This window comes from Phyllostomus discolor, chromosome 4, assembly GCF_004126475.2.
Source record: "Phyllostomus discolor isolate MPI-MPIP mPhyDis1 chromosome 4, mPhyDis1.pri.v3, whole genome shotgun sequence".
Taxonomy (NCBI): Eukaryota; Metazoa; Chordata; class Mammalia; order Chiroptera; family Phyllostomidae; genus Phyllostomus; species Phyllostomus discolor.
In genome coordinates, this window is record NC_040906.2 from 185113445 (window position 1) to 185690160 (window position 576716).

Here is a 576716-nt window from a genome sequence, read left to right on the forward strand (position 1 = left end):
GATTATATCCTAAGAACCCTGAAACACCAATCCAAAAGAACCTATGCACCCCAATGTTCCTAGCAGCACAATTTACATTAGCCAAGTGTTGGAAGCAACCTAGGTGCCCATCAGTAAATGAATGGATCAAAAAACTATAGTACATTTACACAATAGAATTCTATGCAGCAGAAAGAAAGAAGGAGCTCCTACCCTTTGCTACAACATGGATGCAACTGGAAAGCATTATGCTAAGCAAAACAAGCCAGGCAGTGAAAGGCAAATACCGTATGATCTCACCTTTAACAGGAACCTAAACAACAAAACAAACAAACAAACAAAATATAACCAAAGACACTGAAATAGAGAACATGCTAACAGTGACCAGAGGGTAGAGCGGAGGGAATTTCAGGGGAAAAGGGGAAGGGCTTACAGGAACAAGTATAAAAGACACATGAACAAAAACTAGGGGGGAGTGGAAATGGGAGGGAAGTGGGGAGGGTTGGGGTGTGGGCTAGGATGGGAGTAAAAGACAGAAAATTGTACTTGAACAACAATTAAAATAAAAAAATAAAAAAATTCAGGTCTTGAATTCATTGATTTATTGTATTGTTTTTTATGCTCCATTTTGTTTATTTCTGCTCTGATCTTTATTATTTCCTCCCTTCTATTCATTTGGGGCTTTATTTGTTGTTCTTTTTCAGGTTCCTTTAAGTGTAACATTAGGTTGTTTATTTGAGCTTTTTCTTGATTTCAGAGATAGGTCTGTAATGCTGTGAGTTTCCCTGTTAGGATTGCTTTCCCCTTGTCCCACGGATTTTGGATTGTTGTGTCCTCATTTTTTGTTTCAAGGTATCTTTTGATTTCTTCATTGATCGTGCCTTTTACCCTTTCATTGTTTAATAATGTGTTATTTAGCTTGCATGTTTTTCAGTGTTATGATTGATTTCTAGTTTCATAGTATTGTGGTCAGAGAAGATGCTTGATATAATTTTATTCTTCTTAAATTTATTAATTTTCTCGTTTTGTGTCCTAGTATGTGGTCTATCCTAGAAAACATTCTGTGTGCACTTGAAAAGTATGTATATTCTGCTGCTTTGGGATGAAATGCTCTGAAGATATCAGTTAAATCCACTTGATCTGGTCTGTCATTTAAGACTGCTGTCTTCTTGATGATTTTCTGCCTGGAAGATCTATCCAACTAAGTCAATGGGTTGTTAAAATCCCCAACAATGACTGCATTTCTGTTTAGCTCTTTCTTTACATCCATCAAAATTTGCTTTATATATTTAGGTACTCCTATGTTGGGTGCATACATGTTTACTAGGGTTATATTCTCTTATTGGATGGTTTCCTTTATCATCATTTAGTGTTCTTTATCTCTTACTATAACTTTGGTTTTAAAGTCTATTTTGTCAGATATAAGTATGGCTACCCCAGCTTTTTTTTCTTTTCCATTTGCATGGAATATCTCTTTCCATCCCTTTACTTTTAGTTTATGCATATCTTTTGATCTGAGGTGAGTATCTTGGAGGCAGTATATATATCGGTCTTGTTTTCTTATCCATTCAACTAACCTATATCTTTTGGTTGGAGCATTTAAGCCAGTTACATTTAAGGTGATTATTGATAGATATGTATGTATGTAGTGCCATTTTATTGTTAGACTGTTTTCCTCTGTTTTATTTTTTCTTTCCCTTTTTCTTCTTAAAGCAAACCGTTTAACATTTGTTGCAGTACTGGCTTGGTATAATAGCCTTTTCTTTCTGGGAAGCTCCTTATTTCTACTTTGATTTAAAACAATATCTTTGCTAGGTAAAGTAGCCTTGGTTGTATGTCCTTGCTTCTCATCACCATGAATATTTCATACCATTCAGTTCTGGCCTGAAAATTTTCTGTTTAATAGTCAGATGACAGTCTAATTAATGCTCCCTTGTAGGTAACTACCTGCGTTTCTCTGGCAGCTTTTAGGATTCTCTCCTTGTCTCCAAGCCTTGTTATTTTAATTACAATGTCTCAAGATAGGCCTTTTTTGGTCCAACTTGTTTGGGATTCTCTGAGCTTCCTGGACTTGTGTATCTTTTTCCTTTATCAGATTAGTGAAGTTTTGGGACATTATTTCTTAAAATAGGTTCTCGAATGCTCTCTTGCTTTCTTCCCCTTCTAGTATTCCCATTATGCAGACGTTGTTTGCTTCATGTTGTCCAAAATGTTTCTTAAACTCTCCTCATTCTTTCTTCTTTTTGCGGCTGTACCTGGGTATCTTATTCTACCTTGTGTTCCAAATCACTGATGCAATCCTCTGCTTCATCTAACCTACTCTTTATTCCTCTTACTGTACTATTTACTCCAGATATGGCATTCTTTATTCCTAACTGGTCCTTTTTTCTGATTTCTTTCTTTTCTCATGCTTTTGGGTGTTCTTATAATCATTACTCTAAACTCTCTATCTGATCAATGTTTTGCCTCCACTTCATCTAGTTCTTCTTTTGGAGAATTTTCTTGTCTTTTCCTCTGGGGTCTGTTTCTTTGTCTTCCTATTTTACTGCTTCTTTGTATTTCCCACCTTAATTGTTAATCAGCCATTAAACTCATCAGCCATTAAACTAATGAGGCTATAAACAGCAGCCTGGCTTAATCTCTATATGGTGGGGCAGATTAATTCCTTTGGACTAGGGCCCTCGCTTCCCCTCAGGCTGATGCCACTTGGAGAGGAGTGCTCTGCCTAAGAAAGATGGCTCCTGTAGTATGAGGAATGACTCAGCAAAAAAATCTTGGGAGATGTTTCTTCAGTTCTCTCCCCAGAGCCATTAGCCCTAGGGTCTCCTCAGGGTGTCTTTAACCCACTCTGCCTTCCTTTTGCCAACACCCAGGATAAGTGGCTGCAAACAAAATTTTGTGCTTTGGCCCTTTAAAAGGCTCTTTCCTTCTCCAGCTGTCTCTCCTTGGCAGACAGAAACCGTGCTGCTTTTCACAGCTTGGTGTTATCTGGGTTCCTTTCTGGCCTAGTTGCTGTAGACTGGGGAGCCAAGCTTAAAGTTTAGACCCCACACTTCTCAGCAGAAGCCCCCAGCTGTTAAAATATCCCTCTGGTGCTTCCGCTGCCACCTGTGGGAGTACGCCTGCCCTCTTGCATCTCCTCTGGACTCCCTACCAGTTGTGCTGTGGTAAAGTGATTTCTTCTGTCTGTGTTTATAAGGCTCTTCTTATAAGGCTCATAAGAAGTGATTTCTTCTTCTGTCCATGATTATAAGGCTTCTGTCCAACTAGTGTTCAGTTGGTTATTCAGGATGATTTCTCTACAATTTAGTTGTAATTCCAGATTGTTTCTGACAGGAGGTTAATGTAGCTTCCACTTACTCCTCTGCCATCTTGGATCTCAACAAATATTCTTTTAACAAATAACTTTTAGGTAGTATTGGTAACCTGTAAAAGTCTACTTTGCAGGACTACCAAGTATCTTACATATAGGACACTGAGTATCAGTGTCCTCATCATGAGCTAGTCTTTCTTCCTCTTTTAAATTCAGAAATAAACAATGCTAAAATACAAACAAAAATCCTTCCCAATCTCAGAAGAAGGTCACACTTGACTTAAGGGTCTTATGTATGGTTCTGTTCGTCTATCTGGAAAATAAGGATGGAAAGAAACTGGTGGCAAAGGCATGCCATTTTCTTAAAGGTTGATGGGACATTTGTGTAGTAAGAATGATAAGTCTGAGATAGTAAAGCAATATGGGAACTAATCAAGGATTTTTTCAAATCAGAATAAATTTTGACACTGTAAAGATGAGGGAAAAGCCCAAAGTTTTTTTTTATTATGAATTCTCTTCAGAAGGAAAATAGTCAAAGTAAAGTCAATGTTGGAGGAAGGAATATTGAAAAATCAAGATGGTTTGTTGCCAAAGATGTGAAAGGCTAAGATACTTTTGAATATTTTATATTCAGTACTAACAAATACAAGATTATGTACTTGACACTGTTTACAGAACTCTTCAAATGTGAATTCATGGAACCCTTGCAACACTGGGACACTGTGATCATCACCTCCAGATGAAATGGATGGACCAAGAAATAAAAACACTGACAGTTTAAATACCTTTTTCAAGATAACCAGCCAGTAAGTGGCAGAGTAGGTTTAAACTCAGCATCCATGCTTTTCATCTATATTTTATACTAACTAATTTTTGCCCTCAGCCATAACATCAGCACAGTCTTGAAGGCTAATACAATATTTCTCATCAAAGGCATGTGCTATAATTATCTCATCTGTGTCTTAGTGCTAACCTCTTCCAATGATCACCTAATTATTAAATTAGCCTCATTTAAATGTATTTATTCTCATTTTTCTTTTCCTTTGTTCATAAAGCAAGGATTGTTGACTGTTTATTCTCTCCAGAGATACACGTTTGACTCTATGGGAAAAACAGAAATTGTGGAATATAGTTCCTGCTTTTGAAGATCATGTGCTAATTGGAGAAGGATAACTGGTCTAAGAATCCCAACATTTCAGTGGATTCTCACAGCAAATTGTTACACTTCCCATTCCAGGAAGGCTTGCATGGGTGAGGGAGGCAAAATAGAGGAAGAACTCTACTATAGAGTTGGCCAGGGACATACATTTTCTCGATCAAGAGCTCTGCCTTCCTCCAGGAGCTGGCTTCATTCAGCAGATCAGTGGGAAAAGGAAGCAGAATCATCTCTGAGATATTCCTAAGGGTTATGCTGGAGGGGTGTATGTGGTTGATCCTCCCATTCCATTGGCCACCTCTCAGGTGCAAGGCCACACCTTACAGGAAGGTGGTGCTCAAGAAGAGCCTAGAAATGTCTGCCACAGTCCAAAGTCAGTAGGAAACTACCCTGGCTTTTAATTTTGGCACCAGCCATTGGATCAGTGAGGCTTTAGAGGGGAAAATAGAAACTGCTGTAGGATGTTCAAGCAGGAAGAGATTTACTACAGGGGAACAGAGACTTACAAAACCATCAGACGAGCAGACCACCCCAAGGTCAAGGATGCTGTTGCTAACATTCAGGAAATCAAGAAGAATAGGATTCTCAAGAAGTCACTGCTGACGACTTCAGCCCATAGTTCTCAAGTAGTTGATTTTCAGCAATGCTGGCAAAATCATCACAGTGTCTTCTGGCCTTTGCTGAAGTCCACATGCCTTCCTGCCACTACAGGAGTGGTGGTCCTTCCTCTCTTCTGCCAAGCTAATCTCACACAGGGGCCTCTGATTCTCAAACCTTAAACTGGAACCTGGTGGCAAGGACATCCAGGAAATGTGGTTTCCAGTTTCAGTTCCTGCAATAGGGAAGAACAAAGATGATAGTGAAGATGGTTCCAGACAGCAATAGACAACCTGACTTGCGGGGAGGGGGGTGGGATTGGCATTTTTCTCTTCTTCACACATATTTTACTTTGGAAATTGTAAAGAAGGGAAAACTCTGTGTTAGAATCCTATGTATTAGAGCTTTGTTCAGTTGTTTATTCATTGCTGTTAAACTCACTTGTATGTTTGGAGCCAGTTTTTAAAGTATATATTAAAAAGTTAACATCATATTTGTGTTTGATAAATTGTGCTAGTTTGGGGGTTTAGAATGATTTTTTTCTAAGAGTTTCTGATGAGAACAAATAAATATAAATGTCATTAGGTTAGGCACAGGTGCCATTTATCTAGCATTAAATTGATGGGTAGCAACCAGTTAAGTAAATAAATCAATAGTAACATATAATCCTTACTATTACCAGCAACAGTGGCCTCCATCTTATTTCTAACTTTAGCTTTAGCCTCCTAGGGAAATGTTAGTCATATCATAGACTCAATGTTACTTGGGATTTTGGGGGTGGTAGTGTTGGGGCTACAATAGACCTTGCTCAGTGCAAATTACTTTTTGGGTTTTTTTTTTACTTTGCCTGAATTCTCTGGTTGTTATTATTTTAAACCATAGCTTCAATTCAATTTGTATAGTTCTTGATGACTTTGTTGCTTTATTACTTACTGTGCTGAAGTAACACCATAGCTTAGGTGTTTACTATAGAGAGAGTGAAACAAACACATTTTCAGGTTACTATGTGTAAACATAACAATCAAGAGTCTAGGGCAATTCAGAGATGCAAGCCTCAGCCTGTGCCTGCCTAGATAAGGGTGCAAAACCACTGGTGCAAATGTCACTTTCTGATTGGTAATGAGGGCCAAGTGGTTCTGTAGGGCCTAATCAAGTCAGATAGCTCTAGGCAGCAGTGTGAACAAACCGAGCATGGTCCCCTCAACTGTGTCTTCTCTGGGGCAGAAGGCGGAATATAAGTATTTTGATTTATTATGTGTGATAAGCATGTATTTGCTAATATTTACTAAAAAAAGAGTAATAATAACTAACACACATAATGTTACTCATCAGACACTGGGTAGGAACTGTTCTTAGCAACATTTTACGGATACACTTATTTGTGATACAAATAAATTAATCAGTTGCCCAAAGTCACAGGCAGTACTCTGGATTCAAAGTCCAAGTTCTTCCCCAATGTAGTGTGATACATGGCATGCAACTGTACTTATTTTGATTGCCTCACTGCACACAAAACATCTGCCTGTGTATCCAGGAATATCATACTCACCGAAGAAGTTTTTGTAGTAAGAAATGAAATCAGTCACCCTATCTATTTTCACAACCCTGAATTAAGGGAGTAAGTCTAGTCCTTCCCTTGAGTAATTTTCATCTTTGTTGGAAATGATTGGTTTCCTATTACAATTACAGTGCAAACAGGGGCAGGAGGCATGGGAAATGGCCTTTAATGAGAATTTTATCAGGAATACATCACGGACTTAGAACATAAGTATGAAAAGTTACCTTGAAGGACTGAGGTAGTTCTAGCTATCAATCTATATTTTCCTTGCAAATGAATCCATCTATTGATCTATCTACCTGTTGTCTATGCATCTTTATATCTTTATATCTACGTATAATTTTAATGTAGATCTATGTCTATATAATGTATGAATTGGAAAGCACTATTTGTAGTACCAAATGACTAGAATCATTATGAACATCTATTCATAGCATACTGGTTAAATAAATAAATAAGTATATTCTCATAATACAAACTGTAATTCAAAAATTAAGAAGATCTCTCTATATATTACTGGAAAGATATTTAAAATATACTGTGAAGGTATAAAACAAGGTTTAGAAAAGTGGATACATTACCATTTACAAAAAAAAGATACAAAAAAGAAGTTATAACTGTATTGACTAGCACAGAAGTAGAATTTTTCTGGAAATGTAAACAAGAAAATGACAGTAGGTATTACCTGTGAGGTGACAGGACCTGAGAAGATAGGGGATAGGAAGGGATCCCCTATCTTTTGCAGCTGTATATGCATCTTCATTATATCTTTTTTAATACCTGAATCATGAAAATAAGTTCTCTGTATTAAAATCTATTAAAACTTAAAAGAGGCATTTATTGAATGCTGGGGTATAAACTATTTCAGCTAGATATGATGGGTGAGGAGTATAGAAAAGATAAGGTTCTCAAAATCCTTATCGGGGCAAACAAAACATACTCCACTCAACACTTATTTAAAATATAACACACAAGGGAACACGAATTAGAACAAGACACCTGCTGCCCCGAGAGCATGCAGAGCTGTGGAAGGCACGAACGTGCAGAGTATAATCGGATATGTCCTTCTGAGAACGCTGAATTGCAGGTTTTGGTTGGAGAGAACAGGAAGATGGTGTCAAACAGTGTGGCCTTTTACAATGCAGCAGTATGATAACTACTCACAAGGGTGGGATTCAAACTAAAGTTTTTAAAATCATTGAGTAAGATTGAGGGGCTGGTGCCTTGAGAGGGCGGGACATTGGTAGCTTGAGTCTCTCATCATGAAAGGGTTATATGCATTTTGTTTATATAGTTGAGCTTGATCTTGGTTTGTATTTATCTTCAATCCTTCTCACTAACTGGAGTCCATTATCACTTTTAGATCCTCTTCATTGTTCCATGTGCATGTTTATGCCACTTATAAAAGGTAAAAATTTTATTCCTTTCTTCCTCATTTTTATGTTTCTGTAGTTTTTTTTTCTGTATTTTAATTGCATTGGCTGATACTCCAATACAATTTTTTAATAATGCTAGTTATGCTGGTTATTTTTCTTGTTCCTAATTTAGAAGGAATCATGTAGCTAGCTATTGAAGTAAGATATATTTTATTATGTTAAGGAGCCATTTTATTAAGTATTAATTAAGTACTTAAGTATTTTTTAAAGTAAGAATGGATATTGACTTGTGTTACATGCCTGTTTAGCATCTATAAGTGATGATCATTTTTCTCTTTTAGACCTATGAATACCATGGATTATAATAATAGATTTACAGTGTTGAACTATCCTTCATTTATAGTTATCTGCACTAGATTATAATGTTCTGGGTTTTTTTAAGTGTTGCTATATTCTTCTTGCCAGTATTTTATTCAAAGTTTTGTATCGATACAAATGAGAGATCTACATAGTTTTCTGTCAGGGGCTTCGGCAGACAGACTTTAAGGTGACTTTGTGGTGTTTATCCCCTTGAATCATCCACTTCCCTCGAGTGTGGGTGGAATCCATGCCTTGCTTCTAACCAATGGAATGTGGAAAGGCCTGGGCTATGACGCCCATATTTACCTTACATTGTATAAATCTCCATCTGGCTAGCTAACTTTCCCTAGAGTCCCTCAGTTCATTGGTGGCCATGAATTCTACAGCCATAAAGAAATATATTCTGCTGACAACCTAACTGAGCTCAGAAACAGATTTTTCTCTAATAGGGCATCTAACGAGAAGGCAGCCCAGCTGATAAGTTTATGGCAGAAGATCCAGTTAAGCCGTACTTGGACTCCTAACCCATGGAAAATATGAGATCACAAATGTGTGTTGTTTTAGGCTGCTACACTTGTGGTGATTTATTATACAGCACAGAAACTAATACAGAGAAAATCCTATTAGGCTTTGGAGTCAAGGTGTCTTATGGTGTCTGGAAAAGTGTTGGAAGCTTGTTGTTTACTTGTACTCTGAAACTGAATAAATAACATCACCTTGCAAAAACTTGGTAGAAACCCTCTGTTAATGATTTTCATCTGGTGGTTTTTAGAGGGGAAATTCTTTGACAGTTTTTTCTATTTCATCTAGGTCATTAGGTTTTTCTATTTCTTCCATAGTCAGTTTTGGTAAACTATATTTCCCAATACAAATGTTCTCTTATTCAGATTTTTTCTTAAATGGTATGAGAAATACTTATAATTCTTTTAATTTCCTTTATTTCTGAACTTTAAAAATATTAAGTCACTAACTGTCTTTATTTTTCCAACAAAAACAGTTTGGGATTTACTTATTGCTTTATTTATGTATTCATTGGTTTATTGATTTTCCAATGAATTCCATCCTTATTAATTCTTTTTAATACTTATTTTAATTACCTTTTGTACACTTTAAAATATGAATATTTCCTTTGTTTTCTATATTTGCTGTTTATTGATAAAATAAGATTATAGTGTTTTCTCTGAAAACTGTGTTAGCTATATATCACACTTTCTAACATGAAGTGTTTGGATTATCCCTTTTTAGACATTTTATAATTAGAGATTAAATTTTCTCTTTGAGCAAGAAGTTAGAACTTTCTGACTTCTAGGAAGCAGGACACTTTATTGCTTTTTTCATTTTTAGTTTCATTGCATTGTGATGAAAGGATATTTTCTGTATTGATTTTACCCTTTGGACTATGCTGAGATTTTCTTCCTTGCCCAGTATGATTGATATCTATGAAAGGTTAATGGACAGTTGAAAATAAGATATATTCTCTAATTTCATGGCTCAGTACTTAAAATCAAGTGAGTATATCACTTGACTTTCAGGTGTACAATTCTATAATATAACATTTGTATATTGTATTGTCTGTTCATCACGCTAAATCAAGTCTCCTTCTAGAACTGTTTATCCCCTTTACAATCTCCTACCTCCCCCATCATTCAACTTCTGATATTAAATATTGTTGTAAAAATGTGTGCGGGAAGACTGATTGTTTTCTCCCATATAAGTGATATCTTTCCTAGCTACTCAATGAATTCTTTTAGTTTTTAAGTCTACTAACTTTGCTAAAATTTTTCAAGGATTAACATCTGTAGCATATGACCTGACCTTTCCACTTAGACCCAAGTACTTTTTATTTTTAAATTTTTTCTTGAACTGCATCTTTAAATATCTTACTTATTCTATTTCCCTGTATAATGATTCCAATTATGCATATTGTGTATCTCCACTTCCCATTTTCTATTACCAATACTTATTAATTTTTAAAAATTATTTATCTAAATGGTATTTTGTATATTTTTGTCATTTCCCTCAGCTGTGTCCATTACCATTTTCCCCCAGTATTTATTCCCTTTTGAGTTCCTTCTAATTCCTTCCCCATTTTTTGATGCATTTATTTTTCCTACCTTCTTATAGAGTTATGCTAGTTTATATGCTACAAGAGTCTCTCCATCTCTTCTCTAAGTTCTTGATCTTTTGTTTTGTGGTCTTTCAGAGACCACTGCACATTTACTTTAGAAAAATTTACATAACAAAATGTTTGTTTAAAATTAGTTTGTTTCATGGCAACATTTTTTTAAACCAGTAAGTGGTAATAAATTTTGTTAATAAATTTTACTGCATGTTTCTTCATTTATTCTTATGACTTCTCTGCATACATATGTGCTAATTTCTTCTTATGTTTTCTGATTGCATGAATTGAGTATCTGTGGACCTATTAGAATAAATTTCCTGTAAGTAGGGGTAGGACAAGGTAGTGTTCTAGAGTAGCTGACTTTTGTTTTTGTTTTTGTTTTCTTGGTGTAGACCCTGACTATTCTCAGCTACCACAAACCTAAGCAACTTCAGGCAATTATAGATTTCTGTATAATTCTCTTTTTTTCTTTTCTTTTGGTAAATCTCTCCTCTTTTTCTGATTCATTCATTCTGTTTGATTAGGGGTGAGAGACGGTGTCTTCTGCTCCTCCTGTTTCTACATCCCCTTTTGAAGATATAGACAATAATTTTTACCCTCAGGTGTAACTGTCCATTTTACAAGGGGTATTTTGATTATGCCTTTGGAAATTGCCATCATCATGTTCTTTTTCTCCAATGTTCTCCATTTCTTCCATACATCCCCTGTGTGACCTCTACTACTTTTGTCAACCTTCAGAAATTTTTTGACTCCAAGTATTAAAAATGGAATTTGAACTTTTGTATTTAAATTTTCTTATCTTCCTTTTGATAGTACCCAAGAATAAAAGAGAATTCTGAGTATACATTGGTATGTCTATATCAGAAGTCAATAAATTCTCCTTGAGCAACTCTGATCAGCAACTCCTAGTAAAGTCTTCAGTTCTACAGAGTAACTATGTATTTACTGCATTGTGCCAAACATCTGGTTTTATTTTTTTTTAATTTTTTTCTGTTCTGCTTCCTCTGCCTCATACTGTGATTATGATGGGGCCATCAATTTCATTACCATACTTCCTGAATACAAGGGTAGGCACATGATTTTATCCTTTAAGGCAAAGTACTTAGCCCAGTTCAGGCACTTGACCCAAGCTGCATCAATCAGAGCTCTATAGGGAGGTTATTATAGAGTGAGGGGATATGATTTTTACTTCTTTCCAGATTTCAAGCTGTACAAATCCTGTAAGCCTGGTGCTCCTTGTGGTTATCTTTTCCTTCACATAGGAAAAAGTTTGCATGAGGGTGAAGAAATGAATGGAGAGTGGACGATTCCTGATGACATCACATGAGTGTCTGTACCCCACCATGCCTGAAACCAGTCTGGGACAGTTATGTGACCCAAAAAATTCTCTCTTTTTCTTGAATTAATTTGAATTAGAGTTTTTGTTTCTTGAAACCCATGTGGTCATGACTGATTCTAGAATTTTTAAATTTTCTGGATTAATTACTGACTTAAAGACTTTTTCAAAAAATTCAAAATACTTCTCCATTATCTTGATTCATGAATGTGATATCTAAGAGATTTTAATGTTTAATTAAATTATATTTTAATAAGTGTAAGATAAATTTATCTTCTCTTATTGCATTATTAAAAACCATTCTTAGATTTCTACATATTAATTATAACTGTTTAAGGGAAACTTTACTATGTTAAGACTACCAACATTTATGAGATTTTCTTAAGAATGTCAGATAATCTGCCATTATCTTGACATAATCAGATATTCTGAATTCCTTTGATGTGTTCCCTCAGATGTAGTTCTGATTTTCAAAATGTGCACCCAGTGGTTTGCTATTAACTAAAATATGACTGGGTGACATCATTACTTTCAGAAAGAAGGACATTGTACAGCCTTGAACTCTTAAGAGGTAAACTTGCCTTTGGTATATATGTAATGCCAGACCAGTGGTTACTCTTCTGTGATGCTAGAGCCAGATGGAAATATTTGCAACTCTCTGGGCCACAAAGGCATGAGCATTTATAGATGGTGGAGGTCACTCCACCTCCAATGTCTACTGGGTGGGGAATGTGGTTTTTCAGAGTCTGAGAATGGAAAGAAACTTGTATAGAAGCAGTCAGTGCTCCTTACTGAAAAGCAAGATTTACAGTTTATACAACTGGCTTTTGGTCATTAAGTAAAGGTTTTTTTATGGCCAATGCCAACGAAGTTGTACTTTAAAATCACATAGGATTAATTTTACTTTCTTTGGCATCATAAAGTATCCCCCCAGTAAAGAGCTGTCCTTCGGTTAAAAAGGGACTCCCTGAAAAGCACGCTGCCTTTTGCATAATTTCCACATACTTCAATAAAAATGATGTGCAAAATAAAATAGAATTTGCCCAATATCATTAATATAAAAGTTGTTTGGTATTGACTAGATGTCTAAACTCTCCTACTATATTAGATAAAAATCCTTAGATAAAATACCATTAAAAAGCATTTAATAATATAGTGTGCATATATATAAATGTAAATTTTTAATCTTTAGAAATTTACATGCTAAAATAAATGATCATGGAAATAAATAACATATTTTTTCATGAAGAAATCCTATTTTTTTCACAAATACAAGTAAAAATTAATAATTAAAAATTTACACTACACTTTACCTAAAACAAAAAACTGGGACCTGGTGGTGATGCTAAATTCTGGGAAGTTTAGCTCTCCCAGGGGTTTATCAAATGACAATGATTATCCTGAGCCCTCATTATACCTGGGAGCCCTAGTGTGACCCAAAACTTGTCTTGTGTAACACTTTTAAAAAAGACTTCATTTATTTATTTTTAGAGAGAGGGGAAGGGAAGGAGAAAGAGAGGGAGAGAAAGATCAATGTGCAAGAGATACATCAATCAGTTGCCTCTTGCATGCCCCCAAATGGGTACCTGGCCAGCAACCCAGGCCTGGGAATCGAACTGGTGACTTTTCAGTTCACAGGCTTGCAGTCAATCCACTGAGCCACACCAGCCAAGGCTTGTGTAACACTTTTTAATAATGGTATGCATAACTCTAGGTCTGGAAGGAAAATTACAGGAACAAATGTTTATTGTGCACTTACTAAATAACAGGGCCTTTTATTAGCACTTTATATCTACTAATGCATTAAATTAAAGTGCTATCATTAAATAACAGTGCTTATAATATGAGCACTGATATTGCTCAAAAGAAGGAACTGAGAACCAGAACAAATTGCCCAACTTTAAACAACTAGTAAGTAGTTGACTAGGAATTCAAACCCAGGTAGTCTGGCTTTGGAGTTCAGGCTTTTAATCACTACATTCTACTTTCTCCAATGTGGTGTTTGATTCTTATATGTATTAGGGCTTTTGAGGAGAAGACAAAATGAAACAATATTTGAAGGAGACAAAGGGAGGTTGGCCCCTAAAAATAAAATAAGCTATCAGGGAGCAAGAAGGAGCTACTAAGAAGGAGCTGGAAAGAAAACAACTAAAATCAATTTCTCCCTCTCTCTGTCTCTCTCTCTCATCTCTCTCTCCTCTCTCTCTCCTCCTCTCTCCCTCCTCTTTCTTTCTCATAATCCTGAAAGCATTAACACAGAGGCAGACTCAGAGGAAGCAGAAGGAAACAGAGAAGATGCAAAAGATTAAAACATTATCTTTTGCATCCTTAATTGAGTGTGAATTTCAAATATAAATGATTCAAAGTTCATCAAATCAAACTGATAAATAGATTTGCAGGAACTATACCATGCAATATACTACCAGACTGATCAAATTCATGGCCACTCAATGCTTTGGTTCGAACCCAATACAAAAATAGCTTCCATGGTGAATTGAAAAACATTTTAAAGCATCATGCAAAGTGTTTCTTATTAAATTTAGCAAACAAATATCTAACCAGATTAATATAATTTGGGGAAAGAGAGTTTTAACATAGAAATTAAGAGTGTGCTAAAAGTATTCTACTTTATTTAATAAAACTTCTAATTTTTAACAAAAAACTTTAAAAAAACTTTTTGTACTGTTCTGTGGTTTATTTGTGCTTTAATCATCAGTATGCCACTGGGTCATTTCAACACTTAAAGGATTAAGTGAAAGCAAAATAAAAATGATATTATTGCCTTAAATGAATTTTTAGATAGAGTTTTTCCTTTACTCTGGAAAAAAATTTTTTTGATGTCATTAATAGTATTCCAGGCACTTCTGGCAAGCCTAAACTTTGAGAATGACAAATGGAGTATTGTGAAGAGATGATATTAATGTTGTGGTGGGCATGAAATCTAGGAATGTCTGAATCATCCACCAGACCAATAACCCCGCTGTGGGAGGTCACTGGGAGAGATAACAGACATAACAATGACTAGCAAAAGAAAGGATTAGTGTTTCTTATTATTAGCTAGCTTAATAGTCTAATGCAAAACATCAGTGCATTAGGAAGGGAAATACACAAGAGTCCTTTTCTTCTTCTTACAGGTAGGCCCGAGTTACTTCAAACCAAAGCAGACCATATGTGAGCTTTGTCTATGTCAACCATAAAGTCCAAATCCAAGACTCGGATCTTACCACGGCTATGTAAAAAGATATAAATCCAAGGTGTATCCATCAACATCAGAGAAAAGGGGAGAATGGGTAACCAAGAAAGAAATTCTTGGACAAGGATAGCAACCCTGGGCTTATCCATCTGGTAGAAAAATACACATTTCCAAGAGAAAGGAATGAAGGTGGCCAGAGCTGCTCAGAGCAGCCTGGATTTCTCACCATTCTGGTTGAATACATGAAACAGATGGCTGCTCAGAGTTATGAAGAAAATAAAGTAGGCCAAGGTGATTGGAAGTGACAGGGCAGCAGTGGCTCTTTTAGATATTGAAGACATTTAAGTACCTGTAAGTGACAGTTAAGTGGATTCCTATCTTATCTGAAAGAATAACTCCAGCAAAGATGTGGGGCAGAGTGTTCCAGGAAGTGGGACCACCGAGCCCTTAATGTGGAAGCAAAGTGGAGTGTTAGAGGCAGAGCAAGAAGCCCTGTGTGACTGGGGTGCTCTGAGGGAAGAGGAGAGGCTCTGAGATGAACCTGGGCAGGAAGGCAGTGGCCAGCTGCTGTAGGGTCTTGTGGGCCATGCCAAAGAGTTTGGATTTTGTTCTTACAATGATGGGAAGCTGTCAGCAGACTTTTGAGAAGAGTGTGATAGGAACTCATTTGTTTTTAAAAGATAGCTCTGATTGTTCTGCTGAGAACAGATTCCAGGAGGGCAAGAATAGAACTTGGGTAACCAATAAGAAGGAAAGTTCCTGAATTTGTTTAAAAGATGATGGAGGTGTGGACTAACAATCCAGCATTCAGCTAGAGATGGGACCGTTGCTTTTGAGAGACAAATGTAGCGAAGTGTGAGAAATGCCCCTCAAAATGATTTGGGGGCTGTTTCCCTAGTCATTGGCTACTGTGTAGTTGAAGAGAACCAATGAAACAGTCAGTTTAGTCCCCAAAAGCCTTTTATAGATGCCTGTTCAAATGTTACCTCCAGAAGCTTCTGATGGGGTCAATACAGGATGTGAATATTCCCCCAGATGTAATATTGTATGGTATCTCCAATTGTTACCTTCCATTCTACTTTCCATCTTGATTTTTGTTCTGTTCTAATTCTATCTGAATTCACTAGAAAGGGTTAAATAGTAAGCACCAGAATGCAACATAGTCCAAGTAACTCAATGCCAATATCAAATGTCTGACATTCCCTGCTACCCTATAAAATTTAACAATACACCCCCCCTCATTATCGAATTCTCACAAAGTCCTGACAATGAGTCAAAGCGCCCTTTTCTCCCAAGTAAACTTTATTCTCTCCAAATGACTTTTCCTTCCCTTGATCCCACTGAGCAATGAAGGTCTGGAACATTAAAATCTTCGTACCAAGGCTATCTTCCTGCCTGCTCTTATTCTGTCACTGGAGCCTGTGTGGTGACTCCAGCCAATTACAAAACCTGGTCATTCCAACTCTGTCATATTTTTCACTTTTCTAAAATTCCATTGTTAATCTCCTATCCATTCAATACTAAATACTAAATAATTCAGAAGTCAGTTCCATTATGCAATAGGAAAGCTTTTCTAGAATAAGAGCCTGAGGGCTATAGATATCCCACAAAAGCTTCTCATCAAACTCAGACTAAAAGAACTGCAAACCAGGGACCTAAGAGCCAATGCAATTTTGTTCCTGTCTAACTTTCCAATCTCATCTTCAATCACAACCTCTCCTTTGGAGTATGCAGGAGTGGACGTAGGGTGGACCAATTTTCCCAGTTTGCTGACGAGTTCCTTACATTAGCACTAAAAGTCCTGTGTCCTAGGAACCCCTAAGTTCTGGGCAAACCAGGGTGGGCAATCACACTACTACAGGCTTACTTTCTTTTTCTCACACATGTAGGCTGGTTTCTCTACAGGGAACCTTTTTCTCCCAGATGCTTCTTTGGCTCTTCCTTTCTCGTCATTCAGTTTTCTATACACATATATCTATTCAGAAAACTGCCTCAAGCCACCTGCATTATTATTAACATTTATTTTGTGGTGTTATCTTTTATTTTTCCATTTAATTGTTTATTGCATATCTCTTCCTCTAGCATGTTAACTCCAAGAAGTGCTTTATCTTCTCCTCTGCTGTATCCCTACCTCCAACAGGGTCTAACACAGAGAAGGCGCTCCAAAACTATTTGTTGAGTGACTGATTTTTCTATTTTGTTCTGATCTTCATGTCCTAAACCAGAGGGATCATAATCATCAGTACCAACAAAAACAGAAATTTTATTCATTCAACAATTTAGAATTTCAGAAATAGTAAAGTTTTATGAACTTTGGCAAGCTAGTAAGTGGGGGAAGTCACTGAATTCTACTAGTCCATGGTGAAAGGCTTAACCAGATGCACAAACCATTTAGGTGGTTTAAAACAAGACCTAGTGAAGAAGTTGCTTCCTTCATGTCCTTTTGGAACTGTTGTCACACATCTGTCCCTTTCTAACATAAATCAGTTCTTCAATTGGGGGTATTTCCTTCCATAAATTTTGTCTGTGGTTCTGCGGTGGGCAAGTGTCTTGTCACATCCTTGAACCTTTGCTCTAAGCATAGCTAGTCCCAAATGCCTAGAACATGTTTTGGAAGCTTCCTCAAATTCCTGGTTCTTTGTGTTATTTCTAATTCTCACTTCTTCCAAAACAGAACTGGTCCTTGACCCACAGCTTGGGCCAGCTCAGATTACCACATCAGACCTCTGAGAAACCTTTCCTTCTCCTTCTCCAAGGTTCCGACATAGGCTCTTAGACTCTTGGGCCATTACTAGAAAGCCTTATGCAGTGTCAACGGCAGATGAGTTTTCAACCCCTAAAGAATGTTATGCATGAGAAAGTGGGATACACAGAGGTCTTCTTTTACCTTCAATGTCTTTCTTCTGTTGCCGTACAAGGCCCAATGACTTGCAAGTTCCTCCCAGCAATGAACAGAGTTCACTTTAAAAACTAACTGAAAGAAACCTTACCCAAGCCAGCCTCTCTTTACCCTTACAGGTGCACAAAAGGCTGGAGGCATGAAGAGGCCAGAGAATAGGGTGGCTTTATCACTGCTCCTCCATAGGGTTCTCTAATGACTCGGCCAGGAAGGTAGGTGGACCCCTGATAGTAGATTGAGACAGCCTGCTTTAAAATAAACACTGGGAACCTAGATACAGAATGTTTACTGTGATGTCTCTTGGAGGTGACTAAGTGGACAGGCATCTCCAGGAGCCCCGCCAGGAGAGCCCTGCCTAGGAGTGACACTTCCCCACCTCCCACACTTGGCCCGCCTTCCTGCCGCTGAGGGTGCACCAAAGCAGGAGACACATCAAGTCTACCAGAAGTGCTATCAAAACCATCAGTGGGGATCACGAAAGGCTAAAGGCAGAGAGGAACACAACTTATTTTCAAATTCTTTCGAAGACATATTTTCCCCTAAAATGCATGTTCCTTGTTAAAGGAGAATTGTGATATTGGGCTGCTGCTTGCAGAAAAACGCTGAGGCCCAGCCTGGTGCTGGGAGCAGCCTTGCAGAGACCGCAGAGTCCGTTGTCTGGGAGGAGGGGGTTTGTCCACCTGGCAAACCTCTGGAATTTCAAAGGTAGAGCGCAGCCCCCCTCCCTGGTTTCCCTCTCAACAGACCTCAATCCTCCTCAACCTCAGGGACTTTGGTCTGTGCTGTAAGAAATGAAACATATTTCCCAATGTGTTTTCTTTCTTTTTTAATAAAAATATCAAAGGCATACTTATCAGTGGCTGAGGAGGGAAAGCTGCGGCAAAGGCTATTTTTTAACTGGAACATGCCCCGTGCTGTGACACACTCATCCAGGGGCGGCAGAAGATTGATGGCTGGACATGTGGACGGAACTGCCACTGATTGAAATCAGACAACTGCAAACTGTGAGGGAAGCCGGGGGAAACCATTTTAACCACAGCCATCCAGTCTTAGCACATTTGGACGGGGCTTTTCCTCCGCCTGCCGTCTGCAACACAGAGCTCACAGGGGCTTGGCACCGTGAGGTCAAGGCCGAAGGAGGGTCTGTGACAGCTTCAAGACTACACACCCCTCTGTATCTCTATCTCACCTGCACCTTTTTAACAAGCCCAGGGCTGAACAATTACCCATCCTAGGGCTCGGGACTCCACGTGGAGAGCAAGCAGTCCCCTTTCACAAGCAGAGGAGAGATAAAAACGATAAACCCCACTGCTCCCCTGGCCTAAATCCCTGATGTTAGCATCCTTTAATTTTGTGCAGGATTCTTTTATTTGTTTTTCAATGGGCAGAGGCTAAGAGGAAGGAAGTCATGGGAAATTGTCAGTGAATTACTTAGTACCCATCACCAGGATCGCAGCCAGAGTTCAGGGTTGTTAACAATTGTGCAGCTATGCACTTGAACTGAGACATTTTTATTTCATTAGGGGTGTCAGTTTACAGCCATTAGCTAAGCAGATTGGCCAGGACCGAAAGGCCTTTTTTTGTTCCTTATCACCAAATCTCTCTTCCATTATTCAGGTCTTTAAAAAAAGAGAAAGAGGAAGGTAGGGAGGCTTTAAACACATTCTGTTTTGTGACTCGTTTCCATCCTGAAGCGGGAACAGTCGAAAACAGGTTTTATTAGAAATCATTATTTAAATTCCTGCCCAGGAGCATATCGATCTCCCATGTTTAATGGTTCCCAGATCACGGAAAGTAGCCGAGAAGGTCTCCAATGGGCCGACATAATGTCAGTGACAATTCATTTTTTTGCCAGTTAGGATGCTGGTTTAATATCCTGAAAAAGGCACTTAACACCACCCTTTCATAACATCTGTCAGGGCCCATCCAGTGGCTTGTTTCTCACACTGTGGGCTCCCAGGCAGTTGGGGGCCTTTCTCAGAAATATACTTCTTTCTCTCAGAGGTCGCAGAATTCCTCAGGCATTCAGCTACCCCCAGCCCCGGGGCTGAACACTCGCAGACCAGCTGTTCCAACTTTCCAGGGCACTCCTAAATTTTCTAAATGTGTGCCATACAAAAATAAAATTTAGGACAGTGAGTGTTTGGGAGCTTTGTATGTAAGGATATAACTCATTCCATGTCTACGGCCTGTTATTCCCACATTCTTCCCCAGCACTCACAGTTTCATCTTGGTGCTCAGAACCATTCAGCAGGAGTCTCGAGACTTAAAATTTGGGCCGGGAAGCCTTTGTTTTCTCTTACCTTTTTAAAAAGTTGCATTTTTATTTGAAAAATCTTAAACACAAAACTGTCTAAAGAAAATTATACTGTGCACTGGGAATCCGTTATTGTTAAAATTTCCTCTGTCATTTGTGTACTTACACTGTTACATGTACATTTATGCATTATCACACATACTCTCTCACACTCTCATGGATATACACACAGACATGCTCATATAGGTTTTTTTTAACAACTTGAAAGTAAGTTGCAGACAACCTGACATTCTGTGTCTAATTACCTCAGTGAGCAGTTCCTAGAAACAATATAACAACTATACCCTTATCATACCTAAGAAAATTAACAATAAGTTTATGATATAACCTATTATCTATTCGATAGCACATACCTCCAATTGTCCTTTGATAGCTATAGCCCCCTAATCCAAGATCCGGTCAAGATTCACAGGTTGCATCTGGTTGTATTGTTTTGTTTTGTTTTGTTTTTTTACAATGCCTTTTTAAAGAATTCAGGTCACCTGTCTTTTAGACTCTAGAGTACCCTGTCATAACTTTGGTAAACTTTGTTACTGAAATATATCACACAGCAGGGTACACAAGTCTTAAAGGAATTGTCCCAATATTTCTTAGGAAGTGAACACACCTATGTCACTTTTACCCAGAGCAAGTTATACCACGTTGCTTGGACCCATAGGCCTCACTCAAGCTTCATTCCGGTCCCTGCGCTCAGCAAAAGCTAAACACTATTCTGACTCTATCACCGTAGATTCGTGTTCCCCCTCTTCTTCCTTCAAACTACCTCCGGTCAGTGCTGCAGGTGACGCAGGGAGCCTACGATAGCCAGAGTCCTGATGAGATCTCTTTTAAGTGCCCATTATTCCAACATTGACTCCGCATCTATTTCCAGAGCCTTGATATAAGCCAATCTTTAACAATAATTATGCAGATAGTTCTTAATCAGCATTAGCCAATGAAATAAAAAAAATTAAGTGATTTTTTTCTTCTTTCAAGCTGTAATTCTGTCATGCTATTCTTTATAAAACTTTTTAAGAAGTATTAATATTGTTCAAGTTTTAATACTATTTGTCATTGGGATAATAGCTTATAAATGTAGTATGTTGAATGCATTGAATTTCTTGAAAGTTTAGCCTTTTTTTAAAATAGGAATAAAGCCTTAAGAAACCTAGACCTTAGGATGCCTTCGAGATGCTCCTCACCTTTAGGGAATTAGACTGCAGGACCAAAGAAGATCACTGAATGGAATATATCATTATGTCCTAACCAAAATATTGTTACTCGGAGCAATTAAAAACAGGTTCTTTTTATGAATAAGCAATGAAAAAAACACATCGTCTGGCCATGGCCTTGCTTTAAAACCATGGCTTCTCTCTGATGACTTACTTTTACCAAGAAGTAAAGAATTACATGTGTTTCTTAAAGGCTGTATTCTACATTCATTATAGTTGTTGAATCTCTCCACTCATAATGTTTTGATACATATGAAGGGATTTGTATACTAAAATTTTTAAGTATCAGGATGTTAGTGATGATTTTTAATTATCTATTTTATTATACTACATGTATAATCAACTTCCATCTGACTGAATTTGACCACAGAAGGATAGTAGAATTGCTTGTTTATTGTGGTTCTTCATGAGGGTTTTTCTCTAAATACAATATTATTTTGGAAGCTTTCTTGTAACACAAAGTGTAAAAGCTCAGGATTGGCTCAGATTGACTTGCAGTCTTTGTTTAAATGCCACAAATTACAGTATTTAAAAACTGGACCAGACTCATCATTGTGAAGCAAATAATGACAGAGTTCACATAAAATTGAAGCAGATATTAGAATTCAATGTCATGTTCTTACAGAGACAGCCCTGAAATCTTGAAGGCAATAGGAGGTTAAGAAACAAGGTTTACCACCTCATTTAAGTAATGGCATCTTCCACCACAGTAGGGACTTTATCCAGTTTCCAACTACTACCAACTGTCGAATCATCACACATACTCAACATTATCCAACATGAATTCATTTGACATATGTAGAAACCCCACTATGGCTGCACTTCTATGAACTGTTTCTCAGTTCTTCTCTTTTAAGTCATCATTCTCTTTTCTCTACATAAACTGTTAGTTTGTTTCTCTAAATGAATAAGACATAGTTATTAACTTTCCATACAAAAACTTTGAAGTAGAATTTTCAGTTTTAACTTTGGTTAGGTAATAACACAACAATTACATCTATTTTTAGCATTTTAGTGCAATTTATTTTCCAATATATGAGCAAAAAACAGAAATAAAGTACAAAAAAGAAAAATATTCAAACCATTCCAACCTAGAAGTCAAGTGCTACTGAGAAGCAGTAGCTGTTTCTACCACTCACATAGGAGTCACATGTTACCATGTTTACAACACTGCCAGAAAATGATAGCCTGCAGTTTTCAGTTCACAGTAAAGCAGTGAGATTTCTACTGTGATTTAATAGTTAAAGGTCTTTTTTAAGCCAGTTTATAAGAAATACCTTGTGTTTTTAAGAATATAGAAATGGTGTTAAAACATTATAGCAAAGCTATTTCCTAAAAATATTGTATTACTTTTATCATAGATAATCTGCTGTAAAATCATGATGCTCAATGAAACAATGAGAAAAAGAAAATTAAAAAATAGAAACATGCAACAAAAGTAGTCTTTCTAATATGAACTGATGTTAATAGCTTGTTGTTACCTTCATAGAAAATATATTGTTATTTTTAGTGGAAAGTGATCTTAGAAAACATTCATTAACATTTTATTTAACAGTCAGAGGCATTAAAATGATATAATTTTCCCAAGTTTACATAGGTAAAAAATAGAAAATTTAAACATTTGTTCACTCAGTGAATATTTCCTAAGTGTGCACTATGTGATGTGCACTGAACTTCGTCTCTGGTTGCAAATATATAAATTTCAAGTCAGACTGGCCTAAGAAATGAAGGATATTTGTTTGCTCATTGACTAAAGCAATTCTAGATGAAATATGGCTATTTTATCTATTTGTTTTATCTCACATATGCTCACTTCCTACTTTGGCTGGCTCCCACACTTCCAAGGATAAGTGATTTTTCACCTACACTGGGGAGAAGTGAGGGAGTAATAGAGAGACAAACAAATTGGGTTTTATGACTAATTCTCCTCTCCTGGGTAGACATAAAGACTAAAAAGATTGTCTGGAAAGATATATTTGTATTTCTATAACAAATTTTAATGAGTTTAAAATAGAACTATATATTGAAAATATAGTTTTGAATGAGATTATTTTGATATTTTTCTTACTTTTTTCTGTTGATGCTATTTTTCTTGCTGTTGCTGTTATTTTGGTAAGAATAGTTAAAATGAGTCTTCCCTTTTAACAAATTTTAAGTGCACCACACAGTATTATTCATTAAAGGCACAATGCTTCATAGTACATCTTTAGAACTTATTTATCTTGTATAACTGAAACTGTATTCCTGCTGAACAACTCCCTGTCCCCATCTCCCTCCAGCCCCTGGAAATCATGTTACTCTGTCTCTATGAGTTTGACTATTTTAGATACCTCATACAATGGAATCATACAGCATTTGTCTTTCTTTCACTGGCTTACTTCACTTGGCTTAATATTGTCCTCCAGTTTCATCCATGTTGTCACATATGGCAGGATTTACTTCTTTTGTAAGGTTGAGTAATATTCATAGTAAATATGTTCCACATTTTCTTCACTCATTCATCCATCAATGGGCACTTGTGTTATTTCCATATCTTGGCTACTGTGAATGCTGCTGCAATGATTGTAAGACTGAACATATCTCTTCAAGATCCTCATGTCAATTCCCTTGGACATATACCCAGACATGTAATTTTTGGATCATATGGTAGTTCTATTTTCAATTGTTTGACAAATAACTTGAATAAAAATGGGCACAATAATTGAATAGGCATTTGTCCAAAGAAGACATACACATGGCTTTTGAAATAGATATATGAAAAGATGCTGAACATCACTAATCATTAGTGATGTACAAATCAAAAACACAATGAGATATGACCTCAGACCTGTTAGGATGGCTATTAGGAATAATTAGAATAAGTGCTGGAGAGCCTGTGGAGAAGTTGGAACCCTGTACACAGTTAGTAGAAATGTAAAGTGGTACGGCCATTATGGAAAATGGTATGGAGGTTTCTCAAATAATAATAATAATAATAATAATAATAAAGAAGAAGAAGAAGACAAAGAAGAAGAAGACAGTGTATTTTATGCATCTCTTTAATTCCTCTACTTCCAATACTCATCACTGAATGCCAAAACAGAAGCAATAGTTGAGATTGAAATGTATGTGTGGGGTTTGAATGGAAGAAGGCAGAGTGTTAAGAAGAAAAAGGAGGAGGAGCAGAAAAGGAGTGGGGGAGAAAGAAAAGAAAAGAAACCAGGAGAACGAAGCAATTTAAAGTAAATTTAGAACTTATGGTCATTAAATACTAGAAGCATCAATAGCCATGAAGCTTCCATAGATACCATCAAGGACACTTTCACTTAGATTAAAGAATCATTATTTTTCTGACTTATTTGGGTCTTAAATCTATGTATAAAATGACAAAACAAAAGAAGGAAAAAATGTAGATGTGACCACAGTACACCAATATATACTTGGACACCAAACCTCAAATACACATCTTACACAGATACTTACCAGAAAAAGGTAAATTTTAATGTCATTCTCTTTTTCCCATCAAAATGAAAATTTCCTTGGAAAAACAAAGATCTGACCCAATCAAGGACAAACTAACTGGTAGGAAGTATTTCAAATCAAATTCCTTCCCAGTCTTACATTCTCCAGTTTACTGGAAAGTTTTGCACTCTGTGTGAGAGAGCAACAAGACAAGAAACCAAGAAAACAAAAAGGAGAAAAGACTTTAGAGAGAAGGAAGAAAGTGGAGAATTGCCATGGAACATTTTAAAACCATTTTTGTCCAAAAGCATTCCCAAAAGTTGACATATTATCCCAAGTTCCTTGCTGTATGTGTTCCCTGAGACCTGTAGCAATTAGGGTCACAAGAATTAAGTGGATCATAGACTTGTCTAATATTTTTCCAATGCTATCTTTTGAATATATCTCTTTCCTCTCAAAGTAATCCGAGGAAGTATAAAAAATTGGCTTAGTTTCAAAAAATTTTTAAACAATGTAGTCTAACCAGAGTTCTTTTTTTGTAACTTCCCTGCTATTTGACTTCTAACCCCAAGTGTTAAATTGAACTGCTCTCTCCAAAACCATCAGTAACCTTCTAATTGCCAAATTTCAAGGGCTTTCCTTTATTTCCATCATTTTCAACTTTTCTGTGGTTGGTGGTCTTCAAACATGACCACACACCAGGTGATTCAAATATGAAGCTAATGTTGAAAATTAATATTAGAGCTAGTCATAATGCCGATCGCCTGAATTTCCCCGAAGCTCGTTCTTCCCTAGGTTAGGGTTTGGTTCTTCTGCTATAAATCTAAACACTCCCATGTCTGTTGCTCTTCCTGCTTTCTTAAATGCTAATTGCATCTTTCTCCTCATCCATGCTCAAAATTTTAAAAATACCTTTCCAAGTCAGCATCTCCTGCTACAGCTCCTTTCCAGAACTCCAACTTGCATTTCCAATAACCAGCCATAACGAGCCACCTGAATATTCTAATAACCTCTCAGATTAAAGTTCATCTTCACTCACCAAACCCATCTCTCTCCCCTTGCCAAGCAGCACATCTTCTTGATTTTTATTTAAAAAATACATTAAATAACATCAATAATAGTAATAATACAATTTAATACTTTTTAAAAGAAAACTGATGTCCAAGCCCTGCAAAAGACAAACGGAATTATAACATGACTTCTCCAAACACCAACTCTGAAAGGACTGCAAAAGTCTATCTCAAACACATCTGTGTTATATATTTTCAGATTCGTATTGCTAGAAATAATTTTCCCCCATTAAAAATCTACATAACATTTTCTCACTCTTCCATTATAGAAGTTAAATTATGCTGTGTATCATTATGGCTTAGTTTGTTTGGTTGCTTCATTGAATGAAAGGAAGTGTAAGAGCAGTGGTTCTAATATATCAGAGTACCATGAAAATTGCTGGGAAGAAAGTCAGACTACATATGTCTAAGCCAAACCATCCAAATTCTTATTCAATAGCCTGGATGGTGCCCAGGTTATTGCATACACATCAGGCAGCTCTGCTATAGATGATTCTAGAATCACACTTGAGAAATATTCTCTCAGACCAAAAATCTGTGATTTTCTCACTTCCCTCTGTATCTCTAGCAGCACCCTCCATATTAACAGATGATCAATGTATAGTGAATAACTAAGTCAACATTGATGTTTAATTAATGGGCCACCTCTCCTTGCTATAATGAACTTCAGTGGTTTATCCCCCAAAGGTTGGTTGCAATTCCTCAAGACCTCTTCAATGCTCTCGGTGAAACTCTGAGAAACTACTATGAGAAAGATAATGTCCTTCTAGTCCCTTCCTTCCATGTGTCACTCCCTAAAGTTATTCCCATAGAAGCAGGTACTTCCAGATCTGTTCAATCTTACCTATGAAATAAGTTAAGGATTTCTCACAATGAGAAACACTTGACTTACCATGCCAAGCTCTCTGAATTAATCACACTGTCCACAATTTGGAATAGTTCCACTGGTCTAGATTTCATAGTTATTTAAAGCTGAGCAGACAAGAATTGCTCAGTTATGGAAAAGGAACTACAGACTCTCTGAGGCACAATCAATTGAATCAGGAGTCTCTTCTGAAGCTGGTTTTGTAATATTGTCCCTTCTAAATTTTTCCAGCCACCAGTCATTTAGCCTTTCAAGCTAAATTGAAGAGGAGGTGCATTGCTCACCATGACTCAATAAGTAAAAATAATTAGAATACAATTAACAGCAAACTTAAGTGTAAGAACCATGTTTACGTGCCAAGTCCACATGTTAAAAATTATAGACTTATCTTGCTTTCAGATTCCTTAGAGGGCACCAAGATTGTTTTCTTTGTTTTACATTATAATGCTAAATACAAAGCTATGTCATTCTTTATATCACCATGGCTTAGTATGAGAATGTTTTCATTAAGGTAGAAAGCAATAAAAAAGGAAATTTGAAAAAGTTTAGCCTGATTGTATTACTATCCCTTTATCCTCCAACAGCCTTTTTAATTAAGAAAGAGAGACCATTATACAAAATCAAAGCAGAAAATCCAGGAAGCAGGAAATATTTTTAAAGCATTGTGTTGTCTTAAGATTACCTAAAGAAAATATGACAACATGAATTAAAATTTAATTATACTATTCTTGTTAGAGTAAAAAGGGTTTAAGTCAGTTTTATTTCATTATTAACAGTTTTATAATTTTTTTCTACTTAACACTGGCAGTGTTTATAATTAAATAGCTTTGTTTGAACTTTAATAGTGTGAGACCTAGATACTTGGGATGTATGAACACCAAGATCTTACTGAGCTCAGAGAGTGATATAAATCTAGATGATAGAGTCTGTGGAATAATTTATTGATGGAAACTATGATATAAACTTGTTCCTTCTTTCTCTGAGAGATGCTTGGATGGTTTCTGGGGTAGTTATTACTTTCAGGACATATTTAGAATAGTAACAATAGTTGGCTATTGTATACCATGATTTTATGTAATCAATACATGTTTTTTTCTTATTGGTTTGAGATCATATATTTATTTAACAAAAATTTTTGAACTCTGCTACCTGCTTGTTAGAAAGTCAAATAAATCAGACTATCTGGGCTCAAAAGTTCACAATCTAATGGGAAAAAGTGATTTAAAAATAAATAATTTCAGTCCATCAAGCATGCAATCTTAGCAGTTTGATAGCATGCTATGGGATTACAAAGAGACAGGGCTTAATTCCTTGATGAATTGGAGTCAAAACCTGGCAAAAAGGATTCGAACTATTTCCAAGCAGGTAACTGCCTGACCTATAAGAGAGGTAGGGCTTTAAACCAAGGAAAAAATTGCATTTGCCCAGTGAAGGAGTTCAAGAAATTATGGTTTCTTGGGAGAACTCCAAGTTGTTCTACTTGGTCAGAACACAAGATATGTGTGGAGGAGTCACAGAAGACCACATCATCAAAAACAGTGTAGGCCAGGGAGGCGGCTTCTTCCTGAGGTGCCAGAGGCTCTGAAGAATTTCAACCAGGAAAGTGACATAATCCCATTTGTTCTATTATTTTTTAAACAACTTTATTGAGGTTTGATTGGCATACACTAAACTATTTTTACATGTAATTACATATATATGTAATTACATATATCTGTAAGTATACACACACGCACACACACACACACATATATATATCTGTAATTCCAATCAAGGTAATGAGCCTATCCATCACTCTGAAAACTTTCCTTGGGCTCTTTGGTCATGTTCCTTCTCTCCTCTCTCCCATAGCCAAACCCAGAAAACCACAGAACTACTGACTTTTCTGTCACTATATAGTAACATTTTCCAAAATTTACATGAGTGTAATCAGATAGTATGGGGTCATTTCGTCTAGCTTCTGTCATTCAATAGAATTATTTTGGATTTGCCAATGTTGTATGTATCAGTGAATTCCCTTTTATTGCTGAGTAGTATTCCTTCATATGGACATACCACAATTTGTTAATCCATTTATCTTTGATAAACATATTGGGTGTTTCCAGTTTCTGATTATGGCAAATAAAGCTGGTATGAATGCATACCAGCTTTATGCATAAGGCTTTGCAAGGACATATGCTTTTATTGCCTTAGATAAATGCCTAAAAGTGGAATGGCTGGATCAACAATAGATCTAGTTAACTTTTTAAAAGGTTGCCAAATAGTTCATAGTGATTGTACCATTTTACATTTGCAACCATAGGATATGAAAGTTCTAGTATGTTCATATCCTTTCCAACAATCAGTGTGGTCAGACTTCTAAATTTTAATATGTGTGTAGTATTATTCATTGTGATTAAATATGCCTTTCCCTCATGACTACTGATATTGAGCATATTTTCATGTGCTTATTTGCTAACTGTATGTCTCCTTTAATGAAGTGTCTATTCAAGTCTTTTGCCTATTTTTATTTTTGGTTTTTAAGTTTCCTTATATTATTACTTTTTTTGAGTTTGTTAGATATTCTGGACACAAGTTCTTAACAGATATGTGATTTGCAAATATTTTCTCTAGTGATGTGGTTGGTTTTGTGAAGAGTAGGTGTTTTTGGTGTTCTTAAAAAATCTTTGCTTGGCTCAAGGTCACAACATTTCCTACTTTTTATTCCTAGAAGTTTATAATTTTAGGTTTTACATTTTGTGTGGTCCATTTTTAGTTATTTTTTGCATGTGGCGGCAGGTGAGAACAGAAGTCCCTTTCCTTCCTTCCTGCTTTCCTTCCTTCCTTCCTTCCTTCCTTCCTTCCTTCCTTCCTTCCTTCCTTCCTTCCTTCCTTTCCTTGGCATATAGATGGCCAATTGATTCAGTACTATTTGGGGACATTGTTTTCATTTCTCCAGTGAATTGCCTTTGTACCTTTGTCAAAAATCAATATCCAACATAACAGATACCTATAGAACACTCAACAACAGCATGATAGACATTTTTCTCAAGTGCACATGGAACATTTTTTATGATAGACCATATGTTAGTCCAGAAAACCCTTCCCAATAAATTCATAAAGATCTAAAACACACAAAGTATCTTCTCTGGACACCATAGAATAAAACTAAACATGAATAAGAGAAGTTTAAAATAATTCACAAACAAGTGAAACTTAAACAACCAGTGGATCAAAGAAGAAATCATGAAGAAAATTAAAAAATGCTTTGAGAGAAATGAAAACAAAAACACAGCATACCAAAACTTAGGTAATGCAACAAAAGCAGTGATCAGAGGGAAGTTGATGGCTGCAAATGCCTACATCAAAGAATAAAAAAGATTTTGAACTAAGAATTTAAATTTATACCTTAAAAAACAAGAAAAGGGAGAGCAGACTATACCTAAAACCAACAAAATGAATAAAATAATTATCCACAAAATGTTGAAAAAGAGAAAATAAAAGAAACAGCCTGACCTTTGTCCTAGCATACTGTATATATTATACACTTAAAATAATGCCATTGCCATAAGGAAATTTTATTTTAGTGTCAAAATGGTAATAGATGTGTAGTTGTTAGGTACATAAGAAAGTTGACATTTGTATGTCATTTATTATGAAAGAGACTATGACTTTGGAGAACACAGATTTAACATAACTTGACCCCAGAATTCTACACATGGTGTTTCCATAGTACAGATGTTCACTCTGAGGCTGCAGCTTATTACATAATGTACCAATGGGAAAAATATTCATTTCAACAGTACGTGGTCAGTGTTATTTGCCATAAAATTCTGTCAGAGGAACACAGCCCTGAAATATACCTTACTTATGCATCAGATGATAGACTGGAAGTTTTCAGTGGAAATCGTAAGGTTGGATTGAAGTAAATTTTTTAAAAGATATGCATAGAAATCAGTTGACTTTCAACCTCATGATTTTAAGAAAACAATCTTATGTGAAGTACCTTGAATTAACATAAAAATAAAACATTCTCCATGTATGGGAAATATGGGGAATATTGAGTTTTATATGTATAGTGAATACATATTTGTTACCATTCCATTTCTGGAATGAAAGACACAACTTTTTGTCCTGGCTGACATACTGAAGAAGCTAAGTGAATATTTTAAGTGAGACTGCCAAGAAAACTGCTGTGAGTTATTGTTATGTGCTATATAGGCTTTGGATAAATTTAAAATGTACAGAGACATGAAAAAAGGGATTGAGTTACATAGCAAGTAAACAAAAATCACTTATTTTAATTTCTCTGTGTATAGTCTCATTCACACAGCAGACAATGCCTGCTTATAAGCACAGCAGACTGTTACCTCTGCCCTCCATACCACATTCAAAACATACACCAATCTGAGTCCCAATGTGGTACATCACGTCATAATGCCAGCCTGAGGTCAGGTACCCACAGAGCATCTAATATGAATACCACAGAGGAACCTAGGGTCAGATATAGCCAGAGGGTTAAGGCATTTCATTTCAAAGTCTGAAGGAAAATGGTCTTAATCGTAAAGAATTGGGCTTTAAAACCATCGGGCCTTCTAAACTTTAAGTACAGTTTTCATACCATCAATAACTTCTTCCCCCTTATATGGATAATCATCTTTTCCCTTGAGGTGAGAAGTCACTTTATAGTGTGTGACTCCATAAACAAACAAACAAACAAAACAAAGCAAAATACAAAATTACCCATCATAGAAGTTCAAGAAAATCATGAAGACATGAAGTTAGTTAAATCTGGAGTAGGTATTATTACATTCATTCTTTTATTCAATATCTAATTATTAAACACGGTTAGTGTGTGAGATAAAAACAAGTTGTTCAAGTATTTCCCATGTGAGCAGGGAGGATGAGATTTCTGGTCTTGTCTGTGTGAAGTATCTGAGCCTAGGTGTAAAAGTGGACTGAACAGGTGGTTGGCTTTGGAGCATTCAAAACCATAGGGCTATCCAAAGCATCAGCATTTTCTAAAATTTTATCATTCTATTACAGTTGTCCTAATTTTCCCCCCATTGTTCTCCACTGCCCCTCTCACCCCTCACTCCCACAGTCAATCCCCATCCTGTCATCCTGTCCATGGGTCATTTATACCTGTTCCTTGACTAGACCCTTCCTCTTTTTTCTCCCCTTCTCCCCTTTCCCCCTCCTCTTTGGTCACTGCCAGTCTGTTCCTTGTTTCCATGCCTCTCGACTATTTTGCTCATTAGTTTTGTTCCTTAAGTTCCTCTTATGGGTGAGATTATATGGTATTGGGAAATAAGCCAGGCGGCAAAAGACAAATATCAAAGCATTACTTCTTAAGGGGAGATGGGTGTGACAGGCAAAGAATCAAGACTTAATAGAGATAGGGTTACAGCAAGATTGTGCAGGCAGGACCACAAACAGGAGACAGACAGAATCAAAAGAGATGACTTTCAGGCATAGTCATGGAGATAGAAGCCTTTGTTTAAAAAGAATCATTCCATGCAGTAATGCTATTAAGACACTAGAAGTCCTTGTTTTACCCCATTCTTTTATTTTTCCCTTCAATTCTTATTTTATGGAAACCATAGACTTTTTGAAAACATTTCCATTGACACTTTAATCAAAATATGTTATTTTTCAGCCCTGGCCAGTGTGGCTCAGTTGGTTGGAGCACCATACTGTAACCAAAAGGTTGTGGTGCAATTCCCAGTCAGGGCATATACCTAGATTGTGGGTGGGGTATACAGTCTGGGCACAGGCACATGCAAACCTTGGTCTGGATGCATACAGTCCCCAATCCCAATGCTGATCCCCTATTTGGTTGGTAGGGAGGCAACTGATTGATGCCTTTGTCTTGCAGTAATGTTTCTTTCTCTTCCTTTCTCTTTCCCGTCCTCTTTCTCCTGTTTTAAAAAAAAAATTCTCTTCTGGAAATGGGCTCATATATTTAATTTTGTATCCCAGCTACCCATCCAAGTGTTTTATAAGGAGTAAGGGCCTGGTAATTCTTTGGTGGCTTCCAACTTAAATTTGTTATGCAGGTATTGTAGCAGTCCAATATAAAATCATACCTGCCTGTTACTATGTACCAGGAGTTGCTGAAGGTTCCTGGATTTTAGCTAGCTCTTTCTCATGAACACTACACTATTGAGACTTGATTAGGCAATTAATGCACTGATTGGCTTTTCTGACACCAGAGCCAGAGTTTAGTGGTGTTTAAGCACTTTCTGGAGCACATTTTTCAATTCGCTGTTGAACCTACTGGACACATATTTCTGCTTACATGATATGGAAATATGCATTTGAAAAACTACCTTCTTAATATTTTGTGATATGAAAAGTATACTTTAAATAAGCCTACAACAGTCATCATAATCTTTTCTGCCAAGGGAGACAGAGCTAATAATAAATCATCTTATTGCATATCGTTGGCCACAGAAGTTTCCCTAAGAGCACCATATTTCTGGTCAGCATTCCAAGTCTTATTTCTCTTTGATATTTATTCTATCTTATTACATATGAAGCTGAAATGTTCATATCCTCTAGAAAACATAACCAAATAACTGCAACAGATTTCTATTACATTAAAAATACTTTAGACCCCTTATTTATATTCTTAACACAACTCTTCTCCCTTTTCCAAACACAGTTCCCCTCAAGTACCTGCAATCACTTTTATGAGAATTAGACAGTCTCACACACAGAAAAATATGTTCAAAAGATGCATATTTTTTGCATGTTTTGCAAAAAATGATAGGATAGGATAAGATTGTGTCCTAACTTGTGGTGGGTGCATGTGCATTCAAGTTAGAATGCTATTAGATACATGTTACAGAGGAGTTCAAAATTGTGATAATTAAGCAATTAATTTGCTTAACTGTGTTTGAGTTTAATTCTCCCTTAATGAAAACCATTCTACTTTTTCTCTTCCATTCTTTATTTCTCATCTTTCCCTCACAAAACAAAAGATTCAACCTTGGCAGAAAACCCAACTGGATTAGTTATGATTTCATTTTGTTTTGATTTTCTGGCTGTTGACCACAGCTGACTACAGATATAAAATGTAAATGCACAATCCACTCAAGAAAACTCTTTGTAATTAGAGTTAATTTATAAATAAATCTAATACTTAGCCTATGTACCTATGAATTTTCCAACTTTCTCAAGCTCAAAGACAGAAGACCACTAAATCAGCATGAATCTAAAACTTAAGCCTATGTATTCTCCAGAGATATAAGAACACTAATTAACATAGAAAAGTCCATTAGTGGCAAGCCATACTTGACTTTAGAGTATTATTCTTTTGCTGGTATGTTCAGTAAAGGAAGTGTTTCCTTAAGTAATAACAATATTTGACAACTATGTGGTATTTTACACATTTGACAGCCCATATAAAAATAACATCTGCATCTATAAATGGTCTTTCTATACTAGAATATGTACAGCAGACAAAACACATGAAGGTGCATCATGCCCATCTAATGCCACCAAGTTGAACAAAAGGTACAATAAACCATGCCATGATTTTATTGCCCTTCAGAATGTTAAAACACAAAGTGTTTTATCAAGAATTAGATATTTTCAGAAACACGAGCCTATGACAAAGCTTTAATGGAAAAGCTCACCATTTCCTATGTAGGAAACTTTTGTTCATTGCTTCATATATTTTGGTATTATAAAATTATTATTATAGATTTCAGAAGACCACTCTTGTAAATGGTACTTGAATTAATTACTAGGAAGAATCAGGTAAAGTTGATGAACCCAACAACTTTAAGGGCAAGTATTTATTGGATTTAGGATGTGTCCTGTGATGTGATATAGATGCATCATCTAGATGTCTCTCAGACTAGAAATAAAAGTGTGTTGGGATGTCTTTCAAGAGTGACCAAAGTAGGTGGCAGTTAGATATGGTCAGAGAGAGAAAACAGTCATAAAGGGAAGCAGTGCCCAGGCTGGATCCAGACAAGACCTAGAGTGAAAAAGGCAGATGTCGCCTCCCCTGCTTGATGTTGATTAGCGTGGAAATGTATCTGGTTCATGCCTATTAACTGATAGCGTCTACAGCTAATAGACTAGAAATAAAACCTTTGAAGAACGATTTTCAAACTTTGCCTTTCAGAGCCTTAAACTCTTTGGAATTGCCTCAGCAACCACTGAACAGCAAAAGAATCAAATTACTTTCTGAAAATAGTCTACGCCAGATTCAAATTGTTAGTTGATCACAAATGTTTTGTTCTATTCAACAAGAGATCTCTTTATTACTTAGGAAGTGGCACATTTTTGAAAAACTAAAACTAAGTGCTCTACTGGACCCCAAGAACAACACATGGGCATGTGTACTGTCTGCAGTCACAGTACTGGCTGTAAAGTGGTCAAGGAATGGAGTGGCATCATAGCCAATGGCAGGGGACCAGGATACCCATGTGGATGCTATGTGTATCAGTGCTGCTTAAATAATACATGTTAACTGCAGTGTTTTTTTCCATAGTAGATGAATCACAGGGGTAGAACAACTAAGCTCCCTTTCTTTGTGTGATCTGACATTGTCTTTTTAATAGAAATTTCCAAAGCATCTTGGAAGGAAGTTTACTACTCTTTCATCTATTGAATCTAAAACATTGGTTCAAAATATTACATTCTGGAGAGCTGACCTCCAGCAACCAGCCATGTGAGTACTTCAGTCATTTTTCCAGTTTTTCTGAGGTTTGGTGAGATATACTGCATAGGAAAAAAAATGGCTGGTGTATTTTGAGGCAAACTTTTGCTTTACCAAAAGCTAAAGCTATTAACTTTTGAACAAAGACCAAGTTGGACAAGAGCCTGTTTAATTTTGGAAATTTTTGTGGGAAGGTTTGGAAATAAAAAATGACAAGTGAATGAGTTGGAAATTACTACAATAATTACACAACTTTGAACTTAGCATCATAAATTGTAGATACTTGTTAGAATGCATACTAGAGTTTCAACAAAGCAATACTAATGGGCATAATAAATCTTAAACTGGAGAACTCAAGTATTTTAAACAAGCACTAGACCAACCAAAGAAAACATTTTAAATGAGTAGTGCTAAATGAATCAAGCCCTTTTCAGGTAGCACAGGTCTGCTCGATCTCATGGTCTGGAGCATACCAGATGTTTTTTGCATATGTTAACATCTTATTTGTGAGCATTAGTAATGGGGCAAAAAAGTAATAATGAGATAGAGCATTAAGGAAGTAATAGAAGTTCTAAAACTCTCTGGCCAATGATAGAAGGTAGAAAATTAGTAGGATGTTCTTAATGGAACAGTATATAGAGAAAAGAAAGGAATTATAGGGCAATAAAATCTTTATTACAAGCCATCCATACAAAAGTTGTCATTTCTTTTTTCTAAAACTTGTAGAAATAAATCTGTAAGTTTAAATATATAAGATGGCATGATCACTAAGTATTTAAAAGTAATAAATCTGTAGTGTCTATGCTATATATAAATTCTTGGGCCAACAAATAAGAGTCCAATGCACGATATATAAGGTAGTCACTCATCTTTTGGAAGATGCTTTCTTTGGGAGTCCCTTTGTATCCATCACTAGAAAGAAGGGATATAGAGCAAGTGTTTTGAAAATATTAAAGTGGAAAAATAAAAAGTAAAGTCTGCACAAGTTGTCACCACAATTTTTAATAAATGTAAATAAAGAATAATTACTTGGAAAAGGAGAACAAAGAGTCTTTTTGTACTTTACATTTTCCCCCTTCTGTGGTGGGAGTGTTGGGGTCCAGCCCTAAAATTCTAATTCTTTACATTTCTACATACCAGTAAATTGTGAAGTGCATTTTAATAACATGTGATTGGGATTCATCAATGTTCTTCATCTGTCTTCTGAGTTTTTTTATTTTTAAGAGACTGTTTTTAGAGCAGCTTTAGCTGCATAACAAAATTAAGAAAAAGGTACAGAGACTTCACTTATACCTCCTGATCTTGCATATGCAGAGCCTCCCCCAGGGTCAACATCTCCCCCATTACCAACATTTATTACAATCAATGAACTTACATTGACACACCACAGTCACCCAAAGTCCATAGTTTTCTCTTGGTGCTGTACATCTTATGGGTTTGTACAAATGCATAATGGTATGCATCCATTATACTGTCATAGAGAGTATTCTCACTGTCCTAAAAATCCTGTGCTCCACCTACTCATTCCCCCTCTTGAGTCCTTTTTATCTTCAGCTCAGCCTATATATGTCATGAATTCTTGAATGTTAGACACCTTTATATATATATATATATATATATATATATATATATATATATACATGTTGAATTAATAAACAAGACTCTAAAAGATCATAACAACATGCAGGTTAACTCAGGAAAAATCAGTTAGGTTAAAACCATTTGGTTCAGGCCCCCTTTGGACAAATGGATCTGAACCTTTTCTCTCTGAAACACATAACCTAAAAAGGGTCTTTTTTTCTTCAGTATGAACAGCTGGGGGAAAATGATTATGAAGTACATCCATGTGATAGAGCCTTTGGCTATTTTCAATTCATCAGAAATAATGTTAGGTAAGAAGTATTTCTTGTGATTAATGACGTTTTTTTTAAAGATTTTATTTTAGTTATTTTTAGAAAGAAGGGAAAGGAAGGAGAAAGAGAAGGAAAGAAACATCAGTGTGTGGTTGTCTTTCACATGGCCCAAACTGGGGGCCTGGCTCACAACCCAGGCATGTGCCCTGACCAGAAATTGAACTGGTGACCTTTCAGTTTGCAGGCCAGTACTCAGTACACTGAGCCACACCAGCCATGGCATGAGTAATGACTAGTTTTTTACAAAAAATGAGCAAGGGATTCTAATAAAAGTTTGTTTCATATACTATTGATCATAGTTCTAACCATTCACTACTGGAAAGATTAGTTCTCAGGAGAATATCAAAGAAGTCACTGCTGCTCTGTGGGCAGTAGATAACTACTGTAAGTTAAGAGTTCTCTTAAACAGTCTTTTATGTTCCTTACTGGACTGCAAGGGAGAGGCCTGTGAGGATGCTAGTGGAATAGGCAAATCAGTTGTATGCTGAGGTTGCACTATCATTTGTAAGGCTCTTACCATGTGTCATGCATAAAAATCCAAATCATTTTGTCAGAAAGTACCATCCACGCAAGTGACCCTGTTATCCCATATTCCGTCAAATTAACAGCTGACTTTTATGAAGCTGTGATTCCTTCTAAAGTGAAAGCCATTATTTGATGATATTCATCTTCTTTTCCCAAGGGAATATGCATAAACAGCAACAGATATTCTTTTTTAAAGATATCTTATTAAAGAACTTCCCAATGAAAAAATGGACTCATAGGTAAAACTTACAGTTTTCACATCAATGTCACATGCTTCACATATGTACTTTATAATGTGCTGGCTACTTAAGTTAAAAGAGAGAAAAAAACTGACTTAAGGCCTATAACAAAAACTTTTGTTATAGGAAGATTTTATTTTAAATGTCCAAAATTCTGTAAATGTCCACATAATATAATCCATGAAACTCTTAGTATACCCTGATTGGGAATGTATATAAGTAGAAAGACATAAATGTATTCAGTAGTGTTTTCAATTGTTAGTATGCTGTTAATCACAACAGAAATTTATCATATATGAAACTGACATTGAATAACTATGAAAAATATATTGTTCATTCATTCAATAGCCAGTGTTTGACTTTATTGGAAAATGCATTTGTGGACTCTCCTTGTAATAACTTGCTGGATGACCAGATTTTGTGGCCACAGCTAGGGACTCACTAATCTGGCAAATAAACCCACTTGTGTAAGAAAGATTTTATTGGTGTTTCAGGAGGCCATTAGGCAACCTTCTGAGGGAGAAACCGGAAATACTCTTTCTGGATAAGCCTCTGTGCAGAATGCCATACATCTGCACAGCGGGGGCAGTGAGTGGACCACACTCTGTGTGGACATCTGAAAGCATCAGTCATGGACTTTTCACTTCATCCATCACTGACAGTTGACTGCCATTACCACAAAAAGCCACATAAACCTCTGTCCATTTACATCAATCCAAATAATTTTGGGGTTCAATTCATAGTTTGGATAACTTGATTGGAAACATTCTTCAGAATAATAATTTTAAAAACACAGACACACAAGAATTTTGGGGTGGTTCTAGCCTGTTAGTGAAAGTAATTAAATTTTATCACATAAACTATATATAATAGCAAAACAAATGTTGAGTGGAAAAATGTAAAATTTGTGACACTTTTTTCATAGATTTAGAACATATATTACCCAAGATTATGAAACACAAAGGTAACTTTATTGCTGTTGAAAAAAACCATTAAAGGAAATTATTAAAATATAGAATCTCACTGGGGCCTTTTGGAAATGTCTGATACCCAAAAGCAGAAAACATGCCCTTTGGTACATTAGTGACCAAAAATCTTTGGCTTGAAAAAATCTTAAGAATAAGCTGTATATACTTATATGAGTTTCTATGAATAGGAAAAGGTATAGATAAAGTTTTAAGTATTCAGAATGCCATTTATGAAAATAAGTAAAATGTAAGCTTGCAAAAATAATACAACAGACTCAAATACAGTTGCATTGGCTCAATTATCATTAAGGTAGAAACTTTTACTAAACTATTAGCCTGAGAAAATGAAAACTAAACAGAGCTACAAAATAAGATCTTAACAATTAATCTCTTCCAGTGGCCATCATCTTCAATCATAGCACACACCCCTTATTTGGGAAATTGTTCTGGCAAAGACATCTAGCATCCATATAAAAGTCTCTAAGATTTTAGTGAGCATATTAAACACAATTTTATGGCTAGCTATATTAAAAAGTTAACCAAGTTAATGTAATTTTTCATGTGTTTGTAACAGGTATGTATCATTTACTATATGTTACACACTAGAATCATATGATACTTTACATTCGATTTAAAGTAAAACTCCAAGTTTATATTATAGTGGCATTTACTTAGTTTTAGTTTTAGTTATAAGTAATTCAGATAATGAATTCAACTAAGAATTATTCTACAAAAATATTTTTAATTTTCACATTTTTTCCATTTTTAAGTAACTTGTATTTATTTTGTGTACATTCTAGAAAACATTATTCTTGACAATGATAAAAAATTCTTATCTTTCAGGTGTGATTTTAAAACCTAAGAAGAAATTAAATTATAAGGGATTTTATAACTAAGTAAACAGTGTTTCATATTAATTTTTTGAGATTTTCACTAACTAACTCAACAAATACTTATTAAATTTCTACTATAGCCTAGTAGAAGCAATAGGTAACTCAATATATAGCAATGTACAATAAGATAAGTTCTAACACACATATGCGGCCAGGACCAGAATGCCTAAAACGGGCTGTTTTCATACTGATAAATTCTCCAAAGGTGCTCAGAGCTCCAGCAGTAGTGTTAGAAAATGTTCACATCCATAAACTTGATACAAAATGCTTTTAAAACAAAAAGTGAATTGCTGCTGGGCCAGAGTCAGGGTGGTCAAGGGAAGTCTTTCTATCAGTATGAAGTCTTTCTAATACAAGCTTGAATTTTGGGCCTCAAGTACCAGTACTCAGTGCTTCTAAAAAGGGATCAAAAACTCCAAGTCAGTCTCAGTAAAATCTAATACAACATGGGTAAATCAAGAGAAAATCGAGCAGAGGAATGGGCACAAAAGCATGTTCTTCTTCGTCCTTAAAACACTGAGGAGTCACTATGGAGCTGCTCAAGGCTTTGGAATGTAGTAAGCACAGAACCTTTAATAACTCTACTTTATGGAACTTGTCCCTCTCCATCAGTGGGCAGGGGGCAGGGGGAAGGAGGGAGAATTCACTCTACTGGAGGATTAGAGTATAAAGTATATTTCCAGGAGGACTGAATTGAAAAGTAATTCCCTATGACCTCCACAAAATGGGACTTCTTTTGTTCTCATTTACCAAGGGTGACAGAACACTGTTGCTGCACCCTTCTGTCCATCACTGTGGTCTCAGGCACATGGGCCCTGCTCAGTGCCCACATTCTGCCCCTAATCCTGCCCTGAAATGCTAGAGCACCAATTTCTACACTGTTTTTTCTTTTTCTTTTTAGTCTTGGGAGAATGGTAGGTGCCAAGATGCTAATAAGGTTAAAAAACAAACAAAAAAATTGAGCATGGATAAAAGGAAAGATAATAAGCCAGTCAGAGGAAAACAAATACCATAGCATTTCACCCATATGTGGAAATTAATGAACAAACTTAACAAACAAGCAAAATAGAGACAGACTCATAGAGAGCAGGCTGACAGCTCAGTTGGAGTGGGGAGAGATTGAGCAAAAAAGAAAAAGGACTCATTGACATGGACAACAATGTGGTGGTTGCGGGGTGGGGTATGGCTGAAGGTTGGAGAGGGGATACGGGGCATAAATGATAATGGAAAAAATATACAATAAAATTAAAAATGTAAATAAAACAACATAAATAGTGACAGAAAGGAGAAATTTTATTCTAATTAAGGCCATGACTAAACTTTGATTCTAAGTACAAATCTTCAATTAATCCAATTTATTTTCTTCAAACTGATTTTAGGAGAAATAAACAAATCATGAGTTTTAGGATGTTTCCAAGTATGATTTGCATTGTAGGTACTTGGACAATATAAATTTACCCTAAATTCTTATATTTCTTCTATCTTTTTTATCATCATAGCAAGATCAACATTGGCTATTCCAAAAGCGGAGTTATTATGAAATATGTATTCCTCAAGTAAAAAGTCACTAATATTCAGTACCATGCGATGAATATGTGGTACCATATTTTACAAATATTTCAAGAACAAAGATTAAAATCTACAACTAGAATGTTTTATTTCCCAATGATTCCAAAGAGTTACAGTCTTACTCTATGTGGATCTCGTCGGAGACACATTCAGAAGACTCTGTTCTGACCTATTTTTTAAGAAATAATTGATCATTATGCTATGTATATATTTAATTCTTAGCATTATACTCCTATTCTTGCCTTGGAGCTTTTTTTAGTCAATTTTAATATGCCAAGTCAAAATGATGATGTTTATAGCTTGAGGTTACAGGAAGTTTTGAATCCAAAAATCTAATTTATAAAAGGTCACTCCCACTTAAATGGATCCATTCATTCAGCAAATATTTGTAGAGCATCAAGTGCCAGGTCCTCTGCTGTGTGCTCATGACATATCACTGAGCACAGTCACTTAGTCACTTAGTCACTGAGACTAAGGCCCATGGCCCCTGGGATTTCATTCTAGAAGGGAGAGGCAGACAACAAAAAATAGGAAATAAGAAAATTATATGTGTGTTAGAAGATGATAAGGGATACTTTAAAAGCTAAAATTTTCAACAGCATAAAAGGTGTTGGTTATGTCGTGGTAGAAGAAGGGGTCTTCAGAAGGAGGGTGGATTAGAGTCTCCAGTAGGGTGGGCAGGGTGAGCCTTGTTGAGAAGGTGAAAAAACGAGCGAAGACTTTAAAAAAGTGACTGAGTGAGCCAAGCAGTTATCTAGAAAAACAGTGTTCCAGGCAGAGAAAAAAGTGGGAAAAATATTGTGTTCCAGCAGTTTCCTAGGGCAATGTCCCCAGATTATAGACTTTAGGGTTGACTAAGATATTGGCAATCATATTTCTGAATCTCTTTCTCACAGGTAAAGAAACTAAGGCTTAAGGCTTCAGTAAGATCAGAGCTTTCTCCAGGACTTCATATCTAGTTTATGGCAGAGGTAGAACTTAAATTCAGGTTTTGTAGCCTCTAGCCCTGTTTTCCTAAATTCCACCATGCAGATTTTCTTTTGTCTTCAATAATTTCTTCAAGATAGTATTGGACACTTCATTTGTGATGTAATTCCATGGAATATTAGATACACATATTTTCCTTAAAAGAGGTAACTAAGATTTACATAGAATAAGAAGGAACACCTTGGTGATAAATAATTAAATGTTAAATTATTTAATATAGTCTAAGCTTGAAAGAGTTTATAGATGAGAAAAATTAGTTATTATGGGAGTGATCTGAACATGAGAGGGAGGGAAATTCCAAATAAGGAGAGCATGGAAAAGTCATCCATTCAAGTGCCCCTTGAACACATATAATGTGTCAGGGACTGTACAAGGTCCTGGACTAAGAGATGCATGAAACTCTGTCCCTACTCTCAAGAAAACTGCAAGCTCTTAGAGCAAAGGATGCATAATAACGAGTGAGGGAAAATACTTACTACCTTATACATAGTAGGGGGCTTGTCTTAGTAAGACTTGGATATCTTGTCACAGAGGTGCTGAGTTTCAATAAGTAACAGCCCTAGAAAAGGGAGACATGGACAGTTTTAGAGGGAAAGAGTATCTTTAGAGAAGCTTTGGAATCACGAAGGAAGGGTTTCAAAAGCACATGTAGCTTTGTAAAGCAAGAGCAATGCTTAAGACAGTAAGTAATGGGCCACTTAGAGGCTGAAATCCATCATTTTAGAATTTCTTGTTGAAGAAGTTTTCAGGGCTTCTGCTGAGCATGGTGGTAAAGGCCAGAGATTCTGGGGCATGGGGAGAGTTAAGGTCCGGAAGGGCTGCCATTAGTCCAACAGGAAAATCAATCCATAGTGTATAAAATAATTGTTGGGGTGTAGCAAAGCCTAGTTTGAAGCTGAACTTTCAACATCTGCAGAAAACCACATCTCCTCACTGCTCATACCTCTCCTATATCCTGAAGCCTGAAACTGGATTTGAAAAAGAAGGTTAGGTATTGGACCTATAGAAGTCAAGACAAGAATTTAGGTAGTATTGACATAACTGATGATAAAGGTGAGAAATAATTGTTAAAGGGGGTGAGCCAAGGCTAATCTTACCAAGTTCACAAATACTGGTCAATGGATAGCTGTCTCAGAACCACTGCAGTTGGGAAGGGGCTTTTCAATAATTCACATTCCTGGGCCCTATCATCAGAGATTTTACACAGTCAGATATGGAAACACTGCGATAGCCTATCATGGTCACAGTGGGTTGAAGATGGCACTGACCAGGTTTAGAACTTCACTCTTCACAGATTTGAGTGGGATAGAAAAAATACGGAGCTTCTCTGGAAGATGGCAAGTGCTACAATACAATGTCACAAGTGAGTAACTCTTCAATTAGGTCAAAAACTTCATGGGAAGATTTGGTCTTAGGGAAGTTTTATAGAAGCATTGTAAGTGTGATATAAAATGAATCAACAGCACTGGTAGTGCTGTTAATATAATTGGTTGTGCTTTATAGTGTTTCTTCACCCTAAAAAGAATCTGGCTTTTACTTCTTTATAAAGTGGTCTCTATTGCAGAAGTGCAGAAATGATGAATGTATAAGATGCATGCTGTTTGTATTATTGGCAAATAAATGCTAAGGAAAAATGACTGAGTAGAGTTTGGTATTTGAAAATTTAACAGCTATCTTATTTTGGAGGGTAGGGGCTTTATTTAATATTGCCACCTAAAGAAGAATTAAAAAGAAAAAGGAGCTGTAGCCAGGCCAGGGTAAGGTTAATGGGACATGAATATTTACTTTGAACCCAGAAAATTGACTTAAAAAGGTAACGAGTTTTTCTTCATTCATCGGATTGAATTGTATTATGAACATCCTCAACTGGAAGCATAATCAGACTTCAGAGAGTGTCATTTTGCAAAGGACCTGTCTTAGGCAAAATTGTTAAGTCATTGAAAAATGGCTACTAGCTGGAATTAAATCTAGAAAATTGGTCAAAGCATTTTTAGGTGGGCTGATTCCCACTTCTTCTCCCTGGTTCTGGTGTGACTCTTTATTTTATAGCTCTAATCTCTAGTCACTGGTCTTTGCATGAAATGGAATAAAAGGTGTATGCTCACTGGGTTTCCAGTTAACATTGTCTTTCCTGTAGCAGAAGTGCTTCCTGTCCCCCTGGAAAGCTTTACTTCCTAAGCTAGCTGCCATGAGTTCCATTAGCCAAAGGGTCTCTGGGAGAACGAGTCACAGAAGAAGATGTTTGAGGAGTTTATGTGTCCTGGAAATGGTCAAGAAACTTTCCGGGAGTCCCCCACATGGGCAGGGAGCTTATATCATGGAAGAAGCACCACATGCTTGGATTTCATCCCACACGTGGGGTGATGAAAGTGGAGAGAAATATTTAGAGGCTTCTTGTTGCAAGGCTGAGGAGGTTAGGACAAAAGTATGTACAGCTGTATAAAAGAGCAAAGCCATCTCCCAAAGGAATTCAGTCAGTGTGGTGTAATGGTGTAAGTACAGAGTTTGCAGTCCTTCCACTGAGTTCCTGCTGCTGACGATCCCACCATGCCTCTTCTATCAAATTATTATAACTCTTTTATAACATTGATATAATGTATGGAAGGGGGCCAACACAATGTGTTACACATTTACTTCTTTTCCTTTAAGATTTTTAACACGTGTCAATAATTATAGGTAGGATGGTTGTGGCAAGTATTGTTTATTGCATTTTTGAGATAGAAGGACAATTTAAATGACATTTATTTAAATTGTACTATTTGTCAGGGGTTATTCAAAATGGCACAAAAATTCTAAGGGGGCATGGTTTTTCAATCTAGAGTTTAAATACTTAGTGGTTACCTCTTGATATTGCCTTTCTCTAAAAAAGAGTGTCTTTTTCAGGAAGACCAACTGCTTTTAGTCACACTGTGTAAAACAGAATCTAAGTATTGTGCAAAGGCTATTGCCTTTCACCATTATCACTGAATCCTTTATTCCTATGCAAATGAAGCCAAGAAGAATCAATGAAGCACCACCAGGCAAGGATCCAAAGATTCACCACCCATGTTGGCTAACCTACGGGCTTTATTTTCTCTTGGCATGAATGGCCCAGATATATCACTAATTAATGTGCATGATCTAACTCTTTCAGGTGTTCAGAATTACTGTCTTGGGTCTAAGCTAAATACAGAGTCATCACTCTATATTAGTTATAAAAATTCACCCTATACACACTGTTGCAAAACATTTGGAACTCTGGGGACAATATAAGGTAAGGGCTGCCCAACAAAATACGGGATACTAAAATAAAATTAAACAATAATGTTTTTAATATTAGTGTATCCTAAATACTTCATGCTAAAAATATATTCATTGTTTAATGGGAATTCAAATTTAACTGAGTTTGCTGTATTTTTATTTGGTAGATCTGGCAATTGTAAATAGGAAGAAAGAAAGTCTATATGTATTTTTCTTTCAGCTGGAACAAAATTAAGATCTGGCTTAACTTCTGGTTTTGGATATTAGCAAAATATTCTGAGCTGAGGCTGCTTATGATGTATCATTATACTTCATACCAAGTTGAACTGTGTGGACAGCTCTCCATCAGATTCTAAGCTGATACTGATACCATCTGATGGCCTGTATAATGCCCTTGTTAGTCATCAGGTATGAATGGGTTCCAGTTCCAACTTGTCTAGAATAAAATCAGCTACTGTCTTCTGTGTTGAAAGAATGCCTTTTTCTTTATTATTACCCAATCTCTTGAAGCATCCAGTCCCTACTTCCTGCTCTTTATAACAGTCAGCATACAGTACTTTTTGTTCTAACAGGTGTATAATGATGTATCTGATTACTTATCACAAGGCATTTTGTTTTTCAAGACACTAACAGAAATGCCAATGTAAGGAGACATGGTCCTACTTCAACATACACTAAGAATTTTTAAATCCTTAAACTGAGAGGTTTTTTGCTACATGTGTTTGTGTATTGGACATTCTAGGCACCAGGCGTACTGTCCTTTTATGCTTTGCTTTATTAACAGCAAAACTAGCTCAGTGTATCACCTGAGAGTCCCTGTTTAAACTTGACTAGCTATCAGCTTTCCACCTATTTGATTAAACAAAATAGTTGTACTTACACTTCATTGTGTTTAAGTGAAAACCAACTACTTCATGGTATTATTCCTGTAGCTTTAAAAAAGGCCTTTACAGAATTTCCAAGTAATAGTAAAAGAAACATTTCATTACAACAATGCAGTTTTCACATGTCGTGTGTAGAATTTCTGTAAAAGAAATACTTGCAGAAATACAAAATCAACATATGAATAAAATAGCATATGAGTGGGATCATCCAAACACCTGTTTCTGGAGGCAGCAGGAAATGCCTGATTAGAGACTTTATATTAATAATCAGACAAATCCACAGTGTGGGTCATCATCATTAGAATGATATAGTGACTTCATCTAAACCTATATAGTACATGTACAAAGAAATTTGTGTTTTTATCTGATCATTTGTAAAGAGTAGGGAAATGTATTCATCCATTGATACTTTTATAAAAAATGGCAAGTGTCAATCCTATAGAATTATAAATATACATCAAGTAGAATTGGCTCCACTTTACAAAATGTTAGATATGCTGTTGTTGAGTGTACAGGTTTCCTCTGCTATGGAGAAGCAGAAGGTTCCTATGAAATCTTTTGTAAGCCAAGATGGCGGAATGCAATGAGGAGTACCAGCTATCTGAAAGTTTGCATTTTGCTGCTTAGCTTTTTAAAAGACCTACAGTACTATTTGTTCCTGCTAACCAAAAGAACTCCAAAGGGGACTTTCACTTTTACTAAAAGAGTAATTTCCTTTCTAGTGTAGAGACACGCAAACTTTTTGAAAGTGGGGGATACTTGTAGTTACTTAGCCATCCTCCGACACCTTACTAAGTTAATTCTAATTCTCATTTGCTTTTGGAAAGATATATTGCTACTCATTGTGAAACTCAGCAAATGCTCAGGAACTTTTGACAAAAATATATTAATTATAAAATTTCTACATAGGTAAATTACTTATCAACCATATGTGCATGTTGACACCTGCCACCCTTTTAATGTGGAATATTACCAGCACTTTAAAGATCCATGTGCAGCCCTGAAAAATTTTGTTGTTAATCGCCCGAATTTTAAATGTATCACTCTGTGTCCCTTTAGGGCTTTACCACATGTACACACACTTCCCCCAAAATATTGCCCATAAATATTTATATATTGTGTCATCTTTCTTTTAATAGAATTGGGTAGTTTTCAGCTTTTTGTAACTATAAACATTGTTGCCAAAAATTTTGTGTGCACAATTTATGTGTACATGTGTAAGAGTATAAGTGCTCCCGGAGTATGCACCTTTTAAATCTACTAAGAAATGCCCAACTGTTTCCAAAGTTGATACATTTATTTTCCCACCTGAGGTTCATGGGAGTTATCATTGCTTCATTAGTCCTTGATATTGTCAGATATTTCAAAACTTTTGCCATTATGGTGGGTGTAAACTTATCTCAGCTGGATTTCTTGAGTACTAATGAGGTGAGTAGCTCTTCCCATTTATCAATATCCTGAGTTTCTTTTCCTATGAAGTGTTTCCTTTTTCAAATATTTTCCCTATTCTTTACTTGGTTATTTACCTTCTAAAACATCAATTTGTAGTAATTCTTTATATAGTTTGGATACTAATCCTTTGGCAAATAAAGATATTGTAAACATTTTCTACCTGTTTGTGGTTGTCTGTTCACTTCTAAATAATGTCTTTTAATAAGAGAATTCTTAGTTTTAATATTGTTGAATTTATAAATCTTTTCCTTTTTAGTTTGGGTCTTATGTGTCTGATTCAAGAAATTCTTCCCTGTGTCAAGGTTACAAAGATATTTACTAATATTGTCTCCTGAGAATCTTAAAAGCTTTGCTTTCACATATGTCCATAATTCATCTGAAATTTGTTTTTATTTACAGCATAAGTTAGGGACTTTATTTAGTTTATATGAATATATGAATAACCAAACGGACTCATTCCACTTGCTAGACCTTTTCCCCAGGCACCTATGGGTCATTTCAGTCATGTATAAATCTCCCATATATGCATGAATCCACTGAGTTCTTTGTTCTGTGCTATCTGGCATTTGTCTATTCTTGCACCATAACAAACTTATTAAATTATAGTTACTTTATTATAAATCATAATACCTATTCTTCTTGAGAACAGAAGACTGTACTTGCTGCCTTTTGCTCTTTCATATAAATTTTAAAGAAAGCTTGGGATTTTAATTGGAATTAAATATCTTCATTATTTGAAGAGAGTTAATATCTTCCAAATATTAAGTCTTCCTACTCATAAATATAGTATGTTTCTCTTTCAACCCTTTTTTAGTGTCTTACATTAAAGCTTGTAATCTTCTCCATAATGGTCTGATATATTATTTGTTAGATTTATTCCTAAATACATTATATGTTATTGTAAAATAATACTTCTTTAAAAATGCATTCTGGCCCTGACCAGTGTGGCTCAGTTGGTTGGGTATCATTACACAAAGCAAAATGTTGCAGGTTTGATTTCTGGTAAGGGCACATACCTGGTTGTGGGTTCGGTCCTTGGTGGGAGTGGGTGCAAGAGGCAACAAATTGATGTTTCTCTCACATCAGTGTTTTTCTCCCTCTGTTTCTCCCTATCCTTTCTCTAAAAATAAATAAATCAAGTATTTAAAAATGCATTCTGTATTTTGTTCCTGGTATATAGAAATGAAATTGAATTCAATTATTGATCTTCTATCAGCAAAAGAACTAAGAGTTATTACTTCTGCTCAACTATGTAAATCATGTAGGATTTTCTAGGATTTTATAGGATTATGTAGGTAGAGGATCATATTATATGAAAATAATGACAGTTTATTACTTTCTAATCTTCAGTATCTTACTTATATTTCTCATGTTATTATATGGTGAGATCTTTCAATTCAATGTTGTATAAAAGTGATCATAGCAGGCATTCTTGTTTTGTTCCTTTAGAGAATCTTTAGCACTTCACTATTAAAAATGTCTGCTGTAGGTTATTTTTAGATATTATATTTACTAATTTGAGAAAGGCTGCCAAGGGATTTTAATTTTTTGTCTTTCTCTTTATAGTGCAAATAAATATTAAATTTTGTTGAATGTTGCTTCTAATATGAGAAAATCTTGTTTTTCTTTTAATCTATTAAAGTGGTGAATTACATTAAATCATTTCCTAATATATTAATACTGCTTTCCTGAGGTGAGTCCAATTGGTCATAATATAGAATCTTTTTATACAATGCTAACTTTATATGTTAATGTTTTGTTTTTATTTTTCTATGTTAATGAGTGAAAATATCCTATAGTTTTCTTGTACTTCCTTTTATAATTTTTTTTTTGTAATGTGGCAATACCTTACAAAACAAGTTAGGGAGTGACCTTTCATTTATTTAGGTTTTAGAGCATCACTGGAAATAAGAATTCTCTTTTTCTTGAATATTTTATAGAAGTCATGATTAAAAGCACCTAGTTCTATTGTTTTTGTGGAAAAATAGTAAACAACTGATTAATTTTCTAGTATAATAAGATTCTTCAGAGTTTTTTGTAGTCAGTTTTAGCTAGTTATATTTTCCTAGAAATTTCAATTCATTTAATTCTTCAAACTTATTTGCATAATAGTGTCTTTTTAATCAGCACTACAGTTAAATCCTTTTTTATTTACTAACTTTGCTCGTTTGTTCTTCTTCAGTTTATTTATTAATGTATTTATGCATGTATGTATGCATATATGTATCTTCAGTCTAGTCATTTAAATCTACATGCTATTTATAGCCTAATAATATTTACTTAAGAAATTTTAAAATTAATAATAATTTTAATAAAGTCTATATTTAATCCATTCATTTACTTCTCTGAAGCAATTCTAAAAATTGAGAATGCACTGTAAACACACTTTTCCCCAGTTTATGTCATTCTCACACATTGTCTTACTTCTGCTATGTTAATTTCATAGATTAGGCAATTATCATTTTATATGATCAAAATCTATATAAATTATCTTTATATACCTTACTATTTTCTGTGCTCATCATTCCTATTTGCACATCAGACTTTTGAGAACATTTTGTTCTTCATGAAGCTCGTTTGTTTTATAGGCCTTGAGAGAGGGTCACCTGGGAGTAAACTTTCCTAGTTTCAGCATAAAATATTTTTATAGACCCTGTCATATAATTCTAGATGTGCAGGTCATGGTCTTCTCAGGTCTTTAAAGATCACGCTCTCCTCTAGATGTTTTTCTTCTTGTTGAGAATCACCCTACTTTTCATTCCTTCATAAGTAATCTTTTTCCTCAGTTCTTTTTGTCTTGAAGTTTTATTTTACTGCAGTTTGTCAAGTGTGGATGCCTTTTTCTATATCTTGTCTGAAACTAAGACAAGAGACATTGAATCTATTGTCTGAGATTCAATGAATCATCTCACTCTGAATTTTTTCATCTAATTATTAAAAGTTCTTGAACATTGCCTCTTCACATATTGTGTTCTCCACAGTTTCTCTATTTTCTTATTCTAGAATTCTAAATAGTTGTATGTTTCACCTCCTTACTCCACCTTATATGTTTCTTAACCTAATTTTAATATTTCTGATCTCTGTGTCTCTCTGTTCTACAAACTGGATGATTTCTTATACGTTGTCCAGTCTACTATATCTCTCTTCAGCTGTGTCAAATCTCTTATTTAATTGATCCATTGAGTTCTCTTAATAATTATTTATATATTTTTATTTACAGAGGTTCTATTAGTGGTTTGTCCCCAAAATATTCCTGAAAATTTGAGTCTGCTAATCCATTGTCATATACTTTCTGCCATATTTTTCCAAATTCATTAAGCAGACATATTTTATAATAAGTAAATCTGTAGTCTTTGTGTATTTTCTAATTTTTGAATTGAGACCTCATATTTGAAACATTTTATAAGGGTTTTTTACAGCCCTGATTTAACATGTATTCCCCCACAGAAGATAAATGTTGCTTCTGCCAGGTGGCCAGATGCACTAGCAACCCAGGATCAATTTAAACTAAATCTTCATCTTGGGGTTTTAGACCACACAAATAGAATGAATTCTGGTCCAGAACCTGAGTAATGCCTTGCTTGTGGTTACAAATTCTCAGGGAAGGCATTTTTTCTCCTTCCATCCACAGCCAAATTTTTTAGTTTTTCCTTTTAGTGTGGTAATTTTTCTAGTTTATTCTTTACTAAAGATGTTGCTTTCTGAAGGTTATGTCATCCAAAAGATATTTATAATTAAACATCTTCTCATGGTCAGTCTATGCGCTTTATTACCTACAGTCCGCACACTTGGTCCATTTGGACCACCAGGGACTGGCAGATGTCTCTCCGGGCATCTGTCCAATTAAGGGCTGTAATAGATTTCTGGGTTTATGCTCGCTTGTTCTTTTGGCCTCTATGAATCTACCTCCTTCATTTCTTGCCAGAATAGTTAAACATTTAAAAAGAAGTTTTTTAAAAGAATTTTAAACAGCATTTTTAGGATTTTTGTATGAGGTTTTTTCTAAAAAATATCTAATCTGCATATTGTCATAAATGAAAGTTCAGAAATTATCCATGTAAATAATTTAATGAGACTTTACTTCTTAAAAACATCTAAAGAAATTTTTATAACTTCAATAAATAACAAAATGTTGCTAAATCAGGTTTCACTTGTGCTGTTACTTAAATCATAAATTTGAAGATTTACTCTTCCCATGTTTAAAGTTTATTTCACTGTAAATATTTTTGCTTATGTTCCACTATGAATTTGATTTTTCAGATGTGTACCCAGAACTCAAAATGAAATATATCTTCTGATTCCCATGTGTCTTATAACTGTGTTATAAGAATATATCATCTTATCATAAAAACAAACTTATTTTATCATCCGCTCATGAGGGTTTGTATCTTGCAGTCTCCACTTCCGTGCATGTGGGTAGTGGGCAGTTTGGTGGACAGGGGGTAGTGCTGGGGGTGATGGCAGCAATTAACAAGCAATATCATTCAAATTACTCTAAGGACAGTATTCCCCAATTTTTAAGTAGGAATAAAACATTTACTCTTCTTTTTTTTTTTGTATAATGTATTACTTCCTTTGAAACTTTACCTGATAACTCTCGTTCAGAGGACTTTCCAAACTTGACCTACACATGTATTACAATTGTATACCTCAACTCTATACAGTGAATCAGAATTGATTGTGTTGCCTAAGCAATAAATCAATACATCCTTTAGCCAAAAGTGTATATGCATATATATACACATGCACATATACACAGATATTTCTTATTAATATTTCTTCATCATGTCCAACTGGATTGATAACTCTTCAAGACTCTTAAATAATAGGATAAAAATACTGTAATTATATGAGGTGATGAATGTGTTAACTAACCTTACTCTGGTAATTGTTTCACAATGTACACATGTACTAAATTATCACACTGTATACTTTACACTAACAAAAAATTATATTGTATCTCAACGAAGCTGGAAAAATGCAATTAGAGGCAGCAATCCCTCTTGCCTTATCCCTGAATTAATGGCAAAACTTCATTTCATCAATAAATAGGTACATTTTAATTGCATTAAAGTATATTTTTAATTTAAAATGAATATAAAATGTTTTAAGTGATTTTTTCATAATTTATCAAAACTATCATGTAGTTTCTCCCTTTTCACTTACTATTCTGAAGTGTTTTAGATGAACATCTACATTTAAATGACATTTTATTTGGGGCATGAACCTCTTTTGGACCCACACTTAGCTGTTTTCAACTTCTTGTGCTCTCATTCATTCTTACATGGTCACAGTGCTAACACCCGTTAGTTTTTTTCTAGTTCTAAAAGTTCGATCATTGAATTTTCCTTCATGTGACATATTTTCATCTTGCAATTCTAAATTCCAAGAAGAGTTCTGGAATGCAATAATCTGTTTCTCAAACTTGATAGAAAACATTGTATAAATTCTCTTTGCCTGCATTGAGTTTCTAGAAGACTTTCTGTCTTGTGGGGTAAGGAGTATAGCTGATTAGGAGAATCCAGAAAGGTCACAGCTGAACAACTTTAGATATGTGAGTGACTCTAGAGTGAAGAAAGAGCCATGTACATGCTGAATTTTGATAACAAATAGCTCCATTTCTATTGTGTTTATACAACTATGAAGAATATGTGGACTGGGTCAACTTTTCAAGTAGACAGGAATATTCTCTTCTGTTTCAAAACATGAACATTATTCTTCTCATTACCAAGCTCAAGATCTTGTTCAACAAATATTTCATTTGATTACTGTTCACAGGCACTTCTACAACTGAGTACAATACAGGCTCAGCCTATAGGGTAAAGGAAGGACATTCCGTAACATGGACAAGGCCTCAGCAGTTTGAAAGAGCGTCCCGTGTAGAAAAAGGCATTGGGATAGGGGGGCTCTGAAAAGCCCTCCAACAGCAGTGAGCCACAGGCAGCGGCACCTTAGAGCAGACTTCTGTAGAAGCCACGTAACAAACGATGGAAAATCAAAAGCTTTCATTCAAAGCCTTTTGTTCTGGCAAGTGTGTATGTGTTGAAAAAAATAAGTGTATAAACTGCAACATTTGCTCTCTAAGAGTTAACAGATTAGTTCAATTTATAAATCCACGTCTACATCGTTTTCAGATCTGGGGATGGGGGAGCATGGTGCTCATCCCTAAGTGAAACCAACAGTATCTCATGATGAATTGTAGGTATGACAGTGAACATATCAATATTGGCTGATATCATTACTAATATTTTCATGAAAAAGTAAACTAGAGAAACACATTTTATAATATTTTGTCATTTATTTTAAAAGAAATTTACCACTTTGCACAATTGCACACATTATCTTATAGATAATTTAAGAAGGGAGACATGTAAGAAAATATAAAGACCCCATTAATATGCATGTACTAGTTAACTTACAGAAAATATATTTCACCAAAAAGTGAGAGAGAGTTAATTTAAGGACCATGAGTATCTTCATGTCTTCCAGAATTCAATGTCTTATATTTTTGAAAAACCTGTTTTTAGATTGCAAAGGAACAAAAGATTTGGGGCCAAAAACAGAGCAGAACACAATGTCAGAGTAGAAATAGCAGCGAGATGGAGCATATGACTGGGATTTCACTTCTAACCCAGTAATTTCCTGTGTCATCTGTACAGGGGCTCCTTGATCAGAGCAAGTTGGAGTTAGATCATAGAGTCTTGTTAGTCCCGTCCCACCTTGAATTATATAACCTGCGGGACATCCTGCTACAGTGCAGAGAAAATTGGGCTCAAATACAAAGACTCTGTGTTCCAGCCCCGACTCTGCTGTGAATTTATTTCACAAGAGCAAATGTCATTAGGCCTCAGATTATTTGTAATAGCCCTTAAACTTTTGAAATTTTATATTAATTATGAATATTTGGAAGTATATTTCAGGGTACACTCTGCATTACTGTGAGTCAATAGGGGGAGCTCTCACATTGCTTTTTTTATGTATCCCACAAATAACAGACTGTACATGACCTTAATTGCAAAGATTGGGGTGGATTATTTCATAACAATCAGGTATTTATAAAACAGAAGAACCTCATTATTCACTCCAACAATGTCAATCAAGGTAGCCCATCTACTGTGTGCCTTTAACTCCAGAGCTTTTTCATTATCCATCCAAGCACCCATTTGTCAGTCTGTTTAAGCCATTTCAGAAGTTGTTTTCTGTTTGTCTTCTGGACTTCAGCTCCAAATGAGGTTAAATAATCTACCTTTGATTTGTATTCAAACCAACAAGAGCTAAAAGCAGCAGGAAAGGTTTATAGAGATTAAAAAGCAGGAAACCATTTCATTAGGTCTGCGCTTCTGTGGGTTGAACTTGCTACACACACAACCTGACATGTGCACTTAAATTATTATTATTCAATTATATATTTCAGGGTTTGGATTCTCTGTTCTTTATTGTTTTTCCCCCCTCAGTGTGTTATATGTAATTTACTGCCCTAACTCATGAAATATAAAAGCAGTTCATCACTGAATCTTTAGAAGGTTTGCTTTCTTTAATTGAAACAGATCTCTTTTACGTTAATTAGAATATGAAACATGGGTTGTGAACTGTTAGCTTTCAAATGAAACCCATACATTAATGTTCAGGTAAAATGGAAATGATACAACACAATTTTAATAGATATTTCTTCAATAAAGTTGTGGTTTATTTTTAGGATGGAATTTTATTGCTCTCAGTGATTTATACCTACTTTATCTAAAGGTTCGTGGTGGCCAACAAATAACGGCTCGTATTTTTTGGACATTTTTCCCTGAAAACATAACTACATTTTAAAATATGGAAAAGTAATTTATAAGCGAAATGAAAAAAGCTTACATGGAAGATTACATAAAATACATATGTCTTTTCAAGGCATTGAGATATATAAACAACTCGTTAAAATCTTAAAATGCCAGAGGAAGGACAAAGATTCTTTTATTGCAATGAACTTTTGAAAATGTCTTTTTTTAACTTTAAAGTAGTAAAAATTTTACTTTACATCTGAATAAATATCTTGATTAAAGTATGTGTGCACATATATCTTTACACAATATCACTTCAAGAGCTTTCTTCAAAGGACTCAGTGATAGAGTAAAAACATAGAAAAAATAAATAAGTTTGGCAGCCAAGAAACTTTTTCAATGAAAGTACAGCCTTTTGTTTTTGACTGCAAAGTTTTTTCTTTTTATGTCAAATGAAATTTTAAGATCACCTATGAGTTTGGAACTGAATCCTTGACTGCCAAATCTGATTCCAATCTTTAAAATCTGTTTTTGTAATACTGCCAGCAATGCACTAACTTTAAATAAGTAGCCAGACATATTGGCAAAAATATACGTGGTTAATCAAATAAAACTATGTAGCAGTTTGGGAACAATCAATCAACTTTCAGAATCTTTTAAGTATGAAGCTGCTGCGAAGACATCTTGACTTGCAGTGAAATAATGCAATCGAACTGCATGAGCAGCTGCTGTTGAATTCATCTTCCCCTTTGTTTTTCAGTTTTCATAGACCTGCCTCTTAACTATGAATTTTATAAGCCTTTGAAAGAAAAAAGCTGGCAAGCCTACAACTTCAACTAACAGAGAGAGAAGTATACAATTGGAAGCTGAACACACTTCCAGAACTGCCAACTTGAACTTACCTGATTAACTATTATTGTATGGATTGCACTTGAAATGCCTCATGATGACTGACATTATTTCACTGAAAAGGAGCACATGTGTGTGAAGAGTCTTAAGCACTTTTTACTGTGTTTCATAACTTGGTTATGATTCTTTTCAAATAAAAGGTAGCATTACTTAAAAACAAATCTTGATACTCAAACATGAACATGTTGTATTCTTTACAAACTCCATTTCTGTTATGTGAAAAATTATTACTATTTGTTAATACATGTCCATTCCAATTCTGTAAATACTCTTATTTAAAAAAAATAAATTTTGTTTTAAATCAGAAGCCAAAATTTTATTTTACAAATAATTTATTTATGAAACAATTCTAGACCTTGTAGTTAAATTACAGTGTTATACTTTTATTTTGTTATTCATTCTTCTTTTTTTGTATTTATAGATGTAATCATATGGAATTTTAAGACTTGAAATGCTAATGAAAAATTTGGCTCTGTTAAACCAAAATATCAGATCTAACCAAATTTAAAATTCAACTTTTAAACACTTGAAAATATTGCTTCTCCCTTTTCAGTGTCTGAGGTTGATTATGCTTAATCTTAATAGTGGCCAATAACATTAGTTCTTGACACGTGAAATTTCTTTATAAGGTTTCTTTGGCAGGGAAGGGTGGATGTTTCTCATTTATACTTATAGTATATTTTTGTATGTTTTAGTATAGTTATAGTATAGTTTATCAAATATCCCCAGATTTTATCATAGAGATAAATCTGAGGATTATTTGTGTTTTTTTAAAATTTTAAAAAGATTTCATTTATTTATTTTCAGACAGAGGGGAAGGGTGGGAGAAAAAGAGGGAGAGAAAGATCAAAGTAAAACATCATGCGCCCCCTACTGGGGACCTGGCCTGAAACCCAAGCATGTGCTCTGGACTGGGAATTGAACCAGAAACCCTTTGGTCCTCAAGCCGGTGCTCAATCTACACCAACCAGGGGTGAATTTTATTTCTGAAGTGCAGATGAATACATATTTGGAAAACACCTGAGCTACAGTGGTAAAGTTAGTTTCAGAGCAATGTTCATCAAAGCATTGCAATGGATGTAGTGCTGAATTCAGAGCTGGAGAAAGAAAACTTTTGATGAAATAACTGATGTCTATTTAAAAAAATATATATATATGTATATCTGTATGTTTTAAATAAGGCATCATGTTTATCTACATTTGTTTTAAATATATATGTGTATCTGTTTATTGAGTACTCTTATGTTTATTAGAAGTATCACCTTTATGGAAGTCAAAGAGTAGGTTACCGTAAATAAACCCCCGACTAAACAGCAACAAGAAACAGAGACCAAACTCCTGCCTCACCCCACCCTGTCCCCCATGCTTACCCCCACCCTTGGCTGCCTTAACTCTTTCTCAATCTCCTGGGCCCAGGAGAGAAGACTTCTCTGCCACCTGAAGTTGCCCGTCTCTCCCCTGAACCCAGACAACTTCGTTATTCTAGGACTGCACACTCTAGTGTCAGGCAGGAAGTGGTAACTGAGGCATGCGCCGGTGGGTTCTGCAACAATCCAGCAAAACCGACAGCCCCTGTCAGTTTTGTTTTGGGGGGTTTTTCTTTTTTTGCCTCTTTTGGATTTTTTTTTTTTGCTATGAGGGAATAAAGGTACAGTGTTGTCAGAGCTTAATCCTTTTGAACTATTTAGAAATTCAGACATTTTAAATGTAAAATATCCTAGCTTTTAAATTATAACTAAATATTTTTAAAACACCCTGTGAGCCAAGACAATATATGAACAAGTTGTAGATGGCACATGGGCCACCGATGTGGTCTCTAAGTAGGAAGAAGGTGCCATGAACGTCATCCTTGAATTAAAAATGCAATGAAAAAAGTAAAACACGTCCCTACCAAGTTGGAAAATATATTTATATGTATGTTTTTATCTATATTTGTTTATATTATATTTAAATTTATACTAAAGCTTATATATGAATTTATGTAATATAATGCATGTTATGTACTATATATAATACTTTATACTTTTATTTAAATGAATACATATGTTTATATTTGTGTTTATATTTATATTGCCCTATTTGACAGGTTGGGGCTCAGAATGAGGAAACTTAAGGTCAAGGTAAACCTGGTTGGCTGGCTACAAGAAGGGTACAGTTGTAAAAATGCCGACCTTATTACTTGGGTTTGAATCCAAGTTTGCAGGCAGCTTGTTTTTCTGACCTTTAATACCACCTCTGAATCTCTGATAAACACAGAGCTAAGCTGAGAAGAAAAGGTATTTACAGCACCACCTTTGGATAACTTTAAAGCTGCTCAAGTGTTTTCGCAGTGACTGGAGGGGCTGGAATGCTGGGAAAATAACAGCACTGGAAACAAAGCTGACTGGTTTTATCTCAACTTTTTATATTCAACTGAAGCACACTTCACCTGTGAATAGTGATTATTAAGTTCCTTTCAAGGGAATGGGGCCTGTAATTCATGAATGCTGCAGGTGTGAACCCCTACAAGCCTTTTCTCTGAGCGAAAGAACGTTAATCATTACTCATGGGTGAGATAGTCCATTTATTCCACACCAGAGAAGGAATTCCGTTTTTTATCTTCTCAAAACATGAGACCTTCAATTTTATAAGCTTCACAACAATGAAAGATTCTTTCTTAGAATTATGTTTGTTAGGGTTGTTCTTATCTCATGCTTGTTTTTTTAAAATACTTGAATTCCTAGTTCCTAAAATGTCTATACAAATCTGACATAAAAATAGCAATTAATTAACTATTCAATAAAATGTCCAAAGACATTGGTTATTCTAAGACCAATATTTGTATCTATGAATAGAGAATAAATCCCATCACAATGAAGTCCAAGGGAGTGGTTGTACTGGATTTCCTTTGTACCAAATGTTGCTTGAAATAAGTGAGTCATTGGCTGGAGTTTAGACATCTTTTGATTGTGTGAGATTGTAATTTGTTGTGAAGATCAATTGACAGTGTACATTCCTGAATATAGTATTTCTTGACAAGCTTTTAATGTTCTTATTTAATTTCTCACTTCACACATTTTACCATTTTCTAGCCATTTTTAAAGTGTTAAAAATAACTTGAAACACATGTGTATATATATACTCCTTCACATAGGTGTGGCTCTTCTTCTCTAGTTTTTGTCTTCAAGCAACAGCGCGCACGTAGTATAAATCTGACAGTCCGTGTGGGCATCAAGCTGATGCCGAAGACAAATCAGATACTTTAATGGTTTAAAATCACTTTTCATTTGCTTGTAGCATTTTTATCATTTCTGACTAAAAATAAAAACTTGACTGCCCAACAAGATTATGTTCAGAATATATGCTGACTAACCAAAGAGGTTAGTTCATTAATTCTTCCCTACTGAGATACAAGTTATATATCATATATATATGACATAACAGAGAAATTCAGTCATGTTGAACAGCCAATAGTTACATAAAAGTATGAAAGATGTTGGAAGAGAAACTGTAAATATTAAACTAAAAATATAATAACTAAATGGCTGCCTTATTCAATTTAATCAGATTATCTAATTGTATTACAAAACTAAAACTTAAACTTAAATTCTGACCAAAACCGTGTCCACTTCTCGCTAATGTTTTACTCTTAAAACAAAAAGAGGCTGCAATCCTAAATTTGGTCAGAAAGAAGAGATAGTAAGGTTACAGTTTATGTTTCTCCTGAAAGAGACAAGATTTGTTCTGTAGTTTGAATCCACAGAGATTTTTCTCTTGGGAACTAGCCTGAATAAGTAGAAAGCTCATTTATATTTATTTTTCCTTTTTTTACTTTATTTGGGAGATTTCCCCAAATATTACCCAATACATAATAGCAAAAGAATTGGGGTGAGGATAAGAAATTTAGCCACCACAAGCTCAGAAAAATGTTCACTTTTCTATTATTGGAAAGACCTGAACTGCGGCCTATGCTACCATGGGCTGGGGTGAAACATTCATTTACTATCTTAAGGAGAAATTGCATCCCACATTTTATCAGTCATCTGGGTAAAGAATTACAAGGTAGTCCTTATGGCTATGCCTATTTAGCACAGGGACCTAAAGCCAGGGACAACTCATAAATCATAACCCATCAGCCAGTCATTCCACAGTGTATTTCTGTTTACTAAGAAAATGTACCTGTTAAAATTCACAGAAGATTGAACCATCTTCTCCAAAGGCGAAGATAAATTGAACTCTGCAGACCTGCACATTCATCAGCTGTATCATAAATACAACAGCTTCGAGAGGCATCTTAGCTGACCCTCTGACTTTTCATATCCAGGTGACTTCTTGTTGCCCATACTGGATTGTGATGGTTTCTTCCCTAGCTACGTGGTGTGGCTTCTTCAATTCATCCTTAGTGACATGCAACTTACTACTGTTTCTCTCTTGCTTGCTCTCCTTGGTGTGTGAACTGAGTCTATTTTTAGATCCTGCCTATTCTTCAGACTGTCTCAGGGTTGGCCTGTGAAAACACCAGTGTTCAGTTCTGAGAGCTGTCAGAGCAACCCATAAGTGTATCCGAGGTCCACTTTTCCACTCTGTGCGAAATCTACTTCCCATTAAAAAACAAATTCTAGAAGGGAAGACGTATTTCATTGTTAAATGTTTCCATGCTTTATTGAATCCCAACACCAATGAACTGTGTTGTTGAATTTAAACACTTGGGTCTGTATTTCTCCAGAATCATACCAGGAACAGTGCCGAACGGCTTCCCCAACAACTTTCTCAAAGTGAAGTAGAAATTGCTCTCAAATGCTAGTTATAAACGTGTAATCTGAACTCCAGCCACTCCACAGGGCTGCAGAAGAATTTACGATGTGCTAAATATTTCCTTTGTTCTTCCCAGTGGTAGCCTGCTGTAGCAATTAGGAAGCAACTGGCTCCACATGTAAACTGCTAGAATTTTCTAAAGAATTGTTGATAACTGTTCAACAGGCTCAACTGAACAGGGTTTTCTTATTGTGCTGAATTCTGAGTTTTTAATTTCCTTTCAAGGTTGCAGTTTTTGAAATTTTTGTTAAAATTTTCTCCCTTCTTTCTTGGTGCCTTTCCATTGCCCCTTTGCAAGGAAGGAGGAGAGGTCAAGATGACTGCTGTAAGCCAGTGAAGCCCAGGTTCTCGGACTCCTAACACTGCAATCCTTTCTAAAGCCATATAAAGGTCCTTTGTGTTGCTATCACAAACACCTCTGACCTCCTCTTTCTCATTTTCATAGAAAGTGACAGCCCAGTCCCATCCTTCATAAAAGGGCAAAAAAATCTGCCAATACCGTACTTCTTCAGAAACCAGACACTATTAATCATCAGCAGGAGGCAGTATGGCTTCAATTAACTACACAGTATACAATAAATTCTCAGTTATTCAGTGTGTGTGTGTGCGTGTGTGTGTGTGTGTGTGTGTGTGTGTGAGAGATGAGCTTACTCAATGCTGGACACTCTTTTAAGGGCTTTACATGTATTAATTCTGTGAGGATGGTACCATCATTCCCATTTCAGAGCTGAAAAAAATAGAGAAGTTCAATATCTTGCTTAAAATCGCGTAACTACTTAGTGACCGTGCTAGAAATAGTTCCAAAATAAAGGACTCTGCCTGAGAGAGCAAATGTTTTTTGAGAAGCATTTTGACAAAGAGATTAAGAGCTAGATGGTAGCATCTGGCACTCAGTGGCTATGTAATCTCAGGCAAGTTGCTGGGCCTCTCTGTGTCTCAGATTCATCATCTTTAAAGTGGGATAATAGTGCCCAACTCACCAGGCTTTGTGTTAGCTATATATTACACACTCAGAACAGTGTCGTGCACACAGCAAGCACCATGTAGATGTTACTTTTTGTAATGCATATTAATTTTTCACCAATAAGCCTTAAGGAATAGGGGGGAATTAGCTACATCCTCACCTCTAAGCTAGTTGCAAGAAATCCAACCTGATGTGTGTCACAGTTTCATGGAGAAAAAGTTCTGTACACAAGTTATAATGCATGTGATAACATACGGGTGCTATTTTTTTAAAGGCAGGGTCATGACAGCAGGACTGTGCAGTCCACCATTCTGAAAGGGAGTAGCATGTTTAGGGAAGACTTCATAAAATGTGCTAGACATTATCCTATGCATTATGAATGTGACTGAAACACTTGAAGAGATAAGCACTGAAGAGTAGGAGTTATTCATCAGTGAGGTAGAGAAATCCCAGGCGTGGCAACAGCATAGGAAAGCAGGGACAAAAAGTGGAAAAGGTGTGGTGGATCTAGGGAACAGCTTGGTTATGGTGCATGCATGTGTTTGGATATAGAGCAAAGTGAGGAGGGCGTGGCTAGAGACCTTCAGAGGTTGATTCATACACAGCTGATAGATTATCCTCCCAAAAGGACAATTCTGACCAAGATCCTTCCCTATTACAAAGCTGCCAACATTTTTCTACCATTAAGTGTTGAATTGTGTTCCTCCAAAATTCTTATGCCAAACTCCTATGCCCCAGCACCTCAGAATGTGACCGTCTTTGGAAACAGGATCATTGTAGATACAATTAGTGAGTTAACATTAACACTGGGTCATACTGTAGTAGGAAGGGTCCCTAATTCAATGTGACTATGTCCTTACAAAGGGGAAAATTTGGACACATAGACAGACACACCCAGAGAGTGCACCATGTGAATATGAAGCCAGAGACTGGTGCTGTGTCTACAAGCCAAGGAAAGCCAAGGATTGTCAGCAAACCACAGAAGCTAGGAGAGGTGAATGGACCAGGTTCTCCTTGATAGTCTTTAAAATAAATGAATCTTGTCAACACCTGAATCTTGGACTTCTAGCCTCTAGACCCATGAGGCAATGTGTTATGTAAACCACCCAGATTATGGTACTTTGGAATGGAAGCCCTAACAAACTAGTAAACCTATAAGTACAACATAAGGGCTACATTTCTAAACTTTTTTTCTGAATTTCTTAAAATAATTAGTAAAAGACAGTGGGACTTAATAGGAAGGTAATGGGATTGCATTTATACCAGCTCCCTTTCTGATACTGTGAATTGATATGCCTCAGCCCAAAGTGATGAAAACACTACATTTACTACTCTTAAAAGATGTTCCTTATGTTCTTGCAGTCTTGCCTTTATCCTTCATAATTTCTTACATCTAGAATGTATTTTCTATGACCCATAATTGTGACTCAGATTTCTACTCATTCTCAAATACCCAGTGGAAGTGTCCCTTCCTCCACATAGCATTTCTCTGAGCCTCATTCTTAAATTTAATTTTTCTTTATGGTGCTTTATATATTCATATATTCTGCTTTGTACCAGACAAATAGCAAACCTTCTAATTGCCTTTTGCCACTGAGAAGAATATAAAATCTCCAGAGCAGCAGTAGTGGTTTGTTTGGTCCTCATTTATTATAAAAATTATTATATTTGACATAAGGTGAATCATCATCATTTGCATATTCATTGCTCTTTAAACTATATTCAACAATTTTTAATTAATAAAATAGACTTAGTTTTCCATTATTGTAGTTGGACTCCAATTACACATATGTTATTCCACTTGTCACTGTTCTTTATTCATAGATATTTTGTTCCTTTAATTTTATAACAACTGTTTTAATATTCTGATGTACTAATTCTATCATCTCTCATTGCTAGTTCTGTTTCTTTTGACTGTTTCTTCTAGCATGCAAATAAATTTCTTGGAATCAATTTTAGGGTTTTCTTTGAAGCTTTGTTGGAGTGGGCCTAGAACAGCCTGCATCTAGGGCTGATTTATCATTACTGATAAAATGTCTTCTAAGGATTCTATGTCCCATACATGAGGTGTTTGAATGCTTGCAGAATGAATGCTTCCAGTCCTGTATGAATCTGGGGGAGGTTTTTCCAGACACTTCTCACTAGCGGTTCTTTCTCTGGATTCAAGTGTTTTCTTCTTACATATCCATGTCATTCAGCCAGAGATTTAAGGGAGTTCCTTTGCAGATCTCTGGAGTTCTTTTTCCATGCAGATCATTTTCCCTGATTCTGTCACTCAAATTCCAGCCACCTGGGCCTCACTACACTCCCAGCTCTGTCTCTTCAACTCACCACCACTGAGCTTTGTTTGGGCTCATTCTTCCTACACTGTGGCATGGCCCCTTTCTCCTAGCAGATACCTGGAGCTCACTTTATTTGTTCCCCTTCTCTCGGGAGTCACTGACCTATGCTACCTGCTGTCTAGTGCCTGAGAAACCATAGTTTCAGAGATTCAGTCCTAGTTTCTAGCTGTTTAAGGTAGAAGAGTACTTTTAACCTTGGTTACTCTACAAAAGCCTGTGAAGTACTTATGCCATTGTACTTGTGAACATTAATTAGAAAGTGCTGTAAAGAGTATAGGGATTGAGTTAAATAAATTTGCTCTTGTGACTAAGTATCTCATATGATGAATTGCCCTTGAATCTTTCACTTTATGTGTAGTTTCTTTTCCTCATGGAAGAACCATCTAAAATGCAGTTTGGGGAAAAGATCTACAAGAACTGGGTAAATTCAGAGCTTTGGAGTCATTCAAATCTATGTTCTATTCCTGACTTCACCACCTCAAGTGACATAATAACCTAAGGCTACCAACTTAAACCTTATGAACCTGCCTTCTTTGATTGTAAAACAGAAGCTAACACAATTATCCCATTCCCTCATGGCTTTTGTGGGGATTAAATGCCCATGATTCTCTGAAGCTTTTATAATGAAACTTTATTCTGAGATCCATGCAACAAGATGGATCAAGAATTACATGTGAAGTTCTTAGTGGAGTCTACCCCAGTACAAACACACAGTAAGTTCCCTTTCACATTCTCTCCCCCTCCAAACAACAGGGAACTTATTGTAATGGGAAAACAGGAGGAATGAGAGTCTAATCTATGCTGTTCTAAAATTTGGGTCATTTTCCCAGGCACTGCTTTGCTCAAATGAATAGGCAGATAATCCTTGTTCAACTATTTTACCACTCCATGTTTTCAATATGAGTCCAAAGTGTAATGATGAATTTGTTCATTTTTCATTTTGATAGACTTTCCTCATGTTTTTCTTCTTCCAGGAACCTAGCATATGATTTTGCTTGTAGCTGAACCAGTATTTCTTATACCTTTATTCCCTGTTTCATTGTTTCCTCTTGTTCTCATATCCTCCACTGGGTTCTCCCAAAGATTAATTTATTATCCTTATATACTGTGCTCATAACTCCCACGTATTCACTTTAATTCTGCCTTTGAAATTTCCACTAACATCATTTAGTTACACTTTATCATGGTTTTGTTCTCGATGTGCCGTTGCTCCCACCATTACCACACCATCATTCCGGTCACAAAGACCCATGCTTCTTCCTCTAATGTTCTCCAATTTCTATTCTCACATTATGAAATCCTCATGATTATTCCTCTATGAGACCTCAATCATGGAAAACGCTTTCTCAGAAGGAGTAGTTTGTGGTGAAGTGGAAAGAGGGTAGAGTATGCTAACCAAAAATCCAAGTCTGAATCCATGTCTGCAGGACATTACTTATCCTTAAAATAAGGATTATAATAAACCCAGATACTGGTTATAAAAATTAAAATGAGGTAACTCGTGGAGTGCTTAACAGAATAATCAGCATGCAGAAGGTGCTCAGTGCCTGTTAGTGCTTCCATACTGTCTATTTCTGAATCCTAAAGCTTTATGCTTGGGCTTTGGTAAAAACTTTCTGGTATTTTACTCACATTTGAATGTTTTCATTTCCATTTTTATGAGCAGGAAATATTCATCTTGAACAAGGCTGTCGAGGATCATATAAGATATGTAAAAATTGTTATGCATTTATATCAGTTAACATGTGCTTTGCTGTAAGTAAAACTATTCAAGCTTAAACAACAAAAACAGAGTTAGTTTGTATAAGAAAAATACAGAGGAAGTGCAGACTTCTAGACGGTAGATTCAGCAGGTTCCTTCATAGTTTTTTTTTTTCTCTAACAGTACTGGTTTCATTCAAAGACAGATCCCCTCATGTCCAGAAATTGAGGTTTTATTTTTTTCTCCTGCTCATCCAGTAGGAAAGAGAAATTGGTTCCCAGTACCTTTATTACCTTCAGCAAAAGTTCCCTTTCATCTTATTATCCAGAGTTTCGTAATAAGCTTTTCTCAAGCAATCATTGACAAGAGATAATAGGGTTATCTCTAACCAAATCGGCCTACCCCTTGACTGAAAGAAAATTCTTCTCACTGTATTGCTGCTACTCAGTGAAGGAAAGGTAGCATGATGCTGGAAGGCACCTCAATGTTTAATGTCTGTCTTATAGGGTAAGACCTTGTTTCACCTGTTTTCTTCCTGGTGCCTAAAAGAGTGACTGGCATGTACAAGCCAATCAGAAATATAACACTTTTCAAATGAACATTAGTTATCTTCACTGGATGAATTCATATTTCTTGGAACTGTATTGCTGTTCCTTTCAGATCTTATAAATACTTGTTGAGTGGATTACCTATCAAAATAACCTAATTGTGTGCTTCTAACCTTTGTTAGAAGGCTCACTTTCTTCTCCACGCATACCTTCTCTTTTCCCATCACAAGCAAAGGCAACTCTTTCCTTGATCAGGGTGTGTAAATCTTCCACATGCGTGACTTTTGCGGATTTTCAAAGGTTGGAATGATTTTCTTCTCCTTAAAACAGACTTTCTCTCTGAAGGCTTCCAAGATCAAACATTTCCAGCTCTAGTCACTGAATCCCAGCAAAACCTCAATGTTCTGGCACATTTCCTTTATCTTTTGGAATATTTATTGGTATGTTTCAGCCTTTTGTGCTTGCTCAATAATAAGCCTTGGGGAACTATGTCTATTCTGGGCAATCCATTCTCTATGCAGGATACAGAGTACAGTAGGTGTTGGCAAGATATTCTTGAGTGGCATAGAGATGACTGAGATAAAAGATAAAGCATTAATATTATTAGTAAGTCAAATGCTGTTGCTTTTAATGTCAGATATATGGAATATTTAACTGTAAGGTATACTAAACAGATATGAGTGACTTAACAGTCAGATTCTCTTATTTCCAAAGATTTTGATATAAGTATAGTGCTGGAAAAAATCTGCATTTTAATCAAATATTTCAAATGAGATAAACAATATTTCACTGAATGGATATTATTCAACCAACCTCTTTTCTCACATTAATACAAAAATAATAAAATAAGCCTTAATGTCCAATACTAGGTAAAATAGTGAATGAATATTGCTGATCCCATTAGTAAGAGCTAACTACAACTACTGGAAATTTAAAAATATATTCAAAGAAGGGCCAGGGATGGAGGAGGTTCAGAAAGAGCGTACCATGTAGGGAGGCTGAGTTCTGACTGTGAAATGCTTTGACTTCTATACTATGGGATTGGGATTCTTCTGAAACCAGTGGGGAGTCTTGGAGGGTTTCTGAGCAGGGAATAACACAATATAATATGTGTTGTAGAAAGCTGACTTTGTCTGTGTGTGATGGATTGGCCAGCAAGAGGAAGCTGGAGGCAAAGGAAAATCACATGTGATCAAAACCACAAATGTTTTCTTCAGGCCACAGGGACAGGTAAGGCCCGGCTGTACCATGAATCAACACAAAGCAGGTATTGTGAGGGTCTATGTTCACTCTTTGGAATCAAAGTGATTCATCTCCTTGAGGCAGGTGACTGACCACGATTGGCTGCTCAGTCCAGAAAAGAAGGTTTTCAAACCTAACCCACTCTTTGCTGAGGTGTAAAACATAGAGGTAGCCTAAGAAAACCTTTTATTTTTCACTTGCTAATAATAATGCAAAGTACAGCTTAAAGCTAGCAATTTATAAGAAACAGCAATTTTTTTACATCAGCCGTACATCATTAACATAATTATATGAAGAGAAAAATGTCAACATATTGAACGAATGGCTGAGACATATTGTTTACATGTTGAGCTTCAGTTGGAGCAGAGACTTAATCCCCCAGAGCTGGCAGCATCGGGGCCAGGTGTGAGGAAAGCCCTGATGTTCTATACTTAGAGTGGAGGAAATAGGCCGCTGAGGGTGGCCAGGGAGACAGGCTTTCCTCTCGTTATGGAAATGTTCTCTGGCTTTGCCACATATCTCCATCGACATTGCTCTTTTATCATCTTTCCAAGGAGTCCACTTGCTGGACAAAATGATAGATGGTAAAATTGGAGACACTTGAGTTTGTTTCCTTTGGAGAGGGACCAAGGAATGAGGGATATTGAGACTGTGCCCAGAAAGAAGTCAATGTGAAGAGCCAAAAGTTATCAGGAAGACAGGGAATATTAAATGAGATATTAGCTAATTTTCCTCTTTTCTTACATGCTAAAGACAATCTTTTAAAAAAAAAATCTGTATAAATCCAACTGATTATTCCCTAATCCTTTTCTTGGAGCTTCCTTCTAACACTCCCAGCCCCATTTCAGTGTTACCCCAACCTTAGCGTTCGTCACACACGCAAATCCTCTTCCATGGAAACATCAGCAAGATCCAAGTGTAGATTTCATTTTAAGATGAAGTAAGGAGAGCATTTTATGATAAAACCATTAGAAATACTCTCTTTAGGCATTTCTACAATGTCTACCTACTGACCTGCCCAAGAAGCCTCCCCTGCCCCCTTCCCTGCCGCAGCAGCCCAGTCATCTCCCTTTCCTCCCCTGCTCCCCTCCCTTCCTTTCCTCTTCTCTTCGCTTCCCTCTCCTCCCTGCTCCCCTCTCTTCAATCAGGCACAACAGCGCTGCTTAAGTCCCCAGTTTGCCATCACTCCTGGTCCTTAGCAAGTCAAAAAGTCCCCCATTATTATATTGGCAGAACTTCCTCTCTTTTTTTACCTACTTTTCATTTATTTTTACTATCAGTGAAAAAATTAGAAGATAGCTAAGTCAAGAGGGCAGTGTTTTCATAGTTATATCTGCCACAAATTGTGCGACCAAGGAGAGTCTCAGGATTTCTCTCTCAAGCCTTCCTCCCTGAGTTTGCTCCATGGTGGCCATTGTGCATTGGGTACTGCATCTCTGAACTCAAGAAAATGCCCAGATGGAAAAGAGGCGCCGCCCCATGTCCATATAGCTCATGTTCTGAACATTAATATTTCAAATGAGCATTTCACAGGGGGTCCTCAGGCAACTATTCCCCAGATGCCTAACAACTGCCATGCAAATGTATTACCTTTAAAATTGTTGAAAAGATGATAAATTAGGAGAATTAACTCGGGGGTTGAACCACTCTTTAGGCTCCGCCAGCTAAGATTCTGACTGCACCCCAGTCGTGGCAGGGAGGGGACATTTAATCTACACCTCATCTGGCTCTGTGAAGAATTTCTCAAGTCACAGGTAGAAAAAAAAATCTACCAAGTAGTCCTTCAATTGAGGTTTGAGTAATAAACTCAAATTTGGAGGTAATGAAGTGGCAGGGCCAGGCATATAATTTGTACCCAGTGGAAAGTGAAAATGCAGGGCCCCTTGGTCAAAAGGCAAGCAAGAATGTTGTTAAAGTTCCTAAAATATAAAGCTTTTTTCCTTATTTCTGTGGTCTCTTGCTCTCAGCTTACCATGATTTTTTAAATTTGCTTTTCATGTTCTAAGTAAATCAAAATTAAAATTTTTAATTAACACACATTTTGCCATTCATCTTTATATGGTACAGCCCATTTTAAATGAAAATATACGAGCATTTATCTCATCTGTGAAATCACCAAAATCACACAATTTATGTTTTCTTAGCTCATACATGCATTTATACTTCATTCTTACTAGAACAACAAAAGGATTACACAAAACACAAATGTTTTTTATTTCACCTGTCAGTACGCACACATTTTTACCAACAGTTTCTACCTTTGGCTTAATAATGCATACAGGAAGACTAAAAGAAAAAGAACCTATGGGATGCTTTATTTTTCCCTTTGCTTCTATGTCATCATTTGCAGCCGAAGTGTTGGCTAATCCAGGAAAGTGACATAAAAAAGAAAGGATATGAGAGGGTTCTTTGGGCATAGTGTTTCTTAGAACATCATTGCGTTGTTTTCCGTGTTCAAAGCATGTTCTGGTTCTCAGGGAAAGCACGGCCTCTTGGAGCTGTCAGCACCCCTGCGCACTCAGTGGTAGACATAGCATGCTCAGCTCGTACACAGAGTCACCCTGAGCTCCCACACGTTGAGTCCACCGGAATTCTTTGCTCACAGCGGGCCAGGAACAGTGGACACATATACTGAGCTTATCTCCGCTCTCGAATATGCTTAGCTGTCTCATTAGATTTCACTTGTAAAATTCAAGTTCAAAATAAAATTATTAAGACTTTCAAGAGGGTGATAGCAGAATATTAAACTGAGTATGAGGCCTTTCTGAGTGGGGGGCCCTGCTCAACTACACAGATTATGTTCCCAGAAAGCAGGGCCTGTGACGTGGCCAAGTAGTTGTGCCACCCCCCTCTCCCCTCCCATTATTCTCACTGGTATTAGGCACTGGAGTAAGCTATCTCCTCAGGATTGGCAGAGAAGTCTTGCCTTCTGTTTTTTCCCCCATTTCCACAGTTCTTCCCTTTTTATCTTTTTCACTCTTCACCCCACAATCAGGCTCTTTTCATACTGGTTGGCAATGTTTTAGCTCTATAACTACCTGCAAGACCTGCAAGAATGAGGTGTTGGGGTGGTTGAAAGAAAGATCCCCATTCTAGTAAACTTCCTTCAGGAGGTGTTTTAGATATAGCAAGTTTAGCATGTTGAAGGTGAAGGGTATTTTATGACATTTTGGAGTGGATGCTGTGTTTAGAATCACTTGTAAATATAGGTAATGAAGAGCCATAGAGTTAAAATAATAAACTAAATTGAGAACATGAAAAATGTTTTCTTTTGGGAAAGTCTTTTTCTCATACAGCATGGACTTAAATTGGAGAAATCGGGAACAAATCATGGAGATGAGGGAAAAGAAAACCATTCTCACAGCCTTTTGAAAAATGAGAGTTGCCCAAGACACTAGTCCCGAATGACCCTATGATCCCTTGATTTCACTTATGTGATAGGGGTCAGGGAGTCAGGAATTTTTTAGTGGACAGCTTCAGAGGGAAAAATATCTCCCAGCCAGAGTGGCTGTCAGCAGAAAGGAGACAGAAGGCAGGTGAAGGGATGCAGGTAACTCTTCCAGGAGCTTCAGAGAAGAGATGCCTTGGCCAGTAGGCTTGGTCTTCGCAGTCAGCTGGCAGCTGTGGGCCTTCACGGGGTTACACATGCTTAGAGGTGGCACTGGAGTCTGTCGTATTGAAAAACACTAGGAAGCCCCTGGGATATGAGTTTGGCAAGTCCAGTCCCTCTCTGCCCCGCTTCACGATCCAGCTCTTCTACAGGGCTTTCCCAGCTCTCTGGAGTGGTTCCATCGGAAATGAGGGCAAAGTAGGAAGAGGAGCTCAATATCCTTCCCTGCCAAAGCTGCGCATAGGAGTACTCACTAGTCCTTGAGAGCTGACATTTTGGCCCTGACAACTGAATTAAGTGAATTTTTTGTTCCATTCTACTAGAACAGAAGGAACACTATACTTACTCCATGTGAGTTTTGATTTTACCTAGCTGGTTTGGAGTTTGGGCGTTCTGGGTTTTGTTTTTGTCTTAACTTCTTTCAATGATACAGGCAGTTCAGGGTTTCTTGGGATAGTTTTCTTTATTTATCTTGTGAACCTGCTTCTTATTTGAATTAAAGTCACGTGTGGAAGACTGAGAACACTATTGGGCTCTTAGGCAAACTTTTGGATTTTAAGGAAGTTTAGGTAGTTTCTCTTAAATAACAATGTCAGGGTAAATGGAAACAAACTGAATGCTTAATGCTTTTTACATCAATCTTTTCCCCTTACTGTGTAAAATCTGCTAGAGAAACATCATATGCTTGCTACCTCATCTGAAACTTCCCATGCACAAATTTCAAGTTAACATTTTTAAGTGAATAAATAAGTCAAGCCCTGAAAGGTAATATAGCTTTTAATTCTACTTTTAAATGTATAAAATTCCAGGTCTGTCCTCATAGTTTCATGATCTAAAAACACATTTATATTTGTCACTGTATAGTGACAAATATGTGGAATCTAATGAACAAAATAGAAACATGGATACTTGAAACTGACAGCTGTCGGACAGGGGGAACTAGATGAAAGAAGGTAAAGGGATTAGCCGAAATCATACATACATAACATATATGTGCACACAACAGTGCGGTGATAGTCACAGGGAAAGGGAGGCAGAGACTAGAAGGAGGTGGGCAAAAGGGTTGGAGGTGAAATGGGGACATCCGCAATAGTGTCAATAATAATGATGAAGTTAAAAAATAAAATAAAATAAAATCATTTTTAAAAATTGTATTAAAGAGGCAATATAGTTAGAAAGACGCAGAACATTCTTTCCTTTAGAGGTTGATATTCTTAGATCTAGCAATAAGATTAAAACTTCAGAAAAATGCAATTTTATTATATTATTATTGTCAATTGCATGGAAGAAAACTAAAATTCTTGTACTTTTGTGAAAGTTTTCCCAAACCATGCCCCAAATCCAGATTTGTATTAAAGACTGGATAGCACTTACACTTATTCCAGAGCCAATTCTATTCAAATACTTAAAAATCCTTCAAAATTGTTTGATAAAAGTAACAAAGATATTATAAAGATACATTCTAACATATTTAACTCAATGTGTTTTTAAAGTCCTAAGTACAGTTATTTGACAACAAACAAAAGGTTCAAAGGCAGAGTAGAGGATCTCACTTGTATGTACCACCTAGGAATTAGTGGCTTAGGACACCAGACTCTGATAATTTTTATATTGTTTGCCAGACACTTCTGAAAAGTCTCTTATTATTTTACATCATCAGCACAGCCCCTGGCAAAAGTTCCTCAAGAATCTTTAAAGACCACTACACTGATAGGCATTTACTCACCCCAGCTCTTTCAGAATCATGAGGCTTAATAAACCAAAAAAAAACCTCTCTCTCCCTCTCCCTCTCTCTCTCTCTCTTTCTCATTTTCTCTTTTTTCTTAATGAAGTGGCTACACTCTAAACTGGATCCCTGGTTCTGTTGGAGGAAGGAAGGGGGAAAAATTAAAATCAGTTCTCACTAATTAGGAGAAAATTGCATATAAATAGTTGAAAGGTCTTTTCATACTTAGGGCTGACATTTCTACCAAAGCCTTAACTGACTGCTGGGTCAAAAGGGTTGTGTGTGTTTTTAAAGGAGACATGTGCTCCCGTCCAAGCACTCGCTGGGACACGCTGCGAGCAGTTTTAGGTCACCAGCAGCTCTTTCTATTTTAGTCTGTGTCACTACTTGAGGTTGTAATTAATTTGGATGATTCTAAAAATCATAATTATGACAGTTCTGATATTTGATAAGAGTAACTTACATTCAATCTCACCAAGAAAGTCATGGTGCATTTAGCAGAAAGACAAAAAAAATCTATACAGTGGCAAGGAATATCTCCCATAGAAGCAGATCGCAAGAGCCTTGATGGGGCTTAACTTGTCCTAGTAAGTAATTTGTGGAATATTCCATGCTTGCTAATGAACTGTTCTGCATTTGAACTGTATTTTCTATCGGTAATAATGTGTATTGGATTTGGTTTTGTTTTTAATCTGAAAGATCACTCATGGACAGTATTTGTACCTAATGTTATTTTTAAGTCATTCTTGTATATACAAATGCTTTTTGCACCCACAGAGCACAGTATTTTATTTACTCTCAACTTAAATGATCATGATTTAAGAAAAAAAAAACCCTAGTATCATTTTTAGATTCATCTCTCTTTCTCTGTCTCTCATGCTCTTGATTTCTCTTCTTTTAATTAAATTTTAACAGCTGATTTCCTAATAGGTTTTCAAATTCTTCAAAGTATACAAAGAAAAAGGAAAGGTTTAAGGAATTAATAGTGAATGTATAGATGTTGAAGCATGATATTCTTTTCTGATTTATTGGATCATTCAAGATATGAACATTGAAAAAAGTGTATTTTTCATGTGTAACCAATGAACTTCAGAGCACTGATACATTTTCATAAAATTTTTCTCAAAATTACTCAAGAATCACATTTTTATAATGTGTCCCTAATGGGTTGATAATAAGTTTTGGAATTAACTGTTGTTTTTTTTTTGAAAAACATGTATTTAAATGTTTAGTGTTATAGGTACATAATTAAAGAAAATCAAATGTAACTTAGAGCCAATAGCTCTGTATTTAAATAGACTGTAGTTTGCATCAGCAGTTTGATTTTTTAAATGAATTATTTCTTGAATTACGGGTTCTTCTCTAAAATGAGGATAATAAGAATAATAATCCACTCTACAGAGTTGTAATGAGGATCCAATAAGTGCAAGAATATTTAAAGTGTACATTTGCAGTTTGTATAGACAATTAGTCAAGATTAGTACTCTTCTAGTCTTTATAAATGGTTTCTTGCTTAATACTGTTAAGTTGGAAATGACTAAATAAGTAAATAGGGGAAAGTATAAGCTAATTTGTTTTTGTCTCCTTACTAAAGGGAACTAAAGGTTTTTAATTAATTTTTTTATATTTATTTTAGGAAAGTTGATAAGCAGAAATACTAGACTTCATTAGGTCTTTCATAATTAAGCAGTGGTTGTGAGGAGGTAATGAGTACTGATTTAAAGCACTGTGTTCTGCTTTCACCTATTGCCAATTCAGAATGCTAATTGCTTATTTAGAAGCCCCTGCACTGCTTCACGGTAACTATGGTTGTCCATCTGTATAGTGGGAGCGGTCAGCGTGGAAATTCAGATCGCCCACATACGCTGTTCCTAGCCCTCCTGAACCACAGATGTACATTCCTTAAAGTGGTGAAAACTCCTCAGCGGTGAACCTACTCACCTCCCTGATGAGTCCAAAGGGAGATGGGGGCTCTGCGGGGTCGGGGCCAAGTGTCAAATTGGGTCCTGGGCATCCAGAGAGCTGATCTTCGGTAAAGCCACGCTTCACTTCCTCAAGGCTGCAGGATTTGGAGAGGAAAGTTACTCACTGGCAGCACTACTCTCTGGCGTGGGAGATCCACTATTCTATAAACATTTCAAGGCGCAAGGATATCAGTATCTGTCCTTTAGATTTCACTGGATGTCTTGAGGCTGTTTGACCTGATGATCCCAAGAAAGTGTTTGTACCTGGACTTTGGAGTGGTCACTACTACAATATAATAGAGGTGTTTTGTTAGGTTTCCTTTTTTGTTTTCTCTCTCTCTCTTTTTTTTGGGGGGGGGCCTCTGGGAGAAAATGTTTACTTGTTGTTCCATCTTTTGTTTTGATTTTTGTTTTTACTGGTAATGTGAGTAGCTTTGTGCTCCAAGGAAGAAGGAAGGAAGGAAGGAAGGAAGGAAGGAAGGAAGGAAGGAAGGAAGGAAGGAAGGAAGGAAGGAAGGAAGGAAGGGAGGGGGGGGAGGGTTGCACCAATATGATGTGTACATGATAGACTCCAAATGATAAGGAAATTTTGTCTTTGTTTTATGGATTCATGTAAAGCCTGTTTTAGAATCTGATGTTTCTTTCTACAAGGTAAATGTCTATGTAGTTTAACTTCAGTTTAAGAAAAAAAAAACACAGCTATCTGAAAGTATATATTTTTAGGTGGATGGATTCATTACCTTTTGTTTCTCCTTTAAAAACCAAAAAACCCTCTTAATTAAAATTTAATATATATTTAGTTGTAAAATATTATTATAAAATATACCTTTAAATTAGTACTTCTCTAGACTGCTCTGGAGAATTTAAGCAGCCCATAACAACAGCAAAAAGAGAAGCTAAAATGTTGTGAACTTAGGTTTTTAGTTGACATTTTGGTTCTTAGCCCCCAAACCTTGTTACTTGTATATTTTTTTTCTAAGAACTTAATTTAGATTTGTAATATGAGTTAGTATAGGTTGGATAGATAGTAACCAGATATTAGTTATGGTCTATTTTGTTTTTGTGGCATACTCCACATAAATGAATGTCTTGAATATTCTTATGTAAAAGTTTAAAAAAAAACACTCTATCATTAAAAATATATCAGCTAAATTTTTCAATAATTTCCTTTTCTTAAGAGTACAATCCATCTCCTAAGTTCAATTTTACTTTCTGTACATGCCCCATTTTTATTTCCTTTAAATCACTTTACTCTGTTATGCTTTCTCTCAGGCATACCTACAATAAAGCCATCTGTTGTCCAAGGGGTCGTTCATAAATGAATCATGCTCTGTCAAAATTTTGAGGTTATAAATGTTCAGCTAATTGAGCAGTCTGACTAGCTGAATACTTGTAAGTGCTTTATAATATCTTTCAACACTTCAAAATTCTGGCCCACTTAAAACTCCAGAATCCCAGAGCAAATGGGACAAGTCATTCACATAGAGTCTTGCTGATAAAACTAAAAACATGTTTATGAATTTCTCAGAATTTGGAATAAAGTTAATGTAGTTATAGTCTTACTTATTTTTTAGCTATGTCTATATTATGCCAAAGCAAGTGGTTAAGAAGTGAAAAACTTAGCCAATCAGCCAATCATTTTGACTACTCTGTATGAACCAACTAACTTGACTTTTTTGCACCAACTGGATGTTTTGGCATCATGGATGCTCATAGCCTCTAAGGAAGAGTTAGCCTGCTCTCTCTCTCTCTCTCTCTCTCTCTCTCTCTCTCTCTCTCTCTCTTTCTCTCTCTCTTCCCCTCTTTCCCTCTCCCCTTCTTCCAATTACTTCTTTTTTAAGAAGCTTCATAGTCATGAGATATTGAAATCGAATACACAGATACACTTATATGCCATCTCAAGTCGCTCATCATATGTTCTTCCTAAGGTTTTTATGCATTCCTGCAACTCGCATATTTTCATGGTCACTTCCAGGCCTCAGTTTCCTGGTGCCACAGGATTCTTAGCCTCACCTCTGTATTCGTTCTATCCTTTCTGCTTTGCATCCATTCAAACATGGAACTCTAGTCTTTTCCTTGATGCCCGCAAAAAAAGCAAATCTCACCAGAAAAAAAGTATCTTTCAGTGTAGATGACTTGACTGAAAGTTTGGTGAGACCAAAGCAGTTTACATAGCAATTACACAACATTTTGAATATTGGTCATTTCTCTACAAACAAGTATGTTGGCCCTTAGCTATATATCACCTGAACTAAATGCCCTCTTCTTCTTTATAGGGTAATTTCATTTTCTCTAACCAACCCTAAATTCCTCTCTGAGTCTCCAGTGCACATCCAAGGACTCAGTAAGTGTACTTCTAAACATCTGCTTTAGGTATAACCTGGTCTCTGTCCTTCGCCAGTGTCTGCCAGGGGAAGTGAGGAGTACAGAAAAGTTTTACTCTACTCTAAAAAACATTCACACCCACACGACATACCTACACCCACACCAACACACAACACACATACTAGTGCATATCACTCTCCTCACACTCTCGCCATGTAGAAGGCAGAAGTATCTACAGTCTGTTTGGGTTTTAAATCAAAATTCCCCTTGAATAAATATATTAATGTTAAAGGCTCTTAGTTGTTGTTGATGTATAATATTTCAGTGAAAACTCTTGTTCTTCAGACTGGTCCTTGCCTGTCCCTCATACCTCATCCCATATCATGCCACACTGGCCTTTCTAGTCCTTGAAGGACAAGCTCTTTCCAACTATTTGACTTCTGTACTTTTCTATCTCTGTGCCTTTCAGGGTAAGTGGTTTATTCTCATGATGTGGGCCTGGGCCGAGGTTTTCCCTTTCAGAAGTGACTCTCCCGTCTGTAGCAACATCTCCCCACCCACAGTCACTGTCCAATGTTTGTGGTAAAAATCAGTTCTACTTTAAAAAGTATCTCATTCTAGATTATCTTTATTTTTTATTTAAATCTTATCAGATCTTTATACTTGAGGACAGAGTCCTTTTCTATACTGCTTACTGCTGCATTTCCAGAACTTAGAAATGTAGGCAAAGTAAGTGCTCAATATATTTTTTAAAATATAAAATTTATATTTTTATAAATGTCTGTTGTTAAAAAATGAAAATTAAAATTTTCTTAATAACTTTAAAAAGTATAATTTAAATCTAATATTTTACAAAGACAGATCATATTATCAGTCCTATTAGAGTTAACATTAATTGAGTAATAATTATTATTGTAACTAGGACTTCCTGCTATTAACTGGGTGGTAAAGACCACCATTTACTCTACTCATATTTCAGAATGCAAATTGTCAGAAGAAATAGTATTAACCTGGAAATTAAAACAATCTAGTTAAAGATTAGCATCATGGAATTCTAACCCACCCTTTCATTTAATATTTGTGGCAACTGAGACACAGAAAAACTATCTTGCCCACTATTAATGGCAAGTTTAAGTCTGGAATTCAGGTTATTTGAATCTCAAATGACTAATTTCCCCCCCTAAATCATGTCCCCATCTTAATCTAAGAGTAATCAGTTACTGCATGTTTTCATTTATAGAATAAGCAATTGAAATTAGATGATGTTTCAGCATTTGCAGTTCAGTCACTCTTTTCTTCCTTCCCCTCAGTCCATCAATTATTCCACAACTTGACTGGAAGCAATGTCCTTAAATTCTCATTCATATTGTCAAGCTCCCACTCAATGATACCTTGAGTCTCTAACAATTCTAAATGTCTATTTCTCAGGGGTGGTGGTGTCATCTGACTGGTTACTGATGATACACAGAACAACAGAACTTAAGTACTGAACCTACATGATAAATAGGGAAGACTCATCATTTGCATGCCCTTCTTTGGAGGACCTCCTGAATATTAGAAAATAAAGCATAGCCAATCTCATATAATGTAACAGTGTCGATTATGATCAAACCAACATTCAGGTTGCTTTTTTTTTAATAGACCCAAGTTCAAATTAAGCACTTTAGGATGACATGGTTAAGACTTTTTGGTCATCACTGTATTTGATTTAGTATTAAATTGCCTGTTCATCATGGAGGGAAAGTTTGTCTTGTATGTTTCCTCTGTTCTCAATGGTATTAGTTTTGCTTTCAAGGGAAGTGGATTCCCTGTAAACATATGTATGAGGGGGAAAGCCTCCCCAAAATTCAGAATTTATTTATAGAAAATTGTGTATTTATTCTTATATATTTAAACTTCAGTCACTTTCAAAGTACTGTCCATTTGATGCAATACACCTGAGACGTTTTTTTCACTGCTCAAAAAAGTTTTTGAACTTGTCGATTTTGATGCCTTGTGGTGCTTCTGTGGTTTTTGTTTGTTTGTTTCACCTCTTCCACATCAGCAAAATCATTTCCCTTTAAGGACTTTTTTCATCTGGGGAGACAAAAAAAAGTCACTCAGGGCAAAATCAGATGAATAGGGAGGGTGGGGCATAGGGGTCACTGCTATTCTTGGTCAAAAACTACTGAACACTCAGAGTGGTGTAGGTGGGTGAACCTGTAAATCACCCATCATGAAATAAGCAAACACATTGAAAGAATCTTCAAGAAAAATTCACTGAAGGGAAACACAGCCTCTCACACCAACACCAGCTGGTACAAGGATACAGATGGGTTCCTAGAACACTCACATAGCAGAGGAAGCCTGAGCTACAAGAGGCCTGCCCTTTAGAAGATAATTCTGTGGATTTTTGGAGGGGGTCTCACCCCTCATTTAAGAATATTACAGACTAGAAAAAATCTCATTTACTGATGTAAAAGCCCTTGAATGAATCAAATTTAGTCTGCTTGACTATCCAATTTATCTTAATACTTCACAAAAATTTAAAATTTACTGGGTTATTTAAAAGCTTTCTGTGGTTTTGTGAAAATTCTGTTAGAAGGAAACTGGATTGAAGCACATTTTCTAAGCTATTACATGAATTTGGAACCTTTAATTTTTCCATGTTTAAAATTTTTAAATATGCTAAGGAATTAAACATTTTCCTAAGTGTGTTATCTTTGTGTCTGAAGAGGAGTGTCCTAACACTTGCTATACAAGTGTGAGGTAAGAGAAATAATGATTTATTTTTTATACAGACGTAATCCACTGCCACGTTCCCTCAGTTGCTTCCTGCAGCCTCCATAGCATTTAGCTACATGAGTCTTGGTCTAACCACTGGAAAACAATAAAGAAGTTATAGACAGGAAGGTACTATGATAGGATAAAATATTGGCTTAAAAAACCTGAGGTGTATTTCAGAAGAAAATAGAACAATTGAGATCTACTATATTTATATTATATAATACTCTGTTAATCTAGGATCTATGAATTCTTCTGAAACATTCAGGGGAAGTCCATATTTTCCCAGATTTTTTTAAAACTTGATAACAATTTATTAAAGATTTTATTTATTTATTTTTAGAGAGGGGGAAGGGAAGGAGAGAAGGAGAGAAACATCAATGTGTGGTTGCCTCTTGCACACCCCCTACTGGGGAACTGGCCTGCAACCCAGACATGTGCCTGGACTGGGAATCGAACCAGCAACCCTTTGGTTCACAGGGCAGCACTCAATTCACTGAGCAATACTAGCCAGGGTGACCCAGAATTTTAATGTAAAATAGTAAGTGTACATTTTTTGGGATGAAAGAGACAATCTCTACTTTTTATTATATTTGCAAAGAAGTCCATTACCCAAAAAAGGCTAAGAAGGACATAGTACTATGTCACCAGGTTATCAGAGAACAAGCATCATAAAGATGGAAACAGTTCATTAATATTAAATTATCAACTTCTTCCCATATCTAATCATAAATGATATTTTTCATTCTCAGACTTGGAAATCTATCTAGCTTTGGGCACGTACAGTTGGGTGTACTACATAGCAACAGTGGCCATAGTCATAAGAAGCTTTAATTTTTCAAGAGGTCAAACAAAACCAAAATGTCTTAAATAATTATTAAAGGTTATTGACAATATCAATCCATAATAAAATTAGATAGATAGATAGATAGATAGATAAAGTAAAAATAGAAGCTGTTGAATACTTACTGAATTCCATACCCATAAGACTCAATTACCTGTGAGGAAAACTGCTGTAGAAAGAGGGTAATAAGGAAGAGGTAACATCTAAGCATATTATTTTATTATGGAGTGAAGGGCTGAAAGAAGAGAAGCAATGGGGGGAAGAAAGAGAAGTTCTATGACAATTTATACTCAATGAATCATTCTCTAGAACAGAATTCTTCTGGAAATATATTTTTCCAAGAAGATCTTATTAGTCCGTTCGCCTAGGTGAAATTTGGTTTAGAGTGAAACTAGGTATAGTTACACTAAAAGCACTACTCAATCTTAGAGTAAGGGATTCATATCCATGAAGGTGTGAATCAGGCAGTTAATATCTCACCCTCGTGTCCTTTCCATTTGAGTAAAGACTACACCTGTCAATTTCAAGCATTTATTCACCTATTGGCTGAACAAAAAGGTCAATTGAAAATGAGGTCAGGAAAAACATGAGCCTGGTCTTATCACATTAGCAAGTGATTTTAAAAATGGTTTTAACCTTGTAGTCCGTGGTTAGTCATCACCATGTGCACCACTAACTCAAACTAGATACTTGTTCTTTTGCCAAATAATGTCACTTTAAATGTGTGCAAATATCAATACTACAGTGAAATTCAGGACCTAAATTCTGACAAGGTGTGACCACATGCATGGTAATGAAATTTCATCTGTTCCCTTAAAATTTCTCCTCTAAAGATGCTTTATTTTAGGAGAAATGGAATCCATTTAAGTTTAAAATATCCATTCAAGACAGCTATGAAAAAATAAACTGTACAGAAAAAATTCTAGGACTAAGTATATATAGATTTGTTATTCACTGTAACTCATTTGTAATGTTTTCTAAAGAACTAAATTTTTTAATACATTATGTATGAGAAAGCAAAGTTTCACTGTGTTGTATATTAGGTTAAACCCTTTAAAATAAATACAAGACAGTGAAATTAATCACAATATGCCTCCATTTAACATTTTCCTGCAGCTAATGTTCATTTTTTAAAGGGCTGGCTAAGGGCCCAAAGAGGATCATGTAACACTGAAAAAAATCCCAGATCCCTGGAAAACATTATAGAGACATTCCAGTGTATTTAATTTTTTTAAAATGATATTTGTCAAATTGTTAGCCATCTATTAGACTGTGCACGCTGTGAATATACCACCATTTTAAAGTGTTGATAATATATCTTATTGGCCTTCCCACTAGCCAAAATTTCCCAGTAAAATATTTTCCTACCACATAAGCCACTAGTCATCAACCATGTCAAACAACATTTTCAATTTGGATAATGAAATTCCATTTTGACTATACTTAATAAATAACCAAGAGATACATAATGTTAACCATACAAGATTTTAAGCATATTTAAATCAAGCTATGTAACATATAGGACTTTAAGGCAAAACATTTATATTGATCTCACGTGCATAAATCTATTGACTATGTTTTGCAAATGCAGAATTTTTAAATCCGTCTTATGCAGAAAGGAATTCAATTGCACATATGTTTAAAGACCAGAAACAGAAATCTGCTTTAAAAATATCAAATGAATTAAGTTTAGCTTGTTCTGTTTGATAGATAAAATATGCAAACTACAAAATTTACCATTTTAATCATTTTAAGTGTACAGTTCAATGGCATTAAGTACATTCACATAGTTGTGAATTATCATCATCCATCTCCAAAACCTTTTTTATCTTCCTAAACGGAAACTTTGCATCCATTAAATAATAATTCCTCATTACTTACTCTTGGCAATACCAGAAATATATTCTACTTTTTTTTTCTGTCTATGAATTTGACTTATCTAGCTATCACATACAAGAGGGATTATACAATATCTGTCCTTTTGTGACTGGCTTATTTCACTTAGAATAACACACGGCCCAGCAGAGCATAGCTCCTGTGAGGCAGAGCAGTGAATGAAGATTTCAGAGTTTGCTCTGCTGGGCCTTGTGGATTCTCACCCTGCGTGTGTTGAGTTCAGACCTTGGCCAGGGAAGCCATGCAGTCTCTGCCCTTCTGAGTAGCTCCCTCAGTGATGGGAATCTGCCTCTCAAGTGTCACCTTCTTCTACAGTTTTGAAACCCAATAATTGCCTCCTTAGCTAAATAAAATCAGTGTATTCTATTTGGGCTCTCTGCATATTCTCAAGTGCAGAAAAGCTGAGGCTCATCTCATACTTCTCCATTCTTTCAAAAACGACAGTTCTTTACCACCTGCTGCCTGAGGCTTCAAAAGTCTCTATTACAAATTTTAGCCATGTTTATAGAGATTAACAGTGGGAGGACAATGCTCTTAGCTGCTACTGTATCATGATTCAAATTAGAAATCCCAAAGATTTTTTAAGAAAATTTAAAGATTTTATTCACACATCATAAAATTCACCCTTTAAAGAGTACAACTCAGTGGTTTATGGTATATTCACAAAGGTATGAAACTATCACCACTATCTAATTCCAAGGTATTTTCAGCACCTGAAAAAGAAACCCCACACACATTAGCAGTCACTACCCCAAATCCCATCCCCTTAGCCCTTAAAAACCACTAATGCACTTTCTGTCTCTCTAGATTTTCCTATTCTAGACGTTTTATGGATGTGGAACCACACGATATGCAGTCCTTTGTGACTGGCTTCTTTGATTCAGCATTATGTTGTCAAGGCTCATCTATGTCACCGCATTTATCAGTTCTTCGTGACTTTTTTATTGTTATAACAGCTCACTGTGTGGACATGTCACATTATTTATCTATTCATCAGTTGATAGTCATTTGGGTTGTTTCCACTTTTTGACTATTGTGAATAATGCTGCTATCAACATTCATGTAGAAGTTTGGTGTGGACATACATTTTCATTTCTCCTGGGTATCTGCCTGAAAGTGAACTTGTTTGGTCACATAGTAATGCTTTGTTTAACTTTTTGAGAAAATATATTGTTTTGCAGAGAAACAATAGCATCTTATACTCTCACCACAGTGTGAGGGTTCTGATTTCTCCACAACCTTGCCAACTCTTGTTATTATCTGCCTCTTTGATTCTCTCAGTGTGTATGAAGTGGAATTTCATTATAGTTTTGATTTACATTTTTCTGATGGCATCTTTTTGTGTGCTATTTGTATATCTTCTTTGGAGGACTGTTCACTCAGATCCTGTGTCTATTTTTAATTGGGTTAATTGTCTTTTTATCATTGAGCTGTAATAGTTATTTATACATTCTAGATACAAGTCCTTTGTCACAGAGGTCCCCAGCCTCTGGTCCACTAACTAGCACCGGTCTGGGGGCCTGTTAGGAATGAGGCCACACAGAAGGAGATGAACTTAAATGTAATAGGCTTGAATCATCCCCAAACCTTCCCCCAACCCCCATCTGTGGAAAATTGTCTTCCACGAAACTGGTCCCTGGTTCCAAAAAGCTTGGGATGCACTGCTTTATCAGATACATGATTTGCAAATTTTCTCCCATTCTGTTTGTAGTCTTTTCACTTTCTTTACAGTGTTCTTTGAAACTCAAAAGTTTTTCATTTTGGTAAAGTTCAGTTTATCTTTTGTTGTTGTTGTTGCTCAGGTTCTTGGTATTATATGTGAGAAACCACTGCAAAATTCATGGTTACAAAGACTTACACCTCTGTTTTCTTCTAAACGCTAAATAGTTTTATATCTTACATTTAGATTTTTCATCAATTTTTAGTAACTTTTTGGAGATGGTATGAGTTAGGGGTACAACTTCTTTTTGCAATGTGGTATCTAGTCATTCCAATACCACTTGTTGAAAAGGCTATTGCTCCCCCATGAAAATAGCACCCTTTCTGAAAGTCAGCTGACCATAAATGTGAGGGTCTATTTCTGGACTCTCGATTCGATTCCATTGGCCTTTATGTCTATATTAATGTCAATACCGCACTGTCTTAGCTTCATAGTAAGTTTTAAAACCAGAATAAGTTTTCAAAACTATAGTTTTATAGCACCATTGTTTTCATTCAAGAATATTTTAGCTATGTTGGGTCAGATGCTTTCCATATGAATTTTAGCGTCAGCTTGTCAATTTCTGCAACAACAACTACAACAAAAACAGTTGCAGTTTTCATAGTGACTATGTCAAATTTGTAGACCAACGTAGGGACTGTTGTGTCTAAAATTATTATGTCTTTTTTAAGATTTTATTTACTTATTTTTAGAGAGAAGAGAAGGGAGAGAGAAAGAGTGGGATAGAAACATCATCAGTATGTGGTTGCATCTCCCATGCTCCCCACCAGGGATCTGGGCTGCAACCCGGGCCTGAGCTCTGACTGGGAATGGAACAGGTGATCCTTTGGTTCTCAGGCCTGTGCTCAATCCACTGAGCTACACCAGCCAGGGCTATTATGTCTTTCAATCTATGAATAAGAATGTTTTTCCATTTATTTAAGTCTCTACTTTATTTCAACAATGTTTTTTTAGTTTTCAGACTATAACACTTGTGATTTTTTTGTTAAATTTATATATATATAATTATTTTTCTATTCTATTATAAATGGAATTGTTTTCTTAATTTTATTTTTGGTGTGTTTATTGCTATAGTATAGAAATACAATTGGTTTTTGTATCCTGAAACCTTGCTGAAATTTATTAGTGTTCCTAATAATTCTGAGTAGAATTTTTAAGAGTTTCTATATATATTTGTAAGATTATATCATTTTCAAATAGAGATGATTTTACCTCTTTTTTTCTAATTTGAATGCTTTTCTTCCTTTCTTTCTCTCTCTTTCTCTCACCTAATTGCCTGGGCAAGAACCTCCAGTACAATGTTAAATAGAAGTAGCATCTTAAAGTTTCCCTATCTCCATCCTGCTTCTGGCCCCAACAAAACTATCTCTATATTGCACTCAATAATTCAGTAAATACAGAATTTATTCAGTGAATATTGAGTGTACCATGTGTACAAGGCACCAGTTTAGAGGGTGCTTTTATTCTAGATGTTAGTTCTTTTTCTAAAACACTTTTATAAATATGATATTTTTCCATTTAAAACTCTTTAGTGAGAGTGTTTCATAATTAGAAAAAGGATTAATTTCTTAATAGGACTTACCAGGTCCTTTCTTGGCATGAACATAAATTTTCAATTTCTTTTCCTGTTGCTTCCTTCTTAAACACTTTTATCTTGGTAAACTAACTTTATTTTAGTTTTTCAAAAGCTCAATACAGTAGATTCCCATTACTTATGGATTCTGTATTTGTAAATTCACCTCCCTACACTTATTTGTAAACTCAAACTCAGTGCTCACTAGACTTTTGTCATCATTCTTAGACTCACCAGAAGTTCACGTGTTCAGGTGAGGTTGAAAAAGTGTCCTTCACATGGTCTATTTAGTGCGATGTCTTTTGCATTTCTGTGGTCTTGCATGTGATTTTCTTGTTCAAACTGGCCCCCAACTGTCATGCTGGTCTAGTGTTCCAATGTGCAAGGAGGCTCTATGTATTAAGTAAACTTTACTTAGACGTAAATTATAGTGCTTTTAGTTGAGTTCAATGTTAATGAATCAACAATATATATTAAGTTAGGTGTGTTTTAAAAAGCACATAAAACAAGGTTATGTGCTGTTCAGTAGATGAAGACATTGCGACCATAGGCTTGAAGGAGCCCAGCCCCACACTTCCCCTAAGGTCCATGACTCAGTCTTTGTTACCCAATGTTTGAAGAGACTTTTTAGAACATAACTATAGTGAATAACCAGAATCCTCTGTATATAAAATGATAGTAATGACAACAGAAAATAGTTAAACTTTACTGAGTGTATCAACTATGTACCAGACATTGAGCTAAATAATTTATAGGCATTACTTCGTTTCATTCCCATTATCTATTTAAATCATGAGGTAGGTATCATTACTAACACACTTTTTAGATGCTATAACTGAGACTTTAAGGATATTAGAAGGTCTCCCCATGAGGCTGGGATATTTTTTCCCCAGTGGACTGAATTTAGAGTCTGGGTTTTTAACAATATTTTTTAAATGATGGATTAATTTCATTATGTTGCATTCCATTCTATTTAATTATGTGTTCAATCTTTAATATATTTCTTGGTTATTTTCATTTTGTTCTTTAATAATAAAATAGTGACAATAATAATAAGTTGTAATGTTGTACCCATATGTGGTCTATTTTAACCAATGGCATGTTTTACAATTTCTGTGTTTAATTTGTGCCATTTTAGAAATCTTGGATTGTTTTTCATTCTATAGTGTGTAAAGAAAAATTCTTTTCAGGGAACACTGATTATTAAGTATCTGATTGAGTTCCTGGTAACATTGAAAGGACAGTTTGCCTCAAAGGTTATTTTCTACCTCTATAAATTAGAAAAATTTTAAGATCCTTAATGACATAATGAAGAGTTATTTTAATTTAATTGACAAGAACATGAAGGTTGAGTAACCTTAAGGCATTGACTATAGGCATCAATAAAACTAAGTTCTCTTCATGGGTCTAGATTTGAGCAGCAATATCTTCCTATAGTATCAATGTAACATCATTCCAGGTATCACTGGAGAGAATTATCATATTTGATTAATACTGGAATTAGTGATTGTTGATAAGCCCTTCCTGATTTCTCTCGAGGAAGAGGAGAGTTAGATAAGGAGCAGAATTATGACAGGCCTCAAAAAAAAATACCTTGATAGCCAATGAAAAATAGAACAAAAATAATGCACAAATTTCAAAGCGTAATTTTATATCTCACTTAAAATTCTGTCCCAGAACTCTGTTCACTGCAATTGCAGATACTTGTATGAAGTTTCCTATGGGGAGAGTAGAGTGTCTCAGAAGAATGCTTTTAAGACTCAGGGCCGGGTTACCCCGGGACAGGCTGGCCAGTCTTTTTCTAAGAAATATAAAGTCCTCAGACAAACATCAATTGATCAAGCTTCACTTCCTAAGTTCAAAACAGCTTGTTTATTTTAAGAATATATGTTTCCATTTCAAACTATGAAAAACCAGGTATATTATTTTTTAAAAATGGGTAAGCTGGCTGTAGGAGCGAGAAAGGAATCACAAGACTGAAATCCTATAGAGATTAAGCAACATTTGTTGAAAGACAAAACACAAAAGGAAAGTCTTGCCAAGAAGAACTGATTACTCAGGGGGGAAAGCAGTTGAATGTCTCTAGTTGACTCAACTTTGCAGATTTTGGTTTGAGGCCATCTTTGCTATCCTTGACCAAAAGAAGGAAAGGAATCCACTGAGAGTAAAACCTACTGGGGAACTGTGGTCTTTGCTGCAACCCAAAAGAGTGGACCAGAGAAAAATGAGATGAATATAAGTGACTACTTCGCTGCACATTCTGCCTGTACAAATAGTGCCATTTCAACACATAGACAAAAATAAACACCATAAGAATTTTATTACAAGGGCTGAATATTCATGTGGTAGTAACAGTTAAACACACAGCAAAAAGTAAACATTTTTAACTGGTTATTAGAAACATATTCAATGAAATTTAGATTGCAGGATATTTTATACTATTTTATTTATTTCTCAATTCTCTGCCATATTTTTGAACTTATTGGAAGGACTCTAAAGAATACACTCTATTTGGGGTGCATGTCACTCTTTTATTTAAAAAGTTTTATAATTTACATTGTAGTCATAATTTCAAAATTTTTGAGGCATGTATGTTTTGGGCAGTTTCTATAGTTCATGGTTCTTACTGGTTTGAAAAGCAGTGTCTAATAGTACCATGCGATAAGAATTCATCAAGTATTTATAAAATAAGTAATGCATAAGTATATAAAATTGTTTTTCTTAAAAATTATCTTCTGAATAACAATATGAAAAAGAGCTTTTGCATTTCGTGTTGCAACTATTTTGAACTACATTAAATTCGTGTATAGAAATCACATAGTCCTGTTTGTCAAGAAGTCCAGAGACTCTGGACTTTCACTGTCCAGAGTCTCTACAGAATGGATATTCTGTGTGGATTTAATCCCACTTGCTTCCCTCCCACTCTCATCCTCTCTCCTAGTAAATTATTAATAAAGAACTAGGAAAAAACACTGTATAAGATCACCAAGGCTTGCAGGCAGGAAGGTATACAGTTGTGTATTACTACTGAAAGTTTAATTAAACTCTATGTCACCTGGAATTATACTTACATTATTTTTTGAGCACATCTAGTCCTGGGTAAATTTGAAATAAAAGAAGTTTGTTTTAAGGTTCTGCTCTCTAGCTTCCCATTTTATATCCCAGCATCCTTTTCTCCCTTCCATTGCCTGCTTGCACCTTTCCTGATCCAGGCCCTTTAAGGTATCACAAACTGCCTTCTAGATGCAGCAGTACACACAGTAGGTACCATCTGGGCCTAATGGGCATTGTCCTGTGCCCAGAACCTGTCAGATTTTCTGCCTTCCACTCATTCATATCAAAAACTTCTTGTTCTGCATTCCATCCTACCAAGACCATTTTAAAGAGATTGTTAACTAATCTGATCAATGTGACCTCACTGATGTGACTGATATACAGATTAACATACTTCCTCACCTTTTTAAATAATGATTTTATTGAAATAATAACAGAGTCAGAAAATGTGCATTATTCATATGTGTTTAACTCAATGGGACTGGGCACAACATGTAACTAGCACCCAGATAGAAAAACAGAACAGTATTGAGAGTCCAAAACCCCTTTTCCAAGAACTGTGTCTCCAAGAGTCTGCACTATTGTAACTTCCAATAGCACAAATACTGTCTATTTTGTACTTTCCTTGAACTGAACCCTACCACATGTGGTTTTCTGTGTCAGGAATCTTTCACTCAACATCATGCCTATGAAATTTCTCTACAAGGCTTTATGTGTTTGTGAATCATTCTCATTGTATGTATAATATTCCTTTGTATGAATATACCACAATTTATTAATTTTGTTTTTAATTAGTATTTGAGTTGTTTCTAGTGCAGGGTACTGTTAATAGTGTTGTGAATATTCTTCACATGATTCTTACTAATTTTTTCTTTTTGACAGATGTAACTGTGCATTTCTGGTGGATATATACCTAAGAGTGGAATTGCTGGGTCATTGAATACTTATGTGTTCTCAGCTTTAGTAGAGGCACACAAAAATTTTCCAAAGTGGTTAACCAACACATATTCCCCATACCAGAGTGTGACAGTTTGGTTTTCTCCAAATGCTCTCCAATACTTGGTATTGTTGCCTTTTTGTTTTAGTTATTTTGTATGTATATAATAATGTCTCACCATATTTTAAATTTGCATTATGTTGATGACAATGAAATTGAGCATCTTTTCATGTGTTTATATGTTTTCTACATATCTTCTTTGACAAACTATATATTAATGGCTTTTGTCTGTTTTTCTATATCTTTTTCTTGCTAATTTATAGGCATAATTATATTTGAAAAAGAAACTTTAATCCTTGAGCATGCCAGTAAGCAAGGTATAGAAAGCCTGAGAAAAATGTCAAGATATATTGTTTTTTATTTGTCTCAGCCCTCAAGTGTCCTAGGTAACACAGGGCACAATTCCTGTCCTTAGCCACATAGATCACTCAAACCCTACCTTAGAAAATGAATGACGTTTACTATCCAAGTTACACATTTATGCTGTTTTTTCTTAAACTGGAGCTGAGAAAAATCTGGTATGAAGTCCAGATTCCGCTGAGTTGACATCAAATAGCAAAACCCCAATGGAAAAAAATGCAGAGAGCTAGAACAAGCGAGGGTGAAATGGAATAAACATCCTTGCCTTAGCTGTTGTGTCTCAGCCATGGGTGCCGCTATGGAAATGTTATCCTACATGTGTGGTCATAGCAACCCAAAGCACAGCCTCACTGAAAGGCACCCGGAATGAATTAGCCCACAGCATTTGAACCAGCCAGAGGAATTTTCCCGTCAGTGCTCGTCCTAAAAGAATGCAAGTGGTGATGCAGAGAATAACAACAATGCTGAATTAGTAATGCTGTCAGCTGTAATTTCCACTTTTTTCCCGAAATTTCTTACTCAGTCACAGGCCTACTATAAGTTCCTGCATTTGGCAATGACTTTTTATTTCAATTTGTCTAATGGTGAGCCCATCTGTCTGCTCGAAAAGGTGCTGCAGGAATGCTTGTTAGTGACAAATTTAGTTCAGCCTGGCAGTTTAACCTCAACTCTGAGTCTATAAATCGATGTATTTTTACACAATTTCATAAGTGCTGCAACAAATAATCATTATTATTATTATTATTTGGTTTTTGTCTGTTTGTTTTCTTTTCTCCAATGGTATGAGCCAACCAATACCCAACAACCATACAGAGTCACCTCCCAGAGCTGTTCAACACTTCATCTCCAGGGTCTCAGGACCTGGATTTGAATCTCTGTTGTGTTTCCTACAGAGCAGAGTGAACTTGACTAAGTGACTAGACACATCTAAGTCCTCATTTTCTTATCTGTAAAATAGGCTAAAATAGTACCTACTTTTCAAAGTTGTCAGTATTAAAGGAGATTACCCATGTAATATTTTAGGTTAGCACACAATAAAGTTGGCTAATATTACTATATATATATTACAAAGATTACTGCATAGATTTTTAACATATAACATTTATCTGTACTATTTTAAACTTTGCTAGTATTCTGGTAATGATTTGTTTTTACCTACTTGCCCTTTAGCCATTGAACATTCTAGAAACAGAAATTAGGAAAAGTGACATTTTATCTCTATATTAGATTTAGAGAAATCAATCAACTGACATGTGGTTATCCTTAATTTATAAGTGAACAGAATTAACAAGAATGCTTTGCATTATTCAAGTTCTCAAGTGTCATAAATAAAATGTTTTACATACTCAGATAAAAGAATCAGAACCAAGGTTTTGTTTAAAAACATGCGAGATTTAGCCCTGGGTGGCATAGCTCAGTGGATTGAGCGTGGGCTGCGAACCAAAGTGTTGCAGGTTCGATTCCCAGTCAGGGTACATGCCTGTGTTGCAGGCCATGACCCCCAGCAACCGCACATTGATGTTTCTCTCTCTCCCTCCCTTCCCTCTCTGAAAATAAATAAATAAAATCTTAAAAAAATAAAAAAAATAAAAAATAAAAACATGCGAGATTTAAACAGAAGTCAGCAACAGGCTCTATATAGAGCAGGATGTTGACTCTGTATACATTTTCTTATTTTCCTATCTTCTCTTTTAGTTAACTTTTTACTCCTGAGGTCTGAGGCTCCCCTTCTGAACCTTTCTGGTTCCTATTTATCTCCGCAGTGACATCTCTCCCAGATCTGTGCTTCCCCAGCCACTCAAACTCTGTATCTCACTAGCCCATATCAGAACATCTTCATTGTGTGATGCATTCTTCAAGTGTGGCTCACTTTGCCATCACACTGAAAAAAGTCCTACTGAGACAGCTTGAAAGCATTACAGGACTATCTCTGCAAAGATATGTCCAAATGGGGTAGCCCTAGAGGATGTTATACTAAATGAAATAAATCAAACCGAGAAAGACAACTGCCATGTGGTTTGCTTATAGATGTGGAATCTGAAAAAAACCCCACAAAATTAATGAATAAATAACAATAGAAACAAACTCAGATACAGAGAACAAATTAATGGTTGCCAGAGAACAGGGGGTTTGGAGACTGAGTGAAAAAGGTGAAGGGATTAAGAAGTACAAACTGGCAGTTGCAATATACTTACAGGGGTGTAAGGTAAAGCATAGGGAATACAGTCAATAATATTGTAATAATTATATATGGTGTTGAGGGGGTCCTAGACTAATAAGGGAGATCACTTAGTATGTTATGCAAATGTCTCATCATTATACTGTACACCTAAAATTAATATAATATTGGATGTCAACTATACTTGAAAAATTTAAAAATTTTTAAAAGAATGCACATATAATACATATTAACATACATATAGTTTTAAAAATAGGATCTATGGTATATTATAACCTGCTTCAGTTAACACAAAATATATTTCACATAGGAAAAATACACATCTGTAAAAAAAACAACAAAGATATGTCCATGAGAACAATTGGATCTTGATTTAACTAAAAGGAATCAATTCTTAATGCTGGATTGTTGGGAATCCTTTACTGGGCTGTGGGTGAGACATTGGGGAGAAAATACACTTTCTTATTAGGTCAAATCAGTCAACCTATTAATGACCCTATATACAGACTTGTGGGCAATCCCTGTCCTGATTAAATACATCCACTGTGTGTATATTTGCATGGCTTTAATTGACCTTCCCCAATACTTTTTTTACTGCATATAATTATGCCTACTCATATGACTCAATCTTGCCCTCCTCTGATCACTTGAAAGCTGTTACAGGACACCGTCTGAATAACGGCCATATTCACACACCCGTGGCAACCTGGCTCTGAAAAACAATTATCCTGGATTATCACAGGTCCTCTGATGCTCACTTAGCAGCCAGCCCCATGCACACAGTTGCTCCCTGACCCTCAGTTCCTCTTCACAGAAAACCTGAAGAAATCTGAGTAGAGCAGTCCTTATGCTATTGGTTTAATTCACTTACCATTTATAGACCTGGCCTCAGCTAGGAAAGATATTTATTTAGTCACTAAGAAATTCATCCAACCTAGCTACATACTGGCAACAATTAAATGCTTATTCATTGGCTGGCAAATAAGCACCTTAAGGGGGACGGGGCAGAATCAATGTTAATGCTGGTACAGGCTTTAGAGATCATCACTGAGTCGGATCCTCTTTTTCTGCAGATTAGGAGACTGAACACAGAGAGGCTAAATGACAACAAATGGTGGCAGAAATGGACCTGATACCCAAGGTTTTGGACCCTTACGTAGTGCTTCTTCCACTATGATCTCTGGTCTGTGTACCAAAGGGAAGAAACCAGGAGTACGCAGCAGTATGATGCTGAAGCTGTCAAATTTTATCACCGGTTGCTAGGAAGAGCTGCATATTCCACAGTCAACATATACCTTAAAACACATCCCCTGTGACTACATAGTGTTTATGGTAGTTTTCACTCTTACAGAGTTCCCATTTATACATTTAATTGTATCTCTAATTCTAAAAATAATTGCAAATTCATTTGTTTGCTGCTGGCTCAACAATAAGTGGTGCGAGCAACCCAAATATTCCTGGAGACAGATATTCCTGTCACATAGTGCTCACCGCCACAGGCTCTCTGCTCTCTATGTCTACCAGTAACAACACATCCCACGAAGTGTCCGGCACAAGTGTCTCCAGTGACTCCAGTCAAGAATGGAAAAAGCTCTCTAACTGTATTACAGGGAATGCCAAGAGTGAGAAACTTGAAGGAATAAAGTGTGAGGTGATTAGTCTGGTGTTAATACTAAGTTATTCATACTGAAGATGGGATTAAACAAGAGCTAGAAAACATGGTGGGAATAACTTTGGATAAAACATTGAAGTCAACCCATTTATGTACTACACACCACTTCTTATACTTCACTTGTATGTAAAGTAGTAATTTATTGCCTACTGCAGGTACAAAACACTTAGTTTAGCAATTACCAATTTCTGCCTGCTCCCTAATTTGGAACCCACGGACTTTAAAATTATGCTACTTTTCAGTCTCATTCAAGGGTGTTAAAAATTCTGCTATAAATCATGAATCAATTAAAAACTGATTTATATAAACCTTCTAGTAAGAAAGAGAACTGAAGCATTCTAATCCTTAGGAGAAAATAGTCTTGTCTGTTCTCACCAGTTAGAAAGTAGCAGTCACGCCTAAGCCCTTCTCTGTATAAACCAACTTCCGAGGACCAGGAGGCATTGGCCTTGCATCCTCCAGGGAGGTTCATGTTTTCCAGTGAAACAGGAGGGATCAGTCTCAGCCAGGCACAGATGGAATTCCTACAGTGCTCCCCCTCCCCCGTACCTAACCATCACACCATGTCCCCTTGTCCTGCGCATGCTACCACTTCTGGGACATTTTTTGAGGAACTGTTTCAAGGAATGAAATGGGAAGAGTTGAAGTGGGCTGCATGCAAATAAGAACAACCCAAAGCATGGAAATTATGAGTTTGGGAAAAATGTTTTCTTGGTTGGTTTATTTGATTAACATGTTGCCACGGAGGCGAATTTTCCTTTGAGGTTTCTAATTCTGGATAGTTTTTAATGTAATTGGCTTAAGTGATACTTTACTTAAGTATATCTTAAAAAGAAATCTGCCACTAACTATAAAATTTTCATGTTCAGTCCAATTGACTTCAAAGTAATCCAAAATGCTTTTTCCCAAGCGACACCTATCAGTCCCCAGCTGTGTTCCTGATGGAGACTGACATCTGAAACCAACAATTAAAGTTACCTAATGCCAGGACTCTTTAAAGACTACAGGGCTTTACAGTACCCTATCAAAGCAGCTCATAACCAACCCATACTATTATTGTTTCTATAAGTGTGCTGGGAGGATTAATTTCTTGACACTCATTTAATATTACAAGAAAAATAATTTTCAGAGCCAAAAGGTCATTCTTTGCCAAATCAGCACATTCAAAATAGTGTGTTTTAATGAAAAAACAAAAATGTCATTAAGGTTTTGACTATTTTGTGTGTGTTCTATAATCATTCTGGCCTTTCTCTCATTGTCTATGTGACATCAATTAAGGGCTATTTTTTAAATTTAAAACTTGCCTTCAAGTAACAAAAGCGCAGAGCGAGAGAGAGGAAGAGGGGCAGAGAAAGAGAGAGAGAGAGAGAGAGAGAGAGAGAGAGAGAGAACTCCAGAATACATCACCATTCAGACTGAGGTATAACAGAGCAAATTTCTTTTTTTCTTTATATTAAAATTGCATAAAGAATAACAATTTCACAAACCTTTTCATTGACCTTCAGAGGGGGTTATCCACACAAAGACTGAGCCGAACTTAAAGGGTAAAGAAACAGCAATATTCTTGTTCTGTGATGTAGAAGTCTCAAGACTCATGCAGCTATCATGACTGCTCAAATCTCAGGAAAAATGGTCTTAGGGAAACATAGGGAGATGTCATTACTAACAAACGTACCGTGTGCCAGGTCATGAGAGGGTGCTAAAAGACCCCAGGCTTAGAATGATATCAAAGGAATTCTTGCAGGGGGTGGGAGTGGACATCCTCAGTTGTGACTGCAACGAGGGTCAATACGTAACCTCCAGCTAACCCTGCCTCCTTCCCCTTTTACTTCCTGCCAGTTGGGCAGCTTCTTTTCTATCCAACTACTTCTTCCCTTGATGTCAACCCATGGCCACAAATTACCAGCCCCGCACAGAATTGATTAGAGATATATAAAGGAAGTTAATAATGAAACTGTTCAATTACATGAGCACAATGCGTGATCTATTAATACAAACGATTAAGGCAATGGCTATCGCTGGTGGACTTTCAGCAGGATTCTCAGTTTTTCAATTTTCCAGAGGAGACAGTGTAATCTGTAGTACACTAATGAATCTCAGTTTCACATTATACAAACAAAATGACATAAATAGCATACAAAATTACTGGTAAGATTAATAAATATTGACATACAAACTAGTTTTTATTTGTTTTAGGAGTTAAATTCTTTTCAGATCAAAGATTATATTTTAAATGATAGGTTTGTTTTGGCATAGAAAATAGCTGACTTTCAGCTGTAAAACAGAATAGGATAAATGGCACTTTTAAGGTTTAGTATCAAACTGGGGGCTAAATAGAGAATAGACGTATAATATTTATGAAGGTGATCTAGAGGGAAAAATGTTCAGTTCAATATCTAATCTTTTGGGTGACATTAAGCCATTCCAGTGTGTGAAATGCCAAGTACACATTCAGAAGAATGTGTTAAGGCTATGTGTATGAAGAGCTTTCTGGGGGTGAATTTCAGGATTTGAATTGCAAGGCAATCAATTTGCCAGAAGTACCACAAACAATTCTTTGAAATAATGTCTTCTAAATTATAAATTACAACCCTGAAGAGATAATTGTTATAATTAGATTATTTTCTGAAGAAAGTGGCCCATGTATTCATGAGATTATCACAAAGTATATTGTTTCATTCCTGACATTGTTTAGAAATATATTAGAAACATAATAAAAATAGTTGTTTTATCTTTGCCCAGAATTATGGTTAATCTACACCTGGGATTACCGTTTTGGTCACTACATTCCATGCAAAATCTGATGCAATTTGGGAAAGTCCAGACAAAAGACAATTGCAGTTGAGTTTGGTTTGTGGCGATTGGAGCTCTTCAATTTCCTTGTAGGAAAATTCTAGAGGCTTTTTACAAAAGTCCATCAAGTCATGAAGTTATGAAGAAGCACTTAAAAATAATAAAACAAGGGAGAAATCTTGACAAGAAAATATTTTCAAATGTAGATTATTAACTCATATTAATAATGGGTATTTAACAAAAACTGGAATTTGGGTGTTAATTTAATGGCAAAAATGACTTTTGTTTGTTAGGCAATCTCAAATCTCAGGCTATATATACATTTTTTAAAAAGCCACATAGACTCATTTTCAAACTGATGTACAGTCCTTGGCACTACAAAATTCCGTAAGTACTGAGTTAAGTAATCTGTGAGTTTTAATATGAATAATTATTCATCATCATTACTTTAACAGAAATGTTAATGACATTAACACCAGAAATTTTCTGTTCAATGATTTCAGGGATCTAAGTGAAATTCAGATGGAAAAAAATGAAGAAAGGCAAAACATTGTCTTTTATATTTGGTCAAGAATGGCACCAAGGTACTAAGTGTAGGCTCCATCACAAGCAGTCAAGTTAAGCTAGGAGTCGTCTAGCTAGTTACTCACACTATACACACCAGTGAGGCCCAAGAGAAGCTGTTTCATATAAGCACACACTTCAAAGTTACAGCAAAATGAAAAGGAACTGAAGCAAGTTTTTTGTTGCTGTTGTTTTGAAATATAACCCTCTAGGAGGCATTGTTTGCATATTGAAGTAAATGCATAAACAATGTGTTGTGGGTTTAATTTGTAAAATGAGCATAAGCCTTGATGAGCTGTGATGTCTGCTATTTGGAAACAGAAAACTACTTTTAATTTTACATATTCATCTGAGCACTGACACAAACATAAAATATGGAGACTCCCTAGATGAGATTAAAGCTTGAAATTTTTCTCAGCAAGACTTTAAATGGTAGCTGGACAGTGACTGTTTTAAAAGTTATGTCATAGGTTATGCAGTTTTATAACAAGATACTCAATAATGATGTTTTAGAATGCTGTAGAATTATTAAAAGTGCCAATGAAATACTTCCAGCTGTTGGCAGTGGGGCACTTAAGTCCTTGTACAATTGTGTCCTCAGCTTATGTGGCCAGTCCTTGTGTGCTGTGTGTGCATCACACCTTGTTTTTAGTTTCATAGTCTTCTTAAGTATTACAGGGACCTGCTCAAAATGTATTAACATCATTTTTGAAAAGTGTAATCTAATATTAATATTGATAAAGCACTTATGAAACACAGATATCTTCAAGTGCAGCTTTACTTTAAAAATAGTTAATGCAAATTTTAAATTAAAAACAATGATAAACATACACACTTCTGGCGTATTCTTATTTGTAAGTTATAACTTGCCACTGACCTGATATCCAACTTCTGTATGTAGTATAGCAAAGGGGGTAGGTTATGTTCTCCTTATTCCTGAAATTTGATAACCACGGTAAATGGATTTAATTCATTCCATCTTTGTAATAATATTCTGAATTATAAACAACAGGAAACCTACCCTAAAGAATTGTTTCATGGGTTTCTGATTTTAACCAGAAAATACAAGGTGCTACAAAGAATCAACCTGAAAACCAGAAAATAAGGGTGGGTTTTGCCAATTATTTTACTGCTTGAGTGAGTTGCATATTTTTATAAAAATGACATTATATTTAAGAGAGTAACTGTTAAAAATTTGTCATCCACTGGAACAATAACACACATGTTATATACTCAGTAGCTTCAACCGGCATGGGAAGAGTTGAGAAAATTTTGTCCCACTTCTACTTCCCCAACAACTAATGAGCAAGTCCCTGAAGTTCTCCACAGTTAGAATTTTGTAGCTAGAGAATGAGAATTTTGTGCCAAATCATAATCTATTTATAGATTTATAAAGTCAGTTATTTTGTGACAATTACTATCTTGTTGCTATTAAAAAAGGGAAAAAATAAATTGTCTGAAACTTTTTGGTAGGTTTCTGACAAGGGTGGAGTAAACAAGTTAAAGAAACAGTGGAAGGAATTACTTCATAAAAAAGAATGATATATTTTTAAAATGCAAGATTCCTAAAACTCTAGCCCGGATATACTTTGATGACCTTCGCCCTATTTTTTGTTACATAATCATTCAAAACAGTGCGGACACTTTTAAAAGCGATTTATTTATAGGCAGCTTATGTGGATAAAATATGATTAGAAAACAAATTAAAAGCACATGAGAAAGGAGAAAGGTAGGATGGGGCTTTAAATGGTACAGGGTCACGGCTAACACAGAAAGACAAACCACAGCAGTCTGTCTGTGGATGAGTCCCACACGTGGTTCTAAACTTTTGAGCAGTTGGTCAAAAAAAGAAACTTGATTAGTTATACAGTTCTCAATGCCATCAAGATATAAGCAGCCTATAATTCTGATAATATTAAACTTCTTTGTCTTCACAAAAAAGAGAATGTATAATACCATGAGCTAATTCTCAACAACAGCTTACGAAGTAGATGCAATAGCTCTTTCCACTGGCTTATTATCCCTATTAGGATATACTGTGTCTTTAAAAAAATTATAGCTGTATCAATTAATACAAAGGTATATTTCAATGAGGCCCACGCAATACAAGGATGCTCAGACAGTATGCACGTAGAGTTAGTGATTTATTCAACATGTTGATAAACAGTGCCTACTACATGCAAGATTTTACATTGAGCACGATACAGGATTCAGAGATGAATAAAATGTAGCCTGTCCACAATGTGCTATCTGTAATCATTATACTAAGTAGATTCTTATCCACACGTAAGACACATACAACTATGGAGGACATTCATAAGAAAAACCAAGATTATTCATGTCTCGGTGGCTGAGAGTGAAGGGGATAGTGTTGGAGAGGATGGGACCAGAGATTGGAGACTCTGGAGGGTTCCCTGCACCCTGTTCCCAAAATAAAGAAGTGACGTGAACAGACCTGTGTTGTATAGTGAATGATCTAATAGGAGAAGTGGGGAAAGGCATTAGAAATCAATTGTACAGCCACTTACATATTCCGAATGAGAGCACCTGAGGCCCAGATTAAGTCAGCATTAAAAAAAAAAATACAAAGGAGGGGAAAAGCAAAGCTTATAGCAAAATGGAAACTACGACTCAGCAACTGATTGAATGGACTGGGCTAAGGAATGAAAGGACTCACTTGCACCTCCATGTGGCTGGGAGGGCACTGGTGCCATTCACGCATAACATAAGGGAACATGGGGAGAGGAGAGTCTTGTTTGCAGGGGAGGCTAACAGGAAGAGAGACAAGAGTTCGGGTTGTATTGAATAACACACGTTCCTAGGCATCCTCTTTGTGCTGTAAGGCCAGGTCCAGGTGCTACCTCCTTCATTCTCTTAGCTGGGAGCAACCACTCCCTGCTCTGAACTAAAATAGCCTGTTTGTCAATGTTTCTTTTAAGGAGCTTGACACTTTGTCTCTCATGTAATAACTATTTTTAAGTGCCCTATTTTCTGCTGTAGACTGAAATTTTCTGGAGGAAAGGACTGTGCCTGGTTCATCTCTGTACCTCCTTATGCTGAGCAAGCATGCTTGAGTGCTAAGAGCATATGCTAAGAAACACCCACAGTTAAGTGGCCAGAGGGGACTCAAGGAGAGGATAATGAGGAAGAGTTCAGAGAGATGGAGGTCACAGAGGCCAGCACAGACCGCAGGAGCCGAGGGAGAAGAAAGTTCCAGCAAGGAGTTTGTCAGTGAGGCATTCACCAAAGATCAGGTCTGCAAATAGAAGGACTAAGAAAAGGATTTGACATCTAAAGAAGAGGGTTTTAGGAATGTGATATCCTGAAACCCGGGATGAAGACGAGGTGATGCCACCAGCACCTTGAGTTCCTTTGGACGGATGGCCTCGATGGCTTCCGTCCTGGTAGTTAATGATTTTTTGTCAACAGAGCCAATTTGGGGAAATATTAAGTGTTTATGGGTTTCTTTCTTCTTTTTCTTTCATTCAAAATTCAATGAAATTAAATTAAAGCTTCTTTATTGGCTCCCTGGGGACAGAGAGTCAGTTCTTATAATTCAGACTGCGTTTGATTTGAAGGGTAGTGAAAAGAACAGTACAGTGTTTCAACCACTCCAATATTCAAATGAGGCAGAATTGGGGAGCAAGAGTACAAAGGTCTTCCTAAGGTGTCTCACAGGTACACTAGCTCATTTCATCTTGAAATAAAGGTTTGTGGACCCATCCCTCTGCTTCAGATGGGGTATCCCTCTGGCTCAGATGGCTCACGTTAAAATGGAGTGAGCAGAGGAACTGCAGCCAGATTAGTTCAGTGCAATAATGTGCTTATTACATTCCCAGCACTATGCGAGGCACTGCAAATAGAGAGAGGATGAGGGGCAGTTACCCTGAATACTTCTCCTTTGGACTCTTTCTAACCCAGCCTTCCCTCACCTCTGGACATAGCTTCCTGTCTCAGTAAGGTGCTCAGCTTCCCATCCTGAGCCTCCTCTCCTGAGTCATGTGCCCCAATCTCTCTGCTTTTTTGAGCTCATAGACTGTTTTGGAAAGTGTCATGAAGCTGGACGGTTCATCACAGATCCCAAACTAGAGGACACATTCAGAACACTGAATCTTTGCTAATGTGGAAGTGTAAAAGATACAGAACTTCAAAGAGGGAAGCTGTTTTGGACTTTGAGGGTAAATCAAATGATCTGATGGGGATCCTCTGTGAGCTGGTGTTCCCCAACTCTCCACAAATTAAACACATGGGAGGAGGGGCCTCATCAGGCTATCAACTGCAGTATTGCTAATCCTTCATATAAGCCTTTTTTTTTAAGTAAATATTTATCAAGGGTTGAATACAAAGTGCTGCACACGGGAGGAAAAGGAAGATGCAAAGGTTTGCTTTGCCGCATCTGCTCTGGGTCATTGTCACTGCTGGGATAAAGGTGTTTGCACTTTATTAAATAGACATTTGGAACCTACTGGAGACATTTAACTAAGAGAAGATCTGTACGTTAGATAAATAGAAAAACCCCCACATCTCTGTCTAATGAACTGACAGAAAAGAGCCCAGAGGAGAGGGGTGCCAGTTAAGATGTGGAACTGGGTCTGGGGAGGCAGCAGTGACACAAAAAATGGAAAGATAGACGAGGAAACACTGCCAACGCAAAGCAAACTTGTCCTGTTGACTTGCAGCACATGAAAGGCGGGGGAAAGAAGTGAAGATTAACTCAAAGTGCTGTGCCTGGATGATGGTGGTGCCGTTATCAAAACTAAGTCAAGAAGAGTTGCTGGTTGGAGGGGTGGAGAAAATGGGGTGATGCATTCAGCCTTGAGTGTGTTGAAACGCCAACAAGACCTGCAGTTGAGGATGCCTAGCCCTCTGGGAAGGAGATTTATGTCCTTAAATTACCCGTTTAGAGGTAACAAAAGAGGATACAGAAAAATTTTATTTTACAGATAAAATTGTAAAAGGAGAATATATAGTGAAGAAAGAGAAGAGGACCTATGTCTAATTCTGTTTTTGAGTAAAATGAAGAGAAAAGAGGAAGCTCTGTAGGAACTAGAAAAGTAGCAATCAGAGGATAAAGACAGAATCATGGAAGTTCAAAGTATTAGTTATTAGAAGGCTGCTGTCATTAACACCAAATGCTTCTTACAAGTCAAGAATGAGAAAGACTGAGAAATGGTCATTAGGACACTGTTGATGATCATAAAGAGAGCAGCTCAGCAAATGAATGAGAGCTGAAGTCAGGTCTCTAGAATTTAGTAGAATCTAGAAGTAGATGCACTGAATGCTGACCACAGTTTGAGAGGTTGGTAGCAAAATAAATAAATCAGGTGAACAGGAAAATCATTGTAACACCTTTTGAAGAGGGTGCTGAGAATACATACTTATGATTGAAAAACATTGTATAAAGACATTGTTTCTAAATGTGCTCTAAAATGTAATGGAAGCAATGGGCAAAACAAAACTTTCATTACAGTTTTCTGCGATATTATAATATTTTCTTTCAAAAATTTTCGATCTAAATGAATTGTTGCAATGTAGCAATCTTCCTAACTTTGAGAGCTTATAAAATAATGGATAATGGAGTAAATCATGTCAAATGCACTGCTTTAAAGTTGTCAAATAAATTTATTTGCCATCCCTAAAGTGAAATTCCTCCTTCTGCCAATCATGAAATTATGTATTTGAGGACTTCTGAATTATAATCAGCAAACATTTTCATAAGCAGATAAACATCACAATGATATACAATAAAGAGTTGTATAAAGAGGAGATTAATTGGATCTTTTCTATGCTGAAATGATTTCTTTGATAAACCAAAGAAATCAAAAGAACAACAAAGCGATATTGTTCATATTTTAACTACAGTTATCATTTAAAACTGTGCATTTGAAGTACTTGAGAAATCAGGATTGTTAAAGTATGCCAAAAAAATCCACTATGTGAACTGAAAATAGACAAAAGAATTACATGTATATTTGTTAGAATATGAAAGTAATATGAGTTAGTGGGAATTTGCAGTGAAGCCAAAACCTAATCCCACAGAAGAAAAAAGGGACTCATTCTAGTTATGCTAATGAGACCACACCTGGAACAATGCATTCAGTGGGGGATACCTCTAAACAAAAATGAACATCTAGGAAACTGGAAATAATTCAGAGACAAGCAAGGAGAATGATTAAGGCCTTGGAGAAACTGAACTAAAACAAGATTAAACGGCCTTACTTTTGTTTAACGTGGCTAACAGATGACTAAAAGTGGGCATGATATCTGTTTATAAACATCTGAATGTTGGGTGTAAACATGAAAGCTCGAGTCGAATTGCGTAACATGGTACCAAAAGGATTTAAGTTGGAGGGGGGTGTGGTGCATGGTTGAAGAGAGAATTTGAAAGTAAATACAATGATGTCTTCCCGAGAGTGTGCGTTGCTTTTTCTTCAGACTCTGTAAAGAATGAGGAAGTGCAGCTGAGAGCCCCGCAGAAGAGAGTGACCCAAACAAAGGTCCGCTGCAGAGCTGAGTCCTTCACTTTCCCAAACCAGTAGAAGCCTCTGTAAGCTTGATCTGTTTTCACAAAATTACTCAGAAAGTGAGTTTGTTTATAGATGTTAGAAAACCAGCAGCACAGCATCTTAGATTCCTGGGCAAGCATGTGTCCTCATTTGTTCTGTCATTGGTAGAGTAGGCCAGCAAAACAGTCTTAAATCACGGGTGCCTTGATGCTGGCCTCTACGTATCCATTCTCCCAAAGCTCAAAGGGTTTGGCTTAGAATTTACTAAGAATGATTTTATTTTTTAAGAATTGTGTATACTCCCAGCTGGAGTTCAACAGGGAGTAACTGAAGAGATCTGCTCGGGAATTGTTTCTACAAGCATTCAGTCCTCTGTTTTCTTTTTTTGGTGAGTGTAGTGTCTGGTTCCATTTTTTTTTAGCCTAAAGTTTGTTCTTACTAAGGTGATAAAGTTATTTTCCATTAAACTTACTTTAAAATTAAATTAAAATTAAAATTATGTTTTAGATTATGAGCTCTTAGAGGGTTTTGTTTGTTTAATTTGACTTTTATAAAACCCAATGCCAAAACAGTGCCATGCACACCAAAAAAAAAATAGTACATGATAACCTCAGAAGCATCCACCCTGGAGGGGCTGGTTAAGGGAAATGATAATGACTGAATCTTATATTTCCATTGATTTTCACTACAAATTTATATTTTCTCTCTTCCCAGAACAAATGTGTTTTCTCAGATGAGGACGAATATTTATGGGTATTCTGATGGCCTGATTCATGTCATGTAGGACCTGCTAATGTTTCTAAATCACTTCCAGAATTTTCCAGCAGATTCTGTACTTTGGAATTTCCCTACTTGTCCTTTTAAGGTCTTTGAGCTTTTCCCATTGATCTACATTTGCCTCTCTTCTTCATTGCCTTGTAGAACTTCACTGTAGTACCAGACTGGGCCAATAGATGCTGCCACTTCACGAGTTAACAAAATTGGAAGGCTTCTTTTTCAGTGGTTAAGGCCTAGGATACAGTGTGTATTGAGGGGATAAATAGAGAGAGTAGGAAAGTAATGGGTAACTAGTATAGTTTTTCAGGAGAGTGATTTGGTTTTTAATTACATACTTATGAGTCATTTGAATTTTATACAAGACAAAGCAAAACAAAATATAATTACTTTATATATTTAAAAAGGCACTTAATTTTAAAAAGACATTTCTATGTCAGATGCTTCAAGTATATTTTAGGAAGGAAAACTAATAATTGAATAACAAAATTTAAAAAGTAATACATGAAAGAATCATGCTCTCAACAGTTCTCTAGAGAAATGGAAAGGCTTGAAAATATGTTTTGGCCAGCCCGAGGGAATAAGAAGAAATTTAATTAATTAAACTGGTGTTTCTCAAATTGGTGTGTGAGGTAATTTTAGGTTGTACGGGATAAATGATTTTTATTTCCATAATAAAGATTCATTTGCAAGGTCACCTTGTATTCATGGCTAGTTATATTGTTTTCCCACTTCTGGCGATGATAAAAAGTTTCCTTTATCAGACAAACATATGTAATAGCTTATTTAAAGAAAAATATTAAGTCAGTAATATTATAGGTGATATGGCAATAATTATAAAAGTAGTATTCAATAGAAATCCTGGAAATAATGCCTTGTTTAAACAAGCAATACCCTTTCACCTATATAACCTTACAATTGTTTGTTTATTACACTCAACCTACTTTAATGTGGACTGAAAATATGATTTTTATATCACTCCCAGTGGTATCCATGTAATATATGTATGTCTAAGACTAAATGAATTAGAAAGTTGTAATAAGTTCAATAAATTCCCTGACCAGTGTGGCTCAGTTGGTTGGAGAGTCACCCTGAAACCAAAAAGTTTCAGGTTCCATTCCTGGTCAGGGCATCTACCTGGGTGTCAGGTTCAATCCCCAAGTCTGGGGGCCAATGGAAGGCGGCCAATCCGTGGTTCTCTCTCACTTCGGTGTTTGATGTTTCTCTCTGCCTTCCTCTGTCTCTAAAAGCAATGGGCAAAAAATGTTCTTAAGTAAAGATTTTAAAAAAAGGAAGTTGAATAACTAATATTATGCTGTAATTCTGGGGTCTTGGATAACTTTTTTAAACATATTCTTAACTAGATGTAGAAAAGTTATGTGGGAACAAAGTAACTTGAAAGCAGGTCAATATTGCTGAAAATCTGATTGTAGAAAGGGGTAAAGAAATATGCTAAACAACCATATTTGTGTGAACAATATGCTATACCAAGGTATGAATTTTTATTTTATCCAACCTTTATTTAGAGGTTAAACTAATACTAAACATTCTATACCAAAATGAAATTCAAAAATTTGTGGCCTTATGAGGAGAGAAGTAAATTCAGCATTGTACTTAATTTTTATATGATGTTTACTAGAGCCTTTGAGAGTTTCTAGACACTGAATGAGTCACAAAACTTTTAAATTGCATATTTTGCCTGTAACATATACACTGTGCTGAACATGGCTAATTTTCTGACTACTACTAGTACATCCAAGTGGTCTTTGGGAGTACTCATAGGTTGGCCTGCATCTTTGGTCTGCCATTTATTTGGAAGTTGCTAAAAATTATGAGCTCTTAGTTTTCTTTCCTGTAAAATGGGGTAAATAACTTGCAAAGTTATTGAAATACATCCGTCAATATTTTTTTTCTTAAGTGTGTATTAACCAGCATCCTCTTCGGGCCAGAATGTTCTCTAGATGATGCTCCAAACCCTCTGTGCACCAAACCCACCACTGAACCCTTCCTTGAGAATCATGAAAGGGAACACTGTCCCTGGCAGGTGCCTGACCTTCATCCCACCCCCAATTAGTCTGTAGGGAAGGACACTCAGTGAGTAGCAAGAGCTGCAATAAATGCCTTCACCAGTTTAAATTTGAGTTACCTTTTCCATTGCCTGTTAGTACTTGTAGATAATGTCTCCCAATTGAAAATAAATTGTAACTACAAGTATACAATACTGTTTTTACTTTTGAACTTGACAGTATTCGTATCAGTTGAATATGAAGTAGAGGGGAGAATCTTTTGCTGAAGATTTTAAAGCATGTAATTTAGTTGACATTATATAACAACTAAATATTCTTTACATGGGAATAATTTATACCAGTTAACTTGTAATCTCTCAGGCCACATCTAAGGCAGTGTTGGAGGTGGACGGACGTGTGCCTGTTGAATCACAAACTTTGCTGTTAGAGATCACTGTTGGTCTTTGGGAAAGTTACTTAGGTTGCTTTGGGCCTCAGTTTACTTAGCTCTTATAGGTGCTTAAAAAATCACTGTAGACTTGTTGTGAAATTAAATTAACTCACAGGTTAAAGATTGATGCTCAGTAAATTCTCAATACATTAAAACACTTGTAATTGATGTAACAAAGAAGACACTCCTGAAATAGACAATAGGTTTTAGGAAGAGGTGGTTAAATGGACGCGAAATTTATGTATTGTGTATTGTCCACTTTGCTTCTGCTCCTGGTTGTGATACATACATGTGAGCAATCCCTTGTGGGCGCATATACTTGTGCAGGAGGCTTAGGCACGAAATGTCACTTCAGCAATGTGCCTGGAGAAGCTCTGACGCTGCCTTGGAAATCAGTCTTGGCTACATGACCTTTGGGCATCTGGGAGGGATGCCTATACCTGCGCCCAGCTGGAAGGGGCCCAGGCCCTTCCCAGCACAGCTTATCGCCACACTGCTTACTCGTTCCTAGCATACATCTTCACGGAAAAGGGTATTTCCTCCCTTCAGCAAAAGCTTCCCCAGTCTGGCGTGGGTTGGTTTTTATTTTACGTTGTTGCAAGGAGGCGAAGTCCCTTCTGTCTCCTCCCTTGGGGTAAGTGGAAAAGAGTCCATCAGGAGGTCCACAGTGGCCTACAACAGGGGACAGGGTAGCGGCAAAACTAGAGACAACTCGGAGACTGCCCCGGAGCAGCAGGTGGGGACAGACAACGGTTCCCCAGTCCCGGCAGTGGATTGCGGCCGCGGGTCCCTCCCCTCTACCGGGAGGTCGCTGCGGCCGGCGCCGGGATGGTGGGGGGCGGGGTGGGTACGCCCTGAGAGCTCGGAGATTACCTCGGCGCCACCGGGGACGCCTAGGGTCGCGAGCGGTTCCTCACGCAGGACCGCAAACGATGACAACAGACAGTCGTCACTCGAGGTCGAATAAAAAAGGGACAGTTCTCCGCGATCAGCCACCCCTTGCTGCCTGCCTCCAGGCCTCGGGCAGCCTCCAGTGGCCGCGGACGCCGCCGCTGGCGTCCCCCGCCCCCATCCCCGCGCGCAAGTGCGAGGCTGCCCGCGGCGCGGCGCACGCTTTGCTACTTTCGGCTTCCGCGCAAAACTTCCAGCCTGTCCATGTGAGGTTGTCGCTCCCCTTTCAGAGGGGGATAGAACTTTGGGAAACGCTGGCGAGTGACGACTGTGGTGGCCGGGCGCGCTCTCTCTTTTTCTTTTCTACTTTTGCTCCCCTGTCGTCAGTCCAGAGTTTGGGCTCCTCTTCTTTCCTCCTCCCCCTCGGAGCCGGCTTGTCCCCCCGCCCCGTTTCTCCCCCACTTGTGTACGCTACTTGTTGGTGGGGGTGGGGGGTGACCGAAGGGGATGTCCTGTTTTCACCAGAGGCACAGCGCGAAGGGGAAACTTCGACACTGGAAAGAACGAGAATAAATACCTAAACACGGACGCACGGATCCGCTGCTGGGACACTTGAACTTCAGGATCCTGAGGCTGTTGGACCGACAAGAGGTGAGAGCCCCTTCTTCCGACCCCTGTCCTGGGGCTGGCCCTCGGGGATTTAGGTTGAAGGGGCCAGTAAACTCCACCCGGGAAAGTGCGCCAAGAGCTGGGGACGGAAGGTGAGCCGAGGGACAGTGTAAGCGCCCGGGTCCCCGAGGAAGCTCGGAGGCGGAGTGCCGCACCCCAGGGGGCCCGGGCCGCTAGGACTGCAGTGCTGTTCGTGCAGGAGTTTGCCCCCGCGCCCAAAGGTCCCCGCTGATTGTTCGTACGGCTTTCGGGGCTGCGTTGGAGCCGGCTATGCGCCGCTCCCTGATTGCACTGTGCCCCTGCGTCCCAGAGACGCGCGTCCCAGGGTCTCCCTTCCATCCTTCCATTGACATTTACTACTTTGTGATAAACCCCGAAATGAGCCTGGCTCAAAGATGCCCATCCGGGTCCCGGGGAAGGCCCGGGGCGCCTGGGGTTTTCACGGTGCAGGGTGCGTGTGTACGGTCAGTGCCTGTGCTCTAATCTCCAGGCACGAACCGGCCTTTTAAACTGCGGCCATCCCACGCTAATCGTTTTTTTGTGGCGTGGTCCGAACGTCTGCAGTTTGCCAGGGTCCGTGAAATTAGAGGCGCCTTGTCAGAGGAGTCGCGTTCATTGGCTCGGGACTCGAATGCCATGGAGGGATTATAACTTCTCCGAACGAAGGGACCTGGCTCGGGGAGCAGGTTTTCTCCGGTTTCCAAGCCTTCTGGTTCGGGGCGGCTGTGGGACTGGACACGGCTCGCTGTTTCTGTACGGTTAAGCGGGATTTGGAAGTAGACCGTGTGCGTGCTTGTTTTATTTTGAGCCACACAGCAGCCAGAACTTTCGTTTAGTAGCACTTTAAAGACATTTCTTTCTTTGTATACGTTATTCAGAACAGCTTGGAGCTATTAGGGAATTTTCCGACCGAGTCTCTTGGCAGAGTGGTGGCGAAACTGGAGGGCGCAGTTTAATTTTTGTCATCTTTTCCCTGGTCGGGGTGGCGGTGTCTCCCTTCACCGCCACCTCTCTGCCCCCTTCCTGGAAGGTTGGGGGGTTTGTTCCTCGGGTGAGTGTGTGTGTGTAGGGGGGAGGGGAGGCTGATGGGTGTTGTTTGGAGACGGGCTTGTCTCCCCTGTCTCCTGCGCTCCCGAGCGGGCAGTCATTCATGCATCTTAACCTGAAGGTGGTGGAGGAAGGTGCGAGTCCCTCGGCCTTTCTGCCAAAGTGCAGGAGAGCAACGCGGAGTGTGTTTTGGTTTCAGAGCAGCTCCACGTGCAGCACCTCCGTGAGTGTGTGTGTGTGTGTGTGTTGTGTACTTGATCTGTGAGGAGGTAACAGGAGTCTCGTGTTCAAACCCAGTGGGCTGTTGGCCATTAATTTGCTTTCCTGGCTGTCATTACAGACACTTCCAAAATCTGATACCTAGGAGAACCAACAGGTTAGGTTTCACATTAAGAGCTCATACTTAACAGTTTTCTTTCTCCCTTACCCCTTTTGGCTTGGCACCCTGGGATCAGCGTAACTCACGGAGCGAAACATATCTTCTCGAATATGGTGGCATTTTGCTCTTCTTTTCATCAGCAGCCACTTTTTGCACCCTCAGGCGCTTGTCGGTTTCGGTGCGTGCTCCTGCGGGACTTAGGTGGGGAGTCTCAGGAGCGTTTAACAACCGCCGGCTCGCCGTCAACGGTTTCTGAAGTTTCATTTACACATTCGTGACTGACAGTATTGCAAGTTGACGACGTTGAGTTTTTTTTTTCTTTGTTGGGCTTTTTATTTTTAAAAACCTCCTCGGGACAAGGATTATATTTGATAGCCTTTTCAGCATAGAACTTCTTAAGCAGAAACATTGTTTGTCGTTGTTTTTTTTTTTTTTTCTTTTACAATATTTCTGGCTAGCCTGTATAGCCCAAGAGCCAAAAGCTAGGAAGGGTGACCGGAAGAGAATCCTAAAACAAAGTGCTTGATGCATGGGATGATGCGTTTTAGGAGACTGCTTTCAAAGGCATTTGTGTATTTTTAAAAAATAACAGTATCACAAGAAATAAGTAGCAGTAGTAACAAGAGACAAACTGTTTTGTGTGGGGCTAGACTGCCAGAGTCTAGTTTTTATGGCCACAGTACCAAATGCAGATACAAGTATATCCATTTTTATTGTTATTATAAACCATAAAAATAGTTTGTTCCACCTGATTAAAAGTTGTGAGTCATTCAGAGTTAAACCAATTTTCAGAAATGACTGTACAAGAAAGTTAAAAACTTTAACAGTTACAGCTTTAAAAGTTACATAATTAGATTATCTGGAAACTGTTCCTTTTTTTCCTGATTATTATGGCTGTAGCCTTGTCTTTCATAGCAATTGAAGGTCTAAAATCAATATCGTTTTCAAAAGCCTGTTTTCCTTTGTCAATTTCCTGCAAATAGTATGCTTCAACATTTTAAGGCCATCATAATTAGTGGTTTGACAAGCAACTGAAATTAAAAAATTACTTGATCATTTTTATTAATTAGTAAGTATTTTATTGGATGTTAGAAACTTAATATCTATTTTATACAAAATGAAAAGTTTTATGTATATGTACATATTCATAGTTAATATTTATTTAGGTAATATGTTCTTTAAAAAACTAAAGAACCCAAGGTTTATATAAAAATAAATTGGTTCAAGAACAATTATTACTCATTTAAAAATACAGATCATGCATTCTGGAGATTTGTAGAACTAGCTGAAACAAAATTGGCTGCATAAAAGTTTCTTTTTTGAGGGGAGACTGGCAGATGAGTAGTTTGTCATTTTGCTATACATTTTTTCTTTTAAAATACCTCTTTGAGTTAAAAAAGAAAAAGAAAGGAACAGTCCTTCATTTCTAAGAGTTTCCTTTTTATTTGCATTGTGATTTGGGGTGTAAATAAATTGTACATAGCCACGGAAATAGAGTGTCCAGTTTCATGTTTTCAATCTCTGTTGCAGGCTCTAAATGACTGATGCCATGTCTAAAAATATATTTGTGTGGCTTGGTATTTCATTTTTTTTAAATTTATGCACTGGAATTGAACTATCTAGAATTTTTAGAAAAGCAGAATGGTAGAAAAATGTAACTATTGTTGTGAAAATTAGGAGGTTAGAAAGTTCACATTCTACCTCTCAAATAATAAAATTAAACATATTTCACCCAATGGAACTTTATATGCAGAATTCAAGAAGAGGGGAGATAATCCTTTTCAAGACTTAGTGAAGTATTAAGTAATTTAGGAGTGCAAGTATTATGTTTTTCATTATCTTTTTTTTCTATTAGGTTAAATTCAGGAACACTGAACATTCAGTAAAAACAGGCCCCCTTTTATAAGGAGTTTATTCACCATAGTTCTGTATTGCAGCTGCTGATCATATTTCATGGAGCTGTTAAAGCACTTAAAAACTAAAATTAGGTACTGTCTGGTTGTAAATATTTCAGATCACTCATTTAAAAAACAAACAGAAAAGCATGCTATCAAAACTAGAAGAGCCCTCTCACTGAAGAGCTGAACAATCCTCTATCAAACCCCTTGTTATTTTTTCACTGAGAACATAATCATGATAGTTTCTTCTACAAACGGATATTATTCTTGCATATTCCAAACTCTTATAATGTGTCTCCCTGTGGAGTATCTTAAACTAACTGTATTCAGAAATACAGTTGGGGGATTTTATTACAATGGTTACTAGGTGAATGAAATCAACACCCAGGAGGAATGGGATGAGGTTGCTGTGTACCTGCTTCTCTTGTGAATTTTTTCCCTTGAACTAAGAAATAACATGCTCTTTAAGGCATTTGTTCTAGAAGTGTGTGAGATGCAATGTGTCTTTAATTGCAGTGTGTGTAATACTGCATTTTGCAGTTAGATGTGTTTTAATGTAGACAACACTGAATATTCGTTAAATTGTCCATGGAGCCAAACTTAGTGTCATTTAGCTTGAACTTGAGTGGAAGAAAATAAACAACAGTCACATATTCAAATGCAGGACAAGCCACTTCAGTTGCTTTTGAGTTCGAAGACTTGGTAAACATTACTGTCACCTAATATTACTTGTGGAACTTCACATTAATAAATGCCTCTGTGATACACCGTATTGCTCTTGAAAGTTTGTGGTTCTTATCGTGTCCCCATCCATGTTTTTACTGGTAGAGAGGTAATGAAAATGAACACCACTATTCCTAGTTCCTTAACTCCCTTTTCCTTTTTCAAAAGCAGAGATGAAACAGATTAATTTAAAACTAGAACCATTTTAAGTTATCAAAAACACATTTGTATGGTGGTTTAAAACAGTTTCAGAGACGCTCCTCTGAGTCTCACTGTAACCTTTTCTGTCATTGAAAGGTGCTAATTGATCTTAGGGCACTGACATAATAGTATAGTTTGATATTTGAAACCTTTCAACATTGGTCTGGCCCTTTCCTCATCCAGAGATTTTAGTACATGGCTGATGAAGAAAAAGGCCATACTAAAGTACCAGGAATTCTAAATTTTTCCCCATATGAAACATTTTAATACAACACAGTCACATTTCAGAGCTTTTTTAATGTAGAGTGGTATATTTATTTTAATGTGTTTGTGGGCCCTGAGAAAAAGACGTATTATCATGCTAGGGTTTTTTAATACTATTTTTCACAGGTATAATTTTTTTTAGATTGAAATTTTTAGGTAAACTCTAAATTGCTGGGATCATATTGGAATATTTTCAAAGTGAAGTTTTATTGGACAAATACAGAATAGCCATCTTGAAATTTCATATCTGAAGTATATTTTCTTGCATACATTTATATCTTAAAGTGTATTTTATAATAAAAATCACCAGTTAGGTTTTGTATAGTTGAATTTTTCTAAGTAACCATCCTCGTCATCATCGGTCTTTATCATCAGCATAATATCACAGCTGACACTTACTGAAGAAGTACTTTATGCAAAACACTTTATTTTTGTGGGTTAGCTATTTTTAATCTTCTTAACTGTGCCACAAAGTAGATACTGTCATTATTCCCATTTAACAGATGAGGAAACTGAGACCCAGACAGGCAGTGGAATGGAGCCAGGACCCGAGCTCCGCAGTGTGCCCCCAGACCTCCTGTCCGTAGGCAGTGTGCTGGGCAGCTGCTCCCAGCAGTCAGATATGAGATCGTTGTAGGTGGTACTCAAGCACACATTTTGTTTTTGTATTATTAGTTATGTATTTATTTCTAAGAATATTAGAATAATATGTTAGATTGCATTTTAAGCCTATATGTTTATGGGTAATATTTAAGACAAGGCCAAAAATGTATTGAAGTAAAAATAATTTTGAAAAGCACCTATTTAAAGAAGCATATTAAATAACAGTGAACAAGTGCTTGGCTGAAATAGCCCAAATCATGAAGGTTGGTGGCAAATGACTAGTTTGAAGAAACTGCTACTCTGCAATGTCCCCAAATGTCAAGAACTTATGACTGGGTCTTTTTAATAGTTAACTTACATGGAGAATTTTTCTTTTGCTTTTCAAGCCTCGTGCATTGGTTAGAGGTATCGATTTTACAGGGTACGTTTTGTTTCCCTGTTTCTTATTTTAAGCCTGAATGCTGGTTATGATTTTCACATCTACACATTTATGTCAAACCGAGAAATAAGGACTGCATTAGGAATTACTAGAGGCAAGTTTAAATTATAATATGCCATCCATATTTTGGAAGTGTTTTCAACTTACACAGATATCAGACTTTGCATTTTTAAGGTGTTCTCTAGGTGAACACTACTTTATCGCTCTTATTAATCTGTTTTATAACTTTATTTTTTTTCCCTGAAGTAGTGGTCTTTATTTTTTACTGATTTATTTAGCCACAGACCCTTTTATTCAAGTGTGAACCAACTCTGTGCTCACTAGAGAAATGTCCACTGCTTTGGACATGTCCATTGGCAATAGCCACTGCTCAGGATGTGGGTGGCCTGTGAATCGCTCACCAACGGTGCCTTCCGATCATTGTGGCCTCCCAAAGTCTCTGTGAGGGTCTTCCAGTGTGTGAGGATCCCGGGAAACACGAACACGTCTTCTGACGAAAGGGAACGGATCAAGGTACCTGCTCCAGCATGTCAGAGTGGCCACCACCAAAACAAAACAAAACAAAATTAAACTAAACTAAAATTAAACAGAAACAAAACAGAACAACAAAAAATAACTCTCAAATGCCACAGAATACCTCTGGGGTGATTACATATCACAAGGTATGTCTGTCCATCTTACTGTAACTTAAATATTCTTACTAACCAATCTGTGACTTTACTTCAGTTTAGTACTGAGAAAATAAAAGTAGTTAAAATGTTTCCCACATAGAGGAACAGGTCTGAGGGAGGCATAGAGAAAGTGTGCATGCAAAGATTTGTTATTGGAGCCTCTTTATTCTTTTAAATACATTGTGAAGAAACACCAGCAGTGGCACGAATTGGACTGAACTTAAATTTTCCTGTAAATTATTGCTACTTTTACTGTTATTTTCCTCCTTTCTTTTTAAAATGAAAGTGATGTTTTTTGTGAAAGAGCACAATCAAATCATCAAAACTTACATTTGTATGCCACTAAGTTTAATTCTACTCACAAAAGCAATAGCATTAAATTTGAAATTCTGTCCTTAATTAAGTAGGTGTACTACACACTGGGAGAGCAAGGCCATACCTGCAGTTCACAGGCCTCTGCATGCACCCAGTGGAGTGACCCATTCATTCCATTTCACCTCCGGCTCCCTAATGCTAAAGGATTGGAAAGCACCTGAATCTTCTAAGAGGTTGAATATTTTTACCTTATTGTGTCCATTATGTTGTAAGTAATGATGTCTAAGGGAGTCAACAGGTTTTTGAATTTGCTAATTCTTTTGATAAAAGTTACATATTTTTATGTAAATGTATATGCATGTATGATTATGACTAGCAATTCTAGCTAAATTTAATTATGAGAGGGTGAGCCATGTTCAAATTTCCTTTTGCAGGTTTTCAGTAACCTCAAACTGTGCTTCTGGTAGGTCATTTAAGAATGCAAACCTCAATGAGTATGTGAAGAACATCATTTCCAAAATGTCTTATATGAACTTTCAGGTGTTCAGATGGTACTACTGTTTTATTTTTCTTAGTTGATCCAAGAAGATTTTAAATTTAGGTCTTTTTTTTTTTTCTTAATTGTTGACTCTGGTTTTCACAGGCTTCACTCTAGAAAATACCTAGCCAAGTTATGGGTACATGTAAATGCTGTAAAAATGCCTTTTCATTATCAGCATTGTTGAAGGCAGGCAGAAATTAGAGTGAGACGAATAGGGTTTCTACCCTGTAAAATTTTCAAAGACTTTAGGTTTTTTAGTCTCCTATTATAATAAATTTTAATTTTTCTTGGCATATACCATTTCTAAGGCAGGGTTAGTATAGTGAGTTAACTAGGGTAACCAGGATCACAGATTTAATCCTCAAATTATCACGTTAGCTTTAGGTAGACAATTGTCCTACATACAGTTGGTCATTTTGTCTTTGTCATAAAAAGTATAGTTATGATACCTTGACTGCCTCTTTTGGGGGACCATTCTGGACTCTGCTGGATCTGTCTCTAGGCTCTCCTCCCCACCCCTGGGATGTTCACCCACATTTGTTCACGATTTTAATCAGGTCCTTCCTTGCTTTAAAATTCTTTAAAAACTTCTCTATGTCTATAGGATAAATTCCAAAATTCTCAGCAGGGAGCAAAGGGAACTTCATGCTGAGAACTTTGTTCCGGTGGCCATTCTCATCTCTTCCCATCTACTCCCAAGAAATCTATTCTCTAGCTGTATGGAGTACCGCACTTCTCAAATATGTCCTGGCCACTTCCATTTCATTTCTCTGTGCCTGTCATTCTTTCTTTCTGGAAGACATCTCTCCCGTGCCCCGAAACATCCGTTCCTACTTTTTTTAAATCAAGACTCAAGATGCAAAGTGTTACCTTGTCTGGTAAGTTCCTCTGAACTCCAGAGGCTGAATCAGGTATTTCTGTTCTCTTTACTGCCAAAGCTCACGGTTTCTACCTTTCGCATAGCATTTGTCACATTTACATGTAACAGGTTACACAAGTTTAAATCTCATTCTAGACTGAGAATTTACTAAAGTGATTACTAACATTTGTCATCTCAATATCGCCAGTAAGTAGGGGTCAGTACATTCCTGTTGAGTGAATGCCGTTGACCCTGAGAAAGAAGATACTAGGAAGGGCTCCTGTGGCTAACTGGGATCAGATTTAAATGTGGAGTCTAGAAGCTGTTTTTCCTAAACAGGGGCCTCTCACACAAGCTGCTCTTCACAGAGAAGCCTGCACCAAGTTGCCTGCCTCCTGCATTGAACTGCCTGCCTGCATTGTGTTTTTGCCCTCTGCCAGCCCTTATAAAGGAGTTAGTTCCTGGAATTGTATTCCAGCTAATAGGACTGAGACCTTCCCTGCCCAATCAGAGCCATATACGTACTCTCATATATTCTCTTTACCATATTTATTGACCAATCAAAGTGCTTCATCCTCACCAATCAGGACAGTGCTTTTTGGACAAATCAAACTATGAGGATTTGGAGTCCTCATTTGTAGGAGGAAGGACCAACCAGGGACCAGTGGTAGTTACTTCTGAAAGTCAGCCCCACTCTGGTTCTGAGAGAACACTTTCCCTTTCCAATAAGTACTGAAGACTGATTCCCTATCCCCACCCCTCCATCCGGAAAACTGTAACATACAGAAGATGTCTCACTGGAGAAGAGCAGTGCTGTCTAATTTCCAGAGGGGCCTAGCCTCACGGCCACCTCAGAGCAGGGCTGTCCCACAGTCATGCTCTTTCATGATCGAGATGCTCCACAGTTGTGCTGTATCACAACTGAGCTCTATGCACTGAATTAACTTCCCCCCTTCACTGCACCCCACATTGGAGATTCCTGTTGGCATTGAATTGGCACCAATGACCTTGGTTGACAATGCATAAAGGAAATGAGCATGAGAGCAATGGTGGTGACACTGGACATTGGTCTGCGATGAGATTGGGAACAGTGCGAACAGCTGTTGAATTGAGGCAGGACAGCCTTAAGAGCAACCTCAGGTGGTTTTGGTATTAACACTGTAGAATTGTAGCTCTGAATTCATTCAGGCCCAACTTATATGTATGTGTGAATCGATGTTGAAATGTATTTATTTACCACATCACTGTTAGGAAGCCACTCACCTAGAAGATAAGCCACAGGTCCTGACAGTTTCTGGAGATAGGAGTATTTTGTAGCACTTGAAATCTGAAGATCCCATTTCTTTTTATAGCACAGTGGTCAAGTACAACGAACATGGAGCCAGGCTGCTTGGGTTGGAGCCCCAGCTCGGACACTAACAACTCTGCAATGATAAGCATATTACTTGAACTGATTTTGCTTCAGTTTTCTCATGTGTAATAGAAGATCCTTCATGGGGTTCTTATTTGAATTCAAAATGTGAATGAATATATGTAAGCATTTAGAATAATGTCTGATATGAGTTTTAGCTATTATGATTGTATGCCTTCTACTACATATGTGGTGAACAGCTCCACATTGTTTTATCTGGCCTGGCACCTTGTTTCTACCTGGTAGCAACACCGAGCTCTCACTTATCTGTTAAGGAGTAGTTACATTTATACAGTCCTAAAATTATGTTCTGCCCTTGGAAGGCAACCAAGAGGCTGATGTGGCCCCTGGTGAAAATGAGTTTGACACTGGTGCTCTATTAGATTACCCAACATTTTCCAGAGATTCTTAGAACTGAAAGTCCTTCTGGGGACATAGACTGAGGACCATAAGTTGAGTCCCCAGTGTTCCAAGGACAAATTTGGCATTCTAGGGTGATCTCGGCAAATCTGAAGCTGTGTTTGGAGCCCTACGAGAAGACATTAGAGATGTGCAAAACTCAGCTTTGGCCCTTTGTGTTGCATGATTTTTCTTGTAACAAACACTTCCATATACAGTAATCTACAATTTTTAAGATTTTGATCTATGTAGTTCATTAACTACCCTACACAATTATAAGAACATTCTATAATGGTGCTCTGATTTTATAGCCAATATTGATGTTTCCTCAGTTGTTTTTTTCAGCCTGAAGGTACCAGTGATGAGAATTTGTATAATTTTTCAGTGGGCAATGGGGTGGATGAACTAAGTATAAGCTTTTAAAAGATAACTTTCAATATTGCTGTGATTTTTGTGTTTGCAGAGAGAATGAGAGGTTACTAGCAGCTCTGTTTCTAGAACTTGTCACTGGTCCTTGGACTCAGATGCAATGTCTCTTTGATAGAGTGTGGCTGAGGGAGGAAGGGAAATTAAGATGTTAATTATCAAGGCCCCATTTTTACTGCCTATCTGGAATTGCTGCCAGGTGCATCTGTGAAGAATATAGGCTACTAATACTGATGTTTGCCCGCATCCTCGATGTATGTAGGCCGGGGTGTCAAACAACTCGGGTGTCTGACACTTTGAGCTGGATATGTCTTAGCTGGGTGTGCATGGCTGTCCTGTGGTTGCAGGGTATGTAGTGGCATCCCTAGTCTCTGCCCACTAGATGCCAGTAACACCTTCCCCCGAGCAATGACAGTCTCTCCAGACACTGCCAGCTGTCCCGTGGAAACAAAATTGCCCCCAGTTGAGAGCCCATAACCAAGCTAGACCTTAACATCACTTGATACTGTCGAAAGATTCCTGGGGATCTGCGTGAGAGGATTGTTCCATTTCCAGTCAAGTGTAGAGAATCATATCTTTGTCCAAAGTTTAAACACAGGGTCAAACAACTCTCATTGGCCTGTGTTGGTAGGTTAACTTTACACAGAGGGAATTTACAGATAAATTTTACACAGATGATTATCTTCAGTATATTTTCCTTTTCAGGAAATAGTATGCAAGTGGACGGAGAAGAATATCTGGGAAAGTATGCAGGAAGTAGATTTGAATCAATTATATGTGTATTCTTTCTATTATTTTTACTGTTACTTGTTAGTAAATGCTTTTGGATCATTTTTAGTAATGACAATTATTTGTCCTTTTCAATAGGTAAGTATTCAGTAATAAGAAGTTATATTTTATTCAGTTTGTAGTGTCAGGAAGAGTCAAGTTACCTATAATCACAACTGCTTAGGACTAAAATACTTAATGAATTAATCGTTTGTTCATTGAGAAATTTTTAAATGAAGCATGGCTTAGCTTTTGGTTCATACAACCATTTCAGGGTCTTGTATTTAATAACAGTGGTGCAATCTGGAAAGTTGACCAATCAGTAAAGATGACAAATTCTTTGGTGAATTATCAAATCCAAACTTACATGATAATTCTATACATTTAATCTCGACACACACATTTTATCTGTGAGTTGGTGTGCAGTTGACTGTGCGTAAAGGATGGCTGCGGTCTGAGTGCCACCCCGGCCCTCTGCCTTGTGTAGCTATGTATGAATTATGTTTCAGAAGTTACTGAAAGGAACAGAGTTTGAACATACAATGCTAACATAAAATAAGAGAGGGCAACTTTGCTTACAAGAATTTCAGGTTGAATGTGACAATTATTTTGAAATATGAAACAATATTATAAATATATGATTAGATTAATATCCATATGAAGCCTAAATGGTAGAGCATTTCTTTTTAAATCCCACTAGTAATTGCAAAGATACTGAAATTCCACACATATGCATTGTCTGCTTTAGTGGCTTTACTTTAATTGTAGTAAGTGGGTAATCATGTTACCTGGAAGCAGTCAGATTGACCCAAGACTTCACATCATTTTCCAATTGCTGCTGAAGCAAGCAGGGCAGATGTGCTTGAAAACAGACCATCTGTCTCTGTCTCTTACCTCTCTTTTGATTCATGTTTTAATTTTTGAAATGTACTCTTAAGGGGGCAGAGTGGTTGCACATATAGCATATTGTATGTGACCAAAATGTCTTTCTGTTTTCTAAGAAGAGAAGGATCTAGCACAGCTAGTTGTTAGCAGAAAGATGAAGTGGGTGCTGGGCAACCCAATGACAGATAGGGGTCATTCCAGGAGACTTAGGGAGGGGCTTGTAAGTCAGGGGTTTAAATTGTAAGTTTGCAGACAGTGGAGGAGAGTTCTGTTCCATGCATTGACAGGCAGTATAGAGAATGCCTAGCAAACCTCAAGTCCACCCAGGCACTTTATGCTTGACGTTGAACAGGAAATCTGGTAGCCCTTCAGTCATTGGAGAATAGCCAGCAAACCAGAGGTCCTGTTTTTCCAAATGAACACTTCTTGGGATCGTAAATCAGAGACCCCCTTCTTCCCCAAGAGAATTCAAGTCACATGTCTACTTTCTCAAGTTGATTCTTTGTACTGTGGATCCTCATGTAAGACTTACCTATTTTTTAAATGAACACTCTATGGCATTAAATACAATTAGACACTTCCTTTCTTCTCCCTGGGATGGTCTCACCAAGCCCTGCACGGCCCCAACTTTCTTAACTTACTTGCCTCTTATTCTTTTGCTCCCTACCTGGACAAAAAAAAATCTGCTCATCTTTCAAGGCTTAGTTCAAATGTCACCTCCTCTGGGAAGCCTTCCCTAAGGCTCAAGAAGAAATCATTCTTTCCTCTCTGTAATACCATAGCACCCTGTTTTGGCTATTACTATAACAGCACATTGTTCCGGGGCTATTTATATGTGAGTCTGACTTCTGGAGAGAGTCTGAAGTCACTGAGGGGAGAGCTCATTTCTTCCCTACTCTGTAGCCCCAGTGCCTGCACATACTGGTAGAATTTGGTAACTGTGCTATTCATCCGTTTCTTCAAAGGACACACATCCAAAGACAGATAAGTACAAAAAAGGAGCCCTGTTTCTATTCTGAAAATTGATTCTCTTTGCTTATGGTCATGGAAGCAAATTTATTAGTTTCCGTTCTAACTTATTTATGGCTTCATTTGTACCAGTGTTACTGATTTTCTGGCAGAAGAAAAGATACATCCAGCATGAATGAGTATTTTGAATAAACTGAAATTGAGACAGATTCTAGTTGAGGTCTATGTTTTTCCTGCTTCCAGTTTTCTTCAGAAACAAATTTTGACCTGTTTGGTTGATTTCTACTGAGATAAGTTTCATGTTATTTTGAAGAATTTTTAACCCACAGAATTAAGGATTCCATCTGGGAGGAAGCATGTTCTGTATTTTTCAATCAGTGTTTCAAACTATGGAGACCAAAAATCCTAGATGTGTGTGTTAAAAGTATATGTGGCTTTTTGGTGAGAGAAATTAGGTCTTTTTCCAGGCACAATTGAGGATGGAAAAAGTTTTGTTTAGTTTCTAGTGGTTTGTTTTTAGGCATTTTCCACAAAAAGATGAGCAAGACCCTTCAAAACCACTAACTTGCATATTTAGGGGGAAAGAAATCCCTCCCATGTCCAAAAATAACATTAAATTAAAATTATTGTTTCCAATAGTTTTAAAAACGGTGGTTTTATTTCCTTGTGTGAGTCATTTCTGAACGCAGTACAAGATTTCATACATCATGATGAAGCGTATTCGCTCTGTATTTTAGTAGGTCATATTGTTTATCGAAGAATCAGATCCGAAGAGGATGTGAGCCTCACTCTGCACTCTGCAGGTAGATACTGACGCGGAGACATTAGGCGATTTATTCAGAAGGGAGCTGAAAAGAGAACTGCCGCCAGAGGCGCCCTAGGTGCTCTGGGCTCTGCATCTTGCTCTTGTTTTTCTTTGTTCACGTCTGACCAGGAGGTGCAGGTCCTGGAACCAGACTGCCTTTGCGGTGTCCCAGCCCTGCCCACTCCTCACATCAGTGTGTGACCTTGGGGAAGTTATTTACTGACCTGCTGAAAGCTGTAGTTCCAGAGTGTTTAAAGTGGGGGATAATAATGCTGATATTACTTGCCTTGTGGAGTCATGCCAATGAGTCACCGCATGCACACGGGAGACACTGAAGGACTGAAAATGCTCAGTATATATTTTGAATTGACTGTTTTGAATAAACTGCTGAGTGTACTTAATATTCAAAAAGGGATGTGTATGCTGCTGAGGCAGTTTTTTAAAATCATTTTCTTTAAACAAAAGCAATCCATACATTGTACAGCATCCTAAAACTGGAATGGTAGGGATTACTGTGCATGGGGGCGAGACTGGACAAGAGAAAGACAGAGGATTCTGGAATGCCAACAATGCCCTTGATCTGATTGCCAATGACACAAGGGTGTTTATTCAATGAAAATTCATCAGCTGCCTACTTGTGATTTGCATATTATACTGTGTGTATGTTATACTTTACTCAAAAGTAAAAAGAAAAAAAACACAGATACATGCATAAGTCACAAGTGGATGTCCCCGCTTTGTTCATCTCTTCCAGAGCCCGTGAATCGGGGTGAACTGCTGTGTTTGGGCGCATTTCCTCCCAGACCTTTTTTTGCTATACATGTGTAAATGTAAGAGCATGAAGGTGTAATTTTTGTTTTTCCATTTGTAACCTTAAATGATTCATCAGTTTTCTTAAAACTTGCTGTTGGTTTGCTGTATTTTCAATCCTTTTCCAGATTAGTACATACAGTTTTGGGTACTTCTATTTAAGATGATTAAGTGTTATAATTTAACTATTCTTGAAGTATTTATTGAAGTTGCTTCCAGGTATTTCTATTACAAAGAGTGTTACAGTGACGATTTTTATATATCTCTCTGTATATCTGCCCGAAACTCCTGTAGATAAAACTTTAGATGTAGGTCAATAGGTGAAAGAGTGTATGCATATTTCATAGACGGCACCAAAATACTTTCAAAAAGGTTATAACACCTTACATTTCTGTAATGAGTCTTACATCTGTGTCATAAAAGCCAAAGGCAAAATTTTCTGCTTAACTGAACGTTATGAGTATTTGTGTTCTGCTTCTTAAGGTGTTATAGTGGTCAATTTCTTGAGTCTCATATACTAATTGGACTAGTTCACTGATAAACACAAATAAGTCTGTTAATCACATTTATAACATGTGTTACATATAGTTAATATCTCACTTAAGAATTGCTACTCAGTTATGTAAATGATTATTATATATATTCATAGTTTTTAACGTAACTTGTAGGAATAAAAAATCAGTGTATATCATATTTATGACATTTTTACTCAGCACCATGAAATATTTGTAAGAATTATTAGTAGAAATGCTTCCAACTCTGATGTTGTTGGTGAGAATTTGTAAAGAATTATTTATTATTTTTCTATTAAAGGCCAACTGTGTGCCCAACATAGTTCTAGCTAAGCATCTTACATACATTACTATGATTTTTTTAACATGTAGGTGAAAGGCATAGACATTATATGATTATAAATGCAATTATTGCATTCTGAATATGCTGATAAATACTACTATATATCAAAATATCCACTGTGTCCTATGAATGTAATAATTTATAAATATGTTAAGTGTTATAGTCTAATGTGAAAATTAAAATTAAAGCATTATGCTAAGTGAAATAAGCCAGGCAGTGAAAGACAAATACCATATGATCTCACCTTTAACAGGAACCTAAACAACAAAACAAACAAACAAGCAAAATATAACCAAAGACACTGAAATAGAGAACAGGCTGACAGTGACCAGAGGGGAGAGGGGAGGGAATTTCAGGGGGAAAGGGGAAGGGTTTACAGGAACAAGTATAAAAGACACATGGACAAAAACTAGGGGGGAATGGAAATGGGAGGGAGGTGGGGAGGGCTGGGGGTGGGCTGCGATGGGAGTAAAAGACAGAAAACTGTACTTGAACAACAATTAAAATGAAAAAATTTTAAAAAGTAATCATAAAAAATTAATGTATCAAAATCCAGAAATTTATTACTCAAGTCCTGACTAAAGTAACATGATATATAATGTATAAAATTAAGTATATTAATCAGTTGGCTTTAGTGTTAGAGTCTTATGTGGAGAATACTGTCTTCAGAATATTTAGTTCTGTAGTTTTTGCTTAATTGAGGATCTTTTTAAGTTTTAATGATATTCTGGTGCCTTAAAAGAGTAGTCCAACTCAAAATAGCTAACTTATTTCTTCAATATTGGATAAATATGGCTATCAATTTTTGTGGGCTTTTTTTCCCCTGCAGAATTTCCTGTTATTCTAAGGGATTCAATAGGACTTATGCACATAAAACTGAAAATTATATTACTGTGGGGAAACGGCTTTGTGCCTTTGAGAAGGAACTCTCTTGCTAACTTAAGTACTGTATGTGTGTAGACTAGCTAACATATTCCTCCCAAGAAATTTCATGTATGCAGTTAAAACACTCTTAAATTGATTAAGGATTTGTTATATATTTCCAGAAGCACTCAAGAGTACTTTTATGGTTATAAGAGTAGAGTGTATTAGAATGCCAGAAACCAGGGAATACGCTAGAGGCCTTCAAAACCGTGCCCGACAGTCCTGACTTCACCGTATAAACATGTGGGGCAGCCTGGAGAAACAAAACAACTCCCCTCCCCCAAACATAGGTAAGCCTCTGATGATAACACTTCAACTGGCTTGAATATTAATTTACTACTTTTTCTATTACAAGTAATTTTTATTACTTAGCAAATGGAATGGAGAAGTAATACACATGATTGGTATTTATTTCTCAAATAAAGTATTATTTTACATCAGATTTGACCAGTCACCTTTTTTGGAAAGTGTCTTATTCTACAGCTACCACAGTATTTTGCCTATTAATCGGGGAAGCTAAGAAGTGTTTTATAAATGTTGAATCAAAACTCTAACTGCTGTGAGGGAATTACATTTCAAGCCATATACTCCTTTTATAGAGTGAGAAGCTGAAGTATGGAGAAATTACAAGGTTTTCCCAAAGCCGTACATTAAGCCGTGGCAGACGTGGAAATCTACGATTCTGTTTGCCTGATTCAGTCTGAAAGTTCATGAAACTAAAGTTATCTATTTCCCGACATGTGTCTTAGTAGTGTTCTTTCATTACTTATTCATTCCTTCGTTCATTCTTTTATTCATACAACTAAAGGAATCAATGTTTTCATAAGACAGTCTCTTTATAGGGGCTGGGAATAATATTTTGAATTTACATACCTTAGATATTTTCTTTAAAGAAGCTCATTGTATTTTTTATGACCACGAAAAAATAAATTAAAGCATTAAGAAACAAGCTGGATTAGCTGGGTGTGGGGCACAGCACTGCCTCTGAGCAGGATGTGAAGCTTCTTTGGGAGCCAATAAAGTTTGTTCAAGTGCTTGAAGGAGACCCTGGCTGAAGCCACAGACAGGCCTGGAGCACAGAGTGGAGACCAGAAAGAACCCTAGCAGTCATTAAGAGTGTGGGAGGACTGGTGTCTGTATCTCTACAGCCAGGTGTCTTTATATTTGGTTTAATCAAGAGGGAAGAAATTATTCTGCTCTGTGTCGTCTTTGTGAGTTTCAATTCTCACATTTTTAATTCTTTTTCATTGTGATCTTTTTGTTGCCAGTGTAACCTTTTACCTTCTTCATATCTGCCCCCACCCCCCAAGCTTTTAGAGTCATATTTAAAGCAAATAGTCGTTTTCTGGGTCAGACTGCACTTCTTGATTGAACAGCTGGTGCTCCAAGGCATTTCAAATGAGGAAAGTGTCGAGCACGCGGCCCCAGCACAGCGCCCTAGAACAGAGAATCCAAAGACTGCGGGGGCGCCATCTGCCCTCCGCCTCTTCTCCAGAGAGTTCCGTGAACAACTGTTGTTGGTCAGTTGGTTCTTGTCTTTTAGCTCGGAGACCGAGGACTCAGACTTAGCTCTGGCTCTGTGGCTGACCAGCTCTCCACGTGCAAAATTCTTCCCCAGGAGGCTCCTCAGGCTCGAAAGCACTTGGAGCCCTGGGAGCCCAACCCTTGGTTCTGCAAACAAGCCCAGACATGTCCAAGTCCTGAGCAAACCAAGCCTTCCTGTAGCTTAAACATTAGTGTTGTATTCTTCTTTAATTTTCCTGAAGAATAACTCAGTCTTCAGCAAACCAGGAAACAAATAAAACCCTAAGGGTTTTCTCAAAGGAACATTCTTACTGCTTTGAAAATTTATTGTCATTAATTTCCATTTCAGCTAATTGGGTTTCCTTTCTATTTTTGGTCTGAGAATAAATGTGATATTTGGTGTATGTTAATGCCAATCTATTATACTTTAATGCTAATTTACTATTGAGTGGTTTAAAACTAATGATGCAGTATGACCTAGTCCATATCTGCCTTCCATTTAATGCATTTCCTAGGCAATTATGCTTTTGTGGTTGACTGAACTTCCCCATAATCCCTGTTGGGAAACAAAACCTTTTTTTTACTAAAGATGTGGTGTTATTAACTAGGGGTATTTAACCTGAGGAAAAAAAGATTTAGGGGTGACATGAATGATAGCACTCTCCTAATATCTAATAGCCTGCCATATATATGAAAACAGGGTTCAGTTTATGTTTTGTGGCTCTGGTGAGCAGATTGGAGTGGAAGTTCTGAAAGGTCAAGGTTAAAACTAATAGATAAGGAAGAATTGAAAGAAGGAAAGGGGATACGGAGGTGATTCTATTCAATGGAGCTGAGACACTTCAAATAGTGTAGCTATAGACTCATTTGATAGGTCTGGAAATAAACCCCATTTATTTCTTTACTCCTCAAGCTCCCAAGACAAAGAAATAAGACTCCGTAGATTCCACTCATACTCTGCCTGTCTCTTTGTCATTCTCTCCAAGTTCATCCTTAAAGTCAAAACATGCAGCATGAAAGCATACTATGAAACTGAGCCACAACACCCTATTTATTTGAGATCTTATTTTTTGAGTTCTTAGAACTTCAGCTCTTAGAAAGTTCTCTGGATTTTAAAAATTATAATGGCAGGGTACTTTTTTCTTTGTAAATATCTTATTTTGAATACAGTTACAAAGTCAGTGGAATTTTTTAATGCTCTGATGCTACAGAAAAATTTATAGAGAGGAAATAATGTATTCAAATGTTCCTATATCCCTCAATTAAAAATCTGGATAAATAAAATTTTCAAGTGTCCCCAAATTTTAGGAAAGGCAAATAGCATCATATTTAATTGTATCCTCAGTTAATATTCACTATGGACACAATTTGAGCAAAGTAACTGGACTTTAGGTAAGTCAGATTTACTGCCGTGTTTTATATCTCTCATGTTTACTTTGTTACCCATTGCCCCCATCCCCAAAATGAAAAATATGACCTTCAGACATCCCACCTTGATTCCTGAGAAATTGGTGATATGGGAAATTTGAGAGGAAAGGTGTGTGTGTGTTTTGTTGTCAATAATTTCATTTATAGGATGGATACTTCCCGAGTCTTAATCTTGTACTTCACAAATTGTTTCTTTAGCTGAGTCAAATCTGCTGTTTAATTCATTTTTTTGTAATTTCAGCGTATATATTTAAAAACATTTTTATGGTTCTTTTCCAAATGTGTGTTTATTTTCCACAGTGTGTGTGTCCTTCAATCTTGTTTCTGTTTCTTTTGTCTCTTTAATTATTTTAAGCATACTTATTATTTGGTGTTTTTCAGACTGTCTTATAAACTCAAACTTTTGGATTCCAGTTCCCCAGTTATTGAATCTGCTGTCTCTACAGTGTTTTATTTCCCTATGTAGCTCATCGTTGTTGGTGAATTTCTCTCTCAGAACCCTTGGTGTTCTACAGAACAGTTTCGCATGTGCTTCCCCTTGAGTCTACAGACATCAAGCCTGTATCAGTCCTGATCCTAATTTTTTGGCTTGAAGGTTTTGATGCCACAGAGACAGTAACAGTTTTTTATAATTTATATTTGTGCAAGGCTGAGGCTTTGATTTATATCGTAATTATTTTCTTTTATTCTCTTTCCAAAAGCTCCAGCAAATGACCAGTTTCTTGCCAAGTCGTATGGTGGGCTGAATTTTTCTGGCCCTCCTTTGATGAAAGGGACAAACTTTTCTGACTCCCTGCTTTATGCTTTGCCTCTTGCTTTTGTTTTCTGCCATCCCTACTGGGAGGTGGGGATGGCTGCGGTGGGGGTGGGGGGATTGGTAGGGGAGAAATGGAGACAACTGTATTTGAACAGCAATAAAGGGAAAAAAAGACAACAAAAACAATAACAAAACATATCTTTTCCTCTCAATCTCTCTATATAACTGGTTTCTTAAGAATCAAGGTGTAACACTTGAAAGTCCTACTTACCTGGTCAGCTATATTCATATGTTTTCTATGTCCTATTGATTTTTCTTTTGTATCTTCACTCATATCCACCTCTTCCCCATGCTCTTGTCAGCCACCACATCAGTCCAGGTTCTCTTGACTTCTTACCTGGTCCTCATAACAACCTTCAGGATGTCGCTGGGCTCTAGTTACTGTTCATCTTGTCTTTGAAAATCTGAAATATGTGTGTTATTGCAGTGATATCACATGTACCACTTGTAATTTGCATTTTAAGGCTATCCAAGTATAGTAATAACCAATTAACGACTTCTTAGCATCAAATGAAACTGAATACTCATCCTCTCTCATGCTTTCTTCTCCAAAGCATGTTCCCTTCTCTTTCACATTCCCATCTATCTTTCTGTTGTTGGCCGCATTACTCTCTCAACATTAATGAAACCAATCACAACTTTGATGTGATGCAGAATGGCACATTAAGAAGGGGCAAATGCTAATGACTTAATCAAGATACTGTTCATTGTTACAAACTTATGGGAGCTTGGAGAATTGGTAAATGACTCGTGAATTTTGTCTACCATCTAAAAATAGATAATGCAGCTCCTAGAAATCACAGATGGGTATAATATTTTTTGTTGAGCAGAGTTAAAATGGTTACAGTTTCACAAGAAACTGCATAGATACTGCTCTTCTGTGTAGTTAAAATGTTTTAATTCTGTATATGGAGAGCCAAATATAAAAGCAGAACTTTTCTACTACTCTCTCACTAGTAATCAAACAGCATGCAGTTTTGGAGTACATGATTTTATTTAATTCTAATAAAACATAACATGGGCTTTGTTACTGTCCCTTTATTATGCGCGAAGAGAATGATATTTGGAGGCATTAATTAGCTATGCCAAGACCATGCTGTCATCCTTGTGGTAAAGCAAGGGCTCCCCTCTAGACCTGTTTTATTCTTAAAGACTTTACTTAGAATTACGATGTGTATATTCTCCCTAGCAAAACTCTTTTAGACTTCTAGGGTTTCAAGAGTTGAATATTAAACTTAGGAGATGTATTCTTCAGTTCTTTCAAAGTGCAACAAATTTTCCTCAAAGGGCATAAAGTTATCAGATGTATGTTGAGTAACACATACGGTTGCTATATCCATCCCAAAAGTTGCTAGGTATGGGAGAGAGGTTCGTGGCTGAGAAAAAAGCAGACTTCTTATAAAAAAGACCTGAAATACAGCAGTTCTCTTTTGCCAGGCTACAGGAGAATCAACTAGGTGAAGCATTACAGTGTATAAAACAGCAAACACGAAAAGCAAACAATCCAATTAAAAAGTAGGCAAAGAACCTGAATAGACATATCTCCAAAATGGAACTACCTTAGGACCCAGTGATTCCACTGCTGGGACTATATCCTATGATAGATGAAACACTAATCTGAAAGAATATAGGCACCCCTATGTTCATTGCAGCATTATTTACAGTAGCCAAGATTTAGAAGCAGCCCAAGTGCTCATCAGTACATGAGTGAATAAAGAAATTGTGGTACATTTACACAATAGGATACTAAAAAAGAAGGACATCTTACCTTTTGTGAAAGTATGGATAGACTTGGAGAGTATTATGCTAAGTGATATAAGCCATTTAGAGAAAGACAAATGCCATATGATTTCACCTATGTGTGGAATCTAATGAACAAGATAAACTAACAAAATAGAAACAGACTCATAGATACAGAGAACAAACTGACAGCTGTCAGAGGGGCAGGGGGCTGGGTGAAAAAGATCAAGGGATTAAGCAAAGAAAAACTCATAGACAATAGTATGGAGTTTACCAGAGGGAAAGGAGGGGAGGGGAGGTAGAAGAGGGTAAAGGAGGGAATAAATGGTGATGGAAGGAGACTTGATAAACACACAATGCAAGATACAGATGATGTATTACAGAATTGTATGCCTGAAACCTATACAGTGTTATTAACCAGTGTCACCCCAATAAAAATTAAGAAAAAGTATAGCATAACGCCGATATAAAACTTGGTAGAGAGTATTGAATACTTGAACAGAGATTTGGATGCAAAGTGATCACCACGATGCAATATCATTAAAAAACTGTATTCAGAATACATTTATTGCCATGAGAAAATGCATAATGTTTATTTAAAAAGGGAGGACACATGACATCTTATTTGGCAGGATCCATTTTGTTGTGAAATAAATAAAAAGGTGGCCCTGGCTTGTGTGATTTAGTGGATTGAGCACCAGCCTGCAAATAGAAAGGCTGTTTGATTCCTGGTCAGGGCACATGCCTGGGTTGCTGGCCGAGTCCCTGGTTGGGGGTATACAAGAGGTGGTTGATTGATGTTTCTCTCACATATCAATATTTCTCTCCCTCTCTTGTTCCCTTCCCCATCTCTCTAAAAATAAATAGATAAAAATCTTTTTTTAAAAAAAGGCAATTTTAACTATAAAAAAATCTCAGCCGAGTAATTGTGAAATACAGGTTGGGAGGAGCGATGGGGCAGCAGGTGAGAAGGGAGGCTGATGTGCAGGGTCTGCCTGAGTAGGAAAAGTTGCTCACGCTCAGGATTCTTTCAGATGCTTCTCTGGGATTGCCCAGCTAGAACTGTGTCTGTGTTTTCTAGGATAACTAGCCAACCATCCACAATTAGCAAATGCAAACAAAATAGGAATCCTTGGCTGGCTTGGATTGTCAAAGATCAAGTGGCCACATAATGTATAACGCCAGGAAGATTGTTGCCATCAAATGAAGCTATCACTAATGACCAAAATGATTATCATGAAATCGAGCTTGTTATAATTTTGTAGCATGAGAAATTAACCCCATTATCATTAAACATTTTGTATTTAATGGATCATTTTGCAAAAGTCCATGTCCTATCTTTATAAACAGTTCAAAAATAGTTCAGCATCTAGTTGGTAGCTTGGCTCCATTTAAGGGAATTGAAGTCAGGCAAAATGCTCATCACTGTTCACTCAGATCTGTTTCTTGGATGCCTTTGCTATTTTCCCTTTTTATAAGCAAGGAAGAGAGTCATGTGCACGGTCAAAGAATGCCCGTGTCCACCTCTCTGAACAGTTGGCCATGGAATTGGAGCTAGGTGTTCTTTGTGCTTTTGGCTTCCCTCTCTGGCATGCTGTCTGGGCAGCTGGAACCAGCCAGTGCCTGACCCAGCTTCACAGACCCATTAATGAAACTGGGAGGGCCGTGTAGGTAACCTGGTGCACAGGGCACCAAAGCAGTGCCCTTCTTGACAGCTGATCCCAGATATAAATTCTCAATAATGTAATGAAGATATAAGCTGTTAGACATCCCATTCAGTTACACTCTTATGTTAGGCCATATGCTTTAAAAAGGAGACAATTAATTGAAGACCATGAGGATAGCGCATGGAATCCAAGGAAGAAATGAACAACCAAGTGGCAGGAAGAGCATATGAACAGTGAGACCTCAGGAGTAACAGGATCCAAGTCCTTAGGTTCTGCCAGGACTTTCTTGCCCTCCTTGCTTTTGCTCTTCTTTCTGGGTCAGCTCCTTTCTGTCTCTCCCTAGCACATCAGCTATTTCCATGTGGCTGTAAAGAGCTCCTGAGTTTTATATCCTAGGCATTTTGCCACTTGAGGAGGACTAGCCTGATACATTCCCAGGCCCATATTTTAAGCAATAGGAAGGGATCGTGATGAGTCATTAGACAGAAGTAATTTGGTGTAACTGGAAGAGATCTGGGGGATCTCACAAGTTATGCAATGAATGTGGATCAGTGTAATAGATGTATATGTACATATATGTGTGTATAAGGCACCCCCCTACAAGCACCTTAATTTTGTATACAATGTGTTTCTAAATATTTACTTGCAGTTTGTGAACCTTAAAGTCAAACATTAAGGTTAGCTCTTCTGAATTGTAGAATGTAATGGAGGGACACTCTCTCCTGGTCCAGAAAATGCATGTGTATGTAGATCCCACCTAGGTTAAAAGAGAGCTGTGCTAGAGTTACTGGTAGGATGATTCATTCACCTGCTCCTCCACTGCAAGGTCTGCACAGCAGCTGGAACTGAAGTTTGGGCAGCTCACAATCTTTACATCATTCCTTAAGGGGACACTAGACATTTGAAACATGGATGGGGAATGTATTCTCCTGCCTTTTTTTCTTTGCACTGCAGCAAGAAGCAAGCACAGCCTGCACTGAGCACTCACCCTCACAGGAGACTCCTGTCTAGGTCCCACGCTTTCACTACAAGGCTCTCTGATGGAGGTGAAGGGCAGGGGACGGCAGGGACAGTGGGAAAGGACTGGGAGAGAAGGAAGATGGAGCTGTCCCTCAGACCACCCACTTCAGAAAGCGCCTCACTACTGGTGGCCAGAAGGGTGCCTTGCATGGCGCTGCCTCAGCTGAGGGAGACTGAGAGAGAATTTCCAGGTTTTCCCAAGGAAGCGCTAAAGCTTTGGATTGTCTTGACAGAATATAATCAACCTGCATTTTTAAAGAATCACTCTGGCCTCACTTTGAAAACAGGTCCAGGGAACAGGACTGGAGGAAACATGATCCTTCAGAGGCTGATGCTCCAGTCCAGGCGGGGGACAGTGGTGGCTCGAGAGACTGTACGGGCGGTGAGGAGAGAAGCAGGGAGAGGCCTTAGGGATCTCCATGAAGTATTGATAGGTAATTTGTTGAATGTGGAGAGGAGTGGGCAAGGAGTCAGTGACAAAGCCCAGATGCCTGGTTTCAATGACCAGTGGGAGGCTCTGCCGTTTGTCTGCACAGTCCAGCGAGAGGCGCAGCACTCCACGTGCAGCTTCTGTCTGCGTCCCCTGGCAGGCCCGGCACAGAGAGCCCCCCAGTCACGTTCACGTCTGTTCAGCCAGAGCTACTCGCGTGTCTGGGTCATCTTTTACTGGAGGTCCGATTAGAAAAACCAAAGATTAGGCTACGTCATACAAACTACAAATTTCTCCTTTTTTGCTTTCTCTACCAGCTGGTAGATAAGCCTAAGTACTTCATTCCATTTCTGGGGATTGTTTTTAAATGTTGATGTATATATCTTATTATATCTTTAAATTGGAAGAATTGTTGATTTTTTATTCTAATTTCCTAAGAGACCAGAGTTTACAGTTCACTTCTAGAGCAGAGTTAAAGAAAAGGATCCAATCAGTTTTCTGTGTATCAAAAACCTAACCGTGGAAGAAATGATTAACATGGAATGAATGGGTGAGGTTGCTAATATTCCTGTTTTAAATTCACCTTTTCTGAAGGAATGGCCTTCAAATAAAGCTGGGAACTAGATTATTGCTCCATAAAACAGCATGAGGTTACTATTATTCCTTAATTTTATATCTTTATTATGAGGTAATACTTCTCTTACTTGATTCTTAGACTGTTCTCATCTTTTTCTCATATATTTGTGAAAACGAATGTTAAAGGATTTAACATAACAACCATTGCTAAATTATGATGTAAAATAATACTGTGTCTGCAATTAGCCTAGCTAGTTTTACTTGGTTCAATAATATAAAATCACTAGGCTCGTAATATTTTAGTACCTGAGTGTGTTTGGCAAAGAAAGAAATTCATGTTACCATAAAAATGTTAAACTAAGTAACAATTAATCTCAATTTTAAGGAAATATAAAGCAAAGTATTATGTTGTAACATGGAACATTGATGCAAATAGCTTCCCAACTGGAACATTAAATGGATTCTGAACTGGTGGTTAACCAAAAGAGGCTAGTTTTTTATTAATTTTCTAATGCTCCAATACCTTTCCCAAAGTCTTAATTTTAATTTCACACGAGTTATCACCAGTGCCCTGGTGGCCCTTCTAGAAAATGATGACTTCTTCCGTAATGACCAGTATCCTGTTTTCATTCTTGTCTATCCTTTCTGGTAATATTACACTGAAATGCCGATTGCATCTTAAAAAATGAATTTAATGTGATAACTGTATGTGTTGTGGTTAAATCATTTTCATTAAACAGCATGCTCCTCACCTTATTTTGAAACAGGGTCTTTGAAGATACTGGTCAAGTTAAGGTGAGGTCTTAGTGGATTAGGATGGGCCTAAACCAATGGCTGGGGCACATATATGAAGAGGGAACTTCGGGCATTGAGACACCTACACGCAGAAGGAGGCCATGTGAAGCAGTGGTCAGGGAAAATACCAGGCAACTATAGAGGCAGAAGCTGGAGTAATGTACCCACAAGCCAAGGGGTGCAAGGATCGTTAGCCAACACCAGGCACTAGGAAGAAACAAAGAAGCATTTCTTTCTAGAGCCTCCGCAGGACCTGCCAACATTTTAATCTAGTACTTGCCTTCAGAAGTGTGAGAGAATAACTTTCTGTTGCTCTAAGCCATCCAGTTTACTATTTCTTTTACAGCAGTCCTAGGAAACTAAATCGGCTTGCTGTGTTGTACGTAAACAATTGGTTAGAATGTTATCAGTAGTAATTTTATTATATTTCATTATTAAGTCAGGTGAGTAGGAAAGTATCTGGTGGACTAATTCTCAATATTGAATTTTCTGAAAAGTTCAAGTATTCTCATTTGGCCAGTGAAATTTCCTCCCAATTTTTTATTCATACTGCCCTTATACAAAGTGCAAATAAAATGAAGTCAGTTATGTACCTGAAAAACGTAGAACAAAGCAGAATTTTCTTTAAAAAGGCACATATTTGAGACAGGATTTTCAAAAGCTAAATTACCTGGTTGTTAACTTTTTTCCTTCACATTGTCTGATACATTATATATGATTTCATCCACCAATAATTGTGTAATTCATTCAAATTGATATTTATTTATTAAACTCTTAATGCTTCCAAGCCTTGAGCTAGGTGCTATAGATAACACTAATAAATAAGATCAAGACTGCCCACCCTGAAAGAGATTGCTCTGGCTTTGAGATTTAATCCACGTAGAAGAAGCCACAGGGTCCACTTGGATGCATCTACCTAGAAAGTTCATCTTCACTATAATATTTATAGCTTTAAGTGATCTTTTAAAACCATTTTAGCATCATTTGGTTTAACTTATCATATGCCTCCTGTATTATAGTGGAAAAACTTAAAATTATTTATTGCACAGACAACATAAAACCAACAATAATCAAAGTATGTGAAAACAAAGGTATCATGCTTAATAATAACATTTTTATTTTTATTTTGCCTTTTAAGCCATATCAAAATTCAGGTACATTAGTGTTGACATAGCTAAAATTTTGTGTTCCTATTTTTTCACTTAACACAATAATTTTCACTTTTTATTTTTAATAATTTTTTGGACATAAAATGACCTTATATTAAATTGGTTGGCCATTATTTAATCCACTGCAAAGATAAGGATGTTTCTAGTTTTTATTATTGTGAATAAAACTGTAGTGAATACCTTGTGACTTTTTGTGGGGGTAGCTTACTCCTTAGGACAGGTAATATTGGATAAAAAAGTTTAAACATAATTACAACATTTAAAAATGCAGTGACAGCCCTGGATGTGTGGCTCGGTTGGAGTGTCCTACCATAAGGTCATGGGTTCGATTCCTGGTCAGGACACATGCCTCAGTTGTGTGTTTGATTCCTGGTCTGAACATGTACGGGAGGCAAATGATCGGTTGGCATTTCTATTTATCTCTCTCTCTCTTCCTCTCTCTCTGAAATCAATAAACATATCCTCAGGTGAAGATTAAAAAAATAAAGTGCAGTGACAGATTGCTTTCTAAAAGTTTTAGAGAACTTGACATGATCATTACTAATTGAATGATGATACCATTTCTTTTTACTGTATCTGTTATCATAATAGGTGTTACATTTATTGAATATATATACAGTAGTCCAACATGTATACTTGTTGCTTAAGTTTACATACTTTGGCAACTGCAAGAGTAACCACTTTTCCATATGTTTGTTTGTTTCCATATGTTACATTTTCCATGTAAGAAAATGTAAACAATTTCTTACAGGGATTTATGTTTTCATATCCTTGTTTAAGTATTTAATATGCCATTAACCTTTTTCTGATCTATTTCTTCTCAGTGTCACATTTATAATATTTACTGAAGATATTTTCTGTAACCTATTGTGTCCTTTACTTTTCTGGACCATTAATATTTTTCTCTATTCAGAAATGCAAAGTTTTTGTGTTGTTTTTATGTAGCTGAGTCTATTGTCCGTTCCCTTTGTAATCCGGCACAGTGTTTTAACCATCCACCTTAACCATTTATCTGTTAGAAGGAGAAGGAGCATCCGATTCTCTGTTTCAAGGGAACACTTAGCTAGTTTGTCATCCAGATAGTGAGAAGAAAATGTTTTTAAAGATTATCAGCCACAGTTCCTCTGGGAGCATGCAGGAAGGGATTGAGAGTCAGGCAGGTGAGGAACCTTGGCAGGTCAGCATCGGCTGCACTGGTGGCACGCACTGGTGCCACCGCATCCAAAGCGAGCCTGAGCTGGAGTGGTCCTGGTCACCAGGGGATATTTTCATGCATATCATTATTCATTATTATTATTAATTATTGTGTGTGTGTATTCAAGGGAGTGGTTGGGCTCTTTTGTGTTATATTCCATGCTTCTATTATAAAATCCTTATCTATTTGGGAATTTAAAAATGTATGCCTTTTTTAAAAGTCTTTTAAAATTTTAAGTTTGCTGGCACAATTTTTAATATATGGTATGGAGTAAAGATTAAGTTTTTTGAATAGTAAACTGAATGTCTTACCATAGCTGATGGATCAGTTCTCCTTTCCCTACACAGGGTAGGGAAAGAATAGGTTTACAGTTGTGAGTATGTGAAATATAGAGTTTATTCTCATATTATTATTTACTAAGTACCGTGTTATTTTCCATATAAGCAACTGTAAACCTACTTTTGCCCAACCAAATAAAAGTATTTTGTAATACTTTTTATCATAATGTCTTACATTTATTCTTTTTAAAATTGGAAATGCATTTATAACACTGTATTCTTCAGACATGAATAGTGATCATCTGTTAATTCAGACAAATTTTCCTGTAACAGCAAGCTGTCATATTAAAATACACATTGCACTTTCCTGATTGAATGTACTTTATAAAGTGAATGGTTAATGCAGACTCTTAATTTTTAATCCATTGACTATTCAGTGACAGACTCTCTCTCAGGAAAATAGTGTCCCGTTTGTTCAGACTGTGTCTCCAAAATTGTCCTTAGATGTTTCCGTTTATCTGTAGGGCTCCTGAGCTGCTGTTTACATATCTCAATTTAACCATGATGCCACTTTCAAGATCATTATTTCTCTCATATAAAGGGACAATAGTAATGAATTTTGTTCTTTAAAAATAATTCTGTAGATTACCGTCACATGAATCATAGTGTGTTTTGATCATTTTACAAATAAAGGGAAAAGATAATGTTTTCCTTTTCTTTTGTTTGCATCCTTTGTTTTAGATAGTCCATTCTGAATTGAAGAAAGCTGCTTCTACTTGGGAGTGGCAGGAGAAGTGAGAAAACCACATGGAAGACTCCCAGGATTTAAATGAACAATCAGTAAGTCTTCATTCAGTCTCAGTTTGCTGAAAAAAGTTATGGTACAGCCACTCAGAATTATACTAAAATGAATATACTTTAAAAAGCAAGTTTTTAAAACCATTTTTAGTTGATTTGGAAATTTTCTTTTAAGGTGATAAAACAAACCTTTGGAAATTGATGGTGTTTGTCTTGTGATTGTGGTCTTCCTTGATTGTGTATCTGTAAAACCACTGGTAGAAAGAGCAGGGGATTGAAATCATGCTAAGTGTTTTATACAGTACAAACTATTCACACACCTCCTTTGTTAGTTTTATTCCAAATGTACTTGGATAGTGCATCTATTGTGGAATGTCAGAAGCATAAAAAGAGAAAATATTTTACTAGCATGCCTATTGTTCATTTCAAAGGTGGCAAACACAGTCCTCAAGGGCTCTCCTTATTTTGCTAAGCTCTTTGCAGAGTGCAGAATGCACAGGATTGGTCACAGTCACTCTAAGAATGTGGTTTCTCAAAGGGAAAGGATTTGCATGGCCTTTCCTTCTAACTCATCAGTAGTGTCTCCAGGAGACTAGTTCTTCACTGTGCAGAACTGGAGTCAGTGGGAGGTCTTCCTTCAGACTCCCACAGCACTGCCCACTTTGGCCCAAGCTACTCTGTTCACAGACAACTAGCGGTGTCACAAGTAAGGAGACATGTGTACCTACCAAGTGTGTGTTATGCTGATGATATTTTTTATTGGCTTGTGTGATCATGATCTGATCTTACAGTCTAATGTTTCTAGCAGGCAATAGAGGGCAGTGTGACTGTGTATAGTAGTGTGGTTCTAGAAAAGATTCCTTGGATGAGTTCAGTTTTAAAAAACAGGTACATGTGTCCTGATGTATACACATCATTCCGAGTTAATTTAATTTTTCTATAATCTCATTTAAAAGAAATAAGGGTCTTTAAATATACACTTGACCATTGTTTAACTTCATTATATATTATATAATTTTTTGTTCTCTCATAGAATCAAAATGTAAGAAAAGATAAAACTGTAAAAAATCTGTCAAATGGTAGAGATGTTATTCTTCAAAAATTGCCTGGGCCTTTTGGAAAAGAAGACAAGTGGCATTTGGGAGGCTAGGGTTCCAAAGTAGTTTATTTTTTTAATGTTGGTTATTGAACTTAAATATTCATAGTATAGACTCTGGAAAAATGGATGATAGCATGATGATACGCCACCAGTGCTCTTGCATGGTTATGAATCCCAGTGGTGTCAGAGGTCTGTAGGTGTGGCCATGAATGTACCTGAGTGAATGATGCTCTCTTGTTAATGCCGATGCTTCATGAGAGGGCTACTGTTGATTTGTGCTTTGTTCTAACACAAAATGTTTGTGTGCATGCATGTGTGCCCATGAGTGTGTGTTGTTAGACTGCCCCAGGGGTTTCCCAGGACATGGAACTTTCAGAGCTAAAGCAGGCAGAGTCTAGGATGGTTGGTCCAGTGGATCTCTCTAGGACGTGTATGTGCTCAAGAATGAATCATTTTTAATACAGTGGAGGTTAAAATTAATATGTTTTCATGTTCAATATTAGAGTGAGGTTATTACTCAAGGTACTTTATACCACCTTTTGCAAAATGAAACTCAACACTTATAGATCGAATATAATTCCCTCTCAGTGATATTTTAGAGTTGTAGAGCTCAGTATTTAAATTTTTAAAAAGTATTTGGTATTTCTAATGGACAGCCTGGTTTAGAACCAGAAATCTAGGGTGACCCTCTGGCCTTTCAGCTTGAACTAGGCTGCTGAATTTGTGGTGAGAATGGAAGAGATTAGAGAAGAAAAGGATGCTCTTCCCTGTCTCCTTCTCTTTCCCTTTTCTCACATTGAACTCTTCACCTGAGGGGGGCTATTGTCTGGTCAGACAGACTGGAAGCTGCTGGTCTGTGGAGTGGTTGGTCAGGACACCAAGAATGGGTGCTCCTGGTTTAGGCCACAGGAAGCTTGAAGTTTGTGTCAAGTGTTACTGGATTAAGGGCTCTAATTTTGTCAATACAAACATTGAAGATCCTTCCTCCTTCTTCAACATCCATAGACATAGAAGACCATATAGGCCAAACTCTTGATCTTGCTCATGTGCAAAGGGATGCTTAGGACTGTCAAATGAGCTGCCCACATTGGCATGGCTGGTAAGCATCAGAGTTGGGACTTCACACAGGTCTTCTGACTCCAAGTCCAAAGCTCTCTTCATGACATCAACCATGACCCATCACTTTTGAGTTTTCTTATTTTGACATTCATCACCACAGATATGTCAAAAAAAAAAGTCAGAATTACTATCCCCCCTTACATTAAAATGATTTCCATTTGAAGGAAATCTTTAAATAACTTTAAATTTTGCAGAGCATATTTCCTGTCTCCAAACTTTAAAAAAAAAGATACGTAGCATTTATTAAGATGAAGAACAATTAGGGTGGGATTAAAAGAAAGTGCATAACGAGATGAAAAGGAATTCACTTACATTATAGCTGTGTTACTTAGAGAATTCTTTCTCTAGGCACAGGCCCAACAACTGGTGCCATTCATTGCACATGCACAATCCATCCAGCATTCACGGTGCCTTCTCTCCCATCCTTATTATGTCCTCGCAATGTCATAGTTATATTCACCATTTTGCAGAAGAAGAGACTGTGGCTTAGAGATGGACCAGGTCAAACAGCAGTTAAGTAGTGGAGATTAGAACGGATCCCACTTTTATCTGGTCCAAAAATCTGTAATGGATCTTGCATTACACAACATAATGTAGTGGTAAGGAACTGAACTCCTAAAATCAGACATCCCAGACACTTAAACACTTGGTAGTCTTTGGGAACTCACTTAAACTCTTGTCATCTGTATTGTGGGGAGGATAATAAAAAGAACTTACATGAAAAACTTAGCACCTGCTTTGCTTAGATCGATAACTTTGTAAATGTTAGCTGCTCTTACAATCACCTGACAAATTCAGCTGGTCTTTAATAAGTATGCATTTATTCTTACAACAACGACCTTCAGGTGACATCCCTGCCTGGAGGTACGTAGGTCTGCAAGCTCAGTAGATGAAAAATGAACTCGCCAGCTCTCCTCTCTTCCGGTTTTCTCCCTTTCTCCCCTGCTGCCTTACTTCCCATCTCAGGGCACAGCATCATCAGCTACTGAGTGGGTTAAGTCAGAGAAGATGCAGTCATCCTTTTCTCCTTCATGCCGCTCTCAAAGTCCTAACCATTCTTGACTTTTAATATCTCTCAGAGCTGTTGTCTTCACTTCAGCTCCTTATTTTTGATCTTTATATTATCTCTTGAATATCCTTTTCTGCTTTAAGTTACTTGTAGAGTCATCTTTTTAAAATACATACCTGATCACTTCAGTGTTCTATTTAATATCCTTCCCAGACCCTTTCTTGCCCTGAAGAGGAGGTCCCAAGTGTGCTGTGAAGCACACAGACTTAATTGCTTACCTGTGACTCACCAGTCTAATTTCTGGCTTCTTTTGGTTCCCTTAATCTTACAGGTTCTCTGAGGCCTTTATGCCTTTGCTAATTCTATAGCCTCTCCCCAGATGGCCTCTTTCCCACCAGGATAAGTTGTAAATCTTGAAGATTTAATATAGGCTTCATTCCCTTTGAACAGGCCTGTCAGACTGCCTCCTTCCCCACACTGTTAGCCATGCTGGGCTGGGGCCTCTGCAGTGTGCTTCATACCTTTGGGCGTTTACCTCTACCCCAGGACTTACCCCATGGAACTGTAATCTTAACTGTGTATTTGCCTCTATGCTGAATTATAAGCTACTTGAGAGTAATAGTGGGTCTTGTTTGTTTTGTATCCTCCTTAGCACAATTCTTGTAGACATTCAATAAACGTTTCCTTCAAAAGCTTTCACATGCTGTCAGTGAGGTATGTTAATAAATAGTCTGACAAATTTTAGAAAGCCAAAATGTTATTGTCAGAATGGATTACTGAGTTATGAATTCATGTTTTACTTACATTTTTTAAAAATTACATAAAATGTGTAATATCAGTTTAACAGCATGTGATCAAAACAAAGTTTGGCCCTTAAACATTGTTTTTTGCAGTATATTTGTATCTGTTTTACAGTTTGGATTAGAGGATCTGGGGAATTTTAAGAGGTAAGCAATTAAAGTAAGATTTAACTTTTACGTTTGCCTGAAATTCTGTATTAGGACTTAATTATGTGTTAAGAAGCAGTTTAAAGTATATCCAATAATAGCTTATACAGTTTTTAACTAAATGTTGCTCTCATTAACAGAAATAAATATGAATCTAGATTATACGTAGCAGTATAAAAATTTTTTTATTTTTTATTTCTATAAAATAATCCAAAGTTCCTTTGATACTATAAAATGTTATATTCCCTGTGTTCAAATAAAGACTGAGTAAGATTTGTTATTTTTAAGGATTCATACACATCAAGGTATTTTAAAGTCCTAATTTGGTGATGTTGAATATTTCCACAGAGTTTTTTTTTCAGGTCTGATTCATTCCTATATACATGAGAGAGGGAGTTTGGCCTAAATTTATCATCAAGCTAGAAGGCTTGAAAAAAAATCTTTTGTTAATTTTAAGTAGTATAAGTTATCCAATAAAATTGGTGGTGACTAAGTAAAATGAGCTAAAATGAATAAATTGCAGTTTACAGTAGGATTTCTTTGTTAGGTCTAAATTAATTCACATCTATTGGATTCATGTTATATGATATGTTTCAACAACACATTTAGAAATTCATATCCATTTGTTGATATTAATTATATTTATTTTGTTATATAAGCCCTAGTAACATTAACATTTATTAAAATTCTAGTTAGTTTAGTAAATTAATCTTTTTGCCCCTGTTTTTCTCCCTTAGAATGCCAAATGACTTTAGATGAATACTCTACACTATATATAATACTCTGTGTAGTATATGCAGAGAGTTTCTACAGTATCATCTCTGACTATACCCACTGGCCCATCTTTAAAACTGGTTAAACAGGTTCCTAGCTGTTCTATGGAATTGAATATACCATCCAACTTATGACCTAGATGTAGGGCTTCAAAATCATCATTTCTGTGAGTGTTTAAACACTATGCTAAGGAATAATTATTTTGATTAGTTTCAGTTTAAATTATTTTTTTCACTTTTGATAATGTGGCATTATTGAAATCCTGAAATATTATACTTCTATTGTTTTTTCGTTATGCACTCTAAATCAGTTTGAGCAGCATGCGTACTTTAATTCTTAAATGTATTTCATTCAAATCTAAACAAAATCAGATTTTTTTTTTTGAGGCTACAAATCTGCTTGGAAAAACTTGTCCTTTACACTGGTCAAAAGAGTTATGTTTACAACGTGTATTTTTTATACCATCGAAATGGACAACATACTTCAGAATTCAATGGAATTCTGCTTAGAGCTAAATTATTTTTAGAACTGTAATTCCCAATGACCTATTATAGTTTTCATTTGCAGCTATATAATGGAGTATCTACACTGTGAAATTACAAAGTAGATATATTAAATTTATGTTAATTTTATTAGTTATTGAGATATATTCTTTTAAATAAGTTTTAACTGAATTTTTATATCTTTCATGAGTTTTTAATGATTCATAAGAAGATTCCATGCATTATTATCTACGATTTTCTCAAATTACAGTTTAATTATTAAACCTTTTTTATAAATTTTGGAACATGTCTCTAGAGAGGGAGAAACCCATGTTGTGCAGATATGGATTGTGATTACATTCCATTTTCTTTTTTTTTTAAATATTTTATTTATTTATTTTTAGAGAGGGAAGGGAGGGAGAGAGAGAGAGAGAGAGATCAATGTGTGGTTGCTGGAGGTTATGGCCTGCAACCCAGGAATGTACCCTGGCTGGGAATCGAACCTGGGACACTTTGGTTCCCAGCCCGCGCTCCATCCACTGAGCTACGCCAGCCAGGGCTCATTTTCTAATATTGAGAATATAAATATTAGGCTTTTCTTCTGTCGATTGTAATCACTTGGTAGCAGCTGCCTGTGTTGAGAAGGAACCTAAGCCACCTTCTGGCTCATTGGAAAAGCAACGTTATCTATTTAGTGCAGTCTGCCTTGGACATGGGCAGGAGGGAGGATGGCACCAGAGCCTCGTGGGCTTTGTCAGCAGCTTCGAGCACTTCGTTAGAGTAGTGTAGTCACAAATAAAGCTGTGATATATGCAGTGGAAACAGCTGCTTATTATAGAAACATAACTTGTTTACTTCATGCTTTTATATATGTTTGTATTATAGTCTGTTTTTTATTTTATTTTTTTCAGTTACGGTTTACATTCGGTATCACTTTGTGTTAGTGTCAGGTGTGCAGCATAGTAGGTAGGTGATCAGATACTTTACAAAGTATTGCCCTTGATATTCTCAGTACCCACTTGTCACCATGCATAGTTATCACAATATTACTGACTATATTTCCTATGCTGTACTTTACATCCCTGTGACTGTTTTGTGACTGCCAATCTGTACTTCTCAAACCTTTCATAATTTTCACCCAGTCCCCAACACACCTTATAATCTTAAAAAATGAGGAAAACGAAAGTAATATAACTTTTCCTATGAGGTACACAGCAAATGAAAAATTTCACTGGTAAAAAACAGTAACATTCATTTTACTTCAGTACTTGTAGCTGCCAGTGCATTATTACATTACATGTAACACTTACAATAGCGTTCACTGATAGGCCACATACTAAGGGCTTACTGGATTCACCCGAGGTAATCGTAGAGCAGCCCTGTGTGGCAGGCTCTGTCACAACCCCAGCCCAAAGAAGAGCACGCTGAAGCTGCTCTCATTCAAGGTCATGGTAGCTGGAGAGCTACGCTGATGGAAGGTGAGCTCATGGAGACAAAATCTGGAGTCCACACTGCTATGCACAACATCTTACCTGCTTAGATCAACGTAAATGGTTTTCAGATCCTTCAATACATTTGGTGCTTTGAAAGTATCCATTAACACTCAACTTGATTTCAGCTTATTTAAACAAAGAGCAAAGGTTTTAAATATCATGATGAGTCTTGGTGAGAAATGTAAGATATTCTCCCACGGATACAAACCAACTGCACAGCCTTCATTGGTAAATATTTTGAACAGGCAGTCATAACACAGCAGAATGTATGAAAGTTGAGTGATAATTCAACGAATTCAATTAAATATTTAAAGATTCCTCACTCTCTATCAGGATCTCTGCTAAACTAAGGATTGAAAGATAAATGTAATACAATTCCTGCCCTCCCCGAAATTTTAGTTTAATGTAAGATTGCAAGATGTTATGTCAAGGTCTACAGTTATTTTAAAATGAGATTTGGACAGTGGCTACTAATTCAGTGAATATTTGTAGAGGACAGCTTTATTTGAAGCATGGTTTTAGGTGTTAGAAATATTTGATGGACAACATGAACACATCGTTATTTTCACTGAGCTTGTATTATAGTGGGGGAAGACAAACAAATAAATACAGTATGCTAGAGAGTAATAAATGCAAGGGGAAAATCAAATAAAACAGGCAGGAGCATAAGAAAATCTGGGAACAAGTTTCCCCAGAAAGCTTCCCCAGAGTGGGGAATGCCATGGCTTTTGGAGAGTAGTCGGGAGAAGCTTACTGAGAAGGTGACATTTGTGTAAAGATTTGAAGGAGATGGCAGAGTGAGTCATGTGAATATCGGGGTGGGGAGTGGATTTTGGTTTAGAAGGAACAGCAACTGCAAACACTGAGGTGGGAGCTTGTCTGGTATGTTTGAGGAGTGAAAAGGAGGCCAGTGTTGGCCGTGGTGATGGAGAAAACAGCACGGAGATAAGGAAGGAATCAGAATGTGGAGGTGGAGGAGTATGGATTGTGTAGGGTCTTTCAGGCACTGTAAGATCTTGAACTTTTCTCCAAGCGGTGTGTGAAGCAATTGGAGGAGCTTAGGGATGCCATGATGTGACTTGAGTTTTTGAAAGATCGCTCTGTCTGCAATGTGAAAAAAAGCCGGTATGATGACTCAGGTAGAAACCAGGCTGTTATACAAATCCAGATGTGCAAAGGACAAGACAGCGGGGCGGGGGGTGGGGGGGAGGATACGTTTTGAATGTGGATTATAAGAGAAACAGTGGAGTCAGAGATGACTTTAAGGTCTTCATCTGAGCAATGGGATGGCTTTCACCGATATGGGATGACTTAGAAGGAATAGATTGAGGGTGGAGATGAACAGTTTTAAACATGATGGCAGAGACATTCCTGTCTTTTCGCCAATTCTGTTTCAAACACCCTTTTTTGCTGCACCAAGGGCTGCACTTCCTAGCCCCCTTCACTTATGCAGGACCATAGAACCAGTGTAGGCACATGAAATGCAAGGGGGAGTGACGTGCATATCATTTCCAGACTGAGGTAGTGAGGGGCCTCCCCACTATTCGTTGGTCTCCCCGCTCCCCAGCATGAAGAGTGAAGAGGAAGCCCCAGGGTAAACTTGCAGTGTACCAAGGCTGAAGAGGCTGGGTTCCTGAAGCACTGTACGGAGGACAGATTCCCAGGAGAGTATTAAGCAGCTGAGTTAATAGAGTCACACTAAGTTTTACCTGATTGAGACATAGGTGTGGAAATGCTGGGCAATTAGATGCAACCATTTGGAACCAGGAGAGAAGACTGGGCTTTGAACATTAATTTGAGAGGCTGAATCTGGGTATTACCAGTATTTAAATAAATGTTATTGGTTGAGATCACTAAGAGAGAAAGTCTAGATAAAAATCAATTAAAGGCCTGGCCATAGTCGGTGAATTCCCCTTTGATGTGCTTTCTTCCAGATTTTCCCACAATCACATTATGTGTGGGTTACTGGTTACTGAGTTCACCTGTCTCAGGGGAGCAGGAGCCAGCATGCAGCTGATTAGGTATCAGGGCATCGTTAGCTTTGCCTTTTTGGTCAAAGTAACAAGAAGCCATACATATTTAGAAGAAAATAGTCACTGTGTGTTTATTATTGTCTCATGTGGTGTTTGTAGATATGATGTTTCTAGCATTCTAACTTAACAGAGAATTGACCTAGATCAGGGTTGCTCAGTTTCAGCATTATTGACATTTGGGGCTATAATTCTTTATAGTAGAGGGCTGAACTGGTCATTATATGGTGTTCAGAAGCATTTCTGGTATCTTCCCACTAGATGTCAGTAGCTCCTCCTTACCTCCTCTACTCTCATTACTGACCATCAAAAAATGTCTTCTGAGGGAGGTGAGAATCACTGAAGTATATTATGTCTGCTTTCAATGAGTGATTTGTTTATACATTTATTCTCTGCAAATTCCCTGAGGAGGTTTACCTGAACATTTACTATATTATGCTATGTTAAACTATTGAGGAAACTGGAGTGAGAAGACAAACTAATAGTAATACAGAATTTAAGCAAGAAAACAACATAATATTGTCAAGTTAATAGTATAGAATAGTACGCGCTATGCTATCAGTGAGGAAAGTCTGTTCAAGAAAGACCAATGAAAAAATTATAGATAAACTAGGTCATTTCTTAACTAGGTCTAGAAAGAGGGAATGAGATTGTATAAACATGACAGGACCTAACCTGGGCTGGTGAAGAGCAAGAATAAGACTAGGAACTGCCAGATATAAGGCAGCAAGGCCTGCCCAGGAACTTCGGATGGGTTAGAATTACTGAATCAGAAGGATTCAGTAATGCAGAGGATGAAAATGTAGAGTGGTGGACAATCTCACGGAGAAGTTCTGAGACCAGACTGCAAAGAGCTTTGAAGTGGACGGAGTTAGATGGATCAGGAGAGACTGAAAAGAGAGGGGAAGGGAAACAAAGGGAAGATCAGGGTAATAATGTTTCCAGAGTCAGTGGCCAAGACAACTTTCAGGAGGAATTGTCCATCACTGTCCGACATTTCCAGAAGACAAGAAGAATGGGGACTGAGAAAAAGGCCGCTTCATTTGTTGATTGGAAGGCCACTGGTGGCCCTTTGCTATACAGCTCCATTAGAGTTGTGGCAAGAAGAGACATCTCAGAGCTCAGCACAGAAAAAATGATGAGGAAGTAAGAGGTAGCTGTTGAGCTTTAAAGAAGAAAAACAACAGTAATTTAAGGGAGCAGCTTTTCCAAACAAGAGGAGGCTTGAGTGTGATTGATGACGAGAGAAGGTCCAGTGGAGAATAGAACCAAATTATCGCAGAAGGGGTATTGGGGCTCAGTGGAGGCTAGAATAAATAAAACAATGATGATGTCCCTTGATGGTGATGTCCCTTGATGGCATTCTTTTGTTGTTGTTGTTTTGTTTTGCCTTCGGTAAGGTAGGAGGGAAGCACATTTGTACCTGCAAGGTCAGGAAGTGGATTGAAGCATGGTAGGATTATGGATTTAAGTAGTTTAAAGAAGATTAACAATGGCCATTATTTTTAAAAATGGTAGGTGAACTCCTAGAACTCAATACATAAATTATGACGTGACAATTTGAGTCAAAATGAGTCATTTTAGCAAAGCAGGTCCCGCTTACTAGGACTTAAGACTGTGTTAGCATTGAAAGTTTATTTTTTTGCATTGGAACCATTAAGAAGAGACAAGAGAAAAATAAACACTTGTGGTTAATGAAAATGCCTCTCATCTTTGGAAGAAACTGCTTGCTCTGTTTTCTTTGGATAGCCATATATCCAACGAAAAGAAGAACCTATTTATTTAGATGTGATTTGGTCTAATTTAACAACAGAGGCAGACTGAAAAAGTACTTCTCTCAAAGTATGTGAAATTCCATCATTTCATATCTTCTTGGATTCAGGATTGATTTCTGTGTTCAGACCTTGTTTAGGATGCAAATGCTCTTGTAAGGGTTACTATGTTAAGAAATTCATGTTAAGTAACTCTCTTTGCAGGAGTCCTGATGGAAGGGTGGAAGGTTTGCAAAAAATAAAAAATTAAAAAAAGGCAAAGGAGAGGTGAAAAAGAAAGGCAAATACTGCCTGCTTCTTTGCTTAGCTTCCATAATTTTGCCCAAAGTGCTGTGGACAACACACGCGAACAGTGGATTAGAGCTGGACTGTGAGCGCCAGCTGCTCCCTGCTGACATGCAGTCCTCACTTGGTGCTTTACGTGTATGGACTCAGTGAATGCTCACAACACTTTGATGAGGTGGACACTATTATTATCCCTCAGTGTGTAGTGAGGGGTCACTCAGCTAGTGGGCAGGTGAGCAGGATTTTAATCCAGACCCTCTGGCCCCTGGGCTGACAATACTATGTACTAGGGGCCTCTGCTGGGAAAAAACCCTAATTTTTTATTCCTGACTCACTCCTTCAACCAAAAATTCAAGGTGTTTTGAATTTTTATACACATGAACAAAACAAATTTGATGTGTGTTCATGTTTTATATTATTTTCTTTAATCTGCAGATCTATCACATCAGAAATGGCGTGAAAAAAGGGGTAGACTGAGGACTATAAAATAGGTGGTATTTGTTTTTCAAACTATGGATAAAAAATGGGGGCTTAGATAAAAATTGGAGTCTATACTGGCTTTTCCACACCAGGATTTTTAGAAGAAGACAAAGGTACACTTACATTTCTTTATGTTAAATGTCGTGTCCAATTTATCTCCTTCTCACATTGCCATGCTTGATCCGAAGGCCTGGAGGACTTGTTTCATCGAGATTACATTATCAAGTTCTTTATTTTGCAGATGAAAAATAGAGGCGGAGAGGATTTAGGCACTTTATCAGGCTAAGACCAGTGTAACAGCAGGGTATTTTAAAATAAGACTTTTGATTCATTTTTAACTTCAACACTAAAATTTGAATACTTTTATATACATGTTTTTAACATATGGAAATTAAAAGCAGCCCCTGGGACACTGTATTAAATTATTGCTTTATTTGGAGATTGATGAAATAATTTTATTTTACCTTGTATGAAAGTTGTTGGTAGATCAGGGTCATTTAAGAAAGTTCAAGCAAAGGTGTGAAACACTTTATTTTACATGTTTGTTTTTCTCCCAGTTATTATTAATGCTCAATCTGCATTAACAGAAGAAAAATAATTTGGCTGCTAAGTTACTCGACTATAGGATTTCAAAGTACCTTATTAGGGAGGGATGTAATTTCATCCTCTGGGCCTTTTATATAACAGAGTGCATATTTGGGTTACTTTACTTTGACCCGGAATTAAACAATAGATTAAAGTTGTGTGCAGGAAGTTCAAGTTTTTATTCAACAAAAATTGAAAAGGATATTATGGTTGTTTCTCAAACTGCTCAGGCTGTCTTTATACTTTATGACTTTATAGTCTTCTTATTTTAGCGTTTAAAGTATTTTATACTCTTATCTGAATAGCTTCTGCCTCAAAGTTTTCTGTTTATTTCATAAGTTTTATAAAATGTAGGTATATGATAACTACTGTGTATAATCAGTACTTTTTAAATGAATAGCTTTGACAAACTGATACACATCAATGCTTTGGTATATCGCTCAACTACATATGACCATAGTTTAGTGTGGGGATTCTTTAATGAGAAAGAGTAGATGTTACAGGATGTAACAGTGCTTCACATATTAAGTATTAAGGGAAGTAAGCTTGAAAGCCTGTAAATTCAAAGTAAAAAGTCTTTACAACTTGGTTTTGAGAGCATTTTCATAAGATGAAGCAAAAAAACGTCAGGGCGCTGCCAACTCCAGCCGTCTAACAGTGCGCCTGTCCTTCTCCAGCCTCCGTGAAGGTAGCAGTCTCTGCTCCCTCCCTCAGGCCTGCAGCGCCCCTTTCCTTCAGTCCTCTGTGATTTGCATGGTAATATCCACACTGATTCATGTTTGGGGTGATTGTTTCCATCCTCACTGTGAGATTCTGGAATTCTTACTTTGTTTCCAGGAAGTGAAGTTTGCATTGGCTAGGGTCCCAGCTAGACTGATGCTTTTTTCTCATTTTGTTTGTTTGTTTAATATCTTAGATTTTGAAAGTCATTCAGAATTAAAGGACCTGCATATTATCCTAAGAAGATAATTTGTGATTGAAGCTCTTTGTGAAAAATCACAAGAGGTGTTTAAATGTTTAAGTGACTTGTTATGAATGGATGGATAAGAGGCTGTTCTGCCTGCTCTTCTGCTGAACATTTACAGGGCACTTACTGTAGTGGCATCTGCTTACTTTCTGGGTGATTCAGACAGATTCCACTGTGCATGAGTTACTCCACAGAAGTAGGTCAGGAATCACCAGTGATAATTTTAGGTTATTTATATTTCAGAATGTTGAATGAATGTGCTAATCTACCAGTGAGTAAATTTTACATTGAATGTTTTTGATTTAATAGTTTCAATATTTTAATGCTAGATTAATTTTCCCTCTTAGTTTGTTATTGTTTCTTGCATTGTAATTAGAATTGTATATACAGTATTTTAATTCTTGAGCCCTTAATGTCAAGCTTGAGACTTAAGGGAATTAATTGAAGGCCTTCAGGATATTGGTGCTTGTTACATGGATTGAATGTTGATGTTGAGGTCTTAAGCTCCAAGTTGCTTTGCTGTTCGATTCTATTAGACCGAATATACACAGGATTTGGTGGCGGGGGGGTGTACGCCCATTGCCTGCCTTTCTCTATGTTTGGGACATGCAACAAATTTAGCAATTGGTAGAAAAGGGAAATTTTTGTTTTACTATAATTTTTCAGACTTTATTAAATAATATCCTTTGACATCTGGATGTATATTCAAAAGCCCCCAGAAATTTATGTATGTCTATTTAACTAGCTTTGTTCTTTTCCTAAATATTCCTTTGTCAGAGTCTTTGCATGTTTAAGCTTGGAAATAGCAGAGACCAAGCAGTCCACCTTTTATCATTCCGCAGATGCAATTAAGAGTAAACCAAAGACCAGGGTGATTAAAGAGGCTGATCAGGGTCACAGGGCCAGTGGGCGGTGGAGTTGGGTGTCAAGCTTGTGTTTTCCAATCCCAGGCTGTGTTCTTTACAGTCTCAGCATGCTTGGTTTTGTTCATGTCCCAGAGCTCTTGGCTAGGACTTCAGTGGAAGTTTAGAGTCTGGGGAAACTGTCATTCTACGATTTTTTGCAGTCACACAGGGTATAAGCCTTTACCGAAAATTTCAGACTGATTGGAATTCACATGACGGTACCATATCCAGTTCCCAGCATTCCACGGCACACTGAAAACCCTGAGCCAGGATGTCTCATCCGTGACAGGATAATCTGAGGCATCTCACACTGAACCCAACCGCAGTGGCCTGTGGCACAGAGAATGCCAACTAACTTTAATTGTTTGTGATGAAAATGTCATTAGTAAAAATGAAATGATCTTCAGAAAGGACATAAGCATTGTAGAGAAAGTTACTGTTTCGTATCCTGTGTTGTCCACATCAAGAGCTGTTTTATTAGTCGTGTTTACCTTTCTGTTTCTGTTTCTTTGAGATTCAGAAGTCATTATGTGCTCAGTGGCAGCAGTGGGTTTCAAACGTAGTGTTCTATGCACTTCACAATTCCTCTCTTTCTCTCTTTCTTTTAGCTTGACTTTGACTATTTAACTGTTATTTTGGAGCAGATTTACTATATAAGTCCCCACCAGAAATGCTTTTTTTTTTAGAAACTATAGAGACTCTATGGAAATTACACATTCATAAACATGCATCTTTTTTAGGGTATGGAGGATAGGGAGTTGAGCACATATAAAATACTGTTCAGGGTTTCTAATTCCATTTTTAGCCAACAATTTTCAACACTTCCACTTGCCTAGTAGTCATTTACCTTTTTTCTCCTTTTTTAACAGAATCCTGACTTTGTTGAGGGCCACCAAACTGTCCTAGATGTTGAATTTGTCAAAGCCAGATTTATGGTATTCTCAGTCCTTTTTGAAAGTGATTGGTCTAGTGTTAGGCAAGTGACCCAAGGGACTTCTGGGAAAGATCTTATTTCATCTAAATACAGTGCCGCAGGACAGAGGCTTCCTTTCTTTCATCCCTTCATTTCTTACTGCTTAGGAGGCTGTTACAGGAGAATGTGATGTGGTAGCATTCTCTGACAATGAGGTGATAAGCCTAAGAATGAAAAACCAACATGCTAAGGATGGCCAAACAGAAGGACAGAGAGAAGGACTTGCGTTGCTGATGACATTATTGAGCTGCCAAGCCTGGCACATCCTCCTTCAGGACTTCTTGCTTGTGAGATAATTATGTTTTTAATTGAGATATCCTGTTATATTTGTTAAGATTTGTGTGGGTGTTTTCACTCCTTGGTGGAAAGGGGAAAAAAGTAGAAGTTATGTTCCTTGTCCTTAGAATCACAAAACTGACTTCTTCTTTTTTTTAAAAAAAGAAAGATTTTATTTATTTAATTTTAGAGAATGGGGAAGTGTGGGAGAAAGAGAAGGAGAGAAACACTGATCAGTTGCCTCTCATATGCACCCCCACCAGGGACCAAACCCGCAACCCAGGCATGTTCCATGACTGGGAATCAAACCAGTGACCTTTTGTTTTGTCGGATGACGCCCAACCAGCTGAGCCACACGGGTCAGGGCACAAAACTGACTTTTAAAATGAGATAAGAATCCTTCTGAAACCAGAGATCATCACATTTAACTTGTAAGTTTTCATTTTTATTGAGGTATGATTTATATGCAACAAACTGCATGCATGCCTATGTGCATGTTTGCGTGTGTGCATATTCCAATACAACTCCTTTATCAAATATATATACTTCACAGATGTTTTCTCACATTCTGTCTTGCTTTTTCATGGTCTTAGTAGCTTGTTCATTACAAAAAGCAAAGGAAATTAAAGGAAAACAAACCCACTGTAATTTTGATTGGCATTGCATTGATTCTGTAGATAAAGGGGAGAATTGACTTCTTAACGATGAACACTGAGTCTTCTGACCCACTTAGCCATACCTTCTTTAATGGCACTCAGAAATGTTTTATAGTTTTCAGTATATAAATCTTGCACAGCTTGTCAGACTCATATCTTAGTATTTCATATTTCTGATGCTATTGCACAAGTTTTTTATTTCAGTTGTTCATTCCTGGTATTGAACATGTGGAAATAAGTTGATATTAGTATATTGACCTTTTATTATACAACCTTGCCAAATAAGTATTAGTTCTATTATATTTGACTTTCTATATAGACAATCATATTGTCTGTATATAAAAACAGTTGTAGTGTTTCATTCCTTACTCTAAATGCCTTTTATTTCTCTTTATTGCTGTATCTCAGTGGCTAGAAATTCCAGGTCAGTGTTGAACAGCAGTTGAGAGACCATCCTTTAGACTTCTTCACCATGAGTTTGAGGGTGGAATCTATAAATGAAACTCCTTAGAAGGCTTCTGATTGATTTTGGGGAAAAATACATTTTGCATTCTTCTTTATATCTTTACAATTTAAAATATAAAAAATAAAATTTAAAAACTTAATAATTAAATTATCTGACAGAGGAACAGTCTGTTCTCCAATTTCAAACATTGAAGAAACTTATAGTTCAGGAAGAGGTGCTGTATTTAATCCTGTGTTTTTGATAGCATGTTTCTTAAAACCTAATTTGAGAAACACGGTAGATAATAAAATATGGGTCATGTAAAATACATAAAAAATACAAATTAATGTAAAAAAAGTTGTAGAACACTATACTCAGTTATATTGTAGGCTGTATTATTAATTTATCTCAGGCCTCTACAACCAGATTGTAAGTTTCTTCAAGGTGTGCTGTATCTTATTCTTTATTTTATCTACAATAGCCTGTAGGAAAGCCTTACGTAAATTTTGTGGAATGACTTTCATAGAAATTTACTCAACTTACACATGTAGAGATCAAGAGAAATAAGTAAGAGCATTGTTATATTTATTGTACTTGGGTGATTAGAAAGCTGGTGTGTGAGTTTGGGGCCAGATTGGTAAAAAAATAGGATGCCTATGAACTAGAAGTAGATTACATGTCTATTATGATTGAGAAATGATACAGAACAATGTTTTTCATATTGGGATACGTATATCCAGAGGTCCATAGATATATTTCTTTTCACTCTTTTTTTTAAAAGATTTTATGTATTTATTTATTTTTAGAGAGGGAAGGGAGGGAGATAGAGAGAGAGAGAAACATCAATGTGCGGTTGTTGGGGGTCATGGCCTGCAACCCAGGCATGTACCCTGACTGGGAATCAAACCTGCGACACTTTGGTTCACAGCCTGCGCTCAATCCGCTGAGCTATGCCAGCCAGGACTAAGGTCCATAGATATATTTCTTGAGGGAGCTGATTCTAAGCTGTTTATAAATGCTTCTGAAATGTGTGTTTCAGAATGAAATGTATGAAATGTATGGCAACGAAACTACTACACATATTTTTGTGTTATGTGAATAACCATGAACTTATATAACAAGTACTTCTATGAAATTTTAGTATTGTAGTTTACATTTTTAACTATATTTTATTATCTCAAACTGATCACATAGTGTCAACGTTTATTTGGTTAACCTAATTTCTGAATATTTCCCAAATTAGACTCTGCAGATCATATTCTTAAAGGCCTTAAAATCCGAGAGACACAGATCTAGGACAGTGAGCTAGGACAGGCTGGACGAGGCAGTACTGTGGTGCCCCAGATGTTCTCCTAGTCTCCATGTCTTCTGTGCCCAGCCTTCTGAGATCAGCGGGTAGGACCTCTTGTTTTCTTGAGTGGCCAGTCCATCCTGCCTCTGCTTCTTTGCTCTCCCCTGGACCTTTCCCATGGCTCCTAGACCAGGAGAGTGCTGTCTTCTCTTGACACTGCTTTGCCTCACACTGCCCACATCCCTCTTGAGTTACTGCTGCCGTGTTTTGTGACCACAGGGCAGTTACTGTCGCAGACCCGAACTTCTGGGCCAGGTTGCAGAGTGTGTACAGTGAAATGTAAGAAATAACTTGAAACTCACTGTCATAAACCACAGTTTATGGAAACTCATTAGTCATTCATTGCCCACTGATCATCCAAACCAGAGGTCTCCTCACTCTTGCACTAGACTCCCATGGTCTCTCTGTCTTTTATTCCTTTTGCATCTCCCCATCTTCTCCGGGCATTCTGATTTTCTCTTTTGTCCTCAACATCCTCAGCTTCTCTCACTTTATTGAGCAGAAATTTAGTTCTGTCTTTTTCATGGAGTAACTATCTAGTCTATTAAACATCCACTGAAAAATACCAAAGTTTTATTTTTTTTAAGATTTTATTTATTTTTTAGAGAGAGAGAGTGGGAGGGAGGGGGAAAGAGAGGGAGAGAAACATCAAATGGTTGCCTCTCACCTGCTCACAAATAGGGACCTGGCATGTAACCCAAGCATGTGCCCTGACTGGGAATCGAATTCGCAACCTTTTGGTTCTCAGGCCAGTACTCCATACACTGAGCCATACCAGCCACGGCCAAGGTTTTAATTTTTAAAAAAATATGTATGCCCTGGAAGGGGGTCATGACATTTCCTATGAGGCCATGTCACCTATAGCACTAATCTTTCTTTCTATTACAACTGACACATAAATATGTATATTGACTTAACAGAGTATACATTTAATATATGTATGTTCATGCATTTCATGAACTTTATTTTTCATTTTTATATGTAAAAATACATGGGAAATAAATGAATTTTTGTTATCAAGAATGTCTCAGAAATCCTTGATGATGGAATACTATAGTTATAATTTATGAAAGAAGAAGAAAAGGCAACACAGCATTTTGCAAGGGGCCCTATAGTTAGGACCGGAAAAAATGGTTTCCAGCCCCATCTCAGTCACTCGGTTATTCTGACACTTTGGCTGTAGCGACTTGCCTCCTCTGAGCCTTGTCCACATCTGTAACTTTCATCTCTGCCTGCCCTCGTGGGGTCAGACTGAGACTGTGCTTTCTAATCCACAGGCTTCTTCAAAAATGTAACTGTTAGAACATTGTGATGATGATCATCTTCTTCCTCTGAACTAAAAGGTTCTTTTTTGTGGTATATATTCATAGGTACGCTATTCACAGGCTTGTCCTTGTAAATTATTTATATGTACTTGAATGGATGATGTAGGGTCTACACTATACTTTAGTCCACTGAATGAAGAACAATAAATAGCATATTCTTGGTCTTTTGCCTTTATGTTGTCATTCAATGTTTTAAAAACTGCCTATTATTGAAAAGTATAGATCAGTCCTGCCATTTCTAAAGGACTAATCCACATTGCATTGTTTAGACATTTTAAAACTTTCTCCCTTATTTGAATATCCAGAGTAAATTTCTTGTGCTGTAGTATAATAAGGCAGGCTATGAACCAATATCGGTAAACATTTATCCCCCACCCCACAAGATAGTATGTATAATTCTAAATATATTTCATGGTTTTAAAAGCTAATATTTTTCTTATTTATTTTAAGACTTTATTTTTTAGAGCAGTGATTTAGGCTCACAACAAAATTGAGGGGAAGGTATAGAGGTTTTCTCTACCCGCTACCTCAGCACACGCATAACCTCCTACATTATCGACTTCCCTCACGAAAGTGGTACATTTCCTACACTTGTCAAATCCATGATGACACATCAGAATTACCCAAAGTCCATAGTTTTGAGTCATTATATTTCACCCTTGCTGTTGGACACAATATACATTTGGACAAATGTATAAATGGTAGGCATCCATTATTATAATATCATACACAGTATTTTCACTGCCCTGGAAATTCTCTGTGCTCCACATATTTGTCCATTTCCTCCTCCCATCCACACTGCCTGACAACCACTAATCTTTTTACTGTTGCTATAGTTTTGCATTTTCCAGAATATTGTGTATTTGGAATCATAAAGTATGTAGCCTTTCCAATTGGCTTCTTTCACTAAGTAATAGCAATGAAGATTCCTCTGTATCTTCTCATGGCTTGGTAACTCATTTCTTTTTGGCACTGAGTAGTATTCCATTGTCTGGAGGTATCACAATGTATTAATCCATTCACCTACTGATGGACATTGTAGTTGCTTCCGTGATTTGGCAATTATGAATAAAGCTGCTGTAAACATCCATGTGCAGGTTTTTGTATGGACATATGAGATCTGTCTGGAAAAAGTCCAGCCATTTTTAATATAATGAAAATGGTTTGCATGACACTGAAGTAACCTGGCAGCCAAGGAGAGTGGACCGGGATGCGCATGTGTGAACAATGATAACTTCACTGTACTAGTCAATGGGGTAGACGCTGTTGAGTGAGCATGTGTACTGTGTGGCCATTACATTCAAGATGACTAAGTGGATGGAGCAATGAATCTGCATCAAATTTTGCATTTAGCTTAAACATTCCTCCATGGAAACTGTGAATCAGAAGGCTGCAGCTATGGGAAACTGGTGATTGGCAACTTCATCATGACAACGTGCCCACCCATGCATCACATCTTGTGACACATCAAATCACCCAGGTGACCCAACCCCTTACAGACCATATTTGGCTCCCTATGACCTCTGACTTTTCCCAAAAGTAAAATCATCTTGGAAAGGAAAGAGATATGGAACCATAAATGAGATTCAGGAAAATGCAGTGGGGCAGCTGATAGTGATTAGAATTATGTGAGGTCCAAGGCCTGAGGTGTCATTGTCCTATGTACAATGTTTCCTATACCTTGTATATTCAATAAATATCTCTATTTTTCATATTACATGGCTGGATACCTTCTGGACAGGCCTTGTATTTTTCAACTTCTTTGGGTAAATATGAAGGGGCATTATTGCAGGAATGTATGGTAAGAGTATGTTTAGTTTTGTTAGAAACTGCCAAACTATTTCTATCGAGGCTGTACCATCTTGCATTCTCACCAACAATGAATGAAAAAGTTCCTGTTGCTCCACATCCTTGTCACCATTTGGTGTTGTCAGTGTCTCTGATTTTGGCCATTCATATGGGTGTGTAAGGATACCTCATTGTTGTTTGAGCTTCAGTTTTCCTGATGATGTATGCTTACTTGACATCTGTTTATCTTCTTTGGTGAGGTGTCTGTTAAAGTCTTTGTTTGGCTCATTTTTTAACCTGATTGTTTGTTTTTCTTATTGTTAAGTCAGAGTTCATATTTTGAGTTGTGAAAAACTGTTCAGGGAAATCTTGTTTGTGACAGTTTTTTTCCTAAGTAATGCAAAATTAATATTTCAAATGACATAACATCTGAGTGTCAAAAGGACTCTTTAAATGATCGACTGTGTAAATATGTTCTTCATCTAATAATGTATGAAGGTGCTCCCTTACAGTGGTGATAAGCAGAATCATTGATTCAAGCTAGGACGCTGAACTCACCTAGAGAAAGCACTATAAGCTGTACTCAAAGAATTTCATCCAGCTTCACCAGGGTAGCTCCCTTTCTTATGCAATATTGTAGGGCCTTGCATCCATATTGGGGTCAATCATGCTAGAGAGAAACAGAGTAGGAAGGTGTCTCAAAAAATAAAGTAAATAATGACAGCTGTTACTTATCAAGCACATAGTTATAAGTCACAGTAATTTATGTATGGTATATAGTTTTTCCTACATATTAAATGTATTTATACACATGCAATTTTTATCATTGCTAAAATTACCGTCACAATTTGGGTATTTATATTTTCTTTTTTGTTGTTGAAACTGTTGCAAATACCCTTCATTTCCCACTCTGTGCCCCCTCCACCCAGTCCCCGCTACATTTCCTTTTTAAAGGTGACACAGTGCAGTCTTAGTGAGATTAAGATTTTGCCCAAAACCACATATCCAGTGACAAATATGGGATCCAAATCCAGGCCTGTATAACACAGGCATCCTTGTTTACTCTGCTATATTGTATTTATTATTTGTTGATGAATTTATTAAATAAAGATCAATTGAGTACTTATTATATCCCAGACACTGGTGCTGAAAATGCTGCAGTGGAAGAAAGACATCAAGTTCTTGCTTTCAAATATTTTATATTCTAGTAAAAGAAATAAAGAAGCAAAACACACACATTTGTCCTGTGTGGTCAGTGCTATAGAAAAGAGCAAAGGTGTGTAATAGGATAGAAAGTGATGGGAGAAGTGTGTAGGGGGAAGGATGGACCATGGGACTGTATGCAGGAACGGACCCGAGGATGAGGGAACAGAACACGCAGTGCTCTAAAGGTAGGAAGTTGGTCGGCATGATTATGGAACATAAATGAGGCCATGTACCTGAAGCACACTGAGTGTAGGGGAGAAGGTAGGATACGAGATCAGACAGGTGGTATGGGGTCAAAACCTGTAAGCCTTGGTCAAGACTGGCCTTTGCTCTGAGGGGGATGGAAAGTCATTGTAAAGACTTGATGTGTGTTTCTGACATGCCATGACTTATATTTTAAATGGACATCAGACCATAGTATAATAGGAAAGGATATGGGGAACCAGGTAAAAAGCTATTGAAAGTAGTTCAGGCTTGGGTTTGGATAGTAACCATAGAAATGATGAGATTTGAAATCTATTTCCAAGGTAGAGCCAACAAGATAAGCTAGTGGATTAAAAGTGGGGTGGGATGAAAAAACAAGATTGATAATGACCCTAAGTACTGCAATGAGAAAATCTTCATTTACATCCCTTTCCCTTTTTTCCCATGTTATTTCCCTCTCCCCTCCCCTGTGGTTACTATCAGTTTGTTGTCAATTTCAATGTCTCTGGCTATATTTTGCTTGCCAGTTTGCTTTGTTAATTAGGTTCCACTTACAAGTGAGATCATATGGTATCTGTCTTTCACTGCCTGACTCACTTCACTTACCCTAATACTCTGCAGATCCATCCATGTTGTCTCAAAGGGTAGGAGCTCCTTCTTTCTTTCTGCTGTGTAGTATTCCATTGTGTAAATGTACCATAGTTCGTTGATCCACTCATTTACCTATGGATGTAGCCAAGGCGGGTGGAATTGAGGGTGGGAGGTGGGCGTGGGTAGGGTAAGGGAAAGTGGTGGTGGGAAAATGAAGACAACTGTATTAGAACATCAATTTTAAAAAGTTAAAAAATTGAGGATAAACAGACAAAAAAAAGATCTTCAGGACAGAGGATTGGGAAGGAAATCAAGAATTCAGTGTTTGTGCAATGTCAGCTAGATTTTTTCCTCCCCTAAATGGCTTATTATTCCCAGCATGTTTATTGTCCTTTTTTCTTTTTCATTTGTCTTCTATTTTTCACCTATCATTTATCATACATGTATTTATGCTCATTAAGGAATATGTAATTGTGTTGTTAAAAGCTTTAATTTTACCATTTTTTATTACTTGACCTATCAAATTTTTGGAGGGGTGGAGTCACTGAATCTATTAATTACCAAGACAGGTGTTAAAATCTCTCATTGCAATGGTACATTTATCATTTTATCTTACAAGGCTATTTTGGCTTTATGCACATTAAAGTTATGTTACTGGCTTCATGCACATTTAGAAATATTCATTCTTCTGGTGAATTAACTTTTATTCTAATGTGTTAATATCTTTATCAAATGCCCTCTTCTCTGAGGTCTCTGTGGTGACAGCCATTGTTCTTCTGATTAGTTTTTGTGTTCTTGTTTTTGAGCTCATGTCGTTTTGAACTTTTGCTGTGGGAATCTTTTGGGGTCTGAATTTAAAATATGTTCTTCCACAGAGAACTTGTATTTGCTCCTGACGGATGCCTGGAAGCCCTGTCATCTGTGGTTCCTTTAAAAGAGAACTAAAGTTTGGTTTAGGTTTTTTGGCAACCCATGTAACATTAATGTTGAATACCAAATTGAGTGATTGTGGGCTTGTGGTTAGGAATTTTCAGGAAAGTGTTCTCTTATTTTCCCATTCAAGCCAAGGTCAGGACCGGTGTGTGGGCCCATCATTGTCCTCTGCAAGGTGGGGTTTTTCTTTTTCATCACCGATCCCACCCTGACACGAACGTCCCAGATCTATTACCCATTCACCTACAGGAGTTTGGACTCCTGGCTTTGCCTCATTAGAACCCAACTTTGAGTCCCTGGGGATTGACACCAGGCAAAACACAGCCTGTACTCAGTCACCCTGGAGAATTTCCCAGTCTTTTCCTTTTTTTCCTCCAAGGAATTTCTTCACTTTCCTGCCATCTCAGATGTGCTTTAAAAGATATTTAATTTTTACGCAGCTTGTTACTTCTGCCTGACCAGGTAGGATTTCTCTGAACATCTAGTCCATGGCAGTTCCTGGTGACAGGCACAGTTGTAAACACACAAAGGTTTGAGTTCCAGCCTAGCACTGTGGTTTTGTTCACCGGCTTTGTGGGTAAAGAACTTTAAGCTGTGTGAAGATCCTCAACAGCCTCTCGCTGAGTGGATTTAAGCATCCACTAACAATTTTTTACTGAATTAACTAGAACACCAAGAGCTACAAAATTGTGATTTTCAAGATCTATCATTCCTTCCACTCATACAAATAATAGAAATGGTATATTATTTGCCATTTTTTCACAAAGAAGAGTTTTCTCTTCTGACCTATTTACGTTTTTTCTCTTATTGTCTGATGGATTATTTTAATTAAATATGTTCTAATCCTTTTACCATCAGTACTTTTGATATGGAAACTGTCCTGAATTTAAGTGGGAGGCTTGTCAAAACAACTCCTATATTCTTTTGACTTACCCACTGAAAGCTTTGAGTCCATCTTTGCTTTGTGGAGTGAGAAGACATTGTAGGCTTGCTCCGTACTGCCCTTCACTGGATTTGGAGTTAGCCAGTTTTCCCAAGGAGCCCTGCTTCCTTCGGTGGGAAACAGCCCTGACACACAAGACCGGAGCTCTAGGTGTGCACACTGCTGTTGGGGTGTCCCTGCATTGAGGCCCTTTCAGTGGAGACAGCTGGAAAAATCTAATTTTAAAGTTGTAAGTTTACACTGATATTCTCAATTTGTAAAGTTTAATTGCTCTACAAAATGAAAACAATAATATAACGGCTGCCCTTGGGCAACCTACTGTACTGCGTCTTTCTTAGTTTCCACTTTCCAGATCCACAAAATCAGAATAATAAAAGCACCTACCTTAGGAGGAGGTTGTAAAAAGTAAAGGTGCTGGTATCTATAAGTTGGTTAGAAGTGTCCCTGGCTTAGAGTATGCAACTTTATAATCATTTGATAAAAAAAAATTGGGTTATAACTTAGATAACTACCGCTGTTTGACCATTTTGACCTACAAAAATGATAATTTCATGTGACTCAACGCAATAAACGTATGAACCCCGTCCTTCATTGAGTGCCTGTCAGGGGCTGCGTACCATGCTGTGCAGTAGACTCTTTGAGACAAGATACAGAATTCCATGGCTAGAAGGAGCTGAGAGAGAAATGATATATCTATCAGTAAGGTTTCCCAATGGTGCTTTTTATGTAGTGGGAGAGCATGGCGGGACTCTTCTTAGTCTATCCTGAGTTGGGGATGAGGGGATGGAAACAGATCCTGGAAGTCTAGAGAATAAGAAGGGTGGGGTTACAGGTTGGAGAGCCCAGACTTAAGGGGGGAACTCCTTAAGTGGGTCCTCCCCAGGGTGTGAATTAGAGAAACAGACCCCATGTGTGTGGTGCTGTGCATGACTTTGCATACAAAGATCTAATGATCATAAGCCTCTTTCTGTAATATGACAAAATTAACATGTATTAGAACCTTAATTATTCCTTTATTGACTCTTTTAAAATTATTTTCTTTCCATCTTTCATGCATCACAAACTAAATCCTGTAGTTATATTTTTGCCATTGAAACAGTGCTGTTAAGTACTTAATATCAAGCTTACACATGCTTATTTTTCTTAATTGAGCTGCAAATAGCTCACTTATGTGATGTATGTTAATAGTTTATTCTCTGATTCTCTCATGATCTTTTGTGAAATGTTAGTGAATGAGAATAACATGGCATTAACACAAGTGTGTGGCTGAAGACAGTTTATCTTTCTTTAAAAACTAGTACCTGTTATTGACCAATGTTTAATCTCAATATTAATCACAAATATTTGCGCAAAGTGTATTGTAACTTGGTTCCTTTTAAAAGTGATGTCTTCTTATACTGGCTTTTATCCTTCTGAGACGAGCTTGAGTTGCTGGAAGTGTCAGAACGGAGACGCATGGAGAGTGAGCACCTTCCCACAGAGCAGCCTTTCAAACTGCTCATAATCACAGTCACCACAGATCGTTACCACATTGCTGTGCTTGCCTTCTGTTTTGTATGTCCACTTAATTTTGTAGTGCTTACAAAATTAAAAGCAAAGTTTTTTATAAAATTCTAAGAAACTTCATTTTGCTGAAGGCCAACTCCAGCTGGGACTTGAATTTTCATACCATGTGTTTTATATTTCATACACTTCTGACTATAATGCGACTGGCATACCCCTGTGAGTCATGCATGTGAACAGGGTGTGTGTGTTTGTGTTTGTGCTCTGTAGGAGAGTTCTGGAACATGTGTAATTATTACAGTCATACAAATCTATTAAGACATCTCGATAAGAAACTTTGAGTATGTAAACTATTCATTAAAAAACCCCTTAGAGAGAAATTCCTTAAAGAAAACACGATGAATGGATGTTTATCTTTTAAACATTACAGGATTGGATTAATAACACATGACAAAAATGCTAACTCACCGCCGTTGTTTTTGGCTGCTGAGTTTTTCCTTTGTGTGCATTCTGAGTTTCCAGGTTTTCCCTTGGTAAACCAATATGACTTTTATGATTATCAAGAGTTTAATGTACTCCTGGATGTTTTTTTTTTTTATTTTATGAAAAAGCAATATCCTAGTACAAAGTGAGTGAAAATTGCTGTACATATTAGGAACTGCTCAACTGTATGTGCATTATTTTATTTAATCTTTATACAACCATATAAAATGGATGCTATGTTTATCTCTCTTTTATATATAAGAAAAACTGGAACGTGGAGATGTTTACTCACTTGTATAATGTAAAAGCCAGAAAGTGATGAATGTGGGATTTGGACCTGCCTTTGAGAATTGAAATTCTTGTCTACTGCGTTATACTTGATTTATCGGGTTGGTTATCACTGATGCATTCATTCCTGCATGGTCATCCTGCACTTCGGATGAGGGAGCGTTCTGGACTGCAGAGGCAGAGAGATGATTAAGTTAGGACACGCCCATTGCACTGAAGGAGCTCACATCTACCCTGTCACATAGTCATTGAGCCATGAGTACAAGGAGCTGTGGAAAGACAAAAGAGCATGACTACGTACGCCTGAGATGAAGAGGGGAAGTGCCCTGTTAACTGCCTGGAGGAGTTGGGGTGAGGCTTAGCCAGAATAGAAGGGGAGCAGTGGCTTCCAGGAAATGAGGACAATGAAATGGTGGTTTTGCAGATGACTCAGGGACCAGGTTTTGAAAGACTTTGGATGCCTCTTGAAGGAATTTTTGAACCGTGGGGAACCATTACGAGAGTTTAATTAACAGTAGAGTTAGATTTGCTTTCTTTTTTTTTTCCACAAAGACTTCTCTAGCAGCCATGTGGCAGTTTTGTTCCAGTGAGGGAGACCAGACTGAAGGCTGTCAGGACCCCACGGCCCAAGTCCTTTTGGGCACAGGGTGGGGTGAGAATGTCTGGGAGCCCGAGGTTTCAGTTTAATAGTGTAGTAGCACGCTGAGTTGGGTTTTGGAGTTTAGACTGTATATTCTCTTGTACCAAAATTAGTAACAGTTTCTATAGCTTATTCATTAAACAATTATTTCAAAACTGAATGACTTTGGAATTTACTCAACCAGAAACTTTAACATTCTAGAAACAAATTAGTTCTGGAATGAACAAATTTGTTGAAACTAAAGAAAATATATACACATTACATGCAAATACATACACATTAACACAGCAAGTTACCATATACTCCTTTATAGTAAATCCTAAGTAACTATAGATTTTACAAATTAAGGTTTTTAAATCTTTACGAACAGATGACAGCATTTTCCCCATAGGAAGATAATACATTTATACTTATTAAATAAAACGCCTTTTGAAAAGTTGGTAAAATTAAAAGTTTTCTATATTTAAAACGATTGTATCAGCTACACCAGACAAAGAAAAGATTTATATTATTAGGTCAATCAGGGATTTGTAGAGTTGTTCTGCAAAGGTCCCGTTAGTAAGCGTTTCTGACACTGCGGGCCATACAGTCCGTGTTGCAGTGACTTCACTCTGCTGTTACTTGGTGGAAGCAGCTGTAGCCAGTACGTGAATTAATGAATGTAGCTGCATTCCAATAAAACTTAATTTTACGGAAACAAGTGATGGGACAGATCTGGCCCACAAGCCGTGGTTTTGTGACTCTTGTTTTGTTGTTTTATTTGTTTGCTTGCTTGCTTTTGACTCTTAATTTTATTGTAAGATGCAGGCTTACACTGAACAATATTGGAGTTTGTTTTAGTACATGCTTAGCATAAGCATATTGATATCCTATATATATATATTACTTTTTGTTTGGTTTTTATATGCTCTTCTGTTTGAAGCCAGTGAAGCAGTGCTCATGATGTTTTCACTATGATTTGCTCATTTTAATTATTTCAAATACTTCCTTAAACAGAGAGACAGTCCCCTGAAAAGTCCAGTTGGAAGCAGGTGCTAGAGCCGGACCACTGCTTTCTAGCCAGTGATGTAAAAGTGGAGAGGCCAGTGCTCACAGGCTGCTTTTCTGCTGCCTGCCGGGTGGCAACTGTGACTGGGATCGCCTCTTCCAGTCCTTTCTGCCTTTCCCCGTTCCGGGGTTCAGTGGTAGAGATATTCAATATTTTACCAGCACATGATAACATTTTTTTGCTTTGAAACATTAATTTGAGTCCCTATAATTGGATGGAAAATAAGATATTTTCTTTTATTCCATCTTTTAAGATTTGTTGTAAGAGGATTATTCCTTTCCTTTTATACAAAATATGAATGTTACAGTGCAATCAGTTCTTTTAGCTTAAACCAAATTTCACTTCCTTTATATTATCTTTTCCTATCACTCTATCCTGGGAGTGACATGTCATATGTCACAGTTCTGCCAGTACTTTGTTCGTGTCACTCATGTAAACTTTATACGGCACTAAGTCTAATATGAGATTGTTTGCTCTCAGTCATAGGGGAGGGTAGAGTAGGTACGGGGCCCAGATAGGGGAGACTTATCTCCTTCACCTTCATAGTTTCCCTGGTATCTAACACAGCAGGGTCATTCCTTGGTATTCATGGGGGTTTGGCTCCAGGATCTACCTGGATGCTAAAATTCATAGGTACTCTAGTCCCTTGTATAAACTAGCATAGTATTTGCATGTAACTTATACATATCCTCCCATATGCCTTAAATCATCCAATATAAGTGATCACATAGGATTACTAATGATACCCAATACAGTGTAAATGCTATGCAGATAGTTGTTATATTACTTAAGGAAAAACGCCTGTGCATGTTCAGCATGGATGCCACCCTGTAGCCATCACAGGCCTAACCACATAGTGCATGTCAGCAACACTATGGCATGTTTTACAGAAGGTTCAAATAAGCATGTTGACCTCATGAGTGAATAAATGGGTACGGTCTTTGGAGGAACAGGAATTGTACACATGATGCAGTCTGTAGCAGTCATATCCACCCACACCCTAAATACTAAACTTCTGTGGGTTTCTGTGGTCATCATTCAGTTCAAACTTCATTTGAGCAGCACTTCTGTGCTACATTTTATTTTAGATCCTTGGGACAGACATAATGCATTGGTTTATCATTTGTAAATTATCTAGTGGGGAAAACAAACATTGATATATTGTTTTAATAAACTGTGGGATGAGCATCTCAGGGAGCATGTGCTGGGTTCTCTGGTGGTCCAGAGGAGGGCATCCCACTCAGATTTCCTTCAGGAAGCTGGACATTATTTTCTTCTCTTACATTCTAAGCCGGATCCTGAAATGTGAGTGCAGGCAAAGTAGGGGAATAGCAGGAGGAAGAAAGGAGGAACACTGACCAGGAAGGCAGAGGCGGGTAAGACACTGTGGTGTGCACTGGGTACTACTGGCAGCTCTGTGTTGTGGGAGTGCTGGGAGATGGGTCTGGAGAAATAAGCCGGGCCAGATTATGGAGGGTTATGTGCATCATGGCTAGGGACCATGAACTGTATCTTGGGAGGTAGATTAGCACAGTGGTAAAATGTGCATTTTAGAGCATGAGTTTTAATCCTGCCTCTGCATCTTACTACAAGCTCAGAGACCTCTTCCTTTTTCTCACCTATAAAGTGGGGTTACAGATAATACATCTTCGAGGGTTTGTTCATTAATTCATGAGTTGATTGATGGATACCATGTTCCAGTACTTTCTGGGTACTGGGAATACAGTACTAAACAAACAAACAAACCAACCAACACACCCTATCCCAGGGAGCTCATATTCTGGATAGAATGAAATGGGGAAATGTGCAGTGAACATAAATAAAATGTATAATGTGTGAAATGGTAAAAGCAGGATAGGGAATCCTGGCTGGGAATGGGGACATTGGAAAGTTACAGTTTTACATAAAGTTGTGTCTTTGAGAAGATGACAATTGAGTAACGCCCTGAAGAAGGTAGGGGTCCAATCCACAAGGGTATCTGAGGAAGAACATCCCTGGCAGAGGGAACAGCAACTGTCAGGCCCCTAGATGACATGTTCTAGGAACAGAAGGAGTCACTGTGGCTGGAGCAGGGCGAGTGAGCAGGAGGCAATGAAATCAAAGTGGTAAAGGGGCCGGGTTTGTAGGTCCTTGTTGGTCATTGTTATGACGTGGAGCGGGATGAAGCATTGGAGGGTTTGGGACAAGCACTAATATGATCGGACTCTTTTAACGTGAACACTTTGACTGTTATTTTGAGAATAGACTAGGTAGGGTGAAGTCAGAAAGAAGATCTGTAAAGAGGCCAGGGTGATATGAAAGTGGTGAGAAATAGCCCTGGCTGGCGTAGCTCAGTGGATTGAGCACGGGCTGGGAACCAAAGTGTCCCAGGTTCGATTCCCAGCTAGGGTACATTCCTGGGTTGCAGGCCATAACCCCCAGCAACCGCACATTGATGTCTCTCTCTCTCTCTCTCTCTCTCTCTCTCTCTCCCCGTTCCCTCTCTAAAAATAAATAAATAAAATGTTTAAAAAAAAAAAAAAGAAAGTGGTGAGAAATGGTCTTTGTAAGGATTAAACAACTTGTAAATCACTTCCAATTGTGCCTGGCACATGATAAGCAAATAATAAATGTTAGTTATTAGTTGGTTGTTAAAACTTTTAATGACATTCAGGAAAGAGGATTCAACACATATTCTCATTTGACTTTTGACCGCTGAGCACAGTGCCCTCCGTGAGTTGATGAACGTAATAAACATGTGTTTTCTTTGAAGTTGAGTGGGAAAATGTATATTCCATTGCCAGCTAAGACATGACAACATTACCTGCAAACAGCTGCCATGAGGTGTTAAGCATAGGGACCTAGACGACCAAGAAGATAATGGCAACCATTTAGTGAGCACTCACAGTGAGCCAGTGTTGAGCAGGCTCTGTAGCACCATTTCCTCCACGCCCCACTGGGTAATCCAGTGTGGTAGCTTTTGTCATACAGTATCTGTGCTTCAGATGAGTTCGCTGAGGAAGTTGGGGGTCCTGGATATGACCATAGACTTGGGAAATGGCAGACTTGTGTTTAAAAACCACATCTGTCTTTTTCAACTAGATTAGATTGCCTTATATCTATCCAAAATTTCAAGTAGATTATACAAAAGAATAAAATATGTAGGTAAATAAACATATGGAAGATATATCTATGTTACATTTCTGCCATTATTCATAACACCTGTGTAATAGTGATAACATATGTGCTTCATAAATGTTATTGTGTGTGTGTATTTACTCAGATGGTGCGTCTGATATAATCACAGTAAAACATTGGATCAAATATAGCCTTTTCCCTAGAAGTTTTAATATTGTTACAAAATTCTGTGATGTTCTTAGGTCTTTTTCCCTGCCAGGTAGAGAGTGCATTTACAACATATTGCATGATTATTATCACGAATTACACAAGCATGGAGACTAGGGCAAAGAGAGGTTAAATGCTGTGGTGAAGACACTTGCCCAGGAAAGTGGAAGAATTTAGATTAGATCTGAGCAGATTGGCTCCAGACCCTATGTTCCTATGGAATAGAGCCCAAGAAGGCATCGTGGGAGTCGCGTGGTGCGAGAAGGGACCTTACAAGCAGAGGTCCTCGTTCTGCGCGTGAAGGGAGCGGGGTCCTGGTGGAGGAGCAACTTGCTGCAGCCGCTGGCTGGGAGAGCCGGTACCGTAACCTGTGCCTCTGACCTCAGCTCCCCGGCTCAGCTTTAATGTGATCAGCTGCTTCTCCAGGTGAAAAGTACATTCCCCAAGAGGAAAAACAAATACTTCTTTTATTCTCTCAATGTTTCTGAGCAACGTAGTTTTATTGAGGAGTTGTGTTTAAAGTGGAATATTTAATTTGAAAACCAGATATGTAATTTTCAGTTATGTCATATGTTAAATTATATTAAAAAATTATCATGTCCAGAATATTTCTTATCTGTTGAACATTAGTTTTTAATACTTGAAAATTTGTTAAAGATTTTATGTTATTTATTTTTAGAGAGGGAAGGGAGGGAGATAGAGAGAGAGAGAGAAACATCAATGTGCGGTTGCTGGGGGTCATGGCCTGCAACCCAGGCATGTACCCTGACTGGGAATCGAACCTGCGACATTTTGGTTCACAGCCTGTGCTCAATCCACTGAGCTACACCAGCCAGGGCTAATACTTGACATTTTAATACTTGACAAAAACAGATACTATAGGCTTATTTAAGTAGTTGTTTCTATAAATCAAGTATAAGGATAAAATGTACCCTTAGAATCAATACATTACAACATATAAATATGGGTGGTTGCTGAGTCCTTGCTATGTACCAAGCATGATTCTAAGGATATATAAGGATATAAAATATAAAAATAAAAAATAAAGGTAAAAAGAAACCATATAAATTTAAACCATAAAATAACTGAACTCAGGTCAGAAATCCTTGGTAAGAACTTTAAAAACGATACCATGTATTTAATCCACACTTTCCAGTCCTTGCAACAAAGCAGGGAATGATTTAGGTACAAGAAAAACAGTTTTTATTATTTTTGTAGTGAGGCATTTATTGCGCCCACAGTAAGTGTTGTAACCAAAACAGATATACAATTGGGACATTGTGTTTAAATTACCTTCTGTCATGTACTATATAAACCAACAATAGTTTGAAATGTATTTAAACTACCATCTGGGACAGAGCAAAAGCAGTTCCAGCATCCAGCCTGTGATGAATGGGAGCTGAGTTTCATTAGGAGCCTTCCTAGCACGTCTCTGCGTCCTGGACCATTTGTTCCAGGGCTGAAGGAATTCCAGCAACCGTCTCAGCTCCCAGAGTTTTTGAGTGTTTTTAATAGATCATGACATTTTTTTCTGGCTTCATAAAGAACTAAATCAATGAAGTTAAATGTTATTTGTTTAGATACCGTTTTAGTCTTTAAGAGATAAGGTTCAGGATCGTGTCTTTTAAAAGCCTCAGCACAAAGTCCCATGTGATGAAAAAAAATCCATACTGGCATTTGAGAGTTTGACAGGAGCAGTCTCCAGTTCAGTTAAGTCACCTGAATTGAGGACCTGCTGACACAATAACAGGTAAGTGTTTAATCAAGTACTCATTAAGTGTTATGCATGGAGGCTTTTCAGACCTTAATAATAATCTTGCATCCCAATCCAGCTCTGACTGGCTCTAAATCCTGTCTGTTTTCCTTCTAGGACACTCTGTGTATTGCATTTTCTCTATATAACGGCAACAATACAAACAGTGACAGTTACTGAGCCCTTACTATGTACCAAGCATGATTCTAAGCACTTTTTGCAAAATATCTCATTTATTCATAACAATAATCTTTTGTGATAGACACATTTAAAATCACCATTATTTTACCCATTAGGTTATGACATTGCAATAATAAATACTTTTAAAATATTCAGATTTTAACATGTTAAATAATCATGTCTTTATATCTATACACATGTGATAGAAAAGCATAGTTTTTTCCATAAAAATTTTTCTGTTTTAAAGCCTTGTAGACATTTTCTTTGTTCTCTACTTTGATTAATGTAGTGCTACTCCAAAAAACTTAAAAGTGGTTTACATTAATTTGCTATTGCTCTTATCAATCTGCCATTTTTTCTTCAATAGAAGATTGATAAAATCATTTACCACAATATAATACTGTAGTAATGTGTCTATTTGCTTTGAAAGCAGATCTTTTTCTGGTTTGAAACTTGTCAATTTGAAAGTTTACTGACATGATAAGCCAAGTGGATCCTATATGCATGGAATTTACAGTCTAGTTGTAGGGTAATTATTAATCAAATAATCACATCCCCCCCCAAATTCTATAAAAGTATAACACTGACAGATACCATAGAGATTAGGTTTGTGATTTTATGAAAGTATGCAACAGTGAAGTCTTAGATAGTCACGATTGAGGTCATAAATAGGAATGAAGTATGTTACAGGGAAGGCTGTGATGTGAGAGAGGAGGAGGGGGTTTTCCAAAAGAAGGAACTTGTGGTGGCAGAGACAGACCATGGCTGGAGAGCATAAGAAGGGAACATTTCTGCAGAATGTTGTGGGTCTCATTTACGGATTTTCTAATGGATTGCATGTGGGGAGGGGTGAGCCAAGGGAAGAATTGATAAGTTTTTGGTTAAGTACTTGAGTGGGTATTGGCAAATATAACACTTGGAGACTTAGTTTCAAGTGTTGGGGATACTTACTTGCTTGTGTGTGTGTGTGTGTGTGGGGGGGGGGGGGGGGAGAGAGAGAGAGAGAGAGAGAGAGAGAGCGCCACCAACCTTTACCCTAGGCAAATCACTTAATCTTCTGAATTACAGTCCTCATCTTACTTGTAAAATAGACATAATAAAAAAACTTAACTCATGGTGAAAGTCAAGTGAAAAAGTGGAGGTACTTTACAAACTATAAACTGGTATACCCTACATAGATTATTATTATTCCTGTTTCTCAGATATTTCCCTGCATTCGTCAACAGTAGTTTCTGGGCATGAGCCAGCTAGACTGTCACAGGCTCTTCCTCACCATAACGGTAGCGTTTGCTTAAACTTTCATCCTGACCCAAAGCACATTTTTCACTGCAACCCTTTCTCTTTAGTAGCTTCTTCACTTCCGCCTTCTTTTTCTGCCTCTCTTAAATTTATCATCCTCCCCTGTTTCTTTCATATCATCCTGCTCATTCTTTTTTCTTTTCTTATTCCTTCCATCTTGGGCTCTGTTTCACTTTCAGATCACGAGTTTCTTCTGTTCCCCTATAGCATTGAGCCAGAGACTGTGCACTCTCACTTTCACTCCATGGTTCCTTACTGGAAAGTGGGAATTGGGATTAAGTATGCAGATACCCAGTCTTTCAAGAGCACTCATATTCTTTTACACTTATTTCCATTTTCTTTTGTAAACTAGACTTTCTTGCTATAAAACATCTCTTAAAACTCATGCCTATAACATTTATTTTATTACAGTTTTAAAGATAGAAGTTACACTTTGAATTTGTACTATATATAAGTATGTGCAGTGTGTATGTGTAGAATGTATAAGCGTGCATGGGTGTGGGAGAACTCTTTTAATTTAGGGAGGAGGACATGCTGTCTTCATTTTAAAATAGGAGGGCACTGTCACTCTCCCTCTGGAGAAGGGAATTCTGCCCCATGCAAAGTCCGTGTCCTTCCTGATGAACAAGAAAGGGCCCTCTGCCTGTGTCCGCTCTCCAGATTGCCCAGAAAATGTTATTGGCCAGGTAGAGATTGAGGGTCTCTGCACATCATGTGGTTCTTACTCCAATTAATACTTAGCATTTATTGCCTTCCTACTCCAGTTGGTCTGTTAAAAGTTCTGGGAGAAAACAGATGTGCATGCTGATTAGGATAATTTAATAGAATATAAAATCTGCATGAGGTTAATTGTTGCTATTACAATAAAAAAAATCACAGCAGACTTATTTAGTGCCAAAATATGCTAACCAAGGTCCAGCTATTTAGATCAATTTGCATTTATATATTTTTTTATTTTACTTTTGTAAACTTTCTTTTTCATTCTTTGTTACAGAAACACCTTCAGTAATTCTCAGGCTTCTTTTCCTTGTATAATTCTTGTATAATTGTTAGATTGGGACCTTGTTTTCTGCTACCTTAATTCATTTTTTAGTTGTATTTAAGCTAACCACAGAGGGCTCATATTAGGGAATGTGTGAATTATTTCTCCCTTTCCATGACAGTCTTTCTAAAACCTTGTTTTTCTGAGGAAGGTTCTGAGTTGACTTTGGTAGAATGCTAATTTTCAATGTTTCAAAATTCCTTTGATAGAATAGAAAATGGCTAAATCTTAATATGAAGCTGCATTTAAAAACTGCTTTTGTACTATAAAAAACCTATTTTAAGTTATAGAAAGCTTGTAGGTTCTGCGTTAATATCTGAGTAAAGCTATTGATGGAGGTGTTTGCAGTTATGAGAAACATGAAATTGTCAATATGGCCAGATCATTCACCTGATACAAGTGAGTTGTGACTTCTGAGTTGTACTTCAAAAAGTTAAAAGATGAGCATTACTGATTAAGTGTTATTCTAGGAAGAAAATACAGATGAGAATGCAATAAATAGCACAGCATGCACCTGTGTGTGACTGTTTATCAAAACTTGTATATTGCATGCAAAACTTGTTAACTTCTGTAAAACTTAACATTAATTATTTTCAGTTTCTATCATTAATTTGAATTTTCTGGATGTAGACAGACTATTTAAATATATACTTAAATGAAACCTAATGATAAATTTTAAATTTCAGAAAAATAATATACCATTTTTGTTTTCATTATTCTACTTTATCGAATGGATTAATCCTCTCATGTGGTAGCAGAGTACTGTTTTTCCTCTAAGTACACTGATAAAACTTACCTTTTGCATGAAAATATTTCTGCTTCTCAAACCAAATTATAACTAGTATTTAGTTAACAAAGCAATATTGCCATCATATTAATCAAAAAAGTTAATATTATACATTATTAATTTTTATTTTGATACTACTTTCTTCATCATCCTTAATTGTGAAAACATTTTTTAGCTCCTTAAAACATTTTGTGTGGTAAAATAAAGTAATCTAGAACAGTCTCCTTTTAGTGGTTGGTTATGGGAACTCCAACTGAAATTCCTGGCTGGCCTTGCATCTGTTATAAACTGCTGTCAGGTGTTTTCCCCACGCATCTAATAGTGGGGCCTGTGATTCTGGGTGGTGGCTGATTTTCTAATAGAACTTTGAAAGGACATTCTGTTACAATGTTGCCTCTCCCCAGCTCCTCCCAGTGGAAAAGGCACGTCCAGGCTGAGGGGAGTCCCTCCACGTGGACAGGAGCCAGGCTCCTGGGACACGGTGAGTGGAGCCCTGGACAGTAAAGGTCTGTGAGTCGGGGAGAGGCCCAGAAACTCGGCAGAAGTTCAGGCCTGTGCAGCATTTGGGTCATGGGGGGCTGCAGATATTATTTTGGGCAGCAACCACAATGTCTGTTTTTTGTAGAAATTTTCCAAGTGCTTTTGGAGAACCATCAAGTGTTAAAACTTTGGGGAGGGAAAGTTTTCTCTCCTTTTCTGGTGATTTCAGCCTTAAGGTGAAATATTTCTTTAATCATGGAAAAATACATTTTTTTAAATAGAGAAAATTACAATTAAAATATGTTGTGGGACATGATTGAACAAGAAGGAAATATCTATTTTTATTTGAGATTTGGTTATCAAACACTCTTAAACTCAGAAAATTTGCTGAAAGTTCTAAAAAAAAAGGTACAAGATGATTGATAAAAGACCAGTGCCACTGACAGAAAAGAGAAAAGGTACTAGACAAATTTTAGGGACAGAAGTGATTAGGGGGACTAAAGCAAATTCATAAGACCTTTACATAGAAATGAAATTTGAACGATGTCAATGCAAACAGAAAACTTGTGGAATTGAATGATGGTCAGAAATGTATTTAGTCTACAGCAATGATCAGCAACTATAATTATATTGATTCTTATATTAATTCATTTCAAAATCACTTTTTTCACTGCTAAGATTTGTATTATAGAAAAATGTTTTGCAACTTCTAATAAAAATTCATATGGGAACACAGTGGCAGCCACAGCGTGATAATTTCTAAAAAGAGAGAGATGCAAAATCCACAGAAACGGAGTGTTACGTGAAGTGTCAGCAGAAAGATCTGGCTAACTGGAGCGAGCTCTGAGACTATGCAGAGTATGCGGCACGCACTCCAGAGACACTTCTGCACTCCCACAGGGCATCCTGCAAGCCAGGCTCCGGGAAGGCCTTTCTCTGGTCACTGTGTAGGCAGGTGCGTACCTGATGTGTAGTTCTGTTGGACAGGCTCTCGCTGACCCTCGCTTAAAGAAACTGAAAACTCCCTAATTCCCTCAAAAGCCTGGCAGCTTTACTTTTTTCTCAGCGAATAGTTAACATTGGTGAAGGCTTACATAGAGATTTCTTCAAAATGATAAAATGTGTAAATGAACATATAAAAATAAGTAATAAATAAAAAATAAAAAAGCTGTGCTTATTTGTTTCCTTAAATTTTAGGTAAAAATCCTTTTACCATGTGTGATTACTATAGGTTTCAAGGTAAACATCTTATGATTTTAAGTATACAGCAATAACCAATAGAATTCTATAATAAGCCACTTCAATAGGCTTTAGCCAGGGTATGAAGGTAAAATCATGCTAAAAGAGATTTTTCTGGGTATTGAAAATTTTTAGTAGATTTTAGTAGATGATTTTTTTGGATAATTTGATGATTTAGAAACTTAATTTAAGTAATTATTAATTGAGATCTTACTTTGGCATCCACTTTCATTTTTTTACTTCTTTTCCATAGATTTCATACTCCACCCCTTTCTGGTCCTTCCTTACTTGTATATGGCTATTCTTTGTCACTGTGTTTTGTCTCTCACTCATCCCACACTGACAGGTAAACACAGTGTCCGTCTCAGTATTTTCTCGTCAAATCACTACTTTAATTTTGCTAGCACAACCTCTCTTTGCCTTATACACATCAGTTGAAGGCACCTGCCAGTAGCAGCTCGACTTCCTTACTGCCGGTAGATGACTTGTCTGTCCATGAGACATTCTGGCCCTCTGGTGCCTTTCCTGCATGTGCACGGCTCACAGCATTTTGTTCTTTTGACCCGCCTGGATGCCTAGGCTTACCCTGGTCATGTTGGACCATCGGAGTCTTGTCTGCATTCTTTGTTCATTTTGGAACAAGGAGAAGAATGACAAAGAGACAGAATGAGGGGTTTGAGGGACAGAGTCTACACTAGGTCATGTTACCACCATCAAGCATCTGCTCAGTCTGTACAGCTTCATTCACTCCCTGCACATATCAAAAGGTCAAAAATGCCGGGACATTAAAAAGTGGATACTTGTAGGAAGCTTATTGCATACCCACCTCTAACTACCAAGTATCGAATGTCTGCAGGTCTTCATGGTGCACCAAAAGTCTCAGCTTCATTTGAGGAATGCTGTTATAATCACCCACATGGGTAGAGGGCTAAAGATTAATTTAGATGCCAGGTAGGCAGTGTCCAAAATGAGTTTGCTGTGACAAATCTAGTCATCAGTTCTCCTGGGCAAACATTAGGACCCCAAGTAATTATGATTTTATTATTAACAAGAACCATGTACTAAAAAGAATATATTTCTGATTTGCCTCTAACTTCATGTTAGAATTATTTTATTCTGTGTTTATATTTATTATTGTTATATCTCTATTCAGAGTGAATGTGCTTATATTAATAAAAATTTTAAATTATAAAATTATACATGTCCAATGTTCTGGAACAAAACTGTTCTTAAGTGCATGAAATGAAAGAATAGTATCATCTCAGCATGCCACTCCTATTCCCAAGGTGATAACCCCATAAAACTTTGCTGAGTATCCATCTGACTTTTCATGTAATTATTCTCAGTTTTACTGTCATTCACCCACCACCCATCCATCCATCTCTCTTCCATACGCGTGCAACCGTACAGTTGACTTTGCAATGAAACTGGCTTTTTTCACGAAGTTTTGAAGATAAATATATATTCTTGTAGAATGGACTTGTTTTTGTTTGTTGATTTACAGTTCAGAAGGTTGGCATACCAGTGCTTTATTTCTTTGCATGTGGTTCCTGAATTAGAACTATTTTTCTGAAGCATGACAGTTCGTGAGCAATTTCAGTCTCTGATTTGTGATAGGTTTTGGACCCTTCCTTGGGTGTGACTCGTTATTCTCTGCTGGCTCCACCGAGGATAGAACTAGAGGGGATTAAATGTAAGTGCATTTATCACGAATTTAGAATCAGCATTTTAGAGCTGGGTGGATGACTATTTAGAATTTAAAGACTTCTCTGACAGTGAATAAACTAGGGAAAACTGGCTTATATATGCAGATAAGCAAAAATTAAAGGCTTCTCTTTGCTTGTCCTACTTATTTTCACATCCTAGTTACTGTCAAGCTTGTACATTCACCTTCATGTATTTTCACATCCTACAAGACTTGCACTTGGCTTATTCTGTTTCCAGATGCTCTTTTTGTTCTGCTGTCCATAAGCTTCTGGTTCAAAAAGTAAACATTATTTTTTTTTACCTTCCAGAGTCTCTCAAACTCATCTGGTTACTTCAGCAGCTTTAGCAGCTCTTTTAAACACCCAGCATACCTGAACATCTTCTGTACTGCTATAGGTAGCCCTGTGCTTATTTTAATCTAATACTGTTGCGTGTACCTAGGTGTTTCTGATTTGGGGTTTCCTTCTAAGTCTTGGATTTTTTTCACTTTCTTTGGCACCATTCCCTCCCCGTTTTTTTAAATGGAGTAGACATTGTACTAATGTAATCATCTGAGCATAAAATACTAGATTATTGAAAGCCCATACGAATCTGTGTAATTGTGCCCAAGCAGTGAATCTACTTCAGGAGGCCATATTCACAGCATTTTCACTTAATCACAATTGCAGCAGGTAGCTCAAAGGCTATGCCTTCTAGTCAGCCCTCCTTCTGATGGGCTGCAGTGAGTAATAAAACCCCATCTCTTCTTGCCCCTCCCCACTCTCCTACCAGATTTCAGACCCCAGAAAGCCTCTTTTTACAGATCTGTGGGGGAGACAGGGATTCTTCATCCTAGATTTGCTTAAATCTTCTGGCTATCCATGTGATAATGTATTTTAAGAAGTGGAGAATTTCAGGACTAGACACAAGCTCCTGTGCTTAGATTCAGCAATCAGAATTTAGATATAATCATTCGTTATATCTAAACAATTTGTTATTTATTTTTACTTTGTATATTTTACATGTTATGCTTTATGTGTATACAATTTTGTAATATTTATATCCTCTTGGTGGATTTTCCTTTTGGTATTGGGCAGTGTCCCTTTTTATACCCATTAGCACTTTTATTTTAACTTTCTTTTTGTATCAACATTGCTGTATCAGCTTTCTCTTGGTTAGTATTTGTTAGATATTCCTTTCTCCACTCCAATAATCTCATTTTAAAAGCAATTGTTTAGCATGGTTTTGTCTTAGGGCCATCTCTTTCAAAGCAGAATAAGTTTGATTTCCCTATTTTTAAATATTTGATAACTCTGAATAGAGTTTATTGTTTACATTATTCATGTTTGCAGGTACATTCATATTTATTTATTTTTATTGTTGTTGTTTAATTACAGTTGTCCCCATTTCCCCCCATTACTCTCCTCCACCCTACCAACTCCCGCCTCTATTTTTCTCCCCTACCTGCTCTTGATTAGCTTATTAAAGCTTTCTTTATTTTATTTTTTCTGCTTATTGGAAAGCTACACATTATAATTCTGTTTCTTTATGGATTACATTTACTCTTTCCATATAGGTATTAAATTATTATCCATTTTAAAGTCTAAAGTTAATCTATGTTTATATCCTCTTTCTGCACATACCTTAGAATACTATAAATATTCAATGAGTAATTCTCATTATTAATAATGGCTAATGTTTTGGTTTTATCTTTTCTTTACTGCGATATAACTAGATTTTTATAGTAAACAGTTAATTAAATTTTCAATAATTTATCCTTTTTTTCTTTTATCCTATTGCATCCATTTGGATTCATTTTTCTATGAATTGAAATAGATCCTTAAATATAAAGTAAGGAAAAAGGAGGTTTACAGTTGTTCATATGGAAAATAATACAATAATTTACCATAATACAATTATAATAAATTAATAATACAATAATACAATACAATATAAGCAATAATACAAGAAAGAAACTGTTTTGCATACTCACAACTGTACATGTATAGCATAAGACTGTATTCTATTATACTATAATAGTAATGGATCTTGTAACTAGACATATAGAAGATGAATTCAGAAGCAGTATTCTTTGCGATACACAGAACTTTAATTAAAGCTAGCGGCATAAAGGATATTTTACAAATGCATTTAGACTTTGTATGCATCACAGAATTTAAATGCACGTAGTGCACACACCTGCTACTAGTGAGATATGACAAAATGATGTCTGATCACCCTGTCTGTGAGGGCTTGTGATTGTAGTCATTGTTTCTACATGTAAGTATTACCAGTTTCTCAGGACCGAACTCATCATTACTCCATATATCTGTATGTACATATATAATACAAAATCTCTCTTGTGTGTAAGGATCAGAAACCCATGATGAATACAGGCTTTGCATTTTTCTACTCATAACCATATCTCCCCAAGCCAATGTAATTCTTGTTTTTCTCTTTTTTGAGTAAACTTGTTCCATCATGTTGGTCAGATAGGAGAACCAGCTCATCTTTTGTTTATTAGAGAGTTTCAATTATTTAATAAGTGCAAGTAATTAAGACATTAAGAATTAAAGTGACTCCAAGAAGAGCTCTGAGACTGTGAACTGCAGAACGTTGCCTAGGTTTCTGAGTTTGAATTTCAGCCCAAGTGAAAAAGTCCTGCTACAGGTTCTTTCAAAATTTTTATAAGGCACACTGTATTGGTGTTTTAGTATAATTTAGATACCATAAAATTGTGTTAACTTTGGTTAATAAGAACAGTTAATAAATCCACATACAATGCTTTCATCCATTACTGATTTGGAATGATTGTATCACCAAACGGCTAAGTACATATGTGTATTTTTTGCCTGTATGTAATAATAGTTGATAGTGCCATTCTAGTGGAAGCAAAGATTATTATGGGCATAGCATGTGTGGGGGGATGTGTGTGTGGTGGGGAGAGGGAGAGGAATAGGAGTGAATACACATCAAGGGTTAATGCTTTCAAAGATTTGTTTTCCAGTGACTATGTTTTATGGGCTCATGTAGACAAAAATAATAAAGGAGTTGCCACAGTTATTTCTGTAATCTTGCAAATGCTTAATCACCTCCCTGAGGTTATATGGCACACATTAGGAAGACATGGTACAAATGCAAAGTTCTTAATACAGATCCATAAGAAGCTTCATAAACTGGTATCTGGATATTGGTGTGGCCACTTTTATTTCTCAGATAATAAAATAACTGTTTGGGATTAAAACTCATCTTCCATTATTTTTTTTAAATCTCTACTATTTCAACAAGTTCAAGTTATTGATTTCTTCTTTTGAAAAATCAACCCTTCAGCTTTTCAAAGACAACTTGAATATTGGATACCGGTTCATATATAATGCTCATAACCTCTCCACTGCTGTCAAAGCAATCTTTCTGTAGCTTCATATTAGAAACATAAAGATCTCATATCTGGAAGAGTACATTAATTACTATATAGTGCATCTCTTTGTATGACAGAGAATTTATAATGTATTCTATCCCCATGAAAAATGTGATTTTGAAAGAAACAAAAAATTTAAAATCTGTTTTGTGTGTGTGAGAGACAGATTCATATAATACTTGATTTGCCAATTTTTGTTTTCAAGTATTCCATTTTAAAAGTGTTTCTGTCTTATGGAATATATAATGCTAGCTTGGTTTTATGAATTTTTCATTTTTGTGTAAAATAAATGTCTAAAATCATATCAGAGTGTGTTTGAGGTGCTGGGAAAATAGAGGATCCCTGTGAACATTAAAAAATAAAAACAAACTAATATCTAGGTTATTTCTCTCATCCAAACTGATTCTCACTTTGAGCCACATAGTTGGTCCCCAGTAAAAAAAATTATTGAGTGAAAAATGGCACCAACTTTCTTGAATGTGGATCTTAATAATAAATTAAAAGAAAGTTTTTAATTAGAAAATAAGCCACTGTTTGAAAATAAGTGAACTAATAGATCTAGTCCCTTCTTTCAAGTCTCGTTAGTTTTTCCTGGAGACTTAGAGAGCTTACTTCAATAATTGTTTTGACAGAAGCAGTCTTGTCTCTGAAAGCCAGCTGGCACATTCCAAGGATGCCAGGTTAGCTCATCAAGTAAAGTAGCCACTGTGGCAACCCAGAACCCATTCGTAAAATGACCAATGCAGCACGTGCGTTTAGGCAGGTGAGAGTGGGAGTTGTAGAGGAACGTGGTGGTGATTCCATGAAGAAAGCAATCATATGATCTTGTAGGAGGTAAGCCTGTTGGTTAGAGTGAGGGAAAAACAGAGAAGGAGAGAGGAGAGAGAGCGCCAAAACATATAGTATTATTATGGACCATTTTGTTAGTATCAAAATTATTATTGCTATACCCACATCTGTGTGATACATCTGTTTAATGTGGGTCACCTGCATATGTTGACTTTATGATAGTTTTATGGTCTGTCCTTTCAGATCGTACAATTCTAAATTTTCATTGTTTGCACTTATTTCCACGTATCAATTTGCATCTAGAAAGTCTGATACCCCTTCAAGGTAGAGGTCAACAGACTTTTTGTACAAAGGGCAGACAGTAAATGTTTTAGGCTTTGTGGCCATATGGTCCTGGTTGCAATTACACAGCTCTGCTATTGTGGCAAGAAAGCAGCCACAGACAATGGGTAAAGGAATGTATGGGCTGCTCACTTTTGTTAGCTCAGCTGCAGGGCAACAGGCTTTAGTTTGCTGTCCTCAACCCTGCCTACTGCCCCCTCCCAGCCATTATTTTGTCACAGGTGATAAATTGAACTTTTCCTGTCTAATGGTTGCCCCTGCTGTAATGCTGTACCTACAAGCTCCTGTTTGATGTTCTGCCTCTTCATCTCTTATGCTTTATAGACCCTTTCCTGGGAAGACCTAAGGGGACATCCATACCTCTTTGTAGGTTCATACTGGGGAAGGGGTGCAGCCTGTACCCCTCTTTCCTGTTCCCTCACATGTGGAGGCAGTGATACATGGAGCAGCTCAGCCCCACAGACAGTCTTAACCAGAGCTTCACATGTGCTAGGGATGCTGGAGCCCTCAGCTCCATACGCGGGCAGGTGTGGGAAGACTTGTACTCTGACTGGTGCCTGGGTAGACCCTGGGCAGGGCTGTGTGGGTGTGGAATGGGAGCCCCTCCCTCCATGTTCCCGTGACTCCGTTGCCCTCCTGGGAAGGGGACCTAGCCTGCTGGAGGAGAGGATGATTAACTCTTCTCTTGAACTTTGAATTACCTTCCTCATACCTTTGTTGTAGCTGAAGTGCTGCCCCTAATGGGCAGCTAACTCTCAGATGGTGTCCTCTGTTCTTTAAGTTCTGGTGGCATCTTGGTCTCCTGCAGTTCTGCCTGATTCCATCACTTGACCTTTCTCAGCTGGCAGTGCCTGCCTAAGCAAGCCTCCTTGGGCTTGCTTGTTGGCTCTCGTCCTTCCTGTCCCTGCCTCTTGACCTCCGAATGGCACCTGTTGCTGAAGACTCAGGCCTCACCATTGGCCCAACAAGATGTATGTCAAAGTAGAGATTATCTTCTTTTCAATGTAGTAATATATAATTTGATCTTTGGTTCAAATTGGAACATTTTATGGTTATTGTTAGTTAAATGCAAATAAAACTTACACTAATATTGAATGAAAGAGATATTTTTCAAGGAACCTTAAAATCAGTGCACAAAGATGTTAAGCATGAACTAAAGCCAGAGCAAAGATTAATGAGATTTTATGTTGGTCGTGGTGCATAGGGAACAGCCTGGGCAGCAATTTGATATTCACAGGAGATAAAACCCAGACTGCTAGTATTCCTTTTCCTCAGTGATGAGAACCTACTAGAATATTTTCTGCTTTTACACTGCTTTTTACAATTCTAGAGTCAGAATTCTTCACATAACACAGCAAGTGGACATATGCAAAAGATTAGTGACTCTTTACCTTTTATAGCAAACCATTTCTAGAAATGAAATTGAGTAATAGTAATTCTTTTATTATAAAATCAATCTATAGAGACTATTTCTTATGTATATGGACTGGAGCGAGGAAAAGCAAGATGCTTCAAGTCCAGTTGGGAGGGCACTGCGATTGTCCAGATGACAGATTGGGTGACGTGGGAAATGTGAAATGGAAAAGTTTCCTAGAGGCTGCAAACTGGTTAGTGTCACAGTCCATATAGGTCGAGACGGTAGACTTAAGACAGGTGAGAATCGTTATGGAACCAACAGGATCTTTGGGATGGAGGGGGAGTCGGTCAGTGGCTTCAGGAAGGTGATATTACCACAGAGGTTAAGAGCAATACCAAGGACTCACACTGCCCATCATTGCAGCCCAGTTCTACACCACAGGAGTGGGAAGATTATTTCACTTCTCTACGCCTGGTTTTCTTATCCTTAAAATAGTGACATAAGAATAACCAACGTCATAGGGTTAGTTGTGTAAGGACTTAATGGGATAATAGTGTTAGACACTTTAGACATGAAAAAATATGTTATCACTGTTATATGGAATCAATAGACACGGGTTTAATCCTGGATCCAATTTACTGTAAGACTGTGGGCAAATTAATTAAATTATCTTGGTTTAAGAATCCTTTATTAAAGTGGGAATAATATTACTTCTTTCATAAAATTATTGTAGAAATGTGTCCCAATAAATATAGGTAATTTTTAAATACACAATAAGTGCTCAATAAATGATCAGCTCTCCTGAGAATTCTCTAAAGAGATAAAATACTTGGTTTACATAATGTGACTGTTTGGGGGAAAAATGAAATATATAAGTAAATAAAATCTATCTCCTCTTTGTCATTTATTTAAAGTTAGTTTATAGTTTTCTTCCACTGATAAACATTTTCAAAGTGTAGTCACAAATTAAATCCAGATTACTATTTTGTATGTGTAGAGAAACAGCTAAGAAATACTGGATGAGTGTATATAAAGAGTTGTCCTTCAAGACCCAATATTGATGAATTTTAAGATCTTGAAGATGAATTGTTTTGATAAATTCCAAGATATGCAGGAGACACCGGACAATTCCAGGCGCACATTTGTTCTATACAAATAGTGCTGGATGTCTACACAAAAGTCTCATATCAACTTCAAAAACTTGGGGATTTAACTCAGTTCAACAAATAGAGGGCTGTTCAAATACATGAACATTTCTCTACTCGGACTGCTTTTGAAGGATCTTTTATTTATTTGTCTAAATCTTTAAAAAATATTTTAGTTCTTGGAGTGGTGACAGCTAATTGTAGTATATTGTGACTTGATGATTAAGTCTGTGTTTATACCACCTAAACTTTTCAAGGTTTTAAAACTTCTTTGAATTTATTTTTTCCTGTGTCTATTTTCCCAATATAATATCCACCCTAAGTGTCTTATCTGCTAGCAAGTCCATTCCCAGTCTGGAGCTCACACCTATTGTGTAACTACTACAAAATATTTATAAATGCTAAAGCGAATTTTTTTAAATGGTGATTTAATCCATCATGAAAGATCTGAAGTTCTAGCTGGGCAATTTGAAATCAAATGATACGTTTTTCACAGAAAAAAAAATTTGACAGTAGTTTTGGGAAAACTTAGCCTGTCTACTATGAAAGGACAAGTCACAAACTTCAATTTATAGAAATATTTAAGAATTATCCAGTCATGACTAAGCTGTTAATTATTTTTGTGAGAGCTGTGCATGCTCATGGCTGGTTTTATATCGCATGCACAGCCATAATGTCTTTTTGTAACACTGCTTCTAGTTAATATTGATAGAACTAAATAATTGGGATTTCTCAAAAGGTTTGGTGTTTTCCCAAAAATTGTATTTTAGTTGCTTGAGACCTGCCTTTGTAGTACAGTCTACGTCTGCACATAAATACATACAGTGTAATCCACGTAAGTGCTAATAAGGATTCTTTGTGAAAGTGACCTTGACACAATATGAAAGAATTCTGAAGTGGTGTTTTGAGATCAACGTTAAAGGAGAAAGGAGCCATAAATGCAAAGGAATGAATAAGAGCTATCCAAGGAAGGTGGATCAACTTGGCCAGAGTTGGGAACTTGCTTGTTTAATTTTTTTTTTTTTGAAGTACAGTGGGCATGAGAGAATAAAGGGAAAAAAAGAAAGTGGGAAGTCTCAAGTAATTCAGAAAGCACCAGTATAAGGACTTTCTAATCCTGCCAGCTGACAGAAAATAAAACAAGTTGTCTAGGAAAGTTGTGTCCAACTGGTAGAGATACTGAGGTCATGTCTCCTTGTTAGATATTTAAGGAATTCATACATCAGCTAGAAGATAGACTAGATGCCTTCCAAGATAACATCCCATCTCCAATTGCTGTGATTCTATGATTTATATTGCTGATTAGCCAGTGAATATAGTGTGTGAAAGATATGACAATGCAGTTGGTTGTCCTGTAATAATAAGTTACCTAAATTACCCCATTAATTAACTACAATGAGTTTTAAAGAAACACCGCTGCAACAATACATTTCTTTATAGGAAGAACATATTACATTTTCTAACTCGATATTCTAAATTCCATTTGAGAGAAATCTGCCCTCTGCTAGTAGAAATAACAAAAATCAAAACTACAGTCTTAGACTGAGATTGTAATATATAAGTATCCTGATTTTTAGATCAGAATCCTTACAATAAACTAAGTAGAATAATTAAAACCTGTGTGTTTGGCTGATAATTTTTGGAATGCCTAAATTTTGTCATACACTGTGGCTTTCAAAAACACTCCAGATTTTCCCAAGTAAACAAAAAAATATCCCTTAAATGTTGTCACACTACAAGTCTGGTTTAGTCAGTTTCATTTTTTTCTGATGTTAATTTATCAGTCCACCCATCTTGTGCAAAGCGCAGTGAGAGCAGTATGTTTATAACAGTGAAGTATGTGATAACTGGAACACTTATAAATTGTGATTTATGTTGGTTCATGGCAAGCAAAATAAAATAAAATATACTGACTTTGTAAGATTATTTTACTGGTTACTTTATATAAAGAAATCAAACAAAATTCTTAAGTTTCATTCTTAATGCTATTTGATTATTTTATTAGTTATACCTGAATTCTTTTTTTCCAACAGAAGTGTATAAATTCATGATTAATACATTCTTCTCCATTGTGAAAGTTGAAATGTCAGGTTTTCAGTTCTGAGACTCTTTGTGTACTTGCCCTACAAAATGAGTAGATTCTGCGAATTAAATTGTTCAGCAAATTGATATGTTTTTTATAACTGATGAACTGATGGCTCTGAATTTCCAATGGACCTTGAACAACTTTGTGAAAAATTATCAGAAATCTTAGGAAAATGCGACTTTGGAGAAGCATAATGCATACGTGTGATCAGTATCATTTATTGTTGGCAGAATGGCAGAACCCTATAAATTATTCACATTCTTAAGGCCCCACTGATACCTAGTGAATCCCTGTGTCATCATCAGCATTACTTAAAAGATGGCACAGAAGGTAACATCTGGGAGCCAATTCCTCATTTAATTAAATTATCCTGTAATGAAATCTTCAGTAATGAGATTAATTTTAATTATTAATCAGGAGTTGACATGGGCACAAGGCACCATGAATAATAAATGAAAGGCTTTGTCTGCTCCATTTCTAAGAAAGGACCTACTTTACTGCAACAGTGCTTTTTTATAGAGCGCTGCTGAGTTCTTGCAATGTGATCGTCCAAGACACTGGCTTGATTTTTATTTCAGAACCTAGAGGGAGGATAACTGATCAATACTTTCAGATTTGAATTCCAAATCTAGGTACCTTTTGTGAACTGTGTACTTTTAGTCAAAGCAATTTTCTGTTTTTAAAGTATTTTGAAGATATCAAAGATACAAGATGCTTTAAAAATGATGTGAGTTAAATTTCTAATACAGGAATGAAAATGTCACTTTTTTTCAGAACTTTATTGAGATATGATTGAGATACGTTGTGTAAGGTTAAGGTGTACAATGCTATAATTTTAATATATATGTATAAACACACACACACACATATATGCATGTAATTACCATAGTAAAGTTAGTTAACAGGCCCATCACCTTACATAATTATATTTTTTTTGCTGTGGTGGTGAGAACATTTAAAAGTCACTCTCTTAGCAACTTTCAAGTATACAATACCATATTGTTGACTGTAGGTACCATACTGTGTGCTAGATTCCAGAACTTGCTCATACCATAACTGAAACATTGTATCCTTTGGAAAGTGGCAGCTTTAATGGCTAAAAATAGGTAATTCAGTCACACTTCGGTATCCACTGTAGGTGTGCAACTGTGCTCTCTTGTGAATGGTCTGGATGTCTGTTCTTCACAAATCTGTCCATGAGGGGTCAGTCAGCAGCCTTCAACCAGGCTTACACCAATCCTAACAGGACAGTGGGTGGATCAGGAGACTGCGCCGCAAAGCAGTGAGGACTCCACAGAGCCTAGGAGTACTGCACATCCCCACGGTCACCAAGCAGAAGCCCTCCCCGAGACCCTGGCCCTGTGTGCTCAGGTCTTATGGCCTTCTTTCCCTCAGCTGCCTGAATAAAGGACAGACAAAAAATGATACCTATTCTTTGTGGCCACAGAAATCAAGGTGAGGGCAAATTGACAGGAAAGCAAACTGAAGTCTTTAAAACACAACTGATCATCTCATCCCCCCTTGATCAAAGCTCTTCAGTAGATTTCTAATTTTTTAGACTGAAATCTAATTTTCTTTAAAAGGCTGACACAGCTTCTGCAACTTCTTCAGCTCTTTTCCAGCCCCCTGCACCTGCCCCCACGCTCGTTGTGCCATACTCTCAGTAGTAGTATTTTTGGCACTGGAAGGGGTCATGACTTCTTCTGTCTCAAAGCTGTCATAATTCAGTTCCTGTGCCTTCTTCTGGACCTGTTCTAGATGTTCTCCCGGTCATCCTTCAGGTCTTAGCTTAAATGTCAATTCTTCCGAGAAGCCTTTTTGCATTTCTCAGTCTAAACCGTCACTGCCTCTCTGTTGTAGCCTCTCATCGCATCTCCATTGACTCATTCATATTGTGTTAAATTATTTGGAATTACTGTGTGCCAACCAGCTTTTGATTTCCTTCAGATAACATATCAAAATGTGTAATTATGTTCTCATTCTGTATGATTATTTATCTATCTCTCCTACTAGTCTGTAAGCCTCAAAAAGGCAAGGGGCATGCTGCAATGCTGACACAGCACCTAATATATAGGGTTCTTTAATAAATGCTTGCGAAATGAAAACAAAAAAGATGAGAATTTACCAATTTAATCTACCAGAGACTAGAATGAGCTTCCTTAAAGGCAATGCATTTTCCATTAATAGAAATGTTTTTAAAAAGGCAAGACAACTCAGAGTTTGCCTCCAGAATGGAGATTCAAGCAGTAGAAAGGAAATTAAAATAAATGACATTAAAAGTTTACTCTATTTCTATGTGGGTATGCTTATAGTATCTAGGAATTAATCAAATAGTTCTTACTAAATGACTAAGATGTTATTACTTGTTGGTGATAGTATCAATATTTGCTCCATAGAATAAATTGAACATTTTTAAATAAATTCTTTAGGCATTTGTTAAGAATATTCTGTGAAAACAGAGGCTATTGGTTCAATGTTTCACTCTTATCAGTTTCTAACACCAAATAATCCCCTGTGATTCTACTTTCTCTTTACTTTCTAACCGTTATGCTAGAAATATCTTAATATTCTGTCTTATATATTAGAATAGTAATGAATATATAAAAAGGAAAATAACATGATAATTAGAGTGAGAAATATCACAGTCTATAATCTGCTTAGGTTGTACTACACATTTTAAATGTTATTACTATGTAATGACAAAAGTTTTGAGGGTAATAAAATTATCTTGCCTTCTGAAAAAAAATTCCTTCAAGGTTAGGCATTTACTAGTGAGCTATAGACACACACTAAAGAACTCTTTCCTTTTAATTGGTAAAATTCCACTGCTCTCAGCTATCTCTCAATCTTGACCACTTAGTGTAATTAAAGAGACAGAGCAGAAGTGACCCGCCTCAGTACTGGTCTTGAGCCCAGTTTGCTGTCTCACTCAATGATACTGAATCAGTCAGTCTTTGGGAAGGATATTTTCTACCCACATAACAGCTTTCAACTTACAGCATGACAGAAATTTGAATTAGCAGGAGCATATGCTAAAAACAAAACATCTCTCTTTTTTTTTAAACTCCGGTTCTACAAGCCTAAATTGTCCATGAATGCCTTAAAGGTACATAGGACAGAATCTGTGTAACTAGTTCCTCACATGACTTGTGTGTAAGAGAAGAGATTCAAGTCTTCAGTGTTTTGCAACCCAGGCTTTAAAATAGCCCAAATGGGGCATTTCTGTCACCATTATCTGTTTGTTTGTAGTTGTTGGTAACAGTGAGACTTTCAGAGCAGGATTTTTATTTTTCTTAAGTGGTAGCTGGAAATTGTATTAGTAACTTTGATGAGCAGACCCTGCCTGAATCATTGCTCTGCTGCCATGTGTCTAGTCGGCGTGTGTCGCCAGGGCTGAACATTGTAGCGCCAACTAGAAGCTGTATTGTGTTTCAGTACTTTTCCTACGTGAGTGTGCACTCGCCAGTCTATCTATTTTACCACTCTTAGCAAGAAAAAAAAAAAACACCCCACTGACCACCAAATTCTTTGTAAAATAAGTAGTCTATTTTATTAAGGTTGATTTTATTAAGCCTCTATTATATACTTTGTAGGTGACAGGTAGTAACATAAATATTAGAAAGGATGCCTATATAAAAATATTTTAGCACTGAATTATCTTTTGCGGGGAATTTCTTATTGCTGAAATTTCAAAATCCATTCATTAACTGAGCTACATGTAGATCTAGACAATAAATAATACTCTTCAGCTACCTTTAGGAATAAAAATATCATCAGAGCTCTAACTGACCATTTAATATCACTTTTGCTGTGACACAATGTTTTTGTAAGACAGAATTCTTTATTCCACAAAGGAAAGGAAAGTTATTTTTAGATATAACTGATGATCTGGTACCTTTCTGTATTTCCAGTTTTTACAAGGCAGTCCACTACAAAAATAAAAACAAATTACAAAAGGTAGAACCCAGCAGTGGTGCAGCAGTGTGCTTTTATGTGTGCCTGGAACTTTGTTTTCAAATCTAATTATAGACAGACTCAGTAATAAGTTCTGGAGACTTTGGTTGCTAGTTTGTAAGTATGCTAGTTTTTACAGGTATGTCCATTCTGTCTGTAAATAGTTCTAAATGTAAATAAAAGATAATAACACCACGTATCAGGTTTATTTATTGATTTATTCAGCAGGCACCTATTGAGCTTCTATGTTTCAAGCACTGTGCCTGTTTAAAAAAATAACAGGTTCTATTTTGTCCTCATATTGTATGCCATCAAGTTGATACAAGAGGAATAAAGCAAATAAAGCAAATAAATATAAAACCCAACTGGCTTAAGTACTGCAAAGTTAGGTAAATAGTTAAAAGGTTTCTCTGAGGAGGGATTTATTAAAGACACAACTGATGCCTAGGAGTTAAATAGGGAGAGATGCTTGGGGAGGATATTGTAGGTGGAGGAATAGCAAGTGCCCTGTTTAGAAGGATGGAGCATGATGCTTTGTACATGGAACCCTGAGAGCCAGGTCCCTGTACGTGCAGTAAAGGTGTCGGGTGAGTAGGGGGCAGAACACAGGCACTTGTTGTCCAAGTGAAGGTCGTTGTTTTGTTTTGCCTTGTTTTTCTTTTTTGTCTTTATGCTAAAACAAATGGAAGCCCTTAAAGTGTGTATGTGTGTGTGTGCGTGTGTGAGAGAGAGAGAGAGAATGAGGAAAATACTCGTTTCTAGAAAAGATTATTTTGGCTGCACTGTAGAGCATGGGTTAGAGGCATTAAGAAAGGATACAAAGTAATGATTATGACTTATGGAACATGGATGGAAGAAATTAAAAAATATGAATCCATAGTGATGTTTGGCAGTAGGAGTGAAGTAGGGAAGAAAAGCTGTTCTTTATAGAAAAATGCTAGCTCTTGTAAGTAGAAGGAATGATGCAAAGTCACTATTTAGGCAGTTCCCAATAGCATAACTGATTGGAGCATCATTAACAGAAGCCAAAACCCACCAGATGAAGGCCTGTGGGGGAATGGCATATTCATATGGCACCAAATTACCACCCTAGAGAAAGAGTATTAATTACAGAGGAAAAGTTGTGATTTTCCAGTGGAGGGTCACTACTTTAACCAAGGGTTAAACTTAGCTTCACCAATGGTGGGAACAGCCTGATATTATAGGCTTTGCAATGTGATGTGATAGGAAGTTCCCAGCCTCACATATGAAGTATTTATGCAAAAGGAAAAAAAGGTTTAACCTGACTATAATCAAGCCTCACATCTAACTCCGAGTTTGTGGAAAATGTAAGAATGAAGGATCAGTTGACACCATATGGTGAGTTATTCAACCACACTCTTGGCCTACATGTTTTAGAAACTTTGGCATCATGGTTTAAAAAAGATGGTGAGGCTGTTTAGTATTAAAAAAGATTACAGAGATGTACAGCAAACAACTTGTAAATATCTTAATTTTATTTTGGCTTTAAAAGTCATTAAAAAAGACTTTCTTGAGACAATTGGGGCTATGAGAGAATTTTATAGCTATGACAGTGAACTTACTTTTAGGAAATGATGTGTGAGGTTGAAATGTCATCCACTTTCAAATGATTTAATAGAAATTATAACAGAGATAGAAATAAAGGTAAGTAAATAGGGGAAATGTTAAGAATTATGGAATTCAGGAAGAGAATATCTAAGTGTTCATTGCACTATTCTTTCAATATTTTGTCTGTATGAAAAAGTTTTATAATAAAAATTTGGAGGAGACAGTGGATGGCAAGCTGGCTAAGTTACTGACTCGGCCTGTGCGCCTGGTCACAGGGTCTCTGGTACACAAAGAGCTCCAGGGAGGGGTGGGGGGTGGGGGGGCTGATCCTTTTCCAGTTCCCAGTCAGACGAGTGACTGTGTACAATCCCAGAGCAGCTGAGTCCTCCGGGTCCTGAGCACCTGCAGTGTAATCACATCAGCAATGTAAATATGTGCTTCATAGCATGAGTCTCAAACCCTACACGCCTCCACTGAGAGTCAGGGACTTAGGGTTGCTCATTAATGCCTGCAACAACTAGAGTGTTTGTGCTTGACCGCCACAGAAAGGATGACCATGGAATGCCGGTGAGAGGCTGTTGCAGCATATGCCGGAGAGAAGGTGATGTGATGGCTCTTTGTGCCAAGATGGCGGTGATGAAGACAGAAGCACAAATATGAGAAATAAATAAATTTTAGAAGCTAAACCATGCTACAGTTAATGTTATATTGTTAATGGGGAGGAAGGCAGGGGGGCATCACGGACAGCTCCCAGGTATCTGACCTGTACATCTGGGACAGCGTTGGTGTCCGACAGTGAGGGCTGAACTCTGAAAGGGGACAGGTTTGGGGAGAAAGATCCAAGTTTGGTTTTAGGCATAATGGCTTTCAGATATTTTGAGAAATTAAAGTAGAAGTGTATTATTTGGTTGTGAAATATAGTTTGGCTAGAAAAATAGACCTTTAGAAAATACCTGTAGTATATTTCTTTTGCACAAAGTAGCGCTAATTTGATACACTTCCCTAATTGCTCTTATTTAAAATGGTTTCCAGATAATTACATGGTAAATTTTTTCTAATAGTAAAAATTTTAAAAGCACTTCCCTGCAGTATTTATTTTCTATGAAGCTATATTATGTAAAATATTATATAACCTATTATTTTCTTCAGAATTTCACCAAATATAAAAGTTAATATTATATCTCTGTAGGGATTAGAAGAAACAAAGTACTTACTTTAGAACTGACTTTATTAACTAAACATATAATCATTAGCAAAAACAATATTACTACCACAGTAATAGATACATTTTAGAAACTCGTAATAGAAATTCTAATAAATTAGAAGAAAATATGTCCTTTATTACTTCATTAGCATTTGATGTTGATAATTTATGCTCATTTCAGACTTAAATTATATTTGTGCCCTTTGTGTAGTCAATGGATTTATTAATTTTGTACTAACCATGTATATTTTGCCATATTTATCCAACAAGAGGTAACTGGATATTTTGTTTAATTTTACCTGAATATTTATATTCCAGCATGGTTCTTTCCAAAAGGTCCCTACTTAATTGACATTGACAGAATTTTATAAAAAGCAGGCCTTTTATTCCACTTCTAAAAGTCAGTTAGATGTCATAACTGTAGCCTCCATTGAAACTATATTTATAAACAAATGATAGATAGTGCAACATAAGGCCGTGGCCCCTGATACAATGCTTTCTGTTGTACTTTAACTCACTGCCACCTTGGTGCCTACAAACAGCTTCTCAGGGAAGGTTACAGCAGTCACAACTCGGCAGTGCTGGATTTAGCTATGGCGTGATGATCATAGTAGAGGCACCGATTTTAGTTCTTGCTGAACCTGTGCAGTATTGTCTGTGTAGCCACACAGACACACATACACAATAAAATTTGGGAAATGATCACCAATTACTTCTTTTTTTGTTATTTCAGAAATAGGCAGATGTATTATGTACTAAAAATACACATTCTTGAGAATCGTGCTTTTTTCTGTGAAGAAAATGACGCCTTCTGAGCATCATTTGTCTCTTCTGTAAATTGATCGTCATAGTCATTTTTATTGCCATCAGAAGACCTTACTAGGTGCTGAATTCAGTGCAGGGAGTGCAGGGTGCAGTAAGGAAAGCATTGTGCTGGGTATCAGGAGGCCTGGGTTCTGTGCAAATTGGACCACAGACTTGTCAAATGTCTTTGCACAAGTCATTGTTGATGAAATTATCCTTTGGTGAGTTTGGGTAGACTATTTAGGAAACTAGCTAAGTGGCCACAGTGTATTTGAACTTCTGCTGAAGCAGCACAAGGTAGTGAGGTCCATCAGGATGAGGCCAGTGCAATCTTCTTAGGTCTCTGAAGGAGTGGGCCTGGACCTTCAGAGTATATGAGCTGTTTCTCTGAATGCCAGTGTGTTTGCTGCCTTTCAGGTGTATGATGGTTTCCGTTAGGTCAGATGAGTTTAAGTACCCACAGATGGCACAGAGCCATCAGCAGAAGAATATTAGACTTTTTTTATTAAAATATTTTATTTATTTATTTTTACAGAAGGAAGGGAGGGAGAAAGAGAGAGAGAGAAACATTAATGTGCAGTTGCTGGGGGTCATGGCCTGCAACCCAGGCATGTACTCCGACTGGGAATCGAACCTGCGACACTTTGGTTCGCAGCCTGTGCTCAATCCACTGAGCTATGCCAGCCAGGGCTAGACTTTTTTTTAAAGAATTAGGGGAATATGATTGTGTGTGTCTGCAAAAAAAGGAGTCATCCCTGGAGAGGAAATGAAAATATGCAAGGGAAATGAGGGGGGGAAGTCACTCTTGTTTGTTGATAAGATGCTTGTCTTTTGAAAGGACATTCGTGGATAATTGCCTAATGAAACATGACAATGGGAAGGAGTGTGTAGATTGTAGTTAGGGCAGAATGTTCAGTGGAAAGGTAGTTTCTGAAGTGATAAGATCTGATATCTAGAAAGGGCCTACCAAGAGCTCAAGCTTTGATAAGTTTATGTAAGTTATATGACAAGGCCTCGGTAGGTGTCTCTATGCAGCTTAAGTGGAAAAGAACTGGGAAGTGACCAACTTTGAGGCAGTGAAGGACTGTGCATCCAGAGCCAGAAAAGTTAGTAGCATGATGTTGAATCATCAGGGATGATGGCCAAGAAGGATTACAGAGGTGTGTAAAACAGTTGCTGAAACCAGCTAGCAAGTTTGGAAGACTGATCACGGGATTAGTCAAATTTAGCAACCAGTTGGAGGTTAATATAAGGTGGTGGAAAAGACTTAAAAGAGAATGGGATGTTAAGTCACAATATCAGAATTTGTCATACCCATCAAAGTGGGTCAAAAAATTGTCACCAATGGTAAGAGTGTTCATAGTCTTAATGTGTTAATGCATGGTCAGAAGTTCATTCTACACCATTTCTGTTTACTTGAGGGATTGTGGTTATAGACAAAAGCAGAAAAAAGTAACAGCAACTTTTATAATTTCACATCTCAGCCTTTGCCAAATTGGTCTTTGTATCCTCTGCATACAAGAATGGTTCTTCTTTTGCCTTTGCTCCTTTGAACATGTGAATCTTTCTCTCAGGACTCATGCCATTCAAAAAGACCTGGCCATGTTTGACTTGGAGTGATTTCAAGGTCACCCTAATACTTTTCTTCACACTTCCATGATGTGGGTCCTTCAGGTTGCCTAGGCATCTGTTTGCTATGTTTATCCAGTGCTTTACTTTGCAAAATCTTCCTTGGGAGATAGGATGATCTTATCTTAAAATGTATATCCAGGGTGCTCAAGTCCAGAGTTCATGCCCAGGGTCTATATCACAGCAAGAATAAATGTAGAAGGAGTTATACATTATTATTTCCTAAATTTTGGGCTCCATGATAAGTAAATTCTATTTAAAATCCAGTCCACTGGCAAATCATGTTGGCCAAATCTTCAGCATGCATCCACACTTTCACCACTCTTCACCACCTCCTCGAATTTCATGCTGACTTGTGGCACAGACTTGAAGGTAACTTCCCATGTGTTCCCTTAGCCCTCTGCATTTCTTTCTTCACACGGCAGCCTGAGCAATTCTTTTGAAAACTTAGATCATAGAGTCACTCTTCTGGTCTCACCCTCCAGTGGCGTCCCATATGACTTACAGTAAAAGCCCACGTCTTTATTGGCCTCCAGGGCTCCATAATCATCAGTTGCACCATTCCCTCCGACCTCAGCTGCGAGCCCCTTTCCTCTTTTTTGCTCCTCCGTAGCCACTTGGCCTCTCTGCTGTTTTCAGCCACTCAGAGCACAGTTCTGCCTTGGGACTCATATACATCCATCCCCTGGAATGTTTGTCTTTCCTTTACACCTAAAAATTCCTTTTCTCAAGTGTATTAGGTCTCTGTATAAATCTCACCTTGTCAATGGAACTTGCTTCCCCCACCCCAGTCCTCTCCAATCTCCTTTCTAGCTATGTTTTCTCATAGCCCTTATCACCATTGGACATGCCATATATTTACTTGTTCACAAGCAGAGATTTTTGTCTCTTTTGTTCATGCTTTGTCCTGAGTGCTACAAAGTACCTGGAACCTGGTAGGTATTCATTAAATGTTAGTTGAACAAATAGGTGATTCGATAGACACATGGATGAATTTAAATATATGGTAATTTATATTATAAAGGTAAGTGGTAAAGCCAAGACTGACACTCAGGTGACCTTTTGGTCAGAGCCACTGTTTCTTCTCCTTTACCATGTGAACAAATCTACATTCTTTCCTGAGACATGTGGATGAAACATCGATAGTGGAATTCTTTGTAGAGTTCACCATAACATTGAAATTTATACTTAAGCTGGATTTAGCTTTATGGACTTACAAATAAAAATAGTCATAATAAATTCTAATTTAGAGGTGTAGCCTTGAATAGAATTTAGAAAATTCTTTTCTAGCTTTGAAACAAAGAACTTTTGCGATAGTTGAATTAAAAAAAAAAAACATTGACTCACAAATGACTAGCTAAGAGAGAGCAGGATTTCTAGATAAGCAGGACAAAAAATTTCCACTGTTTCTCACCAAGTATGTAGCTAATGGGGATGGTGGCTTTACGCCAACTACCACTTAAGGGGGAAAAAAAGCATATCATTCAACAAGTGAAATAGTTAGTGTGGAATGGATAGCATCTAGTGAAATTTGATTTTCAGCAGTCTCCCCAAGTGACTGAATAAAATTTTTTAACCTATTTACTTTTATAACATGTCTTCTCATAGTTAAATTTCAGATTAATTATATGACAGTATGTGGTCTAATGCTACTGAATTTTCTTCATAATATCTCAAGGGTTCATTTGAAACACGAAGGACTGTAAATGGGCTCCCTGACAGAGGATCATTAACCCACAATGACCAGTACTTAGGGGCCATTTAACGTCAGACTGAGCCCCAATCCAGATAATAAAATCTCAAAAAGTGAGTTGAAATTGAAACTCGTCTAGATTGGAACCAACACCTGTGGGTTCTTCTGTGGCAGGGTAGAAGGTGGGTGGTATCATGAAGCCATTTTGGATCTGAGCTGATATAAATCTAAGAATGAATTCCAGCCAATAGGTAAACAGGATACGTAGGCAAGTCAAATCCCCAGGACTTCACAGAGCCTGGACACATTTTCAGGGTCCAGCCAAGTGGGCTAAGTTCCAAGACGATTGTATAGGCTCTATGGGGGAAAGTGAGACAGACACAGGTCAGCAGGCAAATTGAGGGTATGAGGCAGATGATTTACAGTAAGTATTTCAATTTAGATCCTATATTATCCAGGCCGGTTGATAACAAGGTATAATGTTCCTGTCCAATTTAAGGCACCCACTGTAAAACATGGTTTCTAATATTTTTATGAACTAAACTGAACTTGGCGTAAGGCATACATTGAATTTACCCTGCATACGGTAAGTCTTTAGCATTTTTACATCTGGGATGGGCTGAGGTAAACTGCTATTGGTGAGAGGTTTTGGGATTGCTGAAATATTTATTCAGTATGCCTATATCAAGTGGACTTGATATAAACTAAACAGCACTGATTTATTTTAATGGTAAAATTTCCCTTATACTGTGATGCTCATATTTTTAAAATATGGTACAGATGGGATTCCTAGTTGTACATTTTATTTGTAGGTTTTTATTCTGAACACTATTATTTATATTGAACTTAGCGGTCTTTGTGATTTTGATTGAATGAATTTGTTTAATGTATTTTATAAATTAGATACAATTATGGAAAAGCCATAAACATGAAAATGTAGATTAATGATTATTTTGTGTTATTGATATAATTGTTTTATAGGTTTCTGCTTAGGAGGTGGAGAGTAAATTGATCTTCTTTAAAATGTTTTATGGACTATTCTAAAATATGTGTAGACATCCTAAGAAATTAAGAAGTAGACTTCTTCAAGAAGAGCTTTACCTTACTTAGGCTGTCCTCACAGAAGCTCAATTATGATGACATCCATCAGAACAGAACTGTACACGTTAGCAGATATAGTTCCTACATGTGACTCTTCAACTAAATTTACCAGGATGGGTCTTGACCTGTCTTTTACTTTAGATCTATTATTGGTTTTCATTTCCTGCTTATATGCTCTTTTACTCTGTCTCTACTGTGCCATCCTTGAGTATCAGCCCTGTTCTTCCATTTTGTCCTTCTTGGCATAGACCTTGATTGTACATTCAGACCATTTCAGCTAGTGTCCTATGACAATAATGGTCTTGTTTCCCAGCAACCAGCCCAAGAATCTCTCCACCTCCTCCACCATCATCTGCACCACCACCCTCTTCACAGACACACAACAGTAAATTGTGTTAGGATGCCTTTACTTTAATAGAGTTGAAAAGACTAATGATAACAAATAACACAGTACCATCTAAAAGTGTTTACGCATTCATTTTTCTTATTTGAAATAGTAGTTGCTGTTTCAAGATAGCAGAGGAAGATTATGAGTTAAAAGACAGCTGTCTTTTTCATAAATATTTATATATTCATGCTTTTTCACATATCTTATTTATAGATAGTTTCTTGATATAGGATCTGAAATAAAAGATTATGGGCTCACATGTACAAGGTTTTATTTGTTCATCAGAAAAATATTGCCACAAAAGTCTTACAATTTTATAACCATTATTTATCAATAAATTTTGTTAATTATTAAAGAAATCATTACTTTGGCTTTGTTATACCCTGATATAAAATATCATTGTGTTCTTAGAGAAGAGAGAGCAAGAGGTCCTTTATTTAGTACATGTGTAGATGAAGGCAGTGAAACTGAGCATTATGCAGTAGAGCAAGAGCTGAGCAGGCATTCCATATTCACTGAATGACAGGCACAGTTATATGCTGAGGGCACTTAACTGGAAGGAGACCCAGGCCCATGATGATATGACATATCTGACTTACCTCAGGTCTTCCATTACCACATGTGAAATCTACTGGGTAGATTTGGGACTCTGTGGTTTCAAGTATATGACAAAAGAGATGTCCATGCCCCTTTTCCTTTTCAAATGATTTCTGGTGTTTTATGATTTTTCAAAAATATAATCTTGCTTTGGAGAAGTATCTATTCAGGTCCTGTTCCCATTTCTAAATAGGGTTGTTTGTCTTCCTATGGAACAATTACAATTACATAAACAATAAAAAAATACAATTTTGCAAACTTAATAGTTCAAAACTGTGTTTCAGTTTTTTGAGAATTTTGTTTTTCCATATGATTATAAGACTTAAATTTTTAAATATATTGATTATGCTATTACAGTTGTCTCAATTTTTTCCCTTTACCCCCCTCCACCTGGTACCATTCCCTCCAGCAATCCCCCCTTAGTACATGTGCATGGATCATGGGTATAAATTCTTCAGCTACTCCCCTACCTATACTGTTTTTAACATTCCCCTCTCTGTTTTGTACCTACCAATTTGTGCTTCTTAATCCCTGACCCTTCCCCCCCATAATCCTCCTTCCCCTTCCCAACTGATAACCCTCCAAATGATCTCCATATCTATGATTCTGTTCCTGTTCTGCTTGTTTGCTTAGTTTGTTATTTGGATTAAATTATTGATAGTTGTGAATTTATTGCCATTTTAATGTTCATCACTTTAATCTTTTTTTTATATAATTCTCTTTAGTATTTCATATAATAATGGCTTGGTGATGATGAACTCCTTTAGTTTTATCTTATCTGGGAAGCACTTTATCTACCCTTCAATTCTAAATGATAGCTTTTTTGGTAAAGTAACCTGGATTGTAGGTCCTTGCTTTTCATCACTTTGAATATTTCTTGTCAGTTCCTTCTAGCCTACAAAGTTTCTTTTGAAAAATCAGCTGACAGACTTATGGGAACTTCTTTGTAGGTAACTATCTGCTTTCCTCATGCTGCTTTTAAAATTCTCTCTTTATCTTTAACCTTTGGCATTTTAATTATGATGTGTTGATGTGGTCCTCTTTGTGTCCATCTTGTTTGGGACTTTCTGTGCTTCCTGGACTTATATGTCTAGTTCCTTCACCAAATTAGGAAAGTTTTCTTTCATTATTTTTTCAAATAAGTTTTCAATTTCTTGCTCTTCCTATTCTTCTCCTGGCACCCCTATGATTCAGATGTTTTTACATTTAAAAATGTCCTAGCGGTTCCTAAGACTATCCTCACTTTTTTTTTAATCCTTTTTACTTCCTGCTGTTCTGATTGAATGCTTTTTCCTTACTTGTGTTCCAAATCATTGATTTGATTCTTGGCTTTATCCATTCCACTGTTGGTTTCCTATAGATTTTCCTTTATTTCACTTAATGTAAACTTCATTTTTGCCTGGGTCTTTTTTATGCTGTTGAAGTACCCATTGAGTTCCCCTGGAGAATCCTGATAACCAGTGTTTTGAACTCTGCATCTGATAGGTTGTTTATCTCCATTTTGTTTAGTTCTTTTTCTGGAGTTTTTATTTGTTCTTTCATTTGGGCCATATTTATTTATCTCCTCAATTGGCAGCCTCCTTGTATTTCTTTCTGTGTATTAGGTAAAGCTGCTTTGATTCCCTGTCTTAGTAGCATGGCTTATTGTAGAAAAGCACACATGTTAAGTTGTGTGGGGCAAAGCCTTATGCATTTTCCAGGATGGGGCAGCCCATGTTGCCACTCTGTTGCTCTGTATGGGGGAAGGCTTGAAGAGGGGACTGTGCTGCTGCCTGGGCTTTGGAGTTTTGCCTGGGAGGAAGCTGTCTCCCAGCACTTGCCCTGATACCAGTCACTTCACTTTCTCACCGACTGCCACTGGTGTCCTGCCAGCTGTTGCCCTGGTGCTGAAATGCAGAGGAGGTGGGTCTGCTTAAATCCTAAGTCCCTTATAGGATCTTTAAGAGGAGACTGTTAAGAATCCCTCAGTTTCTTCCACTGTCCTAACCCCCATTGGTTTTTTATAGCCAGAAGTTATGGGGACTTATCTTTCTGGCACTGGAACCCCTGGGCTGGGTGGTTTGGTCTGGGGCTGGGATACCTCACTCCTGAGGTATCCCTTCTGATTTCTATCCAAATACATGGATGTGGTACTGCCTGTTCCTGTCTCCATGCCTCTCTGTGCCTCTCTGTGCCTCTCTACCTCTCTGTGCCTTTCTGCCCCTCCTACCCATCTAGATGAATATGACTTCTTTAAATCTTTGTTGTCAGACTTCCACACAGCTTGACTTTCTGACAATTCTGGGTGATATTTGTTTTGTAGTCTAGTTGCATTTTTTGCTATAGTTGTGCGTGGAGGCAAGGCATGTTAGCCTACGCCTCCATCTTGACTGGAAGTTGATTATAAGACTTTATTAAATTATTTCAATCTTATCTGATTGGTTAATGTGTTAGATCAGTTTTATAGTCTGTTTGATTAGGTTTTATTTATACTTTGACCTTATCAATTTTAGGTTAATAAACCCATTAGGTGAGAAAAGTGCCTTTAGACAACGTTAGTATTTTTAAATGAGATAGCATGTGAAATGATCATGCTATCATGATGCAAATATTATATATTTTTACATATTATGTATTTATAGGTCACATAAATAAAACATATTTTATAATATTGCATATAAATATGCATATATAATCCAAATTGTGATTTTGATAAATATTTCTTTAATAATATCACTGTTGCATCTCTTTGCTTATTCATTCCATTTTCAGTTATTTTTAATATTTTATTTATTTATTTTTAGTGCGAGAGGAAGGGAGGAAGAAAGAGAGTATGAAAAACATCAGGGAGTGGTTACCTCTCATTGGGTACCTGGCCCACAACCCAGACATGTGCCCTGATTGGGAATTGAACTGGTGACCTTTTGGTTCTCAGGCCAGCACTCAATCCACTGAACCACACCAGCCAGGGTATTTTCATTTGTTTGATAACAACATGAACTAAATAAAATTTTTGTGGTGTTTATAATATAACTTCATCTATCAATATCAGAACTGTGAAATTTACTGGTTTATCTTCTAAAAATGCCCTTAATGCCATGAGGGGTTTTTTTTTGTTTCTACTTAATCTGTAAATACATGCCTTCCAGTTTAGAAGGAAACAGTCTCATTTCTGAAAAGAGAATGGATAATCCTTCATGTTTCTTTAATTAGGTAAAAATGTTAGCTCTTGACATGCTGTTTTTATAACTGTGTGTATATATGGAGCTATGATCTTATCTAGTTTTTAAAAATAAATAATGGAATTAAACAGTTTAAATGAAAAAAATGTGCAATGTTATTGCATGGAAGAAAGAAAGTCAGGCTCCTTCCATGCAGCATGCTAGCAGACCCTGCAGCTCTTACATGGACGTGAAGCGGCAGAGATGATGGGATGTGGGCTCCGCCACTTCTGTCTTGTGAAGAGTGACATTTTCTGACGTGGATTATTTGGCCAAGCTCTCTTAGAAAACTAAACTTTCTCGTTATATTATGAGGAGTATGGATACTAAATATTATGTATATATCTTTGCATAGACACACATGTATTATTGAGGATTTACTAAAGTATTTACAATTAAAAATGTAAACTTAAAACTTGCATATTCAACCTTTAACCTCCAAAGATATTTTTTAAATATGTAAAATTGTAAATATGCTTGTCAATTATCAGTCTCATTCTCCATTAATAGCCTTTATAGGAGAAAAAACAGTACGTGTCTCTGCTCTGATGATACTGATATGTAGAGAAATATTATAGAACCACCATAAACATTTTACACAATTCCAGTTGTTATAAAGCAACTGAAAATCAAATGAGAACAACATATTTAAAAGAGATTATCAGCCTAGCATTCCTCTTCCTCATGTTTTAGTGATAAGTAACAGTGCCTGTGCACATTTAAAATCTATTTTAGCTGTGTATTAAAATGGAATTTGGGACTAATAATAACTAAATTATGAATGTGTTAATTCAATTAACTATAAGAAAATTGATTCTGTGGAAAGGACACAGATAATAAAAAGTGTTTCCTTTGGATTCACCCTCAATTTTCTAGATATTTGAAACATATTTTACTATTTACTTCTACACAATATATAAAATGTAAGAGAGGATAAGGAAATCTTTAGAGAAAGAGGGCATTTTTAATTCAGAGTTACTCCAATATAAAATGTAAGAGAGGATAAGGAAATCTTTAGAGAAAGAGGGCATTTTTAATTCAGAGTTACTCCAACACTGGTTACCTCAAATGGAAGCTTGCTATAATGGCATCTAGGCCTGCCATCCGAGAGCCTGAAGGTGCGGATTGGGTAGGTGGCAGACACTCCACCTCCCTCAGTCAGTGCACGCGTCCAGCCCACGTGTGGGGGCTGCGTCAGGCTTAGCAGTCCTGGGAGAAAACTGCTCCGAGGCCATGATTGCTTCATATGGTCGCAGTGACTGGTTTATCCGTTAGTCTTTTGAGTTTTCTGGAGCTGTTCACATCTCCAGTGTGCTCCAGATGCAGAAAAATTTTCTTTTTTTAAATTGCAGGTTTAAATACTTTTAATTTTGGTTAAACTTTGGGTGAAAATTTGATATACATATTAAGTTTCTTCTCCAGGAGATAGTTGCATAGTCTTTCTTGACATGTACTTAGAATGTACAGTTTCATGGGCTTGAAAAAGTGAGCAAATAAATAGCATTAAAGTAGTTAGAGAAAGGCTTAAACACATCAGTAATCCGTCTTACATGTGTTCTACAATTTTTAGATAGAATTAATAACAATCAAAAATGATTTTTCTCAGGATATAAAATTTGTTATATTTAAAATTTTTATGGTTAGAAACCTTGGGGACTCAAACTTACCATTTCAGGATATTCTAGAATCATTCTCTTTTCAGTTGATTTGTACAGTTCCTTAGTTATTCTTTTTATAAAGTAATGACTAATATTTATTGGGTGTTCCCCGTGTCAATGGAAACAAAATGGTTTTCATAATTTCCTGTTTCATTCTGTCTTCTCGCAGCTTTATCTGGAGGGCGTGGCTGGTTTACAGAGACAGGGCAATCATTTGTGCTGGGTCACCCAGAGTGGCCGACTCCATGCTCTGGGTTTTAGCCCCACACCACACTGTGCTCAGGACATGAACTTCATACGTGATGCAGAAGGGCTTTCCCTCTGGCTACCATGGTGTATCTTATGGAAATAGAAGCATTGTTTTAGTGATGAGGTGTGACCAAATTACATTTAAAAAGTCTGGTAATTTGGTATTGTAAAGACGATCCAATACCTCCCCAGGAGCTCATGCTTACTGGAGAGATAGACAGTTTACTGTAGTGTTATTACAAGGGTCGAAGAGGAAACTGGCTGGGCAAGGGGTGGAGGGATCAAGCAAAAAAGAAAAAAAACCCATGGACTCAGACAACAGTGTGGTGATTATAGGGGGAGGGGGTGGAGTGGAAGAAGGTATAAGGGGGATAAATGGTAATGGAAGGATACAATAAAAAACAAACTAAAAAACACTTAAATAAATAAATAAACAAATAAGTAAGTAAAGTGGGGAAAAAAGAAGCAGAAAGTAGCAACTCTTCCATGGGGAGGGTCATGGAGAAGACTGGATGCCCGAGATGAAGCGGGAGCAAAATACCCCATTCTTTCACGTGGCCTTCTCCTGACAGCTTTTTCAGTGTGCCATGATATCCATTCCGTATTTCAGTTTCCATGAGTTTCTTATCCTGGTACTTATTCCCAATATGTATTTCTCTAGTTTTGTGGCCATTGGTTTTTATATGGTTTTCAGTTTCTACTTTATTTGTCTACTTTATTTAAAGTCTACTTTATTTAAGAAGGTTCTTGAGGAAAGAGTGATTATCCTAGTTTTCTATTGTTTTCCTCAAAATATAATTATACTGAACTCCTCTTTACTTTAGTGTGTCATGTAAAATGGTGATTACGCCTCCCTACATACCCCACTCACAGTGGTAAATACTGAAAAAGGCAAGGCGGTTGCCCAGCTGTAGCGCAGTGTGGAGCAATAATAACTGCTAACCTTTATCATGAATTCCTCAATGCCAAGCATTGTTGTCAACATTTTTCACAGATTGCTTAATTCCCACAACTCTGCACGTAGGTAACTATGGTTATGCCCAGTTTAGAGATGATGAAAGTGAGACAAACTGGTTTCATAACTCGTCCAGGGTCACATGCCCAGCTCATGGCAGAGGAAAAGCCGCCTGAGGACACATGCTTTTGGAGCCTGGATCCTCCACTTCACTGGGGCTTCTCAGTTTTAAGAAAAATCTGTAATTTATGAACTGATCATAACTTTGTATTCATTCAATAAATATTTAGTGAATATTTCCTACAGATTAGAGAACTCTTTTCCAGTGCGATCATAGTGGTGTTTAAACGTGATCAGGAGACAGGTTATGTAGGCTGCGATGCGCTCAGAAGGTCAGGTGTGCCCTGTTCAAGTTGGGGCTCCACCGTGATCAGCTGTGTGACTTTTGGAAAACTTCACTCCAGCCCTGTTTTCCCATTTGACAGATGATATTTTAAGTATCTTATGCCTTTAACAATCCACGATGCAAGGTTGTTCTAGCATCCTTCTTGCTTAAACCTGATATAAGTTGAAACCTTCAGACCCATGTAGTTGGTACTCTTCTCATCTCCTTTATGTTTTCATATTGGATATTCCCTTCATGGTTTCACCCAGTTTCTGAGTCTTAAATACTGTTTTTATAGTGAAGATTCACACATTTTAAAATCTGGTGTAGGCCTTTCCCATGACCTGCAGACATCTTACCCATTAGCAGTCCTGTCTCTGCCCTTAAAATAAAACCAAAATTTGATCAATTTCCAGCCCTGTGTTTCTACCACGACTAGCTCAGGAGGCTCCATCTCCATCTGCATGATTTCAGTTGCCTCCTAATTTGTCTCCCTAGAGATGTTCTCTGCACAGCCCAACATGAGCTTTTTAAAACAGAAGCTGGATCATGTCGCTCAAACCTTCCACTGGCAGCCAGTCTTGCTCCAAGTAGGAGTCACAGTCTTTGCAGTGGCCGACAATGCTGTACATGATCAGGTCCTCCTCAGCTGGACCTTTTGGCATTCTTTCTTCTCTCCTCCTCAATAGTCTAATGTAGCCAAATTATCACATTGTGGTCTTTGAGTACACCAGACATACACCTGCCTCAGGGCCTCTGAACTTCATCTCTTCCCTTCCTAAAGTACTCATTGGGCAAATGTTTCATGGCTTACTTCCTTATCCCCTCTCAGTCTTTACTGAAATAAATTTGAACAAGGCTTTCCCTGATGACCTATTTTACAAATGCTTCCACTGCCCCACCCCATTTCTTATTTGCTTTGTTTTGTTGATTGATGGTAATGAACATCATCTAGCATGGTAAATTCTACTTTTCTGTATTTTTACCTTTTTCTCTCTTCATCATTGATATGTAATCTTTGTGCAACTACAGATTTTGAATGTTTTTATTTCAACACTATATACTCATCACCTAGAAAAGTTCTTGACACATATTAGGCACTCAATAAACATTTAGTAAATTAGCATATGAATGAGTTAAACAATGAATGAATGAGGTGAATGCATGAGTGACTGAATGTGTCCAAGTTTTATTAGAAACTTGCACCTTCATTTGAAAATAATTACAAGTTAGTGCTGGTCTCTTACTTTGGTAACTAGGACCTACAAGTATATGGCAGGCCAGAAAGAAATGCCATGAGGTCCAGGCACATAATGTAGGCCCGTGAAATGCTGTGGGATAAATCAGTACAGAGGTGTGGCGGCTATATCAGACTAGAGGGTGAGGCCCCGCCACCGGTGCTATACTTCATGGCTGTCAAAGGAAAATAGTGCATCACCATTCAACCTGGAAGAAGCAGCTGGAAATCCAGATTTTTATATGAGATTTAACAACTCATAGATGTTGACTTCAAATTCAAAATTTTATGCAGTTCAAACAAAACGTTATCTTTTAGACAGATTGAACTTGTAGGCTGCCAACTTAGGAGCTCTGGTAAGAGAAGCATAAATGTCAGAGATCTACCTATTTTAGCAAACCATATATATATTGTATTGTTGTTCAAGTGCAGTTGTCTCCATGTTCCTGCTACCACTTTCCCCCCACCCACCCTCCTCCTCCTCCCACCCTCAATCCTTCCCCACTTTGACTTTGTCTGTGGGTTCTTTATACATGTTCCTTAACGACACTTTCCCTTCTTTCCCCTATTATCCCCTCCCCTCTGGTTACTATCAGTTTGTTCTTTATTTCAATGTCTCTGGTTGTATTTTTCTTGCTTGTTTGGTTTGTTGATTAGGTTCCACTTATAGGCAAACCATATCTTTATAATATGCTTATAAAATAACTTAATGGAAAATATGTAAAATGTTAAATACCAAACCATTCAAGAATATTTGATGAAAAATAATTCATATAATTTTTTGAAGTGTTTCTAATTCCCCTGTTGATTGCTACTCATGGTGACAGGGGCCTGCCTGGTGTGTGATGTTGACAATGCATTTGAACAGAGAATCAAACAAGCAAAATTTATTGAGAAGTTCCTGTTATGGGCCACAGGTTGTTTTAAGTGCTAAGCTACAGGGGTGAAAACATAAAGGTACATCTTAGAATAAAACTTCTAGTTCATTTGTGTGGAAGAGTGTGACAGTCATCAGATTAACTAATGAAAAGGCTAATTTTACAAAGATATAAAACAACATGCTCTGATACACAGTGCTGAGGTTGGGATAGTGGCTGATTTGCAGAGTAGTTAATGAAGGTGTCTTTGAGATGGTGACATTTGAGCAGAGACCAAACCCACAAGAAAAGCAACCATTCAAAGATCTGGGGCAGAGCTTGTAGACAATGGGAATATTAAGCAAAGAGCCAGGAAAGCAGAGAGTAGCTTACTGTCTTGGAGGAACGGCAAACAGAACAGGCAGAGGGGCAGGGGTCCAGTGAGCGAAGGAAAGCATGAAGCTGGGTGACGCTGGGGAAGTAGGCAGGGCCCACCTTGTAACTTAATTATGAAGATGGTCTTAGAGCCCAGGCTGTAGAGCGTGGATTTTATATGAAGTGCAATCAATGGGGAGGCATTGAATAGCTTTAAGGACAGTCTCCTTTATACTTGAAGCAGAGACTTCCATACTTTTTTTGGTTTAGACCCTTAGAAATATTTTACATAGCAGCCCAATACACACACATACATTCTCTCTCTTTAAATTTTGCGAAAATGCAAAAGACACTGATATTTTCTTTTTTATTTCATTCTGTTAAAAAATTCTGGTTTCAATTTTATGAACCAGTTAAGAGTCATACTGTGCACTTTTAAGAACAATGTGTTGAAAGCATGCTCACTGGTATCTAGAGGAATTGTGGTAGGTCAAAAATAGAAGCAGGGAGATCACCAACAAGACTTCTGTTAACAGCAAAGGAGAGAAGTAATTCTGTCTTGGACCAAGGTTGCCTTCATCCAAATAGAGAGAAGTGTAATGGAGAAGCAGGGCTGAATCTGAGGGAGGTTTTTAAAAAATCATGTATTGAAGTACAAGTTATCTACAATAAAATGCACCTATTTTAAATATAATGTTTGATGTGTTTTCAATAAGTGTATATATACATTTGAGTTGGAAGGTATATATACACATAAAAGACATCTGACTTCTAACGTAAGATGTCACTGTCCTCCCTGCATCGTAATTCAGAAAGCGACCCTGGGCACAGATCTGTTCTGTGTGTACTGCACTCCTTCATTTCCCTTCTTTCATGGATTACTCCGCTGACTCTGCCTGCTGTTTGAAATCAACCGTTTCACGTATTTTATCTGGATGTCTCGTTTTATTATGAGTGGGGAGAGTCTAATATAAGCTCTTAAACATAGTTCATGAGAGAGATTTTTTACAGTATTATTTTATTATGGAAAATTTCAAACATACAAAAGTGGAGAAAGGACCCTATACCCTGGTTCTTACACTCATGGCTCACCTGTAACAATTCACAACAAAATATGAAATTTGTTCACCTACCCAATCCATCGCCCATTTTAGATTATTTTGAAGCAAGTTTTGAGGAAGAGTGTAAAGCAAGAAATGGGAGACTTTGTGCTATGGTAAGGGCAAAACTAATATAAAAGAAATAGTCTTTATTTAATCCATACTTTTTTATTTAGTACTTATTCTTGAAATATAGAACTAAATTGTTTTTTCTTAAACTCAAAAACCTGACAGCTTAATTTAATCTTTTTGAAGACTGCCAAATATATTTTTAATTAATAAACTTCTATCTTTTAAGGTAGCTTATTTCTTTAGAGCAGATTCACAGCAAAATTGAGAGGTTAGAGAGAGTCCCCATATCCTTCCTGTGCCCCCACACACACAGCCTCCCACCTGACCCGCGCCACAGTGATACTTTCGTTAAATTACCATGAACCTGAACTGGTGTATCATTAGCACCCAAAGCCAGATACTTTTATATATACATTTGATTTTTGTCTATAGTTTTGTTGCTAAAAGCATTACAGTCATGCTGATAGTTTCAATCATTTGAGTAACTTCTTAAGCATTCCTGGTGTATAAAATATAGTCTAATTTGGTTACAATTGATACAAGACAAAAATCTCACAACTTAATGGCTGCCACATGAATAGCTTATCTCTTGTTCAAAAGGAGGTATGTACTAAAGTTTTTTTATTGTGATGAATAGTCTGGAGTTTTAAAAAATAAACAAACAACATGGAAATTTTTTAATATAATACTGTGTGGAAGAAACTATGCAATATGTACATATATACTATAATTTGTAGTTTTTATTCCACATTTTTACATCAGTGTTTTAAAATGTCATATAAAAGTAATATATATGGTGTGGTTAATATCATAAAAGAAATCCAGAAAGATAAATAATGCAAATAGTTTTTCTGATGGGTTAGTGGGACTTTTTTTCTTTTAAAATTTCCTTTAGTACTGTTTCATCAATAAACACAAATTGAAATAAGTGGAAAAAGAAATAATCGGATGTGTATAATTAATGAACATAACCATTCACTTAATTTACAAAACATGATGGGCCCTATCTGGGTAAATCAGTTGGTTAGAGCGTTGTCCCAGATGCCGAGGTTACGGGTTTGCTCTCCAGTCGGGCACATACAAGAATCAGTCAACGAGTGCATAAATAAGTGGAACAACAAATTAATGTTTCTCTCTCACTCTCTCTATCCCTTCCTCTATCCCTCTAAAGTCAAACAATAAATATATTTTTTAATTTAAAATTTATTTTATTTTATTTTAATTGTTATAGTGGTACAATTTTCTATCTTTTACTCCCATCCCAACCCACCCACCCAGCCCTCCCCTCCTCCCTCCCATTTCTACCCACCCCTAGTTTTTATCCATGTGTCCTTTATACTCATTCCTGTAAACCCTTCCCCTTTTCCCCTGAAATTCCCCTGAAATCCCCTCTCCTCCCCCCTCTGAACTCTGTCAGTCTGTTCTTCATTTCAGTGTCTTTGGTTATATTTTGATTGTTTCTTTGTTTTGTTGTTTAGGTTCCACTTATAGGTGGGATTATATGGTATTTGTGTTTCACTGTCTGGCTTATTTCACTTAGCATAATGCTTTCCAGTTGCATCTGTGCTGTTGCAAAGGGTAGGAGCTCCTTCTTTCTTTCTGCTGCATAGAATTCCATTGTGTAAATGTGCTATAGTTTTTGATCTATTCATTTACTGATGGGCACCTAGGTTGCTTCCAACACTTGGCTATTTTAAATTGTGCTGCTATGAATATTGGGATACATAGGTTCTTTTGGATTGGTGTTTCAGGGTTCTTAGGATATAATCCTAGCAGTGGAATTGCTGGGTCAAAAGGCAGATCCATTTTTAGTTTTCTCAGAAAATTCCATACTGTTTTCCATAGTGGTTGTACCAGTCTGCAATCCCACCAACAGTGCAGTAGGGTCCCCTTTTCTCCACAACCTCTCCAACACTTGCTGTTTGTTGCTTTGTTTATGATGGCCATTCTCACTGGTGTAATGTGGTATCTCATTGTGGTTTTAATTTGCATCTCTCTGATAGCTAGTGATATTGAGCATCTTTCCATGTGTCTTTGGATCCTCTGTATGTCTGTTCAAGTCCTTTGCCCATTTTTTAACTGGGTTGCTTGTCTTCTTAGAGTGAAGTGGTGTAAGTTCTTTATATATTTTGGAGATTAAATCCTTGTCTGAGGTATCATTGGCAAATATGTTTTCCTATACAGTTGGTTCTAATCAATAAATATTTTTTAAAAAACTGGAGAATATTATTCTAAGCGAAGTAAGCCAGGTGGTAAAAGACAAATACCATATGATCTCACCTGTAAATGGAACCCAATCAACAAAACAAACAAGTAAGTGAAATAGAACCGGAGACATGGAACTGAACAAACTGATAGTGACCAGAGGGGATGGAGGAGGGAATAATGGGGGGAAGAAGGGGAAGAGTCTTCAAGGAAAATGTATAAAGGACTCATGGACAAAGACAATGAGGGGGTAGGATTGAATGTAGGAGGTGGGTAGGGAGGAGGAGAATAATGGGGAGTAATGGGGACAACTGTAATTGAACAACAATAAAATAAATAAGTAAATAAATATGATTAGTCTCCCATCAGGAAACAAACAAAAGTGATGATGATAATCAATTCAGAATTGTAGCTTCACTGAAAGGAGAAAGAAACAGAGCTGAAGCCAAGTTAAATCACAGGAAGAGTCTCTCAAGACAGAATGAAAGTTTGGAAATAATCCCCCATAGCTAAAACAACACATTTAAACAAACCTCTACATGTCTTAGCTCAAAATATTATAGTTGGCAATTGTGGAAAGTTGATAATCTTATTGCCCCAACACTAAAGATATTTTGGACATGTATGTACAAGTTCAGATGATTATAAGTTCATAGCTCTTATCTACTGAAAGCAAACTTATATTGAAATGAAAATTTCACTGTGGGTAGTATTTTCCTATTACAAATTTCACATGCATTAAAAAATCAAGATTGTGCATTGTGCTAAGCATGTTTATTTTTCTAATGATGTAGAGACTTTTCCTGAACAATGGATCATGATTGTGGAGTCATTCCTCTATTTCAAGTTCACTTAAACTGGACTCAATGATCTGTTCATCAATATTCCATTTCTAACACCTTGTCAGTGAACAGCACTGATGTGTGTGCCTGTGCTTCTGTGTGTGTGTTATAAAATGACAGCTCTTTAATTCTGTTAGTTAATGTTGAGATGAGTAAAGGTTACTCACCTTCCTTTCTAGATCTTGAACCTAGGTAAAACTGAAAGAAGACTCAACCAAATTATGCCCTTTATATAAAAATGTATTAAACATTTATTAGCAAGCAAATACACATGAAAAAATGTCCCTATGTTTGGTTTGTAGACTTAAGAAAGTTCTATCTCTGTGTTCTTTTAGATGACCACCACTCTGCATACAAGCTTTAGTTGAGCCCTCAGCTAAGTTGAGCTCAGTTGAGCCTGGGTGGCTCAGTTGGTTGGCACATCATCTCTCACACCAAAAGGTTGCAGGCTGAATTTCCAGTCAGGGCACACACCTGGGTTGGTTCGATCCCCCATCAAGGTGTGTATAGGGAGCAACCAATTGATGTTTCTCTCTCACATTGATATCTCTCTCTCTCTCTCTCTCTCTCTCCCCCCACTCCCTCTCTCTCAAAATCAGTAACCATGTCCTCAGGTAAGGATTAAAAAACAAAAGCTTTAGTTGGTACAAATGTCGAAATACCAGACACAGCATTCTTTCATCAGAGCCTTCTATAGTTCCTGCCTCAACTATTGTTGCATTTTTAAAAAATAGAATACTTGCAACCCCTAAATTATACCTTAATCAAAGTAACCCACATATAATAATACATTGTGTGTGCTACAGTATTTTAAGGAAGATTGCAGATATCGTAATAGCATATGTGTTTGTAACACTAAGGACAATATGCTTTAAAAATTCTTGTTTACAGCTTCTGTGACAAAAGGTCAATTGAATCCTTGAATGAACCTTTATAACTATGAGTTCCAGAGAGGAATTGTAATCTAATCTATCAGAACTAAATATACCACTAATTATAATAATAGGTACTATTATTGTTATGGGTAGTGGTAGTGATGGATTGAAAAGTCATGGCAATAGTAGTGGTTCACCGCCTTATTTATTCTCTAAAATCACTCAGCTACTGCTATTTTATCTTATTTTTTCCTCTGAAGACTTCCACATAATTGGTAAGCAACAGATATGGAACATACCTGTTCTGATTCTAAAACATACACTCATTTCCATGGCCGTCTATTGCTTCTTTTTCTGTCTAAGGTTTTATAAGGATTCCTATAAAATTCTGTAGACACACTTCTGTGAGGACTTCTGGAACAAGAATAGTTTATAGGGAATGAGCAGTTAGTTGACAGGAAAAGAAAGAATCTAGGGTCCTTCAGTTTATTAAAAGTTGTGCCAATGGGGGAAATGTGATAAACTTCATTTTTATTTATGAAAACATTCAGCTTCTGTGTAAAGATGTGACTCAGATCCGTTGAAAGTAGGTGGAGATGTAGTTTGTTGTTTCCTTTTTTTTTTTTCACGTGAAGGGTTATGGGAAGTCACAGAAACAGGGCCTTCCCATTAGGACTACTGCCAAAGTTTTTGGACGATAGAATGACAGATGTACCTTTTGGGTCCATAGACAGCATAATAAGGGTTCAGACAAATGGTTTTGAAAAATAGTTGTTTAATGAGTACAGTTTCCTGAGGATAAGCCTCAGTCCTAAGCATACTTATGATGACTTTTTCCTCAGTGATTATTATATAAGTATCTTTGATAAATCTGTAAATAACTCTGTGTGGTTATTTATGTTCAGAGGTTAAGTTTCTTACATTGGAAACTATTTTTAAATATTATATACTTTAAGAATTCAGGATTTTTTAAATGTAAAAGCCAAAAAATAAATTAAGGAGCATGCTTTTGTTAGAAAAATATCAATAGCATTACATTATATAGTTGCATATTGTCTTAACTCAAGCTGCTATGACAAAATATCATACTGGGTAGCTTAAAATACATAAATTTATTTCTCACGGTTTTGAGGGGCTGGCAAGTTCAACATTGAGGTGCCAACATGGCTGGTTGCTGGTGAGAGCTGCCTTCCTGGTTGACAGACAGCTACCTTTTCCCTGTGTCCTCACATGGTAAAGAGGTAGAGAGACAGCAAGCCTTCTGGTGTTTCTTTTTTCCTTTTTATAATATATTTCAGTGTATTTTTTAAAATTGTCATTCAAGTACAGTTGTCTCCATTTCCCCCCCATTACTCTCCCCCGTCCTACCTACCCCTAAGTCCCACATTCAATTCTCCCCTCTTTAGTTTGTCCATGGGTCCTTTATACATGTTCCTTGATGACCCTTCCCCCTTCCTTCCCCCATTATCTTCCTCCCCCTCCCCTCTGGTTATTGTCAGTTTGTTCTTTATTTCCATGTCTCTGGTTCTTTTTTGCTCGCTTGTTTGTTTAGGTGATTAGGTTCCACTTATAGGTGGGATTATATGGTATTTGTGTTTCACTGCCTGGCTTATTTCACTTAGCATAATGCTCTCCACTTCCATCCATGCTGTTGTGGAGAGTAGGAGCTCCTTCTTCCTTCCTGCTGCATAGTATTCCATTGTGTAAATGTGCCAGTTTTTTATCCATTCACTTACTGATGGGCACCTAGGTTGCTGTCAGCACTTGGCTATTGTAAATGTGCTGCTATGAACATTGGGGTGCACAAGTATTTTCAGAATTCTTAGGGTATACTTCCACCAGTGGAATTGCTAGGTCAAAAGTCAGTTTCATTTTTAGCTTTTTGAGGAAATTCCATACTGTTTTCCACAGTGGCTATACCAGTCTGCATTCCCACCAATAGTTTACTTTTTTCCACAACCTCACCAGCACTTGTTTGTTGATTTGTTTATGATGGCCATTCTGACCGATGCAAAGTGCTATCTCATTGTGGTTTTTAATTTACATCTCTCTGATGGCTAGTGATGCTGAACATCCTTTCATATACCTCTGGACCTTCTGTATGTCTCCTTAAGATAAGTGTCTGTTTAGGTCCTTTGCCCATTTTTTTAATTGGATTGTTTGAGCCCTGGCTGGTATGACTCAGGGATTGGATTGGAGTCTCTTCTTGTAAGGGTGTTAATCTCATCAGGAGTGACACGTGACTGAATCCAACCCTGATTACCTCACAAACCCCCATCTCCAGATTCTATCACACTGGAAGTCAGGTCTTCAGCAAATGAATTTGGGAAGGATACAAAATTCAGTCCATAAGTTATCAACATAAAAGTCCAGAGTCATACCACTTATTTACAGTTTCTCTCTCAAGTCAAATAATGTGTGAATCATTAAGTTGGCATATTTTACTCATGTTGTATTAATATATATTTTGATTGTTCTGATCTTGGTGTTAGGGAAATCAGTGCTTGACCAGAACTCTCCTTGGTACTTGTCCTAAAACTTTTTGATTTTCAAAGTTACTATGTATTATTTATGATTATTAATATGAAAGTTATACAGAAGATGGAAGAGGTTGACTGCTGCTGAGGTGACAGTGAAGTCTACTCAGCTTCAGATTTAGAAATGATAGCTATTATTAGGAAGCCAGGTATTTTGATATTATCAGGACCAGTGGTATAATGAATGTGAGATTTGAGAATGAACTTACTGAAGATTAGTCTACTATCTGTTAGCATTCGAAGTGTCAAATCATTGTATAGTATGTTTTAAGAAGGGAGTAAAGAACATTGCTTAACCCAGTGAGTTTTTTAAATGCAAGAGCATCTTCATATTATGGCATCATAATAATTAACAGGGGAACATATAATAAGATTGCAGTAAATGTCTATGGAGTAATGACTTTAAATATCTATATAACTAATGTGTGCTGAAGTATTTAGGAAAAATTAATTCCAAACTTTTAATTAGACTCAAGCAACTCTTCTATCAGTCAAACTCAGTTGTTTTTTAGACCATGAATTGGATTCATATTCTTATTTTCATTCATGACAAACTTGGTTAAGAACAGTTATGTATCTGTAAAGTTAAATTGGTAATTTTTTCCTCTCAATTTACAATTACAGTATATTTAATGGTCCTTGTTTACTAGCTCTTAAACAGTCTTTCATTCCTCGTTTTTTTCTCTTTTGGTTAGACTGAGCCTTTCTGAACTGAGGTTCATTTTCTAGAAAAGAAAAGGGAGGACCTTTGTGTTCTCACAAAATCCATCATGCATAAATATCGGAATGTTGTTAAAGTAGCAAAATGAATTCTATAGAAAGAGGTAAGACTTTTTTCACTCTAAATTATAGAACCAGATCTAATTATAAGGTGATTTTTGAACTGAAGAAATCGCTTAGAAAAATTTCTAAGATATATTTCCACTCTTGTTCCATTCATACATGGCTCTTCATCACTGGGTGTCTGTTTCCTAATTAGGGGAGAGGACAAAGAGACATTTTTGATAATTTTTCTTGGGGCACAGAGTTCATATTGTGGTGATGCTTATTGTCATTGTGGGGACAATAATTACATAATATTTATATAAATATATTTAAATATATATTTGTTTATATGTGTATATATTATATTTAGGAACAATAATTATATGTTACACACACACACACACAAACTTACAAAATGATATATATGATTTACCTGAAGTATTACTAAGTCTGGTAACTACATATTTTCCTTTCAATATGGTTTGAAATAAAGCAAATATTAAAAGCAAAACAAACCTTGAAGTGAACCCCACTTTTAACTTCATAGCTTTTGTTGATTTACTGTTAATGTTATTGAAGTTCTTCCTTTAACATAGCAAAACTCACTGGTCTGAAGCTCGCCTGAAAATAAGAACCAAAATATATCAGTCGACTTCTGATTAGAGCCTTCTCTTTAAAGCAGAGGCAGTGTAGTGCACTGGAGGCCACTGGGCTTCCAGAAAAGGACATGCATTTGAATCTTGACTATTATTATTTTTGTGTCCATGAGAAAGTTGCTGAATATCTGAATTATATTGGTTATTTTCCTCAGTGAAATTGAGATAACTATCTCATAGGATCAAATGAAAAAAATGAATAGGTAATTCAAAAAACTATTTTGACCCTGAACAGTGTGGCTAGTTTGTGCATCATTCCACAAAGTGAAAGGTCGCTGGTTTCATTTCCAGTCAGACACATACCTGGGTTGCGAGTTCGGTCTCCCATTGGGAAGCTTAAGAGAGGCAACTGAGAGATGTTTCTCTCCCTCTCTTAATCCTTCCCTTCCCCTCTCTCTAGAAATAAATAAATAAAATCTAAAAAACCCCTATTTTAGACTGCAAATCTATCTGTAGAGTCATTCTTCTCCTATGTAAAATTCACAGATAAAACGAGCTGTGCATTTTTACTGGGCTTTTTAGATATCCTAGGTTTTACTCATTTAAATTACCAAAATAGTTTCTACTTGAACTATTTTGATGGAGATTTTTTCTAAAAATTATTTCACATATCCTTCTTAAAGTACATGAATAATAGTGCAGTATATTTGCATATTTATTCAATTATTAACAAAAATTCATTGAGAGCAGTTTTGTGTCATGCACTCTGCAGGAATCTGTGTATAAGCTCACGGAAAAACAGGCATGGGTCCAGTTTTCACAAAGTGTGTGAGAGCTAATAGGGAGACAGATATTAGACAGGTAAAAAAAAATCAAACAAATAAATGCATACAAATTGTGATAATTGCTAAGAAGGAAAACAAGAGAGTACTACAAGAAAAAAATCTTAAAAAAGGACTGCCCCTTTTTTGAGGAGCTGCAATATGGTAATTAGTATATTTAGATTTTTAGGTATGTGTAAAGTAATAATAAATAGCCCTGAGTAAGAGTTCATTGGACTGTTCTATAATACAGTCAATAAACTCAAGTATGTAGACTTGGATATATTTTCTGACTGTGCAGAAGCAAAGTTCTTTGGCCCTTATGTAGGTATTTTCCTGATAAATGATTTGTGAGGATTTAGTATTAGACAGCTGAGGCATTTCTGGTGTTTGGGGAGGGAAACTGTGCATCTCCCATTAGTTTGCTGTCTCAATAGACCAGGCAGTGATGTATAATTATTCCTAATTATAAAATTAATTTTACATTAGAAGTGTTTGCATGTAGTCACAACATATTTCTCTGTAGGAAAGGGCAGCATGTTTACTGTCCAGTATAAAAGGTTTGGGTACCCTAAGCTCAGGGTTGTTTCACTGTAATGCAACCTATTGCAAGGGCAGATGTCATGTCCGCCTGTGGAATGATGAAGACCTCATGGGTCATTAATGGGATATAAGGGAACAAACATGTTGGCCAGATTGTTTGATCAATCAGGGAATAAATGGTCCTTCATTTTTTTGCCTGTTAATGAGGATGAAGGGGGGGCGTGGTCATAACCTAAGCACTCAGAAATAGGCTCAAACTCAGCTGCAGGAAGGTAATCTTGTAGCTAAATCTGATCTAGGTGTGGGGTCTTCCTTGCCAATCTCTAGGTTATCTTTAGGTCCGCCCCCTTGTGACATGGAATGCAGACACTCACCTGGTCTGGAGGAAGGTTCCGACCCTCTCCAGACAACAGTTATAATCTTACATGCTAAGCATGAAAGGAGGGGAATTTGAAACCATTACAGGTAGGAGCCAGTCAAATATCTAGAACTGTGACTAGTTCACTTGCAAGATGTATATCCTAAGAACCCTAAAACACCAATCCAAAAGAACCTATGCACCCCAATATTCATAGCAGCACAATTTACAATAGCCAAGTGTTGGAAGCAACCTAGATGCCCATCAGTAAATGAATACATCAAAAACTATAGTACATTTACACAATGGAATTCTATGCAACAGAAAGAAAGAAGGAGCTCTTACCCTTTGCAACAGCACAGATGCAACTGGAAAGCATTATGCTAAGTGAAATAAGCCAGGCAGTGAAAGACAAATACCGTATGATCTCACCTTTGACAGGAACCTAAACAACAAAACAAAGAAACAAGCAAAATATAACCAAAGACACTGAAATGAAGAACAGACTGACAGAGTTCAGAGGGGAGAGGAGAGGGAATTTCAGAGGAATTTCAGGGGGAAAGGGGAAGGGTTTACAGGAACGAGTATAAAGGACACATGGATAAAAACTAGGGGCGGGTGGCAATGGGAGGGAGGAGGGGAGGACTGGGTGGGTGGGTTGGGATGGGAGTAAAAGAAAATTGTACTGCAACAATAATTAAAATAAAATTTTGAAAAAAGATGAAGGTGTGGGATGTATAATAGTTGTTCAGGAAGGTTGGCAACAGCTAGTCCATTTTACGATTCAGGCTGTCATACCAACCTTGGATCCATTAGAAGACAGTAAAAGGTGTTAGAGTTGTTGTGCTGGGTCTGAGCTGCCTTGAAGGAGCATTGGCCTTCCAAGGGAGAGTCCCCCAAGACAAAAACTCCTTTGGAAGCCACAGATGAGGTGTTAACTTGTATTTGGGCTTTTACTGCCCTGTAATGCTAATGAAGATGATCTGTTAGAAAGTGAGAAATTGACCCAAAGAAGTCTCAACAAATTCTAGAGTTATCCCATTTGCCTTGGAGAAGTCCCATAATTCTTATGTTGAAACAAGGATAGAACTTTAGAGATGTTATCCTAAAACATCTCTAAATTTGCCCTCTATGCCCTCAATTAAAACAGACTTCTTAAAATAATCACTGCAGTGCAAATCAAGCTGAAGTCTTCTGAAAGGGGTGAATGCCAGGGGTGAAGTCTTCTGAAAGGGGTGAATGACCATAGCCACAGCTAGGGTCAGGGGTTACCTAAGCTGAAATCGATAGTGTCAGTGATGATGATCTTGCTGCCCAATACAAAGCATTCATTGCATGGACTGAAAACTGTAGACATTCATATGATTGAGCCCTGAGCCAGCTGTCAATTGAAACTGAAAGTAAATGCACTTTGTTTACTAATCAGGAAGTGTGCTCTTTCTCTGTGGCCCTAAATTTCTCCCTCTCTACCTCACCTTCAGCTTCTTTAAGAAGAAAGATATAGGTTAAGAATTATCCTGAGGTCTCTCTGTCCTGATGAAGGACTGAAATTCTTATGTACTGTTCTGGCTGGGTCGCTCAGTTCATTAGAGTATCATCCTGTGTGCCAGCAGGTTGTGGGTTCAATACCCAGTCATAGCACATACCCAGGTTGCATGTTCAATCCCCTGCTGGGGCATGTACAGAAGGCAACTGATCGATATTTCTTTCTCACATCAATGTCTCTCTCATTCTCTCTCTCTTGTTCTCCCCACCCTTACCCCTCCATTTCTTCTTGTATCTCTAAAATGAATAAACATATCCTCAGGTGAAGATTAGTTTTTTTAAGTTTTATATACTTACCCAAAGGATATGTGTAAAATGTTATTTGCTGGGAAACTCTGGAGTGGGGAAGGACATACATTTCCAAACTCCTTACTTCACCATTCTGCCCATCCCATGGAGGGCAGAGTTCAGTGGTTCAGTAAATGTGGTTTGCAGGGTTTGCAGTGGGAGGAATGAAACTACTTGGCCTTGCGGACAAGGCCCATTGGGCCAGTTCAGTATAGCATTGTTGTAGCTTTCACTACTGAGTTTTACATGATTAATTACACTGTAAATGTTTATAAAATCCAGCAGGGATTCTCCTGATCCCAAAGAGCTTCAAATAGAGAAGTGCTAATACTTTTGGGGGCCCCACAGCCCTAGTGACCTCTCTCCAGCTTCAAGTCACTGTGACTTTCCTGACTGGAACGTCTGGTAAAAGGAGGTGGCCTCCACCTGGAGGTAGCACGTGGAGTTCTGGACTCGTCCCATCCTGGCACAGATGCCAGGTACTCTCCTTTCAAGTCAAACTGAACACCTGGCCCATAGTGACTTGAACCTCTTCAGCCTGATATTCTCGCTTGGGAGTGGTGCAGCTCATACTCAATGAGTAACAAGGTGGGAAGGGCCCAACAAGCTTCAGTTGTCAAATGGCGATGATATGGTCAGGAATGCAGCTGGGCTGACACCAGCAGTATCTTCTTTACAGGAGGTTCTGTTAAGTGCCTGGGCCTGGTCCCCTGATGGATTGGCTAAATTGAAACCTAACGGTATCCACTGGGCTGCTGTGGCTGTTCAGCCTCACCATCAGCTGTGCAGAATGATATTGTCTGTGCTCAGTGTGCAGAACCCAAGGCAGTTCTCATAGCGCTGGCCAATACTTCCCTTAATGGATCTTGTTATATATTTACTGTCTCTGGGAATGTTGCCAGTGACCTAGTTGTTTGGTCTGCCACTTGAAAAACTACCAACTGGCAGATTAAAAACATCCCTCTTGGGGGCCGCAAGCTGTGGAAATGGTTAAGCTGTCAGGGTCATTCAGGAAGACACTTATGGTGAGTACCTATTCTCTGATGAGAACCAACTGGAGTCAAGTTGCTGGTTCAGCTGCACCAACCACATCGCCACTGTTGCTGCCTAGATTCATTATTGTACGGGACTCACAGCACACCCCTAGTCACAGACATGAAGTAAAGCACTCTGTATTTCAGATGTAGGGGTGACAAGCATAGAAGATCAATAACCCTTGCTAACAGAAGACCTGTTTGTCTCAGTGAGGGAAGATGTTTTACAGGTGTTTGCCACTGCCATCCCTGAGAGATTGACAGCATTGAACCCCCCCTAGGGACTGGCACTGGTGCCTCACTGCGACTAACACTTTGTTGGGTTATGCTTTTGCCTGTCCATTTCAATCAGCTAACTCCAGCCATACCACTGTGGCCCTTGAAACTGATCTATGAATAGAAGTAGGACATTGGTCCACCTTCTATCGCAGAAGTCAAGAGGCAAGATGTTCAGTGGCCCTTCCCTGCTTCCTGTCATCCACAAGCATTTCATATTATTGAGTTTTGAAACAGTTTCCTTAAAATCAATTCAAATATTTATAATGCTGCCTTCCTGACCACATTGTGGTCCACGTTCACTAGTAAGACAATTTGGTGGTTATAGAGTCCAGCTGGCCCAGTTAGAGATCATCTCTCAGCCGCCTCCTGGGTTATGATCACAGTGACAGGGGTGAGAGGTTATATCAAATTTTATATTTGGAAATTTGAGTTATCATGCTCATCATTTCTAGACATAATGAGTCTTTCTTCCCCCTAATAGCTACCCTAGACCAGCCTGTTGGGTATACCCTCTGGGTGGCAGCTTTGTCAAAAGGGGTTACAACAAAGGATCCAAGCTTATTCTAATTCAGCCACTCGAATTTTCTTGTTGGGTTGAAACAACCTCGATTGAATGATATTGATCACTTGATAGAGTAAACTGCTCTCTGAGTCTCCCCAAAGCAGACCTTATAAGCAAAGTGGGGAACATATGGGCCTGTGTAAAGTTAATAAAAATGGCCTTGGCCCTCTTGCATATGACATTTCTGATGAAAGGTCTCTGTGCAAGTAGGGGATGACTGGGAAGATGCAAACCTGTAGCAACTGAAACCTGACTCACGGTTTTATAGTGATGGGGCAGAGCAACAGGTCTGAATGTGTAGATGGGAAACCTTAGACCTAGGAGGTGCAGTGGTTGGAAAACATTCATGATTTTTTGTCTTCCAGACCCACTCTGCAAGACAAAAAATCTTAGAGCATTCCTTTTGAAGGAAAGTGTCCCCCCATACTGATAGAACCATGTTAAATTTAACTGACTTTGGGCTCTGCTACCCCCAAAAGCTCTGACATGATTTGAACACCGTTTCCCTTAACCTTACCAAGTCCATAAGCCACAGCAGAGAGTGACCCATCTCCTTCACCTCTCAGGCAAGGGCCTGTGAACACTTTTAGATGTCTTCCCCCTCATTCTCAGAGTTATTATTCATTCATTCTGCGGGTCAGATAAATGTGACTCGTTAGTGGTGTGGACAAACAGCAATTGAACTGACTGGTCCCCCAAACAAGTTTTTGGAGCTGCACCAAAAGACTCATAAGGCCCATCAACTGACCTAGAAGCCACATTGGAGACACCATCCACCTGTGCCTTCCCAGCTGATGTCAATTCCACTTGTAGGCCCCCAACAATGGTAAAAACCACCTTCTCTCTGGAGTCTCTATGTGCATCTTGGAACTGTACTTACTGTGTAAAAAACTTTTATGTTACATATGTCATAAGAGACTTCACATGTTTGAGGATTATAGATCATATACTCATCAAATGTGGTGTTTTATCCAAAATAAAGCTACCCTTGGTCACTCAGGGAATTTTCATGGAGGGGTAACTGACTCATAATTTATGTGTGCCCTTTGGGTCATTATCTCTACCTCCAATTAGAAAAGGTGATACCAAATTTGTTCTGATGTTAGCTGAAGTAATCAATGACAGCACTTTGGCCCTGGAATGCATTCAGCCCAGGCTCAACTCGTTAGCCATGGTTGGTATACTTGACAGAATTGTCCTGGAGTTCCTCTTATGGGACTCGTTGGTATCTGCAGACCATGTGGAAAGGTCAACACAGAAACTTAGGGATAAAGCCACCTGGCTGTCTAAAGGCCAACTTTGGTGGTTTATGGGATCTGCTGAGCCGATTTGGTCTAGTACTCTGGGGCACATGTTGAGGTCAGTTCTTTAGGTTAGTCTAATCCCTTTGCTCAGGTAAATTTAGATAGAGAGCTGGAGATAAGGAAGGACCCAATGACTCTGGTTTCTGGCTTTATTTAGAAGAAAAATATTGGACAGCAAAGAGGATTAGTGGAGAAGTAATAGAGCCTAGCACTAAGACATGTTAAAGTTTGATATGATTGTGAGATATTTATATAGAGATCTAAATTAGTAGTATCTGAACATTTGGAATTTATAGGATGGATCTAGGGAGGTGATAATTTGGGAATCTACAGCATATAGATGGTATTTAAGACATAGGAATTGCATGAATTATCCAGGGAGGAAGTACAGAACTTTACTGGTTTGGGACCTACCTCCACCTGACCGGCTTCACTCCTTCTGGTTACAGCTTGTCCCTTGAATGTACTTGGGTTTTTCAGTCTTAACAGAAAAAGAAGGAAGAAGATTAAACAAATGGCAAATACAATTACTTCATTGATTACTGTGTGGTGTTTGTTATACAATGGCATGGACACAATTTGCTAAATGTTTATTTAAAAATAGGCAGTTAGGTTTTGAGTTTTATATTCTAATATAGATACCACATCAGTAACTTGACTAAGGAAGCTGTTACGAATTTGTGGTGGCTGTTTAGTTTGGTTCCACATGGTCTTTTTCAAACCAACCATTTGAGTCCTTATTGTACATACAGAAATTTTAATTTTTTTCTCCATTCTCCATGGTTTGAAGTTGTCAGAATTATATGAGTACGCTTTTGTTTTCTTTTGTTTGCCCTTGTTGTCTGTTTTATCTCTAGATTTCTAATATCTTTGGGATTTTTCACAAAACCGTCTTATAGTCATTTAGTCAATAATAAGAAGTAGCAGGAAATACTATATATAAGAGACTAGAGGTATTTTATGACTTTGGAGGAGGAGGGCACTCGATAGATTACTAGACAATAAACAAGAATGATGCAGGGAAAATAAAGAGGAGGACAGAAGCCATCCACCTCGTGCTGCTCATGGAGAATGAGGAGTAAAGGGGAATGTGAAGGATGCACCCCACGAAACTGCAGTAACCGACTGACTTTCTCAAAAACATGTTGTTATTTCTGCCAAACCTACAGGTTGTCCTAATTGATTAAATTAATCTTTTCTTGCACATCACTTTGGAGAATGTTTGTGCACTTAACAAATACTAGTAGAGCACTGACATGGCGCAAGTCACTGCTGTAGTGTGTCAGCTGTCAGCGGTCCGCAGTAGCTTCACTTTTATCGGAACGTGGGGCTGGCCTCGTGGATTGCACTGAAATCACTGAAAGGTAGACTTGAAGGAGCTAGATAGAACTTTTTAAAGGTTAAAGTGCCATTTTCAGTATTTTCAAACATAAGAGAAACAAGCATTTATACATTATAAGGCTCTACTGGCCTTTAAAAACATCTAGTTCATTTGATTTTGTCAATATTCTTAACTCATTTGTGCCTACAGAGTATGTCGTCATAGTGACAGTTAGCAGCATATATATCAATTAGCAGCATTGATTAGCAGCTATATCCCTGGGGTTAAGCATAGGTAATGAAAACAATTATTGTGAAATGAAATACTTTTGGCTATTGGTGTCTTCAAAAATATGTGGTTCGCATTGAAAAAAATAAATACTATACCATTGACACTTTGAGATGGAAATCCTTATTTCACTGGTAGAAAAATGAATTCGTAGAAAGAATTGTTTATCCATTTGTTCCAGGTCATATAATTAGTTGGTAGTGGTACTTTGGGGCTGAAGGGCATCCCAACCATATCTGTTCATAAAATGTTGTTAAAAAACTATCAATGTAATTTTCCTCCTTAGTTTAATAGTCTAAAGTAAAGTTATATCATTTTACTTTTTTATGATTCTAGGAATACTTTGATGCCCTGATATCAGCTGAAAAAAGGATTATATTTCTCATAAGAAAAATTGTAGTTATTTGTAATCTTTAAGAGATGACACTACCAAATAACATTGTTTTCATGGTTATATTTCCCTATTTACAAAGTTTTTACCACACATTGCTCATTTCCCCTGCCACCACCCCCACTCCCTCCTCACGATTGGGAGAGGAAATTACCACCTAGTCAGCCCTCTTTACTTCATGAAGAATTTATTTTGTGCTCTTCGGGGTATTAGGTTTGGTCCATTGGTCTCTATTATAACAGGAACAGACATAGATGTTGCTTCAGTGAATGTTTCTTGAAGTTTTAAGAATTTAGAAAATATTGAGTGACTTATAATCCCTTAAGAAAGTAGCCATTTCAGAGCATATTCTGTTGGATTTAAGAATTTAAATTTGTACCACAATACTCAAGAAGCTGTAATCACTTGAGATTTGGCTGCAAAGACATTGCTCTCAGTGATTGTAACAATACTAGGAACAAAGAACTGAGCTGTCAAAATTGTGTCTCTAAAATAATTAATCAGCATGCCTTATTAACTCTGATAGAGCCAGGCGGCTGTCATTACTGTCAATACAGTAAGTATTGTAGTGGCAGTAAGACCGGGGCTGAACAAGTGCTGCAGGTGGAATGCTCGAACTGATCCAGTTTTGCAGCGGCGGCAGCAGCAGCAGCAGCCACCGCCTGTACTGTGGGGAGACAGCGCCGTCTTCAGTTCCTAAGGGCGCTGACTTTTCTGCAGTGCTGCCCAAACCCGAAATAGGTAATGGCTTTTCACTCAGTTCCTCTCTTGAAAATGAGAACGACTTCAAGAAACGCTTGTGCTGCAAATGACTCAGAGTGAGGTATTTTTACTCCTTGGCTCTGCAGGTCTTTATTTGAACTCTTTGCCTCACTGCATCATTTAGAGTCTCACTTGTAAAGATCAAGAAAAAAAAAGAGAAAAGAAAAGGAAAAGGAATCATCCCAGAATTATGTAGACAATTTGGAGGCAGTAATTCCCATAATGCCTGTAAATGCTAAATTGAAATGCTGTAGGAGGAACTTATGACATGAGCTTAATCTTTCTTTTGACATCTCTGAGACACATTTTTAAAGTGATGAATTGGAAAAGTTAGAGATTATTGTCTTCTCTAAAGAAAACAGTCCTTTTTTATAAGCCATTAGATAAGAGGGAACCTCACTGCCAGAAAAGAGGCTTGTTTGCATTATCCTTTCTCTTTAATTTAGCTCTTCTTGTTTATTTCTCATTTCATTAGAGCATTACATATCTCTTTTTCCTTAAACATAAAAGGCTTTATTTTAGAAAATACTTTATATAAAATGAGAACACCTCTATGTGAGCGTTTCTAACTGTGTGTGTTCATCCCTTCCTCTACCTCAAATAAAAATACATAAAAATCTAATTAAATAAGAATGTCTGTAATTTTCTCCCCACTTTGTCAGCATATGTGTGTGTGTTTAGGAGAAGATAACTTTTGTACAAAATAGAGAGATATAGTAATGAAAGTGCACTCTTACAGGCCTCCCTCATCCCCCTGCAAAAAAAAAAAAAAAATTGAACAAACAACAGAAAATGTTGGTCGGGGACTTTGAGTACCAAAGCTTATTTAATCCCTATTTAAATCAGTATCATACCTTAACTTGCCATGAGGTATTTTCTCTGCAGAAATGTTTTGTTTTAAAAGAAGTTACAGTAAAATTTGCTTTTAGAAAATGTCATGCAGGGATTTAACTCTTTGAATAGCTGCACCAGTGTTTTGTGAATGTGTTACCATGACAGCAGGTTGAGAGCCTGGGAATCAGGATAAATGCTGTACCTTGGATTCCATGGAAAGACAGGAGCTGTTGATGGGGGTGACCTCTGACGGCAAGTCATCGTACTATAAGAGAAGGTCGTGGAAAACCATTGGTCTGAGCCAAGAGTGTTTACTCTCCAGGTCTCCTCCTCGTTAACCTAAATAACTGCACTGCTTCTGGAGCCCGGAGGTTCATGCCAGAGCAAGGTGTTTTTAAGGCTATCTGGATGTTGGTTAGAGACAATAAACCTCTCAGAGTGTTCCGTAATCCTCTAACCGGGTTTCATTCTACTCACACTGGAGAGTGGAATTTATTGGCTGTTGAACTTCACACACATGCACACACACACCTTGCTTCCAAATAAAACTGGAATTAGTTTCAGGTTTTTGGACTTTGAATGAGGTAAGTTGTATTTAGCTTTTGATTGAAGCATTATAATTATTATTATGTTACGTGGTAAGTCATACCTCTAAGTATAGGCAGTTCTAGCTCAGAGAAAAGTATTAGTTAAAATAAGTTGTATGGGTTTTTCTCAGTTTTGGCACAAGGATGATAGAAGAAATATGTACATAAAAATTGAGCAAGTAGGTTAGCATAGAGAAAACCCCCAATTCTGCCTATGTTGAAACTTGTAAATACATTTGTCTTTACTTTGTAAAATTTAACTACTAGAACTACATTTTGTTAATGCTCAAAGCAATGCAGGTGATTCAATATTTGATAATTAATAGATTACATTTATTAGAAAATGTTAATAGTTGACTTTGAGGAGTTTTCCGTTATAGGTACATGCTGCAGGATTTTAAAGATTAATAGCAGCTATTTAAATGAAAGGCATTTTAGAGAATTTTCATTTTGAAATTTTGTGCTGGATTTGGATTTTTCACTTGATTTCAAATATAGTTATCTCAATGATGAGTGTTTTATATTTTTAAGAGGGCAAATATTTCTACTTATGTAACTTTATTATTTTTTCTAAAACTTAATATAAGATCAAGTTTAGTTTTAATTTAAAACATTGTTTCTGGTTAGTTTTACCTTCATTTCGATGTGTAGTTGAGCATGTGCTTTGATTTAAAAACTTTATACAGAAGCCTTTGGTAGCTCTGGTTTAAATTGTTTAAACACAGCTTTGTATCTTTGAATCTGCTGAAGAAAGAGTGTGAATTGCAGTTTTGCTGCATCCAGGGGCTAAGAGGTGGGTGAATTGTCACAAAAATTACAGTATCTTAAAGATTTCTTTCATCCAAGACAACCGAGAAGGGCTTTGCCCTCTTGGTACTATTACATTATTCTTGTGAGAAAAACACAGTTCAGGAGGAGAAAATATCCTCTAATGCTAAGTCTCTGTGAGAACTGATTTACTGCCAGAGTTAGATTGTTTAGTGAACCTGTTTGAAGAAAGGGAGGATGAATTATCACAGCCAATAAGTTTTCCAGTTGGGTTTCCAGGGTCTACTGAGCATCAGTCAGCACTATCCAGTTTCCTGCTCCTTTTCTTAGTTGCAGTTACTGTTTTCTGAATCCTGCGTAATTGAATCATGATCTTCCACTACCTTATTTTGCTTTTTAAGCGTTCATTGTTTGTCAGAAGTTTTCCAAGCTACAAAAATGTTATTTATCAAAAATGGGGAAAAAAAACCCTTACCAAATATCAATAACCATATAATGTTTTGTTTTATAACTTCTTAAAGAGAGAAAGGGAAGGAGGGAGGGAGGGTGGGAGAGAGGGAGAGAAAGAAAGGCCAATTTCTTAATCTTTACTGTTAGTTTTCTCTTTATTCCTCCTAGTTCTTTATAAATTACTGCTCTTAGATTTTCTAAATTGTTTGATCTGACTCTTGGAGCGCATAGCGGCCGGCAGAAGGAAGGTGGCTGTGTGTGTCCGTGGGCAGCGTCTCGCATTTTGCTTTGGGGAAATGGTGCAAGCCAGTTCTGAAGGTAATGCAGCTGCTAGAGAAATGCAAAAGCCAGATGACTTCATAAGGGTGTCTATTGAGGAAGCCAGGATAAATTGTCCTTAGAACCCGCTCTCAGAAAGCCATTTTAATTGAGGTCAAAGAGGAAAAAATCGTAAGTATATCTCAATTATTTATTAGGTTTATCTAGAATGAGACCTTCACTGCAGATAGACCTAATCTATAATTTCTGTGCTGTTTAACCCTTGAGTTTGACCACTGTGTGGATCCATCTTACACTGAGACCGCAGAGAGAACTTACTTCATTCTCGATGGCAGACAGATATTTGCAATCACAAAAATTGTGAAATTATCTCAGTGTCTCTTCATCTAATGAATCGGTTTTTGAATTCAAAAAGGTTTATAATAAATTGCATAGATTTTACTTTAATTGGTACAATTAATGGTACTATTTTGTCTCACCACACATTTATTTGTACGTGTTAATATGCTTCCTACGGAGCTGTTCTGTCATAGGCCCTTAGCTTGTGGTTGATTCAGATGTTGCTTTGGTTTGATAGAAAACCTACTTAAATAGTAGAAACCCCCAAATTTGTGTTTTTTAGTGTGCAATTATACCACAATCTAGTTTTATTAACTCTGCTAAGAAGAATTTCATTTTAGGATTAAAACCTGAGGAAAGGTGACTTACAAGCTTTTTATAACAATAGCTAGGCAAAATAGAATTAGATACAAACTACTTTAGATTTTTAAACTCAAAAATGGCTAAAATATTGTAAAAATATCAGCTTGAAAAGCAGCATGCTATGGATCCATTTTTATCTTCTTGCATACACTTTAATTTTAAAAATAAAAAACTTGATGCCAACACCCCAGAATTTTCTTCTTATAAAAGTTGCTATTTGAATGGAAAATTTAGAATCTAATATTCATAAAATTCAAAGACATAGATGTTTTTATATAGTTATTTTAACCACATGCTGTGCCAGAAATACTTGCATTATATGAAAGTTAATCTTCTGTTTATAGATACATACTGATATGTACTGTTCAATTTAAAATTGCCTTTAATATTTTATTGTTTACATTTTATCCACTAATTTGCTTTTAAAATTAGAGAACTTTTTAAATTTCCTTAAGAGTAATTGTGATACCATTGATCACATGGAAAGTTTTTATATATTTGTTGAAAATATATTTTAAAGTTTATATATATGTATTCAAACCTAAGAGAGATTTTAACAGAAACTTTGACTAAAATGATTGCATATAAATTCAACAATTATATATTAATAAACCAGACTATCTGTATATTAATTATCATTGAAGTTGAAAAGGTCAGTTACCAATTATACCTAATAGACAGTGGTATTAGGTGCACTAGTATGTTACACAATGATTGATATTCATGCTTTAAAACAAATGCTAGCCAATCTCTGCCTGTGGCCAAATTCTTTTGAAGTTTCATGACTAAGATGAGCCGAATCTGTTGCATGGTAGAGGGCTGTGCTTTCGGAGGGCCTGTGTGCTTGGCAGGTCATGATAAATGGGGAAGCTTTTCTTAACCTTGTGGTCAATGCATTCCAATATCCAAAAAAAAAAGGGAAAAAAATAACCAGAAAGATATAGAAGACATTGCCTAAAATTTCACTAGCAAGATTTTGCTATTTAGGGAATAGGGTCAATTCTCAAAATTATTTTTAAAGCATTATTTGTATGAATTCAGAAATCTTCACTTGAATAGAGGGAAATCAAAAGCTAAATATTTTGATATTTAATACTAGTGAAATTACTCTGCCCTAATTCAATGAGGAAATGTACAGTGGAGTTAGTAATTTGAATTTAATTGCAGTAGATTTACCAAATTAACATAATGCTTAATAAGTTTTAGATCTCAGTTCAGAATTGAATGTTCCACTTTGCTCTTTTGTTGTTTCAGTACTACTGTGTATCAATGCTACTGGTGACACCCAGGTCTGTAAGGAAACATGTAAGCAAAAGGTATAAAGTAGAGGAAGCTGCATGTAAGAGTAAATCTCTCTTAGCTGTTCATAGTACACATTTGTGAGAAAAAATATTCTTTGAACACTTATCTGTCACACGTACGCAGAGTGTTGCGGCTGAACAATCTAGTCCTGTTCCAAACCTGGGGGGGAGTGGAGGACTTTCATACGAGCTGTAATGTGATATGTTAAGGCATCTTATGGTTCCTTTTGTGGCATTTTAAGTACTGTGTTACCTTTGATATAGTCCCTTTTGGGTAATAATGAAAAACGTACCATTAGAAGGAGTTTGAACATTTCCTGAATATTTCATATAATATATTTGGAGTTTATGGCAGGTGACAAAGGACTATGGCATAATTAAGGAGAAAACATGCTTCAGAATTTTACAAGTTTATGTGGTTTGACATTTGATTTAATAGGTATACTATGCAAAAATAATTATGCTTTGTTTGTGAGTCACTGTTATACGTTGCTTCTAAAATATATCTAACCTTGCTATGAACTCTCAAATAATGTGAACACTGTTGTGACAGTTGTGGTTGATAAAGAGTTACAGCCTAGAGGATCTTTTACATTTAAAAATGGAACTTCTCCCCAGTGTGCGATTTTGTATAACACCCCTCCCCTAAACCTGGGTCCTGGAAATTAAGGTCTTGCCCAAGGCAGTCCAGTACTAGAGGGGTATAATAATTTGTACTTTAGGTTTTTGGTGGCGAATTTTTATGGATTAAACTTCTGCCCTACTACTCACAGTGTATGTGTTTATTTTATTACTCTTGCAGTTAAAGACAGAGTATTCAGTTGTACCTTTGTACTTTATGTATAACAGTTAAAGATGGTTATGGCAATTGTTTTTTGAACTAAAGTCAATGCAGGCTTCCAGTGATGCAGTAGTATTAACTCATTGTTAGAACAAATAAGTGGTAGCTTGGGCTTTTCGAAACTGATACTGTGTGTGGGAGGAGAGAGAAGCCTGGGTAAGCAATGATAAAGAGGCTGAAAAGCGATATACTAAGAAAAAGGAGGAGTAAAGAAACTTTCCTAACTCTGCGAGAAGGATTTCAGAAATGTATGAAATTTTAGAGCTGCAAAAGTTTTGTTTCTAAGAAGGAATGACACTTTACAAAAGTAGTTTTAGGTTATTTAGTCATTAGGTTTTTACAAAGCCTATCTCCAGACTTTAGTTTTTTGACCACCATTGGCAAAATAACATTATATTTTTCTGAAAAAAAAACTCTCAAATTTGTATGGGTGTATTAAACAGATATATTTTTAAAACTCTATCTGACAACCTTTATGTTCCAGAATTTTTTATAAGGTTTTGAGTTTTTAGAAGTCAAGAATTGAACTGAAATGTACAAAAACGCAAAACAGGTCTCGCTGAGAAGTGTGGAGACGTGTTAGTGGAGGCCAGTTTAGATCATGTCTCTCCATGTTCGTTTCTGTGTGGGTCGGGCAACACAGCCATCCTATGCTGCTCTCAACATAAACTATATTTACTTGGCTGCACAAAAAATCATAGGTCATCTCATTAAAGTTATCTCACTTTATGCTAAGTTCTATTAATGTAAATTTAGAAAAAGAACATATGTTTCTGTCACTGTTCTAAGTAAATAAGCATTAGAATAAGTTTTGACAAAAGCCTCTATTGAAAAAATTGTATATTCTGTCAAATAGCCCAGCTAGAATTATTTGACTCAGTATTTAAATTAATTTGTATATCTACTTTTATATTTTCTTGATTCCGTTACTACAGACATTCTGAAGTAAAATTGAAAAGAGATATTTATTTAATTCTACTGACTCACTAGCAGATGATCTAGGGAGCCCATGAAACTCTGAGTATCAGTTGGTTCAAATGATTTTTAAAAAGTAAATGTATTAAAAAGGTCATTCTATTGAAATGTATTAAATCAGAGCATAATTTACATTACTAGATTAAAGATGGTATAATTGTAAGAAAATGCTTTATATTTTCATTAAGTAACATCAAATTTCAATATGACTAACTTCTAAGTATTAGAAAATATCAATAATGCCACATAGCAATTGATGCTAAAAGAAGTCTCTTATTTTCACTAAAACAGAACCTGAAGGTAACTCATTCTGCTTTACCAGACAATTGTTAACAACAATATGTCCAACTTAGTCATGAAGTACATTTTATAAAATGTACATTAACATATCAACTAGGCTTTGATATGCTAGAGTATTTGTATACAAAGCTGACAATCTAATTTACACTATGATTTCTACATGGTGCAGTGAAAAACTAAAGATTTTCTTAAATATCACCTGTAAAAATATGTATCATAAGTCACTCATTGCATTAGCACACTTTCATTCTTCAAATTTTTATTTTGGAAGTATAGTGTCAGAATTGACCTTTTATTATCACTGTATCATGTGTTCTAAGATGATCATTAAAATTCATTTCAAAACAAAATGAAGTTACTAAGAAGTCTTCTAAAAATGTCTTCTTCCATTATTCAATCCTTTACTTTTTTATTGTTGTTAATGTTTCAGGATTTATAAACAGCAAGACTAAGTAGAAAATAATTGGGATAATTGGTTCCAGCTTTTTAAGATGGAGGATAAGATAAAAGAAACTTGTTCTTTTTTGCAGATTTTTATGAGTTAATTATGTTTTTACTTCTTACAAAAGTTAATTCATATGAAACATCATAAGCTTTTCACAGCATCTCATAGTTAGAAAATAGGAAAAATTTTAAGGTAATTTTTACACTTAAATATAATAGTTGTAATGCAAAATATTCTAGAGACTATATTTTCTACAGTTATTTTCCAGACATTGAAAGTTTTCATGATTCCCTACGCCAAATCCCACATACTTTATATAAAATTACATTTTCTTTCCATTACAGTTTACAGTCAATATTATTTTGTATTAGTTTCAGGTGAAAAAGTACAATTTCTGTTATTCATGTACATACAGCCTAAAAAACTTGAAGAATGGGTGGTATTGTCAAATAAGAATTTTCTGTTTCTAATGTAATAACATCGACCAATCTTCTCTACTCTTTTCTACTTTGTACTCTCTTGATTCTTACCACTGCTGACATCGTATTCATTGTTTACCTGTTTACTTATTTACTGTATGTCTCCTTCACTGGAGCGCATGATTCATACAGTCAGGTTATCATTGGTCTGAGTTAGTGCTGTTCCACAGAAATGTGGCGGAAGCCAGATGTGTTTTGAACTTTCTAGTAGCTGCGTTAGAAAAGTAAAAAGGCCCTGGCTGGCATAGCTCAGTGGATTGAGCGTGGGCTGAGAACCAAAGCATCGCAGGTTCAATTCCCAGTCAGGGCACATGCCTAGGTTGCAGGCCATGGCCCCCAGCAACCACACATTGATGTTTCTCTCTCTCTCTCTTTCTCCCTCCCTTCCCTCTCTAAAAATAAATAAATAAAATCTTTTTTAAAAAGTAAAAAGAAACAGAGAATTTATTTTATTTAACCCAAGAGATCTAAAATATTATTTATTTCTTAATATAAAAATATTGAGATTTGTTTGTATTCTTTTTCATACAAATTCTTTAAACTCCCACATGCCTTTGGCACTTACAGTACATCTCAGTTCAGACTAGCCACATTTTAAAGACCAACAGCCATGTGTGGCTGGTGGTAATTCTGTTGGACCACTCAGGTCTAGTTCATGTCCATTTCTAGAATGGTCTCTACTATACCCAAGGTATTCAGTAAAGCCTTGTTGAATGAGTGGGTCTTGCTATTTCAGATATGAACCAACAAAATAACGGAAGTTGTTTTTCACATTAGGTATTTTTTGCAGTTGTTTGGGTGGTGGATGCTAGAGGTATTTGGATATTTTCTTTAGAACATTTCACTCTATTTACATAGAATTTAAATATTATTAATGCTTAGTAAAAACTGGTTTCTTATGTAACCCAGTTTAAAAGATTTACTTAATAGTTGATATAAGAAGTAACTGGTTCTTCTTTAAAAAGCATTCCATTGAATGTTTCAACTCAGTTTGTTTTTTTTAAGATCTAATAAAAGCAATTGGCGAATCTATCATAGGCAAGAAAGAAAGGCTTGAGGTATAGCATTCAGTTCTGATTTCATCCCTGTTAGTGCTGTAGCTGTGGGACATTGAATCAGAATCTTAACCTTAGTTTTCTTTGAGCCTTAGTTTTCTCATTTGTAGATGGAGGGTTTCATCCATCATACCTGTCTTCCTAGATCAAATGAGATTGCACATATACATAGTCCAGCACAGTGGATGGAAAAGAGTAATTGCTTAACAAAGAGCAATAATTATTATTGTAATGCAATGAAAATTGAACTTTTAAATATTAAGATTTTTTAATCTTCATTTTAAACATTTTAGTTTATATGTTTATGAATTTTAGTTTCCTAACATATACTGATTAAACTGTCTTTGTAAATCTTGATTTGAAGTTTACTACAGAATTGCTTTTTGATTAATTTTTTTGGTTTTCAATATTGATGTCTGTGAATTAAAGAAAACCAAGTATCTACCTGAGCATTGTGCCTTGCATATAACAAACACTAAAAAACTTTAGGTATTATTCACTTACTTGTTTTTTTTATTTTTATTTTTTTGTACGTGATTAACTTTTTAAATTTTTTTTAAATTTTATTTTATTTTAATTGTTGTTCAAGTACAGTTTTCTGCCTTTTACTCCCATCCCAGCCCACCCCAACCCCCCCCACCTCTTTCTGATTTCCACCCCCCTTGTCTTTGTCCATGTTTCCTTTATACGCGTTCCTGGAAACCCTTCCCCTTTTCCCCTGAAATTCCCCTGAAATTCCCTCCCCTCTCCCTTCTGGTCACTGTGAGCCTGTTCTCTATTTCAGGGTCTTTGGTTATATTTTTTAAATCACTATTTTGATTCATTTATATGTTTACTATATACTAATAATAATCTTAAAATAGCTAAATTTTTAATTCTTTTTTCCTGCTTTGATGTTGTGTGTACTTTAATAACATTATGTAGGGTTAAAATTCACAATAATGCAGCCACTTCAATGCATTTAACACAATTCACCTTTCCCCTCCTGGCGGTTTTTGCCCACCTCCTGTGTGTCTCATGAAAACTAGGGTTTGGATTTAAATTGTGGGCATGAAATTCCACTTCATTTCTTGGCCTGCTTGCTTCAACTTTGTTCAGAACAAGTTCAAAACTAAATTGGTGGTCATTGAAGACAGAAGGTTCTATATATTTTATAATAATGTTCTTTCTTCAATAGCATCTATGTTTCAGCAGTCACCGTTTAATGAAGTGTTGCTGATCTCTCAAATGGGAGGGTGTGTTCAAATTTAGGTAAAACTTTCCATTTGGCTTCTAATTTCGTGTTCAAGACACTATAAACATATAACTTTCTTAATGATTCATTTAACTTTTCTCCATCAATTTAGAAATAAGGTAGGGTTTTGAAGTATTTTAAAGTCATAAGTTTCCTTTTTTTGGTTTTTGGTATTACTAAAACTTTTTTCGAGGATAGATTAAAACATCAGATCATATTCTACTTTATACTTTGCCTCAGTCAATAACAATATTCTGTCAATTCTTTCTCAGAAATATCTGTCAACAACATCCTCTCAACTCTTTTCTTGTGGCCCCTGTCTTATTTCAGGTCTTTAGCATCTCTCATGCTGGATTGAATTATTCACTTAGCAAACTGGTATTTGGGGTGGCGGTAACCATTTAGGTGGCAGTAACAAAATACCACAGACTAGCTAGTTTGTAAATAACAGAAATGTATTTCTCATAGTTCTGGAGTTTGGAAAGTCCAAGATCAAGACACCAGCACCATTGTGTCTGGTGAGAGCCCACTTTATTGTTCACAGCCAGCTCCTTGCTGTGTCTTCAGTGGTAGAAGGGCTAAGGAGTACTGTAGGGCCTCTTTTATAAGAGCATTAATTCCATTCATAAAGGCCCCACCTTCATGATCTAAGAACCTCCCAAAGGCCCAGCTTCCTTATCCTTGAAGGTTAGAATGTCAACATATGAATTCTAGGAGGACACAAACATTTAGACCATAGCAAGGAGCATCTACTTAAGTTTAGAGATGTAGTGATGGCCAAAATCAATGCCATCTCTGCAGTCATAGAACTTTTACTTTCCTTTTGCATTAGGCTTTTATCTGTCTTGCAGCCCTCACCTTGTACTCCTTCCACACTAGCTTTTCTGTACCATCTCTATGCAGTCTATTTCTTAAAACTCTTAAGCAGTTTTCACTGGCCCACGAGCATACTGTGGTACCTCAGTACTGATTGTTAATTTGTTCCTGAACTCATGGTGAGTGCCAAACCCAACAAGTGCCAAATGGTGAAGCATTTCCTCTTGCAAGGCAGTTTCATGACTCTTGCAAGTTTTAGTAAGTGCAACGGATCCTGGGTAATCACGGCATGCTAAAACATTTCTTCTCATCAAAATGCAGCAAGTACAAGGTTTGACTAGTTCTGGAGCTGATGAGTACTGGGGTATGACTGTATTCCAAATTCTTTACCATTTATAAGGTCTTTATAATACCGTTCCTCTGGCAAACCCCATGATGTTGAAACACCTGCTTTTCTTTGAGGCCTATATCTTTTGAGACTTGGTTCAGAAGTCACTTCCTTTGTTGCCATCCCCATCTTCCTTTGACTGGAGTAGATTGTCCTCTGAACACTCACGACACTGTATGACCTCTCCTACAGTAGCCATGGTTTCCTAAATACCATTCTGCCCTCATTTGACCTTGAACAAATGAATGAACCTCTTAAAAAGAATCACTTTGAGTAACGCATAGTTCTTACAATATCTAAGAGAATATCTGTACTTCAGTATTTTATCACATATTTATTAGCTGTGGATCTAGGACTTTGTGAGTACGAGATGGTAAGTAATCAATAGATGTGTCCTCTGCCATTACAATTATTGCTTTGAGAAAAAATTAAAATAATCAGAACTTTCTGATAATTATTTTGGGAATGATGTTTTATGTAGCCGTAGGTATTGAAGAAAAAAATTCCTTGTCTTTTGAACCACAGGAAGCTTGTCTGGCTCTGACCCTTGCTTGGGAGCATATGTCTAGTTTGTCTGTGTCGTCTGCAGTGTCGTCAGTCAGTCCCAGAGTCAAGTCATCGTAGACTTAGGGAAAGTGACATTCGCTTTGGGATCATTTCTGCGTATTCATTGGGCAGTTCATGCACTTTATGGTGATGAATCATACGAATGAACCACTGGGAAAGAAGGGTTTTATTTTGGTTTCCTTCCTTTTTTAGTTTTTCTATTTCATGGAAAAATGTTAATAGACATAAGACTTTTGTGGGTTTTGTAGTAAATTCTATGTTGACATTTTAAGAAAAGTATTTCCTTTTTTCTTTTTTTTTAAACTAATTACTCTTGGAAACATTTCTTCACCCTTCCATCTCATGGTTCTGGATTCCATGTTAAGAGCATAGAAAATGTTACAAATAGGGTAATCTCTTTGCTAATCAGTGTTATTTTTATATTGTATAAATGTATACGCAGGATGTAAAAGAGAGTACGCTTAATCAAGCAAATAATTTGTTTCCCAGATTATAAAAATGTCTTGGCTTGGAATTAATAGCAAAAGACAGATTTTTGAAAGTGTAGGGGTTTTCTGTGTTTATTTAAGTGTTCATCTGAGTCCGAGGGGGAAAGCATTACCTGTGTGTTAGAAAGACAATGTGGTATCTTTAAAATTCAAAGCATACTTTGCAGTGATGCCACTTGTACTGCAGTTCATACCATGTGGTGTATTCAGTAGACTTACCTGTCACTTCCAAACTACACATTAGAATTTAAAATGCCTTGTGTTCTTTAGGTTGTGTGGATAAACCATGGTTATATAGACACCCAGAGTGCATGACCATGGGCTTGGAAATGTATATTGTTAATGCTTCATATTAACTAAAAGATTTTTGAAATTGAGTCTACTTTACATATAATATACCATTAAGACCATAATAAACATAAGTATCTGTGCTTGCAGTTAAATTGTGAAAAATGGCTTTGTGTTTTACCTTATTATAGAGAATGTGCTGCACACTATTGTGCAGAAACGAATAGCATGTCCTTGAAGTAAAAGTTATTTTCATTCTTTACCTTTTGTGGGTTAAAAACCACAAAGTTGAAATATAGTCTGCAAAATATACTGCAAATATATGTGAGAAGCCCATGAGCAATGTTGAAACTTAATTAATATGCTGAGAAATATATAAAACATACAGCCACTGGATTGAGAAAATGAAAATTAATATATGAATGTTTTAGCTAACACCATGCGTTGCCCCCAGAACCTGGTGTTTATTATTGTGTGCTTTAGCAGGAGACAGAAGTAGTATCGATTGAGAAAACATTTCTTAGTGAATTGAGAACAGTATGGCTTTCTAGTTTCTAAGTGGGAAACCTGGTTCTTTGGTTTCTTTGTTCCTAGTTAAGCTAGTCCCGAGCTATTTTAGCTGAACATTTTATATACTAATGGAGTCTAGGGAAGTGCCTTTGGCAGCTGGTCATGGGAAAATAATGAAATACCCTATTTAGTACTGCATGCTGCCGCTGTAAAATGTGGAGAGTATTTTATAGAGATCTTGGTGAACAGAGCTGTATCCACTTTAAGTTTAATAAGTGTGTGAACCTGAGTGAGGAAGTTGTATTTTCATATGAGAATAACTAGTACTCTTTTCTTACAGGTAAAGAAAACGTGCACAGAATCAGATGTTTCAGAACCTCAGAACTCCAGGTACAGTGAAATAGAGGCCAAGACTTTCTAAGAAAAATTGCAATTTTAGAGAATTAGTAAGATGTAGTATTCTAGATACAACTATGATTTGAAATACCGGTTTCTTTAAGAGCTTAATCTTTGTGGAAATTGTGTATTATACTGATTAGGGTGCCATTAATCATTATATTAATAAAAAGGGTAATGATCAAAATCAGCTTTAAAGACTAATAGCAGGAACATTGCCAGAGGTACTTGAGGACATCTTCCGTTCACACTCATTATTTCACCTTTGCCTTCGCTGGTCTCACTAATCTCTTATCAAGCATTTGCATCTAAAATTTTACCGCAAACTCAGTAACTTCCAAATCTATGTTTACCAAAATAACTATAATATTTCCTTTCTTTTTAATCAAACATTGCTAGATGTTGTGAATGCTGTCAAATTGGAGAACTCAAAATTAACTTGACATTTTCTTTTTGGTTATTTGGAGCCCATAGAAATGATGAACTAAGTGGTCAGGCCACTATAGACAGGGTTTTTTAGTTGCTTGGTGTCAGAGCAGATGCCCAAAAGGTTTTTCAGGCCTACATATTTTCATTTCAAGATCCAGTGCCTCAAATTTAAATAGAAAAGTAAAAGTATTATAAATACCATCGCCATAACAAACATATATCCTTGCTATGATATTAATGATATACCTTAACTTACTGCACTAAGTTAAGGTGAGATGGTTCTTAGTTTATTTTATCTCACTTGCTTCAGCATATGGTGTACATAGCGATTTCCTTTGTGTAACAAAACAGTATGGCTCTAGGTAAAGTGTTAACAACTGCCATATATTCTTTTTGCACAGCGAGTACATGTTCGTACAGTCTATTTCCAGTCTGAGTAGCCTTTGCTTTGTTGTATGCAGTAAGATAGTTCTGTGATTAATTCCTATGCACCTTGTATTAAAATGATTGTATATGGCCTTTTTGAAGGTTCATCAAGAGTATATAATCTGCTATAAAATTTTTGACATTTGATATTTTTTCTTTATAGCTAGGTATCAAAGTAGAACCAAGTAGTTTCAGCTTATTGGAGCAGGAGGAAATGAGTGAACTATTATATATATATATTTTTTTTTTCTTACAAAGCAGAGTAATTCCAGGAGGCATGGAGAGGAGCAAAGGCCCAACTTCTATTTCTTGTGGGCATTTTCTTTCTAATTATTTTACTGACCTCTCAAGTGACCTACCTGTGACTTATTATTTAAATAATTAGATAATTTTTGCAAGATGCTGGTCTTACGAGTTACTAAGAAAAATGGAACAATATCATCATTCTTATTTTTACTGTTTCATATCAAAATACTTTACCCTTTAAGCCACTGGAGATTTTTGGCCCGATAATATTACACCTAAATAAATTAACCAAGCAGAAAGCCACCAAGCTGATTGTGTTCACAGCTGATATCAGCAAGTCAGAGAAGAAACAGACTTTAGAGCTTAGTGTTTAAACCTAGAATTAGAGCAGGAATCCCAGGTTATAAGGCCTTAAAAGTACAATTTTATTTTTAAGGCAAATGATGACTATTTTAAGTGACTACTTAAAATATATTTAGTCATGTTATAATATTTATCAGGTATTTAATATATAATGTTAATATATTAATATATATTATGGGATATATACTAATTGAAAAGTAGCTTGACTTCCTAAAAACTAGCAGATGGTTGCAGTGACTAACTTCCTAATCTATAATACAAACAGGTAAAGTTAGACAAATTAATTTCTGAGGATGGTAAAATGTTGTGATATCAAAAACAAACAAAGCAATATTTACATATTAAAATACAAGCTGGAAAGACCTTCAGGTGAGCTAGAATCATCTATTGGTTCAAGGTTGCTCAGAGACTTTGGTAGTGTCTAGTCTCTCCTAACCTCTGGTGCAAGAGACAGTCTCCATACCCTAATAGAGTCTGTAACATAAAGATGTGACTACTTTTGGATTCCCTGTTTATTCATGAGTGTTAGGTATTGAAGTGCCAAAGCTAGCACTTAATTAATGCAATCATGGAATACCAAGAAGAGACTAAAAATATACTAAAGAACATTCTGCACAAAAAGCACACAATAACTTACCAAAGTCAGTGAATCAAGGAATGCCAAAAACAGTATTTTGCATGTATTGCACGTTTTGAGGTTCAGTTCTTGCAACCCATCAAAAAATACCCCACACCAAATAGACATTCGCAGCATTGCGTTAGTATATACAATACATATATGGCTGCATTCTTTTTTTTTAGTTATTAAAAACCACAGACATTCAGATATTCATTCTCTCTCTCTCCCCACCTTTTCCACCTCCCATGCATATGTGTGTTTGCAACTGGAAGAGAGGGAGGGGAAGAAAAAGAGAGATTGGTTCAGATAGAGATTTGAAAGCATAAGCTAGATAATTCTATTCTAAACAAATACGAAGTGAAGAACCGAGCTCCAAATGAAATACTGTATCAGCATAAAACGCATGCAAGCTGGAGACCCACTGCCTTACAAAATGCTGGCTCACTTGGAACCTAAAGCTAATGTCACTCACTTCTTTAACTAGCTTTATAGTATGTTGGTTTTGGATTTGAAAAGATTAGAATGAACACAGATGGAAAGTGTTTTTACAGTAGGGAAGTAATTAAATTGGGTGTGGAGAATTTGTCAGGAAAATTCTTGGAGTGACATGTGTGTATCAGCAAATTCTTTGTCTTGTTTGGCCCTAATTCTTCCTTTGGAAAAAAAAACACTTGAGCTGCATATGTGACTGGTACATGGGGAGAAAAGGAATTTGCAAACCCATGCAATGGAAGTAAGGTAAAAATGCCTTCCTCAGAATGACATTGTGTGTATATACTGAAAGTGAAACATTAAGGAAAGTGTTTTCTCAGGTTCATAAAACTGTATTGAACTTGATGTCATATGAAAAAGTATATAATATGATTCTAGAAAATTTGACATTTCTCATTATCTTTACTTTTCTCTGTGTTGCTTACCGTTCATGTCCAGAGTATAGTATTGTTGGTCTTTGTTTCTAAAAGTAATGTTAGCCATAAAATGTGTGCACAAGAAAATGAAAATATTTCCTTTTCTCATACTTTATCATACCCTAAAAGTATTTGTTACTAGATAGACCATCTTAAAACATAAGCTGAAATATTTTGTGTTCACTCATGGTGAATTTAGTCATGTAGATTTGAGTCATCATGGAAAACACATGATCTTGAGTTTCACTCTAATAGCTCCTGGACAAGTGAAGTTTATAGCAGAGGTTTGTTTGGGTTTCACATTTTGGGGAACTCTTTTGCTTTCAGTCCTTTTTATTTCTGATAGCAGTTGAGGGAGTAGTTTATTTTATTCTTTAATTGCATTCTCAGCCAATAATCTTAGAGTGTGCACATGTTAAAACAGCCCCCATAATATCCGAATGATTTATTTGGTGAAGTTGGGTTGCTCTTTGCTTTTTCCTTCTGAGGCCCCTAGTTAGTGGAGCATTTTCACCAAGATGAGATGAAAAACACAGAAAGAAAATAAAACTCAAATCAGGCAATTTCGTTTTAAAGTCATTCTGTAATTAAGGAGTGAATGGAAATAATTTGGTGAAAGTGGGTTGCAAAGTGACTTCTAAAGAATGTATCTGTTCCTTTATGTCACTGCTTACTCTCACCCTGGCCAGAGTCCCGCTAAGGGAGAGTATTAAAGTATAGGAAGTACATATGGTGCCAATGGGCTAAGATGATAGTTTTCCCGTCTCGAATAAAAGTTGCTTCTGTGGGTAATGGTGAAGGTGGACTCTTCTCCACTTTGAAGCTTAAAGAAATTGGGTTTGCTGAGAACTGAATGGCTGCCTGAAACCAACAAAGCCTCGGCCATGTGCTGTGTGTTCTTGCCCTAGTCTATCCTAACTTTAGAAGTATCAAGAGAAAGGCAGAATGCTCTCCTGCTTTTAAAGTATCATTGGAGTGAATCCCTCTTTAATACCTAGCAATTCTGCTAGCCTCAGGAAGTTTATCTATTCAGTGTCCATGTGTAAAAACTTTAAAAATACAACTTATTCATCTTAGGTAAATAGGTATGATATAGCAATATTATATTTAAGATATGAAGTTATACATGCTTATTTGCTAGTAAAATAATTATTGCAATACTTCCAGAATTCAGAAATGTTTATCTGCATATGATTTTCTGTCAAAAATTAAGTGCTGCATTTTTTCCTACCAGTGAAAGCAGAGGACTCCTTTGTGAAAACACGCACAGTATCTCACTGCGTCAAACGAGAGGCTCAGCCGGCCCAATGTTCTATCCCTAAGAAGCCTCAGAATTATTACTAGAGGGTTTCATGTTCCCAATCTTGAAAATTTTAGCATGTAGTACCAATAAAATTAGGTACTCCCAGTAACACAATCTAGCTGTACATTCCATCGGGTTACTTAAGCATTTCTTGGACTTAGTCATTTTACTAGCATATACTATCTTTTTGGATTAAAGAACCCAGAAAATTACTGATCATAATACAAAATAATAATTCATCCCTTGTAGTTGTGTGAAACTACCTCTTTAAGTTATATCCCTCCCCTGAAAATGATATATGATTAATAGATATATTCTAAGAGTGCAATCTAGTTCTCCTGTTTTGGGATTTGAAGAGAAAGACCATGGTAACTCGATCTCTATATAAAATGGTTTAGTTAACCTGAGTCTTGTAACTTCATTGTTTTCTTTCTAATTCTGAGAGCCTTTTGTCTCATTTCAAAGCCTGGCTTCATGCGGACGCCTGTCTAGTCACTTTGTCACTTTGGCCAGCCTTCGCTGGAGGTTTTCAGGATCTCTTTTGCCTTCCCTGGTGCACGTTGACAGATGCCTACAGGTGCGGAAGCAGCTGGGATTCTGAGTACGAGTGACTGATGGGTTCTGGTGCTGCTGCTAATCGTGTCCTCATTTTCTGGGATGTCTTGACCCTTTTGGTCATGGTAGCATATTAAGTTGATTTCCTCAGATAATTGCTTACAGTGTCTGCTAAATCCCTGATATCAGTGAAAATTGAAGATTTAAAGAACAGTCTCAAAACCTAGATTATTGTTTCCTAAATACCTTATCATATATGCCTCCAATTAGCCTTTTCCAGTAGTTCACAGATGCCATTCTTCTTCTCCCATAGAGGCTGGGTTACTCCATCCCTCTCCGTGCTACCTTTTCCCTCCCATCGCTGCTCTCCTACTTCGTTCTAACTCATCCTGCAGATCTATGCTCTTCCTTGGCTGGCCCAGTGGTCAGTGTCACCGTCAGAGGACAGCATGGTACCATATGCCTTCTCCTTCAGATGTGCCTCATTTGAGTAAAACACTGCACAACAAGCTCCACAGGGGGAGGGATTATATTTGCTTTCTTTTATTCCCAGTTGTATCATTATTATACAGCTCAGGGCCTGCCTACCATGCAGCAGGCCCTCAATGGTTAAGTGAGTAACTCCCACATACACAAATGCAGTTTGCAATCTCTCTTGGAATATTTGTAACTACAAATCCCTGTTACACTTTTATTAGGGATTTCTATTTACTATCTCAAACTCCTTTTGTGGAAGAAAATATATGATTGTTACATTCCCTACTGCAGTATTATTATTTCTAGTGGTAATACTCTCAGTTGTCCTGCCTCAGAACTTTAGAGTAATCTTTGATGTATTCTTCTCTTTCCTTTCCCAAATCTTGTTGGTTCAAGTTGCACTTAATTTTCCTTTGCTATGTTTTGAATCTCCCCATCCTTCCCCTTCCCACTGCCACTAGAAAAGTTCAAGCTCTTGTGTCCTCACCTCTGAATTAATACAACAATTCCCCATGGGATCCTCGGGTATTGACCTTGCCTTTCTATTCTGCCAGGCTGTCGGATGAACCTGTTTTAATGGCACTTGCTCTGTGGAGTTGCCCTGTTCACTGATCAGACAGACAGCATTTAGTAGATGTTTACAGTATTCACAGAAGCATGAACAAAGAACTTAAAAATAAAACTGACTAGAAGAGTTAAAAATGAGGACAGGCACTGTTTGTACCTAATTGACCTAATTGCTGTCCATAAGAGGTCAGAGGTTATTTGGGCTACCTGTAGTCTAGTCTCCTATTGACTTTATTCTAATCTGTTAGATGTTCATTTAGTTCCACTTCATATTCTTCCTTTAGTTCTAAACTGACATCAATGTGCATAAATCTAACATGGGTCCCAGAAAATACATTACAGAAAAAATCCCAGTTACATAGGTACTTCGGTTTTCATTCTTTCTATCTCCTGCCCCATTTCCTACACAGACCTTGGACTAAAATAGGATATTTGTGTGTAGCAAGCATCTGTTTTAGGGTGGTACCCATCTGTAGACCTACAGACAAGCGCATTTCACCAGAGGAACAGAGGAGAAAACACCGCCAGAGTGCAGCTTGAGGCCAGAGCGCTGTGGCCAGCGTGATCAGGAACAGTTTCATGGAGGATGTAGGGCTAAAGGTCAAAGAATAGACAAGATTTGAGAAATGGGGGAGAACTCATAGTGAGGTACAAAAAGGAATAGAAGCTGAAATTGGAAAGATGTATTTTATGGATGGTAAACAGGCCCACTTGATCCGTATGGAGAAATAGATTAGATTGGAAAATAGGTAAATTGGCACAGATTGTGGCTGGCTTTGGTTCCTAGTTGTTTTAGTTAGTACTCTTTTTGGTTGTAGTTTTCAGTGGGAGCTAAGGAAGTTTTTTGTTTGTTCTTACTTTGTTGTTTTGATTATGAACAATGGTATAACGTCTTAGAGAACGTGAGGAGAGAGGGTTTGCTGGGTCTTAAATGGGTTGGGGTTTACTCCTGTTCTGGCTGCTAGACAACTTCACGGCCTTTCTGTTTATGAAGACTGACTCATCAACCTTAGCTTTCCCCTAGGTCCCACAGTAGGAAGAAAATGCCCGTGTAACACCGCTCATGTTTTTATAACTCTTACGTCTTTAGGCACCCAGACAATAGGATCCCTCTCTTCTTCTCTATCTTGTTCCACACTTGCCGCAAAGATAATGGTATCAGAAAGACAGACTCACAAAACAGAAGCATGGCCTTCAGGAGCCACCCCCTGAGACCATATGAAGCAGGAGTGAAAAGGACTTCCAAGAAAGGAGGCTAGGCAGATAACCTAACCAATGCCATCTACTTTCTACCTCTGCCCAGAATAGATAACTGGTCTGTTGTATTCAAAACACCTTCCCCAAGTCTTTCATTTTATATGATCCAACATACCTCATTCTCCTCTTCCCTGTCTAGATATAACTCAATTGTTACCTGTTTCAGTAGCATGGAGACTTGGAGCTTTATTTCATAGGTCAGACATCTACAAACGCGAATCTGCAAAGCAGAGATTGCTTGAGAGAGCTTTAAGTGGCGTGGCAACCAAACCTCGAACAGAGAAGCTCCATTCACCTCTTCCTGCAAATCCCTCTATTAATTTTTGACCTTCCTCTCCCCAGCCTCAGGCTGACCAGTTACTGTTCAGTGGACCCAAGTCTTCTCTTCTGCTCCCAGTTACCAATCCAAATGAAATTTGCTTTCTCTGTTTCTTGTGATTAATCCAGTTGTTAAAAGATTGGCTCATCAATGCATTTTGCACTGCAGTTTTTATTATTTACTTCTCTAAAGACAATTTTGCCAGAATAAGCATATAGATTTGGACTTTCTTTTAAAATTTTTTATTGATTTGAGAGAGGGAGAGAGAGAAAAAGAAAAAGAGAGGGAAACATCGATTTGTTGTTTTACTTATTTGTGCATTCATAGGCTCATTCTTTTTTTAATTTTTTAAATTTTTTAAATTTTAATTGTTCAAGTACAGTTTTCTGCCTTTTCCCCCCACCCCAGCCCAACCCCCCAGCTTTTCCCACCTCCTTCCTGTTTCCACCCCCCTCCGCCGTTATTGTCCATGTGTCCTTTTACTTGTTCCTGCAAACCCTTCATGCTTTCCCCCCATAATTCCCTATCCTCTCTCCTCTGGTCACTGTCAGCCTGTTGTCAATTTCAGTGTCTTTGGTTATATTTTGCCTATTTGTTTGTTTTGTTGATTAGGTTCCTGTTAAAGGTGAGGTCATATGGTATGTGTCTTATGCCATCTGGCTTAATTCACTTAGCATAATGCTCTCCAGTTCCATTCATGCTAGGAGCTCCATTCTTGTATGTGCGCTGACCAGTGATCGGACCTGCAACCTTGGCATAGCAGAATGATGTTCCAACTGAGCTACCTAGCCAGAGCCTGGACTTTCTTTAAAAACAAACAAACAAACAAACTCACAAACTCATCCAAAGAAATACAATAAAAAAACTAGAGTGCAAACTCTAAATTTTGACAACCTGTCTTTGTAGACAATGGGAGGTCACCAATGGATCAGGTAATAACATACTTGTGATGACAGGTCAGCCATGGCACAGGTGCCTGGAGGCAGAGCAACCAGCTATCGGATATATTGGGCTGGCCAGAAAGTTCTGTAAGATGGCTGTAGTAGCACTTAATTGCCTTTATCTTCATTTGAAACAATTTTGGTAGATTGTATGGTGACAGCTGTCATATCAGTATGCATTTTAAAAAACTTATAAAAATTGGTGAATTTTTGTGTAGCCATTTTAATAGTGAAGATAAAAGAAAATACAAACATTCTCTGTATAAGCATAAGCTTTATTATTTCAAGAAAAGTAAAAACACAACCGAAATGCAAAACAAGATTTGTGCAGCATATGGAGAAGGTGCTGTGACTGATCAAATGTGTCAGAAGTGGTTTGTGAAGTTTCGTGGTAGAGATTTCTCAGTGGATGATACTCCATAGTCAGGTAGATTAGTTGAAGTTGATAGCAATCAAATCGAGACATTAATTGAGAACCATCAATGTTATACCACATGGGAAATATTTGACTTACTCAAAATATCCAAATCAATAAAGTTATTGGAGAAAAAGAAAAATGTGTTTTAAAAGGCCTGAGAGACTGCGCAAATTGTGGTTATTTTGGGAGGCATTAGACACTACTTTTTCATGGTTTGAACGCATTTCCCCAGTGTTCTACATTGTGTATTTATTTATTTATTTCTGTATTGAAAACAAATGTACATATAGCATGAAACAATAGATTTGACTTGGAATAGGCATGGTGGCAGTGGCGGGGAGCTGGCCTCTTCTCTCTGTCAGCTCGCATCATTCTGTCAACATGAGAAAATGCTGGATTTCTCCACATATATTAGTGATGAATTCCAGAGAACAGCTATGTTTCTGGTTGGCCTCTTGTAAACTGAGTTCCTCTGAAGTCTTTATGGTTAATAATATGAAACAGTCTTTCTGGAGACTATTAGCTGCTTTGAATTAATTTGGTCAGAGTAACACATCACATAAAGTAGCATCTGTTTAGTGACTTTTACCCAGAGGACCTGAGGAACTAACACAAGATTCTATTTTGCTTGATAGTGATAATTAAAATTATTATGGATGGGGGCAGTGAAGGTCTCTAAGTATACACCTTGTTAGCTGGTAGTCAGCTTAGGAGTTACTGAGCTTCATGTACTCTTATGGTTATTCTGGATGTGGGAATCTTTAGTGCAAATTTCTAGACTCAGTGTGAATAGAGACATGGAAGCTTTGGGAGGCCCACTTCATGCTATAACAGTTTAAGATGGGAAGAAACAAGGGGACATTACAGTTTTCTTTCCAGCTGTTCAATGGCAGGAACAACTTATTCATGCCCTTGAAGTTGCTCTTCATTGGGCATCTACTATGTGTCAAGCAGTGGTCTCAGTGCTTGAGATGCTTTAGTGGCAAAACAGGACCATACTTGATGATGGAGTGTGTTAGGAGACGGTAAATACAAGGGAATAAAACAGAGGATGTGGTGTACTGGGGAGAAGTCAGTTGTAATTTTAAATTGGGTGATATTTAAGAAGAGACTTGGAGGAGAACAGGGAGTAAGCCAAAAAGAGGGCCGGGGAGTGCATTGTGTCAGGAGTGGGCCAGTGCGTAGGCCCTTCCGCGGAAGCCTGCCTGACACGGTCAAGTAAGAGCGGGGAGAACAATGTAGCTAAAATAGAATGAGCCCAGAATTTCACATTTGAAATAGTAATATTCTAGACTAAGCTACTGTTCCAGTTGCCAATAATTTTTTGACGTATTGGTAATGGTCTCGGACAGGCACCTCATCCATCACTACTCCAACGTGGGGCTGACCCGGCCAGAAGCGCCTCTTTGCCACACCGCACACATCCTCCAAGACCAGGGCTCTCTCCTGATCAGAGGGCTTCAAACTTTTTGCCAGCAGTGCTCAAACACCTGAAAGCTGTTTTGTGTGTTTTTTTTTTCAAGTAATGCTCTTAACATTTTAGTTATAAATGTAGATGAGAGCTTAGTAAAGATTCCAGAAATTTGATTTGTATAGGTATGGAGAGTCTGCTCATTATCTCGTATTTAAATCATCCCATTTCAGTTGCCTTAGCAACCGACACAATGTTCTCATTTGCTTTTCAATAAGCCAATGGATGAATGGAGTTTTTGTTCGCGTGTTTATGAATTTCTATCACCTGATACTTGATGTCTTTCTGGCATGCACACTGTGCCAAATAACTGTCTTTATATTCTTAAAATTCATGCAACTAAAATTAAACTTTAGTTTTCTTAAAATCTAAATTTTTAATGAGAAAACATCCAGCTTGTGAGTAGTTGGAAAATCTGTGTAGGCTTGTATTGTAAAAAATGCTTTTATTTTCATTGTAATTAATTTCCAAGGCTCCGTAAGCTTGGCAAGCTGACTCATCTATCAAAGTTCACCCACACAGGCGTATTTGTGAACGACAGAGAAAGAAAAAGGCCTGATGACAAATCTAGGTTTCATAGAGTTCATTGGCTCCCACTCACATGCTTGCTTCTCCCAGATGCTGTCTCAGAGCCTATTTTCTCTTACTTTACACATAATTCTTGAGGTTCATAGCTTATTAAGGTGGGTGTGGGCGTGCGTACGCAACATGGTGGGCAAACACAGTGACGCCTGAGTTCAACTCCCAGCTGTCTGACCTTGAGCAAACCACTTCTCTGTGCCTCAAATTTCATCATCTGAAGAATGGAAATAATACCATATTATCCCACAGAGGTATTTTAAGGACTAAAGGGAAGAATATATGGAAAACACTTAGAGGAGTACTTGCCATATATTAGGTGAATTTAAATGGCTGACCTTTTTATAAATGGGATTAGCAATAGTATTGACAAGTGACAGTCTAAAAATAAAAAAAAGAAACAGAAGAATAAGCATAAATGTAACAGTGCAAAATGCTTAGTCACCTGGGATGTTCTGGCACTTATGCCAGGAGCCCTCTGTGCTTTTTCAGTCCCTGAGGGCATTGGCCTGTCCTAGTTCAGTGCAACAGCTCTCACTGTTGTTGATTACCTTGGCTCTCTATGTCAGAGCTAAATTACGTTCAGCATCATAACACACTTTGGAACTATCTTTATACAAATGATCCAAAATCATTAAACGATTTAAAGGTGCTATTATTTATAATTATGCACATCTCAGTGACCCAGAAAATTTGACTAAACCTTAATGATCATTCCTTGAAGGTTCTGAATAGCTGAGGCTTTGTAGAATTCTTTCTTTTTCTTTCTTTTTTTTTTTCATTAATAGGAACAACTCAATGTCTGGATCATTTAGGGATTTTTAAAATCCAGTTTAGGTACCTGGCACATAGTGGGAAAGCAACAAATATTTACTAGATGGATGAATGAGCAGCCAGTGTTTACATTTTGTGTGTGTGAGAAGTTTTTCGTGTATTTACCTACACTACTCCCACTGCCTTATGTCATTTGTAAACAAGGGCAAACCTAAGAGAGGTTCTAACTTTGCTGTAACAAGTGGATGACTCTCCATCCCAGCTTGCCCCCAGTACAGTTCTAGTTAACCTATGCTGTCCCAGTGTCCCCTCCTCTTAGAGATATTTTACTGTCAACTAGGTGCCAATAAATTTTGTGGTTACTCTAATTAAAATTGTTATTCTCCTACCAAACTTTTTGAGATAAAATTTTAACAATCACTTGATCTCTCTCCATTCCTCCCTCCTTTTCTTTTGCTCTTTCTCTTTGTGTTTCTTCTTTCTTAGGATGACTTGTCCAATAGGTAGTTACACCTTTATCTTTCAAGCAACACAGTGTGTGAAAATGCTGCTTGAAACAAAAGTTCATCTAGGAAATATTTTTTCTGCTTTTATAGGTTTGAATATTATGTCCTGTCATATGATTAATTTGTAGAAATTCCATACCTCTCAAAAATAAGATCATCTTTTCAAGAACACACACAGTCTTATTATATGAAATGATGTAATCCTTTATAATTTATGTCCCATACTAGCCATACTCCCTTTTTTTATTCTTCTTCAGTTGGAACATCCAAAGTCTCAACTAAAAGTCATGGTGGATATCATGGTAGTGCCTGGGAAAAAGATGATTAATGAGCTTTGGCCAAACTCCAAGGCAGATGCAGCACACCCTTTAGGCGGCAGCTGTTGTGGTAGTGACCACAGGCTTTAGAAGGGGGCATCGTGCCTGACATAAATGGGAGACAAAACAGGCTGCTTGCAGCTTGGACACTGATTTTTGCATATTCTTTAACATGATATTCAATGGGTACACTTGGGGTAGTAGTTACCCTAGTTTTAGGGTGGGGGGGTTGTTGTTATTTGCTTTAAAAGAGAAGCAATGATAATAACTATGGGGTGGAGATAAAAAAAAGGTGTGTGTGTGAAATGACACTAGCCACGTAGATTACCCACCAGCGTTTCTCCAGGGGGATTTGGAAGAGTCAAGTCTCTGTTATGCAAGCCCCACACATTCCAGGACGGTTCAAACCTGACTTCCTCCTAACCTCAGCAGTAGCCCCAGTGACAGTGAGAACCCCACACTCCCTGGCATGTTTGCAGAAACTCCCCTGGTACCCAGTAAACGCCTGATTATGGTCATAGGAGACATAACCTAAAAGTTCATATATGCATGTCTTGTGCACTGAAAAAACTTTGATAAATGGAGGCTTAGAAATGATGCTAGTAAACCTGACCTTCTCAGAGCCCAGAATGAGTGACTCAACTTTGCTGGAAAACGTAACAATCCCAACCGTGGCTCTCGCAGACACTTGACATTGTTACAAGGACATCCATGTGAGAGTGTAGACAGCAAAGCATAGCCAGTCAATACCTTAGATAAACAATTCAAGGTCAGTGTCCCAGTAGTATCATTTGACTGTAGCTGCTGCTCACTCAGTCAATTAACCCCACAGCCGGAATTCCAGGCCTTTTCCTGACAATGGAAGAAGAGCAATGGGAGGATTCAAAATTATTTCCCAATTTCCTATATGTTTAGTGCCTTTTTATTCTTTCTGTTTTATGTCTAATCTACCTATTGCATTATAACAAAATCTTGGTATAAGGGAATATGAATTTTTATAAAACTGAATCTTACATCATGAGAAATGCTTCTCCTTCATGCAGTGAAAATTAGTGATCTTTGAGGAATATTAGAAAGAATTGGCTTTTAAATATTAATAACCTCTTCTTGATTTATTGTGCATCGGTATACTGAACAGGGGTTGGAAACTCTTTGGGACTGATTTGCTTGCATGTGTGATACACTCCCAGATTTCTCACATTGCATTCTTCTGTGCGTCCTTTTTCCTACGGTCATGCATTGAGGATCCATTTAATTAAAGTCGCTGAGTGGCCGCCAAAAAAATAAATGAAGAAAAGAGAGTGTGGTGCGAAGTGTGGGCCTTGTCTTCAGGTTAGGAGTCAAGTGAATAGCAAAGGAATGCTTGTTCTCCATCTCGGCAGCTCCTGGAGTGACCCAGCTGGTTTTACAAACCATGTGAATTGTTTCTGTGTGTACAGTAAGGCTGAAGGAGTGGCTGGGACTAGTGCATTTTTTAGTATATTTTTACTTTCTAAATAACCTCATCCCTTTTTTATGGGAAAGAAAATGTTATACAATAGGTTTTCATTCAGTTAAGTGTTCACATCCACATCGAAGCTGCATCAGGTGGTCGAACTCTCCCTAATGAGTGACTGCCAGCCCAGGGTCCCATGTTTTCTTACTTAGTGAGTCTGATTTATTCAGTGGCTACTTATTTTCTTCTGTATTTCATGTTATTGTTATCCACTTGGCTTTTGTGTTGGTATTGTCAGTAGTAGGAGTTAGAACTGCTCAGTCTGACATGTGTTTCTCTGCTGAAATTTCAAAGTTCTCTCCTAAAATTAATCCTTTCGCATGCATGCTGTAGGTTTGTTTGGAACCTTTAGGAAGATTATAAATTATAGAGAATTTCACTAAAAAAATGTAGACATTTTCTTCAATAACTTGTGCAGTATAGAATGGGAAAGGCTGGTTTCCTAATGGAAGTCCTCACATGGCTTTTTCAAATAAGCCATTGTTAGTTTAAAATTATATTTAGATAGGATGTAAGAGGATTGGGTTCATTTAAAGAAATATAAATTAAAAAACACAATGAGATAGCACTTCACACCTGTCAGAAAGGCTGTCATCAGTAAATCAACAAACAAGTGCCTGCAAGGGCATGGAGAAAAGGGAACCCTAGTGCACTGTTGGTAGGAGTACAGACTGGTGCAGCCACTGTGGAAAACAGTATGGAATTTCCTCAAAAAACTAAAACTGGAACTGCCTTATGACCCAGCAATTCCACTTCTGGGAGTTTATCCGAAGAAACTCAAAACACTAATTCAAAAGAATATATACCGTCTTATGTTCATTGCAATGTTATTTACAATCACCAAGATATGCAATCAGCCCAAATGTCCATGCATAGATGAATGGATAAAAAGGCTGTGGCATATTTATACAATGGAATACTACTCAGCCATAAAAAAGAAAGGAAACCTTACCCTTTGGGACAACATGGATGGACCTGGAGATTATCATGCTAAGTGAAATAAGCCAGTCATAGAAAAGCAAGTACCATATGATTTCACTTATATGTAGAATCTAATAAACAACATGAACTAACAAGCAAAATAGAGACCAACTCATAGACAGAGAGCAGGCTGGCAGCTGGAGGTGGGGGATGTAGAAGGACTGATAAAAAAGAAAAGAAAGAGAAAGAACTCACAGACACAACAGCATGATGATTGATTGCCAAGGAGAGACTGGAGTGGGAGTAGGTGGAGGAGGGTTGGAGGGATAACTGGTGATAGAAGGAAACTTGACTTGGGGTGGTGAGTACACAATACCATGTACAGATGACATATTGTGAAATTGTGCACCTGAAACCTATATAATTTTGTTAAGCAGTGTAACCCCAATAAATTCAGTAAAAATAAAAAAACAATAAATAAAGTTTAATCATAAAACATATGGATGGAAGTTAGTTAAATGCATCTAAGGTAGAAATCACTGCATGGTATTCACCTTCTGGCTAAAGTTGAGCCTTCAAGGCCTGCAGTCCTTCGCTGTGCTGTTTAGAGCAGGGCCACCTCAGGTCAGCTCCTGCCCTCACCAGGTCCTGCTGAATCCAGGTCAGTGTCCAGGGGAATCGGCTTGCTCTGCTGGTAGATTATCTGGCCATAATTTACACATGCTCATTTTTTGCAGTGTCAGACCAAGCATATTTATGTGGTAATTTATTTTTTATGATTGTAACCCCTTTAATTTGGAGCAAATATAAATTATTCTTAATGGACATTCCTAAGGACAGAAGGAAATTACTTTTGTCGAAGTAGTACTTTAGTATACTTTTCCCCTCTTTCAAGTAGAAGATTGCTGCGAGAAACTGATACTCAATATTATTCATTATCTGGGTTGGTTCACTAGATCAAGATGTTGGTATGTAGTGTGGAAAGGCGGGAAGAGTTAGGGAGTTAGAAACAGGTTGATACAAGCTGCCGAGAAAAAAAATCAAATGAGGCCACTTATGTTTTAAATCACGAATGTGTTTTCAGTGAAAATATTTTCTAATGAGTCACAGGAGAATGTTGTCAACTTTGACTACATCTGCTGAAAATCAAAATGTGAGTGGTTACATAGCATGGATTCTGGCAGGACTCTGTGCTGCGTGACGTGAAACCAAGTTCCCATTAAATGACGATACTTTTGTATTTTTCTAGCTCTAAAAGTAGTTTCCTGACTTTTAAAAACGTCAGCAGCATTTGTTCTCCTCCACGTTACATGGATACATTGGCATCATGCCTAATATGATTTCCAGAATAAGTTTCTTAAATGATTTTTGATGGGATGATAATTGTTTAATGTCAGCATGTGAAGTCCTGCCATAGTTTAAACGAAATTAAACAAGAGCAAATATAAAGAGGGGGTTTGTATAATTACTGGATAAACACAGATGGAAGGAACACGTAGGTAGTTGGATCTGAGAAATGGGCACCTACGGCTTCCCAATGTTATAATTTACAAGGACTCCTTGTCTCATTCTCTGATGTTGCTTGATTTTCATGTTTCTGAATTTACATATCAGAATAGCAGCATATTTATCTACTTGTATCTAGTTTTTTTGTGTGCTTATATATTCTCTACTTTAAAAAAGTTGAAAATGCCTCCTAGATAAGGTCAAGTTGAAGGAGTTCATCATCCCCAAGCCCTTATTATATGAAATGTTAAAGGGACTTACCTAAGAAGAAGAACATCAAAACTATGAACAGTAAAATGACAACAAACTCACAACTACCAACAACTGAACCTAAAAAAAACAAGAACAAACTAAGCAAACACCTAGAACAACAACAGAATCACAGAAATGAGATCACATGGAGGGTTATCAATAGGGAAGGGGAAAGAGGGGGATATGGGAAAAGATACAGGGAATAGAAAGCATAATTAGAAGGTACAAAATAGAATAGTATAGGAAATGGAGAAGCCAAAGAACTTACATGAATGACCCATGGAAATGAACTAAGGGGGAGAATGCTGGTGGGAAAGGGGGTGTGGGACAGAGGGGGGAAATGGGACAACTGTAATAGCATGGTCAATAAAATATACTTAAAAAATAAAACTGACCTAATGCATATCATGTGCAAAACAACATCATTACTAAAATATATACTGATCTAGACACAAGGTAAAAAAAAAATCCATGCTAGCTCTCTTGCATAAACAGCCTGCTAATATAAGGACTTCTGTTTAGCAAAATTCATGAAAATAGACTTATTGTGTATTTGTGCCCCAGATATCATGTTGAAGACAATCACATGTTAGTCAAGGATAATAATATAGTATGTAAAATATTTTTGGTCGCCTTCTCTTTTAACAGTGTTATTTTTAAGATGCCTTAGAGGTGCTCTAAGTTGTGAACTGGGTTCAAACTTACTTCAGTGAGCATCTACCTCTTTTATGTTAAACTGTAGACTTTTCTCTGACTGATTAGCATGAATTCTAATAAATTCTCACCTCTCTGTGTAAGAATGGAGAGAGTTAGAAAATGTTCATATGGACAGCTTTCATTTTGGAATTAACCTGAGGGATACAGCTTGCATTCTCTTTCTTTGTTCTAGCACTTTCTTCTTGGAAAATAATGTCAAAACCAAACATAGACTTTAGACAGAAAAACACCTGAGATCAAATATCATTCCCCTATTCACTAACATAGAAATTCCATATCCTCTTTTATTCCAGAGAACTGGTACCTTCCTTCTCTATTTTCATGAAGACTAAATTAGATACCACAGTTAAGGTTGGACACACAGTAAACACTCAATGGAAAGTAGTTATTATTTTTCCAGGTATACACAACTGAGCCTGGGGACCTTCAATTGGCCTAAGTGAAATGTGGCAGAATCTAGGGCTCAGATTTCCTAGGAATAAGAAGCCTTGGATTGAGGGTCTTTTCCTGCATACTCCTCTCTAATATCAGAAACCCAGTACCTCAACCAGCACAGGGAAAACACGGCAGGTACCAACAGTGCCACAGGTGAACTGCCCTGCTTTGTCCATCCTTTAACCAGTAGCTACAGTGAGCGAGGGGAAATGCAGGGAAAGCAGGAGAGTGGCCCACTACCTCATTGTGGCCAGCAGTCTTCACTGCTATGGGAGGCCTTTCCTTTACCATTTTGTTTTAAAACTTCAACCCAAACTTTTTTCAAAAGTATCTATAGGATTCTTAGGAAAGGAAATATATTCTTGGGAGGGGAAGTGTTTCTATGTGTTCATGTACACAAACACACGTCTTGTGTATCCCATCGCAGTGTGTGGACTCAGCATGTGTGCCTCACACCGACTGCGCACAAACACCAAGGATGTCTACTGGCAATTCTTAAACCTTCCGCAAAACACCGCATCAGGGAGAAATGTTTGGCACATCTGTTAAATCACAGACTGACAGGCTCTTAGTGTATCATGTATATTATGTAGTTGTTTGTTCATTATTTAGAAATCAGCTCTCCGAATAAACCTGCCTTTTTTATTTCAGGACAGATTTCTAAAAAGGTAACGTTTACAAAATAGCACAGTATTATAAAAACCATTCCAAAGTGAGAATGTGGTTAAGTATCCAGAACCTTGAATTCAAACTTAGTTATTGGCACAAATATTGAGGGCTGGGGGGGGGGGGGGGGGGGCTGGTGTAAGGGGATTTAATGGTAATGGAAAAAATACAATAAAGATTAAATTAAAAAAGAAGTATGTACAATTTAGTCAATTTTTTCCTTGAGAAAATTCATTTTGACGTAGCACTATGGAAATTTTCAGCCATGATGAGGAGATCCTGCTCACTATTAATCCCTTGTGTAAAAATACGAATCCATCACTAAGTCTGGTTCTTTTTTAAAAAAATATTTTATTTATTTATTTTTAGAGAGGGAAGAGAGAGAGAGAGAGAGAGAGAGAGAGAAACATCAATGTGCGGTTGCTGGTGGTTATGGCCTGCAACCCAGGAATGTACCCTGGCTGGGAATCGAACCTGTGACACTTAGGTTAGCAGCCCGCGCTCAATCCACTGAGCTACGCCAGCCAGGGCTAGTATGGTTCTTATATATTAGCTTAGTCAGCAATAATTAGGATTATGTTAGATATTTATTAAGCCAGAAGGATCAGGGTTTAAACCCCAAAAGGTAATAGAATAAATTCTTTTGCAAGTATAATGAAATCTCATATCTACAGAGGAGTAAAATAGAGGACTAAAGGGGACAACACCAACAAGAATTACGCACAGAGGTGCAAGGGTTATAGAACTGTTCACCCAGTTCCAGTAGTTGTGAAAATAATAGCAGAGAAGGTGAGCACTTGAGAAATGGCACTGTGCAGCGGTGAAGGGCAGGACCCTGCTGACAGACGTCTGGGTGGAGTCCCTGCTCCTTGGCTTTGCTCTCCCACCTGGGATGCTTCTCTTAACCTCTCGGTTTCTTCACTTTCAATCATGGGGATAAAACAATGCCTACTATCTGGCTTTGTTGTGAGGATTAAATTAGGTAAGCTAACTTAGCATTTAGATAGCATCAGATGTTATTTTTTCTATCAATTATGTTACTACAATTGTATTTTATGCATTTATGTAAAAACATTAATAGTGTGAAGGTCAAATAGCAGAAAACTGGTTTGCTGAATAAAAATTTATGTGGTTTTAGTTCATCTGAAGGTAAAGAGGATTCTGGGATTCTAAAAACAGAAAAGTTAAAAAATATATCAGGATACAGACATCTTTATTTCTTTATATAGAAAAACAGACATTGACTTGCTGGAGAATGAAAACTGTGAAGTAACAGGCTACCTTGCTTTATTGATATTTGTATAAGCTTTATTTAACTCCTAAAGTGCTTAAACAATAGTGTTTTAGGGGCATTCAATAAATAAATACACTCATGCATACACAGATTCACACATACAGGCATGCATACACAGTCTTTCTGGTTTCTTTCAAATGTTATCTTTAAGTGAAGGGAAAAAACAAGACTTTGCACTGGTAAGTTTAAGTCAACGTTAGTGCATATAGTGTGCATGTTCTGTATTGAAGTGACAATTTAATGAAAGTGTTTATTAAGAAAAATCACACTTTAAGGATTTGATTTTATATCAAGCAATATTTACTTTTCGTGATTGAGATTATTTTTTAAAAGTAATATATTCAAATCTGAGTGGATTATAGTCCTAGATTTGCACATTCATAGTTTAGACAATCTTTTATAAAGGGAAGCTACTTCAGAACTGGGAGATACCTTTTTCTAGCACATATGTTTTTGTTAAAATATCTAGGGAATTTAAACTCTTGTTCTCTTTGGACTGCTTTCTCTGTTCTCTTTTCAAAATTCAAAGGGAGTGTTGCCACCAAGAGATGGATTAGATGGAAAATACAAAGCACATTGTCTCGTTTCTAATTCCGATGTTAGTGATGCAGAGAGAGCAGATAAGAGCCCTAGTTACTGAAGCGATGAATAACTTCATTCCATTAATTCATTCACATCCATTCAGCCAATATTTATTGAAGACTTTCATTTGTCCCAGTCACAGTGCTCCTAAAAAAGACAGCACAAGGCATACCTCATTTTACTGGGCTTAGCTTTATTTCACTTTACAGATACTTTTTTACAAAATGAAGGTTTGTGGCAACCCTGCCTGGAACAGGTCTGCGGGCACCACTTTTCTAACAGCATCGGCTCACTTTGTGTCTGTATAACACAGCAATATTTCATACGTTTTTGTTACTATTGTATTTGTTATGGTGATCTGTGTTTAGTTATCTTTGATGTCACTATTGTAATTGCTTGGGGGCACCAGGAACCACACTCATATAAGATAGTGAACATAATTGGTAAATGTCATGTGTGTTCTGACTGCTCTACCAAAACCCACTGTTCCCCATGTTGCTTCCTCTCCTTGGGCTTCTCTGTTTCCTGAGACACAACAATTTTGAAGTTATGCCAATTAAAAACCCCACATTGCTCTCTAAGTGTTCAAGTGAAAGAAAGAGTGTCACATCTCTCACTTTAAATCAAAAGCTAAAGCCCTGGCTGGTGTGGCTGAGTGAACTGACCCTCAGTCTGTGAATAAAAGGGTTGCTGGTTCGATTCCCAGTCAGGGCACATGCCCTGGTTGAGATCCAGGTCTCCAGCTGGGGACACATGAGAGGCAACCACACATTGATGTTTCTCTCCTTTCTCCCTTTATTTCTCTAAAAATAAATAAATAAAATATTTTTTAAAAGCTAGAAATCATTACGCTTAGTGAGGAAGGCAGTCAAGAGCTGCAATAACCAAGTTGTGAATGTGAATGCAAAGGAAATTGAAAGTGCTCCTCTAATGAACAAATGGATGACAAGAAAGTGAAATGGCCTTATTGCTGAGATGGAAAAAGTTGTAGTGGCCTGGATACAAGATCAAACCAGTCACAACATTATCTTTAAGCCAAAGCTGAATCTAGAGCAAGGCCCTATCTGTCTTCAGTTCCATGAAGTCTGAAAGAGGTGAAGAAGTGGCAGAAGAAAAATTTGAAGCTAGTAGAGGTAGGCTCATGAAATTTAAGGGAAGAAGGTATCTCCATAACATAAAAGTGCAAGGTTAAGCAGTAAGTGTTGATGCAGAAACTACAGCAAGCTATCTAGAAGATCCAGCTGAAATAATTAATGAAGGTGGCAACATTAAACAACAGATTTTCAATGTAGATGGAAAGGTCTTATATTGGAAGAAGATGCCACCTAGCACTTTCATAGCTAGAGAGAAGTCAGTGCCTGCTTCAAAGCTTCAAAGGACAGGCTGACTTTCTTATTAGGGCCTAATGCAGCTGGTGACCTTAAGTTGAAGCCAATGCTCATTTACCATTCTAAAAATTCTAGGGCCCTTAAAATGTTTGCTGAATTTAACTCTACCTGTGCTCTGTAAATGATACAACAGAGCCTGAATGACAGCACATATTATATGTTTACAACATGGTTTGCTGAATATTTGAAGTCCACTTTTGCTACCTACTGATCAGAAAAAGATTCCTTTCAAAACATTATTACTCATTGATAATGGTCACCAAAGGCTCTGATGAAGATGTAGAATGAGATCCTGCTGTGTTCATGCCTGCTAATACAACACTCATTCTGCAGCCCAGGGATCAAGGGGAATTTCGACGATCGAGACCTGTTATTTAAGAAATACATTTTATATGACTATAGCTGTCATGGATAGTGATTTCCTTAATGGGTCTGGGCAAAGTAAATTGAAAATCGTCTGAAACGATTCATCATTCTAGGTATGATGAAGAACATTTATGATTCATGGAAAAAGGTTAAAATATCAACATTCTGAAGTTTGGGAGAAGTTTTAGTCCAACATTCATGAATGACTTTGAGGGTTTCAAGACTTTACTGGAGGAAGTAACTGGGAATGGGACAGAAAGAGCAAGGGATCCAGAATTAGAAGTGGAACCTGAAGGTGTGACTGAACTGCTGAAATTTCATAAAACTTGGATGGATGAGGAGTTGCTTCTTACGGATGAGCTAAGAAAGTGGTTTATTAAAAGGGAATTTACTCTTGGTGATGCCATGAGGATTGTTGAAATGGCAGGAAAGGATTTAGAATACTACATAAACTGAGTTGGTAAAGCAGCAACAGGATTTGAGAGGACTGACCCCAGTTTTGAAAGAAGTTCTACTGTGGGTGAAGTGCTACCAAACAGCATCACATGCTACAGAGAAGCCTTTTGGGAAAGGCATAGTCAGTTGATGTGGCAAATTTCATCATTATCTTTTTTTAAGAACTTGCCACAGCCACCTCAGCCTTCAGCAGCCACCCCCTGGATCAGTCAGTAACCTTCAAAATAAGACCCTCCACCAGGAAACAAATTGTGACTTGCAGAAGGTTCGGATAATGGTTAACATTTTTAGCAATAATCTATTAACTAAGGTATGCATATTTTTTAAGATATAATGCTATCACATACTTGATAGATTATAGTACGTAAATTGTCACAGTGAAGTGAATTATTCCCACAAGTCTCACAAAAATTATTCTCACTATTTTATAGTCTTGTACCTTTCGATGGAATGTAAATATTCTTGATTCATTAATTTAATAAATATTCATTGAATGAGAATAATGTGCTAGGTATTATTTTAAGGGGAATTTATCAGGGTATAAAAGAGACAAAAATTTCCCCTTTGGAGTTTACATCCTAGTGAATGGAAGCAAAAAATAAGCAAGATAGAATATGATATATTAAATGATGGCAAGTACTATGAAGAGAAACAAAACAGGAAAAAAGGAGACGGACCATGTGGGGACAGAGGACTGACAGTTTTACAATGATGGCCAGGGAAGATCTTAGTGAGAGCATTAGACAGAGGAAATGAGGGGGTGGGCTGTGAAGTACCTGAGGGAAGCATTCCAGGCAGCGATAACTGCATGTTTTAGAAATGCTGTAGCCAGCTGGAGAGCAGTGAGAGTGGGAGACAGTGGTAGGTGATATGTTAGGGGTTGGGGTGGAGTAGATATGCAGTCCATCTAGGTCATTATAAGGGTTTTGCCCTTTACCCTTGAGTGAGCCGGAAAGCCATTGTAGGGCTGGGAGCTAGGGTTGAACAATTTGACTGTGTTTTTGACAGGATTCTATTGATTTCTCTACAGAGTGGGTTGTGCAATATAATTCTCGGTAACAGAAATGTTCCATGATCTGTGCTGTCCAGTGTCATAGCCACTGGTTCACATGGCTGTTGAATGCTTGCAGTGTGGAGAGTACAACCAACAAGTGAATTTTTAATTTTAGTTAACTTATATTTAAACAAACACCTGTGGCTAGTGTTTAAACAGCACAAATTTAATGTCGCTAACTAGACCAAATATCTGTGTGTGTGTGTGTGTGTGTGTGTGTGTGCGTGCACATGTGCATGAGGTCTGTCCAGAAGGTATCCAGCCATGCAATATAAAAAATAGAGACGTTTATTGAAGAAGATATAAGAAACACTATACATAGGACAATCACACTTCAGTCCCGTCCAAAGTAGGCACCACACACAGTTCTCCCAATCACCATCAGCTGCCCTGTCATATTTTTCTGAATCTCATTGATGGTCTGAAATCTCTTCCCTTTCAAAGGTGATTTTAGTTTTGGGAAAATCCAGAAGTTGCAGGGTGCCTATTCTAGGCTGGTTGGGGGGCTTAGTCACCTGGGTGATTTGATGTTTCACCAAAAACTTCTGTGTGAGACACAATGCATGAGTGGGTGTGTTGTCATGATGAAGTTGCCACTCTCCAGCTGCCCATAGCTGTGGCCTTCTGAATCATCTGAATAGTTTCTGCGGAAGAATGTGCAAACTTAATGCAAAATTTGATGCAGATTTATTGTTCTACTCACTCAGTCATTTTGATTGTGAATGGCCACACTGTACACATGCTCACTCAATGGCGTTTACTGCCCCCACTGACTAGGACACTGTGGTTCTCATTGTTCACACATGCACATTCCAGTCCATTCTCCTTGGCCTCCAGGTTACATTGATGTCATGCAAACCATTTTAGTTATATTAACAATTGTTAGACTTTTTCTAGACAGAGCTTATCTATAGTGCAGACTGTCTAATTTCATTAATATTTTCTTTTATTGATTTACCAGGCAGTTTCCAGCACTTATTATAGGTCAGGTTCTGTCCTGGGTATTGAAGGGAATTTAAAACCTATTAGGTGTAATAGGGCAAGAACTCTTGCCCTAAAGAAGTTTACAAAATAATAGGAGAGATAACATATACACAAGAAGTGACATAAGAAAGACTGTAGACTGTCTATTAAAAATGACTATTTATTGGTCAAAAAAGAGAGAGAGGGAGAGAATAAGGTTAAGGCTTCCTGGCAGAAGTGGTAATGAACTGCACCTTGACAAGCATTCCTTGAACACAGAACATCAAGTACGGGGGTCTAAATATGTCTACATCTGCTGGGTGATTCACAAAGCAACATCTGTGAAAGCAGAAGTAGAAAGCAAAACTGGAAAGGAAAACCTTTGAACCAGTACATATCTTGTGAGTTACGTTTATTAAAAACTGCACTGCTGGGATTATACCCCAAGAACCCTGAATTACCAATTCAAAAGCACCTATCCACCCCAATGTTCATAGCAGCACAATTTACAATAACCAAGTGTTGGAGTCAACCTAAGTTTCCATCAGTAAGTGAATGGATCAAAAAGCTATGGTACGTTTACACGATGGAATACTATGCAGCAGAAAGAAAGAAGGAGTTCCTACCCTCTGCGACAGCATGGATGGATCTGGAGAGCATTATGCTAAGTAAAATAAGCCAGGTAGAGAATGACAAATGCCATATGATTTCACCTATAAGTGGAACATAATCAACAAAACAAACAAGCAAGCAAAATATAACCAGAGACATGGAAATACAGAACAAACTGACAGTAACCAGAGGGGAGGGGGAGGGGATAATGGGGAGGAAAAGGGGAAAGGGTTTTCAGGAACATGTATAAAGGACACGTGGACAAAACTGAAGGGTGGTGGGATCAAGGGTAGGAAGTGGGGATGGCTGGGGTGGGGGGGAGTGAGGGGGAAAATGGAGACAACTGTACTTGAACAATAAAAAATGTGAAAAAAAAAATAATTTTTTTAAATGTCCTAACATATCTCACAATATTGGCCTTGGTCTTTGAAATCCTCTGCTGTCTTCAGCTAAATGCCAGTGTATATCAAATGAGTTGCACAGCTCATACATATCACTCAGACCGCATGGCCTTTATGCATCTTCAAGTTGAAAGCTGTTAACAAGTTGTATAAAACCTGTTTTTATACTTCAATAAAATATGTAACTTCCCAATACACTACTATGATTTTTAATTCTAAAAACTTTTTCATCAAAATTAAAATCAAATATGTAAAATTTATCATTTCATTCCTCATAATTTTCTGAGTAAAATAAATTAAGAAGAAATGCAGAAAATATTTAAATTAAGCTTACTTACAATTATAAAGCAAAGGTGACTGGAGAAATAACATCTGTAGCACTGGTTTTCCATACGTTGAAAGATAAATCACTCCTTCGACTTCTAACTTTCAGCAGTATGTTTCTCTTTAGTAGACTTTGCCCATAGCTGTTGGTATAACCTCAGTACAATATACTACGTCTTTGAATTTAGGAAGAAAGAGTAAACTTTGCTATCACTTTTATTTTCTCTTAGGGGAAGGATTAATGAAAAATCTTAAATTGAGCTATTTAAGTTAATTATTTAAATAGTGACTCAGTTTCAGCTGCTACATGCTTTTACATGGGTTTATCAACGTACACTGCTAAGTCATTGAGTCTCCGTACTTTTTAATTTAAGGAAAGGCATTCATCACAAGAGGTTTATTTAGTATTGTTGGGACATTCTTAATTTGGAAAAAGATTGGATTTGATGATGAATGGGAATGAGGAGGATGGAAGGATACAGATCCCCACAACCCCAAGCCTTCCCACGTCATGAGACTTTTGTTCAGCTCACTGCCTTCCTTGATCCAAGAGCCTTCACCCCCCTTCCCCCAACCAGGGGCATCACATTACAGCCAGCTTAACAGAAGCAGTTCATGGGTGCTAGGGCCCCTGACTCTTGAATAATCCAAAGACCCCCTGTGCCACAGATAAAATGCAATAACAAATCTTCCCAGCTCTATAATTTTAGTCTTCTAAATTCAATTAAGTTGAGCCTCATAGGAATTTGTAAATCAAATAGTGAACTCTATGCAGATTCAAATCCAGCTTAGGACTCATATGTTCATTATTGAATTTTCTTTTTTCAGAAAAAAGAAAAACTCTGCTGCTGTTTTCCATTTTTCAGCTTCCATGTAAAGATATTCCTTATTGAAACCAAATTCATATTTCTTAAATTCCTAGACCACCATCTATCACACAGTTCAAGTCAATTTTCCAAATGGTAGAATGCCAGAAAATCAGAAGCTGCTTGTTTTGCCTGATTTTCTCTAGCATTCTTTGGAGGATTTGAAGCAGGGGGGTGGGAAAGCCCAAAAAAAACAAAAACCTGGCCTATATTAAGAAATAAACTTGAAAAGGGGATTAAGAAAGGCTTTAATTTATTGAATTATGCAAACATTCCCAGAATTATAATGCAATACCTTATAGAGTTTCTTTTATTGTGCTAGTTGTGCTAGTTGGCACTATAGTTTGGATTTTGCCAAAGAACATTTACTACTGAAGAGTCGAGTGTTCTTACTAAAAACATCGTACATTTTATGTTTGGGCCCTTTGCATAACGAGCAGACCATCCATCCTCTGTCTTTTCTTGGTGAATGCCCAGCTGAAGGACTGGGTGAGGGGCTGGGAAAGATAGTCCTCCTCAAAGGGGTGTGTCTGGCTCTTTGGCAACCCCACAATAGGTTCAGATTTGCAGGGAAGTCTTTTACAGGGTTACATTGCACATGGACTGTCTGCGTAGCCTTGTCCTCCTGATTGATTTATGGAGGTTTAAAAAATTATTTCTCCAGTTTCTCAGATCTACTCATAAGATTGAATAAATCTCATCATAAAAAAAAATTAAGTCATTTCTACAAAGGCAGTCTAGAATAATGGTGGAGACTATAGATTCTGGAGCTAATCTGACTTAATTTGAAAACTGGGAATGTGCTAGTTGTGGGACCTTGGATAAGTTACTTAACCTCTCTGTGCCTCAGTTTTCCATCCAAACATGAGATGGTCATAACAGTACCTATCTCATATATTTCCCTGAGGGTTAAATGAGTTTATAGCCCTGAAGCTTTTAGGGCAGTACCTGGCATAAACTGAGCCCTCAGTGAAGGTTAGCCATGACATAATGTCTACTGACGGTATTCATCAAACTAGGGTATGTTCTCATTTGTATGGGATTTAGGATTAAATTCGGCTTTAACTATCCAGTGGCTTATGGCTATTTTTGATGGGGTTCATAGAGATGAGATGTGTGGTCATCTTGAGTGGAGAGGAACCTCAATTCCTTTTTAGGTAGTGAAGAAAGAACTCACATTCCACTAACTAGACTTCCATCATGCAAAACCCCTCTGTTCCAGTTTGGATTTTATTATAAAAGAGAAACGAGTCAGTGGCCCTTAGGTTCCGGGTCCATAGCTGCCATATTACGTGGAAAAGGCTCAGATCCTGGCTGGCAAAGAAGGTGCCCGAGCCTGGACTCACAGGACCGTTTGGAAACATCTACTGCTCCCATCCAAAATTAAAGCATTCAAATTTATATTTACTTCTTTCTCAGTCATTTGAATGGGCTTGTTTAAAAGTAGGAGGGCTGTTAGGCTTTTCAAACACTTCAAATACAACCACAACCAGTGCATGTCTATTAGAAGTTTAACACGGCACATTTGCTAATATTTGCAAAACCAGTTTGGATATGGATGTAAAATTAGATCATGACCTTAACATTCTGTGTATTACCAACATCTGTTGATTACATCTGTTTCATTAATTTGATTAGATGATAGTGAAGTATCATTTGGATGGTGGACTTGCCTACATAAATGGAAAAGTTGGCATTCTAGAAAGCTCCCTATTGAATACAATATGAGTAAAATGAACTCATGTAAAATATATTTTTTTAAATAGGGATGTATTACTGGTGTTTCTAAAATATATATTACATACTCCTTTTTCTCCAAATTTGATTTAACTTTTACAGTGAACAACAGTATATGAAGACTAGGGAAGAGAAAACACATTATTTTGGAAAAGTATTAGTTAACTTAGTATAAATCCAGCTTAATTAAAGACATTGGGTAATTACTATTCAGGTCACAAATTTTCAAAAAAAATTACCACCTAACATTAAAAAATAGGAACTTTGTTCAAGAGCAAAAGTTACGATTTGACTATGAAGGAGCTCCTTCTAGAAAAAATATTCCCCATATATTTTCGTTGGACTAAAATCTTAATTTATTCTATCAGTCATGTGTTTCCCCCTTTCCCCTTGAAAGCTCCCTACTCACTCAGGCAGCCGCAGTCCCTCCTGTTGACCTGGCTTTCCTCCCCTCTGCGGGCTCCCTGCAGTCTACTTCAAACAAGGCTCTGCTTCCCCAGTGGGCCAGTTAAATGATTACCCCCAGGTGTTGGTTCACCCTTAGCATCCTTGGGTTTTACCTTCTTCAGCCTTGAGTCATGGGGGAAGGGAAAGCGAGTTGGAAGAAGATCAAAGTAGCAGTGCTCCGGTTGGAGCATTAGAGGTGGGGTTGAGCCTACAGCCCTGTCCTCTCCCTCCTCCCCCGCCCTACCCAACTCTCCTACCCCTCCACCCTCCTGAGCCGCATCAAGAAGGCAGAGTGGGGTGTGTGGCTAAACCATGAACTGTGCAGTTTCAGCTATTTTATTTTTGAATACAAGCAGTATACTTAACAATATATAGTATTATTGTATAGTATGACTATATATAAGTAGAATATAATAGATGAGGTCTTGATACTTTTGAGCATATACTCTATTCCCTACAACGGACTATGGGTAAAAGTTAAGATGAGTAAAATATACCCTCCCTCAGGCAGCTTGGAGTCAAATAGTTAATACAGTTCTTATGGAGCAGAACACAGTTGCTACTTATGTTGTTATGTAAATATAAAACTCCATGAGAAAAGTAAGTAAAAATGCGACACCAAAATATGTTTTATCTGTAATCAACAAAATGTTGCATACTGTTTTTAGAAAATCTAGAAAATAAAAAGCATATTTAAAAAAAAACAATTATTCTTTCCAGAGATGGCCACACTTTAGTATATTTTTAAAATATATATATTTGAAATAATACTGAATATTCACTTTTCTATCTTGATGTTTTTTGAACTCTATATTATATTATGAACATCGCACCATGTAACTGAAAAGTATTTGCATAATTATCACATCACAGGATGTTACAGTTTATGTTATCATTTCTCTATTTGGGGACATTTCTGTTTCTTTCAAAGTTTCTCCTCTTATAAATAATTCATTGAATATATTTTTGTGTAAGTCTCCTCATAGTTCTGATTTTCTTACAATGAACTTCTAAAAGTAGAATTCTAGATCAAAGACCATGTGTATTTTAAAACTCTTGAAACTGTTTGCCAGAGAGCTTTCCACTAAGCTTACGCCCCATTAAAGCCGTACCAGCAGGGCACAGGAGTTCATGTCTTCTGCCTGCCAGTGCTGAGCATTACTACTTGTTCTATCTCTAACTTTTGCTATTTTCTTAAGTAAAAATAGTTTGCATTTTTTTTCAGTTGGGCAGTTTTTAAATTTAGTGTTTGAAGTTATACATATATGTACACAAAAATGTGCACATATTAGAAATGTTCCGTTTTGTGGATTTTCGCAGAACTAGGCACCGCCATGTAGTCAGCGCCCAGAGGGAACAGTGAGCATGAGCAGCTTCCAGCAGCTTTCCTCTGCTCCCTCCCAAGTCAGAGTCCTCTTCTCTGACTTCTGCACCTTAGGTTAATGTTACTTGGTTTCGCCTTTGTATTAGTAGAATGATATGTACTGTATATACTTTCATTTGTATGGCATCTTTCAATTAACTCCATGCTTGTAAAATTCATCCATATTGCTATATGTGGTTGCATATTTGATTTAGTCTCTATTGATTTCTAAGTGTCAATAATGTTGTGTGAGACATCATTAAAGCAAGCGGTGTGTCCCCTTTGAATGACATTCACTTCCTGTCTGGCTCAAATCTCACGGCTCACCTCTCCAGCCGCTAACCTGCCTGTAGTCTCGGCGTCCTCTCCCTTTCTCCTTACCGTACCCTTTAACAACACCAGAACTGTCTGCCCTCTCTGCCCATACACTCAAGGCTCTTGAGCGCTTTAGGAATTAATGGATGTGTCAGTTAGACTACTAACTAATAAAGACATCTTAAAACACATAAATTGAACAAAATAGGTGTGCTTTTTTTACATCAAACTCCACAGGTTGGTAGGTGATCTGGGCTGATGGTTGGTTCTGCTCTTTGCTTCATTCAGTTGAGCTCCATTGTGGATCCAAATTGGTGGTTCTCGTTCTCACCATCTGCCAGCAGCTGGAAGGTGTAAAGACAGGGAGGACAAACCCAGGTGGAGATGGTGCATACCTTATGCTCGCTCCTATTAGAGAGAAAGCACTCATGTGCAAATCGCCGTGGAAGAGATTGTGAAATGCAGAATTATTGTTGGGTGGCCATGACAGCCACCATTTATTATGAAGGAAGAGGTAATCACAAAATATTGGTAGACAACTAGAAGTATGCCAAAAATAATCTGCCATTCTATTCTTCATTCACAACTAGGCCCTTAATCCTGGCTGGCGATTATTCTGTTTCACAAACAACTCTCTTTCTCATTTCTGGTAGTATTTATTTAACATCTTTTACATTCTCCTTTAGCTTATTCCACTTCATCTTCCCTTCATGTTCTTACAGTGAAAATCTTGCCTCCTACTTCACAGATAAAGTAAAAATTACAGGCTGGGAATTTTCTTTGCCTCCTTTCTTCTCTGTATCTTCAAGCATCTCTCTTTGTGTCTGTTACTCTAATTAGTTTGACAGAAGCAAGTTTTTTCCACATATATTCTGGATGCCCTACCACTTGAGTGGTTACCAGTAACTTCTGGTGCTAATCCAGTGAATTCCAGTGAATTTGGTTTAACTATCCTGAAACATACCCCTCTGGCTTTCCTGTCCTCTCTTGATTCTTTCTCTTCTGATGTTTGGATTTTTTTATTGTGTGTATGTATTTCTCTTTTATGTCCATCCCTTAAGTAACAGGGCTTCTTCCCAGGATCCTACCACTTGTATCTTCTTACAACCATTGGACTGAATGACCTCTCCATGCACAGAGCTTGAATACTCAGTGTACTCTGATGAATCACAAATCTGTTTCCAGCACAGATCTCTCCCTCAGGCTTCCTGCTGACTGCTGGACATTTCTGCACACATGCCCCTTGGACACCTCAATCTCAAATGCCCAAAATCGAACTCAGATGCATTTCCAAGATGTCTTCTCTTTCTTCACTTCTCCTCTTTCCTTAACTAGTGCCTTCTTAATCAAGGAAATCTGGATGTCCATCTTTTATTCTTTTCTCATGCTCTCTACTCACACTTACTCTGTAATAATTTATTTAAAAAACACAGCTCCCTAGAACGTCTAAAATCTATTGACTTTATATCTACTGTTACTGCCATACTTTGCACTTATAATCTATCACCACCCAAATTGCAGAGTCTCTAATAACTTCTTGTATCTGGTGTTATCCTCCAATCCATTTTCCGCATGTTCACCAGGATACTTTATACAAAACGCAACTATAATTAGTAATTTCCTTGCTTGAACCATTGGTGGCCCCTCATTGCCTGTAATACTAATCCAGTTTTCTTAACCAGACATGGGGTCCCTTCATGATCTGGTGCCCATTGACCTCTCCACCGTCTTCTCTTCCTTTGCCCCTTGTATTCTGCATGCTCTCCATGCTCTCCATGCTCGTTGCCATGTCTGAGCCTTTACCCGTCTTCCTAAATCTGCCTGAATGGCCTGACCATCCTTTGTTTAGCTCCTATTTAGGTTTTATAACATATATTATGGTTTTCTCCACTAAGAAATGTTAACGGACTAAAGGGGCCTACTTGCCTGCATATATCAAAGCCCAATAAGACATGAGAAGGAGCTTGCAGCCAAGAAAGTAAGGGTTTATTAATTGAGGAAGTGGCACCATGCCCAGAGTCACAGGTGAACTAGTGCTAGAAGACCTGGTTCCCCAATCGCTTCCAGGGGTTGGGCTATATAGGGAGAAAATCATTAATCATGGTGACTAAGGGAGTGAAGGTCATGGTCAGGGTCATGTTCTCTACTGATTGGCTGGTGCTAGGATAGGAAGTTGTTAGTCATTGCATCTGGTCTTAATGTCAGCCATGGCATTGAGCCATCTGGTTTCACTGCTTTTCTGTGTCTGGAGCTGAAACACAACTGAGGCGTAGATGTTATCTTTAGTTTGATTGAAACCCTGTCTCTGTGGTCAATAGACCTGAGGTTTTGTTCTTGAGATTGTTTGATGCTGACGAGAACCTCATTGTCCTGAGGGAGTAGTGATTGAAGGGGTGGACAGAAGGGAGAAGGAGGCAGGTGAGTCAGGGGGCTGGATGAGGCCAGTTGGAATCAAAAGAATAAAAGGGAGAAAAGGTCATATTAAATAAATAAAGTTTCTACACAGTTACAGAAACTTTCTAAAACTGTCCCCTCCGAAGGTTGGTGAAGAAACCTTCTTACATATTCCCAGATGGTTGTGTCCTTGCCCTTCTTATAGAGAACTTAAAAAGCTGCGGTGTAATTTTCTGTTTATATATCTGTCAGCCAACTAGACGTTCATTTCTCTTTCCTCTTTGCTCTGTAAGCTCTCTGGTACCTGATGAAGGCGAGGAAAACCATCTTTGGGGAAGATGGGTTTATTGGCAGGTCAGGAATGAAAGTTGAAGCAAGAAAGTCTGGAGAGTATTTTAGTGATTCAGACTTTAGACAGAGAGAGGGCCTGGGTCACAGCACAGTAAATGGGAGTAAGAAATGAAAGGTGAGTCTGGGGCTTGTTTTCAAGAGAAACTCGGAGGACTTATGATGGGTGGTCAGTGCACTGTATTTGTACGGGGTAAACAGGATATACGTGCGGTAGAGTGTTGAATAAACAAGGACATGCACACATGTGCCTGTTTGCCTGTGCACAGCCCTCATGCGTGTCACAGATGCCCTCTACACTCATAACCACCCATTTTACCTATAAAAACAACAACCAAAAATGATTTGTCATTTTAATATTTATAATAACATTGTGAGATGCTGTTTCTACTAGACAGATAGAAATAAGGCTACAAGAGGTTAAATGTTTGCCTAAAATCACAAATTAGTGTGAGTAGCTGAACTGGAACTTGAAGACAAGTTTCTGGAATTGAAGTCTGGATCTTTCTACAGATTTTAATTACCTAAAATATATAGTGGATGAATATATTTATTTACTTAGCCATGGCTGATTTTTAAACTTGGTATGTGCTTCAATCCCTTAATTGTATGCAACGCATAGTGTTCCTGCTTAGGAAACATACACCCCACGCCTCTCCTCCAATGTTCCCAATTTGTTTTGGTTGTACTGTTTTGCCTGGTGTTTGATGGCTAACCCCATGGTGGCTTTAGTTTTGTCGTGGTCTTCAGTTTTCCTACTTTAGCTCTTCATCATTCGCAGTTGGGGGGAAGTAGTATACATTCTGAATGTGCATACTACTTAGCAAAAATCTGTAACATCCACATCACGATTGGCTGCATTCTGAAGTTCATTTGCAAGAGCCAGACTCTGCTTGAGTAACAGCTCACATTTTTCACACAGTGGACGTGACAGCTGTGGGCTTTGTTAGGTATGTGCTAGACTTTCAGACGTCTTACAAAGCTCTTCTACCCACAGTGCCCAGCAAACACCTAGCATATAATAATTGCTTAAGAATATTTGTTGAATATATGATTAATGAAAGTTATTTTTGTCATTATACAATTGGCTTTTTTCTGACAGTGACATTAAACATTGAAATGTATGCATAACTATATGAATGCACATGCGTTGTATATATACACACAAATACAAACTATTCATGTTTATTCTCAATACATTTAAAATATACTTTAAAAACTGGTAAGACAGTACACAGGCAAATTTTATGAAGTCTGAAATATGAATTTAAGGTTTTGTTCAACATGAGTACTTTTATTTTAGACAGATTAGTTTACAAAAAGGGTAGCACAGTAGCTGAGATAGCTCTATAAGTAGATTTACCAAATTTATAATCATCAGAGGTCTAATGATAAGTTATGATTTTTTAAAGTTTATAATTTTGATATTTTTAGGCTAGAATATTATATACTTTGTTCTTTGATATATGAGCAACAATTTCTAAACTAGTGAGGACTTTCCACCGTGGCGTTCTGTTCCTTGTGTTGATAGGTATAAAAAGAGGGATATAATTCCCTGCTTTCTCTCTGTTATCTTTGTGCTACTGTTAGGCTATCTATCCACTTATAAGGCATGGGGTGGGCTCTTCCCCTTGTTATGGAGGGCAGTATTTATGCTACAGAGGGGGGAATTATGCAATAGTATTTCAATATTTCTTCCAGCACTTCCTCAGACTCTTTACATTCTGATGTGATTTCACTAGGTGCAGCCTATGCACAGTTTTACAAATGAAGGAAAAGGTATAGAGACTAGGAGAAGTGTCCAGTAGCATGATTTTCATTTACATAAACTCATTTCATTTACATTTACATGAACTGGTCTGCCAGCCAGCACGTGCTTCCTTAAATGTTATTGACCCTATATCAAAATGGAAATATTCTGTTTGCATTTGGTTAATTTCCCATTGCAAGTCATTTGTGATTTATCAGAGTTTCTCCTTGGGATATATTCCTATCCTTAGTGAGATGTCAGTGGTCATCTTGGGACCCCCCTAGACACACAATATGTGTATGTCATCTCTGTGCCTTTATGATACATTGGCTGACATTGTCTATTCACATGTGATTGTGATGCTGTGCCTTTCTAGCTAACCTGTAAACTCTTAAAGGACCTGAATTCTAGTTCACAAAACTTGCTATCCCCTAACTGTGCCTCAGGTAAAAAAGATTTCAGATAAATATTCGTGAACAAATGGGATCATTTCATCCTGTACAAAAATAATTCTGAAATGGAAAGTAACCTGCAGGTAGACCCCAAGCACTGTTTCCTCCAGGAGCACTCCTCTCTGTGGGAAGAGGAGACTCAAATAAACCGAAATATCTTCCTGCCCAAAGCAAAAGGATTCCTGTGCATTATAAAGGGGTGCAGTATAGTCCAACAGTATCTCAGCCATGACACTGTGAGTAGGTGGGATCTCATTATGCAAGACAAACACAACCTCTTCTTCATCTGGTTTATAGAGCGCTTAGCACAGTGCCTAGCACACAGTGGGCATTGAAGAAAGACTAGGAAGGAAGGAAGGGAGGGAGGGAGGGAGGGCCTCACATCTGAAAAATCAGAAGGGATGTTTCATGTTATTATTCCTGCTTGGGGTCCTGTTCAGTGTTTGAGTGGGAGAAATGCCATAAATGCAAACTGGGGAGCACATTTGTGAGGTGCCCTGCCATAGTAGCGAAGCTGTGGGGTTGTATTGAATGGAGCAGGTAGCTGCAAAGAAAGGCTCTGATAAGATCTGTAGTTCTAGTCCCTGAAACTTCTCCCAAAAAATCACCCATAACTTAGTATGTGGGAGTTTTCCATAACTTAAGAGACATTTTGGGGAAGAAATCATAAAGTCATGCTTACGTTCATCTTCATTATGAAGTCCATGAACTTTTACTCAGCATCCCTCATGGGCAGAGCTAATAGTATATTGATAAATGTCTCAGTGTTAGATAAAGTCTGTAGAATGAAAGGGTACTTTGTAAATATAAGGTCTCTCTCCTGATGATTGTTTTTTTTCACTATTATTACAAATAATGTCTTGCATTTGTATGTAACTTACAAACTTAAAAGCAAAAAAATCCCCCAAACCCTATGTTCTGTCATCTTTCCTCCAGCTTCCTTGGTAGACAAAACAGAGCTAAAGTGCCTTCCCAATTCTGTACATGAGGGGCTGAAAGAGTCTCCACCATGCCACCCCCCTGGGAAAGCCTGGGGCTAGGACTAGGGCCCATGCCTTCCAGACATGCCATTCTTTCTGCCAAGCCAATTGGACTTTTAAAATAGAACTCTAGTAGCAGGTTCTGGAGTTGACCATTTGTTAAAACAATGTTTGAAAGAGGGATGACCTTCAGGACTTTGAGAACTTTAACACTTGTGCAAGCCCAAGAAAAATCCACTCTGCCAAACTCGTGGTGTCCCCACAGGTGACTGAGCAGAAAAGCTAACGCCGCTGCGTGCTCGCACTTTGAGTTATGCGTAATCTGCTAGCGTTACTGTGAGTGATGGCCTGAGCCCCTGGAATCTGACAAGCAGCTCTCTAAAGCCTGACACTCAGTTCCATGCAAAATGAGTAGGCCTTGCAGTTCGTTCAGGAGAGAGCTGCACACTTGACACAGAATAGGCCACTATTGAACAGCCTTTTTTTATCTGGCTCACTTTTCTTCTCACTTACTACTGTGACTACAAACTGTGTTCAAAGTCAAGTTTCTCTGCAAAAAAGGAGATGGAGACACCTAAAAAAAAAGGAAATAAGAAAAAAAACCTTCCTTTCCCGCTCCTTTTGGCTCCATCTCAGACTGGACCTCCTCTCCAGAGAAGACAAGACTAGATAAAGCCCAGCCAAGCAAGAGGCAGGCCAGAGAGAGCCCTCTGCCTTTCCCCCTGCGCAGACGTGCGCAGCGGAGAGAACTACCACTGTTCCTGCCACATGCTGATTATCGTTGCACCTGGAGTCGTATTCCAACATAAATGTCATTCGAATTAGTTTAGCTATTCTATCCAAGAATTCTCAAGAAGAAGAGCTGCTCAGACTGCCAACACATTAATCCAAACATGCCAAGGAGTCTAAATAAATCACGTAACATCTCATTTAGGATTAGGTTTAATACTATGAGCCTGTGGCAAGCCATAATGTTTTGAATTTATTCCGCAGGCCTAAAATTTGGTTACAATAAGTTTTATTTTGCATGAGTTCTAAAGAGTGGCCTAGAGAGACTTTGGTGTCTTTGTGTTTAGGCAGTCTTTCTGTGGGTGTCCCAAAGCTCTACCTCACTTCGAGCTGACACTGAGAGTGATTGAATTGCAGAGTCCAGGGTTTATTGAATTTGGGCATCATATTATGGGAAGGGATTGAAACCATATTTATTGTTTTGCCTAAAGCTCAATTTGAGTAACAATAACTCAGCTTTATATGTTCTCCTGTAAGGACATTCATATCATTAGAAGCTGAACCATTTACATGATCAGCCTAACCAGGATACTTTCCTAGTGTTCATACATTCATAGATGGGTTGTGAATTTGGAAGGGACATTTGTCAGCCTTAATTACCTCTGTTGAAAAGAACAGCTCACTATTTTTCATTGTAATGGCTTTTAAAAGGTATCATGTGGCTACAAGGCTAACTATTTATTCTCTTCATACTTTTTTAGTAGAAAATATTAAATAGTTCTGGTACTAATCCTTTTGGTTTGAAAGGGAGCAAAACTATTTTTTGTTCATTTGTAAACATTAGTATCTGCCTTCTATCTGATATCTTAAAATCAGTTTATATCACCTTGGATCACAAAAATAAACACTACAGACACTTCTCAATATCCTGGTGGACCCCTCTGAAAAACCTGTCTCCCTTCTACTTGAGAAAAGGACTGTCTTGAATTTACAAGCTATCATTCCCGTGAATGCACTGTATTTTACTATGTATGAATTCAGAAAAATACATATATTTGGCCAATATTTATTTATATGAATATTCTTCATGTAAATATAAAATAATATGCATGGTTCTATGGCATTTTTTCTCTGAGGTTGTATTCTTTATATTTGTCCATATTAATACCTGTAGCTCTAGCTCATTGATTATAAAATTATATAGGATTCTATTGTATTTATATATCTCTCCCTCAAATAATTTATGCATTTGTCTAGATGGACATTTAAATTGTGTCTAATTGTTTACTCTTACAAACAATGCTACAGAAAAATTTTTTCTAGAGTTGAGATGGAAAAGAGGAAGGCAGGGCCCTAGCACATGGTGTTTGCTGTGCCAGAACCAGTGACTACATCAGCACTTCAGCATCTCCCCTGCAATAATACAAGTGGCGATAACATTATTTTAAAATGTCAGGATGTGCACATTCAATAAAAGCATTTTGTGATATTAAATGTCTAAAACATCTCAAGGAAAAAATTAATCACTACAGATCATAAAATCATCAACTATCTCTCTTAGTACGATTGGCTTTGCCGCTTCCTGGGTGTTTAGTTACCTGCCACAAGAATGTCTGCCCCAACTGGCCCTGTAAGGACTCGGACCTTCCTGCTGTGTTTACTTGGCACAGTGGCCCCTCCCTGTTCACCTTGCCCACTGTCGGACTGTCCTCATCCCACAAGAGAGATGTGTTTTCTTTACATGTCACTTCTCATCCCTGCTCAGCCTTTTTTTTTTTTTGGTGGGGGGAGAGTGTAGATGGACATGGGGTATGGAGTTTGGGGTGGGGAAGAGGAAGTGGAATGTTAAGAAGCAGGAGTGGTGAAGCGACAAGAGGGTTTGCCGTGTGAGGCTGGCAGAGAGGAGACAGAGGAGGGAAAGGGAAAGGAGAGAGGGACTGGCAAGAAATCTAGGAAAGACAAACTAAGCTCTGGAAGTCTGAATATCAATATTTACATGAAATATACACAAATCTATGCCCGTACTTTAAAATGGCACCAATAAGGGAAAATTGAAAACTGATTCTGCAATCATTAGTAATATAAACACATTTTTTTACTTTACTAGATAGCGCACTATTTTTTTCCTCGCTAGCTGTACCAATTCACATTCCCAGTAGAAGGGTGGGGATTACCCACTTTCCCACACTTGGCTTGTATTCGGCTTTATCTGATTCTGTAAGGTCTGCTAGATGGGTTTCCTGCGGCATTTCGTCGTCCTTTAAGGTGCAGTTTCTGGATTGCTAACAGGGTAGCTGAGTACCTGGCCAGTGCACTTGTTATAGTTTTCACAACTCTTAAAATGAATTTTACTGCAAAGGTAAAATAACTCATAGCCTCATATGTAATGTGTCTGAAAAGCAACAGAAACTAAAATTAACCCATAAGCTACCACATAAAGATAACAATATTTTTTTATTTTTGAAAAATAGTTTTATTGAGGTATATTTAACATGCAGATGTAAAGTGTTCAATTTGTTGTTTTGACCTCTGTACACACCAGTGAAATATCACCACAATCAAGAAAGTCAACTTATCCACCACCCACAAAGTTTACTTCTGACTTTTAGTAATTTCTTTCTCCTCTCCTCTCCCTCTGGCAGCTCCCTCTGTGGGTCACCCTTTCCAATTGTTTTCAGATTCCTCCATGTCATAAGCATCTTCCAGTGGGCTATTTCTCTGTGCTGCTGAGCAGTGTTTTGTTGGGTGGCAGAACCACAGTTTGTCTATTTACCTTTTAGTGAATAGTTACTGAATTGTATCAGTTACTGAATTGATGGTCCATTTAATCTTTTATAGGGTAAAATATATACACAGGGTATGACATATGGTTCATATGGAAAGTCATATAGTTATTAATAAATAATAATATAAGAATAAACTCCATGTTTCACAACTATAAACCTACTTTTGCCCAACCTGTATATTCATAAATTTTCTCATATGCAAAACAGTGAACATGAAATAATCCCTGCTACTAATCATAGCCTAGGACAGTGCCTGGCATGTGTAGGTGTTTGGTCATTATGTGATGAAACATTAGGTATCTGTTGGCAAATCTCAAAGCTAATTGAGAATACAAAGAGAGCAGACCTAAGAAGTTAAAGAGCATGACCACCTGAACTGCACTGAAATCAGGAATTCTCTGATTCCCTAGAAGTCATTTTTTCTAAGCAGCACATCATTCATCCTGCACCGAAAAATGGTATCTCCCTTTTGTTCCTCTTTTGTTCCATCTTTCTCCCAACCACTGACTTCCAAACCAGGAAGGTTTCTCTGGATTTCCCTTTCTCCATGTCTAATTAGTCCCCAGGTCCCTACATCTGACAGTCCATTGTCCCCATCGTGCTCTAGTGTGGTCTCTACCCACCTCCCACCTCAGCATGTCAGTTTCTCCCACGTTGCCTCCCGGACTCCTGTCTTCCCCTCTTTCATTCACATGATCACATGTTTTTCTAACATGCATTTTTGACCATGTTGCTTTATGGTTTCCAGCTCTCTGTTTGCTCCTCCCTGCCTGAAGACTACAATCCCAAGTCTCCAGCATAACCCAAGGAGCCCTGGGCTTTATACTGCCTGCTCCCTTCCTCACTGAAGCAGAAATATTTAACTATTTGCATATCCCTGAGCACAATGTGATGTATCCCACCTCTGTGCCTTTGAATAAACCTGTCCTCTCACATTCTGGAATGTATCATGAACTAGTCAGAACTCAATTTTGAAGCCCCTTTGTCCCTGCACACACACACACACACACACACACACACACACACAGCAAAGTTCACTTCTCATCTATGCTGCCGATGTCTACTGCCCCAGAGTTCAGAGGCCATGGCATTTTTACCTGCATCCAGTAAGTGGTACAATGACAGTTACAAAGGAGGTGCTCACCAAATATGTCAGGTGCTCAATAAATATGAGAAACTCAAATTTCGGTGCTCAATGCATATGAATAGATGTACTTCCGACTTAAATATCTGATCAAGTAGTGATTTTCCAGCCAAAATGTGCTTGATGTCTTTTTCTTGTTTTCAATCCTGTCATCACCAATTTAGTCAAAAACTCTTCAACCTCCTGCCCAAATGGTTGCATTAGCTTCCTAACCAGCATATATCAATAAATTCTCCCTCTTTTCCAAACCATGCTAATGTAAATTAGCTAATCTCCTACAATGATGCATTAGTTGCATTACACCCCTGTGAGATTCCACTGCCAGGCTTTCAAAAAGCTCAAGCTAGTCCAGCAATCAAACTGTTTTCTATTCCTCAACACACATTCTCCATTCTGGCCAGCCTGTTCTTCCCACTCCCCATGCCAAGCTATGCTCATTCCATCTTGTGTTCCGGAGCTCAAGTTATCCCCTCTCCAGAATACCCGGCCCTCTCACCTCCATCTGTCTGAATTCTGCTAATAATTTATGGCTGGCAGAAGTTGCACCTGTGTGACCGAGCCACCTCCCCTACGGACTCTGTTGGTGTTTTTCATCTATAGCACCTAGATTCTAACTGCACTGTAGACAGTCTCATAAATAGATGAGATAACCATTGCAAAATATTTCAATGTGAATGCTGGTTAAAATACAAGGGGACGTGTATTCCCTTCCCCTATCCACATGAGGCTCCACAAAAGCAGAAAATTTTTGTCCCTTTTTTTTCCTAAAGGAAAACTAAGGGCTTAGGAACTCCAATGTTTGTTAACTAAATAAATAAATAATGCTGCATGGTGGGATTCACATATTCCTTTCTTCAGAAAAAGACTTTGAAAGAAACATGAACAAATTTGAGTGATTTCTGAATTTTAAACTTTGTGATATTTTAGAGGTAATTTCTTAAGTAGAACCAAGACTAGCAAATCACTGTGTGCATTTATCTAAATGTAGTATTTAAATTTTTGAATTTAAAGAAGCTTTTGAAATGTAGCTCTGTACCTGGAAGTGTCAATTAGTGAATCATGTGTTTTTGGAATTCTTATGCATTAATGTAAGTTCACATTAAGATAGCTCTAGTACAGGTCTAGATGGATGGAACATAAAAATGGTATGAGCATATAGTAGCTCAAAATAGAAATATATACAGGTTCTTGGAATCAGAGTAGTTTGATGACACCTATACTTTTCCGTGGCTTTGGTCATTTACCAACTCTTTCCTGAATTATATGCCTTTTAAAAGAAGAAAATCATAAGTCACTCTATCAAAGCCCTTAGCCCAGAATCCCAGAATCTGACATGTAGTAAATGCTTGTTAAATACTGAACTTTATAACAACTGCAGAATTTTTACCCCATGGATGGGAGGTGATTTAAGAAAGGAAGTGAAATAGTTGTAGTTACAGTTGAGAAAAATAATTCTGATGATTGTCTGGAGAAGGATTTGCAGAAAAGACAAAAGAAAAACCAGAGAACTCTTTGTTCATTTATTGAGGTACAATTATAGAGCTTCCGCTTGTTGGTATGCACTTAGAAAAGAATGAGCTGCTAAGATTGTGTACGATAAGCATAGCAGGTAGGGAATGTTTAAGTGAAGAATTATGAAGACTTAATTTAAATAGTAATGAGGATGAAAAGGAGTGGCTATTTTGGAAGTTATTTAGGCAGAAGCACTGAGAGTACTTGATAAACTCCATTAGGATCAAGGGCTTGAGAATATCACCCAGAGTTCTGATTTGAGTGACCAACTTAATGGTGTGGTTAGAGATAGAAGTATGAGTGGGCATGACAGGAGAGGTGATGGGTTTTGCTGTGGACTTACAATGTTAGGAGAGTCTGTGAAAACATCTTGTGGATCTGAGTAATATAGAATTGTAGGTAAGATCTGCCTATTAAAAGAGACATGAGGATTGAGGAGGTATGGATTTTGAATTTATCAAAATAAATTCAATAAACAGTTGTTGAGGACATAAATTCATGTGGAAATTTCCCAGAAGGGTGCTCACCTGAGTGAAATGAGATGAGGGCTGAGGCTGCAGATTACGGGCATCAAAAGGTTAAGAGGACAAGAATAACACACAAAGAAGACCAAAAATTAATGGCCAGATGTGACGTCAAGAAACCAGGAAAGAGTAGTTGTATCAGGCAAAATGGTTTCAAGTGCAAGTAATAGAGAAGGTGACTCACTTGGCTTTAAACAATAAAGTAATTTATTGGTTCACATAACTGGAATTCCCAAGGTAGGAGGGCATGGGGAGTGGTTGATCTGGGAGCTCAATAACTTCATCAAGAAACCAGTTTCCTTTGTCTCCTTTTGCTCTGCCGTCCACAGTTTTGGATTTGCCCCGAGTCTATTTCTTCTCTGGTAATAGAATGATGGTTGTAGAAATCAGGACTACATTGTCCCCCAGTCACATCCATCTGAAGAGGCAGCTTGGATCTGGGATCTCTCCTAAAAAAGGGAAGAACTTACCACTAGTCCCCAGCCAAGTCCTTCTTGTGTCCCATTGGTACCAATATGACTACCTATTTGTGTCCTGAAATAGTCATTAACTTGGGGAGAGGAGTTAGGCCTCCATCTCCCAGAGCCAAAGGTGGCTTTAGCTTTCCCTGAGATGCTGAACTTTCTCAGCAAGAGATGAGTACATGAACAAAAATCAAGATTCTTTAGGTAAAAGGAAATGAAAAATGGAGAATGTATAACCAGGTAGCAAGGGCCACTACAGAAATATTAAGTAAGTCCAGGAGTAGTCATTACAATTTTAGAATGTTAAAGGGGGTCAAAGTAAGAGCTAAAGAAAAACAAACAAACAAAAAAAGCATTCCAGTTAGATTAGGAATTAGAAGCTGCCTGTAGACTTCACAGATATGGACTGAAGTGGAGATAAGGGCTCTGTGAGGTAAGAAGGAGGATAGGAAGCTTTGACTTAAGTTTAAAGATTCTGAGTTTTGAAAGGAAGAATAATGATAAGATAGCAGCTAGGAGGGAAAAGTAGTAAAGAGGAATGGATACTTTTTTACAATCATGAATTAAATGTTTCAAATTCTAGTCAGTGGTTGCTAATCTGGTTCCGATGAAAGCCCTTCTGGCGACCAGTTCTATGAACTTGGTCGACTTCTCCAGCTCTCTTTGAGTTCTCATCCCTTAACAGGAGAGAAAGAAAGCTATCTTATGTAGCATATAATCCACAGAGAAGGTAGAATTCAGAAATATTTTAAAGAGAGTAACTTTATTTATATTTTATATGTGTGTATTTAGGAGAGGTCTTAACTGTTATATACCACTGGGGAATCAAAAATCATTTATTTGGGGTCTGAAAATAGAATTTCTTGTAATTATTAGCACAGTAACTATTCATAGAGAGATAATCGAGTTAATGCTACTTGACTGTCCTGCATGCAGCGTTACTCTTGTATTGAGTGAGTCTTGCCTTGTAGCAGGTAGAATATGAAGCACACCATCCCCTTTTAGCACTGACAAATTACAACAGATTGAGATTAGTGTCCTTAAAATTAATGACATTCTACTATTTTATTGTAAAGAATTACATTGTAGGTATTTTTGTCAAACTTTTAGGAACTGTTCAAGTGCTTTAAACTGAGAACATTGTGTGTTCCACTTAAATGATAATGACTGGAACACTTCTAAGTTTTTGCAATATTTAAATCAAAGAGTTTCATGTGACAGTGATCTCAAAACTTTCCTCTTACATTTTATAGGCTAAACAGCAAAATTTCAGAACTTGTGGGCAGTCATTCACATTTTCCGGGCAGAAGTTACAGATAGGTTTTACTTGGGAAAACAAGAGAAAAGTAAAGATGGTGTGTGAGCCTAACAAAATATTCAGATTGCTTGATGTATTTTGCCAAGACTTTTGTCATGAGGGGCAACCACAGTGCCGTGTGCCACACCCCCAGCCGGCATTTGCAAGCCACCAATCATTTCCTAGGGGACCTGAACAGACAGAAGCATTGAATTCTCTGTAGTCAGTGTTGCCTCCCACCTGGGAAAAAGACAGTCCTGTAATTGAATCCCAGCATGTGCATTGTCATCCCTCCCACCTGCCCCTCTGGTGCGACAGCAAATTAAAAGACTTCTAAGGCTCAGCCTGCCTTCCAGCTGCCAGCCCCTGGTAGACAGGAGGGAGCCAGAAGGGACCAGGTGGAGCAGTTTTGAATTGCACTAAACACACAGTGCAAGGAGGTTGGCCGTAACTTCCCAATGAATATTTATACCAGCCCCATTTCTCATGTTGCGCTTTGGCAAGAATCAGAGTGCTGAGCTCCTGCTGATGTCAAGGGCCCTGCATTGTTTGGACCTGCTCCGTGAAGTATTACGCCAGATGAGAAGTGGGCCCCAGGTTCCTATCACTAAGATGGCTGGTTGACTTTTTTTTTTAATGGAGACTATCATGTTATAGTGTCATAAGGATGGGGCAATGGGGGAGTTTCCTGACGTCTTCTGGCATTGCTGTTTCTGAATCGCACACGGCCTCAACCACAGCTTCCTGTGGAGTGGAACTTTAATTGCTTTAAGAGCCACACAATACTCTATGTGGTAGATCACTGCATTTTTTTTCATCTTATTCTTGGAGGGTTTATTTTTGTTTGCTAAGGTCAGACACTTATCACAGGGCTGTCTCATCACATTTCACATTCTGATCCCTTGCGGCAGTTGCTAACTTCCTTGCGCTGAAAGTGAATGGGTTGAGTAACCTCGTAAAGATACAGAATGTCTTGGCATAGAAAGGAAAGGAGTAAAGAATGCCTGTCTATGGAAGACTCTCAGTGTTATTTAGTGAGCTCTGTAAACTGAGAAGGTATTTGGAAAACCATCTACACACAAACCCATTAACTTTTTCTAGGTAGTAGATCATGGATTTTTATTCATGTTTGTGATTTCAAATCCATGTTGTTTCTCAACAAAGCACACATTTATCATGAAATTTGTTTAAAACATAATTTTTATTTTTTCTTTAAAAAATTTATTAAAGCATAGTTAGCATACAATATTGCGTTAGTTTCAGGCATACAACATAGCTATTCAACATTTATATACCTTGTGATTTGAATGAACACCACAGTAAGTCTATTAAGCATCTATCACCATGCAAAGTTACTATTGCATTATTGACTAAGTTCTGTCTGCTGTACACTACATGCCTGCGGTTTATTTATTTTATAACTAGAACTTGGTCCCTCTTATCCCCCTTCACATTTTTCACCCATCCTCCCCACCTTGCACCCCTTTGGCAACCATCAGTTCGTTTTCTGCATCAATGAGTCTATTTCTGTTTTGTTTTCTTTTTTGAGATTCTACATATAAGAGAAATTGTACAGTGTTTGTCTTTCTCTGTCTGACTTATTTCACTCAGCACAATACCCTCTAGGTCCATCCACACTGTTGCAGATAGTGAGACTTCATTCTCTTTATTTTATGGCTGAGTTGTGTTCCACTGTAGATACCCCCCACTTCTCTTTATCCATCTATCTGTGGATGGACACCCACATTGCTTTCATATCTTGCCTACTGTACATAATGCTGCCGTGAACATAGGGGTGCACATATGTTTTTGAATTAGTGTTTTTGTTTTCTTCTGATAAATAGCCAGAAGTGGAATTTCTGGGTCATACGGTAGTTCCATTTTTAAACGTTTGATGAATCTCCATACTGTCTTCCACAGTGGCTGCACCAATTTACAGCCACACCAACAGTGCTCAAGGGTTCCCTTTCCTCCACATTCTGACCAGCACTTGTTCTCTGTTGCCTTTTGGTAATAGCCATTCTGACATATCTCATTGTGGTTTTGATTTTCATTTCCTTGATAATTAATGATGTTGAGCATCTTTTTGTATGATATTTAAGGTCATTGTTTCCTTGTTGAATTTTTTGTCTGGATTTTCTATTATTATATGTGTGGATTAAAGTCTCTTACTATTGTGATAATGTCAATTTCTCTCTTTATATCTGTTAATATTAATATTTTGTCCTCCTATGTTGGATGCATAGGTAATTATGAATATTATATCTTTTGACCCTTTGATTATTATTTAATTCCTTTCTTTGTTCCTTTTTGCAGTCTTTGTTGTAAAGTCCATTTTGTTGGATATGAGTACTGCTTGCCCCAGCTTTCTTTTCATTTTTATTTGTGTAGAATATCTTTTCCACATCTTTATTATCAGTATGTATTTGTCCTGTGATCTGAAGTGAGCATTGTGTACACAGCAGGTAGATGAGTCTTGTTTTTTTTTCCTTTTTTTATTTTAATCCATTCTGTCACCCCAAGTTTTTTGGTTGGAGCATTTAATCCATTTATGTTTAAAGTAATCACTGATAGATTTGTTCTTTTCTGTGAATTATTTTTGATGATTTTTGTAGTTTTCTGTTGCTTTTTAAAAAATCACTTTTGGTTTGCCAATTTTCTTTAGTGCTTTGATTATATTCATTTATCTTCAGTTTTTGTGGATCTTTTGTAGGTTTTGGTTTATGGATACCATGAGGTTGATATATATTGATTTATATCTATAGCAGTATCTTTTAAGCTGTTAGGCATTTTAAATTCAAACACATTCATTCTAAAGCACTACATTTTTGCTCCCCCTCCACACTTTTTGACATATGCTTTAGATCTTTTTGTTTTGTGTATTCCCTAACTATTTACTGTAGTTATGGTTGATTTTACTACTTTTGTTTTTTAACCTTCATATTAGCTTCTTAAGTGTCTGATTCATTGTTGGCTATATATTTGGCTTTTCCAGTAAGATTTTTTCTTTCACATTTTTCAAATTTCTAGTTATAGGCTTTTCTTTTCTGCCTGAAGAAGATTCTTTAATGTTTCTTGTAAAATCAGTTGAATGATGAGGAACTGCTTTAGTTTTTACTTATGTGGGAGACTCTTTCTCCCTCATTTCTGAATAGCATCCTTGCTGGATAGAGTATTTTAGGTTGTAGGTTCTTTTTTTTTTAGTACTTGAAATATATTCTGCCACTCCTTCTAGTCAATAAATTTTCTGGTGAGAAACCAGCTGATAGTTTGTTGGGGTTTCCCTTGTCTGTAACCAGTTGTTTACCTGCTGTCACCTTCAAGATTCTCTCTCTATCTTTAAATTATGTCATTTTAATTACAGTATGCCTTGGTGTGAGTCTCTTTGGGTTCACCTTGTTTGGAACTCTCTGTACTCACTGGATCTGGATGTCTGTTTCCTTCCCAGGTTAGAAAGTTTTCAGCCATTATTTCTTCCAATAACATCCTGTCCTTAGTCTCTCTCCTCTCCTTTTGGGATCTGTCTCATATGAATATTAGTATGCTTAATGTTGTGTTGGGGATCCCTTAAACTATCATCTTTTAGAAGATTTTATTCATTTATTTTTAGAGGGAGAGGAAGGGAGTGAGAAAGACAGGGAGAAAAACATCAGCATGAGAGAGAAACATCAATTGGTTGCCTCTCAAATGCACTCCAACAAAGGACCAAACCTGTAACCCAGGCATGTGCCTTACTGAAAATCAAACCAGTGACCTTTTGTTCTGCACGATGACACCCAACCAACTGAGCCACACTGGTCAAGGCTTGTCCTCATTTTTCTTAAATCCCTTTTTGTTTTATTGTTCTGATTGGGTGATTTCCACTATTCTATCTTTTAGGTAGATGATTTATTCTTCTGTGTGGCCTGATCACTAATCATTGATTGGTGTGGTTGATTCTCTCTTGTATTTTTTAATTTTAGTTTTTGTATTTTTGAGCCAGGATTGCTTATTTATAATATTTTCTAGCTCTTTGTCAATGTTCTGCCTGACTTCTTCTATTCTATTGCCAAGTTTGGTAAGCATTTTTATGACTGTTGCCTTAAATTCTTATCATGCAAATGATCTGTTTCTTGAGGAGTTTGGGGTATGTTTTTCTTGTTCCTCCATTTGAAACATACACATATTCCTCTGTCTTCTTATTTTTTTACTTTGTTCATGTCTATAAATTAAATGAAACAGCCATCTCTCCTAATCATGCAAAAGTGACCTTTTATAGAAGCAACCTCTGTGTAGACTGTGTATGCCATCTGGTTTTAGCATGCCAGCTGGAGCCAGGGCGAGCCTCTTTGGTGCCCAGGCTGCCTATGGGGCTGACCAGTTGGAACTTCAGCAGGCACAGGCTGAGGTGGCCTGGGACATGGGGCTCCAGGGTGCCCTGGCAGTTCTGCAATTTGAGATTGGTATGGACCTGGAGTGGGGTGGCCTAATGTGCATGTTTACTGGGGCCCTGGGACCAAAACAGGCTCAGGCTCATGTTTGTTGGTGCCCTGAGACCAAAACAGTTTTGTTCTCTGGGGCCAAAACAGTCTCAGGGTGCTGAGGCAGAGAACACGCTGCAAATCTTTAGAGGTCCTGGACAGAGCTCCTACCTGCACTATCTGTGTGGAAACAGAACTTAAACTGTGGCAGTCAACAGGACTTTCAATTTTAGAGTTCCCACCATTCTCAAAGAGCTCACACAGTTCCCCAATCTTCTCTATGTGGTCCTTCTCTCTTACTTGTGCAAAAGATACTCAGGCATGAGGTCACTGGCAAATTGCATGGTTCACTTCCCTGATCTTTATTGTTAGGGCTCTATCCTCTCCCACATTTCCTTTTCTCTGTGGCAGAACCCAGTTCTAACCATATTTGGTGAAGTAGTCTGGTGAGGGTCTCTTTCTGAGACCATCTGTCTACCTATCACATAGACACATAGTCTCTCAGGAGGAATCAATTTATATGTATGTACATATTCAGTGCGCTCAAGGAAAGGGATACATTCAGAATTCTCTTAGGTTGTCATCTTGGATTAAATTGCCCCTTACACTTACTTTTGTTTTTTAATATGACATAATAAACCACAGACTGATGAACTTCCTTAGGATTGCTGATTTTTTTATTATATTCTTAAGTAATTAAATGCAACTAACTAGAAAAGGGGCTCTGATTTTGAGAATTCAGCATAAATTCTCTAAGCAGAAGGAATAGCCTCATAGTCTTTTGTGATGGCTGATGCATGCACTGGCCCACAGTGTCCATGTCATTATGGGTAGGGTAGGGGACAAATTCACAGGGACTACCAAGTCCTGTGGAGGAAAAGGGGCAGGCCACTCTCTCAAGGGGAGAGCACCGCACACCCTTCCTGAATAGGCTTTTATTGAGGGTTTTGCTCAGGAATACAGGTATAGCTTATTAATCATTGTCAGGCAGTAAGGATCAAACGATAGATAGCATACAACAAACTATCAGGGCTCATTCTGAGTCAGGGTCTATCAGCTAAAAGGCTACAAAACTTTGGGAAACAAACTCATTTCCTGCCCAGGCTTTTATCATTTAATTAAGAGCATTCTTAGCAAAGCAGGTTTCACAAGATTTTATATATCCTTTCTCAGGCCTGATCACCCAGGGAGCCTGTCCTTTCTAGCACAGGGCTGCACTGCCCTCCGTCATTATTTAGGCTTCAGTCAAGCAAAGGAGACAAGATAGCCAGGAAATTAGGAGACTTCTCGCAGGCAGAATAAGGACTCAGGCTTTGTCAAAGCTGAATGGTGAGGGTCCATCACCCCCTTGCTCCATAGCCCCCCAAGTCTTTCCCTGGGGCCTCCACATGATCATGCCTGTCTTAGATTCTTCCCCTCTTGGGGAATCTTATCTGTCATTGGCTAACCGACCAAGCATTGGGGCCCAGTTATGGAAAAAGGAGCAGAAGCGGCGCTCCTGCCAGGAAGATAAGCTTTGTCTCCTTAGTGGCTTCTGGTCCAAAGGTGGCTCACTCAGCCTTAGCCATGGGGAGTTACAGCTTCTGAAACCAGGCAGGGTGGGCTCCCAACAGGTGGCAATACTAGAGGACAGGAAAAGGGCATGTGTTACACTCATGACCTTATGGAATTCAACACAGTGTGTGTCAAAGGCTCTTGATGTACTTACAAGGAGAAGAGAAAACTAGAGACTGAATGATAGTACCACTGTCAACTCAATAACTATTCCCAAGTACCAGATACAAATCTTAAGATATACCTCTAGTAGCCTCTTTAAGATGCGATCTTAACATCGGCCTGTTCACCATGTCTATTATAATTTGACATTGATGGTACACTAAGAAAATTTGTGGGTGTCATGACACAGGGAAAGAGTATATTGAACAGCAGAACCAGAATCTTAATAGGACAAGCTGGAATAATGGACTTCATTCAACAAAATAGTATTTAAGAGGAACACACGAAAAGCTGTTCACTTGGCTTCCATATGCCAGTTGCAGTGTATAGTGGCTGTGAGGACACAGGGCTCTAAAGCTTCACATAGAACAGAGACTTAGGAGTTTGCTTGACTGGGTTTCAGTGTGTGTTAGTACATTAGCTAGCAGTGTTAATGTAGTCTTTGGGCCACAGTGATGTGTCCACACTGAGAGCTGTGATACCCCTGCAATAGTGCCATAACTGTAAGATTGTGGGTCTCACAGTTTAAGAAGAAGCATGGAATTCTTCAGAAGAAAACACTAGGAAGATAAAGCAGTTTGAAGTGGCCTCAGTGAATTGAAGAAACTGGAGATGCTTAACTGGGAAGAGAAAAGTTCTTTGATGTTTGAAGAGCAGTTATTTGAAAAAAAGTTTAGATTTGGCCTGTGTCAATACATTGCATTGCATTGCAATATAGGACTAAATTTCTATGGAAACAATATACCAAAAACTTCCTAATATTGTGTGATATGCAAGTGAAAGGGTCTGCCTCTTAAGAAAAAGATTTTCTTGAAACTGCAAGTTTCCAAACTGAGAAAGCAGGCATTTATTGACAGTGTCGCAGAAGTGATTATAGTAATAGCTAACACTTATTAAGATATACTATATGCCAAATTCTGTGCAATCTGTGTGCAATCTTATTTAATTTATATAGTAGCCATCCCCCAGTATATATTATTATCCCTTCTCTTGAGCCTGAGGTCCAATGATTAGTAAATGGTAGAAGTGAAGTTTAAAGCCCAGGTTTAAGTCTACAGAGTCTACAGGACAGGCTCTCAACACTGCGTTCACAGCCACAAGCATAAAATGGTGCTATGCATTTGAGGACATTGAATGTCCCTTTAGATCCTGAAATTTCATCACTTGAGTAAGGAGCCATCTTTATTTTTTCCCCATTATGTCAATGCTTTGCCCTTTTAGTTCAAAATTCTCAAATGTAAAACTGCTCATTCATTCTTCCAGTAAAATGTCTAATCCTTATTGATAAAGTTTTTTTTTTTTCTTAGAAAAAGAGTCACTATATTTCTTGGTCTAATCCATGACATTAGATGTTTTGAATGTGGCCATAACCTTGCTCTACTGCTTCCTACAGGGAAGCAATTTCCTGCTTCATTAAACATGGTATGACCAATTGAACAGAATCTTGAGAACTGTAACATTCAAATAATGCTTGTAGAATTTATTGGATTTTTCTTCTTTGTTTTCAAATTAAGAGGTGCTTCTACAACTTAAATTTAGAGAAATGCTTCTGTTTTTCAAAAATACTTCCTCATATTTCTTGGGTGGGAAGATCGTGTTTTATCTGAATAATTTGTTTGAATTATAGTGAAGAAAAGGCTGGAGTTGCACATCTCAAGTCTAGAGTCGTAAACCCTGGAAGAGAATGATGATAAAAGCGTCCAAAGAACAGTGTGTTCATGGCTTTATTTGGGATTCCTCCAGGGCCTGAGGTCACCCTGGCAAACGGGTCACTTGCACTGCAAGCATTCATGCTAGCCTCAGGGACAGGCATGAGGTCACTGGCAAATTGCATGGTCCACTCCCCTGATCTTTTTTGTCAGGGATCTTCCTTCTCCCACATTTCCTTTTCTCTGGCAGAACCCAGTTCTAACCATATTTGGTGAAATGGCCTGGTGAGGGCCTCTCTCTGAGGCCATCTGTCTACCTATCGCAGAGACGCTGTGCAGTCGAGAAGATCCACATCTCCCAGCCTTATTGCCAGAGGAGAAAACTGGCTCAGGTCTGCAGCGATGACAGGAGTTTCTTGGATCCTGCTCTGAAATGCCTTGGACTAAGAGGGCCTGGCACTGCTGCCCGATGTTTTTAAAAGGCCAGTCAGTGCTTTTGCCAGAGAGTGAGAACCAGTACTCAGTGGTGACATGCCTCTAACTATCATCTGATTGAAGTTGACCAAGTCACTTTATTATTTTTTTCTTCCACAATGCCTTCCTGTAGCCGTGCAAAACACCTTCCTTCCCTCCCCCCACTCTCCCTAGCACACCTGCCCACCTCACTCATGTGGGAGAGCTGACATTGCGCATTCAGATATGAAAAGTTCCGCACACGTTTGTGTCAGAGAACTAATCCTTGTCTCTCTCCTCCTACCCCCTTGTTCTCCCACTGGCCTGTAAGCTCTGTGAAGATACTTTACACATTTCTAGAACTCTCTCTGTGCACAAATGTAAATCTTGCTCTTCCTTGGGTTTGAGGAGGATCTTTCAGTTTGTTAGAAATAAATTTCACCTGTGCTACAGAAGCAGCGCTAGGCTACATTTGATGCCAAGTTACTCAGGGCACTCCATCTAGGTTTCCCTATTCAATTTTATTATTTGTTTATTAGTACCCAGTACATACCTGTACAATTCCAAGTATAGAGAAAAAGGCAATAAACGAAATTGAAAATAATCCCTGCCATAAGGGTGCTTGTAATCTAAGTAGACATCGATGTTGTTCCTGCTTTTCAGCTAAGGAGAATGAAGGCGTATATTACATAGAAAAAGAAGTTTAAGCAAAGAAGGGTCAAATTGAAAACTGGCTGGCTAAATGAGATGGACTCTGAGAACATGGGACACAGAGGCAGGCACACATACCATCCACTTCATGCAAAGAGGAAAGCTGGCATGAGATGGAGTGTATTTGAAAGTCTAGGGTGCTTTTGCATTTCTTGGGTCATGAAGAATTGTTGGAATCTCAGCCTGTAAATAAACAGGCAGTGACTCACTCTCAGCATTTGTGCAGAAGGAATCTTTGTTTCTGAGTTAGGGCGGTCTCTAAAATGAACAAATGTAAAGCTTGCTCTTCCTTAGGTTTGAAGACAATATTTCAATTCGTTAGAAATAAATTCCATCTGTGCTACAGAAGAATTGCAGAAAAGAACCAAGAAACTAATTGTATGTCACTTGCCATTCTTCCTTATTTCCTTTATTTTAATAAGCTTTTGTGTTTACAGATAAGTTCAGTTTTCGTATTGTCTGGATAGATGCTAGTATTCAAATGCCTCATGACATGAGGACCACTCTGAGGTAGTGATTTTCAACCTTACTTATCTCACCGCTCACATAAACTACTATACTTTTGCGACACACCAAAAAATGTACTTTTTGCCGATTTGACAAAAAAATAGGTGTCAAATAGGTTCAAAGTAGGTGTCAAAAAATAGGTTCAATTCACAATGAACGGCTATTGTCATTTTTTTATTTGATAATTTAAGGGAAAAGAGGTCAGTGTGCCTGACTAAACAGTCAGGTGTTGCATGTTTTAAAGAGTCTTGCAACACACTGGTTGAAAATCAGTGTTCTAATGAGGCTGAAATAGAAATCTTGGGAGGAATAGAGGGTTACCTTTAAATATGGTAACAATTAGTATAGATTTAGAAGAGTAAATGCTTATATTAAATCTAGTAATTTTTGAAAAACATTCAGAATTTTAAATTGCAGGATATGCATTCCTGATTATGGTTTCACAGAGTAAAAGAATTAAAGCCCCTTTTTGAAAGTTTTTACTTATTGATTGATTTTAGAGAGAGAGGAAGGAAGAGAGAGAAACATCCATTTGTTGTTTCAATAATTTATGCACTCATTGGTTGATTCTTGTATGTGCCCTGACCAGGGATCGAAACCTCAATCTCTACATATCAGGACAACACTCTAACCAACTGAGCTGCCAGGCCAGGACCTAAAGTCACTTTTTAAAACATGGGAAACATACAATGTGTGATGGAAAAAACCTGAGCTCGGGCATCAGCTAGACCTGAGATCAAATTCTGGTGCTAGTGTTTTTACTGATATGATCTGTGTATCCTCTTGGAGCTTCACTTTCTCCATCTATAAAGTATGGAAAAAAAAAAAATCCTGGCTGGCATAGCTCAGTGGGTTGAGCCAGCCTGCGAACCAAAGTGTCGCAGGTTCAATCCCCAGTCAGGGCACATGCCTGGGTTGCAGGCCACAGCCCCCAGCAACCGCACATTGATGTTTCTCTCTCTCTCTCTCTCTCTCTCTCTCTCCCTCCCTCCCTTCCCTCTCTAAAAATAAATAAAATCTTTTTAAAAAGTATGGAAAATAGTATGCATATCAATGTGTCATTGTAAAGACTAAAGGAGCTGTTACATTATAATATTAGCATCGAATGTGTTACACAATACACATTGTACTAGTATAAACCAGGACCCATTAATCATTTTCTGATCTGGAACTCTAAGGTACATTTTATAGTTTATGTATCATATTTTGTATAAACTAGACTTAAGAATCTGAAATTTCAGAAATAATTACAAAATAAACACAAGAAAGTACAAGAATATTCTTACTGTATAGTTCATAGCAATAATGGATATCTGTTCCCTAAAGGTTCTTTTAATTATAAGAAATATCAACTCATTAAGCCAGAGTGGGGCTATGAATAGCCCAACCTCCTAACTCCAGAGCAAACACTGTTTCAGCTATTTCACTACTTGCACTAGTGAGAAACTGACTGAAGTCTTCAGGTATTTCTGGTTTATGTTTTTAATCAGTACTGGCAAGGCCCCTATACCTATAACTGGTAAATTCACTCATTGGTTTTATTAGTATTTTTAATAGATTTCTCAGAACTTTTTACACAATCATGTTTTCTGTGAATTAACAGTTTTTTCCTTTTTTAAAGATTTTATTTATTTTTATTTTTAGAGAGGGGGAAGGGAAGGGGAAAGAAAAGAAGAGGAACATCAATGTGTGGTTGCCTCTAGCGTGTCCCATACTGGGGACCTGGCCCACAACCCAGGCACGTGCCCTGCCTGGTGATTGAGCTCAGGACCCTTCAGTTCACAGGCCGGTGCTCAGTCCACTGAGCCACCCCAGCCAGGGCTCCTTCTTTCTAAAGTTTACCTCTCCTGTTGACTTACTTTCTTTTTGTATTGGCTAAGCTTGCCAGTAAAATGTTGTGCTGAAGTGAGAAAAACAGTTATCCTTGTCTTAGTTATGACCTTAGAGAGAAGTAGGCAGTATTTCATCATTAAATATGATGTAACCTGTAGGCATTTCAAGAATGGTCTTTATCATATAGGGGAATAAAACTTATTTTCCTAGTTTGCTGAGAGATTGTGTCATGAATGGATGATGAATACTGTCAAATGCTTTTTTATATATACTGAAATTCTACTCTGTTGATTACATTGATTGATTTCCAAACGTGAAGTCAAACTTGCATTCTTGAGGCAGAGCACACTTGGCCTTTTCATTACTAGATTTTAATTTGATAATGTTTTGTTAAATTTTTCATCTATGTTTACAAGAAATGTAGGTCCATGATTTTCTTTTCTTCATATTGTCTTTGGCGAGTTTTGGATCAGGCTAATTCTGATCTTGTACAAATGGAGTGAAAAATGTCCCCTGCTATTTTTTTTCTGGTAGAATTTATCAATGACTGTTATTATTTTTCCTTGTATGTTTGCTCACATTCACTAATGAAACCATTTGCTGTGGAGGTTTTTCTTAAGTGTTTAATTATGAATTCAATTTCTTTAATTGATGAAGGACTAGATTTCTATTTTTGGATGGTGAGTTTTTATAAGTTGTGTCTTTCAAGAAATTTGCTTATTTCATCTAACTTGTAAATTTTTGGCCTAATGTTGTTCATAATGTTCCCTTGTTATGAGAGAAACCCCAAAAGGGAATTTATTGATAAAAATTGTGTATTCATTCATGTTTAAACTTTGGTCACCTTCAAAGTACTATCTATTTGATGCAATAGACCTATCAAGACTTTTTCCCCAGTGCTCAAAATAGCTTTTGAATTTGTCGATTTTGATGCCTTTTAGTGCTTCTAACATTTTTTGTTTCTCCTCTTTCACATCAGCAAAACATTTCCCTTTGAGGCCTTTTTTCATCTAGGGAAACAAAAACAAAACAGAAGTTGTTCAGGGCAAGGTCAGGTGAATAGGAAGGGTGGGCCAGGGAGGTCACGCCATTTTGGCCCAAAACTGCAAACAGTGCAGTGTGGGCAGGTGCACTCATAAATCATCCATTGTGAAATGATCAAACAAGTTGAAAGAGTCTTCAGAAAAAATTCCCTGAAGCCTACCACAGCCTCTCACAACAATGCCAGCTAGTGCATTGATACAGGTGGGTTCCTGGAACACTCACCCAGCAGGGGAAGCCTGGACTACAAGGGGCCCTCCCTCCAGAAGATAATTCCAGGGGTTTTTGGCCCTCCTCCAATCTTTTAAAATATCTTTAGTATCTCTTATGATCATCTTCTGGATTTGTAAGTTGTTTCTTTTTTTTTAGAATTTTACATGAATTTTATCTTATTTTTTATTAATTTTTTAAAATTATTTTATTGTTGTTCAAGTACAGTTGTCTGCATTTACCCCTCGTCACTCCCCCCCAACCCCAGCCATCCCCACCTCCCTCCCCTGCTTCCACTCCCCCTTGGTTTTGTCCACGTGTCCTCTATGGTAGTTCCTAAAACCCTCCCCCTCTTCCCCCCATTTTTCCTCCCACCTTCCCTCTGGGCACAGTTAGATTGTCCTTAATTTCAGTTGTTTCCATTGTTCATAGATTCTCCATTTCAATGATTTCTAATCCTTATTGTTTCTTTTTTTGTACTTACTTTGGGTGTAATTTGCTTTTCCTTACTAGTGTCTTAAGATTTGAAACCTTCTTCTTTTCTAACATAAGCATTTCGAGATATAAATGTCTCATGCTGTATTTGCATACCACAAATTTTGATCTGATGTTGTTCCCGCACCATTTCTCAGAGAGACTATCTTTGTTCTGTTTTATTGCTTTTGTTTCTTTGTCAGAGATCAGTTGACTGTATAGGAGTGGGGAGGTGTTAGATGTGTTGTCATTGTTATTTTGTCCTGAATATTTTCTACAATCACTTCAAGGTCTTCTTAGATGCACAGATTATTTAGAAGTAGGGTATTTACTTTTAAAATATTAGGGATTATTTTATATGTCTTATCATTGTTTTCTAATTGAAGTCATTGTGGTCATATATCACACTGTGTAAGATATACTTTAAAATCTAATGATATTCACACCTGGCTGGTGTGGCTCAGTGGATTAATTGACAGCCTACGAACTGAAAGGTCTCTGGTTCAATTCCCAGTCAGGGCACAGGCCTGAGCTGCAGGCCAGGTCCCCAGTTGGCAGCATGAGAGAGACTACCAATCCATGTATTTCTTGCACACTGATGTTCCTCTCCCTCTCTTTTTCCCTCTCTTCCCTTCTTTCTAAAAGTAAATAAATAAAATCTTTAAAAATTATTTTTAAATCTAATCATACTCATTTTATGGCCCACCATATAGTTCTTCTGTTGGACATAGGTTATGTCATGGAAAAATAATGTTTATTTTATAATCATTGGGTATTAGCATTCTGTAACTGTCAATTATGTCAACATTGGTGACAGTGTTGTTCAAATCTTCTACGTATACATATTAGATATATATAATTAAACGTATGAGGTGACATTGGTTAATACATAAGATTATATAGGTTCCGAGTGTATGATTCTATAATACGTCATCTGTATACTGCATTGTGTTTGTACCACTCAAAGTCAAATCTCCTCCCATCACCATATGCTTGACTCCCTTTACCCACCCAGTACAATACCCTTTGCTGTTAGGTTCATGTACATTTAGGATCGTTATGTCTTCCGAAGAATGTATTATTAGTTTTCATTTTCTTATTTCTCTCTTTATATCTGCTAATATTCTTCCTCTCAAGGGATTTTGTGTGACAGTATTATGGCCCAAACATTTATCATTTACATGTTATATCATTTTTATTCTTTACCCTGAACCTACTTGGGTCCTATCACTGTTCCTGGTCCCAACAGACAGGCTCAGAGATAGAGATGGTGCCAGGAGTTGGCTGGGCTGTGCTGTCAGTGGGAGTCACTTTTGGGAAGACGAAGGAAGGGTAATCAGACTGGGAGGCATTGATCTTCAGTGCCACTGCAACAAAGGTCTCAGCTGATCTGTGGGGGCTCTAGACTCCTGTGACCCTAAGGGTCAGGGAGCAGACTTTCTAGCCTTTCATTGACTAGTCAGTAGTCGAAGGCTACTTTCTTGTTTTTATCTTTTCAGTGTTATCTTTTTTTCTATTTTTGTTCAAGTACAGTTGTTGAAGGCTACTTACTTTCTGAAAGGATGTGATCTGGAATAAAGTGAATCTCTTTAGTTGAGGGCAAATCTTGGAAAGGAATTCAGTCGAGAGCTGCCAGTGGGTAGCAACCCTGCAGCGGGAGGAATGAGTTTTCAGTTGTAGACTGGGGTCTGGGCAGCCCACCACAGTATCACAGTGTGCCTGTGCTCAAAATCCTTCTGGGACAGATCCCCAAAAGATGTGTCTTGGTTACTAAGCCAATATTACAATCTTTGGCTTTTTCTTGGAGTGCTTAGTCTATTGATATTTATTGTAATCTTTGATTCATTGTGTTTGAGTATACTATCTTGTTATGTGTTTTCTGTTGTTCACGTACATTCTGTCTTTTTTCCTGGTTTCTTTGAGATTAATCACTTTCAAAAAAATGATTCAGTTGTTCTATTGCCATTTTGTTATACTTATTTCTATTTTTTATTAATATTTAATGGTAGGTCTTACTTAATGTATCCTAAACTTGCTTTTTATCTAAGCTTATTGTAACTCCTCATGCCAAATGAAAGAACCTTAAAAGAATATATTTTTGTGTCATTGTCATGTATATTACTGCTATAACATTTTACAAATTACACAATACAGTGTTAATTTTTTTGCTTCATTTCTCTGTATTTCTTGAATAAAGAGAAGAGTAAAAGATAATCTTCTGTAGAAAGAAAATGCGGCCAACATCTACCTTTCTACCAGTCTTTATTTCTTCCTGGAGATCTGAGTTTTTATCTGTCTACAAATAACAAATTATGGGGGGGTTAAATACTGTGGAAGCTTTATTTGTTAACATCTAATGGACAGGCCTATTCTCCAGGCTAGCCAAAAAGTCATGGCTATTGGTTTCAGTTCTTATGATTGTGAGGTCACATCCATGCTCCGCAGAATATGCATGTGGTTTATTAAGAAATCATTGCTGAAATTTCAACTCTGGCTCTTCTGCTTCCGGCTCTAACAGGTCTATGGAAATGCAGGACCTAGCAAGTCCTCACCCTCTTGTTGGAGGCGGTGATGCTCCGGGCAGCTCCAAACTGGAGAAGGCTAACCTCAGCAGCACGTCGGTCACCACAAATGGGACAGGAGGCAAGTGTACAACCTTGAAGACACCCAGATCGCATTTTAATGCTTGTTGCAACTTCATATGTTAGGCATCTGCTAATAAATAAATATCTCATTAGCAATAACAGCATTATATGCAAAGAATATATAGTTAATGGACTATTTGTTGTTCGGTTCATTTTCTTGAAATTTTTGGTCCACCTCTAAAACTGGAAACATTGAGAAAGAATAGAAAGCTCTGGGCAACATTTTGAAGACCTTTACTGGGGATTCTGTTTTCATTTGCCCTTGTAAATATTTTTTAAAATGTAGAAAATGTGGCCAAAGGACTTGTATGAGAAGAAGAAATTATCTTATTTCTCAGTTATACTTTTATTTGTGTGAGAGAAAAACTACTCCAAATGTTTTTCTTAAAAATAATTTTGGAAGTAGAAAAATCCATATCTGCTGCAATTTCTTTTCAAAGAGAATAATATCTAGCATGTATTTAAAATAAAATTGAGTTTTTTCTAGATACCTTCCTATTTCATTAACCCATAATTATTCCACAGCATATGACAATAGTTAACAGTTATTTCAAATATTCCTCCCTATTGTTGTTAAAAACGTATTCAACTTGCCAGAAAATATACTCTTATTTTAACATTAGAATATATATAGACTACACATATATACACATATATGTATAATCTGCATTTTTAATTGTTCACAATCATTTTGAAGTTTTGTAGATCTAGTTGTTTTATTCACTGAGAAACTATATGAAATTTACTTTAATTTATAAACTTCATATTACTAGACATCAGCATTTGCCACATCATATTTTCTTTTAAATTTTCAATAAATATTTATGAAATTGATCACCTCTTTTCATTTATTTTAGAATAACTGTGCAATCTAAAATTTCCCTTGTAAATTTGTGTGCATTGCAACTTGCCTGTATTTAATAATATTTTACACCAAACCCTCTGTAGATTAACATTTTTCTTGTTTATAATGTTTATTTGTCTCTAAACATGCATCTCTAGTTTCAGCTAATTAATTATAGGATTGCAAATTTATAAGATTGTTTAGTGATGACTTCTGGAGTAAAAACATTAGCATTTAAAACTTAGCTTGGTGCAAACCATAAAATTTGTAAAGAACTCATACATTCTGGAACCAGACCTTGGAGTTCACTAATCATCACATGCACTTATTTAACTGAACTAAAACAGATCTGATGAACTGAAATGTAAAAGTCGTACCATGCAATTACAATGGTTGGCCAAAGGTCAGAAGCCAGTGCAAGCTTTGAAGACTCTTCCTGTACACTGAGCAGGCATTCAGACAATGAACCCTGTGCTGTTCCTGTTCTCAGGGGACAACATGACTGTTTTAAACACTGCAGACTGGTTGCTGAGTTGCAACACCCCCTCTTCTGCAACAAGTATGAAAGATGATGGTACACTGCATGTGTTTGGGTGTGTGCATTGGCCCTTCTGGTTTGCTTTCCGTTGCTATTTCTGTGTTTGCACCTTTTTTTTCTGTGTCCAGGACTCGTAAAGAAAATGGAGCAATGAACATGTCATATAGTTGTTTATCAATAACGGTGGGCTATGGTTTTCATATCAACTAGTATTCTCATCTTAGATTCTTTAGATCAGTAGTATTCTTTTCTTAGATTCTTCATAATTTTGCAAAAATGGGTGCTTTTACTATTTTTCTAACTACATATCAATTTATTAAGTGGTGATTGAGCACAAAAGTCATGTCCATCAGAACATTTGAAGCACATTGTGGATACATATGTACAAACTCCATTATCTTTATATCCTATGAATTCTTATAATTTAAAGTGACTTTTTAATGTTGCAAGTGATATTAGAGACTTTATTAAATATTCCAGTCGAGGTACTTAAAGTAACATTAGTATTTAAAATCCTATCATTTAAAAATCATCAGTGATGAGAGTAATATATTTAAAATTATAAATTAATGTTGTTTCTTAAAATGTTTTGAGCTATATTTACTACATTCACATATGCAATATATATTAAAGTATAAACAAAATTTTCCTAAATCAAAAGTTAATACATGATTAAAATTTAAAAATAAAAACAAAACCATAACACAGTTGGTGGAACCACCCAATTTTAAGATGAAAAAGAAGAGCTCACTATCTGTCAGAAATGTGCATTACAAGTGAGCAGTTGGAGGGGACACAGTTTGCCTGGACCTTGCTGCATCTCAGACTGTATTAGGATATATGACCAGTGAAGGAAGAACTCACCATTGTGCCCATTACTTATACATTTATAGTTTTAGTTTCAAAATTTTTTCAATTCCGCACTTAAAATACACATGGCCAGAATTTAGTTCCTCTTAATTCTAATTCATGGGTCTTTTTCTATAAAGAGCCAGGTAGTGAATATTTTAGGTTTTATAGGTCACACCGCCTCTGTCTCCACTACTCGGCAATGCCATCATAGCTCAAAAACAGCCATAGACCATACATAAATGAATTAATGTAGTTAACTTCCAGTAGAACTTTACTTAGGGATCCTGAAACTTAAATTTTATATAATTTTTCAATTGTCACAAAATATACCAGATTCAATCACTTTTAAAAACCTTGACGATGTAAAAAGTATTTCTAGCTCACTGGCCATTGTTGTGTTCTAAAGTAGTACTAATACCATAAAGGCAACTTTACAATAGTAAGTATACATATTGAATATTTAGTAATTCATATCTAATCTTAATCAGAAACCTTTTTATGAGTGTTACGCATCCAGTTTTTCTGGTTCTTATTGTTAATATTAAGCATCACGTGGTCACATGGGAAGATCACAAGGACCTGTATGTCCGGAGGACCCTGAACCTGCCTCTCCGCACTGCACCTATTAGCTGTGTCACCTGGAACAAGTTACTGAACCTTTCTGAGCTTCCATTTCTGTCTACAAAAGAAGCTTAATAACACTTCCCTGGCAAGGATTTTTGTCTTAAATTAGATAATGTATGTAAGTTGCTTAGTAATAGGTAACCAGAATGTTGCCTTATTTAATTAATAATATAATCATAATTAGGCAGCAAATTCTAGAAGAAAATGTAAACATGCATTATGTTAAAATACTCTCCAATGTTTGATCAGATAGTAAATTCTTTTGCATTTAGCATATGTTAATTGGCCACAGAAGGCAAACTTTTAGTAACAAAATGTTAAGTATGCTTTATTTTTTATTTTTATTCTTTTGTCCTCTCTCAAGGACATCTTTTTATTGTTTTTTTTTTCTCTTTTGAGAAGGAGGAAGGGGAAGAGAGAAACATCAATGTAAGAGAGAAACATTGATCAGTTGCCTCTCATAGGCTTCCCTCCTGGGGATCGAACCCACAATCCAAGCATGTGCCCGACTGGCAATTGAATTTGCAACCTTATGGTGTGTGGGACAAAACTCCAACCAACAGACCACACTGGCTAGGGCTATACTTTGATTTTTAATGATATAGTCTCTGTGGTGTATTGATATGACATTTTTAATTATTTTAATGAATTTTATGTGAGATGTTTGTTACATAAACTAAACATTTGGTGCATAATCTCTCCAATTGAGAATAAGCTATTTTATTTTTAATCCTGGGTTTTATTGTTGCTAATTGAATAAAATTTTTATAATAAAAAAAGCAAAACTAATTTAGTGTCTTTTTAAGAACTTTACATTAACTTTGAGATTTTCAAAAATGTAATTTTAATTATATAGTTTATAGTGATATGAATGTGTTGATAGAATTACCTTAATAACCTACCATACTGCATTTTCTATTTAAATATATTACATTATTACTTTAAAATGTTTTATCATCTTAATCCTAATTATTTAATTGTATCTGCAGATTTATATTGGTACCTAGATTTTCCTTTCAAATATTTATCATATATAAAATTCTTAAAATGTAGAGCTATTAATAAGAATAGAGTAAATGTAATCATGCCTTAGCACTTAGATCAGTGATCAACAAACTTTTTATGCAAAGGGTCAGATAGTAAGTACTTTAGGTTTTTCAGGCCATGTGGTCTCTGTTGTAACCATTCCACTTGGCTATTGTTGCACAAAAGCAGCCATACACAATGTGTGAATGATTGAACTTGGCTGTGTTCAAATAAAACCTGGTATGTAACACTGAAATTTGAGTTTTATAAAATTTTACATCACGAAAATATTATTATTCTTTTGATATTTTTGACTATTTAAAAATGTAAGTCATTCTTAACTCATGGGCTATTCAAAAACAGGCCACAAAGCAGATTTGGCACATGGGTTATACTTTGCCAACCCCATATGCATATGTATACACACATATGTGTCACATGTACACACACATTAGAGATAATGTGTACATGCTTCATGTATATGCATATTCATGCATGTAAATGCATGCCAATTACATGAAAGTTAATTCCAGATACAGGAAAAATTCTAATTTGCTTTACAGTGTCATATTTATGATTAGCTATACTTTATAAACAAAAATACTTAGATTGATTGTAAGTGCTTAGGATAGGGTCTGAAAGTGAATTTTCACTTTCTCAATTAAAATGTGGCAAGCTCCTATTACATGCCAGGCTCTGTGCCAGCAAATGGAAACCCAGTGACCTGTAGAACACAGGACTGGCCATCAGGGGAGCAACAGACGAGCAGAGGGAAAGAGACTAAGAAAATAATGAGTGCATAATGTTTTCAGGGTGGGTGCACAGTAGAGGAAGACAATATTTGATTCTACATGAAGATTAAGAAAATACTTGAAAGCAATTTGGTGAAACCAAAATTAGATATTCTGATCAGGTTTATAGTGTTTCCTACACAAGGGTAGGCAAAAGTAGGTTAACAATAATAATAGTCATCATATTTAATAAATAAATAATACAAGAATAAACTGTGTTTTGCATCCTCACAATTATAAACCTACTTTTGCCCATCCTTGTATTTAAAATCTATATATCATGGGAAAGAATCTTCCAGAATATTTACTGTATCAATGATTGACTCACACATGGTGAATTTGTTTCTGAATGTTATATACTTGTGCCATAGAGCCACTTGCTGTTGTGGCTCTATACTTTTGAGATTTGCTTTCTGGAATGAGAGCCATAAATTGCTTCATCAAAATATTTTACAAAATTAAGTACTTTATGGGTATTTAGGAATGAGAGATACTTGGAGCTCATAGGTGTCTGAGTGAATATATTGATTTAGATAAACATAAATCACAGGCTGTAGTGACTATTAAAATTGGCAGGCAATACTCACTGTTCCCCTGCAGTGGCGTAAATTGTATCCTTCCTGATCTTGCTCCTTCTGAAATTCTTTGTAAAAACTATACTGTCAAAATTTGCTATGTTTAATTTTATGGTTCAGAAAGGAGTGTATTTGGAATTATGTATAGATACTCTTTGAAGTGGGCACCAGTTTAAAGGCAGATCTCTGAATATGAAATATAAAATGTAAATCACTTGGGTCCCCTTTTCAAGGGTTAAGCCGGCTATTGCAGCAAATGAACATGAACATTGTTACAATAATAAAACAGACTTTCTCCAAAAACTGTACACAATAATGTTATACCTGAGTTCTAAAGATAGACTGAAGGGACAAGAGTAAATTTGCTCTGAAAATATTCATATGAGGATATGGATGGAGGTTGGGATGTGGAGAGAGGAAGTCGGTGATTTAGTAACCATAGCTGGCACCTGACAATAATCGTTGCTTTAAATACAATCTTGATTTAACCTGTAGATTATATTTAAAAGTTAAAAAATCTAATATATTAATTTGACCCTTTAAAAACCTATTAGGCCCTGATAGAAACATCCAAATGGCAATAGGATTACCAGTCAAGAGAGGGACAAAGAGTTTATGTATTTCTTGAAATAATGCCTCTGTACAAAGGGCTGTATATAGTTTTTTAATTTTACTTTTATGGAAATGAACCCTTATTTTGAGCATTTAGAAAACTACAGAACTCATTAACCTAGGACATTACAATATAATTGCTGCTTTTGAAATCAAAACATTTGTTTGTAAGTTTGAATTTTGTTGAAAATGTGATACTGTTCTCCTATAGAAGGTTATTTTTACCATTTTGTAGCATGTAATGATATCCAACACAGCTCTCAAAATAAGCTTAATGTCCCATTTAACTTCTGTGTAATATTAAGAAAAATAAAATACAGTTACAAAATTTCATTGGAACATGGCATAAATATATACTAGTAACCATTTGGAATGAGGATTTTTACAAGTTTTAGAAAATAGTAACGTGCATAAAATTGATGAACATCTTTCCAATAGTGCTTTGCACCTAATTTTAAAACACCTCCTGCCCTTAGAAAAGCATATAATAAATCTAACTTAAAGTAGGAAACAACAGCAAGACAAAAGACATTGTAATACATTTCAAGTATATTTAGACCTTTGATAAAATTAACTTCCACTTTTCAAGTTTTAATTATAATTATTATAATTTTTACTTTATATTAGTTACTTGTTTTAAGATACTTTTTGTATTTTAACACCTTTTTAATAAATCAACCAATCATATGAATAATGCCCATATCAATTTTCTACCTGCAATTTCTGTTCCTGAAGAAAACAAACTATTATCAAATATTCTTCTTTCTTTATATAATCAGACCAAAATAACTTTGCATCTTACCTGGGGTTCAAGAAATGTTTTTTGATGCTCACCTGATGTGAAAACAATTTATTTTCAGTAGCAGCATAATTGATTTCCCCATTCCCTCTTGTTTTATTTTTACCTGCATATGAAAAATAAAGTTGCATTAATGTGTAGCTTTTTCTCCAAATGTTGAATTATTCATTTGCTGAATTATCACTTTAAAATCCATGCATTTTAGTACACTGAACACATCTTGATATTTATGCTTTTCTTCATATATTTTCTAGGGATGACTTTTCTGAGTAAAGCAAATTTTCTTTGTCTTTGACTAAATGCAGACCTTTAAAGTTTTAATGAGATGTTTCCAGTATAATGAATACAACCAGGAAGTCTCATTCTTCTTCTTACCTTCTGTTTTTTGACCACCTGAAACTTTCAAATTGAGGAGATTATAATCAACATCAAGACTGTATTTCTGAAATCAAGTCTCAAAGTTGCTATTCAAAGTATATAACAAAACTAACCTTTACGTCTGGCTTCTAGACTTTTTTCAGGCACAGGTCTCATTCCGCTCCCCTCCCGCCAATGCACAAGTGACCTATATATTTCTATTGGCATAGCTAAATGTATTTTACAGTTGTGTTCATAGATTTAGATAAGTGTAAATAGGAATTTGGCCACAATTAGAATTTGGAAGTTCCGAGGATCTTTCTCTTGTCTTGGTTTGCTGAAGGCTTTGAACTGTGTCTTTCTGTCATAAATGTCAGGAGTGAAGTGGGGACACTGCATCACAGAGAGCCTTTGTGCCCACCTAGATCGCACTCTGGGTCATCTTTATACAGATCCAGATGAGAGGAACCCGTGGTTAGTTAGTGCTGCCTGCAAAGGCAGTGTGGTCTGGAGTTTGGATTCTGAAACTGCACCACTTAGTCTCAAATTCTACTGCTTACAAGCTCTGTGGCTATGGGCAAGTTATTTAACCTCTTTGTGCCTCCCTGTTTCCGCATCTGAAAAACGAAGATGATAGCATTACCTACCCCATATGATTGTCATGAGGAGCAAATGAGTTACTGTTTATAAAGCACAGCAGGGGCACCTGGAGTGTATTAAGTACCTTTTAAGTGTGTGCTGGTATTATCTGCTTTCCAACTTGCTACTTCTTTTTGTCTTTTAAAATATTTCATGAGGGAGAAATGGAAAACATACTTTATTAGCCTATTCCCAGGTTTGCAGTTTTCATTATTAACAAAGTGTGCCTAATTACTTCGTCTAAAAAATAACCCCATTCTGATCACTCTCTGAGCCATTGTAAACAGCCACTGTCATGAGCATCAGCCATTTTCCTTCCTGAAGACTGCCGGTTACAGGGGCGGAGAGCCCCTGGATTTAGAGCTCAGGACCTGCGTCTGACCTTAGCTCTCTGGTCTCCTGCAGTGGGAAAGTCACTCAGCCTACACAAACGTTCTCCTCGTGTATAAAATAGATGTAGTGGTTCACATCAATCAAGGTTGTTTTAAGGATTAGTGAAATAGAAATAATCTAGCACATAGTAAGCTCTCCATAAATAATTACATAGTAGTAAGTAGGTTTGGAGTGGTACGTTTAATTAATGATCAGCTATAAGCATAATATGGACTGCTCTACAAATTACTACTAAAAAGTAGTAACCACAATTTATTATTTATCATTATACAAATAAGTAGACACTGCTCCTCGGAGTATTGCTGCTGTTGAAAAGGGGGCCAACCTTAAACTTCCCTTTTGCTAGGAGAAGTAATCCAAGTTTCTTTATTCCATCTTTCCAACCTGTTCGAGTTCTCAGAACCTTCCAGCAAATCTTCATGACATTACTGAATCTTGAGAACTAAATTAACCCCAGAGCTCCCAAAGGGAAGGTCCAGAAAATTGTGTTCGTGTGGGAAGAGAGCGTAATCATCACCGCACGTTTCCCCACTAATTCACTGCTTTTCTAACAGAGTAACCTTGCTGACTTGTTCGGGTTGGTGGGTCCGCTCTGGCCCATTGCTCTTTTCATCGTATTTGTTCCTGGTTGGCTAGTCTTCAGCTTTCTTCTTTCTAGTTTCTGCTTGCTTCTGAGTGACTTAACTATCATTCCGGGAAACAGAAGAGGTGTTGAGTAGAAAATAATTCAGCGTATTCCCTTGCTGCTGGGATATGTGTAGCAGAGCTGTGCCCACAAAGGGAAAATATGGTGTGACAAAACGAGCCGAGGCTGTTCTACGCTCCCCCCTCCCCGCCCACGCACATTGAATAAGCGCAGCAACGGGTGCCAGGCCGCACCGCTGCCAAGTGAGGATTTTCCCAAAATGCACCGCCTCAAAGTAGGAGCAACATATTAACGAGTTTCCAAAAGACATACTTATTGCTGAAGAATCATCTCTTATTCTAGGATTCTCTCTGACTCACAAAAAATCATTACGCCATTAAAATAAAAAGCCCAGCACCTTATGTTCTTTAGTCTCTCTTAAAAGCAAAAAATTTATTGAGTGCCTAATTTTTCACCCAACACATGAATATGCCCCTGGTTTCTGTACTTTAATATGCCCCCATTGTACTCTAGTGCAATCTTTTCTTTTAAAGAAAATATCTGCTTGAAGAAGAATAAACTATAAGCTAGTACATCTCTTTGTCATGTTTTGTATCAAACATCCTGAAGACTGACTGATGATTCCTTTTTTTTTTTTTGTCTCTTGACTATAATATCAGAGTGTACTTTAGGTGGATTAAAAAAGCAAACTGTATAGTGCTGTTTCAACTTTTGAAGGTTGGCTGCCTTTAAAAATCAGATTCAAGAGAGCTAGCTTAGCCAGGGGATTTTTAGATTAAATTCTCTACAAATGCATGTCCATTTAAAAGCTAAATTAACACAGTTCTCTTCATTGACTTCTCAAGTTCTCTCTTGCATGCCCATGATAGCTAGAAAATCCACTCGTAGAACAGTCAGCATCTTTGATATCAATTTAGAAATAAAACTCACATGTACTTATTCTTCTACATAGTGTCTCTCCTTGCAGTCAAAACAGAGCCTTTGAACAGCAGTGAAACCACAACCACGACTGGAGATGGAGCGCTTGACACTTTTACTGGGTCAGGTAAAGCCTTAAGCTCGTGTGTTGTTACGTACACATAATTCTCCTAGTGAGGGAGCGGCAGAAACACCAAAGCTATTAGAACTTGGGGGTTTTATACATTTAGCAATAAATTTACTTTTTTGAGAATTGATTGTCATACAGGTATGCATTGTTAGAAATTATATTTGAAATCATATTGCTACATTTTTTTTAGTTGAGAGCAAAACAATCCCCCTGACTTTTTGTATTAGAAATAAGCAGAGCTGGCTTCCTTTGTTTTACACAGTGCTGAACTTAATAATTAGGTCATAATAGCTGAATTTAATAATTAGGTTGTAATAGCTGACTTTATTCCGTCAACTTCCTCACTTAAGTGACACAAAAACTGCCTTATTCCCTACATTTGAGATGAACTATCCATTCAATTCCTTCTAAATAACCTTGTTTCCTCCCTGGGTTTAAAAAAGTCCTCCTGTGTAAGCAGCTGAGTGACAAGTCTTAAAGGTTAAGAGGCTGCAGGGGAGCACATGCTGGTTGCATTTAGGACCCGACCCTGAGAGTGCTACTTTCAGTCAAATGCTTCAGAGAGAACAATAGTGTGTCTTTAACATCAATCCTTCTCAAATACGAATATCTGATAACTCCCAGGTGGGCGCAGAGGGCACCCATTATGTTAACTTAAAATTACAATATTTTGTTTGGTGTATTATCTGGTGAGAGGATTCCTTTTTTTTTCTTTTAATGTGAGGAGGAATGTATAAAGATAAACATTAAACTTAGGGAAGTATTTGTGGTAGGTAATTAAATCTTAGTTCTGTTATTCTATTTGATTTTACATTTGTCCACCTTCTCATGGTCAAGGATTTTTGGTGGGTGAGCTTCGTGTAAAGAGTTGAGGTACTACAGTAAAACATTCACCAGTTGAAAACAGAGTCGAGGCATGTCCTTGAGGATCATGTCACTATAGCAGATATTGGATTTTTATAGGTACAGATCATCCCATCCCATGAGCTCACACTGATTGGGAACACCTTTCATGTAGTCACATAAATATTAGCACTTCAAACAGAAAGACATAATACTTCATACACTCCCCAGATGCACTAACCTACATTTTTTCTGGCAATTCACTTTCCTCCCAAGAGATAAATAGGTACCAGCTAACTCCTGCATTCTTTATTACTTACCATAACCCATGTAAACTTTCAACAAAGTAAATGCATATGAATATATTTCTAAGGAAAGGAATGGAATTAATAAGTAATCGCTAACATAAACAGTATATCACAAGTTAATTGAAAGCTAAATGACATATAGAATGTGAGCTCCAAAAGGAATTTTAGAGATCTCTGATTCATTTTAAAGGCAAGACTACTGAGGCACTGAGAAGTTAAAGGTGGCTGAGGCCATACAGTCAAAGCTTCACAGGTGGGCACTGGTATAAATCATCTAGAACAGTATTCTGGTCTGTTCAGCAGTCCTTCCATAATATGGAAAATGTAAGATGGGAAAAGAAATATTTGTGTACAGTCATCCTATCTGAAATTCACTCATGATTTTTCACAAATAGTTTCTTTATTTTCTGTTAAGAATTATCTAGGATTGTATTGTCCAATCAAGTAGCCGCTAACCATATGTGGCTATTTAAGTCTAAATTAATTAATATTTGGTACAAGTAAAAAAAAAAATTTCTAGTCACATTTCATGTGTTTAATAGCTGCATGTGTTTTTTTAATGGCTTTCCTGTTGGACAACTCAGACAGAGAATATTTCCAGTACTATGGACGAAGCTCTTTAGGACAACAATGATTTAGGTCAGCAATTCTCGATAGCAGCACTATTTAAAAATTGGCATATTCCTATTGTGGGGTAGTTGTCCTCTGCACTGTAACGTGTTCAGCAGCATCCCTATCGCCTATCCCAAGAGGACAGTAGCACCCTCCACTTATAACAAGGAAAAATGTCTCCAGGCATTTTAAACATCTCCCGGAAAGCAAAATTCCTACTCATTCCTCAACCTCACCCCCAAACCCACCCCCACCTCATTGAGAGTCACTAATGTAAGGGGCCACAATGATAAGAATAAAATATTAAAATTGCTTGACATTACCCTCTGAGAATCTGATTTTTTTTAAATTGTTTTAATTGATTTTTAGGAAATTTTGAAGACAAGCAATTTTGCTTAGTTTTATAGGCAGAAACCATGGAGTATAATGAGTTCAGTGCTTTGGGTAATGTCTCTAGATTAACTAAAGGACAATGGGGAATAAAAAGAAGGTCTTTATGATTTTCCAGAAATCATATTGGAGATTAGGCTGCCTGGGTAGCAACTCTCTTTACCTTCTTCAGCATAATCTCAACTCGCTTTAGTTAAATTTTATTATCAGTTATGTGCAGATTTATGTGAGAATAAAATGTAAAAACTTTAGTTAAGCATAAGCTCTCCAAGTTTTATGTGAACATTCTAGTTTGCTGAGCCAAAGGTTTTATATTCCATTTAGAAAAAGAATATATAGACATTAATATGAAAATTTAAAGGTTGAGCCTTCACACTGTTATGGGTGCATTAGTGGAATGATTTCTAGATTCATCCACTAGGGTAAAGAAGTAGTCTACAAATTCAGATTTGTGCTTACGTATATGGATTTTTCTGAAATAATTTTGCTCTTTAGCTTATTTAATAAAAGCTGCTATAGTAAATGTGTCTTTTCATTATTTGATGTGTCTTTAAAAAGCCTTGTGTTTTTAAGATCTTGAAAATCACTAATTAGTTCAGTGCAAGCCTTGAGTGTGCCAAAGTTTTATAAATAAGAAAAAAATGTAGAATTAAGCCTCATAAAAGTATATTTTGGATAGAGTATTCACTACTGTGATGTTAGTGAACCAGGCTGAATCTCCTGTGGAATAACACTATTGATGTTATATGATGTACATTTAGTGCCTGTGGTAAAAACCAGTCTTTTCTCATTGAGTTGATTTGAAAGTTGTAAACATTCTTTAAGTTTTTAATAAATAAGTAGAAAATAAATGGTTCACTGGTCAATTTTCAAGTATATATAGCAAGTTCACTTAACTAATAGATGCTGAAAATATTTAAAACATAATACTTTAGTCATGTTTAATGATTTTCAAAATTAATTCATAATATTCTTGAAAACATACTTTCTGAACTGTTGCTATGAACACTATAATATACTTTCACACTAAGGGTTTACAGGCCAAATAGCATTTTAAATACATTAAATTCTACCTGTTTATGAAGCAATAGGTCACAAGGGTACTTAATAGCATTTTGATATAGAAAAATCTCATGTTTCATAAAATAGTTAGCAAACTAAACCTATTTGTCACTCTTACAATTCTAAAAGTTTAGCTCTGGAATTATTATGAACAACTTAGAAAGGACATAGTACTTTGAAGTATAACTATGATTGATTAGACTAAACTAACTCCAGCACTGCATTGTGTACTACTTTAATCTTTTTGAAAAGTGAATGAACAGCAGATGGCCTAATAAAGACACTGTGTGTGCTTGCCCCGTATGGACTGGCTCTGAGGGGACCACATCAACACTTTAGAACCCGTGTATTTGCAGTACATCCGTCTTAGTGAAGGCAGATGGTTAAAGGAAAGAGTAACTTCCAAACTTTTGGTTATAGTTTGGGGCTGCATGTTTGGATGAAATATTAATAGGACCCAACTTTCACCTCTATACTCTTCTCAACAAAGTTCTATCTCTGATAGTTCAAAATATTTTTGTAAATAAGACTGCTAATGCATTTTGCAGTTATGGCTTTTTAAGGGGGTGCGTTATCACCTATGCTTTCAATTATTACTAGAATATTTTGAGCTCTGCAATTTTAATTACTCATCCGATTGTTAAAAGGAAGAAAATAGAAAATGATAGCATTTGCCAATTTGAATATGAAGGTTGGAATGCCACATTTTTCTTAATTTTTTTCATTCTATTAGAATAAATATGGGGGAGGGCAATACATTGCCATTGTAATTGGAATTTAAAACATACTGTTTGCTAATTTAAAAAATTTATCTTTATATATGAAAGACTAATCAAAAATATTTATTCATAGCATATTAATACATAAGAAGATGTTACTAATTTGAGAAAATGGAAGAGTGGGGGAGAGGAATGGTTTTTAAAAATTTATTTCATGCTCATAGAATGAACTTGAAGTGGTTCAATTAGAATAAAATGTTTGGGCATCTGTTCCTGTTTAGAAAATGAATTCTTTTTGAAAATCAGTGAATTTTAGAAACTCTTTTAATATGGTAATTTTAAAAAATCGGTTTTGTATTCTCTGCTGAAATATATTTATGAAGCAACTTTTTTGCACTTTTTGTGTTTTTTTTTACAGTAATAACAAGTAGTGGCTACAGTCCCAGATCAGCACATCAATATTCCTCACAGCTCTATCCTTCCAAGTAAGTGGTCAGTAGATTCTTTTAGATATGCTAGAAAGCTTTTCTGGAATTATCTCTATTACTCTGTATTCACACAATGTATCAACATTAAATTGAGATACATTTATGTATGTAAAAGTGTTATAGGTAGATACTTGATTTGATTAGTTGGATATATACATATCCTGTACAAATCTAGAAATACAGATATACTCACTTTTATCTGGACAATTCATTTAATTTTGGATATTTATATATTGAGGAAGGCATCAAGTTCAAAACAGAGCACACTGATTTTTTTAGTGAAAATTCTAAAATGCTGACTCATTTAAAACAAATCTAAAAGGATTACATTTTATTCAAACATCACTTTGTAATTTGTTTCATCATTACAGTATTTCATTGGATTTCTAGTCCTAATAAACATATTTTTAAAGATGATACTTTATTATTTTTATAACTAATATAGTCAACTTATTGTGGACAGTTGTAGACATTTCAAGTTTAACTGTATTGGTTGTATACCTTAATTTGGTGGCAATCACCCAGATGGATCAAGAGTTTGGATCCCTGATTTATACACATTTAAATGTTATTTTCTGTAGCAGCTAGAGTGCCTGTCCTTAAGAACAGGCAGGGGATTGGATATCCATGTGGGAACATTATCTAAAATGTGGCATGATAAAAGAAGTGGCATTCCATTTCATTTCAGGAAGCTGCCTACCTTTGCTTTTAAGACTTTTTTAGTTTGGTAAAAAAAAATTGGTAGGGTTTTTAAAGACTTTTGTAGTCATTGCATAGCATTAGGTCATACACATTAACTGGAAATATGCTCACCAGCATTTTAATTAATTGGCCTGAGCTCCATTTTCCTCACATACATATTAATTAGAATGCTATGTCTGGTATAAACGAGAACTATAGACCTAGAAAACACTTTAGATATAATATCTAAACCGAATTTCTCATTTTACAGGGAGATAGAGACTTAGGGGGGTTAAATTATTTGTCCAAGGTCACTCAACTGATCTGTAGCAGAGTCCAGGTTCCTGACATTGACTCACATCCTTTCCTGTATTGTTAAAATTATATTGTGGATAAAGAAGATTACTTCCGGCTATTATAAGGTTTCACTGAATCTAAGCTGTCTGAATTAATATGCAGTCTTTGTTGCCACAGTAATGCTATTTTTCTGATATTTAGGCCCTATCCACACATTCTTTCTACACCAGCAGCTCAAACAATGTCTGCCTATGCAGGCCAGACTCAGTATTCGGGAATGCAGCAGCCGGCGGTCTACACAGCGTACTCACAGACGGGACAGCCCTACAGCCTGCCCGCTTACGGTATTTCTTTCACACCTTCTCTCCTCTCCTTCTTTGGTTATAAGCAGGTAATCCTGCTGGCTAGTAGTTGTGTGTTCTACTAATGAGATGCAACTCAGGAGTGAGATCATTTAGTGACTGAATGCATTTTCCAAACAGACTTGGGTGTGATGTTGCCAGGCATCAAGACAGAGAGTGGACTTCCACAAACTCAGTCCCCATTACAGAGCGGGTGCCTCAGTTACAGCCCAGGGTTCTCCACCCCACAGCCGGGCCAGACACCTTATTCTTACCAGATGCCAGGTAAGCAGCCACACAGGAGACATGTTATATGAGAACGAATTCTTTGAATGAGGCTCCTGGGTTTCAGACTGGAATGGTACAGTCATGACAATGGTTTTAAACAGCAATCCTCTACTCACACAATTCCATCAGAACAGAAACATGATGAAAAATGTTGAATATACATCAAGATATATGACCCATACCCAATTTAAATACTTAAGTTTAAGTTGCGTATAATTGGCAGTAAAGCTGTTCCAACAAAACAACCTCCGAGACAGTCACCATGCCAGCAGTCACATGTGTACCATCTACTTCAGTGATTGCAAAGGTTCACGACCAAAACCACTATTTTCTTGTCAGAATTTCTGAAGTAGGCAATGCTGGTTGGAGTCCATTGAAAGTTGAGTTAGCACCTTTCTAAGTCCCTTTTATCATTGAATGAGGATTTTTTGTCCATCCCTAAAATATCTCTCCCCTACTGATACTGCATTTCTTAATATGAATACTTATATAGTTTGTACCACCTCCCAAATCCTCCATATATGATCACTTTTTAATTTTTCCTCTTGTTTTTGACTCCAATTAGAAATTCTTTTTTAGTCATTGTGTACTAGCTGCAGAAAAAAATTAGTGATGTAGTAAAAACATTAAAAGTTTGCCCTATCTCTCATTTTGTCTATATTGGTATAGTCACAGATTTGGAGCTATATTAGCATGTTTAAGGAACTAGAATTGACATTTGAGTCATTTGACTAAAATGAGATAGTGACTGAGGCCTTTTTAGCTGGGACGGCAGATCCCTCCTCACCAGGCGTGTAGGTCGAAGTGTGTTTGCATACGTGCCACAGACACAGTGAGCCGCACGGCCATGGGCCGTGTGTGAGAGACCGTGAAGACAGTTTCATTTAGTCCTCCAAATACTTTCCTGTTGGACATTCCTGGTCAGGTCATTTTGCATTGATTACATTTTACTGTTCACTGGTAAAATAATCAGCCACCTCAATAATATTTCATTTTACTCCTTAATAAGTACATTCCACTTAACATAATACTAAGTGAATAAACCAGGTGGTGAAAGACAAATACCATATGATCTCATCTTTAACTGGAACCTAATCAACAAAACAAACAAGCAAGCAAAATATAACCGGAGACATTGAAATTAAGAACAAACGGACAGTAAGCAGAGGGGAGGTGGGAGGGGATAATGGGGGGAAAAGTGTGAAGGGTTTTCAGGAACTACTATAAAGGACACATGGACAAAAACAAGGGCGGGGTGGAATCATGGGAGGGAGGTGGGGATGCCTAGGGTGGGGGGGAAGAGGTGGGAGGGAAAAGCAGAAAACTGCACTTGAACAACAATAAAATTCAAAAGTGTTTAATAAAAGTAAAATATAAATGCAAAAATGAAAAAATAGAGAAATAAAAGCTAAAATATTAAAAAACAAGTACATTCCAAAGCAACATATTTTTAAAGCAAATCTGCAAATTAACAGTTCACTTGTTTTTACCCTAATTAAAAAAAAGTCATTGAATAAATTGCTGACCAAATAGTAAATTTTAGAAGGCCCTCAAATCTGAGACTATTGAAATATCAACCCTATGAGTCTGAGCCCTAGCTCCCAGCACTTTTTGTTCTAAGGAAAGAACAGAGGAATGAAAAGACAGGTTGTTGGAAGCACCACTTAATTCTAAGTGGGTTCTGTGTGTTGATCTCTTAAGCTAACCCTCCTCAAATGTTTAACTCAGGTGATTTTTGTATGCAAATGCAGTTGATATGACCACTTGAAAGTTCAGTAGTCTGGAAGTTGCAGTAGTGTGTAAGTAGTCTGTCTGCAGAGTATTTTATTCTGTGAGTGCTTCTACACTTCCAGACACTCAAGCCTTGAAGGTTCACTGCAATCCTTGTTAGTGCTGTTCTAGATGTTATCTGTGTTACGAGAGGGACAGGGTTAAGCACATTTTCCTTATAAATCTCTCAATGTCAAATATCACTGCCTTAACAAAATCAAAAATGTATTTATCTCATCGAGTTCTGAAAAGTGAAATATTTTTATTTTACAGTAAGTACTTTAACAAGCAATTTTTTGTTTACCTGTAGGTTCTAGTTTTGCACCATCATCTACTATTTATGCAAATAATTCAGTTTCCAATTCAACGAATTTCACCGGCTCACAACAGGTATAGTGGTTCCTTTTACTTACACCTTTTATGTTTATTTCTGAGTTTGGAAGAATAGTTTCAGTGCCATATAAGGGCATAATCCCCCAGAATTTGGGGGATCTGTGTAATTCTATATATTTTAGGTATCCTGTTTGTTCAAGTTTTGCCCTTTAAACATTTAAGCTGTGATTATTTTAATCATTTGGCTGGAATTACAAAATGTATTGCATACTTTCCTATAATCTTAAACTAGACATAATTTAGTTTTAGACTAAACAAAATAACTAAACGTAATTTTATTTTTCTTGATAAAACAGTTTGTGAATATTAATTGATTGAACTATAATCAATAATTGGATTGTGCTGTCAGTTTTAGTCCAAAATATCATGTTACTAAATAAAATTCCTCTTGGACTACTGTTGTTTTTTATTTTTTATTTTTTAGGTTACTAGATAGTACGATAGCATAGGGGACAGAGTTACGTCTGTTCTGCTTGAGAGGATAAAAGACTCATAAAGGAGAGGAAAGATTTATATCATAAAATAGATCCAGTGCTCCCTGAATATTTAAATACAGTGGTCCCAATATAAATGTAGCCTGTATTTTGGACTATGGACTGAATACCAATTTATTATTTTAGCAAATACTCATTGAGTACTTAATTCTGTTAGGAACTGGTCTGTATTCAGGGAAATGGGGGATGGGATGGATCGGACATGATTCCCACTTCGTGGAGTTTACAGCCTACTGAGGGAAGCAAATAACAAACCAGTAAACACACACATAAATGTATAATTAGAAAGCATAAGGGGAGAGAACAGGTCCTATTGAAAATATTATTAGAAGTCTAACTTGTGCAGGGGCAATTTTGTGGAAGGCCTTTCAGTGGAACCGACATCTTGGCCAGGTCCTCCAAGGGCTGGGCGAGGAATGAGCACAGAGCAGGGCTCAGGCATAGAAAGCAGCCTGTACCAGACCCCTGGGGAGTGAACAATGTGGTGTGTCTGCAAACAGAAAGCAGGCTGGAGTTCAGTTTGTACTTGAGGGTCCCGTGGGGAGACATGTCTGTGGAGATGGGCAGGGCCCTGCCCACGTAGGGCCCTGTGGTGTATAGGAAGGAATTTTGATTCTCTTCCAAGCCCAACGGAAAGCTATGAAAGGATTTTGAGCAGGAGACTAGCGTCGTGTGATTTATGTTTGGAAAAGATTACTCTGGCTTCAGGGACTTTGGAGGAAGCCCAAAATGGAAGTAAGGACACAAATTAGAAAACCTGTCCGTTGGCTACAATAGGAAGTGAAGGTAGCTTGGACCAGGGTGACAATAGTGGAAATGAAGAGAAGTGAAGGCACTCTTCACTTAGTACCAAAAAGACATTACATTCACAGGAACCTGGTTGCCTGGACCTTTCCAGTATGTAAATTCATCTTCCTTAAGGCTGTAGCAGAGCGCTTCAGCGCACAGGTGCTGGTCAGGCTCTCTGGCTTACAGGCTCTGCCCTGAAACTTGCTGGCTGTCTGACCGTGGGCAGATCACTTAAGCACTCTGTGCCTTTGTCCACTTCAATGTAAAATGGAAATAATGATAATACCGAACAGGGCGTTGGGAAGATTCAATCACTAAATCCACTGGAGGCTTTAGACCAGTACCTGACACAAAGTAATCACTATGTAAACGATCGTTTTTCCCGCTTTCCTCTGAAAAATGTGTTGCTATGAAATTTGTCCAAATATTGCTAAGGGCTTTTTTACTGGCTCACTGGTGATAATGGGGAACATCAAATTTAGAAATGAACAGATAAATAGAATTTTACTTTTCTGCCATACTACTTAATCCTTTTAGACAAGATTTGCTTATACACATATTTACTTATATGGAGGCTTATACACATATTTACTTATACAGAGAATTTCCCTTTTCAGAAATCACATCCAATGTGGATCTTTATTCCCTTATGAACATGCAGTAGGGATGCCTAATCCTGACCAAGGCTGTGTCAGCATTAATAACACTTTGGGCTAAAACACACTAGATATATTAAACACCAATTATGGCAACAAATCCCTGTTCATTATATTAATGTGAAAGGATTTTGAAGGATAATTTAGATCATTGTAAGCTTCTTAAAAATTTTTAGTAAAAAGCAAGTCAGAGGAGTTGACCCATGCTTTTATATTCTCTCTGTAACAAATGGGCAAATTAAATGTTTGAAAATCTCACTAAAAACTTTAAGTCAAGGCCTCAGGTGGCATGTATCCTGTGAAAAGCTGGACAGGAAAGTTATTTATTCATCTTCTTTCATTTACTCTTTACCTCCTGCTAAGAAAGCAAAATTACCGTGATAAAAATCACAGTAATGCAATTGGAGGTGTGCATGGAAGCTGGGAGGGGCAGCCATACCTGCTCCTCGCAGATGATGTTAGAAGCTATATGAGAACAGATGCTGGGAATGTGAGCTGATTTCCTTGTTTTATTGCCTCTTCAAGTGCATAAGACCTGATGGTTTAAATCCTTCAATAAATAATTGTAGGACACAGTGAAGCATATGTACGCTTTAGACAGATTAAAATGTGTGTCTTAGATCTGGTGTGCAAACTCAGCAGGGTAGTTCATGACAATGTGCATGCAGAAGGCGCCCGCAAAATAGTCTCCACTCATTCGGATCATCTCAAAGCTCTGGGCTCCAAAACACACAGAGTCAAATACTAATCTTACAATTTACCATAGTGATAGCTTTTCCTTCAAGCTCTAAAACACACACATATCTTAATTACTGTTTCAGGATTATCCATCTTACACAGCCTTTGGCCAAAACCAGTATGCACAGTATTACTCAGCATCGACATATGGAGCGTATATGACATCAAATAACACAGCTGACGGCACGTCATCCTCAACCTCAACCTATCAGCTGCAGGAATCTCTCCCAGGACTGACTAGCCAACCAGGTACAGATCTTCATCCAGGTGAAATACTTTCATATGTTTTGCTGTGTCTAATAATATTGAGAAAATGGCCCTGGCCAGTGTGGCTCAGTTGGTTGGAGTGTCGTCCCATAACTGAAAGGTTGCGGGTTCGATTACCAGTCAGAGCACATGCCTGGGTCAGTCCCCAGTCAGGTGGCACCCAATCAATGCTGTTCTCTCGCATCAATGTTTCTCTCCCTTCTCTCTCCCTTCTTCTCTCCCTAAAAAGCAATGAAAAATGTTTCTGGGTGAGGATCAATGAATAAATACATACATATGGAGAAAATGGACAGTTAGAACCAAAGCTGAAAGCTCCCAGACAATTATGCTGCTGCTTAGTTGGTGCTAGTACACTGTATAAGATGAACTACTTCTTTCATTTCAGAAAACACTTCTTTTAGATGTGGTGCATTCAGCAGCTTTTAGTTTTAAACGTCAGTGTACATATGAATAAAAAAGGATGTATAAAGGTCAGTGGACCTTTCACCATGCTAATTATTTTGTGAAGATCTTGACAGCCTAGAAAAGTTGGTGAATTAACTCCTTTGAATGTAACTAGCCATATTCCCTTTATGCTTGAGAGACTGTGTAGTTCCTTCCTGTGTGAGTCATCCATACCTCCAGTCAATGAGTGTCCCTGCACTTCTAGGATTTGTAGGATCATTGCTAGGCAGTCTCATATCTTTGTCTAATTAGCACATATTTAAAGTCTAATGTATTTTTTGTTGTCTGATACTTACTTGACTTCTTATTGGAATTGTATTTGCTGACACATATTTAACCCAGATAAAGTATTTGAAGTTTTGCAAGTTTAATGGAGAGTCATCATAATCCCAGTCAAAATTCCAGCAGGAGTTAGTGGAGAAATGATCAAGATGATTCTAAAATTTAAGGCAAAGAAACTAGAACAGCCGGAATATTTTTGCAAAATAAGAATAAAGTTTGAGGGCTTACATTGCCTGATTTCAAGACTTGTAGAACACAGTAATCAAGAATGTGTGGTATTGGCAACGGAATAAAACAGAGGGTCCAGAAATAGACCAATATACATATACTGGGAAATGGATTTTGGCAAAGGTGCAAAGGCAATTGGAGAATGAATACTTTTTCAAAAACTGGCACTAGAACAGTTGGACAGGCATATACCAAAACAAAAATACAAAGAAAACCCACAAAAAAAAGCACACCAGAATTTCGACTCGTAACTCATGCTATATACAATACATGTAAAAACTAGAACTGACTTTTAGAAGACATGGAGGAATCTTTGTGGTCATGGGTTATGTGAAGATTTTATAGATATGATAGATAATTTTCGTATCTTACCAGATCATTGAATTTAAAGAAGAAATTATTTCTACATGTAACTATATTATTCTCTCAACCAAAATCATAACAACACACAGGTCTGGATTTTTAACATATTCTGTGATCTCAGAATTTTAATCAAGGTACATTTAAGTTTGATTTTGCCTTTTTAGATCTGACATACACACAAAAAATAAACACATTTACAATTGTGAGATTTTTCTCTATTACTGATGAAATGTGAGACCTTTAGTTTAAGAGTATGAAAATTGTTTCCCAATAACCAGCCCTGCATTTTGGAATTAAAACAGAGGCCTAATAATTAAAAACACAATTTTTCATAAATCTTTCACTGTTGACTTCTCCCATTTTTAAAATAGAAACATACTTCATGTTTTATAAGACAGAGCTTGTTGTTTTGGATTAGAGATAAGCTCTAAAGAAATAAGGTTGGATCTAAATATCTAAAGCATGGAAGGTACAGTTGTTCCCTATTGTACTGATTAAAGGACAATTATTCAATCATGTACAGTGTTGGCCCAAGAATATGCCTGAGGCAGTTGGTAATGACCAGTGTTATTTGGAAATTGCAAATAGCATTCAGTTATTACTTTACCTTATTAGGTAGTTTGACAATGTTTTTAAAAGAAACATTACCAGGCTGATTAAGAACAGATACTTTAGTTCATTATCTTCATAAAGATCTCTCTTTGCTTTTAACATAAAGATTATCTTAAGTATATATTATACTCTTGATTTGCATTCAGAAAGTTTGTTGACTGTTACCACATTAGAGATATTTTTAGCTCCTCCTTTTTAAAATATTTTAAACATCTTTAAATTTTGATAGGATATAATTAGTGACTTGTAACAATATTATTCTTCACTCTGAGGCCTTGGCAAACATTACAATACATTAGCTAATTAAACTTTACAAGTGCTTCAAAAAAAGTAAGGGATATAGTAAGATCACTCCACTCTGAAAAGATGCCAGTTTTTTTAGGCAGAACTCAGTAGACTTTCCACAGCTTCATGGCATTTCACTTCAGGATAGGAAGGAAAGCAAAGTGCTAATTCATTTAATAGAACGTTGCGAGAGGATTCAGGTAGAAAGAACTGACCACAGTTAACCGCTCTGCCGATCTGCACTTTCCCCACCTGCCGCATTAACGTACCCTGGTGCAATTATCTGAGTGAAATTTGGCAGAGGCTCTGGAATTGACAACTTTCTTCTTTAAAATAAAAAAAGAGGGCGTGTCAACAAATGTTTAATGACCAATTGAGCTCAAGTTCTGGTTTTACCCTTTATCAGAAAAAAGGATATCATCTCCAGAAGATACAGAGGTCAGAACAGTTCCACCTGAACGGTGGCTCCAGGAGCCAGATATAGCCTTGGCCCCTTCAGAACCTGCTCTTTGACTATGAAGTTCTTTTGATGAACTGGTTGGCTCTCACTCTCACAAATTGTATAAAGTCTCTATAACTCTTGACTACGTTTGTAATCTGGAGGGTCTGCTACTATTTGGGGAGGAAGTGTAGTCTAGTGGTTGAAGCAGAAGTTCTGGAATCACACCAGAATTCCACATACAAGCTGTTTTATCTTGGGAAGTTTGGTCCCACATGTCTTCAGTTTTCCCATTTTTAGAAGAGGATAATGAAAGACCAAATTCACTGGGTCAAAGAGAGGTTTATATCATAGAGATAGAGGTGGAGCTAGAGGGAGGATGGAGTTAGGGATCGAGTTAGAGATAGATAAAGAATGTAAGCCCTGGCTGGCATAGCTCAGTGGATTGAGTGCAGGCTGTGAACCAAAGTATCGCAGGTTCGATTCCCAGCCAGGGTACATGCCAGGGCTGCAGGCCATGGCCCCCAGCAACCACGCATTCATATTTCTCTCTCTCTTTCTCCCTCCCTTCCCTCTCTAAAAATAAATAAATAAATCTTTAAAAAAAGGATTTTTATAACAAGAGTGTTTAAAAATCAGTAAGAAAAAGATAGCCTGACTTTTTTAATGGGCAACAGTTATACCATAAAAAGAAGATACCAAATGGGAAATGAAAATATAAAAACAGCATTTTACATCATTACTCGTCAAGAGAATGCTAACCAAATCTACCACCATAACCCCACAATGATGAATATGAAGAGACTAGCAATCTCAAGAATTGGCAAGGATGTGGAGCAACTGGAATTCTTGTTGCTAGTAGGAGAGTGAGTTAATACAGCCCCTTTAGAGAAAGGTGATCAGAGTCTACTAAACATGAATGTATGTCTTTCCTCTGACTCAGCAAACCCTCTGCTAACACATAAATTAGAGGAATCAGAGTTTATGTCCATAAAGACAAGAACAAGAATGTTTGTAGCAACTTTATTCTTAATTGCCTAAAATTCTAAATAACCTGAATGTCTGTGAACAGAATGGATACAGATGACAGTGTACAAATATAATGAAGTTCTGGCCATATCAAGGGAAGAACAACTGTCTCAGTCTACAGGTGTGAACCAGTCACACGGACATAATAAGCAGTGAATAAAGCCAAACATATTTCAATAAACATTTTAAAAAGAAGACAGTACATGGCAAATACTAAAGGTTTAATAAATGTGGAGGTACTCTTCTTAGTTCTTTAAAAAGCTATGCCTTTACCTCCATCAAAACATTTCCACTCATGTTTTTTTTTCAGATTCTTAGAGCCCTTTTAAGATTTTTCAGTAATGGAATGAACCAGTGGTATCAAGTCCTACTTTTATGGAAGCCCAGACACTTCCTGGGAACAGTCTTTTCCCTTCTTCTTCTTGTTCCTTTCACTTCCTTTCCTGTGATAGCTTTTGGCTCCCTGTTCCTTGGAATAGCTGAGCTGTTCCTGCCAAACTCTAATGGATCTAGTCAACCATCAACCACCTGTAACATTACAGTAACTTTGGGATTTTGCACGTTTTTGTCCTTTCAGCTCTTGAACTGTTGCAAGAACAAAGCAGCATTATGACAGGTTAACACCTGAAAAATGATGTATAACAATAGAAAGACAGGTTGTATGGGATGTCATCCCCCCAAATTATTATAAGCTTATTTAATAAGTGGAGGGCTAATTTGATCAGCATTTTATTTGAAAAAATACATTTGATTTACAGGACATAATAACCTCAGGAAAATTCTGTTAAGAAAAACTAAAACTAGAAAAAATTGTGTGTGCCATATTTTAGAAGTTGATGAATGTTTAAATACCTAAAGCCTAATTAATGCCTACTTAATGCAAGTAAGCTGAAACATGATTTGCTCTATGGCAGGGCTACATTCACCTTCAGAACTGAAGAACTTTTTACTCTGCTGTCGGCTCAGCTCTCGCATGGGTGGTAGCAGAGTCTCAGACAGTGAACAGCTCTAGCGATGTTCTAAGAGCAGATAGTGTTTGGAGCAACCACATTTTTTTTATGCTGTCCTGACATGCATGGTGTTTCTCAAAGAAGATGTTATAACCGTTATAAACAATTACAAGTTAGCTGTGTAAAATTTGCTATTTATTTAGAACATCTCAGAAAAAATATTACCTAAATGTTTTCTAGTTTGTTCACATTTGATTATTTAGATAAATATCTGTTCAGCTGTCCTCATAATTATTTTACTTTAATTTCATGATAAAGCATGATAGTCATAACGTCTTTATGTTTAAAAATTACATAACCTAAATGTAGCATCGTTTGCTATCAGGCTCTCATAGAGTGTTTACTTCATGCATATGATTTAAAGCCAATTAAATATAAATCAGATCTATCTCAGTAATTCAAAAAGGTAGCTGCTGTTGCCTTATGCTTTAATATAAAAAACGAGATTCACAGAGATTGAGTAAAATATTTGCTGCCGTAGGGTAAAACTGACTCTTGTTACTCGTGAGGTTTTGCTGCACCTCTACCTTAACCTAATACCCCTTACACACACAGATTTGCCACCGTTCAGCACTTCCTACCTTGTAAGATGCTTCACATCTTACACGTTAGTTTCAGACCTGTCAGACTTTCAGGCATCTGTGGGACATGCAGAAATCAATTAGATACAAAGTCTGAAACTTAACTTGTAGCCTATGTTTGGGTCTTCTCACAGAAGGTGATTAACCTCTGAGAGGGTCAGATCACCCAGATGGTGTGGCATGAGAAGGATGGTGATCAAAGTATGAGACTCTCAAGTGTCCGCATGTAGGGAATGGGAGGAGGAAAAAGTCCATGTCTCCTAGGCAGAGAAGGACTGGTGAGGGACAGTCTAGAACTAGGAGAGTGCAGGGTGTCAGCTGCCAAATAATGGCTCTGAGGATGTGCTGTTTAGGAGGATCCAAGCCCGCATGGAGACCCAGGAAGCTAAGGACTGAATCCATTGCATTTGTCAATGAGGTAATTATTGAGGACTTTGCATAAGAGTAGTTTTAGAGTCTGGATGAACCGAAACTAGATTATGGCAAATTGGATGTCAGGCAGTGGAGAGAGACGTGCTGTCCAGTCCTGTGCTGCTGGCCACACAGAGCAGTTGGGCTCTTGTGACCAGTGCACGGTGAGACCTGCTGTGAGTGCAGACCACGCAGGACTCCGTGTGAAACGGAGGTTATGTAAAACATGCCATTGATAAGCTTTATGTTGATTACATGTTGAAGTGAACATTTTGGATAAATTAGGTCCATTAACATACACAAATAAAGTTAATTTTACATGTTTCTTTATGTATTTTTTAATGAGGCTTGTGAAAATTTTGAATTGTACACGTGGTTCCATTTGGGGCTCTCATTACATTTCTGTCAGACAGCACTAGCATGCACTATTCTTTTAAGAAGTGTCATTTAAGAAAAAGAAGATAACAAGCAGATAGCTTCTAGATGGAAATGCAAGGGCAAAGGCAAGGGCTTTTAAACTTATCTGCAGCCCCAGAAAAGGAAGAGGTTAGAAGGAAGGTGAGACAGAGTTTGACTAATAGACAACAGAGCAAGATTCCCTGCAAGGCGCAGTTGGGGAGCCAAGTTTGCAGGTGGAGGGAGGCATGGCATTGTTCCAGAAGACGGTTCACCCTCTGAACTCTGATGTGAGGAGGCGAGAACAGATCTAAATTGAGATAAATATGTAGGTGGGGGGAAAAACAGGACCTTGAAGGCACATGGAGTATTAACTAGGCATTTAAGTGTAATAGATCACAGAGATTGAAATTGGAATGGATTTGTCTGACCTACCAAAACTTTGACTGCATTAGGTTTTGGGTATTTGGGAATATAAATCTTTACTTTTTTTTGTCCTAAGGAATTTCTGTTGTATAAGAATTTGTTACAAAATTAATAGTGAAGACTCATACCTGATCTCAGAATGAACTGCTCTCCTTGATATGAGTTATGTTGTTCACAGGAGAGTTTGATACGGTGCAGAGCCCCTCCACACCCATTAAAGACCTTGATGAGAGGACGTGTCGGAGCTCCGGGTCCAAGTCCCGAGGGAGAGGCCGCAAAAACAACCCCTCGCCCCCACCAGACAGCGACCTGGAGGTACGCCGATTCATCCTCAGAGAATTTTAGTTTTAGTGAATACATATTTTATGCTTACAGTATTTTACGCTTACAGTATCATGAAGTTTCAAACTTTAAATATATATTTGGCCATCATAGTGGCCACATTGAAAGCAATAACAAGCAATCAATACCATGATTTGTATATCATGATAATGATATACAAATTCTAGGTCTGAGATAATTGCATCTTTTGATCCACCTTGGCACAAACAGAAATTCTAAAAATGAAGCCACTGCTTCTGGGGTCATTTTCTGAGAAGCATTTCCTTGGATAGTAGTAAGGTAGTGAAAGATATTTATATGGGTCAAATAATTTTGAAAGGTAAAATGAATTTGTGTGCAAAGGAAGCATTGTCTTTTAAAAATAGGAAAAATTCCAATCATCTGATACAAGTTAAAATTTTTATATCTGTAAAAATTTCCATGTGTCATTTTTTTTTCTGGTTGAAAACTCTTTTGAGATGTATCCATATGATTCAGATTGAGTTTTTATTATAGAACATCAGAAGGAAGTATTCTTAACCATAGCTTGTTACTTCTTAAACAACTGCATACTTCAATTAAGAAAGAACATGACATTTCCAGAGTTAGTAAAGTTAAGTAATAGTCATTGCACCTCTTCATAGAAGATCATTCCCTTGACCTGAGCAACAGCGGCAGATTGGAATGCATGCAGGAACTCGGCAGGTGATGATCAGTGAGTGGGCGAGCTGGGCTAGGAAGCCAACCTCTCGTGGGGAGCAGGGAGCATTCACCCAACCCGAAGGGCCCACCCCTCACTGCCATGCAAAACGCCAGCCAGCACTGCCACAAATTCCAGTGCCTCTGCTGCTGTCAGAACCCCAAGGTCTGTTGGAAATCTCCTAATCTTGAAAAGCTGACCAATAATTTGAAATTTTTCACACACTGTACAGGCCAAATCACCCATCTGATGGTAAGCTGACTCAAGAGTCCACACTTTGCATTACTTATGTAGGGATTACTTAGGAAGTCCTTTAAATACTTTTAAAATTTTAATTGTTTGCATGTATTACAGTATTCCATGAATCCATGAAGCATAAAAATTTTTAAAAATAGTTTCAAGTTCACTTCTATTATAAAATCCAAATGTGTCTTGTGGAGTACTGACTGCAATCAAATATTTGGATGAATTGTTTCAAATTAGGATACCTGATTTTTAAGCTTATTACTTGTATCACTCTTGCTCCACAAGGTATTACAGGGTTAGCTCTGGAAAGTCTGGAAAAAAATTAATGAGGAGCATAGGTTTCGCCAAAATGATTATATCTAATAACAAAGTGAGATGTTTTCTACCTCTAAAGAGATTTCTGCTTCCTAAAAATGGGGTCATTCTTTGATATTTATCTTTTTCTTCAGCGTGTGTTTGTCTGGGACTTGGATGAAACCATCATTGTTTTTCACTCACTGCTCACAGGTTCTTACGCCCAGAAGTACGGCAAGGTAAGGAATCCAAAAGGTTTACCCCAGGAAACCTTCCTTTATAGAATTCCATTTTGCTCAAAAATCAACTGCCATTTAAAAATACACTGAAGTGGTTTTATTGCAGTCTGTCAAATCTGCTCCTGATTATGTCTTTCCAGTGGCCCACTGTTTTTCAATATGAATTCGGCAAATTTTACCAAACTAATAAGAAATGTCATTCTTTTTTCTTCTTCGTGACTTTGACTTTTCTACACTGAAACCAAACTTATTAGTCTAATATAATTATTTTTTTAAAAAATTTTATATTGAAATGGATTTTAAATATTATAAAATTATATGTTATCCTCTAATACTCTGGAATTAATTTGTTGTACCAGCTTTTGCCATGGCATGCCATTTAGAATAAGGAAGTAATCCTTTGTATGATAGGTCCTTTGGATTTATGAATAAAAGTATGTTTTGTAACTTCAAGGAAGAACATGAACAGCAATCCCCCCACACACACAAATTTAGAGACAGGTGGTCTCATTACTGCTACTCCTTTCTGTCTGGCTATTGTCTTATAGTGAGGTAGCTTCTCATAACCACGGTGTTTTGCACCTGTGCGACTGCTGTTTCAAACACTGGTGCAACTGCACCAGGCTCCACAGCTGGAAACACAGTTGTTCAGTCAATGCTGTTCGCATCTTTGACTCCGTAGGACTCAGAATCTAACCACAGTCAATTCAGATCATGGTGGCCTCTTTCAATCACCAGATTCAAAGTTGCATCTGACTTTGGTTACTTTAGAAATCAAACCTGCAGAAATGTCTTCCTGTGTATTTATGGTGTCACATTGTTTAATAGAGTCTTCTGTCAGCTCAACATGCAGTTTTTAGCAAGTTTGTTAGGCTTTGTCAAATAATGGATAGGCTTTGGACAAATAATGATGAATTGCATTCACACATTTCCTCCTAAATTACATTTTTGGTGAATCTGCATTGCATTTGATTTCTAGTGTAAGTAATGAATGTTGCTAAACTGAGATAAAAGGTAACAGTTTTGCTTAATGACCATTTAGAAAGAGTCTTAGTGCCTTTGTTTCAATTGTCACTATCTGTAACAGTGGTCTTCAAAGCAGGATGCATGTGTATGTGCCAGAAATCTACAAAATGTTCCGCCAAAATAAGGAAAGAATATACTAAAGTATGTGTACACACTCACACACATATCTTGTCCTTGCCATTGTGTCTGCTCCATAATGCACATGCTTTATAAACACATGCATGTGATGATAATTTAAAGAATATGTATATAATTCATAAGTAAATTAACTATCCATAAATTTGAAGTGCATGCCAAAATTCTATTACTAATAGAGTGTACCAGCTAAAATGTTTCCAGACCTTAATCTACAGCATTTCTTCTGGAATTGTTTTGACTTATGAGGAGTACACAGTAAATCCTGTTGAACTAACTGCAATATTTTTGTGCAGCAAAGTTTCATATTAGGTAAATGTTTAAAATCAACAATCTAACTTGAACACATGAGTCCACATAAAGTTCCCTTCAAAGCAGTCATCATTAGAGTCTATAGCTAAATATCTGTGCCACTTTCCTTATGCCGAATCAGTGGTGGAACTAAACTTTTTGCAATTACCTTTAGATTTCTTAAGTATTTCCTGACTTCAGATCTTCATTCTTTTGTGGTAATTTTGATCTTTTGTAATAGTAAGATCATTTGAACCCAAGGAGTAATGTGCACAGCCAAACTACCACTATTTTTCTTTTTGTCAAAAATACCATGAAGTTGCTTCCATCCCAGAGCACAGACTTCGGCTGAGATAAGATGGGGAGCCAGTAAAGACCCCAGGAAGGCAAACCATTAAAAAAAGTGAAGCTGCATTCTTTGAATGACTCACAAATTGGCTCCGAGAGAAATCGCACAAGCAAAGTTCTCACACTTCCCTCACCAGGAGTCCCTCGCTGAGATAAACCCGTCACCTCCTCACGTGGCAGCCTGGACACGCAGCGTTCGTTTCACATACCAGTTTTATTATTTTAAAGTATTGTCAGAAGCTGTGTTTGAATACAAAATAGACCCAGGTTTTGTGCTTACAGGTGCTTAACCTGTAAGCCACCAAAAGGGTGGGGCAAAGTGAGGGGAGGAAGAGAACTAATGTTTATTTAATACCCACAGTGTGCCAGGCAATACGCATCACAATTTTAAAGGGCAGGTGGCTCTCCCCAATCTGTAGATGAGGAAATGTGCTCAGAGAGGGAGTAAACTGCGTGGAGGTCACACAGCCAGTCAGTGGCAGAGATGAGCCCTGGGCCTTTGGACTATTTGACCCCACAGCTGCTGCTGCTCCTGCTGCAGCACAGCACACAACATCGACAGTTCAACCACCATGGGCACAGTGCACAAAACTCTTCCTAAACAGGAGGAAGGACCATTAATGAGGTACTGTGTAGAGTTATGTGAGTTCTTTAAGTTGAAATAATTCTAATTCTCTTCTCTCAGATGGTTGGGCTATGTTTCCATCAACAGGTAAAGCTTGAGAAATGTTAGGTGAAATAAAGTGTGGGCAACAGATGTCAGTACCCGCCCCCCCCCCCCCCAGGGTGCGGAATAGGAAAACAGTCAGGGTCACTGCTGGAAGGTGTGAGGAAGATAAACGCGCATGTGGAGAACACCTACCGTGTGATAGAGCCTGTGTTTGGCATCTCATAAGCAATAGGGATGGAGGTTAAGAAAGAGAGCCTTTCAGTCTTTGAGCCTTGGAGATAAACCTAACTTTGAAAACCCAGTGCTGATGCCATACAGCTTTCTGACATTCGGCAAATTACTTGACCCTCAGTCTCAATTTCTGTAAACCAGGAACAGTACTCTCTATAGGGGATACAAGTTAAAGAGCAAACATGTGTAAAGAGCTTAGCAGGACCGTGGTGTGAATTAACACTCAGAAAATGTAACCGTTATTAGTCACTTTCACAAATGTTATCCCACTTAATTCTCATAATTACTGTGCTGTGATTTATGGTGCTCTAAATTCTATGGATGAGGAAGCCTGGGTTATGAGGGTTTAAGAAACTCGACCAAGGTCACAGTGATAAATACAGGTACAAGTCTCATAACAAGTCCTTGTCCTTAATACAGTTCTCTGTTGCTCGAAGGGAGCCTGTTAGAGCTTTCGACTTAAGAAATGTCCAAACCTGTGGTGAATTTTTTAGTTTATCTGAGCCAAACTGATGACCGTTGCTGGGGAGCCAGATCTCAAAGGCTCCAGAGAAGAACAGTTTGCAGTTTCTTTAGTTCAATTGAGATTAAAGAGAGGCTGTAAGGAAGGTTGCTTGAAGGTGGGAGAAAGCAAGGGAGGGATTGGACTACAAGGTCATGTGCTCTCTTGAGGGTGGTCCACTTAGAAGGAGAGATGCGAAAGGGGACATTCCGAAGGTGTGTTAACCTGGATGCACAGAAACACCAGGCAGGGCTCACATAAGGCAACAGTAAGCCTTTTAGTAAAGAAGCTACAGGCCTGGGGCATGACCTCCATGACCTCACCGAGGAACTTATGATCAGGTCAGTCTGTGAGGCCACTTCCCATAGAACCCCTTTTTCATCCACAGAGTTGACCACGCTGAATGATACTTTACTCAGGATAATTTAAGAAAAGTAAAAATGTTCTTAGGCTCAAATTTTCACATCAAAATGAAAATACCCTTACTGAATTCCATGAAAAACAATGTAAATGACGTTATTTACTGAATTATTATTTACATTTTTCTAAAAGTCATTTGATCATTGACATTTCCCTTGCTATCAGTAAGGAAATTGGCATTGCCTTTTAGCTAGTAAGACATTAGTATCTTGGCATATTAAGAAATAGCTAAATAAGGGATGTTATATCAAACCCATCTTGTGAAGCTGGGGACCACATGCCCCCCAGGGTTCACTTGAAGGGCTCACAGTGAACATTGGGGAACTTGAACTTCACCACAAAGCGTACATTCAAATGGTGAAACTAGCCCTCTGCAGACAGACAGTATCCATCTAACAGATATTTACTCAGCATGAGGCAGACCTGCCTCCTGCTCTCATGGAGCTTACATGCAAGTGAACTCTCTTCAGAGAGCAGTAACTGCTGGAAAGACAAGTAAGTTGTGCTTTAGGGACTTGATGTATTTTGGAGCATTAATGTGTCATGTGCTTTGAAGTCATGATTTTCTAAGTTTACTCCACAGTGAGGGTGCAAAGGAAGTAATCCAGGCCGGGGAGAAGACTGGAGGAGGAGTGAGCTGTGGCCATGCTGCCAACTTAAAAGCCCAGCTCCCAACACTACTTGCTCATTTTAGACAACATCCGATATAAAAGCAGCACTGGGGAAATCTATTCCTCAAGATGAATCAGTTGGTTACTCTTATATTAAACAGTCTATACACAGTTATACAGAAAGACTTCTGAAGGCACCAGGGAGGTTTTGAATTATAGAGTAGTCATGAGGATCAATACTGACTTACCCGCATGTCAACTGAGGAAAAGCAACATGAATTGGGGAATGAATAGAATTAACCAAGTGCTGGAACCGTGGAGGGGATGGCACTGTTGACACCATGCAGGTCACCACGTCTCTGGGCATGATGGCCAGAGCACTCTGGTCTTGGAGGGACAGTGGACCTGAGTTCAAACTCTAGCTTCACCTCTCTTACTGCACTTGTGCCGATGGATGTGTAGTTTATTCCTTCCTGGTGAGACTCGGTTATCTTTTTTCTAACAAGAGAAGAACAACAAAGCACTAATTTGATTAAGAGGGTTAAATGAGCTCACGCATTAAAACTCAGAATGTTGCCTACCACATAATAAACATTCAATAAATGTCACCTATTTTATTTGGTTTCAAGGAAATCTGAATGTTGGGGAAACTGGATATTTTCTAGAGATATTTGTGTCTATTTGTATTGGTTGTTTTATCTCATAATGTACTGTATTCACGAAGCTCAGTGTTTAGAGAAGCAGAGGGTGTGTGGAGAGTGGCTGTGGGACATATAAAAGAACGGATGCAAATTTGAAAGCCTCAAAATTGTCTGCAGTGAGTTTCCATGGCTGTACTTCCCGCCTGGACCTCACAACTGCGGGTGGCTGCACAGCCCACGTGGGCCCCGCACCCCAGGATGAGTAACTCCTCCAGCTGGCCGTTTCCAACCTTCACTCCCGTCAGGCCTGCAAAGCCGCCTCTCAGTTCTGCACAACACTCCTCCTCCATCACTGAAAGAAAGCAACAGAAATGACCAGCTCTTCCTCACACCATAATTAACCCCCCCTCCCACGGCCCTTTCTTTACACCTTTGCTCCTATGCTGGAACCAGACCCTCTCAATTACTCAAGGAGTCTACTCCTGAAATGACTTCTTTCACTGCCGAGTCCCCGGTTTCCCACTCTTCGGGACTCTCCCCATCCCCAGAGCCCATGCTGTGGTTGTCACACCAGCAGAAAATCCCCTGGAGCCTATTTTCCAGGTGCTGCCCCCTCTGCCTGCTCTTCCTTAGCTCACCAGTCGAACGACTGGCAAGTCCAAGGAATGACCTTCTCTTGCCCAACATGTGGTTTATCTTGCAGGGGCCTCTCGCTCGCACTTGCCCCAGTTGAGCACTCTCTCTTCTTTGTAATACTTGCTTCACTTTACTTCCCTGACCTAGGCTGCTCTGCCCCACACTGTTCCACACCCACTAGACTCACTGTCACCTCTGCAAATGTCCCTTGCCACCACTGCTGTCGGTGCACGGCTAGCCCCCTCGCCTTGTTCAGGTCTCTTCAGCTACCATCTCCAGAGTAAGGTCTTCCCTGTACTTCCTTTAAAGGAGCCCTCGCCACCCATCCCGATAGCCTCCTGTATTTGCTAACTCTGATTTTTTCACCACCTGAAATACTATGTATATGCTATTTTTATTTGTTTGCATATTTATGAGATAGCTCATCCAGTGATAATATAAACTCCTTAGCGGCAGAGACTTTGCTTATTTGATTCTCTGGTCTTGGCCCAGAATTTGAATATTTCTGACACGTAGCAGACACTCAATAAATCCTTGCTAAATAATGAATGTTCCTGAAACCATTCTCCAAGTCTTCCCGAGAACTCTTAAGCCTACTGCCTATCCACCCTAGACAAACATCTCAGCTGCGAAATTTCCCTGCTGATTCATGACTGAACTTCATCTCTTGTCACTGATTAGAAGAGTTTATTTCCTAACAGACCCACGCCCTGTCTCCACCCTGGCTCACGGAGCAAGTTCATCCTCCCTCCTCTGTAAGGAACCAGCACATCTCTGCACCTCTGCGTGCGAGTCTGCATGTGCTGCAGGCCCCGAGGAGTAACTGGTCCAAGGACTTGAGTTCTTAAAAAATAAAAAAAGTCCCTCACTTAAAAAAAACACGTAATTGCTTTCTCTCCTGAGATATTTTTATATTGTGTCCCCAGAGGAGGCATTGCAGCTGATGGCCCAGTTCGGGGCAGAGGCCCCCAGACAGACAGTCTGGCTCCAATCTACACCATGTGCTAACATGGCCGATAGGGTTAGTATTTAGATATAGAGAAGTGCCTTACTTGAACCTGACTTGGTTCTGTGCTGGTAACATCCAGCTTAGAGTCACACATTTAAAGGCCAAGAGTTATTCATTTTTTCATCTTCTCTCTCTCTCACACACACACACACACACATGCACACACACCCCCCTCCAAATGTCTTGGGAGCCGTTTCAGTATTTTAATAGCACAGTGCACAGAGTAAGTTGGCAGAGGTTCAGATTGCCCCATATTAAACTCCACTGTAGACACTTTGGACCTATTGGAACTGTTATGTATGTAAAATATGCATCGGAGCTTTCACAAAACCCTATTGGTGCCTTTATTATCCCCCGTTTTTCCTCTGTCCAAGTTTTCACTATCACTTTATTTCAGACCCTAAACTCAACACTCCCTACAGGTAAACTGGAAAAAAAAAGGCAGTAATTCTTGATTCATAAGGTGCCCATAATTCTACAAACATCTAATGAAAATGAGCAAACATCTCTGTATAAAACTTGGGTTCAGTCCAGAACTATATTTAACTCTCAAATGCCTGATAAAGCCGTGGCACTGAAGGCGTCGGCAGCTCCTCCGCAGTAGTCTGGCTGGGCAGAGGGGGCCCAGCGCCACAGAGACCCTGCTAAGCCACTCCCTCCAAAGTCCCGGTCACCTTACTGGGTCCTTACATCTGTGGGCCCTTAGCTGGGAAACGGTGATACCATAATCTGCTTACTTTGAGTCAACTGTCCCGGTGACTTAGTGAGACAGGGGTAGGGGGAGGAAGAAAGCAAAATCAGACATTTGAAAGCAAGCCCTCACTAGACATTCTCTTAGGAGCTAGATCACCGCCTCGCGCAGCCTTGGTTTTCCTTGGCTTGCAGCGTGACTGTCCCCCGCCGCTCCGTGCCAAGCCTTTGGCGTGGCAGACGAAACACCTCCCTTTCGAATAAGGCTTGCTCTTTGGAAGCCTTAAATGCAGCTAGTTCACACTCTGGCACACCTCAAACCTAAACTTTCCCAGCTCACAAATGACAGTTTGCCAAGGTGCTTACGAAGTCCCGGCTCTCGCAGAGTGTGTGATGTGGACTGGCCGTGGTTTGACAAACAAACGCGCGGCCCCTTCCAGGGCCGTGGGGCCGCATTCCAGTGCAGGGCTCAGAGGCCGTTTCCCCGACCGTGCCCTGCGCTTGCTCGTCAGAGAATTCTCGTCGGTGTTCTAAAAACTGCATTTGTTTGCATGCTTATCAGATGCGCAAAATGCGTTTTTCACGGATTTTCCTGTCACTGGTGGGGCAACAGAGAAAGGGGTGTGCTTCAGAAGCATGGCATCAATGAAAGTAGCAATCAAAGAGGAAGAGTATGTTTTCTTCCCTCCCCATAAACCGGATCTGTAAATGCAAAGGATGTGAGGCATGAACATAAGAAAGTCAATGATTTTATTTAAAACTTAGAAAAGAAACACCAGCAAATCTTAGGATACGTATTTAACCAACCTAGTCTCGAGAAGGAAAACCTTTTACATAAGACGTTCTGAACCCCCCTCTGACACGCATATCTGTAGGGCAGTGATCATCAGAAACATACGGGGCAGCGTGGGGCTCGGTTTGTTGTGTAGCGTCAGTCAACATTCCTCAAGGGCACAGAGCGTCGCTAATGGAATTACATGTTTTCATGCTATAATTACGTCTGATTTTTGCTGGTATTTTTGTAGACGTTTTGTTCATGACTAGACAGAATACCTACAAGCTTTCTACGTCCTCAGTCTGTCCAACCCCCACCCCCAAAGAGACAGACAAATGTAAATTTTAAAAGATTTTATTCAACCTTTAAAGATTCTCTTTCAACAACAACAAAAACATGAACAACAGAAAGAAGTAGGGAAAAACAATTTTATGCTTGAAGGGAACAGAGCAAGAGCTCCCTCTGAATTCTGAAAGTCCTTCAGACAAAATGGGTGCTTCCTGTTTTTGTTCTTGGTCCTGAGGGACTGTGTGTTGGAGAAAGTGGAATTGATTCGACCTTTGGGTGCATTGTTCCAAATGATCCTGCCCCTGGCAGACACGTGTACCATGCAGCACAGTCAAAGTAGCAGCCCCTTTCCTGAAGGACACGAGACCGGGTGGCCGTCAAGCATGCGAACGCTGAGCATCTGTTTTTGAGGAGGCAGAATCTCAAGCTACGAAATCCACAGGAGTCTCTGAGGAAGAAGAGATGTAACAATTAGAAACGATGTTGATGCCCGGCATAGTATTATCGTCGTGTCTCTCTCCCGTGTCAGTCTTAGCTTTGCTCAGCACACCTCTGCAGCAACCTCTTTCTTTTCTTAGCTTAGCACTCAGTTCCTGTTCTCTAGGTTTCAGGCACGGCCGGCGTACGAGATGACACTCATTTTATATACATTTACATGCTCGGGGGACCCCCTGAAAGCCTTATGGAAGGAGGTGCAGGGAGAGACTTGGTTGCTGCAGCACAGATGTGGAGTGAGGAGGGGCTTCTGCTTGCTAAGTGGAATAAGTTCAGGGGTGCCTATGGATACTGCTGGGCCTACCCTGGGTTGCCTGTTCTTATCATAAATTAATGTCATGTAAGCACTGCATTTTCCAAGTTGAAATATATTTCTTGAAAGGCCATTTATTGGAACAATGAAAACACGAGTTTGGGACCCTCTCCTTAAATCCTTACAGTCTGGCTCCTGGCCCAGCCACTCAACCCAAATCACCTTCTGAGGTCTTCCAAAAAAACCTGAGGTCAGCCAAAACCAATAGCATCTTCCTAGAATTGTCAGCCTTATTCAAAACTATATTCTCCATACTAACATTAGGCTCATTCTGGTCTCACATTCTAAGGATTTGTTCCTTCTAGGTTTTCAGTTTTCTGGATCTTCAGGGTCACACCTGCAGTAGTTCTCTTCAGAGATTATTCCAGCACTGATCCATGTAAACCCAGTGTTTGGGCATGAATTACTTCCCTAGGCCAGTCTCTAAACTCTCTTACTTTTAAGTCTTACACCTCTCGTTGCCAAGCCCTCAGCTGTGGTCGCCACAGTCAAGTACCACCTTGGGTCTTGATTCTCATCCCCTTGCTGTTGCATAGTATTTTGGTTTCTGTAAACAAAGGATAAGTCACTCTGACTCTGTGCTAAGTCCCTTACTATCATTAAACTTCTAAGTGTATACGTTTTCTACTTAGATTACATTTATTTAATGGTGTTCCTTTTGTTATCCTTGACCCTTCCCTCTCCATCTTTGGTCAAATGCAGGTTAGACCCAACTGTACTTCTGTGCAGTCAGTACTGCCTGCTGGTCCTAACACAGCGGCGGTTCCACCGTGGTCCACCGCTCTTCTTATTCCAACTCCACACGACAGTGTTGGCTCCCGTCCTGCAAACACCCGATAGAACTACCTGTCTCCCAACCCCAATTCTGATGTGTCATCATTCTCCAAAGGACATCGTTTCTTCTTTTTAAGATGTCTGTTTCACTGTTCAGTGTTCCGTCCAATGCCTTTCTCCAAAGGGCTTTCCGTGGAGCGTTTGTCAGTTGGGTCCTGTGGGCTGGTTTGTTTCCCTCCTCCTCCCTCGTGAACCTGTAGCTTCCTGTGAAAATGTGCCCTTGGTCATCTTTATCTGCATACGAATTCCTGTAAATTCACAGGTGTATCTGAGAACATGTCCTAGCTAAGCCCTTTGCAAAGGCACCTGTTTAGATAGCTGGGAAACCTCTTGGATCTCAGGTAAAAATCCATACATCTCCCCATCCCCACAACAATGTGCACTTAAAATATCTTTTATTTAATCTGTATTGTATTTTTCCATTACCATTTAGTCTCTTTACACCCCCCTTCTCACCCCCAGGAATCACTACAAGGTTGCCCATGTCCCTGAGTCCTTTTATTATTCACAACATTTTTAATACTAACTGTATGTACTGAAATTTTACCTCATTGTCTATGCATTTCTTTTTCAGGATCCCCCCATGGCTGTCACCCTTGGACTCCGAATGGAGGAAATGATTTTTAATCTTGCTGATACACATTTATTTTTTAATGATTTAGAGGTAAGACTTTTAAAGGGTAAGAATAGTTGTATCCAACTATTAAAACTCTTAGATGGTCTCTATGAACCAGATAACCTCAGGAAAACCAAAAGATAGACATTCAGCTTCAGACAACAGCAAAGCTCCTGTGAAGGGGAAACACTCCACATGCAGATATAAACACAAGCTAAATGTAGTTAGTGAATTATACATATGTACTGGCACGTAATTCGAACAAAAATATCTCAGACGGTCTCCTCTGCTGTCCACATGGTGCCCCCTCTTCTCCACTGCTCCACGTCCTTCTAATGTCTCGGCCACAACCCATTTGCACCTTTGGAAATAGCATTAGCTTTTCCAGGGCATAAACCAGGATATCCTTTAGGTTAATCACTGGGCAGTGGTCACAAATACTATTCAGGGTGCTAGCAGGGGCCATTGGATCTGCAGATAACCTGACACCCAACTTGAGACAACGTGACCACTCCCCGTTTCCTCCCCTTTCAGACGAAACAGTGCTGGGGCTATTTACAGCACGCCACTGACTGGTTTGCTTGCACTTGTTTTCTCACTCTGTTTTTCTGATTTTTCTTTCCATTTCCAACCTGAAATGTAGAGAAAGTAACACTACAACAAAATGAAAGGACCCAAGGAAAGAAGCTTCAGGTTAGCTTAATAGGTACCGTAATAAGGTATACAATCTGGGTGCTGATGACTTGCGTCACTAGGCATTCAGACGATAAAGTCTGAAATACCCCAGCAGCTTGGGCACGCGGCAGGCGTGCCTCCCAGTCAAGCACCACTGTGCTGAAAGAGATTTCTCTTTCTCTTTGTAAATGTCATATTCATACTTTATTTTTATCTCATGGTTGCACAGTGGAATAAAAGTGTTCATCTGTACTATTACCAAGAGATTTTTATTACTGAACCCTCACCTTATAATCAGCATTTCATATCGGACTCTCCATTAGTTAACTAACAGCCGTTTGAAATCAGCGTTCACCATATTCTTTCGTGGCAGCAGACCTGTGGGGTTCCCAGGCAGGGAAGTCACGTGTGAGGCCACCTGTTAGCCAAGTGGGAGAAGTGGGATGCGAACCTCTGGGGTCTTGTCTTATTTCGGCCCCCACCCCATGCCGACATCCACAGAAGTGCATGTGAAAGAAATGTCAAGTTAGTCCTCAGTGAGTTTTGTTTTGTTCCTTTAATTGACAAGGTCTTAAACTCGATTTTAGTTAGAGATGAGACACAAGAGCAAAAACTGTGTTGTCCAGTATGCCTCATACATGTGCACGCTGGGGCCTGTGCCCCGGGTCTATGCTGTGTTCTCCTCAGTGAGTCACCCTTCTTCCTGGATAATAACGCCACTGTCTGTCTAAAGAGGCTTTAATTTTTTCTTTATAGTTATGTGAAAGATTAGTATTTCTAGGCAAGTGTTCCAGTTTCATAATAAGAAATAATTATCAGCTCTCTAAAACCCGATTTAAGTAATCTTGCTACCGATCCCTGTCTAGTGTACAGAATGGTTTTACATATACACGATAATAGGAAACACATTTTAACCTTTTTGGAACTTGATTTTTTTTATATAGAGTGATAACTTCTTAGTTTTTTCTGTTGGTTAAAATGGATTAGCCTCATTCTAAAGAGAATTCTGAGATTATTAGTCCTTTCAAACCTGTAAACGACTGAAAAAAGGAGGTTTTATGTGGCTTTATCCAAATTTTATGGTTTTTATTTCATTTTATTAATTACTTTTTACTAGAAATAAATGGAATAAGTGACCTATTTGCTGCTTTACTGGCACATTGGAAGACAGATGGAATAAATTTGCCACCCAAGTTTTAACAGAACTCTAAAGTGCGAACATGAAAGTAGCATATGATGAATTCGCAAATACCTTCATCAAGTTTGATGTGAATATTTGCATATCAGAAACACACGCTCAGCAAGGATGCTTTAAGTATTTTAATTTGGGGTTAGATACTATACAAAATATATTTTTAAAATACCTGGCAGGATCTTTGGTAGAAATATTAACTGAGAAAATATCAGTATTGACTTTCTTTCCTTGACTAGAGCTTTTTAGTTATGTTTTAGGATGTGGTAAAATTTTATTTGACTCAAACACTAAAACGTAGTATGCGACTTTACTTAATAAAAAGAAACGATTGGGACTCTTGCATATAAATTGATTGAGTTCTCATCCATGCCCATATACACACATGCCACACGCATGCATGGACATTCAGATGACCTGCCCCAGGAGACTCAAACGTTTATTACTGCCTAAAGTGAGATAAGTACTAAAACCAATAAAATCTAAACAATAGCTTTCAAGGTCATTCAGTACAGTTACATACGTGCCCACTATCCTCCCGCATCGGATTTTGAAAGCCAACTTTACTTGCACCGAATTTTTGTTTTCGTGAACCTCCTCTAAGCAAAGATTGTCCTGAGCTTCATAACTGATAATAAACTATTTTTGTTTCTGACAAAGAGAATTCCTCAAGAGAGTAACTCCATCTTTAGCCTACCGTGTTTTTTCCTTGTGTATTTAATCTCTCAAGGTTTCTTTTCTTAACCTAAAAAATCTAATTTGAGCCTCAAATCCTCCGGTAGATACTGCAACATATGTAGTAGCAGCTGCTCTCACATAATTCCTCAGAAGACACAAATGTAAATCCCCCTCACAGACACCGGACGACTTCCTGCCCAACTGCAGAGGCTCTGCTCCCCCAGAGGAGGGAGGGCTCTGTTTCAATAAGATGTTTTCTCGGTTAAAATAACTTCCAGAAAAGGAGGCACCGGGGAGTCCCGGCTCCAGAAGTGACAGAAGACTGCTGCGGATTATAATTGATAACGATCGGTGGCAACGTTGCGGTCGCCTTAGAAAACAAAATTAAAGAACTTCAGATTAGTCCCAGCATTATCCCAAATGTTTGAGCTCTTGTACTAACGTTTGTTAAAGCCAAAGCATTGCACTGTTTTTAGCATTTCAGGTTTGGTCAAAATGATTCCTGCAAAGTTCCTCTGAGTGAACACTAATTGAAGAACAATTATTTAGATTTTTCTAAAAAGTGTAAGTGATTGAAGTTCAGGTTTCTTTCACTGGACTGTAATTCTCAGGCAAGAGTCCAGAATCAACAAGCACAGCTAACTAGGCATAAATTTAAAGAGAAGTTCCATTTGGAAAAACCTCAAACGTAATTTCAAATATGAAGCTCATGGTCCAATAAGTTTGATATACTGATGTCCTCAAGAGTAAAAAAAAATAAGTTTCAGGGCAAAATGTATAAATTAATCATGTGAGTTAATACTTGAAATGTCAGAGGAATTTCTCTCAAAATTAGGATGAGAGGATATTAAATATAGAAATAACATCTAATTACCAGGGTAAGTCATAAAAGTTTCCTCCAGACTTTTTTTGGATATTATTAGTTTGTTTAAAAGAGAGACGTGGAAATTATTTGCCTGATGAAAGATTTTAGAACTTAGGTAGAAATGAACAGCTTCATGGGACGCCGTTTCAGTGGTGATTTAATTCAGTCTTCATACTTAACCAAGAGTGTCACCATGTCTAAGTAAGAAATAATCCTTGTCATCTAGAACTACTTTGCTGCCTCCATATTTTGGGAGAAGAAATTTATTTCCAACTTCCATGCTAACTGGTTAAATCATTCCACTCTTTCCTTTAAAGCCCAAGCAGCTACTACTGTTGCTTGCAGTACTTTTCCCCGAGACTTTTCTGGAAGCAGAATGCCTCCTTTAGTGAAAGTTTGGGCTGTGTTCCTTTCAAAGAAGAGTCGGTCAAGAGGGAGCGGAAGCTTTCCGAATGCTCGTCCTGCCTCAGTGCCTGTGGGGCGGCTCTTCTGGCCCACCCCCCCCCCCCACTCCTGACATAAGTATCTTCTCACAGTGCTTACCATCTAGAATGTTATTTTATATCACCGTAGCGTTGTGTTAGAGAATTTAAATGACTGTGGTCCTTCTGTCGAGGATGATAATTTGTCTAGACTTCTGCCATTTATTCAACAAAGAATCATTGAGTGGTTACTCTGTGACAGATGGCACCTTCAGTGGAGGGGGGGAGTGTACCCAGGTGATCCAAACACCCGCCTCAGGGAGCCGCCAGCCACATTAGCTTTACCTGTCCCGTCCTTACCTGTAAATATAGGTAGAGATTTATTCAAAATGTTCCTAACCCATAATTTATGTAAATCACATGAACCTTTAAAATTAATGTACCATAATGTATTAATGTAAAATTAATGTATTTTCAAGGTATATTCTAAAGTTGTATTGGTTGGGCTAGTTGTTAAGGTTTTTATATTTTTAAAAGAGACTAGTGTGACAAGCTGGAGATGAGACATTAAATATTTCACTACCAGATACTTTCAAGTCCTACAATGAGGACAAATAGTAGATGGAAAGTCTTTTCTTTTTAGGATGGCATGTTGTTTTCAAAGTTTATGACTTTTTAATTGGTTTTGAATGGTAAGCACTATGCACACAGTCAGAATCTGAGAGAATGACGGAAATAATTTGAGGGAGAAAGAAGAAGCCCAAAAGGCTAAAACATACTTAATCCGAGGTCAGTAAGTGCTAAGTTTTTTAATGCCTTAGCCAGATTTCACCCTTCGGTCGTGTACAATAGTCAAGAAGCACAGTAAAGAAGAACTGAGTTCTCACACAGAAGAGTTACCGCTGCGTGTGTTCTGAGCACGCTGTATGTTGCATCAGATCCGTTGCTGAGTATCCATCCCTGAAGTTTATTTTCCTCTGAGTTTGTAGCACATTGGATGTAGTAAATCTTCCTTATTTCCCTTTTACGTTTAAGGTTTTCTTAGTGTAAATATTTTAAAATTGAACAAAAAAAGAGACAACATTGGCGTCTGTGGTTATTAGCTTCCCCCACCCCCCATGTTAAAAGACCAGGACTTAAAATAACACCAGCATGGTTTTTTCATGGGATCTCTGCCCGCCCCACCCCTGCCCTGCAAGGCAGGAAGCCGTGGGGCTCTCCCAGAGCTCACCATCGTCATCAGGCCCTTCAGCAAATATTAAAGAACAGCAACCACCTGAGGTGCTGGGACCAAACAATTCTGTGTATCCTCGGACCAGCCTTGCTTTATTTAGTGTGTCAATATGCACAACCCAAGTGGAGAAATGGCTGAAAGGGAACACCAGTGATTATTACAAAGATTCAAAGGAGAATTTCTTATCAAAAATCTTAAGACTAAAACTATTTTTTAAATTATGTTAAAGAAACCCACATGCCATATGTTTTCAGGCCCCCTTTTATGGCACTCTTCTGGATTTAGGTTTTACAGAGTAGAAATGGTGCTTTCTCAGCAGGAGATGTTGGCATATGTGGGCAAAGGCTGCCCTCTGCTGGCCATAGCCTGATAATAATGGCATGGCAGCGAAACCTTCAAACACGGTGACAGGCATCATTTAAAAAACATAACTTTTCTAATGTTTTTAACAGGAGTGTGATCAAGTTCATATAGATGATGTTTCCTCTGATGATAATGGGCAGGACTTAAGGTAAGCCATGCCTTTTAGTATGCTATTTCCTACAGAAATTCAACTATGGAGTTTTGCACATGTAATTATTTCTTTTATCTCTTTTTAATATATTTTGGGTGTTGCAGTACCTACAGTTTTGCAACTGATGGCTTCCATGCAGCTGCAAGTAGTGCAAACCTTTGTTTGCCAACAGGTGTAAGAGGAGGGGTGGACTGGATGAGGAAGTTGGCTTTTCGTTACAGAAGAGTAAAAGAATTATACAACACCTACAAGAACAATGTCGGAGGTATGTGTGGCTTTTTAAATCTAATGAAGGCACTGGAGGTACAGGCAGAATTTGAACTGTCCTACTGTGAAATAAATTAGCAGGAGCCCATGCTAAGACCTACGTTGGTCCAGAAGTTTAAGTTTAATCTTGGAGTGGGCGGGGGGGGGGGGGGCGGAGAGCAATATAACTGCCACGTGAAATGTGCAGCTTTGTCAAACACATTGGGAATTTACTGTTCCCAGATATTTGTTCAAGGCTAACAGAAGGACCTGAAGTGGTGTACCTGAAGTGGTGTACCTGCTTCAGCTGGGACGCTACCGGGGAAAACCCGGCAGAGCAGCTGAGAAGGCCGTGGGGACACCTGTGCAGATGAACGCTCCGGGCTGGGGCACGCAGCTGTTCGCAACTCCGTAGGGCTGTTACCTTCCCAGGGTCCTACCAGAAATAAATATAAACAAGTGCTCTTTGTCACTTCAAAGACTTCAAGCAGTCTATCTTATCCTTTTAAAGGTTTCATGTTAGCTGACAGTAATCTTTGCCACATATTGTGTGAACTATGACTATCCCCAAGGTTTTTAAAACTTCAAATACTTTCCAGGTATTATCTCAGTCCGTTTAGACTCACTGGTACCTTACAGGTGAGCAAAACCAGTGACATCAAAACTGAGATCTGGAATGCGCTTTTTGATCAAATAAATCTTTTTTTTAAAGATTTTATTTATTTTTAGAGAGAGAAGTGAGGGGGGGAGAGAGAGAGAGACACACAGAGAGAGAGAGAGAGAGAAACATCAATGTGCGGTTGCTGGGGCTTATGGCCTGCAACCCAGGAATGTACCCTGGCTGGGAATCGAACTTGGGACACTTTGGTTCCCAGCCCGCACTTGATCAAATAAATCTTGATGATATCTTACTATTAGGATCAATTTTAGGTCAAGATCTAAGGTTAGCCATGCAGTCACACAAGAGTTTTCTCCCAGGGATTTTTTGTGTTTCTTTTTTTAAAACAAAAAAAAAGCATGAATGAGGAGCATAAACCATCATTAAAATTAAATGATACAGCTAAGTACACTTGTGCATACTATATGTATATACATGTATAGCCATGTGTATGTCGAAGAACATAGTACAGGAAATAAAACGTTCATGTATAGTACCTTCACTACACACTCCCTTACTCATCAGGAAGGTGGGGCTGCAGGTCCGTCACCTTGTCCCCAGTGCCTTGAGATACATAACAGATGCTCAGCAGATACTCAATACCTGCAAGAGAAGGGGAAAATGCAGAACCACAGACAGTGATAATGTTAGAACCGAAAGGGAGCTTACGTGCGGAAAGCCTTTATTCCCAAACAAGAAATAGGCCCCTGCGGGCTGCCGATGTGTCCAGGGTCCTAGGGAGACACCTCATGTTTCCTACTCACTCTAATGTTCCACACAAAACACTTTTGTAAAACTCGAGTAAACAGGTATTATTATATTTAAAATCGATTGTGGACAATGTGTCTAACTTTAAAATAAATATCCTTTTGGAAAATCTGAGTTTTTAACATAAAGATATATTATTATTTCCTTTTTGAAGAGTTTTAGTAAAATTACTTCAAAGCTAACAAGATTACTAATAAATAATCTTACCTCTGAAAAAGTTTAAACAGCAACGCAAGAGTCCATTTTCTGTGACAGTTCAGCATCTCTGTATTGGAATAAGGACAAGTGAGACTTAATAGAAACTATAAATTTTGATTTTAAAAAATTACCCACCTATATGTATATGTGTTTCCAGTATTCCAAAATGCAATTAAAATAAGAAACTTTCTTTTGTAATGGATTTGCATGTCTTGCTTTACCATAAAAAGAAGGGCTTAGAATACAAAATTAGGATGCCTGTTTCTTTTCTTATCATAACTTCAATGTAGTCTCTAACCATTATCTACAACTGTCCTGTACTTCAGGATTTTCGGCACAATCCTTAACTCCTTGTAAAACAAAGTATTTATCCTGGCTTTAATACCAGTATTAGAAGCATTCTATGAGCTACATGTGATAAAGCCATCATTACGTTTTCCAAGTGGCAATGACTGTGATTATTAAGAAGCTAAACCTTTTCAGTCAGCCACACATTTGAGGTATTGTCACCCTCATGTGAGGCTGGCAGCCCCCGACCCTCCCCCAGACCTGCCGCAGCACAGCCTGGAGAGGAGCCCAGGTGCACTTCAGTCACAGCAACTCAGGGGATCGCATCCCCTGGGCCACTTTCTGGGTTCAGGGAGGGCAGGCACTGACCCGCCTTCTCACTGTTACAGCCCAGTACCTGACATCCAGAAGCTGTTCAGTGCACATTTGAGGAAAGACTAAATGGATAATTAATTCTGAAATGAAGGATCAGTGTCAAGATGAGGCAGCGTCTCTCTCCGTTCCTGACACGGGCTGGAATAAAAATGATCTGTGCTAGACGGCAGGGAGACGAACAGGGGTGTCCTTGGAAAACGTTCCCCTCCTGACTCTGCCTTGCTTCGGCGTTGCAGGACTGCTTGGCCCGGCCAAGAGAGACGCGTGGCTGCAGCTAAGGGCGGAGATCGAAGGCCTGACCGACTCCTGGCTAACAAATGCACTCAAGTCTCTGTCCATCATTAGTACTAGGTGAGTGGTACTGTTGCCATTTCTCTGTTGATTGTGTTGAAGATACAGTCCTAATAGTTCCTGTAGTCCTCATAGCACAGCATATATGAGAATGTTTTAATTTCTAGACTATTTTGGCATCTAAAAGGACCTAGTAGTTCACCAAGTCCCGTGATTTTGGTGTGTGTGTGTGTGCATTTTGGGGTGAAGGATGGGGGCTGTCACTTCTCAGTGTAACCAGATCCCATCTCTCTACCCTTCCCTCCTCATATCCACAAGTAACGCCCACAAGAAGAGCATGCGACATCTAATAAAAAAGGGTATCACTGTGGGTGATGAAGTCCAGGAGAGGATGGCACAAATAAAACAGTACTGCTGATACAAAGAGTGGACATTTGTGTCATTGTAGATACACACATGACTTAAATGCATCAAACAGGGAGGAGAAACATCTTGAAACATTGTAACCTTTGCATTTTCTGAACTAAACAGTGAAGTGCTGATTTGGTAGTCTCAATAATGGATTTGAAAAAAGACTTGTAACTATTGAGCACCATGTGCTATAAATGCTAATGAATAGAATAATATAAATCTGGAAAGACGTACCTAGTAGGGTGGGGATGAATCTTTGTACTATTCTATTCTTTAGTTTTATATCTGAGTTAGATGAGTACATAAAAGCATGCTTAGAAAAGTGTGGGTAACACAAAATTCACAAAAAAAGAGCGTATTTAGAATGATTGAGTCGGGATCCAGAAAAATGTTGGCAGGGTAAAAGGAGAGGCCACTGTTCAGAGCACGGAGTAAATCGGTGTGTGTCTGATCCTGTGCTCAACTTCTGTCCACCTGCCATGACCAGCAACTGCCTGACACCACAGAGTCCAAGTGGGGAGGGAGGGGCAGCGGGAGAGCGCTCCCTGGGTCAGGCTGGGGAAGCCAGGACAGAGCACTTTGCTCAGTCCTGAGCACCGAGTTCCAGTGAGCTGTGACGCATTGGAAGCATCGTGTGTCCCAATGGCCAGAGGGTTCAGGCTGTGAAAACCACATGAAAGGAACAGTTGGGGGGAGAAACCGCAGAGTTCAGTCTGAAGAAGAGCCCTGTGCGGAGCAACACTACCGATTCAGCTGTTGGAGATGTCCCGCCGAACATGGGTTACATTTCTCTGTGTCGGCGAAGGAGAGAATCAGGACGGCTGAGTGGGAAAGGAGGCTCCTGCTCCGTGTGCAGACCCAACAGTCACAGATGCTTGACAGTGAGACTGGCTGTCTTGTGATCTCTGTAACTGCTGGCACGGAGACCCACGGTGAGAGAGCTGGGGTGTGAGGATGCCCGAGCCCTGAAACCGTGTGCAAAGTGTCGTGAATGTGCATTTCTCTGGGCAGGAGGAGTGCAACCACTTTTATTATTTCTAAAAAGAGTCTCCTAGATAGTTAAAACACTGCATTATTATATAGATTATATGCATGTTGCATATACTGTAGTTGCATGAAGACTACTGGTAAACACATGGCCTTGGAAGAACTACATGGTTGTGGGATTTGGAAGAAATAAGGCCCAACAAGGAAAGGAAGGGCAACATAAGTCATTACGCATTGAAGATGGAAGTGCCATGAAATTTGCTCAGTTATTCACCTGTGCAACCCTATTGGTAATTTTCACGACACGTCTGGGTATCAGAAAAACAGGTGCTTACACAGCACATGGCTGAGTCAGGGGTCAGAGCCTTTAGCAAAGTTTGCGCCCTGTGACTCTGAGTCTCCTATGAATAGAGTCAAAGGACATAATCAAATGTTTTGGGAAGATTATACATGAAATAGCATTATTTATGATACTGAGAAATCAAACACCATCTAAGTGACCAAACTTAACTTTAAAAAAATGATGGTGTAGCCACATGAAAGAGCAGTTTGCACACATTATGTTTTGTTGGGAGAGGGGAAATAACAGACAGTCTGACAAATGAATAGGCTCATGCTAGACAGAAATGAAAAGAGGTAGAATGCAAACGTACATGCACAGCAGGACCCTAGTGGGAAGAACCTGTGAGTAACCAGAAACTCCGGAAGTGGATGTACAGAAGGAAGAACAGCTAACCATTTCTGGGTGGTGAGACAATTGATGCTTTTCATTTTCTTCTTTATTTTTTGTCTGTGTTTGACAAACACATGATGCAGTTTATAAATATAGGCAATATTTGTAATTTAAACATTACAATAAATAAAAAATGCATGTAAACAGATACAATGTTTATAATTTAAAAAAGAAATGATGTAAGTCTGATGATCACAGGGTAAGTACCAAAGCATGATTGCAAAGCCACATCTCTGAACTAAGAAGTCTCTGCTTTGTTTAATTCCACCAAGTGTTCATTCTGTAACCTTCCTTTACATATGACATTGACTAGCATCTTCTTTTGGCAAAATAGTATGTAAAACTTTAAGTGTCACAATACAGTAATGTGTTTCTGTATCATTCTTCATAATTTCTCATTGCTTGGGAAGTTTCTGTCTGATAACAGGCAAGTTGGGTCTTTCTGTTCCTCATCAGTAAAATTCAGGATTATGCTGATGATATTTATGAAACTTCTACCTCTAGAACTCTGTTTTCTTCTCTCCTGTAAGTGGATGGCACCACCATTTGCTTCCAGGAGTCCGAGCTCCTATTATAAATAAGATTGGATATCTATGGAGATCATTTAGAAATGAAAATCTTATAAAAGGTTATAACTACTGAGGCGTTGTCATTGTTTTTGAATCAACTGTAGCTTTTCCTTATAAATGATATGTTAAAGAACCTAAGCATAATAGTAAATGTACTGAGGGCTGCCAGTGCCCATGATGAATTAGCAATCAACTTGCTCTTCCAAGTTGCCATCGAGGCCTGGTTCCTGAAAATGAATCTAGAGAATTCTAGAGAATGCTGGACAGCCCTCTCGAATATGCATGGAAGGCTCATGATACAGAATACCTAATAGAGAAAGGTTCATAGCAGTATGCCTCCTGATTCCCAGTTTCACAGGTGTGGCTTGGAGTCCCTGGATGGGCCCATTCCCCTGCAGCCCCTTCTCCCCGGATCTCTGATTCACAGCTTTCCCTGCTCTGTGGGAGTCTCTCTACTGTCCTCGACCCCAGTACTTTCATGAAGGAGACAGCTGTGAATTTCAGAATGGGGGTCTCACTCTCAAAGGGTAGGGTGTTTGTAGAGGAATAAGACTTCGGCCCTTCTGCCCAATTTGCCTTTGTCGTTGCTGAAGAGAAGATTCGGGGATCCAGCCCTTTCTGTGCTAAATGAGGGAGGGTCTCCTCCAGTTTTTCTCTTCCGGTCCTTCACGGCCTGCTAGCTCCTGGACGGGACTCTCTGCGTTATCACTTATACAAAAGCCAGGAACTCCTGCTGCCCACCCTCTCACTTCCTTCCTACCTGTGTCCTCTCCTTTCCCAGGGTCTGAAAACAGGGACACTGAGCCTTAGCACCCTAAAAAATACCCGCTCTGGATTTATTTATTTATTTATTTATTTATGCTCTGGATGCTTTTAAAAATTAAAGTTAGGCCACCCTCCCTCTGATAACCTTCTCATGGTTGCTAAAGGCTAAGGTAGGTATTCTTCTCTGAGGTTCCACAGGGACCTGAGGAGATATTTGTAATATTCCAGAACACATTTAATATTGCAGGTGTCTCCTTGTCTCTCTCCATGTCCATCTGTGACCCCGAGGGAGAGAAAAACATCACACACCCACACTTCTTCTTGCCCATTTCCTTCCATGTCCCCCGTTTTGAGGAGTATTCCTAGCATCTGTCATGGTGCCTGCCAGGTGGTAGGCACTCCTAGAATGATAGAAGGTTAGGTTATCAGGTGCTGTTTATTATGGAATTGAGAGACCACAGTGGTCATTTAAAATCTGTACTGATAGAATCTGTTTAGTACCAGAAAACAAATATGCATATTTCCTCCCTGTCTTAGGAGTAACTGCGTAAATGTCTTGGTAACGACAACCCAACTGATCCCGGCACTCGCGAAGGTTCTGCTCTATAGTTTAGGAGGTGCTTTCCCCATTGAGAATATTTACAGTGCAACTAAAATAGGTAAGACAGTTGCTTCCAACTCTGTATGAAATGTGTTCACTTCTGTGTTTGGGGGATTTTCTTGATGTGTGTCTTGAATGATTCCCTGTTTCATCAATTTTGCTGTCAGAATATCAAGCAAATTCAGATAGCACTCAGTAACAAAGTTCCCTGCAACTCATTATACACGTGCAAATGTTATGAAAACTGTTGCCTAAACTCAGCATCTGGATCATTCTGGCTCATTATGTAGCTATCATCCTGTCAGGTGTTATCTGAATAATACATGGAATTTCTAGTCACAGTATTTAACTTTTACTTAGTGTGGTACATAATATTTTATCCTTGTGTATGTAATCTGAATCTAACATAAAAATCCTATTTTGGCAGGGGAGTATCAGATGGATTGAAGTAGTGTCCTTAATTTCTGAAAAAAAAGTTAATTTCATGAATTAAAAAACATAATTGGAACAATCATAACACAGGAATGACTGGAAACCCACATTTCCAACAATGCTCAGTAGCAGTTAAAGGATGACAGCCTCGCTAGTCTGGGGAGTATCTGTCTGTGGAGCCGTCTTGGACTTCCAAGTGCCTTTCACACACTAAGACTTCTAGTGAACTTGCAAAAGCAACACTTCGTCAAGGCTGCCACCCTGAGAGAGTTAAAAGAAAACGGCTCAAGCATTCCCTGTCTGTCAAGGAAATGCCTAGGGAAATAGATGGGTTGTGTAACTTGGCCTGAAGGTCAACAAATTTAGGCTCTGGCATTTTGACAACAGGAGTTCAAAATCCTAAAATCCCCTCCCAAAAATAACCCGCCCTGGTCCTTGCTGAGCTTTGGACACTGACTCGGGCAAGAGGAGCCCCTGGCTGCAGCTGTTCCAGGACCACAGAGAGCAAGAGCAAAGCTCTGGTCAGGCCAGTCCCACCTCGTTGTAAGCACTAGGTTCAGAGCCCTGATGTCAACCCCTTTCATTTTTGCATACGTGTCTGTATTTATGCTAGCAGGATTAATACACAGAACTTTGCTTTATAACAAATCAAGTAACTTTATACTAGGATAAACATTTTTTCTAGGAAAGACAGTATTTTTCTTATTGGTAAATTATTCCTGGTGTTTAATCTGAAAAATCATTGTTATGTTTTCCTTTAAGCCATTACTTTTTGAAACTCAGATTAACACACATGGCAAAATGTAGCCATGACTACGTGAACATTCTGGGAATGAAATTCAGAGAATCATTCCAAGGTTACAAAAATGAGGAGCTCGTAGAAATTCCGTGGTAGTATTCCCACAGTGCAGTCAGAGGGCGCTAATGTCCCCAGGGCTGTGGCTCAAACAGCTCTCTTAGTTCATTCAATCCGAGCAGACTAGCTCCCAGCCACCTGAAGAAAAAGTTACGTATCGAGGTAAATGCACATCTTAGTATTCCCTTTCCTTATGTGTGAACCTTTGGTAGTTCACAGTATTTTCAGCTGGCTTATCTATACTATTTAAAATAAACTGGATAAAATTGATATATAGAATGAAAAGGTAAGTGTTAAAACTTACAGTTGCTTGTAAGGCTGTTCGGATATCCTTTTGGTAGAACAGGAGATACTAACATTTTCCCTGGGTCAAACGCTACAGATTCTTTTGAAGCATGGAACATGTTTGTTGAATGATCTGTCCCGAGTAAAGACTGACTTTATTCAAACGTATTTGTTGATTTCATTAACCCAGAGATTGCAAGCTAGTTGAAGTGATTGATGTTCAAGAGAAATTAATTTAACACTTTATGTGAATCTTTAGGTTAATGAGTGCAATGGCTGGAAGAATAAGCAGTGCATTGTTTTTCAGGCAAGGAAAGCTGTTTTGAGCGTATAGTGTCCAGATTTGGCACTAACATAACTTATGTTGTGATTGGAGATGGCCGAGATGAGGAGCATGCCGCTAACCAGGTAACTTCGCTCTGAACTGTATCTTGTTTATCTTCCAGGAAAAGAAAGTTGCTTTGAACGAATAATGCAAAGGTTTGGCAGAAAAGTAGTATATGTGGTAATTGGGGATGGTGTAGAAGAAGAACAGGCAGCAAAAAAGGTAACCTGTCTCAAACAATGTTGGTGTGATACTTCTGATGCAAGCTTTTTTGTTTGCATTCCTATAGTTTGGTCCAATGGCAGCTTGATAAATGATTTAAATTTATAGATGCAAAGCGGTAAGAGCATGAGAAGGTCAATACTTACATTCAAATAAACCATTTGGAGTCTAGCATTTTTTTTTGCCTGAAATTCCATAGGAAATACAGGAAAATTTATATTTATTTGTGTGTGCATGTATAACACACACCGGTATGATGGGCTGTGAGAAAGAAGGGGAAAATATAACGATTTTTAAGCACACAGAGTTTCACAATACAAAGAAGTTCAGTGAGTTTAGAAAATCCTGGGATTCAGTTCTTACCCTTTTCCTCATCCGTCCTCTATGCCCCACAGTCCTGTGAGTGGCCAGTAGTGCGTGTGCTCCCTGATGACAGATGCTAGGGCAGATTTAATAGCTGAAGCAGAAACCGATGTGAGAAAATTTAATAAATGTGATTGGAATGGGATGTACTATTCAGATCCTTTTGTGCCAGCCTGTTGTAGAGACTTAGAGGCTGCATGCCTCACGTCTTCTACAAGAGCGTTGTCTATTTCGGTGAGCCATTGGGACGTGAACGAGGCCAGGCAGCTGGCTTTGAACATATTCAGAAGATCTCATAGGCCCCAGGTATTTAAATAAACCTTTTCATCTGGCCCATATTTCTGAAGAAGAAATCGAGGCAGTTAAAAAACTATTAAATAGTTGGTCCAAGATCAAAAGAGGAATGATATCAGGATTGGCCCAGACACAGGGCTATCAGTCAACATGGCAGAGATTGACTGCTTCCTTCTTTAAATGACAGCAAAACTATTATCTAGCCAGGATAAAAGTGATGTCATTTATAAAACAAAGCAAAATGATGAATTGATATTTCGAAACAATGACATATCCACTTACATTGTTTCACATAGAAAGAATGTTGTCCTTCATATCCTGAGGAGATTTCAAATCATCATCTAATAAAGTTTTCACTGAACACTTACATGTGCTGAAGTGCTTACCTGATTTCTGTTTTCAAAAAATAATGACAGAAGCAGTGTCCTCTCTAAGTTTAGAGCTTTCGTAAAAAGGGAAAAGAAGTGATTTGTGTGCATAGTCAATTCAAATCAAGCAAAATGGAGGAAGGGGAAGAGCGCCCACTTGAGAAGGTCTGGTGATGTGTTGGAAGCCATTGACCTTGAGAGAGCCTGGCAGGCTCAGCTTCCCACAAAGCACCTCGGTCTTAATCAGTGTCAGTGACCCTGGACAGCACACTGGCTCTGCGGACACAGCCTCGAGAAAACACAGCTTTCTTTGCTGACTACTATTTGAAATCCTTCCAGCTGCACTCAGTACGGACACCTCTGGAGTTTGTCAGTGTCCTGGGTCCATGTTTCTGTTTTCGCATTGACACCATAAGAACACACAGCAAATAACGGTGCATGTGGCCACTGCAGCGAAGATTTTATTGCTCGTGTCTTTTATTTAGCCTATGTGGAATTCACATATATTTGGGTCAGGGCTAATAAAATTCACTTTCCCAAACCTGAAAGAGTAAATGCCTTAGAAAATTAAAATGTATACCCCAGTTATCCATGGTGTGAAGAGTTAGCTTTGGTGTACCAGTGGTTATAGCTTTTGCTTTACACCCAAAACTTCAGGAGAAAAGGCATGACTCCAGGAGCATAAGAACCTCAGATAGAATGCTATTTCCAAATGGTTGTTTATGTAGGTACAGTTTTGGTGATGGTGAAGGCTTATCGTTCTATTCTGAAACACAGGTGGCTGGTTTCTCTAGTACCCATAATGCATGCCTTTCCTTGAATGTAGCTGTAATTGCATGTGCAGAGATATTAAGTACTTTTGTTATTACAAATAGATCTGAGCTGAATGAAAAAAAAACTTACTTCTGAGTGAATATCTGTGTTTAATTTGATCTAAAAACATAGGGGATTTTGTAAATTGAAGAAAAAATTTCAAGGTTTAGGAAAAGTAATGCATAAGCACACTCCCCTATCAAAATATGTAATACCAATCATATTTGTAATTTTAAATTTTCTAGAAGCCACATTTTTTAAAATAGTAAAATTGGACAGAATTAATTTTAGTAATATACTTTAACCCAATATATCCAAAATGTTACTGTCTCAACACCTAACAATTATAAAAATTATTAATATGATATTTACATATTTTTTACATCTTAAGTCTTTGAATTTCAATCTATTATTTTGAACTGGACAAGCCATATTATAAACACTAAGTACCCACATGGGACTCGTGGCTATCATACTAGACAGCAAAGAATTATATAACAATCATGATTAGTACTTTAATGCTTAATATTTGTGATAAAATGTATTCCCCATTTATATACAAATGTATTTTCCTTATATGCATAAGTGTGTATTATATATACACATGTATATGTATATATTCTGTAAGATGTCATCAGTCAAAACTTACAAACAATGCTTTGATTTTGTTCATTGCTCCAGTGCAGAGTTCCTTGTTTTCATTATCACCCACAGCAGAGTCATTTTATACATTTTTTCCGATCACATCCTTCTATGAAATTTCAATACCATACGTATACCAGATACTGGCATATCTGCGTGGGGCCACGAGCCATGGGCATATCTGAGGCTCTTTGCCCCACAAGAACACACTGCTGCATCCTCGCATGGGTCTCCCCCAGCGAGCGTGGTCACCAGAGTGGCTCTCCGTCCCGTCAGTGCAGCAGATCAGCCGGCTCCACCGACAGTTAGTCACACCAGAGAAGTAAGAAAGTCGGCCACATCTTCTTCTACTTCATACTCCTGTAGTCCAGACGCAAGTGATTCTTTTACATAGAAAGGGATTTGCTCTTTCCCTCTCAGAAGGGCAAAAGACCTTGGGCTTAGGAAGTTGATGGTGTTTAAATGTTATTTTTAACTGAGAGGTGGAACTTGAGGAGGGATGCAGTGGTTACAACTCACCTCCCACCAGCTGCCTAGGATTTTGAGTCTGCACTGCTTTCCCAGGTGCTGCTGTGGGTGATGTCCTTGCAGAGTGAGTGTTAAGCTACCTAAGAAATCCCTGTATTTGCATTTCCTATCATTGCGATCCAGTTCAGATCTATTTCTCTATTATTGTGACAATGCCATATTGATGCTACCAAGCCTTCAAATATGATCATCCCTATCTTAAACTCCCTCCCTTGAACTTGGATGGACTGCACATCCTTGTGTGTATGGCTGCTTCATTGAGACAATAGTTATGATCTCTCTCCATTCCTTCCCCTTCTCTCTCCCACCCCTCCCCCTTAACCACACAGCACAACATGCCCTTTTGGAGGATATCAAGTCACTCAGACCTCTTGGCTCTACATCAAGCACTGGAATTAGAATATTTGTAACTGTGTTCTCTAGCTGGAGATCCGTTGTTGTTTTTTTTTAAATATTTCAAGTACACTGAATTTTTATGTGTGATTCAATGCCTCTCTGGCTTTACACATATAAATTGTCTTAAAGGATGAAATCATATTTGGAATGAAAATTCCAGAATGAAGAATTCAGATTGCTGAATGGAATTAAACTTTAGCGCTACAGAAAGGAAGCTCTATGGTCTTATATTTACAACACTTTAATGATTTAACAAAACAAAAATCTGTGGAGGTTGCCGGTACATACGGAATGAGTCCTAACTGGAATTACAGCTTTAGCAAAGAGCTCTGACCCTGGCGAAGCAGCGCCACGTGCTCCGTCTGACAAGGTGGTACGCAACAACATTCCTCAACATGGGAGACCCTCTCAGCCCTGAGGTTTGAGTCTGACTTTAGCCTACCTAGCCCAGAAAATCTGAATTGGAATGCACTCAGACTGTGTAAGGACAGTCCTATCTAGACCTGTAATTTGTGTAAATTATTGATGGAAATAATTTACTGTGACTTTATTAGCAGCTGACTTTGAAAGTGGATGCAATTTTTTCTTTCATTTGTTGGGGAGGGGCGAGGGAGGGGAAATGGGAATCTGATATCGTCTCTTTTTTTAAGTTTGGCAAACAGAATGTTCATACTGATGTGTTGTGCCTTAAAGACAAGACAGCATTTGTGTGTTACAATGTAACTTTGGTTGACAATCTCTGTAGATAATGAAAAACAAAAACCTTTGTGATCATTCTTAATATGACCAAATTTAAAGTTCAAGCTATCAGAGCTTAATACTACATCAGCAAGAAACTGAGTACCTGTTGCAATAAGAAAACAGTAATAATAAAAGAAAGCTTGTGTTTTATTTGGGTTCTTAATAATTCCAATAATTATATGAGGCAACTATTAGTGCATCCAACCATAAGCAGGAGGTTTGGGAAAGACTGTGGGACCTTTACTTAGAAAGTGAAATGTATGTTGAACTCCTGAGTACCCTTTCGTCAGTTTTATTGGAGAAAACTAAGGGCCATATTCATGACGACTTGCACTGTTTTAAGTTTGACTTTTTCATAAGTGTAAGTTGCATGGAAGAAAATATTCTTATAAAAATGATAAACGAGTATTACCCAAACTTTCTTAGAATAAGCCATGAAGACGGCTTAAAATTCACATTGAGTCAACATGGCTGACAATCAAGCTAAGTGCACTGTTTTCCCATGCCATTGCAAAAATGAAACGTCCCTGGTAGTAGAAGGTGGATGCCCCAGATGGCTTTTTAGGGAAAAAAGTGAATCAATGAAAGTTTTACCTAGAATATCATCATAAAATAAATTAGCAAGTGAGCCACATCTTGGCAGCAGTACTGAAATTACAACAGTGGAATAGTACCTGGTTCTCTGTCTTGACACATCAATCCAGTTTCTCCCCATTGCAGACCTGCGTACCTTAGTTTCTACCTGCGCTGCTACTGCACAATGGACCGCATTCATTGCAAGGGGAACCTGGCATCGTTGTGTTTGCATGGTTTTTTTTCTTGGTGTGTAGCCCACGTTAGGAACATGATACAGGTTCTCCTGTCATTTTGTGTGACATGATTTCCCTTGTGGAAATTTAAGCCTTCACGATCTAGGAGTGTTTTAATGATGTCTGCACCTGCAGTCCTGTGTTTAAAAAGTCATAATGTGGGGCTGCAGTCCAGCCACCAGCCAGCACCCCTAACTGGAGGCTGGTTGTGATAGCTCACCCTCTGTGGCCTCAGAGGCTCCCTGAAGGTCAGTGCTTTGCAGACCAATCACAACATTCAGTGTGGAAATGTGATTTTATTGTTCAGGCTATAAACCTGTATTTCTTTACTGAATTCGAAGGCCATGTTTACACTGGGCAGAAAGAGAGTGAGATCCAATTTTACATCGGATTGTGATTTCATCATGCAAACCTTAAACTTTAAACTTTGTAGCCTTTGGCTACCTCTGCCCTAAGTACAGTTGCAGAAAAATTAAGGTTGGAATGCTAATAATAATAATGATAACGATAATGATAATAATAATTCTATGTTTCTGTTAGACTTTAGCTTGAAAATAACAGTTTAAAAATTAAAGAGCTGCATTGGTTATCAATAATTTTATTTTGTGCACTAAAACCTTAAATATTTATTACTGTGAATAAAACAAAATTATCTTTACTATATGGCCAGTTTCTTTAAATGACAGAATCGTGGCATTACATCTAAATTTGTCATTCTTTTTCATATCAAGCAAGCAAGGCTTCTTATGCTGCTAAGCCTGCAGGTGCAGAGAGGAACAGGCCCTCACAGGGCAAAGAAAAGGGTCGCTGATTGCCTCACCCCGTGCTGTTTCTCACACGCAGCTTCTCTGTTCAGGAGAGGCTGCCAGCATAAAACCCAAAGGCTAGGTCAAAGGAGACGAGCTTGCCTGGCGCGACAGTGGAGCAGGCCAATGAGCCAGCATCACAGCTTGTCACGTGATTTTGAGCATGCTCAGCCTAGGACCCTTCCCTCCCCACCTCAGTAACAGAAGATCCTCTTCCTTTCTGATCTGGAGAAACGTTAACCAACAAGCAACCAGCCCCTTTGGCAATATCCACATTCTATTTACCTACAGAATATTGTGCCTTATGGTAAACGAGTTTGCAAAATATTCTGCAACTTAAATGAGTTTTTGGCTGCTTTATGTACAAATGTGGTATATGACTGGGAAAGGTAACCATCTGGTGTTGCCCCTGAAATATCAAGATAGGCAGCCTGGGTATAATATTACAGCATACAAGATTAAGTCACGATACCCTGAGAAAGTTTGTAAATCAAACTTAGAGGCAAAATACAACATTTAGAATCATGCAGTTTGTGCACAAAAAGTAGATAATAAGTCTCAAAAAAAATTTTTTTCCCTTGGTCTCTGGTGAACTAAAATGCAAAATAGTGTCAACAGCATTCTCTGGTATGGAGTTTTTAAAGCTCATTTGTTTATGACAAGCCTACATTCTCAGTGAATATGGCATTTAGTATTTCTTTAAAAAACAAACTTAAGCATCATGAGCCAAAATTGCATTTTGACTCCTTACTATGGTAGCATGATGGAGATCTCACAGTCAAAGTCAAGGGTTTCTGTTATGTATTAGTAAAATATAGATTATGGGGGCCTACATAATTTAAAGAAATGTAAATTAATATTAAAAGCTTGTAAAAATATGTACATCTTTACTATTTCTCAATAAATACCTTTGGAAATGTTTTCATTTTCTTCACCATCCCATATTGTAGAGTTTTGGTTGTATATATTTAGCTTGATTCTAAATAATGTGAAATTTGTATTTCTGTTTCTTGATTTATTCTTCCTTTCCTTTTTTTGTGCTTAAATTGCATAATTTGCACTTAAGGCAAGCTAGGATGTAATGCAGTAAAATGTAACTAAGACAACAAGTGGTTTGGTGAACTGAAAAGATGTGAGTTGCATAGTTTTTTACATGTAGGTACTACATTCAGGTATAATGCATAATGTAGTCATAATTTATTAATGATAAAATAATGCCTTTCAGACTATTTAAAGCAAGTTCCCTTGAGATGAACACCGACATAGTTCAGCCCCAGCCACGTGGCTTGGTTGGTTAAAGCATTGTCCTGATAAACCAGGGTTGCTGGTTGAAACCCTTCTCACCACCCCTGGTTAGGGCACATACAAGAAGCAACCAATGCATGCATAAGTAAGTAGACCAACAAATTAGTGTTTTTCTCTCTCTCTCTTTCTCTCTCTCTCTCTTCCTTTCCCTTTCTTTCCCTCTCTATCCCTTTCTTTCTCCTGCCTTCCTGCCCCCTTCCCTTCCTTTCTAGAATATAAACAGTTCACAAGTAGTTTCTAAGAGTGATGGAGTGTTTTTCTGAAATAGATTCAACAGCTCCTTTACTATCTTGTGTATGGTATTAATTATTTGCAAATCTGTTGCAGTGTAAACCAAAGGCAAATTTCAGACCAACCTCCTTCATAACTCTTAAAACATTAGCCTCTGAATTGAGGAGGCGTGGAAAAAAGTTATTCATGAACTGTGAATGATCTTCTGGGGAAGAAAAACAAGTTTATAATGAATCAATAACTGTTGCTTCTGCCTCCCTTTTCCTTTTTTATTTTAAAAAATGGTATGCAGCATCAGTAGGTTTAGTTGATTTAAATTACTTAAAGCCACAAAATATCACAAACATAATATCTGTTTGAAAATTGTTATGATTTTGAGCTCCAGAAGCAAAAAAAGAAAAATAAAAAGAAGGAAGAGAGGTGTATGATTGCCCATAGCAGGCAGAAGCTAACCCATCTGTGTATATTGCATTCTTTAAAAAATCAGCTAGATGATGTAATGGTGTAAAAATACATATAGTATCATTCACAGGTCACTACTCAAATCAGTCTCAAATTTGACCAGGCCAAGGTCAATTCTGGAGGTGTATTGTGGTCAACAAAGATGCTCCCTCGGAGCATCAAGGGGGAAAGTGGTCCAGGTTCTGACTTTCAATGCCTTTCCCACATCCAGAGAAACTCCCAGAACTGTGTCAGCACACAACTTGCAAAATGTCCAAACATAATGTGCTAAGGAATCTCGGATACAACAGGTATCTGTATAGAAGCCAGAAGATTATTTTCCCTCCACATGAAAATATTTGATAGGGGTTTGTGGGAACACTCTCTCTGTGACTAAAGGGCACTTTCATTATCACTTGTAGTCATGAAATCTCAGATTTTATGCTTGGTTGCTGCCATGAAGATGCCTGTCTAGCTGTCTGGTGAATTTTCAGTGAAAATACTTGGAATTGATGAGGAAACGGAGGAGCCAACCGGTAAATCAGTCTCCACAGAACCACAGCAGGGCAGGGCTGACCATGAACTCATCACACTCCTGACCCTACACCTCAGGTGAATAGCGCACAGAGGCACCTAAGCAGCCCTCAAGGGAAAGATTCTCAAGATGGAACTCTGAGGTCAAAGTGGAGAAGGCCAGGGAAAGGGGGATTGGGAACATCTTAACAAAGTGGAAAACATATGAGAGACTATAGATAAGCAAGAGAAGTAGAACGGTATGCTCAAGGAACGGCAAAAAAGTTTTCCAGAGCACAGAATAAAGAGAGGGACCAGCAACAAATGAGACTGGAAAGTAAACAAGGGCCAGATCATGAAGATTTTCAATACAATTAGTGAGTTTTGACTTTATCCTGGGATCAGTCAGTGTCAAATGAAAGGTTTGAAAGGTAAACAAAAGACTTAAGTGTCTAGATTTGCACTCAATAGCGGTTCCTCTGGCCACATTGTGGAGATTCAGGATTCAAAGAGGCTGGCATGGGATTCCTGAGCGTAAGTGACAGCTTCTTGATGGCGACTACCATGAGTGTGGAGAGGGGTGCGCAGATCCAAAGAGCTGAAGATGCAAATGGTTAGGATTGAGCATCTGTTACTGCTTCTTGGGTCCCCCGACCTCTAGGTCTCTGGTTTGGAAAATGCAGTACACGAAGTGTAGTTCACAGATATCAGAAACACTAAAGAAGGAAAAGCAGGCTCTAGTTGCTGTTTTTTTTGCTGTTGGTGGGGTTGTGACTGGAGAGAGACTGAGTCCAATGTGGGGCACTATTCATTTGCAGGTGGTGGTGGACCTTAAGAGTTGTCCAATGAGAAGATGGATTTGTAGCAATTTCCTCATGGTTTGTTGAACACCTTGCCATCTCCTAATGATATTATTCTGAGTCAATAAAATTCTAAATAATTTTATCAGATAATATTAGTCATCTAAAAAGCATATACCGTTTGTGCAACCTTGTGACAGCAGGGGTGAAAGCTATGAATGATGGCAATAATGTAGAGTGTGTATGAGCAGCGAACACCAGAAAAAGTTATTTGGGGTTACTGTTGATTTAACACCCTGTTTCCTCACCTCCTACCTTACCCCAATTTCCAGTAAAAATAATGTATCTGGATTTACATCCTTGCAGAAATTCAAATGCTATGAACTTTTAGTTGGTGACTTGTGTACCAGTCATCATGAGCTGATGTCTGCTTGGAAACAAACATGACGTTTCTAATTTATGTGCCAAAAAAAGGGACCAATTACAGATCTCTCTACAACGGTATAACAGGTGGTTTATTTATTTGCTCTGAGGCAGATTAATGTATTCCAAAAAATATGACCTTCGTTAAACTATATGTGGAATGAACTGTTTCAGGAAAGCGGGCAATAATAACTTGTACATGAATAAAAATTAAAATCAGTACCAAATACACACGTACAAAATAATCCTAAATTACGTTGCTTCCATATTAGTTACGGAAACAGCAAGGGGTGGGATGGGAGAAACACTAAAGGGAGCTCTGGGAAAGAGGTGGAATAACAGATCGTTTTTTAAAACTCTCATTTAGAGCAGTAATTTTCAACTTTTTTCATCTCATGGAACACAAAACTACTAAAATTCTGCAGCACACCAAAAAGTTATTTTTTGCTGATCTAACAAAAAACAGATATAATTCTGATCCATTCACACCAGACGGCTCTTGTTGTGTTGGCTGTTGTCATTTTTTTATTTGAAAATCTAAGGGAAAAAGAGGTCAGGGCCCCTGACTAAATAGTCAGATATTACATGTTTTTAAAATTCTTGCGGCACACGGGTTGAAAGTTGCTGACTTAGAGTTTTACAAACGGCAAGTGCATTTTTCAAATGTTGAAGACCCACTGCTCTCCTAAATACAACCTAGTACCTAAACAATTACCACTTTTGGCAATATATGTTGTTACCATGCTTGGTTCAGGAAATGGTTTTAAAGAAGAGAAAAGGGAACAATTTCCTTGTGTCTGTGCAGATCAGAGTTATCCATTCGTGTACCTCTTTCCCTATCCACGAAGCCCTTATTATTGTTGTAATTTTACTCATCCAATCTAAACAGCATCTGCTGGGCAGAAACAGATAGGAGGTGGTCAGGCTTCGATTAATCAGGAGTTTTGGAGCCAGCTCTAGAGTGAGCATGCTGGAAAGATAAAGAGGAAGGAAACTAACATTTGAAGAGATTTATAATAAGCCAGGAGTTTACATAAGACACCTCATTTAATGATCACGTTTCTGAGAGTTGGTAATATTAGTCCCGTGGCACAGTTTCAATGACCTCCCAAGGCTATTGATTTGTGGGTGGCCCAGGCAGGGCTGGAACCTCAGTCTACCACACGGACTCTCTGGAATGCAAAGTTATGCCTGTGGCACTGCATCTGGCTGCCCGTTGACGACAGTGGAGTTGCCCAGAATTCGTCGTTATGATGTGAGGAACAGTGGCATCAGAACATGGGAGACTGCAAGCGGTGGGGTTAGCTGTGACTCTTTTCTTGCCCCCGGGGCATCAATGCTATCTGAGTAACATCCTGCGCTACCTACCTGGCAAATGGCCTTTGTGCAGATTAAATGTTACTCTTGCAGATAAGTGATAAAAGGATCCTTAACTGAAGATTTGGCAAAGCAATCACAGTTATGTCCAGTTTTATACGGGTATGGAAGCCTAAGGGATAATTATCAAATAAAATATATTGAGTTGATTTATTATTAGGTAAAACAGGTTTTCCGGGTGCTCTTGGCACACCTGACTTTGAGGTTCCCTGGCCATGAGCGGGGCCCTGGACAGGCATGTGACCAGAGTGAAGAAGGGTCAGGAAGTTTCTATAGCTACCAGTGTGGGGAAGACAAACAACTCAGGGTAGAACGTTGAAGAGCCCACGTGATCTCAGGAGGACCTGGGTGGAGGATGTTCAGAAGAAAGTTCCTAAAGGGTAAGTAGAGACAAAGGTTTGGAAATGACTTAGCCAACATTATATATTTTCCAAAATTCTATAGTGGACATGGTTTTTTTTTTTTTTTTTTTTTTTTTTTAAATATTTTATTTATTTATTTTTTAGAGACGGAAGGGAGGGAGATAGAGAGAGAGAGAAACATCAGTGTACGGTTGCTGGGGGTTATGGCCTGCAACCCAGGAATGTACCCTGGCTGGGAATCGAACCTGGGACACTTTGGTTCCCAGCCCACGCTCAATCCACTGAGCTACTCCAGCCAGGGGTGGACATGTTTTTTTAAAAAAATTGTAATAAAATACACGTAAAATTTACCATCTTAACCTTTTTAACTGTACAGTCTGTTGTATTTAGTACAATCCCATTGTTGTGTTCCCATCACCACCATCCATCCACAGAACTCCTTACACTTTGCAAAACTGAAACTGCACACCCATCGAAAGTGACTCCCCATCCTGCCTCTCCCCAGCCCCTGGCCAATGTGTCTCTATGCATGTGACTACTTTATATAAGTATAATCGTGCAGTATTCATCCTTTTGTGACTGGCTTATTTCACTAGCATGGTGTCCTCAAGGTTTGTCCATTTCATAGTGTGTGTCAGAATTTTCTTGCTTTTTAAGGCAAATTATATTCCATTGTATGTAAATGCCACATTTCATTTATTCATCATCCATTGATGCACACTTGGTTAGCTTCCACCTTTCAGCTGTTGCAAACAATGGTGCCATGAACATGAGTGCATGAGTATCTGTTTAAGTCCCTACTTTCACTTCTCCTGTGTATTCACCCAGAAGTGGATCACATTCTATTTTTAAATTTCTGAGGCACCACCACAGGTTTCCATAGTAGCTGCACCATTTTACACTGCATAAGGATTTCAAGTTTTCCATGTCATCATCATTATTATTTCATGGTTTTTTTATTGTGTCTATTCTAATGTGTGTGGTTGGTGTGTCTCATTGTGGTTTTGATTTGCATTTTCTTAATGACCGTTGATGTTGAACATTTTTTCATGTGCTCATTGGCCATTGGTATGTCTTCTTTGCAGACATGTCTGTCCAATCCTTTGTTTACTTTTTAAATCTGGTTGTTTGGGTTTTTTGTTGTTGCATTGTAGGAATTCCTAATGTAGAGTGGGACAAAAGTAGGTTTACAGTTGTGAGTGCATGAAACAGTTTATTTTTGTATTATTACTTATTATTATATTATTTTCCATGCAGACTATAAAACTACTCTTGCCCCAACATGTATATTGTGGGTATTAACCTCTTATCAGATAAATAATTTGCAAATGTGTTCTGCCATCCCATGGGTTGCCTTTTCTATAGTAAACATGAACTTTTCTATGTACTCAGTATTCCCCTCAACCTCTCCCTCTGGGCATCTGGCTCAGTCCTAGCCAATTAGCATATTCCATCCTATTTGCCAGACTGATTTCTTTCCCCAAAGATAGGTATAGGAACCATGTGGGACCTATGAACTTTCACCCCTCAACTTTTCTTCAAATCTGTTGTGAGAGATGCAGTGTCTTTCTGGGGTCATGAGCTGGCTGTGTCAGTCTGGAACACCAGGACTGTCATTCCTATCATGCAGAGAGAAACTCATTCCCTGCTCACTGAACCTGAAGCCAGTGCAGGGGAAACAGCTGGGAGACTGGGCCCTGGTGATATTGTTGGAGCACTTAGTTGCAGCATGTCAAGAGTCAGACCTTCAACTCAACAATCGTGTCTGGATTTTTTGTTTCATCAGCCTTTTGTTTTCCTGGGGCTTTTTTCCTTAAATTTTGACTGTGGCTTCTATCACTTGCAGTCAAGAGAGTGTGCACTAATAACCAACTGGAAATGATGATTCCTGGATCATACAGCTCAAAGCATGCTGTCCGATGAATGCTTGGAAGGATAAAGCAGGGCAGAGTTGGTCGCTCATACATAGTTTCTGGAGGACTCCTGATTCCCTCCCTAGGTCTTCTGCTCTTTCCAGCTACACAGTGGACAAGAGATCGGGGGACAGCAGGATGGAAGGGAGAAACTGTTTATTTAAAAGAAAGGGGCCTTATAATAATTTACCATTTGATAATTTAAAGTTGTTACTTTGAAATATAATCAGCTTTCCATATCCATGGGTTCTACATCTGAGGATTCAACGAACAGCAGATCAAAAATATTTGGGAGGAAAATATTAAGTTGTTGCTAACATATACTATGTAATTGGGACTACTATGGTGTGTCTGCACTGAAATGTACAGATTGTTTTTGGCATTATTCCCTAAACAATACAGTAAAACAACTGCTTACATAGCTTTTTACATTGTGTTACATGTTATAAGTAAGAAAGAGATTATTTAAAGTACATAGGAAGATGTACAGGTTTTATGCAAACACTATGCCATTTTATATAAGGAACTTCAGCATCTGCAGATTTGGATGTCTGCAGGAGGTCCTGGGACGAGTCCCCAGCAGATGCCAAGGCACAACGGTGTTAGCCCCTCTGAATTACAGTGCTCCAGATAAATCCTGGCACCTCACTTCATGTGACTCTACAAATTGTCCGTAATTCCTGAGAACACAGCCCTCCAGAAGCTCATGAGTCATTATTTCATTAGTATAGTGTGTTTTTTAGCACCAAGGTTCTAGGCCCATACAATTAGTATAGTATGTTTTTTAGCACCAAGGTTCTAGGCCCTGGCATCTCAGTGCTAGTGCCTTCCTCACCCCATTCCTACCTCCTGACCACGTCACCTGATTATCAGTGACATGTAGTTTAGAACTAACTAGTTAATTGGATGCCAGATCCCCTGACCACTCCTTAATTTTTGGAAAAGTTATTGGCCTATCACTCTGTTACATTTCAGCCTCACCTATAGGCTTGCAAAGTATTCAGTAAAAAGGACACCATGGAATTACATAAAATCTCCAACATTCTGTACAACTTAGCCTGGTAGTTAGGAGCATAAAGGGTCTTTTTTTCCTTCTCCCATTTCTCAAAACACTCATACTGGCACCTACACTGAGAGCTTATTTACTTTGCTTTTACGTGGACCAGAACTTTTTTTAACAGCTGAATGATAAACCCTAAAAGAATTTCTATTATAACAACTGATAGAACCTTGGTGCTAAAAAACACACTATGCTAATGAAACAATGACTCATGAGCTTGACAGTAATGAGGATGTTGCTAAGACATTTCTCTGTCTTTTTATAGGGCAGTAACTTAAGCTTGTAGGTATTTATTTCTTTAATGTTGTATCTGGGCATAAATTATATTCCCTGCAATTTTTTTCTTTAGCTGATGGCAAAATTGTACATGATGCATTTTTGTGTGTTTTGTTAAAAACAAAGCAGTCTATCGGAGTTTTCTTCTGAACACAATTTTAATCATGTTTATAAACTACAAAACATAAGACATTTGCCAATGTGACCACAAAGTGTTCTATCCTGAGCCTGCCTGTTTTCAGGAGAATAAGAAGTGTAATACTTTTAAATAACTGATCCCATCCTCAGAAAACTGTCCAGATGATTTTTCTTCTTGGGATTTTTATTTTAATTAAAAAAGACCAAAGCAAAATAAAACAAAAGTAAAATTATCTGTAATAGCATGGGCAAGTGGAACTAAAATACATTTTCCATTCAAAACAATGTCTAAATGAACGTCTAAATTCATCAGCCTTTCACTGCCTAATAATGTGACATGTTTACAGTGTTGAAGGAAATCAGGTGTTTTCATGCTAAATGAAAATAAAATTTATGTACTGTTATTACCATATTCTTTGCCTGGTGTTTCTCACTCTATTCATCATTAAAGGCTGCTCAATAAATACTGTGCAAACTGCATGTGGGAATGTTATACAGTAATAACTCAGATGCAGCTATAAATAACCACCTACCAGAGCTCTGGGAAGACCCAAGGGCTTAAGAAGGAATGTTTGCCCCCAATTAAGAAGTTGAGAAACAGAGCATTAGCCTATTTTTTCTTTATATTTGAGACACTAGCAACAAGGCTTGAACACTAACACTCCAGCCTAATAATGGTCTTTATCACCATGTGAGCTGAGTCAGGCAGGAGGCTAAATGGTGTAATTTTTAGAGACTCAAGTTTCTTCTACCCAACTGTATTAGAAAAGCTGATGGAGAAAAACTTACTTGTCTGCCCTGTGTATTAGTTATCTATTGCTGTGTAACAAATTACTCCGAAATTTAGCATCTTAGAACATCAGCCATTTAGTACCTCACATAGTGTCTGGGGGGCAGGAGTCTAGGAACAGCTTAACTGTGTCATTTTCGTTCAGCGTCTCACAAGATTACAGTCAAGCTGAACACCAGGACTGTAGGCATCTGAAGCCTGGACCAGCTGGAGCATCTTCTATCAGGATCACTTAAGTAATCACTGACAAGAATCAGTTCTTTCATGGCTCTTGGCTGCATGTCAGTTCTTTGTCACATGGTCTCATCACAAGACTAGTCACAATATGCAGTTTGCTGGACTCATAGTGAGAAATCTAAGACAAAAAGATAGAGTGAGGCAGCAAGTGAATGTCCCAAATGAAAGCTGTAGTATTCTATACCCAATCTCAGAAGTGACATACCTTTTGCCAGGTACTGATCACACATATTAACCTTGAGACGATATGGGAGGGGACTAGTATAGTGTCAATACCTGCATGTGGGAGTCACTTAGGGTTCCTCTTGGAGGCTGGCTTACTTTTGGGTGAAGTTGGCACTGATGCTTAAGAACGATTGAAAAGTAAAATGATTCAGAGTCAATTCAAAAGAGCACACTTCAGAGTAAGTCGTGGGTCCAGATCCTACAGCGATTCTTGATACCTTTGGATAATCATTTATCTACACAAGCCTTCCACTTTCCATCTCTAACCTTTAAGAACCCTTTTCATAATGATTGCTGTGAGTGTTAAATGAAGTAATATTTAAAGAGCTCTTCTTCTGTGGAGGTTCCTCTAAAGGAAGTTAACTACAAAAACAAAAACATATTTTTTGGATAAGGTAGGAAAAAAGGAATCCAAAAATAGTGTGCCACAGCATACTATTTGGAGGGCACAGTATCCTCAGGCAGGGACTGTCACAGGTGACTTGAGGGTGTTGATACTGTTCCAGAAAGAGTAATGCTTCTATTACTGAAAACGAAGGTAATGCTCCTGCATCACTATATTGGCCAGGGCTTCCTGGGAGTGCTGTTGACTCACTTCCCAAGCATTTATTAAGCACCCCTTAGCGCCAGGCACTGGAAGGACTAGGGTTACAAAACCAAGTCAAACTCAGTTCCTGAAGTCAAGTTGCTCCTAGTCGCACCTGAGGGGGCAGAGCAGAGTGAGGAGACAGGCACAAACCACTTCTAACCTTCGGTGGAAGTTCCAACAAGGAAGCGTGTGTGTTCAGAGGAAGGAGGGCCTGACTGCCTGGAAGAGAAGAGAAGGATCCTCAAGCAGCTCCTGTGGGAATGCTGGTTAGAGGAGGCAAGAGCAGTGGGCACGGCGTGGGCCAAGAAGGGGAGATTCTAATGCCTGCAAGTAAGTACCACTGCCTATTTTCAGCTACTCAGGTTGTTTAGGCAATGGAAAATGGATGTCCTTTAGACCGTTCAAGTCAAGTTGGGGTTCCATTTTAAGGCATAAAGGGAGGTCATGAGCCTATCGGTTTCCTATCAGCAGCCAAGTGCCTGCCTTTGACAGTAGGTGAGGTGTTGTGAACAATTCTATGCTTGTACTTTAATTGTTTCTTTTCACTTACAAAATATGATTCCCAAAATTCTTTAGCAGCAGCAATGTTGTAGTGTCCATAAAGTATGATTTTGTTTACAAATACCTTGTAAAAATGCCAAAATATACCCATGCCATTATATTCTAGCTCATCCTTCTTACTAAAGACATTGTCCTCTGTTTTGCGCCCCCAACAAGAGCATCTCTAAGGCCCACAGCTGTACAGCCTGCCCCTGCCTCAGAAAGGAAGGAGTGATGTGAGTGTGTGAGGTTGCTCTCTAGTCAAGGAAAACCAGGACGTTGCCAGTTTGGCATGTGTGACCACGGGTTTATAAGATATGTCAAGATTTAATCAAGTCTGAAATCTACTTTAAATTACATGAGTTATCTTTTGCCCCCCTTTTCTCTTTATCATTAGAGTTCCTTTCTCTGGAGACGTTGTGTGTGATATCTAGAAGGGGAGATGCTGAGAGCGGTAGCAAGTGACGATGGTTAGGAGTCTGTTTCAGTGGCTGAGTGCTGGCAGAGACCTGATCACGAGGCTCCATTCTCTGGATTTGATTTTAGTGAAAACATGGAGACTAAATTTAAGTAGTCCAATCAAGTTGATACAAAACTGATATTTAGAAACTGTTTGGGACTGATGGAAAAAAGTTAAAAATAAGTACAAACAGGCCAGCACAGGATGATAAGAAACCACTGGATTAGAATCAAGAGAAATATTCCCTGATCTTGGTTTCAGGGGTTTTTTTAATTGAGATATAATAGACACAGTAGTTTTAAGTGAGCGACACAGTCTGATATTCATACATCTTGTAAAGTGATCATCAGAATAAGTCTAGTAAAACACCCACCACCACATAGAGTGACTGACTTTTTTCCTGTGATGAAAACTTTTAACGTCCACTCTGTTAGCAACTTCCAGTTTTGTTAACTGTGGTCGCCATGCTGTGCAGTACACCCCCACGAATGATTTATTTTAGAACCGGAAGTTTGCAGCTTCGACCACCGTTACTCATTTCAGCCCCTACTGCCCACCCCCACTCTGGCAGCCACCAATCACTGGGTCTATGAGGTCAATTTTGTATTTGTTTTGTTTAAATTCCACATCTTAGTGACAATGTACACTATCTGTCTTTCTCTGTCTGACTTATTTCACTTAGAATAATACCCTCAAGACAATCAAAAAGTTATTTTCCTCTCCACCCTGTTTTTCAGGAGCCCTTATAAAGTAAAATAAGGGAATTAAGAAATGAGTGTTTCCAATATGTCTTCCTGTTTGGGCATTCTGAAAGTATTTATAGTTGATTAGAATGTGGAAATGAGCATAATAAAAAACATTTTGGCATGTGGCTTTAAAAACTTGCCGGTTCACTTATCCAGCAAAAACCACTGAGCACCTATTATAGGTCAAGCCGTCTGCTAGTCCAGGGACCAAACAGCAGAGGAAGGAAGCCTGGGCCCCTAGGGATGTGGGGGAGGGGAGAGTTAGGAGCACAGACAATCACAATGCCTGGGAGAGGTGCTGTAATAAGAGCTACATGGCATGGTATTTGGAACTGAATGCTATTTCCAGTTTAATAATTTCTGAAGTGGGATCCCTTTCAGCCGTGTTAAAAGAAAAACTAAAACGGCTTCCAAATCTTACATCACAATATAAACAGTGTAGTAGATTCCAAAAATTCGGACCTTCTGTCAGTCCAGTGCAGGGAAGGTCTATGTGCTTAGGCATCTGTTTAGACATCCACTTAGCACGCATTCAGTCAGCCTGTCGGGGCCAGGGCCACGGCTGAAACACGGAGAGCTCCAGACATCAGCTGTAAGGGAACCAAATGGTGCCCCACCCAAACTGCCTCAGAATTCAAAGTATCTCAGCAGTGTGACCAGCACAAGCAGTACTTTGCAAAGGAAACCCACAGCACACAGACGTACAAAGCCCCTAAATTCATTAAGGAGCCCTTCTGGATCTCTGTTGTTTCATGTTAATATTGAGTTTGACACCTTCTCCACAGAGCAAGACAGTGAATCGCCACAAAGATAAGCAAACTGGAAAGATATCTTAGGTGCTAACCAAATGATGGTAGATTAATTGGTAATAGCACACCCATTCAAAACACTTGGCAATATTGGACATTTTTGCTGGTTGGATATTCTGCCATTGTTATTAGAAGTTAAAAATGGAGGTTCTTTTTATTTTTAGATTTTCACAGCAGTAATGCAATGGAATGGACCAAAATTGAACTCATTAACGAATTGGTCTCATGTCTATTAAGAATAATTTAATAGACATGCCCCCAGGAAAGGCTTGCACAGTCTCGAGTTTTGCTAACCAGTAAAGACTAGAAACTAATTTTAAACTTATTTAATCAAAAAACTTCAGTCAAAGGGCTGTGGTAACAAACAAACACCAGGGCTGATTTTATACTTGCCTCATCAATTAACAAGGACTTGGAACAGTGAACACAACTCAAAAACCAGCCAATGAGTGGCAGCTTTATGTTCTCAAGGCCAGCCATTGGGTAGTGCAGACACTCCAGTGAGCATGCTTCTAAAATCCAACCACTCCCCCCTCTGTCACCACCATCATCCCAGACGCGTTCTTCCCCAACCCCTTTGTGAGATCTCTCTTTGCTCAGTAAGACTAGCTAAGTTCTTCTCCCTTACTCGAGCAATAAATTCAACTTTTTATTTGGAAGATAAAATATGTTGGTTTCTTTCTTTTACTACACTATCTACACACTGTTTGAAATTATAGGACAAATCTTTAATTTGTTATCACCTTCTGCAGACTTCATTTTCTACATAATGACCCATAATGTTAAAATATTTTATTTGGGAAACATTCTTTATTAAGTATAAATTCAGACTCCTGTGTAAAATCTGTCTGCTTTTTACAAGTTTGTTTTTACTTAAGAATTCTGAGCTTAATTTGTACAAAATTCACCTGAGATTCCCTATTTTTGTTTGCGCCATAACCATCCACCTCACTCTCCAAACGGTAAAGCTTGGACTTAGTATTGACCCTTCCTTCTCTCTTCCTTCTCCAGGCTTATCAGTACTATTTCTGAAATGTTTTTTAAATCTCTGTCCTCACCTCATTCCTTTGGCCCTATCCCTGATTAAAGATTTCAGCTCCTTTTTGCCAAGATGATTAACAATGTTAAATTGTTACCTGAAGCTGCTCTCACCCTCTGATGCCTACCATGTGAGCCAGCCCACTGAAAATCTGTTTACAAGCCCCCAGAATCTGTTGGGAGACCATGTGGAGACTCCTCAGCATGACAGCGTGGCTCCAAGCACTCTGAACTCACTCTCCCCTCTGCCCAATTGGACTTTGTGTTTCACACGCGCCTCAGTAGGTCTTCCATAACCACCTGGTACTCCCCATTGCTCATGCTAATTAGTTGGTCTTTCTCATGCTTCTTTTTTGTCTTCTGAGCATGACTGCATCCTTATCTCAGACTCGCAAAATCCTGCTCATACTGCGATCATCTCCCTACGCTTTGCCATCCATTCTGCTACAAAAGCATAGAATTCTGTTCATTAATGCTCATTGTACAGTGCTTTCTCTCTGACTGAAAGCAGCTTAGGCAAAGAAAGAAACTTATTCCCCTTTGGGTGCTGTTGGTCAAACAAAAGGCAATACAGAGTAAGATTCCAATAAATGTTAACTAAAAAGGATTTCATTGATATAGGGACTAACTTCTGCAGCAGGCTTGAATGTATTCACAGAACTTATAGAATGTCTCCACTGACAACTCTTCACCCTATTAATCCGCCTGACCTTGAACTCTCAGCACTGCCTATATTAAGGCCTGTAAGTTTCTATGAGCAAATGTTGGCCCCTGGTTTCATATTCCTCCCTGCTGGTCTCTCTCTGAGCTATTCTTATGAGAGAATGCCAAGGCATTCCAAAACGAATGTTTGCATGTGTTTCTGGAGGAATGTTTCTTGGACTTTCCTGCCTGCACTGGCATTTTAAAGGAATGACTTCTTAGATGGCCACAGAACTGCATGACTGCACTGTGTTTGCCTTGGCAGTTGTTAGCCATGCTTTGGCAGATAGATTCCACACCTCCTGGTTCAAGAAGTGAGGGCTTAAAGAAACATTGGTCGAACACTTACTATATGGCAGGTACTGAGTGAGAAGATAAGGATGAGAGACAATTAAAACACACATGCACCCTCAGAACATCTGCGCTCCAGTAAGGAATGAGCCGGTGGACAAGCAAATAACACGGGCCCTCAGAGAAGCCCACCTGGACGCTGGGTTTCACGAGCGGGAAGGAAGAGTCTCTGAAGCACGGAAAGGACTGAGCAGGGAGGGCTCTCTGGGAGGTGAGAGGTCTGAGTGTAAATAAGTGTGCACACGAGCCTACATGTGCGTGCACGCTGCCTGGAAAACACAGCAGGGCTCTGCAGCTACGAAATCTCAGCGAGCTCTTTCAAGTTACTAATTTTCATTTCTTTTTAAACTCTCTGTCTTCTCTGGCCCTTCAAATGCATAGATTTTTTGTTTGCCTTGCTTTGCCCATCCTATTCTTATAATGTACTATACTACCTTAATTTTTTTTGGTCTCTCCAAAAGAGGATGACGTACTGTAAGAATAAGTATGTTTACAGAAGCAAACGTCACTGACCACATTGAGGACACACTTGTAAAAACCGCCAGGTCCTCGACCTGGACCAGGGGTGGAGTCCTGACGGCCGACTGGTGAGAATGGGAGATTGAGTAACTCCCAGGGTGCTGTGTAAACACGCTGGTCCTGTTCTGTCGTGGTGGCAGCACTTTAAACTGATGCACGGACAGTGCGTCCACCTGACTTGTACATGTGCAATGACAGTATCAGCGCAGAGCACTCTAATCCCTCCTGCTGAGCTCAGGTCATTAAATACTCGCCCTACATTCTACGGCTTCAACCCTGTGACAGGGGGCTGACCCCAGCTTGGTGCCAGGCACCCGGCAAAACAGGGATTAATAAACCCCGCCTCAGGGCAGCCAAGGGCTCTACAGCTGCTTCTTGCAATTAGACTTGTCATCATTCTCTAAAGAAGCCCCTGTTGATTTCTAAATCCTAATTGGCAGGAGACACCTGTTTCCCGTGGGAAGGATGGGAAGGGGTCATCCACTTGAAGCAGGCGCAGGAGAAGCTGGTTGCATGTATGCAAATACCTTTGTCTCCAATCTGTTTGCTTCCATTTAGAGTTTCTGTGTTTTCTTTCTGGGTTTTTTTTTTTCTTTCTAAATACAGCATGTCCAAAATCAGCCTAGTCCTTGGAATAAGAATTTGCTTCTGGAGATTATATATATATAATATATATAGAGATATATATTTACTCAAACACTTACCACTGATTCCCCCTACTTACCATCCCAGAGCCCCATCTTGGAATGAACACTTTTTTTCTGGCTACTGTTTTCGGGGGGCCAAGATTAAGACTGTCATTCATTCCAGTACTTAGTATTTATTAACTGTCTCTGAGCTGCTTAAACTCTGTAACCTACTTGTGCCTATAAAAAGTATTAAGTATATTTTTAGTGCTTGTCTTCACTGAGCTTGCATTCTTCATAGAGAGAGGCATTAGAATTGCATGTTATAAAACGTGTGAATTTTTTTTCAACAAACAGATTTGAGACAGTGTTCATAAGTAAAAAGAAGAAATTGTAAAGGCTATCAGACAGTCTTCCTAGAGGCTTGGGCATTTTGACTTTCTCTATGACTTAATCACCTTAGATATAGATTTCGGCTTAGAGCTAATGCTTGAAGTTGTCTAAATGGTAGTAAGTAATGTTTCATAGAATTCACTGTGACCGTTTCTACTACTTAATACAACTGAATGTTTTTAAATTATTACTACTATTTATTAGGCTCTTATTAGTAGGGCAAATATGTAGGGTAGGCAGAATAAATAACTGGATAGTGATGTGGAGAAGGCTGGGAATCAGTGAAAAGGGAGAAGCAATGAAATCGTGATTCTCATTTCCATACAACAAGCGTTTCATGAACACCTAGTACCTGTCAGGACCTCTTCCAGCATTTGGACTCCTTGGGATCAGCCCAAGTTCCAGCTCAGTCTGTAAGCACTGTCCTCTTCACAGAAGTTTGCCAGCAGCCGGTTAAGCCCTCTCATCAACCTTGCCGTGTCCTTGTGGGCTTCAGCACATTCAGGCCATCAGGCAAGGCTTATTCTGGATCCCATCAGAATATAAGTGGCCCATGCCTTCAAATGTGACACAGTAAATTCAAATAATTTTTTCTGTCCTATTTTACTTTATGCCTTATTTTATGTCTAGTTTATAAGACTGGATGTCTTGTTTGCTTATGGTACCATTGTCATTGCCATTGTCACTGCTGAAAGTGTAAAGGGAATAAAAGACTTGGTTATTAGCCCTGGCTGGCATAGCTCAATGGATTGAGCGTGGGCTGCAAACCAAAGTGTCGCAGGTTCAATTCCCAGTCAGGGTAAATGCCTGGGTTGCAGACCATGACCCCCAGCAACCGCACATTGATGTTTCTCTGTCTCTCTCTCTCTCTCTCTCCCCCCCTCCTTTCCCTCTCTAAAAATAAATAAATAAAATCTTTTAAAAAAAGACTTGATTATTGCCCTGTGAGAGATTTGTATGTTGGTGGACAATATATGCAAGGTAGGACCAACCCCCTGCATTTGTGTGATTCTGTGTGAGGATTTAACTGCATTCGTGATAACCCCATGATAACTCTTCAGGGAACTTCATGGTTATTAGTAATGAAAGTCTCTTAAAATCCTAGATAATCAATTTACACAATTTAGTGTCCAAAAAAGGTACCCATGAATCTCTTTAAGATGCAGATTCTGGCCCCAGCTAGTGTGGCTCAGTGGGTTGAGCATAATCCCACAAACCAAAATGTCACTTGTTCGATTCCCAGTCAGGGCACTTGCCTGGGTCGGAAGCCAAGCCCCGGGCTGGGGGCATGCGGGAGGCAAATGACTAATGTTTCTCTTGCACATAGATGTCTCTCTCTTATTCCCCCTTTCCCCATTCTCTGAAAATAAATAAAATCTTTTTTAAAAATAGAAATAATAAAATGCAGATTCCAGGGGTCCCAAACTCTAGTGATTCTGATTCAGTAGATCTGTGGTAGGGGCTAGGAATAAACTTTTAATAGAGGATGATTTTGATGGAAAATGTCTGCACCCTAAACTTCAGTAACACAGGAGGCCCTCTCCACTCTCTGTATGAGAGAGATTGCCACTGGGAGGGTAAAATTACGCAAGAACCATTTCTGGCCCCTTGAGTTTTCACTTAGGACCAAGTAGGTTGCAATCTTGAATGCTGAACTGCTGCTAAGGCTCATGAGTTGCCCCTGGTGGTCCCGTACACATCACTCCATTTGAAAGGTGGTTGACTGTGTATTTGCCTTAAATATATTTTTTACCAGGTACGTAAAAAAGCTACTCTAGGTCTTTGACTATTGATATTGCCTTTGACTCCATGTTCCTTTCAAAGCCAGGGCTCCGTACGGATTCAGAGCTCGGTTATTACCATGTAAGGAGACAGATAACATAGGCTAACAGCTCCGTTGAAATGTTTGGAACAAAGTGTACGGCTTTGCAGCCTCCGGGTGTTTATGATGTCAGCAACAGTGAGCAGCACAAAGAACTTAGTCAAGAATCAAATTGGTGATTCATTCAGGAAGAAATAGCTTGCACCTGTGAGAAGGCCGAAGGCGCCACTTGGCATTATTTGGGGCGCTGCATCAGCTGGAAGGCAGCCTCTGTCCCCGGACGAACTGACAGCTTGGAGGTCTTGAGCAGAAGTGGGCCTCTCTCACCGTTACATTTTGCTCTTGGAGTGAAAGCAAACTTGTGACTCACGTGGGAGCCGAGGGGAGGTTTGCGCTCAGTAGCACCCAGTCTTGGCAGGAGGGCGGCCGCTGCAGACGTGGGATGCAATCGAATAAGCACATGTGTTCTTACAGTATGCCTCATGGCCAGGCCACTTTAGCTCCAGTAATCCCAATCCATGTACCAGAATCACATTATTTGGCCGTGGATCAGACCCCGTGTACTCTTGGCTTGGGGAATATGAAACGTGATCTCGAGACAAGATAGGATCGCAATCTGAAGAGGCGCTGATGCATTACTCTCCCCCAGCAGCTCGACATTAAATGTAACATGGCATCAGGAGAAATGCGTTTAACGTGCCGCCAGTAGAAAAGTCTAAACATTTGCCGTCTGCATGTGGCATCTGCCTCCATAGCTTCCGATGGTTGACAAGAACAAATTGATGTCACAGATGAAAGAACATCAGAAAACAAAACTTTGATAATAGGCAGCAGGAACCTTGACCCTATTTGCTGTCACTAGCAGTAGCCGTTGTCACTGAGAAGGCACTGCAAGCTATTCCTCATGTGGTTCGAAGGGCTGTTTATCAAGAAAAGCCCTTCAGGGTATAATAATAAAAGGAAAAAAACCTGCTTTGTTCAAAGAATGTGGTGCAGGGGACAAAGCCACTGCCAGCAGCAGCAAGGGCTCTCGCCACTCCTCTGGCGAGGGCGGTGCCCTAGGCGGGAGTCTGTGACCCGGGAAGGGGCAGGAGGACAGGCTTCCAGGAGGCTCCAGGCGGATCGTGACTGCCGGCTGAACCTCTGTAGCCCCTGATGGTCGGAGAGCAGCTGGTGTTGGATTCAGCAGTGGCGAAAGAAATCATTTGCTTTGGAAAGCCTGACTCTCTTACTGTGAAATCATAAAAATGTCATGAAATCCCTTAAGGCAGCAATAGCTCATTTCCAACTCCATCCCACTTGCCATGATTAGAACTCTGGCGTGTACCACAATGAGCCCTTTTCAGAATATAAACTATTCCTAAGCTCAGTGTTCACATCAGGGATACATGTAAATTGGACAAGTCAAAGTCAAGGTTGCATAGAATAGAAGAAAAAAGTATAGGGTAGCCGGAGGGTGGGAAGGGGGAATGAAAACTCTGTGGACTCTATGCGAATATATTTAAGAGGTTCCAGTCCAGGCATTATTATTATTTCAATGTAATGCAATTTAAAAATTACCTCCAAGTCAAATGTCTCAAAAGTTCTTCTAAATTCTGATTCTATATTTTCAGAGAAAAAAAGTTCTGTCTTCCTTTTTGGAAACAAAAAAAACAGCAATGAAATGTGTTTTCTACTATACAACCTGTGATAAATTTTCAGTGTGGCCTTTGGGTCTGCTCTACCGGGAGTGCGGGCTCAAAGAAGAGACAAAACAGTCAAACACTGCCACCTGCTGTCGTTCTTTCCACATCCACTTTGAAAACAGGTTTTGTTTGGCCTTTGTCTCCTTAGGGGTAAAGGATCCGCCAGTGGTTGCCACGACTCAGCTGGCATCAGACTCACCAGGAGGGTAGTGAAAACGCACATCCCTGGGCCCCATCCAAGCACTCCTGACTCCATAGGTCCGGGGGCCGGGCTGCAGAATTTTCACGTTTAACATGTTCCCAGGTCCTGCTGCTGCTACTGCTGCAGCTGTCTTTCTATTTTAAAATGCCAGGGGTGTCTTTGGTGACTGGCCTAAAGGTTTCTTGACAAAAGAACTCAATTTCTTTGGCTCTATGATGGTTTCCATTCTATTGCTTTTTCCAGCCTATTCTATACCTCACATAGGACGAATAAGTTGGGTGTGAAAGCCACATCTGAAAGGAGTGTGATCAGATGCAGTCAGAGAGGCATGCAGGTTGCTGTGCTTGAGGCTGAATGGTCGTAACAGAGGAACACGGGATGAATTGGACTGCAGGAGACTGTTTATATAAAGAAATAGCTTGGCCTGAAATGTGAAGGACCTGCCCATATGTAAGAAACCCGCTTTCAGACGGAACGGATAGTGTGAGTCTTTGAAGGTCTGGGCAGAGTCCCAATTTTTCTGCCTTTCTTTCATATGCCACATGTTAATTTGTCTTCGAGATTCACTTACCCTGAAAAGCAGATGGCCAGAAGTGTGAAATTTTGGTGGTATTAAGTGCTATCATTTTTGTCATCACCAATGTTTTCAGTAAAACCGGAGACTTCATTGATTAAATAACTCACTGAGCAAGGCTGAGCTTTTGAACTCTGGAAACTAATGAGAAGAGAAGGAATGTGCTTCAGCTACGTTTTTTATTTTTTTTCATTGTGGTTTAAAAAAACGTATAGCATGAAATTTACCATCTTAATCATTTTTAAGTGCACGTTTCACTAATGTTAAGTATATTCACATTGTTGCACAACCACTCTGTAGAACATTTTCATCCTGTAAATCTGAAACTCGAACCCATTAAACACTAATTCCACCTCCCCCTTTGCTGAAGAACTTCCATTGCCCGGCGGCATCCTAGCTCTGTGATGTTCAGGGCAGCACCTTACTGGTTTGTGCCTGTTTCCGTCTGTGGTTAGCACTGCTGTCTGCTAGAAATGGGAGGCTCACCAGGGCCCCGGCAAGCTTCCCACGGACACCTCCCCTTTCTGCACCAGTGGGGACCGAACCTTGGGACTCTCTTTATCTGTGTTTTCAAGCCTCCCTTTGGCAATAACCATTAGGAAACTTCAAAGAAATAAGAGTGTATTACTTGTAAGTCCTGGATCATGCAGGGGAGGGGGGGCGGGCACACAGTGAGATTGGGGGGAAGGGAGGGGAGAAGGGAAGAGGTCTGGGGTTTTGCTTTATTGGGGTTGAGCATGGGGCCTATGGTTTCTTCATTGGTGAATTGAAACATAAGAGTGAAAATTTAAAACATGGGAGAGAAACAAAACCAGTGGCCCAAAGGTTCAGTTATTGAAATCAAGATCTCCAAACAAAAAAACCTCAGTGTGGGGAGGTGGCCTGGCTCTTTGTCTTGTCTGGCTGCTAAGTAAGCAAAATGTCATGCACACTTCAATGAGAGAAGTAAACTTCTGACTCTATTGTATATTGGTGTCTCTTATGAATTTTTTGTAAACTAAAGCAAATTTGTGTTTTCTCCAGGGCATCTGGGAAGCAATATGGTCTAAATGTAAGACCACTGAGGTCAGATAGAAATAGTGAAATGTTAGTGTCATTGTTTATCATCTTTGAGCTCTTGGAAACTTTGCTGGCATTCTTTATAAATAAGTTCCTCACTTGTAAGATGGGGATACTAAAGTAACAAATGTTACATACATTAGCCCATCTGTGAATCTACGGTAGATTCATCTCTGTGGTAGATTTAAACAATGGTCAAAAACTCTTCGTGCCCTAGATCCATAGTAACTTGGAAGCTCCTCCAATCAAGTTTTTCTCCAGCCCTTTTGTTTGGACTCATCCTGTGGCTTGTGACTGACCAATGGGATAATTGCAAGTGTAACACAAGCAGAAACAAGAAAAACAGTGCATTGGGACCTCTAGCTTAACACTCCAGGAACATCTTCTAAGCGAATAAGCCCCAGTAACCTTGGTGGAGAAAGAGAGTTGACGTGCAGAGAGGTTCCAGTCACAGCAGCCAGACCTGGCCCACACCAGTGAGATGGCCCGCCTGAGATCGGCACATGTGGCCAATTGCAGAATCATGTGATAAATAAATGGTTGCTGTTTAAAACCACCAAATTTTAGGACGGCTTGTGAATTCAGCAAGGCTAACTTACATAATGTCCAACCAGGAAGGTTAAGTTGCTGAAACTGCCTGTGGTAAAACAATGTGTAGCTGAAAACTTCCGACTTAGAAAAAGAGGGATAGTTGATATTTTAAATGAACTTGTAAAAAATCTTATAAATACATTTATAGTCTCTAAAACAAAGCTAAAAGTCTCTCACATCCCATTACATTTTACATGTGTTGGAGTTTTGTATAAGGATCAAGGACACACCACCTGAGGAGGGGTTACGAAATTAGTACAATTGTCACAAATGCATTTGTTCATGAAGCACTGCACACAGACTGAAACATCCCTCATGCATGTGCACTAGCACTTTCCAAATATATGTCGGGGGTGTGGAGAATAGCAAAGTATGATGCTATTTAAAAGTGTTACCAAGTTCAGGTAGGCGGCTTGTCATTATGTTCGTAGTCAGTGGGTACTGTGGGAATTACAGCCACATTTTTGGACATTGAATATTGCACGCTCGAGAAAAACAACAGTAAAAACACATTTCGGTATATTTTGGGAAATAGATCGCAGATCGACTAGCATATGATTCAAGAACATCTTTAATTTTGTTAGATGTGATAATGGCATGGTGGTTACACTTAAAAAGGTGGTTTTTTGAGAAATATGAGGTGAAATATCATAATGTGGGACTTGCTTTAAAATGTTTCGGCGAAGAACACAAAGGGAAGAACAAGGAACAGTCAAGCAACCATAACGAACTACTGACAGTTGCTGAGTCTAGTTGATGGCTGTGTGGAGGCTCCATTTGCTGCTCATCCTACGATTGTGTTTGTAGTCATTCATCGATATTTAAAACTGTATTAAGGGAGTCATTATTCTCAAGTCTTGGTAACTATTGAATTAGAAAACTCAAAAATAGAGCAATTAATTTATAAGAAAAAGAATCTGAGAAAAACATTTTATTTTATATTGGGTTAACCAAAAAGTTTGTTTGTTTTTTTTCTGTAAGATGGCTTTAATAGCGCTAAGTTGTCTTTAACTTTTGAAACAAGTTTGTTAGATTCTATTGTGACAGCTGTCGTATCAGCGTGCATTTAAAAAAACTTATCACACTGGTGAATTTTTGTGTAGCCATTTTAATAATGAAGATGGAAGAAAATATGCAACATTTTCAGCATATTATGCTTCATTAGTTCAAAAAAGAAAAAATTCAGCTGAAATACAAAAAAGATTTGTGCAGCGTATGGAGATGGTGCTGTGACTGATTGAACATGTCAAAAGTGGTTTGTGAAGTTTCATGCTGGAGATTTCTCTCTAGACAGTGCTCCATGATTGGGTAGACCAGTTGAAGTTGACAATGATTCAATTGAGACATTAGTTGAAAACAATCAATGTTATAGCATACAGGAGACAGCCAACATACTAAAAATATTCAAATCAATAAAGTTATTGGTGAAAATGAAAAATGTGTCTTTTATTTTACAGAAAAAAAAAATGTGGGCTTCACAGCCAACTCAATATTTGTTAAGAAGGGGTTATCTCAGTTTTTATGATGCCTTTTTCATCTGTGTATGATACCTATAGTAATATCAAGGTGAAGTTCCTATGACTGAGTGACCAGGTTACCAGGAGTGTGTATGGCATTCCTACAGTTTGTATCCAGTCAATTTCCAGGCACAGAGTCAAGCATTTCAAAATAGCAAAAAAAGAGGCAGTCTGGGGTAGTTTCTTGTGTACTTCTAAAGAAGATTAGAGATACTAAAACCCACCTCTGTGGAAGAGCTGAATGAGAATCTTTTGTTCCTCATGTAAAATATTAGTCTCAGAAACCCACAATTACAAATTTTTTCAACAGAGAAACCAACTTGGAATTATAAGAAAACACCAACAAGCAAGTGGTTTGTAAATTTTGGAAGTAAAACAATGCCACTTAAGAAACTGGCCTTGGTTCTTTCCAAATACTCAGAGCCATAGAATTAACAGGTTTACCAAGACCAGAGGCCACCTCTCAGACAAGCAGTGAAAAATGCTTAAAAATTTCTCCTGGAAAAAAAAAGAATATAACCACAGCTTTCTTTTTTAATATGACATTTCCTAGGTTACATTTGTAACTGTGCCCAATCAGAAAGATGTCCTAAGGATGACAAATTATAGGGCAATTATGATTTTTTAATAAAGAAATATTAGTCTCCTACAAAGACATCCAGTGGGATCTATTTTTCTCTATTTCACTCACCTTATTAATAACCAAGGTAACGAGCCATCAGAAATGGGTCATCATTCTCACTGCTGACCACTAAACCTAGATCCCCCTCTAAAAAGTTTACCCTTGAGTTTTATGGAGAAAATGGATTCATAGTCTAATTTAAATTCTGTGAGATGCTGGGGCCCCTCTGGAATTCCATTTTATGTGCTAACTGAACAATATGCAGCATTTTATTGCACTTAATTGGTTTTTCTTATTTTTTATTTGTCCAAGCTCCTGACAGCCCATAGCAGACAGAAACTTAAAGTCCCAGCACATGGTTACCCAAACATAGGTGGTTGACCAGGTCTCTGTTACGCTCCATTCATTAGAGGTGCCTCCATCATTCATTAATTCATCTGCTCAGCAAAGTATCTGTCTCCTTTCTTAACAAAGGTGCTAAGAATACAAAAATGAGTAAGCACAGCCTTTCTTCTAAGAGGCTCTAACACAAACAGGAAAACAACAGCTAAGTGCTACCGTAGAGCAAAGGATACAGTTTCAGAGAACATAGTGAGAATGCATCATGACCCACTTTGTCTTAAATGTTTGATTCTGGATTGTTCGGGTACTGTTCCTGGGCCTCTGAGGTACAAAGATGAAGAGGACGTGGAGGTGGGAAAAAAGAAAACTAATTGTCAAAAGACTTGACTTTGTCATTCAACCCAAAGTCCTGAAGAGCCTCTGGCTTTAAACCAGCTTGTGCTGGGGACATGACTTTTCTTTGTCACAAGTTAGCTCTTTATACTGTGGCACAAGCCACAAGGATTCCAAAGGAGACAAAACAACACAACGAACGTGAAACAGGAGGCACGTGTATTGCTGGGCCCACAGACTTTTCTGTACTTTGTCTGGCATTTCTCAGGCAGCTTCTCTCTCAGCATCTGACCTGCTTTGTTTCAGATCTCCATCGCCTTTTGTTTCTGTCTATTCGAATTTCAGCTAAACCTCCCTAGGGTTTGATTTCTGAGAATTACCTGTAGAATCACAGGTGTCAGCCGTGTCCTAAGGCCAAGCCCCAGCCTTAGGGGCTGCTGTTCAAGCCACCCTGGCCTCCTCTCCTGTGGGAAGGGGCAGGGGGAACGCTTCCTTGGGGTAGTGGCAACACCTTCACCGTCTAAATCGACCTCTAGACAGAAGTGCAATGCGCACAGAGCTCACCTTTTTCTGTGTATCTCTCCCTGCCCTGTGCATGTCCTCACTCCTATTGCGAGTGTCCAGTGTCGTCATGCTTCTGCATTCCCTACTTCCCACACCAGTGTTGTCCTGTCCAACAGCGCCCAATGGTCCAGGCTTTTCCAACCTCCTCGTCCAGCTCTTGACCCCCATGTAAATGAATGCTTCACCCTTCCGGGCAGGATTCAATTCTGCTGAGAAAAGCTGGCTAAGCTGTAACAGAATAATTCCCATGCACGTCTGTGGCAATTTTTAGGATTCCCAGAAACCTGGGGGCAGGGGCAGTACAGAATTTAAGCACGGCTGGAATTTTGAAAGAGCAGGAGGAAGCTGCCCAGCTCACCTGCATGTTGGCATTATTTGTAAAAAATGGGTTTCAACAGACAATCAGCGAAACCTGGATCGCCAGAAAAGATTTGAGAGCCAGTAAGAAGATAAAAATTATCCCTTTTATTTTATTTTATTTTTTTAGAAATTAACACAGTACTTGACACTTGGGGCTAGGTACACATTTGTTCACTGACTAACTGATTAGAGTAACTGCTCTCAGAGGCCAAAAGATGCAGGGTCAGAGTTTTGAGAGGAAAAGAACTGGCCACAGACTGAGGAAAAACAAGTCACAAAAACCCAACAAAGCCTAAAGAGTGAGATAAGAATGAAGAGGTTCCTTCCGGGGGTTCACAACAATGGCTCATGAAGTACTTCCTTAGAAGTACCTCGATTATTGTTCAAATGTATTTAGTTTAAGGAGAAAACTCCATAAACCCTTTACTTTCCTCTTTCCCTTCAATACTACTCGTTTGTCTTCTTAGTGGCAATACTACAAGAAAACACCAGAGGGCGGTCCGTTTTAACTGTTTGGAATCCCCCTCAAAGCCAATCTCTGATTTCTGAAATCCCAATGGACTGGATGATAACTATCCCAAGAACTATCCACAAAATAAAGTCAGAAGTAGCATGCCTTGCAGAGAAACTGCAGCATAGTTTACTATTGTTCAATATGAATGCTTTATTTTTCACAGAACTTTTGCAGTCTGCAGATTATTCCAAGTGTAAAAAAGGAGCAGCACAAATAACAAGACCCTAAAGAGCATTTAAAGCTTTAGAAATCTGCACTTCACTTTGAAATGTGGTGACCTTCCTTCTGGAAATAAGCTTCTTTTCTGCAACTACCTTCTACATAAGTATGATATTGTTACAAAGATCTAGGAGGAGCAATAGTTTTCCAGAAAAGAATTACAGGAAACATGTACATTATGATATAAAATCAAGTATATATTTGCATAGATATGTATATATGCATATATGCATATGTAGATTTGTACAAATTATAAGCTCTGCAAACAATGATGACCATTCTCTCAAACACTAAAGTTACAGATATTATTTCATCATTCTCTGACTACTGATTCACAAAAGTTTCAGTGGAAAGTGGGGGTGAGAGCTTTGGTGACTAAAAGCTTAGCTCCCCTTAGCTGCGCCTGTATGGTGTGTCACACGTGGGATGTGGGTCCCCAGCTGTCCTGAAGAAGGTGTTTTAGGCCAGCTCCACCCAGCGCCCAATCAGCTCTCCCTCCAGCCAAACCTGGCCCTGCCACCCTCATTCCAGCACACCTAATTTAATTATGCTTCACATAAACAAAACTTTGTCCAAAGTACCAAAAATTAAGCATTAAAAACAATCATCTAGCCCTGGCTGATGTAACTCAGAGGACTGAGTGACAGCCTGTGAAGCAAAAGGCCACCAGTTTGATTCCCAGTCAGGGCACATACCTGGGTTGTAGACCAGGTAACTAGTAGGGGGCACATGAAAGGCAACCATACATTGATATTTTCCCTCTCTCTAAAAATAAATAAATAGAAAATCAAAAAAAGCAATAGTCTAATTTGTTAAAATATAATTTTCTCCCAATAACAATGATAAAGAAAACTGACTGGGATAGCAAAGTATTTTCTTCTTTTTTTATTTTTTTCCCAACTGCAGGTCCCTTGTAACTTCCTCACAGAAGGATATAGAAGATGAACTAAGACAGTCATCTTCTTTCCCAGACCCTCAAGTTTTATAATATTTCTGTGAAGCTACATGCCATATTCAGAAATTATTCTGTGGCTTGTCATATAATGATGGGTAACAAGATGTGCAAATACAATTGACTTAAAATATACAGGTAGTGGAAGAATTTTTACCTATAAATAAAGTTCTCTCAACCCCCCTCAAATTTTAAGTAAGTTTAAAACATTTAAAAACTCAGAAAATAATTTACTGAATTCAAATAGTTAGTGATTACTAATTATTACTAATATTAGCAAAATTATTGGAGGTTCAGCTAAATTAAATCTATAACAATCTGAGATTTGAGAACAATACATTCATTATTTCTACAGATGCCAAGGCACCAATATTATACCTGGAGAGTCTTACATGAATGTGTAACATTCTATAAGATGAAAAAGTCAAAGTCACTGCTTCAAAAAATAACTGCATTTGGGGTGTCTTGGTAGAGACCATATTTTAATGTATCAATAGGTTAGATATGTGATACTGACCTAATCTCTGGTCAAGGTCATAAATAATCCTTACTTATCCAATTTCCCTGAACCTCATTTTCCAAATTTGGACCACCAACTAGAAAAAGAGGTAATATAATTAAAACACAAACATAAAAAATGTATTCAATTTTATTACCAAATAGATACACTGTACAATATATTATACATGAAAAAATAAAAATACTATATTTTTAAATCCACAAAATATCCAGTTTTAATGAGTATGCAATGAAACTGGTATAGTCACACATTCCTAGTTTTAATATCTATTCATTCTAGCAGTCATTTTGAAAAGTCATCTAAACTTCAGAAAGCACAGTTTAAAAGGCAAGATTCTATTCATTCAAATAATCAAAAAGTACTTGCTGAGAGCTCTAACACACTGACTTACAGGTGGCTGGGAGGACAAGCACTGGCCTAATGCGACGCAGAGACTCTGTCCTCGGGTCGCTTGTGATCTGGCACTGCTCTTTCATTGCTGTTGTTCCGTTCAACGACATCTTTAATTTTCACCCACATGACAAATCTTGAGATAACATTTCAGAAGGTTATGCAATTTGACAAACCTCGTTCAACTGTCACTTTGTAAGATGATAGAATTAATTATAAATTTAAATGATAACTCCGTAATCTTTAGGGACCAAATATTATTAAAAGCACACTGCATGTTCAAAAGTGATCACTGAAACAATTCCAAATGCAGAGCAAGAAGGACAAGAAACATCTCCCTGGCCAGCAGATTGCTTTAATTCTGTCAGATGAAACTGGTGCTTTTCGGTTTTAGGTGGGGTAAACTCCAGTAGAAGGTGATGCATAAAGCTTTCCTCAGGGACTAGTCGGCACTCAGTCAGGTGTTTCTAGCCTCCTTGGTCTAGATGGATTCATTTACATAACTGGCTGTGCTTGGGCTTAACAAGAGCAGCATTAGATCTGCAATGCACTGGGCGACTGCCTCCTTTTCCTGCCGTGCAGAGATGCCCAGCACCACGTGCTTCTCCACCCAGTTCATCGCGTGCTCTTGCTCCCTTCAGAGCATCATATTCTGCACTGAAATATAATTGTCCAGGTGATTTTTCACTTCCTCGTATGCCCGATGCAGCCATTCCCGGTAAATAACCTCTGAGGCCATAGCAATGTTATGTCTATGGGCATCCAAAAAGGTAATGGTGCTTTTGAACCAGTACCTGCTGGGACTTCTCCAGACCAATTACATCCTGGATGTTTTTGATGAAAGCCTCTTTTGTGTCTTCTAACTGGGTGGTTTTTTGCTCATTGAGTTTATCAGCAAATTCCCCAATAGAGGCACCATTTTTGAACCATATAGACAAGCAGCCCTATCATTGACGTGGCAGAAACGGTCTCTGGAGTAACCACGTATATTCCTTTGGCTAGGAAACACAGGATAAGACCAGTCCTAAGCATACAGGGGCCTGTCACACAGATTTTAGGATAAAGGAACTGGAAGAATTCCTTAGGGATCAGCCAGTGACGAAATTTTCCTCCACATTCTGGAAGAGGTGGCACAGGGGCAGACGTGCCTGCCCAGTGTGGAAGATCCTTGCTGCCTGCAAGGCCCCTGGACCGAGGAGGCTGCGTTCTTCAGAGAGGGGGCTGCTCTGGCCGCAGCAGAAAGTGCCACTCGAGACAGCTTGGCCAGCGAGGGTCTGCTCCGAGTTCTTGGCGTCCCCGTGGCCTGGACGAGAGCTGATCTGGCACTATTGTGAGTTGAAAGGAAACAGCTGTATGCACATGGATATTGTCTGATAGTCTCTCATTATAATCTAAAGACAAAAATTAAACTTTAGCTTACCGATATCTTATAAAAATATATAACCATTAAAATGAGAATTATGAATAAAGCAGTTAGGAAAATGTTCCTGACACAATATTTGCAGAAGAAAACGATAAAACTTGATAATACACCATGCATGTAAAAACAAGCATGTATGAATAAAGCCAGTCAGGGAACACAGAACAAAAGAAGTAAGTGAAGTCAACATTTTATATCGTGTGCTCCACTTTTGTCACCACTTTTGTAATAATTTTAAAGCATTAATAGTGGAAAAATAACATTTTCCACAAATGGCAGCATAGAAGTTACCGTGCCTGTCTCACATGATTCTTCTAAAAGTATTTTGAAGTATGTTTTATGAAAATTCTGTGTGTATTTTTAAAAATTGAATTTTGATTATTTTTGGAAATTATTTCATCTATGAGATTGTTTTTTGCTACTTATACCAATCTAAGTACACTGTATATCTCATATTCTTTCTATTAGGACTCTACTTAATATTATTAATATTCTGGGGTCAAATGAGTGCGCAAATATGGAGCTAATTGATGTAAAATAATTTAAAGCCTGTAAAATGCTGTGTAAATACAAGATTTTATTGCTATAAGGAATGGTTTCTTAAACTATCTTTTTTTTCTTTGTTTATACTAAGAGGATTGGTTTAGTAATTGATTTAGAGGATTTTTAACTTGGAAAAATCTTCCTTCTGCTCATTCTCTTTATGAGTAGGAAAGATCGATTTTCCCAAAGGAATGTGAAGACACAGTTGGGTTATTGTATTTAAAACAGATTTGGGGATAACTGATAAGGCCAGCCCTGACATCCTGAGAACTTACGCAGTGGGAAATGAGGCCCTGGGCAATCCGCACGCATCACACAGAGCGACACGTGGGACGCTGTCTGAATCTAGACGCCCAGGACAAGCGGCTGTGATGCTCTCCTGCAAAGAAGCACCCGGCATTAGAAGTGTGCAGGGAGGAGAATGAATTAGGGCCAGGCAGTCCCTGTCTTCAGCGTTTGAGAAAGGGAGTTGGGAATTTTAGTTTAAGGGATAGTACAAGTTTTGTTTCTTATGTTGTATTCGTTTGCTTTGTGACTTCTTTTTCCCTACGAGAACAGCAATAACAAGTTTAGGCTGCAAAATTGCTCAGTAAGTGCGGGGCTGTGATCCTGCCTCTCACTGGGCCGCGAGGCCCCGGGGAGAGGCCCCCCAAGGCATCACTGACCCAGTGCAGTGAGCGGGCTGAGACGAGCATCAGGAGAAGGGAGAAGGAGAATTGGGACCCGCAAGAGGCAGATTGATTCCCTCTTTCCAATCACAGTTTTGTGTCTTGACCTTGGCTTGCTGAAACCGCGGTATCCACCGCATACTGTTGAAGTGGGCAACTTGATCCTGAGGTGAATTTTAAGGGAACGCTTTTTTGTTCTTTTGTATTCTTTTTATTATATTATAGAGATTGCCTCCCACTCCTTCTTTGATAATTTTATGATGAAGATTGGGTTATATCTAGAGTTTTCCTGCCTCTTTATTTCCCTTTTCCCTGAAACATAATGTGTATATTTCAGACATACAAGTATAAAAATATGAAGCCCCCACCCAGCTTAAGAATAAAAATTTAGCATTAAATTTGAAGCTTCCTATATGTTTGTACTTGATCGAATTTTCCTTTTCTCAAAGATAATTGCAACCCTCACTTGAGGTTCATTTCCAACCATTTCTTTAACCTTTTACTAATTAGAATATATGCACCTCTCTCTCTCTCTCTCTCTCACACACACACACACACACACACACACATTCCCTAAGCAATATATAATATGGTTTTGCATGCTTTTATGCATAACAGTAGTGTTTTTCTGCATGGATTCCTTTGCAACTCATAGTTTTACTCAACATTATATTTGTAATGTTTATTTATTCATTCATTTATTTTCATTGCTATATAGTAAGCCATTAAATGGATATACTATTGCAGCTTTTATGCTGCTCAACATTAAGGTATTTCCTGTGTTCTTTTAGCATAAACACTGCTGTTTTGAACAATTTTATATATTTTCTTTATATACATAACTCAGACTTTCTCTAGGGATAGAGTACACATGGAATTTCTGAGTCTGAAGGTACATAGATTTTACCAAATCTATCCAAAATTGTTTTAACAAGTTATACTTCAACTGGCAATGTACAGTTTTAATGTCATTCAGAATAATAATATTGCCATATGGAATAATGGTGTCAAATGATAATGCCATATGGAATAATAATACTCCATAATGATCAGTATGATAACTGAAGAAGAAGTTCAGGCTGCAATAAAGAACAACAGGCACTTAACAGAGCAAAAGGATTGTAACCCGGTAGACATAGATTGAGGGAGCAACTCAAGACTGAGCTCCAGGCCCAGTTTGCTAGAGTACCCTCCAATACACCATGGTTGCAGGTTCGATCCCTGGTCAGGGCACACACATAAAAGAATTAACCAATGAATATATAAATAAGTGCAACAACAAATCAATCTCTCTCTTTCTCAAATCGATAAATGAAAATTGAAAAAACAAAGACTGAGCTCCGGAAAAGAACAAATAAAAGCAGGACTTATAAAGGTAAAACCCACAAAATGTAATTCTTGTATGCAAATAAAAGATAGATGGCTAGGTTTACAAGGGTTGATTAGTTCCAAACATGCAAACGACAGAGGTAAAAACTGCAAGGAAGCGAGTAAAGTCCATATTTGTCCATATAACAGTTCCAAGACGTTCATGGCTCAGCCTTGAGCTGAGTTTTGCAAGAGGTTGGCAACCGAATATCAGCTCTGAGAGCGGAGGAACAAGATGTGCATGGGCCCCGCTTCCTCAGTGACTTCCTGACGCTATTTTAAGTAACTCCCTTAGCAATGATTATTTCATTTCTCTCCATTATCAAGTATCCAAGTTTTTTCCCATCCTCGTGACTATGCAATTGTGTATCTGTTTTATTTTCCTTTACATATCTCACTTTCCAGCAAGTCTTTTCATTTGTTCACTAGTCACTTAATAAACCCTCTTCCTTTTACTTACTTGTACATATTTATGCTCATCAGTCTATCAAGTGTTTGTCTTGTATTGGTTGATTTTTAAGTTACTTATGTGTTCTAAATACAAATCCTTGTTACAGATACGTTTTAAAAATATCTTTACCTTTGTGTGCTTTGTATTTTTTTCTAATGATAGTGTGGTATATAACACAGAACATTTAAATTTTGATACAGTTAATTTTATCTTTTAGTTATAATTTGTGCTTGTGTTTTGTGTAGAAAAGCACTTATATCCTAAAATTGTGAACCTATTTTCATGTATCTCTTATCTTTAATGAACTTTCCACTTTTTGTGAGTGTGAGTGTGTGTGTGTGTGTGTGACAGAGAGAGAGAGAGATCTAGGTTTTTTTTTCCTTCTGCAACAATTATGCCAGTTCCATTTCTTGAATAGTCATCCTTTTTCTACCCATCTGCAAACCTTTATGCAAAAACACTCTACAACCAGGTGGATCTTTGGTTACTTCTATGAAGCACTGAGGAATAATACCAATGTTACACAAAACTTTTTAAGACCATAGAGTAAGAAGAAACCCTTTTTAACTCAGCTTATGATGTCAACCTAACTCTGCTACCAAAAACCAACAAAATCACTAGAAGAAACAAACAAAAAAAATAACACCTTGGATCCAGTAATATCTGAAAGGATAATGCATAACAACCAAGTGGAGTTTGCCCTGGGAGTGTGAGCCTGTCCCAACACCACTCCCAAACCCGAACACAGGCACCTGTGTGGTCGAGGCCAACTGGGCATGCTTCAGGGGTGCTGGGAAGTACAGCTGAAGATCTGCTGGATCAGGGTTTGCATGCAGAAGTCTTTGACTGAAGCAAAGATAGAAGGAAACCAGAGTTCTTCTGAAGGCAGCCAACTACTTTTAGGGACAGCTGTGAAAAAAAGATCAATTTTTGGAGTCATTTATCCTAATTTTTAAGTGTTTAAAGGAAAGTTTGAAATATATGATGTTTTGCATGTTGCCAACTTCTACTCCTCCTAGATATAGGTTAATCTAGTTCCTTATTAATAGCAATGTGACCATTCCATTTATCAACTTGTTTCTAGTTCTTTCCAGTGGTGATATCTCCCATTACCTTGACCTGTGCTCCACTTTCCCATGGGCTGCAAAGCCAACTGCTACATATAATGCTACAAATAGCAGGGAAGTGAAGCCCTTCACAAAAATTGCTAAGGCTTTATTGTTGCAATACCAGCTTCTCTGCCTCTGCTGTCTGACCCTAGGATTCAGATATATCTGGGGGAGTTGGCGGTCTAAGGAATGAAGGAAATTTGGCATGGGGGGGCACTTTAAGGAAAGAAGAAGGAGTTGAGTAGGAGAGCAGAGGGTGAATTATTTTTCATAGTAGTCCCTAAGATGGTCCTTCTGTCCCATTTCCATGATCTAATAGCAGAAAAAATTACAGAAAACTCTTAATTTCCATTTCATTCAAATTAGAATATCTGTGACAGCTGTGCCCCTCACCCAGCAGTTCTGTTTGTAGTCTGTGCAAACAGACTGTAGTGGGCAACTGGTGATTGGCAGCTTCTTCATGACAATACACACGCTCATGCATCACATCTCATACAGAGATGTAGAGTTTTTTGGCAAAACATCAAATCACCCAGGTGACTCAGCCTCCCTACAGCCCAGATTTGGCATCCTGTGACTTCTGGTTTTGCCCAAAACTAAAATCACCTTTGAAAGGGAAGACATTTCAGGCTGTCAGTGAGATTCAGGAAAATATGACAGGGCAGCTGATGACTATTGGGAGAACTGGGTGGGGTCCCAAGGTGCCTTCTTTGAAGGAGACTTAGGTGTCACGGTGCTACATACTGTGATTTTTCATATCTTGCATCTTCTTCAATAAATGCTTCTACTTTTCATATGACATGGTGGATGCCTTCCGGACAGACCTCTGTGCGTGTGTTTGCTCTGCAAACTCGGGGAGTAGATTGTGATTCCGTCACTGGGGAGAAACTACAAGGATGTGCTATAAACCACTGAACCTCTAGTCTGGGAAAGAAAATAGCAACAAAACCAGAGGGACTCTTTGGAAACAATAAATTATTTCAGCTAAACATCAGCTGTGTCAATGACAGACAAATGGACTACACTTCTGGTTATCAGGAATAGGACTGTGGGCTGAACTGCAGCATGAGAAAAAATGAGGTTGTTTTGGAAAAAACATGAAAAACTAAACAACGCGGTAGCTAAAACAAAACCAAAATATGCTGTTTATTCGACACAAGAGGTCTTACTGAGGAGTTGTGTTCTGTTTTTAATTCCTATTTACATAATAAACATTGGTATTTACTTTGAATGGTATGGATATGATGAATGTTCATTTAGAAGTCAAGTTCTGTTGCTAAATACAAGACATCGCAATAAAATTCAAATGCCCAGTTTAGCATTTTTCACAGACAGTTACATTTTTTAAGTTTTTCAAAAACCAAAACTGTAAGTTTTCTTATGGGTAGGCAAAGCCAGTTGCATGGTGCATATTCCAGATCTCTGACAGGCACTTTTTTTTCTCTCTTTGAAATTTCCAAACATTCCTTAATCAATGGGTGTGATTTCCAAGTACTTGCCTGCAAGACTTTCTCAATAGTGGGATTATGTCTTTAGAACACAAAATGCCAAAACAAAAGCTGCAGGATGAGCATGCCAAAAATCAAATGGAAAACTAGAGATAAGGAAAATATTAAAAATTATACTTTAAAAGCAAAACAAGATGATTGTACTTAATTAGAATAATATAGCTTTCAGGTCATTATCTTTTCCCCAAACTATTGCAATAGTCTTTTTTACAGTTCTCTCTGTTCCCAGTTTTCACTCACTCCAGTCTCTCTTACACTCAACCCACCAATTATCTTTCTGGAGTTCAGCTCTGACTGTGTCATTCCTCAGCTCATAAAACTTCAACGACTCCTCATTATCTGAACAATGAAGTCCAAACTTGAGCTGGGCACTCACTCTCCCAACTAGCTTTCCAGTTCTGTCTTCTTTTTTATGGTTCTTAGAGTTCAATTCCCTGTATGGATATCCCTGGGTATCCCTATCTCTAATTATTGGGTTTCTTGTTTCCGACACTGGCAGGTTTTGTATGTGTGATTTCTACCCAACACTACAAATCCAGTTTCCATAGGGTTTTATAAAGGAATGGTCCCGCACCCGTATGGACTGAATGGTGTCCCCTCAAAATCGATATTTGGAAGCCCTCATCCATAAAGTGACTCTATTTGGAAAGAGGGCCTTTAGGGAAGTAATTAAAGTTAAAAGAAGACATGAGGTTGGGCCCGAATCCTATAGGACTGGTGGTCTTATGCAAAGAAGAGGAAGAGACACTAGAGCTCTCTCTCAGCACAGAGAGGAAGGGCCATGTGAAGACAGAGCAAGGAAACGGTCCTCTTCGAGGCAGAAAGAGAGCTTCTACCTTGATCTTCGACTTCTAGCCTCTAGAACTGTGAGAAAATAAATTGCTGTTATTGAAGCCAACAGCCTCTGCTGTTTTGTAAGAGCAGCCCCAGCTGACTAATCCACCACCTCATCGGTGAATCCTCTCTGATCACCACCATTTCCCCTCCTCTATTTTCATGGCATTTTACATGTATGTGTGTGTATAGATAGATAGATAGATAGATAGATATGTGTATATATATTAAATATAATATTATTTATCACCTCCAGCATTAATTATAGTCATTTAATGCATTGGTTAATATTAGGCTTGACCTGAGTAAGACAGATTTAATCCTTCTCTAACCTAAAAGCAGTGGGAAGTACGCTGTTTAGGTCTGACACATAGACTCCTTGCTTGAAAGGACTCAGTCTTGTTCCATCTTTTGATTTGCCCAGTCTGACATTTCCATCCTGAAGTTCATCCGATTGTTCTCGATAGCTCAGACCACATGTGTTCCAGGAGACAGGAAGGAGGAAGGCAGAAGAGAAGGGGCAAAGGGCCCCCCTGTCCATTGTGTCAGCTCCCCTCAGAAGGCCTCCCCAGAAATCTCCAACAGCACTCTGCTTGCATTTCATTAACCAAGATCTGAAAATTATATGTACCACCTAACCGCAAGAGGATTGTAACCATTTGTTGGGTGCTAAAAAGAGATACTAATGGTAAATAGCAGGCTCTGCCATCTTTAAATTTATTTAATTTTATCACCTTTAGAAGACTGTGAGTTCCTTAAGAGCTTGTGAACTATATCTGTGCATCTCGAACATTTGGCAGCACTAAGGTTTTCACATGTAGGACGCTCAAAAATATCTGTCGAGTGAATGAACTGGGTGATATGGACTCACTTGAACTCTGCCATGTGGTAGAGGTTAACTGGTTCCTGCTTCCTGCTCAGGCTTACGGGACATCCTAGTGTTTTTCACAGTGATGTTATGGCGGGGAGGGAGAGACCCCGGTCAAGAGGCCCTCTCGCCTGCCTCAGTTTTTGTCTCGCTCACAAGACACAAATTCAAGTGAGAGACAAACACATATAGTAGAAATGAGATAGGAAGTTTATTTATGAAAAGCATGAGCACAAAGCTGCAGGTAGGCACCCAGCAAGTGTACATGTCTGCATGTGGAGGACAGAAAGTCATGAGTAAGTCCATTAGTTTGTTCTACGCATTTGAGCGGAGGCTGCTCTCCGCTCAAGCAGCGGAGTACAGCGGAGTACAGCCTCAAGCAGTGGCTCATCTGAGTACACTGACTGTTGGGGCTCAGGGGTTATATGCCTCAGCTGCCTTCTAGGTTCCCCTTCCTGCCCCTCTTTGGGTATAAGTATAGCCACAAAAGCTTTCTTTCTCAGTTAATAAAGGCTCTTTGTCTTAGGGAAATTGTTACAGAGGCTCCCTTTCCCAGCATAGGCCCCCTCTTCCTCCTGTGGAGTTTCCACTCGTGATGCTCAGTACAACCAGCAATCTTAGTAAGATTGTTACAGAAACGTCCAGAAACCCCTTTTCTCAGCACAGTCTCAAGGACTATCCCCTTCACTGGGGCTGTTTTGCTTGTGATGCTCTGGACATCCGGCAATCTTATCAAACCAGGCTCAGGACTGCTGAGTTAATTGGTGAGACATTTTCCTTTTGCTTTCTAGCCTCCTGTTTTTAAGTTCTGTTAGATTGCAGTGGCAAGAGCCCTGCCGCTCTTTCCCTTCTGGCTGCTCATTTTTAGCTGCTACTTAGCAATAACACTGTCATTATGCTAGAAATGTTGTACCTTATGCTGAATTTTCTCAAGATGACGTTTTTCACTCACTTCTTATAAGGGTCAGATACTATACAGGGGTCCAGCAGAAGTAAAGCCTGCTTGAGTGTGGTTGGTAGGGTAATAATATGGGTGTGATAATTTATCGTTTTAATTTGAACATGTCACCTAAAATGTCATATGGTGTGTTTGAGTGTGATATTGCCATGTTATAGAATTACATGCTTATGACTTTGTAATAAAAGATTTTGTAATGAAAAGGAGGGCATTATTTGTGCCAGACCCTGTACATTTGTCTAAACTTCTCTATAGACAGCCAGTTTTTGGTGTGACAGTACTTCCATTTTTTTCACCTCCCTGAGGGCAAGATCTTTCATTTAAAACTTCATGCGGTTCCAGGGAGGAAACTGTGTACCTGTACCTTCTAAACTCTGATGACTTTAGTACCATGGACAACCAGCCATTTCATCTGTTCCTACGGATGGTGGTAAAATGTAGTGTGTAAAATGTTACATGATTTTTTTTGTTTTGTTTTTAAAAACTACCCTCTTTTGGGATTATGCTAAGTGCAAAGTACCTACACTGTTCCTTAAATTTTCCGTCTCCTACTTTTTTCACCCTATTTCCTCATACTCTAAACCAGCCATTGGAAATCACAATGGATGTGAAAAACATGAGATTAGTATGGGTGATAGGGTAGAGGTATGGGTGGGGTAAAGCCTCTCTCAATTCTTGCTCCTATGTCCCAACCTGTGGAGGTGCAAGGGACATCAGACAGAAGCAATTTCAGGAATGGGATTTGGTGGCTACTGCTTGCTGCTGCTTTTCATCAACTTCACAGTCGGACTGAGCCAATGAAAGTTTGGTTAAATTGTTATCCCAACAGGCAAACAATAAGCTTCCTTTAGATTCTTCTAGCCCACAATCCTGCTTGCAAGGATGCAAGTTTCTACTGAACATTTCTCTACTAACGGCATTCCTGAAACAGAACACAATCTCTGGACCTACTTCACTGTGCTATTCTTTTGTGTGCACAATTAGCACGGAAATACCTAGCAAGGGGTCTTTGCCAGGTCTAGCAAAAACACCTGTAGATCTAGAGGCATCTAGGTTTGTTTATCCTAATTCCTCCTTTCCCTAATGTATCCATCAGATCTACGGTAAATAACAGATGTTGTTAATAACATAGTAAGAGCCACTAATATGTCCATTTTCCCAGGAGTGCAACTGAAGGATCTTCTGTGAATATGGTAACAAGTGACAAATTGTTCACGTGTATTTTCATGAAATGTTTTGACTGCTGAAGTTGTTCTATAGCAGTTCATTAAAAGACCCATAAAATATGTAAGTTTACATTCTATAAAAAGATCATCAGGAATTTCTTGGCCGATAGTATCCCTTCTATTAAGCATCTGTTTTCTATTTTCTAAAGGATTGTGGCAGTGGTTGTCCAATTGTATATTAAAAATAGTTGATTTAAGCTGGATGAAAATGTTGTAATTTCTTATTAAAGATTAGTAACCCACCAGTGAAGCTTCCTTAGAAGGCAACCAGCAATGTGTATGTAGCACATCTGGTTTCAAAATATTAAAAAATGATAAACACTCACCGATCCAATCCATCTGTTCTCTCCATCTGCATAATTGTCGTATTTTTAAAACTAAGACATGCACTGAGCTTGACATTACACAAAGCTGAAGAATTTTGCTTCTTGATTCCTAGGCAGTTATGAATGATCGAGGTCAATTTCAGAGGAATGTCATCTTTATCATTGCATATGTAGGCATTCTGAAAAACCAGTCAAAACTCAATTCCAATATAAGTAGGCTTGACTGGAAGTCGGGAATGGCATCAACTGGATAGAATGTTAAAAATCACAGGCTGATGTTTTTGGTTCAAGAGTGTCAAGAACTAATACCGTTACCAGTAGCTGGCCCTTACTGAGTGCTTAATTTGTGCCAGGCACTCTGATAAGCACTTTACAGGAATTTGGTGTAATTCTCATCACAACCCTTACTAACCTCATTTTGGAAACAAAACTGAGGCTCAGACAGTAGGGAGTTCAGCCAAGGTCACACAGCTAGTGCGTGGTGAAGCCATGATTCATATTTGGGCAATACGACTCCAGTGCCTATTCTCTTGTCCTCTCTGTGCAAGGACACAGATTATCTTTTTAAACACTATCCGTCGGTTGGGCAGGGGAGGGGGTGGGAGGGGGGAAATGGAGACAACTGTACTTGAACAACAATATAAATAAATAAATACTATCAGCCTACTTAGCCTTAACAGTTCTTTCCTAAAAGCTGTAGCTCTCAAATGTTATAAACTGCTTCCCCAACCCGCACCTCATCCATAAATTCGTTACATGGTAACAGAGGTCCCAGTAATGATAATAATCAACACTTGCTAGTATTGCTGGGTTTCAGTGTGGTTCCAAGCTCCCTACACATGAACTCCCTTAATCCTCATCATAATTCTACATGATAAGTAAGATTACTTTTTCCACTTTTCAAATCAGGAAAAGAAGGCATAGGCAGTTAAATAATTTGCCCAGGTCAAACAACTAGGAAATAAAACTTCCAAAATTTGAACCCAGGAATTCTTGCTCTATGCCTATAAGACTCACATACTGTGCTAGGCGGGTGCTGGGTGCCGTGGTCAGTGATTCGTGTGTGAGGATAAATAAAACACGGTCAGCCTATTTCAGTCAGCATGTTCCCTAAGTTGTAGCATGGATGTATCAGAACTTCAGTTCTTTGTATAGCTGAATAATATTCCACTGTATCGATATGCCACATTTTGTTTATCCATGTATTTTTCAATGCGCACATCGGTTGTTTTCACCTTCAGGCAGTTGTGAAGAATGTTGCTGTGGATGTCAGTGGACAAGGATCTGTTCAGATCCTGTTCTCAATGGTCTGGGGCATATACCCAGGAGTAAAATCACTACATCATAGAGTTAAAATGTTAAATTTTTATGTTCACATATATTTTTACATAAGAAAATAATCCATTTTAATAAACCATGGTCTGTGTCTTTGGAGGACTCACATTAATAAGACAGAAATCTGAGCTGGTAATTAAAGTAATACGATATGTGCTGTATTGGTAGCATGTGTAAGAAGCTACACGAAGCAGAGCAAGCCCGATATTGCTTAGTGTGGGGTGTAGGGCTTCAGGGAAGACTTCAATAATAACATTTGGAAAAACGCTTACAGGATGAGAAAACAGTCTCAAGGATAACGGTGCTGGCTAATAGGAGAGGGGTGAAGTGGGTCAGGAGGTAGGAGAAAGCACTTCAAAAGGAGGAACTCTTTTGAACAAAGTCTCAAATATGTGCCAAGCCCAACTGAGATGGTTAATTTTATTAATATGTATCAACTAAATGGGTCCCTTCGTGCCCAGATATCTGGTCAAATTATTCTAGGTGTGTCTGTGAGATTGTTAGGTAAGGTTAACATTTGAATCTGTAGACTAAGGCAGATTCTTTTCCCTGAAGGAGGGACATCATCCCGTCAGTTGAAGGCCTATTCACAAGTGGCAAACACAAGGTCTGTGGGCCAGATCTGGCCCTCCCTCCACCTTGTTTTATCTGGCCCAGTTTCTACCCAGTGGCAGCGCTGAGCTCCTTGTCTCTAGTAAAGGAGTAGTTACATTTCTATAGTCCTAAAATTACATTCAGCCCTTTGAAGGTCACTGTGAGGCTGATGTGGCCTCCGGTGAAAATGAGTTTGATGCGCCTGCGTGGAGCCCAAAGGCTGACTTTCCTGCAAGTACAAGGAAACTCCTGCCTGACTACGGAGCTGCAGTAGCGGTGTTTTCCTGCCTTCAGGCTCAAACTGAAACGTGCGGCTCTCCTGGGTCTTGAGCCTGCAGGCCTATCATCTGGGATTGACACCTTTGGTTCTCCCGGGTCTTCAGCTTGCTGACTATGGATCTTGGGACTTCTTAGCCTCCTGAGTCCCATAAGCCAATTCCTTATAACAAATTTCTTCTTTGGTATAAATCTACATCTTGTTGGTTTTGTTTCCCTGGAGAACCCTGGCTGATGTGCCAACACATCGCAGCTTGGTGTGGCTGTGTCCACAGGTGAGTGGAGGGGATGGGAACGCTCTTACATAGTTTCTAGAGTTAAAGGCCACGCTCCCTTTGAACTACGCACTCTTCTTCACCCATTATCTGTTACCACACTCTGTTGACTCATTTTCAAAATGATGTCTTAGCTGTTGACTCTTTATTGGAACACTCAGGCCCTTTGGCATTTGGCTGCATCTTAGCTTTCATTTCCCCCTTCACGCTTGTGCATAATCTGTGCTTCAGCCATCCTTGGCTCCAAATGGAATGTTCCATACATTCACTTCTCCGACTCTGTGTATTGGTTCACGTTTCGTTCTGCAGAGAGGTCCTTTCCCCATCACTGGGTGACTGTACCAAACTCACGCTGGAAGGTTTAGGAAACCATGCAGGTGCATAAGGGTGGCCAATTCCATCTGCTTCGTTTGTTCACTGCTCTCTCCCCAATGTCTAGCATAGTGACTGGAATGAAGGAGAGAGAGATTATCTGACAGAATTCAGAACCTAAGATGCGTTGTGTTTCAACCCTTACCCTTCTTGGTCTGGTCACATGAGCTCATTTATTCACACTGAGGTCACTTGCAGCTGAAAGACACTCTGGCCAATCCACTGTCTATAGAGGTTTAGTCATGTCAAACTGAAAGCTATTTCTTGCAAAAAGTTGGTCACAAAGATGAGGGTTCAGCATTCTCCACTTCCTCGTGTTCTGCCCATACTTTAAGACACATAAACACTAAAGTTCTCCTGTAACCACAGGACCACTTCAAGCCATGGAGGATATTTTATTTCTGGATAATTAAACAAAAATAATGTTTACTCGAAGCTAAAAGAAACACCTTTAGTCAATTTATGGACCAACTATTGTTAAGATGGCTGAGTGCTCTGTTTTTAAATGAACGCACAGCCTAGGCTCTTCGTCTTCGACTGTGTCTAGAATAATATGTTTCCCCTGAGTTTAATTACAATGACCTGTTTACCATTCGTTTAAGATAAGTCTCATCATTACACTGCTTATTGATTTTATTATATTTGATTCCACTATATTATTAGAAAGAAATAGTCTTATCACTTAAGACTTCCGTAATTATTTCTTTCTTTTGTAGAGTGTACTGAAAGAGTTTTCACATATTTTATATATTCTAAGTTCCCAGCATCCTCATGAAGTGAGGGAAGCACTTACGTCTTCAAGGAAAAGAACGGAAGGAGAGAGAACCCGTCCCCCTAGACAGTGACCATGCTGAGGGCTTAAACACAGCCTGCCTGGTTCCCAGATCTTATTTCTTCATGGTTTTCATCCCCTTCTGCCTTCCCCCTTTGAAAGGAAATTTTCACTTAAACACACAAAACTTCCCAGAGTTCTGTTTCAAAGCATATCTCCTCTGGTAGGTGAATGAAGCAACCAACTAACCTTGTGCTTTTTAAGAGCAAGTAGGTGGGAGGATCTCTAGAACAATGTAAACAGGTCACTATGAAAGTCCTTCATGGCTCTACAGTAGACACGTATTAGAGAAAAATTTTAGGATAAAATACATTTATATTTTCCTCAACCAAAGAAAATACAGAAATGTTCATTGGTGCTTTAATAAAACCAGTGCATAAATTTCTTTCCATCTGTAATGCCATTTATGCAGTGCAAAGGAAATAATAAAATGATGATATGTAAGATTTTAATATTCCAAATTCAGAGTTTAATATTTACTGATCTCTTTAGGAGTTGAATTTTCTTCCATCCATCTTTTTTATTCTTTAATGGAAAAGGGATCCTTTTAGGTATTGATTAACAAGTTTGATTATTAAATTATTTCTTTTCCAAAACTCCAATAAGGTTTTGTTGTGATAAAAGGTATCAGGAAGCTCATTCTTATTATTTATATATTGTCTTTATTCTCTTCACTCTCTTTGGAGAGATAAACCTTTCATGATGAATATTACCTGAAATAGCTTTTAGTCTCTTGATATCAAATGTTGGTCCAGCCATACTTTTTTTTTATGGTATAGTAACAGATCAAGGAGTAGATACTTAAGCCATGAAACGCTCCTTTTCTCAAATGGTAGGCTGATAGCAGGAAATTTTAAGGCTTTAATATAGGGCAAAACACGTTATAGATTCCCATCATATGTTTGCTTATGGAGTACTTTTAGGAAACATTTCTATAATTACTTACTCAAGCATTGGATCTCGAAGCCAGTGAGAATACAAATACCTTAGAATAATTTTTAAGAATGTTCATTTTTCCCAAGCTCAGGGAGAAATAGCAACATCGTTGTTGTTACTGTTCCCTTCCTGTTACGGCTCTTGTTACAAAATCAGGCAGCACTGCTACTTTTTACCTCAGTCATTTGCCAAGTCCATGGCTCTCATTGCTATATGAACATAGTTCAGAGTGTAACAGGGGGTCCTTGGTCATTCCACAGTAGATTCAGAAGGTGGTCATCCTAAAGGATTCTGAACGAGTTTTAAATACTGAGAAAACTGTATTAGTTCTAGCAGGAATAGAAATAGGGCAGACCAGTGCTTTCATGAAGGGAAGGACAGGACTTCCTCATCCATAGCAGAGTAGATGTTTAAGTGCTAGTAATTCCTGAATGAAACATTGAGTGAAGGAATGGATAAACAATTGAATCACAGATGCACTGCAGAAATGCAAACTTTCAGGAGTTTCACTTAGAAAATCTTATTATGCAGAGCAATGCAGCTACCTCTTCTCCCCCAAAAGTAAAGGGTTTCTTGCATGTGATGCAAGACCTACAGTTAGAGTTACCTGAGATGGGATGTGATATACCACATGAGATTTTAGAAATTTTTTAAAAATATTTATTTATTTATTTATTTATTTATTTATTTATTTATTTATTTTTAGAGAGGGAAGGGAGGGAGAAAGAGAGAGAGAAACATGAATGTGCGGTTGCTGGGGGCCATGGCCTGCAACCCTGGCATGTGCCCTGGCTGGGAATCGAACCTGCAATACTTTGGTTCGCAGCCCGCACTCAATCCACTGAGCTACGCCAGCCAGGGCCTAGAGATTTTTTTAACATAAAAATTATACAGTGTAAATGGTTGGCCATTTGATTTGTGTTGTTTCTCTGTTCTCCTCCCCAGTGGAACCAGAAAGTACCTGACTACTCAGCATTCTGGGCTTACAAGACTGTATAATCTAAGCAGAGCAGCTGAACAACTATCTTTACTTAAATTGGAAAAAAAAAAGAAACCCCATGGAAAAATACAAGTGTAATCACTACAGAGTTTTTCGTGGATGTTTTTGTTACTAATTAAAAATTAAAAAAATAAAAAACCACTACAAGAGAAGCGCTGAGGTTAGATTCAGGATACTATCAATCAAGTTTTAATGACTAAACAAAATCTTCAGATTATGGAAACACAAATGCATTTACATCAAGAAATGTGGATGGGGGTAAATTACCCTAGACCATGACTGTCTCGATAGGCCATTTTTTTACAAACCAATTTTGGCTTTTCTTTCCCTACAACAATTATTGTTCTTGGAAAATGGTCTGTGAAAGGTAGCATTTTCCTTGCCTTTGAAACTTCACATTAAGAAAACACCCATATTTCTCCTTTAGTTACCACAGGAGGAAGGCTGACTTCCCAGCTTTAGAGAGAGCAGAATTATAGCCCTCCGAACACATGAGTGGTAGTTTGAACTTGACCTAACAAAGTCAAGCCCATAAGTTGCCTAACTTCCAGAGACAGAATGCAAAAGCAAACAAACAAAAAAAATAGAAATGTTATTTTCTTTCCGTAACTTCGAGGATGGCATATTTTTAAAAAAAAAATATCTCTTAAAGGTGAATCAAAGGTGGTCATGAGGGCCAATTTCTACTAGAGCTTCCTTATTTTCTGTCCATTACACAAGAGTTAAGCAAAATGTTTGAATGGAACATTTAATAACAAAAGACATTTATGATGTTTACTTAATGTTTTGGACCATTAAGCATCAATGACATGAGTTATTGGATGTAATATCTGGCCAAAAATCTTTTGACCAGGCTGCGTTTTACTGCTCTTGGAGCTGCCAGGATCCCAATTTGAAAAAAAAATCTGTGGTCAAATCTTAGTTTTCTCAGAGGACTTTGGATTTGAAAATGTCTCCCGTTGCCAGAAAGTACCTTTTGAAGTTTACATTAAGATGGATATTTATTTATTTTTTCCCTATAACAATGACAGTGGTTGAGATAAACTGTTTAATTCTAAATAGAAAACACATCTGCTGTGTCTGCATTGTTTGTGGTTGCTGGAGGGGTGACAATTTAAACCAAGTAGCACACATGACATTTTAAGTGAGATGTTGTGTGAGGGCTCCCAGCTGCCGACGGTGTCCTCTCCTGCTCAGCTGGGGCCAGTGGGACCTCGGGAGCCAAAGCCCCGTTAGGGAGCCTGGTGTGACGGACATCCAGGGATGTCTTCTGCTCCCCCTCCTTCTCGAAAAAGTGGGAGAGCAGCAAAGGAGGACTCAAAAATCAACAGTTCCCCTGGTTATACTACCTGCTCATTTAGAAAAAGAAATTCAAATCGTTTTCAAACGTATTCTCCACCCCAAATTGTATTAGCTTTTGTTGGAATTGAATGAAGGACATAATTTACAGAGTGGATATCCTTGTAAAATCAAATTTTTTCTATGTACATTTTGCATGTTTAACACAAGTTTCAAAGTTTTTCATATATCCTTCCATATTTATTGTTACATACATTCTTAATGTACATTGCACTCTTATAGCCATTTTTGAATGAGATCTTGCCTATCATTATATATCAGAGCTTTCTGTTGTTTGCATGAGGGAAAGTTAATGCTTGTTACATTAGTATTAGAATCAGCATCCTTACTGATTTTTGAAATTGTTTCTAATAGGTTGTCAGTTTATGCTCTATAAATATTTTTGTAGTTTATGATAATGTTGCTTTCACTGTTGTAATTATTATACTCCTCATTTAGTTCTCTTGCCTAAGTGGATTATCTAACACTCCCAAAACAGTATGAAGTGACAATGGCAATAGTGGACATCTTTATTTGTTTCATGATTTAGTAGAGATTTTCACCATTAAGCCTGATGTTACTTTATTTATTTATCAGTTTGTTTCTCTCATTTCATCTATAAAATATTAGAATGTAGCCATAAAAATAAAGATATTTAAAATATAATTAGAATAATACTAATCACTTTTAATAATAAAATAATTCCTTAGTATTATCAACTATCCAGTAAATAATCAGGTTCCAATTGTCTTATAATGTCAAAAAGAATTTTCAAAATCAATATCCAAAAAAGATCCATACATTGTAATTGATTAATAATTCTCCCTTTTAATTTCCTCAACTTATTTCTTTATTTTCTTATTTTCTGCAATGTTTATGGCAAAAATTAGATTATTTTTTTCTATAGAATTTCTGATAGCCTGAGTTTTGCTGATTGCATCTTCATGGTGTTATATAACAGGTTTTCCTGTCATCTGTGGTTGTGCATGTTGGTTGTTTGGTCTAGAGTCTTGGTCAGATTAAGGATTATGTTATTTTATTTCACTTCTGGCCAGACTGTCTTCTAAGCATGCGGTGTGTTCTCTGGGATGCCCACAGTATCTGGCTGCAGTTCTTCTCTGTGTGTTAGTGGCTGATAATGATCGATGTGTATATTTATCACTTTATTATGGTAAAATGGTGAATTTTCCAATTTCATCATTACTGCTTTATTTAGTAGCTGCAGTTTTTCTATAAAAATATATCTTTTTAAATTACAAGGTAAGTGAGGGGCTTTGCTTCAAAGACAATTATCTTGAATTAACTGAAGTGAATTATGTGTAATTCTCATTTCATCACACAGAATATTAAAAATATATATACTGTAGAAGTGAGATATAATAAAACAATGATTAATTAGCATTGACCTGTTTTAACAAAACTATCTTTGAGTGAAACTAACATGGTAAAAAAAAAATACATAACTGCTAGTATAGTTTATTACCACTGGCTAGATTTCAGCTAAGGATTCACTGTTTGCCCACCTCTGCTTTTTGCACCATCAGTGCCATTGTCAACACAGTGAAAAAGTTACACGATATCTTAGCATTATTATGATAATAGGTTTGACCTCGTGGACCTCTTGAAATGCCCTGGAAACTCCCCCGACCACACTTTGAAAATCGTTGCACTAGACTGAGGCCAGACAACCAGGAATATTCTCTTCCACCACCTGATCCCATCTGCACCAGCTGAGCCAGGGCACAACCGAAAAGCGAAATGCTCAGAGCAACCCGCTCCCTCCGCCCAACGTACAGCAACTGTCCTGTCAGTATCCATCATCCTCTTTGAATCCTCTGCAGAGCACTTACGGCCATCTCAGAATTGTCTCGACTATTCTCCGTGATTTCCTTTCTCTCTCCTCTTTCTAGGATGTAAATTATTTAAGAAACATGCTTTTTCTTACTTGTTCATATTTTAGCACAGTTGGGTTTTTTTGAATACTTAATGAGTGACTGAATAAAAATGTCTATATTTACATAGAAATTTCCTGGTTTTCCTTTTTCTTAAATTTATTGGGGTGACATTGGTTAAGGAAATTATAAAAATTTCAGTTGTACAGTTCTATGATACATCCTGTGCATATTGCATTGTGTGCCCACCACCCGAATATATTTGACCCCCTTTACCCTTTACTAACCCTACCCCCTTCCTTTTGGTGCTGTTGTTGGTGTCTATGAGTTTTTGTTTGTGTTTTTTTCTTGTTTGTTCCCTTGTTGCTTTCCACTTTATATCCCACTTGTGAGTGAAATTATGTGACTCTAGATAATACCAGAAGCAGGGCTCAGTTATAGGAAATGGGAGGAGGGAGGAGAAAGCAGTAGACTTGGAATAGCCATAGACTAAGTTTTATGTTCAGAAGAAGCTTTCACTTCTAAAGTGGTTATCACTTGGCCAATCACCTCTTCTTCTCTTCCCAGATTCCCGGGGCTTTTACATTGCATGTTCTTTCTAATCATATTTCACATGCTGTGCTATTTATGCCCTTCCCTATACTAGTGTTGACATGGTAACATGACCCTGAAAACCAGAATGGACGTGAGCTGTCCCATCTGTCATTTTCTGCTCCTCTCTGAACATCTCTCTTTGCACTCTGGCGTGTAGAAGATGATTGCTCAATAACTACTCTCCATTTCAAAACCTTCATTTTATTCCTATCCTGGGGAAAAAGCAATCATCACCAAGCTGCAATTCCAAATTCGCTGGAAAGTCAGAGTGCAAAGATTCCTGGCCACGTCAGGAGATACATGTATCTGTGTGTAACCACGAACAGGACCCCACTCGAAACGCGCGTGTAGGGAGGCCACCCCTTGGCAGCTGAGAGACTTCCTTAAAAAAAGGGATCCACATGCTCGAAGTGGAAGCTCAGATGATGTCTTCTGCACTTTCTAATCCATTTTAATAGAAAAAAATGTTAAAAATTATCTACATCTCTAATGTTTAAATAGATAAATTTACCTACATTTTGGTAAACTAATTCTGGCATTATGCTTCCTACATATGAAAAGCTGAGCAGGCTCCATTAATTCACCCCGTAGGTCTTTCCTGCGACCCACTGCAAATATATTTTAAAAGAAGGAGGTTTTGCAAATATTCCTTAACTCTTCTTCTCTGGTTCCTTTCAATCCGTATGATCTAAACTTTTTCCTATGGGTGCCAGATTCTTCTCCTTGTAGGATTATCTCTGTCATTTTTCTATGTTTTACTCTGAACCCCAGTTCCATCCTGCCATAAGCCTCAGCAGCCAGAAGCTGTCTTCCGTCTCGGGCTTCTGAAGTATTGGTAGTCTCAAGTCCTGTCGTCTTGGATCCTCACTGTTTTCAGAGAGCAGCACATGTGAGACAAACCAAGCAGTAAGCTGGTTGACTCCCAGAAACCCACTCTATTATTTCTCAAGGGCCCCTCTGCAATTGCGGGAGTTCCTGAAAAGGACAAAGGGAGCAAACCCACCAATCACAGCGATTTACAAAATCTCATGTAGTTTTCCTCCTAAAGCAAGACCAGAAGTGTTAAAAGATACAAAAAAAGAAAATTGCCACTCCACCTTGCTCTCATGTCCTCATGATCTTATTTGAAAAACCTGTGATGGGGGAATTTTTTAATTCAATTGTCATCTGCATTAACTTATTTTTAATCAAAATACTTACAATCCTACAAAATTAGCAAAGTGTAGTTGAATAGGTATTGGATTAAAAGTTAAAGTCCTAGCCCTGGCCAGTGTAGTTTCTCCTGCAAACCAAAATGTCGTGGCTCAGTTCCCGGACTAGACTGAGGGTTTGGTTTTCAGTAGGAGCACATACGAGAGGCAATCGATCAATGTTTCTCTCTTTCTCCTTCTCTTCCCCTCTCTCTGAAAATAAATAATATCTTTAAAAAGTTAAGGTCCTAGTTTTGGAGTTTGAAGCTAAGTTACATAATTTAGGAAAAAATCCTCTGTGAGACTTGGTTCATTTTTTTTTTTTACTTTCCCACATTATGTGGCTAATAATACCTGCTGTACTCAAGTTGTAAAGATCAATCAACAATTTTATAATTAACTACTTCACAATTATTAAAATGTTTTATTTTCCACTGGCTTATAAGTTCTTTTGGGGATGGGAGGCTAATGTTGATCGTCTTCACATTCCACCAGGACTCAGTCAGTGGCCTGACCACAGCCTGTATTTGGTGAGTGTTGAGTAATGAATTCATCTTCACCTCGTCATTACCTCCTGTGTGTTTGTTCAACATGATTGGCCTATGTTTGGACCCCTATTCTGATATTGCGTTATATTTGCTCTATAGTTGGAGACCAGATTTTATGTTCAAAAGATGTTTTCACTGTTGAACTGTGGTTCTCATTTGGCCAACCACTTCTTCCTCTGGCATATTTACTTTTGCTCCTTTACTAATTGCCCTCATCTAAGTCCATTTACTTTGATCTATCTATTGTTTTAGCAATATCAACCGTACACTTATCATCGTGGACACTCAGTGGAAGGAAAAACTGTATGAACATTATCTCTCTACCTAACATAAAGACAGATACAGAACAACTGGAAATTGAGAGAGAGATTTTAAAATACTACGTCGATAGATCATTGATATAGCCTGAACATGAATAAAACCATTAAGAGAGAGCCTAGTGTTCATAAAAATAAAATCATGGTATCCTTAATGTCACACATTTTGTCATCCAAAAAGCTACTTTTCCATGCCGAGATCGGTTCATACCCAACACATATATACAGGGTGGACAATCGTAGGCTTACAGTAGTCTGTATGGAAAATACAATAATTGGTAAATAATAATATAAGAATAATTTCTGTGTTTTGCCCTCTTATGACTGTAAGTCTACTTTTGCCCTACCCTGTACTTTGTACCCTACAATGTGCCCCACAATGCTCTCCAATTCGCTCTGCCCTGTGATGCCCAGCAACAGCTGGGTAGGGTGCCCTCAGTGGAATCTCTTTACCTAAGGCTCCCTGATCTCTCACCCTTTCTCCAAAACAATGGATTTAATTATTTCATTCAAACAGTTGTAGCCATCCTAGTGATAAGCTAATGTCCATGTAGCAAAAATATTCCAATCATGACTCAAAGAATAACATAAATGAACACCATTGGTAGTTGAAATTACAACTTAAATCTATTAATTTATTTTAACAACTATTTTCATGTGTTAATCCCTACAAGAGGTTCTTGGAAGATAGATATTAATAACATGCAAAGTCTCTGTTTTCAGAGTTCAGACTCATGCACTGGAAATGATCCTTACTTGGTTCAACATTTTGTGTAACAGCATGGTAAAATCAACTCATCTCTCTACATTTAAGGCACTCAAAACTGGGAAATAGTTTGTTTAAAAAAGTGTTTCCATTTACCACTACCAGATATGCAAGGCGATTTCCATGAATTACCTCACTAAATACCAACAACTATCCTGAGAGTTAAGTACTACTGTCCTCTCCCAGTGACTTCACCCAATGCTAGGCAGAATCAGCTTTTGAATCCTCTTCTGTTTTGATTCAGCATTGGAGCTGTTAACTTCTATTTTATGTCATCTCTTTATGGTCCCCTCTGATTGGAGCTAACATATTTATCTTTACCCAAAGTTGTGCCATCTTGTATGTCTCTTCATTGGAAGGCCTGGGGATACCTCAGACGACAATCCACAGCTAGGGAGGAATTCTACTGTGAATCCTAGTGTGGGCAACATCTAATAGGTAAAGGGCAAAGCATAACAGAAGTTAATTTAGAATAACCAAAAAATGGTCTAAATTTTACTTTAGGAAAACCCCATATTATAAAATATTGCTTTGGCATGATGCCACAAACAGAAACAATAAAGGAAAACACTGGTAGATCTGACCACGTACAGCTCTAACCATCTAAACATCTAAAGGTTAAAATCAGTGCTTAACAGAATCGAAATGAAAGGACAAACTAGGAAAACATAATAACATATAAAATAAATAGTATTAATGTATGAAATGTATGCTTTCAAAAAAAGAAAAAATAAGTCACAAAGTGAACAAAATTAATAGCAAGGAATTACAAAAAAAATGAGTGACCAATAAGCAGAGGGTGAAAAATTCTGTGTCACTTAGCTAAGAAGGAAATGAAAATTAGAACAAAGGTGTTTGGAATATTGATAATGCACATAGTTTTAAAAGATTTTAAAGAAATGGGCGGCCTCATTGCTGTAGGAAACAAAATTTGTATAAGATTTTAGAAAGCCATTTGATAATATACATTATTACCTTAAAAATGGCAGTTCTAGAACTTTATCTTAAAGCTGTTACAATAAATGAATTTAACAATTTAGCTACAACATGGTTAAATGTGGCATTCTTATAAAAATAAAAAATCAGGGTGAAATGTCCAGCAATAGAGGGACTGATTAAATATTAAGTAAATTGTGGTACATTCAAGGTAAAATAATCAAAAGAATACTTCAACAGCAATTTAAAATGAAGCTGTTTTATTTAAATGTGCAAAGGTGATCACAATAGATTAAACAAAAATTAGAAAGAGATCACAAAAATAATGTCTAGCTTTATCACAGATGTGTGTGCTTGTGTGTGTGTGCGTGCATGGTGTGCACCTGTACCACAAAGGTTATGCCCAAACCACAGCTGAGTCTACTTTTTGGTGATAGTATTACAAGAACTTTAATTTTTGCCTTTTTGCTTTGATAAATACAATGAGTACATATTACCTTTTAGCATATCATTGTGTAAGAAATGTATAAAATAAGCTACTTTAACTTTTGATCACATTATAGATTCTTGATATTGTCTATGAAATAGACTATCTTGTTCAATTTCAACTTTTTATGTTGAAGCTACAAAACATTCCTGTTTGAGTTACTGCAGACATTGGTCAAGTTATTAGTCAACATTTATTATGTGAGAACTGTAAACTTGACTCCAAACAGAACATAAGATGCAGAGGCAGCTGAAATGAAGTAAGAAGCCCGAGGAGCTGCAGAGCTGATGGCCGTTTGGCAGAAGCTCTCTAGTGGGCTGGGCTCAGTGGCATATTTACTGCACGGACCCCTGACAAATGGATTGGACAGCCCCGAGAGACCACCTAGGCCTCTGCTAGCAGGCAGGAGCAAGGAGACGAGAGGAGATGGTGAGGGAATTCAAGGCCACAGCCTGCACCCCCATAAGAAAGCTAGAATCAGGGTCAGAAGCAAGGTGGCAGCTGGTGTAAGCTGCTAAAATGATGACTCTTTTCTCTATCAGTAGATCATTTTCTATTTTAGTCTGTACATTCAGAAATGCTAGAAACTACCTCAGAAATAGCAAGAAAAAGGCTATTGGTATCAATACGAGTTTAGTGTTTTCTAACAGAATGAAATCCTATCTCGCCTCCAGATTTCTTCATCCTGGAAGCAACAGAAAGTGCAATGGCGAGAGAACAAAGCAAGAGATGACAACCCAAGGATATGTGAAATGTCAGTCCCCAACCATACAAGTAATAACAAGTACATTCTTCCTTCTGTTGTTTCTTGTTTAGACCTACCCACCTTCTTAACCTCTCTTCCAGGTCCCTTTTGCTGTCTAAACACTGGAAAACCAAAAGACTCTAATTCTAAATCAGCAGTTCACAAAGTGTGGTTCCTGGTCCAGCAACAATAGAGTCACCTGGGAACTTATTAGAAATGAAGATTCTCAGGCCCAGCTCCGGCCACACTAAGTCAGGGGTCTAGGAGGACAGTCCAGCAACCCATTTCCTGGGAAGCACTCCCAGTAAATCTGGTGCGTGCTCAAGTTTAAGAACCACTGGTCTGGATGGCACAACTTTCACAGATCTCTGGGTAGAAGTAAAAGAAATTAAATTACAAAGTCCTAAAAATCTGCTCACAAAGATATCATCAAAAATCTAATTAGTTTTAAAATGATTAAGGAGTATTTTATTCCTGGGCTTGACATGTTTTCAATGAACAAGTATGCATTTAATAAAACCAAAGTATATATATATATATCATATAATTGAAACTATTCAAAATTAAAAACTGTACATACGTATACATGCACATGGAATTTTAGTTTAAATACTGCTTATAATATTGTCATCTATGGCTTTTCTGATGTTCCTTTTGTTCACATGGGGGACATTACGAAGAAGAAGATCAGTGGGAAGACTCTTCCATTCTCCTAGAGAATATTTCACAACTTTCCTTTCCTTCTCCAACTTGCAGTACTCTCCTTCCCATTCTCCTGAAGCTGATGACCTCCTTTGTTTTCCTGGGAAAAATTCACGGAAGCTGTTAGAGACTTAGAAGTAAACACCCACACTCTCAGACCTGCACATTTATCAGCCACCTTGGCTGTTCCTCACACTCTTGTTTTCCTCTCCTGCTGTGGATGAAATGGTACACGAATTGCAGCCCTCTGACTCACGCAAGTCTGTACTTTCTCCTGCATCATTAATTAACCACTCTCTGAGTCACTAAGATTTCTACTGAGATCACCAAGAGCAAAGATGTGTCATTAGAGACCAAGGCTAAATCCACACACTCACATATTGAACATCTATGTACAGATGCAGAAGTTGGACAGTGAAGAAGACTGATAGGGAAAAGAATTCACTTGAGATGCAATATGGGAGGAGAACTCTAAGGATACGTTGGATCACCAGAAAGACAAACAAGTGGGTCCTAGAGCAAAGCAAGCCTAAAACATCCCTGGAGGCAAAGATGACAAAACAAACTCTCCTGTCGGGCACATCATGAGAAGATGGCATTATTTGGAAAAGATAATAATGTTGGAAAAATAGAAGGCAGCAGGAAAAAGAGCAAGGTCAAACGGATTGACTCCAGAAAAGAAGACATAGGGAGATGTCTACAGGAGCTGAGCAGGGGTGCGGGGACAGGACACGGCGGGCATCACTCATTCACAGGGTTGCTGGGAACCGGAGCCAGCTCAGTGCCATGGCAGGTCACATGCATTGAGTCACTCCCCTTGGCACACGAACATGGCATATTCACAAGGCATACAGTAGATCCTCAAAGAAAACTTTCGAAATAGTGGAAGTAGACATAGTTTAGAGAAAAGCCTAAATATTCTAGTTCCTAAAGCAAGCCTTTCTTTGATGCACTAGAGAAATAAAATGCAAAGTCCGGTGCTGTGGGGGGAAAATCTTATGAATTAAGTGGGTAAGGCAAGGCGGCACGAGGCAGGGGAACGAAGCCGAGAGGTAAGTGCTGCAAGATGCACAGCTCCTAAGGGACAGAATCACGACATCAGATTCTTGTTCTCTTTCTCCAAGGATCAGCTGGACCATCTTTGGCAAAGGAGCCATAATCTTCCTGTGTCTGTTTCCTCATCAGCCAGATAAGGTTTAAATGATCATTAAAAAACTGAAAACTCTGATTATAAAAACATTGTACCTAACTTTTTTGTTTTTACAGTAGTTAGTAGAACTACATTTTCACCTGCATTTTCCATTGCTGTTGTCCCCTCCTCGCCACATCTCATTACCCTCTAGCCCTCCCCATCTCTTACAAACACTCTGTTACCTTCCAGGGGACCCAGATTCCTAGTCATGAAGTCGTTTTAAAGCCTTTTATTCTCATCCACCAACATCCCCAATCCATTAGTGCAGGCAGTAATTCTGTCTACAAAACCTCACTCGGTGCCCTGACCGATCCTCCTCACCTCACACCTGAATCTCTGTGGCTATCTCCTTCTCGGAATCATCTCCAACTTCCTGCCTGGAGTTCACCCAAATGCAACAGGTGTGGTCCTTGAATAGGAAGAGCTTTCATTACCTCAGTCCTCACTTAACCACTCAGGTAATTTTCAGGCTTTTCAACCTACTAAGTGGCTAATCCCTTTGCTTAGCATCCCTCCTTCTGTCTTCTCTCCAATGTGTTTGCAGGTACTTTGCCACCTCCAACTACATTTCCTTGCTCTCACCTCTGTGCCTTTGTGGGTACCAGTTTCTCACCACCTTCTTCAACATTCTTTAAATAAAGAATTCCTTTGGAAAGCCATAGATTGTTTTCACTTACCTGTGACCATAGATGACCACGACATCTGATCTATAGGCACATTCTTCTATGCCACGTTCTCATGGAGACGGCTTCATCTTTGGTTCTCTGTTATTGAAACATATTTATACATTACTTATATTTTAAGTTGTCAGGTAGAAGGGGCTCTGTTCTCTTTTCCTCCCCCAGCTATTGATAATTATGCCCTGCACACATACAGAGAGCTCAGTAAATATCCTTGGTTTACTAAACTCTCATATACCCTTTCTAAGTGTTCAGAGATTTATAAGCAGGATTTTCCTCATCAAAGAACTAGAAACCTGTGACAGTTCTCAGCCTCTCCTACCTGGCAGAGGGCTTGGCTCCTGAGCAAGGTATCTATTCTTGCACACACTTGCCACCAACTTTGTTTAGGTTGCTTAACCCCTCTGCCCCTAATGTCATCTTTGCTTAGATGCAAATGATTAGGTATCTGCTTTACACGATTGTTGTTGTTTTGAGAATAAAATACAGACACAAGTATAGACATATGCTATCAATAAAAGTAAATTTCCTTTCTGCTCCCCCTTTCTACAAGGACTGACCAGGGTCAGGAGGACAGAAAGCAAAGCTAAGAAGTGCGGTGGAAATTTCCGTGATATCAATATTTGATCTCACCAGCTGCCAGATATAGGAGGTGAAGACATGAGGTTTATGTATGCTTGAAAGTTGAGGCAAAAATAGTAAAACATTCGGGCCTTGAAGAAGACAGAAACTCAGGACAGATTTACCCAGGAAATACCAGTTCATTTGCACAGTAACTCCTCATCCTCAACTTTAAAATCTTGGGAGCAGCTGTGCATTTTCTCTTTGTTTCCAAAACTCAGTCCAACTCCCTCTTGACCCATTGTGCAGTTTGGCAGTTGGCTGCACATTCTGCTCGTACACTTTGTGCGGAGAGGGAACCTGCCTGTGGAGTCCTCGGGCCCCTCCCACCCCGGGGCCACGTGGAAAATGCCTGCAGGGACGCCACCAACCCCCTCAGCCAGCTCCCTTTCAGCAAAGCTCTTTTTTGGCATCCTCCTGACTCTCCAAGAGACCCTTCATCTCTAATTGTCTCGTTTGAGATGGAAACAATCATGTTTAACTACCTTTTTTCTTTCTGTTTCTGCTCCTATACACTGAATTAATAAGTGTACTGTTTTCAGCTCTGTAAACTCATTCGTGCCCTTCTATATTTCAGAAAGTGGAGTGAGTCTTTTCACTTCAGAGATTAACTGAGAAATGGCTATTTTTTAAAAAAACTGGGAATGTTCTGGGAAAACACCTTTTTTTCAGAGTTTTCCTTTTTGTTCTTAATAGTTTCCTCACTGGTCACGGGATAAAGAAAAACCATTCATTCAGGCTGCTTCTGTGTGATTGTTATGGATATTCTCATTCAGTTATGAACACAGTAATGAAACTAGACGATGGTTGGCTTCTACTATCGGGAACCAGAAAACTAAGGAGGTTTTGACTCTTAATTTTTAAGAGTTCATTTGCAAATCATTGTAAAATCAAAGGCTTCTTCCAAAGGAACATAATAAAAATGGAGTCATTTACTGAAAAACATGATGGGTGTTTGCCCACTTGAAAATTGATCACATTAACTATTTAGAAATAGTGGTAGTGCATTGTAATTGTAATTGTTTTCATGCAAACAAAATTAATTTGGGAATCTATCTATGTAACTTGGGGATTGCATGATGACATGTGTGTGTCTGTGACCATGTGCATGTGATACATACTTCATACTCAAATATAGTATTACTGACATTATGTGTGTCAAGAGTCAGAAAGACCAGAGTTTGAACAATCATTTGTTTATATGAACTTCCTTTCCAATTACTTTCACATTTATAAGGGAGAGCTGATGTGCTTCTGCCATCAAGCCATTAAGCAACTATTTATTCTAATATACAAGCCTGATTACACCTCTCACAATTTTTCATTGGAACTCAGTCCATACAAAGTGAATTTAAAGTTCCTTACCCATCATTTAAAAAACCCACCTTTACGCTATAGAGTCAGTGTCTCTCTCAAAGCTCATTATAGCAGACACAGTTGTCAGCTAATCTAATACTATTCATTTCCTTCGTGCTTTTCAGAGAACCTGAAACACTAAACTGTCACTTTCCCAACCTCCCTGTGGGCTGCCGTGCATCACAGGCTGCCATGTGACATGTTGCTTGCCAAAATGAGAGTTGCTGATGGGATCAGTGAAGAAACTTCTGAAAAAGCTCTTGTTTTTCTTAGGAAACTGGAACAGATATACGAGTGCCTTCTCCTTCCCCTCTTCCTCCATTTTCCTCCCCTTAACAAAGATGAGATGCCTAGAACTACAGCAGCCAACCTATGACCATGAGGAGAAGGATATCAAATTGCAGTGAAACTGGTCCTGGTACACTACAACAAAACTTTAAGGCTTGTAAGAGAAAAATGAATCCTTATTTGTTTGGTTAATTTGGCTTCTTTATTATCTTCTACTATTCTCCTTCCCACAAAAATGTATGCTCCAACCATGCTAATGTGTTTATATTTTACCAAACATACTATGGTTTTTTCACAGCTTTCATGATTTTCTGTGCCTTGTTCATTCCATCTTATCCACAATTTCCTTCTCCCTTAGCTGTGTCTAGCATTATTGGTGAAACCCAGCTTCCATATCACCTCTTCCAGGAAGTCTTCCTTGAAACATTTCAACCCAAAAGCAATCACCACCCTCCTCTGGGCTTTCTCTTTATTTTGAAGATATTTTTATTGATGAACTTCTCTCACAAACTTTTCATTTACTTATTTTTACACCTAGTATCCTAAATAGACATGAAATTAAGTGTTTTAGAATGACATGCAATGCATTACCTATGGACAGTGTTGGAAAATATAGAGATAAGGCTCCCAGTCAAATAGCAGAGAAGATCAGGCTTATAAATAGCTAACCAGATAGCACAATAAAGGCTATCATGAAGTAAAAATGAACACTATGTGAATTCAGTAAAAAAGAGATATACATTCCATTTGGTGGCCAGTACTACTTCTTTAGGATTCTATTGAAAAGGTAGAAATAAAGAAAATCAGCAGGTTATCAGAATTTTATGACTGGCTACACGGAGGAAGACTGAGAAAACACAGTTGCTCTTGAAAAGCAAGCAACCTAGTTTGTAACATGAGGAAATAGTACTAAAGGATGACTGATCGTTCCTCTGGTTTCATTCTTTTGTAAATCTAATATTTTTAATTAACTCAATCATTAATATGATCACATTGGCACTAAAATCAGGGTAATGTTCTTTTAACCTTACTTCTGTGTTTAACATAGTAAACTATGAGAGAGAAACTAAGAGAGAAAACAAGCAGTTTTTTAAAGTCACTAGGAGAGAGAGAGCTGCACCTGAGACAAGTCTTGATGGAGGGCCAGTACTCCACTCTCACAGCTGCCTCCACAGCCAGTCAGAGAATCCATTCAGAAACGTGATCACCTGTAAGCTCTTAAGGAGAGCTAGAGTTTAAGTCTGTTTCCATCCACATCAAATGGTACGGCTAGGGTGTGATGATGGTGGGGTGGAAATGCACTGTGCTACGATACTGAGGAGGAGGAAGAAGAAAAGGGGGAAGAGAAAGAGCATTGTAGTGTTCACATTCAAACTTCCTCATTATTTACTTTCATTCCAAACCAATGTTTTCCTAGTTAACTCAGGCTAACTAAAACTGAGTTCTACCAACCCACTCTTGAAAGTGAGGATTTTAGCTGAGACTTCATGAATCTCTTCATCAGCCTCTGTTCCAAAAGTTCTACCTCTTTCAGATAAATTCCTCTGGAGAAGCTACTAGAGTTAGTCTCGAGGGTTCTGTCTCATAGATACCACTAGGTCAGAGCATCAATTGCATCTTAATGGGTCCTCTGATATTCTATTGCTAGGGACACATCCTGTTCAGAAAAACTTGTATCATTTGCTTGTAACTAGCTAGGAAATAAAATGTTTAGTCTTGTAGACTAAACCTTTTGCAAGAGGGGTGAAAGGATGACACACTGTTTTCCTCCTCAGCTCCTACATAAAAGCTCTTTCCTCCGCCTGGGGATAAATACTGTTCCCGCTAATCTACCCAGGGAACACCAGTGTGCTTTAAATCCCAGTTCAAGGAAGCACTCCACACAAAAATCTGACCTCCATTCTTCCTACAGATTTTATCATTCTCTTATTCAATAACTACTTTGCGTGAGCCTCAATTTTAACACTGGTCATACTCTACTGTGTTTATTTATTTGCATATTTATCTTTTCTACAATTGGGTAAGCTCCTTGATATCAGGGTCTATGACAGATTGTTTTTTTGGAGTTTAAGTATCTGGAAAAAGTATCTTGCACAAATACTTGTTTAATTAAATAATGACATTCATTTTATTAACACATTAACATTCTTCTAAGAAAAAAGGAAGAGAAATATCATCTACTTAAAAATTCCAGATTTCATGGATTCCGGTATTTGATTATAGAATATTAAGAATTAAAGACCAAAAAATAATTTATAAAAATAAAATATTAAAGCTCATTTTGGAGAGGTAATAAATTGTAGTGGAAGTGTAGCTTATCTATTTACAGCTCAGGTACTCCCCGAATGGGCCCATACTGTTGAAGTATGTGCTACGGAAGTTACACCGTCTTCTCATGTTTTAGAATTTTCCTGTTCTTTGCATTAGGCAGGATTTTTATTTGAAGCTTAGATATTATCTCCACTTGAACAGAGTCTTAAATACCACCCACAAATTGTTTAGGCAGTATATCAAGAGCGTGAACCCTTTTGTATGAAAAAAAAAACATCAAAACATAGGACACATACCTCATAAAGTTCCTATAGAACATAACTGTGCAACTCTGTCATGAACTTTTTTAAGTTAGATATTATTTATTGTTAAACTTACTGTTATTGAAATAGTCCCAAAAGATTGTAGTACGATTAAGACCAAAAGAACTAATATTTTAACAAACATATTGGCTGCTTATGGAAAAAACTACTATTCCACAGCCAACTTTTTGTTGCAAACCGTGGTAGGCAATAAAATACAAGCTCCCCAAAAATGGACATAGGCTTTCACTATCTTTTTGGATTAAGTTATAGCATTTTTCAAATGATTTTTGGTATGTGTGCTACTTTATCTTCATTACGAAGAGAAAACAATTTGGATACGGGCTTGAGAGAAAATTATGGCCTCATCAAGACACAAATAAATTACATGTGGCTCATTAAAAACTGTCAGTTCAATTCAGATAACATTTATTTATTATTAGTTGTTTTAAAGGTTTATAGTTATTTTCCAGATTATTTCGTTGCACTTTGCTTACCCCCCTTTAAAATTCTTTTTCTATGGTGAACTGTCTAGTTTAATTTTTCTTTCCATTACTTTCCCACTGAAAGTTAAATAAAAATATGCTGTAATTCCCCTTTTGCCTCCTAGGTTAGTATCACATGCTGGGCAATACTATTCTCAGTATTGCCAATGGGCTCCATGCCACTTCATTGCCTGTACTTCGTTGATATACGAATGTTGAGAGAAATAAATTTACTTTATCAGGATGCTTTTATTATGTGACACTGTGTCCTATGCCAAAGCAAATCAAGCAAGGGACAAACAAGATACTGTGTCATCCAACAATTCTAATAGCTTGAAAAACATTTGAAGTTTTTGTACAGTAAAGCCAGTACTTTTGGTCTTATCTCACATAATTTAGCTATAGAGATGAGTTTATCTAGTGTATGAATTTTTCTATTTGTGTCAATAGGTTACTGAGATATAAAAGCCATCTGTGGGTCAAAAAGCTGTTAAAAGTAATGTATATTTCCAAATTTAATAGCATAGTGTAAGGAAAGAAGCACAGGATTTACAAATAGGTAGATGTTAATTCACATATTGGATCTGCAGTTTACCAGCTATGTAAGCCACAGTTCCCTCATCTGCTACATGGAGGCAATAATAAATACTTTGGAAGATTTTTGGAAGAATTAAATTAGGTAATATATTAATCACCTAAAAAATCGAGAGCCTGTAGTAGTTCAGTATACTGTCAGGACTAATGGCAAAAATAACATGGGAATGGTGATAATATAGATAATTATGAATTGATTTTTCCTTTTCATCCAGAACATTATTGCTTGAGGTGAGCACAGAAATGATCTAATATGCTTTTCACATAAATCTAATTACATAGCAAAGATGATCATGATGATTCTGATGCTGCGCTGATGAAGATGGTGAACAGTGAGGATGATGTGGGGAGATGATGCTGTGGTGTGAACACTTGCTTGTCTTGATGATGGTTCACGTGATTGGGATGCAGCTTGATGATGGTTTGGTGTGATGATAATGCGGTGTGATGGTGGAGTGACCTGGGTCAGGAAGTGATGGTGTGGTACAATGATGACATAGTGTGATGACAGTGCTTGCTGTTTCTCTAACGGAACCCTGACTTCTACAAATTTTGGTGTGCAGAGTGATTTTAGAGGACAAGGATCTTAATAGTGAGCTTTTAAATTGGTTGTGGGTTTTCTGGAATTGACTCTCTAATGTGATTAGATTTAAAGTCACTAATGTTTCTATTTTCCGTGGCTTTCTATTTTCCGTGGCAAAGAGGACACTGGTAATCCATGGCAGGGTGTGGCAATTGAGATGCACAAAACATCGTCACTGGATACTTCTAAGCAAATAACTATAGAAGATAAGGTTCTGGCTAACCGTGTATTTGATATTTTAGAACATTCCATTCAAACTAAGAAATATAACTGGGGTTGACTAGTTGCTGCTATAAATACACTGGCAGAAGAAGAAGAACAAAAGGATAAACTCAAGGTTTCAATCCCCAACTCTAGCTGTATGTAACTTATCAGAAAGCCTTCACATCAGCCCAGAAATCAACCCCTATCTCTTGCCATTGTAGAGCCCAAGTTTCTGAAAACCACACCAGAGTGCCACACTGTGGTGGCTCAGTTACGACACAGATCGAATTTCCAAATTTTCAGAATGTCTTCAGGTGTTTTTCAGGATGTTAATGTGAGGATATTTATTGGGACAAAATGGGATCTTGTAAATTAGAATAAAGTCATTGGGTAGATCCCAATAAAGCTAGGGGCATCGGACCCCTAAATTCCAAATACTTCTTTACCACTAGAAGCAGCCATTCTACACCTGACTAAGGAAGTCAGCCCTGCTTTACCTGAACAATCTGTGATGGTCCCTCCTAAGGTAGTGGCCTTGAAAGACACTGCCGATTCTCATGACCACACGCCTTGCCCCTCCTTGCTTCTACACTTACAACCAAGCTCAAATTTCCTCAGGCCTGATAGGTGAGGTACAAAATGTGACCCATAGAGAGGTATGCTTTACTGCAAAAGAACTGCACAATGTTTCCAATTTATACAAACAGAACTCCAGGGCATATGTGTGGGAATGGGTCTTAGGGTGGAGGATAATGGAGGGAACATAAAATTGAATCAGGCCAAGTTTATTGACAGGGTCTACTAAGCAGAGATCCTGGACTTATCGGTTTGCATGAGAAATACATCTGAAACAAATTTCCTCCTCGTTGAGATGCTGAGTGCCCCAGTGTGTGGGATGAGTTGAGATATCCCTTCTAAAGTATAAAATAAGTTGAATCTCTGTCTCTCCTACAACCAAAAAACAAGCACAACACTGAATGGTTTCTCTTTGGATTTTAGAGGCAACATGTCCTTCATTTGGGTGTGTTACTCTGGCCCACTGACTGAGTGACACAAAAAGTGTAGTTTTGAGTGGAGTCCAGAAAAAGAAAATTCCTCAATGAGTTCAGATTGCCATGCAAGCTGCTCTGCCCCTTGGGCCATATGACCCAGCACATCCATTGGTGCTTGAACTGTCAGTGGTGGAGCGATAGTTTATGGAGCCTTTAGCGGGCTTTCATAGGTGAATCACCCATTAGGATTTTGGAGCAAAGCCCGGCCATACTCTACAAATACCTATTCTTTTTTGGCTTGCTACTGAACCTCAGTAAAGGCTGAACACTTTACCATAAGTCACCTGAGCTGCCCAACATGATGTGAGCTCTATCTGACCCACCCATCCACAAAAGCGGGCATGCACAGAAACACCTGTCATCAAATGGAAGGGACAGATATTTAATTGGGCCCAGGCAGGCCCTGAAGGTACAAGTCAGTTACATGAGGAAGTGCGCCCAGCGCCCATAGCTCTTGTTGCTACGACATTACTTCCTCCATCCCTGCATGGACCCATCCCTTGTGGAGAGTTCCCTATAACCAGTTGATGTGGAATAGAAATTGATGAGAAAAATATTGTTTTTCAATTTTCTCTTTTTTTTATTTTAGATGTATATGAAGAATTTAATCTTAGAGAGAATGTGGCCATGGAGGACAAACATGCATTTCAGGTTTAGAGTTATGTTAAGTTCCTGACATGTTTTCATCTTTAAGTTATTTTTTGTACTCACCAATTGCCATCAAAAAGCAGTCTCCCAAATGGCTTTGAAGTGTTGCTAGGTCAATAGTAACTGAACTAAAATACCTAAATTTATAACCACTTTTTCCTCTAAATAATTTTTAGCCTAGATTTTACATTTTATTACTTTCTCATTACAATTCTCTTGGTTGATGTACCCTCAAGCATCTGTCTCTAGAAAATATCCAGGTAATTCTGTATCATACAACACATCATTCATATTCATGGAGTCATTTGTTCACTTATGCATCTCTCAAATAGTTCCCAAGCACAACTTGTGTGCCAAAGATTATTCTACATTATTCACTGTGTCCGGATCTCATTAAAATGACTAAGTCTAATTCATAGCTTGTGGAAAAATAAATTATTAAAACAAAATATAAAAGCCTTTGTCCAAATTTACCTAATTAAGTGTTTGCATGCAGATAAAGCTTTGATATTTCTTCTCCTCTAAATTTGGGTTCAAAGTCTAAGCAGATTTTCAAGCTGTCCTTGGGGTTTCTCCCTGCACACCCAAACACATTCCACACACCGTTAACTCACTTTTTCTTAGAAATTCATATGATTGAAAGTGAACTCAGACACACACTGGCAGACCATTTTGAATGCTTATATGTTCAGTTTGGCCATGAGCAACCAATCATTTGCATAAGAGCCAGGGGTGTAGCTTTCCCATTTTATCCTTTTCAAAATGTTGAAAGGAGGAGTAGCAGTCAAATTTCCAGAGAAGTCTGACTTTGCTACCAAAGTCTTATGCTACCAAAATCTAGCTGGAATCCTCTTTTCTCTGGCAGAAAAGACTAGCTCAGAACAAGGTTCTGAAGTGGGTCCCTCTGTCAGATGATACTGACCATGGAAAAGCTACTCTGAAGCCTGCAGTAGTGCCCTGCTCAGAGTCATAACTGCAATGCTTAGAAGTGCTGTCCCCAACCCCACCCTCAATGGGATTCTAGAGATCATTATTCTGCATTCCATGCTATAGAGGGCTGTGTTGCAGCCACATTGCAGAGCATAACCACTGCCACAATGCAAATGTTTACGCCATCTCAAAATGTCACATCAACATGACCTTGGATAGGAGGTATTTGTTTGTGTGACTCTGCAGAGCAGAGCCTTCTTTTCGGGTGGGACAGTATGAGATGTTAGTAAATATGAAAGTAATGTAAGAGGAAAGGAGAAGATTGGATTCCAAACAAACAAAAAGAGTAAAAAAGAAAAGGAAGAAAAGAAAAAGATGAAAATAATCAGACTAACATCTATTAAGTGCTTAATTTATTAAGCAATAGTCTAGATTCTAGACACCTCCAAATTAATTCATGTATTCTCCATACTATCCTGCAAAATAGGTACTATTAATATCACCTTCATTTTTAGATCAAGAGTCTGGACACAGAAGAATGAAGTAACTTGCACAGTTAGAAAAATTTCTCAGTGGGATTTGAACTCAGGCAGTCTCAGTTCAGAACCTGCAGTTTCAAATGCCACACTCTACTATGTCTCAGGGAAAACCAATAAAAACAAAATGAAGTGGAAAAGGGTAAAAAATTAGAAGAATTTTTTCAATAAACATTTTATTCTATAAATATTTATTGAGCTGCAAAGACAATGTTTATTGAGCTGTTGAAGAAGACATAGCTCCTCTTTTCAAAGAACTCACAACTGAGAGAAAAAGGGAGGGAAATAGAAATGAATGAACTCAACAGAATATAAAAACTATAGGAGGACGTTATGCTGTGCAAGGCCTTAGGTGTACACACGAGAAGGCAATTGTCTCTGCCTTGGGGGGAGGTGACAGTGCCGGTGGCTCTCCAGAAAACAATGTCTGGGTTGGATCTGAGAACCAACCCTGCCAGCGGTGAGAAGCATTGGTTAGGAGAAGATGAGGCCCAAGAACTAGAGCCTGTTGTAACACAGCATGCATGTGCTGATGAAGGCAATAAGAACATTGGCATTTGGATTAGAGATGATGAGATAAACTGAGTTTAAGTTTGGAGAAAGAATTACAAAGAGCTGTTTAACAATTAGCTGCTCTTAAGTGACATCATGAGTTGAATCCCAGTTTTCTGACTTGGGCAGAGATTACTGCTTTCTCACATGCCACCAATCAGTGCAGAGAGAGAGAGAGAGAGAGAGCATAGGAAGAACAACACAGGACTTAGAGGAGAGGAGGTAGTATAAAATATCAAGTTCTTGAGTTTGGAATCTCCACAAGACTTCTACGTTACGATACCTAGGGAGCCTCACAGTCAGAGTATTGAGATTGGATAAACATGAGCACATCAGCAGCAGTTGAATCCCTCAGGGTAGCAGGATTGCTGAGGGAATGGGATTAATGGGGGAACAGCAGAGGAAGGAACGTTGGAAAACACCAACAGCAGGTTGAGGTACACAAAGAAGAAAGAGCCTGGAGCAGTCAGAATTAGAAGAAATGCAATCAACCACTCAGATCAAGGGAAAAGAGTTTCCAATACAGAGGTTAATAATGAAGTTAAATTTTCCAAGTCACCCATAGAATATATAATGAAAAGCATAGACTTTGACTGTAAGGGATTTATTAGGACATAGAGCCCAGATGGAAGACTCTTGAGGAGAAGGGGTACCTTTTTCCCTCAGAAAGGAGAGGAAGCTAGAAGGATCAAGAGAATAAAGATAAATCTGCCAGTGTTCTCTATAGAGCGCAGAAGTTTAAGGCTAATCTGTGACTTGGGAAATGAGACTGGATGCAGAAATGACAATAAAATCTGCAATAGGGGGCAAGAGTTGAAACATGTACTGATGGAAAAGGACAAATTAAAAGAGTGCTGAATGACAAAGGTGTTCCTGCTGAGACTGGGGACACTCCTGCTGAGAATGGGGAAAGACCCATTCCAGTCACCAATCTGCATTCTGACTGCCTTCATAGCTCCCTTCCCCACCCAGCAGAAATGCAGAAGGGTGGAATATTGGATTTCAAGAACTCAAAAGTGGAACATTATGAATGCTTAAATAAAGAAAAAGAATTAATGAGATGTATCTACTTCCTGGTTATCATTTGTTAAATTAAATATTTATTGATTGCCTATGCTGTGTTCTTGGAAGAATAATTATTTAACTAATTATAAACATTTATTGAGCATCTACTATGTGCTCAACACTCTGTGAGGCACCAAATATTCAAAACTATGTGTCCTCTACCTGCAAGGTGCTTACAGTCTGATGTAGGAATCACATAAAAAAAACTGCACAGGCAAAGCAGCTGGCTAGAGGCTCTGACAGAAGCATGCACAGGTTGCTAGGGCATCATAACCCAGATTGAGTGGGGACAAAAAGACAGATTTCCTAATGGAGCCATCCCTGCAACACAAAGAAAAGCTAAAATAGATGGAGTACTTAGATGAGCCACAAAAAGGCACATGATGAAGCTGGAAAGGTAAAAAGAACCAGACCATACTAAGGAAATTGCATTTTATCCTTAATTCTACACCTACTTTTTTGTTTACTTTTTTTGTTTGTTTTTACAAATATACCTAACAGCAATAGCAAGCAATTATTTGACCTCCAGGGATATAGTAGCGTAACAGGGTGCAGCCAAGAGGGGGAACCCCAATAGGGATCTGGAATGAGGTGTAGAACTCAAGGTATCCAGAAAATATTAGGAAGATATATAGGATGTCCTTACCTCCCACCCACAGTTGGGGGAAGGGACACAGGGAGCAGCAGGGTCATTGAGAGCTGTTTTCTATAGCAACAGTTTTTCAGATAACCTCTAGAATGGTCATTTAACATATCTATAACCTTTAACTGGTTTCATAGATATGCTAAATAGCTGTGCCCTTGCTTTGAACCAGGGGGATGGAAATGATTTCCACCCAACATGTAAGTGGGAGGCCCCTGATTACAGCACCTGCGTGAGATCTTGGAGATGATTGGCTCCACGTCATGGGGCCACACCTGCCCAGACTCACTATGGCAGTAAAGCTGGAAGAATAGGGGAATGCTGGCAGGTGTAACCGATTGTAGGAGGAGTCAGAAATGGGGCTGCAGAGGAAGACTGGTGCGGGGATTTAAACCCAGGCGCAGCAGCTATTGATGAGAGAACCATGCATTTATGGCAGAGTGGAGACCCTCGCAGCTTTGCTGGGGGAGAACCACGCAGATTTGGGGTGCTCCCTTTTGCCACGTGGCTTAGGAAGCAGGAGAGACTTTGCCTGGAAGAAAAGGGGTGAAAGAACTCTTGCTGGTGAGCCATGAGAAGGTGCCACATGGCTCTGGATTAACTGGAGATCGTGTCGGTGACACAGCTGATGGTGCCAGGAGCCTGAATCACGTACTTCTACTTCTATTCCTGAGATACGGTACCCCAAACTAGGGCAGAGGGAGAAGGAAGGACTGTGTGCGTTTGTGGGTATCCTAAAGGACTTTAATATTTTTATGAAGACGTTGGGTCACTACTTTAAGTCTGTATAGATTTAAGTAAATATTTCCTTTCCTTTCCACAAATCTCTCACATTGAGAGACGTCTTTCCTATGGTGGCGGGCATAGCGAACCTAGTGGGGGTCCTTTTGGTAATAGTATATCATACCCACCCTTGGCCCTGTTCTATAACAGTAGCATAGCCTAAAATGGTTGTTGCTCATGTTAAAATTCCTTGAAGTCCTGTGTTTAAAACAAATGTAAATTTTGTAACCTACTTGTAACATGTTAATTTTAATATGTCTCATATTTTTTACCTTCAAATCTATTAATTGCCAAGAAGATGCATTGTGCTCCTCCTGAGCTTCCTGATTGTAAATTTTGGCTGTAGGTACATAAGAAATCACTGAACTATTTTAATTAAGATTATTTCACAATCAGATTTCTGCTTTAGAAAAATAAATTGGCAATAATATGTTCTATGGTTTGAGAAACCAAGACCAAGGACAGGAAAAGCAGTTGGGAGGCTGTTGAAATAATCCAGACAAGAAATCATGCATTTCTTGGTACATCTAGTATGAGTAGAAAAAAGGGTGTACAGTCAAGGATTATTAAGGAATCAGAATTTCAATGAATTATGCTGTGAGGAGTGAGTGAAAAATAGTTAACATAGCTATTAGAATTTTGGAATAAAAGTAGTTCCCTAAAATGGTAAATAGAGAAGGAGAGTCGAGGACTCAGGATTAGAATAAATGGTGAATTCTGTTCTAGACATTGAATATGAGGTTCCTGTGAGACATCCATGTACAAATGATCAACATTCATTTACACGTACATACACACAATGACCAGTATCCATGTAGAAGTTAAGGTGATATGAGTGAAGGTCAACCAGGTGCAATGCCTTCAAGTTTATAAAGTATTTGGAGAAATGATATGGAAATGATAAATGAAACCACTAACAAGCAAATCTGGTAAATCACTTCTCTATAGTGTGTGAGGGCACAGAGAGTTGGGGACCGGCCCAACTGAGGTGTGTTAGGGAAAGAACATCACGAGGTCCATTGCTGACCTCAGAGCCTAGCTCATAGCATTACGTTAACCTGGAAACCACAGCCACAAGCCATATCTTCGTTGCAGTTTCACCTTATCTGATTGCCCAACCACCTGTACCTGCCTAGAAAAAAATGAAAATACCTTTTATGGCCCTGGGGGTGCTCTATATACGATAACTCAGGAGATGTGAAGACAACACAATAAGTGAGTAAAATTCCTCAGCATGCACTGTGAGCCCTGAGATGATGCTCTTCTTTGTATTGCCAGTTTGGTCCTGCTGAGCCACGGGCAGCTGGAAAGCATTCAAAGGAACCCCAGGGAGAGTCCCTCTGCTCCTGGGACCACGTGAATGCCTGAGTGCACAGCTCAGTGACACTTCCCAACCCCGAAGGAACAGGAAGCCTTGAAGATATGGTTTGGATTTAATATACTTTAATTTCTAGGACATTTTTGCAGCTTCTCTGAGCAACAAGACACAATATAAAAATTAGGTCTTCCCTGCCCTTGTATTTATATGGGACTTTCCCAAGTTCTTCCCAAGTAATCCAGAGGGAAGCTAGAGGAGGAATCCAGAGGAGGAGAAAGAGAGGGAGATGGTCAAACGTGGTCCCTGCCCTCTACTCCCTTTCCAACCGCTCAGCTGTACATGTCGGAGCCGCGTCTGGGCAACCCCAAGGGAGCAGTGTTTGCACCAAGATAAAGCGATGTGAAATGCTCTGTAAGTGTGAGAGGCTATGGGGGTCTGAGCCTTGGGAGGACATGTCAGTCATGGGCTCCTGGAACTTCGTTTTAACTTTCTTTAAAATTATTACATTTTCATTTTGGACTGTATGGGTGGTTGGAGCTTCTGAAATAACATTTAAACAATAAAATGCCAGTGAATTATTCTTATAAGTAGGGAAAAATATATCTATAAAATCCAAAATTATCTCGGTCATATCTGGTCTGGCAGCCCCGAATATAACTTATCATGGTGTCCATTTTTAATTTCTTTAAAGAAATATTTTTAAAATTTTCTACATTGAATGTATCTTTCTTTTGTTATCATAAAAAAATACAATTTGTTTAAAACACAAGAATGATCTGTTTCCTACCAAACTCTCTGCCACGTCTCATCACCAAGTCTCCATTCTTTGCAATGGGTGTCCGAGCTACACTCCAGCGACCTGAGCCAGTGTTGCCTGCTGCACGGCCTGGACCAGATTTTCCCTGTACGTGTCACCTGCGAGGTCTCTGTGGCTTCGGCTTTCACAGAGTCTTGATCTTGGAACTTCCACAGGGCCAAGATTTATGTGGCCGTAAGTGAAAGAGTTCTTCTGGAATGAATAAGATCTAAAAGTTTAGAAATCCTCAGGCTATTCTCTAAACAAAGATGTGGGAAACTATTAATGTTTATATTGAAGATTCCCTAATGTTGGTTTTCTTTTTTTTTGTCATTGTAGGATATGAATGGTTATGTCCTCTGCAGTCCTTATGTGGTGGCCTCTTGGCAGGGCGCCCCTAGCTTGAGCGGTGGATGTAAAGAGGATAGAGAGGTAGCTTACCTACTTTAGTCATGAAAGGAGGCCAAATACTCCTCACACTCACACACACTCACACACACACACACTCACACATGTCTTCTCCATCCTGGTTATAAAATAGCTGCTGGGAAGAACCAGTAGGAAGAATAAAGTAAATCAGTTTACCCTTCACCTAGGCTGACTTATTCACGAGGCACCATGAGGACAGTACCCAGGACCCACGATACTTTCAGGGGTGCACCAAAGCATTTTAGTTCTGTTAAAACCATAGGAAAAAAAATAAACCTTTAAAATGAAGGAAATATTTTAATACATAATGTACTATATTCATCTTTATACCAATGCAGTAATAAACAGTAATTATCAATGTTTGGCATTTTTTTATGGGAGCGGTGCAGGAGAGCTAAGAGGGAGGGCTCTTGAAAGTTGAAATGCAGCCCGCTGTCTGTGCTCCACACGGCTGGCGGCAGAGACACTCTTGAAGACAGTGTCCCAGCTAAGACCATCCGTCTCAGAAGCGGGATGCTCATAAAACCACGACCTTGGGTTTCATTCCTAACAAAATTTGTTCACTTTCTTCTGAAAAAAAAATTCCATAGCATCCAGGCCATCTACCAAATGCATTGCTTCACCCCAAAATCAGCACAGACATGAAAAAAACTGCATGGTTCGATGTAAACCCATCATCACTTCTGGGGAAAATAGGAACCCCATGTCTTTTTAAAATTAACTTACAGTAGCATTTACTATGAATCTCTGTGGTCTGAAAAAGAATCATTTATTTTCTCATAGTTTTGTGGGTCAGGAATTTGGATGGTACCTCAGGCGGGCAGGTCTTCTGGTGGTATCACCTGGGCTCCCTGCAGGCAGCGGCACCTAGGCGGGGGGGGAGGGGGCCTTCGCTCCCTGGACTGCCACGGTGGAAGCAAACTGCTTCTGTCCCTTGTACCACTGGTCAAAGCCAGACACAGGTTCAAGAACAGATTCAAGGGATGGAAAGATGGCCTTTATTTCCGGATGGGAATAGCTGCAAGTCACTTTGCGAGGGGCACGCGTGTGAAAATGGGGCCAGTCTGAGGCCCTCTTTCCAGTCTACCACCTTCTGCCTTCAACGTCCTCGTAGTTCTACCCGCAGCGCTTCACCTCCTGTTGAGCTTTGTGTTCAGATGGTGTTTCTATGGTTTAAGCTAAAGGTCTGGTTTCTGGGAGGGGGAATGGAGATGCAACTGAAACAAGCCCGATATTTTCTTTAAAACCACATTTTATGTTATATTTTTAGTGTTTACAGCCTAGTGTGGTGGAGTAAGCATGATTATATGTCAGGCCATTCTGAATTCATACCACGGCTTTGCTGCACACTGTGAGACCACGGGAAAGTTGCTTAATCAGTCTGGCACCCCTTTCCTCCTCTGTAAAACAGACAATCAAGCTCCCACTCAGAGCTGTGGGAGGAGGAGACAGGAGTGAACAGCGTGCCAAGCATGGCTAGGTACCTAATAGTTGTTGGGGTTGAGATAATAATGATTAGAGCTAGTAAGTTGCTAATTAAAATCGCTTCAACTAATAACTATGGAGTGCATCCTGTGTACAAATAAAACAAAGTCTCCACGGTTTAACTTTATCTTCATTTGTCATGTATTTTTGAGAATTGTATGTTCTTAGTGATTACATGTCCTGGTGACATTACTTTTCCTATGGTTAATGTCCAGGCAGTTCTGAAGGGGAATGGGAATGCCTTCTGAAAACCGGTAGAACATCAGTGGGATATTTTATAATTAAATCAAACCAATAACATTATATTGCCACACTAGCTGCTAAAATCTGAAATTGTATTTCTCTTATTCACATTTCCGACTGCAGCCAGGTCTTTTCCCTTTCGTTTTACTGATAAAAGTATAAAAGAATTATTCCTGTTTCTTTTCAACTTAAACACATATACTTCTTCCAGCTAAACTCCTTGTTTTTCATTTAATACTTTCCACTTTCATAATATTAATGACTTATTAACTCTTTATTTTCTTAATTTTGCAATCTATGGATTCGTATTCTGAACGAAGACCTTCCTGTTTCAAAACCCTTCAGAGTTTCCACCCATGTATTGTCCATTTGTACCTTAGCCAAACACATTTGCTTGTTTTATATTTAAACAATATGTACTTAGGTCATCACCAAACATTCAATATGTCACCTAGAAAAAGGCCCTGGACTTGGATATCACCTAGGATATGAGTTAGCTTATTAATAGTAAAGTTAAATAGAGGTTATATATGAAATGTGAAAGTAATGTCAAAACACAACTAAGTTAAAAGGTATTTTATCAGAAAAGCATAGTGGCTTTCCACTGATATTTACATTTTAATAAGATAGAAATTCATCATTCACAGTTTGGATGGAACACACATGAAATGAATAATGTGTATACTACTCTAGAGTAGGCTGTTAAGTCGCCAGCTTTGTAATGTAAATCAAATATCATCCTTATTTATATTAATGCTCAGACTCTTCCTCGGACTTTTTTGTGAGGCGTTCCAATTTAAAAAATGAAAGGTAGTCTCTTACTATTCTCATTCATTCAACTCTATCTATTACAAAAAGCCTGTCTCTGGTTAGAACTGTAAACTTGGAAAGTCAATGACATTTATGGATTGATTAGGTTTTATGAATTTATTTTATTCACAATTTTTATGTCATCAGATACAATAATGTCAAGAGACCTGGGATGATATACACTTCTGTAGATTGCAAATATATGTGTGATTCTTAAGACATAATTCATATAAATGTTATATAAAGACCAAATCTATGCATATATACTTAGACACATATACACACTTAAAAAATATCCATGTGTGTGTGCATGTGTGCACTTTTAATCCCAAGTACCACAGAGAATCCAAAGAAATTTTTCATCCCAGTTTGAAGGTGAAGAAAGCCTACGATTCACTGGATCTCATTGACTGCACAAAAGGTAGTCACCATGTAGGGAAGAGACTCAACAAATATGTGCACAACAAATTCATATGTTAACAAATGTTTTAGAAAACAAATAGCTCGAGCGTAAGTGTGTCCTCACTATCTCACTGCTTTGTTCTAAAAGCCTGTTCTTCAACATGGACATTCTGCTTGCTGAAGAGCGTCCTTGATAAGAGCCCAAGATTTACTAGCAGTGAGCTACATCTAGGGGTTCTCATCTGGCCCTACCTTCAGCACGCACTCCAGTTCTACTACACAGTGTATAAATAACTCAGGGAAGGGAAATGTTTAGATAAAATAAATGGTTTGGAAATACTAGCTGCACATGTGCTTACCCTGAGCGTGCATTAATGAAATCAACTGTGCCTTCGGAGCTGACAGTTTACAAGCGTCAGACACTGCACTCCTGAGGGCTGGTTGGACGAGGGCAGGTGTGATTCAGGGGGAGGGTTCCCTGGCAGGAAGTGCACTTGAAAAGAAGGCAGGATGTTGTGGATGGCATTTAGTCTTTTACATGCATATTGTTTAGTCATCTATGTACTTAAAATACCAAATATATACATATTTACCTTACCTGAGTTGATTTCTTTCACACACCTCTGAGAAAGTAATAGATAGTAATAATTTCCTTAGACTAGCAATATGTAGGTGTGTTTTTATGTGTTCATTACTCAAAGTCAGCAGAAAAATTAAAATAATTTTAGAATGTATAAGCTAATTAAGAACTTGAGCTATTAGAAATATTCAGTGAAATAATTTTTGTATGAGGTAAACACCACACCACCATCAGATGTGTAGGAGTTATGCTTTACAATTTTGGCCTTAATGAATTTTAAGTAGATGTTTTAACAGACCCACTAGACATTGAAATGGAGTGATTCCAGTAGGGTTGTTATGCAAATTTTCATAATGTTTTGTGTTCTGTAATAACCTTAATCAGAAGTTCTCTTTTAGCATAAAAGAATAAATTCATTTTCACTTCTTTTCCCTTTAATCATATGTTTATTTCAAAAAACACAATCTCCAGAGGATAGATTCAGCAGACTACATAGTCTGCTGATATATTCAGGTAGAAAATAAAATCGTTTTGTCGTCTGTGACAAAGGGAACTATATAGAAACAGAGAGAAATAACCTGAATCCAAAAGTCTACATAATAATAATATATGACTTGAAAAAAACTAAAATCAAGAGGGTAGAGTTGTTGCAGGCAGTGATTTAGGTCCTTGAAATGAACTTAGTTTTATGGGTTCTTTTTGTAGGTTTGCTTTTTCCTTTAATCTTCTTTGAGGAATTAACTAAATTATACATATATAACTAAATGTTTGCTTATTTCCTAAATCATTTGCTGTATGATTAATCATCACATTTAAATATGCTATGTGTGATGATATGAAGCAGAAAAAATTAAAATGAATATTTTGTTATGCTTGTCAACTTTTAGTCATGTTTAGAAATTTTTTTCAGTTCATTAAGACTTCAAACTCTAGTCCAAGTGATAATAAACCATCTTGATGGCAAGTATTTTTTCATTTGATAAATATTTTTATTTCAAGAAAAAATCTATCTAGATTCTTTTTTATCTATAAAAGATTCGGGCTTTTCTAAAAATAATGTAAGCCCCAAGGGAAAGAAATGAAATTATTCTTAACCACATCTGGAACTTGGTGATTTAGAAAGACATTTGGCTCTTAATAGGTACCTTCTAAAATATGGACATGAAACCAATGATAACTGATATCACTGATGAGTCTTCACAGTGTATATACAGGTTGGACTTGATAAATAGTACCTTCGCACACAATAAAATGAAGGCTCAGTGATTATCTGGTTTCTGAAAATATGTAACCCAAGAACCATTGAAGGTATCAGTGCAATCTTCATCTTCTCAAAGACCATCGCTTGAACCTACCATGCACTTCCTGTGCAGATAGTCACAGAATCACATCAGTACTCTGGAGAGGAAAGCAGTAAACAGGGCACTGAAATTCGTTTGCTCTGGACCTGCTATGCCACCAGTGAGCGATGTGAACTGGGACGACTAATTTCTTTCAGCTTTGGTTTTCCTCTCACAAAACGTCAGAGATGGAAAGGAGTACAAAAGATTGACTCCAACTCTAAGAGTTTTTTACAGGCTTGAATACTTCTTTAGACAGATATTTGCTTGTATGTAGGTAGAAACAGAGCTGTTACTGTCACTACTGAGGGAGGGTTAGCTTTAAAAGGACAGACTCTGTGCTGAGTGGCAACTGGGCTTCAACTCTTTGCAGTTTGAACGGAATTTGCTTTAGCTGGTCTCTCTCCTTTGTTTGCTCTTTCTCCTTAAATGCTATATCCATCACACAAGAAAGACTGTGTAATTATCAATGTACTTATTTAACATGAAAGGAGAAAATCAGGTCTCCTAGAACACCAATCCATCGGGGGAGAGAAGAGTTATGTTCATTTAAATGGTTTACTTTCCCAAAAAAATGATGTAAGCTAACAAGCCAACATAAACTTAATTTGAATCACTTATTTTCTTTCTTATGCTTTCTACTAATGTAAGAACTAAAAAGTAAAATAAAGGCTGTTTTACCACCTGCATTATTCTCCTTTATATCCTATTCCATGCTCCTGTATATGCTATCATCCCACGGTCCAGTTGGTAAAGCCTTAAAGGATGCCAAAGTTCTGTCTCTACAGGATATTAAAACAAACGCAAAGTCAGAAAGGTTGCATTATCCCCAACTCAGAAATACTCTTCCTGTCCTAAGTTTAGAGCACTTGACTTTAACCTAGCTGTGCTTTTTTTTAAATCTGGGCAGGAGGGGCTATTTATTAGGAGCCATACAAAATAAACATGAAAAGTTTGCCGTAAAATATGACAACCACTTTAAATAATGTTGACTTAATTAAACTTTAAACTTTATTTATATATTTTATGGCTTTAGTGTGAGACCTTCTCGGATGTTTATTTCAGTGGAAAATCCATCATGTGAGGGCCTTGAAAGGAATTAATCCCCCTACCCCTGGCACAGAACTCAGCTCCAACAATTCAGATCTAAATATTTAGTGATGGATGATACATGTTTATGGAACAGAGGGCAGCATGACATTTAAATGTGAGCTGCGGTTTCCATCTTGAGCATATGGTGGAAAACACACAAGAAACTAAAGTTGTGCCAACTAACGGAAGTTGATAAGTTTTCTTACACTTGTCTTTTTTTTTCCCTGTGCCTATTCCATCTGTTTCTAAAGTCTCTTTAAGAAAACTATTCTTACAATCTACTTTCCAGAAAAGAAGTTCTGCTGACTCTCGTGCATTTGGTAGTACATCCCATGGTTAAACTAATAGCCTTGCTGGGTGTCAGCCAAAGGTTACAGGCCTCTCAAAATATTCCTGGAAAAAAAAAAGTTTATCACTAAACTAAAGTTTCTCATTAGTAACCCTATGGTGTCTAATCTGTGAAATTACATGATTAACTCCTTTGGAGGATCAGCTTTAGTTGGGGCTTGCAATCCCACAGGAAGTTATTAAAAGTATCACCGAGATAATTCCCTAGCTTTGAACTTGGCCTCTGGGGTAAAGGAAGTAGATCATTAGATGAGAACTTTATAATAAAGTCATAGATCAGTCACAATTATTAAATGACTGTCAAGAAAGATTATTATTTCAAAACTTGGGGACAATGTGATTTGAAAACAAAAAGCATGAAAGATTTTATTTCCTTTGTCTTGAAAAAGAAATGAAAACATGCTGTTTTCTCCCTCATTATTCTTGAAGTTGATATTTTAATGTCTCTTTTCAAATACAGATAATTTACCTTCTGCTTTTTGTCCCTGAAGTTGATTGACTGTTCCTTTAATAAAAGAAGCGATTATTTTAAGTAAAGGATTCTAAAGAAAATGTCAAAGAAAATAGAATGAAGAAATGTCTAACAAACACATGTAAACAATGTGAAAAGACTTTTCTATAGAAGATGTGGCCATGTACATGGTTAATAGCCCATCAGATATTCACAGAGGTTATTTTAGTCATTCATGCAATTCACAAAACAATCTTTATTAGCCTGGACCCTTTGCCTTTGATAAGAGTATAATACAAAGACACCAATTGTATAAGGAAAAGCAATGCTAGATAGCTCTCATCATTAGCCCAAATCTACTATACATCACAGTTGTTTTTGGTAACTTCAGTTGGGTATTTGGATTTTTAAGCTCTGCTCTAGTTTCTGAATCTTATTCTGGTCCAAACAAAAATGTTTCCTATGTCTTCCTATTTTGCTCTGCAAAGTATTTACTGAAAATTTTTTATTTAAAAAATCCTAATTAACAAGGAGCATCGTTTCTTTTGAAATGAATCTCTGAGCAATAAAAAGCCATGTTATTCAACCAAACTATTCAGAAGCCTGAGTTTAACCATGCCAGCACTTGGCACTCCCTGGGCAGTGATGCGTAAGGATGCCAAGCGGACTCCGTAGGAAACACCTGTGCAACGTGGAAACATTCTCATGCACATTATCCCTAAATTTTCATAAATTTCCAAGTGTCAAATTCAATAAAAGCAAAGCAGGCCATTGGTAAAATATTGATTTCTTTATATGTGTTTTTCTGCTTCATTTCTTTGTTCACATTCACTATGATTCTTTATTTCTAACCAGAAAAACTAATGTCTAAAATTTAATTAAAAAAGAAATGTATAACAATTGAAAAAGAAATTCAGGCTTTCTGCTCACACTTCAGTAGCAGTTCCATTAAATAGTTATCTAAGAAACTTCTGAAATATAGAATATTATTCAAAGCAAAACAAATCACACCAGTCTACTTTCTTTTACCACTCATTTCAAGTAAATGGAGGCATGAAGTACAGTGTAGAGTCCAACAGATAAATACTGAAGACTGAGGTAGAGAAAAATACTTGCATTGTAGATGCTCTGTGTGGCTTTTATAATTCTTTATAAAACAGCCTGGTAAGGAGTCTAGTATGTGTGTGCATGTGTGTGTATGTGTGTGAAAACATATCTAGTTGCCAGTCCAACACCATTCAAGGGAGCGATAAGAAGTGTGGCTCTGGTGGGTCTTGTAGCAATACTGATCACTCTTGTCAGTAGTGCTGGCAAGCATGGGCAGCCTCCTGCCCAGTACTGTCAAATGAACACTCGGAGAGCCAGCTCCATGATTCAGAGGGAGCTTATGGGGTGTGATTTGAATACTGCTGAAAGGGTACTTACCCAAAACATCTGCCACAGCAGTAAGGCACAGTGTTAGCAATTCCCATGAAGCCATTCATTTTATTAGTACAGAAAAGTAAGAAAATACACATTTGTGTTCAAAGATGGACGAAAGGTATAGACATAACCATCTATGAGTAGGTTAGTGCTAGTTAATAGGCTACTTCAGTCACCCAGAAGTATCCAATCCTGTCTTTTATATAATATAAATTGCTCATTTACTATAAGCTAAGCACTGTGCTACACTTTTCTACATTAGTGCATTTGAAACACACAACATGTTAATGAGATAAGTATCATCATCTTACAGATAAGAAAGCTGGAGCACATAAGTGTAAAGTAATTTTCCCAATGTCATGGAGCTAAGAGACGACCAGACCAAAATAAAAATCCAGATAGCCTTCCCTCAGGTCTAGAACCATTGCACATACCTCCTCTGTGTGAGACCCAGGAAGGGCCCAGAAGAGATGGATATGGAGGGAGCTTAAGAAGCAAGCAAGGGCTCATTAGTAAAATCTGTAGATGGAAAGCTGCCTGTGAGGGAACAGATCCAGGGGAGGTGTTGAAAGCAGGCAAGACCCATGCTGTTGCTGGGTGCTGGAGGCCAGGAGGAAATGTATAGAGAAGGACTTTCCGCACTAGAACTTGTGGAAGGAGCAAGCTAGTGGTATACCATACTTCACGACCTCTTAACATCATTTTAAAGGCAACTTGCTAAGTGTGTTCCCCAAACCACAGACATGTACACACAAATTATCAGAACTTATGTATGGCAAGAGCTCTGGCACTTTTTGCCTCTGCCATAGACATCAAAGTTTTTTGAATGATCTAATCAGCCCCCCTGAAGGCTAATTTTCATGGACTTTGAAGTCACACTTCCCTAGATTTGAATCCTATTCCCTCGATATCCTAGCTGGGTAAACTTAAACAAGCTAATCAACCTTCATGGAGAATATTGGGAAATAGGACATACATGGGCTTTGGAGCTATAAGTCCTCATTTGAATTCTTCTTCCACCACATATTAGCTATTTGTCCTTAGACAAGTTTCTTAATTTTTCTGACCTTGTGTCTTCATCTGTAAATATGCGTTTATAACTCCTCCCTCTCATAACTTCTAATTCTTAGGTATGTGTGAGAATTAAATGAGGTAATGTTTGTGAAGTGCTTGGCACAGTGCTAGGCAAAAAACAAATGCTCAGTAAATGTTTGTTCCTTTGTCTCCTTTCTGATTTTTCAGTCCTCTTGCCTGTAATCTGCACAATGTAATTTACCTTGGGAAGGTTTAAGTGTTTTATAATGGATGTGAAACCATAAAGAACCATGCATTCACACAGTGGGTACTGAAGATAAATTAGCTGAAGGACACCTAGTACTGAACTTGAGTGCCCGTTATTTCCCTGCTTACAGCCTGGAGTCAGGGCACGTAGCTCTTGGGCCCCATAGGGGAAGGGGAGCCTTGAGGGGTAGAGGTGGTGGGGCGTGTAGGAACCATGTGACTCATCACTGAGGAGAAGGGGACTCATAGAGACCAGGAACTACCCTGTGGTAAAGAAAACCTCCAGTAAAGACTATTAGGTCTAAAGTCACAGAGATGCCACCTCTATAGGCTGATCCATCCACTACAAGGAAGATGAATACCACTAGGAACTTCTTTGCAAACACATGAAACACAGTCCTAAGGACTACAGCATTTAACCCACAGGTTAAGAGTGCTCAAAGCCAGCCCCAGAAAATACCGAGGTCTAGTATGCCCATGACAGCCACATTCTTCTCTGAGCAGAGATGGTGAGTACCATGCGAAGGGACCAGAAGTCACTGCCGCAAAGCAAAGTCAAGGCTTCTGTTGTATCTGAACTCGTAACTTTTGGCTGCTTCAGTCTTTTAAAAAGCACAAGCTAAGTAAGTGATATTTTAGCTTAAAACAAGTGAGGAAGTACATGAAACCATTAATTATATGAGCTGTTATTAAAGAACAAATTCTTCTATTTTAGATTAAAACTTGGAAACCTTTATTGAAGGTCTGAAGTAATCTCCATATGTATAAATTCCATTGCCTTTTAAATTTATGATTAGAAAAGCATACAGTGATAAGGTTTCTCATGACTTACTCTGAGCTATTCTTCTAAAAAATTAAGTATGAAGGAATATCTCATCAGCTCATATCCCTGACACCTGCTCACATATGCACACAGATGCACACCAGTTAAATCTGAATGTCAGAAAAATAACAAAACAAAGTTAGTATAATTATGTTCTGTGAAATGTGTTCAATTGCATGAGATATATTTATACTAAAAACAATTAATCTTTGTTTTCTGAAATTTAAATTCAGCTGGGTGGTCTGTAATTTATTTGATAAATCTGGCAACCCTAACACACCTAGACATGCACATACACACACACAATAAGTAAAAGAATCTTTTAACCCGCTGTTCCTTCTGCTAAAATAAGATTTTAGAAAGCCACCCACCATGAAGTTCTAATTGCAGTTTGGGTCTGGATGTTCTACACAGCCCTCCATGGATAAAGTACAGCATAATCACAAACTCTCTTTCATATAAATAGCATGTGACTCCAAACTAACTTTTTTCAATTTTATTTTTAAATTACAGTTTACATTCAATATTACTTTGCATTAGTTTCACATGCATGACATAGTAACTCGTGATTTTCTGCTTCCCAGTTCTTCTCATCCTCCCTTGCCGTGCCTGTCTGCAGATTCTTCCCGGACACTCTTATTCAGCAATACTCTACTGTGTACCTCTGCATTTATTAGCACCTTGGGTTCTCGTTCTAATTTCCCAGTATCCCCAAAGTGTTCCTTCCCCTCCACCCCTTAGCCAGAGTCCCTAATGCCATTGATTTAAGCTTATCATCTGGCATCACTTCCTGTGACTGTGCTCACCACTGTCATCTTTAGATCATAGCTTCCTCAGCAACTCAGTGCCCTTATAAAAGAGATTCCATAGATCCCTAAACTCTTCTGCTGGAGAAGTTACAGAAGGAAGATGGCTACCTATGAAGCAGAAAGTGGATGCTCACCAGACACAAAACCAGCTAGCACCTTAATCTCAGACTTCCTAGTCTCCATAACTGTGAGAAATAAAATCCTGTTGTTTATAAACCACTAAGTTTATAGTGTTTTGTTACAGCAGCCAGAAAAGACTAAGGCACTTGGGAAAATACAACTTATCTCCAAACAAAACATAGTATTTAAAATGCATTTTGTTGATGCTTTCTTTAGCTGTGCAAAAGCTTTTTAGTTTGATATAGTCCCATTTGTTTATTCTTTGCTTTATACCCCTTGCCCTAGGGGATATGTCAGTGAAAATATTGCTGCATTCCCACAAAATCTGAAATTTTCCTGCCCATGTTTTCCTCTAGGACTTTTATAGTGTCATGACTTATATTTAAGTCTTTTATCCATCTGGAGTTTATTTTGGTGTATGGTGTAAGTTGGTGGTCTAGTTTCAGTTTTTTAAATGTATTTGTCCAGATCTCCCAACTTCCTTTATTGAAGAGGCAATTTTTACTCCATTTATGTTCCTGCCCCCTTTGTCAAATATTAGCTGACCATATTGACATACTTTTATTTCTGGGATCTCTATTCTGTTCTATTGGTCTATGTGTCTGTTCTTATGCCACTACCAGACATTTTTTTTATTACAGTGGCCTTGTAATATAGTTTGATATCAGGTATTGTGATCCCTCCTACTTTGTTCTTCTTTCTCAAAATTGCTTGGACTATTCAGGGTCATTTAGGATTCCATATAAATGTTTGAAATATTCATTCTATATCTGTGAAAAATGTCATTGATATTTTGATGGGGATTATGTTGAATCTATACATTGTTTTGGGTCATATGGACAGTTTAAAGATGTTAATTCTTCCAAGCCATGAACATGGTATATGCTTCCATTTATTTGTGTCTTCCTTGATTTCTTTCTTCAGTGTTGTGTAGTTTTCTGAGTACAGGTCTTTTACCTCCTTGGTTAAGTTTATTCCAAAGTATCTTATTTTTCATGTTGCTATAGTAAATGGGATTTTTTCCTAACTTCCATTTCTAATATTTCATTGTTGATGTACAAAAATGTTTTGATTTCTGAATGTTGACTTTGTATCCTGCCATTTTGCCAAATTAATCTTTTTTTTAATTTTTAAAATTATTTTATTGTTGTTCAATTACAGATGTCTGCATTTACCCTCCACCACTCCCCCCGAGCCCAGCCATCCCCACCTCCCTCCCTTTCTCCCAATCCCCTTGGTTTTGTCCATTGTCCTTTATAGTTATTCCTGAAAACCCTTCCCCCCTTCCCTTCACTATCCCCTCCCACCTCCCCTTTAGTTACTCTCAGATTGTTCTTAATTTCAATGCCTCTAGTTATATTTTGCTTGCTTGTTTGTTTTGTCAATTAGGTTCCAGTTAAAGGTGACATCATATGGTATTTTCCCCTTACCACCTGGCTTATTTCACTTAGCATAATGCTCTCCAGTTACATCCATGCTGTTGCAAAACTTCCCAACCTGGGTGGTAGTGGGGCTGTGCTTGCGAACATTGCCAAATTAATTTATTAAGTTGAATAGTTTTTGGATGGAGTCTACAGGGTTTTCTATGTACATTATCATGTCATCTGGAAGCAGTGACAGATTTACTTCCTCCTTTCCAATTTGAATGCCTTTTATTTCTTTTTCTTGTCTGATCACTGTGGCTAGAACTTTCAATACTATGTTGAATAGAAGTAGTAAAAGTGGACATGCTTATCTTGGGCCTAATCTTAGGGGGAAAACTTTTAGTTTTTGCACATTGAGTATGATGTTGGCTGTAGGTTTCTTGTATATGGCCTTTATTATGTTGAGGTATGCTCCCCCACTTTTTTGAGTGTGTTTATTATGAATGGGTGCTGTACTTTATCAAATGCTTTTTTAACATCTATTCATATGATCATGTAGATTTTGTCTTTCATATTGTTTATGTGGTGTATTACATTTATTGATTTGCTGATATTGTACCATTCTTGCATCCCTGGAATGAATCTCACTTGATCATGGTGTATGATATTTAATGTTTTGCTGGATCCAATTTGCCAATATTTTGTTGAGGATTTTAGCATCTATGTTCATCAGTGGTATTGGACTGTAGTTTTCTTTCTTTGTTGTGTATTTATTTGGTTTTGGAATTGGGATAATATAGGACTCATAAAAAGAGCTTGGGAATCTTCCTTCTTCTTGGATTTTTTGGAATAATTTGAGAAAACCTCAACAAAATGGAACCAACAGTATGAGAAAACATATTTACCAATGATAATTCAGATGAGGATTTAATCTCCAAAACATATAAAAATATATAAAGAAATCATACAATTCAATACCAGGAAGACAAACAATCCAATTTTAAAAATGGAGGCATAGGACCTGAACGGGACACTTCTCCAAATAGGACATACAGAGGGCCCATAAACACATGAAAAAATGCTGAATATCATTTGCCATTAGAGAGATGCTAATGAAAACCACAATGAAATACCACTTCTTCACACTTGTTAGAATGGCCATCATTCATAAATCAACAAAAAACAAGTGCTAGTGAGGTTGTGGAGAAAAGGGAACCCAGGTACACTGTTGGTGGGAGTGCAAAGTGGTGTAGCCACTGTGGAAAACAGTATGGAATCCTGTTACACTAATCCTCCTAAAAATCCTGAAACACTAATTCAAAAGAACCTATTCATCCCAATCTTCATAGCAACATTATTTACAATAGCCAAGTACTGGAAACAGCCTAAGTGCCCATCAGTAAATGAGTGGATCACAAAACTGGTGCATTTACACAGTGGAATGCTACTCAGTAGAAAGAAAGAAGGAACTCCTACCCTTCACAACAGCATAGATAGAACTGGAGAGCATTATGCTAAGTGAAATAAGCCAGGCAGTGAAAGACAAATACCATATGATTTCATGTGTAAGTGGAACCTACTCAACAAAACAAACAAATGAGCAAAATAGAACCAGAGACTTGGAAATAAAGAACAAATTGACAGTGGCCAGAGGGGAAAAAGGAGGGGGATAATGCAGGAAAAGGGGAAAGGGCAAACCAAGGAGCATGAATGGAGGACTCATGGGTATGGATAATGAGGAGGGATTGACTGTGGGAGTGGGGGGAACAGGGTAGGGGAGAGCAATGGGAAAAAAGATGGGACAACTGTAACTGGGCAACAATAAAAAATTAAAAATAAAATAAAATGTAATTCTCCCCAAATTAATTTGTAAATTTGATGCAATTCCAGAAATCATTTAATGCATTGGTAATGTTTTATTTTAGCATTGGAAAAATTTAATATAAATTCTTATAAAAATAAATCACTGAAAAAGCCACAACTATTTTGAAAAGCAGGAAAAATAATAGGAAAATGTACTTTAACGTATATTAACATATTGTAATGCAAATACAATTCTGAACAATATATACATTTATTGGTAGAATAAGAGACAATCCACAGATAGACCCAACTACACATACAAACTGAACATTTGCCAGATTTAAGCAGGGAGGACTTTGAGATAACTCACTTTTGAGATGAGTTAAATAGCTTAATGGTAATAATAATAGTAGTAATAATCAGAAGTGTGTTAATCAGGGTTCCCAGCAAAAGAAAACTGAGACAAGAACTTGGCTGCTAAGAACTCTTATTTGGGAGTTGGTCCCTGGAGGTGAAGGAGGGGAAGTTAAGGAAGGAAAGGAGGAAAAGTTACCAACAGCTACATCTATGAGGTCACTGCTTTGGGCCAGGGACTTGGTCTCTCTGCGGCTGCCTCCTTGGTTGAGGATTGCTTCCAGGCACAAAAACTCTGCCACGTGAGTGGGCTACTCTGGAATACAGGGAGACCATGAGCAGAGAGCATGTGCCTGGAGGCAGGGCATTGTCAGCTGAATGAGCCAGGGGGGTCACCTGGAAATGTGAAGTACAGCTTTGGCTAAAATCAGAGGTCAATCATGGGGGTACTAATGTGGGAAACCAGGGGTCTATGGGAAACACTGAGTGTATCCGTTCAACTGAACTAAACGTTCAGCCTGAAGAAATTGTGGGTAGGGTTTGGATGGTAAGTGTCTCTAGTGATCATGTTGTTTCTTCATTGCCGTCTATCACATGGCATAGTCGGATTTTATGCAGTGAGTCTCATTGGGTCACATTGGCCAATAAAATATCCATGATACATACAATTGATACAATAAATATTCTTCCAACTTCTCAAGCTAATTTTGCAAAGCAATTAACATATTCTTGGTTTTTTTTTTTCTTTACTTGTTGATAGGAGAAATTTAGAGAAAAATGTCTTCCAGATTCATGAAAAATCATTGATATTCAACATTGGATTCTTGACTTTCAGCTGAAACATAATCATTCCTTAATACTTTTAGTGCAAATGAATCATTGTTAGAACCTCAGGTAACTACCTGATTAGTGAGCATGTTCTTTGTTCAGCAGCCAAGCGCTTGTCTGTTCAGAAAAATCTCAGAATGATTTAAATGCAACGTGAAGAAAGGAAAAAACTACTTCTCATAAGCTTTTCAAAGATCAGCAACAGCAATCTCTCTGGAGAAAAGATGAATTTTAAGAAAATAAAGTTGGGTAAAGAATCGAAGTCTAATGAACACCAGAAAATATTAGTATATTGATGTTCTCTAGAAAATAGTTGTTACCCTTTGGTGGTTCATATTATTAACCACCATTTGATTTATCTCCAACCATAACCAACTTCTCTGCATTGATTCTATTTCCTAGGTTCAGCTGCTAATTTCTTCACCTGAAGTATTCTTCTTATTTGTCTGCATCTATTTAAAACTTCCTTTGACTTTATGTCTTCACTGGTTGTTGCTGATTAATAGGAAAATGTTTCTTTGCTGTCACACAGGTCAATTTATATTAACCACATTTGTGCCAAATGCAGTAACTTCTACATGCCTATGTTTCTATAATTATATATGCCACTTATATTACCATTCTGAGGTTACTCGCTTTAATGACTTTAATTCATGAAATCTGTTTGATATCCCACAGAACCAACTTTGTGCCTTTGTTTCATGTCGACCTTCTTGTTTGCACTGCTTCATATACTGTGTGACTTCTAATATAAATTATCTTAAAATAAATATTATTAGAAATCATATATACTTTTCTTTAACTTCAACTAGGCTATTATACTTTAGCTTCATGAAAGTTGAAACTTGTCCATTGAAGGTTCAGAAGTGTTGGATTAAGGATACAAATAAAGGCAGGCCATTTCTCAAAGATTCAAGATTCACTTTTTTATAAATATGTAACACATCAGATTAAAAATAAAAATCTTGTCTCATAAAAGATATCTAAAGTTGCCTAGAAAATTGGCTACCCATATACTGTGCTAGAATAATAAGAAGACATTCTCAGTAGTTATATAATAATTCATACAACACAGAATCAAAGTTAAGTTTCTAAGAGATGATTATAAAATACTATAAAACAAACTATTATATATCTTCTGACATTAAAAAAACTACTATACCCACGCATACCCCAAAAATACTTAGTCTTCATCATAGGTACATGCTAACCAGAATGTTTTTCAGAATTTAAAACTTAACAAGTCAATATATGATCATTTAATATAGCATACATACATGTGCCTAAGCAAATAATGTTGCCCTTAAACAAGGCTGGGTAGGGAACTGGATGTGTCTTAAGGAGTCTTCAATGCAGTGGCTGTTGGAGGTGTGGTGGATGGTGTGCTTTGCCTGCCAGACCACCTTGAGAGTGAAGGCACTCAGTCCTCCAGATGCCGGGTGCCAGGTGCCAAGTGCTGGAAGTTCATCCGTAATTTCTTCTCTCAGTGTGCCCTGTGAAGAAGGGAGCTGCCTTACCCACAGCAACTCCTCTCTCCTGGGTGCACGTAGCCCAAGTCCAGCATGGTCAAGGCAGGGATAAAAAGGGTCAGCCTCCTTGCACTGACACAGAACAATTCGACCTCTGCCCAGTCTTGCAGTCATCAACCCTCATAGGTGGTTTTTCTCAAAACAGTTAACAGACCTCTCGAAAATTTCTGCCTCAGAGTCTTGTTTCCCGGGGAAGCTGCAAACCACAAAATTTCTTATCATTATTCAGGTAATATTATTAGACACTTTAGGTTTTTTTATGCTTCATACTAGAAAATAACATTTTGTTTTAAGTCAGATACCAAATATAGTCACAGAAAAGAAGAATAAAATGAACCACAGGAAAATTTAATTCACTGAATGTATAAGCCTTATTGGCATTGTTCATTTCAGTTATGAAGAGTAAAAATTAATCAACACAACATGGTAGAGTAATTATTTGGTTCATTTCACTCAAAACTTTGAAGCTATTTACATGTAAAGACTTTTAAAATACATAGTCCATAAGAATCATAGAGGTGAGAATTTAAAATGATGTCCTTATATCATTTCTTATGAAGAGCAGAATTGAATTTATCAGAACAAACTAATTTATTATTATGTAATACTGTTACATAGCTAACAATATTGACTGTTGCTACTGGCTGTTGAAGCCTTTCATCTATTTAATGGCAGTGCATTAACTTTGCCAGGAATACTGTGCTCACGGAAAGTAGTGATTACAGTGATGTTTTGTGTGTTTTTAATGTAACATGTCAACAAATGGGCAATAAGTGGTGTCTATTGGCCCTCCTTCAGTTTTGGAGAGGTAAATGTTACATTTCTGAAACTCATTTGCAACCGAGGGGCTGAATCTGCATCCTGAACATGATTTAGTTTCTACCAATGAGAAACCTTCTCATGATATTTGGAAGTGGAAGGGCGGACAGGCCATTTTCCTACAGCCATGCTGGCTGACCCTGAGCTCTGATAGATTGGGGTGTGCAGGGACCAGACTCCGTGTTCCCCTGTCTATCACCAGATAGCTGGGGGTGGGGTGGCTACAACCTTCTAACCTGCAGATAGCAGTTGCAAGGGTGTGAACCTGAATGCGGATGTGCAACTGCAACTCCCACTTCTGCTCCTCCAGCTTTTCCATTGATTTTTATAGATACCTAATTCTATGCATTAAATCCTACATATGTGAACTGCCTAGATTCGTTTCTTTCTCCTTTATCAAAACTTACCTAATACTGCATTTTCCCACCTAAAATAAATTATGTGGTTTTATTTTCTTTGTGATTTTTTCTGTTAGAATAAATAAGTACATACATAATGATTGGCTCTCCTTCTTTGTTGTGTAAGAAGGAATTTCTTCTGTATCAAATCACTTTTCAAAGGAGATGTCTTTTCTGAAAAAGTCCTGCTGAGGTGAGTGAGAACTATGGCTTCAAAATAAAGATTTTCTAAGCACGTACAACCAAACTATCCAATTCTATCACTTGTGATAAGAATCCTATGATCCAACACCCACAATTCTTCCCCCATGACTGTCTTGTCCAGTGTGAGGAGGCCTTTATGGATCGGAGAGAAACTGGCATAAACGGGTCCCAATTGGACCTTCCACAGTGAAGCTTCTCCTCAGAGAATGTGGAGTTTCCCCAGGGCTCTGCAATGAGAGACAAAGCAAATGAGTTCTAGCCGACCTGGCCCCTTACGCTGCCAGAGGTAGATGGAAGGAGGTTGTCAGGCTGCCGAATAGCTCTGTGTTTTTGAGATTCAGAGCCCTTGCGGGGGCGGGGGGGGCAGCAGTCATGCCTTTTCCTCTGCGTCCCATGCCTGGCCCACTAGGCAGAGCATAGGATGGTTTCACAGACCCATGGCTTAGCAAACGGCATGTCAACTGTGAAATAATGTGTCCAACACGAATGTGAGATCTGTAATAGTGATCATTTAATCAACTGTGTTTTTGAAAGATTTATGTAAAACAAAATAAATTAGAGTAGATCCTCGATTGTTTCTGTAACATTACTTTCCCCTAGCTGCATTTCTTCAAAGTTGAATAAGAAAAACTCAAGTCTGTGTTATCAGTGATACAGCCCAGCCTTTAAAAGACTATTATATACCTGATCCCAAATATGATGTGTACCACAGGGGAAAAGTTTCAAGTTGTTAGTGTAGAAAAGCATTTGAGTCACAGGACCTGAGTCTGAATGCCCCCAGCTGTACTAGTTCTGAACTATGTGTTTGGGAGTGTGTTACTTAAACTTCCTGAGCCCTATTTCCCACCATCTAGAACATGAAGAGATGTTGAGATGGAATGTAGTCTCCAAAAGGGCAAGGATTATTGCTGACTTGTTCTTGGCTATATCCCCACAATTAAGTATTTAATACAATGCAAAGGAGATTCTTTTTCAAGTTATTGAGAATAAATGCATATGTATATATACCTAGCATGGTTCTCAATGTTTATTGAGAATGAATGCATACCTACCTGGTATGGAACATAGAAAGCCTTCAACTAGCATCTATTACTAATATAGTAAGTATCACAGTTCCATAGCCTTGAATCCTCCTTCCTTCCTTAACCCTGTGTGATTCTTAAAGCCAAAACAGGTTCTGATCAACTCATATCAGACAGTGATGCCATAATTGTCTCAACGCCAGCCATCTACAGCCTAAGTTTGAATTACCTGGCATAAATCAGGACTTATTCTTAGTACCACCTCCTCCTCCCAGGTAATCTGAACCCTATCTCTTCCTAGATTGGTGCCCATTTGACATGACAAATGTCTTTGAGTGTGACCATTTCCCAGGAAATGGGTTGGTGGAGATACTCTCTGCTTGTGATTGGTCTGTATTGAGGTTTGGGGTGGCACAGATGGCAGTAGCACAAGTGAGAGCTAATCCTTTGACTCTACAAAGGCAAATGGAACTACACAGTAGAGAATTCCGTGGTTGAAGCTCAACTAAAGAGTCCAAGGCCTGGATGCCACTGCCCTGGCCTCCTTAGGCTGGTGCTAACTATAGGCAGCCAAGGGGGAGCAGCACATTGGTCCTTGTTGTCAGGGGCTGTCTTTCAAGAATCCATGGAAGGCTGCAGCCTCCAGGTCCCCTTCCCAGACAGACCTGAGGAGTTAGTCTTGCTTGGATATCCAGCAGCTACTAGAGGTAAAGCAAACCATGCCTGCTGGCCATTTCTTTCTCTGCAGAGTGTGTATTTGCTACAGTATGGAAACCACCAAGGCCAACATCTATTCTAACTTGAGCGGCTCTTGAAAATTTTTCCTTGTCCCACTGGTGGCTCCTTCTTGTTCCAAATCTGATGTAACATTTTATCAGCCGTGTGGTCCATCCATAGAGAAGTGGTACTTGCTCACATATCATTGTTTTCTCACGTGGACAAGAAAGTCCGTGGGTTAGAGAAGAGATGCAGGTGAGAGCTCCCTGTAAATGGTTGACTGTTGTTAAGAAGCCTTGCCTCTCTTTGTCGCTAAGAGGCTGTTTTATTTCTGCAGAGGTCAGTGGGAATGTGGCTGAACTCTCCTTCTGGAAATACTCCCATCTTTAAATCTTGCTGCTGCAGGTGGGTGTAATTCTGGAAATTTTATAACTGTTCTTTATCAGGAAGTCCCAGAGTAAGAGCAGAGTTGGAAAGGGACGATGATACAATAAAGGAACTGCAAAAGAAGTTCTCTCCAACTTGTATTTCAAATGAACTTCCCCTGTCTTGTACTGTTTATTTTCAGTGATTAGAATAATAAAATGTAACATAGAATCAGAGCCACAGGATTCCACAGAGTGGTTTTTATCCTCATCTCCTTGCAGAATTGATTGAATCAATTTAGAATATTTTTGTTTAAAGTTTCCAAAGCTCTTTTATAATCTTTTTCTCATTTGCCTTGCTCTATTATTATTTCATATTGCACTCTAATTGTTGATAAAGTCCATTACTCATGACTTCATGTTTTATTTGGTAGAACACCAGACTCACACATGATTAGTGATGGTTCACGAAGTAAACTTTCTTAGTTCAGGGGTCTTACACCGTGTGAAACTGGGTACCCACACCCATGGTCTCTGGTGGTCTCTCAGCGCAGAGGGTGTGGTCACAACTGCCCTCTAATCCAAAGGTGAGAAAAATGGCCAAAGAGAATATAAGGAAATTGATGTTTCTCATTGGCTGCTACTAATTTCATAAGCAAAATGAATTTTGCCAGGCATTTTTGGAAGATTACAACAATTCTGTTATATATACAAGTTTTTAAAAATATGCATGCTTTGTCTTATTTTCATAATATTTTTATTAGCAACAAAATAGGCAAAAATATATCAAAAAGAAAAATAGCAGATGCTATCATATACTGTCAACTCTATGGTAATGCACTTTTGATACCACCTATATATAAGCCTATAACATATAATAATTCACTAACTGATTACTTTACAATAGCATTAAGGCTAGCTAGCAGTGGGGAGCAGTGCCACTAGCCCACAGAGAAGCTAACTGTAGGCCATGCAAGTAAAAAGCACGAAGCAACTAGATTTTGTTTCACTGTGATCGGAGTGGTTTTCAAAAGGAGCAAAATGTGCCACCCATCTGGTTTTAAGGAAGGTAATTCAGACATCTCATTCAATAAATAAAATGAAAACAAATTATAACTTCATGATACAGTTAAGGGAATCAAGGAAGAGGGAGGAGAAATAGACATGCAAGGAGACCACACACAGTCACACAGAGAGAGATAAAAAAAATGAGGCCCCATAAAGGAAGAGACACACAGCCATTCACACAGAAACAAAAGCAGGGCAGGTTTTTACAGAGAGGCATGCTCATCTCGTGGTCTTCGCATTTTTGCTCCTTGTAACCCATGAAGCTAGTGAATGTCTCCGAAGAAGGAGCAACCCACCTTGTCACTGGGGGCTGCTTGACTGTGGGCTGGAATTCAGTCACAAACTGGGATCCAGCCCTTCCACTTTCTCATTTTCTTGGCCAAATTAAAAATGTCTACCTACTTAAACCACGTTACCTTAGAAAATATGCTAACATTCTCTCACTTCTAAAATAGAAACAAAAGTAAAGTTAATACTTTTATTTGACTCCCCAAAAATCCAAAAATAAAATTAAAAAAATAGAAATGTTTTTCACTTCAAGAACTGGTGTGTATGTGTGTGTGTTTGTGTTTGTGTTTTAAGGAGGAAATACAAGAAGAGTTTTCACCAGTTTCACACATATCATTTCTTAAGGGGCCCCATTCAGAATCTAAGCCCTGAGAAAGATATCTCAGGCAGGAAAAGATGAGCAGTAAAAAAGCAAGCTACAAAGAGAAGCAAGACACCCAAAGGGCTGCTGGCTAGAACAGGCAAATAGGGGTAGCATCACTGCTGCTTACAGTGTTCCCACCCCTGTGTTAGGTCTAATACTTTAAAGCATCATTGAAACGATGTGTTTAAAGATAAACCTGTACTAAGAATATGCTCCTGAGAGATTTTTTTTAATAGATCTATTGAGGTACAGTTGACATACCTCAACTGCACGTATCTAAAGTATAGAATTTGAACCAACCCTGCAAGATAATGAACATATTCATCACCATCGCCAAATTGAGCTGGCATCGAAGGTGACGTCTGAGTTCTTGTGGTAGTTTTGGTACACCTGCATAGGGGGCTGGTCATCATGGTGAGCAGCAGGGGCCTGGGGGGGGCGCCTAAGGGGTCTGGGGATGGCCTGTGAGGGAGTATCAGAGGGTTGTCCAGCTGGGATAGGTTTGGGGATGGATGGGACAGCTGAGTTCCATGGAAGAACTGTCAAAGTGGAAAGCTACAGCAACTCTCAGCAAAGAAATTTTACCTTATTGTACTGGAGTTTTAATTTGCATTTCTTTTTAATAATATTGAACATCTTTTCTTGTGCTTACTTGCCATTCATATATATATATTTTAGGTGAAGTGTCTGTTCAAAACTTTTTCCCCTTTAAAAATAGATTCTTTGATTATCTTATTGTTATGAATTCTTTATGTTTTAGAAATTAGTCTTTCATCAGATGTATACTTGGCAAAGACTTTTCAGTCTTGGTTTGTCCTTTCAGTTTTTTAACAGTGGTTTTCAAAGAACAGCAATTTCAGTTGTTATGAAGTCCAATTGATTACTTTGTTTTTTATGAATTGTACTGTTAGTATTGTATCAAAGAAATCTTTGCCTAACCCACAATCATGAAGGATTTCTCTTGTTTTCTTCTAGAAGTTGCAAAGTTTTGGGTTTTGCATTTAGATTTATAACCTATTTGAGTTAATTTTTGCATAGTGTGTAGTATGGGTCAAAGTTTTGCTTATTTATTTGTTATTTTGCATGTGGTTATCCAATTATCCAAGCACGTTTTGAAAAGACTCTCTTTTCACCTTAAACTTTGTACCTTTAATAAGTTGTTCTCTACATGCAGGCCATTTTCTAAACTATTTTGTTTAATTTTTCTTTTTTTTATTTTAGCATAAGTAGCACACTATCTTAATTTTATAGCCTTATACTAAACCTTAAAATTTTATAATTTTATCCCTCTAACTTTACTTTTTGTTTTCAAAGTTGTTTTAAATATTTTAGTAGACTCAGAGATCTTAAAGCCAATGAAGTCAAAACCTAACATACCCCCCCAAATTTTAATGCTAGTATCCTTAACCAAAAATCAAATTTAGAAAGAACTAGAAGCATATAAATTGATGGTATCCATACATTCATGTCTTGCTAGCCCATATCCAGAATCAGCATTATTAGAAAAATTCTATCAAGGGGATAATCCCCAAACTGGAAGAACCAATTTGGATGAGAGGAAATGAAAGCATGAGATGGAGAATAGCAAAAAAAGAGAATATTTTAATTTTTTAACTTTATTTATTTTCCCAAATCCAAACATACTGCATTCAGAAATAACTTAGAGATGATATTTCCAAGGTACTCTCCTTCACTTAGCACAACAAAAATTCAGGAGCTGAACAAAATGACCCAGGCTGAAAATACTATGTGTGTGTGTGTGGGGGGGGGGAGGGGTTATACATTGAGTATGTATATACATATGTACATACATATATATAAATATATATATAATTTTCCCATGTCAAAAAGGGAAATTCCAAGAATGATGATGGAAACATAAAATGAGCAAGCTGTTTTGGGGGGGCCATTTTCACTGAAGTGACATGCTTATATAAATGAAGCGAACGTGGGAAGGGAACTGTCTTATAAAGAATTTCCTTACTAGTAAAACTAGACAAAGTTTAAGGTCATGGGCTTCCCAATGCTGAGTTCAAAAATAGACTGGAGGCCCTTCATCAGGAGAGTTGGGAAGTGAATTTCTACACCGGGTCACAGGCAAATGTCCATGACTTTAAAAGTGGCATCCAACTCCAAAAAACGATGGGTTTTGAGCCACTCCCAATATGACACAGTAACTATAGCAGGTGTGTAGTTTTCAAGCATACTTCACAGGGTTCTAGCATCCCCAAGTATAAAGAGAGAGAACGTTGCTTCTCAGCTACAGCCCTAGGAGTGTAACCAAAGCCTGGGTGAGCAAAATTTTATTGGACTCCTACCAGTTCAGAAATTAAAGTCTTTCTTCCTCCACTGCTTTAGAATCTCATTTATGTAAACACATACTGGACTTTTTTTTCGTCCTTCAAGCCTCATTTTACACTCTAATGGCCAATTCTTCTGTGGGAATTTTTCTTTTGCTCACATGAATGGCTACATGAACGATTTCAAAGTCCTGCAATAAAAATGGCCCTGGCCCATATGTTTGACTGTAGAGCTGATATCTACCCCAGATCAAATAGTTTTTACTCTATAAATAAAGGGTTTGACCTGCTCATTTTAGCTAGCTTGTCTAAACATAGAAGTTTAGCTGAGAAATTATCCAGATTTCAGATGTCCAGGCCTTACACATGTAACACATACACGCGTTCACACATGTATGCAGGTTCATGTACACCCACACGCTGGCATTCTTCCCCCTCGGACCAGTTTCAGAGCAGCTGCCCTGCTCCTCCAGAGAAGCCACCTGGTAAAAAATCCTGGGATTCTTTCCAGAGCACCTCTTGTTCAGTAGGCACCAGAGTGGAAAGTAGGGCAAATACCAATCTTAAAGTGCATTGGCTGTTTTGTTTTGAGCCAGGAAAGCAACCAAGATGGAAAAAAGGGAGCACCTGTGGTCTGTGAGTACTGGGGCACAGACCTCCAGAGACACTGAATCTGGACTTTGTTTTATCAGGATTCTTTCTAAGTTTGCTATTAAGAAGTATTTTCAACAATCTCATTTTTATTAGCCGTTTGTGCCCATTATAGTTTTCTAGTTGCTAGCTTGTTATGGATTTAATATAAATAAGGTTCTAAAAATGTCTCACGTGAGGAGTTGCAGAGCTGGGTATGCTCTTCGGACCACATAAAAAATCTAGGTAAAGGATTTCCCTTGTAACGGACTCTTTTATATTTAATAGAACTGTCATATAAACATATACTAGCATTTAAAATTCAGTTTCTGGGCTATAAAATAAACACCATTTCTAATATTGCCATTGGCTTTCACATGCATGGGACTTAGCTCATTAAATGCCCTTTCCTCCATTTGTGGGGAATGTGTTTTTAACCACCAGAGCAGCACATAAAATGCATTATCTCTTGAAATGCAGCTGTTATCAGGAAATAATAGTGAAAGTCAGACATGCTAAATGTTTCATGTAGATTCAAGCAAATTGTAGTTAATTTTAACACCTTGTACAATGCCACAAACCTGTTAAACTTCCGTTAAATTATTATCAATGATTATGAAAAAATAGCATTCATAAGTTGAAATATAAATGTGGACATAGATCATAGAAAAGATGATAGATTCATTTAGATAAAAATTCATAATTCAATGTTCACCTGAGAGTTATGTAGTGGGAATACTTCATTTATTTTACAAGTTAAAATAAAGTGGATTTACATGGAGTTGTACTGCATTGCTTATCTTTATAAGCTTCAATAAAAATTCACTGCAATGTGCCTCAGTTTTCTCATCTGAAAAATGTTTATAATGGTAGTAACCTGACTCGTAGTTTCTTATAAATGAGTTAATACATATGAAGTTCTTAGAACATTACTAAGCACATAATCAATAAATGTCAGCTAGTACTAATAATATTATTTTTTCAGAACTTTGATTTAAAGTCACCAAAAGTGAATACTGTGTTACACATGTTGGAAATTTTTCGTGAGACACAACAGAAACCAGGAGTATAAATTGTGTCCCGGACAGAAAGTACTATGTTGTTATCGATACATAACAACAATCAAGCTAGATCAATATATTTACAGGCAAATATTTTCCTGTGTTTAATTTTTATGAAATTTGACAAGCTGGGAGAGTCAAAGAATATAAGATGTGACTACCATCATTAAAAGTTATGTGAACAGACATAAATAATATTCATACATAAAACATACTAAAATCAAGGTCGCAAAAGAAAACATTGATGGTGGTATTACTAAATGGTTGAAAAATAACTGACATTCTGACAAATGGTGTTGGAACATTGTCTATTCCTACATAACACAACACACAACAAAGGAAATGCCTTGTAAATTAAAGACCTCAATGTGAAAATTAAAACTGCAAAATTTGGGGAGAAAACCTGGGAGGATATCTTTATAACATCAGGATACAAAAGAATTTATTAAACCAGACACAAAACCCACAAACTATAAAGAAAAATGTTTAAGAATGTATCTATTCAATATTAAATTTCTGTGTGCCAAACGATAACATAAAAAAATTAAGACAAGACACAGACTAGGGGAGATATTTGCAGACATATTAAAACCTTCTTTCCTCCAAATAGTATCTGGAATTCTTCATGTATTATAAACCAAAAGACAACCCAATACAAAGTGGGCAAAGAACTCACAGAGAAGAAAACACAATGATCAATAAATATATAAAAGTATCCCTAGCCTCACTATGATAAATAGGTATACAAATTAAAATAGTTAGAAACTGTGTGCATCTGGCTACAGCTGACTAAATTGCAAAAGACTAAATCACTTAATATAAAAATAATATGGAAAATTAAAAATCTGTTTTAAGACTTCAGGAAACAATCAAAATAGGGCTTGTGGAGCCAAGATTCCAAAGAAAAAGGAAGACAGAGACATAAGTTCAACGTTTACCATTGCCTTCCCTGCTGAAATATTGGCCAATCTGAAACTGTTAGCCAAGATGCGAAAAGCCAAGCAAAAACAGGTAACGAAGGAATTTGGATCTTCAGCGTTTCCAGCAGTTGCAAGGGCTGAGGGGACAAAAACTAGAGGTCAAGGCCTCAGTACTGAACCTGATAAAATGTCACAGACATTTAGCTATGATCCGAGAAAGCTATATATAAGTAGACTACCTCTCACTGTTAATGAAAAATACCTGGATTTAGTTCAATCCATGGTAGACTAAGATCACCTACTTCTATTCTAATTGTCTGTCTCTGTCTGTCTGTCAGAAACAAAGTTAGTCTTCTCTGTAGGAAATTAACATTATCATGAGCCTCAAATTTTTAAACTTTTTCATATACAATGATTGACATCTATTAAACATGATCAATTGTACCAGAAACAGAATCAAATACTTAAAATAAAAATAAAAATGGGAAATATAACATATCCATAGGAAAACCAAATATTAGAGTTATCAGACACAGATTTTTAAAGAACAGTGGTTAATATGTTCAAGAAGAATATATAACAAGGTAAGGCTTTTAATGGCAAACTGGAATCAAAAGAAAAGAATCAAATAAAACTTGCAGTGGAAAAATGTAAAAACCAAAATCAGGGACTCAGTGGATTGATTGGTTTAACAGAAGACTGGACTAGACATAGCTGAAGAGAGAACCAGTGAACTGGACAGTAGGTTGGCAGAAAACAGCTTGAATGAAGCAGTAAGAAAAGAGAAAGTAAAGAATATATAATAACAAACATATTAAACATGATGAAAATATCTAGCATGTAGAACGTTCTAATTAATACCTGTAAAAGGAGAGGAGGTACAAAGTGGGACAGAAACAATATTTCAAGAAATATGACTAAGAGTTTTTTATAAATGTGTAATAAATATCAAGTCAAACACTCAGCTAGTTTTATGAACCACAAAGACCTAAGTACAAAATGAATCCACACAGATACACATCACAGTAACACTACTAACCCCAAAGATTCAGTAACACAGACACAGCTACAGAGAAAATATCAAATGCATTTGGAAAGAAAATGTTACATTTGAAAGAACCAGGAAAAGACTGATGACGAACTGCTCAACCCAAACATTAGAAACTGGAAGAAAATGCCTTTGTTTAAATGCTGAGAGAAAATAACTTCCAATCTTGAATTCTACACATAGTAAAAATACCCACCAAAATTTATAATAAAATAAACATATGATAAAAGACATAAAAACTATGAGTTAGTCATTTGAACACACGCTGTTTTAAAAAACTAAAAAAAATTACTAAGTTCTTGGGGTAGAAAAAAAAATCAGCCTCCATAAAAATTTAGGAAGAAACAAAGGACACCAAAAAAGATAGATATATTAATATGTTGCCTAATACACTGTGTGTTTTAAAATATTTGAAGAAGTGTAACATGACAAAAATAGATGGGGAAAAGGTACATATATTGTTGGGGAATGGTATACGTGACAGTTTATACTAAAATGTAATAAATCAAAAATTTATGTTTTAATCTTGTGCAATCAGTAAAAGAATAGTATAATAATGAATAATAAGGCAATAACAAGTAAGTATGGAATAATGAAAAATACTTGGCCCTGGCTGGCGTAGCTCAATGGATTGAGCGTGGGCTGCAAACCAAAGCATCGCAGGTTCAATTCCCAGTCAGGGCACATGCCTGGGTTGCAGGCCACAGCACCCAGCAACCGCACATTGATGTTTCTCTCTTTCTTCCTCCCTTCCCTCTCTAAAAATAAATAAATAAAATCTTAAATATATATATATATATATAAATACTTAATAAATCTCAAAGATGAAAGGGACAAAAGAAAAAATAGAAAATAAGTAACAAGATGGTAGATTTAAACCTAAGTATATTACCTAATTAATTAAATGTAAGCAGCCTCAATATTGTGATTAAAAGACAATTTTTGTCACACTGGATTTTTTATTATTTTTAAAAGATTTTATTTATTTATTTTTAGAGAGGGGAAGGGAGGGAGAAAGAGAGAGAGAAACATCAATGTGTGGTTGCGTCTCACGTGGCTCCCACTGGGGACCTGGCCTGCAACCCAGGCATGTGCCCTGACTGGGAATCAAACCTGCAATGCTTTGGTTCGCAGCCCGCATGCAATCCACTGAGCTATACCAACCAGGGCTTGTCACATTGGATTTTTTAAAGTTTCCACCACTTATTACATACAAGAAATGCACCTTAAATATAACTTAATGGAAAAAGGAAAAAATGCAAAAAGAGACATGCAAATATTAACAAAAAAAAGTTAATGTAACTGTAATAATGTTAGAAAAAGAAGGCTTTACTACAAGAAAGCCTTAGAGATATTCAAGACATTTCAAAGTGGTAAAAAGTCAAATCTCCTAGGTATATATAGCAATTCATAAAACCTCAAAATATATAAATCAACAATTGACAGAACCTTAAGAAGTAATTGACAGATCCACAATATTAGAACATTTAATTATAAAAATTGACATTTAGCCTTAGATACTCATTATTTTAATGTTTGTTTTCTGCGTGTTTTCAGAAGTTATTAATGGTGTATAAATTTTCTTTTTAAGTGCAGGGATGACATGGCATAAATTTCTTGGAGGATTTTCATATAAATTTTGGACTGCCTTTCACAAAACTAATAAAATAACCACAATTTTGATTTTTCATGTAGAAAATATAATTGGCTTCTCTGTGCTGGTTACTCAGTTGACAGTATTGGAAGTTCATTTTTATTTTTGCAACAATCATATGAAAGGAATCATTTTTCTTTTATACATAGCACGTATTTTTCACGTTTGTCATCCTCTTATGCTTTCAAAATGTTTTTTCTTTTATCTAAAAATGGTTCAGACTAATTCCAGTTGCTCTACCATTTTTAATTACCAGTTGTATTTCCAAGTGGAAAATTTGATCATCATTTTTGTGACTGGAACAAAAAAAAACAGACCTCATCACATGAGGCTAGGTTGAATTTTGAAGTGCAGAAACTCCTTGAAATTGTGTTTGTTTGCTGAATATGAGGTTTTGCATAGATCTGGTCTTCAAATCTTTTCCAGGTGGCCCCTGGGGTTGATGGAATGACAACCAGAAGGTCGCCTTTGTAATTCTGCTCTCAAGGGCTGGCCCAAGTCCGGCATAGAGAGATTACAGAGTCAAGTGGATTTTCTAACTATTCTTAAGGCACTATCTTTCTCTTGGAATGATTTAAATTAAACCCAGACATACTTCCTTGGTTGAGAACAAATTTTAGTTAACAAGAAAGCAGAATTATTAATAGCTTCATTTTTCTTCTTATCAAATGCTGACATAGGCAAGATAGATTTTAGAATTATTGGTACATAAACACTCATCTCCTCTATCGTTTAAAGTTGATGATTTTCTAAATTAATATTTAGACCCTTCTTTAATTAGACATACAGAAATAAAAGGAGAGTATAAAATTTTGTTTTACATCTGGACCAAAATTACATTATTACTTAGGGTAGGTAAAATCGCCAGTTTCCATGTCTTACCAACGCATTACTGCAGTTTATAGGGATACTGTTCTGCAGAGGAAAAACAAACTGAGGACTTTTATAAGAGGGCATTCTTGGTTCAGAATACATTATAAATGATGTGCTATCACTTTCAGAGCCAACAAAAAAAAAGAAACAAGGTTTCAGTGTTAAAACACTAAAATTGATTTATTGTTATTATGCAGGAGAAACTATTTTATAATGTTGATAAGGTGAGCATAGAATTTAGTTTGGCTACAGACACAGATTTTTATGTAATGAAACTACAAAAACAATTTCCTGAGGGTCCTGTAAGGAGTGGACTGAGCTGTTGGACACCACTGGAACCTCCCTGCGTTCCCAGGAGTCTGGATGGTAACAATGACCCCATCCCTTTCAGGCAGCTAAACTTCCCCAGCTTCATACCTAGGGGTTCACATAAGAAGTGAAACTTCACTGCAAGCCTATCAGAATGGCTATTATTTAAAAAATACAAGTGTTGGTGGTGATGTGAAGAAAAAGGAACTCTTGAGCATTTTTGGTAGGAGTGTAAATTGGTGCACCACTATAGAAAGCAGAGTGGAGGTTTCCCCCCAAATTAGCACTAGAACCACCATATCACCCCACAGATGTATGCATTCCTATATTCACTGTGGCATTACTTACAGTAACCAAGACATGGCTATTGTTTCCGGAATATCAGCCAAAATCTGTTCACCTGAAGCAAATCATTGGATCTACAAAAGGTAGGGACAAAATTTTAAATGGTAGTTTTGACAGAGCACTGAAGGCTGAGCATGAGCCAGCTGGAGCCTGAGAAGCTCCCGGCAGCCACAATCTGACGGACACCTCACACTCTCGTGGATCTTGCCTGCAAAAGCCCCACTATGTTTTCATGCTGGAGGTGTGAGGAAGACTCCCTCCCCCACAGACTCTGGCAGGCCGGGAGGAAAACTGATCTGCTCTCCAAAACATGGACCCTCAGCCTCATTAGGAGAAATACTTCGACCCACCTCTGTTCACAGACATTCTACAAAATACCTGACCAGTGCTCCTCAGCATTGTCAAGGTCACCCAAAACAAGGAAAGTGGGAAACTGTCACAGCCCAGAGTGGCTTAAGGAGACATGATGACCCAATGTAATGTAGTATCCTAGACAGGGTCCTGGGACAGGACATTAGGCATAAACTCAGGAAATCTGAATAATGTATGGACTCTAATAATGTATCCATACTGGTTTATTAATTGTAATAATGACCATGAACACTAATTGTAAATGTACAATTACATACTGAAGTAAGGTAATTATAGCGGAAACTGGAGTAAGAGGAATATGTGAGCACTGGGTACTCTTTTGTTCAATTTTTCTGTAAATATACAACCATTCTAAAACATGGAGTTTACTTAAAATAGTTAAAAACTGATATAGAAAAATAGATTTTAGAATTTTAAAAATCATCATTTTCCCCACACAAATTAATATCAATATCAGACAATATCTCTCAAAAAGAGATAACCACATAGCATGCGTTTCCTGATGAAAAAGCAGCTCCAATCTGCAGGAAATGTAAACAGCATGTTAAACAACACCAGGAGAGTGCAGTCCGCAAAATCCAGACGTTAGGACCCACGGGGCAAAGAGCTCATCCTGTGGGCCACAGACCCCGTTTTCCAGCCCCGTCCGTGAACAGGGTTGGGCCGCAGACCTGGGTGCAGCTGGTCAGATGACTCCGAAAAGGTCATCTAGACTTCCTCCCCCACCAGCAAGAGTCAAGACAAAGCTCACACACTGGAAGTAGCCATCAACTTCTCCAAAAACCTCAGTTCTTCTCTTAGTCTGTGTATGGTGCTATAACAAAATAGTATAAACTTGGTGGCTTATAAACAACAAACTCTTATTTCTCACAGTTCTGGAAGTTGGGAAGTCCAAGATGAAGGCACCTATAGATTCAATGTTTGATGAGATTTCACTTCCCAGTTCACATCTCTCTGGTGTCTCTTTCATAAGGGAACTAACAACCCTGCTCATGAGGGATACTACCTCATGACATAGCCACCTCCCAAGGGCCTCGCCTCCAAATACTGTCACATCAGGCATTAAGGTTTAACACAAGTTGACTGGTGAGGGAGGGAGATACAAACATTCAGTCTCTAGCAATCCCATCAACAGGTATCAAGGCAGAGCCCAAACACACAATATAAGCTTCCTCTCTCCCAGGCCTTCTATCACCAGATTCGAGGGCCAAAAGGGCCCTACAACCTGAGACTAAAACTGGCCACCCCAAATCTCCTTGCCTCTACTAATAAGAAGATGCAGGTTGGCCCCCTCTCAACACCCAATGCACATTCTCTGCCTTGAATTCACCCAGGAAGTACTTTCATTTAGCCCTGTATTCCTGTTTTTATCAATCACCGCAAATTAACTCCGGGTCCCGTTACCCTCTTATCTCCTGCTCTTACTCCCCATAAGGCTCAGCACACCTCTAAACTGCCCGCCTCCCACCTCTTCAATCTTGCAAACCATTCCCTTGTGCCATGCCCTCTCAAGTTCACGGTCCATGTGCCAGATTGTATGCTCCACAGTAGCCACAACAAGATTTCTCATTCCTACACCTCTGTAATCTCTGCTAGAATGTCATTCCTGCCCAGGCCACTCCATTTAAAAAATGCTACCTGCAAGCCACTCCACCACCCCAGCCCTCCTTATCCACCTTACTCTGCTCTTCTTTTTACCTAAAGCACTCATCACCCACCAGGATTTTAGGTAGTGTACTCCTTTACTTTATATAATGTTTATGGTCTGTCTCTCGGTGCCACACTCTCCCCCAACCCTGATAGAACATAAGCTCTAAGAGGATGGAAGCATTTGTTTGTTCCATTGGTGCTATATCCTGAAAACCAAGAGTGGCATCTGACACATTCTAGGTGCCTGGTATATATTAATTCAATAATGATATCCAAACTTTGAATCAGGAGTTGATCTCTCAAAGGAGAGTCAAAACAATTTTTCTTTCTGGCTGTGGTGGCGGCAGCCCCACCCTCAGTTTCCCAGGAGGAGGCAGGCCGGGCAGCAGGAAAGCAAGTGTGTCCGCCGCTCTGTGGCCTCGAGGTCACTGGCAGCGTCGATATTGACCCCTGGACCACTGCTGCGTCTGGAGTTGGCTATGGTTTAGCTCAGTCTTTTCCTTAGTGCCTTCCAGCTTCTTGGAACTGATTCTGCAGCCATCTCGGATCTTGTTGGTGACATAAAATCCTTTTGAATGATTATTTTTCTGCTCCAGTCAGCCAGAGAGAGCTTGTTTCTTTGCTAAGAATAAAAAACACCTAGAACTAGTCTTTTAAAAATGGATAAGAAAACTTCTGAAATACCCTTACGGTGGAACACCATCTCTAAAAGTAAAAGAGAAAATATTGCAAGAGGAGTTGGTCCACCTAATTAATTGTCGATAAGCACAGATGTGACGACTCGCCCAGAAACACAGAGCAGAAAAAGCCACAAAATGTCAAGACTAAAGTGCTCGCCATGTCTCATCCAGCATCACGGGGGCAGCCTATTCCTTTACTTCCCTTGGCAGGGCTGGCCCCGAAAGACACAGCGGTGAAAGACATCTCTTTTTAAAAGCCATCACTTGGCCTCCTGTAATACAAAAGGCCATCCCAGGGAGAGCCCCGGCGTGGATCCATATGGTTTGTGAGTCTTTCCCCCTGTGACATTTTTATGAAGGTTATGTATATGTCCCGTTCTTCTTCATTCTCCTGGTGCTAATTGCTGTCTACTGGACCTGGCTACTGTGTACAGAGACCACATGCTTCCCCGCCGGCACGGCCGGGCTGCAGTATGCCACATGGCCCTGCTGTCCTCAGATAAGAACCTGCTGCTGCCTGACCACAACAGCTGGAAACGTTCTGCCTGGAAGAGCTTATCTTGCGGAGACTTGAGCCGAGCTACGACATGGCCAACGAGCACACAGAATGAGCGAGTTGTGCGGAGGCAGCCCATGGTGGCCCAAACTCTCCCATGTACGCTTGGGCTTCGAGTTTGATAGGGAGCTCAACCGTGAACACTTTTCGTGAGGAAGAAAAAAAGAGGTTCAAGAGCAACAGAACCACAGTGTCTCTAACAATCAGAATTTCTCTGGGCTTCTCTGTTATCTATCTATCTATCTATCTATCCATACATCCATCCTAGGTTAGAAGCAGAAAGAAATGTAAGAAGATATCCCTTAAGTTTTTTCTTATTCCTTTACCTCCTTGTGATTTATGTAGCATCTGGAGTCCAGGAATTACAGTTATTACCAATTGACTTCTACCTGTGGGCTTTTCCTAGTCCCGTACCTCTGCCTCCTCCACGGTGCCCCATGCTAACTAGTATCTAGACTTTTGTGATTATCATTCCCTTGCTCTTTAAAATGATTCTATCATATTCATCTCTATGCTTAAACAACATAGCGCTCAGCTTCTGAGTTTTATACAAATGATATCATACTATGTACATGCAGTGTTCTGGAACTTACCCTTTTTTCATTTAACATTACCTTTCTATATTTTAACATGATTTTCCTGAGGTTCATCCAATCTTTTCTGCATATTAGAGATCAATGACTTTTCCTGATGAATACAAGGTCTTTTTATGACTAGACCGGAGTGCCTTTATTTGTATTCCTGTTGAAATTCAGGTTGTTTCTGGGTTTCTAGAAGTCTGAATGGAACTTCTCTGAACATTTTCTTTGGTGGCTTCTGGAGCATTTGTGCTATACTTCATCCAGCTTAACTACCTTAGAATGGAATTGCTGGCTGTTTGCATGCTTTGCCTCACATAATAGCACTGAATTGTTTCTCCGGAGCCATTGTTCTTCTTTCTGCAGTCTAGGAGTTTCCATCGAGCCACATTCTCTCAACAGTTGGTCTATTTGGTTTCTCAGAAGACTTAGTTTGTGGGAGAGAAATGTTCTGTAATTTGAGAGGATGAGCTAATTAATGCCATTTAGGTTGAGAAGCACTCTCCTAGATATCGGGATCACTCAAGTGCATCACTACTGTTTCTTTTAATATGCTTTGTTCATATCTGTTAATTCAACCATTGCTTAGAAATGGGGCCAGCAACACTCTTCAGAGAAGAAAGTACAGAAGAAAAAAAGAGAGAGAGGGAACACAGGCTCACTTCTCTCACATGCCAAACTAGGGTCCCTACCGTGGAAGACGGACAGTAATTCTGGGGTGCCCTCACCTTTACAGTGGTGATAGAAAGGACGTAGAGCAGGTAATGGTAATGTCTGTCCTGCACATCCCCACTGCTCAGGTGTTGATGGTAGCCCAGTGCCCGGTGCTCATAAACCTGTTTCTGCCACTTAAAGCTCTCAAGTTTGCTTTGGCGGGGGGGGGGGGGGGGGGGGGGGGAGGGCTAGGGTGTGTGCAGAAGGAGAGATTTAAGGAGGATATAGGTAGGCTCTGACTCTTCTGACTGATACTTAAGTCTGGGTATTACCCTCAAAAACAAGGCATTGACTCACTAAAGCTCTGATCTATTCTGCATGAATAAGATGGGGCTACCATTCCCATCAAGGATATAAAGGAATATTTCACCAAGGATTTTATATGGTGAGAATTTTAAGCTAGGTACAAAGGAGAATAAGACAGAAGGCAATTCAAAAGATAACAACATGACAGTTCACTTAAGTTTGAGGTTAAACCACATCTCATTTTGAAAAAATTTAGGCAGGGAATTCGATTTCTATAAATTTATACAAACCTACATTTACATATATTTAATATTCTTCCCAACAAACCTACAAATTCTACCTTTTCCTCTCCTCGGAGATTTGGATTCTGTCTCCATAATAAACCTTGAAATTTTAAAATAAAGTCTGAGCATTTTCCTCTTCCAATTTCAAACATGTCTATATTTGGAAAAGCCACATTTGGGACTGCATTTCTTAGTGATCAGCTGGTTGTTTGTATTACATAAACACTAATTTGAGGTTTAGTGAGCTATCTGCCTCCAAATTTTTTCTACAGTCCTGGAGAATGCATGATGTATTCAAGGTCACAATTTGCTCCTGGTATTCCTGAAAATATCTGTGTATGCTAATTCACCACACAGGAGCCCTTCCCAATAAGAGAAGACCTTGTTCAATTGGTGTGTACACCTGGACAAAGTTTTTTTTTTAATGGGAATCTTTTTCTATTGGAAAAGTGGTGTAGGACAAAATAATGAAATTTACTACCTAACAAAGATTCTGAATTGTAAAAATGGAATACTTTGGCCAAAATATCACTTCCCCTCTTGTTCCTTGTCACAGAAGCATGTATGTATATAATAAATAAGCTATTTGCCATTGCTTTTTATTCCCTGGAAATTGACTTTTTAATTCACTAGACACTTTCCAAATTAGCCACACACAAAAATTGGAAGATAAACTTCTGGCTAGTTTCTGGGGAATAAACATGAGGCCAGTTGGACTAATTCTAGGGAAATAAGGGTGGTGCAACACAGAAATGAAATCAGGGCACTCTGACTAGCCAGTAAGGATGAATCATGGAATGATATAATCTTGGGTTTGGAGGGATTTTAAAGGTCATCTAGTGCAGCAATATGATTTAAACTAAAAATTTTTTTACTTAGCAACATCAAACCAAAGTCTGTAGTTCACTTTTTAGTACCAATCCAAATTATCCTGGCAAAATCAGATTTGTCTTAACATGTTTATTCTAACCTCAAACTTTATTAGGGGTTTTCAACATGTAATCTATGGATGAGCCACAAGGGGCGCTCAAGGGCCCTATGAAATAGAATACAAAATTGTGTGGGATTGTGACATTTCTGCTTTATTCTTCTAATACAGCAAGCATTAATAAATATAACCCAAAACTTTTTGAAACAGCTAATTTTAAATCATTAAAAATAAATGTAGTAGAGGAGTCCTGAGACCCATGATTCTGAGAACATTATTCTTTCTACATTATTGCTATCTTTCATTTCTTCCACAAAATAAATACTTGGTATTTTTTGTTGGGACTCTAAAACAAATCATTATAATGCCTCCAGATTAGACTGCCTGCTTGTGTCTCCCCCACTCCCACTGCCACAGAACAATCATCCTGAAACTTTAGTTGTATTACAGAATCAGAAGTGACCCATAAAAATGATTATTTTTACAGATATAAAATTAATGTCCAGCAGGATAAATGAGTTACCTCAAGGTAACAGACATGTATGTATGACATATAGGGTCAGTTACTTTTCATCTGAGCTCAAGACCTCCAGACTTCTGAGTCCAAACCATCTGGCATTCAAGAGTGACTTTTCGTAGCCCTGGCTGGCGTAGCTCAGTGGATTGAGCGCGGGCTGGGAACCAAAGTGTCCCAGGTTCGATTCCCAGCCAGGGTACATTCCTGGGTTGCAGGCCATAACCCCCAGCAACCGCACATTGATGTTTCTCTCTCTCTCTCTCTATCTCCCTCCCTAAAAATAAAATAAATAAAATCTTTAAAAAAAAAAAAGAGTGACTTTTCTGAACCATAGGTCCCTGCTCCAGACAGCTCATTTCCTCTGCTGTCCCCTGAGCCTACCAGACCCAGCCTTACCTCTAGATTAAGGACCTTGGCTAGATAGAGCTGGTCTGTGCTCTTGCTCTTTCCATAGCCCAAAGTGGTTCCCACCCTTTAAAATCCCACTTATTTTATATTACATATCAGAGAAAAATTACATATAACTAAGCCTTAACTCATACATTTAATACATTATTAAGCAACAACCCTTGTTTGTCTCTCTACCTAAGAATCCCACTTTTGACTCTTAACCAGGTCTTCTGTTGTATATATCTTTCTAAATAATGTGTTTTAAAATGATAATTTTTAATGTTTTGATATTGAAGATTATCCATTAACTGTTTACAATAATAGGTGAAGATTTAACTCAACTTCCCTACCTGCCACACAAACATTTTTCCTTGTCTCGTTCTTTCAATATAATGATATCATAATATTTGGCTAAATCAAAATTTAGTATATTAGATTGCATCATACAAAACTGATGCTACAACCATATTGTAACTAGTGGTTTTATAATTTGTTTTAATTTACATACAGTTAAAATATTTATGTGCATTATTTCTGGACTGTTTATTCTGCTCCATTGAGTGATATGTATGTCCTTCCATAAATACCACACTGCCTTTCCTACTGTTGCTTAACATTGCATTTTAAAATCAAGAATTCTGAGTTATCTCATTCTTTCCCTGTTTTCCAAAACTGCTTTAGGTATTCTAGTTCCTTTCTTTTTCCAATTGTAGAATTAGAACAGGGGACTCTTTTCTCAGTTTTTTTTTATCTAGAGAAGAGTTTTCCATTGGGAATTCACATACCTACCGCCATTACTATATACGCTCACACCTGGGGCTCACCTGGGGGCAGGGCCAAGCGAGAAAAATGAAGATTCTCTTGACACTCTCCAGCAGTCAATGACTGTAGACTAATGAACCAGATCAGTTGGATAATTGATTTGATATAATTTTTTAGCAATCAGTCATGATAACTCTAAACTTTGACCAGCATGGTTGATTTAAATTACCACTAAAAATATAGTACATCTTACTTATACTATTTGCATAATACAAATTATTATTCTTCAATAAAATATATTATTATTTATAATAATAATGCGAGAGTTGTTTTTGGAGGAAGAAACATGAAAGGAGCACTATAGTTGGACTTCATATTTCGTCCACCGCGATTTGGTCTTACCTTACATGCAGCACTGAATAAGCTACCTCATACAATACAAAGTATTTTTCAATAAGAATTTCAAGAGGAATAGCCAAATGCATTAACTTAAATCTGGTTTCATCATTTATTCCCCTCCCCCCAAATTTCTTTACATCAAACACTAAATTGAGTATATTACTCTTTTCTGCTTCTAATGTACATGTTACATTTTTTTATTCTTGTAATTCTGAAGAAGAAATATTATTTTTTTCTGCAAATTACAGCTTTAGATGACCATTTATCAGGTATATATTAGAGGACAGTGTGGTTTTCAGAAATTCCATTTGCTATATGCTGTCTGTGATCTCTGCACAGAGTTTCCATTTGTCATGGGATTAAGCTCTCTGCTGTGTTTAGTTTTTAAGTCTCGAGAACAAGTCAATCCATATTAAGACACCTAATGATATAATTTATGCAGTGCAAAAGACTCCACTGCCCTCTATCAACCTCTCTGTAGACAAGTCCCTTCAATATAGCAATGGGTAACAATATTTTAAAAAAGGATCCTTTGGAAAATCTCAAAGTTTCATTTAAAAAAACATGACTCTATAATTTAGACTTAATGACACTTGGCACAATGTCAGAATCTCCTAGAATATTCATTTACCTGACATTAGCCCAAAATAGTCAATGTCCAGTGTGTCATTGATTTGTTTTGAAATCTGTTCAAAACTGAAAAGCTAGAGACTACTAACACTAAGTCCTATGACTTAGAATGGACTTAGAAATGACTTCCTATGACTTAGAAATGAGAAAAATCTCACAACATGTATGACCAAGAATTCATCCAATATGTTCCATAAAAAAATTCTCCCTAGGTATAAGGGAGAGACAATTTATAAAGTAACAAATTGTCTCCTGCATTTTATTTAGGAATAGGACTATAAGATAAATAAAAATTGCTCAGGGAATCACCTACCATTGTTTTACCGCCAATATTGTGTGCAGTTTGTTTGAATAAGTAGTGACTAATTTTAAAATTCAGATCTTATTTTATCTTATGAAGGTTTACCTTGCAGCTTTAGAAACTGGATTTAACACTTCATCAATCATTTTGTTTGGAGACTCCCCAAAGTGTTCCCATCCTTATTCAAATAGCATGTGATCAACTACTCATTTCCATTTTAATTTTACATTATTTGCCTCGATTTATAAAAGAAATTTTAAGCTATCATTAATTTCTCAAGTGGTTGCAATTAGTATCTTAAGTTTTTTATTGCAAATAATTATCTTTTCATAAAGAACCAATGATGTAAGAAAAGATGTTAGGCACTCTGAAGTTTAGATTACTTTACAAATATTTTATAACTTCAAATGTTTATTTTAGGGCTTAATTTCTAATGACCTAAAGAAATTGTCTACCCTTTGATGAATTATAAACCTTACCAAAATTCATGGAATTTTTGCTATTGGAATTTTACCAAAGTTCATCATAAGTGAAGTCTAGCCTACCCATCATAAAACAATGTCTGAAGTTTGGATATTGGTAGAAACAGTTAATTTGGGATTTATAGTGACTTAAAGATGTACATGAAAAGCCTTGGAACATCATAAAAGATAAACTAACCAAATTATCCATGATAGTGTGCATCTCTCAAGTGAGCATTAAATAAATGGTTATTTACAAAGCGACTAATAGATTGTCTGAAGACAAACCTCATGAACACATAATGTTAGTGGATTTACCTGATAAAATTCAATTAATAGTAAATTAAAATGGCTGTTACTCTTCTAGCCTGAGTCCCATCTCTTGCAATGAAGAATGAAAGAAACTTGTGATGACAATTGCCCTGGACTTTGACCTCTTGGCTTGAAAGGGTATGAATAGATTGATGCCTCTAACATTAGATTCTTCAAATATCTTGTACAGTACCTCACAAGAAATACATTTTGAATTATAATCCAACACAAACACACACTAAAAAGAAAATAATTCCTGCCATTACCACATGTGACAAGCACACTCCTGTTCTACTAGTTTTTTTTTTTTAATGCTGTGTTCATACCCTCAAGCTGATTTCACGACACCTAATAGGTCATAGACTACAGTTTGGAAAATACTGTCCTAGACCATATCTAATACCCATTGACATAGTGAAGAGTTTATCAGAGAAGAATGGAGCAACTTAGAGAGTGATATTTTGACACTAGTAATAGAGACTTCACACATTTGCTCAGAATCAGAGGTGACATTGGGCTTAGCTAGTGACAATCTTCTTCCTAGATCCTAAAGATTTAATGAGTGTTTTTAATTTTTCCCTGACAGGGACATATTCACTAAGGGTTATCTTTGGCTCTTGTCTCTCCATGTATACCACACACAATATTTTATCGGCTTCTCTGAAATACCTCTTGAACATTTTTTTTCCTTTCTATCCCCATTGTAATCACTCTAGGATTTCATCAACTCATACCCAGATTATTGCATCAGCCTCTGCTTGCTCAGCCTCCGTGGCAAGTATACGGTTTATCATTGCAAAGCATTGTTCAATCATACCCTTCACTTCGATTAGAACTCCATGATGATTTATTTCAACACATGAAGAAAACAAAGGGGATCCAAATTTGCAGAACACTTACCGTGTAGCAGAAATTGAGATGTAGATGTGCTTTTATTCCATTTTTTATTTCCCCTAATTCTCAAAATTATCCTGTGAGCTAGATTATTATTAACCTCTCTGGAAATTTAGAAGAGACTGTGAGAATTATAATTTACTAGACACAGTCACCTACTTCATATGCATTAAGTTTTTATTGCTACTATAACAAATTAAGACAAATGGATCATAAATATCACAAATCAAAATGGAAATACAAATGTATCATCTGACAGTTCTGGAGGTCAGAATTCTCAGTGGACCAACACTGAGGTGTTGAGAGACTTTCATTCCTTCTGGAGGCTCTAGAGAAGGATCAGCTCTTAGCCGTCACTATCTTCTGGAGTCTGAGCACATTCTCTAATCATGGCTGTTGCATCTTTAAAAGTCAGCAGTCCCTCCCATCTCTGCTTCTGTGGTCACATCTTCTCTGAGCCGCCCACCTTTTTTCTTTCTTTCATAAAGGACTGTTGTGATTATGTTAGGTTTACTAGGATAATCCCTCCACCTCAAAATCCTTAACTTAATCACATCTACAAAGGCCCTTCTGCCAAATAAGGTAACATTTACAGGTCCCAAGGGTTAAGACTACCAGGGCCATTTATTCAGCCTACTACAAGTAGAATAAACATTTTTTAAAGCACATACGGAACATTCATCTAGATAGACCACATTCCAAATGTTGCAACCCATAAAACCAGTCTTAATAAATTTAAAATAATTGAGATTATGCAAAATATCTTCTCTGACAAGAAAGGAATTAAAAGCTAAAAATCAGTAAGAGAAAAATAATGTGAAAATCTCTGGACAACAAAAAATCGAAGACTGCTAAATCATCCAGAGATCAAAAAATTAATCACAAGATACATTTGAAATTATATTTAACTAAATAAAGATAAAAACACAACATACTAAAAATAATGAGATATAGCTGAAGTGGTACTTTAGATTACATTATTATGAATATAAATATGCCTATAATTCATAAGAAGAAAGGTCTAAATCTGACAGTAACCAGAGGGGGGTCAGGGAGGTGGATAATGGGGAAAATAGGGAAAGAGCCATCAAGGAGCATGTATAAAGGACACATGGACAGAGACAAAGATGGTAGTTTCCAGGGTGAGAGGCTGGTGGGGTGAAAGTAGAGACAACTACATTTGAACAACAATAAAAAAATAAAAATAAATAAATTAAATAAAGTCAATAATCTACATTTCTACTTTCTCAAGAAACAAGCAAAAAAAAAAAGATAAGAAAATTAGACTCAAGGTGAGTAGTAGGAAGGAAATACTAAAGATAAGATCAAAAATCAATATAACAAACAAACAAAAATAGAATAATTCAGTGAACTCAAACCTGGCTCTCTGAAGAAAAATATTAAATTACCAAACCTCTAGCTAATCCTAAAAAATAGAATAAAAGCATCAATTACCCATGTAAGGAATGAAAGACATTAATTTTAACCCTAAAGATATTAAAACAATAAAAGGGACTTTTAAAAGCAAATTTATGCCCATAAATTTGGCAACTTAGATAAAATAAATTCCTTGAAAGATACAAATTATCTGATTACTTCTCTACCATTAAATATATTGATATTATAATAAAAAATACAGGGTTGGCTAAAAAGTTCATTTGGTTTTCTTTGTGAAAGACACATTTTTCATTTTCTCCAATAACTTTATTGATTTGGATAATTTGAGTATGTCAGCTATCTCCTGCATGCTATAACATTGATTGTTCTCAATTAATGTCTTGATTTGTTCACTATTAACTTCAATTGATCTACCCGACTGCGGAGCATCATCCAGCGAAAGATCTCCAGCACGAAACCTCACAAACCTGTTTGACACATTCGATCAGTCACAGAAGCTTCTCCATACCCTGCAAAAATCTTTTTCTACATTCCAGTTGTGTTTTTCCTTTTCTCAAAATAATAAATCATAATGTGACAAAATGTTGCATATTTCCTTCCATGTTCAATATTTAAATGGCTACATTTTAAAACATAAAAACATTCACCAATTTTGATGTTTTTTTTTTAATGCATCCTGAGATGACAGCTTTCACAATACAATCTAACAAAATTGTTTCAAATGAAGTTAAAGATGACTAAACATGACTAGAGCCATCTTATGGAAGAAAAAAAAAAAGAAAGGAAACTTTTTGGCCAACCCAATAGCTTCCCCCAAAGGAAATGCTGGATGCAAATGTCTTTACTCACTATTTTTTTTCCAAATATTTAGGAAAGAAATAATACAAACCCTTTCAAAAAGATAGAAGAGAGCATTCTTCCAAACTCATTTTATGATGCCAGTAATACTCTGATATAAAAATCAAACACATTAAAATAAAATTAAAACTATAAGCCTACATATTTCATGAACTTAGACACAACATATGAGAAAATTGAATCCAACAATACTTTACAATGACAATAATAAGCAAATGGGTCTATTTAGTGGTAGGCTCATACAAGTCACAAAAGTTTATTTTTTAATTTTTAAGAATTTTGCAAAAAAAGTTGTTAAACACACCATTATTAAAAATTAAGTTACATAAGCATACAGTTAAATTAATTATATTATTAGAAAGGTAATAGTTACACAAAACTAAGTAATAGCTAATGTTTTTAATATGTATGCTTTTCAATTTATGTATGTGATTGTATCTGTATGATAAAAATACTATATAATGGCTTGATTCTGTGGATTTCTTCCCAACTTTATGTTCAATAAAGTAATGTTGAAAGCTTAAAATCCACCATGGTAGGAATATTTGCACTGTAAAAATCAACAAATTAGGATTTGATTTAGTGTTTCTTTGTCTAGACTCAGAAAAGTGAGGGACAAAATGTTAATTATGCAAGTGGAATTTAAACAGTGTGTCTTGACTGTAGCTGCTACACCGTAACAAAATAAAAGAATTTGAGGAACTATTTTAATATCCATAAACTATAGCCTGACTTAGCAAAGAAGTCATTCACATCACTAATAAATAAGTCAATTACTGACATGTCTTCTCTCTTTTCCTTATGTCTTATTTTGAACAAAATGTCAACCAAATCCATGTCAAAACTCTACTTATAACATGAGCAACTTATTTGCTGTATTGGAGAGTAATCAAGGACTTTTTTGCAGTAAAATGTATTATATATGTATATATCTCCAGATTTTTTTTTGATGAGCCAGTTGTTAAATATTTATCAGGAACGCAAAAAGTGTTTAACATTTGAAAAATTATTCAATGTAGTTCCCTCTATTAACAGAATAAAAGAAAAAGTTACATGATCATCTCAACAGACGCAGGAAAAAAAGCATTAGACAAAATTCAACATGAGTTTTTAAAAGCTTTTCATAAAACCAGAAATAGAAATTTCTGACTTTATAAAAACATCTATGAAAATGCCATAACTAACTTCATATTCAATAGTGAAATGTTGAATATTTTTCCACTAAGATAAGAAACAAGGTAAAAAAGATGTTCCCACTCTTGCCACTCCTGTGAACATCATACTAAAGTCCTCACTATTGTAGTAAGATAAGAAAAATCAATAAAAAGCATACAGATTGGAAAAGAAGAAGTAAAACTTTCCTATTTAACAGATCACATGTCATATACATGGAAAGTCTTAAGGAAGCCATTGAAAAGGCTGTAAGAAATAATATGTAAATTTCACAAGACTACAGAATACAAAGTCAATATACAAAAAATAAATTGTTTTTCATAAAGTAAGGACCAGTGAGAAAATGAATAAAAGGTATTCCACTTAAAATAGCACCTAAAAATGTGAAATACTTAGGAACAAAGTTAACAAAATATGACAAGCCTATACAATAAAAGCTATTGAAAATGTCAGAGAAAAATTAAAGGATACTTTACTAAATGGAAATATATACCATTTGCATGTGCTGGAATATTCAAAGCTTTTAGGAAATCAATTCTTTTCAAACTAATCTGTATATTCACTTTCCTCAATTATGTTTGTATAAATTTTTTAAAAATGATTGTAAAGTTTATATGAAAAATAAATCAGCTAGAATAGCCAAAACAATTTTTAAAAGAAGAAAGAAGCTCAAGAATGTAAACTCTCTGATTTGCAGACTTAATATACAGTTTTAGTAATCAATAGAGTCTGACACTGACATAAGGAGATTTAAAATAGAGACATATAAATTAGTGAAACAGAATAGATTCCAGAGAGTGTGTGCATGCATGTACACACATGAGGGGGGGGGCCAAAAGTAACTGGAATTTATTTATTAAAAATTGTGTACTTATTCTTACATGTTTAAATGTCAGCCACCTTCCAAGTACTCTCCATTTGCTGCAATACTCCTATCAAGACCTTTCTGCTGCTCAGAAGAGTTTCTGAACTCATTGATTTTGATGACTTTTAGTGCTTCTGCCATTTTTTGTTTTGTCTCTTCCACATCATCAAGACATTTTCCTTTGAGGACTTTTTTTCATCCAGGGGAACAAAATAAAGTAACTAGGGGCAAGATTAGGTGAATAAGGAGGGTGGGGCATGGTGGTCATCCTGTTTTTGGTCAAAAACTGCTGGCTGAACAGTCAGTGCAGTGTGGGCAGGTGCGCTCATAAAACCCCACCATGAAATGAGCAAATGCTGTAAAAGATTCAAAAAAATTCACTGAAGCCAAACATAACCTCTCACAACAACGCCAGCTGGTGCACTGATACAGATGGGTTTCTGGAACACTGACCTAGTGGCTGAAGCCTGTACTACAAGGGTCCTGCCCTCCAGAAGATAATTTTGGTGTGTTTTGGGGGATCCCAGCTCACATCATATATCTATATCACACAATATATCTACACTTTTCAACAAAGGATATGAGATATTTTAATGTGAAAAAATATCTTTCTACTAAATAGTGTTGGAACAACTGGATAATGATAAGGAAAAAAATCAACCTATATTCTTACCTAACACTAAAGAAAATAACTCAAAATGAATCATAAATATGTATTTAACAATCAAAACTGTAAATCTTCTAGAAGAAACCATGAGTGGTAAATCTTTATGACATTGGCATAGGCAAAGATTAAGATAAAATACACAAATCATGAATCCAAAGAAAATATTAATAAATTGGATATATACAAAAATTAGAAATGCTTGCTCTTTGAAATACACTTTAAAGAAAACTAAATAAAAGCCACAGGATGTGGGAAATTATTTTCAGTACACACATCATTCAAATACAATTGCTACATTTAACAAATAAAAATAAAAGACACCTACTTAAACTTGACCTTTAGATAAACAATGAATGATTTTGTTACTATAAGTTTGTCCCATATAACATTTGGGACATGCATATTATTATTCATTGTTTATATGAAAGTTAAATTTATCTGGATGTTCTGTATTTTATCTGCCAATCCTACCTGCAATCAATGTGTATCCAGAATATATAAAGAAGTCTTTATATAACTCTTTATTTGATAAGAAGATAATTCAATGGGCATTGGGCAAAGTATATGAAGCAAATGAGATGTTTATACATTGTGAATGGAGATTTAAAAAACTGTACAAACATATTGGAAAACTTATACTCATCATATGGCTCTGTACTTTCACTAAGTACTTTGATCCAAGAGAAATAAAAATATAGAGAGACACAAAGACTTGTAGACAAATGTTTATAGTACCTTTGTACATAAATGTCCAAAACTAGAAGCTACCCAAATTTCCATCAATAGGTAAATGGATAAACAAATTATGTTATATTATTACAAAACTTCTCAGACACATGACAACATGGATAAATCTCAAAAATACCATACTGTGCAAAAAAAAAAAGCCTAACACAAAAAGCTACATGCTTTATTTTGTTATTTATATTAACCCCCTGCCACCAAAATCAATCTAATCTAAGGTAAGAGAAAACTGGCAAGTGACTCTCTGGGGTGGAAGGGCTGTTCGTTAAGGGTGGCAGAAGGCTGGGGAGGGCAGTGGCAGAATCGAACAGGAAGGAGCACAAGTTTTGGGAAGATGAAACAGCTTAATGTTTTGATTGTGGTGATGGACACACAGTCGTTCAAAGTTGTCAAAACTCATCACAATGTACATTAATATGGGCCCATTTTGTTCTATCTGAATTATATCTTAAAGCAGGGGTGTCAAGCTCTCTTTCACTGGAGGCCACATCAGCCTTGCAGTTGCCTTCAAAGGGCCCAGTGTAGTTTTAGGACTGTATAAATGTAACTGCTCCTTAACCAGGGGCAAGGAGCTCAGGTAGAAACAAGGTGCCGGGCAAGATAAAACAGGGTGGAGTGCCAGATTCTTCCTAAGGGCCTTTTGTTCACCATCTGTGTCTTAAAGGTTATCGTACTAAAGATGTTTCATAAGTTATCACACTAAACAGAAAAACAGAAATAAAAGCACATATATCAAATCAGTAAGAAAATTCGACTTAGCCAAGGGATGGTGAAAAATAAAGTATGTGAAAATATATACATACATAATAATGTTATAGAAAGGAGTCCTGATAATGTGATAAACCAGTTAATCAAAGCTCACTTGGCCTGTCCAGAACAATAGGTACAATGGAAGCATTTCCTTGGGGACACTGCAAACTTCCAACTTTCCTTTCATTCCATTTACCTGTCCTTGACCACCGGCACAGGGTCCCCCTCACTGTCCGGGCATGTTAACATTCTGGTGCTCCAGAGCTCAGACTACAAACCTTTTCTCTCCTCTGCACTCATTCTCTTGACAATGTCACTCTGACCCAAGTCTTTAAATATCATTTATAAGCTAATAGCTCCCAAATTTACATCATTAGCCAAGACTACTCTCCACAGTCCTCAATTTGTGTACCTAAACCACCAACTCATTAGTTCCCTTTGGAGGTCTGCTTGGAATCTCATATGTAGCGCATCTAGAAACAAAATCCCTACCCTCATCCCCACACTTTCTCTTCTTGCAGTCTTCTTCACTGTGACATCAACAACTTCTTTTCCTGTTGCTCAGGAAGGCTAAATCCTTGAGGCCACCTTTTTCTCTGCATTCTCTCACAACACATTCAATTAATCTGACAAGCCTAAAATGTCCCACCATCTAAATAAGACCGAAGAGAAGGCTCCTGAGGCCTAGGAGAAGCTACGCCTTTGCAGTGCCACCACTTCTGCAGATGTTCTGCCAAGTATCGCCATCATTGGTCAGTGGGGTCAGTGGTTGGAAGACGTGGACTTGAAGCAGACAAGGCTAAAAATAAGCTGGAGCTCAACAACACCCCTGCCTCTGTCACTTCATCTAACCACAATAACTTTCAGAGTAACTGCTGCTCTTCAATCCAGTCTTCCAAACCTCACACAAATTCCTCTTTAGACCAGCGTTAGCCAACTTAGACACACACAGGGGAAGGAATCTTGGAAACACAGTTCCACCTTGACCAAAGTGATGCACAGCAGGCCACAGCAGACAACATTCATTACAGTAACAAAAACAAGCAAACAGAAAGATTTATGAGTGACCAAAAAAATGCACAAGAATTACATGGAGAAGTGTTACAGGTCATACAGACCTCAATAAATAAAGAAAGGACACTCTGTTCATAAATGGTATTACTTAAACCAAGAACAATAATTAATTAATCTGTCCCCAAATTAATCTATAAATTCTTTACAATCCCAATCAAAATTTGAAATGAATATTTTGAAGAATCTGACATATCTATACTAGTAAATTATGTAAGTATAACTATCCAAAAAGGTCTGAGTGAATTTGAGCAAAAATAGCAAGTGGGGGAGAGGGAGCACTCAGCCTGTGGTATATTAGCATGTCCTGGAAAGACATAATGAACACAGTAAGATACCAGTCCAGGAACCAATAGATAGGTGAGTAGAATAGAAGACGCACCAACAGCCTCATGTGTTTGTGGAAGCTCTCTGTGTGTTGGGGACTACACTACAAATCAGTGAGGAAGAATGGATCGCATCGTTGAGGGCTTGGGAAATTGGCTTTCCTTTTGGAGGAAAAAACAGATGGATTTCAATTTTACACCACATTGCAAAGATGAATTCAAGGTAGATTAAATACCTAACTGTGAAAGTTAAATCTATGAAACTTTAAAAATGGGTAATATCTGTAACCTTGGTACATGGTAAAACGTAAGTAAGACTCCAAAAACATAGACTCTACATTGGAAAAAAAGTCATCTATCAAATTCATTGTAAATAAATTTTTCAATTCAGCATGACATACATAATCTGGACACCATAGAAAATATTTGCAAAAATCTAAAACTAAAAAGGGTTTAATACATACAAAAGAAAAGAAAAAGCCCTGGCTGGCATAGCTCAGTGGATTGAGCGCAGGCTGGGAACCAAAGTGTCCCAGGTTCGATTCCCAGCCAGGGTACATTCCTGGGTTGCAGGCCATAACCCCCAGCAACCGCACATTGATGTTTCTCTCTCTCTCTCTCTCTCTCTCTCTCTCTCTCTCTCTCTCTCTCTCTCTATCTCCCTCCCTTCCCTCTCTAAAAATAAATAAATTAAATCTTTTTAAAAAAAGAAAGAAAGAAAAAGCAAGAAATGCAAAAGAAAAATAAATTCTATAAATTGGCAATTCTCAGAAGGTAAAACATAAACATTCAATGTATAGAGATTTTAGCCTACTAGATAAATCAGAGAAAAATAAATCAAAAGAATAATGATATTACTTTTTACCAACAGATTATAAAATTTAGAAATTTGGAAACAAGAAATTTCATGAACTGCTTGCTGGTGAGAGGCTACATGAGAACAATTTCGTTTGATTTCAGGTCCCAAGTATTCTACTCTGAGTTACACACCTCAAAGAATTGAATGAAAGTATTTATCAGGTGCTGTTCAGGGACATCTTAACTGTTCATAACTAAGGAAACTGGATGTAAATATGCTAGATGCATACATAGTATGTGGTTTATGCAGCAATTAGGAAGGCCATTGCTAAATGTATACATCATATATGGATAGCTATTTTAAAACATTGTCTGTAGCACTGGCTGGTGTGGCTCTGTTGATCAGAGCATCATCCCATGGACCAAAAGGGCACATAGCCAGGTTGCAGTTTTGATCCCTGGTTGGAGAATCTGTGAGAGGGGGACCCATCAGTGTCTCTCTCTCACATTGATGTTTCTCTCTCTCTTTCTCTCTCCTTTCTCTCTCTCCTTTCCTCTCCCTCAAAAACAATGAGAAAATGTCCAGGTAAGAATAAAAAAAAACTCATGTATACAAAAATAATACGTATTTTATAAAAATACACATATATATCCAAAGACATTTTTCATACACAAAGTGCCAGTTGTGGAAAAAGGAAAAATAAAATAAAATAACATAGAAACCCACAGGGTAAGAGGCTGCTGTGAACCGAGAAATATGTTTAACGCAACTACATACTCCCTGAGAACCAAAAGAAAAATAGTGTTTCTACTTAATGTACTTTTGCTATTTTCCAAGGATACAAAGATGAATGGGTGAAGGTGGTTCTGCTAAGTTGAAGTAGATTTGAGAAGATGAAGAGTCTCCTTCATGGTAAAGGAATTCAAGGAATGTGTGAAAACATTAGTTCCTTCTACACAAAACTACCTTCAGCTCTTCTGGGGCTGAGATATACCATGCAACTGTAACAGACCCATGCATTCATACCAGGTATATGGTGAAGGAGAGGCACGTAGAATAAAGACCACAATCCCTGTGGTCAGCAGCGTGGGGGGCTGAGCAGTGACAGTGGCCACCATGTTCAGCATTGTAAGATGACAAACATAATGAGAGCAATGCAGATGGCAGCCTAGCTACATGTGGGAAAATAACAGAGGCCCACCATCCTAGCCAAGTAGTTAACAATGCATACGAGCCTACCTGAGAGCCACCTCAAGTCTCCCATTGTAGGTGTAACTGAGTAACATATGTAACTTTATGTGTGAACAAGTTTGTTTCAGTGAGTAGCTTCTGTAGAGTAAAGATAAAGCAGTATGACTTTGTGAGTGTAAGGGTACACTTTTGTATGTAGAGCAAGTGAGCTCTGAGTGAATCTTGACTCTGCGAATTTTTGAATCTGGGAAGAGGAGAGACTGAAAAAGGACTAGGCTTAAGTCTGAGTGACCTCATCTTGGCTGAGAGTTAATAAACCAGCAGAGTGTTGTTCAGGCTCAAACACACCAGACACTCGGGGAGGCCTCGGGTGTGAAAACGTGTGACTGTTCTGTGAGGGCCACGCACATTCCAAGGGGAAAGGTGTGATTTCCCTCAAGAGAGAGAAAATTCTTGTTTATATCAACCTAAGACTGGGTAAGTACAGGAGTCCAAGACAAGTATGCAGCAGGTGCGCCCTAGTTCCGAGTGAGAATAAAGCTCCTCTCTGGACCTCACCGTCATGTAGCCAAGGCTCAGGGTTAAGGGGGACCCAGTGGCTCACCCTGGTGGGAAGACAGACTGAGAAGTTAGTGGAGTCAAGGACTCTAGAAGAGAGATTAAATTTTTTTTCTGCAAGGAACTAAATACTTTAAAGTAAATACTTTAAGTTTAATGGCAGTATGGTCTCTATGGTAACTAATCAACTTCCCCATTGTAGTGCAAAAGAAACAATAGACAATATGTAAACAAATGGGCAGGGCTGTAACAATAAAACTTTATTTACAAAAGTAAGCTGCAGGCCAGATTTGGTTCACAGGGCATACTTAGTCAACCTTTGCCCTACAGTAAGTCTAGAACTTTGAAATAGTGTAAATTATTTTCTGTTTTAATTTCCTCTCACTATCATGAACTTTTGGTAAAGTATCAATAGAAGTCACAGTATCATCTTAGTTGCAAGTAAGTACAAGTATTTCATTTAATACAAGTCTGCTGGTGGGTAAAATTAGTTAATTTTACCATCTGAAAATATCTTTATTTTGCTTGCATTTATGGAAGATATTCTCATTGGATATGGCACTCTGAGGTTGTCCATTTGTTTCAGGGATTTAAAGATGTTTCTCCACTGTCTAATTGAATCATTTTTCTCCTGTGTGAAGTGTGTCGTTTTGCCCTGATAGCTCTATGTTTTCTACTTAACTTTAGTTTTAAGCAGTGTATGATTTGCCCGGGCATGTTTTTTTTCATCCTTTATGCACTATGCTGAGCCTCTTAAATGTGTAAATTTGGGAAATTTTTCTGCCATTAATTTTTTACCCCCATTCTTTCTATTTATTCTTTCATAACTTCTATTACACATATTCTAGACCTTTGATAATATTGCACAAGTTTTTGAGATTTTATTTATTCCATTATATTCTCTCTGTTGTTCACAGTGGATAATTTCTATTGACCTATTTCATAATTCATTAAATTTTTCATCTGTCATCTCCATTTTTCTTTTAAGTTCATTTGCTGATTTTTTTTTCAGGCATCGCATGTTCAGTTCTACAATTTCCATGTGATTCTTTCTAATATTTTCTATTTATCCACTGAAAATCCCTAACTTTATGCTAATTATAAACACATTAAAATAGCTGTTTGAAGTCCTTGCCAAAAAAATTTCAACATTGGAGTCACTCAGAGTAGATCTCTATTGATTATCTTTTCTCTTGAGAGTGAGTCACATTTTCCTAGTTTTGTGTATGTTTAATAAATTTTTATTTTATTCTGGCCATCGTTAAGGTTCTATAATAGGGAACCTAGATTCTGTTATAATCTTCTAAAGAAGATGTTTGTTTGTTTGTTTGTTTGTTTGTTTGTTTTGGCAAGCAGTTAACTTGGTTGAACCCAAACTGCAAAGGACATCCCAAAACCCTGTTCAGTCCTTTTATCCTTAGTTGACAAGTTTTGAATCTGTCTTATGTATGCATAGTTCAGGGATCGATAACAGACTGGGGAAGAATTTATACGCAGAATAAGGTGTTTTCTCTGCCTCTCTCCTTTTCAGGACTTCCGCCTCACTCATTCACTTTCTGGTAGCCGTGCTTGGCCTGAGCTCTGCCCTCTGACTCTTCAGGCAGGACAGACTTTTGGTTTTCTACCGTAATGTGTGTGTGTGTGTGTGTGTGTGTGTGTGTGTGTGTGTGTGTGTTAAAAACACTTAACAGGATATTAAATTTGTAAGTGTGCACTGCAGTGCTGTCGTAGGCACAATGTTATGTAGCAGATGTCTAAGAACATATTTATCTTGCATAAATGAAACTTAACACCCTATTTTTTTCTTCCCTCCCCTCAGTCCCTAGAGCCCACAATTCTACTCTCTGCTTCTATGAGTTTGATTGCTTTAGATAATTCATGTAAGTGGAATCATGCAGTATTTTTCTTTTGTTACTGACATTTAATTTAGCATAATACTCTCAAGGTTCATCCATGTTATCACATATGACAGGATTTCCTTATTTTTAAGGCTTAATGGTATTCTACTGTATGTTTATATCATGCTTTCTTTATCCATTCATTTGTTGATGTACTTTACGTTGTTTCTCTATCTTGGCTATTGTGAATACTTCTGAAATGAACATAAGAGTTCTAATATCTCTTCAAGATCCTGATTTCAATTCTTTTGGATAAAAACCCAGAAGTGGGATTACTGAATCATGTGGTAATTTTATTTTTTAAAAAATTACTATCTTGTTTTTTTCTAGCAGTTTCATTATTTTGCACTCCCACTAACAGTGTACAGGGGTCAATTTCTTGCATCCACACCAGCACTTGCCTTTCCTTTTTTTGATCACAGCCACACTAATAAGTGTGAGGCCGTATCTCCTTGTAGTTTTGATTTACATTTATTTCCCAGTTGGTTAATCATATTGAATATCTTTCCCTATACTTGTTAGACATTTTTGTCTTCTTTGTACATTATTAGTTTTCTTAGCTATCAAATTATAAGAATTCTTTATATATTTTGGAAACCAGAACCTTATAAAATACATGGTTTGCAAATATTTTCTCCCATTCCATTGGTTGCCTTGTTACTCTATTGTTTTCTTTGCTATGAAGAAGCTTTTATGTTAGTGTATGTATTGACGTTTAAGCCACCAAGTCCACCACTATCTTTTGGACTGCCTCCAAGATAAAAGCTATATGAAGTAGGCAACTCACCCCATGCTGCTCCCTTTTCCCTAGCATTGACTCCCCTCCAGAAGTCACTCATCAGTGCCTTCAGGTTGTTATGTTTGTTGTTGAATGTAAGTTGATGAGAATTTATAATTGTTGTCTTTGGGAAGATCGGATCCAGTAGGAGATCACTGAGCCATATTAGGAGTGGAAATCTGACAAAGTGAATTTAGAGTACTACAAAGAAAAGCCTTCTCTCCCACCTCCTCCACCCCTCCCCTATACTTGAGTGTTGGTAGCAACAATAGTCACCTGTGCAAGACAGTTCTAATCCGAGAAGCTGGGAGGCCGTTCCTTTGAAAACTCAGTATCAACTGAAGGCTACCTTAATAGGACTCAACTCATTTCTGACAATAAATCCAGATGGGATTTGCTCCATTTTTTTCTAGATTGTACATGCAAAGGAAAGGAACTAGATTCTTATAGACTGGCTGAATTCTTTTGTTCATTAAAAAAAAAACAGGATATATTGAAGCAGTCTCCACTTCACTTATATGTGAAGGAGGTAAAGAGCAAGAAAGTCAATGCCAAAGCAAAGACCTATAAATTTAAAACAAGTAGGTAATATGTAAAATTGCCTTTCTAATATTCTAACAATAATACTTTGAAACATTACAGACCTCTAGCAGTTAATATTTACCTGGCTTGTAAACTGAAGTTGACATCTCTTTATTCTTGTTGGAAAGGTTTTTATCACACACACACACACACACACAAATATTAGAATTAGAATCACTGCTTGACCCATAGTCTCCAAATATTGACATATTCAATTAAAGAGGATGAATTTCGATATGCCAAAACTAATTAAATACACAAAAGTGTCATAAAAAGTCTACTAATCCTACATGCAAGGAAATAAGGCCGCATTCAAATATGCCAATGTGGCATTCTTTGTCATTAAAACATTGTAAAAATGTAGAAGTATAAAATGTATAATATTAGACATGTTTAGTATAAAGTATAAACATTGAGGCAGAGTGGTTTGGGTATAAAGACCTCAGCTAAGATTTCCTTGAACTTATTACCTTACAAATCTAAACATGAGTCTAGGACCCTCACTCAGACTGAGGCAGTTTATTATTATAAAGTGGCACAAAGATGTAATAGGGCAAGTGGCTGGAACCTCTACTAACCTCACAAATTTAAAAAATCAGTCTGCTGGCTTAGCAGTCAAAGCATAATTCTCAATTATAAAATTACTAATATATAGTGATAGGTATTTATGTCATTTTTATGAAAATGCTTTGAGAAGTGGGAAGGCAAGTGAAATCACTCTGGAAACAATGAAGGAAAAGCAGAAATCCCCACTCCATCTTTTCCTCTTGCCCAAACAACTTGAAAAAGAATAAATGGAAAGTAAATTCATGGCAAAGTGGAGGAGAAAGATGGGGTCTCAAAGAGGCTTGGGTAATCCCTCAGTATTTGAAAGTATTCGGGGAACTAGACTTCCATCCACTGACAAACAAATGCAGGTTCTGGTCTAGCCTGAGATCAGTTCTGAAGAGAGAGGCAATGAGAAAAACTTGCAGGAGATTTAAGAAAGAATTAGACAATAAAGTATGTTCGTGCCTGATAGCCACAGCCTCTCTGGAGAAATCGTTTTCTTTAACCTCTAAGAAAAATAAGTCAGATGGAAAAAGTCAAGATCCACCTTTCACTAGTATGTGGAATATAAAACTGAAAATGAGAAATGAACAAACAAACAAAAACTCATAGGCAACAGTATGGTGGTTACAAAAGGAAAAGGAGAGCAGTTAAAAAAGGGTAATGAAGGACTTGACTTTGGGTGGTGAATACACAATGCAATACGCAGGTGATGTGATATAGAATTGTACACTTGAAACTCATATGTTATTAGTCAATGTCACCCAATAAATTTAATACAATTTATTTTAAAAATAATTTCTATAACATTATGAAATTTATTCATTAAATAAGTTTATAGAGAGAGAGCACCTACTTTATGATAGGTCCTAGGAGAAGATGGTTAATAGAACAGGTCTCTGTCTTCTTGAAGCTTAAATTTCCATGAGACACAGGCAAGCAAGCACACAATTTCAATACCATATGATGCAGGGACAGGAAATTGTTCCGTGCCATAAAGCAGCAAGTCCAACCTTTTTCATCTCATGGCACTCATAAGCTAATCACAAATATCTTACCACACACGGAAAAATATATTTTACATTCATACTGGATAACTATTATTGTATCGGCTGTTGTTATTTTTTTTTTTTTTGATACTCAAAAAGACCAGTGTCCTTGGCTAAATAGTCAGGTATTGCATGGTTTAAAGATTCTTGTGGCACACCATTTGAAAATCGCCACCATGGAAATACAGAGGAAGACCGCTTGGCATAAACTGAAGGGACAGATGTTTGAGGAACAATTCACCAAAATGACACTTAAAGGAACTGTGTTTTAGAAACACAGGGAAGACTAGAAAGCTGGGGCGTGAAGAGGAGGTGTGAGGATAATGGGGTGACGAACATGGCTGCAGGTCCTAAGAAATACTCATTAAAGAGGGAGTATCAGGTGTATTTTCCTTATAGAAGATATTCACTTTCTGTGAACCTGCTCACTATAGTTATAGACAATAGATTGTAGTCTAATTAATGCAAAGAGTAAACAAGACTTGTGTTTAAATCACTAACTTGCCATCTACCGGCTTTGTTGGACTTGGGTAGTTAGTTTAACTTGCTGATTTTCAGTTTCTCATCCATAAAACGTGTCAATAACACCTTGGCTATATATGTATTAGGGTGATTTAATAAAATAATGTGACATGTAACAGTTCCTAACTGCTTAGTGCTCAACAAACAATCTTAGTGTTTTGACCTCAATATTTTATTTTCTTAATTTAAGCTATGTTTTATTGATAATTATAAGTAAGTTAATTTTTAGAAATTGAATGCTGCTTAAGTACTTAAAATCTGGCTCTTTTAAAATGAAAGTTTATTAAGGGAAAAAATCTTTTTGCAATGTAATTATTCACCTCTAATTTTTATATTTTGAACTTTTGCTTAAATTGGGGTATACTTTTATATATTAAATGCTACCAGTTAGTACTGTTCACTTCTTCATAATCCAGTGAAATATTTTCATTTTCTCTTCAAACACATAAAATTAAAAATATAGTAATCTTTTTATATTTATAATTTTCTCTTTGTTCTACTCTCTTCTAAACTACTAAATTTCTGAAGCCTCTCACATGTTTTGACTCTTGCTAGTTAGTAATTTTTGCCAGTCTATATTAATTTTTATTAGTCACATGGGCTTAAGAAGCTACAAAACAAAACTGAGCCTATCTCCATATCTAAGGACATATATTTTATTCATAGAATCTTCTAATACTTTTATTATAGGAAACTGTACTCTTTCTAGGGTCAAACTATGCTTTTGTTTTTCTTACAGTTTTTTTCTTTCTATTATTTTATTTCTCACAAAATCAGAAAAATTAAGCTTATTGTGATTATCCAACCAATTCTGTTAGGCAGCCATAGGATCTGGTAACAAGCCCACCTCCACCACATGTTAGGACAGACGGCACTTGGTAAGGCTGTGAATAATCTGAATGCATATCAATGCTTGTTAACCAAGACCTTCAACATATTTTATTATTTTTCTTAAATTCTAGGGATGTTAACTGTGATAAGAATGGGATTCCTTTTTTGTAAATAAATAGTAGATACTGTTTTTACCAGTTTTTATATTTCTGGGTTCTCTAATCATCATTCCTTAGAAAAGCAAATTAATGGGGACAAGCATATTAGTGCTCTTATTCTTTTTCTGTAATATGTTAGGTTCTGCCTCATACTGGTATCTGCTCTCCTGCTCCTCAGTTGCTTGAATTATTTTTCACTCACTTGGAATTTACTATAGCTTTCAAATTATTTTGCAAATGTCATGAATTAGGATTGAGTGGTGCTTTTTAGTGGATACATTTATTTCTCTGTGACTTCCTTTTCCTCCTCATTTACCACCTTGCTTCCACTGCTAACTCCTTCTTTACCCTGTTTCACAAATCTCAGAATGTGAATGCATCCTGCATCTGGCAACCCTTACTTTTCTTTGTACTATATCTCTATGGGGCTTCCTTGCTTTTACTCCTTTTCCAGAACACTTTTCATTCAGTTCCTCATGAAGATATTTGATAATGATTAATGTTTGCATTCTCCCTTTCCAAGGGAATTGATATTCTTATGCTTTACAGTGACTACATTAAAAATATTCTAGAATTTTCCTGATGTTATAACCACATGCAGATATTTATGTCTCTGTCCAAATGTAACTGAAGAACTTAATTTTGCTTCATCATCATAAAACCCTACTGCAGGTAGTTCTACCTCAGATAAGAATGGCTTCACATGAAGATTAAGAATTAATCCATTTTTAGTGCAAGTATTCATCATTTAATATCTAAAATAACTAATGTATTTGAGACCATTCTTAAGAGGGAAATATTTTCTGACCCCCCAAACATTATCTATAGCACTTGCATTAAACTATTTTATTTCATACATATGTTATGAGAATCAACAGTTGTTAAAATGTTTAGCTGTTGTCTGTTAGATATTATGAAATATCTAAATGGTAAGTAAAGGAAGAAGTAAGAATACAAAAATGAAAGCAGTGTCTCTGATGCTTTCTCATTAGTATTTGCAAAAATATTGAGGGTTTCCATTCTCATTAATAGGTCTGATTAACTTACAGCCTTGCTCTGCAAGAAAATATCAATTCTTTTCTTCTCAAAAGGACTCTACTTCTCTATTATGGAAGCACTAAAAATGCAGCATAAGGGCATCTGTCAACCTTTCTAAAATAGATTTTTAAAATATGATATTTCATACTTTTAGGTTGGGGCTCCCTGACTCCCTTGCTTGAAAGTCACTATTCAGATTATTTCTGAAATCTTTCTTGACCCATGATGCTTCTTAAGGCATTGGAGATATGTGAGCATGAGCAGGCACGAGGGTGAGTGGGCACCTTAGCTTCATGTCTACCAGCGGCACTTGGTGCTGTTCATGTGGGACCTGCTTCCCATGCTCAGCTTGACTAAGAGCAGAGGAGCTTAGTCAAGTGTGCCTATTACAACCGAAACAGGAATAAAACAGACTTCTGTAATGCATATCAAAAGTCAAAACTCATTAAAAATTTTATGCTATAATCATGGGGGAAATGCCAATTTCTTATTTCTTATTTATTTTTTATTTCAGTACAGTAGTATCCCCTTACCCATGGCTGAAAACATCTCGTGAATGCCTAAAACCACGGATGGTACCAACCCTTATATATAATATATTTTTTCTATAAATGCATACCTATAATAAAGTTTAATTTACAAGTTAGGCAATTTCATGGGTAGAGGATTTGTTTTTATTGTAGATCTCAGCAACCTCGGTGTGTGATTTTTCTTCTTTTCTTAAGTTGAAATTATGCAACTTCTCATTTACAGGAAGCACTGTATGGTTTCTCTTTGGCGTATCCAAATTGCCAGCATCACTAATTTTGCACTTTGGAGCCATTATTAAGTAAAATAAGGGCTACTTGAACACAAGCACTGCAATACTATGACAGCCAATCTGAAAAGCAAGACAGCTAAGAGATTAACAGACGAGAGTGTCTACAGTGTGGATACACTGGGCTAAAGGATAATTCACATACCAGGCGGGATGCAGAGGATGGTATGAGATTTCATCATGCCACTAAAAATGGCACACAATTTAAAACTTATATGTTGTTTATTTCTGGAATTTTCCATTTAATAGCCGTGATCAAACATTTCCAGACCATGTTTGATCACGGCTAGCAAATCACAGAAAGAAAAACCATGGATAAGGTTGTGGGGGGAGAGAGTTACTACAGTACACAAAGCAGGCCCCGCATACAGGCAGGCATCCACACGGCCAGTTTAGGAGCTCTGAGGAAACCCCTTTTTTCTCACATGTCTCACGCTGAACTCTCCCTAACATCTGAACGTCAACATGTTTCAGCCAGTCATTCCCATGCGCTATTAGCATCCTCTTTGTCATTTTTTCCATTCTTTTTTTTTTTTTGATGATAAGCAGCAGCCAGGGGTTCTTGTAAAAGTCCTAGAGGTGAAAAGAAAACAGGTGAAGAAATGTAACTGTAACCTTGGTGTTGTGAGAACTGAATTATGAGCCATATGAATATTTGGGCCGGCTCCTGCCACCAGACTCTTGGGTAATCCCAAAAATCTTTGCCCATTTTACGGTGGTGCTTAGGGTGAGACATAGCCATACACAGTTTATATAAAATAAACCTGCCGGAGAATTTTCTTGTATAATTATCCAATCCATTTTTAAATGGATTATTTAGACAGATTCTACACATATTTTTTCTCAGACCAATGAGTATGGGCAAAGTAGTTAAGGGAATTTAATCACCCAACAAGTCTTTTGAACACATTTATTATTAAGACTCCTGGGACAGTAAATGCAAAGACACCAGGTGCTGCTCCCCTCCGATCATCAGGTGCTGAGAGAGGCTGAGAGGGAAAAGACTGACTGGCTTGGACCGTCAATGACTTTGGGGCAGAGGGGGATCAATTGCTTCAGTGAAAAATTGTCATTTTTTTTTTCTGAAAAAAGAACCTAGCCCAGTGAGCTGTGGCTTTGGATATGGAGGTTATGTGAATAAGAGTCATTTTTGAAGGACAAAATAAAAACTGCTCAAGCTGTAGTAATGGCAAAAAAAAGGACTCTTCCCAAGAGGGTTTATTAGTTGTCCATTAGAAGGCTTAGCATCAAATCCCGTACCGGGGAGGTCTAAACAAGGGTTATACGATAGCTCAGTCCCCCTGCAACAGCTATTAATGTGGACACAGACAGCCTAATTACCACCCAAGCTGCTCCTACACTGATTGCAATGTAATGTAGGAAGAGCAAAAGGAAAGGGAAGGAGAGACGAGTAATATGATCTATTATTTTGCAATTAACTCGAGACTAGCCCCTGTCCACTGTCAACACTCACTCCACACGCGCGCGCACGCACACACACACACACACACACACACAGCTAAATCTTCAGATATTCCAGCTCTCTGCCTCTCACACTCAGGGGTGCTACACCAACCTCACCTCCTCCGGCATGAAAACTTGGCTCCCAAGACCCTGGAGGACCAGGCACCAGGTTCTTCCATCACCTGGGAAAAAGCTAGCTTGAGATTTATGTTCATGAGGATGTAAAATACAGCATTTATCCTTATTTCTTTTCCATCACTGTTTTATAATCCTGTTTCATGACACAAGTTTCATCACACAAATTAAATGCAAATGATAAGAAAATCTAAATTTTCATATCCAATTGTATTTGGCTTTAATTACAACTACAAATTGGTCCAGCCTCCTAGAAAAACACTGGCTGACATCAATTACATAATTTTACTGGAAAAACAGACCGCATTCTCACTAGTTTATCCATGCTAGCTAATTAAGTGAAAATTTACTGCTAAAAACCTAAGCAGACTAGCATTGTTTGTATATGGAAATAAACATTTGCAAATATTATAAAATAAAATACAAGGTATCATTGTCCATCTTCATCTGTTTACAAAACAACAACAAAATCCAAATGTAAGCAATTTTTTAAAAAATAAAAATTTTAGGAAAATATTTGCAATACTGTATAATGGTAGACAAACGGTTAATCTGTTTAACATACAAAAAACTTTCCACAGTCAATAAAAATAAGATTAACATTTGATATTTCAAATGTAAAAAGAACAATAACTGTTGATTTTTAAAAGAAAAAAATTTAAATAAAATGCCCAAACACATTTTTAAATATAAAATCCCATTGGAAATCAAATACATGTAAAATGGTATTCCCAACCTGTCGGCAAAGGTGTAAAAATAAATATGTATTCTAATTAGAAGAGGATATTGGGAAATCAATACTTTAATGTAGTCATATACATTGACCCAGATTATTACAATTTTATTAATTTATACAGAGAAAATAACATAGCACAGCATGACTTTCACAAAATGCCTAGAACAAAACAGGCAGCTAATATTTTTGAAGGGATGTGTAAATATATTTTTGTTATAAGACACTTATAATAGCAAAAGATGCAAACAACTGACATGTCCCAAAATGAAGCATTAAATTAACTTTGCTACCTCCATGCAATAAAATACTGTGTGACCACTGAAAAGTTTTTATTAAAAATGTGGAGCTATATAGTCTATATCAATAAACCAAAAATAAACAGTTGAAAGACAGTTTTATCATGTAATCTCATTTGTGTAAACAATGTTATATAACTAGATATGTACACACACACATAGGTAAATGTGATGGAAGGATATGCACTAAGTTATTTGTAGGATTATTATTCTTTTCATTTTTTTAAATTTTTAATATTTTAATACAGATCAGAGCAGCTGGTTCATTTCAGTCCCCTCACTGCCAAACCCGGGAGCAGGACTGCTTCGGTTTCTTGGTCTTCTCTTTGTCTGTGCTGACCAAGGTAGAAAGGTATCTGCTGCATCGGACTTTGAACTTCACATTGTCCTTATTCTTCTTGATCTTGACAGAGCTGGCATCCTGTCACCTGGCTGTGAGCAGGAAGTCCTCGGTTCCTCAGTTTTGAAGGCACGGCTACAAGGTGGGAAGAGGGCACAGCCGGCACAGCAAGCAATAACAAACCTCTCTTCATTTTCAATAATATATATTATTAGTCCACGAAGCAATAAATGTTAGTGTTAAGTATTTAAAAATCTTGAATACATAATAAAACTATTTGTATCTTCATTCTTCCTTGAAATGTCTGTATACTTTTGAGTGTGTCAAGCAGAACTACATTGAAGAAAACATGATAAATTTAGTTGGAAGGTCACCTTCTTGATAAAGGTGACATTTGAGAGGTCTGAAAGGATAAGTAGAATTTGAATGGAAGACCTGGGCAGGCAAAAAATGCCAGAGGGTGAGTAGAGAGAGGTACACTCAACTGGAGGAGGGACAGACACAGACTTGTGTCAAATACAAAGCTGAAAGGTACGTTGGACTAAAAAACAGTATGTAGCCCTCTCTAGCCTAATTTGGAGTCTGAATGTATCAACAAGTACACTTTTCACACTGCTGTATCACCTGGAGCAAGGCCTTGGAAGTGTGTCTTTGACCCTGAGTGATGGGCCAGGTTCCTGGAGCATTGTAAAGGGCTCTGAGCCTGGTACAGTCCCCTGCATCTGAGAGTCATAGAGACTGACCTAGGTACTTTATGAGTATGAAAGTGTTGTCACTAAGCTTTCTCCATACAATTTCTTCCCATGGAAATCATTGTGAAGATCTGTACTGAAACATTAGGTCAGAGGAGTATGAGCATCAGTTCCTCTGCTTTGGCCAATGTTATTGGTAAATAAATCACAACTGACACTCTTTTTTTTTTCTTTTTCATACCACATAATATTCCGATAAGTTACTCTTCTCTGGAGTGTGTACATGTCGCTCTTGAAAGTCAGCCCCGGCACAGGGGTCCAGGACCTAATTGCCTGGAGACAGACCACGAGGCACCAGAGCCGTGGGAATCTGTCTCCGCTGATCTCTGTAGACGCTCCCTTCAGAACCCACTGCCCTGCTTCTATGAATGTTCGCCCAGATATACACGTGGTTTGCCTATATTGATGAAAAGGACCAGTTGTTTCAGGTCAAAAAAGAATTCATGTTACTTTAAAAAATACACAGTGTCTGCCTATTTTTATGGAATCAATCAATTCAATCAACGTCGCCCAACAAGTTTGTGTCTGACTGTGGAAAGGATTCTTAACATTCACCCAGAGAAACCGCTGTGTGCTGCCCCTTCACAGGCAGCCCGGCGGGACCAGACAAGCATGGCATGTTGTTATAATGGCACAGATCTGTCACTGAGGGCTCCATGTAGATCCCTTCAGCTAACACCTGAAATGGGAATGAGGCCTATGCAAAAATAATTAGCAATCATGTTTAACCTTAGTCTTCTAATTAAGAACAACACAAAACCATTTTTTAAATTATTTGTAGAGATCAGCCTCCATACTCCTGATATAATATTTCTTCTTCCTACCCTTGTCCAATTTAAGTTTATCCATCCTGTGTATCATTTTCTCTGGTGTTTTAGATGATTGGTCAGTTGATGCAAAGCCTTACTAAAGCTATGCAAGAGTCACATACAATTATTTTAAACATGTCTCTTTTAAATTAAAAGTATCTCTTCCAAATAGAGTTTGCTATTTAACCAAGGCACACAAATCAGTCATGGTATAAGTGCTGTGATCCCCGGGCCAGTCCAGAGAGGTTCACACCCACTAGGTCAGCCATTGTCCACACAGACAAGCTCTGCTTTCGTTTACGTATATTGAAAGCAAATTGTGGGGAGAGCAAAATTTTGAAAATCATAAAAAATTAAACTACTTGGAAATTTAGTATTATGAACTATGAATCACAGACCCAGGAAGCCAGAAATATGATGAATAGTGAGTGTCGTTAACATTTAAGAAAGCATTGACTTGAAATCACCTCTGTCCAGACGCACAGCTAATTGTCAGACTTCTTACTGTAATTGTGTACAAGTATAAAATAGGCATTTGAGATGTGTAAGTCCATAAGGGTGTTAGAACAAGAGAAAATATGAAAAGTATGTGAAATTGCTTTATTGGGGTTGTGAATCAATTTCCTCAATGTTTTTGCTTTGCTGTCCTACTGCTTTCCAAAATTTGATGTTTTTCATTTGCAAAAAAAATGTGATATATTTCATTTACCAAGAAAAGTTGGCTTTAACTCTATAATTTGTAAATATTTGTGCATATTTCCGAAGGATACATGGGTTTAACTAGCTTTCCCCTGATTCCTTATATGCCTAATACATCATGTGAGATCTCACATTTTGCACTTTCACAATAAAATGTTCAGATGAGAAGGCGATAACCCAAACAGCCTGACAAGAAGTCAGCAGACACTTCGAAAAAATGAAACCTGACATTAGAGATAATATAAAATCGGTGATGATTTAATTTGAGGACTATTTTCTGCTTAAACTTATTTTTTGTTGTTGTTCAAGGATGAAATCTCAGTTCAGGTTTTGCAGAGGGTTAATAAACAGCCTCACAAACGGCCAGCTGGTGTCAGCGACCCTAACCCATTTCTCTTCCACCTTCACTCACATGGCGAGGGGGATATGAACGTGTTGTCCTGCGTTGTATTCAAAGATGACACTGCTGACAGTGATTGCTCCATTCCCCGTGTGTGACTGAGAAGCCCAATATGGTACCGGGGCTCCTTCCTGTAGTGTGCACATACGAAGCTTGTTGGGAGATTTGTGACTGCAGCTGCTTTTCACAGAGCCTGCCATTGTTTATATCTCTGCCTCCAAAATACAGAATGGGCCGTTGCTAGGAATGAACCACTTCATTTCCTGACCGCTGCAAGCCAGACCGATGTCTCTGCTGTTTCTTCCCAGATGTTCCCCAGCACGGCCATGTTGCTCGAAGCTGTGCTTCGCCCTGTCCAGGGTGAACGGGATGTGTTCACGTCAATGGTAAGTATTCCTTTGGTTCAGGAGTACGAACTCTGCAATGACTCCACAGTAAACACTGAGAGCCAATTTGAAGCGGGCAGAACACAAAGAAGCCTGAGGCCCGGGCTTTACCATCACAATGTTTGCTGGGTGACCCCACTCTGGAGGGAGTGCAAGTCCGTAAGTGACAGGACCAGGGCCAGACAAGGAAGTCTATCACAGTTAACCATTTCAGGTTTCCGTGTGAGAAAACGGAGTACACGTGAAAAAAATGGTGATCAGAGAAGACACTTGGATCATGGAAAGTGTAAGAAATGATACCAAAGTGGCAAACTGGCTAACTGATGACGTGTCTGGGGGGTAGTGAGGGTACAGCTTGGGCCCAAGGGGAAGACTGCAGGATTTAAAAAAACAAAGTGGGATGGGGTGTGAGTGCAAGGGTTCAAGCCCTGGCACAGGGTTCACAGAGACTTTGAAAACAACCAGATTAGGCAGCAGTTAATCCATGGGTGTAATAAGTAGCCCTGATTCCGGCACAAACCAGTTTGTGTGAAACTGACCAAAGACCTGAACCTCTCAGGTGCCTTGATTTTAAAACCTGTAGATAGAGAAGACTAAAATAGAAAAGTAGCTCTCAGCACCTGGCTGCAGAAATATTCAGAAAATGATAAAGGAGCAACTATGACTTCCACAAAGATTTCAGATAAGCAGGTGATGCCGCCTCTAATAGACCTACCTGAGGCACCTGATGTTTGTTACACATGGAACAGTCCCACCTGAAAATGTCCCCTGCCTGTGGGGGGATGGCACCTAGGTATCATTACCTGAGTCTAGAAGCCAATTCTGTTTTGTGTTACCATATAAAATGTGTTAATCTAATTTTAATATAATTGCTTTCCCTAAAAATGGAAAGCTCTTATGGTGTTTGAGTTGCTAATAAAGTACTATATCACTATATTTTACATTGTCACATTCATGGCAAGTCTAAGTATTTTTACAGATGTAATTTTGTAGCCCATATTTCAAAATGCCGATATAAAAGAAGTCATTGACAATATGCACTTGAATGTTATCTCCATTTAGATCCACGCTCATTCATTCTGAGTAGGAGCAAGCTTCAGATTGCCTCATAGCATCTTCTATAGTTGTGCACATTGTTTTATTATAAATTACTTTTTCTTTTAGTTTTGTTTTTTATTATATTTAGAGTATTTATTAAAGTTTTTAAAGTGATGTGTGCCATTGGGAAACTACCTGTGAATTTTATTTCAGCTAATAAAGAGGGTGGTACAAAATATTTATAATTCAAAGAGGCACTGAATCTGCTAGGGTTGAGAACCATTCGGAGAGACGATCCCCAAGGCCCTTCCAGATCAAACCTGCTGACACCCTGCTGACATCAGAGAGTCTGGGGCTCAGATGTGTCCCCTTTTGAACATTCAGAAGCTTCGTGCACTATTATTTTTAACATATGCAGCCAGAGATTAGTAAATTATTTCTTAGTGTACTGAAAGAGCAATGTCAAAACAAATTCATCTATTACCAACAGAATTCTATTCATCCTGAGGATATTTACCCTTAGGGTAAATATAAGCGTGAAATCCTTAGATTTTTTTCAGTAAAGTTCTCACTAAAAGCATAGGGCTTTTCCCTTAACTGTCTTAAAGCATGCCCTGGTACCCTACACCGGCTCAGGGGTCACTTATTCATCAAATCAATTTTAACCATTTGAAATGTCACGATACACATTTTCTCCTCTTCCCCTTCTCACTCTGACTCTTGTGTGAAAGCAATCATGGCAATGATATGCTTCACCATGTCTTCGGTTCAGCAAATGTTGATTTAAGGCTTCTACACTTTCAGCGTGTCCTGGACTCTCTCCAGCACACCTAGAACAGCGCCCTGGCTGGCAGTGGGTGTAGGCATGATGCAAGCCTCAACTGTCAGAGGACTTCTGCTGTCTTTTCTGTTGTAGGATGTCTGCGGGGCCCCTGGGAGACGCTCTGCTAAATGAATTACAGGCTGCCTCATCTATCCAGCACTTTGACGATCTGCCTAATCTTTCTAAGTTCCTAACCTCATGCTTCCTCTTTCCTCCTACTTTATGTCCCTCTGGGAGACATTGGATACGGGGATGAAGCATTCTAATCCCGAGGTCTGCAGTCTTGTCAGTGTAGACAACCCTGGGGTCTATTGCTTTGTTTTTCTTTCCTACTTGTCTAGTGGGAGGTTTGGCAAAATGGGAAGGATTCAGATTGTGAGTCTTGGAAAAATATCTGAGTGGTTTGTTGTTGTTGTTGTTTTAAGTACAATCATTAATAACAGAGAGCTCAAACTGTCTTAATTAAAAGTGAAATTCTGTGCTTTGTTATAGCAATCTTTCCACTCTGAAGATAAGAAAGACCTTTCACATTTTGATGTGCTATCTTAGAACTAAAATCAGGGGTCAATTAGTGGCTACTCCATGCAAATTGAAGGAAGTAGCCAACAATGTAAGACATCCTTATGTTAAAGAAGGGAAGACAAAGATGTTATTTCTAAAGCAGCATCCTATTGACCCTCCTCCGTTGAGCCATGCTTTGTTTTTGACAGACTGAACAAATTGAAGGAAGAGGAATATGGGGATAGAAATTTTATGGAAGCTTCCTGTTTTTTGAATAATAGAAATTTCATTTCACATGACGATCTATTATACACAGAACCCTAACCAAGTCAAATGTTCTCATGTGGATATGAAATAAAGAAGAAGTTGTCCCTACAAATGTTATGAAAACGGACATTGTGCCCTAACGGACTTAGAAGCACTGGCAGATTCAGTTCCCAATCAATAATAATGTGGATAATCAGACTGATTCCTGACCCCTGGTGTGGCCACATCTCTTCCCTTCAAAGTGGCCTGTTCATGGAGGAGGTTTTTGGTGAAGCAGGGGCTGAGACGCTGCTTGAGTAATTGCAGTCTCCATGGGGCTGTTCATCACAGCTATGCTCTGTGAGTGTTGGAATGATGTGTGTGTTATATGTGGGGAGGGTCCAAGCTTCAAAGCCTGTGAAACACAGTATGTGTTATCTTACATCACTTCTCAAATCTGTGCAAATTCCGGTTTCTCTCTGACAAGGCCTTCCCATTAGAATGGGAAGTTCAAAAGTACAGTGCGGTTCAGATTGACTGTTCAACAATAAACATCCCTGTGAATGGAAAAGTCAAAAGCAATTAATAAACATGCTAGTCTTCAGGATCAGATACAAACCTCTGTCATTTATGAGATATCATTTATCCATCAACTATAATGTACCTTCTTCTGTCTATTAATTTCTTCTTATCCTGTATGATAGTTGATTATTATCATTATATCTTTGTTAGCCTGAACTTGAGGATCTGCCATAAAGGTCTTGTGAACTGAAATAGTACCATTTGTCATGCACTGGAATTTTCCTGCCTACAAAGATTTGAATTAAACACATAATTGAAGAGCTCCTTTATCTACACTTTATCCATAGCCATAAAATAGGGAACAGAGAAAAGGCTAGAACGATAGTGTTTCCATTGAAATGAAAACTCTGAAAACATTCTACAGTTCAAAAGACTTTTTGAGTAGATAGCTTATCACATTTATGCTAAGCCACAGCTATGATTAAATAACTAGTTCTCACTACTAATCTATAGGGTAGTTTATTAATCACAGAAAGCATAATCAGTTAACCTAACGAAGAAGTTGGTGTTGAATATCATTCTTCTGCTGTATTGCAATCATTTAGTATTGTCAACAGCTCTGCAGACACTCAGTTCATGATAGAGCCTTTTCTCATAAGATAAGCGTTCTTGAAAGAGTATCTTGAGTGAAAATAAAAAGCATTTAGAAAAACATTTCCACCAACATGACTTTCCATTAAGATAAAGAGCTTGTTCCTTAAACAAATTAAAAGCAAGGAAAAAGAATAGAAAAAGAACAATAACAACAATAAAAATCAACCAGAATTGTGGGTTTCTAAAAGCAAAAGAAAAAATATAAGCCACTGAATCAGAAAACCTAGCTGGTAGATTAGGCAGGTCATTGAACCAGTCAATCATTGGTGGGATTAGAGGAGTAAGAAAGTGTCCAGGTTGTTAAGGCCACTGAAAATGAGAAAATCCCATGACTTAAATACCTCAGTTTAACTCGAGCCCCTTCATTGGTCCTTGCAGCTCATCCTGGTTGAAGAAGGGCTGGTCGTTCAATGAACTGAGCCAGAGCTGAGTATGGTGTAATTAAAACCACTACGCTCTAACCTCATCCTTAGAAGTAAAAAATACAAAATACAATGAATCCTGGTGTTTTAATGTGTCCACTAACCTACCTGGATTCTGAGCACTTTATTTTGTCGACTTAACACTAGATCTACCATTTTAATATGGAAACAGTAAAAAAAGTGACATTGGGGGTCCTTGAAGGTCTGAAATATGGCTCTAGTGGCATGTTTGGTGATTCCATTTGGTGATGACCTTTGATATGCTTCCACTTGGATTAGCCATGCCTTTAAAGGAGTAACCTTTTGAAAGAACAAACTTCAGAATTTTATCAACTAGAAAATATATGCATAAGTCCCTTCAGGTTCATTATATCTATTTACTCTTTAATGCAAGAGGAGCGATTACTGCCCCGCCTTCTATTCCTAGCGTTCTCTGATTCTAGTAGCTACTGATTTCACCAAAAGCTGGAGGAGCAGTCAAGCACATTCACAATTACTTCCACTGGGCAAATGACCTTGTGAAACAAGATTTTTGCCAACCGGTTGTCAAATTGCTCATTGTGAATGGGGTTTTATATTTGACGGCTTCTTTAACTCTAACTAAGGAAAATTATATCCTTTAGGGTAAAATACTTTGAAACCAGAATGCAGCAAGAAAGAAAAGAGCCCGTGGTCATTTCATTCTCCCACATTGTTGGTGGCCAAAAGCTAGGAGGGGGAAATAATTAAAAGCAGTGTCCTCCTGACTATGAGGGGTGATTCACATGCCTGGCATGCTGTGGCAGTCCAGAGAGGCCAAAAACTCAAGCTCTGAAAGGTTTTGCCTCCTGAGAAAACTTGGACCAGAAAATATGACTTGACTCTGAGCTACTTTCAAAGGGATGTTTTTCAAATTATCAGGATGAAATCTGACCAAGAGTGACAATTCTTTATGGTTGAAGATCACAAGTCTTACCCTCCCTGATGGTTTATTTTCTCTTCTAGTCCATTTGCATCACTTAAGCATCTTTACAAACAAATGCAGTAAAGCCTGGGGTATAGATAAAAACCAAACCAAAATTGACAATTGCATTCTGATGTGTTGGAGATGCAATGAAATTACTCTTTTTGTCTCAAAATGTTTTTAAGGTCAAGGGGCCAAAGAATCCTGGGTGAGCTCAAGGATTTAGAGTGTTCAATAAATTAAACTCCTTCGTAGCATGTCTATTAGAGTCTTTGAGTTTTTAATATAATTTAAAGCAATTGTCCCCGTAGGGACAATTTTGCACTGTTTCATTGAGATAGTTGACCTGCTTGAGGAAACTAAAAGAATTGCAAGGGTACATTTCAGGACCCTGTTTCTGTTGATGATGGTGTTCCAAAATTTATATGTATTAATATTGCTTTATTTTGGTCAGACTCCCAGAGGAAATCCTGAGGAGTGTGCATTTCTGGCATATTTTATCTTAGCTAGTTCCATCCCTTTGGTCTTGCAGCCGGATTGCTAGACTGACGAGTACCTTTGAAAGCCTCTGCTCTTTAATAGAGCTGAGGATGACAACAAGCAGGAACTTCAACACTCTAGGAAGACAATCTATCTACTTTCTCTAGTTATCATTAAAATGTCTTTTAGACATAGGTCATAACTGGAAACCTATAAATGATGTCTGTGTCGTAAGCACTTCCCACAGAGCTGGAGTCCCCAGTGATTAAAATTTATCACATTGTTCTTATGGTTACAAATACTGCTGATATGTGTCATTACTTTAAAAGTACCATTCATAACATTTTGATTTTAGTCCAAATAGTTTTCTTTCTGAATTTCCCATAAAATGCTCTTGATCTTTTTTTTTTAAAAGGTCTAATCCGCTTCTCCTTTGAAAGAACAAAGAAAGGGGGTTGATTGTTCTCTAGTTTAAGTTTGGTTTGGTTTGATATATTTATTGCCTGGGGGGTGCATCTAATTTTCCACAGGCTTTTCTGAGAAAGTAATTAAGATGCAACTATTCAACATGCAGGCTTTAAGCTTTTTGTCGTGAATTAAAAGTTATGGTGTTTAGGGGTGGTGGCTCTATTAAAATGACATGCAACCATGAGAACTCATATTTAGCAGCACTTTGTTTTGCAAAACTGCACGTCCCAAATGTACAAATATGTTCTTTGATTAGACAACACAGTACACACTGAAATGCTTTCAAGTAAGACTTTAATATGGTAGCACTTTGCCGGAACACAGGATAATAGGCAGCCTCTCTCTTCGTCTCCTGGAGAACTAAAGATCTAAAGTTCTTTCAACATGATTTTTCAACCTTCATGAATTTGTCAAGTCCCCGAGTCTTAAGGCACTGGGTTACTACAGAGTAATACATTCCACTCTTACAAAGCAATAGATTGAACTACCTTGTATTTATTGAGAAAATAAGCCAGTGAAGACACTGTGTCACCTAATTTTCTGCCTAAAAGTCCCTAGCAGGACATATCTAGTTGTCAGTTCTGTAATTGATTTCTAAATTCAGGAACAAAGTGTACCTTGTAATAATATTAAGATATGAAAAATGAACAAAAGCAAGATATTAAAGGGGGAAGGAGATAATGGGGAAAGAAGGAGAAGGGTCAAGTCAAGGAACATGTATAAAGGACCCACAGACAAAAGCAATAGGAGGAAGACTGAAGGGGTGAGTAGGGCAGGGGAGAGTAACGGGGGAAAACGGGTAAAACTGTAATTGAACTACAACAAAAAAAGAAAAATACATGTTAATGAGATTTAACACCAGGATGTTTTTAACTAAAGAATATGTCAAAACTCCTGTCATGATTTTGACTCTTAGTTACAAAAAGTTCAACAACATCTAGCCATGGTGACTAATTTAGGTGACTAAACATCTAATTTAGTTGACTAAATGTAGACTCTATTTTGCTATAATTGAATATTCAACATTTTATATTTTCATGTAATTTACAAATATAAGGGATGCTGTTTAAAGATGTCCCAAATTTGTACCCCATAGTTTTAGAAATAAATGAAAAAAGGAAAAGGTAAACTTCTTCACTTAAAATTCTGGAGTCAAGAGTATTTTGGAGTTAAGTAGGCCAATGGCCGGATCTAGGATTTTTTTTTATTATTTCCAAAACAAAATGTACTAGTTCTTTCCATTGCTGACATAGTTGGTTCCATGAAACTTTTGGAGAGAATCTTTTTTTTTGTAGAATTATCTTGCAGTTTAAAGTCATTTGTGGTGGGGGAAAAAAGCCAGCTGGTGACTAACAAATATAAACCAGGGGGTTGTTGATAGGAAGGTAAAAAAAATCATGGAATTTATTTTATGAATCTTATTAAAACAAACGCTAAGGGACTGAGTTATTTTGTCATATGGGTATTTTATATCAAATATTCTTGGAAGCAAGTGAACTATTGGCTGGGACAACACAAGCATTTGTCATCTAGAGATTTTTCACTGAATGTTAAAAGACTAGAAGGAAACAATGATACATGAATGCAACCAACATAAAATTTCTACTTGTAATGGAATTTTACAGATAATATACTTTACAAACTGTTTTAATGGTGGTTTAATGTGTGTTTGTAGTGATTCATTTTGCCTGTTTATATTGAGAAATAAATTGAAAGTCATGGATGTAGACAAGATGACCCAATAACCAGAAAAACAAGTCATATCTCCGAGATACCTGAATATCACATTGAATTTTCCAGTCAATCAACAAGTTGCTTTGTCTATGTTAATAACAAAGCCTAGTTTGGTGTTTTTGATTTTTGTTTTATAATATCACTAAGTTCCTTGAAAGACTAGATTGCTGTAGAAGGTAGGCACACCCAGAAAAATGTGTAAATATTCTAAACATCCTTAGGATTGTAGAATACCAGATTAAGAAGGGGCTAACTACAAAGGTCTAGGTCAGATGTGTAAGTCATCTCTCTCCAGCCTCTCCAACAGATAAGAGGTGCTGTCCCCTAAAACAGCCCATCCTCTCTACACGAGACTGCCTATGAGTCAGTGCCTCTTTAAATGGAAGCTCCTATTTATTGGTCCTTGTATACTTTTGACAGCAGAGAGAATAAACTTTTTCTTCCTTAACAATAAAGCTCTTCTCTCTTCCAGATAAAACATCTTGTGTTTGGGTAGTTCTTCTTATTTCAACATGGTTTTATATCTAACCTCTCATCAAGTACATCTTTTGTTTTTTAAAAGCATGCTCTGTCTCTTGCCAGGGGTGGGGCTGGGGGTGTTGGGACACTGAGTGAGAGAGGTGAAGGGACCATGAAATACAAATCGGTAGTTACAAAATAATTATGGGGATGTAAAGTACAGCATAGGAAATAGTCAATAACATTGTAATAACTATGTATGGTGGCAGTCGGGGTACTGGAAATATCGAGAGAAACAACACTATGGAAACTCTATGACTGTCTAACCTCTAAGCTTTCCATCGAAAACCAATACATAGTAAAATTTAAAAACAAATTTTAGAAAGCATGCTCTCTTTAGAGTGTGGTGCCTTGATATAAACTTGGAATTTAAAAGTATGTTGTGACAACTGTGGAATGTTAAGCAGGGTTATCACATCCTCCTTAGCTAGAAAGTTTCTGTAAAACTGACCTAAATCCTGGTAGATTTATGGCAGCCCCACCACCCTGTTGACGTGTATTGAACTCGCTATTACCTAAAAGCTCTGGGCCATTTTTACCCAGAATTTTTAGCATGAACCATCTTCCCAGTTGGTGTTCTGAACCCAAGTACAGAGCTATGTATTTATTGTTTATTCCTACTCAACTTCATTCTATTAGATTCAGCCATTTGCCCAGCTGGCCAAGCTCATTTGGAGCTTGCTGTTGTCGCCATTAGACTCAGTAAAAGCACAGCTCACTTGCCAAAATGCCCACCACGCCATTGAAAACCACATCAGGAAGGCTACCCATTCCAGTATGGTGAAGGCTGGCCCCGAAACCATTCTTGCTGTAGTTTAAATCCTTTCCCAGGTAAGGCAAGATCTCGAATAGGCCAAGCTTTAAAATTAGACTTCTATCAACTCATATCCATGATTACTAATTGCACTTTATTTTAAACCCAGAGTATCATGCCTAATAACGTAAAGATAATCCAGAGAGCACAGTGAATTAAAGCTATTCATTACGACCAACATCTACTTTTTGTTATTTATCTGGCCTTTATACGAAAGTGTTGATGATGAAACTCAGACTGTGTTTACTGCAGTTAGAGTTTTGTCTTTCCTTAGCCTCACTCAGAGTGAAGACAGGCTTCAGCAAAGGCCGGTGAAATCCCCATTAAGTAAAAGTGAAACCAACACAAATTATCCAAATCAAATAGAATTTTTATATTTAACAGTTTTCAAAATATGCTTGTTTAAGTATGGTTCTCATAGGATTTATGCCTTTGTTCACTAGACACTATAAAGTAATAAAAGTAAAGCAATGTTGTTGGTAAAATGGAACAATTAGTATAACTTTCCCCAGAAGCACATGCACACTAATCATAGAGAAGGAAGTCTTTGCATTTAACTTTGAAATGTACAATCATCAAAATGCTTGAGCAGCCATGTGTGTAGGAGTGATCAGTCTCACACATATTTATGAGCTGCCTTAAATCCTTTCTGGACCAAGGAGAAATGTAAATAAAAGACAAAAGGTGGGAGAGAAAAATTTAAATTGGTTGGCAGTCACTGCCTTCACCAAAGATTTTATTTTCTAAATGTTAATTTGGAATGTCTGGATGCCTCCTTTCAGTGACCACACTTAACGTAGAAGACGTGCTACTCGATCCCATGTCACAGACACACTGCACACTGTTAAACCAAGATACCGTAACAAAACAGCTTTTTTAATGGCTACTGAAAATCTAAATAAGTGTAAAATGTCAACTGCCTTCCACAGGGTAATTAATTCCTAATTGTCCTCAGTAGCTATGTCTTCTGTGATTCTGGGAAGAATTCCATGCTATTGAGTCAGGGGACAGCAGCTTTGGTTTAGTTTAGATAGGATTTGCGTGGGGATAATACAATTCCATCTGCCTTTTTTGCCCACTTAAAAATTAAACAGAAAACACATATGCACCATATATGTGATATAAATGGACTCTACTGGTTTTATTTCATTCTTTCTTTTCTATCCCAAACATTTCCTCATTTTCTCTTTTCATTTTTGCAGAAAAGAATAAGGTACTGGTAGTTTATTTGAAAGTTTGTTGGAAGTAATTTTATTATATGACTCTTTCAACAGAAAAGCCCTTTTCATTAGAGACAATGCTTTGTCCAGTTGTTTGTTGTTTTCGACTAAGTGGCATAAATCACCCCAGTCATAGGAAAAACAGACACTCATTAGTGGGGAATCCTGCTTTTAACCCTGCTTATCCCATGGATGGCAAAGACCAGTTTCTCTGTCTTTAACCCTCAAATTTTCACTTTCTCAACTCCCCTCCTGGTGCTCCCAGCCTTACACATAGCACTCCAGCGAGGTCCAAAGGCATAGCATGGCCACATTTAGCAAACAAATTTATAGAATGCCCAGTCAAATTTGAATTTAAGATAAATAACAAGAAACGATTTAGTATAAATACATTCCAAATATTGCATAGACTATACTTACACTAACACATTGTTTGTTGTCTATCTGAAATCCTAATTTAAGTGGGCATCCTGTGTTTCATCTAGCAATTCTAAAAACACACCTTCTATGCCATTGTTTTGAGACATTTTGCACAGGTTTTCCCCTCCAGCTCAGATGACCTCCTGTGCTTTGTCAACATGGAAGACCCAGCTCGATGGGCTTTTTCCTCCTCCTCCGTGAAATCTTGGCTGACCTGCCCCATCTCAACCACAGCAGAGCTGATTATTTCCTCCTTTGTGGTCAGACTGGGTTCCCATATATGTGATATAACTGAGTCACAAGGTATATCTCACCATCCGTGTGTGTCTAGTTTGAGGTCACTGGGACACAAGGTGTCTTACTTATCTGTGTCCCCAATGCTTGAAACGAGTGGACACCACAGGAGAACTTTCAGGCAGGGGTAAGAGCAGAGGTTTAGAGCCAGAGAAAACTCAGTTTGAATCCTGGCCTCTGCCAGTCTATAACTGAAACAATAAATAATATTTTAGACCCTAGGGATCCTCATCTGCCTTTCTTTTTGATGCAGAAGTGGCCTGTCATGGAGGGTGACAAGCATAGAGACCACTGTCCTGACTGTGAAGGCAAGGAGTGGCTGAGAAGGGTCCTCTAGCTGGACTTTCACTCCAGCTGGGTGGTGGCAGCATCTTCCCAGAGGAGTGATACTATGAGGAGACACAGTCAACGATCGGGAACTAATCAGCTGGGGACATCACAGCAGGTCCTCCCCCTCTGCTCTCTTCAGGAACCCACCGTGTGGCAGCTGGACAAGCAGAAGGTCCAGCAAGCTGAACACTGGTGAATGATGCCCTTTCTAACATCCTTTTAGTCAAGGATAAAACTTTGGTGTTGAGAACCAGTAATTCCCCGATCGTGGATGTCAAAGCTGAACTGACTCCTAAAGGCAAAAAAGGCCTTCATGGGAGGCTGCTTGTCACCACGAATGTCACCCTGATCCTGTCTTTCACTGGGAAGGTAGTCAACCCGAAAGCTTCATTGGACATACTGACAAGTGTCAGAATTGAAACCAAAGCCCAGACTGGCATCTCCGCAGTGGTCCAGGGAGAATGCACCCAGCCAGTGTCTCGCTCACCTTGCTGTGCAGCCACAGTGTACTGGTCAATGACCTTGTAGACAATGACCAGCTTCCTGAGCAAAACTGTGTCCTTCCCGGGGCAGAGGCAGATATGCCCACTGATCCGCATCTCGGACTCCACCCTGGATGTGGATTTTATTCAGAATATCATCAGTAAACTTCAGCAGGGAATCATTCACATATTTTTAAATAAAACATTCCTGGACAAGGAATTGCTGAAAATTAAATTGTTTATATACAAGGGACATGACATTAAGAACAGAGTCACTAAAATAGTTACTATCTAATGCCACTCTCCTTGTTGAACTAAGAAAGCCTTTCAGAGCTACAACATCTTTTTATTTTCTTTTTCTTTCTTGATTATCTGAAGAGAACTTCAATTTCAATTTTCAAATTAAGTTTTAAATTTTGTCTAGTTACGGCCTAATATACTCAACTTTTAATAAGCTATTTTAGTTATTCTCAATTTAATGCCTGCTTCTGCGTGTTCTTCCTTTATAATCAAAAGGCACTTCCAAACAGACCATAAAGAAAGTAAAACTCTGTTCCCAAAAGCTTGCTCAGAAAATGAGTTTCTAAAAATTACTCTTGTCTCATCTGTCTGACTCACATTTATCTAAAAATAAAAGGGAAACTAGGAGAAAAAAAATAAACGAACAGAGGATAACGTGCAGCCTCATGTCTCTAAGCCAGATAATGAGATAATTTTTCTGCATGCTCTATATTTCACGTTGCTTTCCAAAATGACCTTTCCACCCCCCAGCCCTATCACTGGAATATAAATCCATTAATGAGGAATCTTTTCTTCCCCTGTCCTTTTCCATATCAATCTCAACAGGACCCCGACTGTTCTTTGAGTTCATTCACTTTATAGCCATTAAAAAGAAAATACAGTCTGCAGACGGCCTGTCTCCAAATGGTTAAGCACGGGATGGAGAAGTAAATTCCCAAGTTTCCAGGTTTCACCTACCACTGATTTTCCATGCAAATCCTAAGGAATATTCCAAATCTCTCTTTGTTTAAATTTGCAAAGCAGGTGACTCATTTAAAAAAAAATCTCATTTACATACACTTTTTCAGCATAAAATATAAAGTTCTTAAAATATTAGTGCTTATGGTTAATGGTTTTCAAAAATGTTTGCTTGACTTTGGGTCTCATAGGATTGAATGCCACTTGTTCATTAAATGCTGTAAAATAATAATAATAATAATAATAAACTGTAATGTTATTATAACATTCCCCTGAAGTATACACAATTTAATCTAAATTTAAATGCTAAACAAAGTATAGGGATCACTGACAAAAATATGTAGATCTTGGGGTAAGTTGACAGAAAAGGCATATATGACAAGGTCTGTCTAGAAAAAATCCAGCCATTGTTAATACAACAAGAATGGTTTGGGTGACATTGATGTAACCTGGCAGTCAAGGACAGTGGACTAGAATACATATGCGTGAACAATGTCACTTCGTTATTCTAGTCAGTTGGGGCGGTAGATGCCAGTGAGTTAGCATTTGTACTGTGTGGCCATCACATTCAAAATAACTAAGCAAGAAGAACAAATCTGCATCAAGTTTTGCATTAAACTTGAACATTCCTCTGCAGAAACTAGTCAGATGATTCAGAAGGCCACAACTATGGGCAATTAGTGGTTGGCAGCTTCATCACAACAGGATGCCCACTCATGCATTATGTCTTGTGCAGAGTTTTTTGGTGAAACATCCAATCAACTGGCTGCCTCAGCACCACTATAGCCCATATTTGGCACCCTGAAACTTCTGACTTTCCCAAAACTAAAATCAGCTTTGAAAAGGGAAGAGATTTCAGACCACTGATGAGATTCAGGAAAATACAATGGGGCAACTGATGGCAATTGGGAGAACTGTGTGAGGTCCCAAGGTAACTAGTTTGGAAAGGACTGGGGCCTCATTGTCCTCATACAATGTTTCTTGTATCTTGTACCTTCTTCAATAAATGTCTCTATTTTTCATATTACATGGTTGGATACCTTCTGGACAGATCTCATATATTGGGGGGTGCCGATACATTCAATCATTTACTTACCAATTCAGCCAATGTTTAGTAAACAAATAATATAAGCCAAGTGCTGTGACAGACTTATTCTGAGTTTAATTTCCTCAATTTCCTAATGACAATGGGATCGTATTAGTAAAACATATAAAATAAATAACTCAGAGTTTAATAGCTTAATGTCCCTAAATTAATCCTCTAATGATTTTGTTAATATTAATATTCACTGAGCTTTGAGGTCCCTAAAATAATATCTGCACATTTAGAGCAATAGGACCTTCTCCTGAACATTCAAGTAACTTTCAACCTATACTATATACGCCCAACCATACTTCTCCATAAAGTACAGGTTTCCTCTGCCATCCAAAAGCAGAGGTTCCTATGATACCTTCCATAAACTAAAGTGGCAACATAACCCATACCAAGAAGAGATGAACAATACTTTGAGATCCAAACTCTAGTGGTACCATGGGTATTTTATTTAATTAAACTTAAGAGAGCTGTTCCTTTGAATTAGGGTTTGTATGTAAATTTTGAAAGAAAAGGAGAAACGAAATTTATACAGGTACATAAAACTCTTTGTACTTTCTTAGAAGTAGCTTTTCCAAGATAGCTTAAGGATTGGATTGGGGAACTACATCCATGCATATAATCCGCAATGATGGCCTGTGCTTTTCTCGGAATGTCTTGCTATCACACAGCCTCAGGGACACATGGAGGGCTGAGAGGGACAAAGAATGAGACCAAGGGACCAATAAATGTCGAGGTCTGTCATAGCCCATCTGGGTAAATTTTTTTCAATAAAGGGAGGAAGAGATCTTGAGATAACAAAATCTTACCATGAAGATCTCAGCAAGGTTGCCTTGAGGTTCCAGCACAGGTAACCCTGTGGCATGGAGAAGCTTCTGAAACCAGCCTGAATGACCCTGTCTATCAGAAATGTATCACTTGTTTTGCATGTAGGAACCATAAACATAAGATATCTCATTCTAGTCCTAAAAGGGTGATCCTAATGAAATTCAGGAAAACAATCTAAAATAAATGAAATATACTTTCACTACACTGCTTAAAATTTTTTGTAATAAGCCCTGGCTGGCATAGCTCAGTGGATTCAGCTCTGGCTGTGAACCAAAGTGTCACAGGTTCAATTCCCAGTCAGGGCACATGCCTGGGCTGCAGGCCATGGCCCCCAGCAACCACACATTGATGTTTCTCTCTCTCTCTCTCTTTCTTTATCCCTCCCTTCCCTCTCTAAAAATAAATAAATAAAATCTTTTAAAAAAATTTGTAATAAGAATTCATCATTAAAAATAGTAAAAACAATCCCAAAGAGAAAAATAAAAAGAAGAAGGGAAGGAGGGAGGGAGAAAGCGAGGAAAGGAAGGGAGGATGGAAAGAAGAAAGGAAGGCAGGAAGGGAACATGCTTTGCCTTTTTAGAATTTGTACTCATAGGAGTCTGCGGATTGCCAGACTAGGGAACACACCCGGTGCCTTTCACCATATGAATCTTTAATAAAGGCACTTTGTGATTTCTGAACCCACAGGTTGATCTCTGAATCCTATAGCCATAGAGGTTAGTGTAGGGACCTCAGGTCAGCTTCCATCTTCCCTTTGTCCCTCCAGAATTCACGTACAGAGCTGCACAGAGAGCACTGGAAAAGAAAAAGAACTCCCTCCAACTTCAGGGAAACAAACAGCCAAGAGGGTCCTCAAAGCTCTCTGTACTGGTGAAAAATCATCATTCTTGACTCCTTTCTCTCTCCCTCCAGAGGCTTATGGCTCTTTGCGCACAGCTAAATAAATTGAACGATTTCTCCTGTATTTCCAGGTCAAGGCAGCAAGGCTAGAGTCATTCAGATGTTTATCAAAGACCTAACAGACAAAAAACATAGTATTTAGCACTTTAAAGATCCAAAGAAATAAAAGATATGATTCCTGCAGGAGCAAAAAGAGATATATAAAGCAAAATGTGAATGACAAATTAGCAAAGTAAAAGATATCACAAATTCATGCTAAACACAAATGTACAGACCATGAGAGCTTGCTTGACAAATGTGATGCATTTACTACGTGATACTTCTTAAATAAATTTATCAACATCTGTTAAATGCACACATATATGCACACACATATAAACAGACACACATTCACCAGTCTGTTAGAATAAAAAATTTGTACACAGTTTAAAAAATTACAGGGAGAGCAGAGAGCAAGAATAGATGGCATTTACTGAGCAGTTTTACTGCTCCAGCTATTATACTAAGTGCTCTAAATGCATTTGCTCAACTAATTCTTGTAACAAATTAATAGGATAGGGATTATTACCATTTTCTGTCTGAGGAAAACAAGACTTAGGAAGGTTTAATTTGTCTGAGACGTCACAGCCACCCCCATGTTTCTCTAGTCTTTGGTGATTACAGAATCACGGTCAACAGTACACATATACAACACGCTTGTTCCTAGGGAGCTTAATGTTTCACACAAACTCAATAGTGCCATAGAGTCAGCTTAATTACTCATTTAAAAAGACAATTATTGACCTGGCTGGTGTGGCTCAGTTGGAGAGTCATCCTGCAACCAAAACCTTGAGGGTTCAACTCCCCATCAGGGCACACACCTAAGCTGTGGGTTTGGTCTCCAGTCCAGGCACATACAAGAGGCAACCAATCAATGTTTCTCTCTCCCCCTGCCTGTCTCCCTTTCTCTCTAAAAACCAATGAAGAAATGTCCTTGAATGTGGATTTTAAAAAAAGGTACCTATGGGCAAATTGACTAATGAATAAGATTAGCTGGGAATATTTTTTTGAAGGAAATGGACCTTGGAAGCAATTTGTAAAGAAAAGCATAAGGGCAGTTCATTCATATTTCATCACTAAACTCTTATGAACACTAATATTGCAATGCCCTCCCTTTGATGATAACGATAGAGATATGAATAAGACATATAATTAGCTGGCTTTAGGGAGCCAACAATAATCCTGTGTGAGGTGATGGGATGGTGGGAAGGAGAAGAGGAAGGAAACAGATGACACACTGGGGAGTAAGTCCTACTGTGCAAATGTGAACAGAGTTTGGAGAACGGAGTGGAACCACACAGGCCACCTGTTGGAGCTTGGAATGGCTTCACTGAGGTGTTCATAGCTGATCTGGGTGTAAACGGATTGGCAAGGTTTGCCTGAATAGTGAAGGGTGGGGGACGTTTCTAACAGCAAAGAAAGTAGATAAAATGCATGAACTTTATGAGGCCAAGTTTTCCATATGAGAAAAATTAAGCACCATTAAAAGGGAACAGAGCCAGGAGCTATTTAAGGTAAGGTTAACCACAGCTGGAAGAAGCATAGGGAAATGGGGGAAAGGTAAGGCCAGTTAGGATGAGAAGAACTGTTAAGATATTATGATTGGTAACGGGGAACTAGGAGAACCAACTGCTCTTTCTCTTCTAGCACAGCAAAAGGCATCATAGTTCATTCGGCAGTTCAACCCAGAAACTGAGGTATCCTGTATGCCTCCTTCCACTCCCTCAGTCCCAGCATCTCATCAGTCACCAAGTCCATCAATTCTGCCTCCTAAACCTCACACCTGCCTGCTCACTTTCCTGCATCCTCCTGCCTGGGCTAGTGCAACAGCCTCCTAACGGTGCCCCCCCAGTCCATTTACCCTCCTTTAGCCATCAGGATTAAAAACACAAATTCAACCATGTCACTCTTCCAGGGTCTTCTCAAGACCCTTCAGGTAAAGTTCATACCGATTCTTGTTCTTCATAAACCCTCTCCAGCCTCTATTCTTCCCCACCCTGCCTCCCAACTCCACTGTCCCCTACTAAACACACTCTATGTTTCACTAATGTTGAGTAACTTTCCTCTCCTAAGATACAACACACCTTCTCTTCTCCAGACTTTCACCCATGATGTTTTCTCTGTCTGAAGCACTTTCTCCAGATTTTGCTTTTCTTAATCCAACTCATCCTATAGTTCTCTCCTTCCATACCACATTTTCTGGGAAGCCCCCCCGACCATCACAGCTGGATTCAGCATCCTCCCTTGGTGACTTCCTAACACATTGCCCTTCCTCTTTCCTAGCACTTAGAGAGGTTCAATTGCCTGTTTACATTTTTGCATTCCCTAGTAGACCTTGAGCTCCAAAGAGCAGAACACATCCATCACATTCTTTTTATATCCCTTTGCTGGCATATATTAGTAAATTAATAATTAAATGAATCTTACCGGCTGGACAAATGATAAAGGGAGATGAAAAGGAAAGGGTAATACAAAACAGTAGATGAGTCAAATAAGGGTCAGGTACCAGCTCCATGAGCAAACCACTAGAGTAGCTGAGGTTCTCTCAGCATTGATCAATCAAACTCCAAGCAAAATCAGGCTTGTGGCTGGCCAGGTGTTTTGTGTGCGTGAATATGGCCAAGTGGGTTCGTGAAAACCAAGAAACTGAGTGCCATTTAGAACTGGGGAAGGTTCTCTTCACAGCTGGGGTCCAGAGTGTGAGTCCTACACAGAAAAAAGCTTGAATATGAAGGTTGGGAAAAAGACAATCAAGAAAGCTACGAAAAAATTGTTTGATTTGGAGAAATATAAGAAATTAGTTTTTAGTTCTCTACTGAAAGAAAATACCTAAGTATGGGACACCTATTATAATAGATAGCAACTTATAATTTACTCCATAAAGTATTATATACTATACAAAGGGGGACCTGAAAATACTGGAATTATCTTCTGGGGGGCGGGCCGCTTGTAATGCAGGCTTCCCTGCTAGGTGAGTGATCTAGGAACCCATCTGTATCAGTGTACCAAGTGGCATTGTTGTGAGAAGCTGTGTTCGGCTTCAGTAAATTTTTTGAAGACTCTTTTCAAAGCATTTGCCTGTTTCGCGATGGGTGATTTATGAGCACACCTGTCCACACCATGCTGAATGTTCAGCAGTTTTGACCAAAACCAGCATGATCCCCATGCCCCACTCTCCCTATTCACCTGATCTTGCCTGAGTGACTGTTTCTTCCCTCGGCCAATGTGGAAGAGGTGAAACAAAAAACAATAGAAGCACTAAAAGACATCAAAATTGATGAGTTCAAAAATTGTTTTGTTTTAAAGATTTTTATTTATTTATTTTTAGCGAGAGGGAAAGGGAGGGAAAAAGAGAGGAAAACATGTGGTTGCCTCTCACACTCCCCCTACTGGGGACCTGGCCCACAACCCAGGCATCTGCCCTGGCTGGGAATCAAACTGGAGGCCCTTTGGTTCACAAGCCAGCATTCAATCCACTGAGCCACACCAGCCAGGGCCAAACACTGTTTTGAGCAGTAGAAAAAACATCTTGATAGGTGTATTGCATCAAATGGAGAATACTTTGAAGGTGACTGAAGTTTAAACATGTAAGAATAAACACACAATTTTTCATAAAATCTGTTTTGTGGGGGTTTCCCCCTCATATACTTCAAAGGAATGTAAGAACCTACTTTTATCATCTCCTACATTGAAATAGTTTCTTTTTCCCTATCTTCTACTTTGCACCTAAATGTTATGTAATTTTTTTACTGTGCTAATTTATTTCTGATGTTTATCAGAGTCCTCGTCTTGTTTTAAATAAAGCGGATGGCAAAACCGAATGAGCCGCAGCCACCTTTCCTCCCTAAGAAAGTATAAAGCCTCAGGCTTGGCTCACTGAAAATTCAAATAAATATCTGGATATTTGGAAAGGCCAGAGGGAAGGGCAGGAAATGACACGTGGTAAAGGTAAGCAGTGGTACCTGGCGAAAGCATCAGTCATGCACATTGCACTTCATGCTTTAGATCTGTATCTCTTCCATGCCATTGGTGACTGGTCTCTTTGTAGCAGCACCTATATAGAGGTAGGAAAAGCTGGTCATTATCCGAGCTTTCAATTGTGTAAAAAAGTCTGATAACACTTTCTGTTTTTCAAGAATAATTTAAATGTTTCTGAACTTTTTTGGGTAAAAGCACACTTAATCATCATGCAGCAAAGCTGGAAGCTGGCCAAATGCAGGACAATCAAAGGGCTTTCTCTCAAAAAGCCCTGAGCCGGATACCTCAGCTTTGGATAAGTACTGGTGGGAGAAAGGCAAGGACCCAGGTTCTGGAAAACTTCAAAAACTTCTGAGTTAAAGCAGATCCTTCTTTCCTTCGGAGTAAAACTTAAAGCTGGAGCCATGAAATGGAGTGACTAGTCCATGAATAATAATTTTTATTTAATAAATAGAAAATAGAGAATAGTTTACAATTACGAGTCATAAAGATAATTCTTAAGCAAGAATTTCTTCCTTAATTGACTTGTCTGAATGTTGGCCCTCTCTACCCCCCAAAATAAACCAAACTATTACTGGCTTTGGCAGTTTTATACTAAAATGCAAGGTTATATATAATCTGGGAAAACCTAAGATAAGCACATCCTTCCTAATTGCCTCTAAGTTATGTTTCTTGTAACTCCTCATGTTAGAGGCCCAAACTATGCTTTCAGGGTATTTATCACATTTTATGCCTCTAGCTCCACAGTGTTAGACCTCAGGGGGCCCCTTCCAGGGAAAGTGATCGGGACACAATTTGAGTGAATCCCTCCTTCCTTAGCAAAGCACACTGGCTGTCAGTCCTCGGAGCTCATCAGCTAGGTAGTTTGGTTCCTTCACTGATAATCAAGCACCAGTTTCATTTTGTAGACGATAGTGCAAATACAAAGAGAACTTGGCAATGTCACTGGCTCTAATTCTGCTTTGTCCTTGACCGTGGTTAGTCACTTACCCTTCTTTGTCTCCTTTGCTCATTTTACAACTAGGAGTGGGGCCCAGAATGTTCTCCAAACCCCTCTCTAAAATTCCAGGAGTTCCTGACCTAATTTTGAGATATCCTATTAAAAAAACCATGGTTTGTCCTGCACAACAAATATTACTGGTATGCCTTAGAGGTTCATGCTTACTTTGTATATCTTTTTTTTTTTAATTTGCACCAGTGATTGAATACTTTCATAGTCTAATTTTTTATTTTTTTAAAGATTTTATTTATTTATTTGTAGAGAGGGAAGGGAGGGAGAGAGAGAGAGAAAAAAAAACATCAATGTGCGGTTGCTGGGGTCCGTGGCCTGCAACCCAGGCATGTGCCCTGACTGGGAATTGAACCTGCGACACTTTGGCTCACAGCCCGTGTTCAATCCACTGAGCTATGCCAGCCAGGGCTAATTTTTTTTAAATGTTGACCCATTTGGAACTTTGTAAATTTTACAATTTAATACTAACTTACCCAAAAACAAGCTTTAAAGAACTTTGAAAGGTTTTTTTACATCTTTAATTTCCAGTAATATAGCAGAATAAAAACAAGGTAAAGAAAAAAAAAAGTAGGTTTAAATTGTGAGTACATGAAACTCACAGTTTATTTTCCTGCTATGATGGATTAATTACTGCCTTATTTGTCATACAAACAATAGGAGACCTACTTTTGCCCAACCCTGTCTTCCTACTTAGAAGACTGAAGGGTTTGACTGAGTTGTGAAAAACATAGTAAACCAGACTAATCAAATCCACAGAATTGTCTTTCTTAACATATTGAGAAATACTGTTAGCTTGGAAAAATATAAATCATAGAATATCTTATATTTGTGTTTGTCTAGTTCTCGTTCGCTACATTATCAGATGTGACATTCCACGGAGTATTATCTGCTGATCTGCTGAGCGCAATCCTTTTCTAAACCATATGTGTTAGAAATATCCACATATCCCCACGAATATCAGCATTAAAGTGTTCCTTCCTGCTGTGAGCACAATCTGACTATAACATTTCCTTTCAGGGGAGAAAATAAAACCGTTTCTTTTCCCCTCGACCTCTATTCCTATTTCCCATGTGGGTACTAAAGTGGAAAAAGCTCAACAAAGGAGTGAAATCAAGTAGGAGACCCTTGAGGTCAGATTAGAGAAGGTGATGTCTTAATCAGAACAATGGCACTTTTTAGGTGATAAAATTTGAACCAAGAAATATTTAGAGGTAGCATCTACCATATGTGAACATTGAGTAAACCTTGGGGTGAAGGTCGGCTCTGAGATTTTCAGTTGGGTGGCCAAATGGATGGATACACTGGTAGCGAAACCAAGGATAACAAAAAAAAGAATAAACATATTGGGAAAGCACGGGGTAAAGAAACGTAGAAAATTAGAGATTACGGACAAGACTTTCTACAAGGAAAAATCCAAAAGAATACTAAACACCCCCAACAGGACAGGACAAAAGGAAGGAACCCGTACAGAAAGTCTGTGAAGAAAAGATATAATTAAAAAGAGGAACACACTGAGAGTCAAGAGAATAGAGTTTCAAGGAGAAATTAAATATTTATGCCCATATCATAGAGAAGTAGGAGAGCTGGGAGACATCTGGCTCAGTCGTCTAACCCCAGGATTGGGGAAGAGAGGAATGTGCACTCTCCCCTCCTGATAGGTTTGAGGAAGGGAGAGTCCGCAGAGCTAATTAATGTTTCGGTGAAGTTGAGAAGGCAAAGGGAGCACACTATAGAAAGCTCCACGACGTGGGGAAGAATTAGGAGATCCGGTATTTCAATGAAGATAAATGGGAGGAAAGCCAGCAGGCAGAGGAGGGGTGCGTCCCCAGACCACCGGGAAAGGACAAGCCTGACCTGGACAGAGATAAGAGTAGGGGAGGATTAACGACGAGGGGACTCTGATTTCTTTTTATCTTTATCTTAAGTGAAATAATTTTCAGCACTTCAAATTCCTTTCTGATATCACATTAACTTAATAATTTAATACTCTGGATGTTCTGCAATTCTACCCTGTATGTGAAGGCACTATGCCAATCCAAGCAACAGTGGTGCCAACCGCCCTAATGAGAAGCGCAGTAAAGTGGCTGCAAAATTGCAAAACCTTCCTCCATTCAGGTTGAAAGCCACTAGTTTCCCAGTAAGCTTCTCAAGTGTCACCTCTGGATTCAATGACAGTTTTGATGTGTTACAGAGATAGCTGTTTATGGTGGACTCCAGTCATTTTTCCCAACAAGAAAAACTCAAATCTGCATTCTTCTGATTTGGCTGCTTATCTTTGTAAAACACATATAGGGCTGTTACTTGCTAGGCCAGCCAAGACATCCTCCTGCCGGAGCCGCCTGAAACCCCATCATCACCACACAAGAAAAACTGGCAGAGTCTAGGTGTATCCCTTGCGGTTATTCAATAAACTAAGAAAAAACGATTGGGTAAACCACATGTCTAAATTGAGAGATAAAGTTCTGAAAATTGTTTTTGTCACTAGATATGCCTTGCTGAGAGCCCTGTTTTCTTTTGCCAAAATGTCAAGTCTAATAGTTTGCAGCCAGCGTTTTCAGCAATCCCATGGTTAGAAGCGAAGATGGCCTGCTATGCTGACCACGTTTGGCACAGCTGCAGAAATAATTTAATCAACCTGGCATGAAAGACATTGTTCAAGTGAGCCATTTATTCTGCTGTCACATTAATAAATAAACAGACTATCGAGGTAATTTGCTGATATGTTTACCCTAGCATGGTAGATTTAATACATGGTCCCAAAATTCCTTGACATTCCCTCTACCAAAAGTTGGGGTCTGTGTTCCATCCCCTTGTAACCAGGGAGAATTAGGATTCCTCCAGCCAGGAGAGTAAGGTGTAGTGATGTCATATCCATAACTAAGTCAAAAAAGGCCACGTAGCTTCTGTATGGTCCCCTTGGGACACTCTCTGGAAGAAACCAGACACTGTACCATAAGTCTGACTACCCTACAACCACCATGCTGGGAGGGCCATACACAAGCATTCAGTCAAGAGCCCCAGATGCCCTCCCAGTGAAGAGATGACATCGGTCACCTGCTATGTGAGTGAAGCACCTTGGACCTCCAGCCCAGCTGAGCTTTCAGACAACTGAGTCCCCAGCTACTGTGTAGCACGACAGAGCCCAGACAAGATTCACCCCTCCAAACCCTTCCTGAATCACTGGTCCACACAAATTTAAAAATTGTTGTCAGTGAAATTGCACTAATAAGACATTAATAGCCTTTATTGTTCAGGCAGTACTCAATGATGCCATTACCACAACTTGATTTTCAACTTTGTAATAAGAGGTCTTGCTGTTAAAACATACCACCCATAGAAATGACAGCTCTTCGTATGTCCTTAAAACATGTGGAAATCACCTGTCACAGGTCTTTTTTCTTATTATTTAAGAGTAAGGTCCTCTTCACTCTCTTAGAATGTATTTTTGATAGAAAATTTTAGGTCAATTTTTTACTGAAATATTTTTAACATTTATTATGGGTCTTGTTTTTTATTATGGATTTTTTCATTAAATAAAATGGAAACTATGTATAGAAGTTCATGTCAAAATTTGGGTGTCTAAACTCAAAATTCCAAAAAATGTCAAACCTCAAACTTTACATTTCACCTGCTTAAAAAAATATCGAAGGTGAAAAATGTTTATCTCTGTGGAGTTTAATTTTAAGCCTATTTTTCAGCAGCACCAAGTTGTATTCAGGCCAATTTGGACTAAACTAAAATCTGAAAGAGAGTGGGAAAAAATCAGTAATTTGAAATCATCTCAAACTTGGACATGTGAACTAACATGACTCAGACATGACGAGAAAAACATCCAAATGTCCAGGGCTTACAAGACTGAATTTTCAATCTTGGCAAATTTCAATAGTTTATTTCTGATTTAAAAATGCAAGCACATCAAAGATTTCTAGCACTACACCTGATATAAAACTACTTTTTTAGCTATTAAATTGGCCCATAGACAGATCACATTTTTCACTCTTTTAAAACTAAAATAGATTTGTATATTTAACCCAGTTTCTTCATAATTCACCTTCTACTAATATGGAGTGAAATGTAGCCCAGATAAAGAACATTATTCAAAGTGAAGTGTCAGAAAACAGTATCTATATTAGCTCTGGCTGGTGTTTGCAGTAATATCAACCACATATTTATACAGTTAAGTGTTTGAACAATAGCATTTAAACAGTAATAAAAAGTATTATTTAGACTTTTGACACTGCTTCTCTACCTCAAGTGCAAGGCCACAGTACAACATAACATTTATTTGTATCATACTTTTTACCTGTAGTATAGCATCCTAAAGCCTGCATGCAGGATAATAAACGACTGACTATGTTAGAGATGAAAATTAAAGTTTAAACCCTAGGAAAAAAAATATTAAAGTAATGCCTAATAGAAACATTTACAAATAGATTACACATTTTTTATGCAGTATCATCCAGGCAAGTATTTATTTAGACTCATATGTTTTATTACTAAGTAATTAAATGAAACTTGTTTGTGGTTGCTGAATGTCAGCATTTGTAATGTATCATTTGTACTATGTGCACTGTGGGAAATTGTAAGACATCACATCAAAGATATGATTGTTTCCTCCAAAACTCTACATCTCTTTGGAAAAGGAGAACATATATTCATGATAAATTGAACTATTTAATTTGCTCGTGCTCATTCACAGGGGATCTAAGACAGGAAATTTTAACTATTAATATAAATTAAAATTGTATTGATATCTCATATTCCTCAATGGATTTGAGTAAGGGGAAGAAAGGAAAAAAAGAGATAAGGAAGAAAAAAGGAGGAGGAAAAAAGAGAAGGGTGGGGATAGTTGAAAAAAGCCAAAGAGAATGGAAAGAGGTAATGTTGAAGAATTACAGATAGAATTAAAGGCCCCTTGACCACAATCACCATCCACCTCCCAATTCCTCTGCCAGAAAGTGTCCAGGATCATGCTAGAAAGAATTTCATGCTTGTGATTTATTTCATCATACTGATAACATACCTACTATCATTTACCTAATTGCTTTGTTTGTTACTTAACGTTACATTTTGAGTTTGAGTCATATTGATATGTATAGATCAATGTCATTTATTTTAAGTGCTAAATAAATTGTCTGACCATCACATTTTAATTATTAACATTCCTATGTGATGTTTCTTATTCTTCCCTATTACAACCAAGGCAGCAATGTACATTTTTCTCCATATTGTCTTGCAGACAGATATACAAGATTTTCTAAAGTGTAAACTTACAAGTAAAATAGCTGGTTCATATAGTATAACACTTTTAATTCTACCATAAACTGCTGTAAATTGTTCTTCAAAATGGCCTCATAAATGCATATTACCACCACACTGCATGACAATACTGTTTTTTCTGTATCTTCACCCAAGCCTCAATATTGTAAAAATTCTAGAATTATTGTCAATGTGATGACTGGAAAATGATAGCTCATTGTGTTTTTTATTTTAATTTGCATTTTCTGAACACATGTGAGGTTGATGTTTTACATGTTAATTAGCATTCACAAATGCTATTTGGTGATTTGTTGGTACCTATTAGTATTTTCTGTTTATCTATTTTAACATTTTTCCTTAGTCTTTATAATAGTCTGTATAATAATCCTTTGTCTACTATACATATTACAAATATTTTCTCCACTGTAACTGCCTATCTTTTTGCATAAAGTGATTTTTAATTTTGCTGTAATCAAATGATGGATGAGAAAATTATAGATGTGCTGATATTAAATTCTTCTTGCATTCCAATGACAACTCCAACTTTATTATAATGTATTGTTTTAAAAACTTTCATGGATTTGGTTACTGAGTATTTTAATCAGCAGGTTTATTTCTATGTTCATAAGTTTATATGGCCATAATTTATATTTTATTGCACTACCCTTCTAATTCAATTGTGAAATCAGATTATATTAATTTCATTTCAAAAGGCAAATGGCTATTTTTTCTGCTTTCTGGAGAAACTTGAGAAGTTTAGTAAATCTCACCTAGAAACTTTCTGGGCCTTGAGCTTATAATTGGAATGTGTGGAATAGTTTTCTACTGGAAGTTTTCTTTCTATCTCTTTAATGGTTATAAATATAGTCAAGTTTTCAAAAATGTCTTCCAGTGTCAATTTTGACATTTTGTATTTCTACAATTTTTCAAATTTATAAGTGTGTAATCTTTATAAATTCTCAATTATATTTTTATGTTTATTTTATCTATAGATATTTGTTTTGTATGTAATACCATATCCCATTTTCCCCACTCTTGCCTATTTCAGTAATCTTTTGGTTATATTTGGTATATTACTATATTGTTTTTTTAATAGTTTTGTCCTCTATTTCTTTGATATTAACATGTATCTTTAGTGTATTTTTCTTTCTTGTTTACTTTTTAAAGGCATTATTTTGGAAAGCATAAAGAATGATATGAACATATTTATATCCCAACCCAGCTTAGAAAAGCAAACTTCACTAATAGAGTTCAGACCCTGGTTTACTCCACCTCAAGGATGTCTCCTAGGCACACAACTCCACAGCTAAATGCTCTTCTGAACCTCGTGTGCATCATTCCCTGTCATTTCTGTACACTGTTATCATATACGCAGCATGTACAGTATATAGTTCTGTTTTGCCTACTTGTAAAGGTTGTATAAGTGCTTAATACATGCAAAACAAGCAGATCGATAGGTGGATGGATGGATGGATACATAGATAGATAGATAGATAGATAGATAGATAGATAGATAGATAGAGATAGTTTTGCTAAAACCTTTTGTCTATGGGATTCATCTATGTTTCTTGGGATCACCTACCAAATACACTTCACTGGAATCACTGCCTCAGTGTCTGCTGCTTGGGGGACTCAAACTAAGACACCCTCTACTAGCAGTGTATTCACAAGTTGTTGGATTAATGAATATTGATGACATATTTCAAAGGTGGTCTTCATTCACCTCTTAATATGAAAATTAAATGAAGAGATTCTTTAATGTTCAATAATCTTTTATTTCTGCAAAAACCCAGTTTAAACTTGATCTAATTTTTATTTAGTTTATTTAGTAATTTACATCTATAATTATAAGTAAAATTAGCCCATAATTTTCATAGCTAATATTTTCCTTGTCTGATTTAGGTAACAAGGTTAAACTAGCTTCATAAAAAAGCAGTTGGAGGTTGTTCTTCTTTTTGATCCTCCAGAAAATTTGGAATAAAAATGAAATAATGTTTCTTGACTCTGAATTAAATTACCTCTAAAACCATCTGGAACTGGCTTTTTAATGAGTAAATTTCTAACCTTGATTAACGTATTTAATGACTAGGAAAAAAATCAGGAATCTTATTTTTTCTTGAATTAGTTAAGTTGGAGTTTTTCTAAGAAATTTTCATTTTATCTAAGTTTTATGTGTTTTGAAACATGTATTTCATAGTTTTATATTTTAGTCTCAGCAGCATCTATAGTTGTCTTCTTCTCCATTTCTAGTATTGTTTATTTGTACTGTTTCATCTTTTCTTAGAACCTAAAAAAATGTCTATTTTATTAGTTTTTTCAAAAAATGAACTAATGAACTTTTTGCCTTAGTTGATTCTCTCTACTGTATATTTGTTTTCCATTTGATTAATTTCCACTCTTATCTTTATAGTTTCCTTCCTTCAACTTTCTTTGTGTTTATTTTGTTCTTTTAACTTCTAAAGTTGCTTAGCTCATTTTTTTCCAGCTTTCTTCTTTCTCAGCATAAGCATTTAAAGCTATAAATTCACTATAAAGTGTGTTTTAGTTATATCTCACAGTTTGGACAATAACATATTTATTATTATTCATCTTTAACAGAATTATTTAGAAAACTTTTTAAAAGTTAATTTTCGAAGGTACGAATTTTTCCACATAACGATTTCATACTAATTTCTAACTTAATGGAAAATGGTTTTGATGATAAAAATGTTATGAAATTATGTCTTAGGATGGAGTCAGTTTTGACAACTGTTCCTTATGTGATTGAGAATAAGACGTAGTCTCTAGTTGGGGTTATTTATCTTTCATGTAAAGTTTGTTAATAGTGTTATACAAATTTTTATATACTTATAGAAAAATTGGTGCTTTCTCTATCAATTACTGTGAGAAGTTTGTGAATTCTTACACTCCTGTCAATTTTTCCATTATGCCCTTAGACATTTTGAGGCTATGCTACAAAGTTTACACAGATTGGATCTGATGAATTAAATTTTTTATCACCATGTAGCAGTCTCCTTTACGCCTGATAACGTTTTTGCTTCAAAGCTAAAGAAGTTTTGCTTGAAGCAAAGACTGGAAAGTAGTCTATCTTTCTATTATTATTTTGGTAGATATTGGCTTAATATAACTTTTACTTTTATTTTTTACTTTTGAGCTTTTTGCATACTCATATTTTAGGAGTTTTTTTAATTCTATTTAGTAATATATGACTTTTAACTGCCAAGTCTATTGAATTTATAGTAATTACTATTACCAACAAATCTGGGCTTATTTTTACAATTTTATTTTGTGCTACATCTCCTGGTTTGGCAATAGTTCTTTTTTCCCTCTTCTTGCTTTCTGTTTGGTCTGATTACGTTAGGTCTCTTTATTTCAGTGTTCTAACACAACGTATGTAGATGTTGATTTTTTTAATGCATGCTATTGAGGATGTCCTGATGATCCACATCTTTCATTAATTTAGGAAGTTGTTAGCATGTTCTGCTTGAATGCTACCTTTCTGTCATTCACTCTATTTCCAGAACTCTAATGAGGTACCTGTTAGAACGTCCTCTTTTATGCTCCAGGAATCTTAACCAGCCTTTATATTTCCAATGACTATTTTTCTCTTGCTCACATTCTGAGTGATTTCTTCAAATCCTTCTTTTGTTTTACTAATTCTCTCTTTACTATTGAAAAGTACCAAACATTCAAAGAATGGAGCCCAGCACTTATGTGTTCCTTTGGGACATCAGGAAACTCTGAAGTGAGAAACTAGAAAAATCTGAGAAATGGAACAGAGGTCTTTACAAACTCGGAGTATGGAACAAAAATTGAAGTTCAAAGCACCCAAATAGGAAGAACAATGATAAACCCTTGAGGTTTGGCATTGGAACCAGAAAGTTTCCACTTACGCCTTGGGAGGAAAGGTGAACTGCAAGTTTACTTGCTATTACAGCTTAAAATTATCTAAATCCACAAACTTAGACTGAGTTGTCTTTAGACTGTAAGTGCCTAGCCTAGCTAACCTAAAGAAGCAAACGAAAATCCTCTCCGAAGCAGGGAACACTGTAGCCCTGAAATGTTCTACTTTCTCACTGTGGAAGGGCAAGTCCATCATCCCTGTCCCCAGATTTCATGAGGAAAGGCTTTGGGGCCCGATGACTCATGTTCTCACACGGTCATGGGGCTATAGTGAGAAAAGTCATGAAACAGAAGAAGGGATCAATTGAGATATGCGTTTAGGTTTTGCTGGGAATTTTGAAGAATGACACTGTCTCCCCCAGCTTTTTGGTATTGAAATTAAACAGTCTGCTCTCAAACCAACCAATTTGCACAGCCACCATTTATTATATTGTGATAGATTTAAGTGATTCTATGAAGGCAACAAAGATATTTCTTATTCGATATTAAGTGTTAGGGACATGTGATGACATCTGTGGTCTGTCACTGACTGAGATTTAAGGGATGTGGGTTTTTTAGGTCATGTTTCTGTCACATGCTACAGCCTTGCTTGGGCCCCCAATACACTTTCCTGGTGCCCATGAAATGTGCCATCACTGTATTGAGAAAATAAATAGATCTGCAGATTCATAGCTAAGAAATGGAAACATCTCTAGAAGAAATTTATAATATGGAAACATTTATTATAATTCATTATTAGTATTCATTACTGTAATGGTATTTCATATGGACTTTATAATACAAACTATAGAAGGTGAATTTGTCAAGTTCCTCTAGCATGGCAAGGATAGGCAGCAGTTAGATTTTTAGTTAAATTCAAACACAATTAGCAATAAGAATTACTTGAGAAGGTTCTTGGAAATAAGTATTCTGGAATAAATTTCACTCTAGGCTTTAACTATCTATCTTCCACTCCAGACTGAACCCTTCCCAGTGACTCCTTCACCTTAGTTTATTTCCTTCACCACCCTTTCCACAATCTGTAGTTAGACTTTTATTATTTCTTTAAGCTCAGTCTCCACCAGCGACTCTGAGGCCCATGAGGACAGAGATATCGACTGTTATCTTCTCTATCCTGTTCATAACATCTACCCCAAGGCCTAGAACCTAGCAGGTATCCAACAAAAATGTGAAAGAATGAATAAATAAACCAACAGAAGTCTCTGTAAGGTGACTCAGGAATCTTTACTAGTAAAGAGCTCCAGAGATGGTTTTGATGACCAGCCCACTGAAGAACACACTACACTGATAAAGTGATTTTTAACTAAAGAGAACATGTAAGAACTTTGGATAGCATGAGAGGCAGGGCCAGCTCTGTGAGCATTTCACTAGAGCAGTTGGACAGGACCTGCTCAGAAGGTCCACCTCCATCCCCACATGCACTTAGGACTCAAGGATCTGCAATCACCATCTTAATAATTTTATCTTTGAATTTGTGTTTTGAAGTCTGATGGGACAAAGGAGGATGAGTCAGGGGTTTGGAGTCTCAGCTTTGCGCAATCATGCATCTTCCCACCTCTGCTTCCCCAACAGGTGTAAGGGCATGTCAGCTGCCTGAGCCCAACTCTTGACCAGCAGCTGTGGCCACCGTTGTTTCAGGAGAAGCTGGGCAGGCAGGGCCTTCAATGCCCTGCTCACGGGGGTCTGCATTTGCCCACTGAGTATTCCTGTACACAGGAAGGTTTGCATTAAATAATAAAGAAATAAAAACATATTTTTCCCCTCTGAACAAAGGGCCTGGCATTTTCATTTTATACTGGGCCCCTGCAAATTATATAGCCAGCCCTGAAGGCAGAAGATACTCATTGAACAAAAGAGGGTGAGTATATTTTTGAACACTGAGAAACACAGTTCCTATGTTTACCTTCTTAAAAAGGAAGGTTGTTATGAACTTAAAAAGGAAGGTTGTTATGTTAAGTCACACTGCTACCAGGTAGATGGTGGTGCTTTCGTGTCTTTTGCTTCGAACAAATAGAATTTTCCAAAGCTCACAGAGATAATGACCTCTTTTCTCCTAATTTATTGAGAAATTTACTTGAATTTCACTAAATTTTACTTGAATTTTACTAAAAGTAAATCTTTAAAAAGTTAACTATTTTTATTGAAAAGTTAATTTTGTACACCACCATTTGAAGAGTATCAGCACCTAAGGCACTAACCCATAGTATTGCAAGTGCTTATTCTTTAGTCTTTTGACTTTAAACTTACATTTCTCCCTTCCTCTCCTTTCCTTCAATACTTAACACCTGTTAACTTGCTTTAGATGAAGTTCTAGTTTGCTCTCTCACCTGTTGTTTAACTTCTTAAGCATATGTCCAATGGTGTTTCTTTCTGTAGAGGGCTTCGATCTTCCCTCCATGTCAATTTACAGAGGTCTCATGTGCTGAGGTGTCAGTGGAGAACCTTGAGCCCTCCAAGAAATGGCCCACTTAAAACCAAGTGCAGAAAGAGCCAAGAAGCTGCCTGGGAAATGCTGAGCCATTTGGTTATGCAAAAAACTCTGATTCTGAAGCAGGCTGTGCTGAGGCACCTCGCCCACCAACAAAAAACACCAGCTGTTTTTCTTGACCATGCCTCAGCCCTTGCTTCGCTGCTCATTTGGCTTCATCAGTATTTTACATGGCTCCATGGTTTGGGAGCCTTTTCCCTGTCTACTTGCCTTACCGTTCATCTTCAAGTTACTCCATAAGGGTTCATTTATTCAGAACAGGTGCAACTTTATTCCTATTATTGATTCTTTATTAACAACTTCTCTTTCTTCCTCCAATTCTATTCTTTATTCCTCTCCAATTTCATGATCTCATTCCTAAGTCTAGTCACCACACCCCAGCTGAATCACCTTATCCAACCTCCTTCCATCTACATACATACCTGTGTGTCCTTCACCAGCAGCAACCATCAGCCAGTTACTGTCCAATGCAGGCTACTTGCCAAACACTATCATTTCAGGATGTAGCAGTTCATGACTACTCCCTAGCCCCAATATAAGGGCCTAAACCCCTCCCATCACAAAGAATCAGAGCTTTGAAGCACAGCATTTCAATTCTGGTTATTTTAAACTGTATGACCTTTCTATTAAGTTGAAGTACTAGTGTTCCCCTTAGCTGAAAAAGCACAGGAGAGTGTTCAAAATCTGGAAATAGAAAGATTTAGCAATTCCCGTGGGGCCACAGCTCAGTCTTAGGGATGCCATCTCATTGTATTGGGATAAAGCCTGCCTGGTTAACCACTCAATGGCAGCCTTTGTGAACCAGGTGGTTAGGGCCAAGGATTTGCTGAACCACTTTTGTCTTTGGACCTAGCACAAGTTCAATTTCCAAATAGAACCTCCATTTCATATAGCCACCTCATTGTATATTTTCCAAGTTCCTCTCAAAACAATCTTTAATGGCTATAGATGGGAATGGCTACAGAGAAGGGGGGAGAAACAATGGAGACAAATTCCTATTAATATTTAGGACATGAAGAACATTCACCAGGACCTTCCTTGATAAGCTCTGGCCCTTTAAAAGAAGAGAAATTCTCATCATTGCCATACGGAGAACTCTTGTGTTCCTGCCTAATACTCTTGGTCTCATTCAGGCTAAGTTCTTCTTTCTTTACCTGTACATGCTCAGTGAGCTCCATCTTCTACACTGACTCTGTCTTTAAATTAGAAGCTTTTAACCTTGGGCTGCTGAAGTTCTATAAATTCCTTAAACTTATATGTAATTCCTTTTTACTTGTATGTAAAAAAATAATAGATCTATGTGTGCATGTGCATTATTTTAAAGAAGTTGAAATAGATTTCATTTGATTTTTAAGGAGTGTCTTAATCTTGGTTGATTTGTGGCCAAGTGGCTTTATCCACCAAGACTCAAGATATGAGAAGATTTCAGACCAAGGTCATCCTTGCAATCTTAGAAGATCCTGGCCCAAGGCTGCCCATTGAACTTGGATCTTATTATTCTGGAACCCCAGGATTATGAATTGTGATTAAAAAAAAACATAGGAAGACAATCACCTGAGACAGTGATTTTCAGAATGTGTACCTTAGTAGTAGTAGAGTAGTAGTAGAGTTAGGAGTAGAGTTCCACAGATGCCCCAGGATTTTCTGTAGAGAGTGACCGAGAGGTAGGCTTTATATCCAGCTGCAAGCCCACTAATTCCTGTGTTATATGGTTTATATGTTGCAGATATGACTCAATATCACTTTTGAAAATTTTTATTGGAAAAAATAAGTATGAGATTGTGTTTTGATGTTTAAAAGTTACTGCCTTAAGATGTCATGATCTGGTGGTTGTGACAATACAACTTCACCAGAGTGTGATGCATTCAGATACTGCAATGATTAATAAATACTACTACTAACTTAGATATGCTTACACTAATGTTAGTATTATATTTGTCTCTCATGTCAACTGCAGACAATTGATAGAGGATGTCTAAGACATTCTTGAGAAGGATTCTGGGCCATGCTGGTTTGCCAGGAAATAAGAATATTAATGATTAGTAGTGTCCATCATGGCTCCAGGAATGTCTTTGGTATTTAAGACTGCTATCCCGGGTCATTTGGGGAAAATAGCTGGCCTGAACCTGCGCCACACAAGATGTTTCCCAACATGGTTCTTTTGTCTCCATAGAAACTCAGACTTAACCTTTTAACCATTTATATCAATTTGATAATCTAAAAACAACAGAGATGCTGCTCCTTTCAGCCCTCCCTCGGCTGCTTTGGCAGACTCAGAGTTGGACTCATAGTTGTCAACTCTATTAGTAAATTTTAAGAAATAATTTAGAGACTGTCTGGCCAACATGGAGGTGTAGGTAGACATGCTTTGCTTCCTTGCACAACCATAAAAAGGATAATAGCCAATCTAAAACCAGAAAACAACTGGAATTGCCAGAAAACTGAAAAATTGAACAGTATGGAGGTCCAACAACCAAGGATTTAAAGAAATATTCATCTAGATGAATAGGAGGAGTAGAGATGGGCAGTGGGGACAGAGAGTACACAGTGTGGTACAGTGAGGTGGTGGCAGTGGGGAGGCAACAGCAGCAACTGCAGGTAGAACAGGGAGTCCCACATTCACGTGTGGTAGATAAAAACTGGAAGGGACAACTGGGGAGTGAGTGATCCCAACCCCAGGCTGGACTGCAAAGCCCAGTTCCAGTGCCAATAAAATAAAGCCTCATAACTTCTGGCTGTAAAAAATGAGGGTTGGGGTGGTGGAAGAAACTGCCAGTCTCTCAAGAGAGTCCATTTAAAGGGCCCACAGGGTCCTAGAATGTACATAAAGCCACCCACTCAGGGAGTCAACACTACGGAAACAGCTAGAAGGGAACCAGTCACTTACGGAAAATGGGGAAAGTGACTGGAAATGGGATAAGAGCCAAGCAAGCAAAATTGTTCCCTCTATGACCCCTCCCATATAAACAACACCACAAAGCATCTAAGCAAGTCATCCTGCCCTAGCGAACACCTAAGGCTCCACTCCTTAAAACATAACAGGTAGGCCAACAAGGGGAATCAAAGCAACACTCTACCTAATACATAGAAACACAGGGAAGTTTCCAAATTTAGGAGACAAAGAATTATGCCCCAGATGAAAGAACAAATCAAAATTCCAGAAAAAGAACTAAGTGACATGGAGATAGCCAATCTATCAGAGGCAGAATTCAAAACATTGGTAATCAGGATGTGCAGAGACATGATTGAGTAGGGCCACAAAATAAAGAAAGAAGGAATAAAGAAAGAATATAGTGAAGGGGAAGAAACCAGAATTCAAATCAACAATTTGGAACAAAAGGAAGAAATAAGCATTCACCTGGAATGGAAAGAAGAAATAAGAATTGAAAACAATGAGGGGAGGCTTAGGAACCTCTTAGACAATTTCAAACATTCCAATGTCCGAATCATAGGGGTGCCAGAAGGATGAAATGAACAGCAAGAAGTTGAAAATTTATTCAAAAAATAATGAAAGAAAACTTTTCACCCAATTTGGTGAAGGAAATAGACATACAAGTCCAGGAGACTCAGAGAATCCCAAACAAGTTAAACCCAAAGAGAGCCACACTAAGACACATCATAATTAAAATGCCAAAGGTTAAAGATAAATAGAGAATATTAAAATCAGCATGAGAAAAGAAGAGAGTTATCTACAAAGAAGTTCCCATAAGATTATCAGCTGATTTCTCAAAAGAAACCCTGCAAGCAAGAAAGGAATGGCAAGAGGTACTCAGAGTGATAAAAAAGCAAGGACCTATATCCAAGACTACTCTATTCTGCAAACTTATCATTTATCTTTGAAAGACAGATGAAGTGCTTCTGAGACCAGGTAAAGCTAAAGGAATTCATCATCACCAAGCCCTTATAATATGAAATGTTAAAGGGCCTTGTCTAAGAAAAAAAAGATCAAAACTATGAACAGTAAAATGGCAACAAACTCACAACTATCAACAACTGAATCTAAAAAACAAAAACAAACTAAGGAAACAGCTAGAACAAGAACAGTATCATAGAATGGAGATCACACAGAGGGTTATCAGTCAGGAGGTAGAAGGAGAATAATGTAGGAAAAGTTACAGGGACTAGGAAGCATAATTGGTAGATACAAAATAGACAAAATAGGGTATGTTAAGAATAGTATGGGAAATGGAGAAGCCAAAGAACTTATATGTATGACCCATGGACACGAACTAAGGGGGGAAATGCTAGAGGTAATGGGAGTTCTGGGTAGAGGGTGCAAAGGGGAAAAATGGGACAACTGTAATAGTATAATCAATAAAATATAGTTAACAAAAATAATGATTTTTAAAAAGAGATAATTTAAAAGGGAAGCACCCTCACTTCAGCTCTGTACAAACAAGAGTACCAACTTGCAAATATGGAACAATATGAACCAAGTTAACAAATTAGTTTTTAACTCTTAATCTTTCAGTGTAAGTTCCAAGGAAACCAACCCTGACCTCTTAGGTTATTGGATGATTTCATTGCACAGTCATCCTTTTATTTCCATGACTCTATTCCAATTTATAATTATGTGTGTGTGTATGTATGCATGTGTGTGGGCACATATGTGATTAAATTCTGTCTCTCACATTAGTCTGTAGACTCCAGAAAAGTCTTTTTATTTGCTCATCACTTTATTTTCAGATTCTTGCATGCAAAACCTGTCACAGTTATTCTATTCAATGATTTATAACCGCTACTACTTACTAAAATTAAGCCATACAAAATGAAAAAAAAAACAAAAGGGGAGAAGATGACAAAAGGGATAGGTAATAAAAGTAATGGGCTTCATCTGAACACCTCATCTACCCTTCCAGCATGTTGCATGTAAGATCAGGAAGGATTGCTCTGGAGCACAGCTGGGAAAGTCTGACCTATTCCATTTTTTCCCTTCTTTTTATTGTTGACAAATACCATATGATCTCACTCATATGTGGACTCTAATGAACAAGATAAACTGACTAGCAAAAGAACAGCAGAAGCATGACCCACTGAATTTTAAAATCTACATTGAATGTCCATTTTTGTTTTTTCTCCTAGCAGAACTCTCATCTGCAGTTCTTCCCTAGGTGGCCCTAGACTCCATGGCTTCAGCTTTCCCTGACTTCCACCGAGAAGGCTCGCATCTTCATACTCCTTGGCCCCATGCCATTGTCTTGGAGTTATTCAGTGCAAAGTCTGAAGTGACATTGGGGAAGATAGAAGAAATGTCAAAAAGTGGTGTCCCAGGTGCGAGAAGAGTATGTTTTAAGAAGGAAAGAGTACTAAAAATATAACAATGAATGGATGTTTTATTGAAGGAGACAAGAAATAAACAATCAAAATTAAATAAATAACATAAGATCAAAGGGTAATAAGGGCTATGAAGAATATAAAACCGGTATAGGGAAAGATAATGACAGAAGTATGGAGATATTTGTAATCATGCAGTTAGAGAAGCTCTCTTTGAAGGGGTGATATCTGAGCACAGACCAGGATTATGCGAAGGAGTAAGAGAAGAGCATTCCACACTGAAGGATTAGCTTTGTAAAGGCTTATTGAGTCTGAAGAACAGCAAGAAGGCGAGCATGGCTTGAGTGGAGAGAGTCAGAAAGAAAGTGATAGGAGAGTTTTACAAGGGCCAAATAATATAGAATAATGGATTTTATTCTAAATGGGAACCAATGGGAAACTGATTGTAAGAATAACACAGAGGCAACAGGAAGCCCATTAAAGAGTCCATTATGAGAGTCCAGATATAGCATGACAGACAGTCAGTTGTTCCAAATAGAATGGGAGCAATGACACTGGTGAGAAGTGGTCATGTTCAAGGAATTTTAGGAAGGCAGACCCAACAGCACTTACCAGTGGAGTGGGTATTGAGTGGGAGAAACATAGGAATCTATTATCATTCTTACTGTGAAGACCTGAGCAAAATAGAATGCCACTCATTCAATTGGAGAAACCTGGGGTAGGATTTGTGGGTGGGAATACAAAGGATTCTATCTTGGACATGTTACATTTGGGATGCCTACTAGACATCCAGGGGGAAATTTAAAATCACCAGTTACATATACAAGTCTGAATCTCAGGAGGGAAATTGTAGCTGAAGAATGCAAACTTGAGCATACTAAAGGTATTTTAAGTGATTAGACAAAGTAAGATTAGCTAGAAAAAGTGTGTAAATAGGAAAAAAGGGGTGGAGGGAATGAGGCCTGAAACCTAAGATGGGCTAACCTGTAAAGGTCAGGTTGGGGAGGAGGAGATAGTAGAGGGGAAAGAGCACTGAGTTTATAAACACAGAGGCTTGAAAGAAAAAAATATTCGTGGAGGGAGCCATTCACAGTGCCAAACGCTGCTAAGAGCACAAGCAGGGTGTGGGGGAAGAGTGCATGGAACCCACCGTTGGTTGGCAAGTTGGAAACCAGTGGGTCTGCAGACAAGAGCATTCTTTGTGGTGAAGTGAAAATCTTACTGAAGTGGATTCTAAATACTAAGGATATTTTGAGCATACACAAATTATCCAGAAGATTCTGCTAAAGAACAAAAAATTGAGCTGGAAGTGCCTGGGGAGACAAGGGAAAGTTTGTTTTTATTGAAGACAGAGGCCATTATACTTGAAGTCTGTGGGAATAATCTAGTTGAGAGAGATAAAACAATGATGCAGGAGGGAAGGGAGATAGCTGCAGGAGAAGGATGGGATCAGAGACATACAGGAGGACAGAGCTGAGCTTTGTAACAGGAGGGAAGTTGACGCACAAGCATATGTAAAGGTTGGTCAGTTTGGTTCTAGAAAGATGAGGTCATTCTCTTCTGAATGCTTCTATTTTCTCAGTGAAATAATAAGTGAGGTCACCAGCTGATAATGCAGAAGGGGAAGGTGGAGTTGAGATTTTGATGACAGAAGACACGATATAAATTTGCTTTCTCAGAAAGGGGAAAAGCACATACACCAGGGAAATGCAGGAGGCCTTGTTAAGATCATTTTTCCTCCACCTTTCCATTGCGTGTTTCCAATCCTGGACACAGACTGCCCACTTCCCCCAGACACACGAATGTTAAAGAAGCACTTTGAAATATTGTTCAAAACTGATATGTACTTCATTATAACTATAGGACTCAATTCACTCACTTGAATCATATGCATAGAAAACGTGCTTTTTCCCACCTTAAAAAAGAAAGTAGACTGGTAGATAACATGAGTAACAAATGTGAAATCCCTTCAAAGCAGAATTGCATTCTATTGTCCTAGACAGAGGTGAGACAAATCCAGTCCCGTATCTGTAGGTGAAATAGCCTTCTCGTTCTGCATGGAATTCACTGGAGAGATAACATGGACAAAATGAAACAATCTCTTTGATATTAACACCAGCAATTTAAAGTCTTGTTTCTCATATTTTTGATTTCTCATGAAGGAAGTTTCACTAATGAGGTATGTCACAACTTGATTCCCAATTGTTGACATACTGTTTTTTAAAAAAACATGCACTCAAAACAATTTCAAGAACTCCAGAAAGAGCAGATTAACCACAGCACTACATTTTGTCAGACTTTTGGGGGTCCCAAGGAGTTGTAACTACATCAAATTTAGTTAGAATCAAAATAAGTTTTTACACAGAGAACCATTCAGGCAAATGAGTCTAAAATAGCTAGTGATATGATTAATATTTTTTACATTATTTTACTTGTGCTTAGCTTGAGCAGTTTTGAAATAAACCAGTCTATCCATTGTATCATAAAGATATGTGAGAATGTAGCCTTTAGAGGAAATCTGCCTGGATTAAATAATAAACAGATATAATAGTCTTCTATTAGGAAATAAAGAACAAATTGAAGTGAGGAGCAATCGTGAAGATGATAGATAAAGCAGAAGACCTATAAATGTGAAATGAGTTATTTGTAAATGTTTTGTTTGTCTGATCCTTCTGTAACTCAGCAGTGTTGTATGAGGAAATGACCAAAATTCCTAGAAGCTATTTTACACACTCACATAGCCTGAAGTTAGTAAATCCTTCAGTCCCTTTGGCAAACTCCTCATGTTTTCCCTTTGGAAATATGATAAACTTGTTTATTCTATTTGTCAGTTTTCCGTTTCTGAGTTTCTTCACGGAATTCGTTATCTTCTTTGTGTAACCAAGCTGTCCCAAGTATGAATAGTCACAGTTGCAAAGAGAAAGTAAGGATATGAGTAGTAATAAAGAATAATAATTTGTAGAGCACAGTGCTTTTTGTTCATTGTGAATGAGATGGGACAGTTATTTTAGCTTTAAAGCATACCACATAATACTAAATGTATCTTCCAACTGCCATGAAGAAATAAAGTGTCTTCTCCATCTCTGTGTGACAAGATGGAGTTTTTCCTCTGTACTGAATGTCACACATTCCAGCGCTGGCATATGAAGGTTTGAGAAAGGATTGACACAGCATGTCGTTGAGCCTGGCAAGCCCTTCAGACCCAGCATTCTGGGCCTTCTAGATCTGCCTGAGAGACAATGACCACGTAAGTGCGCCATGAGGGCCAGTGAGAGTAGCACAGAGGAGCCGGACTCCCTGGATTTTCCTTACACCTGGAGACACTGTGAGTGGACCCGCCGTGGTAGTAGTGCCTATTAGTCATGGAAGGGTTTTTCTTCAACAGGCAGTGAGGTTACCATTCGAAAAAGCAAAACATCCGAGCTTCAGTGGAAGTCACAGGAATGGGACTCCTGAGCTCTCCTGTTCTCTCATTGGGATGACAGCAAGTAACCCAGGCCCACTGGACTGCCGTAAAACTCCCATAGAGGATGTCGGGGTTATCAACGGAAGAAGAACCATGGGAAAGACATAGGACATTATTTTAGGTGTAGACTTGGCATTCAAGGTCATCTAATTTAAATGCTATGTACTCCAAGGTGAGATAAAATATATCAGTTACATTTGTTACCCTAAATAAATTCTGCCTAACTTTGTAATACACCAGAGGAGTATTAAAGAAGTAGCTCAACTTCCTGAATTATGGTATTAAATCAATTTGCCTTTTTCTCAGTCTTAGCACATAATGAGCACTCAACTTTTACAATCAAATATAAAAATTCTGGTATTTTAAATAAATTGTCAAAATACGTTACAGTATCCCTAATTAACTACCTATTCAATATTGAAAACAGTTTGTCATCTGGAGTGGTGAGACATTGTTGAAGAAGTCTTATAGTTCCCTAAGAAACACTTCTGTGGTGTTAAAATTTATCTGCGTACTTAGAACCATATACAATTTTAAGTTCAAAACACTCAATAACTTGATTAAATGTGTACATTTTCTCAATTATACAAACATAAAAATTTGGGGGTTATTTACAAAAATAATAATCGATGTGTGCTCAACATTTTAGAATGTGTTTTCATATACATGATCTCATTTGTTATTCATTATAACTTCATGAGTGGGGAATTTCCCTATTTGATAACTAAGTTAACAAAGACTCCAAGAAGATACTTCACATCAACATCAGTAGGAGGCTAAGACATAGTTCCTCTGTATCTAAATGCCATGTCTTTCTCACTCTAATGCATCATCGGACATAATATAATGCAGCAAATGTGTCACTAAATAGAATGTGAACAGGCTTTTTGAAATCCCAATCTTATCCTCTACCTTTCTTTTAAGCTTAGCATAAATCCTTTCTTTACTTTCCATTTTATAAATGGTCTTCTGTTGCAGTCTACATGGATCTCTATAGTCAACAGCTAGTAGGATATTTCTCCTGCTATATTTCCCTAGGCTCCTAGCCATGTGTTTGCACTTTGAGACTCTCCTCCCCTGGTTACAGTTGATTGGTCAGGGGTAAGTAGATCCTCCAAATTAAGCATCTCAGATTCATTCTGGAAAAAAATTGGAATCAAGACTGAATAAGAAATCATCAATGTCTGCTTTACTTGACTTAAATTATATATATATATATATATATATATATATATATCCTGAATCATTGATTGGCTAATTTTTTCCTTCTGGACTTGAGGAACAAAAAAGCACATACATAAAGAGGGATAAATTCTTGACCTTGAATTTCATGAACTATCCCTTATCCTCAAAATAAATCTCCTTTTGTTGCTTAAGCCAGACCTAGTATATTTTTATTATACACAACTAACATCCCAAATAATATACCTGATAATCTACTAAACTCACCTTAGTCCCTTCATCCCCAGCTATTGAGCAGAGCTTCAAAAACTCATTTAGATAGATGGTTGGGGTAGTCAATAAAATTTAAAAGTTACTATAAATGCTACAATTTTTCATTAAAAATACTATAAATGGTTTTACAGTAAAGAATTTCACCTTATCCAAAGAGAGATCTGGCCTTTGCCTCTGTCCACTCAAAGGGAATCTCCAGGGTCTTGGGATGTCATCCCTGATATGAGTGTATTTGTTTGTTTTGGATCTTCAGTCACACTGAATGGTCTCACACTGTGATTTAGAGTGGTGGCTGGCCACACCATGCAGTAATAATATATTTCGAGTCGGTGCTTTGGGTCATGTGGTATCAGTTGACCTTTGGAGAGACTGGAGCCTAAGATTAGCCACGTGGGCAATCAATCATTCATACATGATGGAGCCCCCAGTACCAACTCTGGACACTGGCATCAGAGGGCCTTCACTCACGGCAAATCACTGTTGACTGCCACATATCAATACTGGGGGTATAATTCTGTCCTGATTCTATGGAGAAAAGACAAGTAGAAGCTCCATGGAGCTACTTGGTAAACTCCTGGACTCTGCCCCATGCATCACTTTTTGTAGCTTATTTTAATCTGTATCTTTTTCCTGTAATGAACCATAACCATGGCCATAAAAGCTTTTAGTGAGTCCTCTGATCCCTTTTAGTGAGTCATCAAACCTGAGGGTAGTTTTGGGAAACCCCTAAACTTGCAGTTGGTGTCGGAAATGAAGGTGACCCTGTGTGGACTATTCTAATTTTACCATTAGCTTTCACAATGGGCGGTCCTGTTTTGCTTTTATTTTATTAAAGAAAGCAAGCTCTTTTCTATCAGTTTTTTAAAAGACTTTAAGTAGTACTCCACTCAGAAAGATCAATATCCAAGAAGAGTTTGAATTTTATACATGCTTATTTAATTGACTTGATAACTGTTCATTTTATTTGTTACATCTCTCTCACTTCTTTGACTATGATTTTGTTAAGGTGAGAAACTGTCTTCTTCTTCATTATCTCTCTAGTATCTTCTTAGTGTAGCATGGATATACTGGTAGTACTTCAAAATGTCAGATGGATGGATGGAGGGAGGGATAGAGGGAGGCAAGGAGTAGGGGTAGAAGTGGATATATGGATGTATAAATGGATAGTTGTATTAATGTCACAATTTTTCATAGTTGTAGTAATATGTGCAATGACCAAGTGAGATTCTTGTCACTGGGGATCAGAATGAGCATACTGTTTTTCTCTCCCAACTTTCCCAGTGCCTAGATAACCAGTTTTATACAAAAGCTCAATGGGAAGTATTAGGGAAAGCCTCCTCTCTATCTCTAAGCTTTCCCAGGCTCAGAAACAACATGAATGGTATGAGAAAAGGGAGGGTTCAAACAGAAACCATTTAATAAACACCAGCCCCAGGCATGGTCACAAATAGATAATGCAATCCTGTACTTCCAGGCAAATGACTAGGTCAACATTGAAATATGTTCCTGTCGATTGTTTTAAAGGTCTGCTATATAACTCTTTTCATTATTATTTCTACTGATAGCTCCCATTAATTATCCTACAATGTGCTCAACATTTTATACATTCTTATTTACTCCTTATTTCAACCCACTGTGTTCAATATTATTAGTATATTTCACAGACAAATAAATGAAAATTCAGGAACATATATTACATATGCAAGGCCAACAGCTGCAAATGGCATAGCTGGGATTTAAAAATAACTCTAAACCTCATGCTATTTCCACTAAGCCATATTGTTGGACCTTTATTCTTCCTTTTCATGTATGTTTATCACATTTAACCACATGTAAGAAACAGTGCTAGAAATTATGGCCAACAATAAAATAAAGCCCTGTCCTTAGGAAGCATATGGTCCAACATGAGAGAGAAGGAACATGCACATAGAACAGTCCAAAGCAGACTGTGAAATAGGCTAACAACCAGCAGGAGAAAGCACCACAGGAATTCAGAAGTGATCCCTGGTTAGTGTGATCAGAGAAGAGTTCCTGAAGGAGACAGTGTCTCAAACTGTGCTTGAAGAAAAGAATTTTATGAAAGAAACCCCAAGTTTCTTTATAGGGAGCACCAAGTAGCCCAGCTGGGATGGAGTATACAAGTGTACATTTTGAGCCAGATTTCTTGATTATATCATTTAACTTCCCAGGGCCAAAGTTTTCTCATTTATAAAATCAGAAAAATAGCACTTACCTAAGAGAGTCGTTAGGTTGAATAAGAGAAAAACAGAGTGGTACAGACTCTCAATAAATACATCATGTTTTTTGTTGATGGTGCAGATTTAGAAGTTATCAACCAAGAGCAGTCCCTCCAACATTTAAGGACATGTCAGTTGTTGCCACTAGGCCTGGAAGGTTCTCCTGGCATTCAGCAGATGGATTCAGAGTAGCTAAGTGGTCTGTAATTCTTGAGACATTATAGTACAATGAAGAATGTTCCTTCCCAAAGGGCAAATATTGTGTGTATTGAGAAGTACAGGAGAGAATTATAGAAGAAAGGGTTGGAGAAGTGAGTTGATTCTACAGCACAGTAAGCTTTGAATACAAGATGACAGAGTGCAGTCTTGTAGACAAAGAGGAGCCACTAACCTTAAGGAGGAGGTAACAACATCAATGTTTTGGGAAAGTTAATATAGCAAAAGCTCTCCGGATGGACTGGAAGTGGAGGAGACTGGTGAGAATGTTGTAAATTAGTAGACGCTCATCATTGGCTCAGCATGAAACACTACAGGCTCAATAAATGCGTCAGACCCAGGGTCTTCCCTAACCCTCAAAAAAGATTGTGGAAGATTAGGAAAGAAGCACTACTTTTGACATTGTTATGCAAATTACGAAAAAGCTCCCCTTCCTTCAGGTGAACACAGCCTTGTGTCAGAGTGCAGGACTTGAATTTTAGCTTCTTTACCTCTTGACAGAGACACCTCTTTTAGTGCTGTTGATGGTGCAGGAAGGAATGGAAAGGAAGGGTCAAATTCCAGACGGATCATAAAGGAAGAGGTACAGAAATGGGTAAGTGATGAAATCTTACCCATTTAGAAAAGAAAGAAAGTCAGAGCTCACTCCTCTGTGTGGTGCCTGGATAGCCTGTACAATGGCGCTGCCATACTATCAGAAAGAGGTAAGTCAGGACATTCTTTGAGAAATTATAAATTCAGTTTTAGACATTTTGTGATTAAGTGCTTTCTGGACAACAATAAAGAAACGTCTTAAGGCCATTGATTACAACAGAGCAAAAATACTCGGACTGAAGAAGAATGTAGCTTACTACTATAACAAGCACAAAAAAATTAATGACTCGAACACAACAGAAGGTATTTTTGTTATTGTTGTTCATAAAACAGTCTAAGGTCAATTTTCCTTGGCAGAAAAAGACTCTCCTCCACAGTAAATCAGGGACCTAGGTACCCTCCATCTTTCAACTTTGCCTTTCTCCTGTGATCCTTCAGTATCATCTGTGTCCATCCAGAAAAGTCACACCTACCTCTTAGAAACCTTGGTCCAGAGTGAGACACATCTTACTTCTGTTCACATTCCATGAAGGAGTCACACAGCCCCCTGAAAGGGGGCTGACAAATGTAATCTACCGTGTGTTCAGAAAAAAAAAAGGATGTGGCTTTTCGGTGAAGAACCGGCTGTCTCTGCCACAGGGTAAAGCCAGCCTTTTTCTCTTCAAGGTCTGTGAAGACAGAGATAACGTTGGTCTTCTCCTCTCATTTCCATTACTTTGTATGGTGTTCGACACCTATGAACCGTACAATGTTTATCAAATACATGTAGAGCTGAAGCTAAGGTTGTGAAAAAAATCTCAAAAAATTGTATAAAAGAAAGGAGGAAGAGAAAGAGATATTTAACAATAAGTTCTTTTTGTTACTGTTGTTGCTACCATTTGTGGAGTACTTGTTACACACCTAATCTTCACAACACCCCTGCAAGGCTGTAGATGTTATTACGCATATTTTAATTAGGAGGGAAACTGTGATTCTAAATTGTACACCACTAGAAAAGTTCAGAGCCGGCAGTTAGCCCCAGGTCTTCTGCGTCTTTATTCCAAAACCTTTCTAGAACACCAGCTTCTATTTAGTGGAGGAAAGATGAGGAACCTTGACTATTGTGTTGCAAAGGAGAGAGATGTTTTGAGAACATAGGGGACTGCCATAAAGGTAAGCCAGGTGACTTGGCTGATTTAGCTTCTCGGGTTACTTTGGGGCATAAGCAGAGCTGCCTGGGAAATCATGAGCCACTCCATATATAACCAGTATTGAATGTCATGCTTTGTTGCTTCATTCAGCAAGCCTTCCCAAGAGAACTCCCAGCTGTTGCTGCGACCTTAGCTTGGCTGCTATCTTGCAGAAACTTTGGCTTTCCTGTTTCTGACTAAAACATTTACCATGTGATGGCCTATTACTTGTCTACCTTCTTCAGCAGTCACCTCGGCTCACATCGCATAAATGCCATTGCCCCTCAACAGTAAAGAAGATGGGCTCCTCATCAGCTTGGGCTGTTGCCCATAATTCTAAGGTTCACTGGATGAGAACTCTAGGAACTTTCCTATTGATTTTATCTTCCAGAAGGCCCTTGAACCTCTCTACTCTGCTCTCTTTCCACCACCACAGCTATCAATTCTCACTTGAGCCATTTTAATAAGCCCTTACCAGATCATCCCTCATCCAGTCTTATTTCCCTCTCTAATTTATCCTCCACAATATAGCAGGGGTGTTTTTTTTTAAATGTTCGTATATGGTCTTGCCACCTGTTTGCTTAACACACAGAAGGAGCTTACTCTGGCCTTAGCATCAAGATCAAAGTCTTTAACAAGATTTTAGACCCTGCAGGATCCAGACCCAGCCTCTCTGGTGGGACATTTCCTTCCTCTCAACTCCTCAGTCCTGGACACACTGACCTTCTTTTAGGGTCTCACACATGCTGTCCCAGCTTGCCTTTTACAAGGTTCTTCCCCATCGCTCAGCCTAAATCAGGTCCCTCAAGACTCCCCATGTTTTTCCCACTTAACACAGAACACTATATGTGGTTGTATAATCATGTGAGTGATTATTGGATTCATGTCTATTTCTTCTACTGTTGTATTACCAATGTTAACACAATGCCAGTTGGCGCTCAACAGGTATGTGTTGAATGAGGAAATTAATGAGTTTGCCATTTTAGAAAGTAGAATATGTTTCCTTGGGAGAACAATCCACACCCTTGGAAAAAGATTTTCAAATGTGAATCACTGTATAATACTGCTTCTTATTTGTTACCAAATAAGTAATCTTATTTTAAATAAAAATATTATGTGGTTTAAAAGTTTAAAAAATTAGTATTAAGCACAGCAGGAACACGAAATATTAAACTTCATAGTATTGGTGATATTCCCTTTTAAGTATGAATTTATACTACTTTATATTTATTAGGAAGCATGTCCTTTTCTGCTCATCCAGATTTACAATATTTAAAAGTCTTTGTTCTTCAAGGTTTATTTTTCCTTTAAGGATTTTAAATCCAAAAGCTTAGTAAATGATGTATATATACAGTTCATGAACATATTTTAAGACTTTTGGGAAACACTCAAAACAAAAGCTATTTTGAGGATTAGGAAATAGCTTGTCTGAATATTGCCAAGTGAATTTGGAATAACCTTTCTGTGGGATGCAATGAAAAACTAAGGCAAGAACTTCAACATTCTCAGTTCAAGGTTGCAAAGGAGTGTGAACAAAAAATGTTTCTCATCCTTTTAACACTTGGACACACAGAGAACATAAAAACAGTGTCTTCTTACATTTGAAAAAAATTTTAAACACACACAAGGAAACCTCGACCTCTTTGCCTTTTAGCTTCCCTGGAAGGTGCTCACATAGATTTTGACGTCTTTTTCCCCTTCCCAGCTTCTCACTGTGTATTTAATGAGCCTTGGATACCTGGGCGGCCCACTGTATACATACCAAGTGAGTTGGCAGTGGGAGAGGGGGAAGGGCCACCGGGTGCTGTGTGTATAATGGGTAACCTCATTGTAATGTCAATACTTCCCTCGGCTAAAAAAGAAAGGAAAATGCTTCATTCATAACACGTTAAATATGAATGCCCTTTTAAAAATAGGCAAAGATAGAGGGGTGCAGGCAGAGTCCGGTCAACAGGGCAACCACAAATTCTTAGGCAAGGATGACTACAGTTCTTAAGAATTACTAACCTGATTCTGAAGGGCCTGTGTCTTGAATCATATGTTAAGAACCTCAGGGCAGGGGATGGAAAAATAAAAATGAAAAAGAACTTCAAAACCCTAAGAACTACTTTGTTCATGTGAAAACTGCTAACTATTGTAAGGGTGTTATATATAAAATAAGTTTGTGGTATAAATAAGGTAAGGATTTAATGTAAAATAAAAGTGCGATTAAAGAGTGAGTTCATGCAGAAATAACTTCACAAACTGAATCTTAGACCCAAAGGGAATTTCTGATTAAACCAAACATAGTGTGGCCAGTGCCCCTACTGGAGAAGTGAAGCACTGCATGCTCAGCCTGTTGGGCCTGGTCAATGCTTACTTACTGAATGCACGGAGAAATCCAGATTTGCCAGGAGCTGGGCACTAGCTAGAGTCAGGGTATTTCCTAAAAAACACAGTGCCAATATGGTGTAGTTGCAGAGAGAAGAGCAGTCAGTGAAGACGAAATCAAAATAATGTTGCTACTGATTCTCCTGTGGCACCAAGAATTCTCCTGTGAAAACCAAGAGTCCTGCCTGTGGCCGCCTTAGACTCCTTTCTCCAAAGATTGTCAAAGCCATTACTTAAAGCTAAGTAATAGAGGGAAAAGCCTAGCTAGTGTAATCTTTGCATGTGAACCTCAAAGAGTCTTCTCTCTAGTTGGAGAAGAAATACAACTAGTGACACAAGGCAGTATATAATTTCTTCCTTGGTTTTAAAATCTGCAGTACTGCTGCTACTCAATATATGCTTGAGCTAAACTTAATTCCTTATTACATATAACCCTGATCTCTTTCTCTCTGTTTGGCTTCCTGTTGGATTGCTTTTATTGCAAGGGGCTTTCACTGTCCCCAACACATTACTTCTCCATCAAATATTTCAGACAGATTTGTGATCAATTCTTTGCCTTCTCTATCACTAAGTCTTATTCTAGACAAAGCAAGAAATAACACAGGTTTGGGCTAACTACAGCTTAGCTAAATGAGTACATGGTGCATGGTGTCAGCTCAGATCAACAGGCCACCCACCAAGACAGTGAAAAAGAAGACACTGGTTCCTCCCACAAGTACTGGAAGAGCTTTGGATGGAAACAAGAGATAATTGTGTTTTGCCATTGGCAAGTGCAAACAGTGCCTAGCACAGCAGCACATGCCATAATATTTAGTGAGTATTACTGACAGCACGAGAGTAAAAAAGAAAAACAGTATTTTGACAGATGTATGCACTGTTTCTCCCCCTATACTCCCTCCCCATATTCCTGAAGAAGGGACCCTAGGAAGAACTTAGTGGAGAAAAAATTACAGTTGTTTATGGGTACATGACTGGGCTTCTTGAGCTAAGCTTCAAAATACTGTTAAGTGAAAAGGTTGTGAAACACTAAGCAAATTTCAAAATATAAAGAACAAAATACCTCTTTTATATAACATTCTAACATTCCAGTTTTTCACTTAGCAAAATTCTTGGGTTTTAAGTATTAGTTTAAATTTTGCCAATTGGAAGCAAATAAAAACTTGCGGATGTGCTATAGATAAGTGGTTCTCAAATGGGAGTTGGTCGGAGAATATCAGCATCTCAGATAATGGAGCTAGGAATGCCTGGCTTGGAAAACCTCCCCACACTGGTTCTCCGACTCCCCCACCCTCATCCTCATTTAGAACTACTGTTTGCGCTATTACTTAATCACATAAGATTGAACTGCTGTCATAGATGTGGAAGACCAAGTCTAGAAACCTTGTGAATAAAAACAATGCCCCATGGGATGCAAGTTGGTGTGGCCACTGTGGAAAACATTAAATATTAAAAAGAGAGGTTCCTCAAAATATTAAAAATAAAACTACCATGTGTTCCAGCAATTTCACTTCTGAATATATATCCGAAGGAAATAAAATCACTACCTCAAAGACATAACCACACCCTGTGTTCATTGCAACATTACTTACAAGAACCAAGACTTGGAAATAATTTAAATGCCCATTAATGGATAAAGCAAATGTGATATATTTATCCATAAGAAAGAAACTTTGCCATATGAGACAGCATGGATGGACCATGAAGGCATTATGCTAAGGGAAATAAGTCACAGAAAAATATATACTGTATAATCTTATTTATGTATGGATCTTTTTAAAATGAACTTACAAAAACAAAAAACAGATTGGTGACTGCCAGAAGCAGGGGATAGGAGAAATGAGTGGAAATGCTCAAACGGTATAAACTTCCGCTTCTATGATAAGTAAGCCCTAGAAATGTAATGTACAGCATGGTAACTATAGTTAACAATATTGTATTGTATGTATATTAAGTTGCTAAGATTATAGATCTTAAAAGTTCTCATCGCAAGAAAAAAATTTGTAACTATGTGTAGTGTTAGATGTTAAACTTATTGTTTTAAATCATTTCACAATACACACATATGTCAAGTTATTATGTCATAGACATTAAACTAATACAACATGATATGGCATTTATGTCTTAATAAAGTTAGGGGGGAATGGAAAACACAAATTTTTTGTTTTCCTAAGAAGTTATAGAAAAACAAGGAGGTTTCAAAAGAGGAGTCAATAAAAGAAAACTTCCATAAAAAGCCATATGAGCAAAATGAGAATGAATGGTGTTTATTTTACCTATTAGGAGTCAAATTTTGCTATAATTAAGAGAGACCAGGAAAATAGTGATTTACACAAACAAGATTTTATTCTGTCAACAAAACTAAAAGTGGGAAGTCCTGGCTGATAGTTGCTTCATGAATTCTTCCACAACCCAAGTACCTCCCAACTCTTCTTTGACAATCTTAATGCTAGTAACTGCCTTCAGCTCTTCATCTAAGAGGGCTTCCAGAACTCCATTTGCACTCCAGGAAGCTAGAAGGAGGGAGAAAAGAAGGGCATGAATATATTCATTTTAAAGAAGACTGCCAGGAAGAACCACTTTAAATTTCTCAGCTTAGTCACAGAGTCTTCCCTGGCTACAACTGAACCCGAAAAATGAAGTTTTGCTGCAAGTTGCAAAGTGATAAGGTAAAATCATGAGTCTATATTAAAGAGGAAGAAAAGAGCATTTGGGAGACAAATACCAGTTTCTGACACAGACTTTTAACAACCTCAAAATCATTGCATATAATTAAATTTATATGATATATGCATTAATTGGAAATCATTTGGAAAAAAAGTGATCCCAGATATTTGGACTGTATGAGATATACATGTCAGTTTAAACGTCAATTAAGTTAGGATCAATAACCATATTTTCTACCCAGTAATAAGGCCCATCTTTAATGTCAGAAATGACTTTAAATTGTTTGCAATTAATTTTTATGTAAATTCATTTATTGCTATCAACTTTTTCTCTTTTTTAAGATTTTATTTATTTATTTTTAGAGAGGGAAAGGAAGGAGAAAGGGAGAGAGAGAGAAACGTCAATGTGTGGTTGCTGGGGGTCATGGCCTGCAACCCAGGCATGTACCCTGACTGGGAATTGAACCTTCAACACTTTGGTTCGCAGCCCATGCTCAATCCACTGAGCTACTCCAGCCAGGGCGCTACCAACTTTTTCTAAACATTCAAAATTTACTTGCTGCTCTGATGGTTCAAAGAAGTTAACCTATATTTCTATGATTTTTCAGGTTAAAAAAAAGATTTTCTCCAGAATTTAAGATTTAAAAAAAAGAGACTCATGATTCTCAGTAATTAAGTACTTCTTCACTCTATGTCTAATTTCTATAACATGATAATTAGTGACTAGAACAATACCAGCCAATATCAAGAATAACAGTAAACCAACCCCGCTGGTGTGGCTCAATGGATTGCATGCCAGCCTGTGAACCAAAAAGCCGCTGATTTGATTCCCAGTCAGGGCACATGACTGGGTTGCAGTCCAGGTCCCCAGTAGGGGGCGCGCAAGAGGCAAACCCACATTAATGTCTCTCTCCCTCTCTTTCTCTTTCCCTTCCCCTCTCTCTAAAAATAAAATAAATAAAATATTTTAAAAAATCAAAAATATTAAAAAGAAAAAGAGTAAAGCAGTGGGTGATACTGAGAGAGATGATATACCAAGAGAACAATTTATAAAAGGTGACTTTAAGCCAAATCGTAAACAAATAACTGATTTTTAACTGCCTGATATATTTAGAGTTGGGCTTTTTTTTATCCTCAGTGGAGGACATGCCTAATGATTTTAGAAAGAGGGGAAGGGGGGAAGAAAAAGAGGGGGAGAAACATCAATCGGTTGCCTTTCCTATACACCCTGACTGGGGACTGAACCCACAACCTAGGCATGTTCTATGACCAGTAATCAAATCTTTGAACTAAATTTCAAGATGATACCCAACCAACTGAGCCACAACAGCCAGGGCTATATTTAGAGATTTTAATGAATGATTGGGTCATCTTTGATAGAAACCCATCTCAATTACTGAAATGGAGTAGACTCCATCATGCATGGCTCCATAGTTTCAGTTACCTGTGGCCAACTGAAGTCTGAAAATATTAAATGGAAAATTCCAAAAACAAACAGCTCATAAGTTTTAAGTTGTGGGTCATTCTGCGTACCTGGGTATTTCACCACAAAGCATTTTATCATCTCTCATCATCATAAGGAGAGCGATTACAATGCAATAAGATAGTTTGAGAGAGAGACCACATTCATATAACTTTTATTATACTATATCATTACAATTGTTTTATTTCATTATTAGTTGTTGATCTCTTACTGTACTTAATTTAAAAGTTAAAATTTGTTGTAGGTATATGTGTATACCGTGTCTATAGGGTTCAGTATTACCCATGGGTTCAAGCACCCGGTAAGGTTTCTGGAATGCATCCCACTGCAGACACATAAGTGGGGACTATGGTAATGCCCAACACATTCTTTCCTTATTTAATTTGACTTCGTGAATTTTCATTTTGTATAAATCTAAAGTAAGACACAGTGAGTCCTCGTTATCCCTCTATTGTTAATTTAACTAAATTGTGAAATCTGTTTTTATAACTTGAAATCTATGATGATTGAACTCACAGGAAATGCAGTGAATGTAACTGAAGTATTTAAATAAGAGGGAATACTTGAGAAAAGAATTTGGATGAGCTAAAACAATTTCAGAGTAGAAAAATTCTAAGATCTTGTCCTAAACCTAGTCAGTTGTGCATTCCATAGACATACCCTAAACCGATCATTAAGAATTATTGCAGCCTTTCTGCCATTAAAGTTTTAGCAGCCCATTTTCCAACCAATAACTTCTATTTTAGTGGCTTATTGCTTTTAGTACTCCAGCAATCCACTCATAGTATTACTATGATTCCACTTATCAACACCATAGGACACAGATGATCATCCTTGAAACATTTTGTACACTGTGCTTCCAGGATACCACATCTCCTGGCTTTGCACTTCCCTTACTGGCTGCTTTCACTTGTTAGTTGCTGGAATACTCCAGAACTCAGTTACTAAACTTCTTATCAATGCACCCACTCCCTCAGGAGAGGGTGATTTAATTGTGTTCAATCTCAAGCTGATGACTCCCAAATGTACATCCTTAACCTGTCCTTCTTCTTTGAACTCCAGCCCCTTATATCCAACTAATGATTCAGCCAGTTGGATGTCTAATACGCATCTTAAAGTTCATATAGCAAAACTGAACTCCTGGTTGCTCCATGCACAGCCAAAACCTGTGTTTCTACATATGTGTCCGTTTCAGTTAATGACGACTACAGTTCTACTGGTCAGGCTAAGCTGGGGTCGGGGGAGAGGGGTTGCTGCAATGTTAAGTAACCTGAATTTTTACCAACTTCCAACAACAAAGGTTTATTTCTTGCTACATATCTTCTGTGTGTCTCCTGCAGTTACAATCCACATTGACATTGCTCTAGGAGCCAAATGGACAGAGCAGCCTTTAGCTGGATCAGTGCTGGTTTTGGGACAGAAGGAAAACATGAAATAGCAAACCAAATGCTGGCACTTAAATCTTCTGCCTATGTATTATTGGTCAAGCAAGTTGCATGGTCTCTCAATTTCAGATGATACTCTCACAGGGAGAGACTCTATGTTGAAGAAAACTGGAATATTCAATAAATAATAAAACTATCCCACCAGTCTTCCAGTCACTTCCAGCTAAAACTCATGGCTCATCTCATTTTATCAAATCACATCCATCAGTGAATCAATAAATTAATAAACCACTTCTCAGTGCTGGCACCCTGGCCCAAACCATCATCTAGAGATTCCTTACTGGTCTTCCTGCTTCCACTCTTGCCCTCCTAGTCTATTCTCCATGTAGTATCCAAAAGTGGTCATTTTAAAGTACAAGTCAGATCCTGACATGTTTCTGCTCAAAACTCTCAAATAGCTCCCCAACTCATTCAGAGTAAAAGCCATATAAAATCTAACTTGACTTTCTCACCCATCACCTCCCTGACTCTATTGCCCTTAGCTCATGCTCCTCCAGCCACATGAATCCTCTCTTATCTCCACATTGACCAAGTACATTCCAGGCCCCGGAACTTTGCACTTGTAGTTTCCCCTTGCTGGAATACACTTTTCCCAGACATCCACATGGCTCCCTCACTCGTCTTCTTCAGGGGTTTGCTCAAAGGTCACCTTCTCAGTGAATCTTTCCTTGGCCAATGCGTCTAAAAGTCCAACCCAGCGCCACACCATTGACAGCAATTCTTCCTTCCTTTCTTACTTTGCCTGTGTCCGTGGCTCTCATACCTGTGTAATTTTCTAATATATTTTTGTTTATCATCTCTCTCACTCCACTAGAATATACACTTCTTGACTGCACAGATTTTTGTCTACTTTGTTCATTAGTATAGGACAAAGACATAGAACAATGTCTGGATCCGCTGGCACTCAATAGACACTTGTTTATTTAATGAACAAATTAATGAATGACACAAACCATGGACAGCTTTGAGGAACTCAAACATAGAAAGATGTCAGTTAAAGATATAGAGAAAAATATGGTAAGCATGAATAAATATTGTATATTCACATAAACCTAGGAGGCTTGTTGAGTTATTTGTCCCAGAAAAAAAAAAAAAGAATCTGAAGGGGAAAATAACACTAAAAAACACTAATAGTGTATTTTGTAAAATTATACTATTAATAATCAAGGCAAAACTGTGATGTTACCTATTTGATTTATTACAGACTGCTTAATTTAAATCCAAATTTGGAAGTCTATATATTTTAATCCTTTACCTCTAAGGAAAAATTAAAAATTAAAAAATTAAACCATTTCATAAATAGCTGGTAGAAAATCAAAATTTATTTCACCTCTGCCTCCAGACTAAAAGGAAAGACTTTCAGCTGGATTAGTTACCATATTCTTAACCTTGGCATTCTTCACATTTGGAGCTAAGTAATTCTCTGTTGTAAGCAGTTGCTCTTTGCATTATAAGACTGAGCAGCATCCCTGGGCCCTACTCATCAGGTGCCTGTAGCATTTCCACAGCTGTGACAACGAAAAATGTCTCCAGACATTGCCAGATATCTCCAGGGCAGGGAGTGCTGGGGCTGGAGACTCACTGTCCTGGAGTATGAAAATGCCTGTAAAGGTAGCCCTCCTGTATGGTTTCAGGCTGTGACCATAGAACAAAATACAACACCAAAACGGGCAACCAGATCCTTCATATATGTTTTAGGGAAACACTGAAAAGGCTCCCTTTAAAAAAATGCCTGATTTTTCCCCCTAGGATTACTGTGGTTTGGCATTATAGAAAGATGATACCTGAAAAGTAGAATTCATGATTAAGTTATTTTGGTCATGCCTTAGCTATAGTCTAGGAACAGAGTCTAGGACCAAGAGGAAAAATCAAAGAGCTGTAACAGGGAGAAGGAAAGAGAAGTCCAGAACTCGGGAAGAGGCTTTGCAGTGGGGACCCTATTTACCGAAGGAGCTATGTGAGGCCTTTGGCCATCATGAGACATGGAGGGTGACCCTCCAAGGGGAATTCCATTTGTCTACAACTTATTTAGAATTGGTTGTGCATAGTAACATCAACTGAGGGAAAAACAAATGGAAATAATTAAAATGATATGACAACTTTTATCAAGTATTGAGTAATTAACTTTACTATTATTATGATCTATGTTAATATGATTTTAATTTAAAAGAATTGAAAATGAAATTATTAAAAACTAACAGGAATTGGACATAACAACATTAGTCATTAGTCAAGTCTGAAATTCTTTTAAATATAGTTTTAAATGAACTCAAGTATTAAATTTTTTTAAAAAAATAACAAAACCTTTATGATTTAAAACAATTTTTTTGCCAATTGTTAAATAACCTTATGCCAGAGACAAACCCTTACTATGTGAGCAGAACAACCAGTGTTACTGGCTGAATTCTTTTGGAGACCAAAAAAAATTTTTAGACAGATATTTTAGGCTATTTGGTTTTCAAATTAGGCTATATGGAATATAAATATGCTTTCAACTGCTTATAAAAAGGTATAATATCCAATCATTTATACCATATATTTCTTTCTCTCTAATAAAGGCATCCCAGCATTGAAATATAGATGGTTCCTATAATTTAAATCCATTTTTCAATTACTTATTAATTAGTAATTGACTTAGTAATCAGGGAAGCTGGAATAAATAAATATAAATTCGCATATCAATAGAAGCTTTATTCCAGTTCATGGAGTAATTAAATCTTCTCAAATGCATCTGTCTTTGTAGTGAAGCTGCATTCAAGAAACAAAATTGATTAATTTGAGTTTCATTTTCTACCTTTATTCTGAAAAAGAAAGTAAACAAATAAATTATAACCTCACCAAAAGTAAGAAGTGAGTCAAAATATTTTAAAATGTATTAATGTCTTGCATCCACAAATTGGATAACTATTCTCTAACATTATGCAATAGTCACAATTATATATACTTCAAAACACTCTTTCTGACATCTAAATATAAACTGACAAACAAAAAAAAGATGTACCTTCATTTGCTTCAGAAACTCTTGAAGTATGTGTTTGTTTCATATATGGAACTTTTTACATGTTTACATTTTATTCTGTGATTTAAATATTTTTCACAAGATACAGATAACTCATCCATCAGTAGCATAATTGAAGTTTTGGATTTAACAAGCAAACTGTGACCCTGGCCGGTGGGTCTCAGTTGCTTGGAGCATTGTCCTATACACCTAATGTTGTGGGTGCCATCCCCAGTCAGGGCAGGGTGTATACAGAAGCAACCAACTGATATTTCTCTCTCTCACATAGATCTCTCTCTCTCTCTCTCTCTCTCTCTCTGCCTCCCGCCTCTTCTTTAAAAGCAATGAAAAAAACGTCCCCGGTTGAAGGAGTTTCCTTCTGTGCTGAAGTGGGTGGTTTCATTTCATTTGCTAATTTCTGTGCCTTGTTAGGGACAATTTGCAAGGCCCTAAAGGGTCATCTGGAACACCGCACCCAGATGAATGAGTTATATTCTCAGATGTGTGTCTAAGTTGAATAACAGAAAGAGCTGTTTTTATTTTATTTGCGGCAGCACTAGTTGATTTTATTGTTTGTAAGTCTAGTGAGAAACCAAGAGCTCCAACGAAGAAAACTGGGCCAGAGAAACCGTGAGGTACCTGGCACAGTGCAAACAGAAGTTACAAGGATGCTGTGACTGGCTGAACGCCCGAGGTAGTAGGGGCTGAAGTAGTTTTACCTGTGCAGTGACAAAATATTCAAACTCAAAACATCTCAATCTGAATGATCAATACATACATTCATGCCAAACAAAACAAAAACAATCTTATGCTGTTAATCACTTATCTCAGTGAATGTCACAAACCCAAGCCACATCATCTTCAACTCCTAGCCTCCTAAATTAGGCAGTAATTAGTCACCAAGACTTGTAGATCATGTTTCAAAATGTTTGTCAAATGAACCTTCCCCTCTCCATTTTTCCAGCCACAGGTCATGACAGTCTCCACCCTGCAATCTACACTCCTGCTTCCACAGATCATTCACTGCTCCTCGGTCGAGACTTTGTACCTCTATTCATCCTTCAAGGCCATTCACACCCCTTACTTTCAGCAAAGTAATCCCTCCCTTCTTAGCAGCACCCCCGCCCCTTGGTAATATATTGGTTTCAACACCGTAGTATTACCACACGCACTGTAATTAAATGACGGTAATTTGTCTCTCTCCCACTAAGCAACACTTCCTGTTGAGTCCAGGACTTGTCTCATTCAGCTTTCTGTACCCAGCCCCGTAACGGTGTCCAGCATCTGATTCAAAAATTTATTTTAGCTTAAACAAAGGGACCACAGAACAACCAAACAATACTCAAAATTAGTAATTCAAGGTAAATTTACTCATCGATAACTTATATAAGATTTAGTTTGCTCTCTGCATTGTCCACAATCTTTATACATGCTTTACAGTATCCTCAGAAGCTAGGGATCAATTATGTTTGGAAAAATTTGAGAAACAGAGTGACTTAGAGTCAAATTCTGATTTTTTATTTATTTATTTTAGAGAGAGGAGAAAGTGGGGAGAAAGAGAGAGAGAACATTGATCCCACCACAACCTAAGGATGTGCCCGGATGGGAATCGAACCAGTGACCTTACACTTTGTGGGAAGATGCTCAACCAACTGAGCTACACCAGTCAGGGTGTCAAATTCTTATTGTAGCAGGGGTACTTGATAAGCCATCAGCTCCCCCATCCTAAATAGTGTGCAGTTCTTGGGACCTGTGCTTCTTATGCCTTATGTCATCTCAGAATGCAAATGAGTGCTAGTCACAGGAAAAACTGCACCAGGCATCTGAGCAGTGTCACACAGAACAGCTGATAAAGAGAAAAACATTAATAGAATTCACTTCCTAAATCTTAAACCTGCACTTATTTTATGTGGACTTTTATTTCCCTGAATAGAAAAGCTTCCCATATTCCATAGCTTATTTCAAGAACAAGAAATATCAGTTGGTGAGAACTATAATTATATTTTCTTTTCCTCAACATGATAAAAATTATTTAAGTACCTCTCTCTGGGTTTCTTTCTAAGTGCTGTACATAACAGGTTAAGAAACCACATACATCATTTAAGTACTTACAGTGTCTATAAATAATAGTAACATTTAACATCTAGTACCATTTTATTATATAATTTTAATCAACCATTACTAAAGCCCTTTTAGCCAAGAATTATTTTTACCCTCCTTGTACAGGTGAAGAAAATTGAGCAACATAAATGGTGGATAATTTGACCACGGTTGCATAGCTACGAAGCGGCAGACCCTGGAATCAAACCCAGCCACATGTGGTTCCAGGGCCCATGCACTTAGTCCCTGTTTAAGCTTTGTGCTGAGGTGGGGGAGACTTTAGAGACCAGGACGACCAGTGAGGGGAATGCTACTGAGCAATTTGGTCAAATTGCATTATTCAGTAACAATATGTATTACCTTTAACTAATTGTTTCTTTCCAAGTTTAAGCTGCCCTGGTGTGTATACACATGTAAATAGATATATATTGATAAGTATGATTTACCCTGAACTATCTAGAATCTTTTTTCTAAGATGGAGAAATAGACAAAATATACAAATACATTTTGAAGAGGAACTAAGAAAATACTTGTAGACATTTTAGAAGTCTTAGAAATTACAAGTTTAGATATGAGATTAAAGAAAAATAGCCACAAGTTTTTTTTTCACTATCCTGGGAACAAAAGAGGTCGTTTTCTGATGGCAGTGAGTTTGCATTAATGCTGGGAGCCTCTCCCACCAGCAAGGGAGCCTGAGCATCCCCTCGCCTTCTCTTGTGCCCTCAAGTGAGAGCTGAGTTATGACTGGTTGTCTTAGGAGGAAAACGTCTCTTACAGGACATAAGCTGGGGGTGGCGTGGAGGGGCGGCTAAGGAAAGGCCTGACATGTAGCTTGTCAAGAGCAGCAGCTGTGGCCTGTTTTTACTAATATCTGACATGTTTCTTTGGCCACTCGCCAAATTGAGCTGTACCCAGCACTTCTCCCATCCTTCCTGTGCCTCCAGGATCCTTTGTGCCTGCTACTTGAGACTCCAGTCCACTCCAAATCAATCCCCTCAGTTCCTTCCTCCCCTTAATGTGCAGGCATCCCACCCTAATTAATTAACCCAACACCAGCTTCATGCGGGACCTTCCCACACTTTGCCCCTCGTGCAGCCCAGAAACATCAGCACATTCCTTACTTCATCACTTGTCAACTCCCTTTCTGTTAAAGACCAGTGTCCCCTTTCCCTGACCTGGCCTCTGATTTGATCTCACTTTAAAGTATCCCACTTTAAGAGACAGTAACAAATGCTGCCTTTTTCCTGTTTGGTTTGTTTATTCACGTTCGCCCGACCTATTATAATTAAAGACCAACAGACTTACTTAGGAGAAGAGCCCGGGAAGAAACTTTATGCATTTGATATGTGGGCAAACTCAACACTGGATTTGTAATGAGGCCTCACTTTGCCTATTACTAAATGTGTAAACTTGGGTGGCTTTCTTATTAAGCTCTTGTCATTTGTTCCAATACTTATTGAGCACCCATTACTGTGCGAAGTTCTGTTCTCAATGCTACTGCTGCATTTTAAAATAACAAAAATAAAAATAGCTACTTTAGGTGAAACTTATAATTTAGGGAGGGGAGATGACCATTAACAAGTGGATAAGTTTGAACATATGCATAGATATCAAAAATCTATAAATGATCAGGGAAGGCGAATAAGAAGTGTCGGAATAGGAGGAATGTGGCAACGTTGAACAGTATCATTAGAATCACCAAATGCTATGACTGAATGCACATAAGAAGCTGAGATACTGACCCATATGTTTATCTGGGGGCGGGGGGAGCATCCCAGCAAATAAAACAGCAAGTGCAAAGGCCCTGTCGCCTTTGCCTGGAGTGTTAAAGGACCAGCGGAGAGACAGCTATAGCTGGTGGAGAGCTGGCGAGTGGTAGGAGGCAATATCAGAGCAACAGGGACACGAGAACATCAAGGGCCTCATGGGTGAGAATAGGGACCTCGAATTTCTCCATGACTGAAACAGGGAGTCACTAGAGGGTACTCATTAGTGGAGTTACATGGTTTGACTCACCTCCCAGAAACCTGGGGTCAGATGGGCACTAGATTTGCCAGGGTGATCATCACTGTATAAGTTATATAAATGTTTAATCACTATATTGCACAGCTGGAACTAATGTACTGTTGTACATCACATGTAATTGAAAAAAAACCTTCATCTAATTTCTGTTTAAAAGGGGAAGAATAAGACCATTTGAGACCAGACTGACTGCCTGCTCAAACCCCGGTGCCACCGCCTACTAGCAGCGTGACTTTAAGCTCCATACTTAACCTTTCTAAGCTCCAGATTTTCAATTTAAGGCAGAATTGATAGTAGTTTGTATTTTGTAAGGTTACTATGAAAACTCCATTAAACAGTACACGTTACCACAAAGCCTGCCTGACTCATGCAAAGACCAGACACTCGCTGATGTTTCCAGACAAGTAAGAACCAGTGACGTGATGCCCGTGGAGCACCTGCTGTGTGGTTCGGCACAGGCAGCACGTACATGTTATCTTAGCATTATCTTCTGCTAACCTGCTGGCTGTTTTGAAATACCTTTGTATATTTTAAATGTAATAGTATCACCTTAAAAAAGAGAGCAGCAAAAGTTCATGGATGATTTTCAGATGTCTCTGAGGGATGACATAGAATTAATTGAGTGCTACACTGTGCAAAGCACTTTCCTAGGCACTGGAAAGCCATATGTACTCAGATGAAAAGGAATATTTAGAGATACAGTTAAAGATAGAGATAGAGATCAAAGAGAGAGATTCTGGTCTTACATATATATCTTAAATACATATCTATAATTTCCTAAAGGAGAATTCATTGAGACACATTCTTTGCTGACCCTGTTTTGTGGAGAAATAATAACTGGTCTTCTGAAAGAAAAAAAATGTGCATTGTCAACTGCCTGGAACCGACTGTCATCCTTTTTGATGATCCCACACCTCTGGCTGCACTGGAGGCCTTAGAGGCCTCCTGGCTCTTCACAGTCCTGCTTCGTTACCCAAAAGTTATGTGGCTCATGCCTCATTTCTTCCCTGGGGCCTGGGCCACCTCATTCTTGGGGGGTGGATCTCGTCTTCCTCTCCCTTGCCCAACACACACACACACACACACACTTATACCCAAAGCATAGTCCTCTTAGGAAGCTCAACTACTTCTTCTTATGTAGTTTTAATAGCCCTTCACAAGAAGAAAAGAAAGATTAATGCAGAAGCCTACAGTAGAGGGAGTTCTTTCCTGCCCTTCACATATCACCTTCTCAAAGGTCAGGCAAAATTTCATGTTTTTATTCTTATTTTACATAATAAAAAACCAAGGATGTTCTTTTAAAATCAGGTGGAAAATTAGCCTTTTCTTATTGTTACTATTTTTTTAAATATGCTGTTCAGCACTGAGCCAGGTGTACTTTTAAAGGACATAAGCATATATATATATATATATATATATGATGTCCTTTATGTATAATTTAAAATAAAAATAACATTAAACTTTAAATATGGTTTTATCTTTCAAGCAACACAAAAGTTGCAGTATGGTGAAATTAAAACAGCTTCTTGTTAGACTTCCAATTCTCTATTATTTACTTTCTTCCTTCTTAGCCTCCTCACTGTGGTGCCCTGCTTGGCTGACGCCCCGCGGAGGAAGCCGGCCCCGGTTCTGCCTAAGCAAAGCCAGTGAGTGCTCTAGAAGGTCCCCTTGCTGACTTTTCCCCTCGTAGTCACCAGCTACACTAAAAATCAGTTGTACTGTTTGGCTTTATTTTAATGAGAACCATCAAACCATCAAAAGAGGCAGTAAGGGCAGGGAGAAGTCACATTTAGATCTTTATGAAAGAGATGTATGATTAGAATAATAAAATGCAAAACATCAAGAAATGGAGTACGCCTTTTTAAATACAACCTTAGGAAAAGCAGTTAGAAATCTTAATTTTAGGGGCACTTTACCCCTAGCTATATTGTAGTTTGTTTATGCGAAGGCTTAACCTTGGTTGCAGGGACAAGGGGGGGGGGGGGGGGGATGAAAACATGTAAGACAAGCTCCTCAGTTGTCTTTATCCTCCCAGCTGATTTCAGAGCAAATGAAAAGAAAATGTGGCCTCTTTAGGTCTGATGTGAGGATGAATTGGCTCCATTTGTCCTAATGCACTCTCCTGGATGAGTGAGATGCAGGGAGGAAGGATAGGGTTGTGCCTTGAACTTGACCATTCATAGCTCCTCCTTGCCTCATTTAAAAGCAGTCTCTTTTGCACAAGCATTCAGAAGTTCTTGCTTTATTAACTTCATTGGGGTGACATCAATTAAAAAAGTTATATGGGTTTCAGCTGTACAATTCTATACATGTGAAATCTAATGAACAAAATAAACTGACAAACAAAACAGGAGTTCCTGTTTTTATTTCCTCTCTTCCAGGCAACATGTCTCTTCAAGTTCTACCTCTCTCCTCTTCTCCTACAGAGGGCGCCACTTCCACGGGGGCTCACCCGGAGCTCCTGGGTTAGGGCCTGGCTTGGGCTGGGAATAAGGGCTATCCTGAATCTGTGCCAGAGGCCTTTGTGCTTTCTCTAGCCCCTTGTGCCCAGGCACCACTGGCCTATCCATTAAGTCGGGGCTCAATGTGGGCTTCCTGCTTCTGCACTCCTGCCCCTACCGGGGTGAGGCCCACCGCAGTCCTTAAGAGCGCCTCTCCCTGGAAGGAAGCCAGCAATCCGCACCTCCCTCTTGTTGTGAGCTCTTTCCCAAGCAGGAGAGACACCGGACCTGGATTTTCTACCCCTCGAGAAAGGATGGGATCCCCTTGCTCCCTTTATCCTCTCCTTCTGTTACCCTCCAAGGATGGGAGGGGCTGGTTTTCCCGTTCTTGCTGCAGTCTGACCTTACCCGCATTCCCAGTAGCTTCAGCCAGACTCTTTCCTGGATCTATTAAGCAGGGACAGAAATTTAGCTAGCCAATAAACATTAATTGGGAAGTATTTCCAAAACATCGCACTTGTCTGTGTAACGACAGTATACAGTATAACTGATCACCTATACTTCGCTGGTTACAGGTCTTTCTTCTGAGTAAAGCCGGGAGCTTCTTGAGAAGAGGGCTGCTTCTCTTCTATCTGAACCCTCCAGAGGTACACCACACAACCCAGAACTTGGCACAGAGTCATTCTATGATTGATAAATAATGATCTAAGCCGAGATTTGGGCAAGAGTTTTCATCTTGGCGTTCCTAGTTTTGTATAATTGAAAGTGTAGCAAATATTTGCTATCTTGTTGAAAGTCTTTACAATATAACCCACACATACATACATACTTACATGCATACATTAGTAATACTATGCTAGATAAAGCACCTATTTCTTGATTTATCAACAACATGGAGAGCATTTTTGCTTTTTAAAAACATTCAAACATTCCAGAGCCTTTTTTTTTTATCTTAATACAGTTCTGAAGGCTAGGAATTTGAAGTCACAGTGTTGGCAGGGCCTGGGTCAGAATCAAGGTCAGGAGGCCTGGGGGAAAATCTTCCTAGCCACTTCAAGCTCCTGGTGATTGCCAGCCATCCTTGCCATTTATTGGCTCGTGACTTCATAATTCCAATCTCTGCTTCCATCTTCACATGGCCATCTTCCCTTTGTGTCTGTGTCCAAATGTCTTTAGCCTTATAAGGACATCAGTGTTTGGATTAGACCCACCCTTATCCAGGACAACCTTGTCTTACACTTGATTACACCTGCTAAGACCCTACTTTTAAATTAGGTAACATTTACAGATTCTGGATAGACGTGAATTGGGGAAATGCCATTCAACCCAGTACAATAATTATATATGAAGATGTTGACACCCCCGGGCTCAATAACTGACAGAATAAATAGACAAAAATCAGTAAGTATGCATCAGCCAACTCAGCCTGACATTCACAGAACACTATAACCAACAATGGCAGGATGCACAGTCTTTCAAGGGCACCTCAAACATTCACCAAGACAGGTCATATAAAATCCACATGGCTGCCCAGCCCAAAGGACTGAAATTATACACAGCAGGGTTTCCAACAGGAAAATGGAGTTAAAAAGAAAGCAGTAACAAAAGACAGGTAAAACTTCCAAATATCTGAAAATTATAAACACATTCTATGTAATACATTTCGAAGTAACTTTGAAATTATACAACAGGCTTCTAAATTTTTTTTATGCTTAAAGAAGAAACTATAAGGAAAAGTAGAAACATTTTAAACTGAATGTTAGTGAGTACATAAAACATATAATATTTATTTTTCTCAAACTTATGTAGAATATTGGCATCTCGTGAACATTTGAAATAAAAGGCTAGGGATGAGGGAAATTAAAGGGATTGGGGTAAGATGTTTTCATCAGCTGTCATTAAACTACCTTTCTGTCAACATTTGTTTTATTTTTTTTTAACATAGTTTTCACATTATTAAAATATTGATTCCTAAAAGTTAGCACATCTACCTGCATCCCACGGGCTTAAACATCCCCTTAGACAGAAACAACCAAGATTTTCAAGTTTTTTTTTTAAAACTAGATTTATATTCTGTAGTATATATGTTCATGCATGCATATTCTATATTGTATGTAAAACATATCCATTTGTTGCAGGGTTTCTAACCTGTGAGCACAGAGGTATGTTGAGCCTTGCTGAATATTTAAATTTTCCAAATGGTTCTCTGGAGAGGGCTGGACAGCTTTTATTGGATTCTTGGAGGAATTCATGAACCTAAAACTCTAAAAAACAGCTTTAGAGATTAAAGTGCATTTCAATGCTACTCGTTACCCTCTGTATTCTCTTCCCTCTAGCGACCTGTTAGGGTTTTATTCTGGTACTGATGTTTTGGATGTCTAAGTAGGAAACATTGCAAAACATTGAGAATAATCCTTTTAATGCAAAGAATAACCAGATGTGATAACATAACACAGCCCTGTTGAAGACTCTTGACTTGTTTAAAATTTAAGTAGCATTACATCTTTTACAGAACTGGCTTAGAAGAAACATGGAAACAGCTTTTATGCTGCCTATGAGGCCAAAAAATAAATGCAATTCTGCACATTTTTTATTTGAAAGTATTCACAAGTGACATGCAAGGCATAAACGTTGGCCAGCGCCACAGCTAAGCATTGTGGGTTTTCTTAGCTGTATGTTTTTAAGTCAAGACCATTTAGGAATTAGTTCTTCATGTCTTAGTTATTAAATTTTCAATAAATCTAGAAAAATATGGCTAAAAAGATGTGCATTCAGTATTGCCTCTCAGTTAAACAGCCATGACAACTTTTAAAAATCCAAACAAAATTGATCAGTGGACTATGTAAACAAACAGTCATGCAGGACTGAAGAGGACTCTCCTACTTGGATTAACAAGAAAAGTGTCCTAGAGAAAGCTTGGTGAGATGTTGAGAAGCAAAATTAATGAGATAGATGTGTACTGGGAGAAGTGATTCTACACACATGTTCTAAATGCTTCTGCTTAGATGAATGTTTTCCTGCAAATGAAACTGGTCATCATCGAGTTCAGGTCAAATAATGCAACTATAATGATGAATCTACCGTAAGTGAGGTATTTCATCATTCAGAGCCAAGATATGAGAGTTATTCTAGAAAAATATTAAATGAGCAAAAACACTTTGGAATCTTTAAATACAGCACATGTAAAAGTTTTAACCTGTGTGACAATGGGTTTGAAACCTCAAAACAAACCCAAATCTTTGATGTCTTCAAGGTATAAGGGTCAGCATTATAAAGCCTGGAAAAAACACATATTTAATTTAACATCCCATTTAAATCTATATGGCTCTCCTCTATCTCAGAATAGAATATCTGCCATTCACTCTTAATTATGATGCTCACATCTGTGTTGGATCCACTTCCATCTTGAAAAGGTTTAGTGAGATGAACATGAATAGGGTTCTCTAACAAACCTTGATAATTTGCTTTCAGAAGAGGATAGTCTAGAAGTAGTGTTACAACTAAAACATTGTCTTTGAACCAAAAAGTCAAGATGTATCAATGCCTTTTTCACATCATGTGCTTTGCTTCAGCCACTTTCAGAGGTGTAGTTCATTTATTAATAATTGTGTAAGTTAATATAAATGAGACATTGATGATTCCAAGAAATAAGACCCTCGGAAGGCAGTGTCACTTTCTCCTGCTCTCTAAAAATTGGTCTTCAGTGCTAGGAACATCCAATGGGCCATGTCATCACCTCTGATGTTTTTTCTTCCCTGTCACGAATTAATGAACCCACACTCCTGAGCTGTGTTTTCTAACTTAGTTTGACTCAAGCTGTGGTTTGGGTCTGTTTGCTTTTTTTTCACTCCCCAGTGGGGATTCCCAAATGACAGAAGTTACAAGGAGAAAAACTGAGGCATTCTGAGAAGTGGTGTTTGGCAGTCCTAGTTATTATCCTCTAGGAGCCACACCCTCACAGCATCACCGCTTTTGACCAGGGCACAGAAGCTGTAAACTCATAGATCTACAGGGCCAGGTGGTTTCTATGAGGTCAATGGAGAATGAAAAGTATGTGGCCCTCTGAAGATGGGCAATTATTATTTGAATTCACCAGTCAACTTATGAAAAAACACTAAGTGTGGCTTTTCAAAGTTATTTCAAGGCAACCTAGATATCTGATTTTTATGTGAATAGTCCTGATTGCTAAATGCCTACACTAATTCCAAAATTTTTAGCTATTGTGTAAGCCTGCAGGCCTGACACAAGAGCAAACATTTCACAAGTATGTGACCTCTGAAATAAGACCTCTCCAAACCGTCGTCAGCCATGCAGCCATGTGAACTTGGACGAGTGACTTCATCTCTAGGATGGATGAGAAGGTTGCCTTAGCAACGACCCCAGGAGTCCTTCACAGGGTGCAGTGTGCATACTCATGGATTCTGAATTGTAAGCATCCTCTCCACATCCAGTACCAGCTCTCAGACAAGAGCAGGGCTCCTGACCCAATCACGGAATAAAGGATACAGTGCACCTCAATCTGTCAAGACCCAGTGTGACTAAATTTCTGTGCTCAATTCCACAACACTGATTTTTTTATTTAATGTAAAGAAAAAAATTTTTGCACTTCTAACTATAAAATCAACTACCATAGAAAAATTTACCATGAAAAAATTAGTAAATACAGATAAAGGGAAATCCCTTAAAACCATTCACAGTCCTACTAGTACCTTGACATAGATTCTTTCAAATCCCTATGTGCAGATATTATTTAAAAAATGACATCATGACAAATGCATTTTGTTGTCTGCCTTTTTTATTTAATACATTTATTCAAGTAATACTGATTCTTTAAAGGAGTAAAAATGCAATTCTTCTAAGATTAATTTGAATTTACTTTATACAACATAAGCATGAATGTGTCCAATTGGTCAGAAGTATAGTATTGAGGATAAAAAAAATACAAAACAAAACAAAACAAAATGCAAAGCAACCTTCCTCTCCCAAAACACAGCTTTCCTCAAATCACCCACTGATTTAAATATAGAATTTTCCAAATGTAAAGAAATCTAAGAATGTTATTCTCTAATAATAAAGCCTTAGAAATCTAAGTGAAAACAGAACAAAATATATTCATTATATCAGGAGGGATACTATTTAGATATAAGAACAAAATACTAGAGGATATAAGTTGTTAGTCTGAGCAATGAACCTGGAGGGAATGGGGATGGAAAGGTGGGAGGGTCACTGCACCAGCTCTAAAAAGTCTACCATGCATATGTGATTAGAACAAGAAAAATTAAATACAATTCACATATATTAGCATTCAGTAAATGTATTATTTACCACATACTAACATAATAAAATGTCTGTTAATAATATAATAAGTAAAATGCCAAGTAGTTTGAATTTTCTTTTTTACTAAGTCTCTTACAAATTAAAACTAATATAACATTTTTAAAAATTAATTTGTTGTTCAGCAGTGGTACAAATTTCTGTTCACATTTCCCTAGAAGACGTAACTAGTAAAATGAATGACCAACAGACTAAGTCAGAGCTGAGGAAGAAGAAGTCAATGTTTTAGAAGGTTTCCCTCTATTTCTTCCCCTTCTCTTGACCAAAAAATCACTTACAAAAGCACACAGCCAAGAGCAGATGAGTTGCACAGCAAATGCTGAAGAATGTATATAATACAGCAGGACGGTGAAATGTTTTTCTTAGAACAAAAGTATCTCCGTCAGCAGCTCCAAACACTAACACAGACTTTATTCCCACATAAGTTTTCCTTGTAGATCTGATTGCTTTAAAAGCGAAACTTAGCAGAAAAACATATATTAGTAGATTTGACGTGTTCAATAGTCTCATAGTTTCCTCTCAAAGTTGGGCACACCAATATTGGGTCCTATTAATATAACAAGAACCATAAAAAAATCTATTAAATATGCAGTGTTACTTGTCTTATCCTAATGTTCAGAAATTATTAGGCCTACCTAAAGCCGACATCGCTTTCCAAATTTTCATTTGCTTCCTGTATACAAGCCACTGATAAATCTCTTCCTTGGTAAGCATCCTGTTCCCCATTTCTGAGATTAAATAAATCAATTTTATGAAGCCATCTTGCAATACAGATGCTCCCTTTTCCCTACCCACATATTCTAATAAAAATTTAACAAGAAAATTTTAAAACATCTCGTCAACATTGTTTCTACAAAGCAACTGTTGGTTATAAACGGTCTTTTATGTCTCAAGGAGATTTAAGATACTTCAAAGACTCGGTCTAAACCCCCTAAATCCAGGTTGTTCTCATGTATTTTCTAAAACATGTTAAGTTTAATGATTAAATTTTTTGAAGTGTTTTGTTATGCGCTGGAAAATTTTAAACTGATCTCATTCTAACAAACAAATATTTCTGACATTTCCATTTTTGCTAGTTCTTTTTTTAAAGATAAGTATATTTTTTAAAGATAACGTGTCTTTGTTCCCTGGTTTTATATACATGTCATTGAATTTAAAAAAATAACACATGTCATCTGCCCAAGGCAATGTATATTAACATATTTTGATGCATGTTAAAAAAACAAACTCCTCACAACTTGGTTCTTGTAGATGGTCTTCTAGGTTACTCTTCTTATCAGGAAAGAGGCCGATCTGTTTTCTTTTAGTATATCCTATGGGTCAGTGGCAAGAAAAAACAAATAAAGGCCATCCAGATAATTGTTGGAAGTTTGTGCAAATATTAAATACAGGAAGCACACTCATCTGAATCATTCAGTTAATATTCAATGATACATAGATAGACTTAAAATCCTGATTTAAATAGTTTATAAAATCATGCACAATAGTAAGTATTTTAAACTAAAAGTCATGGTGTATGTTTTTTTTCCCCGAAGTTTTGGGTGATAATATAAACAGGGTTTAATCTGGTAGGTTTGGGTTATTTGAAATAAAAAAAAATGGAGGGCAGTATTTTTTATTTATTTATAAGAAAGCTTCAGTTGACCAAGGAAATATTTGCTCAGCTTTCCACTGTTCTTTACACTAGGAAGAACCATAAAGAAAAAAATGTATTATTTATTGTTTTAGCACATATTTTGAAATTTTTACAACCAAGAGGAACACAGACTACTTTAAAGGTTCATTTCCTCTAAAATAAAACAACATTTAGCTCTTGCCGCTGGCTGGACATACTCCCCTCAGTTTCAAAATTGGAGAATAAAAGAATCAAATGTTTATCTATTTGTTCTATTTGTTCTAGTGCCAGCTCTAGCCATGCAAAGTAACAGAAGCTTTAAAAAACATTCATTTACATGTTTATTTTGCCCAATGAGATGCCTAATGTTCCCATAATACGTGTAATACACAGGAAGTGATAAGTGCCCACTGGATATTAAAAGTCCATCTATTAAAAACTAGCCTTACCATGAGATTTATTCAGAAGTGAATCATGGGTGTAATTATTCTTTGCTTTGTGCTTTCTGCATTTTAAAATATTTCCAAAATGAAGGAAATGCACCTATTAAAATAGGGGGAAAATTAATCATAGTTCCTAGAGTCTCAAGAATTTGTGGCAGATGAAACACCATCAATTTCCAGCTCTCAAATAAGCAGAGACATTAATAAAGAAAAAAGGTATGAGATCTCCCCCCAGAAGAAAAAATACATTCAGCTGATATTTTGTAATGTTTGCTGCTAAAACACTGTACTTACTAATAGTGAAAACCTGACTTTATTCTGTCTCTGATTCCAAAATTAACATCTTAACAATTTTCTTTTTATTTTATACTAACAATCCTAGACAAGAAAAATTGAGCACTTGTGTGTCTAGTTACTAGAGTTCAAATTATTTTCTATCCCCTCCTTCCCTACCCCTCATCTTACCCCTCACACACATGCACACACACACACACACACACCCAGAGTTGTGTATCTTGGTACATGGTAATCATTGGAGCAATTGTTAACATTTACTGGACAGTTGTGATGTTAGTTAGGCAAGGACACTCTACCTGTGACACTTCAACTCATGAAGTTAGGAAAAGGGTACTTTTTATAGTTCAGGGCCTGCCTCTGAACACACTGAGCCCAGGTGCCTGTGATTGAAGACCAGTGTACCCCAGTTGCTTTGTCATTTCTCTCTATTTTATTCATGATCCAGCCCTGTCTCTATCAACAGAGAGTCTCCAAAATACTTGTGTAAACATTTCTAAATTCCCATTAAAATACATGCTTATTTTCCAATTGCTATTCATTCTTTTCCCCAGAACATGAGCCTTGACGACCTATATACTAAAGTAGCCCAAACTGTTTAACTGCCCAGATAATAATATAGTAACTAATATTCTGTAATATGAGGGGATAAGAGAGAAGGTAATAAGTATCCTCAGGATGAAATGAAAGTTAAATATCTAGACTGCCAAAGACTATACTAAATTTTTTCTTCCCTTTTACACCGGCAGTAGATTTTATAATTGTACTCATTCCATGACTCATCCTTTCATTTATTCACTCAGCTTTGCATCTTTTAAGCTTAACTGGAAGACAAAAGACAGTCTATATGAAGCTTTAAAGAAATGAATTGTGCCCTGGCTGGTGTAGCTCAGTGGACTGAGTGCGGGCTGCAAACCAAAGTGACACAGGTTCGATTCCCAGCCAGGGTACATGCCTGGGTTGCAGGCCATGACCCCCAGCAACCGCACATTGATGTTTCTCTCTCTCTTTCTCCCTCCCTTCGCTCTCTGAAAATAAATAAATAAATTTTTTAAAAAAAACTAAGAAAAAAAAAACCTGACATATTTCAGTTTAAAAAAAAAAAGAAACGACTTGTGTGTAACTAATGTCAATATGACTATAACGAGATTAATTACTATATCCTATTATGAGAATAGGTTTTCAGGAAGGTACTTGCCCTATAATATGTAAATAAAACAGAGTTACATATTTTTGTATAATTAAGAAGATAAACATGCAGAGCTACTAGGACTAAGTTTATTTATATCCATAAAAGGAAATCAGGTCTCATTTCTTTTCTGCAAAGAAAATTGTCAGAGAATCATTCTGCA

General features: G+C 37.7%; 1 protein-coding gene and 2 pseudogenes across 7 annotated transcripts; 1 reads left to right on the forward strand and 2 right to left on the reverse strand.

The window, feature by feature from the left end:
- Positions 1–109264: 109264 nt before the first annotated feature.
- Positions 109265–364226, forward strand: EYA4 (EYA transcriptional coactivator and phosphatase 4). 7 transcript variants are annotated; one of them, XM_036024746.1, is made up of 20 exons: positions 109265–109702; positions 139293–139391; positions 242867–242916; positions 303510–303634; positions 304971–305039; positions 313285–313377; positions 317733–317799; positions 318982–319124; positions 319263–319406; positions 321490–321569; positions 324333–324516; positions 331201–331337; positions 332739–332822; positions 343312–343401; positions 348872–348930; positions 349038–349198; positions 351703–351817; positions 355760–355881; positions 357843–357943; positions 361281–364226. In XM_036024746.1, exons 2-20 carry the CDS (start codon positions 139359–139361, stop codon positions 361359–361361), a joined length of 1938 nt encoding a protein of 645 aa, XP_035880639.1. In that variant the 5' UTR covers positions 109265–109702; positions 139293–139358; the 3' UTR covers positions 361362–364226. The 7 variants fall into 7 exon arrangements, with proteins under 7 accessions (XP_035880639.1, XP_035880633.1, XP_035880637.1 ...); XM_036024740.1 differs by lacking the exons at positions 304971–305039; positions 357843–357943 and adding an exon at positions 357704–357804 and having other exon boundaries at positions 109272–109702; XM_036024743.1 differs by lacking the exons at positions 304971–305039; positions 357843–357943 and adding an exon at positions 357704–357804 and having other exon boundaries at positions 109274–109702; positions 324333–324498.
- Positions 346939–347309, reverse strand: LOC114494081 (annotated as a pseudogene).
- A 29063-nt stretch (positions 364227–393289) lies between the features above and the next one.
- LOC114495094 lies at positions 393290–395196 on the reverse strand (annotated as a pseudogene).
- Between the last annotated feature and the right edge of the window lie 181520 nt (positions 395197–576716).

Bases quoted from the DNA above. Each gene is read 5' to 3' on its own strand.
- EYA4 (XM_036024746.1), top strand. From the start codon at position 139,359: ATGGAAGACTCCCAGGATTTAAATGAACAATCA. The intron at 313,378-317,732 runs GTAAAGCCTTAA...TTTTTTTTACAG, and splicing joins TGACACTTTTACTGGGTCAG to TAATAACAAGTAGTGGCTAC. The intron at 332,823-343,311 runs GTAAGGAATCCA...TTTCTTTTTCAG, and splicing joins ACGCCCAGAAGTACGGCAAG to GATCCCCCCATGGCTGTCAC.